This window comes from Tursiops truncatus, chromosome 2 (genome assembly GCF_011762595.2).
Source record: "Tursiops truncatus isolate mTurTru1 chromosome 2, mTurTru1.mat.Y, whole genome shotgun sequence".
NCBI lineage: Eukaryota > Metazoa > Chordata > Mammalia > Artiodactyla > Delphinidae > Tursiops > Tursiops truncatus.
In genome coordinates, this window is record NC_047035.1 from 133219570 (window position 1) to 133796285 (window position 576716).

General features: G+C 43.8%; 1 protein-coding gene, 1 long non-coding RNA gene and 1 pseudogene across 4 annotated transcripts; 2 read left to right on the top strand and 1 right to left on the bottom strand.

The window, feature by feature from the left end:
* Positions 1-22810: 22810 nt before the first annotated feature.
* SLCO3A1 (solute carrier organic anion transporter family member 3A1) lies at positions 22811-340965 on the bottom strand. Of its 2 annotated transcripts, XM_019945795.3 has the most exons (11): positions 340227-340965; positions 275098-275563; positions 92734-92832; positions 83476-83739; positions 67393-67557; positions 62147-62345; positions 60873-61011; positions 47506-47681; positions 42825-42889; positions 32187-32429; positions 22811-23477 (listed from the first exon to the last, which is right to left on the bottom strand). In XM_019945795.3, the coding sequence occupies exons 1-11, from the start codon at positions 340404-340406 to the stop codon at positions 23395-23397; spliced, it is 2079 nt and encodes a 692-aa protein (XP_019801354.2). In that variant the 5' UTR covers positions 340407-340965; the 3' UTR covers positions 22811-23394. The 2 variants fall into 2 exon arrangements, with proteins under 2 accessions (XP_019801354.2, XP_019801353.2); XM_019945794.3 differs by lacking the exon at positions 22811-23477 and having other exon boundaries at positions 29641-32429; positions 340227-340964.
* LOC109551802 (uncharacterized) lies at positions 115301-133572 on the top strand. 2 transcript variants are annotated; one of them, XR_004525289.2, is made up of 3 exons: positions 115301-115461; positions 126861-130781; positions 131324-133572. It is a non-coding gene; the product is annotated as an uncharacterized lncRNA (long non-coding RNA). The 2 variants fall into 2 exon arrangements; XR_002178490.3 differs by lacking the exon at positions 115301-115461 and adding an exon at positions 124322-125923.
* A 7118-nt stretch (positions 340966-348083) lies between the features above and the next one.
* On the top strand, positions 348084-348908 carry LOC117311234 (cytochrome b-c1 complex subunit 10 pseudogene; annotated as a pseudogene).
* The last annotated feature ends 227808 nt before the right edge of the window (positions 348909-576716 follow it).

Genomic DNA, 576716 nt, shown 5'->3' on the forward strand with positions numbered 1-576716 from the left:
GTAAGGAGTATGGGAGCTTCTTGTTGATTTGGGTTGGGACTTGGGAAAATGTTTTACATCTTTGTGGCTGGCACCTGCCTTGGGTCCTGCTCCCCACATCAGCTCCCCACCTCCAGTACAGCCACCCCCAACATAGGCTCCGCCTACGTGGTGAAAAAAGCACGGATCAGGGAGTTGATAGACAGTGTGAGATTCTTGGGTAAGGCAACCTCTCCAACCTTCCTGTTTCTCATCTGCTGTGTAAATGTAAATTTCACAAACTCAGGTGTACAATATGTGTAACTTAATTTTTCTATGAGAATTTATGTTTTGAATCTCTATTCTGCATGGTGGAAGAAATGTACTGCAAAATAATTTGGGATTTCTTGTCCTTTCACCAGGTTTGCATTTATGTTCTGGGAGACTTATCTAAAAACACCATGATTCCAAGGGCCCAATCACTCATTGAAGTCATTTGGGCATCTGCTGACCAATGACATCTGTCCTCCCCATGCGGGTCTCTGTTGTCTATACATGCAATTTCCAGAGACAGTCTGCGGTCTGGAGGGTCCCTCCATCTGGAGCACTCTCTTCTCCTTCTCAGCAATTTTTGGAAGCACAGGTATCATTCTCTGACACTGTCTAACGCTTCCTCCACCCCTCCAGTGGTGTGCTGGTAAATGTTTAACAACCACCTCTGGGGGTGGGGGGTTGGAGGGTGGATGGAAGGAGGTCCTGATTTGTAGTGTTTGCCAATTTCTGGGGTGTAAACACTCCCACTATGGCTGATTTCAAGCTACTGATGATTTAACAATCAGCTCACAAAATTCCTGTAAATGTAACAGTCAATTCTAGCTAACCAGCTCCAGCACGCCACTGTGTGACACATCTTGTAACAAGGTCTCTGAAGACGAACTGCCTCCTGGCCACAACACCAGCAGTTAAAACAGACATCTTCTTGCTCTCACACCCCTGAAATGAATCTGAGATTTTTCTACCTGCTCAGGTGCCCAGGGAGAGGGCATAGGGCCACTTTTTTTGTGTGTGTGTGGTATGAGGGCATCTCACTGTTGTGGCCTCTCCCGTGGCAGAGCACAGGCTCCGGACGCGCAGGCTCAGCAGCCATGGCTCACGGGCCCAGCCACTCCATGGCATGTGGGATCTTCCCGGACCGGGGCACAAACCTGTGTCCCCTGCATCGGCAGGCGGACTCTCAACCACTGCGCCACCAGGGAAGCCCGGTAGGGCCACTTTTGCAAGGGACTCCCTATTATCAATGCTCATTGTTTCTTTTCTGACTCCTCCTTCTTCCAGCCTAGGGAACATTTTTCTAGTTGACGGGATGGCTTTGAATTGGAGGTAGTGACTTCTGTTACTCAGTCCAACTCTTAAGCTTGAGTGACTTCCATTGCCAAAGGGTGTTGGCTTTTGAAATGGCTCTTTTCTCTGCTGTTTGTTACCACATCCCTGCCCTAAGCAATTAACACAAAGTAGCCTAATGATTGAGGGGAGAAAAAAGTGGAAAGAGAAAAGTAGTTACAAAAAGGAAAAATTCACCAGCATCTCAAAAGCATTGTTCTATTGCATCAATATAGTAGTACTTCACTATTGGGAGGAATGTCGGGAGGAATAACTGAGAAAAGATATGAGAAGAGCTTCAGGCAGAGTATGACAGAGAAGGAATTCCATGACGTGCGTGTTATCCTTCTCTTTCCCCTCCAGCTGAAGGAATCACAATTTCCACTGGTTTGCATTATATTGAGTCAAGCATGGCTCCTGTGGGAATCAACAGCCCCATCTCCTTCCCCTCCTTCACCCCGAGGTTATGGCACTACTTGAGGTCAGAATGGACATTGTGCCTTTCCACTTGGAAGTTAAGAAAGAAACACCCATCTTCTCAAGTATTTACAGATCTCGTGTACAGCATATTTTAGCTAAAGAAATTAAGGAGTAAGTGACAATGTCATAGAGGGGTTAATACATGTTTAAATTGTTTAAGACTCTATTTTAGATCTCATTGAATGCTACAGTGAAAGGTATGTTAATGAGGACACCATCCATTTGAAAGGACTTGCCACCGTCTTGCTTTGTGTCTGGTTAACTGGGTTTTATTTGTTTGTTTTTTTTTACATCTTTATTGAAGTGTAATTGCTTTACAATGGTGTATTAGTTTCTGCTGTATAACAAAGTGAATCAGTTATACATATACATATGTTCCCATATCTCTTCCCTCTTGCGTCTCCCTCCCTCCCACACTCCCTATCCCACCCCTCTAGGTGGTCACAAAGCATCGAGCTGATCTCCCTGTGCTATGCGGCTGCTTCCCACTAGCTATCTATTTTATGTTTGGTAGTGTATATATGTCCATGCCACTCTCTCACTTTGTCACAGCTTACCTTTCCCCCTCCCCATATCCTCAAGTCCATTCTCTAGTAAGTCTGTGTCTTTATTCCTGTCCTGCCCCTAGGTTCTTCAGAACCCTTTTTCTTTTAAATTCCATATATATGTGTTAGCATACGGTATTTGTTTTTCTCTTTCTGACTTACTTCACTCTGTATGACAGACTCTAGGTCCATCCACCTCATTACAAATAACTCAATTTCATTTCTTTTTATGGCTGAGTAATATTCCATTGCATATATGTGCCACATCTTCTTTATCCATTCATCTGTTGATGGACACTTAGGTTGCTTCTATGTCCTAGCTGTTTTAAATACAGCTGCAATGACATTTTGGTAGATGACTCTTTTTGAATTATGGTTTTCTCAGGGTATACGCCCAGTAGTGGGATAGCTGGGTCATATGGTAGTTCTATTTGTAGTTTTTTAAGGAACCTCCATACTGTTCTCCATAGTGGCTGGACCAATTCACATTCCCACCAGCAGTGCAAGAGTGTTCCCTTTTCTCCACACGCTTTCCAGCATTTATTGTTTCTAGATTTTTTGATGATGGCCATTCTGACCGGTGTGAGATGATATCTCATTGTAGTTTTGATTTGCATTTCTCTAATGATTAATGATGTTGAGCATTCTTTCATGTGTTTGTTGGCAGTCTGTATATCTTCTTTGGAGAAATGTCTATTTAGATCTTCTGCCCATTTTTGGATTGAGTTGTTTGGTTTTTTGTTATTGAACTACTTGTAAATTTTGGAGATTAATCCTTTGTCAGTTGCTTCATTTGCAAATATTTTCTCCCATTCTGAGGGTTGTCTTTTGGTCTTGTTTATGGTTTCCTTTGCTGTTCAAAAGCTTTGAAGTTTCATAAGGTCCCATTTGTTTATTTTTGTTTTTATTTCCATTTCTCTAGGAGGTTGGTCAAAAAGGATCTTGCTGTGATTTATGTCATAGAGTATTCTGCCTATGTTTTCCTCTAAGAGTTTGATAGTTTCTGGCCTTACATTTAGTTCTTTAATCCATTTTGAGCTTATTTTTGTGTATGGTGTTAGGGAGTGATCTAATCTCATACTTTTACATGTACCTGTCCAGTTTTCCCAGCACCACTTATTGAAGAGGCTGTCCTTTCTCCACTGTATATTCCTGCCTCCCTTATCAAAGATAAGGTGACCATATGTGAGTGGGTTTATCTCTGGGCTTTCTATCCTGTTCCTTTGATCTGTATTTCTGTTTTTGTGCCAGTACCATACTGTCTTGATTACTGTAGCTTTGAGTATAGTCCAAAGTCTGGGAGCCTGATCCTCCAGCTGCCTTTTTCATTCTCAAGATTGCTTTGGCTATTCGGGGTCTTGTGTTTCCATACAAATTGTGAAATTTTTTGCTCTAGTTCTGTGAAAAATGCCAGTGGTAGTTTGATAGGGATTGCACTGAATGTGTAGATTGCTTTGGGTAGTAGAGTCATTTTCACAATGTTGATTCTTCCAATCCAAGAACATGGTATATCTCTCCATCTATTTGTATCATCTTTAATTTCTTTCATCAGTGTCTTATAATTTTCTGCATACAGGTCTTTTGTATCCTTATGTAGGTTTATTCCTTGATATTTTATTCTTTTTGTTGCAATGGTAAATGGGAGTGTTTTCTTGATTTCACTTTCAGATTTTTCATCCTTAGTGTATAGGAATGTAAGAGATTTCTGTGCATTAATTTTGTATCTTGCTACTTTAGCAAATTCATTGATTAGCTCTAGTAGTTTTCTGGTAGCATCTTTAGGATTCTCTATGTATAGTATCATGTCATCTGCAAACAGTGACAGCTCTACTTCCTCTTTTCTGATTTGGATTCCTTTTATTTCCTTTTCTTCTCTGATTGCTGTGGCTAAAACTTCCAAAACTATGTTGAATAAGAGTGGTGAGAGTGGGCAACCTTGTCTTGTTCCTGATCTTAGTGGAAATGCTTTCAGTTTTTCACCATTGAGGACGATGTTGGCTGTGGGTTTGTCATATATGGCCTTTATTATGTTGAGGAAAGTTCCCTCTATGCCTACTTTTTGGAGGGTTTTTATCATAAATGGGTGTTGAATTTTGTTGAAAGCTTTCTCTGCATCTGTTGAGATGATCATATGGTTTTTCTCCTTCAGTTTGTTAATACGGTGTATCACATTGATTGATTTGCATATATTGAAGAATCCTTGCATTCCTGGAATAAACCCCACTTGCTCATGGTGTATGATCCTTTTAATGTGCTGCTGGATTCTGTTTGCTAGTATTTTGTTGAGGATTTTTTGCATCTATGTTCATCAGTGATATTGGCCTGTAATTTCTTTCTTTGTGACATCCTTGTCTGGTTTTGGTATCAGAGTGATGGTGGCCTCGTAGAATGAGTTTGGGAGTGTTCCTCCCTCTGCTATATTTTGGAAGAGTTTGAGAAGGATAGGTGTTAGCTCTTCTCTAAATGTTTGATAGAATTCGCCTGTGAAGCCATCTGGTCCTGGGCTTTTGTTTGTTGGAAGATTTTTAATCACAGTTTCAATTTCAGTGCTTGTGATTGGTCTGTTCATATTTTCTATTTCTTCCTGATTCAGTCGTGGCAGGTTGTGCATTTCTAAGAATTTGTCCATTTCTTCCAGGTTGTCCATTTTATTGGCATAGAGTTGCTTGTAGTAATCTCTCATGATCTTTTGTATTTCTGCAGTGTCAGTTGATACTTCTCCTTTTTCATTTCTAATTCTACTGATTCGAATCTTCTCCCTTTTTTTCTTGATGAGTCTGGCTAATGGTTTATCAATTTTATCTTCTCAAAGAACCAGCTTTTAGTTTTATTGATCTTTGCTATCGTTTCCTTCATTTCTTTTTCATTTATTTCTGATCTGATCTTTATGATTTCTTTCCTTATGTGAACTTTGGGGTATTTTTTGTATACCCCAAAGCAATTGTATTTCTCTAATTGCTTTAGGTGCAAGGTTAGGTTGTTTATTCAAGATGTTTCCTGTTTCCTGTTTCTTAAGGTAGGATTGTATTGCTATAAACTTCCCTCTTAGAATTGCTTTTGCTGCATCCCATAGGTTTTGGGTTGTCGTGTCTCCATTGTCATTTGTTTCTCGGTATTTTTTGATTTCCTGTTTGATTTTTTCAGTGATCACTCCATTATTAAGTAGTGTATTGTTTAGCCTCCATGTGTTTGTATTTCTTACAGATCTTTTTGTGTAATTGATATCTAGTCTCATAGCATTGTGGTCGGAAAAGATACTTGATACAATTTCAATTTTCTTAAATTTACCAAGGTTTGATTTGTGACCCAAGATATGCTCTATCCTGGAGAATGTTCCATGAGCACTTGAGAAAAATATTTATTCTGTTGTTTTTGGATGGAATGACCTCTAAATATCAATTAAGTCCATCTTGTTTAATGTATCATTTAAAGCTTGTGTTTCCCGATTTATTTTTATTTTGGATGATCTGTACATTGGTGAAAGTGGGGTGTTAAATTCCCCTGCTATGAATGTGTTACTGTTGATTTCCCCTTTTATGGCTGTTAGTATTTGCCTTATGTATTGAGGTGCTCCTATGTTGGGTGCATAAATATTTACAATTGTTATATCTTCTTCTTGAATTGATCCCTTGATCATCATGTTGTATCCTTCTTTGTCTCTTCTCATAGTCTTTATTTTAAAGTCTATTTTTTCTGATATGAGAATTGCTACTCCAGCTTTCTTTTGGTTTCCATTTGCATGGAATATCTTTTTCCATCCCCTCACTTTCAATCTGTATGTGTCTCTAGGTCTGAAGTGGGTCTCTTGTAGACAGCATATATATGGGTCTTGTTTTTGTATCCATTCAGCCAGTCTGTGTCTTTTAGTTGGAGCATTTAAACCATTTACATGTAAGTTAATTATCGATATTTATGTTCCTATTCCCATTTTCTTAATTGTTTTGGGTTTCTTGTTATAGGTCTTTTCCTTCTCTTGTGTTTCTTGCCTAGAGAAGATCCTTTAGCATTTGTTGTAAAGCTGGTTTGGTGGTGCTGAACTCTCTCAGCTTTTGCTTGTCTGTAAAGATTTTAATTTCTCCATCAAATCTGAACGAGATCCTTGCTGGGTAGAGTAATCTTGGTTGTAGGTTTTTCTCCCTTATCACTTTAAATATGTCCTGCCAGTTCCTTCTGGCTTTCAGAGTTTCTGCTGAAAGATCAGCTGTTAACCTTATGGGGATTCCTTTGTGTTTTATTTGTTGTTTTTCCCTTGCTGCTTTTAATATGTTTTCTTTGTATTTAATTTTTGACAGTTTGATTAATATGTGTCTTGGTGTGTTTCTCCTTGGATGTATCCTGTATGGGACTCTCTGTGCTTCCTGGACTTGATTAACTATTTCCTTTCCCATATTAGGGATGTTTTCAACTCTAATCTCTTCAATATTTTCTCAGTCCCTTTCTTTTTCTCTTCTTCTTCTCGAACCCCTATAATTCGAATGTTTGTGTGTTTAATGTCGTCCCAGAGGTCTCTGAGACTATCCTCAGTTCTTTTCATTTTTTTTTCTTTATTTTGCTCTGCAGTAGTTATTTCCACTATTTTATCTTCCAGGTCACTTATCCGTTCTTCTGCCTCAGTTATTCTGCTATTGATCCCATCTAGAGTATTTTTAATTTCATTTATTGTGTTGTTCCTTGTTGTTTGTTTCATCTTTAGTTCTTCTAGGTCCTTGTTAAATGTTTCTTGCATTTTCTCTATTCTATTTCCAAGATTTTGGATCATCTTTACTATCATTATTCTGAATTCTTTTTCAGGTAGACTGCCTATTTCCTCTTCATTTGTTAGGTATGGTGGGTTTTTATCTTGCTTCTTCATCTGCTGTGTGTTTTTCTGTCTTCTCATTTTGCTTATCTTACTGTGTTTGGGGTCTCCTTTTTGCAGGCTGCAGGTTCGTAGTTCCCGTTGTTTTTGGTGTCTGTCCCCAGTGGCTAAAGTTGGTTCAGTGGGTTGTGTATGCTTCCTGGTGGAGGGGACTAGTGCCTGTGTTCTGGTGGATGAGGCTGGATCTTGTCTCTCTGGTGGGCATGTCCACGTCTGGTGGTGTGTTTTGGGGTGTCTGTGGACTTATTATGATTTTAGGCAGTCTCTCTGCTAATGGGTGGGGTTGTGTTCCTGCCTTGCTAGTTGTTTGCCATAGGGTGTCCAGCACTGTAGCTTGCTGGTCATTGAGTGAAGCTGGGTGTTGGTGTTGAGATGGAGATCTCTGGGAGATTTTCACCATTTGATATTATGTGGAGCTGGGAGGTCTCTAGTGGACCAGTGTCCTGAAGTTGGCTCTCTCACCTCAGAGGCACAGCACTGACTGCTGGCTGCATCACCAAGAGCCTTTCATCTGCACGGCTCAGAATAAACGGGAGAAAAAGTAGAAAGAAAGAAAGAAAAAGAGAGAGAGAGACAGAGAGAGAGAGAGGAATGAGGAAAGAAAGAAAGAAAGAAAGAAAGAAAGAAAGAAAGAAAGAAAGAAAGAAAGAAAGAAAGGGAAAGAAAAGAAAGAAAGAGGATAATAGAAAATAAAGTAAGGTAAAATAAAGTAAGGTAAAATAAAATAAAGTTATTAAAATAAAAAAATAATTATTAAGAAAACATTTTTTAAAAAAGGTAAAAAAAAAAAAAAGACAGAACCCTAGGACAAATGGTGAACGCAAAGCTATACAGACAAAATCTCACACAGAAGCATACACGTACACACTCACAAAAAGAGGAAAAGGGGAAAAAATAATAAATCTTGTTCTCAAAGTCCACCTTCTCAATTTGGGATGATTCGTTGTCTATTCAGGTATTCCAGAGATGCAGGGTACATCAGGTTGATTGGGGATATTTAATCCACTGCTTCTGAGGCTTCTGGGAGAGATTTCCCTTTCTCTTCTTTGTTCCCACAGCTCCCGGGTTTCAGCTTTGGATTTGGCCTCGCCTCTGCGTGTAGGTTGCCTGAGGGCGTCTGTTCTCTCAGACAGGACGGGGTTAAAGGAGCCGCTGATTCGGGGGCTCTGGCTCACTCAGGCCAGGGGGAGGGAGGGGTACAGAGTGCAGGGTGAGCCTGCGGCGGCAGAGGCCGGCGTGACGTTGCACCAGCCTGAGGCGCGCTGTGCGTTCTCCCAGGGAAGTTGTCCCTGGATCCCAGGACCCTGGCAGTGGCGGGTTGCACAGGCTCCCCGGAAGCGGGGTGTGGATAGTGACCTGTGCTCGCACACAGGCTTCTTGGTGGCGGCAACAGCAGCCTTAGCGTCTCTTGCCTGTCTCTGGGGTCCGCGCTTTTACCCGCGGCTCGCGCCCGTCTCTGGAGCTCCTTTAAGCAGCGCTCTTAATCCCCTCTCCTCGCGCGCCAGGAAACAAAGAGGGAAGAAAAAGTCTCTTGCCTCTTTGGCAGGTGCAGACTTTTCCCCAGACTCCCTCCCGGCTAGCTGTGGCACACTAGCCCATTCAGGCTGTGTTCACGCCGCCGGCCCCAGTCCTCTCCCCGCGCTCCGACCGAAGCCCGAGCCTCAGCTTCCAGCCCCGCCCGCCCTGGCGGGTGAGCAGACAAGCCTCTCAGGCTGGTGAGTGCTGGTCGGCACCGATCCTCTGTGTGGGAATCTCTACGCTTTGCCCTCCGCAACCCTGTTGCTGCACTCTCCTCCGCGGCTCCTTGTTAACTGGGTTTTTGACCTCAGCCTCCCTGCTAGATGCACATCCCTGAGGACAGGCCTAGCACAGAACTGTGTTAGTGGTTAGAAAATGGCTGCTGAGTTATTTTCTTGATTCCCTGGTTGCATTATGGATTCCCCCTATAAGAAGCTACCCACTCAAGAAAGAGGTGGAAAATGTGTATTTCCTCAATATCGCATTGCTTGACTCTTGGCGGATATCCCTATCAGGATCTATCATTTCTACAGATTCTAGTCTAAATGATCTGTACAGGGAATGCTAATTGCTCTTTGGGGGAAGGGATTGGAACATGATATCCCATTCTGGCTTCATTCAGAATCTTTGAACATGGAGATGCCTTTCAAATTCCATAGAACGTGGCTACCTTTAGAAACAGAGGTGGTCCTTGGAAGCCCACGGGGCTTTCTTTACCCTAGCATGGGAAAGAAGTGAGATTTCAGTTTGTCTCATCCCCTGCAACACAGACACTCAGCATGGCTTCTTTTGATTTTGGGAAGATGGAAGTGAGGAGGAAAACTAGGCAGAGTGAATTGGAGATCATTGGTTGGCAATGAGCTCCACCACGTCAACGTTCATGTGGGATTTTGTGAGTACCAGCTGACTGCAACCCGGGGTAGGTCCTTGAGGAAAATAGCATGGTCAGATTCCAGCCTGCAAGTCAGATCAAATGCAAGACCAGGATCTTGGCATGGGGAAATAACCAAAGGGGCTCTCAATACTAACCTTTTTTTCCTTTCAAGAAAAACTGACTGGATATCTTTTCAGCTATGAGATATCTGGAGACTGGAATGGAAGAAGCAGGCTCTGTAAATCTTGCTGCAGATTCTATCAGAGTTTTGAGTCTCAATCTCTATGACTGTGGTGGTATGAAAAGATTTTGCAGGATTCACAAACAGCATGTTTCTAGTTATCCTGCCCCTCCCATTCCCCTTAAGAAACTTTTTAGTCCTTTCCCATTTAAACTAACCTGTAAGGCATCTATTGCCTTAATAAGGGGTTGGTAGGGCAGAAAAGCAGAGGGAAAAGTTTAAAAGCTTGGATTTTTGAGTATCAAAATTCAAGGCCTTGGAGGATGATTGATTATCAGAAGCAATTCCCCCCACCCCCCGACTAAATAAAAATCCTATGAGTTGGAAGAGGGAAAAGAGAGAATCAAAGAGTGGGTGAAACACAGAGGTAGACTCTAGTGTGGGTTCTAAGAAGGTATCTTGAGTTCCTGTCAATCATTCCAGGGTGGGGTAACATCATTATGGAACCCCTAGGTAGGTTAGAGGATGCTTCAAGAACAATTGTTTCTTACTGCTAGACTGGAGCCTGGGGAATTGGCAAGTCTGTAGAATCCCCTTGAGGTCAATGTGGCATGGAAAGGAGTAGATTAGAAATGGCTGCTTGGCATCTCTTTAGGCAGAAACATCCTGGATCAGTCTTAGAGTTTTACTTAGACTCTAATCTTAGAGTCTAGAGTTTCTTAGAGCTTCCAGGAATGGTAGACAGCAGCTGAAATTCCTTAGAGCCCCAGAAAAGAGTGTGGAAGTAGCTGAGAGCCAGCCTTGAAGAACCCAGTGATGGGGGTGAGAGGATGTAAGATGACCTTACTTCAGTCTCTACCTTGCAGCAGATGTTTTTTCCTTGTAGAAGATTAAGAAGTGGTGACTGCAATTTCTTGAAAAATCCAGACTAATCTTTGCCCAGGGACACTTTCCAGCCCTTTGACTTGTGACCTTCCGGTAGAATTTCCACCTCCTAGCCCCTTCATCCTCAGAAAGCATGTAGTGTGATGTTCTAGGTCTGCACTGTGCAGTATAGTAGCCACTAGATGCAAGTGACCATTTAAGTTAATTATAATCAAATTAAATTAAAAATTCAGTTCCTCACTTGCACTAGCCACATTCTGAGTGCTCAAAAGCCACATGTGGCTAGTGGCTACTATATTGAACAGCACAGTATAGAGCTGTTTCCAGCTCTATACTGTGCTGTTCACTGTGCTATATCACTGGAAGTTCTATTGATCAGTGCTCTGGCCTTTGTCACTACTTCTGCTAAGGCAATGACCACTAACCACCTCCTTTTCCCCCGACACCCACACACCCACCCACAAGCGGGTTGAGTCCAGAGAATTCTGTCACTAGTCTCTGAGCTGGCATTTTCCTGGATGTGGCCATGTTCAATTAGTGGTGTTCTTTTGCTGACACTTCCTAGTCTCCATGCTGCTTTCACCACCATCACCACCAGAGCCCACAGAGTTGTGAGTGACATGATGTTAAGAGATCCTCCCAGAGGCTGGTTGTCGTGGTCAAACAGGAATAAGAGGCTCTCCATTCAGAATCTAGATTTTCATCAATTTCCAGAATCCACCATTCCCATCAAAACTATCAACTGATGTCAAGTCTCCTCAGACTAGAAAAGGAGAGGCCAGCATCCTCCATTGGAGACAGAAGTCACAGAGCATGGTGCTTGGACCCCGGCCCCACCCATTCTTAGCAGGGGCTGTGAACACCTCCTTTCTTTTCTGAAAAATGAGATAACTATACCTGCCTTATAAAATTGATTGTGGGGATAAATGTAAAATACCGAGGACAATGGCTGCGATATAATTGAGCCTCAGTAAATAACAGCTGCTATTTTCATTTCTCAGCTGCCCTCTGGGATAATCTGCACTTTTAGGGTAGAGCAGTAAGAGGGAGGAAATACAGCAGTAGCTCCCTGCACCACAGGTCACTCGATGTTGCCATCTGGCATAATGAGAAATCATCCTGCTTAATTTATGAAAACTGCCTCATGCTTCAGGCTTCACCTGGTTTACTCTGGTGGGTGTTGGGCTTTTTTCAGGTGTGGTGGTGGCTTCATGTGCCTGGATGGGTGCATTTAAAAGCAATCCTTGGGGTCTGCCTTGAGGGTCTTTTGGAGAAGGAATCCCAAACGTCTTTTCAGAAGAGTTGAACACAGGGTACACGTATACAATGGGATATTACTCAGCCATCAAAAATAATGAAATAATGCCATTTTTTAGCAACATGGATAGATATAGAGATTATCATACTAAGTGAAGTCAGACACAGAAAGACAAATATTATGATATCACTTATATGTGGAATCTAAAAAATAATACAAATGAACTTATTTACAAAGCAGAAATAGACTCATAGACATAGAAAACAAATTTATGGTTACCAAAGGGAAAGGGGAAGGAAGGGTAAATTGAGAGTATGGGATTAACAGAGCACACTACCATATATAAAATAAATAAACAACAAGGATTTATTGTATAGCACAGAGAACTATATTCAATATCTTATAATAAACTATAATGGAAAAGAATAAAGAAGAATATAGGTAAATACATATATGTATGTATAACCAAATCACTTTGGTGTCCACTTGAAACTAGCACAATATTGTAAATTAACTATACTTCAATTAAAAATTATCAGTCCAGAGTGACTTATTTAGATTAGGCTAAAAGGAGATGGCAGAATAATAAGACACTTTCAGTTCTAGTCTTCCTTATGTAATCTTAGGCGCAATTTGGTCAATCCTAGACGATGTGTATTGTTAGAGTGACTCTGAGTATCAGACCTTCCCCCTGGCAATGTTGTCTACCTTTTTAGGCTACTGGACAGGTAATTGACTTAATGCATTAAAAACATTTAATGTACTTTTTATGTATCAGATGTTATCTTAAGCAGTGTCAGGACTAAAGAATTAAAAAAGATATTGTCTGTAAGAAATATATCTGAATAAAGAATATAACATATGGACCCAAACATGATTAATACAGTGAGTATAAGTGCCGTGAGAGCAAAGGATTGTGGAATCTAGTGAGAAACCATCACTCCTGGTGAAGTAGTGGAGGCAATGTGGATCAGTGGACTCTCCACTGACTCACCACTGAACTTGCTAGTGCATTAAGCCCCTCCCAGCCCAGCGTCTGCCTGTGAGGCCCCAGTGGAGGGGCCAACCTGGATTTGAAAGATGCTTTAATATGATCATCCTGGGGATAACAGGGATTGGTAAGACGTCACATGGGAACTATTATGTGAACTAGATATTGAGCCATTGGCAAAAATCCAAGCTTAACGAACTAATCATAGAGAGCACCAAGGTTTCTATAATATTTGTGCTTGATGTTAAAAGATGGGTGGGATTTAAACCAAGGGAGGCAGTGACGTTATAACAGGGATGTCAGGTCAAAAGAATTGAAGCTAAGTGCCCAACCATGTTCTATATGCAGGTCATGATGGGGAAAAGATTAGAGGTTGGCCAAGAACTTAATTTCTGATCACCAGGGTTCCTGAAGGCCCAAACCCTGCCATGTCATGGTATTAAATACCTCCTTCCTTTGTTTGCACCACACCCCTTTATTTAGGGTAGAGGTTAAGAAATGTAATTTCTGGATCATACTATATGAGCATTTAAAATTTTAATAGACATTGGCAAATTGTCTTCTGGAATGACCATACTAATTTATACCCTAGCAGCATATGAGAAAGCCAGTTACCCTATGCCCTCACACGAAATAATATCAAAAAAAATATTTAACATCCTGATAGGTCAAGATGGTCTTTGATTTTTTTTTTTTTTTTTTGCGGTACGCGGGCCTCTCACTGTTGTGGCCTCTCCCGTTGCGGAGCGCAGGCTCCGGACGCGCAGGCTCAGCGGCCATGGCTGACGGGCCCAGCCGCTCCGCGGCATGTGGGATCTTCCCGGACCGGGGCACGAACCCGCGTCCCCTGCATCTGCAGGCGGACTCTCAACCACTGCGCCACCAGGGAAGCCCTATCAATTTTTTTATTTACAGATTTTTGCATTTCGGATCTTTTAAGGAAATCCCCAAACCGTGAGTCTGTTCTCCTGTCTTTCCTAAATGTTCATAGTTTTTTAACAGTTTTAACTATGTAAACCATGTAGGGTATGTATTCTTCACTGGTGAGAGGCAGTGAGTCAAATTCATTTCCAGATTGTCTCCTCAAACCATTAGTTGAATAGTCAAGCATTTCCCCAGTCATTTGCAATACTCTTCTTTAATATAGTCTAAGTCCCCCAATATATTCCAGTGTCTGTATATAGTTGCTCTTCTGAGTCTTTGATCTATTTATCTGGTCCTGTACAAATGCTGCACCTTTTTAAGTACTAGAGCTTTATTAACATATTGATTTTTGAGGCTACTCTTCCTGCATTGCAGTTTTAAATTTTTATGTTCAGAATTACCATGGCTATTCTTGAGCACTCCCGTTTGAATTTTGTAATCAGTTTTTGAATTTCCATAAAAACTCCTATTGAGATTTTCTTGGTGATTGCATTGCAATCATTTCAGGAAAAACATCACACTTTTCAAGTAGTTAGTCATCCGATCTTGGAATATGGTAGGACTCTCTATTTTTCAAGTTATTATCTTTGTCTTTGAAGATGGCTTTACAGTTTTTCTTTACATTAAATAATAGACATTTCTGTTAGGCATTTTTATGGATTATGTGTGTTGCTGCCATGAATGAGATGGCATCATTATTATTGTGATTTTTATTAAGTGTGAAATAATAAAACCCTTGTAAATGAACTCAGCTGAGTATAGCCTTCTCTGTAGCTATGACTTTGCATTTTGCTCTTTTAGAAATTTGAAAGCTAAGCAGGTAGGAATTTTCTATTCATCAGGACTCAAGCAACAGACCCATGTCCCTGTACTCAATGTGCCCCAGATAGAAGGATGTACAGATTTCTACCAGTAAGGGATGACTTATCAGATGTGATTCTGAGCCTACACAGGCAGAAAAGTGGTGAACATCAACTTACCACATTATTAATTTATACATACAACTACTGATGCTCTAATCGCCATGATGAGCCATCTACTCACACTAGTCTCTAGAAAAGATGACCTTATACTTAAAAAAAAATAGGAAAAAGACAGTACAAGAATCTAATACCAAAAGTTTCAGGTAAATGTTTAGAAAGATCATTAAATGTTCTTCCAAAGAGTTGAGGATAGCACCAATATGGTGTATTTCAGCTTTAGTCTTATCGGGTTAGATAATTCATGAACTTGGTTTGATCTGAGGGTACATTTCTATTTTTTTTTTTTTTTTTTTTGTGGTACGCGGGCCTCTCACTGTTGTGGCCTCTCCTGTTGCGGAGCACAGGCTCCGGACGCGCAGGCTCAGCGGCCATGGCTCATGGGCCTAGCCGCTCCGCAGCATGTGGGATCTTCCCGGACCGGGGCATGAACCCGTGTCCCCTGCATTGGCAGGCCGACTCCCAACCACTGCGCCACCAGGGAAGCCCCTGAGGGTATATTTCAATGTATCTTGAAATTCTCAAAGCTAACCGTGGTCTAGACTCTGAGGGCATTTTTAAGAAGTGTGCAGTAGATATTGGATATATCCATTTTTACTTCTGCAAGAGCTTTGTGTGAAAATTTCTTTTTCATGTGTGAAAATGTGAAACTGTTTTTCCAGGCCAGTAACAGCTTGTGGTCCTCTCTGGCAACCATCTTGTAATTCAGTAACAAGACGGTTTTAATTTTCCTCTGTGACAAAAGTGAAGTGAGCACTCCTGGGAAGTTACCTGTCGTCTTCTGGATTTTTCTGGTAGTAAAATAAAGTTTTATGCCTTTCTTATCTCTACCTCACAGAAGTATTTCAAGCACCTAAAAAAATATGCCAGTGTAGACTGCCACCAAAACTCATAAATGAAAAGCTGCATATAAACTCATGTAACTAACAGATACCAATTACCTGGAGGCTTTGGGGGTGATAAACAGTAGACAATGATTGAGAAATAAAAACTTAGACCTGTGTTCATAACTATAAGAGCAAATAGAGTATTGGGCCACCCCAAAAAGGGAAAGGAAACATCCTTTATCACTCAGGATCCAAAAATCTGGACCCTAATAATCGCTTCTAGTTTGTTGTGAAATTGATGAGAATTAAATAAAGTGTTTGTAAACTCAATTTTTAGAGCCATTTTGAGCCAAATCTGCATATGACTATTCAATAGCTTGGAGAGTTTAAGCACAAAAAATTGTTTAAATTTGCAAAGTGACTACATGATATCACATATTTGCCCACTATTTAAAATAAAATCCTCAAACCAGGAAATGTATTATTCACTTGAAATACTTGCAGAATTGACTTTACCACGAAATCCTATGTCTTTTATAGATCTATTCTTATACAAAGATCAAGAGGATTGGTGTCTGTGTGGTTTATAAAACTATCTTAGTTGTAGCTTCCCAGAAGTACATGATGTTTATAAGGGTTGGATGCATGCTGATTTTGGAAAGGAATTAATACATAATTTGAATTCAGAGTACAAGCTTTTAAAAAATATGATCCAATTTAGAGAAGCATTTCTGAAAAACCTCTGGGGAAAAATTTCTTTTATTAATCCAATCAGCCATTGGATGTCATTCTTCCAATAAAATTATGTTTATCTGCCAATGGGTGACTCTGCTTCTTATGCATGTAATTTCAGTGGGTGCAAACGGTGATGGTAAATAATTGTCCTCAGGGAGATAATTGCTCTTATAATTATTTACCCATGCAAGTTAGCTCAGTTAAAAATTTAATCCTCTGGGCTTCCCTGGTGGCGCAGTGGTTGAGAGTCTGCCTGCCGATGCAGGGGACACGGGTTCGTGCCCCGGTCCGGGAGGATCCCACATGCCGCGGAGCGGCTGGGCCCGTGAGCCATGGCCGCTCAGCCTGCGTGTCCGGAGCCTGTGCTCCGCAACGGGAGAGGCCACAACAGTGAGAGGCCCGCGTACTGCAAAAAAAAAAAATTTAATCCTCTGTCAGATGACCTGGCAACATGAGAGAACGTGTTTTCTATGTACTCAAGTGGAGGAAGAGACCTTGCATTTCTTAGACATTTTCTGGATGCCAGGCACAGTGCTAAGTGCCTTATATACACTGTTCCACTGAATCCCACAATCTTCCTTTGAAGTGGGCATGATTATCTTCACTTTATTTATGAGAACCCCTCGGTCCTGTAGATGGCAACTAGAGGAACCTAGATCGAAACCCAGGCTAACAGGCTGGTATGAAATAAATCCTATTTCACAGAGTGTTTGCAAGGCTTCAATGAGGAGGCAGAACTTGTAAAGGATTTAGCCCAGTGCTTGGTACATTGTTATATTTATCCTCATGTCTGTCATAGAGACTTTACTTCTGTGATCACTGCCTGCTTCCTTCCAGAAACCCATTCCAAGGGACAGGGCAAAACCTCATACCTGGATCCTAAATGAGAGAGAGAGTTCTTCGGAGGCCTTTGCACGCCCTACCTCCTTGAGAATGTCTTTATCTGTCTGCTCTGGTCCTTAAGGATTCTCTCCTCTCCGAATTCCCATCACTGTCATGTCTCCATTTCTTAATAATAGTGCCTGGATGTAGAGTGTATTGCAGAGTTCTTTTTAGTATATAGAGGCTTGCTTTTCCTCAATCCAGATTGTAGATTTATTGTGTACAGGGCTTCCTTGGATCTCTCCACAGGGTCTCCTAGGGTACAGGGCTCCATACGAGACCCTGGATCGATACTCTTTGATCAAGTGTGAAACCTACAAGTCATTAGCTACCTGAAGCCTAGACGGTGCTGAGGGCTCAGGCTCAAGGCAGCTGTTTGTTTTGAAAAGGTGGGAGACTTGTTTTGAGGAATTGTCATCTAACATCAGTGTCACCCATTGGCTGGCCTTCCTCTTTTGATGATCTTTGTATAATGTGGTGATGTGGCATGCCAGGGGAGATCTTTGGGGTTTTTCCCTCTTCAGAGAAACTGGCACTGACAGCTCCTCCCTCCTTCCCCACATCCCATCTGTGCCCCCGCCAAAAGGCTGGAGAAGGGGGTGAGAGGTCACCATTTTGCAGGGAGAAGTGATGTCTACAAAGAGTGACATTGACTGGTTTTCAGTCCCAATGTTAAGGGAATGGGGTCCCCAAAGCAATTGCTGGTAAAATTTGCAGTTACATTAAGAAGGGGAGGCTGACATCTTGCACACGGGGTGCCAGGGCTTGCAGCCGTGTCCTGCCGCTATCAGAGCATGCTGGGGAGAGGTGAGGGAGTACACTGGCGAGATGGGCCGGGGAGGAGGGAGGCAACGACAGACCTTGGAGCCAATCTGTTACAGAGAGCTGGGGATGATGGCCCTGCTCCTACCCCAGGCCTGAGCTCAGGTGAGGTGGTAGGCTGAGGGTTTCCTAGGGAGTCACAGAGCCCAGGGGAGCTCCTGGGATGGGCTCCTTCTTTAGTTGGGCTTCCTGGGGCTTGTCTGCTTCCACACCAGTACTTTTCAGAAGGGGTTGGGGCAGCAATGACAGCCAGCGATGGCAGCAAGCTTAGCCACGGGCAGTCTGGTAAGCAAACCACCCTGGATCCGAGTCTGGGCAGAGAAGAGGAAGGCAGTTGCGGGGAGAGAGCAGAACAAGCTTCCCCTCGCTCCAGGCCCCCCAGAGGCACAGGTCCATCTGGCCTGCCCTTGTTGGGGAGGGCTTGAATGGAAGATGTGTCAGGAGTTCTCAAATGGCCAGGACCAGGGCTTAAGGAGTGAAGCGAAGCTATTTTAATAAGTAAAAATGACTCAAAAAATTAAGGAATTGACTGATTAAGTCATTTCAGGAGCAGTACACAGCAGAAAAGAGGGTTTCCAAAAAGCAAAGTGGTAGCAAATATTGGTAAATGGAAGCTGGTTTGTATTTAAATGGCTGAGGACGAGACTTCTCAATGAAACTCATCACTTCTTGAGCCCCACCAGGGACAGATGATGGGCTGTGCGTACACTGAATTCTCACGATGTCTCTGCCAAGGGGGCTGAAACCTTCCCATCTCAGAGCCACACGTAGCCGAAGTTCAGAGTGGTGACGTGACATGCTAACCTGGCAAGGTTAGTAAGCAGCTGAGCTGAGATGCAGACCTGTTACCTGCTCTTTCCACCAAGCCATCCTGCCTTCCTACTGCCCCCAGCTGTAGAGGGCCTACTATGTGCAGAGGACCTCACAGGGTCCTGTCTGTACTAACTGAAAATCACAGCCTTGCTTTAAACATAACATACATCAGTTTGAAATATGGAATGGATGCAGGAACAGCAATCACCTCCCGCAGCACTCACATTCCCAAGAGTTGTAGGATGCCGTGAAGGACAGGGTGGGACCAAGTCGGACTGAGGGCCTCCAAGTGTTTTTAAACCCTGTCCTCACCCACATGGTCTAAATTCTGTATCTCTCCTCCCTGCCTCAGTCATGCTTTCAGGATTGATCTGCTGATACCATCTGAGGAAATGATTGACTTCTTCTTCAAGGGTCATGTTCACAGAGACAGTTGCCATTTAAATAAAATCTCACCTCCAGTGTCCTGCTCAAGACATACATCTCCCCAATGTTCATTACAATACTATTTATAATAGCCAAGATGTGGAAGCAACCTAAGTGTCCATCAACAGACGAATGGATAAAGAAGATGTAGTATACATAAACAATGGAATATCAGTCACCCATAAAAAAAGAATGAAATAATGCCATTTTCAGCAACATGGATGGACCTAGAGATTATCATACTAAGTGAAGTAAGCCAGTAAGCCAGACAGAGAAAGACAAATATCATATGATATTGCTTATATGTGGAATCTAAAAAAAAAGAAAAAGAAAAAAGATACAAAGAAACTTATTTACAAAATAGAAATAGACCTAGAGACATAGAAAACAAACTTATGGTTACCAAACGGGAAAGGGAGGGGAGGGATAAATTAGGAGTTTGGGATTAATAGTTACATACTACTATATATAAAATAGATAAATAAGGACCTACTGTATAGCACAGGGAACTATACTTAATATTTTGTAACAACCTATAAGGGAAAAGAATCTGAAAAAAATATATATATATAACTGAATCTCTTTGCTGTACACCTGAAACTAACACAACATTGTAAATCAACTACACTTCGATAAACAAAGTCAAAAAAAAAAAAGGCATATTGTCTCCCTTTCTAGCATTGCATTGTAATGCCTAATTATTTGCATTGAACTTAAAGAGCTAGGCAATGATTATTTTAGAAACAACAGAAGGAACAGCCATTTTCTTTGGGCTCTTTTCTTTTTTGTTTTTGTATTTTCTTTTTACCTATATCAAGCACTGATTTTACTATGAAAATTTAGTTGCCTTCCTACAGAATAATTCCCCAAAGAAATGGAAGGATCAGCATGGGAGCAAGTTAAGCTTCCGGGGTAAGAAAGGAGCCTGTTGCTAAGCTGGGGGTGTAAAGCCTGAGGACAGGGGTTCCCACCTCCTTTTCACTGGGAGATGTTTCAGTTGCTCCTGGGGATTGTGGGCAAGTTCTCAGTGACAGGTGATGGAGAGAGCCTCACAGGAGAATGTCTCCTTTCCAAAGGAGGCTGCTGGCTTCTGCCATGTCATGTTTCAGTCCCTGAGCCTGTTTTTTTTATATTGCTGGTCAACTGAACTCATGCATTTATTACCCTGCCTTTGTGTTCCAGGTTGATTGTCTTCTTTATTTCACCCCTTAATTACCTTAGGAGGAAGTGGGAAGTGAGATTGCCCATTGAAACACTCTTGAAGATCTGCAAAGCTCTCCTTTGGGGATCTGATAACTACGTGTTTATGCATTTTATACATGGGAACACTAGAACTCAGAAAGGTTAAGACATTTTTAAAGATGCTTTCTGGAAAGCAAAAGCTAGTCTCTGCCCTCTGCATTAATTAGACATTTCTCTGCACAGTTATGGTAACAGTGCTATAGCAGGAGTTCCTGAAGTAACAAAGCCTGAAAAGAAAAAAAAAAAAGGGCAGCTCTTTGTAAAGTGGATGTGATCATGGTGGTTCTGAATCCACATTCAAGGCCACAGAAACAGCTTGTTTTAATTTCAGTTGTGCCAAATGTTTGGGTGCATGACTAACCCTTTCACAAAGACTGAGAAAAGGGTCAAGTTGGATTTTCAGATCTAGATCAAGATGGACCAAATATATACGTAGTTGAAAGCCCCAGTGGCCCATGGTAGTTGATAGGACATCTGGAGGAAATGGCATTTGGATTAATCTAAGCAGTCTATTCTCCCTGAGTTGGTTGAACAACCTGTGCACACAGCTCTCTCACGGACCTGCTTAGATATTGAAGGATGAATCTCTTGATCCCCCAAAATAAGTAAGACATCTTTGTGAAGTTCAGATAAAATAGATGGGAGTGTAAGTTTTCCATAAATTGACTGCCTTTACAGTGGAAAATATAGCAAAAGAAAAGAAATTGGACTGTAGGTGAAAAACAAATGTGAGATTTGGACTGAGAGCATGGATGCCATAAGCAACACCCTCCCCTTCTTCCTTCTTCCGCCTCCAACTGAATTTCCAGTGCAAATGAAGCTCAGCTTCCGTGACGAATCACTAACCACTTTTTCAGCTGTTTCAGCATCTTTTCACATCATGATGGAAAACGTTGAAATTGCATTTTCTTGGGATTTTTATGCTGGAGAGAATAAATCATGTTGTTTTGTTGCAAAAAAGAAACAATCCCATAAATAATAGGGTCAGGCTGAAAAGAAGTCCTCGAGACACCAATGGGCCAGGTAATAGGGCCTCAGAGAAGGTAACTCACCCAAGCATACTCTTTTCTGAGTCCATGGATCCCAGAGTGAAAATATCAGGCAGGGCTGAGGGAGGGTGAAGTCTTCAAGGAATATTAGCTTGACAAGCGTTGATTTCAGGTGAGCTCAACTGCAAACGATGGGGCTGTAGGAGGGCAAGATCCAGGCTGTAAGGGGATCTGAGAACATAGGTCAGTTATCAGGGTTAGCCCCACATGAGGACTGGGGCCATGCTGGGTCTTCTGTTCAGATGACAGAGAGTGAGCATTAGCTCCCGGAGCTCCTGTCTGGCCAGGGATGTAATGACTGTAGTGAGGACTCTCAGATGCACACCAGCGGCAGGCATCAACTTGACTGTCCATAGGAGGTAGGAGTCCTGTCAGTGGATTAAGGATGTAGTGGAGAAGCTGGCCAATTAGGAAGCAGCCTCACAATGGCAGCCTAACAATGACTGGGAAGGCAATGGAGCTCCAGCCAGGCAGTGAGGCTTGTGGGAGGGTCTATGGACCTAGAGAAGGGAAGGCAAATGCTGCCCTTGCCTCAGAGGGGTGGGACTAAAGTCAAAGCCCCAGAGGTTGATGATTCTGAGGTTGTTTGTTCATCATTCATTCATTCAATTATACAATGAACATCCACCAAATGTCACACACTATTCTAGGCACTGTATCCCAAGAGGAAGCCGTTACCTGCTCTCCCAGGGTTTACGGACAATGGGAGAACCAGAAAGGAAAACCAGATGGTGACATTACAGTACTATGGAATGTATCAGTAGGAACCATGACAGTGTTGTGGACCATCTAATTCCAGCCAGAGGCTGGGAAGCAATGAACAAGTACCATTTCTCCGTGCTCATTCTCTGTGAGACATGGTGCTTCCTTCACGCTGGATTGCATTGAAGCCTTACCACAATTGTGTAAAGCAGGCGACAGTATTCCCATTTTACAGATGATGAAACTGGGGCTCAGAGGAGTCAGATCACTTCCCCAATACCACACCAGTAAGCGAGTGCTGGGATGAGGATTTGAACCCAGGTCTGTTTCGGCTCCAAAGACTATGCTCTTTTGAACTATTCAAAGCCCGTAAATATAGAACACACACAGCCAGAAACACTCTCCTCAAGAGTCTTTGAGGATTGTCCTACCCAAGACACAAGAGAGAAAGATAATAGAGATTACAGCGTGAGACTGAGCAAGAATTAAAATAGTGCTTTTAATATAATTCTCAGCAAACGTACAGTATGTACTTTACATCACATATTTCTAGACTGCTCATCTGGAAAATAGAAGCTGCAAAAATACAGAATACCACACTCAAAATCTATTGAGTATGTGCTTTTTTCCCCCCTCTGTTCTAGGAAACAGGGTAATTTTTACCCCCTCCTTTTAAAATCCAGACTTAGCTGCTTTTGGAAGAACTGTTGGAGCCCTCGGTCAGAGAAGCATTCCCAAGAGGGAGTTTTCTAAAGCATGTCAGCAGACCATCCCCACAGGAGCCAAAGGAGGGAATGGGCAGAAGGAAATTTGCACATCTGGTCAATATTACTCTTTAGTGATCCAGGAAAATGCCTACTCCAAGGGTTTGGAGGACTCCTGGCCACAGACACCTGCTTAGTCCTCGTCACAGGCCTGTGCTTGGGGCCTCAAAGGACCACGTACTGGCCGGAGAGTCCTCACAGGGACCCTTGGGTTCTCAGGCAGGGCAGAGCACGCTAAGTCAGGCCCGCGAGGTCTGTGGGCGGTGGCGGGCTGTTCTGTGCAGGACGAGGGCCAGGCCCTCAGCTTCTCACAAAGGAGTCTTCTGAAGGTGACTGTGACTCGGGACAGGTTTTCTCAGTCTCAATGTCTTGGTACTCTGTGCCTAAAGGGGGAGGGGGGAAGAGAGCCAAGAGGAAAAAGAGATCGGTCTTTTCTGGTTTTCCTACTTATTTTTTAGGCTTATATAACAGCATCCTGGCCTTCCAGTGGAATGGATAAGAGCAGGAAGTCATGTCAATAAAACGCTACGTTTTGCTCCACGTCACCCCAAGGAACCAGACTCCAAGCCCGAAGACCTTTATGTAGGCCAAATTTTTCTGAGAAGCGCATATCTATACATGTCTGTACCAACACCTACGTGGATGTTTACTCTATGGGAAGGAATAAGCTGCATCCCCGTCATCAACTTATCTTCATCCTCGTAAGTCACCACTGACAGACACTGTCACTGCAATCTCTGTTGAACAGGTGGCTGTGTACCAGAGAGAACCTCCTGGCATTCTAACGTCATGCTTTCTCCTCCAGCATTTGGGACCAGTTTGCTTCTCATTCAGCCACAGAGGGTCACCACATGCTGAGTGAAAGAATCTCCTCGTTGGAGCAAGGTTTTTAAGCCTCCACAACACTTCTGAAATAGATGCTGAGGCTTCATTTAAAAGGCACGAAAAACCCAGCTTCGTCCCTGTGATGACTTACAAGTTGTGTAGGTCTCCATGACCGTGACATGCAGCTTTCCTGTTCGATGATAGCCAGAGCGGTACCATGGAAATCCCCACTCATTTCCTTGTCCTCTCTAGACTCTGACCCGGTAGTACAAAAGGTGACAATGTGGAAATGTCAGTCCTTTCCTCAGGATTTTGCAGCTGAGACCTGGCTTATAGGAGATGCAGCTCACATGTTCTGGACAGTTTGGAGAATCCTTCTCAACTTTCACAAGGTTCAAGTTCTTTTAGTCTTGGGGGCTCTGTTAGAAGCCATGGGGGCAGGGAGTTGGGGAAGGTGGGACAGAAGTGAGAGAGATGGGGTTGGTTCTTGTGTGCAGAATGAATCAGGCAGAGAATGATGGGGAGATGGTCAACTTCTGCTGACGTGGCTAAGGTGGAAAAAGGAAGGAGGAGTGTTTCTAAAGGTCTCCAGTGTTTACTGAAGGAAAGAAAGTTCTTCTCATTTTAGATCTCTGTGCCGGTAGGCAAAGTTTGGCAGAGGTTTTCACTGCCAGCTGTTGCCTCATTTCTCTATGGAATTATAGACTTTTGTAGGGGTTTCTGACAGTAGATGCCTTCCTGGTTTCATCAAAGCTTCCTGAGGAGCCAGCCAGATCTGCGTTCTCACTTTGGTGGCGTTCGTGGTGTCATGGAGAGAGCACTGGTTCAGGAGTCAGACAGACCCGACATTGGCTCCTGGTGACTTTCTAACTAGCTGTGTGACCTTGGGAAGCTTTGGTTTACTGAGCCTTAGTTTTCTGATCTGTAAAGTGGAAACAATGACACTTACCTCATAGGGCAGGTGTGAGAAAGCTGCTGAGAATATTACCTGGGATCAGGCCTTAGGGCCCCTGGCACGTGGGTAGCAGCCTCATAATAAGCATGAGCTTCCAGCCCCTTTCCTCCTGTAAAGGGCTGGGCTAGAGCACAACTGATGTGTTAGCTGGGTTCCTCTTATAATGAAACGTCCTACGTTGCATACTTCCACTTCATTTTATGGTCTTCGATTATAAAATCCAACAGTCTTGACAAACCCATCTCCACGAGAGTTACCTTCTATTAAGTTAGCATAAATTTAAGAGGAACATTATTTTCTGGGATGTAATGGGATGGTAAAATCTCAGCCTACAGGATGTTAAACCTCCAGAAAATTTACTATGGTTGTTCCATCTGCTCCCAGTAAGAGAACATAATCACTTTACCTGACAGAAAAATATTCAGAATCGGTGCTAATCATCAATTACTGATTGTTGGCCTGAGTCGTTAATACAAAAATCAAAACATCTAGAAACTCTGTTCCTAAAAGTCTAGTATTTGATAATAGAGCAAGACATATCTCCAACCAGTGACCAGCATCGGTGTGTCTGAGGCCCTGGGCTGGAGCCGAGCTCCTGAGGTTGATGCTGAGGACTGCAGGGGTGCCAGGTGGGAGGGGTGTCCGGGGTCTCTCCCACTGGAGCTGATGACCAGTGCTGAGGACTGTCTCCCTGGTATTTCAGCACTTTGAAATTGCATTTCAAAATGCATTAGAGTGGAGGCATCATCTCCTGTTTCCTCTTACCTGCCTGCTTCTGGCAGAACATCCCAAATAAGTTATCACTGGGCTCTGTGGTTAAGACTGGGAACAACACAGGAAGAGCAGATGTCCCCAGAATACAGCTGTTGCCATGTCCCCGTTGTTATGATAGGGGGCATGCGAGAGCGTGGGGGGCATCCACAGTCCATTTGAGTTGGAGTCTTCTGAATAGGACATCCCTACAGGTGGGAAGGGTCTCTCATTTCCTGCCCAGGATGGAGGGAGTACCCATAAAGGCAAAGAACACGAGCTGTGGATTTGTTGACCTGGGTTTGAAACTCGGCTTTGTGACCTTGAGCCAATTCTGGAAGCTTTCCCAGACTCATTTTCCTTTTGTGTAAACTGAAGTTTAATAACTGCTTCTGCCTCACAGGGCTATGGTTGAGATTAAACGAGCTAATACATGTGATAAGCTGGTTCATACTAAGTGCTTGGCAAATGTCAGCTACTATTATTATTAGTTATTATTCATGCTTACCAATGATTCCACTGGGCATATCTACTAGCTTTCTAGTGCCAAGGTTTCGTCTTGGAGGGAAGAAACTTGAGACACTATTCAGTATCTGGATTCAATCTCCTCTGTCTTGTTCCTGCATTTTCCCCTCCCATGTCCACTTCCATCACTTAAGAAAAACAGATGATTACTCTGGTAGAGCTAGGAAGTGGGTGTCAGGGCTGGAAGAGACTGTAGATTGTATAGTTCCAATTCCCCTCGTTACACAGGAGAAAGATAATGTTGCCTTCATTGCAAACCCTGACGACAATGGGATACTTACCTCTTTCTTGGAAAATGGGATACCTGAATTAGATTTTTAAGGCTGAAGGACCCTTCCAATCCATCACTCAGCCCAGGCTACAGTGGCCTCTGCTGCTACAGTCCATCAGACTGTATGCCATGCTGCTTCAGACCTCGTTGTTTTCCAGAACAGAGATCAGCATGCTACAGCCCTCCCTCAGCCAAACCCAGAGACTGCCTGTCTTTGTAAATAAAGCTTTATTGGAGCACAGCCCACTCATTTGTTTACACATTGTCTCGGGCTGCTTCCCTGCTATGACAAAAGAGTAGTGGCCACAAAGACTCAATGATCCTCAAAGCCTAAAATGGTCACAACCTGGTCCTTTATGGAAGGTTTGTGAACTTGCTCTGCTGGTCCTGTCGATGGAGGGTCTCTTCCCCTGGCTCCCTGGCAGACATCCACTGCTCTTTGGTTCTTGTTTTCTAGACCACCGGCTCTCTGAAGCCTTCCTGATTCTTGATGCCATGATGCAGAACTTCCCAGCTCCCTGAAACAGCCCTCATTGCTCCCAGACACAGACAGACAGACAGACAGACCCTGGCTCTTAAAATGACTATTCTATTGCTTTTATTTGTGTTCAGGTCTGTTTCAATCATTAAACTTTGAGTTCTTGGAGGGTGGGACCATGTCTTCTCTACCTTTGTACCTGGTTCGGAGCCTGGCACACAGTCAACATTTTAATGAAGTCGTGAGTGAATAAACACATCACTGGAAATTATCAAGCTCATATAATGCTCCCCTAAATGGCACTAATCCTGCCAAGGAAGACTGTGCTACCATGTGGAGGGTCCCTGAGAAGCATGAGCTCTGTCCTTAACTCCATGGCAGTCACAGATTTCTAATGTGCTGGGGAATCCTGGCTTTTCTGAATTCCCCATTTCAGGCTTTTTAACTCATGTCTTCCCTGCCATGATAACCAAGCACTCTGAGGTCACCTACAAGCATGAGGGAGGGGAGACACAAGTGGGTGGCTGTGTGCAGACAGTGTAAATTCCCGTGTGATCCTAGCAACAGGCCCCGCAAGAGGCATCTGAACAATGTCTTTCTTGCATGTTCTGCCAGTTAAGAGATTCCTTTGTTTTACCAATTTATTCCTGAGTAACCATAATACCCCAGGGGGGCTAGGTCCAAAGGCTATCGGTAGGGCTGGTCACTCTCAGAGATTAAGTCCTCACAGCTGTGCAGAACTCAAGAATTTGAACTGAGTTGGGAGAGGTGAATAAGGAGGAAACAAGGAGGGAAGGGCAGAGAGGAGGAAAAGGACTCTGTTTATGCCTCAAATTAATTTCCAGGCTCAATTTAATTTCACTAGCACCCTCTCTTGGAAAATGTCGCACCTCTGAGGGATTTGATCTGGATTCTAACCGAAAGGGAGACACAGACCATGGCTCAAAGGAGGCTGTTGAGAGGCACTGACATGAGCTCAGTGGAGTAATTAAGCCCCTACTACGTGTCCGGCACCTTCTCCTGGACAGATACTGGTTCTCCATCGAAACAGGTAAGAACAGCACAAGACAGCAAATATTCTGTTAGACTGAAAAACTGCTTGTCTGTTTTTCTCCCCTCATCCAAACCAAACCAAACATACAAACAACAAAACAATAGGGTGAACACCACCCAAACATACAAACAACAAAACAGTAGGGTGAACACCACCAAACAGGACAGAAGCTTACCCTGTCCTGTCCCTCTTTTCTTGATTGTATAATCAGCTGCATTGATTTCTACAGGTTGAACTTTATTGCTTCACGTTGCTCAGGAGTACATTCAGGACTCCCAAACAGGGCTTAGAACACAGGCCTGGTGGGCTTGACTGGGTGGAGGAGAAACCACACTTCCTATGACCTGAACAGCGGGCAGCAAGAAAAACAGCCTTGTAGGCTCATGCGGAACCAACAGCTGCTTCTCCTCAGAGGGTTTCCCTGTGAGTATATGTATGTTTCCATTTTACATGCTCCTCAGGAATGGCCTGCTTTGGAAGTGTGGAAGATAATCTATTAGCAACCACGGCAGAATCTTTTTCCTGAGAAATCTCCTCAGGAGTGGTGTGGCTATCATCCCAGGGACCAGCTGGCCGCCTTGAACAGAATATTTCTGTGGGTCACCTTGGGCCTGCGTGCAAGGCATGGGAAATGTTGCCACGCCCGAGCGAGGGGATGCTCTAGGTTATTATTGGAGATGGGGAAGTGGAATCAGGGATTTGAATGTAGAGACACCACTTAACCAAACTCTACAAATCATCACTAGGGGAAGCTATTCCACTGGAGGGTGGGGAGAAAGAAGCGATTTTTATGAAGAAGCACGTTCCTTCCTGCTCGGAAGACATTAGGAAGTCTGTCAAAGGATTCCTTAGAAGCTCTTGGTTTCCCCTTATTACTTTGCCTGTTAAGGGCTGCTAGCAAACTCCTTAGGGGACTCGTGAGCAGAAGCATCTCTGGCTCCTTCGTTAGCTGTGAGGAAAGCCCACATGCTGTGGCCTCCTGGAGTGGCAGTGTCCCTGGGGTGCCTGGGAGCTTCACAGCCTTCCTCTGTGGAGGCGTGAAGAAGGCAGCAAAGCTGCTGGGCTTCCCTGACAGCGCACAGCCTCAGCAGGAGGAAGACAGCAAACTCCGTCCCCCAGAGACAGAGACTCTAGAAAATGTGTTCACTTCATATGCAGGAATATTACTGGTAGAAACCTTTTTGGTCTATATGTAGGAGTTACAAAAACCTGTCGCAAGTTGCAGCAAAGAGAGCCTTTCCATCCATCCCTGGGCACCTTCCACTAAGGTGGTGGAGGGCTTTGTAGCAGAAGAGAGAGAACGTTAGCATTCACTTTCTAGGTTTATTCCGTCCCTTACATTTTTGTTTTCCATAAGTCCAATGAAGATCTCCCCAGGAAATCTTTCCATTTAAAATCCTGCTCAAAACCAAGCAAATAATCAAGGGGCCGGATTGGGAAGGGTATGTACAACGGTTCCTTGTAGCACAAAAGGAAAATTAAAGCTAGACTAGGTTTTCTGTTCTGGAGTATGGGAGAGAAATTAAAATTTTTAAAGGTGACAACAACACATGTTAGAGCCCTCTTACAAGAGGGGCCTTTAAATTTCGATCCAGTTGTTGATAAAACTGAGCCCTGGAGTTGTTTTCCTTTGTCATCCTAACCTCTTATTCAGCCTAAAATCTTAGGAAAAATAGCCAAAATGCAAAGAGTTTTCAAAAATCTTTTTTAAAAAACAAACAAAAACACAAATAGCCCCATGAAACACGAGGTTCTGCAGCCTCCGTGGGTGTGGACTGATTTGGGGGAGCTACACAATCATATACAAGAGGGCAGTGATCTATTAGCAATACATTTTCAAGACAAAACCAACCCAACACCTATACAGGATGGAATCACAGCCTCGGGAGCCACAGAGTGTACACAGTTTATGAATTGTTGGAGAACAATCCCACCTTTAACTAGTTAACATATTGATGAGCGTCCCCATTTTCAGGAACAAGGACAGACTCAAGCAAAACACAGGAGGAAGCTCTTCCAGAAGCATCCTGTCCCGGGATGCAGCAGATCACGGTGGCTCCGCACCGTGACACAAGCTTCTTTTGGGCATCCTTGCTCCGTGGGGCTTTTCTCTAGTTTGGGGCTGTAACTCAAACTGCCCCATTTACAGCATTTGTTAAAAATTCATCACAATGCCCCTCTCCCGCCGCCCCACTCTTTTCTTTCCTGATTCTCTTGTGGCCTTCTAGATGACCTGAAAATACGTGTCTGTCTGAGGTGAAAAAGCCAACCAACCAACCCATCCTTGGGGTCTTTCCAGGCCCAGGAGTGGCCTAGATCGAGGTCACTGCAATAGCATGAAAGGTGGGTTAACTGGACCCTGTGTGTGCATGTGCGCGTGCTCTCTCTCTCATAAGCTCTGCCCCTTCTGCAAACGCCCCACCAGGCCGAGTCAGCTGGATGCAAGAGGTTTTCCTGTGATTCTTACCCCAAACAACGGTAGGTTCGCTTCTAGCTGTTTGAGATTCAGCCACTTTCAAAACACATACAGACAAAGGCCTCTTAGTTCCAAGACTGACCCTGAAGATATTAGACATTTTCAGGCAGTGAACGTGCAGTAGCTTCCAGGAGCTTGTGGGTCTGTTATCCCAGACATTACATGCTGCTCAAAGCTTGTGCTAGGGAACTGTTCTTTTTTCCGTCTCCTCTCCCCAGAAGCCCTGCACCCATACACACAACCCACAGCTGAGCGTGTCTCCGCTGCAGGTTGAAAAGAACACCTCTTGGCATGTGAAGCAGGCATATGAAAGGGCTTCCCGTGACAGTGATCACTGAATCATGGGGAATAAATGGAGAAGGCAAATTTGCAATTCATCACGTTATCCCCTGTTGCCTCAAATGTGATCCTTTTAAAGGCAGGGTGCATATACACTCTCTTTTTTAAGCTTTTTTTTTTTTTCTTTTAACACACTGCATATTCTTGTTTTCACAGACTATCCAAATGAGGATAAAATGATAAAAAAATTACAATAGATTAATTGCATCCCTTGAATAACATTATATTTTTGGTGCATTAAAAAAGGAGAAAAGTAAAAGCAACCAGCGTAATAAATTCGGCCTAGAGAACTGTGTTAGTGACTGAAGGGTTAACACAGATTTGAGAAGTAGTTAAAAATAGTATCAGAGGATTACACATACAACAGTTTGAAATTCATATGCATTGCATTTTTTTCCTTAAAAATGGCAAAATGTTTGGCAAATGTAAGCAAATGACTTGGACTAGGTTGGGTTTCACCGGCTCTGAGCGAAGTCAGTCATAGCCAGGCGAGGCCCACTGCTTCCTGAGGTCACTCTGCGGGGCTGGGGGACGCACTCCAATGGGAGGTGCTGCGGGGAAGGGGAGGTGCTGGCCCCCCCATGTCCGGCTCCCCCTGGGGCCCTCAGTCTTGAGAAATGGAAATGGAGCTGGTGAGAGGTGTCAATTACAGTCTCCAGCACAGATCACCCTTTAGCATCGCTGAGAGAACTCTGGGGCCTTGAACCACATGTGTAGACTGGGTGAGTCGTCCACACAGCGACCCATATTGCAAAAGTTAGAGAAGTGGGCCTCCACTCCTCCGACTTGGGTGCCCCTCCCCCCCCATGTGGGCGGGGAGGGTGGCATGGGGTGTGTCACTAGTGCTTATCCTGGCAAATGTTGTCAACTTGGGTTTTTTAGTAGACTTCTTTTTTTTAATATATATATATTTTTTTGTTTTGTATGTGTATATATATCCAGAAAGGTCCGTCCTCCAAGCCGGCCACCACTGTTCCCTGAATTTGGCAGTGCCTGTTGCTTGCAGCTGTCGGCATCCTGAAAAAACCATGAGGTGCCTTCAAAGAGTAGACTCTGAGCCCCAGGAGGTTGCATGTCAACCACGTGATCCCACGCTCTCCTTAGTTTGAATCCTGTCTGGCTCTGATTTTGAGAAAAAGGACAAAGGTGCTGTGTGTACATGTGTGTGTGTGTGTCTCTGTGTGTATTGAGTTTTTTTTTTTTAAACTTTTTTCTTTTTTTTCTTTTTTTAGGAAAAATGACCCTTGGATGACTAATACAGAGTTCAACCCTCCTTCAGTCACTATAAAACAGACTCCATGTTCTCACACCACTCATGATCTTCAAGGTTATAGATAAATTTTGTCCTATGTGTCTGGTTGGCGGGCACAGGGTCCCTCCCCAGATTGTCTAGGGTCAGAGTAGAGGCAAAGAACTCACTGGTGCTCAGCCCGCCCTCGTGGTTTTTGATGTATCGTTTATAGTTTTTCCTCAGGCACTGCCACGTGGTGGTGTAGAGGAGGAAGGCAAAGGACTTGAGCGCGATGGCGATGCTGACGTACAGGTATCTGTAGGCCACGTTGTCGTAGAGGACGCAGGCGCCTTGCTCCCCACAGAATGTGCTCCAGAACAGGCAGGTGGAGTCGATGCCGGCCCCGAAGATGAGTGGTGGGGGGATGAAGCCTGTCAGAGGGAAACGGACAGTTAATGTTTGGGCTCGAACGGCTGGTTCGATGGAGAGAAGGGCTCCCCTGTCCCCGTACGTATCTCTTCCGACAGGACCGCAGGGTTCGTGGACCACATTCAGTGGTTCTATAGCACAGTGGGGTAAAGACCCTGTCAGGAGGTCGAACTGCTTGGGTTCTAATCTCAGCTCTGCCTCTTCCTGCACAAGCCTGTGCAAGTTATTTAAGCCCTCTGTGCCTTAGTTTCCCCATCTGCAAGATGGGGTTAGTAACATCAGTCCTTCTCAGATCACTGTGAAGGTTGGCTCATTGAATACATGGAAAGCATTTAGAACAGTGCGTGGCACAGAGTAAACACAAATGACATCCGGGATCATCACCCACTGAGAGTCTGAGAAGGAAGAGTCTTCCCTGAAGGGAGACATTCTTGGTGTCACTCAAAGGAGTGCACCCTTGTAGAGGAAACTGCTAAGAGGCATCATACTCTGCGTATCGCTCTTTTGCATGGAGCTTCTGAGGCTCTGTGGGCTCTTGAGAGGAGGGAGTTGGAACCAGAGGGGACCAGAGGTTGAAAATGAGTACACTACACCTTATGTGTGTGTATATATAATACGCACACACACATATACATATGAAGGATGTGTTCTCATATATGTCTATATACAAAGATATGTAAGTATACACGTGTGTATGGTTTAATAGCTGGAAAATATCTGCACACATACTGACAACTTTCCTTCCCCTACATATTACCACTGGAACAGAATACTTTTCATTCTGAACCAGGAACCGGTTTTAAAACCTTCACAATAGATCATTTCATGCACCTACAATCAGTCATCGAAAAAGGCAGACGAGATGGAAACTATTCATCATCCTTAATTCAGTTCTCTGTTACTCTCTGCGTTCATGCGCCTGCTGCTACCCCCGAGCTCAAAGGTTATCAGGCCTGGCTGCACATTAAAATCCTCTGAGGTGTCCTACCCGAGACCAATTAAATTGGAATATTGGGTATGTGGCCTGGTCATCAGCATTGTTAAAATAAAACATTCCCAGGCGATTCTGCCCTGTTGGGGGAAAAATGTTTCATCTGTATTATGGGAAAGCAATGGATGGGCCATTAATACAAATTAATTGCTTCGGAAGAAACAGTGTCCCCAAGGCCAGAATATGGTACCAATCATCTTCGGTGAGAAGCAGGAAGTGATCCCTGGAAGCAGGTGGTGACAATTCCCATATCCCAGTGCCAAGGTACCCTGATACCCTGAGCATTCTTTTCAGCCCTGGACTGAGTTTCACTTTTGTATTAAGGAAAATCCCACTGACAATTTGATGAGATATCGACCTTTCCTTCAGAAAAATACATCTACCCACAAAATCGCATCCACATTTCAGGGGTTTCATGGACCCCTGAAGTCCATCCATGATCACCAGAATAAGAATGGCTCTGTTATACCCACAGCAGAGCCTCAGAGGGCAGCCTGGAAGAGGGGGGCTTAATGAAGGAAGCAGCACTTCCTTGGTTTGTTTTTTTAACTGAAGTCTAGTTGATTAACAACGTTATGTTAGTTTCAGGTGTACAGCAGTGATTCAATTATACATATCTATTCTTTTTCAGATTCTTTTCCATTATAGGTTATTACAAGATATTGAATACAGTTCCCACGCTATATGGTAGGTCCTTGTTGTTTATCTATTTTATATGTAGTAGTGTGAATCTGTTAATGCCAAACTCCTAATTTATCCCTTCCCTCCCTTTCCCCTTTGATAACCATAAGTTTGTTTTCTAGTCTATGTCTGTGAGTCTGTTTCCTTGTTTGTTTGGTTTTTTTTAACATCTTTATTGGAGTATAATCGCTTTACTTAGTTTCTGCTGTATAACAAAGTGAATCAGCTATATGTGTACATACATCCCCATATCTCCTCCCTCTTGCGTCTCCCTCCCTCCCACCCTCCCTATCCCACCCCTCTAGGGTGGTCACAAAGCACCGAGCTGATCTCCCTGTGCTATGTGGCTGCTCCCCACTAGCTACCTATTTTACGTTTGGTAGTGTATATATGTCCATGCCACTCTCTCACTTTGTCCCAGCTTACCCTTCCCCCTCCCCATGTCCTCAAGTCCATTCTCAACATCTGCGTCTTTATTCCTGTCCTGCCCCTAGGTTCATCCGAACCAGTTTTTCTTTTTCTTTCTTTTTACATTCCATACATATGTGTTAGAGTCTGTCATACAGTGTTTCCTTGGTTTTAATGACTGGCCTGGGATGGCAATGGGGAGAGAACTGCATGATCCTATCAGTGCTGATGCGGTTGGCAGGGCTTCCTCCTGGGCCCAGGTGCCTCAGCACTTATCCTTAGCACTGTCCAACTCTGTCGTTTGTTACCCCAAAAGAGAAACCGCCCCCCACCCCCAGGAAGAAATTTTCATTGAAACTGCAATTAAATCTCTCTGGCAGCTTGAGTTAATAAACTCCAAACTCAAATTCCCAATACAACCTGCTCCCTCTTTGCAGCTCCCAGGTCAGGTTGGTCTTGGTGGGTGGAAACTCACATTCCCAGCATTCTCTGCCCCAAAGGCTGCCCAGGTGTTTGAAGACCTTTCTCACTAACCAGTGTGTCTTCTCCTGACCCCCAACAGATACCTTTCTTCATTTAACTGAAAAAGAGCCAACTGGAGGAACTGCCATGGCAACCACCGATAGACACTGAGCTACACTCCACATTACTTAGGTAAAGAAATGGCGATCTGGAGCCAGTTTAGATTGTGGATAGACTTGGGGATCAATGGGATATATCTGGCCTGTTCCTGTGGCCCAGTGGGAGAATGCAGATCCATTCACTTGTCTATTTGTCAGAGTTTTACTAGGTTGTAATTGGCTCCCATGCTCCTCCCTCCTTTTCCTTCTGCCTCTCTTGTCCTAGCCCCACCCACCACCAGGCAATGGGAAGCCAAGACTATGACACCTCTGGTATAAGCTCTGCCAAGGGAAGGAACTGATGGTACAGGGCCGCTCGCTCCACAATGCCCGGGTGCCTGAAGAGTTGTATGCAAATCCAAGTTGGGCACATCAGGTCATATTTTAAGCACGTTGCAGGAAATGTACAGTATCATGGAACCATTCATTAATGCTTGCTTAAATTAAAAAAAAGAAAAACCCTCTATAGTGCCAATAGGTAACTCTTTCACATACCTGATCCGAGTGAGGATTTTTATAACATGGAGTTGTCTTAAAGTAGGGCATATTTCTATGTGCTAACGATGTCCGTTTTATCCTTGTCAAGCTTTACTATTGGATGACAAGGCCCTGGAAAGTATCAGAAAAAGCCTTCCAACAGAAATTAGAAAGCTAAGTGCCTAGCAAAGTGTTTCATGTTATACTCGATATTTTGGAGAGCACTTGTGGTCAAGATGAAAGACCCTCTCACTTAAGGAGCTGAAAGGTTGGGGTAAGTTACTTTCGGTGCCTCAGTTTCTTGATCTTTTAGGAAATAATATGGCCTGGCTGGTCAGACTCGAGGTGAGCACTCTGGTACAAATGAGGGGAGTGTTATGCAAGGGTCTGGCCCTTCCATGTGGCCAGAACTTTTGCTACCTTATTTATCTTGTACAGGGGACTTGGGGGTGATAGTTTAGAATAAACTCTGGATTGGGTACCTTACGAGTTGTACCTTATAACCTTTGTGACAACCCTTTTACATTTCTGAACGGAGGAAATATTAGCTTTCTTTTCTGCCAAGTTCATCTTTTCCTTTTTGACTTAAAATGCTTTTCCAAAGGGGAGCTCTAGCTCTCAGGTCCTGAATTCCAGGTGTGCAGAGAATATTAGAGACGAAGCACTTGCTGGATCTCTTACTTAGAGGCCTTTGCCATTCTAGAACTCATCTGATTAGTGACAGAAGGGAGGTAAGTTGGGTGAGGTGTATGTTAGTACCTACTTCTGCTGTTATGTCCTCAGTTACCTAAGGAAGAAGGAGGCAAGTGATGATAGTGAAGTACTTCTTTAGAAACCGTGTGTTTTAAAAGAATGCTCTCCTCCCTGGAGCCCGCAGGAACCGTCCTCTCCCTTTTGAGCTCTTTTCTTCCTAATGTTTCCTTGGGAGAAACTCACAGATGAAGTAGGCATTAACTAAGGTCCCATCACAGGGACACTGGGAACCCACCATATGTTGGGGAGGGTATCTGGAAAGCTCAAAGCTGTTACTGGCTATTACAGAGAATATTAAAAGGATTAAATCTTACTTCCTATTACACTCAGGCCCAAATTGCAGCTATATTTCAATGCAAAAATTGCAGTGCCGCTTAAGGAAATTGTCTCTGTTTTCCTGAAATCTATTAACAAAGATTAAACCTCGGTGTCTTGTATCTTGGTTACTTAATTCACTCTCTGGGTTGAAAAGGCCAGGCCTATTTATATTCTTTGGTCTAAACTTAAAAGGTGAACAAAGGCTTTTGTAAGAAAAATAAATTCACATTCCTTTATGGGACAAGATGGAAGCTGCAAATTACTCTTGCATTTACATTTCAAAAGATATCCATTCCTCTCCCAGCTTACCTGCCAAGACCTGAATTCACCACGGAATCTCTATTCAACCTGATGGAATTACTGTTACCTCGAGCGCAAGCTAGAAAGGGATGTCAAAGTATGTTCTCCTGAAAGGGTTAATGAGTTTCTCTGTTTCAGCAATGCCAAGAAAGAGACTGGACTGTCAACATCGTCCAGCATTGTCCACGGGCACCTGACATTCCCTTTTCTTAAATCTGAGAGGTTGGGAGGAGCTACTCTATTCTCATTTCATTCCTGGCTGCCTTGTTAAACTCACTGAGGCTCAAAGACCTTAAATAACCTGCCAAAGGCGTCATGACCAGTAATGGCAGAGCTGGACTCAAGCCCGGGCATGCCTGACTGCAGTGGGGTCCATGGCAAGTATCCGATATCACCTTAGAACAGGCCAGGATGTAGATCGTGGGTGGTTCAGGTCCTTCAGGAGGTCAGATAAATCACTGGTGCTTAGTAAATGTTTGCTGAATGAACAACTAAATGCAGAGGTGAGTGGAAGGGGTCTCCCCCACATTCCAGACCCTATATCCTGCGCCCCACCATCCCATGGCTGGGGGCAACGGCCTCTCATCTGGGGTCTCTGGCTGGCTGCGCTTACTCCTTACGCACTCATTTTACGTGTTCATTTCTCCCACTTGCTGTAGAACTTCTTTATATTCAAGACTTCACAATGCGAGCGCAACAAGTGTTTGATGAACCACATCAGGAGCTTCTAAGACGTACTTCTCCTAGACCAGCTCACCAATGACCCAAGACCCAAGGACAGTCTGCTCAGGAATGACACCTGTGTACAGAGGTGCACCTTGAGGTTCCCAATGCTCTTTGCCAGCAGGTTGCTCGGGAAAACTAAGAGCAGGCATTTGTGGAGGAGAGTTTGTGGCAGGTGGTGAGTCAGCCCAAGTCATCCCTCACAATTCCCTTGAGACTCCTGTGTCTGTTACCTTATCCTATTAAAGGCTTCTCTGTAGGCCCAGTCCCAGAGGCTCAAATCCTCAGCTGTATCTTGTGCTTCTGCTGTTTCTCTCTTGCTTTCAGCTAGTCCCGGGGGGGGGGGGGGGTGCTCCACATTACCTCCACAATATGGCTTCCATCTGTCCTTGCCTTTTAATCCCACTGCCTTACCCTGGTCACCTTCTCTTCTTCTCAGTGCTTTAGTTATCCTGCATCCTGCTGAACCACCTTGCACCTTTCTCCCAGGTTGATCTTCCTAACTCAGAATTCTGAATATTTCCATCTCATACCATCATTTGTTCCACACTGGCAATGACTCAGCCAAGTAAACTCTTTTTTCCCTTGAAATTCAAGGTCCAAACTCTTCTAGCCCTTTACGTTACCCATACTTGCTTCATTCTCCTACTGGAGAGGGCAGGCTCTGGCTCCCACTTATTTTTATATCCTTTGAAGCATCAAGAACAGTGCTTTTGACATAGCATGATCTCAGCGTATATTTGTTTCCATTCATTTCATTTGGTGTAACATCTACGGCATGCAGTAGACCTCCAGGAGCAAGATTCTGGATCAGACCTTCAAGCGGACGTTATGCCCACACCCAGAGAGAAAAGCGGTGATCAGGCCACTTGCAAAAGGATGAAGAAGGATGGATTTGATTACATCAGGCATTCTGCTTTGAGTAGGTCATTCAGTTTTCTCTATATTTCCTGACCTTTATCCAGCTCAGTCTTCTCTCCCACTCAACTTCTACTGCTGTCCTGGGTGACCTGAACTTCTCCATGGACATGGGCGTCCACCCTTTGGCCTTTCAACAGCTCACCCTCAATGTCAAGGATGTTCCCGTCCTCTCTAGTCATGCCACACACTGGGTTTTGTCACTTCACAGACACCAAAGCTTTGGCCACAGATTCGAATTCTTTTTTACATGAATTACTACATCCAGTTCCTACGTTCCTTTCTCTCTCTCCCCTCTCCTAGCTCACCTCTTCCTTATCCAGCCCAGGTACCATGGTCAATCACTTTAGCCTCACTGTGACCACCGTCCTTAATTTCTTTGCTTCACACTCCTTCCACTGCACCTACCACTGATATCACCAATGGCATTCCTAGGCTGCCATGGGCTGCTTGGGAAGCTCTTGGTGCCACACTGACCTGGGCCAATGCATTCCCTGCCCCTGCCCTTTCTAACAAACACCTCCTTTCCATTGGCATTTAAAGCAACAAGGGGAAAATAACCTTGCCTTCACTTCTGGATCTTGCTCTCTATACTCCTCACAGCCAAGTATCTGCAAAGAGTGGTCTCCCCTCGCTGCCCCCACTTCCTCAAGCTCCGACCCACCAATGATGGCGAATCAAAGACTGAGCCTTGAGACCAGCACTGTCCAGTATGATAGCTACTGGCCACATGCAGCTACTTAAATGAAAACCAATAAAAATGAAGTGAAACTAGTTTATGGAAGCCACCTTTCAAGTGCTCCATAGCTCCATGTGGTACAGATTTGGAGTATTTCCACCATCACAGAAAGTTCTGTTGGACAGTGTTGGTCTATACCACTCCCAACTTGCTCCTCATACTGGTCTTCCTGTTTTAATAAATAATCTCCCCATGCACCACATGATCCAAATCTTTCATAAGGAGCTGTCACTGTGGATTCCTCCTTCTCAGATACTCCAGTCTGTACATTTCCATTCAGAGACTAAGCCTTGACAATTCTTCCTCTACCCACATCTCCCCATCTTGGTAGCCAGCATCTCAGCTTGGGTCTCCAGCAGCTACTCTGTTATACCAGTGGCTTGTTACTCAGTTCCCACATTCTCTACATGGTAGACAGTGGGCCTTTCTAAAAATGCACAATGGCTCTTCAATGACTTCTTCTGCCTTAGGGATAAAGGTCAAACTTGTCAAAAGGGCAGCAGCCCTTCCCTGACAGCCGCCCTCCCTAGCCCCATCTTCTGCCAGTCCCCCCAGCCTTCCTGCAGCCCCCAAACATGCTTCAGCCTTTGTTCACTTCCGGGCTTTTACTCCTTTAAGTCTCTCTGTCTAAAGCACTCTCTCCTTTTTGCTCAGCTGCTCAGCTCTTCCTCGTTCTTTCTTCACGTCTTAGGTAGATAGCACAGCCTTTCAAACCCACACCCCTGTCCCCATCCCCAGGCCAGGCTAGGTGGCTCTCCCATATGTCCCCCTGTCACTTGTGCTGACTGCATCTCAGATCTTGTCACACTGAACTGCGACGTCCTCATTGTATCCCCATTACCTACGTGGGGGCCAAGCACAAAGGTTGACAATGTCATGAAATCTGATTTCTCGGTTGGCCCTTCATAAACAGTAAAGGTGGTTAATCTTATTGGGTGCTGCAGGAAATGGAACCAGGGCAAGTGCAAAGACTTCTTTGATAAGTCACTTTTAATTAAAAGATGAAACTGTCCCATATCTTTCTAGAGCCATTTTCTAAACTGTGATGTGTGACCCATATGGGTAATACAATCAGTATCGTTGGTCATGACCCACTACTTAAAAAGGATGGAATGGAATAAATAGAAAGTAGCAAAGGACATCAAGGCATATTAAGGGTGAATATTTTTCATGAAATCTTTGCTTCAGCTATATTTGTGATATGCGTGTATGTACTGGGCCATACACTGTAAACCTTATCTCTTGCTGTGGCTCACAGAGGTTGAAAAATAAATACTCTTCCAGATAATGCTTGGTTGATTATTCCTGGAGCAGACATACAAATAGAGAACCAGCTTTAGAAACAGCATGTCACATTACCCATGCTCTATAATTTTCAGTTCTGTCTTCAAGTGTCCTATAATTTTCATTAACTTTTCAAAAATAGCTTGCAAATTTTCTTTCATTTTGTGCTATCAAAATTATTCTGAAGGCTAATTTTTACCAGCTATACTGAGTCCTCAGCATCTGTTTAGAGATACAGAGACCTCTGCAGCAACTCCATAGAGGGAGGGCTTTCATCTTCCCTAGTCAGCTTCTGAAAGAACTCCTTAAGAGCAGCACTGAGCTCACTTACCCGGGTATGGTCCACGGAGCTCTGAACACATTAGGTGCTCAATAAATGTCAGTTTGAACACATTCATTCAACATTTTCAGAAATAAGCGTCCCCTACTTGCTACCTGATATTACACATTCATCTGTCCATCCACCCAAACCAGGGTGAAGTGGGGGAGCATCACCACACATGCATTTTCTATCCTCCCAATAATAAGAGAAAAAAAATCAGCATAATTGGTACCCTGTGCAGTTAGAGAGCTCTAAAAGCCACTACAACTTCCAGGAAGGCCTAAATGTTTTAGTCTGAATTACTGCTGAACTTGTTTGAACTACGTATTATTATATCTAGAACATTTCTATTTTCCATGAACCAGAAATAAGACAAAGATGCCATTTAAGTTTCTCCATATATACCAACAGATGTGGATTGATAGTGATTGAGAAGATTCTGAGGTCTTGTCCTGCGCATGGCAAAAGTGATCACAGCAATTGATTGAAAGTTATTTGCTATAGACAGAGATAGGGCATGTGTCATGTATTTGCCATTCCCCAGGGAAAACCTTACCTTATTAATGGATTTAAGGGTGAATAATTTTCTTTCATTCACTTATCAATTATATAGGAAGTAATCTCGTTCTGCAAGTAATAAAATCTATATATATTCATTCAAATTTTAAAAACAAATTTAGAAAATATCATTTATAGCCTCACTATTCAATGATAATAGCTGATACCATTTTCACATCTAGCTTTCCAGTATTTTTCCATATTTATATATACTTTAAAAACATTTGCATATATAATATATTATAGACCTCTTTTTCCCCCTCCACATATCATGTGCCTTTTCCAAGTCCATGAATATTTTTCTTTCCAGAACTTGAAAGGGGAACATAAATCCTACTGGAATTAGAGCTCATAATGGATTTAACTAATTCCCTGCCGTTGGGTATTTAGGCTGTTGCCAATTTTTAACTTTTACAGACATTTTTATAAACATTTCTATAGTTAATTCTTTATGCTCATCCAGATTATATACTATTTGGAATGAGAAACTTTAATTTTACTCTGAAGATATAGGCCATGGTTACTTCCCTTTCCACATCTATTTACCATTTAATGTCCATTAAAGAAGACCACAGCTTTATTATCCAAGAAAAAAGGTTGTCCTATCTTGATCTTGGCCTTGACAAAGGGAGTTCATAAAGCAACAGTGTGGTCTAGAGGGAGAAGGGTTACCTTGTTGGCCTTTCCAGCTTCTCCCCAGCCAGTCCCAGCACCCTGGAAGAACCATGGGCTATTCCCATCCTGTTTTCCCATCTTAAAAATTGGGGCGTTAGACTTAATTCCTTCTATCCATACCAAACCTTGGAATGTAGGGTCTATAGCATGAAGGTCATATTTGCCCCATCCAGGAAACCCAAGGTAAATAAACTGAATCAGTTTGGAAAAATTTAAAGGATGCAAAGTTTCCATCTGCGAAGCATTGTGAGAATACCTCTCTCCTCGAGCTGGAAGCCCCATAAGTGAAGCATTTCACAAGCTGCTCATGGGTTGCTTAATGAGGGTTCCAAATGACACCATCAAATTTCTTTCCCTTTGCTGCCATCGCTTTTCCTCCTTATGCCAATAAGAATTAAGTGTGGTACAAAGGCATAGTTGATATCAACAAAAACTCTGCGATATCCAGGGAGTGTGTGAGTTTAGGTCTAAACCCTGAGCAAAATTAACAGACTTGATGTTTCTCTTGTTTACCAAAAAACCTCATAGGAAAAATGACAAACTCAAGAAAGGGGATGATTCCACTGATATGTACTCACCTGGTTATAAGCATCCAATTCATTATTGAGGAAACAAAGAGATAATACGTACCCAACAAACGGAGGAGGAGAAAAAGAACTCCCAGGGCGTAGGATTTGAGTTCAGGGCTGACTGTCCTACATGCAAAGAAGAGAAGAGGAAAAAAGAAAAGATGCTTATCACTCCACTTTAATTAACAGACCCCAGAGTCATCCGCTGCTGTCCGTCAGAGTCCTTCTGTAGAAAATTATTAATGGTTTTGTGCTTTTGGTTTTTTTTTCACTTTCCCTGCCTAAACTCTGAAAAATCCCTGCAATTGCAGTGACATGAGTTTAGGAATTTAACAGTGTTTTTTATTAACTAAAACTAATCTTCTTATTTGAAGGATGGAATGCAAATTTGGTCCACAAGGTCTTTCATCTTCCCTGGTCAGCTTCTGAAAGACCTCCTTAAGAGCAGTGCTGAGCTCACTTACCCGGGTATGGTCCACGGAGCTCTGAACACATTAGGTGCTCAATAAATGTCAGTTTGAACACATTCATTCAACATTTTCAGAAATAAGCGTCCCCTACTTGCTACCTGATATTACACATTCATCTGTCCATCCACCCAAACCAGGGTGAAGTGGAGGAGCATCACCACACATGCATTTTCTATCCTCCCAATGATAAGAGAAAAAAAATCAGCATAATTGGTACCCTGTGCAGTTAAAGGCACTTTGCTTCTGCTGGGACAGGGAAACATCTTAAATTGGTGGGTATATGTACCTGGGGAAAATATTGACAGGAAAGACAGTTCCCCTTATGCTATACAAACAGGCAAGAACCATAAACACCTTTGTCATTCTAGCACCATTTTGTGAAATCAACCAGACTAGCATGGGTCGATTCCCTAGATGAACCACTTGTGAAATAATCCATTCATCTAGATCCAGTTTCAGTACCTTTTAAATTGGAAAGGTACCTTCATATAGTTGCATCACTTTGTTTTGAACCGAATCAATGTTCTGGGCTTTGGCTTACCCACAACAGTCCCCGAGCATGATCTTTTCACACATTTTCTAGCACAGTCTCAGAGGGTAACACTTTCTGGGATAAGAGTGACAGGAGAGGGGGTTTGGAACTGGTGACCGATTCCAGATAGAGAGGCCCTCACAGCTGGTCATAGATCACCTGCGTTATGTCTCTTACTCTTGAAACTAGTATTTACTCAATGCTTGTCTTCTCTCCTTGAGGCCAAGGACTGTTTGCATCTCGTTCATCATCAGTGTGGTGTGTGACACACAGCACATGCTGAGTGAATGTATAAGTGGGTAGGTGGGTGGGCACATGTCTCCCACTAAGCCCCGGGCAGCCCTTGTCTCTGGTGTGCTGGTAGAGGGGGAGGCATCTGACTGACCACATGCGCTCCAGGTCATCCTGAACACCACCAGCAGAGAAACCTCCTCTTGTCCCGTCCCCATTATGAGTCTCTAGGGAAGACGGGGAGATAAGTGCACTACTCTGCCCCCCGGAAGGACCAGGCTAGACCTAGAGACAGTCCTGTGTGGCTAAGCCTCAGGAAACACCAGGAGAATTTCAGTGTGGCCGAAAGGCCAGGAAGACTCAGGTGGTGCAGGAAGGACCCAGGCAAGCAATTCTGCAGAAAATAAACATTAGAAATAAAGTTACCAATGGGACATCTAAATCCAGTGGGATACCTAGTACACAAGATATATAACCCATCTCTGGACTTGGTAGCTAGAAGACTATTCTTAACCGACCCCAGGGGTCATTCCTCCAATCATCCAGTGGCAACCATCCAATGACCTATCACCTGGTTTGAGCGTCAGATGCGCATGCCTTTGGCTTCTTGGTATATAAGGCCAAAAGACACTGTCACACCAAAAAGGACATGGATGTTGTTTCCACAATCTTTGCCCTATTTCTGAGATTTTTCAGAGAAAACTAAAAATGTTGTTCTTGGGGACATACACGTTCCTTTTCAATTGCAAAGAGTCCAGTATAAGTAAGCAGTCCCAGGGCGGCAGGTCAAGACTTTCCATCGAATGACAGGGAAACCACTCTCTGGCTGATGAAGCCAGATACCTGTACAATATCAAAGATGACATCAGTGTTTCTGGACAGAAACACGGTCAGTTCTCTTTCGAACGCGCGTGGAACAAAATCCAAGCTCTCTGGAGTTAATATTGGCGCCACGGTTTCACTTTTTTTGCACATTCACTTGAAGGTACTGACTTGAAAGACACAAAGATAAAGGCAAATTCTCCTTATCAAGAAAACATGCTGGCATAATGAGCTAGAGTACTTTTCACTTGAAGTTTGATTTCCTTTTAGCTATCATGTCACTAGGAATAAAGTGAACAAGATGCTAAGATCTGCCTTCATATCCTGTTGGGAAACTGGTTCCCACAGGAGCAATAATCCTTCTCGGCTTTAGTTACGGAGAAATGGAGGGTTTCGGTCAACATTACTGAAAGCGCCAGGCCAGGCCAGGGAGAGGGCCTTAGCTCCACAACTTACTAGCTACGTGACCTTGAGGATACTGCTTATTCACTCTCTGAGCCTCTGGCGTCTCCCCAACTGAGCACTAATAAAGATGCAAACGCAGGAAGTTAAAACAAGAGTCCAGTGCGGGCACCTAAGTGGCTGCTAGTTGGTATCCTCCCCTGCGGATGTCCTGAGCACTGTTGTTGGCAAGTATGTTTCTGTCTGGAGTAAGAGTGGGAGTGGGTCTGTTGCTCTGGCACGTGACGAGGGCCGGTGCTCATCTGGGCTGTGGCTCAGACTGTGCCCTTGTAACCTCCCGAGAACATCTGTGATGGCAAATTGGAGTGGATGGTGATGGAAGATGGTTTACCCTGGACCCCTCAAAAGGCAAGTGGGCACATACCTCCAGCTATGAGGTAGACAAGGCCCAGCCTGGGTCCTCCAGGCCATCTGTTGCTGGTGCATTGAAAAGGAATCAAAGATTTCCTGAAAATCTCCTAGAGCTATCTATCAAGCTGAGATTTGGAAGTGATTAAGATTTCAAATGACTTTCTGCGTTTGGTCTGCCAGCTACAGCTACTGAGCTGGGTTTTTGCAGAGGAGTCAAGGGGAGAGAAAAAAGGGGACCAGTCATTGCTAATGGCTGTAAAGGTCATTTTTCCTGCTTCTTGGTGCCTTTTGTGTGTGAATGGCACAATATAACTTCAAAGGAATTTCTAATAACAAAAAGTAATGCAGCCACCCTAAACCCATAGCTGAGATCTGATGCGTTTTGTCCATGTGCGTATTATATATAATCATCTTCCATATATAATTTCAATAGTTCATTTCATAAACACTTTTCACATGTTTAAGAATTTTCATTATCCCACCGAGCTGTGGTACTATAATTTAACTCACTATTCCAATTCAGATTTTTCTGCTATTATAGTTGACATTGTAACAAAAATCTGTCTCCACTGAACTATTCTTCTCGTAGAGAAGTATTTTCTTAAGACAATAGCAATAGGTAGGGTTACCACATACAAAACCTGAACATTTTTATGGCTGCTGACTTACATTTGCCACACTGCTTTTTGAAAGAAGTGATACGCTTCTCAAAGCCACCAGCAATATGTGATTTAACCCGTTTTGCCCTGCTTACAGCACTGGGTGTGAATTTTTGAAATTTATTTTTCAAATTTAATAAGTATAAAATGGTAATTTGCTATTGTACCCCTTAATGCTTCTGCACGTGAAAAGTGCTTTACTAATGACTTTCTAACATAAGTACTTTGTGTAAGTTCTTTTCCTCGTGAATTCATAACCAAGATCAGGAAGTGTGGTAGGCACAGTGAGAAAAAGAGGCCAGATAGAGCAGCTGGTGATGTACATTTGTACAGGCCGCATCCAAGCATTTCATTCCTACTTTTATCTCTGGCCCTTGGGATTGAATTGGTTTGTTTAGATAACTGCATCCTGGTGAGATGGATCTGTTTGCTGCCACTTCTGGTTCAGATGGATGCCAGAGCGTGGAGCATTCTGCTTCTACGTTCCTCAAACAGTCTAGATAACTTCGTAATTGTGTAAGTTACTCAGAATATTACTCAGTAATTCACCTTTGAGGCGCCTCATCTGCCCCCAGGACAGGTCCTGAGAGATGGGGAAACAGAATTACGGGGTGGGGGGGGTCTCTCCAACCATCCACTTATACAAAAGCAGTCACTGCTTGCCTTCCATTAGCCACTCAGCCCTGCATCACACTTCGTCAATGAGCCCTCACATCTTCACGGCATTTGCACATAAGTGGTCTCGGCAGGACCCACACCACGGCAGGAGGCAGGCAGGACCCATGACATCACCTCTAGTTCCAGATTCAGAAACAAGTCTGAGGGAAAATGGGCCCAAGGTCATACAGCTAATCAGTGCCCGGACAGGAGCCAGACACAGGGACGTGGCTAGTCCAATGTCATTTTCATTTTACTCCAACCATGTGGCTCTTTGCAAATATCAATAAGGGACCACGGTCCCTTTCCAAATCACCTGCAGCGTCTATTCTTGGGATGACATGAAAGTGTAGTGTTCTCTCTTGGGCCGTGCTTTCTACTTTTGGTGTGAGGTCTCTATCAAACGTCACCGATTCCTACCAGCCTAGGGAAGCTGGATTGTAAGACTCATATAGTCCCCGGAGTTCTGATTTCCAGGAGAACTGCAGACACACAGCAGGTGGGGAGGGGGAGACGGGAGGCTGGCTCTCGGGTCCGGGTTCCAGGGGCTAAGCTTACCTGATAAGGATGATGACTGAGGGAGTCTGAGCCATTGCCCCAATCATGCTGCAGACACACATCACACACAGGAAGGTGAGGAAGGCCTCTTGGCAGCCAGGACTGGGGCATTTTCCAGGGACCACAGTCGCATTCTCAGGCGGGACGGTCGTGAGGCACGCACAGCTGGTGAGATTCTGAAAGGGAAGCATTCAGCCCTTTTAACTGGGGGTATCTCCAGTTTCCCAATCCAAAGCCATCCAGCAGCTGGAACTGTCATAGCCTTATTATACATTCTGCAGCATTTCATTAATTAGGCCTGAATAAACGAGTTAGATTTTTTTAAAGAGGCTGCAAAGCACATATAAATAAAGGAATATTTATGGGGAGGAGAGCTGATTTCCCCATCTCCTGTGTATTTCATATCTATGCTCAAGAATCCCTCAATAAGCCGAAATGCAAACAAACGTGTCCCCCCCACCAATACAATTAGAGAGGAAATTGTGCTTCCACAATGTGATAAAACATTGCCAAATTAACAGTGTAATCACTTGCCAATTTGTCCTCTCTTTTATGCCGTTATAATTACACTGAAGTATATTAAAAGAAGTAAATCAGGTAACCCGCATATGGTTGCTGGTTCAGGGCCCAAGGTGGCACTTGGAACAAAGGATGTGCACCGTCATGCGTGAAGTTGCTGAGCTCGTCGGGCTGTGAGAGGGGCCAGCTAATGGGAAAGGTCTCGAGTGGCTGAGAAAGCAAAGAGGGTGCAGAGATGCCAGAGAGTTTAGAGCGGATCGTGCGGAGAGAGCTGGAGCCCAGAGAGATACATTTATTAATATATGATCAGAGAGGAGAAAGACAAGCGGCTGCATTCCGTTTGATCTTCGGGGGGGATTCTTGCCCAGCCAGCCCTGCTCCCCAGCACGGTCCTGGCTCACGCTTGAGGAATTTCTGATGGCAAAGGGAAGAGCGGGGACTCGGAGAGGCAGTGCCGTGCCGAGCCAATTAAAGTTCGATAATAATAGTGCAGAGGCCTTTAATGAATACAAAGTGAAAACAATCATAAATGATTCATCGCTTTTCTTTCCAGGACTGCTCGGCTCTCAGGGCACATGCCGAGGTAAATTCTAGTGAGAGTCGAACAAATCCCCTTTGGCTTCTACATTTATTCTCCTCGGTCCGTCTCCCCTCATCTTTGTTCCTCTCCTCTTCTTTCCCCAGAGGACATACACATTGGAGCTTTTCTTATGCCTTTAAGCTACATGGGATGCTTTCAGGGGTGTCCAAAGCCTGCTGCCTCCATCCTGGGCGGCTGTGTCCTGCCGAGGAGGTTTTACCCATGCGAAGTCGGGGAGACCTTGGGTGGGGCTGGACCCTTCTTCCTAAGACATCTGGCACGGCAGGTGCTCTTGTGTAAATGGCCCCATCTCAGCACCCAGGGGTGTTTACTGTCACGCCCTGAGAAGTGCTGAGGCCCTACCCCTCTGTTCCTTTCCATACACCTCTGCCTGGAGACATACTAGCTCTTCTCCAAAACCCCGTGTTGATGTCTCCTCCAGCTGCAAGGCCCCTCCGCAAGTCAGCCCCCATGTGAGCTGGTACTTCCCTACGTGAGGGTACACGCCACACCCCACAGCAGAGACCCTCGCTGCCCTCCTGGAGGAGACCTTGCGCTCCTGGGATCAGAACGTGTATTACCTGTGATTTACTGAGCATCGTCTCACAGCACAGCGATGAGACACAGCAGGGGGAACTCAGCAGACGGTTTTAGAATGCCTGTGTGAACAGACCTTCCTCTGCTTTCATTAGGAAGCAGGCCTTCTCCCCAAGTCTAACTGAAAATGCCTCTTCTCTGCCTTCCGGGGAGAGGAAACTGCTCCCCTCCCCCGACCCCGACTTCACAGCTAAACGTTTCTAGCTGTTCACACTCACCACCTCTGCGTCCTCACCTCCCACGCTCTCAACTCACTCAAGCCGACTTGGGTCCCCACCCGCAGTAATCGGATCAGCTGAGCTCGCCAGTGGCTTCCATAGCCTGACCCTGCCATCCACTTCTCTCCTCCTGGAGGTCTCCCTCCCCACCCCCAGCACGTGCCTGTGACCTACTTCCTCGACTTCCACAGCTTGCTCTCTGGTTTCCTTCCTCCCTCTCTGGTCGCTCCTTTTGCATTTTCCTTGCTGGCATCTTCCCCCGACCCCACTTTAAAATGCTGGAGCTCCTTGGGGTTCTGGTCCAGGCTTTCTTCCCTTCTCGTGCTGCACTCTTCCCTAGATTGTTTTACATCTGCATGCTTTCCGATAACTCTCCTAAATTTAATCCCTAGCCCATATCCCTCCCAGACCCACTCGGGATGCCCCTTCCTAAGCCTCTGAGCCTGCTGAGATATCAACACCGACTCCGGGATGAGTGTCCTGCGTGGGATTCCGTGCCGGCATCTTGGCACTACTTTGCCATCCACAGCGGGAACTATTTCCCTAGGATTCCCTTCCCTGCATGGATGAAGCTGGACCAGAGGGAAACACAGACGAGATCTGGAAGTGAAGCAGAGGCCGTTACTCTCAGATGGTCAGACACGGGGACAGAGGCACGCAGAGGTGCCCGGAAGGAGCTGGCTGGTCCTAGCATCCCTGTGTGCATCTGTCTTCTTTAGTGACTACCCTGCCGACAACAGAGGGCCCATGGCCACCTCTACTGACCTGGACGCAGGCTTGCTGATGTGCTTCCCCAGACCCTTCCCGGAACGCCCCCTTCATCTCACTGAGCAGCCACCTGGGAATTTCCCATATGCCTCGACTTGCCCACCTGAGCTGGTACTTCTGGGGATGTAGTGAGTGACTGTTCTCTAGTCCTTCATCTCACTTCTTCCAGATCTTAATTTGCCAACTCCTCCACATTCACGTTAGTTCTATTTCCTATACTAATCCCTTTATTTCCAAAAGACTTGTGGGTGCTGTTTTCCTGACCAAACCCTGACAGATACACATACCCCTGGCCCCAATCTCCTTTCCCTCCACATCTCTTGCCTTAGAAATGACACCCTGTTAACTCTATAGAGACCTGGTGGACCTCCCCCACCCCTTACTCCTACGTCAAATCCATCTTCCTTGTGACCATAATGCTGATAAGGACAGAAACCACTGTGGTTTTGATCCCTGACTTATCCCCAGCTCTAGAGTATGGTATTTATTGAATGAGTGAATGAATGAATGAACCCTCAAGTCCTGTTCATTTTATCACATCCTAAACACCTCTCAAACCCTGCCCTAGTTCACACCACTCCCATCCTCTTCTTTTTTTTTTTTTTTTTTTTTTTTTTTTTTGCGGTACGCGGGTCTCTCACTGTTGTGGCCTCTCCCGTTGCGGAGCACAGGCTCCAGACACGCAGGCTCAGCGGCCATGGCTCACGGGCCCAGCCGCTCTGCGGCATGTGGGATCTTCCCGGACCGGGGCACGAACCCGTGTCCCCTGCATCGGCAGGCGGACTCTCAACCACTGCGCCACCAGGGAAGCCCACATCCTCCCCTCTTTGATCCCTGCTGTAGCCTGCGAGGAAAAAGAGATTTGGGACTGGGGTCCTTAGAAACACGTGGACTCGGAGAGTGCTCAGGTATAAACAGGGAACAGGCCCCTGGTGGATGCCTGTGGTCTTGTTTTGCCAAGTACCCCAGGAAATGAGTTCTGACTCACGTAGCCCCTTAGGAATGTGATGTCATCAGAACCCTTTGAATGAACTGTGTGATTGGTGAGCTCTGTTTAGTTTAATAAGTAATCTGTAATTGGAACCTACACCCAGTCTTAGATTTCCGCCCTGTACCTAGGCTATGGCTCAAGTGTATTACATTTACCATAAGAGGAAACTACCCAGCCCCTCTCTGCTCTGATAAGTAAAAAACTCCTTCTGAAATTCTCTGGATTAGGCCTGTGACCAGGCCCTAATGGAATGGGTCAGAAATAAGATGCCTTTATCTCAGTGATTATACAGTCCTTCCGGTCCAGGTGAGGTGAACGTGTCCAGGAAGGCAACATCCTGTGAATGGCGTGAGCGAACAGCGGGGCTGAGCCACCCTGGGATTTGCAGCCAAGGCAAAGGGGACAGGTGAGAGCACAAAGCCAGGGGGTGGAATGGGACAAGAATGGACCCAGGGCAGCACAGGCTGATTGGACAGGAATAAGCACTTGTAGGGTATAGATGCCAGGAGAGGAGAAGCAGGAAACTGCTACAGGACCAGTGATCATACTGGCTTGCTGGTGCCGAGGAGAGAAGCTGGAAATGGATGGGTCCCTCTCAAATGCTCTAGGCAACTCTGTACTAATTTATTCAGATTTAATGTATTTGAGAGGAGCTGTGCAAAGAGGCTGGGGAGGAGGTAAGCCGAGTGACCTGAGTGGGGACTTGGATAGGTTTCCTTTTTAGTTAAATGAGTCCATCTGACAGAATGAACAGAAAGTGCTGGGTGGTCCCGAGGGCTGGGGCGCAGGCTGGGACATTCCTAGGACGCTTCCCACAGAGAATCCAAGGAAAAGTGCTAAGCCTAAGTCCTGTGGCAAGGGATGGGAAATGTCCTTTACTCGGGCTCAGGTGATAGAAGAGACCACAGATCGCCCTGGCCATTGTGCTAAAGGACCTGTGGGGCTCCGGGCGTACGAGGCCAGGTTAGGGAGAAACTTCCACCCTGATGTCCCAGTGTGTTGGGAATAACCATCCCAGGGTGCATAATTGGAAGAGAGGACTTTGCACCAACGAGGCTTCATACTACAATTCCAAGTGAGAAGGGAGAGCAGACAGCCTTTCAGCTGGTATTAACTTGGCATGTAAGTGGGAACACTGAGACCTGCAAAAGCCCCAAGCAGCAGGAAGTTTGAAAATATAGGGATAACCTGGGTGTGAGGGAAGGAGATGATAGAGGTTGGGATACTAATTCTCACCCTGTTTGTATACAACAGCCCTGTGGGTGGCGCCAGCCCAGAATGCAGATGGACCTGGACAACGGCCTATAGATGATCACGGCCTGAACGAAGGGGTACCCCCTAGTGCTGTCCTCAGCAGCCCCCAATATATTGAACTGTGAAGGAAGTGCACTAGGCTCCAGGAGATTAGGCTACTGCTCCTGACCTGGCAAATGTCCAGTTTTCCATCCCGTGGCAAAGGAACGTCTCCCCAGTTTGCCGTTCTCTGGGGAGGAATGTGGTCCCCACTGCCTCCAGGAGAGTTGGAGTCTCTGTCTGGTGCCAGGCGTGGGGTGGCAGGACCTAGCTTTACTGCCCTGAGAGATCATGTTGATAATGATCACGGAGGAACTGGCCTGACCACATTTGGAAGCAGTGGCGACCCGGCGGACAGAGTGGGACTGGCTTGGAAATTCTACAAGAACTTATCTTACAGACAGACTTGCCCAGGCACAAAATGATGTCAGTATACAATTCAAGTCACAACACAGTCTGCAGGAGCTAAAGTTTTGCAGCCCTGAATGCCCATCAACAGGAATTGGTTAGATGAATTCCATTAGGTCCACACACGGAATATTATGTAGCAGTAAAAAAGGTATCAGAGTGCTCTTTATGTACTAATATGAAAAGAACTCCAAGATAAATTATTAACAACAAAAAAACCCCACAAGTAACAAGCTACAGTATAAAATAGATAACCAACAAGGATCTACTGTATAGCACAGGGATCTACATATATGTATAACTGAATCACTTTGCTGTACACTTTGCTGAAAATAACACATTATAAATCAACTATACTTCAATTAAAAAAATAAATAAACAAGCTACAGAATAATACCTTTTGGTGCATTAAAACCCAGTAGTTACAAGAAACTAATAATAGTAATTACCTGTTGGGCAGAGTAGTGGGTTGAAAAGTGGGTGAACAGGAGACTGAGGTAGAAAGGAGTTTCCACTCCCTCCTTTTTGGTTTTTGAACCACACACATGTATCATCTATTTAAAAAAATTTAAAACTCCAGAAGAAGAAATCAACAAAAGAAGAGCAGAGTCACTAAAAATTGTACTCTTGTTCTACATTCAGCCATTAATTTAAATTGAGAAATGTTTCTATTCACATGCAATGATGGAATAAATAACTACGATAAAGCTGTAGAGCATAAAAATAGAAAAACGACTCTCTCAAATCTAGGTTTCATTTTCTCTTGATGAAGGAAATCATAAGCATGCTATTTTGACAGCTCATATTATAAGAACAAAATACTCCTCAGCAGTGTTTCAAAAGTATCTGGCAAATAAAGTTGTTTTTGTTTTTTTCCCCCAATAGTCAATACTGATGGATCAATTCTATTAATTGCACAAATAAAACTAATCTCTAGGTTGAAAAATGACTTTTCTAAGGGGACAGGCATGGGGGTGATGATGTTCTTTGTATTAAGAGCCTGTGAAAACTTGAAAGTTTCATCCTCAGCATCCTGGAATACTGTTTTTGGTTTTCTTTCTGAAATATGTTTGGTTACCAGGAAGAAATGACAATCTCTATTAAAGGTCGGGCCCTAGTGCTATAGTTCAGAAAGGGGGTTGGCCAGAGGGAGTGCTGACACATGCAGTGTCCTGTCCGGCTTCTGCCTGATGACCAAGATGGCAAAGGACTGAGATTGTACCACAACAGCTGGGACGTCTTCCTTCGAATGACAACATACTCGTATGTGTCCTAGACTTTTATGGGATCCCTTCATGATTCAGTGAAGTTCCTCAGACATTCTCCTGTCACTTATTACTGTCATTTGGAGCTTAGAATCTCTTCACCTCACTGGCCCAACCCTAGTTGGTTTTTCCAGGTGAAGACGTCGGAGCTCGTCATAAAGAGCATCACGGGCAACCCACGTGCCTCAAGGAAATGGGGAGATTGAAACACTGCAAGAAGAAATGCGCTCTCTTGTTCCCTGGCAGGGTCACTAGCTGAAGGATAATGGCCAGGGAGAAAAACCCTGTGATGAAACCAAGACCTCCATCCACCCTTCATCTCTGTAACCTGCATCCTGTCAGAGCCTTATTTATCTCCTGCCGAGGGGAAGGAAAGGGCCGTTCTTTGGGAAGCGTCGGGCTTACTCTCTGCTCCAGCCATCTTAGGTGGAAAGTGTGAGCAGAGCACAGAGAAGGATGTGGCTGCAGCTCAGAATGAACACTGGGCCCTTCCCTTTACCTTCCTCCTTCCAGACTCCAAACCAAAGCCTTGCCCTTGTCATGAGGTTCAAGCCTCCCCAACACCCCATGCTCACACACATTCCAGGCTGGGATGTCCTTCCATCCTATCCACCGGGCAACTACCCACGCATTCTCCGTGGATGAAGCCTGGCCCTGCCCCTTGCTCTTTCTCCAGGAAATAACATCCACACCCTCTCCTTCCAGCCCCGCCCCACCCTGAACCAATTCCTACCCAAGCAGGCAGAAGGCTCCAAGTTCACCAATTTCTCTACATACCTGTTTCCTTCCATTAGACTGTAACCACCCAACCTTTAATGCTGGATCTTATTTTTAATACCAGTGTTTTTCCTTATTGGAAAAGGGATGCATGTTCATTTTAGGTTATTTAGAAATATACAGAAAAATGTAAAGAAACATATAAAAATTAAGTTTTTAGTCCTAGCCAGAGATAATGTTCTGTGACAGGCTTATCCTTCCAATCTTTTCCCATGCAGAGATAGACAAATCTTTAGATTTTTCTTTACCTTTACTAAAAAGGATCATAATCTAGTTATTGTTCTATAATGTGCTCTTTTCACTTAATACCATATTATAAACATATAAGGCCTGGTTAGCTGCTGCTCTTGGGTGTTCCCTTGTAACGTAACTCTATTAATATATTACATCTTAACTTATAGTAAACATGATCTCCTTGCCTTATTCATCTCTATATTTCTAATGTCCAGCCCAGGGCCTGAGATATATTAGATGCCCTGGGAGGCAATGCCCTCATTGGGCTTGACTTCAGAATATTCCCAAGTCCCTCTGATAAGCCATCACCAGGATGAGGACAGACTTTTAAATCAGTTCTGGCAAATGGGGTCAGGCTATACAAGAGGATTTGCAAACTCCAGACCTTTGGGGACCGTTAGGAAACAGATAAGAAAAATGGTCCAGTGTCCGGGGTGACCAGTGGTGGGGACCATGGCTAAGTGGAGATCAAATGTCTTGTCTAAAGCGTCAGTCTCCTCTTAGCTCCAGCCAACTGCTGCCCCATCGGGGTGCAGGTGCCATGTTAATTCTCATCCACCTTTCTGGCCTTTCAGAGAGGCCAGAAATCTAGATTTGTATATGAAATACCCAGGCTGTTAAACCTTGGTTCAGCCACTGTAGTTACCCCTGCTGGCAGATATGGCATTTAACCGACCAGTTTGTTTCTTCTGCTGGAAGATGCTGACATGGCACCTCTAACCTCCAGCTTGGTTTCTACCGTGGGTGAACCCAATGATGATGAGATGGAAAAGGAGACTGAAGGATAGATGCTCAGTGTCAGCTCAGATGCTGCCCTGTTTCTAGAAAATTTTAAGAACTCATTCCTTTGACTACAGCAGTGGTTCCCAACTGGGGGGTATTCTGTCCCCCCCTCAGGGACCTATGGAACTATCTGGAGGCATTGGTGGTTTCACAAATGGCAGAGGGTGCAGGGGGTAGTGCTGCTATTGGCATCCGGTGGGTAGAGCCCCAGGGGTGCTGCTAAACATCCTCTAGTCCCACAGCAAAGGACGATGCAGCCCAAACTGTCAACAGTGCCCAGTGGTTCTCAACCTTGGTTACATATCAAAAACACTTGTGTGTGTGTGTGTGGGGGGGGCAGTGTTTAAAACACTGATGGCAAGTAGAGCAATTAAGCCCGTGCACCACAACTACTGAGCCTGCACTCTAGAGCCCACGAGCCACAACTACTGAGCCCGTGTGCCACAACTACTGAAGCCTACGCGCCTAGAGCCCACGCTCCGCAACAAGAGAAGCCATCACAATGAGAAGCCCACGTACCGCCACGAAGAGCAGCCCCCGCTCGCCGCAACTAGAGAAAGCCCGCACACAGCAATGAAGACCCAATGCAGCCAAAAAATAAATAAACAAATAAATTAAATCTGAAAAAAAAAAAAAACAACTGATGGCAGGGTCCCACTCCAGAAAGAGGGAATCAGAATCTCTGAGGATAGACCTCAGGCCTCATGTTTTAAAAGCTCCCAAGCAATTCTAATGTGCAGCCAGGACCGAGACCCATGATATTGAACGAGGAGCACCCTGCACACATCCAAAATGGGGCTGCCCCCTCCCCTCCCCCCATAGCACCTACTCAGGGCTCTGCTCAAACAGGCCCTCGATAAATCCTTGTTGCCTGGATGGGGGAACAGGTTAGTTGTCTATCATTAGCCCCCTACAAACTGCTGTGCTGGACTTGTACTGATTTTCAACATTCCATTGGTGGCTGATAGAAGCTTTTTTTAAGTCAATTATTCAGTACATCAAAAGGATACAACTTCCAGCAGTCAATCAGCAGCTACCAACATGCTTTCTGTTAGAATAATTACTTCTGAGAGTGAAAGGTACAGAAACAATCCAGACAATATATTCATGCCAAAGGAAGCTTACAGAATTAGCTTGCTATCTTTTTCGTCACTCTTCCTGGTCATATGCAATGAGAAGAATTAGGAGTTGTATATTAAATGCAATTCTGGAAACTTCCATCACTATCACTCAAGGAGAAATGAGATCAGAAAATGAAAAACAAAACCCCAAAGCAGGGCAGGAAGGGCAGTCTAATATCAGGAAACCGCTAATGTGAACCAGATCTCCTAATAATCAGAATGATGTCCTCAGTGACTTATTCGCATCTAATCAAGTTAGGGGAAATTTTCACAAGTCTGGGTGGAAGCTATCAAGTGGGGAGAGATGAGCATGCAAGAGGTGTTTAGGATTGAAATCTGCACCAGCCAACCAACTTGCCTGCCAGCTGTGGTATTACCGCCCCTGGCACCCTGGGGCTTGCTGAGCTTGGCATAGACCCTCCAGCCGGGTGTGCAGAAAGCCTGGGGCATTTATCCAGAGCCATGGCTAATACTGGGAATGCAATGGCCCACAGCAGAACCCCATCCCTGGATACTGGAGCCTAGCGATGGACTGGTGATGGAGACGCAGGCGAACATGGACCATTCAGTCCAGTGGAGGGGGCCACAGTAAGAGCCTTGCTGGGAGGGCAGGTGCTGAGGCCTCTGCAGGAGGGGTGCCAGTGCAGCCCTGGAAGCAGTGAGGAAGTGGGAGGAGGCGTCTCAGCTGCGCATAAGGAGGTGTTAGGGATGTGAAGGGCTTAGGGGAAGACTAGCCCTGATGAAAGAAACAGCATGGACAAAGGTCTGGAGGTAAGAGAGAACTGGGTGTGCTGGGGGCACCCCAAGAAGTCTGACACAGCTAGTGGCTCCTCAGAAGGTGGGCAGAGCGGGGGAGGTTGAGGCTGGAAAGGCAGCAGGGCCAGATCGTGAAAGCACAATGTCCCGACTGTGGGGGGCACGCACGGAGAACTTCTTTCTCGTGGAAAAAAGGGAGGGATCCTAAAGAGGGAAGTCACAGGGTCAGAGGAAGACACTGGGATTGGCGCCAGACAGACCCTACGTTCCCGCGCCAACGCCACCATGTTCTGTGTGACCTTGGGCAAGGGACTAACCTGTAATCGGGGAATAAGTAGAACACCTCCTTGCCAAGGTTGTTACGAGGGTGAGTGAGATACTGGGCTGGCCAAAAAGTTCATTCGGTTTTAAGTAAAGACATTTTTCATTTTCACCAAAAACTTTAATGTAGTCACGAACCGAATGAACTTTTCGGCCAACCCAATATATGTAGGGCTGGGGGTATAGGTGAAAGAATGGTTGCGTTGACACTGGGAAAGGACTCCACTGGATGCAGAAGGAATAAATACAAAAAAGGGAAAGAGGGAAGGGAGATGAAGAAGACTGTAGTCTGTGGAAGAGTTTTTCGGGGGACCTTGGAGACAAGAAAGGAAGAGGTAGAGGAGGAGGGAGTAAACATACCAGGAATCGAATCCACTGTTTTGGCATTTTCTCAAAATACTGATATTCCTCTGACTCTGGGCCAAGCTGCCACGGGCCATGAGGAACACGTGGAAGGCCCCCTCACCTGGCCCGCACCGGCTCTCGGAAAAACTTGCTGCTATTGCAAGTTTTATGGTTGTGGTTGTTTTTAGGGCTTGACCATTACAAAGGCCCCTTTCCAGGATACACGTGGCTCTGTGGCCCCAAAGCCCTCATCCACCCATTGGAAGGCAGGGCCTCCAGAGATCTGCCTCCACGGGGTGGAGTGTTATTCCCACCCCAGCCCTGGGGTTTTCTCAATCTCTTGAGAAAGAGATTGTAATTGTGGGGGGATATCACCTCTCTGCTTTGCCTGCACCCCAGCAGACAACATGAGGCCTCCGGTACTGTGAAGAAAAGGCAGGTGTCTGGGGAATAAACCTTATGTCCAGAGGGAAGCGGAGAAGCTTGCCCTCTGATGATAATTGCATTCCACAGCTTGCTGTTTCAGCAGCTAGACGCAAACCCGGGCCTGATTAGGCTCTTATTCAATAAGACTCTAGTCCATGCAAGATCAGGAGACATGGATTTTTCTAGACTATTTTTTGGTCAGAAAATGCTCTGGAATAGACTGCTTTGGTCTCAGGACACTAGCCTATACTGAGTCGATGTCATTCTTGTAACAGCACAGTAACCAAAACTGATTTATAATATAACTTTTTGGACATTAAAATGTTAATGAAATTGCTGTCATGAAAAAGAATAGCTTGAATTTTTATTTTAACCATTCTCAAGGTCCCATCTCTTTTTAAAAATTCATTTCCTCTCACTTGAAGAAACGGCTTTATCATCTAATTTAAAACATCAGCTCCCCTCCCCCCAAGGTGATTTACTTTCTCTATAGAAAAATGGTAGTAACCGGCCAAGAATCTAAATGTTAAATGCAAGGAAAAATGAGACCTTTGGAAATGAAAATAAATGATCAATTTTTCTTCCTTCGGAGAAATCACTACTCCCAAAAGATACGGGATGTGGAAAGGAGAGGAAACAAATGATTTCAACTCTAAGTTCCTTGAAAGCAGCCACTCAGCCTTCTTATCTTTCTTTCCATCTATACACTTCTGGACGTTTCTGGAGCACTTGTGGATGCCAGCTCTCACTTAGGAAACTCACAGGTCAGGGCAAATGAAAAACAGATCACTGCAGTGAAACAAGAGAAATGCCTCCAGGAGAGACAGGTAGTAAGATTGCAGGGTCAAGAACCCCAAAGATAAAGGAGGGCAGGGATGGTATCACAGAGCAGGGGGCATTTGAGTAGGGTATTGACAGGTGAGTAGGAGTTGTCCAATTGGAGGGAGAAGCAGGAAAAGACACATGTTGTGTGGGGGAAAGCTGAATACCACCAACTGAAAGGAAGCACAGCTGAAGAGCATGGCGGAGGAAAGACACATGCTGAAGACACACACAAACCCAATTCAGTGCCTAGATCTTATCTTCTAGCTGACAGTAGCATTAGAAAGGGTCCTATACAGTATTACAGAAATCATTCTGGCTTCAGTGTAGAAGACAGACCAGCAGGGGGTGATCCTGAGTTGTGAGGCCAGGGAGGCGACTACTATGCTGGTCCAAGCAAGAGATGAGGAAGACCTGCACCAGGGCAGTGGTGGTGTGGATGCAGAAGGGCAGGTGCAAGAGACGCCTGCAAGGTGGGATCAGCAGGACTGGGTGAGCAGTCCCTTAGCCTCAAGTTTTCATGCAGAGAATGTGGAAAGCTGCAGGCTGACAGCAAATTGTGTAATTCATGCTGAGAAGGAAAGAGCCAAAAAAAAATGATAGTGGGAGGATGGAAAAAGGTGGGAGGCATCTAGCTAAGAAGAAAAGGGCAAAGGAAACTGAGCAGAGAACAGGTTGGATTAGTGCCACATAACCTCAGGTTTGGAAGAGGCCGTCCCTGATAAGTGGCTTTCTAGCCTTTCTTTACATACTTCTGTTGATGGGGAGCTCATTACCTGTAGAGTCATCCCATTCCATTGATACCTTTTGTGAGTTCTTTGAACCATAATCTTTTCCTCTGGCTCCACAGAGCTACTTTTGAATTTTTACTTTCAGTTGCTCAAAGACACTTTTTGGAAACCTATTTGATTTAGCAAGAAGCAGCTGGATGGCCTGGCAGGCCTCCCATCCTGCCGATGGAGAATCCTCCACTAGAGCAGGGCAGAGGCTGAGATAAATTCACAGCGCAGGAACACAAAGTTGAGGACACGTGTGGTTGCCCACTCTTGCCCTTGCCCTTGGGCAAGAGTCCCCTGCCCCATCCCACCCCATCAGAGTCTGAGTCCCCTGCCCCATCCCACCCCATCAGAAAATCACCAATACCGTGCTGTTGCAGCCAGCAAAGCAGGCAGACAGGTAGGTGATGCCATCTGCTCCACACACTGGAGTGAAGGAATCCGTTTGGCATTCACAGTTTTTATTGCAGGACGAGTAGGGGTCCAGGGCCGAGCCAGGTGATGAGCTGGAAAAGACAGGAAACGTGGAACCCATCAGAGAAAGGTCAACTTCTGTTGGATCCCCCCAGTGACAGCCCTCTGCCCTCTGTGGTCATGGTCGCCAATGTGGTCGTGGTTCAGGGAAGGAGGGCCATCAGTGGTTGGACTGTGCATGGATATACAGAAGCTGCCTCTGGCCATGTGCTCCCATTCTGCCTGTTTGACCTCGCAGGGTGGCAGATAAGCCCGGCCCTACTTCTCCTGACTTAACTTCAGGAGAAGGCCTGGTGGCCTGCTCAGAGGAGGAGACTGGTGTGGAGAGGAACTGGTACCCTGCAGGCCAACCACGCTGCAGCCCTGATGCTCCAAACTGGATTCCCAAGGCAGCTGCAGAGTCTCACGTAGAAAGGGGGACAGCTATTGGCGCTGGCTATGGAAGGACTCTCTGTAATTCCCTCTAAGGGCAAGTCTGATTGGACTTTAGTTCAAAGTCTTGGGATAATAACTCGGAAGTAAGTTGTCCTATAAGAGCTAACTTCTTTCCATGCTTCTCTCCTTTTTTCCCCTCCATCTCTCCCTCCCACCCTTATCAATACCTACTATGGCTCATACCCTGTAATTACTATGTGAGTCTAATGATAGCTTCTGATGGTTTAAGGAATTGTTGGGACTTCCCTGGTGATTCAGTGGTTAAGACTCCATGCTTCCATTGCAGGGGGTGTAGGTTTGATCCCTGGTCAGGGAACTAAGATCCCTCATGCCATGCATGCGGCCAGAAAAAAAAAAAAAAAAAAAGGAATTGTTGAAGTCTCTTATTTTAAGCTGAATTTGAAAATAAAACTTATTTTTAATTTTCTATCTTCACGTCATTCCTAAAATCAAATGACAAAAATTGGCATTTGAGTCCTCTGTGGAGTGAATGTCTGACTGTCTCCCCAGTGCTCCCTTGGCCGCCCTGGGAGAGAGCCTTTAAGTGGAAGTCAGCCTTCTCTGCCCAGAAGGTTCACACAGATTGTTCAACCCTGGGAGGAAGATGCAGAGGCATCATCGACTTCGCAGCTCATGGTCACTAGGGACAAAACTGGCTCCATTAACCTACCCAGGAGAGAGGGTCCTGGCATCCTGGGCAGGCAGGGGTGGCGAGACCTTTCTGGGACTTACGTGTTTCCATAGGGAACAGTAACCCCAGCCACAGGGCCCGTGTCACAGCCCAGGAAGAGGAAGGAGATGTAACAAGCGGTGGACACCAGGTTGACGAGCATGGCCATCCGAATGGCCCCGAGGGCAGACAGGCTGAGTTTCTTCACCAGGAGACCGCCCAGGAAGATGCCCAGACAGGCACATGGGATCGCAGTCATCCCTGGAGGAGAGCAGAGGGGCAGGGACCATTAGCCAGGGAAGAGGGGCCAATCAATGCAGACACTGGGTGCCAGGCCCGAGGCTGAGCCCTGCATGGACAGGATTCCCTGTGACACCGCTGTGGTGCCACTTGCTCCACTGTGCCCCAAAGCGTCTGTTAGTGGCCTCATTGCTACCCTCAAGGAGCTCATGAAAACTGGGGAAGACAGACACATAAAAACTCAATAATTAGGAGTCTAAGTCATACACCTTGCATGCTAAGTGGGGAACCCTCGTGGGAAACACACCCAGCTGGTGTGGGAACAACCGAGACAAGTCAGACCAGCTGGGAACACGCACGCGCATTTGAGAAAAGTATCAGGGAGCAGTGATGTGCCCTCTGTGCGTTTTCCAGGTGGTGCGGGAAAGGGGATCAAATTGGGGATTTTCTCCCACTCTTCAGGCAAGGAAGGGTCTGGAGGCTGTTTAAACAAAGGTCCCAGAACTCACCAGCCTGTGCAGACCGTGTTTTAACCAGCCCCGTGACCTCTCAGGAAGCAGCATCAATCAAATTAATATGTTTCGTAGCTCCTGGTGAGTAACTGGCATATATTTTTTTTCCCTTTCTTATAAACAGAGCTATCTGCAAGGCAGCAGGACCATAAACCTGTTATTTCTGATTCTCAGAGACTCAGGGCATCTTAGGAGGACCAAAGGATCCTAGCGTTCCAATCTCCTGTTTGGTTTTGTTCTGTTCTAATTCACTTCATCTAAACTCGGCTTTAAATTACCGTGTGTCATTTATCTACCGTGTAGATTGTGCATGGCTAATTTTCCAGTCTAGGCTGCCTCTTCCTTGCCAATCAACAGACCTCTAGGTCAACTGACTACATCAATCAGCTGGTATGTGCTAAAGGAATGCAAATTAATTTTAATATTCTGGTGAGAAAAACAATCAGGGAGGCTGAGCTCTGCAAAGGAAATAGCACAAGTTACACTTCTTGAAAAACATAGTATCTCTGTATTATTTGATGCTCTTGGAGGAGCTGTGCTTGGTTCTCTCTCGTCCTGGTATAGATGATCCTATTTGCCTGTCTAAACCCCAGGCCACTCCGCTCCCCCAACTACGCCCAATCCTCCTCCCCTCTCTCCCTGGAATAGGCCAAATCCGTTCAAGCCCCCAGTCTCTGCACTTGCTGTTTCCTGTTCTAGGACATTCTTACCCTCTATCTTTACTTGGCTGGGCCCTATGGAGGGCCTTCCCAGACCACCCCATCTAGACTGGTCCTGCAGCCCATTTGGGATTTCCTACTGTTTCTTGCCCTGTTTTATTGTTGGCATGGCTCTCCCCAGTATCTGAAGCTGCCTCAGGTATTTCTCGTTTCTTGTTCTCTCTCCCCCTCCTGAAATGCAGCTTCCCTGAGGACAAGAACCGTTCCATCCTGTTCAGTCCCGGCTCCCTGTGCCTAGCACGGTGCCCAGCACAGAGTGGGCGCCTGGGGATTATTTTCAAGATGAACGGAACAGCGAGCAGATGGGATCTGTGTGAGTGAATACTGATGGCCAGAGCCCACGCCCAGAGAGCAGGTTGCATTTTGTTCCATTTTCCATCAGAGGCAGCAGGGAGCGGCCCCTGGTGAGGATGGTAACTATGGCAATAAGAGGCTTTCAGCACCTTTTCTCCAAGCCATCATCAGCCTGCCCTCTCCCTCCCTGACGTGTGTGCGGCCTTAGCTTGCGGGCAGCTATCAGAACTTCCCCCCAACTCCATCCTCATTAGCTTCACCTATGCAGATTGAGTCCTTTTTATCTTCACGCATAGATCAATGCCATCAGCCCTTAATCATCTGTGTTGCTCTTTTCTGAACTCTGCCCCATCTGCTGATGACTTCGTGGGTGGCCCAGAGACAGCGCTGATGGCCCAGGATGACTGCAGGGGTCCATCCCCTAGGTTTGCGGGGGGGGGGGGGGGTGGGTGGGGGGGGGGGGAGGCGGGGCTACTGATGAAGCATTTTTGGACACGAGCCTTGCCTTACGCTTCTGCTGCCTCTCTCTGTCCCCTAAAGGCCCCCTGCCATCCCCTCCTGCAGCCAGCCTTCCAGAGTCCACGCTAACAGACTGATGCTATGGGTAGGGCACAGGGAGAGGGCACGTGTCCTGCCTGCCTGGGCTGCCAGCCGGATGGACGGACCGACAGATGGGCCACCAGGCTGCTTCTCCACATGGCGGGAGAGGGTCTCCCTGTGCAAGTGCTCTAACAGACAGAGTCCCTGGGACAGAAACAGGTGCAGGAAAGTGAGATTGTTTTTGACCTTCTGCCCTGAAGACTACTGATTTGTTTGTTGATAGAAAACTTTGGAAATCTGTCCTGAAATAGAACAGAGCCCCAACTCTGAAGCAAATGTAATCAAAATGTAAGGAGCTGCTGCAAAGAAATCAGGAAGTGAGAGATGAACTCTTTGGGTGCCGGAGGGCAAAACCTGAGAGATGGTAGGTGTAATGAAGAAGTTATAACTTTAATTATAGAGAGACACATTTTACCCTATCTCTGTCAGACAGGTACTAAAGGGCTGACTGCATCTTGCTAATACCTCTTGGAAGAAATACTTATAAAATAGCGGACAGTAGAGAGTTATTAGTTAAAAAAGAAAAACAACAAGGCTTGTGCTGCCCTAGCAGCTCCCAGGGAGAGGTGCTGGGATCTGGCCACATCATTGCTGGTAGGGTTTTAATTTTTTTTAACTTGATACCTTACGTCCTGTGAAGTGCATAAGCTTAAGGGAACACTGACGAATTTTTGCCCCTTTATACACCCCTGTATTAAAACATTTCCAGCAGCCCCAGGGGCTCCCTGGTGCCTCCATTCCCTCCACCCTCAAGGGTAACTATCATTCTGGCCTCTATCACTTTAATTAACTTTTCTTCTTTTTAACTCATAAATATGTACTCTTTTGTGTCTGACGTCTTTCAACTCTGTCAGATCCATCCACACTGAGGCATGTATCCAAGCTCTTGCTTTCTCATGCTGTATGACAGTTCACTGTATGAATATTCTATCATTTATTTACCCATTCTAGTACTGATAGATATTTGGGTTGTTTCCAGTTTGGGGCTGTTATGTATAAAGCTGTTTTGGATACTGTACCTATGCATATATAAATGAGTGGACCTAAACACTCACTTCTGTTGGATTTATGCCCAGAAGTGGAATGCTTGGATCCCAGCGTAAGCATATGCTTTTAGCTTTCATGGGTACTGCCAAACAGTTTTCCAAAGCGCTTGTACCATTGTGCACTCCCACCAGCAGTGTATGAGAGTTCCAGTGGCTCCACGACCTTGCCAACACTTGGTATTATCAGTTTGGCAGACATGGACTAGTATTTCATCGTGGTGTTCGTATGTGTTTTCCAGATGACTCATGAGGGGTCAGCACCTTTACATGGGTTTATTGGCCATTTTGTGAAGGAAATGCTAAGGAGAAGATCAGAAAATATCACCTCGCCCAGTTCTCTCAGGACATGATCTACTTCTACTTAACAGAGAAGATAATTCCACGGGGCTGGAGCCCTGTCGACTGCCAGGCCGGACTTGTCCCATTCTCAGGGGCCATCCTTGTGTCTCTCTCCTTTTCTGCACTTTCAGAACAGATGAGCTCTTCTGTCAAAGGCTGTCCACTATACTCCCTCTCTTTTCTGCACATCGCCTCTGCTCGTTCTTTCCCCTCTGCTTAGACACCTGCTCAAGTCCTTCCTGTCACAATAGCAACTGTCTCTTAGCAACAGCACCGTCACTACTCCAATCCCTTGACTGCAATACACACTGCCCACCATGTCTTCTCTCCGTCCCTCCACCACTAAGCTCTGGAAAGTGTCCTGCAGTCACTGGCTATTCCTTCCCTCTTGTGGGCTGCTCCCCTGCTGCTGTTTCATGGACACAGCCCTGACACAGGCTGAAAGACGTCCTGGCTGTTGAAGGGACCAGAGACATGTGAGGCCGCATCACGCGTGGGCACTGCTGACAGCTTCCTTCTTGGTATCATCTCTTCCTTGACTCCCGTGATCCACGGATTTCTCTCAGGAGTTGCTTCTTGAACTTCTCTATGGCCTCCTGTATTTCCTATGGGCAGTGTTTCACCCCCTCTATTCTAATTCTACACATTTTCCTTCTGCAAATTCCACTCCTGTGTCCTCAACTACCATGCACAAACGGATGCAACCCACATCTTCTTCTTCAGCCCTCAACCATGCACAGGACATCATGTAGATATACCACGGCCATCTCACACTCAGCAGCTTCAACTCTGAACTCACAACCTTCCCTACAGATCTGATTCTTTTCTGCTATTTCCAGGTTTCACAAATGGTACCACCCTTTGTCTGAGCCAGAAACCTGGAAGTCATTCTTGACCCTGCATTCTCCTTCCTCCGCCATGAGACCACTTTCCCTACTGCGTATAAGGAATGCTCCTTCTCATGAGGGCAAACGGGTTTTCTTTAGCATGTCAGCTCCAAAGGACTGGAAGCAGATTCCTGTAGTCTACTGCTGAGAAGACTGGTAAGATCACGCTTGAGCTTGGGGAGAAGGAGTGTCATGATCCATTAATTACATCTGCCATGGGCACAGGGATAGAGGGGAGCATATGGCTTCCAACCTCTATATTTGCTGACCGTGGGTTTTATGCTGCCAAGAATATCCTTGCTTTTTTATGTTCTTGACCAAAGCCTGCTAAACTTTCAAGATCCATCTTGATTCCCCTCTTCCTTCCTCACATCTTCCCCCCAGTTCTCCAGTTCACACTGATTTATGGACTTCCTGGCCTGTCACAATGCTTCCTATGCACACTTTACATTTTAACTCTTTATTATCATGTACTTTTAGCAATTGTCTCAGGCAAGTAAATCTTACTCCAAGAAAATCCTTTGAAATTCTTCTGCACACTGACCACATGTATATGCTTCTGCAGGGGCAGCACAGTCTGGGCTGTTGGGCGGGTCTCAGTCAATTCTTATAGTATTACAAGCAGTGACGGCCCCTCTCCACCCTCCTGGGAGGCTGAGAAACAGACTCACCGAGCAGCTGGTTGGCAGAAGAGGTGGTGAGGTTAAATTGCTGCTCCAGATACTTCCCCAAGAAGGCAGCGAAGCCAGCCACCACTGCAATCTCCATGCAGGCGGCCAGGATGATGCAGGTAAACACAGGGTTTGAGAGCAGGTGTTTTGTGACCTTCGGGATCACTGCAGGGAGAGAAGCAGAGGACCAAGGTCACACACTGCACTCCCAGGCCTTCTGCCCCCAAGGCCCCACTTTGACCCATCTCAGTAAACAGCATCAGGAATCACCTGGTTGCTCAGGCCAAAGCCTATAACCTGTTAAGTCAGCCATAATTGTGAAAACTCTGGCTTCAAAATATATGCTGATGTCTTGTCAACTAAACTGACAACTACTAAAGCAGGAGAAACTACACCATGACTTTTCTTTTTTTTTACAGCACACTTGAAACACTATTTTATAAGCCATCACAAGTTATTTCCATCCAAAAAAAAGAGGAGTTTGGGGTTTGTTTCTCAAAAGGGAAAATATAACTTAATTGTATTATAAGTATAAATGTATTAATTATATTAATACATCTAAGTATATATTATCAATATACCTGTGATGAATATTTATAATGGTGTGTGTTAAGAAAATATATTTAATCTTTTTTTTCAGCAACTTGTTTTTTTTTATTTTATATTGAAATATAGTTGATCAACAATGTTGTGTTAGTTTCAGGTGTACAGCAAAGTGATTCATGTATACATATACATGTATCTATTCTTTTAAGAAAATATATTTCATCTTAACAGTTTCAAGAAAGAAATGATAGTGTATGTATATGCATACACACATACACACGCACACACAATACATATATAATCCAGCCTCCACCCACCCAGCCCCCTTCCTTCTCACAACCACATTCGCCTGGCCAAGCTTCCATGAGCTTTCACTTGGGGAAGACTAGGGTCTTGGTTTTCACTCTTGATCCAATATAATCCTCCCCTATGCAGTAGTCAATGGGATCAGGTCAAATCAGCTTCCTACTCAAACTCCACAATGGCCAAAATCCACACTTGGTACGATGGCCCACAGTCTGCCCCTTGGCTATCCGATCACACTTCTGATCACTCTCCATCCTCCCTCTGCTCCAGCCCCACCGGCACCTGGTCCTCCCCACCCAGCTCTTTGCACCAGGGCTCTTCCCTCCATTAAATGCTCTGAACCCAGATCTTTGCTTCATCTCTTCCTTATTCCTCAGGTGGTCTTTCCTCAACACCCAAGGCAACCTAGAAGCTGCTGCCCACCCAGTCCTGATGCTCAGGGCTCAGATGAGAGTTGACGGTGGGCAAAAGTGCTTTGTGGCTTGTGTACTGCTTTAATTACCAATGGAGCCAAAGCAGGTTTTGTTGAGGTGATGCATTTCAATCTTATTTTATTATACTCTGTTTTTCCTAAAGTAGGTGGTTTCATAAACCACTCAGATTTCCTTTTAATTTAGTGCTTTTACAAATGAGAGATTTGGGTTTCTTAAAATCCTTTGAATGTAATCACATTATTTGGCTCTTTCCAGCCATTAGAATCCTTTGTACATGGTCTTTGACCAGATCTCCTCAGCTATGGAGTGATGATATATCCTGGCAGTAGGCAAGGGGTCTGGGGGTATCAGGACAACCCTATCATTTCAATACTTATGCCATTATTTTGATGTGCACTTAGTAAAAAAAAAAAAAAAAAAGTTAACTAAAAGAAAACTGATAGATCAAATGCATGGTTTCATGGCTACCATAGCTTAAGATGATGCTAGGTTAAATAAAACAAGTAGATTTAAAGTTATTTAAAGAGAAAGTTATGTAAATGACGGTACAGGTGGTAAGGAAATAGGCAAAAATGTGTAAAAGTGGTGTAGCAGTGACAAGTTAGGGGACCTCTGTTCTGCTGTACTCATAATAATGTGGAACATTTGGCATGTGATGTACTTGTTTCCTTCCACCTGTGTAAATAGAAAAAGATAAAACAGAGTCCCAGATGTAGCAAGTACTATTCCAAGTCTAGGAAAAACCAATCAGTGCCCATGGTCATACAAAATAAACAGGTGAGCAATGTCTAACACTGCATTCCAAGGTAATGAATTAGCCAGCTGTCCTAAAGAAGAGAGCTAATTACACAGGCTCAATCTCATTTCCTAGGAGATGAAACCTCTAAATGGCCCAACTAATTAGAATAAAATAATAATAGGAGATACATAAGTTTTTAATAACGTTAACAGACAAGCTCAATAAATCAAAATAACAGAACAATGGGTCAGGAACTGGCAGATACACACAACATAAAATTTATCATTTCTGGGAAAGATACCAAGTTTCAAAAATGAAAATCTCTATATAAGACAGGGACTTAAGGATCCTTTGACGTACTAAAAGGAACTTAGCTATGGGAATGGACTGAGCCAGATGATTGGAGGCTCAGAATCACTGTGGGCTGAGCAATCTGATTCTGCATCCCAACCGAGAAACAACCAGACAATAACCAGAGCTGGTGGCCTCAGCGGTTCCATGGTGGTTTCTCGTTAAACTACTAAAATCTTAGGAAGGTAACTCTTGGATTAAATAAATGTGTGTGCACACATGCACAAAATAAAACAAAAACTTTAAAAATGGTAGGAATAAAAATAAAGATGGTGAGAAAACAACTCTAAATCCATGGTATTTATATATTTATACCTGCTTTATTGCAAGGGACTGGCCTTTATGCGTGTGTTCTGTTCATTTTTTACAGGGTTTCGAGCATTCATAATAATCTGACTTTTTTAGAAATGTCATCTCAAATATTTGTCTAGAAGAGGTTACACTTAAAATCTATGCTTAGGGGCTTCCCTGCTGGCACAGGGGTTAAGAATCTGCCTGCCAATGCAGGGGACATGGGTTCGAGCCCTGGTCCAGGAAGATCCCACATGCTGCGGAGCAACTAAGCCCGTGTGCCACAACTACTGAAGCCCGCGCGCCTAGAGCCCGTGCTCCGCAACAAGAGAAGCCACCGTGATGAGAAGCCTGCACACCGCAACAAGGAGTAGCCCCCGCTTGCCACAGCTAGAGAAAGCCCGCGCACAGGAACGAAGACCCAGTGCAGCCAAAAATAAAATAAATAAAATAAGTAATAAATTTTAAAATAAATAAATAAATAAAATCTATGTTTAAATGTTGGAAAATTTTCCTTTGTTAAATTCACATTATTAAGTATTGTAAAAATATTTAGAGGAATGTTGACTGTGTAATGTTCAAAAATGTGTACTGTTTGACAAATATAGAAGATGACTACATTGGGCATAAACAGAAGGTAATGAAGTAAGTATTTGTCTTCATAAACAAAAACCCCTTGGATGTTAAGACTCCATCGTCATAAATCACCGCTAATGAGTGAAGGCTGATTTGCTATAGTGTTTGGCACATTGTGATGGTATAATGTACCTGTGACAAGGGGCTGGCTGATTATGTCACAAAACACCAAGCTTCGCAGAGAGTGGTATGGATTACGTGGGCAACCACGGCACTTCCTTGTAATAAATGAATTTGAGAGCCCCCAGCTATTCATGTTTTGGCGGGTAATAACACTGTTGCCCCATCATTGTAGTCTTTTGGCATTAAGATATCTAAACTTTGGAAACACTGTTGACAAACAGTCAGCACGTTGGGCACATTCTAGGAAAACCATCCTGTACCATACTTTTATTGTAGGCTTCATTTACTTTGTTACAGTGCAGACTCTTTAGATCTGGGGACTTCAGTAGGAGAAAGCACCACGGCCACACTTGCTTGCAAATAAAACTGCTGCTGAGCTGACACCGCCAGCATCCTCCAATTAGGAACTATGTTCTCTGGCTCAGAAATGATGCCAATGAGGAGTTGAGTTTGATCACGTTAACTGTTTGGGCCTCGGTACCTCCTTGTCCTTGATCATGGCCATCGTGGTTTATTTGGGGATGACGAGGGCACTTCTCAACAAAGGCAACTCCAGCTGATGGAACATTTTCATACTTCAGCAAGCATTTTAATTATTCCAGAGATAAGTCCATTTCAGTTGGAAGGATTCCTTGTCAAGATAGGAGCCTGCCTGCTTTTGTTTGAATATCTAATGACTAATTTTGCCTTGGATTAGATGTGAAAATCATTAGGTTTGAGGATTATCTGACTGAAGGCCCAGGGAAGACTCAGTGGGCCTCATCTGCATGAAGAGCATCCTTTTTTCCGCCTATACCCAGCCGATTCGCCTCCAGAAATGACAGCTTCCTCTTGTGTTCAGCTATTTTCCTCCCAGTTTCTTCCTCCCATCCTGGGTTTTATTGCAATGACTTGTAGTACTGTCAAAGAAGATTCCTTTCCAAAGGTTCAATCTACCCTCCAAAGCCCCAATTTGAAAAGGGGTATTAATTAGCTTGACCCTAGCGTTGGCTATCCCAGTGTTCCAAGCTTTTTCATGCAAATGGATTGTTAAGCCCATAAAATGATAACTTTCCAAGGTGGCAGTAGCTAATGAGGTGGCCCAGACAGATAGAAATTGGTGAACCAAGGCCACACCAGGCTACCAAACACCTACAGTCTCCCAGAGCTATTTGCCTCTCACCTTCTGATTTAGCCTCAGAAATTGGGAGCTGGGGTAGGAGGCAGGCAGGCTTGTACCATGCAGCCTCACAGCTAGGGAAACCTTTTCACCTCTCATCAGGAGCACGGTGCTGCTACTAGCGGAATGGTACAAAGTTGGGAGTGATCTCCAGGGAAAACAAGTTTGCTACTGCTAGTCTTTGGAAGGCAGTCCTGTAGGATGGAGTTTCTTGGAAAACTGTGGGTTCTCCAAGAGGGAGAAAGGCAGGTTTAGAGAAGTTGTGAGGATTAACCCTGACAGAGCATTTCCTGTAGGCCAAGTACCATTCTAACTGCTTACACATCCACTCGCATTATCCTCACAACAAACTGTGTTCCTGGGATGATTAAAATCCTCCATTTACAGATGAGAAGATGGAGGCAGACAGTGGCCCCATGGTTAAGGAAGCAAAGCACCTGCTGCCACACAGTGTGCTTATAACCATTGTGCTGTTCTGCTCTGGGTTCTGAGGGGTGCTGTTGTTGGCTTGAGGACTAAGCATGCAGGCTGCCCCTGGTAATCAAGCTGTGGCTTAATTCTTAGAATGAAGAATAATAAAACATTCCCACTGGGGTTAGGGAAAATGAACAGATCTGACATGACTAAGGGCTTAGTCCATGTCGTTTGAAGGCAGAGAAGTAGGAGAGGAAGGGAGGGGGACAGAGGAATGAAAGAAAGGATTGGAGAGCCTACAGAAGAGCCCTGTACCACAGAAAAGGTTTCACTGAATAAGGTTGTATAAAATAATGGCTAAGAACCTGGTCTAAGGAGCCAGGTCATTGGGATTTGAATTCTGGCTTCAAGACTGACCAGAGCACATGACTCCATCCCATGGAGTGCCACAAACATGAAATGAGACCCACTGCATGTAAAGCATGTGGCCCAGGGCTTCTAGTCTAGAATACAGGTAAGAGTCTGATGGGATTAACGGCAAAGATTTACTGTATAGCACAGGGAACTGTATTCAATATCCTGTAATAAACTATAATGGAAAAGAATAGAAAATATATATACACATATATATATGCATAACAATCACTTTTCCATACATCTGAAACTAACACAATATTGTAAGTCAACCATACTTCAGTAAAAAAGAGTCCAATAGGATTAATAGTAATCAATATAATAGAAGTAATCCTTGGCTATGTTAGGGAGAGAGCCCTTGGGCTGGGAGGAGGACATCAGGCTTCCTACAGGAATGCCTATGTGATCAGATGTGATGAGTAGAGTGGGGAAGAGACTGGAGCAGATGAACTGAGCTCCTGGGAGCTAAAGGCTTTCCAAGAAGATCCCCCTTCTGCAGGGGGCTGTTCAGCAGGTCAGGGGGTCAGGAGGCACAAGTCCTTGTCCACTGCCCTTCCTGAGAATTGGAGGTACTCTGGGAAGTGCTCAATGTGGGGCTCAGTTATACTCCCCTTGACCCTCAGATCTCTCTGCCTTCAGTCTCTCTACTGAAGTTGGCCTTGACTTTCTTTCTCTTTAATAACACTTCTGTCAATACAGCATGGTTAACATCTCCCAAGATGGGAGATGGAGCCAGTCTATGCAACTGCTCAGGAATCATGACAATGACCGCCAAAGCCTGCCTCGCAACCAGTGTTGGATGGGCACCGTGGCAAGGTTTCTCATTTTTAACTCTCACAACTATTACAACAGGGGGTGGTCCTACCATCCTCATTTTAGACCCAAGGAAACCAAGGCTCCCTTGAGAGGCTGAAACCCAACAGTCCGCATCCCAGAATACAAAACAGAGAAGCGAAGGAGGGTCGATTTGAACACAGTTCTGCCTGCACTCTGGGACTCATCTCTAAATCTTCAGATTTCTGGGTGGGGCCTCGAATCAACAGAAAAGTACTTTCCTGAAAGGTGAGCCACCATGAAGTGCTTCCCAACATAGGAGACCCATGACCAGAAGAGAACAGAGGTGGGGGGGATCTGGGTGAGATAAATAACAGTATTCAAGTCATGACCAAAAAAAAAAAAAAAAAAAATGAAAGAGGAAGGAAGAAATAATGGAGTGGAAAAACACACCATCATGGAGGCACAAGAGTGAAGCCAAGGTAGAGCGGATAGAGCAGATACTGGGAAAAACGAAGTTTCATGGAGTAGCGTGAATGTTCACCAGCCACCAAGTTGGTTCCCACATGCCCAGGGCAGGCTGTCATCCTGGCACCACCGACCCCACTGGACACCCTTGTCTGGGTCCTCCCGTCTGTCTCATAGGAGGAGCCAGGTGCTCTCAGGTAGAGCAGAGATGGAGCAGCTCCAGCCCCAGACATGGGCATTGTGCCTGGTAAGAGCAGATGCTTAATACATGCAAGGTAGATTAAAGAATCCAATAAAGAAACAAATGAATCGCATAGCCTTGAAAGGTAACTGTCATAGTCTCTTCAGGAACATTAGCTGTAGAAACAGAGACCAATTTATGATCACACCATTCGAGATGTTCCACAGGTTCATGGGTTGTGAGGAAAGTGGGAATAATTAGCTAATACAGTCATTTCCATCACTGATTCTGGAGGTGCCTAAACCATCCCTTGAGTAGGTAGGGGTGAGGGAAATCCCAGTGGGAGGGAAGGCCCGTGGTGCCTCCCGGAAGCAGGTGCCTACCATGAACTTGGCCCCAGACCAGCAGCCTTGGGCCCCCTGTGGCCTCATCACTATAGAGGAGCCCATCCCCCAATCTCTGCCCGGGGCATCCAGGGGAGCTTCTAGCACCCTCTCACGGCTAACTTTGAAAGCAGTAACTACCAGGCTTCTGTCTGCCCATCTTCAGTAAGGTAATAATAGGCAGACAGTAACACCTCCCTTGTATGGAGAAGGTCATGGTTTGAAAGAACAAACAAGAAGCCATCAGCACAGGAAATGAGCATCTACAGCGAAATCCAAGTGTCAGATGGGTGTGGATCGGTTAGGACAACCCAGAGCCCATCAATTCCACCGACTCTTGAAAAGTCACCACCTCCTTACAGCCACCAAGGAGGAGCAGTGTGGTTGCCCACTAGCCAGTTTAAAGCAAGAACTAAGTGTCCACAGAGGCATGTCTAGCAACTGCAAGCTGCTGCTCTAAACTGGGGTCATCCCAGTCATTTCCTGGCATCAGCAGTGTGAAGTCAGAAACATGATCCCCACATGATTTCAGAGGTGGAGGAAGGAGCTTGGGAAGCAGCAGGCTCTTATTCAGACCCCAATATTGCATCTTTCCATGTTGGCCGCAGACAGAAAATGACTAAGGAAATCAAGAGTCTTTCGTAAGCGAACGGCCACTTTTATAACTTCATGCCAGCCCCTAGAACCTTCTCTGGGAGCAGGGCGCCCCACCTCAGCGGTGGCCAGGCTCACTGCGTCTGACATTCACAAAAATGCTAACGATGGGAGAATTCATTCCTGGGAAGTCTGGAAAGAGAAACAGCAGTGTGCAGAAAAGAAACGGTGAAGCCAAGTACCCAAGCTGACGTATGTGCCCATCTCTAAACCTAGGCTTCCTAATGCTACTTCCGGAAGTGCTGGGTTTACAGCAGGTCTTCTCAGAGCCTTCAATATGCTAACGTCAACCTCCAAGAGTCATGTCACAGACTGTCCCAAGCTTATCTCATCAGCGGGTCACCTCCCCCATTTTATCTTATATGCAACTGCCAGAGAAATTAGCCCCTGGTGGAGACCCCTCAAGGGACCCCCACCAGCTCTGACATTTGTTTTCTCCTGGGAGCTCACTTACAATCTTCTGGGGAGCTTTAAAGACACCCAGATGCCTGGGTCACCTCTCCCCCATCCCCCTTCCCCACCACAGACTCAGAGAATCATAATTTGTAGGGATGCGGCCCCTGAATATGTGTGTTTCAAGAAAGCCCACATGCAATGCTGACTCAAATCCCTAGTTGGGAAACAATGGCTCATAAAATAAAGTCCAGTCTCATTAGAAGGGCAATGAGAAGGCCCTCAATAATTCATTCATAATTTTACCAAAGACTTACTGGGCAGCTTTGGATACCAGGAACTCTGCTGGATGTGGAAGCTGAGACCAGCCTGCCTTCTATCATGACCTTCCCTAAATCCTCTTCCCAAAACCAGATGTCTCTCTTCCATGCACACCTCAGGCATCCCAGCCCAGAAGCCTTTGCCCTCCCCTCCATCCACGGGAATCCTGCTCGTCCTTCAAGATCAGGCTGAAATGCTGCATCCTTCACACACCTGTCTTCAAATCCTCCCTCTGTGGTCCTCACTATATCCCTTTGAACCTCCCATAATCCTCGCCACCTTCTATCCTGTATCATAGCAACACATCATAAGTGCCGGAAGAGTTAGCATGAATAAAAGAGTCCTGGGATCCCATAAGTCTGAGAAATATAAACTAAAGCAAAGCCAGACAGCTTTCCTTAGAGCTGGCCTTCTCAGAGCCTTTAACACAAACATATTCTACGACTCTCCAAGAGCGTCACAGTATACATATGGTTTCCCAGCTTATTTGGCCATGTAACCACTACTCCCGGTTATTTTTGTTGATCTGTTTTTCTCTGAGCATCTCAGAGGACTCACGTTCCAAGGAACTCCCATTGGGAAATGCTGTCTTCTAGTTTTTTCCCTCCTTCCTCCCTTCCTTCCTCCCTTCCTTCCTTCCTCCCTTTTTTCCTCCCTCCCTCCCTTCCTTCCAAAACCACAAGGAGCAACCACAGTGTGCCAGGCAGCATCGTGCTAGGTGCCCTCACCTATGTTCATCTCAGGCGCTTTGCTGAAATAACTTGAGATGGGGAGTCATGACTGATGCACGGATATAACCCCCAGCGCATCCTCCATCGACACTGATACGAACACGATGAAACCACTGACCAGTCTGGACCCTGGGGACCTGTAAAAATGACACCTGTGACGTGGCAGCCTCTGAACCACAGCTTGGCATAGAATTCCAAGTGGTTGGGAAGGCAGATGGTTTCCTTGGCCACAGAATCAAGAAAGAAGACTTTAACAGGAAACCCACACGAGGGGAAAGCACAGTTCTGAAGATGAATCGCATGATAAAAAACACTCGGCCGTTTGGCCTGCAGAACAAGGACTCTCAGATCACCAGGCTGCTCACAATAACACTATGCTGAAAGGCAACAGGCCCTTAATTAAGAAAGATGTAGCAGAAACCGACTGCTGGCTGGCAGACGATGTAGGTGGCCTGGCAGAGATGCAGAAGCTGGAGGCATGAGCTGGGTCCCACGGCCAGGCCGATGCACGTGGGGCCCCCACGGGAACAGTGGGTGGCACAGAGGTGGGGGGCGAGTATGCACCCTGCCCGAGCAGCAAGACGCACGCTAGGAAGACGGGCAAGTAAAGACACGCACCCAAAGGCATAGTGCAGGTCAGCCTGAGCCACTGGGCTGGCAGACCCTCTGCTTTGGTGGCTGAAGCACCAGGAGCAGATCTTCCTTCCCACACAGGTAAGTCACCTGGGAGCCAGCCGTGACACTCAACACAGGTGGAGCTCCTGCTAAGCCAGTGTCTGCGGGTGGGTCAAACACAGGTCAGAACTCTGGGAGGGGCTGTGTGCGAGGACGGCTTTAGGGAAAGCAGCAAACCGTGCTGGGCTGGGCAGCGCCTGTCCAACGATCCATGCATCCCCCCATTTATCAGATGTGCACTGAGCATCAGCCACGTACAAGGGCATGGCAAAGCCGGATGTGGTCCCTGACCTCATGGAGCTTATGGAGGAAGTGATCACTCCTACAGAGGTCACATTCTGACCATGGCACAGAGAGCAACATGCCGTGGAGGGGTTGCCATCAGGAGGTCAGGGAAATGTCCTTGGGGAAATGATGTGTGAGCTGATGTCTGAAGATGGGATCAGAATTCCAGGGGTGGGAACAGCGAATGCAAAGTCCATTGAGCCTGGGGAATATGAAGGACTAAAAAGAGGCCAGCAAGGTGAGACTGGTATGGTGGGAACAGGGCGGCAGGTGTGAGAAGAGGCTGGAGGGGCAGAATCTCACGGGGCTGGTGGCCACGTGAAGGGCTCGGCCGCTATCTATCAGGATCAGACACATTCTGAACACATCCCAGTGTGGATGACAGCCTGGAGGGGGAGGGCAGACTGGAGTACAGGACAGACCATGAGCAGGAGGGAGAGATATTTAGGTGCTAAAGTCAGCAGAGCCCGGTGATGGATGGCATTAGGGGTGTGGGTGGGGAGAGGCGTGGGGAAGGTACCAACCCAGGCAGATTTCATCTCCCCTAGAAAGGAAGGTCCTCTAGAGTCAGGCTCTACATTTCCTCTTTTGAAGAGGGAGAAAGTGGACATTAAGAGTGGAAGTTTCTCCAACACAGTGAAGGCTTTTGTTCCATCCACCCCAGACCGATCCCTTTTTCCTTCTCGGTTGGTTCATTAATAGTTGAGTGGCTCTTTGTGGGAAATAGAGGAACAGAGGAAAAGAGTTCGGGTTTGGGAGTCTCAGACCCAAGTCTGGTCCCAGCTGCATCCTTCACAGCTGCGGGAACCTGGGTGCACGGTTTAATACCCCAGAGCTCCGTGTCCCCATGGGTGGCATGGAGATTGGTAACGACACGTACGTATCAGCCGTACTATGGGGGCCAAGTGGGAGGTCTGTGCAAGTGCTTTGGAAGTCATCAGCTGTACTCCATATTTTGGGCGCGGTTTTTAAGATTCCGAGCCTGAAGGCCCACCCCCACCTTGCCAGCTCAGCCACCACCCGCTGTCACCTGGTGCTACTATCTTTTCTGGGACAGGAAGAGGCCACTTGGCAGTCAGCATGAAGGGTGCAGAGACAAGAGCGCTCAGCTTTTGACTTCTCTGCTCACTCAGTGATCAAAGGTGGGCTCTCCCTTCAGGTTTTAAGCTGCTGGTACAGTGACACTCATCCCCGCTGGGAAGTCCATCAGAGGGTCAGGAAACGCCAGTGCTTGCAGGAAGCTGTCCTTCCCTCCCTTTTTAGCTGGACCCTTGCCTAGAAGACTCATTGCTTTAGGACACGTCTGCAGCCACAGTCGCAATTTTAGTACCCGCTGTTGAAAAGTCACTTAGCACCTTGCTGACACCACTTTTTCTTTAAGAGAGTTTGTTTATTGCCCGAAGATGCAGCACAATGTCGTGGTTAAGAAGACAGACACTGAGGCCCTCCACGGTTCAAATGCCTTTCCTTTCCATCTGTAAGCCTCAATTTCCTGGTCTGTAAAATGGTACCAATGTCTCATGGGGTTGGGGGGGGGGGTTAAATATGATGGTGTAGGAAAAACAAACGTTAGCTGCTATTATGTGTGTATGTGCGTACGTGTGCGCACCGGCAAGAAAGTGTTCATTTGTTTACTCATTCATTCGTTCAATCCATATTACCTACGTGCCAGGCACCAAGCTAGGCAGTGGGAACAAAAAAGATGAATGAGAGCTTCGTGTCCTTGGAGAAGCCACAAGCTTTGGGAAGACGCAGGCAAACAGATGGGCCACTGTGTAGTGGGGGTTACCCCAAGTGCTTTGCGGGGGCTTTGAGGGCAACAGAGGAATGCAGCTTATCTAGTACTGGGCAGACAGGGGCATGAGCGCAGAGGGGCTATAGGGAAGGGCTTCTTGGGAAGGTAGGGACCGAGACCAGCCCAGAAGTGGATCAAGGGAGGTAGGGCGTTCCAGGCAGAAACAGCAGCGAAGAGAAGAGTGCGTGAGGTGTTCTGAAAACTGTACAGAACGTGATGGGGAAGTTGGACACACCCGTGGCTGCAGGAACCCGTGGCTGCAGAAAGGGCCCGGGTCCTAACCATCAAGGCCCCTCCAGGGCAAGTGACGCTGGAGCCAATTTCCAAATGCAACACAACTGTGGATGTGAGAATAAACACACTAACTAATGATAATACTGTCCATTTGTCTGTTAACAGTCCCCTGAATTCTTTCCTCCCACCAGATCTAGACTTTTATAAACCATTCTGCAAACTCTGAGCATCCGGATTCGAGACCACGCTACGTGCAGTCCCGGCCCCCAGGGGCTCACGGTGCAGGAAAGGGGAGGCGTGGACACAGCAGTAAACACAAGAGGAGGGAGGTGGTGGTGGTGGTGGTGGTGGGGTCCTGAAAGATGAATCAGCAAAATGCTCTGAAGAACAAGAAGAGGGAGGAGGGCCTTTAGAGTCAGGGAGGAAAGGAAAAGTTCTTTGGTGGCACAGCTGAGATGCAAAAATGTGTCTTGGATTTGCAGGCTCCCACCTGGGGGAGATGCTGGAGTTTCACAAGCCCAAGCATTTGTTCCCCTGCTGCCTGCTTTGTGAAATGCATGTGTGACAGTCACCGCAAGACGGGGACGTCTGGGCTGTGCAACAAGTAACAGCTTCTCTACACAGTTCTGGAACAAGATTCTGAGCTCTCCATCTCTCACCTTCTTATAACAATTGCAAAACCCAACTGGTGGTCGACTTTGTTGGAAATAGACCTTCAAAGCCTGCTCTGGGGGGAGAGGGCTCTGGAAAGCGATCACAGGCCTGAAGTCCTCTGTCACCGAACGGGAGCTCTGTGTCCTCACCTATAAACGGTAATAAGTCCTAATATTGACCTTATGCAGCTGCTGTAAAGTTACACCAGACACCATACGGTAAAACCAAGAGGAGCTGAACGACACGATCAAGGTTGTATGACTAGGAAGTGGCTCAGCTGGATTTGAACCCAGGTGAGCAGCCCCACGGCTCTCCCAGGAGCAGAAGAGGCTGTGTGTCTTGGTCCCAGAGGGAAGGAAGGTGGAGTGGCTGCTCTCGGGCCAACGCAGTTCTTCTCAGGGGCCTTTGCTATCTGTAGAGCTTGGCAGGGCACACAGACTGATGGCTAGAAAAGAAACCCGTTTGCAAGCTCAGATGAAACGGATGAGAAATTGCAACATATAGATCTGCAGAGCAATGTTAATTCCTCTGATATGTGTAACGATTATCTGTACCCGTAAATGTGTTGCAGGCTGTATGCAGACCAGCGGGGCTTCCGAGGCTGCAAATCAGATGAAGAATTTGGGAGCGCCTGGCGGCATCGCATGCTGCTTTTGGTGGAAATGTCCACGTGGCAGAAACATTTTGTCTCACGTGGAAAAAATGAAGGATATACACCACCGTGGCTGCCTCTCCGTGTGTTGGCATGTGTAAAATTTATTAGCATAATAGCTCGCTCCACTGTACCCTGGCTCCTGGGGATTCTTCCAGACACGCTGCCTTCCCTTCCTGCTTGGACATCCTTTAGGTCCATTAATGGGCCTGATGCCTCTGGGAATTGCTAATTCTAAACTAAAAATCATTAACTATCCAAGTGGAGCCCAGGTACACACAGGCCATAACTTGTGATGGCTCTGATCTAGTGAGCCTCAGACCCATCTACCCAACTGTGTACTTGTCAGCTCAGACACAGCAAGTCCAGCACTCATCTTGTCACTGCTTCGACTTTGCCCACTGCGTGCCTCCCCTGCTACTATACTTGCTCCAGAATCCAAGCTGCCTTGGTGACCGCTGTGTCCCTGGAGGCTGGCGGGATCTCAGTAAATGCTGACTGAATTAACAAATGGGTTAACCAGTAATTGAATCCGAGCCCGAGAATTCTGAAACCATGGCATCCCTCAAGACTCAGCTCAGCTCTGCACTGGACCCAAGAGGTGGGCTTTCGCTGCCTGTTGACTGTATTTCCATGACCTATGGTGCTGCCTGGTGCTGCAGTTCTCATCACATTAGGCCGCCTTTCTGACTTGCTGGCCTGTCGCTACATTGGACAGCGAGTTCTCTGATGGCACAAGTGTATCATTTTCACCTGTGTATCCCCAGAGATGAAAGATGAGCGATTACAGGTATAGCTTTTACCATCAGAGGCTGAGGAAAACAGGACCATCATCCTGGGAAGAGGAAAAACCTGGAAAGGCTGCCACCACCCAGGTCCAAGGTGCCCTCTGCAAGGCCCGCTCTCAAGCCAGCCCCATCTATTGCCGTGGCTCTGGTCCCTGGGACACAGTGTGGCCAGCTGTGCTATCAGAGGGTCAGCAGGCATCACCCTCCAGCCACCTGGGGGCTCCTGAAGGGGGCCCATTTGGGGAGCCTATTTTAAGAAGCACATACTCCTGAGGGTCCAGACCAGGGCAACCTCAGAGGACACAAAGCACGGGGCCTTCTCATCTAACAGAGCATTCTCGCCCTTAGAGATCATCTACAATTCCACATGACGACTTTGGTAGAAGCCATCCCGGAACATGGAGTCAAACATGACATTAGGTTCTTCAATTAGTCTCTTCTGGGAATTAGCACAAGTTCTTTGAATTCCTCGCTGGCTAACAGGTGGTATTAACTGACAATCTTCCAAGGGAATTCTCACGACCACGGTGTCACCGAGGAACGGTGTTACAACTTTATACTTGTGGAGAGAAGCGCGGAGAAGTTAATGATCGCAGAGCCGGTGAAGGGCAGAGCGGGGATCTGAGTGCGAGGTCACCCGAGGTTCTCTCCCTGGTTCTCAAGCATCTCCATAGAAAGTGCACCTCATTAGACAGAGCTCAGTAAAGAGACTCTCATCAAATCTCTAAATCGAGCACCGCAAAGCCTGAGGCGGCAGCTGCTGAAAGTGGGCCTGGCCGTGTGCCCGGTTCCTGCAGAGGTAACGGTCCACCTGTTTCCCACCCCAGCCTCCCTGAGAAGTAACACCTCAGCCTTGCTCCTGCCCACTTCCAAAATCCAGCAAGTCCTTCAGGGGACCCAGCAGGAAGAGGTCCTTGAATTAGGGAGCACCGTGCATACCTCTCAGTGGGGAGGGGGCCAGGATAGACACCGAGCAGCTTTGAGGCTGTCCGGTCGTCATCCTCACCTCTTAAGAGACTGTAGCAAATGTGGAAATAACCAGGGGCTGTTGACGGGGTTCCTCATCTTCATTCTGCATCGCTGTTCGTGTCTCGCCATTTTGTCAGAAAAGATGCACTTGTTTCCTCTAAAAATGGTGATGAGCGCTCTGCTGCATTCTAAAATGGGACTCTGCTCTCAAGACTGAGTTAACCTTTCTTTCCAGAGGAACACAGCTCTCATCTCTAGTGGAGGGGATGGAAGGACAGAGTGAACCTAAGGAAATGCTCTTTGGATGTGGCTTTTCCAGAACGCCTGCATCAGGCAAAGGGAGCCAACTTCAAAGTCTTAGGCTGCTTCAATGCGCTTGTAAGTGGCCTGAAAGAGTTCAAAGGAGGGCCACGAAACGTCCAGCTCCCTCCTTTCCTCGCTCCCTTTCTTCCTTCTACGCACATTTATGTGTAGCGTACATCAGGTGCTATGTTAGCCGCTGGGCTCTCGGCCTGGGGTGGGTGGGGGGGTTCGTCTGCTGCCCCTTCGCTAAAGGGTAGTAACTTTGTGTTTGCTTTATGAAGTGCATTTACTTCTCAGGGATCAGTTAAGCACAGGGCCAGGGAAGGCAAATCATGCAAAACCAATGTGATTCTATCTCAGGTCCCCCAGCATCCGGTCCTGAGTGCCACCTGCCAATGAGGCGCCCTTACCTCTCAGCTGCTGGAAGCAGGAGGCACTGCTGTCCGGCTCCAGGGGGTGCCTCAGGACCCCATTGCTGGGCTTGGGTCTCTCGTATTCTCTTTCGGGGAGCATGGCCTGTTCGCTCTCCAGGGCGGAGTCTGAGTGCGGGGGCAGAGACTGTGGAAACCCAAACATCCAGACGGAAGAAAAGAAGAGTAAGGCACCGCAGAGCAGAAACCCACCCCACCAGGCTCCGATCCAGCGGGGGTCGTCCGGGGTGATGTCCAGGTTACCTGCAATCGGAAAGAGCACGGTTAGCGGGAGGGGACCTGGTGGGGCCTGGCGTTTTGTGGAGGTTTGCAATCAGTTCTACAGGTAGGCCGAGGGCTCTGGAAACGGCCTGGGGTGGGGAAGACTGGTCCATGGGCAAAGCAGCCTAGGGCTTCACAGCCGTGCTTCTGGTTTTCCTCAAGCTGAAGGCTGATGGCTTTCCCTCCTTCATCTTCTTGTCTACCCTGTGCTTGCATCAGTCTAAACAGAAACAGAAGCCAGACACCCTCTGAATTTAGGCTGGAATTGACTGTCTTGGCAGAGCTGCGAAGGTCTGCTAACAAACACACAGGGAAACAGAAACATTTATTGCTCAAGGGTATAGTTTTCCATGTATATTCACTCGCACCCCCTACGAAGCAGCTAACCTGAGATCCCATTCCACACCCCACCCCCGTCTTAAATCAGTTCACAGATCACACGGGGTGGCGCAGAATGGAAATCAAGAGCCAGGATACCTGGACCGAAATCCTGCCCACTTCTCGCTGTGCGACCTCAGGCCAGCAATTTTGAACCCTTCATGCCTCAGCTGACTGATGTGTATAACACTGATGTGATGATGGTACTTACCCTTCTCGAGCTGGGAAGATCAAATGAGCACCACCAGACACAAAGTGTTCAGGATAAGGGCTTAAGCACTTAAATGATGTTAGCTTCATATTTATGCTGAGGGTCGTGTTTCCAAGCTGCTAGGGGATGGGTTAATTCAACCTTGGTTGTGGCCTGTGGTCTGGGGGGCCAGTCCTCTTTTAGAAAGTTCTGCAGCCAAGGTCCATGCTTTAAGGCAACATGCATGTGGTTTGGCTCTCTTGTCTGTGACTACTTTGATCTGCCAGCTGAAGTCAAGAAGATGTAAGCTACCGCTTACCCCTTGGGAGATGTTTTTCCCTCTCTCTACAACTGCCTTTCGGAGCAGGGCGCTCCTGCATGAGCTGCTTAGAGATGTCTCTTTGATGATGATTCCATATACCTGGAGCATGGAAGGAAATTCTTGGAGGTCTGGACCACAGCATATGAGCTAAGAACTAATAGGGCTGCAGGCCTGGACCAGATAGATGGATGGGCTTGGCAAGAGAAATGACCATAGTCACCAGATGAGCACTCCCCCATCTGTAAAGTGCTCTCCCTGAAGACTCTTCAGCTAACAGTAATGAAAACACCAGCCGTCATTGACTGAGGGCTTACTCTGCGCAAGGCACCACGTGGGGTGCATTCTTAACTGTTCCAATCAACCCTCCCCGCAACCCTACAAGGCAGGGCCTTTTACTGTCCCTATTTCATATAGATGGAGAAATCGAGGCTTAGAAAGGCTGGGTGCCTTGTCTACATCCACGGAGCTGAAGACTGGAACACAGGCGTCCAGTCGCCAAGGGCTACACTCTTTCCCTCTTGACGGGCAGTCTTTGTTTTGGGCTCCCTGGAGGGCCCTTAGTGGATAATTCCTGTGCTTTGTGCAATGGGTAAGACCACCAGCTCTTCTGACAGTTGGTAAGTTGGCCTTTGCAACATCGGTAGTCTCTGTCCTGGAGACCCTGACACGAGCCCAGCAGCAATAACCAGGGCACCTGAACGGGCCAGTTGCTTTTGTGCGGCATCGTGCCGGAGAGGAGTATACACTCTATAGAGTGTATACTCTAGTGGGCTTGGGGCTGAATCCCAGCGTTGTTACTTACAAGCATGTGATGCCGGGCAAGTGACTCACCCTCCCTGACCCTTAGTTTCAGCATTTGTGAAATATAGATGATAGTCATGGACAGTGGTTTCCAGGATGAGAGGTAATGAAAAAGCGTCACCTGCCACAGAGTCGGCTCTTATCTATGGGAGCTCTTAATGTTTCACTTTTAGGGATATATTTATATAAATGGGAGTTTTAAGGTACAGCCTTTTTTTAAAAGGAGTATGGCATGGGAAAACACAGGGTGATCTGGAAAGCATCTTCATGCAAACAAGAGAAGAGAAAAGGAAGTCACACCACCTTGGGTAGCTAAGCAAGACTGTTTGCACCAATCGCTTACTGTTTTTTGGTTTTTTTTTTTAACATCTTTATTGGAGTATAATTGCTTTACAATGGTATGTTCGTTTCTGCTTTATAATAAAGTGAATCAGTTATACATATACATATGTTCCCATATCTCTTCGCTTACTGTTTTTCCTCACCTACTGCCAAGCAATGAATGAAAACAAAAGACGGGAAAAGGGAGCTACAGTATTTCCCTCCTTTGTCTTTGGGCCCCATAAATCCGGCAGATGTGAGCCAGTAGGGAGAGAGAAATCCTGGCAGTTGTTTGGCAGAACAGAATCAGTGGCACGTAGAAAGTCATATTTTAGATAGGAAGTCAGTGACTGTTCTGTGTGTGAGAAAACATCCCCGCGAGAGGGGCTGCGCTGCGGGAGGTGGATGTTTATGTGAATTTGGCAACTCGCTCCCTGTAGGCCTGTGCCTGTGGGTGGAAAGCCGACACCCACTCGCGATCCCTAAGACAAGGGAGGGTACCCGGTCTGTGTCAGCCTCAGAGCACACCTGCCGCTGGGGAAGGGGCGGGGGACGGGTCTGGAGGGAGATGCGCGGAGGGCAGGGATCTGCAGAGCCGGGAAAATCACAGTTGACTATTCTGGGAAGTATTGATTTTTTTCCTCTCCATTTCAATTATCCAGAGGACGGCGGCAGGGAGAGAAATAACAGGCTAAGAAGAAACCACTCAGCTTTGGAGTGTGCTGCCCTCAGGACTGGTCAGCCTCATGAGTGGAGCTTCAGCCCAATTTTGGTGACTCTTGGGAAGACAACGAATGCTTGACACCAGCCTGAGAAATGTCTTTTCTGAGGCACTTCTTTTCTCTACCCATCTCTACAATGAATAGTATTTTCAGGAGGCATCTTGGCCATTTAAGAGGAATATCCACCCCCACCCCCCACCCCCTGCCTGGCAACTGTCATCGCTCAGCAGATATTGTTCTAGCATTACCTATGCTGAAGGGGAGTTCTCTACGTGGCCTGGCAAAGCATGTCTGCTAGACATTACCCATGGCTGCATTTGGGTCTCCTCCTCTGAGAACGAGGAGGGTTTCACCTCCCTTACTGTGGAGTTAGGTGTGGCCACGCACCACAGAATTTTGCCAATGAAATGCGAGAGAGGAGACACATGTCTCTTCCGTGTGGAGATGTGTATGAGCTGGTGCATGATTCCCCATGCTCTTTTTTCCTGCCTGATCACGAAGCATGTGGAATTCTCCCTAAGATGATGCCTGAGAAGCTACAATGAACGAAATGTGCCTGCTGACCTGCATCAGGTATATAACACAAGCAGGAAATAAACCTTTAGTATTTCCAAGTCACTGACATTTTGGGGGTGTTTGTTACTGCAGCATAACTCAGCCTACCCTGACTAGTACAAAAGGCTTAGGAAATAAAAAATCATACCCTTTGGGCTTCCCTGCTGGCGCAGTGGTTGAGAGTCCGCCTGCCGACGCAGGGGACACGAGTTCGTGCCCCGGTCCGGGAAGATCCCACATGCCGCGGAGTGGCTGGGCCCGTGAGCCATGGCCGCTAAGCCTGCGTGTCCGGAGCCTGTGCTCCGCAACGGGAGAGGCCACAACAGTGAGAGGCCCGCGTACCGCAAAAAAATAAAAATAAAAATCACACCCTTTAAGAAAAGTGGTCCCGGGCAGGCTTAGAATAGCAATGGTATTCTTTTAGGTTCAGGTAGGGGGTCAGGCATGAAAATCTCTCTACTTCTCTTTCTATCTGGTTCTAGTTAGTGTCTTGATCTTAAAAAATGACTGCAGATTCAGCCTTTTGGCGAAGGCTGCTGTCAGGAAGATGCCCAGAACACAACTGAAGAGCACCAATCTGTCTCATTTACTTAGAATGCATCAAATTGCCAATGAAGCTAGAACCGTGGATAAGGAAAGATGTTGAGAAGGACAGGGTGGAGACAGCATCTTGGGCTGTGGGAACAGTTGAGCAAAGGCCTGGCATCCTCAGGGGACTCTGTGAGTGTCCTGGGTAAGCTCCCTCCAGCCACTTGCCTGCCCCTTGGTCATTCCAGGCACTGAGGAAAAATGCTGGGAAGGGAGCAGAGGGGAGCAGGGAGAGCCACCCCCCTGGGTCACCACGAGGCCGGCACAGGGTGGGTCTACCTTTGCATATGTGTCTGTAGGCTTGTTAAGATTTCTGCTTTATAAAACCTATTGTTCTGACTCTTGCATTCTTGGAATCCAACATTTGGAGGGCTTCATAGTTTCGTTGGGTGAGTTGAGCAAGCTCTGACAGCTGTTCGTTCCCTCTGTTGAAGGTCATATAAACATACGGGCTTCGTTGAGATTTCCCTCCATTTCCAAGGACCACTACCATTGTTGGTTCAAACGAAAGAAATCCCCAGGAACGGGGTTAAACCAGTTTAAAACTAACCAACCAAGCCACCCATGAGGATACCCAAGACTGCGAGAAGAAGAGATCAAAGCAAATTGGGAACACTGACTAAGTCCCAGGCCATACTGATGCGTAAGCGATACTATGGCTCTCTGAGCAGTTTTGCTTCGTTTTCCTCAGTCCATTTACCTATTTTTCTAACCTACTTTGTAAAACTTTTGCTATGAGACTCAAGAAGTCCAAGAGTATCATTAAGTTCCAGACCTAATTAGAAACTGGAGACAGGGAGGGGGTGGGGATGGAGGACAGCATGGATGGTTCAGAATCCCAGCCACTGGACTAATTAGTCCAACGTGAAGGAATCTGGCGGTGGCAGCCAGCCCCAGGGTGGCAGAGCTGGATGCTCTCTGCTTGTCGACGTTTTCTGTGAAGCCAATGGATGGACGTATCTTGCTGCAGCTGCAAACGCTGTGCAGCTGTAGCAGAGCGGGCTGGTGTGCCTTAGGGCCAGTCTGTACGGAAGGAAGTGTTGGCAGTCAGGGCATCTCAGCCAGGCCTCTGTCCATGGAAGGGGGCAGGCTTCTGGCTAAACTCCTGGAGAGGTTTCAGGGAAGTGAGCTGCCCAGTTGGGGTCAGATAGGCCTGGGCTGTGCAGTGAGTTAACCTCTCTGTTCCTCATTACACCTAATTTTACTGCGTGTTTACTATTCCCCAGGCACTGTATTAACTGCTTTGTATGATTAACATGATCATGTCATCCACACATAGACCCATGAGGAGAAATGGCCCCAGGACCACACAGCTCGTTAGGGGTGTGGTTGGGATGTGAATGGAGGTCTGGTCTGATGTTTGAACTCAGAACTCATAATCACTGCAGGAGGACACATCATCTGTGAGGTTCCAAAGAGGCATTCAATGTATTTAAAAAGGGGTCAATTCACGGCTGCCATTGTCATCAGTTTGTTAACCCCACACTGTGAAGCTTGGTCAGTCCAGTGCTCAGGGGTCTACTCTGCTACCAGGCCCTTCTTCTTCCTACGTCCTGCTCTTGACTGGTCTCAGCTTTACAAAGATATTCTAGAAAAGAAATTCTGCAGGCACCATCATTCCTTCCCCAGGCTGTCAGAGGAGGCATCTGTCCTCCTTAAGAAGAGGGGCCGAAGGAGCCACAGAGGGCCCAGACACGGATGAAAGGCGGCAGCAGCAGAATCCCTGTGTCTGAGCGCCGCCAGGGCAGCCCTCCTGGGGAGCTGCCCGTGGGGTCTTGCAGTCCCATAGCTGGCCTCTTCCTACAACCAACCACCTCCCCTGCAGCCCCAGCTTCACTGACACACAGATTCCAACCAGACTCCCTCACCGGTCTCTGCCTTTCCACCCTGTTTCATCAGCTGCTGCTAGGTGCCTGGTGAAAGGCACATGCCCTCTTCCAACTACCCCATAACAAGGGCCTCCCAGGGACCTGCCTTGCCCACCTCGCACAATTCCCAGGCCACTGCTTTTCCCAGTCCCCTGCCCAACTCGCAGCTGGAATTTCAGAAACATATGGTTGTGTGCGTGGCCCCGTACATTCATGCTTAAGGGCACATTCCCATAGGCTGGACAGACCGAAAGAGGGGCTCTGTCTTAGTCGGTGAGGAAAAGACAGGGAAGGGTCATCCTGAAAGAACTGAGAACCGACTCCTCGAAACACAGCCCCAAGCCACTCGTAGACGGAATGACAAGTTTCAGTCACAAGATTAGAAAACTGCTGGCAACTATGGAATTCTGTGACTGGCTCCTGAATAGAATAAATTATGTTTTTCTGCCCTCTGCTGGTAAAGGGTGGCACCAGCCCTCCGGGGGCCTTCAGAAGGGATGCAAACAACGAGGGTGACTCACAACACATCCTTCAGTCCTTTGAGACTCATCAGATAGGAAGTCCGCTATTAACTCATTTTGGGGAAAGGCGGCCATCAGCAGGGTGCCCAGACTGAACGGAAACGCGCCCATCTGTCTCAGGTATGGGAGGCTTCAAACTGCCAATGAGTCTAGAACCGTAGATGACACTCACCTGGGCCTTGAAAGGTGAGGACAGATGTTGAGGAGAATGGCTGGGGACGGCGCTCCAGACTGAGGGGATGGCCTGAGCAAGGGAATGGCATACAGAGGGGGCTGCGAGTGGATGGGCTAAGCCCCCTCCAGCCACCTGTCTACCTCTTGGCCATTCTAGTCACTGAGAAAAAGATGCTATTTAATTCCCAAGAGGAATCTTGGCGAGGGGTGTCTCCACATGCTTGCTCCGAGACCTGGGTTTTATATAGATACACCCCTTGGATTGGGTACATCCCTTTACCTCTCTAGGTATCAGTTTCCTTATCTACATAATGCAAGAGTTGGAAGAGAATGATGTCTGAGGTTCTTTCCGGCTCAGGGATTCTGGTATTCCACAAGCTTTGATTCAAGGGGGCCCTGCTAATACACTGAGGGCAGGATAGGCTGCCTGGACACTTGCCTTCTCCCCGCAGGCAGCCTTCCCCATGCACTGGGAGGGTGCCCCCTTTCCTCCCCTCCTTTGCTACTCCTGTCCTGTACTGCCTTTGGTGCAGTGGCGGAAGCCGGCTTTCTGTCCGTAGAAGCAAGATGGCAGCTGACCGTGTCACCATGGGTTGTTTCTCTGACCAGGCCACCAGTCATCCCACCTGCTAGGAATAGGGTTCAAAGGGCCAACCAAGGGCTACAAAACAGCGGCATTCAATCACCTCCTGAACGGACCCGGCACTTTAAAACGAACAAACAAATAAGGCTGCATTTGATTTTTCTCCCCCGTTTGGAAATCTGTAACATCATTAGCTACAAGTAAATATATCACTGGGATTAATGGAGTGAATCACAGAGTGACTTGATTGGATTTAAAACCAGATTATGTCTTTGGGGTGAATTAGTAAATTTAGCCCTGTCAAGAGATGACGAATTGAACACCAGGCGACTGAGAGTTCTTATTGATCCTGGGAATAGATCGGGATGAGACAGAGAAGCTGGAAAGGCTTCCTGCACTGTTTTCAGAGAGAAAGGAAACATGGCTTCTCAACTCGCTAAGCTGCACAGGAACACAGCGTCCTCTTTCAGGCACGCAGTTGAGTCGTGACCACATACAGTGGGCAGTGCCCGAGACGGCCTCCAACGATCCCCACCCCTGGAATTCACGTCCTTGTGAAATGATCCCTTCTTCCAAGGGTACGGAAACAAGTGGCTTGCTTCTAACACACAAAACGCAGCAGAAGCGATGAGGTGTCACTTGTGAGACTAGGTTATAAAAGACTGCGGCTTTGTCTCAGGTGCTCTTACCCTCTCTTGGGTTGTTTGCTCCAGGGAGGCCATGCCGAGGTTAGCCCTGTACAGAGATCCGTGGGAGCCGGCCTGAGAGCCCATCTGTCAAGGACTGCCAACAGCCGTGGGGTGAGTTTGGAAGTGGAGCCCCTCCAGGTGGGCTTTCAGATGATTTGATACCAGCTTAACACCTTGACTGCAGCCTCATGAGGGACCCTGAGTCAGAACCATCCAGCTAAGCTGCTCCTGGGTTCCAGACCCAGAGAAATAAACTGTGAGAAAATACCTATTGTTTAAAGTCACGAAGTTTGGGGTCATTTGTCACAAAGCCACAGATTAATACACCAGGTGGCTTGCTGTGGTCACTGAAATATAAGTAGAAACAATGTGTGTCATTTCTGAACAGGAGCTGGTTTCCTGCCTCGGCGACGGGGCAGGCAGGAGTCAGATGAAACTTCTGTGAGCCTGGGTCCTGGAGGGACTACAGTAGGCAAGTCTCACCCTCCAACCCCCAAATACCACCAGCCTGCACTGGATATGCGGTATGGCTGAGAAATAAACTTTGGTTGCATAAAATCACTTTGATTTGGGAATTGTCTGTTACTACTGCGTAACCTAGCACATCTCAACTAGCACGCTGTTCAATCCAGGTATGCTAGGGACGGGGGCGCCCAGAGCAGGCTGAGACATACACTTGCTCTTCCTGCCAAGAACACAAGACATGCCGCTTAAAATGGGTTTGAGGTATGGTACATTTCCTTAGAAAGCCCACCACGACAGTGTCTTACAGAAACAATTTTCAAATATTCTGTCTCCTTGACCCCATGTGTACATTTGCACTTGAGCACGTGCTCCAACTTTTAGTTTAAGAAATAGGGTCCTCATGCGGGTTCATGGACCAACATTCAATGAGTATGTGTGTATGCCAGGCATGTCCACATCTGTCCCCTCATTTATCTTACAAAAGCCCTTCAAGGCAGATATAAGTTTTGTTACCCTGAGTTTACAGATGAGGAAAATTCAGATTTGAGGAGTGAAATCAACCTTAGGGGGTTATTCAGTCTCTAGGTAGACACGAGCAGAGCACATGCTTCAAGCCAGACCCTCTGTACCAAATTCATGACCCAATCTTTCCTCTAATCTCAAGGGGGCCACCAGCTAGAGAAGTGGATGCATTAGGGCTGCTGCTAGTAGGAAGGTTTTAGAACCCAGAGGCTGGGGCTCCTTTATGGTGGAGGAAGGGCTTGTGGGCGGCGCTTGGAAATTGAGATAAATTCCTTACTTGTGTCAATGAAGACTGCATCCACATAGATTTTGGTACAGAAAGAGCCCAGGATAAATCCACAGGCTGGTCCAAACACCAGCATCGTGAACAGGATTCCTGAAAGAAGAAGATGAAAGCAAGATTAGATTAAAAGCCGAAGCCATTTATTGAGCAAAATTGCCAAAGCTCAAGAAAACTGTTTTCCATTGATCAGATGAGAGGTCTGATTAGACAAATGACATGAGAGGAATGCGTCTAAAAATCCTAGAGGGGAAAGCTAGTATTTCTAAGTTTTGGAAACTCTATGGAAGCACTGTCATGCAGGAATTCTATAGTTTCAACAGGTTGCTTTGAAAAATTTGTGGGCTCCAAGTACAGTTACTTTTAGAGGACTCCACCCCATATCATACTAAACCCATTAAAATACGTCCATGTCTATCATGAAATATTTTTTCTTCCATAAACGTTTTGGGAAGGATTTTTATAATTTTGCTTTAGCATTTATTTGGCTTTATGTAATTCAATTAATTTACGGTTGGCGAAGATGTCTCAGCGCTCATTGTGCAAACTCAGGGAGTCTTGTGAAGTGAGAAAAGTTGAAGCCACAAATTATTCTCACATGTAATGAAATGTTTACAGGCATTAAATTTAGCAAACAACAAAGCTGACATAATGATATGCCCTGAGCACATTTAATTAAACATTTTATTAATTTCAGTTTGGCAGTACCCCCCCCCCCGCCCCCACATTTTTGGAATTGCTCTCTGTTGTTGTAACAGCTGTTCAGGCCTCAAGCTCTTCTGTAGGACTTGAGAAGGTGGGACTAGGTACGTGATTAAGTAATGTATCTGATGGATATAGTATCTGGAATTTTGCACAAACCTTTTGGTCATTCTGGAAAAGCACTGAGCCCAAACTAAAAACTCACAGGCTGTCCGTATTTAACTAAATTTCAACTTGAGCACTGATAGCTCACAAGGCCCTGGGAATAAAACATAAGAGGGAAGAAGTGGCTTTTTCTTAGGAAGCTGGCTGCCTGTGGGGACAATCAATACATGGGTCAGTTCAACCTAAGCAGACAGCCTGGAGTGTGGGTACTAACAGGCCCATGTGGGCACACGAGGAACAAGGTAGGAAATGGATTCAACCAGAGGGAAGCTGAGCTCAGTGGAGGATAGTTCTGGTCTGTTCGCAGGGTAGACTAACTCAGCCTGAAATCTCCCAGTGATGTCATCATGGAACTGCTCAAATATTCATCCACTCAGTCCATACTTATTGAGTTCCTTCTATGTGCCAAGAAGCCTTCTCAGGGATGGGGACTCAGCATCGAAGTACAGAGTCAACAATCCAGGCCTTCCTGGAGCTCACTGACTTGTAGAGGAAACTATAGACACCTTAACTGTTTTTTAGATACCTGGCGAAGGAGCCACGTCTTCCTCATTTACAGACAAGGACCCAGAACCCCAAAGCAACCACTTAAAGATGGCTTACAAGGAATGCTATTTAATGAAGGACAGGATGAAAAGAGGATGGTTTCTATCACAGGAATGGGGCTGAATCCACCCTCAGTGAAATCCTACTCTGATATGGAACCATCTAGAAGCTCAAGGGCCTCAAAAGAACTGCTCCTGTACCCAGCAGATGACCTCCGGTCTCCCAGTTATTCCTGTTGATAGGAATCTGGAGAGCAGCAGAATCCACTTTGTTAAAACACTGGCTCTGGTTTGTCACAACTTAGGTTGAGATAACCGACCAGAGAAAATTGAGAAAGGTGGGGTGTTTTTGGAAAAGTCTAGAACGTGGTGCTCTTTCAAGTATGGGCTAGAATTAGGAGGAATTAGGCCTTAGCTGGGCAGAGTTAGGGAGCAGAGCTGGTCTTGGCTTCGGTCTTCTTCGGTAGATGGGGGAAAGCAAAGTAGGAAGTGATGCTGAGAAAGACACAGGGGCACGGGTGTGGACAGGGGGTGTCCAAGGCAAGAGCTGTACCTGAGGTAGACTGAAGGGCTTTCTGCTTCAGGACAAAATCATGAAGCCAGCTCTATCCTTCTGTCCAGGCTGCAGGCTGAGGGGAGCCACTGGTCAGCCACTGGCACTCTAAAGATGCCTCAGCAAGTAAACTAACTACTCAGCCTGTCCCAAAAGAAAGGGGCACGGAGATAGAACACAATTCTCTTGCCAGGCGTGCTGCAACTACTCTTCTGACGCCCCTTCCATAGTCCTAGCCATCACCCTGACCCCCAGCAGCGCCCCCATGATAACATGCCTCTTTTCATGCAAATTAAATACCCCCCCATTCAATGTAATAATCACTGCTCCACCCCCTACAGATTGAACAATGAAAATGATAATTAAAACTGAATAGGTCAAAGGACCAAGCTTTTAGTATCATTGGAAAGAAACAACTAGTGAGCTTTAAAGCTTGTGTTGGGACTTAACCACTGGTGACGCAGTGGTTAAGAATCTGCCTGACAGTGCTGGCAACAAGGGTTCGATCTCTGGTCCGGGAAGATCCCACATGCCGCAGAGCAACTAAGCTTGTACGCCACAACTACTGAGCCTGTGCTCTACAGCCCACACGCCGCAACTATTGAGCCCATGTGCTGCAACTACTGAAGCCCGTGTGCTCTAGGACCCGTGTGCCACAACTACTGAGCTCACATGCTGCAACTACTGAAGCTCGTGTGCCTAGAGCCCGTGCTCTGCAACAAGAGAAGCCACCGCAATGAGAAGCTCGCGCACCGCAACGAAGAGTAGCCCCCACTCGCCACAACTAGAGAAAGCCCGCGCACAGCAATGAAGACCCAACTCAGCCAAAAATAAAAAAAAAAAAGCTTGTGTGGAGAGTGTTCTGTTACCCCTCCCCCACATGGGGGCAGTGGAGGGTGTGGGAGTGTGGACCAGCCAGCATCATGGGACAGCTGGAGACTCCAGGCCCTGGGTGTCCTGCCCTTGTGCAAGTTATGACACAAAAGGAAGGGCATCCCTCAAGCTCAGCTGCCCACAAGAGCCCCACCAGGCCCAGACAGGCCAGCCATCCGTTCTGGCAGCTCGGATGGGCAGACGCCACTGCAGAGAAGCCACGTGCCAAGGTGGTCCCTCCATCTGGTTACTTTAGGACAGGACACGGGTCACCAAAACGCTGAATTGTGGCTTTCCATTTGAACAGGACAGAATTCTCCCCCAAAGAAACCTGGTAGGATCCCATTCCCAAAACCAAAGAAGGAGGTAGGGGGACTTCCCTGGTGGTCTAGTGGTTAGGATTCGGCGCTTTCACTGCCGTGGCCCGGGTTCAAGCCCTGGTCAGGGAACTGAGATCCTGCAAGCTTCGTGGCCAAAAGAAAAGAAAAGAAAAGAAGACATAGGATGCGTATTTTTGTGTGAAGGACATTCTTTCCCCTCAGTTGAAGTGAGGGAATATTTTTAAAGCAGCTCCTCCTCGGAGAGATACCAAGTAAACCTCTAGCAGCAATGGGTTCTTGAATATTTTCCAAGGGACAATCCAGTAGTGGGGGTGGGGTGGGGGGGATGGGAGGCTCATGCATCAGGAAGCACCCTTTTTCACTTCAGAAATATCTTAGGATAACAGCTCAAATCAAGCAGCATCGGTGAGCACAGCCCTGGGTCTTTAGAGGATGCTGTTCCCCTGAGAGCACACAAGGCAGGCTGTGATCTTACAGAAAGGTACTTCTGAATTTGCTTCTTCACTCTCTTTTCGATTCATCCCACCAGGCTGTGATTTTGTTCTTGTTTAGCAAACCCCCCCCCTCAAAATGTTCTGCCTAAATAGACAAGAAACAGATGGTCCAGCCCTAAAATCCAGAATCCTTGCGTTGAATGGTGAGCGCCTCCAGGTCCAGGAGAGAAGGTTCTTCAGCGGCCCAGTGCTGCCCCCTGCTGCCTGCCAGACTGTGTACACGGGAGGGGAGGCAAGCCCGGGACGCAGAGATCAGAGAAAGAAGAGCCCCTCCTGTGCTGCTACCCTGAGCCTGGTGCTTTACAAGCATAATCTACTGTAATTCTTTCAATGGCCCTGACGGGGAGTCTACTGCGCCCATTTCACAGCGGAAGGAAAGGTTTAGCGCCTCACTTCCCAACAGTGAGTCAGAAAGCAGCACAGTGGGCTCTGAAGCCAGGTTTCTCTCATCCCCTTAGGGGAAAAGCATCCTTCAAGCAGGTCCGGAGAGAGTATGGGCCACTTGGGTTCAAATCCCAGCTCCACCACTTCCTAGCTCTGGGAACCTTGGGAAGGGTCTATTTAACTTCCTTGTGCCTCAGCTTTCTCATCTGTAACATGGGAATGATATTAGGCCTATTCCACGGGACTATAGGGAGGATTTAATGACCTCGTATTTGTAAAGCTCTTAGAACAGAGTCTGGCACCCAGAAAGAGCCATGAGTGCTTGTTAAATGGATGACACCTGTGTCTCTGATGCTGGGAGCAGGCCAAGCCCCAGAGAGGGTTCCTCGGGGGAAGCAGCCGCAATCCCAAGCTTCACAAGGGTCCAGACGGACCGGCCGACCAGAGTCCAGAGTCCACCCCCTTGCTCTGACTGCCCACCTGCCAACCACATTCTGATGCTAACCTGGCTTCCCAGGGATGTGAGGACTGAACAAAGGGAGAGAGAATGGCATGACCCCCATGGTGATCTAACTCCAGCATCCTGGTTTGAACAGAGGCCTTCTGTAAATTAGGTTAGTGTAAATCTGCAGTTCCCAAACTGTGTGTCGAGGCACCTTGGGGTACCACAGTGAACTCACAGGGGTACCGCAAAACGTTTTAAGTTTTGGAGGGAAACCCAGTGATAGCTAACATCTGTCAGATGCTACTCATACAACCACTCACAACTACTCACTCCAGGTGGCTGATGGTTTCAGCACTGGATCAAGCAATACTCCTTTCAAATACATCCTGTCTTTGTGAACTGAGTTTTCAGTACCTGCTGTGATAAAAAGCAAACGTGGTGTGGAAATCAATGCAGGACACAGGAAATGGAGTCCAATCTGATTCCAAGGTTTGAGAATCTATGTAGTCCCCAGCAGGGACACACAACCCATTAGTAAGTAATCATACATATTTAAAAATAAAATAGAAATATTTTTTTCTTTCAATTGATGTGTGTTATTTTTTTCAAACGTGTATTAAGTAATTTGAACCTAACTGCTTGATAAACACAGTTGCTGGGTATATCTTGCAGACTCAGGGCTCTGTGAAAAATAAGACACTAAGGGTACAATGAACCCAGAAAGTTTGAGAACCTCTGGTGTAAATCTGCCACCCATGCTATACAATCTTCCTACTTAGCATCAGACATCTCTGGACGCAGGGGAAGGACAGATGAACTGGGTGAGGATTTTGCCCTCAAGAAGCTTGCTGTCTTATTGGAGAGACCTCCAACCATTCTCCATCATTCAAAATATATAATGGCACCTATAGGTGCCAGGCTCTGTGCAAGGAGCTGAGATACGGCTGTGGACAAAACAGACAAAATCCCTGCTTTTTTGTGGAGTTGGTATTTGGGAAGAAGAAAGGCCATAAACAAATCAACCTACCCTATGATGTCAGCACCAAAGAGGACAGTGCATGATGGAGTGGGGCTAGAGAAAGACCTCCCACTGTACCGTGTGCTGTAAAGAACACACACAGCAATGCACTACACGCGCTATCAAGCTGGGGTGAGTGCACTCGCAGGCTAAGGGTTCCACCGTATAGGACGTTAAATAATGGTCCCCAAAGATGCCCATGTCCTAATCCCCGGAACCTGTGTCTGTTACTGTAACTGACCAAAGAGAACGAAGGCTCCAGATGGAATTAAGGTCACTAATCAATTGACTTGAAAATAAAGAGATCATGCTGATTATCCTTGTGGGCCAATGTAATCTTGAAGGACCTGTAGATGTAGGAGGAGGAGGAATACAACTCAGAGTCAGAGAAGGAGATGAGACCACAGAACCAGGGCGATGGCATCATGAGAAAGCCTTGACTAGTCGCTGCTGGCTTTGAAGACAGAGGACAGGGCCTTGAGGCCAAGAATGTGGGTGGCTTCTAGGAGCTGGGAAAAGCAAGAAAGTGGATTCTCCCCTCCAGAAAGGATCCTCCAGAAGGAAGGCAGCCCTGCTGGCACCTGGATTCTTAGCTCAGGGAGACCCGTTATGGACTTCTGACCTCCACAATGTAAGATAATACACTTATATTATCTTAAGCCACTAAATTTGCGGTAACTTACTACAGCAGTGATACAATTGTTAAGCAAATTTGAGGACAATCTCAGATCTTATACCTGCTACATGTGAATCTCTAAGGACAGGATGTTGCATGAAGCTGCTTGTTAATCATTTGACCATGGGACATTTTTTTTGTGGGTCATTTTTCAGACCTGGCATTGACTGGGGCACAGTCCCAGACATGCTGGAGGAGACTTGAAGCCCTGTGAGGCAGAGATGGTGCCTTATTCTTCTTTCTGTCCCCAGTTTGGCCCAGGACAGTTAGCTCACAATCTGTTGAAAGGGTGTGTGAATGAGAATACTCGTGACCACAGTGACACAAAACGAGGAGGGAGAAACTCTTCTTGGCCATGGTCTGCCCAAGTTCAGCCAGCTGGGGAGGGGCAGAGCTGGGACTCAGCCCCCGCCTGCTCTTTCCCTGGACAGTGTTCTCTGCATGTGTCACTCTCAGCGCTGGGAATATGCCTCCTTCTAGATGCAATGTGTCAAGGGGACTGACGTGACAGCCTCTAGAAAGGGATCAGGTCACACACATAGAACCAGAAGAACTAAGACCAGCCTGGATACCTTGGGAGAAGAAGAAGAATTGTCAAGACATACCCTACTCCTTTTAAAGCTGTAATGATGAAGACAGTGTGTTTCTGGCACAAGAAGCAGCAAACGTACAAGTAAAGCAGAAGAGAAAGCCCAGAAACAGATCCATACTTGCGTGGACGCCTGATTTATGACAAAGTGTGCCTACAAAGCGGTGGGGGGAAGGATGAATTTTTCCATGAATGGTGCTAGGACAACTTGAAATTACAGGGAAAAAAAGTCGGCTGCACAACACATGTAAAAATCAATTCCAGGCATATCGGAGACCTGTGTGAAAAGCAAAACAATAAAGCTTCTGGAAGATAATAGACAAAAGTACTGTCACAATGTTGGGGGCAGGGAGAGATTCTTTTAAACCAAACAAAGAAAGCATGAAGCATTAAAAGAAGAGCTTGACAAACTGGTCTACATAAAAATTAAGGTCATTCCTTAGATTCATCAAAAGAGCCCACTAGGAAAGCAAAGATGTGGGAAAACATACATGTAACATACATCCTGAAAAACACACATACAAGAATCGGAGGGCTCATATCGAGACTATGTAAAAACTACGATAAGTCCATGAGAAGAAGACAAACCAGTGGAAAGGGGGCAGAAACCTTAACAGGTTCTTCACAAAAGACGAGGTTCAAAGGAACAATGGAATGGGACAAGATGCTCAACCTCATTAGAATTCAGGGACATGTAAATTACAAGCCCAGTGAAATGTCATTAGATTTTTAGCTGATTGAAGAGCTTGATAATACCCAGTGTTGGCAAGGATGTAGGGAATCTGGACTCTTGCATACTGTTGGTAGGAGTGTAAATTAGACAACCACTCTGGCAAAACTTTGGCAGTGTCTGTAAAACCAAAGAGGAACTCACCCAATGACCCACAATCCTAATTCCTAGGTAAATACTCTACAGAAAGTCTGAAACCCACTAGGAGACACATCCAGGAATGCTCATCCCAATCTTCTAAGATCCTCAAACTGGAAACAACCCAAATGCCCAACAACAGAACAACAGAGAAACAAACGGTGACATCTTCATACATTGGAATTACTATACAGCAGAGAAAACAAATCATCAATAACATGGATTAATCTTAAATGATGTAATTCCAAAAGAACACAGACAGGCAAGAATACATACTGGTGTGATTCCACTTACGCAGAATTGAAAGCGGCAAAATTAAACCATGTAGTGATATATAACTAGGTAGTCAAGCTATAAAGAAAAACAGGGAAATGAATAGCAGAGAAGTCAGAGTTGTGGTCACTGCTGCCCATGAGGGAGGGAGGGGTTACAGTGAAGGAGGCACAGGTTGGGTGGGGGGTTCTCAGGTGCTGGTTTTGTATTTGGTCTATTTGCAGGCTACGTGGGTGTCTGTTTTGCAACAATTCGTTAAGCTGGAATATGGGAATATGTTTTCTGCACAAACACATGATTATCACATTTTCACATATACATACACGTGTCATACAAGTGCCTATAGAAAAATGGCCATTGGCTATTTATCGAGTGCTTATCGTATGGTGCCAGAGTCTGGACTATGTGGTTTATGCACGCTATTTCATGATCCCTTCTAACAATGCGATGAGGCGGGTGCCGTCACGCCAGCTGTATCCCAGAAGGACCTGAGGCTCACAGAGGTTAAGCAACTTGCTCCAGGGCCCCTGGTTCTAGGGGGGCAGCTGACCCCTGGTGCCCTCTGCAGGACTGGGTCTCCAGTGAGCTCAAGCACAAATAAGCAAACTTAAAGAATAACAACCAAACCCAACCCCAAACCCCGCCGCTCACAGGTAGCCACCTGCTTCTCACACCTTGCACCACGACGAGGATGTGGATAGAAACCACCTGGCTTCAGAGGTGGGTGTGGTGAGTGGGGTTAACAGTGGGTTCTAGAGCCTGGCTGGGTGTGAATCCTGGTGCTGCCACTTAACTGCTGGCAGCCCTGGGCAAGTCCCTCACCTCTGTTAGTTTCCACATCTGAAAAGGGGAGATGCTAGTAAGATGTATTTCATAGCGCTTGCAGGGAGGGATAAATGAAAGCAGATATAAGGGCCCAGCGTGACTCCTGGTCCAGATGAAGTACTTCATAGATGTTTGTTTCCACTGATGCTCCTTGGCTTTGCTGGGTGCTAGAAGAGCTAGAAGAGCCAGGGGAAGGGAAATACGCTGTGGGTGCCCGCTTTTCCTCCTCTCGGTGGGCCCTGAGTCTTCTGCAGCCAGATCCACCTGAAGGCCTGCTATTTACTGCCCCCTAGTGGACAAGCAGGAAGAGGCCAGTCACTGGGCAGGCTACAGCTGCACATGTGGTATCCTGTAAAGGAGAAAATGCTGACCCTTCCCTCCAAGCCTTTATTCTTCTCTTTGCTGGAGTGTGACACGGGGCCTGGCTTCTATACCAACAGCCCATGGGGGCAGGGACACAGTGGCGAAGGCTGTCACTGAGGAGCTGAAGGCACAAACTCTTTACGTGGCTGAAAGCAAAAGCAAAAAGGCCATCCAGAAACTCAGGGGCTTCTCCCAGTGCCTCTCCTTACTCTAAAATCAGGCAAATCCATTAGTATTTCTGAGGGTCACTGGTGGAATAGGACAGGGATGATTCCTGCCTTGAGTGGGGGTTAGGACACTACAGGAAGGGCAGTGTCAGGCTCCGCTGCACCCTGTGTGTCTGTGGTCACAGCACAAATGCTCCCTGTACCTCAGTTCCTGACTCTGTAAAATGGGCTGCCGACAACCCCTACGTTCTTGGGAGCCTTTGAGGAGCAAATATATGAGTGCCCAAAAGAGGCTTCAGATAATTTCCTAGAACACAGACGTTCTCAAAAATCATTAGCTGTTAGTTATTCTCCTCGCTGGTACTTCTAGTAGCAGGATTTTCTTTTTTGCCTTACAAGTTTTAGTTTTTTGGTTACTTAAGTGAGAGATGCTTATTTCAAAGAATATGGATGATACAGAATCATATAAAGAAATACCGACCAGAGGGCAGACAGCAGAAGCAAGAACTATAATTCTGCAGTCTGTGGAAGGAAAACCATGTTCACAAAAAGATAGACAAAATGAAAAGGCAGAGGACTTTGTACCAGATAAAGGAACAAGATAAAACCCCAGAAGAACAACTAAATTAAGTGGAGATAGGCAACCTTCCAGAAAAAAAATTCAGAATAATGATAGTGAAGATGATGCAGGACCTAGGAAAATGAATGGAGGCAAAGATCGAGAAGATTCAAGAAATGTTGAAATACTCATATCAGATAAAACAGACTTTAAAATAAAGAATGTTACAAGAGACAACAAAGACCTATAAGAATTAAAGAACAAATACCGAGAGGAATTAAAGAACAAACAAACAGAAATGAACAATACCATAACTTAAATGAAAAATACACTAGAAGGAATCAATAGCAGAATAACTGAGACAGAAGAACGGATAAGTGACCTGGAAGACAAACTGGTGGAATTCACTGCCGTGGAACAGAATAAAGAAAAAAGAATGAAAAGAAATGAAGACAGCCTAAGAGACCTCTGGGACAATGTTAAACACAACAACATTCACATTACAGGGGTCCCAGATGCAGAAGAGAGAGAGGAGGGACCTGAGAAAATATTTGAAGAGATTATAGTTGAAAACTTCCCTAAAATGGGAAAGGAAATAGCCACCCAAGTCCAGGAAGCGCAGAGACTCCCAGGCAGGATAAACGCGGGGAGAAAGACACTGAGACACATAGTAATCAAACTGACAAAAATTAAAGACAAACAAAAATTACTGAAAACAAGGGAAAAATGAAAAATAATATACAAGGGAACTCCCGTAAGGTTAAGAGCTGATTTCTCAGCAGAAACTCTACAAGCCAGAAGGGAGTGGCATGACATATTTAAAGTGATGAAAGGGAAGAACCTACAACCAAGATTATTCTACCCAGCAAGGATCTCATTCAGATTCGATGGAGAGCTTTACAGACAAGCAAAAGCTAAGAAAATTCAGCACCACCAAACTAGCTCTACAACAAATGCTAAAGGAACTTCTTTAAGTGGGAAACACAAGAGAAGAAAAGGACCTACAAAAACAAACCGATAACAATTAAGAAAATGGTAACAGGAACACACATATCAATAATTACCTAAAACGCGAATGGATTAAATGCTCCAACCAAAAGACACAGGCTTGCTGAATGGATAGAAAAACAAGACCCATATATATGCTGTCTACAAGAGACCCACTTCAGACCTAGGGACACATACAGACTGAAAGTGAGGGGATAGAAAAAGATATTCCATGCAAATGGAAATCAAAAGAAAGCTGCAGGAGCAATACTCATATCAGATAAAACAGACTTTAAAATAAAGAATGTTACAAGAGACAAGGAAGGACCCTACATAATGATCAAGGGATCAATCCAGGAAGAAAATATAACAATTATAAATATATATGCACCCAACATAGGAGCACCTCAATACATAAGGCAAGTACTAACAGCTATAAAAGAGGAAATCGACAGTAACACAGTAATAGTGGGGGACTTTAACACCTCACATACACCAATGGACAGATCATCCAAACAGAAAATTAATAAGGAAACACAAGCTTTAAATGACACAATAGACCAGATAGATTTAATTGACATTTATAGGACATTCCATCCAAAAACAGCAGATTACACTTTCTTCTCAAGTGCACACGCAACATTCTCCAGGATAGATCACATCTTGGCTCACAAATGAAGCCTCAGTAAATTGAAGAAAATTGAAATCATATCAAGCATCTTTTCTGACCACAATGCTATGAGATTAGAAATCAATTACAGGGAAAAAAACGTAAAAAACACAAACACATGGAGGCTAACCAATACGTTACTAAATAACCAAGAGACCACTGAAGAAACCAAAAAATACCTAGAGACAAATGACAATGAAAACACAACGATACAAACCCTATGGGATGCAGCAAAAGCAGTTCTAAGAGGAAGTTTATAGCAATACAAGCCTACCTCAAGAAACAAGATATATCTCAAATAAACAATCTAACCTTACATCTAAAGGAACTAGAGAAAGAAGAACAAACAAAACCCAAAGTTAGCAGAATGAAAGAAATCATAAAGATTAGAGCAGACATAAATGAAACAGAAACAAAGAAAACAATAGCAAAGATCAATAAAACTAAAAGCTGGTTCTTTGAGAAGATAAACAAAATTGATAAACCTTTAGCCAGACTCATCAAGAAAAAGAAGGAGGGGACTCAAATCAATAAAATTAGAAATGAAAAAGGAGAAGTTACAACAGACACTGTGAAAATACAGAGCATCCTAAGAGACTACTACAAGCAACTCTATGCCAATAAAATAGACAACCTGGAAGAATGGACAAATTCTTAGAAAGGTATAACCTTCCAAGACTGAACCAGGAAGAAATAGAAAATATGAACAGACCAGTCACAAGCACTGAAATTGAAACTGTGATTAAAAATCTTCCAACAAACAAAGTCTAAGACCAGATGGCTTCACAGGTGAATTCTATCAAACATTTAGAGAAGAGCTAACACCTATCCTTCTCAAACTCTTTCAAAAAATTGCAGAGGAAGGATGACTCCCAAACTCATTCTATGAGGCCATCATCACCCTGATACCAAAACCAGACAAAGATATTACGAAAAAAGAAAATTACAGACCAATATCACTGATGAATATAGATGCAAAAATCCTCAACAAAATACTAGCAAACAGAATCCAACAACACATTAAAAGGATCATACACCATGATCAAGTGGGATTTATCCCAGGGATGCAAGGATTCTTCAATATATGCAAATCAATCAATGTGATACACCATGTTAACAAATTGAAGAATAAAAACCATATGATCATCTCAATAGATGCAGAAAAAGCTTTTGACAGAATTCCAAAAACTCTCCAAAAAGTGGGCATAGAGGGAAATTAGCTCAACATAATAAAGGCCATATACGACAAACCCACAACAAACATCATTCTCAATGGTGAAAAACTGAAAGCATTTCCTCTAAGATCAGGAACGAGACAAGGAGGTCCAGTCTCGCCACTATTATTCAACATAGTTTTGGAAGTCCTAGCCATGGCAATCCGAGAAGAAAAAGAAATAAAAGGAATACAAATTGTAAAAGAAGAAGTAAAACTGTCAGTGTTTGCAGAGGACATGATAGTATACATAGAGAATCCTAAAGATGGCACCAGAAAAGTACTAGAGCTAATCAATGAATCTGGTAAAGTTGCAGGATACAGAATTAATGCACAGAAATCTCTTGCATTCCTATACACTAATGATGAAAAATCTGAAAGAGAAATTAAGGAAACACTCCCATTTATCATTTCAACAAAAAGAATAAAATACCTAGGAATGAACTTACCTAGGGAGACAAAAGACCTGTATGCAGAAAACTGTGAGACACTGATGAAAGAAATTAAAGGCGATACCAACAGATGGAGAGATATACCATGTTCTTGGATTGGCAGAATCAATATTGTGAAAATGACTATACTATCCAAAGCAATCTACAGATTCAATGCAATCCCTATCAAAATACCAATGGCGTTTTTTACAGAACTAGAACAAAAAATCTTAAAATGTGTATGGAGACACAAAAGACCCCGAATAACCAAACCAGCCTTGAGGGAAAAAATGGAGCTGGAGGAATCAGACTCCCTGGCTTCAGATTATACTACAAAGCTACAGTAACCAAGACAATATGGTACTGGCACAAAAACAGAAATATAGATCAATGGAACAGGATAGAAAGCCCAGAGATAAACCCACGCACCTGTGGTCAACTAATCTATGACAAAGGAGGCAAGCATAGAATGAAATTAGAACACTCCCTAAACACCATACACAAAAAGAAACTCAAAATGGATTAGAGACCTAAATGTAAGACTGGACAGTATACAACTCTTTGAGGAAAACATAGGGAGAACACTCTGTCATAAATCACAGCAAGATCTTTTTTGATCCACCTCCTAGAGAAATGGAAATAAAAACAAAAATAAACTATTGGGACCTAATGAAACTTAAAAGCTTTTGCAAAGCAAAGGAAACTACAAACAATACGAAAAGACAACCCTCAGAATGGGAGAAAATATTTGCAAACAAATCAATGGACAAAGGATTAATCTCCAAAATATACAAACAGCTCATGCAGCTCAATATTAAAAAAAAACAACCCAATCAATAAATGGGCAGAGGACCTAAATAGACATTTCTCCAAAGAAGACATACAGATGGCCAAGAAGCACATGAAAAGCTGTTCAACATCACTGATTATCAGAGAAATGCAAATCAAAACTACAATGAGGTATCACCTCACACCAGTTAGAATGGGCTTCATCAGAAAATCTACAAACAACAAATGCTGGAGAGGGTGTGGAGAAAAGGGAAGCCTCTTGCACTGTTGGTGGGAATGTAAATTGATACAGCCCCTATGGAGAACACTATGGAGGTTCCTTAAAAAACTAAAAATAGAATTACCACATGACCCAGCCATCCCACTACTGGGCATATACCCTGAGGAAACCATAATTCAAAAAGACACATGCACCCCAATGTTCAATGCAGCACTATTTACAATAGCCAGGTCATGGAAGCAACCTAAATGCCCATCAACAGACGAATGGATAAAGAAGATGTGGTACATATATACAATGGAATATTACTCAGACAAAAAAGGAACGAAATTGGGTCATTTGTAGAGATGTGGATGGATCTAGAGACTGTCATACAGAGTGAAGTAAGTCAGAAAGAGAAAAACAAATATCGTATATTAATGCATATATGTGGAACCTAGAAAAATGGTACAGATGAACCAGTTTGCAGGGCAGAAATAGAGACACAGATGTAGAGAAAAAACATATGGACTCCAAGGGGGGAAAGTGGCGGGGGGTGGTGGTGGTGGTGTGATGAATTGGGAGATTGGGATTGACATGTATACACTAATATGTATAAAATAGATAACTAATAAGAACCTGCTGTATATAAAAAAATTTAATTCAAAAAAAAAAAAAAGAAATACCATCATTTCCGTATTTCTTTTGGGCGTTACTGTATTTGCACTGTATTTTTTCCATGTGTTTTTGCATTGGTGGAACCAGATAAGTTCACTTGAAAACAAAAACTCTTTCCCTCATCTTAAAAGAAACACATGCTTACTGAAGAATGATCTGAGAAGAAAGCAAGGATGGAGAGGCACCACAACGCAGAGGCCAAGAACACAGACCCGGAGCTGGCTGGCGTCTGTACTCACTAGCTGTGTGACCTTGGGAAAAGTTATTTACTTTCTCTGGGCCGCCATGCTCTCACTTGAGAGTGGGGATAATAATAGTTCCTACCTTGCAAGGTTGTTTCAAAGTTGAAGTGATTAATGCATGTCATGGGCTCTCCACAGTCCCTGGCATACAGTAAGTGTTTAATAAATTTTGCCTATTATTATTACAAGGAAGACGGCACAAATCACCATCTTTCACCACCCAGAGAGAAACACTCCTATTCATTTAGATATTCCCTTCCGGTCTGTCCCTATAGATAAGGTTATTTTTTTCTAAGAGCAATTTTTAAAAAAGTATCCAACACAGCCTGGAAACAAATGATAAGATTTTCTAAAGAATATATTTTTAAAGAATGGAATTCTCTATTGCAGTAGAATTTAAGGTGCTGATAAAAGGGAATTTCAGGGGCCAGGAGTTTCCCGGCTGCGCTCAGGGCAGGGGTAAAGGAAGAAGCTAATACAATTCGGAACCACAATTCAAGGCACCCAAGGCCCAGATCCGGATCCCTTCCTGGCTGTTGGGAGGGCAGGCACCCCAGGACACTGGGTGACATGTGACAGCCCTGACTTCTTAGCAATGACTGAGACAGCACTGAGCCAGGCAGGGGAAGGGCGGAGCTGAGGCTTCTGTGCTTGACATGATGAAAGACCCCTTCAGGGGAAGTCTGTGGTTTTCTTCGGAGGGGCCCTGAGATTTGCTTGTTACTGCTTCCAGAAAATGAGACAACATTCTCTTCAACGGTATCTCACTGGGCTGGTACATGGGTGGGTCAGTGCTTTGACTGCTTTTCAAAGGAAAGTGGTCTAGTGAATCCTTTGTTTTTGTCTGATTATAAAAGTAATGCATTCAGGTATTTCATTATTAGTGTACATAAAATAGATTAAGCAACAAGGATTTACTGTATATCACAGGGAATCAGACCCAATATCTTATAATAACCTATAACGGAATATAAACTGCAAAAAAAAAATCATATGCTGTAACACCTGAAACTAACACAATACTATAAACCAACTATACTTCAATGAAAAAGTAATACATTCAGAAAAGGGGACAACTTACTATTATCCTACCCTCCTGAGACAATCGCTTTCAAGTCTTTTTCCTTTCTGATGTGCTTGAGGTCAAACAAAAATTCTCATGACCACTTGATAAGGTGCATGCTGTGAAACTCTTTTTGCAGATGAGAAAACAGAAGCTCAGAGAGGTTAATTGATTAACCCGAGGCCACACAGCTTGTACATGGTGGAGGTGGATTTGAACTCAGGCCTGTAGGACCACCTAGGTTCTTAGAGAAAGAACAGACAGGACATTACGGTACAGCGGTGAAGCCTTTGGAATCAGGCAGACCTAGGCTGGGATCCTGATTACAATTCTCGATTTCCGAATGGCTCATCTGCCAACACTGAGTCTAGATTAAGAATCATCTGCCTTGCAGAACAGTGAGAATTAGAGGCAACGCATGCGAAGCTACCTAGAATGCAGATGCTTTCTAGAACTTTCTTTATTTCTCAGGGATGATGAGTCCGAGACGGGTGGCCTGCCGGGCTGGTCTCCCCTAGGCATGTGTCTCTGCTTCTTTTGCTGGTCTCAGAGTGATTCTGACCCTGGAGGGTCCCCTCAAGCGGATGGAGTAAGGAGGAAGCTGGGGTGGGTGATGGTTCTTCCCCACTAGAGGGCAGCACCGGCCCAGCAGAGAGTCCTGGTTGTAAAATATCCTTGTCCTCAGCTTCTAACTGCCCACCAAACCCTCATCAAAGCACTGCTTCTCTCATCTCTCACTGGCCTTCCGTGCCCTCAATTTATACAAATGTATTCTTCTGTCTTGAAATCTGCAGGCTTTCAAGAAATGCAGAAATTTCTCCCCTAAGAAGGAACACTCGGCATCATACGTGCATGAATAAAACATGATGCACGAACAGCAGGAAGCCTGCAAAACATGCAATACCTGTTTATCCGGTGCCCGCTGCCAACAGCCTGACAGCCTTACGTAACTGACCTCTGAGGGGGAAGTGGTGGGGGGAGAGGATGAGGGGGCGACCATTCGCTGAACACAGATTATGGGCCAGACACTGCACGCCATCTGTGTAATAGAATTATCCCCATTGCAAAGTTTATAAACAAAACATTGAAGTTGCTAAGGCTGCATGGTACGTGCCAGAGCGTACGTGCCAGAGCTTATGTGCCAGAGCTTACGTGCCCGACCTTACATGTCCATCCCCACAGGATCATAATTGTTGCCTCCAAGGTCAGTTAGATCCCTGGGTCTCAAAGTTGGGTGTGTATTGGAATCACCTGGGAAACTGCAAATACTAATGCCTAGGTCCTGCCCCACAAGATCTGATGTAGCTGGTCTGGGGTGCAGCCCAGGCACTGGGATTTTTCCAAGTTCTCCACGTGATTCTATGGGCAGCCAAGCTGAGAACCTCTGGGCTCTGCCCCTGCTGACCATGCTCAAGGAACCAGCTGGGACCCAAAAAGGCATCTGGACATGTGGGAAAAAGGAAGGATGTGAGCGCTCTCTGATGTCAGGCCTGCAGGGGGCAGTTGGAAACCTAGCATGTCCAGACTGAGGTCATGCAGCATGGGGGCCGAACCAGAGTCTCTCTTGTACAGCCAGCTAGAGTGGCCTCGCAGGCCGCCACAACTGTGCACCCAACTACAGAACGCTGCCTAGCATACCTGGTCCCAGTGCTGTCTGGTTTCCAGGCCTTACTCATACTGGTCCTCAACACGGTTTCACCCTCTCCTCCAGGCCCGGGGCAGTGCATCAAAGCTCTACCCTCGCCTATGTGGGAAAAGAATCTAAAAAAGAGTGGATATATGTATACGTATAACTGATTCACTTTGCTGTACATCTGAAACTAACACAACATTGGAAATCAACTATACTCCAATTAAAAAAAAAAAGCTCTACCCTCCATTCAAAGCCTGCCTCGAATACCACCTCCTCCAAGGGGCCTTCCTAGATTTCCTTTATTTTTCCTTCCCCTTCCCTCTTCTGCCACAGCATCTAGACTGAGACTTTTCTTATAGTTCTGCTTATAGTCTGCCTGGATGCAAAAATAAAGTTCCATGTAGTAGGCATGCCGCCATAAATGCAGTCTCAGGGAAGGCAGAGACCTTGTTCAAAAAAAATAAATACATAAAAATAAAAACTCCTGTTTTCCAGAGTGCGGATGCAGCCCTTTGCCTGGACGAGACACCCCATGTTTGGGGTCTGTTGAACCCAGGCCTGGCAGAGGTAGCAAGCCCCGGCATTACGGAGAACCACGCATCTAATGAAGGTCATCCCACAAGGCAAGGCTTCTTGGAATGCTCGGGAAGGCTCTGCAATTGGTCAAAGTTGTAGCTGTTGCTAGTCTTATTTCTCAGCCCAGCTGACAGAAGCTTCTCTCCCCACCCTCCTGCCCAGCAGGGCCTTACCAGGGTAAGGGCATGTGTCCCTCTGGCTGGCTGGCTGGCGGGCATCTGGACGTCACGCTCACTGTCAGCAAGGGCTAAGCCACGTCTCCCCATTCAGTGCCCCCGTGGGAGTGATGCAACATGGATGGAGCTACCATCAAATTCTCCTGTAGCTTTCTTTGTACGTGGCAGGTACCAAGAAGCACGGCTGGAGCTGGTTGACTCTCTTCAAAGCAAGGAAGAGCACACCCTCCCTCCCCCATCCTCCATGAAAGCCCCTGGAAAACCCTGGGTCCAAGAGTTCTGAGACCACAATGGCTGATGAAATGAGAAAATGCGGCGAGCAGGGTGAGGGCTAGGAAGCCACGAGCCATACAGGCAGGAAATCCACTCAAATAAACAGCAGGTTGCACCTTCCTGAAGGGCCCACATCCTGTTTGCGAGCTGAGTAGGGTCTTCTCAGAAGCTCTCTCTGAGCTCACAGGGGGACGGAGTTCATGGTTTCCTGTTGTCCCTGCAGCCAGCCTCCAGCAGGGGGCAGTGGAGAGATGGCGGAGGGCAGGAGCCCAGGGTCTGGCCTCCCAGTCTCAGCTTGGGTGCAGAGCCGTGGAGGTAGGAGGCCGTGCTCAAGGCACTCACCCTCTCTCAGCCTTGGCAGTTCCAGCTGTAAAATGGACAGGGACCTGCCCTGCTTACCTCCTATTACGGGCTGAACTGTGCACCCACCCCTCCACCCGGGTGGAGAACCACGCATCTAATGGAGGCGCATCTCTGCGCATGTGCCCCCATCCATTTGCTGATGCTCTAACCCCCGAGTCCCTCAGAATGGCACTGTATTTAGAGACAGTGCCTTTAAGGAGGTGACTAAGTTCAAATGAGGCCCTTAGGATGAGCCCTAATCCACCAGGACTAGTGTCCTTATAAGAAGAGAAAGAGACCTCAGGAGGACACATGCACAGAGAAAATGCACATGACACACAGGGAGAAGGCAGCCACCTACGAGCCTAGGAGAGAGGCCTCAGGAGAAGCCAACCCTGAAGACACCTTGACCTTGGGCTTCCAGCCTCTAGAACAGTGAGAAATAAATGTCTGTCGTTTAAGTCACCCGGTCTGTGGTATTTTGTTATAGCAGCCCTAGCAAACAATACACCTCCCAAGACAGGTGTGAGGATCACGTGACAATTCGTGAGAAGGTACTAGGAAACTCAGAGTGGCATGCCACCCAAGGGGCATGGAACGTTAGACGCAGAAGTCGAGGCAATAAACACGTCTGAAACCATCCGAGGACGCCCAGGCATCAGGACAGAATCAACAAACAGCTGCTTGCATGGGTGTTACTCCCTGGGTAGGGCTGGCAGGATGTAAAACCAGCAGGGGGCTCTCTCTGCCTGTGTGGGACCCTTGCCTTATTTATCATGTCTGAACCTCTCCCTGCACCCACGGAAGTACGTTTGCTGAATGTTGTACCCAAGACCCGTGGTTCTCAGGCAGGATGTGAGCTTCAGTGTGACAGAACTGCAGAAAATCAGATGAAGGGAACAACCCATTCACAGCCGAGCACCCGAGTCAGGTTCATGAACAAGGACGATTACGAGTGATGATGATGCGGTGGTGATGGGCAACAGAGGGCAAAGGAGCAGGGAGGCCAGTGGAGATTCAGAGAGGGGGGGGAGGGGCAGGGCTGTGGATGGGATGAACTCAACTCCACTGAAGGTGCAGGGATCTCCGATTGACTGGGAGTGAGATGCATGTCCCCCACCCTCCCCGAGGGGCGCTGCATCTAGGACCCCAGCATCAGAAGTGGGTCACTGCCCGGTGGACTTGCTGGACTTATAGAAGACCCCGTAGCAGCTTCTCCCGGCCTCCGCCAGCTGCTTCTTGAAGAGAATTGAATTGCTGAAGAGGTCCTGCCTGTCTTGGGATCTGCCGGCACAGCTTGTATCTTCAAAGGACTTTGGAATCTTAATGAATTTTCTCAGTGGCCCCAGAGAGGCTGCCTGATGGAGGGGACAGTGCTGTGGAGGTCACTGAGGCTCAGAGAAGTGGAGTGATGGGCCCAGGCCTCAGGGAGGCGGCAGGACCCCAGGTCAGAGGTCAGGCCCAACCCCGCGGGGCGGGGGTCATGGCGGCTCTCCTGCAGGTCATTTCTTAGACCTTAGTAAGCACTTCCCATTCTCATTCCCCAAAGTACTCAGGTGTCCACGTGAGGTGACCTCATTTGGTCTTTACTGCCCAGGAACGGAAAGCCCACTGCTATTTCTATCTTCTACCTAGTCACACCGCCCCCATTGCTAGTTACAACGACGAGATAATTTTTCATTAAGGACCTCTCAGTGTCAGGTGCTTTAGACCTGGTATACAATTAAACCCTTATGATAACTCTGAGACTTGGACCTCTTCACCTCCAGTTTACAAATGAAGAAACCAAGGCACAGAGAAGTTAGGTTACCAGCCTTCTCCACACAAGCAGAGAGGGGCCCAGGTTCTGTGGGTCCCCAATCCTACACTTCCTCCCACTTACCACTGGGCAGGAAGAAAGGGCAGCAGAAAAGGTCATGGGTCGTGGAAATCCTTCCAGGAGTTCTAAAGGAACTGCTGTTTGCTAGGAGGCCTGAGAGAGACAGAACTGGACCCAAGCACAGATACACATGTACTCAGCCTGGGGTGTGGGTCCCTGGGAGCCCTTAGTTTACCCGTCCTCCACTCAGCAGGCGTGCTTTCCACTAGCAGTGGAAACGGGAGGCTCCCAGGCAATTCCTCGTCACCAGAGGGAGCCAGACACCCGCTCAAACCCGGGACGGATGCTTTGGGAGAGGCGGGTTTGCTGTACAAGGGAGGACGGTCCCCCACCTGCTCCTCTGAGGGTGGCTTCCCTTCCTGTAGGAGGACACGCTGGGACAAACAACTCAGCAGGTCTGCGGTCATCAGTGAAGGTTCTCATGCTGTGTCGTCAAGGAAACGACTGTCTCCAAAACGCTGGGGCAGCGGGAGGGAGGCCTTTGGGATCATAACTGGTTACCCCGCAACCGCGGTACCTTGAATTCCCCAACCCGCAGAGTCTGTACTTGACTCGATTCATCTTCCTAAAGCTTATGGAAGCATACCTCTCCCCTGCTTGAAACTATAAAGCAGGGGCTCCCTACTTTATAACATAAAGTCCAAATGTGGGGCGGGCAGTGTCACGGGTAGGGGCGGGGCCGCGGTGCCAGCCTGCATAACCACACATGGTGCTGCGTGGACTGGCCTCTGAGAGCAGGCTGGGGACACTGAGGTGAGCAGGTGGGGACCTGGTGAGTCTCCTACTGAGTGTACACGGAAGGGCGGGGCTGGCTGGGCTCTGAGCTGACGGGAGAGCAGCAAGCTTGGTGCCCAAGGAGGCTGGTGAACCCTGACTTAGTGTGAGCACAGCATCAGAAGCAGGCTTTGGGGGCGGGGGTCCCATGGCTTTGTCCATCAGGCTATCAGTGGACTCAGGCCCAGGTCTCTGAAGAGGATGCCCTCCACATAAGCAGAAGCCCAGCTGGCATTCATGGGGCACAAGATGGGGACAGGAGCTGGGATTCTGGGATAAAGCAGAAATCCCACTATCAAAACTGTGTCCTACGGCCAGGAGAACGGACTGCACTGTAGCCTTGAAAGGGGCCCCAGAACAGAAATCTCTCCATCTAGAGGCAGGGCTGGGTGTTCTGAGGTCCCATATGGGGCAAGATAGGCAGACTGCAAAGGTGCTAGCGGGACCCGATGGTTGCATTCTGCCATTTCCAACCTCATCTCCAGCGGTGTCCCTGAACCAGGGGTTCTGTTTGATGAACCGTGGAAAACCGTTGAAGAGTGAATGAAATGCCAATTTCATCCTGATTCATCACTAAGGGGGCCCGGCTGCTTGCTGAAATGATGGTCTGGAGATTTTGAAGCTGGACAGAATTTCAAGGATAGGGTATTCAGCACTGGGTTTACATGTTCTCAGAGAAGGGAGCCGTTGCTGTCAGAACGCCCCAGGAATAGGTGTGCCCCACCAACTTCATTTCCTCTTTGGTTTTCCTATAGGGTCAGGAGGCTGATTAGATTGGGGGACGTCATCAACACATGATACCGTGAGGCAAGCACAGACGGGACGAAAGTGCTCGCTCACAGTGCGAGACAGGGAAGCCGCGCCGGTGCTGGGAGCCGGAGCTGGCAGAACCTTTGCGGCCACCAGAGCAGGTGCGGAGAGTCTTGTGGGACAGGAGGGAGTCTCACTCCTACCCTGTTGGTACGTACGCGATGGTGCATTCGCACATTATGCCCATTTGAAATACTGGAGGTAGATTAAAGACTCGAGATGGATGAAATGTGCTGTATCCATGGACCCAAAGTACCAGGATGAAACGTAGCCAGGATTCATGGACGGGAAACTTGGGGATAGGCTGGGAAAGGTGTGGTAGGTCACCTGTTCAAGGCAGGGAGTCCCAGAATGAGCCCTCGCTAGCGAAGCACTTGTCCCAAAGTCCAGCGCTCCCTCAGCGGCATCAACAGAGTCTGGGATGCAAGGGGGATGTCCCCTTCAGCTCACATGTCAGCCCCAGTGTGGTCAGTCCAGAATAAGACATCTGGAAAGGGCCATGCCGTGCTGGATTATCTCTTGAAGGGCACCTGGGGGAGGGAGGGATCTAGAAGCCATTTCAGGAAATGACTACAGGACTGCAAAGGAAGAATGAGTCTCAAAAAGAGGAATGAGCCAGTGGTATGACTGATGCACTGTCATGGGGAAGAGGGGCTCCACCCCTGTGTGTATTTCCAGGAGCCAGAACCAGATTCGGGATGCTGCTGTAAGGAAGCAGGTGACCGGGAATGTCGGGCACAGGTGGACCGGCTGTCTTAGGAGGTAGTGAGATCCTTGCCACTGGGGGTGTTCAAGTGGAGGCCAAGGTGTCGGGGAGGGCTTTCCTGCTGGGTGTTCGGAAGGCAGACTAGACAGATTCTAAGATTTTAGGATTTTCATCTGGGCCAGGAATTCCTCAAGTCTCTCCACCATGCCGGGCACACAGAGGATTGGGGGTCCTTCCCATCAACTGCCCCAGAAGCACAGGTGTGACGTCCCTTCCCCAAAGGGGCAGGGGAAGCAGGGCGTGGAGGTGTCAACCAGAAAGCCACGTCACCCCAGCCATCCCCCTGCTGCCCTGCTGTCCGCTCTCTCAAGATTCTGAGGTTCAGTCAACACCAGCTGCTTGATTTCCCTGCATCTCAGCCCCAGAAGATGGGTTTTCTGGAAAACTCATTTATGCAGACACTGAATTTCTCTAGGGAAATTTGAGAGGGGGGATTCCAATTCACAGACTGGAGAATGGGGGAGATGAGTTGCTGAGGGATGTCCACTTTAAAAAGTGCAACAGGACAGGGCTTCCCTGGTGGCACAGTGGTTGAAAGTCTGCCTGCCGATGCAGGGGACACGGGTTCGTGCCCTGGTCCGGGAAGATCCCACATGCCGCGGAGCGTCTGGGCCCGTGAGCCATGGCCGCTGAGCCTGCGCGTCCAGAGCCTGTGCTCCTCAACGGGAGAGGCCACAACAGTGAGAGGCCCGCGTACCGCAAAAAAAAAAAAAAAAAAGTGCAACAGGACAGATGGACAGATGGAGAACAGGTTTGGGAAGCACACGCCCACCAGGGCAGGTCGCTGGGTGCAGTCCTCAAGGCCCTTCTGAGAACACAGCTGGGGAAACTATCCAATAATTGGTCCAAACACTGTGAGCCTCCTTTTCCCGGAAAACCACTTCTGGTTCTGCTTGGAGATGAGGGAGGAGGCATTTAGTCAGAGCAAGAAAACCAAGTCTGATTCTGGCTGCATATTTTGGTTTGGGGTTAACTGAAGCGATCAAACTCCTCCCACCGGAAGCACTGGGCACGCAGCAACTTGTGTTGTTGTTTGTTAATTTTTACAAAGAGAATGACTCTCTCAGTTCTGACACCTGACAAGTTGGCTTAGAAGAGGGCAGTTTCTCTAAAGCAGTGGTTTTTCACCAGGGACAATCTTGCCCCGCCCCGGGGAAGCCCTGCCTGGAGACATTTTTGGTTGTCACAAGCCAGTAGGGAGTGCCACTGGCATCTAGTGGGTAGAGGCCAGGAATGCTGTTGAAAAGCCTATCCTATGATGCACAGGACAGCCCTCCCGGTAAAGAATGACGCAGCCTAAAAAAAGTCCTTCCGGAGCTCCTATCTCTCTAGAAGCGCTTTGTCATACACAGGTAGAAGCACCAACCTCGTAAGTTCAACATTCTGCCTAAAGTTTTCCTTAGCCAGATCTGTAAGTTCTTTATGCTACAGAAGCCCTACTCTGTAGCAGCCGAGCTGCAGCAGATCTCAGCTCAGCCCACCTCCAACGGATGGTGCAAGCAGACAGGGGTGGTGCGGGGTGTGGAGAGATCACGTCCAGTGAACACGGACTGTCATCTGGCACTTAGAACTGCATAAGCTTGAGGCGCACCCTTGTTTCTGCCAGGGAAAAAGCAAAAACCTCGATCCCTACAATTCTAGAAGCTCTTGATTACCCCTGAAAGCCACTGACCACCTTGTCCACTGCTTCCTGACAACACTGCTGTGCAGTCAGATGTGTCCCCATAACCCCACTGGCATCTGTTTCCATGGGGCCGGGTGTCATGGGGTGAGACAAGAGGACACTGACACCTGAGGATGGTCAAGTTCATTGAGACCACGCGTCAACACTGCAGTGTAGACACGAACGCCTCACTTTTCACAGATGATGACACCGAGAGGTCAAGTTGTCTTGCCCAAGCCCTCGGCTTGTTTCCCAGCCTATGATTTGACTCCAAAGTCCCCCAAGCTCTCTCTCTACTACAGTGTTGGCTCCCAAACTCGTCTCCTTGCTGCCAACGGCTGCCAGGTGGAGGGCACTGAACGTGAGGTTGAGGTCATGATTGTGATGTATCTAGGGCCCCCTCTTTCTCCAGTCTGCCCTGTGGACGTCTGTGTAAGGTTTCATAGTGGGCTGAATGATGGCCTCCCAAAAGGTATGTCCACATCCCAGAACTGGTGAACACAATTTGGAAAAGGGGGTTTTGCAGATGTAATTAATTAAGGATCTCCAGAAGTGATTATCCTGGGTCACCCTGGTGGGCCCATAAATCCAAGATGGAGAAGAGAAGGCCATGTGAAGCCAGAGACTGGAGCGACACAGTCACAAACCAAGGAATGCCCGAAGCCACCAGAAACTGGAAGAAGCAAGGGGGGGATTCTCCCCTAGAGCTTTTGGAGGGAGCGTGGCACTGCCAACACTTTGATTTCAGACTCCTGGCCTCCAGAACCATGAGAACAAACATTTCTGTCGTTTTAAGCCACCAAGTGTATGGTAATTTGTGACCACCCCAGGAAATGAATATAATTTTCTTTAAAATAAGAGCCCCATGGCCTAAAGTTTGCAGATCACTACCTCCCTTGGATCATCTCCCCTGGGTCTTCTATCAAGTGCAGTCCAGGGGCTCAGAAAACAACTGTTGAGTGGAAGTTGAGTGAACAATGCTTTGAGGTTGGGTTGGTCCAAATCTCCTTGTAAATATATGATTCAACATCTCTTGTGTATGTGTATGTGTTTGTGGTGAGTGGCGGGGGAGGGGAGGATTAAGGCGGGCTATGCTTATTGGGCTTGGAATTTCTCAGTTCTTTCCCGAAGTCTCCATTTTGCACCATCCTGAATCCTTTGAAATCTATTAACTAACTGAGAAGTTATCCATGAGGGAAAAAGCAAAGTCTGAGCACTATCTTTGCTACCCAGGCGTCTCACACAGCGCACATCATAGGGAAGAACTGATTAGCACCATTAATTGCACTCTCAGTGACAGTGGAAGAAAGACAGGCCCCTGCTTTAGAGACCTCCGTGGTGCAGGTTACTCAGCAGAAGGAACAGGAGCGCATCACGTCCAGACTCCCAGATCATGACGAAAACATGTGCTGTGTGATTTGCCTGCAGGGACCACCCTACAATGGCCGGTCTGCATAAACTCAGACACAGAGCAGACGATCAGGGTCGTCAGAGATGGCCCTGCTCGTTTCATAGGTGGTGACACTGAGAGCCCCAGAGATGAAGTGATGTGTCCCCAGGTGTCACAACTGAAGAATCAGGACCAGAAGAGAGGCCACAGCCCGCCCAAGGCCCTCTGCTCTGTCTCAGGGCCCCTCACTTGCACTTCCATTGACAGGTTAGCATCATCCGTCGGGAAGAGTGCTCTGGGCCACCCATCATTTTGTAAACCCAAAGGCGGGAGGAAAATGATTCCCAGACAGGTGACACTTAGCTTCAAAGGACTCTGTCTCTGACCTGTATTTTTTAAAAGGCTAGAAAGGGAGTGACGGTAGCTCCGACTTCATCCGTTCCGGAGTCCAAATTACTCAGTCGAGCTCGCAGAGTGCCCCATGCTGTCCTCTGAATGCCTTCCATCTCTACTGCATCATGGCCAAATGGGAGGACTTGGCGTTCTCTGAACCGCTTCACCTGCAGACCGTGAGCCTCCCCAAGCAGGGAGCCAGGCCACCTGCGTCCTCATACTCCCAGGGAAGGATCATGGGGGCTCGGCCCCTCCTCCCTCTTCCTCACCCCCCCCCTCACTCCTCGAGGTCCAGCTGGGGCTAGCCACCCCAGGATGGCATTGCCAAAGCTCATCTCCCACCTCCATTACCCACCAGGGGAGAAGCCTTCCTTTCATCTGTTCCTAGACTCCCAGGGCAGAGCTGCACCCTCTTCACCCCACCTTTCTTCTCTCTGATCTTTGCCGTCTTTGTATGCACCCTCTGCCCCAAACATACTAATCTGAAAAATTAACTTTAAAAGATATCCATCAATACTTAAAGTGGTGGTAAATTCACATAACATGAAATTGACCATCTTTACCCACTTTGAAGTCTACAGTGCAGAAGGGTTAAATGTATTTACACTGTTGTGCGATCAACCTCCAAAACTTGTTTCTAAAATACTTTCTAAATATTTTTAAAGAATGGAAAATTTTAAATATAAAAGTAGAGAGTCCAGGCTAGAATAATGAAAATCCAGATTACCCATCACTAGCCCCAAACTTCATCAACTCATGGTCCACTTTCCATGTACATCCCACCTATGTCTCCCGCTTCTGTGTTACTCTAAAGCAAACCCCAGACCTCATTTTGTCCATAACTATTTCAGGATCTGTCTTTAAAAGATAAAGACAAAGCCACAATGCTATCATCAGACCCCTGGCATGTAACAATAGCCGCAGAAGGCTGTTTAACTTTCAAAGTCCGCTCACATGCCCTAACTCCTTTATCCTCCAAACAAGGGTTTCAGCTGCCATTAAGACCCATTGTGCAGACCAGAGCATGGATGCTCAGAGGCTGAGTGACTTCCTAAGAACACTGACCTTGAGACCGAGACTCTCTGAATCAGAGGCTCCTGTTCTCTCCCCTCCCCCCTTGCCTCTTTGGGAGGATGACTTGCTTGGAGAAGCCAGTTCCAAATAGGCCCGATGCCCACGCGATGGAAGAAAATTCTCACCATGCTCTGACCTTCCCGAATTCTCATTTGGGGAGCTTCCCAGTTTGGCCCCTTTAAACATTTCTGCTTTCTTTTCTTAGTATAAAAGTATTAAAGTTATTGCAGGAAGTCATCAAAACTATCTTACATTTTATTTTTGGTCTCTGTGGGGAGAGGCAATAAAGGAACCGGGAAAGCGATTTATGTCACCTGGGTGGGGGCTCAGCCACCACCCTCAGGGAGGGCTTTCCCCAGTGAGTCACTCGGTGACTCATTTATAATTTTGCCTGGAAGAGCTCTGTCAAGGGCTGGGAGCCTTTAGATGAGGAACAAAGGAGAAAGCAAAGGCATACTCATTGCTGAAAGCCTCCTCCTGGCTCCATTCTGGGTTCCCTCTGTCCCTGGGGCCTTGGGGACCTGTTGATGGGGGTGGAATTTGACGGAGCTGGAACCTAGAGTCAGAAAAGCACAGGGTCCCACGAGCTGGATTTCTATCCACTGGAGGTACGCTTCCCTCATGCAGTAAATGCGAAGACTACTTTCTTGCTCTCGGCGTTTGTTGCCAGCCCGAGTCCTTGCACAAGTACCAGGCCGCATGAAGGATGACAAGAGAACCATCAAATCTAGGCCGCTGTATGCAGTCTCTGATTTCATTCTCATCACTCCCACCACAGTGCACTGACATGTTTTTCTTGTACACCTGGGCTGGTCTACTTAGACCAGAGTTTCTCAACCTCAGCACTACTGCCATGACAGGGTGAATAATTCTTTTTCTGGAGGGCCGTCCTGTGCATCATATGATGTTTAGCACTCCCCCTGGCGTCTACCTATTAGATGCCCCCAGGCTTGACAACGAAAAGTGTCTCAAGGCAAGGATATACAATGGAGAAAAGACAGTCTCTTCAATAAGTGGTGCTGGGAAAACTGGACAGCTACGTGTAAAAAAATGAAATTAGAACACTCCCTAACACCATACACAAAAATAAACTCAAAATGGATTAGAGACCTAAATGTAACACTGGACAGCATACAACTTCGAGGAAAACATAGGAAGAACACTCTTTGTCATAAATCTCAGCAAGATCTTTTTTGATCCACCTCCTAGAGTAATGGAAATAAAAACAAAAATAAACAAATGGGACCTAATGAAACTTAAAAGCTTTTGCACAGCAAGGGAAACTGTAAACAAGACGAAAAGACAACCCTCAGAATGGGAGAAAATATTTGCAAAGGAATCAACGGACAAAGGATTAATCTCCAAAATATATAAACAACTTATGCAGCTCAATATTAAAAAAACAAACAACCCAATCCAAAAATGGGCAGAAGACCTGAATAGACATTTCTCCAAAGAAGACATACAGATGGCCAAGAAGTACATGAAAAGCTGCTCTACATCACTAATTATTAGAGAAATGCCAATCAAAACTACAATGAGGTATCACCTCACACCAGTTAGAATGGGCATCATCAGAAATCTACAGACAACAAATGCTGGAGAGGGTGTGGAGAAAAGGGAACCCTCTTGCACTGTTGGTGGGAATGTAAACTGATACAGCCACTATGGAGAACAGTATGGAGGTTCCTTAAAAAACTAAAAATAGAATTACCATATGATCCAGCAATCCCATTACTGGGCATATACCCAGAGAAAACCACAATTCAAAAAGACACATGCACCCCAATGTTCACTGCAGCACTATTTACAATAGCCAGGTCATGGAAGCAACCTAAATGACGATCGACAGATGAATGGATAAAGAAGATGTGGCACACATATACAATGGAGTATTACTCAGCCATAAAAAGGAATGAAATTGGGTCATTTGTTGAGATGTGGATGGATCTAGAGACTGTCATACGGAGTGAAGTAAGTCAGAAAGAGAAAAACAAATATCGTATATTAACGCATATATGTGGAACCTAGAAAAATGGTACAGATGAACCGGTTGGCAGGGCAGAAATTGAGACGCAGATGTAGAGAACAAACGTATGGACACCAAAGGGGGAAAGCCACGGGGGTGGGGGGGTGGGATGAATTGGGCGATTGGTATTGACATGTATACACTGATGTGTATAAAATTGATGACTCATAAGAACCTGCTGTATAAAAATTTTTTTAAAAAAATTAAAAAGAAAAGTGTCTCAAGCTATTGCCAAATATCCCCTGGGGATAAGAGTACCCTTCATTGAGAACCACCAATTTAGGGCATGGACTTACTGAGGGCAAAACCCTCTGTCTTATTTCTCTTTACCTCCCTAGAGCCTACTTAGTACAGTACTGACACAGAGTAGGAATCCCCAAATATTTGTGGATCTCCAAGAATCACCCTGTGGAACAGATATGTGATCCAGCACATTACAGAGGGAACTGAGGCCCAGAGAGGGTCTGGATCTCCTGGGTCACATGATGAGCGAGTAACAGGACTGGTAACTGCATAGCTGCACTGCTTCCGAACCCTGCTTAGCAGGTGGGAACCAGCAGGTAGCTCCAAAGAGGAGCTCCGTTTGGGATCCTTCTGCTTTCCAGCTCTGGCTGCCAAACTAGCAAGGCTGTTCATGCCATTTGGACAGAACATTCCAAGTGCCTGCAGCTGTTAATGAGGAGTGTGTTTCGAGATCTCCTTTGCTCTGGAACTTCTGTGCTGACCGGGATCAAAGGCACTGGAGCCGTGTGGCCCCACCAAGCATGAGAAGAGCAGTGTTCATTTAAAAAAAAAAAAAAAATCTCTCTAATAGCTTAACCCTGAATAAGTGATATTGATTTGAATCAGGTTTGCAATAGGAGATGGCCAGAGGAATCTCGGCACTCCAGTGCCCCAGTTGGGCTGTTAATGAATTTAGTTACAGACTCAAGGTGCTACCTTAATTAGGTTTGGAATCTGCTTCCCTTTTTTTTTTTTAAACATCTTTATTGGAGTATAATTGCTTTCCAATGGTGTGTTAGTTTCTGCTTTATAACAAAGTGAATCAGCTATACATATACATATATCCCCATATCTCCTCCCTCTTGCGTCTCCCTCCCACCCTCCCTAGCCCACCCCTCTAGGTGGTCACAAAGCACCTACCTTATCTCCCTGTGCTATGCGGCTGCTTCCCACTAGCTATCTATTTTACATTTGGTAGTGTATATATGTCCACACCACTCTCTCACTTCATCCCAGCTTACCCTTCCCCCTCCCCGTGTCACACTCTATGACATAAATCACAGCAAGATCCCTTTTGACCCACCTCCTAGACAAATGGAAATAAAAACAAAAATAAACAAATGGGACCTAAAGAACTTAAAAGCTTTTGTACAGCAAAGGAAACCATAAACAAGACGAAAGAAAAGACAGCCCTCAGAATGGGAAAAAATATTTGCAAACGAAGCAACTGACAAAGGATTAATCTCCAAAATTTACAAGCAGCTCATGCAGCTCAATATCAAAAACACAAACAACCCAATCCAAAAATGGGCAGAAGACCTAAGTAGACATTTCTCCAAAGAAGATATACAGATTGCCAACAAACATGAAAAGATGCTCAACATCACTAATCATTAGAGAAATGCTTTCCTTTTGGAAGAGGAAAGTAAACCATCTGATTCATATTTAAAAGTGGGAGCCAGGTGGGGGTGGGGGATGGGCTCATGTGGTTTGCAATCTCGTATGTGATTCGAGGAACAGAGAGAGTCTAATTCCTAACTCCATCACCGCAGGCTGATTGCGAATTTTGCCTTTCAAAGCATGCCAATTAGGAAGAACAAAAATAGCTTCTTGAATCTCTACCCTGGAGCTCAGGCATGCCTGCATCCCCTGATGTCCCCAGGCTGGGTGTCCTTAGGAGGTAGCCCACCCGAGCCAGGTGTCACTAGTGCCAAGCGGTCAAGTGATTGCAAAGGAAAATAGTCTGCACCGATCCTGGTTCTAGAAAGCTGGTCCCAAAAGATGCATGCGGTCCTCTTGCAGTAAGGCAATGCTTAGTAAGTCTTATTTAATGACTCCGTTGTTGACATCTGACACCAAGTTAATGCCTTAACCACACTAGGTTTGTAGGTTTCGCTACCGCCAATGTGTGAGAAGTCCCTTGTATCTGTGTTAGCAGAGAAAGAGAAGCCAGTGAATACCATAGTGACATCCCCTGCCAGCGTACTATTCTGTAAGAGTTCTCTCACTCTCCCCTCAAGGGTGCAGGACATATGGCATGGGACCTGGGTACTGGGGTGCTGGTGGGCTGAGGTGAGGGGATGCCAACCCCAGGCTGTGGAAACCACCTGGGAAGCAGAGGGAGGTGGGAATAAGATTTGGCCTAGAGCAGAGGGCAGTGAAAGCAGGTCTGGGCTGGATCGTGGAGCACCCCGAATGCCAGGCTCACAGCTGTGGTCCCAGAGCAAACACCTGTGGTGTGGGAGGACAGGAAGGTTTCCAGGTACAAGAGCCATACTCTGGGAAGATGACCCTGGCAGCTCTTTGGAGTGTGTAGGGAGGATTTAAAAAGACGAGGGCTTCCCTGGTGGCGCAGTGGTTGAGAGTCCGCCTGCCGATGCAGGGGACGCGGGTTTGTGCCCCGGTCCGGGAAGATCCCACATGCTGCGGAGCGGCTGGGCCCGTGAGCCATGGCCGCTGAGCCTGCACGTCCGGAGCTTGTGCTCCGCAACGGGAGAGGCCACAACAGTGAGAGGCCTGCGTAAAGCAAAAAAAAAAGACGAAAGACTCAGATGAACACATGGTGCCTTGTGGAACCCACTGGACCCCACAAGGTGATGAGAACCCCAAGAGGAGGGTCCTTTTAACCACCCTTCCTTCCCATCCTTAGCGTACTGCCTACAACGTATCAAGCTCTCCCCAAAAGATCTGCTGAGTTGATTCAACAGGGCATGTGTTTACTGTCATTCTCAACCATTTTTTTTTGTTTTTCTTCCCACTTTGGATGAGTCTGCTTGCAAAGAAAACCATGTTCTCAAGTTGCTGGTTAAGTGGCAGAAGTGGAGACCCGGGCCAGTACTGACGTCCCTGGGGAGCACAGCGTCCCTGTGAACACAGGCTCCGGTGGGGTCTTCTTCGTGGTGGCCTCAGAAACCCTCAGCAAGCGATTATTTGAAATGTGAATAGGCTGGAGCTCCTAAAACTAGAAGTGACCCCAAAGAGGAGTCTTCAAGCGGGTCAGACGTGACCACTCAGGAGCTCACGTCTGATTTGGAAATGCTGGCGTGGAAAAGCCTTTCTACAAAAGGCCACAAGGTGGGCTGTGAGTGATGAAGAGGCTGGAGGGGGCGGCCTCCCCTTCTTGAGGACTTAGTTTGCTCTGCTCTCCGGCGGTTAAGAGTCTGCAGAGAAAGTCCTGATGTGGAGGGAAAAGCTCTCTTTTCTCGACCCTGATCCCCCATAGGTGTTTTCCCTAAAAGAGCACCTTTGCCACACGAAGCACAAAGACAGTAGTAACATGTGCATGGCTCCTGGGGAAACGGACAGGGCTACTCTCTCCTGCAGTGACCAGCCCAGGGCTCAACCCTCCCCAGGCCCTTCCCAGCCACCTGGGGCCGGGGGATCACATCTTGCTACGCCCAGAACCTCTGCCTAGGGGCGGGGAGGCTCTTCCCTGGAGAGAGGTGTCCAAGAACGACAAGGTTTTAGGAAACTTGGAGATACTCTAGCCCAGCACCTGTCCAACTTGTCTTTTTTCTCTTCTTGTAGTGAAACCCTTTCTTCAAATGGAAGCTCACGTTGACTCTGATTGTAGGGGGTGGGGTGACCCCTCCTCCCAGCTCTTCCATGGCTCCAGAGGCTCCTTGGTGAACCCTTGGGCTCCACAGAAAGTAATGTCAAATTCAAGGCTCTCCTCTAGTCCAACCTCTTTATTTTACAAAAAGAAAGAGCAGCCCTGAGATGCCGGGTGTGTGTGTCCCCGCAGGGTCATTGCTAGGACTCCATAGCGCTTCCTAATGAGAAGCTGGAGCAAGCAGCCTGGCACCATGCGTGGGGCAAAGGGCTCTGGGGTCCCTTCCCATGGCCTGTAGGGTGGGGATATGACCGTGGTGATCTGGCCACCATGGGACACACTAGTGGGCATTACTGCACACAAACACACACGCCCTGGCTGCCACCAGTGGGACTGATCCTCCATGTTTTTCTAGTTAAGCTCCAGCTTCATCTCTCTCTCTCTTTCTCTCTCCCCCAGTATTTACATCCAAGGTGTAAACAAGCAAAGCAGAGGTGCCCCAGAACGGAATCTGGAATCTCATCAGGTCCTTAATAGCATCTTTCAAGGGTTCACCCATTCATTGAGATGTTGACTTTGATGTGAACTGAAGAACTGGGAGGTTGCCATCCACAGAGAACAGCCAGCCCTGATGGGACTTTTGGCAGGTGCCAGGCCCTGGCTAAGCTCTACGTGCATTATCTCATCTGATCCTCCGCCCAACTTGAAAAGGTAGGCATATCCTTAGGCCCATTTTACAGATAAGGAAACTGAGGCTCAGAGAAGTCAAGCAGCCTGTCCAGAACCAGACAAACACAGTAAATAGAAGAACGTGGCCTTGAACCTGCAACATGATGCACGCCCCTCGCCTTTCCCCAAGGAACCAGCTATGTCTACACAGCGTGTTCAAGGTTTGCATCTCACAGAAACTGCTTTTTTGGTTAGTAATAATAACTGCAAATGCTTCTATTTATTGAGCCCTTGTTATATCCTAGACCGTTTGTGTGCATAGTCTCATTTCACAAAAAAAGTCAGAGATGGGAGAAGTATTTTCACCAATTTTGAGATGAGGGTACTGAGGCTTAGAGCTTTTCATTGGTGAAGCCAGGATGGTAACTGGTCTCTGCTGGTTCTCCCCATTGGCCCATCTCACCTCTGAGAAGCCGGAGGACATCCCATGACACTGGCCCTACGGCACAGTACTGATTCCCCTCCGGAATCTGGACTCGGGCTGGCCTTTTCCTTCCCACTTCCTTCCAGAGGGATTCATGAGGTCAGGACTTTGGAGGCTGTTCATGTCCTCCCAGAGACTCTGCCCATCGCTGAGGACGTGGCCTCCCCAGGGACTCTGAGCATGGCCCCAACACCTGGGCCCCCCACAGGCAGAATCGACGATGCCTGGTCTTCACTCTTCCTCTGGTTCCACCTCTGTGACTGTCGCCCATAAAAAGCTTCCCGGCTCCTGAGCTGCCTTCTTCCTTCCTTCCCTAAGAGGCCAGGGAACCTTCCGGCCTTCTAATGCAGAGCTTCCTCGTTTGAAACTTCCCAGTCAAGGGCTCAACAGGACCAGCATGTAACTTTTTATCCACTTTTAAATAGAAATAGCAGGGGAGTCGTAAATGCTTCCATATTAGATTGTGGTGATGGTTGGACACCTCTGTAAACTGTGCATGTAAAACAAGCAAATTCTATGGTATATAAATTATATCTCAACAACATTGTTTTTTGAAAAAAGGAAAGAAATAAGAAGGTTTTTTAAAAGAGCTACAAAGGCGCTTGAGCACACAGATCCTCCTTAATTACTGCAGGAAGCAGGGGCTACATGGGAAAGGCTGGCCACATATGCATGGCAACTCAACTGAATGATCTAGCCCACTCCCTTTATCTCCTTGCAGAAAAACTGGAATGGAGATTCCAATTCATCCAACTGACCTTTAAGCTCTGGTGAAGGTTCTGTGCGGGGGCGGGAATGGGAGTGGACGCTGAAGCAGAGTTTAACATTAGGTGCGTTCCTGGTGGGGCTCATCTATCCAGTTCCTGAAGGCCCAGTCTGTTAGGAAACTAAGGCAGGACCCATGGCTTGAACAACTGCAAGATCAGCCCTTTGGAGAGGTTAACTGGTCCCCAGTCACTAGTAAACGCAGAGTAAACACATCCCTAAGACTCATCTCATCGATAAAATTTATAAAATTCGATGAAATTCAATGTAGTACCTCCTTCATAAGGTTACCCTAAGGGTTAAACAAGATAATCCATGGAAAATGCAAAAGCTTAGAACATGCCTGGCTGGCTGGCTGATTTTTTTTTTTAATTTAATATACTACTTAAAGGAACAAGTCTAGGCCAGAGTCCCCACCTTGCACCTGGCAGTGAGTTATATGATCTCATTCAGTCTTCACAATAATCGTGTGCAATGGCTCTTACTGTTCCTATTTTACAGACAGGGAAAGAGAGCCTCCCAGAAACAAAGACACTGGCCCAAGTCACCCAGCGAATAGGTAGCAGAACTGGGATTTGAACTCAGGCCTGCCTGGCTTTGAAGCAGTTGTCACTCCACTACGTTATTATGACAAGGACCCCACCCATGCTTCCGGGGTGTGGACTGAAACGGATTTCACTGATTGTCTACACACAGGAGGGATCCCATTCAGCATCTGTCACATTAACAAGACCCCCCCTCTTCTCTGAGGTCCACACTCTCAGTTGTCATGGCTACATCCTCAAAACAGGCCCAACCGAAACATCACAGCCCATGAGGCTCCCAGATGGTTAACCTGCCCTCCGGCTTGGCGCTCAGTACTTAAAAGCAGAACCTGAAGGGGCCCTGAGGTGCTATTTTTAGCTCCCCGTTTTTGTTGTCCTTTTTGGGTGATCTGATAACACAGGCTGAACTAACATTTCCTGTTCCGGTGTTTTCCTCTCACCAAATCCTACCTTGAGAAATGCTGAGACTCCAAAGGGCTGGCCGAGTTACAGAGCTGCCGCTTCTGATTTCTCAAAAGGGACCTGCAGGAGGCTGGCAGGGAGGCCCTGTTCTAGGCACCCTCCCAGGGCTGCCTGGGGTAGGAGAGAGGCTGGATGGGAGCCAATGGCTTCCAGACACTGATTTCGAGGGAAAGCCTTAATGAGCCTCCAGAAGAGGGGTCATAATGACAATTCCAGTGGCCACGCTCCAAGCCGTGGACAGGTCACATGAGCAGAAGCCCAATGCAGTGGCTTGGCTTGCCAGAGACTGCCTCTGGGGCTATGGCTCTGGATGTCACCCCCTCCACCCCCCCGTCACTCCCCTACCAGCCTGCTGGTGTCCAACAGTCCACAATTAGAAATTCACTCCTTGGGCCAAGTGGTCACCCTGTTGCCAAGCCCTGCCCTTTCCAAGTTCTCTCTGGCACTGCCAACAGAGTTGCATTCTCCAGGACACAAGTGTGACCACACCAACCCCTCTCAAAACTCATCAGGGATCCTTCATTGCCTTCCAGATGAAATTCACACATCCTCGCCTGGTTCACAAGACACTCCAGCCCCTTCGCTACACACCACGCTCCCAGCTGCTGCGTCCCTGCACTTCTCAGGAAGGCTGGTTTGACTTGGACGGGGTCTGGCTGCTCCCAGAGCCACCCCTGTGAAATTCATACGACACTCAAAGGTCACCTCCCCCTATCAAGCTGCCCCTACCTACCCCACTGAGCTCTCAGAATCTTATTCCTTTGAGCATAATAAATGCTCAACCCAAGTTTGCTGCATTGAATTAACTCAAGGCATCTGCCTTCAATTAAAATATGCAAATTCATCTGGAAAAGGAAGCATTCCTTAGTCACTGGCACTTCTGTGCCAACATGCTTGCTGGGCGCTTCCCTGAGTGCAGAATCTGATGGTGGAGGGACAACTGGGGGGCCAGATGCAGGGAGAAAGGGGGAGGGTGCAGAGGTAACGCCGGGAAGGTCTTGCCCCCTGCCTGGGACTGATGGAGGAGAGATCTGGGGGCAGACAACTGGCAGTCTGTGACCCTTCTTTTCACCCACCCCCCAAATCCTGCTGAGAGTGTGTTTCCAAATCTTATTTTTCATAATGGTACGATGGAACGTCATTAATTCAACCACATAAGACTTGCCAAAAAAAGGTTTCTGCTAAATGACGGAAATTCGTATTCTGTTATTTTGTTCCTGCTGTGCTTCTCGTGAAACTGGTGGAATCAAGGAGCTCACAGTCTGACGGAAGAGACCGGGCTGGGAACTGATCCTTCTGGAACAGACTGTGCCCTGCTGAGGGAAGAGGAGAGAGTTTCCGGGTAACTGTAACCGTCTGCTGCAGTCAAGGGAGTGTCCTGTCTCAGCTACAGATGGAGAGTGTGAGCCTGACAATGTGTGATTTGCCCAAGATCTCTGTCGCCCCCCACTCACTGTAAGTCTGACCACGTGGCGTGAAGGCCTGGGTAGATGAGCACCGGTCCTATGCCAGGTGGCACCGGGTACAGGGGGATTGGGCCCCTCTCCCCATCTAGAGAGAAATTCAACCTCAGCCTCGGGGCTGACACAAGTGATATTCAGGGTAATTTTCTATCAAAAAAGTATTCACATACAGAAAGGAAGAGGAAGGATGGACCCTGGAATCTCTCTGATTTCCGGGCCTGGGGCCGAATGCAGTCAAAGGCTGATGTAAGCTAGTGTCACTTAATTTCCTTTGTGGTGTCCGAGGAGGCTGCCACTTCCAGGCACACAGATGGCACATGTGCAGCCCTCTGGCCATGCATAGACCTCAGAAGGGGCTGAACAGGATGGTTCCCGGGGACATCAGACGGATTCATACCCAACAGTCCCCTCCAAACAATCTACTAAGAACTAACCTTTATCAAGTGCTTACCCAGTGATAAGCGCTTTTATCTTATCTAAGATACTAACCAAAAGGTCAACCTAAGATAGGTTATTTTCATTCACATTTTACAGGTGAAGAAGTTGAACATCAGAGACGTTAAGCCACTTACTGAGGGTCACACAGGAACTCATGGTGGGGTCAGAATTTGAACCCAGAAAAGGTTGACTTCAAAATCAGCTCATTTTACTGCTGTACCACACAGATGTGAAGCAGAAACTGGGCTTCATATCTCCTTCATACCCATCTCAGAGCCTGGATCCCAGTTAAATGCCTAAGGGATTATTTATGAATGAGTGATCAAATGAACTCATGTTTGTAAACTCAAGGTGTGTATTACCTTAGGGGATTCTCTGCCCCTTACCTAGAATTCCCAGAGCCCTGGTAGCCAGGGGTCAGAAAGTAAAGAATTGTGCGAAAAAAACAACCCCAAAACCTCACCTAAATGGGGGTATGTCAGAAGTACGCAGGAGCTGCTGAAAGAGCACCCAATGGCTACAGCTGGAACAATTTAAATGATAAAATAAATTAAGGAGCATTGGATTATAACAAAGTATGAAATAAATATTCATGAGTCCATAGTGATATAAATCAATAACTGAATAAATAAACAAATGGGGGGAAAATGGACAGAACCTCCCATGCAGAAGAATTCCAAATCATTTATGGAGATGCTCCACCCTCAAGGAAGTGGAGAATAACTCCTTACTCCTTAACTGTGGGCTGCACTGGTGATGTCTTTCCCAAGAGGACACAGCATGGAGAAGAGGAAAAGAGAGTCACTTTGCAGTGGCGAATACTGACAAGCCCTCCCTCAGCCAGGTGACCGAGGTCAACATCAACAGTAATCAGTCTTGTTGTATGCGAATGGCACTTTTCCCTGTGGTCTTCTGCCCCAGACACCATTTCCCCTGTCTAATCAGGAGAAAAAAACAGCAGATGAATCACAACTGAGAGACTCCTTGCAAAATACCTGACCACCCATCCTCATGCTGTCAAGGTCATCAAAAACAATAGGGGCTTCCCTGGTGGCGCAGTGGTTGGGAGTCCGCCTGCTGATGCAGGGGACATGGGTTTGTTCCCCGGTCCGGGAGGACCCCACGTGCCGCGGAGCGGCTGGGCCCGTGAGCCATGGCCGCTGGGCCTGCGCTTCCGGAGCCTGTGCTCCGCAACGGGAGAGGCCACAGCGGTGAGAGGCCCACGTACCGCCAAAAAAAAAAAAAAACAAGGGAAGTCTGAGATAAACTGTCAGAGCCAAGAGGAGCCTAAGGAGACAGGACATGTAATGTGATCTGGGGTCCTGGATAGGATCTGGGACATAAAAAGGACCTGAGCTTTCTAGGACCAAGGACATGTGAAGAAAGTGTGGACTTTAGTTAATCATGATGTATCCTTACTGGTTCATTAATTGTGACAAACGTACTTTACTATTATAAGACATTAATAATAGGGGAAAGTGGGTGAGGGGTTTGTGGGAACTCTCTTCATAACTTTCCTGCAAATGTAAATCTATTGTAAAACAAAAAGTGTATTAAAAAAGAGCAAAATGGGGCTTTGAGAGGCCACCTGTGGAAGCACAGCCCTGTCTTGCTTTCCAGGAACCACCATCCTGCTTGTGAGACTTCCGATTGACATCTATCTCCCCCATCAAACTGCAACTCCAGGAGTACAAGGACCCAGCTGGTTTTGTTCATCATCGCATCCCAGCTCAGCGCCTGACACGGTGCCTAGCACAGAGCACGTGCTTCGTGAATACCTGTCAATAACTGAGAAGACAAGACTTAGGGGATATCTTAAAATAGGTGAAGGGCTGTTAGAAAAAGGACTGAGTCCAGTTTATTGTGTACATAATTCTAAAGCAGCACTGTCCAATAAAAGAATAATGTGAGCCATAGATATAATTTAAATTCCTCCAGTCTCCACATTAGAAAAGTAAAAGCAAGCAGGTGAAATTTGCTTTATTATTATATTTAATATTATCATTGCAACATGTAAAAGATAAAAAGTAAAATAAAATGGATTAATATAAATATACATGCATTTTATATCTGTATACATTTATTCAGGAAATTTTTTTTTTTTTTGCGGTACGCGGGCCTCTCACTGTTGTGGCCTCTCCCGTTGCGGAGCACAGGCTCCGGACGCGCAGGCTCAGCGGCCATGGCTCATGGACCTAGCCGCTCCGCGGCATGTGGGATCTTCCTGGACCGGGGCACGGACCCGTGTCCCTGCATCGGCAGGCGGACTCTCAACCACTGCGCCACCAGGGAAGCCCCCTATTCAGGAAATTTTATACTCCTTTTTTCCTAATAGGTTTTTGCTACCCAGTGTGTGTTTTACACGGACAGCACACCTCAGTTTGGACCTGCCACACCTCAAGTGCTCAACGCTACATGCAGAGTGGTTTCCATCCTGGAAAGCATGGCTCTAGAATGCTTTGAAAGCAGAACCTGCAAAGTACAGGGAGCCAGGCTCCTCGTAAGGGAATGCACTGAGCACTGCATCCTGTATGGGGCTGGAATAGGGAAAAGACCTGGGAGACGAGACACCTCACCCAGGCAAGAGGAATCCAAGCAGAGGCCAGTGACTTCCCACTGGAGACCCCTGAGAAAGAGCTCTTTCACTGGCTTAGAGTTTAGACTGGATAAACCACTGAGGTTCCATCCAATTCTTCCACAGCTCTGAGTCTAGGACTGATGTGCCAGGAGCCTGCTGCCATGATAACTAACATGCCTGTGATGCCTTACAGAATGCAACCTGCCACAGCACACGTGATCTCACCCCATTCTCGTCCAGCTCATCCAGATAGGTATAACTATCCTTTTTTTTTTTTTTAAAGATAAGGAAACAGAGGCTCCGAGAGGTTAACAGGCTGCCTCAGTCACACAGGTTTGACCCCTTCCCAAGGTGGAAGAGAGGAACCTGGCATACCCACCTGGGTGTAGGCACTATGTCCAAGGAAAATTCTCTCAAAGGCTCCAGGCCAATCACACAAGCTCTAAACTCACTCAGCAGCTTGGGTTGAGGACAGGTTGAGGATATGCCAGCGGTGGCCCCAGTTAGGGGCACTGTGACACGGGGAACCCTGCTTTTGCTCTGACTTCAGGGCCGTGGGATACAGGGACCAGGAGAGCAGAGACTGGCTTTACTCACAGCAGCCGTGTCATTTGGTCTTTCAAGTCACACCCTGGCGAGGTCATTGCCAACCGCTCTCCAGAACATCTGCCCAAAATAGCACTGACATCTGGATGTTACAACAAAGACTCATCACTGTGTAATTACCGACAGCATCTGACCCTCATCATGCAGCACTTCTGTTTCTGTCTGGCTTGAGCCAGCAGTGGAGGGAGAAAGCCAGCGGTGGAAAATGTGTGTCTTCTCGGCACAGTGAATCTGCTGGTTTTATGGCCGTTCCCCCTGCCCTGGCTGATCGCTCAAAGACCAGCACGGACCCACCCCACGAGGGAACGCCACATGGCTGTTCAGTTCCAGATGGGTTCAGAAAACAAGATCTCGTCACTCCAAAGCTTCTCCTCGGGTCTCACCCCAAGCTGAAGCCCCTGATCTCAGCACACTCTCCTCCCTTGACAAGCTTGGCTCCCAGCGACTCCTGCCTACTAAAAACAACTCAACTTCACTTTCAGACTCTGACTATTTGGTTCCATTACGCAAATCCAGGAGGTCTAGGGTACCACTCACTATGCATTGCTGACACCCTCACTGCCCACTGGATGACGTCCAAACGTCTGTCATTGAGTTTCTGCCCCAGTCGACTCCCATTCAGCTTTCCTGTGCAGCTGGGCTACAGGCACACTACCCAAAAGCTGTTTCCTGAGGGTGACACACTCACTGGCCTCTGTGCCTTCACTTACGCTGCTCCCTCTTCTGAAATCCCTTCCATCCACTGCCTGACCTGGCAAGTCACACCTCTGCTTCAAGTTCCAGCTCAAATGTCACCTCCCCGTCGGCCCTGAGCGTGATGCGTTTCTTACCTAGTTCTGACTATTTGCATCTCTATCATAGCAAAATAAACACACAAGATAATTCCTGAAACTATGAAGAAAACACAACAGGAAACTGTGCCAGAGGGTCAGGGGGTGGGAGGCAAGGTGGAAGGGTGGTCAGAGAGGTCTGCTCCGAGGAGGTGGACTTGAGCTGGGGCCTGAGAGATGAGGAGGAGGCAGTTTCTGGGGGCTGACAGTCCCACGTGGAGGGAAGAGGGAGTGTGAAAGCTTGAGGTGGCCATGAGCTCGAGGGATCTCAGGAACAGCAAGAGGAGAAAGGAGGCTGCTTCACGACAAGCAGGGGCAGAGTAGGACACAGGTCATGGAGGAAGGCAGGTTCCTTTTCATGGTTCAAGATAAGCAGTCTGGGGGACTTCCCTCCTGGCGGACCAGTGGTTAAAACTCCGTGCTTCCACTGCAGGGGGCGCGGGTTCGATCCCTGCTCAGGGAACTAAGATTCTGCCTGCCACGAGGCGTGTTCCCCTTCCCCGCCAAAAAGATAAGCAGTCTGTGTTTATCCACTGGACCATTTTACGCAGGAACATGGCATAAAGACAATTCTGGTTGCTGAGTGAGTAATGGGTTGCAGGAGATGGTGGGGCCGATAGTGTGCCGGACCAGCCCAGTGGACAGGGGATGAGAGAGGTGATGGGCTGAGATGTAATTTGGAGACAGAGCTGAGAGCATTTATTGATGGATGAGACGCAGGGAACGGAGGCCAGGGATTTTGACCACCTCCCCCCACCCGTACCCAGGGCGAGCTTCTAAGCGGCAAGAGCCAGTTTTATGAATCTCTGGGTGGCGCACCATGCCTCTGTGGGTGCTGGCTCTATAGAGTAACACTGTGTCCGCGGCGATAAGCCTTAGAAAGGGTTCCCCCTGTACATCGTTTCTACTTCCATTGGAGCTCACAGCACACCGCATTGTCATCTTTGCTGTCAAATCAGTCATCCCTCTGTGCCCCCTGACACCCCAAGGGCAAGGGCAAGGGCCAGGCAGAGTGGGTGGCCCACGATGGTTGCACTGTCACGCTCACAGTGTGTTGGTTAGAGATCAGTCACAATGACTTTTAGTTGTCGCATCATGGGGCAGGGAAGAGGACCAGAAGCCCTGGAAACAGCCTCAGTGACACCAAGGAGTTCTGGGTCTCTGGGGGTCTGTTGGGTTTCATCTGAGCTCGAGGAAATTCTGCCCAGAGTCACTGCTCCTTCTGTCCTTAACTCTCCTGTAAGTAAAAGGCTCGGGACTTCCCTGGTGGTGCAGTGGTTAAGAATCCGCCTGCCAATGCAGGGGACACGGGTTTGAGCCCTGGTCCAGGAAGATCCCACATGCCACAGAGCAACTAAGCCCGTGCACCACAACTACTGAGCCTGTGCTCTGGAGCCCACGAGCCACAACTACTGAGCCCACATGCCACAACTACTGAAGCTCGCACGCCTAGAGCCCATACTCCACCACAAGAGAAGCCATGGCGATGAGAAGCCCGCGCACCGCAACGAAGAGTAGCCCCCACTCGCCGCAACTAGAGAAAGCCCGCACGCAGCAAGGAAGACCCAACACAGGCAAAAATAAATAAATAAAATAAAATAAATTTATTAAAAAAAAAAAAAGACTCCACAAACAACTTGTGCTCTTGCCAGAGATGCCAATGTCACTGTACATCACCAAGCTACCACTTAGGCTTCTCCCTCCGCCCTCCCTCTCTGTGCCCAAAACTGCTCTGTGACTGTTTCCTCCCAGATATCTTCCTGAATGGCCCTGAATGTCAGTAATCTCTTGGAAATTGGCCACTGCTGCTGTTAATGTCTAGGTTGTCAGACCCCTAACAGCCTTTGGATTTGTCATGGGCTATTAACCAGCTAACTTCATTAAGTGTTGGTAAAGATCAATTTCTAGGGGGCTTATCGGGCTCCACTTGTTTGCTAAAGACAGATGTGTCTGCTCTCATCTCCTGTGGCTTCACTTTGTAGGACACGGTGGCCTGTCCTGGTCAGTAAAAATCCTTGCCTTCCAGGTGTTGGGCAGATTGGCCTCTGTTGTCATGGTGACAGCCGAGCAAGGGCAGCGAAGGGGCAGTGGCAAGAGCTCAGGGTGTCAGGGAGGCCAATCGTTTTCTCCCCTCGCCTACCCTGCCCTCAACACACACAGCTGATTGGACCAGGAACAAACCACTCAGCCTGGCTGAGCCAATCACACTGTTTCTCCTGGGAATCTGGATTTCCAACAGGGATTGAGTGAGGCATTTTAGCAAGGTTGGGGACTTGGCACCGAAGCAGAGACCAGGAGAGGAAGCCACCATGTGGAAATATGCCGGCATAAACGCAGTCACGGAGCACTGAGAGACAAGACCGTAAACTTGGCTCTCAACTTTCCAATTTTATTTCTGTGAGGCTCAGTCAAACCTCACTTCCTATCTTGAGCTGCCTGTGAAATAGCCCATTGTGTCCTTACAATAAACCCTGCCAGGGAGTTTTCTTTTCCTTGCAACCATACATCTCTAAGATAATGGGCTCTGACATTAGAGCAACTTGGATTCAAGTCCTGGTCCTGGCACTTCCTATGTCATCCTATCTATCACATTTAACCCCTCGAGGCCTCAGTTTCTTCATCTATAAAATGGGGTAATGTCACTCACCTCATGGGGTTATTGTGAGGATTAAATTAGTTGATATAGGTGAAACCACCAACTTCCCAGTAATATCTGTTGACTGGCTCTCAGTTTGGGCAGAAAGAGCAGTTACATATGGCAATGTCTGAAGACATCTGTGATTATCACATCTGCCAGGGGTGAGGGGGCTACTTACAGCTAGAGGCCAGGGATGCTGCTAAACGTCCTGCAATGCACAGGGCAGCCCCGCAGCAAAGGATTACCCAGCCCCAAATGTCAATGGTGCCAAAATGAAGGAGCTCTGTTATAAAGTCTGGTTCATTGTTGTGAACTAGGGCCAGGGACCCACGGCCACGTTTCACACCAGCTACAGCACTTTTAAAGCGACCCCTTCTGAGACCCTCTGTCTGCCCCGCAACTCCTCCTCTGTGTCCCTGCGCCCATCCCACCGCTTCCCTCCCTCCCCTCCCCTCCCCTCCCTTTCTTGAGGGGAATCAAGGGGCCTTGAGCCATGCTCTGGTCAGGACCCTCCTTTCTCCGGGAGAAGCCCATCGGGACCAGATAATGAGAGCCTAGAGGTGAAGGCTTCACACGTACTTGCTCATGGCTTTGGCTCGAGGAGGAGGAGGGAAAGCACTGGGTGGTGGCACACGGAAGCCACCAAGTGTGCTAGCAGCCAACAGGGGAGCCAGGAAGGCCAGGCGGCGGGCACGGCAGAAGCCCTACTCCCAGCCTCTGCCTCTCATCAGTCTCAGCTCATGGGACCTATTCCTCTCACACTAGTTCAGCTGTGTCCGGGGCTGTTCTTCCGAAGACCCATTAGATGCTCCAGCTTTACATGGAGGGTCTCATAATCGTCCTGCTGGGTAGACGCACACCTGCAGCCACAGAGAAGTCAACATCGCTGGGGAAAGGGGGGGGTGGTTTTAGATCTTGTAATCAAAGGAGACAACATGATCGTACTCAGGGCGGCTCTGGCCATGAGTACTTGGGACACTTCACAAGGATGGTCAGAGGAAGGGAAATGAGTGGGAGGGGGTACTAGGACTAGGGGGCTTCTGGGACTTCCCCAGGAGAAGAGGCGGGGTGGCAGTCCTATTTCAGAATCAAATGGGGTAAGGCACACTCAACTCCATCAGAACTGGCTGCCCGTTCCCGGGTCAGATGGAGGGGCAGGATGGCTACAGAAGCTCCAGACAGCGGTGAAATGTGGGTGTTTGGGGGTTAGATGTTGGGGTTCTGGGGAGGTTTGTGGCAGTTCAAAGAGACCTCAGATTCCACTTAGGGACAGATCAGGGAAGCAGCTCCTCTAAGAAGAGATGGTCCAAGGCTGGCAAAGGTGGCAGGCCAGGGCCACAGGTAAATGGCTGGGATCCATTAAGGGCACAGGTGCGTGACCATGGATACCGTAACTCAGCGAGCACACTTTTCTTGTGGACCAAACCCCAGTTCTTGAGATCCCAGGCTCTGGCAGCAAGGTTGAGTTCAGCCTCTACCGTCTGCTCAGATGTGGGGTCTGATACACTGCCAGACTTGGGGAGGATTCAGGCATGGGGTCGGGCTGAAACTTTAGCAGGAGGGCCTGAAGCTGAGCAGAATGCCAAAAGCACTTTGGGCTTTGAAAGACGTACGGAAGTGAATGATTTGAATCACGCGGCGTTTTGCCATTTTAAGTAGAAAGGCTAACGATGTGATAGTTAATTGCATGACCTGCCCTCCAGTATCTTTTTAAAGGCCTAAGGCTGTGGCTTTTAAAGTGTGGTCCCCAAGCAGCTGCATCAGCATCGACCTGGGAGTGTGTTCGAAAAAAATACGTTCAGGCCCCACCTCAGCCCTGCAGAATTAGAAACTCTGGGAAGGGGGTACGGCCAGCACCAGGCCTCCAGGCGACTGACAACCTGAGAACCACTTGCTTAAAGAAAAGAGACCCCAGCAAACGGGCAGTTAAAACCCGGATTTTAATACTACGGGCAATGAAATTCTAGGCTGGGGTCATACTCTTCTCATGCCTCTGTTCTACCTGGAGTAAATCAAGGCATTTGCAGCTGAGGAATTGCAGGGCTCAGCACGGACTCTCCCGTATTGATGTGGTATGGTGGCTACAGCCACTGCTGCATTTTACAAGACTGCCTCTTTCACATGTCACAATAGCTACAGATTCTGGTACATGAGCACAGGAAAGATAAGTCTACATAATAAAGACAATAACTCTTTAAAGATCCGTTTTGATGTGTCTACCATAGGCCATCCAACAGAGCTGACACCCCGACACTGGGGATGCCTGTTACGCCTCTCAGCGTCTTCATTTTTAAGATAAGAAAGTCCCTTCTGGCTCTAATTAGATCTAAGATTAAGCCTAGAGGTGTGCACCAGACATCTAAGAGCATCTTATAATCCAGCTGGGAAGTGACGGTAAAATCCATGAGGCTGTCCACTGCCTTCATTAAGACTTAGTGTTTGCCCACAAATGCACATGGCTATGCATTCTGAACATCACTGCAGAGGGCAGAGCAACGGGGGTTGCGTGTGGGATCAAAGGCTGGGCCTGAATCTGGACCTCATCACCAACTAAGTGGGTGACTTCAGTCAAGTTACTTGAGATCTTGAGGATATCTGCTTTGCAAGACGGCCCTGAGGCTTTCTTACTGAAAGGAAAAGCACTAAGCGTAGAGGCTGACACCCCGCAGTAGCTCAATAAATGCAACTGGCCTCTGCATTATTAAAAAATGCTACATCCTATGATACAGGAAACAAATGGCTAGAGTTAGGGGACAAGGATGTTTGTTATTTATAATACTGGAAAGCTGGAAGCCAGGACCTGACCTACAGAAGGAGACAGGCTAAATAAATCAACGGCACATCCATATGGTGGGCTATTATACGGCTTTTAAAAATGCTGCTTGAAGATAAATTAGTGGAATGGGAAAATTCTATTAACAATTAGCAAATAAAGAAAGAGAACATGTATAAATAGCACAATACCAATGACGTAAAAATAATATATACCTTTACATGTGCACGTGCATTTCATCTTTGGAAGATACATGCAAATTATCATCTTAATTTCTGGGTGGTGAAATTTTAAGTTTTTTTCATCTCTTCTGTATACTTCTCTGTACAGTAAGTCCCCACATATGACCCTTCAAGTTGCGAACTTTCAAAGATGTGAATGTGAGACCTAAATAGACATTTCTCCAAAGAAGATATACAGACTGCCAACAAACACATGAAAGAATGCTCAACATCACTACTCATTAGAGAAATGCAAATCAAAACTACAATGAGATATCATCTCACACCAGTCAGAATGGCCATCATCAAAAAATCTAGAAACAGTAAATGCTGGATAGGGTGTGGAGAAAAGGGAACACTCTTGCACTGCTGGTGGGAATGTGAATTGGTTCAGCCACTATGGAGAACAGTATGGAGGTTCCTTAAAAAACTAAAAATAGAACTACTGTTCGACCCAGCAATCCCACTACTGTGCATACACCCTGAGAAAACCAAAATTCAAAAAGAGTCATGTACCAAAATGTTCATTGCAGCTCTATTTACAATAGCCCAGAGATGGAAACAACCTAAGTGCCCATCATCAGATGAATGGATAAAGAAGATGTGGCACATATATACAATGGAATATTACTCAGCCATAAAAAGAAACGAAATTGAGCTATTTGTAATGAGGTGGATAGACCTAGAGTCTGTCATACAGAGTGAAGTAAGTCAGAAAGAGAAAGACAAATACCGTATGCTAACACATATATATGGAATTTAAGAAAAAAAAATGTCATGAAGAACCTAGCGGTAAGACAGGAATAAAGACACAGACCTACTGGAGAACAGACTTGAGGATATGGGGAGGGGAAAGGGTGAGCTATGACAAAGCGAGAGAGAGGCATGGACATATATACACTAACAAACGTAAGGTAGATAGCTAGTGGGAAGCAGCCGCATAGCACAGGGATATCAGCTCGGTGCTTTGTGACCCCCTGGAGAGGTGGGATAGGGAGGGTGGGAGGGAGGGAGACGCAAGAGGGAAGAGATATGGGAACATATGTATATGTATAACTGATTCACTTTGTTATAGAGCAGAAACTAGTGCACCATTGTAAAGCAATTATACCCCAATAAAGATGTTAAAAAAAAAAAAAAGATGTGAATGTGTTTGCTGGCTCAGTGCCAGCCCCTGTATGCCAGCTGTTTTCTTTATTTCTTGTGTGAGTTCATTTTTTATGTATTACTTGTGTGAAAAGTATTATAAACCTATTACAGTAGAGTACTATATAGCCAATTGTGTCAGTTGGGTACCTAGGCTAACTTTATTGGACTTACGAACAGATTGGACTTATGAACGCGCTCTTGGAACGGAACTCGTTTGTATGTAGGGAACTTACCGCATTTTAAAACACATTTTACAGTGAGTATCGTTATTCTAAGAGCGGATACATTTTCTTTGTGTTAGAAATTAGAGAAAGCAGGGTTGGAGGCAAGGTTTGGTGGATGGCTAAGAGGCACAAAGGAAGCAGAGAAGAGGTTCCGGCCAGAGAGGAGCAGACAGAAGCACAGAGCAGGTGTGGGGAGGGTGGGATTGGGGGCTCGGGGACCTACTTGTCTGCAGCCAAAGAGCACGCTGGGAGCCAGGGGAGAAATGTCTCAATGGACAGACTGAGTGGCAGTTTGGGAAGAAGCTGGAGTGTCGGGCAGGCTGGACAGGATGCGATAGCTGGCAGAGGAGCCGTGGCAGGTTCTCAAGTAGGGGGACAATGTAATGCAGATGCAGCTCCTGAGTTCAGGACGGCCTGAAGACATGGGGGCCTAGATGGAGGGAGAGGAGGAACCACTGACAGTAATGGGATACAGAGGACAGAGATCTGGGGCTGGGAGGCCTCTGGGAATGAAGATCCAGCAGGACATCCTGTCTGTTCCGTTAAGAAGGGAAAGGCTAGGACCAGCCAGAGGTGCCCCCCATTTGCTGGCCTAAGAGATTGAGCACGTGCGTGGCTGGGCTGCCACTGAAATCCACCAAGGAGGAGATCTATCTGATCTAGTGGTCCAACAGACAGAGCCTGCCTGGAGCTGGGCTTATCTGGATGGGGGAAGGGATGAGTTCCCAGAGAGACAAAAGCAGGGGTCCGGGAAACTGGCCTCATCCTTTGAGGGCTGGAGGAGAAAGAGGGTGAGAAAGCAGGAGTCTGAGAGAGAGGAAGGAAGCCTGCTGCCCCCTCCCAGAAGGCCAAGAGAGGATAGCGTGTCAGGGAGGGTGATGGCAGTGATGAGAGAGGGGTCACCTTTGACAGGTGGGGCTGAATGTCATCCTAAGAGGCCAAGAATTTGTACCCTGAGCCATGGAGCCACTGGGTATGGTGATGGGACGAGAAACAGAGACCCAGACCGAAGCTGGAAGGAGCAGCTGAATCAAGACTAAAGTTCCTTTTAAAAGACGGGAGATTAGATAAACAACAAGGTTCTCCTGTACAGCACAGGGAACTGTATTTAATATCCTGTGATAAACCATAATGGAAAAGAATATGAAAAAGAATGTATATATTTGTATAACTGAGTTACTTTGCTGTACAGCAGTAATTAACACAACACTGTAATTGAACTACACTTCAGTAAAAAATAAATTAAAAAATAAAAAAGGGGAGGTGGGGGGCTTCCCTGGTGGCGCAGTGGTTGAGAGTCTGCCTGCTGATGCAGGGGACACGGGTTCGTGCCCCGGTCCGGGAGGATCCCACATGCCGCGGAGCGGCTGGGCCCGTGAGCCATGGCCGCTGAGCCTGCGCGTCCGGAGCCTGTGCTCCGCAACGGGAGAGGCCACAACAGTGAGAGGCCCGTGTACCGCAAAAAAGAAAAAAAAAGGGGGGGGAGGTGGAAGTGATAGAAGTGTCTCTGAAGGCACAAAGGAAGAAGGCTCTCAGCAGGAATGGCAAAAACTACCGAGACAAAGAGGAGAGAGGGGGAGACAGGCACCAAGAGCTGCTTAAGCTTCTCTTGAGCTTCCCTGGACTGATCTCCAGAAGCAGGGTTGTAATTCTCACCTCTCCGAGTTCTGAGTTAACACGTGTAAAATGCCTGGCAGAAGAGGCAGACAGTGTGTGGAAGTGGTTGTCACTACATGGAAATAACTAGAGAAAATGATAGAGAAGGTGGTAGATCAGAAAGTGAATCGGGAACCAGGTGAGACCCTCACCTAGGAAAAGAATGCAAATGAAACTAAGTTTGTCTGTGCATGGAGCCCATTTACCACCTGGCATTCAAATCTGGGCACCACTGAACAAAAAGGTATCAGAGGTTTTGTGTATGTGACACCGAGCTCTCTGCCGGGGGCTGGACAGGGTGGCCCCTTATTCTTCTGATTTTCAAAAAACTTGGGTCTACTCACGCCCAGATGAATCAAAAGCCTCCTCCTGAGTTTGGATTCAAAAGCAAGCAATGCTGATACACAATGAATGCATGAAGGATGCTGGGTATTTGTCAGGAGATGGCTGTTTGGAGGCTGTGTGTTTCCATGACCTGAACTGGGGAGACGAAGAATAGCTATAATCCCACGGGTGATGGTCTCCTCCTAGGCCAAGCACTTCCTCCCATCACTGGTCCCTGGGGTAAGGCCTCGCTAGGTCCAGGAGGCTGGCTCCGACCAAGGAAAAGAGTCAAGTTGAATGACACCTATGGAAAGCCAACACGTGCCTCTGGCCAATTACTAACATCTCAGCCCAAACAACGGGGCCAGTGACCCTCAGCTGATCAGGCAGCCATGGCTGTGATGACTGCACAGAGGCAGGTCACAAGAAAGAGCTCTTCCTGGCCATCCTGTTTCTAGAATCTTTTCCCTATCTTATCACTCTGTGGCTACCTCGGTCATCCTCCTAAAATATAAATCTTAAAACCTGCTGATGACTTCCTATGGCCAAGACCACCCGAGCCCCTTGGGTGGATATGCTCCCCATAATATGGCATCAACTTTTTAATTCTCCTTGACCTTGCCCTCTGCTTGCTGGTTTCTCAATGGGCATTGCTCTTTCATCCATTTACACTTTTGCATCTTGGCACACACTGTCCCCCCTGCACGGGACATCTGTCCTCCTCCCTTGTCCAACTGGTGATCTCCTAGTCACCCTCCGAGGCTCAGGTGAAGTTGCGCCCTCTCTGTGAAGCATCCTCTGACCCCCTCCCCACAGACCCCCATTGCTCCAGTCCAAGGTCAGCAATCTGTGCTCTCACTAGGCACAGGCAACGCTGGGTTCATTTGTGAGCTCCTCTGAAGCAGGAGGTGTCTCCTGCGTCTCGCCACAAGGCTCAAAAGTGTTCCGAGGTGCATGGACAAGTCGAGACCGCCTTAAAGCCTCTCCCCCACGTGAACTGGCTCGATGTCTCTGTGCCCCAGAAAGCATGTTCCAGGTGCCACAGCAAAACAGTCACACCTCACCCCTTAAGTCATCCTCCACTATTGTCTCCAATACTCAACATCTTCTCACTTTTGAAATTAATTTTAGGTTCGCTAGGCAAAATGATACGAGGAGGATGCCTGGCACATTTCTGACACCATGTGAATGTTAAATGGTAACCGTCAAAAGAAGACTAGAGTGTTTGCTTCAGGACATATGCCAATAGTTTGGCTGAGATGGGAAACAGCATGTCCTCCTGCAACCGTCTGGCTGAGAAAGGGGCCGGGGCGAGGAAGCAGCTCCGGGGAGAGTCATCTAAGGAACCCCAAGCTCCTTAGGGCTCAACTGAGAGAGGAAACAGCTCGCCCACTCCTACCCACTCTCTGCAGAAGGTGAATTCTGCTCACAGTTTAGTCTGAAGCTGAGCCTCAGGGCTATTAAATTAAATGAACCTCCCCATTCCTTCCTGCCAACCCACCAATTAAATGATTAGAAAGTGTTCAGCATCACTTAGCTAGGAATCTGTGGCACACAGATTTTCTAAAAGATTCAAATTCAATATTTCAACACCATTTCAATTACTCTCTGTGTTTATACGCTTCAAGTTCTTCGTCCCTTTTAGTACCTAAGACACCTTAGCTCCTCGGGCTGCTGGGGTTCCGCCTTCTAACACTAGGCACGTGTGGGAAGGATGGGAAGGGGTGGCGGTGCCTCTAGATGAGTGTGGTAGCCCTTCAGATTCTGAAACTCTGATTCTAATCACATATATACATATATCTTCAGAGAAACCTGACTGTCTCCATCTGCATTCAAAATATACCTGTCGAAAGGTGATATAGTTCATCTCGGAAGCAAGGGCAGACATTCAAAGCAAGGAAACCTACCACTGCTTCCCCCTTTCTCTGAATTCCTAGCATACAAAAGACTGTACGATTTACTCTGCTGCTCTATTTCAGCTGATTTCCTAAGAGTTCTGCCCATTTAGCAAACGTGATTTGGCTCAAGCGCTGAAGTCTCACCTCCAGAAACAGGGCTTCCAATCCATGGCGCCGGCAACTATTTTTCACACATCATTTGTGTCTCCCTCCCTGGCCCTGCAAGGCCCGCTGAGCAAGATGGACGCCTGGGATAGACACCTGCCGAGTGATGGAAGTACGCCTACATGACACATGCATCAGCAAAAAGGCTGCTGGGAACCAAGAGCTGTCACACATCCTAGGGAACCTGAAATAAATTCAGTTCTCTTTCTTGTCCATGGTTGCTATGAAGAAAGGGCTAGCACTAACATTTACTGAGCCCCTCTGTAGGCTGGACATCCCATTCAATTTAATGCTCCCTGCAGCCCCGTGAGATGGGCATTGCCAAGAAGGAAGCAGGCGGTCCAACGCCAGCTGGGCCCAGGCCCGACGGCCTGTGGGGACAAGTCAGGTCACACACCCAAAGGTATAGGAATTTCACTGGAATCAATTCTGCTGTCTGTCAAAAATGCAGATTCCCAGGCCCCATCCCAGACCATGTCCATCTGACTTTCTAAAAGTGGGATCTGGAAATGGCCGTTTTAAACAGCTCCCCCTGACACTTCTGATGCACACTGATGCTTGAGACCCACAGCCAAAGGGCGGAGATTAAAGAAGGTTGATGTCCACTCTGCTCTCCCTGCGAGCCCCCCACCTGCCATTATCAGCGGTAATTACCCTACTCTCCTGAGTAGTTAAGATCAAGGCACAGGCAGTGGTGGAGGCGGGTAGCACTGTCCAGGCACCACCACGCCCTCTTTGAACATCACTGCACAGGAGGGGGACCACGCAGGTCCGTGGGGGAGGATGGCGCCAGTGTCATTGTGGGCACTGCTCTTAGGACACAGCGGCTTTGCGGTTCATGATTTACCCACTGTATGGCCAGATCCCAGGAAGGAGGCTTCCAGGTGAGGAGGCTGACTCACGTGGGCTTTCTCCTTCTGGACTGCCTGCCTTTCGCACTACCTTCCTCTTTGGAACTGGAGGCAGATATGTGCTTACTCGCGTCTCACCCTGGAATACTTCCTGGTACTGCAAATTCAAACGCCCGTTAGCAATCAGATCACCAAAATCCACCAACCTAGCAGGATAACCAACACCTGGATGGAGCCTGAACTATTCAAAAAACCGACCTGTTTGCTTTCACGAGTACATGTCTTCTTTCGAGACTGTAATAACTTATTTTTGCAAAGATTAAGGCATATGGAGATGTAATACTAATATTAGCGAAGCTGGGTATCAAAATTGCATACATCCTTCCAGCTTCTACATCCCCATGCGTTTTCCTCTTCCACAGATCACTTTTTTCTGTTTGCAGAAGATGAGTAATGATCTCTCACATTTGTACGAAACTTCACCATTTGCCAAGTACTTTTATTCACATTAGTTCGTGTATTTTCTACTGGCCAGCCAGGGAGGTTGCTCTGACTGGGATCATTATCTCCACTTTAGAGATGACACAGGATTGGAGAGATAAGGTAGCACATCCGTACACCCAGCTCTACCTGTTCCCAGAGAGAAAGCAGCACCTGAACCCAGGTCTTCTAGCTCCAATACACTTTTCTATGCTGTGGCTGACCCTCATGGGAAGCTCGTACTTATCTCCAAATAATTTTTGCAGTGAGCAGAGGATGCCTTCAGGTGCCATTACTGAATGTGTGAGGTTAACTGCTCTTCTCACTACTTGGGACACTAGTGGTCCAGGGGCCATGGTTAAGGATGGACCATCCTGTCATTAAACAGAGACCCAGGTGATAGTGTTGAAGTCAAGACTGCTGGACTGCTCACCACCAGGCTGCTATGCTGGAAAGTAGTGGTGGAAATAAAACACAAAAGCTGAGAGAAAGGAAGCCTTGTGCATCAGTAGGTCCAGGAAGCCTGATAATGTTCTAGCAACTGAACGAACTGCTGGAGCAGGGCGGTGTGAGCTGCGAAGTTCAGGTCTCAGGCTGTGTCTTCCAGTCAGTTTCACGCCGAGAGTAAGAATGAATGAGAATGAAGTGCCGTGATGGCATGCATTTTGGCAACTCAAAACAGTTGTCGTAGCAATGACAGGACAGCTTCAGAAATCTGTTAGGAATTTGACACTGGGGGTGGAGGGTTGAGGTTGGCAGACAGGACCCGTGCGATAAGTTCTAGGTTTAGCGGTCTAGAAACTGACTCCCTACATATGAAAACATGACTTTATTATTGAGATTTTAGTTGAAGGAAGCCTGGATTTAGAATTAATAATTTGGGTTGGATAGCTAGCTTGACCATTTCTTAAAAATGTCACCATGTACCAGCCTCTGAGCCTTGGGTTCCTATCTACTCACGAATGAGTCATTTGGGGGGTCTAATGAATAATGCATGAATTTCCCCCAACTCAGGCCAAAAAAGAAAAGACAGTTTGGCAGTAAAATACATCCTTTGGCATAGACATGATTACCAAAACAACATGTGGGTGAAAATGTCTGTGGATCTTAAAGATAAAGAGGATGGTTGTAAGCAACGGACAGATCACAGATAATCAGACTCCGAGGCTTATAGGATACAATCAAGCATCCCAGGTCATGTTGCTACAGTACAAGCTCCGTGGGTACGGGTTTTGCTTTTTGGTTTCATTTACTGCTGTGACCTCAGCACTCAGAACAGTGGGTGGCCCCTAGAAGGCATTCGGTCACTATTTGTTGGAAGGTGCAGCCTGCCTCCAGTAGACCTGTCTTCTTAGAGGTCAAGTTCTAATGCTCTGGTGAAGGAAGACTGTAATTTCACCATGAAATCTGGGCACTTCCCAGCACAGCAAAGGTGCAAAGTTACCAACCCACACAATCACAAGGGCTGGAGGAAATCTCACAGGCTGCCTGATCTCATCCTTTCAGAGAGGATGAGGCCAGGGTGGTGAGTTCCCAGTTACATAACTGTTTAGCAGCAAAGCTAGTACTTGGAGACAGGGAGTGGTAACTGAAGCAATGCTGTTTTTTTTTTAATTAAAAAAATGAACTTTGGCTTTGAACAAGGCATATGGCTCCCTATCAAGGTAAGTGAAAAGGCTGAATTAATTAATGCCTCTACCCAGATGGGAAGGATACAGGGCTGTCATCTTCTCAACCCAAGGACAGTCCTCAGGAGCTGAAGCCTCTTAATTCTTGGCTCAGTGGAATGTTTAGTGAGAGGAGAAGAAATACTTGAACAGAATCATTTAAAAGCCCCAGAAGGTTTCTCGGATACTAAACAGCCTTTCTTCAACAATAGGCTGGCAGAGGAAGTGCACAGATTAGATTTCCCGGAACAAACTCTCAGATTGGCTTTAAAAATTAGAGAAAAATGCTCATCAGGCAAGACCCATTTGGGGTTTCATGAAACCCAGCTGGCTAGAAGGATTGTCAGACGCGCAGGAGAAATCCAGAAAACAGATGGGCGTCTTCCTCTAATTGCAACATGGCCCGGGGAGGTTCTGCAGTTAGAGGTGCTGGTCAAGCCTCAGGCAGTGGCCCTGCCCCCGTTACACCCTAGGAGACGGTGTTTCAGCAGAGGCCTCAGACACACCTGGCTGACACCACAGGCTGAACTAAGCACTGCATGAGCATCTCTCCTTGACAGTGAGCTCAGGCTGGGGACCAGCTTCCAGGACCTCAAACTGTGATGTCACTGGAAACACTTGTCCTCTCCCACCATCAGCCCCTCTATCCCACAGGCTCTGCCGACAGCACTGAGCTACAGCCCCACCCCGGGGTAAGGAAGGAAGCAGACCGAAGACTCTTTGACTCTTTTTTTTTAAAGTAGTTTCTTCACTTTTTTAAAACGTTAATTATTTCCATTTATTTATTTATTAGGCCACGCGGCATGTGGGATCTTAGTTCCCTGACCAGGGATCGAACCCATGCCCCCTGCAGTGGAAGCGTGGAGTCTCAACCACTGGACCACCAGGGAAGTCCCCAGACCAAGGACTTTTATGGGTCAGGAAGGGACCCTGGATGAAAGCAGGCACTCATGCTGTCAGGAACCTCTCACGGATGGGGCTTCTCGTGGCTGGGCCTCTGCAAGTGGGGGGACCCTGGCGGTCTGGGGCTCCATGCGTGTTAGAACTCACTTCCCATGGTAATTCCGGGCTGTCCTGGACTGAGCTCCCCAGGGGCTGGCAGAACCCAGCCCTCTGGCCTCCACCAGGTGCCAGTGGGAGCTAAAACCAGACAGCGGGCAGACTGGTTCCTGGTTCTCCCACAGATCACTCTGCCCGACCGAGAGTCTTCTTCGAATGCACAGTTCTGTATGTGTATATTAACTTGAGTTTGTATGTTTTACATTTAAACAGATCTGGGTTTCGAGATCCCTTGGGGCCACACAACAGGGATTTTTACCAAACGTAATTCTGACAAGGGAAAAAGCAAAGGAAAAGAGTGACATTTCCCTCTGGCAAAGTTTACCTTTGCATCACTATCAACATAACATATACAGCACAGATGGAGTTTTATTGGCGCCATTACCAAGCTGGTCTTACTTCTTTACACAGCTTCATCAAAGGGCCTCCAGGGACTTTTGAGGTCCCCTGCGTGGCCAGCTCAGGTGTGGGAGCCTAGTGGATGGTACCCTTTGGGGCTGTTCCGTGCCCACAGGACCAACTGGCCCAGTCTGAAAAACCATGTGCCTGGGAGCCCATCCTGGATCCTCGGTCCCGTTCTGCACCTTTAACTCTGACCTTGGACAAGCCACTGAACCTCTCCGAACCTCAGTTCCCTGGGCTGTAAAATGTGGTGACCTCATTGCACTGCGGTGGGGACTAAATGAGAGAGTGGATGTAGATCACGTGACACATCACAGGCCATCCAGAAGTGACAGGGCTATTGGTATTAAAGCAGAGATGTAATTGATCAACGGAGGCCTTATTCTCGCTGGACCTTTTAACAAACAGCCATGTGCCACTGCTGGAGGGACGGGGGGGATGAGACCTCCCCAGGTTTGAAAATGGATGAATCCAAAGGCCACTGTCATCCTACCTGCTCCCCCCATCCCCTGCCACCTTAGACCCCGGCGACCCCTTCCTCCTCTTGGAAGAACTTTCCTCCCTTGGCTGCCAGGATCCTGCATGTCCCAGCCTCCCCAGCTGTCCCCTCTGATCTCTGGCCCAGGTTCTCCTCTTCTGCCCACTCAGCTAGGGAGTGCCCCAGGCTCCCTTTTTCACCCATACCCACTCCCCGGGTCACCTCATCCAGTCTCGCAGTTTTAAGCACCATCTCTACACTGATGATTCCCAAATTGACGATGGAAAAAAATGGGGAGAACATAGCAGTGCTGGGTGGGTACAGTTTTGGTGTAGGTGGAGCGGGTCTCATGGAGATTGGGACATGTGAGTAAGGACTTCAAGGGAGCGTGGATAAGCCATGAGGTTATCTGGCGAAGAGCATTCCAGACAGGGAAGCAAGGGCCCAGGCCTGGAGCACACCTGCACACCTAGGAGCAGAGAGGCTGGGGCCTGGCTCGGACACCGTGAGGGACGGAGAGGGGTACAGAGTCAGTGGGGCTGCAGTGGGTCGCATAGAGTCTTGTCAACTGCTGGGATGAACGCGGCCTTTATGCAGAAGGAGGGAGAGCCATGGCAGGGTGCTGAGCGGAAAAGCGATGGGATCTGATGGCTCCTGTGTACCCTGTTGACAGTGGGCTGTGAAGAGACAAGAAGGATGGGGGTGGGAGGCTCCATGCAGGAATGCGGAGGGATCCCTGGGGGCTGGGAGCAGGGGGCAGCAGACTGCTCTAAAGGGAACACTGACAAAGTGTTCTCATAACTTCGTGGAGACTGGGGGATGGGAGAAGTCAAGGCCCCCCCACCCCCACCCCGAGCAACTGAACGGGTGGGGCTGCCCTTAAGATGCGCAGCGCTGCAAAGACAGCAAGCATGGCGGTAGGGGTCAGGCGCTTCTGTGTGGACATGCTAAAGTATGAGATGCCTCCAGGACACCCATGAGTACTTCCCCCGACACCTCAAAGCCAAAATGCTCAGGCATGACTTGTTTTCTCTCATCTCCCCCTCTTTCCCCACCCTGACTTCCTATCACAGCCCGCCAGCTACACAGACTCGAAATCGCAGAGTAATCGTCACCACTTCCCCATCCCTTAGAGGCCCAATCCAACCAGGCTCCCAATCTTTTATGTACAGCTGCTGTGATGTTCCTCAAAGCTGTCTCCTCGTCGCCTCTCTGATTTGGTCTACATCCTCCTGATGGCTTGCCAGGAGTATCACAAAAACCTTCCAAGGGGCCCCCGCATCTGCAGCTGTTTCCCACTCCAGCCCACCGAATCACGACCAATCACGACAGCCAGAGCTTTCCGCCAAAAACCCAGAGCATCTCTGCTACTCAACAGCTTCCGGTAGTTCGCCCATCATATACATAGTAAAGTCTGAAAACCCACAGCCTTCTCCAAAATCCCTCCCTTCCAGCTTCAATGCTCTTCATGCCCTCACTGACCCTTTATTTATTCCAGGGTGGTGGAAGCACAGCACAGCCCTGCGACTCTCAACCTCAACCTCTCAGCGTTCCCTGTGGCTACTCCCTCCACCGAGGACACCACGCTGAAGCCCCCTCTGGCTTTAGGACTCTGGGGTCCCACATGCTCAAGGAGCACCCCAGATGCTCATGATGAGATTCATCTTTCATCCTCACACCTGGCCCCTGCTGTTCCCCCTTCTCTCCCCTGTTCACATGCCTGCACACGCCCTGGTCCTCTGGGTTTGAGACAATTTTGGACAAAGCGTAACACCAGCCCTCTCTTAGGGAACTATTTGGGGCCCTAGAAAGTGTTTATCATCAGATGGCCGCTTCCAACCAAACAAAATAGGCTCCTGTTCCACTGTGTGCTACACAAGTTCTTAAAGGTTAGCATAATTAAACGCTTTTTCTTTCTTTTCAAATTCTTTTTATACTGCTATTATTTCTCCCCCGACTCATCTCTTTGAAAACCGCCCCCCCACCTCGCATTTAGCTCCTTTAATTTTTGTCTTATTCAAGGCTCCATCGACTTCCTTTGTCTTTCTCTTCCTTGCCCCTGGCTTTCATCTGGGGCCCTGGCACAAGCAAATGAGGCCCCAGCGGATCCTGGGACTCCACTGTGCAGAACATTTCTTTAAGAAGGTAACGGACATTCGCGATGTTCGTAAAATGCTGTCCTCACGTCCCTCCCTCACAGGGCGTGACCCAGCTTGGACCAGATGCCAAAGTGCTGCTAGGGGTGCGTGTACCTAATTCCACAGGCACTCACTCCAGTTATTCACAAAGCAGAATTCCATAGGTTGGCATCTCTTTTTCAAAGTAATCAGATCCCTGAGCAAAGGATCGCATTTCCATGGTACCATTCAATACGTCTCCAGTGTCCTTGGAACGTGGGCGCAGAGAGGTCCCAGTGGGAGCACAGGAGAGGCATGGCTTGGGTTTCAGGAGATGTGGGTTCTAACCTTCCTCTGCCGTGTTGGGTGTGACTCACTCCATGATCCTTCACCCTGGCAGAGCCTCCGTTTCCTCACCCGTAAATCCAAGGTCTGCAAAGAGATGACCTCGCATACCCTATTAGATCTAAAATTTCCTAAATTTTTTACCCCTGAGGGCAGAGCTCTTCAAAGTTCACATTGGGTTCCTTGGTTCAATCAGCAGTTGAGGTTGTTAAATCTTTTTTTTTTTTTAATTGAAGTATAGTAATTTGCAATGTTGTGTTAGTTTCAAGTGTATGACAAAGCGATTCAGATTCTTTTTCATTTATTTTCCATTCTTTTTCAGATTCCTTTCCATTATAGGTTATTATAAGACATTGGTTATAGTTCCCTGTGCTATACAGTAGGTCCTTGTTAAATCTTTTTCAGGTGGGATGGTATCGACCATGCTATCTACTGTGTCTCTGGCCTGGAGGGCAATCACACTGGCCTAGGCCCCGCCCACTGCCACGCCCCCCTCCTCCCAGACTATGGAGCTCCTGCTAGAGGCGCTCCGGAAGGTGAGGAATCCTCCACTGTGCGTCCCCAGGATGAAATTTTGTATTTTGCAAAGGTCTTTCCCCCCGGTATTTATGTAAGAAAAGGATCCATGCATAAATCTCAAGGCCAGAGAAGGAAAAATAATATCCAACTGTGTCTAACCACACGGCTTTTGAAGACCAACTAACCCTTTGGGACATTTTGCAGCATAAAATACACAGAAAAGACTCCACAGGCGATGGCATTTAAATTATTCAAAGGAACATCATTAAAGAAAACTTTGCTATGCGGGTGGGGGCCTGGGCACAGCCCGTGTTCAAGATAAATGCCCAATTCCTCTGGGACTCCTGTTACCAACTGCTACAAAATTATAGCCAAGAACATTTTATTAGCGCAATAATGCACCTTGAGAAGTGTGACTGAGCATTCAAGCTGCAATCCTGAACCGCTCTGGGGTAATTGAGCTGTGGCCTTTCAGCTCCCAGAACTCTTCACCTGAGCCATGAATGTGCCTGATTGAACCATAGCTCTTTTTACCTTTCATGACAGCAGATGGAAGAGTTCTATTAAAATGTATGAAGGCAGGTGAGCAGGTCTCAGCTAGAAGAGGAGCCCAGCTCCTTGGGGTAGAGACCATTCACCTTTCCTTTTAACAAAATCTATAAAATAATTCTCTTATACAGTGTCAGCTCGACTGCATCTATGGGGTTGAGGGAAAATAAAATACTGGAAAACAACAGACAAAAATATACTTTATCCCTGGGGTGTGGGAAAATGAATGATTCTTATTTTGCTTCTTAGCCTTTATGATGTTTCCCCATTGTCGATGGGGAGTACGTATTCTTTTATATGAAAATATAAACATTTTTCAAAAACAAGTATTCACACAGGTCTTTGCCCAGGCAAATGAGTACGTTTAAGCAGGTAAAAGATGCAAAATGGAGAGTTTGTATACCAACACTTACCAAGCCCGGTATAATGCCTGCCTTCGTCCAGTGCAAATACCTTTAATCCCCAGAGCACAGGGACCCTGCTCACTGCAGTGTAAGGGCCTGGCCGGAGGCAAAACAGTCCCTGACGGCTGTTCCCCCATCTCCAGAGATGAATCCTAAACTTGGCATCCTCTGAAAGTGAACAAGGTTTCTTTCTTTCTCCTGGTCAGAGACCTGAGATGTAAATATTTTAGGCTGTGGAGAGTTTGCAAATAAACATCTTCCTCTTGAAGAAAGCCATCCAGTGATTACAGCATAACCTTCCCAGAAGGGATTCCATTTACCGCCTCTTTAAGAAATTACTTGGCAACAGGGTGTAACTTAATTATTTACTTAAATGTATGCCCTCTGGGGCCTGAAGGAAACAGGGTATTTTTTAAGCAACAGACAGTTTGGGGAGGTGGTTTGACGGTAGGTCAGGCTTTGATGTTGAAACACACACACAGGTGCACACGTGCACATGCACACGCGCGTGCATGCATGCACACGCGCGCGCGCGCACACACACACACACACACACACACACCCCTGAAGCAAGAAGTCAAGATCTCCTAATTGATATGCCAGCAAAAAGCAAAACTCTCTCATGTCCAGATCCTACAAAAATCCCTGGGAACGCCAAACTTCTGGCATTCTGCACTTGGCCTGGGGAGAGATGGAAAAAGCCCCAGTTGCAGCATGTTCTCGACAAAAATTAGAAGCAGTGACTTCTCTGTGGAATAAAATCCGCTCGGAAAAAAAAAAAAAATCGCTCAAGTCCTGACCATTCTAGACTAAAAATTTTATTGCCTACTTGAGCTGTTTGAATATTGCATTACATCAAATAGCCCAACCATCTTCTTTCTGGGTTAGAACATTTCCCAATTTGGAGGGCTGGTATTTGTGTCTTTTCCTCTTTTTCTTTCCTTTTCTTTTCTCTCTTTATTTTTATTTTATTAAAAATGTTTGGACTTCCCTGGTGGCGCAGTCGTTAAGAATCTGCCTGCCAACGCAGAGGACTCGGGTTCGAGCCCTGGTCCGGGAAGTTCCCACATGCCACGGAGCAACTAAGCCCATACGCCACAACTACTCAGTCTGCGCTCTAGAGTCCACATGCCGCAACTACTGAGCCCACGTGCTGCAACTACTAAAGCCCATGTGCCTAGAGCACATGCTCCGCAACAAGAGAAGCCACCGCAATGAGAAGCCCGTGCACCACAACGAGAGAAAGCCCGCACGCAGCAACGAAGACCCAATGCAGCCAAAAATAAATTTAAAAAAAAAAAAAAAAAGGTTCCCAGGGCCTAGAACATTGTCTGATGCTGTCGGCTGCCAGTAACCATTTATCAAATAAATACATTTGCTGAGTGGAGCGTGGCAGGAAGGGTCCCGTGAGTGTCAAGGAGATGTATACCCATTCTGGGAGCCAGAATCCCAAAGCCAGGTTGGAGAGACAGATGTCAGCACTGTGGCTTCCCCATGGTACTAACGGGGTCCAGAGGCCTGGGTTCTGGTTCTGACTTCACCAACTCCCTCCTTGGAGACTTGAAGCAAATCACTGAGATTCCTTGGATGCCTGCACTGTTACTCCCGTCATTCTGGCTCCATCATCACCTGACGTGAGATCGGTCAGCTTCCCACACCCTGAGCTTTCTCTCCTCCTTCCACTGGGCACTCTGTGTCAACCTTTCCTTGGTGGTACGCGGCGTTAACAGCGACAAGTCCGCAGAATGGACTGGGCTTCTGCCCACTTTTAATCCTCGGCAGAAATTCCCCGGAAGATAGGTGGTTCGTGCAGGTTGAGAAGAAGGCTGTGATGGGAGGAGCCAGTAGAGGTTCTTCAATGTCCGCATTCCCTTCATGGACTCCACTCTCCAGTGTCCCTCTTGGCAAGGTGTGGCTTACCTGAAAATTTGACTAAAAGCCAAGATGCAGAAACGTACACTTTGCAATGGCTCTTGTGGTTTCCACCCACTGTTGGGACAGGTGAGGTTATTTCTCGCCATCCTGTGCATGATCTGTTCCTCCAGCCTGGGCCAATGATTTAGCTTATATGGAAAAGTGTGCCTTTCTGTTTTCACTTGGGTCATGCGTAGAAAGGCTGAAGAACGCAAAGCAAAAGGAGACTCCTGTGGCATTCCACACCAGAGGTCTTTCCAGACCAGTGTCAACCCATTAATGAATGCTTCAAGGGCAAGTTCTGCAGCTACTGTAGCCCCTGGGAGGCAGTGTAGCATCATGGTCAAGAGCATGGGCGGTGGGGAGGCAGAGAATTTGGGGTGAGACTCCTACTCTGCCCTCACAGGCTGTGCAACCTTGGGCAAGTTGCTTAATCTCTCTGAGCCCCAAACTGAGCAAACGCGATATTGGAAAAACAATGATAGCAACAACTTCTTCAGATGTGCAACCTGAGGATTATGGGAGACCAGCTACAAAAAGAAAGGCCTTAGCCTGTGTCTAACACACAACTTCTCTCTCAAGAAATCGAAACACAGTACTGTTGTTTAACAAGCTCATAAGGCTATTATGGGAAAATTTGTTAGCTGTCTCCAGGAAATCGTATCTTGGGCATCTATTTGACATAACAGCAACCTTATCAAAAACGTAAAGCATTTATTTGACTTTGCTTGTTTTTAGAGAGCTCGTGACAACTCCCAGTAATCTTCCATCAAAGCTCCCATCTGTTTACTAATCCACTCCAGACATTTGCAGGGAGTGCTGCCACTCTCTCCTGTGTATTGTCTGCTTTCTGATCCATCTTTTCCTGCTTAATAAAAACCATGACAACTTTCCCACCTCCTTTGCCCATCTCCCTTTCCTCATCCCTCCTGACTCTTTTTAAAGAACCAGGGAGCGGACCTATGTGTTCACATCTCCAAATTCTCTAAAAGGAAAGAGCAAGCAGAGCTCAGAGAGCCCCAAGGTTCCTGTTGCTCTTTTTGTAATTGCCATGGAGTCCGGTTGCTTTGTGAACCTGTCTGCCCCACCCTTTTCACATGAAGCTGTCCTAATCAATGGGAAAATAAAAATGAAACAGGAGCGTTCAAGCTCCACTTTCTCTCTGACACATGTTAAACCTACTGCCTGCTCTGGTCATGCCTGTGCCCTTAGAAACTTCTTAAAGACTCAGAAGGGGAAGAACCCAGTCAAAGAACCAACCAACGAACAAAAATAAACAAACCCCTCTTCTTCTTCCTTAACCCCATTTTGCAGACGAGAAAACCAAGGCTCTTGTCCATTGCCAAATCTATTAAATCCATCACATCGAGAGGTGTACCTACTCAGGCTGTAGTTCCCCTGCTCAAATTTCCTAATGATACTAACTCAAAGAGTCACTGGAGCCAGAGTCCCCATCCCCATATATGGTGACTAGTGGTGGACACTGGCTTGGGCGTGAGCATGGCAGAGAACTACATCAAAGCCTCCTCTGCTGGACACGGGGCAGAGCTTCCCAGAGGTGCACTGGCTAGGGCAGAAGGAACAGGCAGAAGGACTGAGACATGCAAACAGTCAGTGCAAATAACAGATCACGCTAGCCCAATAAAACACCATTATGAAGTAATTAGCGGTTCATAAAATCTGTTCAGTAACTTAGAAACCTCTGTCCCACTCTTTTAAGCCTTTTCTGCTGCTAAAGGGCCCTTGGGAAATATTAGCTCCTACTCTGCAATGAATCACACGGCGTCGGCAAGGTGGCTAGCAGCCACTCGCTTAGACATCCTTCCTGCTTTTCGGACTGAGAAGACGGTTTCAAGTCACCCCAGTTGAAGGGGAATATTAACAGGAGACCATGAGAGGATGGGCAGGGAAAAGAAGAGAACTGACAGTGGCCTGAACTACAGCCTTATTTCCCTCCCACGTGCAATGGGATGGACCTGCCTTTCAGAATTAGGTCAAAAATTAGAAACCAAGAATGTACAGGGCCTGGCCCAGTGCCTAGCACTGTTCCCAAACCATTGGTGGCCTCCATCAATATGTTTGCCGGTCATAGTAGCACTGTTGTTTATAATTCTCATGCATTCATTGCCTACAACGTCTCCCTCTATTCTTCAGAAGAATCCTATGAAGTATCATCCGTGGCATTAAAATAAGAGCCTAAGATATAAGGACCTGGCTTACCTATAAGCTCATAACCTTAAGTCCTTCTTGAATTTTAACATCTCTTGGAAGACAAAAAAATCACTCTTATAACACAACAAAAACACAAAAGAAAACACTTATAGCTAAAAAAGCTCTGAAGAAACGTAACTTTCAGTTGGGCAGCATTAATATTTTCATAAACATCCCAATGGATCTGAGGTCTAATTTCCTTTGAAGACTAAGACCTGGTGGTCGTGAAGAGCAGGGGAGCCAGTCTCAGCGAGGCACTTCTAATCACAAGACTATAATTAGTAGTAGGCATGAGTAGAAAGAGAGATTCTGCTTAAAGAAATCACTGTGGGGTTTCCCTGGTGGCACAGTGGTTAAGAATCCGCCTGCCAATGAAGGGGACACGGCTTCGTGCCCTGGTCGGGGAAGATCCCACATGCCGTGGAGCAAATAAGCCCGTGCGCCACAACTACTGAAGCCCGCACAGCTAGAGCCCATGCACCCCAATGAAGAGTAGCCCCCGCTTGCTGCAACAAGAGAAAGCCCATGCACAGCAACAAAGACCCAACGTAGCCAAAAAAAAAGAAATCACTGAGGTGAACCCTGCCCATGATATGTAGAGTGGTGGGGTTACATCATTTTCTTTCATTTTTTTTTCATTCATTTTTCTCACCCATCAGGGGACAGACCCATGCTCTGTTCGGGGTCCTGCAGCCTGGTAGACTCACACTAACTGCTAACCAGGCATGGCGGTATGCTCTGGGAGCCCACGAGGCAGAGGTACCACCAGGGAACAGGCTACCCAACTGACTCACTAGATGATTCCAAATACTGTACACTAGGCTCTAGAGAAAACATATCCTCCCCGCCACCACTGTGAATGCAAAGAAAAAGGTTTCAGCCCCAAAAGACAGAGCTCAAAAGCCATTCAGGGTAAGGATCAAGGGATACAGATCCAGCTTTCATAGGATGACTTCCTGACGGAGGAGGGTAAGATCTGTCTCCACTTTCAAGGTTGTTTATTAAACATCAGTCTAGCTCCTTCACAGCTCTACTTTCTGAAAGCTTCAGTTTTCTTCTCATATAGATTAACAAAAGATGAAAAAGAGGAAGAATTTTTTTTTTTAAATGCGGTGAATTTCAATCCCCTCATCTTGAAAACAGAACCAGGCTCTCAGTTTGGCACAAATGTGGCCATTTAGGATACAAAGGGCTACTCAACTTTTTCACTGTATGTTCTGTAAATAACCGTAGATTCTCTTTAAGCTGAGTCTTATTCTCGGGAAGCTGCAGAGAAACACCAAGAAACCCTTAAGAGGCCTTAGCATACTTACCTCCCAAGCCCTCATGTCACACTTGAAGAAGCCGAGCTCCAAAGGGCACATCCAGGTCCTGGTTCAGATCCTTCCCTATAGTTTGTGTGACCCTGGGCAAGCTACCCAACGGCTCTGAGTCCCCTCTCCTATAAAATGAGCAGGTTTGCTGGGATAACCACCCACTCAGCGATTCCATGATTTCTGGCTATTTCCTGCAATCAGATCCTCTCTCTCAGCTCTGTTCCAGGACCTACAACTCCAAGCTTCCCTGGAAGGCAGGTCAGCACTGCACATTTCCCACTGCCCAGCATCCTTCCTTCTTTGGCAACCTCCTGGCAATTCTTGAAGCCCTGGTTCCCATGTCATCAGCAATTTAAAAGATACACTCCCTGGCTGACCATGCAGTTAGTCTCTCCCGTCCTGTCTGTACTTTTCATGTACTTATCACACTGTTTATCAAAGCAGCTTTTAACTGTATGTTTGCAGGCCTGGCTGTGGCCCCTGAGAGCAAGAGACCCAGTTCAAAGAGAGACGACGTGAGTAAATCCTTGATGGACGATTTCAGAAACAAAAGAACACATTTATTTAATTTTATGTCTTTTCTCACAGGCACCTAGTAATAAGGCAAAAATAACACATTTTGAGAAAACTACCACTTCGACAAGGCGTGAGCTTTTTCCTCCATCCCAGAACTTCCCACACTTTAGAGCAAGTGGGCTAAGGCCATTAACGTCCTTAAGAGTTTTATTAGTGACTATTTACTAGTGACTATTACCCTGGACCCTTACTTTGCCCCCACCCCCCTCCCCAAGGCGCTACCCTTTTGAGATAATCACAGGCACAGGCCTTAAAACATCCCGACACTTTAACAGGAGGATGTGGCTTGCTTTTGTTCCCCAAACACAATCGGTCTAATCGGCAAGAAAAACTATGTAGCTGGAGGCTAAAAATAATTTTGGAAAAAAAAAGCACCTCTGAATATCCAACTTCCTTTGCTAAAAATCTCATCCTTTTAAAGTCAGGAATTTCTCAGCATCATTTGAATATTACTAGACTTTTTTTTTCCCTTCCCCTTAAGGGCTCATCAGGATTTTATGCCAACGGATGGGAAGCTTGGTCTCAGACAGGATTTCCTGCTTCATCTCTACACCTTCTGGTTCAGTCTAGTCCCAAAGCAATAAAATGAATTGACTTTGCCTTCCTGCCACTCCCAGCAAGTGTGAGGCTCTCATTGTAAATTGGCTTTGGTCGATTATAAAAATCCAGGTGTTACTCTAATAGATGGCATGGAAGGACGAGGAAAGGGGACTCTGACACTCTGTCTTCCACTGACTCCTTCCCTTTCCCTGGGTTCCCCAGCGCCTGCTTCCTTGGAGTCATCGTTAGAGTGAAAAATGATCTGCTTATGTGAGCATCTCTCCGGAGGGGAAGCTGCTTCAGGGCCGGGCTGTGTCTCATTCATTTTTGTGGCCTTAATCCCTGGCACGTGTAGGAGTTCAATAACTCTCTGATGAATGAATGAATAAAGACCGTGCCTTTGATGCTGCACCACCAAGGTACAGTACACTTGGGCCACCCCAAAATGTGAGGATGCGATGAGGACAACAGGCACCCCAATCATGTTGATGACCACGGGATCGTGGCTGCCCTAGGCTGAGTGCTTGCTGTGTGTCTAGGAAAATCCATGTATTACCTCATTTAATCCTCACAAATTATTCTCTGGGGTAGGTACCATTTTTAGCATCCCCTTAACAGGCAAGGGCTATGGTTTGGAGAGAATATGCAATTCAGGTGATGTCACACATCCATGGAGCCAGTATTTTTTTTTTTTTTTACTGTCATTAAAATCACTTCTGATCATATATGCCAGAAATAATGAAATGATTAAAAATGGTTCTAAGGTGGCTTGAGAGAATATATTTTTGGAAAATGCTGCCCTGTGCACGATACCACCTTCTGGGTTTGCTAAATTCTCCCCTGTTGAGCACGGTGATAAGATGTGGAAACAGGTCTCTTCTGAGCACTGATGTCAAAGAGGAGGCAGCTGGGCTCATGTCACCGGCCCGCTGGGCCAGCTTTCTCTCTGTTCGTGAGTGTTAGGTAGGGCATGAACTGGACCAACCCTCCCTTCTTCCTGTTGACCCTGCTCGCTTCCTTTATCAACATCACCCCCACAGAATACAACAGGAAAGCCAATGGTGGACACAGTACAAATAAGAAGAAAATAAAAATAAAACTTGACTGCTTTTCAAAGCAAGTTAGCCCACAGAATCTGCAATGTATTTTTTTTTTTTTTTTTTTTTTTTTACTCTCCCAGGGCAGGGCTCATGCCGGCCAGCCCACACGGTTTCTGGAATTTAGTATTTCTGCCAAATCAATCTGCTGAGATGGGAGTGTTAACTCATGGAGCTGACAGATTTCAACACTGTTTCAAACCAGAAGCTTCAGGACATGACAAAGGTGTGTGCTATGGGGAGAAAGAAATACCGTCTGAAGTTATAAGTCTACATGGCTGGTAAAAAACGATGTAATTAGAGAGTGGCTCGTGTCCCGGACATACAACAGCTGGGAAAATCCGTCCCTGCCCTTGGACCCTGCCCATTGTTTTCCCCAGGGATGTATCCTGGAGGAAACAATGATAATTGGGCAGCAGCTCTTTGGGTGCATGCTCTCTCAGGGTCCCTGCCTCCACTCTCTTCTCCCACAGGATCTCGTGTGACCTGTGCTTTGGGGGTAGAGAGAGGGCACAGTCCTCACTGCCCTGCCGTGAAGACCACTATGACCCCTGTTTCTCTTCCACACCTGGGCCTGGCACCATTGGGACCTCAGGCCTGCCCCACAAGACACCTGATAGAGCCACCAGGCAAAGCAGAGCCATCCCACGACGAGCAGCAGGGGTGCATCCTCCCAGACAACAAGGGCAGGCTTTCCAGGGGCCGCTGATGGGCTCTGTGTGCAGCTGACTCAGACAGGGGCTGGAGGCCACCCTCATGGAAAGGGACAAAGGCCTCCCTTTGCTGCCTGCCCATAGAAAAAGGAGGATGCTGTCACGAGAGAATCGTCCTCTCTGACCCCAACCCCGAATCTCTTCCAGCAAACTCTCGGTCATCCCTCAAGGCTCAGCTCAAACCCTTCTTGCTGCCCTGTGAGCCCTTCAAACTCCATCAGCACACCTGCACCTTGGGATGGGCTTGGCCACAGCAGTGACTAACAAAGTTTATAAATGAAAAGAACCCTCTAAGGAAAAAACAAAAGAGGGGTGGGTTGGTGGGGCTCCCATGTATCGACCACCGATCAACGAGCTAGATGCCTCACCTGATCCGACTCTCCCATGAATTTCATGAAATCCGTCCTCTCATTATCCCAAGTTACAGATGAGTAAACTGAGGTTCAAGAACGGTCGAGTACATAGCTTGCCCAAGATCACAGAGCTCTTAAGTGGCAAAGCCAAGGCTTGAAGGTTTGAATCTCACATCTGGTGATACAACTTCCACTGTATCTAGTGAGATATAGTAAGCAAGGCCACCGTGGCAGCGCCAAAAGCAGCAGCCAGCAGATGCCCATCCCGTTAGGAACGGCGTCAACCCCTCCCAGGACACGCACACCTGCAGCCTCGTTCATGAGGCACACTTTCCTACTGAAGATATACAGTTCCCGGAAGCAGTTCAGCTGGAGCACTCTAAGTATAGCTTCCTGGGAAAAAAAGGTCCCTGCGCAGCGCCTTATCCCCAGGCCGGGCACAAGGGGAGCACCGAAAGCGGCATCAGATGCTGCAGTCACGATGTTGTACCTGAGGGGCACCCAGGTAGCACCCAACAGCCGCAGTGGCTGAGCACATAGGATCACAGACCTGTGCAGTAGGAATGGGGAGGATACTGGGGGGCACCCTTGCCCTCGGACTCCCCGGCCATCAGGCTCTTCTTCGTGTTCGCCCAATCAGGTGCGCCCACAGGTGAGACCCAGGCTGCCCCTCCAGGTGCTCCTCTCTCCTGCCTCACTTTTCCTGCTTCACTCTGGCGGCCCCGGCTTACCTGCCAGAGTGAGGTCGGGCTGCCAGGAGGCTGGTGAGGGTACCGATTTAAACCCTGCTGCGAAATTCAGAGCTGCCAACTCTTGCAGAAGGGGAGTGGCCGTGCCACAAGGGGCTGGCGTCCTGCTGTTGCCCCTGACACCACAAGCAAGGCTTGTGAGGGCAGGAACGTAAAGCAGGCTGGAAGGAGGTGCCAAGCCTGTGAAGTGCACCCATGGCCGCTGCTCTGAATCCCCTCCAGGGTCCCTGCTGTCCTGCTAGACCACCTTGCACAGCACCGATGTAAGGAATGATGCTGACAGGAACCCCTCATCCAGCAAACGCAAGGGACCTGCTCAAGGTCCCACAGCTACTTAGCAGCAGAGATAGTAAAACTGAAGCTCTGACTCCCAGCCAGCACCCTCCCGACTACACCACCCGCACCCCATCCTCAGGCCCGGCCTCGCACCTGTCAGCATTGGCCTGTGCCTCTTGGTTCCCCAGAGGCTTTGATCCCTGCCACTTGGCTCTGCGTTGGCCCTGGTACAGCCCTGACCCACATCACCACCCCGCTCCACCTCTGTGGTCTCGGTTTGGAGGCCCCCTCCCCTGCACATCAGCCCCCCAACCCGGCTTCCCCACCCATCACCTGCTTAGCTTCCCTCCTTCAAGAAGCTCCCATTCAGCTTCTCCAAACCTTGCACTGTCAGGGCGTCCCTCGGTGTTTCAGCTAGTTCACGTGTGTCCCGGGCTTACCCACCCTGCTGGAAGCCTCCAGCCCTCCAGCTTGGTCTGGTGGAACGAAACCCGCTTCAGCATCCCCTGTGGGCTCTGTCCAGACCATCCACCGAGGAGCATCACGCATCCCCACGGCTCGCTTCACCCTTCACTCTCCCCTGATTCCTGAGCCAATGCTCCACGAGGGTCCCTGCAGGGACTTCCCTCCCCAGACTCCACTTGCCTTCTCTCACCCTCCCCCACCAACCGCAGCCACCGCCCTCTCATTGCCTGTTTCTAAGAAGACAGCGGCCCTTTGGTGCAAGCACCCCTTCTCCGGTCCTTGGCACCCCCAAATATTCACCTTTACACCCATTTCTTCTACTGCCCTGTCTCTGAAAATGACAATGCCTTTGCCCTTCAAAGGATAAACTCCCTGCTCACAAGCGTCTTCTCCAGAACACACTTCCTACAGGATCCCCTTTCTCTCCAACCTGTTCAACACCAGCTTCTTCCCCATTGGGGAACATAATGTGGTCTCACTTCCAGCTTTGGAAGTTTGGTGACCCCTCTGCATCCTTTTCTAGACTTTTTTCACCGCCACCCATTCTTTCCCCATCCCCTTAACCTCTGCTCCTCTGACTCTATGGAAACAGCATTCTTGAACATCCTTTAGACCTTTGAGGGGTCAGTTCCAATAACTAGATATGAATGCTCATTTTCTCTAATCCCCCTGCAGCAGCTGAAACTGCCCATTTTTTTTTTTTTTTTTTTTTTTTGCGGTATGCGGGCCTCTCACTGTTGTGGCCTCTCCCGTTGCGGAGCACAGGCTCCGGACGCGCAGGCTCAGCGGCCATGGCTCACGGGCCCAGACGCTCCGCGGCATGTGGGATCTTCCCGAACCGGGGCACGAACCCGCGTCCCCTGCATCGGCAGGCGGACTCTCAACCACTGCGCCACCAGGAAGCCCAGAAACTGCCCATGTTTGATGCTTTCTTCTTTGGATGCTCTCTCTCCTTTGCAAATGGCACCTCACTGCTTGTGTGGCTCCCTCTTAACCTTGGATTTTCCCTTTAGCTGCTCCTTTTCCTTCTTCGGCCCATCACACCTGGTGTTGAGTAGCTGACCCTCTGCATCCTTTCCCTCTACTCTCTTCAAGGAAGTGTTCTCCACTGTGACTATGTAAGATCCACACTACAGAGGAGATTTTCAAATACACACCTCAGTCTAAGCTTTCCTGTTGCTTAACTTCACTTATCTCACCTTGAGATATCAACATTCAGATGCCTGTTGCCACCTCAAATCCACCTGTTCAAAGCTCATCCACTATCTTCTCCTAATCTTCTCCTCCTCCTTTTATGACTGTGACTCCCTGTCACACAGTCTCTGTGGGCTTTGCCCTCAGTCCCACCCTCTCTTGCTCTGATAAATCTCTGGAATCCATTCCTTCTCCTCCATTTCCACTGTGACCAGCCTGATTCGGGCCCTTGTTGATTCATCCTTTGAACCATGCAGTAGTTCTTCCCATTGGTCTCTCTGCTTCCCAAGTCTCTGTCACATGCTGCAAACTACTGCCATGTTCACCTGCAAATGCCATAGAATCCCACTGCCTAAATCCCACGGGGTCGGGACCAGGTCTTTTGCTTGGCCTTCAAAGCCTTTCCTAGTCACATCCCACAAACCTGCAACATCAGAACGTGGTTTGCCGTCTCCCAGCCTTCCACGCCTGGGCCTCTTCCACACTGTATTCCTGTCCAGAATGTTCACCTCCCTCCTTTGGGCCAGACAAAATCTTCTAAGGCCCAGCAGAAACTTCCTCCCTGGAACTACCCCAGGCTGAAATCCTTTCCTGCCATCCTTCAACCCTCTAACAAGCAGTGTCATTTCAATTCACTTGGCCATCACTCACGTGCCAACTTATCATAGCTCTGCTAGCAGCCCTTTGCTTACATTCTATTTCTCCAACTAAACTATCAGCTCCTGCCTTCACCACTTTTCACGGCCACTGTTTACCCACTACCTCATGGCTGAGTAGAAACCCGGGCTTCTTCAACTTCCTGCTCACTTAGCACTCCGGCTCTGCCCTGGGGATGGAAGCTGCCCTGGACCCCAGCCTACTGGCATGACATGTGGAAGACTCCATTTAATGGCATTACATTTACCAAAACGCTCATCCCCTGGCCCAGCCCCCTTGAGGATAGACCGTGCTTGTCCTATGCCACTCCAGGTAGCTCTCTAACCTGGAACTAGACATTATTGCTCCCCTGACTTTTGAGTATCTCCTGCTCTCCGAGGCATCTGTCTGTCAAAGCTGGTTAGATACGGAACTGAGTTGGAGTGCATCAACCCTTTTGGGGCCTGCACCATGGACAGTGGGCCTTTTCCCCAAGGAACCTACCACCCATCAGTCAGGTCTGTTTCCTCCATATCAGCTCCTGGTCACCTCCTCCTCCCTCTTCACCAGGTCATGCTGCTGAATTCCCAGCATGCTTTGGGCCTGAACCCCTCCCACCTTCTCCCTCTGCAAAGAAGGACAATGTCCTGTAAGTTTCCATTTCCTTCTCTGTCTCCAGCACAGAGCCTGGCACACTAGGCATTCAGTAACTTTTGTATATTTGATTTTTTTTTTTTTTTTTTGGCTGCGTTGGGTCCTTGTTGCTGCACCCAGGCTTTCTCTAGTTGCGGCAAGTGGGGGATACTCTTCGTTGTGGTGCACAGAGTGCGCGGGCTTCTCACTGCGGTGGCTTCTCTTGCTGTGGAGCCTGGGCTCTAGGCACGCGCGCTTTGGTAGTTGTGGCTCACGGGCTCTAGAGCACAGTCTCTGTAGTTGTGGCAAACGGGCTTAGGTGCTTCCCGGCATATAGGATCTTCCCGGACCAAGGTTGAACCCGTGTTCCCTGCGTTAGCAGGCGGATTCTTAACCACTGCACCACCAGAGAAGCCCTGCAGATTTGATTTTTGAAGGAAAGTGTCTGAGGGGCAAATGGAGCAGCAAGGTAGACGCTTCAGTGCCCAGGATGGAGGAGAGGGCAGGTTCTCCCGCTGCTCTTGAACCATTAAGCCTCTTTTACTTAGAGCTGCTTGAACGCCACTTAAATAGGCCTGGCTGACTTCCTGTTTACAGAGCCCAGGGCAAGTACAGTTCAGTGCCCATAATAACAGTAAATTATGGCTGTAATTTAAACTTCAGGCCTGGAAGGAAACCCTAATCGTAGGGGCTTCTCACCCCTGGAGCCCTCCAAAGAGAGCCAGTTTTCATTCCAGTGCTTCCCCGGCCTCTTTGCACCCACGCTTCACCTCCGTGCCTATGTGCTTGGCTCACACCAGGGCTGCGCTTAGAAGAGCCGGCAGGTGGCCAGTTGTCCACACAGCCCGTGAACTGTGGGAGCTGGAGGAAAGCTGCCCAACAGCTTCTTATTTCCCTTCCTCTTGCTTGGGAGGCAACAAAGGCCTCCCTCCTTTGGGCCAGACAAAATCTTCTAAGGCCCAGCAGAAACTTCCTCCCTGGAACTACCCCAGCCTGAAATCCTTTCCTGCCATCCTTCAACCCTCTAACAAGCAGTGTCATTTCAATTCACTTGGTCATCACTCACGTGCTCTGCCAGCAGCCCTTCGCTTACATTTTATTTCTCCAACTAAACTATCAGCTCCTGCCTTCACCACTTTTCACGGCCTCCCCCATAGGTTTCTCCCTTGCCAGGTCCGAAGGGCAACATGCTGAAGCGTTTGCCTGGATTGGGGGAGATGAGGACGCCTCAGCCTGACCCTTTGGAGCAGGTGACAAAAAGATGGAGCAGGGGTACGAAACGAGGCTTCTGCATCACTGTTTCTATTTGGAGGGAGCACCTTCAGCGGCCAAACCTTTTACGTGCAGTATCCAGCTCAATCTCTGCCAGGTCTCTGTCACCCGTTAGGAGAGCACTATTCTTATGCCATTCGACAAGGTGAGAAACTAAGGCTCAGAGAGGCTCAGCATCCTGCCTAAGGTCACAGAGCTGTGTGGGGCAGGTCCAGGAATTAAACCCAGTGTGTCTGACAAAGTCCAAGCCCTCCCCTAACATCCACCTGCCACCATCTTTGAAGGTCCTTTTGGGTGCCTCAATTTTATGATGGGTCTATGTCTCAGCTGGATTTAAAACCAAGTAATGAAGTTTGATTATGAGTGGCATTTTCTGTCTCACTGGAAAATGACCTTTCGCCTATTCTTAATAGTTTAGGTCCTCGGCTGGCAAGTACAATCCCACTCAGATGGTGGCCCGGGCTTGCCTCACCAATTAAGGGCTCCCTGGAGCACACTGGATCATAGGAACAAAACACATCCTCCAGCCTTTTGCCACAGTGGGGTCTCTGCCCTAGAAGGCCTGCAGGGCTGGGATCGGATCTCACTTCCCTTTCCATCATGGCAGCAGCCAACACAGCCCCTGGCCAGAGCACAGGCCACGCGTCTTGGAAATATCAGAGGAGCGCAATACACTTGCTCTCTAGCAGCGGCGTTTGTGTAACACAAGCCTCACATCCGTGAGCCTCTACATTCCCATCTGTGAAATGGGAATAACCACACCAAACCCACTGCATTGCTGAGAGAGCTGAGTTAATGATGTGAAAGAATTTCAATCTAACACAGAACCAGAGGATATAAAATGCAGAACCTCATGCCTGTGTCCTCCGGAAAACAAAACTGAAGGACTAAGAGACTGATTTCACGTAAATGCCTGATTTACAGAAAAATGATAGCATTGGAATTTTCTCCATGACCATTACTTGTCTCCTATCAACCTTGGGAAGTCCTGCCAGAGCCGTGAACGAGAGATGACCAAGGGCGGGCTGGCCTCACCAAGTGGGCTGAATTGAGCTTTGTTTGTGCTGCTGGAATGGTTCTGTCTGCTCGGGAAGTTTTCAAGGCTGGCCTCTGTTTCTTTCTGATTTTAACTGACTCGAACTTGAACTCTCCCCTCGTTACTTTCCCGGCCCGTAAATACAATCTGCCCCAAACCCTCAGTGACTGGCCTGTCGCTTGCTTCAGTTTGCTTGTCCCGAACTGCAATTCCTCCACTAATCCCGAATAAACTCATCTCTTGGAACTTGCCTTGGTTTACCTCTTTACTGAGGTCAACAGTGGAATCCAGAATTGGAATTCACACTCCCTTGGTATTGAGCCAGGCCCCATCTTGCCCCCTGGAGGAGTCTGGAAAAGCTGTCCTCTCCTCTAGCTTCAGGGTCTGCTGGGCAGGAACCCCCTAACTGGCTGGGTTCCTGCCAGGTCACGTGACCCAGAATGGTCCATCGTCCAGCTTACAGTCTGTGACAGCTTTGGTCAATAAGTGGCTACCAGAGTTGTCCTTTTACCTTCAGCAAATGGCATCTTCTTTCTCTTAAAGGCCTTCTCCGAGATTCTCCAGCCTTATTTTCGTCTGTGATTCATTTGTACTTTCTCCGGCAACCTGGGGATTCTCTGAATTTGCTCGTACTTCAATCCGGCAGGGCTGAGAGTGGAACCTGCTGCACAGCCTGAGCTCAGACGTGTCCTCATCACAGGAGGCCCCTTCTACCTGGATGAGGTTCTTCAGCGCAGCCCACATGTCTCGGAGCTGAACCATTTCTAGAGCCAAACAGGCAGTGGCAGGAAGGGGACTCTCTCCCCAAGGCTACCAGCACCTTTGGACATAGCTGCCGTTTCTTAAGGGATGGCTAGGCTGAGCCATGGAATGAATGACACACGTGGTCCCGTGGCTTCACAGAGACTTGATTCCTAGAATAAAGGAACTTTGGGGACAGGAAGGGGCTTTTACAGCCTTCACTTCTGATTTGCTCATTTCACCGCAAGGAAATTGAGGGCCGGGAAGACTGAGCCCTTTTCTGCTCTGTCGACCAAAGTGACCCCTCAGCGGTGAGCTGTTTGCCCAAGTACAAACCACCACAATCTCAGAGGCTGGTAACTGAGAAGATTAAAATACACCGGCAAGTGTAAGAGGCTATGAGGATGGACCCTGGCCACAAAGCACCCCTGCAACAAGTGATCATTATTATTACAGGAAAGCCACCTAAAGGGATGGGGAGGCGCTGACATCATGGCCAGCGGTTCTGCAGCCTCTGCCCTCAGCTTCCTCTCCTCGGGGTCACCTCCGCTCCATATGCCCTCCTCCGCTGAGGCTCTGGCTCTCACCTTCAGCTGTGACAACTTGACTCAGAAGCAGCAGCCTCTGAACCTGGGAAAATCTGCCAGGCCGAGCGGCTGCAAATAACACTGCAGACTGAAAAGTGCCCTGACGTTCAAAACCCCGTGCATGTAACTCATCCTGGTCGCGTCACTAGCGAGGGATGGGGACTGCTGTTACTCATCCACTGAACCACTAGATCCTGAGGTCTGCCTGCTTGACAAGGTGACAAGCACGGTGCTAGGAGCTGGGGAGTAAGACCCTGCCCTGACTCAGCTGACATCCCCGAGGGGAGAGGAAACAATAAACAAACAACTGATAAATGTATCACACCTCAGGCATTGATGGGTGTGGCGGGGCAAAAAAGCAGGGCAGAGGATACAGGTTAACTACTGGGGAAGCGGGTGGGGTGGGGGAGGGCTGCTGTTCTATACAGGACAGTACACGCAGGCGTCTCCACTAAGATGGGATTTGACAGACACCAGAAGTAAGTGAGGAGGCAAGCCATTTGGGTATCACAGGGAAGAGGCTAGGTGCTTTACAGATGTAAACTCACTTGGTACAACGCCTAATGCCAAACACTGTATTATGTGAGGTGGGGACCCTGCCAGGAGCATTCCAGGAAGAGCAAGGAGTCCGGGGTGGCTGGCAGAGCAGGGGATGGGGAGGGTGGCAGGGACCCTGGTCACGTACTGCCTTACAGGCCAGTGTCAGGACGCTGGTGTTTCCAGGGTATTGGGATGACTTGATCTGACTTGTGTGTTTGCAGGATCCCCCAGGCTGCTGTGTTGGGAACAGTCTGGTTAGGCAGCTACTATGATGGTCCAAGCGAGACAGAATGACGGTGAGCAGGCGGATGGGTAAGGAAGGTAGGGAGAGGTAGGGGGCATCCTGGATGTATCTTCTCAGCAAAGTTGATTGGATTATAGGAATAGCTGTTTAAATCATCAGGGCCTCTCTGGGACCACCCAGTGAGTCTTGTCCCATCGTTTACAACTGACTTTGAGGCTTAAGACAGCTAACGTGACATCATGCAAAGAGATCAGCGGGGCTTCTGAAGTGGAAAGATGAGTCTAGCTAAACATTCAATCCCCACTGACATCAGCAACAAAGCATGGGGGGAAAGTTACATCAAGTTCATTTTGCAGCCAGGCGAGGACAACAGACCACAAAGGAAGCTAATATCTACACAGAAGTCTAGCAATTACAGGTAAATGTACGAGGATGGAGGATTTTAGACTAATTCTAATCAATATGCCATTGATGAGTGGTTCCCAATGTGCATGTGCTGGGAACAAGTGAAAGAAAGTTTCCCAGATCAAAATGAAGCTGAGGAACACTGGGTTGAATGACACTGAACTTGTTTCTTTGTACAGGACTTTTCAGGGCCTTTAATATGTTAATGTGCATCACCGGTTTCCAGAAGAGATCTTTATCAAGCTCATGCACTTTGCTGCTGTTGTTGTTGTTTTAATGGAGCCCCTTCCTAGAGTAGTATTATTTGAAACGCTTTGGGGAAACCCTCAATAGATAGACCATTATCACCTGAGCATCCCATAACTCAAAAGAGTTTTCTGGGGTCCTGTGCTGAGTGCTGGCGGTACAAAGAAAAGTAAGGACACCGAGCATCATGTGGTGGTTTGCAGGCTCAGGGGCACCTGCTCCCTCAGCTACCATCTGCCTGTCCAAGGCTGCCAGGTATGGGGTGAGGCTGCAAGGTGAAAGCAAAGCCTGGAGGAATCTAGCATGCAGGGCGCTTATCCTCCACAAGACTCCTTGGCCCCATGTCCCTCTCCATGAGCACAAGGATTTGGGAAAGGCCTCTGTCAAATGCACATTTTTTAAAGCACACTCCTCTTTTCACGTTACTTTGTCACCTGAACTAATTAGAAGGGAATGAAGGAAAGAGCACATGTAGAATAAGCTTCTGTGGCCCCTTTTATCAATACATAGAGCCCGTCCCTTTAGTCCTCATTACAGCTCCACAACGATGGAGTTAACATTTAGGAAATTTTGAGGAGCCTTTTGGGAAGCCTTTCCCCCTGTCCATCCATTTAGAGCTCAGAAGATCCCTTTGAAGGAGGTGGGTAATTGTTATTCAAACTGGAGGAAAGTGAGACCTGCAGACATTTGGTGACCTGCCCCAGGTCACACAGATCACAGCAGCAGAGCCCAGTCCAAAGGTGGGTCTGTATCAAAGTCTGCTCTCTTCCTGATACACCAGTGCCTGGTTTACTCACTGCACAGCTGTCCAACAGGCAGAGGCCCTACTGGAAACCTTAGCAAATGAACTTACAAAGCCCAGAGACTGAGTAAGCTGGAGGACTTTAACCCAGGGCACTGCTCAGAGCCTGAGCCGTCTAACCAGACCCCGAAGCGGTAGAAAGATGGAGACATGGCAGAGCCCAGGACACCTTGTACATGTTCTGCCAAGACTGTGCTGTGTGTCCCGGTCTATGGCCTGGATAGAACTGGCTCTTGCCTATTTCAATTCCAGAGTTCCTCCTCTAGAAAACATTCTCATGGTGAAGCTTAAAGGTTCACCGACTTCCCAACTGTAACTCAGCAGATGGCTCAGCAGAGCACAAAATTCAGGGCAACGGGCAGCCCTTGACCTGCACTTGGATGATGGCTGGGGTCACTGAGATGGAACACAAGTTGGGGCAGAGGAATGTCATAGTATACACATGTCACTTCAAAAAAAAAAGGTGTCAGAAGGAGTACCTTTTTCATTCTCCTTACAATTGACTCCATCTATGTCATGGTACACACTCATTTTACACATCAGAAATTCATAAAATCTCTCCAAATAGCCTCTATAGCTGTAGCACTGCTTTCCTGGATAGGCAGGGAGTTTATTTCCTTCCTTGACCACGAGTGATGCTATCCAAAGCAGATCTGTTTTATGAAAAGATTCACTTTTAGATTCAATTTTACATTTGCACTTATCATATAAATGCTCATATTATTGTTTTCTATGCATAATAATCAATTTGCTAATTTTCACTGAAACATATCATTGAGACAACCACCTATACCTATTATAGATGTATGTATGTGTGTGTGTGTGTGCTTGTGTATATATACACTCCTTATGTTCTATCAGTTTGAACACAGAATTTTAAACCCACCTCACTGTTTTAGTATCAACGTCGAATCTCCAAAACCTGTGTATTTTAGATTACTTTAATAAACTAGCTCAGAAAGGAGGTCATGGGTCAAAGTATTTAAAGTGAAAAGTCTTAACTATAATATTTTTAGCCCATTGTATGTGCCGTTCAGCTAGATACTTCATAAATATTACCTTACCATCACAAACCCATACAAAATGAGTGTTAGTATCATGATTTCAAAGAACTAACTGGAGTTCAGAAAGGAAACTTGACTTGCTCCCAGGGTGCTGCCACTCAGGTGGGAAAGCTGGGATGTGAACCACAGCCTGTGTTCCTCTAAAGACTGAGCTCCAAGGAGCTCTATATCGCTGGGCAGGGTTTCAATCAGAACTATTTCAGTCTAATTCCAAGGCTCTGAATTGTGTGCGTGTGTGTGTGTGTGTGCATGCACATGCATGCGTTTACAAGGAAAGGAAAAAAAAGTCTCCTGATTTTGCACATGGGCCATTTGGGGACCAAGTTTAGGGTTGCCCAGTTCATTCAAGAAACGATGTCAGCAATGGGATGCTCTGGTTCACTGAGCTGACTTCTTGATCAAAGACAACCTCTCTGGTCCCACTGGAGACCAAAGCACGGCCCACAGATCCAGGAACGGCAAGTCCCCCTAAGGCTGTCAATCTGGCACTTAAGAGAGGTTCTTTCAAAGATTTAGAAAATAGGGCTTCCCTGGTGGCGCAGTGGTTGAGAGTCCGCCTGCCGATGCAGGGGACATGGCTTTGTGCCCTGGTCCGGGAGGATCCCACATGCCGCGGAGCGGCTAGGCCCGTGAGCCACGGCCGCTGAGCCTGCGCGTCTGGAGCCTGTGCTCCGCAACGGCAGAGGCCACAACAGTGAGAGGCCCGCGTACCGCCAAAAAATAAATAAATAAAAAAAATTTAGAAAATAAAGAAACTTGCACTCTTTTTGAGCTAGTATCCTGCAAACCAGGAGAGCTTGAATCTCCATCCTATGGGTAAAACACTCATATCGACTTCAGGACACCCTTGTTTTATACTTTGGGGGTTATTTTATAACATTTAACTTGTGATGCCTCAAAAATTACAGAACAGGAAAAACAAGTGTAGTACTCTCCCTCCCTCCCTCCACACCCCTCCCCCTTTCAGTTTTGATTTTCAGAAGAGCCTACTGACCCTCATGCTTCCGAAAACCTATGACAGGTTCTTACCACCAGTTAAAATAATCCACTTCTCTCGCGCCTCCCTGAAGAGGTTCTGTGACCCATCACGAGGCACACCCTCGCCGCAGTCTCCCCGTTCAAAAAGATGCCCCTTCCTCTGTGTTGGCCTTAAACGACATCTGACAGCCTCTCTTCTTCTCTCACATACTTCCTCCCTGGGGTCTTCATGGATTCAGTGTAAGAGAGGCCCACCTCCAACCTCACATCACAGCCATGTACCCTACATGCCTGTCAGCTCAAGCTTGGAGTCTGCAATGACTGAACGCTGTCGTCCTTTCCCTACAGAACAATGCCTGCCTAATTAGTGTTTGCATGTTATCCAACCGACTTTAACACGAACCACACAGGTTTTGGAGAATAAACAGTCTCTCCCTCATTCTTAGCAGCATTTGACATGAATCAGGCCTTTACCTAGACAAGAACGCATGGGTAATGACGTTAGCCCGAATGTTTCACCACAGATACACTCTAGCCGTCCTGGGTATCGGCTGGAAGGTGGCTTATTTCGTGTATAAACTCTTGGACAACGTGCACGAGTGCTTAATCAGTATATTACATGGAAAGTTATATAACTCAAGGTAACACAATTCCCAAACTACCGCTGAATGGGCCTTTCTGCTCCTTCCTTTAGAAATGACTTCATCTAAGTAAAGGGCTCCAGCCTTTTGAAACAGATCAAATAAAAAGGAGATATTGCTAAGAGGATAAATGTGGGAGCTTAAACAGGCATCTTAATTAGCATTTTCTCTAGAGGGAAACTCCATTTCTGAATGTGGTAATTAATGAACATTTAGTCAATACAGAGGTGACTGACTCATCCCAGATACATCCATCCTTTTTATTAAGTTCACTATGTTTTGCCTTTGGGGCTCTGGGACTCAAGTTTTGAAAAGAGTCAAGTCTTTATCAACAACTGCAGTCACTTTAATGAACAGAAAATTGGTTTTTAGGGGTTTTTTTTCCTGCTGGATTTTTTTTAAAACTCAGCATACTTTAAAGTACTTGACAGACAGGAGTGTTGGGAGTAGGAAAGGCAGGATTGGGCAGAAATATGTCTGATCTGAACAGAAGACAGTCGCCAGCAAGAATCTCAGAACTCTTTTTTTTTTCTTTAACTGAAAAGCATCTTTCCTCTTGACCTTAGTAGCTGTACTAAGTCCAGTAAACCTCATTCATATTTGAGAAAGAAACTGTATTATCTGGTTTACATGGACGTTTTAGCTCATATCACAGACCTTTAGCTATTGTCACCTCTTCGCTTATCTTGGTAAGGCAAGACCATCTATTCTTACAGCTAGGATGGGGAGAAGCTTTGCCTTTTCTCCAAGTGCAGAAGGAAGAGAGAATGGCAACATTCTCAGGCAACGCTGATCTTGGGTGGCCTCGGCCTGCAGTGACTTGAAGCAGGATTTCAGTTCCCAGCCAAAGATTCAAGTCAGGCCACGGCAGTGAGAGCACTGAACCTTAGCCACTAGATCCGTGGCCAGTGACAAGGCCCGGGCCTGTCAGCTGTGTAGAAATGAATTTCCACAGAGAGATAGAAAGTAGTGAAACAAGTAAAGTGTTTATTAGGAGGAAAAAGGCTACGTGTGGACAGACACGTGGGCGAGCTCAAAGAGAGAGTCGCACACTCGTGGTAGGTTGCATCACTTTTATGGGGCATTTCTTCCAGGTTTCCTTTGGCCAGTCATCTTGCTTTGGCTGGTTCTGAGTCCGTATTTGGTTTATCTCAAGGTCCTACCCTGTGTACACGTGCAACTCTTAGCCAAGACGGTTACCAGCAAAGAGGCCTATGGGTAGGTTGACATCATTTACTATGGGGTGGCACCCCTCCCTTTTTGACCTCCAAGGAGCCTTTCTGCACATGTGTAGTTGGGAAGGTCTCCTTGACTTGGAGAATGAGGAATATGTGGTCTCTTTATCTCTTATCTGGGCAGGGCTCAGCCTCTCCTCCTCTTCATCTTGGATTATCTGTCCACAGGGGACAGACTCCAGCTCTTCAGCCTGGGGCCCATCTAACTCCTGTCTCAACTCCAGCACAAGCAGGAATATGAGAGATCTAATTAACCTGTGAATTGAACATTTTCTCATTGTTTCTTCCTGGGCCTTATAAAAAATAGATTAGCAGATTACCCAATCACAGAGCCCACAGAGCATTCAGCAGCACACCAGGCACTCCCGGTACTGCGGTACCTACTTTCACCTATAAGCTATCTTCTTTAATCCTCGCTAGGGCCAATTAACCAATTTATTCCTCAGGGGACACTTAGAAGGACTGAGGTTCAGAGAGGCTTTCACTGAGCCCCCAGCTCAGTCTGCAACAGATTCAGGAGTGGAATTCAGATCCACCTGCTTCCATGGCTTGCGTTCTTTCTCCCACATGGAAAGGCGGCCCTTACAGAGGCAAAGGTGTAACGAGCACAAGAGGATTATCCGGTGAGTGAGGCTGGGAACTCTCCGGGTTGCCTGGAAATGAGCTAGCTAGAACGGGCTCCCCGGTGAGCAGGACTGAACCCCAGCACCACTCCGCACAGGACAGGAGCCCCCCGACTTCCCAGGCACAGGGCAGCTGGCATTTCTGAGCACTCCTTTAAACAGGCAGCAACAAAGCTCAGACAGGTGCTTGACCTTAATGTGTATTCCTCTGTGCAGGTCACTCTCAGGCTTGCCTTGAAACATGAGACCAACAGGACAGGGGCTCTCACCTACACCCCAGACCCACTGTGAGTCCAACTATACCCACACTGAGCCACACAGGATGTCAAGATGACGGGGCCCACGTGCCTGCTCATGACAGGGACAGGCAGGCCATCAAATTCTGGATGGTCCTGAAGCGACCACATGTGGCCATCCCTGCACTTCCATACAAGCTGAGTGCTGGGCTAGCAGCTGTGCCAAGCCAGGAGCATTAACCCACAGATGGGTTAATTTCCACGTACAAATGCCCAACTTGTAAAGCGACCTTGGTGGCTTTCTATTGATTTTTCAAAGGCTAATCACATTTCAGAGGCCCACTTCCCCAAGTAAGTTCCAATGCAACAAACCTCTATCAGGTTTTTTGTGGGTTTTTTTTGTTTTTTGCGGTACGTGGGCCTCTCACTGCCGTGGCCTCTCCCGTTGCAGAGCACAGGCTCCGGACGCACAGGCTCAGCGGCCATGGCTCACGGGTCCAGCCGCTCCACGGCACATGGGATCCTCCCGGACCGGGGCACGAACCCGCATCCCCTGCATCGGCAGGCGGACTCTCAACCACTGCGCCACCAGGGAAGCCCATCTATCAGGTTTTATATACCGCTCTCTCAACACAGCTAGGAGAAAACTGGCCTATTTATTGAACTAGGCTGTATTTAAAATAAATAGAATGCAAACATCATTTTCCTTTCACCAATGCACTGCTCCTTAGTGAGTTGTAGCAAATTAAGGCACTGCCTTTCAATAAAGGAGTTTCAGAGATTTTTATGGCTTAGAGCCAAACAGCATGCTATCTTACTTACTGCCAGATACCACTGCTTTAGGGAAGCGCTCAAATGCAAGCCTTGAATTCATCTAGAACCTGGTTTTCCCAGAGCATAATATAAAAGAAAGATGTTTTAACATAAGAAAAATCATCACAGTTCAGCTGGGACTAATGCATTTAAGGAGCAACGGAGAGGAAGCTCCTATGATTGCTTCTGCGGCTACATCTGCTTTATATTCCCAAATCACTCACCGGTGTCCATCCTCTGCTAAACTCAGTTATAAGGCTTCCCTGAAAATCGCTTTGGGGAGTTTGCCGACACAGAGATAACAGTGACAGCTAATCCTGGAGGGAGTTGATGTCTCTGGTCTTTAGTGTTCAGGCTGTCAAGAAGCGGCCCGTAATTCATTCTGTGTTCAACCCCGCTCAAGCATCTCCTCTGTGCTGGAGCAGAATTACGGAAACTCCACCCCCAGGGTGGTCATCACGGTCACGTCACCACTGCATTACCAACTAACACTCATATGTGCTTGCCGCAGGGCAGACATGTGGACGGTACTTCACACGCACTAACTCACTTAATCCTAGCAGTTCTGTGAGACAGACACCATCATCATCATCCTATCATACTGAGGAGGACACAGAGGTCCAGCAGGGTTGCATGCCACGAGCCACACAGCTGGCAGGTAGCAGAGCTTGGACTCACACCCAGGTCTGTCCAGCTCTGAACGCCAGACTCCCCTCTACTCCAGCATAACTCTCAACCTCTCCAATGAACCAGAACCCACTGGAGCTTGTTAAAGCTGGCGCTTGCCAAACCCCTCTACCCCACTCCCCCAGGGCCTCTCCCAGAAGGTCTGGGTGGGATCCAGGAACCTGAGACGATCCAGGTACCACATTCCCTGATGCACTTGCCCATCTTGCACATTTCAGTGAATATGGACGATCAACAGGAATCTGAGATAGAGGCTGACAGCTCCAGCTGTGGAGCAGGTGAGAGCATGACTTCCCGTGGGAACCGAGTTCCCACGGTTCTGCATGGGAACCGTGCAGCTGGCTGGTCCCCAGCCCACCTGTGCAGTGCTGATGGGTAGGCCGGCCAAGAGACGCCAACCCCAGTGTCACCCCACCCAAGCCAACTGGTAAGGGCTGCGATCTGATCAGGTGTCACCCCCTGGCCCTCTATCCATGAATCCCAGCGGGGAGCTGGCTGTCGTGTGTACCTGGCTTGTTCACTGTTGTCGCTCAGGGCACAAGTGGTAGCAGGTGCTACAAGAGTCACACAAGAGGACTACTGCTTGTCACTGCTGGATTTGGTCTTGCTCTCACTTGCCAATCCCTGGCCTTTCCCACAAGCTCTGGGATTCCGTATCAGTACAGCAGAGAAAATAACAGAGCATCGGCTGAAGGAGTAATGAGAGGGCCACCAATGACCAATGGTGCTTAATGCCAGGAGGCAGAAGCACTAGGTGTGTGGGTGGACGCCAAGACCAATGTACGATGGGCCAGTTGATGGAAACTGAGCAAAAGTCATGTATACTCTCTAGAGCCAAGGACACGTATTGACGCTAACCACTGCAGATGAGACAGGGTGTGTGTACATTATTTCAGCAAATCACTATTCAAGCATCAAGTAACATGAATTGAACCCCTATCATGCATGCATGCATTCATTCATTGAATAAACATTTACACCATGCCTACCCTATACCAGGCACCATACCAGGCACCGAGATGTAGCAGTGAACAGTGTGACAGAATATCCCTTTCCATTAGGAAGTTACAGAACATTCATTGGGGGTTGGAGCGAGTCCGGCAATGTAATTTAAATGCAGGAAGGGTGATATACATGCCTCATCTCACCTTTATGACACCCTGTGAGGATAAGCAAGTGTCCTACCCCCATTTTACAAATGTGAGAACTGAGACTCAGAGCATTTAAGTAACTGGTTCCATCATAAAGCTGGTTAGTGTAAGAATAGGGATGTGGTGACGCAGATGCAATACTGCATCTATTACTATTTAGTACAAGCAGTATTCTTTGTGTGCTACAGCAAAAGATTTTTTAAATTAATCAAGTTCACCAGACGCATAGCACAGGGAGATCAGCTCAGTGCTTTGTGACCGCCTGGAAGGGTGGGATAGGGAGGGTGGGAGGGAGGGAGACGCAAGAGGGAAGAGATATGGGAACATATGTATAACTGATTCACTTTGTTATAAAGTAGAAACTAACACACTATTGTAAAGCAATTATACTCCAATAAAGATGTAAAAAAAAAAAAGAAAATTGTATGCTTTGGGGGAAAATTTAATTCAAATACAACAAAGATATGCAATAAAAATTAAGTCTCTTGCCCAGCCCAGACCCTTCCAGAGAAACGATCACTATTATCAATTTCTGGAAATTACTTTACTATGAAGCTCTTCTTTTACCATGTGTGTATCAAGCAAGTAAGACTGTTTGGAAAGGCTAGAAGCAGTAAGAAGAAAAAATTCTCAGAATGTCAGATAGGAGAATTCCACATTAAGAATGGTTTTCCTTAATAAAAAAGAGAAAAAGCATTAAATATGTTCACGCAATGCTGCTCCCAGCACCTGGGCTTTAAAGAATTTTAAGAACTGTCACCAGACCCATAAAATGCATCACTTTGTCCAGACAGGGAATAAGTACTTTGTTCAAGTGCCTTTTCAGAGTAAAACCCATTGGGAGGCTTCTCCCTCCTTGGTGTCTTGCACCAGAGCTGAGGTCTGGATACCGCCTGCCTGGGGACAGGGTCAGACCAATTATCAGGGACAATCAACACCTGTAGTGGTGACAGGGTGGTGCCTTCTTGCCCTATGAATGTGCACCTGCACTGAGGTTGATGGGAAAACCACACATCGACTCCATCGACGAGGATTTTCGTGTCCTCACTGGACTAAGATCCTGAGTCCCAAGAGCTAAGGGCTCAATATTGACTCATCAATTCCTTACCCAAGGGCTCTACAGAATGGTCTCAGAAGTGTGGTTGGAAAAGAGGATGCTCTGATGACCCTTATCAGCAGGATGGAGGGGGGCTGTGTTGACTGGGTACCTGTCTGGGGGAGATGCCAACTTAGCTAACAGAAAAGAATTCATGCAGCCTCCCTGGACTTGGATCTTCCCATGTTTAAAGGCAGATCGAAAGAACCCAGTAAACATTGGTTGGATGGATGGTTAGGTTAGACCAGAAATCCTTCACATGATCAGCTTTAACATTCTAAGAATTTGAACTCTTCTGCGTTGATAAAAGGTACACTTATTTGGTGTCCCTTTAGGCAGCCTTCAACTCACTAAGAAGTTTCCCTGGGGGTGTATCTGAGACCAAGAGCTTAACCAGCATTCAGGCATCCTTCTCACATCACATCCTTCTGTCCTTCACCTCCTAGCATGGGGCTCAATCACTCCAAATGACAGGCAGGAAGAATGGCACACACAGCAGGCCAGTGCACCCAGGAGGCGGGGCAGGAAGTGCTGGCATGTTCCCCAATGAAGTCCAGGCTGGATAAGGAGCAAGTCAGGGGGTTCTCATGGACCACAGTGACGAGAGGCAGGAATCTATTCCACAGCACTATTCCTATTCCTGCTGTCACAGGCAGCATCCTGTGACATGTGCTGGTACTGAGTCCCACAGCCCTACCCACCCCCACCCCCCGTGGTACTCCCAGTGGTGGGAAAAGAGGGTCTACAGTGCAAATACAGCATCTTCCCCCCCGGGTCTTTAAAGCATGTTAACTGCTTATTTACAGAAAATGGTTTAAGATGGTAAAAGGTAAATTTGGCTTGTTTTTGATTAGACATTCACAGTTATATCTTAGGAACGGCTGAAAATGAGATATATGAGCTGGAAGAATAGCTAAAAGATGATGAAGACAAGGTGAATTGCATATTTAGAAGACAGAGAGACAAAGACAGACTGATCACCCTTGTTTCAGATTACATTCCTCTGAGGGAAATGAACAGCCAATGTGCAAAGCCATTCACCTACCCCCCGATTCAGCAGATGATGGGGCATTCCAAGTTGCCAAGGCAACACCAGCTGAGCAAGAGATGAATACAAGCCTGTACACATGTGGGCACAGACACCCATGCATAACATCTCCCGGTAAGCAGGGACACACCTATAGAGAATGCTCTCTACTAGCAAAGGACTCATTTCCATATTGCTCCTTTGGGCAAATCTGAAAGGTGCTGATGGCTATTGCTTCCAGAAGGATTTTAAACATACAAATACAGCAAATAATTTAATAACCATAACCAAGCTTAGATTTAACAAATGTTACCGTTTTGTACTACTGATTTCAGCTCCCTCTTTTTCATTCTGATTCTATTCTTGTTTGTAAAGAAATAAAACTTTACAGAGTGGAAGCCTCCTTTTTACTCCAGCTCAATCCCACTTTCCCACCTTTCCTTCCCAGAGGACACTGCTCTTCTAACGTTCTACATGTCTTTCCCATGCGTGATTTTATAATTTTGGTACTTACGTATTACCATAAACTATGTAAAAGTGCTATTTAAAAAAATTTACATAAATGGAATACTACTTGACTGTAACTTTTCTGACTCAACAGTAAGATATCCATATTTATCTAATCCATTCACTTAATTGCTATGGAGTATTCGATCTTATACATATAAAATACTTTATTCATCCATTCCCTAAATGATGGACATTTGATTGGTCTCAGCTTCTAACTCTTACAAAGAACACTACAGCCAACACTCTTACACAAATATGTTTCCTCATGCATACGTGCTGGATTTCCTCTGGAGCCTATCTGTAGATGGATTTTCTCTAGAGTGTACTGTAAATGTAGACCTGCTGATTTGTAGTAGAAACTGCCACTTACTCTCCAAAGTGATTTTACCAATTTTTATCCCCAGCAGCACTGTATGAAAATCTCCACATTTTTTTTTTTTTTTTTTTTTTTTTTTTTGGGTACGCGGGCTTCTCACCGCCGCGGCCTCTCCCGTTGCAGAGCACAGGCTCCGGACACGCAGGCTCAGCGGCCGGCCATGGCTCATGGGCCCAGCTGCTCCGCGGCACGTGGGATCCTCCCGGACCAGGGCACGAACCTGCGTCCCCTGCATCGGCAGGCGGACTCCCAACCACTGCGCCACCAGGGAAGCCCGAAAATCTCCACATTTTTGCCAACTCTTGGTGTTGTCAGATTTTAATTTTTGCCAGTCTGAGAAGTGTGGGATTATATCTCACTGTGTTGTTTTTAATTTGCATTTCCCTGACTACCGGTGAGTTTGACCATCTTTTATGCTTATTGTCCATTCAGTTTTCTTGCCTCTGATTTCTCCCTATTCCCATCCTGTACCCATTATTCTGTGGCATAGCCTTTTCTTCTTACTGATTTGTAGAAACTCTTTAAATATTCTGGATATTAATCCCTGACTGATTATGCAGACTATTATAGTATGCCTTTTAATTCAGTTTATGGTGTCCTATTATTAATAAGGTTTTAATTTTAATGTAATCCATTTCTTTTTAAAAGGTTTGCTCTTTTCTTCCTAAAAGGTCTAAATTTGGGGCTTTTCATATTTAGGTCTTTAATCTTTTTAAATTAATTAAAATGTAATCAATTTTTTAATAAAGTGTGAAGTAAGGATCTGATTTTCTTTTTGTTCCTTTTAGTTTGCTGGCAGTTTAGGCATTCACTGAATAAATGGTTTTTCCTCACTTATTATAACATCGCTGCTCTCAATTAGATGCCCAGACATGCATACACTGACTTCTGGTCACACCAGGCAGTTTAAATGGTATATATTTCTATACCCCTGTGCCAATGCCACATACCCAAATTACTACAATTTGTAATCCAGATAACTATTAGGGCAATTTCCCTTCCTATATAATCCCCTTATATAAAACTATGTGCATTATTCTTGATCAATTACTTTTCTACATGAATTTTAGGAGTATCTTGTATTGTTATGTATATATATATCTATTTATACACACACACACTTGCACACACACCTGCACACACCACCTGTTTTCTTTTTATTGCAATTACAGATTATATTTGGGGAGAAATAATATCTTTTGATACTGAATCATTCTATCCATGAACATAGTATGTTTTACCCTTCGTTTAAAAGTCTTCTTTTATACCCTTCAATAGGGTTTTATAATATTGTCCATAAAGGTCTTGCTTATTTTTTCAATTTCTTTTCCTTACATACTTTATGGTTTTTGTTGCTGGTGTAAACATTCTTTATTTTTTTTTAACTTTTTCGTTTCTACTTGGCTTTGTTTCTCTATAGGAACACTACTGATTTTTGTACATAGATCTTGTATCCACCAAACCTGAATTCTTACTAATAGTTTATAGATTTTCCTTTTTGACATTGACAATCATATCATCTGTGAATATGGGCAATTTTGTTTGTTATTTTCTGATTTTACACCCCTTTTTTTTTCTTGTCTTACTAAGTAGCTAGGACATCCAGTGTGATAGTGAATGGAAGAAATGAAAGCATCCTGAAATCATTCCTAAAATTTCACAGTGAAGTATCACGCTCACCATAGTGTTTTTGTTTTGGGGGGGCTTTTTTGGTAGACATTTTTTTTTTTTTTGCAGTACGTGGGCCTGTCACTGTTGTGGCCTCTCCCGTTGCGGAGCACAGGCTCCAGACGCGCAGGCTCAGCGGTCATGGCTCACAGGCCCAGCCGCTCCGCAGCATGTGGGATCTTCCCAGACCGGGGCACGAACCCGTGTCCCCTGTATCGGCAGGTGGACCCTCAACCACTACGCCACCAGGGAAACGCGGTAGACATTTTTTATCAGAATAAGGAAGTTCCCTTCTATTTCTAAATTGTTCAGATTTTTCTAATTTGTTTTTTCTTGTTTTGTGTTTTTAATCATGAATGCATATTATACTCTGTGAAAAGCTTTTTTTCCCACTTACCTTATGTAAGAGATGTACAAGATTTTTAAAGAAAAGCTGTCAGGGTGCATAACTACTTTTCTCCTCCAGGGTCAGAAACAGACTTGAAAAGACTAAATCTCTAGTCCGCCAGCCAGGCTAGGTCTATGCATCCAAGTCTGACCTCCCACTAGGTACCTCCATGGACCACACAGGTCAGCAGCTCTTCTGTGGTTGCCTGTTGGAATGCCTCAATACTGTTTTGGTCTGAAATTATCCTTAAATTTCCTTTGGGGGGAGGGGGAATTCTTGTGTGAGCTTTTTGTGTGTGTGTGTGTGTGTGTGTGTGTGTGTGTGTGTGTGTGTGTTTGCGGTACGTGGGCCTCTCACTGTTGTGGCCTCTGCAGTTGCGGAGCACAGGCTCCAGACGCGCAGGCTCAGCGGCCATGGCTCACGGGACTAGCCGCTCCGCGGCATGTGGGATCTTCCCGGACTGGGGCACGAACCCATATTCCCCTGCCTCGGCAGGCGGACTCTCAACCACTGCGCCACCAGGGAAGCTCTTGTGTGAGCTTTTAACTCCTAACCATTAGTTGTTTATGACACTAGCTCTCCAGTACGGTCATTATGAAGAGGAAGGGAACTCATCCTGATGCAGGGCATCCACATTATCCTACGGTATCCTCACAAGGAATCAATGAGGTCAGCATCATTATCCTCCTTTTCTACTCAACGAACCTCGGGGAGGTTAAATAACTTGTCCAAAGTCTCATATCGGAAAGTGATGGAACTGGGATTAGAAACCCCATGTGTGTGACTTCCTTCCACACCCTGCACTTTACACTGCTTGTGGCACTGTCCCCAAATCTCCAAGTACAGTGGGTCCCCTGTATCTGCCAATTCCACACCTGTGGATTCAACCAACCTCAACCAACCGCGGATAGATTGTGTACTATGTTTACAATCTGCTGATGGTTGAATCTGCAGATGTGGAACCGTGGATACAGAGGGTCATCTAAGGGACTTGAGCATCATCAGAATTTAGTATCCATAGGGGCTTCTGGACCCAATCCCCTGTGGATATCGAGGGATGACTGCACAGCCAGACTGCACACCTCTGGCTTCATAATGTACAACTCACAGAGCCAGCAAAGCCATTCTCCTTTCTTTGTTTTATTTTTGTCTTTCCAACTACTTTGTGAATTAGTGGCTGTGGTTCCAGCACTCTGCATAGTGCTGTGAATAATGTAATTAAGCACAGGAAATGGTTTCCTGTTGTTAGTTTGCATCCTAGCAATGAAGGTCAGGCCATGCTCAGGAAGTTGGCTTTTCCTATGTGAGAATTCAGGGCAGCATCCCAAATGGGAGTCTCCTTTAGAGAGCTGGGATCACATGGGCTGGGACACCAGGGCTCAGAGAACAGGGAGTATCCAAGCACAGTGCATGGCTTCAGGACCCAAGGCAGAGAGCAGGACCCTTCCAGACGAACGAGTCCCCCTTTAGCAGTAGCAAACAAAAGGTGCTGGGCAAGGGAAGGGAACTCAGGTGTGCTGACCGTGCCCCCACCTCCAGCTATAAGCCTTTCATGCCTTATCTCATTTAACCCTAAAAACATCCCCAAATAAGAATTGGTATTATCTTATCCTTACCACTGAGTGGACAGAGGCCCACCTGATTTTAGAACTAATGTCCTCAAGCATGTTCCTCTTAAAGGACAACACAAAGTACTTGTTGAGAACATGGACTCTGGCTAGACTGCTTAATTCAAATCCCAGTTCAGCCTTTCACAAATTCTGTGACTTTGGGCAAGTCATCTCTGGGTCTCAGTTTCCACATGTATCAAATAGGTATAACAACAACAGTACCTCCTTCAAAGGGTTGTTGTGAGGGTTAATAGTTTAATATTTGCAAAGGTCTGGCACAGGTGGGCTATGTATTAGTTCTCTATTGCTGCATAGCAAATTGCCTCAAAACCTAGAGGCGTAAAGCAGTAATAAGCACTTCTCATCTCATACAAGTACAGGGCATATATACAATGGACTATTACTCAACCATAAAAAAAGAACAAAATAATGCCATTTGCAGCAACATGGATGGACCCAGAAATTGTCATACTGAGTGAAGTAAGTCAGACACAGAAAGACAAATATCATATGATATTGCTTATATGTGGAATCTAAAAGAAAAGGGTACAAATGAACTTATTTACAAACCAGAAGTAGAGTCACAGATGTAGAAAACAAACTTATGGGTACCAGGGGATATGGGTGGGAGGGATAAATTGGGAGACTGGGACTGACATATACACACTACTATATATAAAATAGATAACTAATAAGAAAATGCTGTATAGCACAGGGAACTCTACTCAATACTCTGTAATGGCCTATATGGGAAAAAAAAATCTAAAAATAAAAAGTGGATATATGCATAACTGATTCACTTTGCTGTATTCCTGAAACTAATACAACATTGTAAATCAACTATACTCCAATAAAAAAATTTTTTTTAAATGTGCAGGAATTTGAGTGGTTCTGGCTTTTGGTCTCTTGTGAGGCTTTAATCAAGACATCAGCTGGGGCTGCAGGCATCTAAAGGCTTGACTGGAGCTGCAAGATCTGCTTCCAAGATGGCTCGTTCACATGGCTGGCAAGTTGGTGCTGGCAGGAGGCCTCAGTTCTCCATGCGGGAGAGTCCTCCCAACACGTGGCCAGCTTCGCCCCAGAGCAAGTGATCCCAGAGAGCAAGGGGGAAGCAGCAATATCTTTTATGACCTAGCCTTGGAAGTCACACATCACTTCCCCATCATCATACTGGTTACAACACTATTCACCATGGGAGAGTATGAATACCAGGAGACAAGGATTATTGGAGGCCAACCTAGCAGGCTGTTTACCATAGGACCAGGTCCATTAAATGAAGAAAGGCCTTGGATCTTGCATTCTACATGCCTGGCATCTGGTGAGATAATCACTACACATTTATCAGAAGAATGGATGTATGAATGAAAAGAAGAAATGCCCAAGTCACGCAGCCAAGTTCCATTTTTGTTCTCTGTCGTTTTACTACGCGTTTTCTGAGCCATTTCTAAGGAAGGACCTATTAGCTCTCAATTTCTACTCTAAATCATCATCTCTATAAATTAGTTCTCAAATTTCATCTTCCTATAAAAGTGTTTGGAAAGGTAACCTCAAACCCAAAGTGCTCTGTAACTTTCTCCTTCACCAAAGATCGATATATCACTATGAATACTCCCTCTAGAATTCAGAAGACTCGAAACGAAGTTGACTGAAATTGTATGCCTTGGTTGACACGTCTGCACTAAAATGATTTTGGAGAGACCAGTATGTGTCCGCAGACAATCGTGGGAAAGTTCCTCCCTGCACAAAGGCAGACTATCTGATTCCTTCTCTCCCCACCAAAGCTGTACCCGAGAGATTAGCCTGGCTGAAACCCAGAGGAGGCTGCTCACTGAAGCCAGAGAGCCCAGGAGCAGGGAGGGACGGAGTGCCTAAGGAAGGGGAAACACCACCTCTCTGAGGGTCTGGGCTCTCCTTCAAGGTCCCTGACTCCTGCTTCTTAGCAGCTGAGAAAACGTGAGAACGTCAGATCCTTGCCAGGGATTTTAGACCTGGGGACATGTCACAGTAATGCTGGCCCCCCTCGGCCATAGGATGGCCTTCCCAACAGTGTCGGCAGTTCAACCCAGAATGATATTCTCAACTTTTGCCACTGCCCTAACTCACCAGAGATGCAACCATTCGCTCCTGGAAAGCAATGATGGTTAAGTATCTCCTACAATACTAACGTATCTGAGGACATTACACTCAGATCAAACTGGTGTGGCCGACCGTTCTGAGAGGCTTTCATACTGTCCCTGGTTCCCTCCAGTAACAAAGGAGCATAAATGACCAAATCTGGTCTTTACTAGGAGTATAAAGGCCTAGTGAGAGCACAGTATGTCCAGAGTATGTTTCACTCTGTGCCACGCTGTTGAGACCTTACTCTTGGAAGATGCCCATGTTTGACCAGCATGACCTCCATGTTTGCAGCCTCAAAAGATTTTTGAATGTACCATGGATGGAGTTATAAGAAAACATAAAAAACATGGAGCTGGGAGTCAAGAAAGGGGTCACTGGTGGTCACAATCTTCACCAGGTTAAAGCTGACAACAGCTCCTGGGCTCTGCTCCCCAGTAGGAAAATACAGTGAAACTAGGTAAATACTGGGTGGAAATGCTCATTTTTAGCAGTGAGTATATTTGCTAAATCTTGATTGAATGACGTCATCACTGAATTCAGAACATTCTTCCCCATTTTACACTGGCTTCTATGACCTTCACTTTGTATTAAATGCTTAAGGACAAATGCTCACCTTGACATTTCAGAAGGGCAACAGCACAGTAACAATGCAAAGTGTAACCCCTCCTCAAAGTGTGAATTAGAACATCAGCTGTGAACTCCTGTGAGAGAAGTAGAGCTCCAAGTAGAAAAGTCTGATAAAAAACTCCTACCAGTCATGCTTGAGGGGCTTTTGAAAGTCTGTAGTTGATCACTCTGGTGCCACCCAGAACTTTTTTCCACGCACTTCTTTGTGCCATTTTTAGACACATCATTCTCAGAGTCGCTATCTTCTACTATGGTTTATGCTCGATTCAAATTACCTAGCTCTATGCAAGCATAATGAATAAAATCTCACCTGATTTGGTGTGCATATAATTAATTCTTGTTCTTCATCATCAGAGTGCTGATGACCGACAGAGTAGCCAGTAGCCACATGGGGCTCATCCCGATTGAGATGGGCCAAAAGTGTGTAAAGCACACACCAGACTTCAAAGACTTAGTGTGCAAAAATGCAATGGAAGTATCTCTCACTAGCAATTTTTTTTTTTTTTTTTTTTGCGGTACGCAGGCCTCTCACTGCTGTGGCCTCTCCTGTTGCGGAGCACAGACTCCGGACGCACAGGCTCAGTGGCCACGGCTCACGGGCCCAGACGCTCCACGGCACGTGGGATCCTCCCGGACCGGGGCACGAACCCGCGTCCCCTGCATCGGCAGGCGGACTTCCAACCACTGCACCACCAGGGAAGCCCAACACTAGCAATTTTTTTCTATTGATTCCATGTTGAAATATTTTAGAAACATTGGGTGAAATGAAATATATTATTAAAATTAATTGCCCCGTTCCTTTTTATACTTTTTTACCTAAACAAATTTTTATTTATTTTTATACAGCAGCTTCTTATTATTTATCTATTTTATACATTTTAGTCTATATATATCAATCCCAATCTCCCAAGTCACCCCCACCCCCGCTTCCCCCCTTGGTGTCCATATGTTTGTTCTCTACATCTGTGTCTCTATCTCTGCCCTGCAAACCGGTTCATCTGTACCATTTTTCTAGATTCCACATATATGTGTTAATATACGATATATGTTTCTCTCTTTCTGACTTACTTCACTCTGTATGACAGTCTCTAGGTCCATCCACGTCTCTACAAATGACCCAATTTCATTCCTTTTTATGGCTGAGTAATATTCCATTGTATATATGTGCCACATCTTCTTTATCCATTTGTCTGTCGATGGACATTTAGGTTGCTTCCACATCCTGGCTATTGTTAATAGTGCTGCAATGAGCATTGGGGGTGCATGTGTCTTTCTGAATTACGGTTTTCTCAGGGTATATGCCCAGTAGTGGGATTGCTGGGTCATATGGTAATTCTATTTTTAGTTTTTTAAGGAATCTCCATACTATTCTCCATTGCGGCTGTATCAATTTACATTCCCACCAACAGTGCAAGAGGGTTCCCTTTTCTCCACACCCCCTCCAGCATTTGTTGTCTGTAGATTTTCTGATGATGCCCATTCTAACTGGTGTGAGGTGATACCTCATCGTAGTTTTGATTTGCATTTCTCTAATAATTAGTGATGTTGAACCCTTTTTACTTTTTAAAATGTGGCTTTCAGACAATTTTAGATGCTGCATATGGTTTGCATCTGTTTACCGGACAGCACTGGGTATCTCGAAATTAGAGATTGCAAACTGGCAGCTGAGGTCCACACAGGACTAACAGACACAGTTTATATGAGCTATATGATGTTAGGTCAAAGGATTATTTTATTTTATTTTATATTGGAGTATAGTTGATTAACAATGTTAATTTTAGGTGTACAGCAAAGTGATTCAGTTATACATATACATGTATCTATTCTTTTTCAAATTCTTTTCCCATTTAGGTTATTACAGAATATTGAGCTATACAGTAGGTATATGTTTTAAATATTATAAATATTACAAATATTGAGCTATACAGTTGGTTATATATTTTAAATTTAGCAGTGTGTACATGTCAATCCCAAGGATGCCTTTAATGTCAAACAACTGCTATCATTTATAAAATCAGGTGATTCAAAACAAAGAAATGGACTCTGCATTCTCTCTAAAAACAAAGAAATCTGGTAACACTGCGTCCAAGATGGCACATTCTTAGATGGCAAGGATGGCCAGGAGCTGCCCTGCTTGGGCAGGGCCCTCTACTGCTCCACTGTCCCCACACAGCCATACTGCTCCCCAACAGTGAAGTGAATGTCAGCTGCCATTTTTCACCGCACCCCTGCCAGCATCACACACTCACTCAAATTCCCTTCCTGGTTTCTACAGGCAGGAAGAAACCTGTATTTGAGAGCCCCATTCCAGACTGGGGCTAGGAGGCATTTCAGGCAAGAGCAAAAGCTGTTGGGAGGGACTGATCAAGGCATGTCTGCCTAAGAGAAAAGATCTAGAAAGAGAGGTGGGTTTAAGCATATGTGTTTAGTTGAGCGATCTTTTTCTTTTCTTTTGAGGCTGGACATCCAAATGGAGATGTCCCAGGACATTTGGAAATATATAACTGTATATATATATAGGAAAGAGCCAGAGGTAAGAACAATGCTTTAGGGACACCCAGAGGCAAGAGGAAGAAAGATGAAATAAAATCGGCTCAAGAGTTTAAGAAGAGGCAGATTGGTTCAAGAATGCAGAGTAGAAGGACATGCCCAGAATCACAACTAACTGCTGAACAATCATCAACAGGAAGGCACTGGAACTCACCAGAAAATATACCCCACATTCAAAGACAAAGGAGAAGCCACAATGAGACTGTAGGAGGGGTGCTATCACAACAAGATCAAATCCCATAACTGCTGGGTGGGTGACTCACAAACTGGAAAACACTTAACACCACAAAAGTTCACCCACTGGAGTGAAGGTTCTGAGCCACACGTCAGGCTTCCCAACCTGGAGGCCTGGCATCGGGAGAAGGAATTCCTAGAGAATCAGACTTTGAAGGCTAGTGGGATTTGATTGCAGGAGTTCGGCAGAACTGGGGGAAACAGAGACTCCATTCTTGGAGGGCACACACAAAGTGTTGTGTGCATCGGGGCCCAGAGGAAGGAGAAGTGACCCCATAGGAGACTGAACCCGACCCACCTGCTGGTGTTGGAGGGCCTCCTTCGGAGGCAGGGGGCAGCTGTGGCTCACCAAGGGACAAGCACACTGGCAGTGGAAGTTCTGGGAAGTACTCCTTGGTGTGAGCCCTCCCAGAGTCTACCATTAGCCCCACCAAAGAGCCTAGGTAGGCTCCAGTGTTGGGTCACCTCAAGCCAAACAACCAAGAGGAAGGAAACTCAGCCCCACCCATCAGCAGACAGGATTAAAGTTTTACTGAGCTCTTCCCACCAGATCAACACCCAGCTCTACCCACCACCACCATTCCGTCCCATCAGGAAGCTTGCACAAGCCTCTTAGATAGCCACATCCACCAGAGGGCAGACAGCAGAAGCACAAAGAACCACAATCCTGCAGCCTATGGAGTGAAAACCACATTCACAGAAAGACAGACAAGATGAAAAGGCACAGGGCTATGTACCAGATGAAGGAACAAGAAAAAACCACAGAAAAACAACTAAATGAAACGGACATAGGCAATCTTCCAGAAACAGAATTCAGAATAATGATACTGAAGATGATCCAGGACCTCGGAAAATGAATGGAGGCAAAGATCAAAAAGATGCAAGAAATGTTTAACAAAGATCTAGAAGAATTAAAGAACAAACAAACAGAGATGAACAATACAATAACTGAAATGAAAAATATAGGAGAAGGAATCAATAGTAGAATAACTGAGGCAGAAGAAAGGATAAGTGACCTGGAAGACAGAATGGTGGAATTCACTGCTGTGGAAGAGAATAAAAAAAAAAGAATGAAAAGAAATGAAGACAGCCTAAGAGACCTCTGGGTCAACATTAAACACAACAATATTTCACATTATAGGGATCACAGAAGGAAAAGAGAGAAAGGACCTGAGAAAATATTTGAAGAGATGACAGTGGAAAACTTCCCTAACATGGGAAAGGAAATAGCTACCCAAGTCCAGGAAGTGCAGAGGGTCCCATACAGGATAAACCCAAGGAGAAACACAACAAGACACACAGTAATCAAATTGGGAAGAATTAAAGACAAAGAAAAATTATTGAAAGCAGCAAGGGCAAAACGACAAATAACATACAAGGGAACTCCCATAAGGTTAACAGCTGATTTCTCAGCAGAAACTCTACAAGCCAGAAGGGAGTGGCATGATATACTTAAAGGGATGAAAGGGAAGAACCTAAAACCAAGATTACTCTACCGCGCAAGGAACTCATTCAGATTTGATGGAGAAATCAAAAGCTTTTCAGACAAGCAAAAGTTAAGAGAATTCAACACCACCAAACCAGCTCTACAACAAATGCTAAATGAACTTCTCTAAGTGGGAAACACAAGAGAAGAAAAGGACCTACAAAAACAAACCCCCCAAATTAAGAAGATGGTAACAGGAACATACATGTCAATAATTACCTTAAATGTGAATGGATTAAATGTTCCAACCAAAAGACACAGGCTTAATGAATGGATACAAAAACAAGACCCATTTATATATGCTGTCTACAAGAGACCCACTAGGGACACATACAGACTGAAAGTGAGGGGATGGAAAAAGATATTCCATGCAAATGGAAATCAAAAGAAAGCTGGAGTAGCAATACTCATATCAGATAAAACAGACTTTAAAATAAAGAATGTTACAAGAGACAAGGAAGGACACTACGTAATGATAAAGAGATCAATCCAAGAAGAAGATATAACAATTATAAACATATATGCACCCAATATAGGAGCACCTCAATACATACAGCAACTGTTAACAGCTCTAAAAGAGGAAATCGACAGTAACACAATAATAGTGGGGGACTTGAACACCTCACTTACACCAATGGACAGATCATCCAAACAGAAAATTAATAAGGAAACACAAGCTTTAAATGACACAATAGACCAGATAGATTTAATTGACATTTAGAGGACATTCCATCCAAAAACAGCAGATTACACTTTCTTCTCAAGTGCACACGGAACATTCTCCAGGATAGATCACATCTTGGGTCACAAATAAAGCCTCAGTAAATTTAAGAAAATGGAAATCATGTCAAGCATCTTTTCTGACCACAATGCTATGAGATTAGAAATCAATTACAGGGGAAAAAAATCGTAAAAAACACAAACACATGGAGGCCAAACAATACATTACTAAATAACCAAGAGATCACTGAAGATATCAAAGAGGAAATCAAAAAATACCTAGAAACAAATGACAATGAAAACACGATGATCCAAAACCTATGGGATGCAGCAAAAGCAGTTCTAAGAGGGAAGTTTACAGCTGTACAAGCCTACCTCAAAAAACAAGAAAAATCACAAATAAACAATCTAGCATTACACCTAAAAGAACTAGAGGAAGAACAAACAAAACCCAAAGTTAGCACAAGGAAAGAAATCATAAATATTAAAGCAGACATAAATGAAATAGAAACAAAGAAAACAATAGCAAAGATCAATAAAACTAAAAGCTGGTTCTTTGAGAAGATAAACAAAATTGATAAACCATTACCCAGATTCATCAAGACAAAGAGGGAGAGGACTAAAATCAATAAAATTAGAAATGAAAAAGAAGTTACAACAGAGACTGCAGAAATACAAAGCATCCTAAGAGACTGCTATAAGCAACTCTATGCCAATAAAATGGACAACCTGGAAGAAATGGACAAATTCTTAGAAAAGTACAACCTTCTGAGGCAGAGCAGGAAGAAATAGAAAATATGAACAGACCGGTCACAAGCACTGAAATTGAAACTGTGATTAAAAATCTCCCAACAAGCAAAAGTCCAGGACCAGATGGCTTCACAGGCGCATTCTATCAAACATTTAGAGAAGAGCTAACACCCATCCTTCTCAAACTCTTCCAAAAAATTTTGGAAGAAGGAACACTCCCAAACTCATTCTATGAGGCAACCATCACCCTGATACCAAAACCAGACAACGATACTACAAAAAAAGAAAATTACAGACCAATATCACCGATGAATATAGATGCAAAAATCCTCAACAAAATACTAGCAAACAGAATCCAACAACACATTAAAAGGATCATACACCATGATCAAGTGGGATTTATCCCAGAGATGCAAGGATTCTTCAATATATGCAAATCAATCAATGTGATACACCATATTAACAAACTGAAGAATAAAAACCATATGATCATCTCAATAGATGCTGAAAATGCTTTTGACAAAATTCCACACCCATTTTTTTTCCACACCCATTTATGATAAAAACTCTCCAGAAAGTGGGCATAGAGGGAACCTACTTCAACATAATAAAGGCCATATATGACAAACCCACAGCAAACATCATTCTCAATGGTGAAAACCTGAAAGCATTTCCTCTAAGAGCAGGAACAAGACAAGGATGTCCACTCTCACCAATATTATTCAACATAGTTTTGGAAATCCTAGCCGTGGCAATCAGAGAAGAAAAAGAAATAAAAGGAATACAAATTGGAAAAGAAGAAGTAAAACTGTCACTGTTCGCAGATGACATGATTCTATACATAGAGAATCCTAAAGATGCCACCAGAAAACTACTAGAGCTAATCAATGAATCTGGTAAAGGATACAAAATTAATGCACAGAAATCTCTTGCATTCCTATACACAAATGATGAAAAATCTGAAAGAGAAATTAAGGAAATACTCCCATTTACCACTGCAACAAAAAGAATAAAATACCTAGGAATAAACCTATGTATCATTAAAGATGATACCAACAGATGGAGAGAATCAATACTGTGAAAATGACTATACTACCCAAAGCAATCTACAGATTCAACGCAATCCCTATCAAATTACCAGTGGCATTTTTTACAGAACTAGAACAAAAAATCTTAAAATGTGTATGGAGACACAAAAGACCCCAAATAGCCAAAGCAGTCTTGAGGGAAAACAACGGAGCTGGAGGCATCAGACTCCCTGACTTCAGACTAGACTACAAAGCTACAGTAATCAAGAGAATATGGTACCGGCACAGAAACAGAAATATAGATCAATGGAACAGAATAGAAGGCCCAGAGATAAACCCACATACCTATGGTCAACTAATCTATGAGAAAGCAGGCAAGGATATACAATGGAGAAAAGACAGTCTCTTCAATAAGTGGTGCTGGGAAAACTGGACAGCTACATGTAAAAGGATGAAATTAGAACACTCCCTAACACCATACACAAAAATAAACTCAAAATGGATTAGAGACCTAAATGTAAGACTGGGCAGTATAAAACTCTTAGAGGAAAACATAGGAAGAACACTATTTGACATAAATCACAACAAGATATTTTTTGATCCACCTCCTAGAGTACTGGAAATAAAAAGAAAAATAAACAAATGGGACCTAATGAAACTTAAGAGCTTTTGCACAGCAAAGGAAACAATAAACAAGAAGAAAAGAAAACCCTCAGAATGGGAGAAAATATTTGCAAATGAATCAGTGGACAAATGATTAGTCTCCCAAATATATAAACAGCTCATGCAGCTCAATATTAAAAAAACAAACAACCCAATCCAAAAATGGGCAGAAGACCTAAATAGACATTTCTCCATAGAAGACATACAGATGGCCAAGAAGCACATGAAAAGCTGCTCAACATCACTAATTATTAGAGAAATGCAAATCAAAACTACGATGAGGTATCACCTCACACCAGTTAGAATGGGCATCATCAGAAAATCTACAGACAACAAATGCTGGAGGGGGTGTGGAGAAAAGGGAAGCCTCTTGCACTGTTGGTGGGAATGTAAACTGATACAGCCACTATGGAGAACAGTATGGAGGTTCCTTAAAGAACTAAAAATAGAATTACCATATGACCCAGCAATCCCACTACTGGGCATATACCCTGAGAAAAACCATAATTCAAAAAGACACATGCACCCCCAATGCTCATTGCAGCACTATTTACAATAGCCAGTTCATGGAAACAACCTAAATGCCCACTGACAGATGAATGGATAAAGAAGATGTGGCACATATATACAATCGAATATTACTCAGCCATAAAATGGAATGAAATTGGGTCATTTGTAGAGACATGGATGGATATAGAGACTGTCATACAGAGTGAAGTTAAGTCAGAAAGAGAAAAACAAATATCGTATATTAATGCATATATGTGGAACCTACAAAATGGTACAGATGAACCGGTTTGCAGAGAAGAAATTGAGACACGGATGTAGAGAACAAACGTATGGACACCAAGGGGGGAAGCGGGGGGGGGGTGGGGTGGTAGTGGGATGAATTTGGAGATTGGGATTGACATGTATACACTGATGTGTATAAAATGGATAACTAATAAGAAAAACAAACAAAAAACAAAATTAACTCGTGAAATGACCTCACCGTACTTCTCAGAGCTGAAAATCATTAAGAAAATTTGTGTATGGCAAGCTATTTACCAAGAAAGCTTTAAAAATAATCATAGCAGTTAAAATTAATGTGTAATAAAAAAAGTTTAAGTCAAAAAACAACAACAAAAGTTTAAGAAGAATGGGTTAGTCAAGAGGGAGGTACATGGAGAGTGGTGTGCAGGAAAACGAGCTTGCTGCAGGGCAGCCAATAGGAGGCACTGCCTTGCCTAGTCCTGGGGCAGACTGCCATGACAGCCCTGCCGTCCTCCACTTTTAATAAAAGCTATTGCTTTATCTCAGGCAATGGATTAGAAAAGAAGGCAAAACTTATCCAAGCAATATCACAAAACTCTAGCACACCACAATTTCTTCAAAACAAACTCTGCCTTTGCCTGCCAACACTGTAAATAGTCCCCTGTCCAGTCTCTAAAAAATCTCCCCCTTTCCTTCAGCTTAAATTTCTGTCCTCCCCACCCCCATGGCTTTTTAAAAGTCTTGTATGTGTAGCACAGAAGTGATAAACGCCATAATAGAAAATACACAGAAGAGATCATGAACCCTCTGGTAGTGGATTTTGAAATATTCTAGATGATTACAATTCTGCAGCTACATTTTTGAAGAAATTTTCACTCTCATAATCTTTTTACTATCTCATCAAATATTTTCCCAAGTGATTATGTTACAGCCGAGGCTTCAGACACTGGTCCTCTGATTCATTTGATAACCTATCATTGTGACCAAAATATAAAGGAGATTACAGATGCTTATGGATAACAATTTTGTAATATTCACTCATATCCCTGGGCTGGTATCAGCAAATTGCTTTTTGTTCGTAGATAAATAACACTTTGGTTCTTCCATGAAACAATTAATATAAGCAGAGTTAGATTCGGACTTGACTGTGACGCGCAGCGACATAATGCAAGTCTGAGGAATTCTCATTATTATCTTATTTGCACCATGAGTCTGCAACTCTTTTCCAAATATCAGTTATTTGAACTCTCTGCATTCCATTTATTGATTGTGATTTCATTCTATTTATTTTTATAGCCTGAGAAATCTGGGATGCTTTCACTAAAGCATCCAATCATGCAGTCCATAAATATTTACTGTGTGTCGCTACGTGTTGTCTGGGAGTGGGGGTTATGACACTAAAGAAGCTATGTCTCATGCCCCTGAAGAGCTCCCACCAAGTAAGCAGGCTATATACATTACAAAGTATAATATAATAAGTGCTGTAGCAGGAGTCCATATAAGGCACAGAAAGAGCACGGATGGAGAAAGACAGAGGTGGCAGCTGCACAAGGTCCTTGAGGAAGAATAAAACCTTGCAGTGGGTTAACGCAGGGGTGGAGTTTATGCAAGGGCCCAGCTGGATGAACAGCAACATGGTGGGTCTGGGAAACCATGACCGCTGGTTCCAGCAGCCTCTGCAGAAGGGCAGTGTCAGGATTTGAGCTGAAGGGAAGGGCCAGATTACTGAGAGCCTAATTTTAATATCCCCACAGGGAAACACAGAGAGACTGGGTGACTTAGTCAAAGACACCAAGGGTCAGCCTAAGGCAGTAATGAAAACATATACAGAAGTTACTGTGTTTTTCCCCTAATTCTTGTTGCAGCCATGATTAGACAGAATCCTACCTCTTTCTGCATTATAGGGTGTGTGGCTCCAGCTTGCATTAACCATGTGAAACCGAAGCATGAAGCACTGTGTGTGTCTAACAACCATTAATGAAATGAAATAGACTAGACGCAGAGTGTGATTCCTGGACCTGCAGCAGTAGCACCTGGGAACCTGTCAGAAACGCAGATTTCCTTGCCCCGCCCCAGACATACAAACTACAAACTCTGCGGGTAGGGACCAGCAACATGTGTTGTGATGCGTCCCCCAGGTGACTCTGACTTCAGGCACGTCTGAAAGCCACTAGCATAGACACAAAGCCTCTTGCTCTTTTCCTAACTGAGCTCCACGTTTCCTTTTCCTTCTGACTCCTTGCGTTGAACCATTCCATGGAACAAAATGTTTCTGCAGCTATTTGATTTTTAATTTTTTAAATACTATATTTTTCAATGTGAATTTATTCACTTAGTCTTTTCAGTCGTCATTTGACTGAGGATGCCAGACTTCTGATCTATGCCATCTTTCTAATTTGTATCTCCTTCCCATCAGCCCCCAGAAAACCCCTCATGTGTAAATGAGAAAGGACTATTTGTCAGGTCACAGATAACAGCCCAGAAACAGGCTTATAGGCCAAACTTGATTTACGGCAAGTGTTCTTAAACGGATCCCCTTAATCTCTTCCAGCCAAACCTCACATCCCCCAAGTGTGGCCAGCGGAACACCTCAAATAGACGCTCTGCATAGCTGTTGTGTCTGCTAACTAATTATATCTTCTAAGGCTCAAGATAATTACTATTTTTTTCCTGAGTGCTTTCACCGTAAGTCACATGTCAGATTGGCATTTGAGCTACGTCAACTACTGGTCGTGGCACTATTATTATTATTACTATTAACGACAACCAAGAAGGCTTCTCATCAATGACACAAATTCTAAGAGAGCAGGAACTCTGTCTTTTCACCACTGTATCCTCAGAGTCTAGAATAGCACCAGGCAGCCAACACATAATGGGTGCTCAATTAACACACGCTGACTGAACGAGGTAATACATTAGCCTCTCTAGGAATACATGGGAAGAATAAGGCAGATCTAATTTCTTTCTTCATAAAGCACCTACTACGTGCGAAAAGCAAAGAACTAGATGCTGGGGGCCCCATAGATGAATAAGAAATGGTCCCTGCCTGTGTCTGGGAATGGACACACGGAGATGGACAGGGCTGGACTGCCTCAGCTGACCACGGCTGCCTCGAGCCACCCTCACTCTTTATATTCACCACCCGGGGCATCTACGGGCAAAAGTTCAAATGGAGACACGCTTACCATATGCCTTAATGTTAAACATTTAACAGACTCACAGACATAGAGAATAGACTTGTTGTCAAGGGGGAGGGAGGAGTGGGGTAGGGATGGATTGGGAGTTTGGGTTTAGCAGATGCACTCTACTACATTTAGAATGGATAAACAAGGTCCTACTGTATAGCACAGGGATATGCAATACCCTGTGACAAACCATAATGGAAAAGAACATGAAAAAGAATATATATATAGGTATAACTGAATCCCTTTGCCGTACAGCAGAAATTAACACAACATTGTAAATCAACTATACTTCAATAAAATATTTTTTTTAAAGTTTAAAATCAAGCTAACAAATGGCTAAATTAAATACGTCCTAGCCTCCTCATTTTACAAATATACCTTTATAACAACAAAATTAAAACTATACAGAAGCAACAGTTCACATCAAATAATATGGACAGTTCAAAACCAAATTAATTTCACTTCCCACCACAGGGCTGCACTATCTAGTAGGGGAGACAAAGCCACTGGTCTGACCTGAGATACGCTCCATGCACATTTACACAGCAGATTTCACCACTTAGCACACAAAAAAATGTAAATATCTTGTCCATAACTGTTATATGTTGATTGCTTGTTGAAATTAAAATATTTTGGCTATACTGGGTTAAAATACATTAAAATTCATTTCACCTGTTTCTGTATATTGTTTTTTAAAAATGCGTTCACCCACTAGAAAAGTAATATTACACCTGTGGCCCACAATGAATATTTCTGCGGGACTGCACAGCTCTAGGAAGACGCAGCTCAGGAGGCGCTGCAGGATGTGGGGGAGGGACAGGACACCGCTGCCAGTGTTCAGCTGCGTCCTCAGCTTCCTATGCTGAAAGCTCTGGAAATCCACAGGATAAAGGTCCCACTTTCTGGTCCTCTTTACTGTGGGGCTCAGGGAGGCCCTACATCTCCCGGGCAAGGCCCAGCTGCCTGCATGCCATCATGCACCCTTGGGCCCCGACCTGGACGCCCAGCGAAGATGGAGCACAGAAGCTGAGAGGCCCCCTTACCCCACGCAGCCTCTGCCCACAGGTGCTCCCAGCGGCCACCTCCACCGGCTTTGGCCTTCCACGCTCCTCAAAGGAACCTGAACTTGGAAGACCAGGTCCGAACTTGGAATTCTCAGCCGTGGCAGCACGGGGAGCTGGTTAGGAGTGGGGGAGAGCTGGCTCGGGGGTCCTGGTGGTCCGCCTCCTCCCACCCTGGGCTCCGTTCTCTCCCGTGTGCGCGGAGACCCAGGAGCCCACAGGTGCAAGCTCCATGCACTCACTCCCCCTTCCACCCCCCCGCAGCCAAGAGCATCTCCTGGCCACACCTTGGGTCACTCCCTGCAGGATGTGCAGGCTCTGGGAGTGGTCCCTTGGTCTTCGGCACAGGGGACTCCAGGGCCCCTAGTAACTAGAACTCTAGCGAGTAACCCTCTCGAGCCCTCGGCCTTCTGAGGAGAAGGAGCCTTGTAAAAGCCCAGGGCCTAGGGGACCCCTTGTCTGACCAAAGGACCGTGCTTCACCAGAACAGCGCAAGTTCAAAAGACAAAAGAAGATGTGGCGCATATATATATATATATATATATATACACACACACATATATACACACACACACACATATATATATATACACACAGCAACATGGATGGACTTGGAAGGTATTATGCTAAGTGAAACAAGTCAGACAGAGAAAGACAAATACTGTCTGATATCACTTATATGTGGAACCTAAAAAATACAACAAACTAGCAAATATAACAAAAAAGAAGCAGACTCACAGATATAGAGAACAAACGAGTGGTTACCAGTGGGGAGGAGGGGGCAATCTGGGGAGGAGAGGGGGGCACAAACTGTTGGGTGTAAGATAGGCTTGAGGATGTATTGTATGACATGGGAATATAGCCAATGTTCTGCAATGACTGTTAATGGAGTAACCTTTAAAAATTGTATAAAAGGGCTTCCCTGGTGGCGCAGTGGTTGAGAGTCCACCTGCCAATGCAGGGGACACGGGTTCGTGTCCCGGTCCGGGAGGATCCCATATGCCGCGGAGCGGCTGGGCCCGTGAGCCATGGCAGCTGAGCCTGCGCGTCCGGAGCCTGTGCTTCGCAATGGGAGAGGCCACAGCAGTGAGAGGCCCGCGTACCGCAAAAAAAAAAAAAAAAAAAAATTGTATAAAGAAATAAAAATTTTTAAAAAGACAATAATACCAAGGGTTTGTAAAGATGGGAAAATGCTCCTCAGCCCCTGCTCACTTGGAAATGTACATGGTCCAACCACTCTGGAAAACCTTTGTGCAGGATCTACTAAAGATGAAGATACCTATGACCCAGGAATTCCACCCCAAGGTACACATCCAACAGAAACACATGCACACCTTCACCAAAACTTAAGCATGATAATGCCCACAGAGGCAGTACTCATGACAGCCCCAAACTGGATGCTGCACACATGTCCACCAATGGCAGAATGGATGGAGTGGATGATGAAATGGTGGTAACCATCATACCACGGGGTGCTCTGCTGCAGTAGAATGAACTCCCTACCACCACACCCAACAACACAGAGCGAAAGAAGCCACACACGATAGACTACATACAGTATCACTTCAAGGTGACCCTTCAACAACTTGAACAACGTGGAAGTTGATCCTAGTAGACTTAGAGTTTCTTAGCGGATACTCTGTATCCACGGATTCAACCAACCATATAGTACTGTAGGATATACTATTGAAAACTATCCACGTATAAGTGCACCCATGCAATTCAAACCCACGTTGTTCAAGGGTCAACTGAATATAAAGCTCAAAGACCGCTAAAGGTTATATACATTAACAGATGTCAGGAGATTGATTACTTTGGGGAAAAGTGGGTGAGAGGACTGGGGAGGCATCATGGGGGCTTCTGGAATATTCCATTTCCTGATCTGGGCAGTGGGAATGTGGTATGTACATTTTGTGAAAAGTCATCAAGCTGTACACTTATAACCTAAGTGTTTTTCTCTATGTATGATATAGTTTAATTAAGAATTAGAAGTTCAGCTTCCCTGGTGGCGCAGTGGTTAAGAATCCGCCTGCCAATGCAGGGGACACAGGTTCGAGCCCTGGTCCGGGAAGATCCCCCATGCTGTGAAGCAACTAAGCCCACGTGCCACAACTACTGAGCCTGCGCTCTAAAGCCCGCGAGCCACAACTACTGAGCCCATGTTCCACAACTACTGAAGCCCGCGCGCCTAGAGCCCACGCGCCTAAGAGCCTGTGCTCTGCAACAAGAGAAGCCACTGCAATTAGGAGCCCCTGCTCACAGCAACTAAAGAAAGCCCGTGCACAGCAACGAAGACTCAACACAGCCATAAATAAATAAATTTATTAAAAAAAAAATTAAAAGTTCACCTAAAAAAAAAAAAAGATTCCTGTAGAGAAAGTATGGGTTGAAGATAACATCAATGATACAAACACAAGTAAATGTCAAAAAAAAAAAAAAAAAAAAAAGGCAGGGCCTCATAATTCCCTAATAAAAACTTTTGTGAGCCGTGTTACAAGGTTAAAAACAATGACAAAAACAATGGGAAAAAATGGGAAATTATGTAGAAAATAATTTGAAATATCAATTTATACTCAAAATCATTTACAACAAACATCACTCTATTTCTGTCTTGCGATATCAGCTGATAGTATGAAACCATCAGGATTAGCTAGACGACATTTAAAAATACTGTTTATTTCATGTTTGCCTCCTCTTTTTATGTATGCGTTGGTTTGTTCTATAACTTACATTTTATATGAACAAAGCAATACAAGTATGTAACTTATATATAAATAATAGCATTATTGATATTTACAGAAACTTTCACTGATGGGGTTTAAGCAAAACCATTTGGAACCTCTTATCTAGATGCATTCACATAAACATACCATCATATCTCTCAGGAACAAGGCACCAAGGTATCCAGACTTTGTGGAAATTTTGCACTTTTAAAATTATTCTTAAATCTCCAATAAGAAGGAAAGTTGAATCCTCCAGGAAATCGGCTTTAAGTCTTCATTTTTCCTTTACTTATGAAAACATAGCTGAAGAGGGAGGTTATCAAATAGAACTTTATCTCTCTTTGAAGCTTCAGAAATAGTCTGGAAAGAGGATTTAGGTTTCAGCGCTGGGTTCCCACCATTGCCCCTTGAGAAAAGTCAACAAATTGGGTAGCCCTGCAGCTCACGGCCGAGCCAGGCAAGCAAGCAGAAATGAAGGCGCAAATCCCTCCTTTCAGGGGGGACGACCAAGTGCAAATCTGACCCTGCAGCCCCCAGTCTGGATAAACAGATCCCTTGTTTGGTTGGGAGAGGGTCAGAGGTGCAGATGCTGAACTGGAAAACCACGTGAGCGGGAACCACATCTACCCTCACAAGCATCTCACCTCTTCCATAGCAACCGTCTTCATTCTCCTCCTTGACTGACGAGCCTAGTTACCATAGACAGATTCACTCTACAACACATAGCAGCATCTAGACCCAAATTAGAGCACAGTTAGGTTTCAGGAATGTACCACTGGTTAAGTATCTTTCAACAGGACTTCTGCAATCAGAGATCTGTACACATGCTGGTGAATTCCAATTGCCCTCCGCCCTGTTTCTGCTCCCAGGGCAAATTTCACGTTGCTCTCACACTTCCATCTATCAAGACTATTTTACTGATTTTGGTCACAAATATTAAACCTTAATTTTCACCAAGTTACAGTCCGCACGGCCTCCTCGTGCCACAGCCAAACAAGCCTGCTTTTACTGCCTCGAGAAGGAAATAAGTAATTTACTTTCAAAAGTGTGCTGAACACTTGGGGGAAAGTCAGCCTCGTGTTTCCTCCTTGATGGGTTTCAGCTCTCCATCTGTCCAGGGAAGTCAATTAAAGATTAAGCTGGAATTGGAGAGAAACCAGCTAGGCTGGCTCTGCTGGGGCACTTCGCCCATTAGACCAGACAAAGAATGAGGAAGAGAGGTAGGGGCAGCCTGAGGATGTCTCTAGAAACCAGCAGCACCCTCCTCCTGCCCGATGGCTCTCAGGGCCGTGCTTCCAGAAAAATATGGGAGAAATGCACCCGGGCCTTGTTATTAAAATTCTTAACCAGATGACGTTTATGAAATGGGAATGTTGTAAAAATGAAATGAAACGCACAGCACACAGGACTCTGCCTGCACAGTTATCGATTGCTACGGCAAAAAGATGGTTTTGCTGTGGCAAAACTGTAACCTGTTAAACCGTGACTGCTACTTCTAACTAGCCCCACCCCTGGCCTCGGGGAAGTAAGTCAGGGGATATACGGAGAGGACAGTCCACTTTGGATGGAGCCTGTCTCTTGCTGCTGCTCCCATAGACTCAAGCGGGGATGCCATTCTGGGAAGGAATGGAGCCCTGCAATTCCCGGGATGTGGCTGGTGCAGCTAAGTCACACCTGAAGTCACGGGTTTCTCTCCCCGCTGTTGGGTGTGGTGCAGAGAGCCTGGCCTTGGGACTCACAGGTTTCCTTTCATGATCGAGCTGTGTGATTCTGGGAAGCCCTTGCCAACCAGCATTCGCTGCACACCTGCAAGGCTGGTGGGCAACACCTGTCCTTTTGCCACGTTTATCCTGAGCTTCCCAAGTCAGCAACCCAAGTCACGGGTCTTCCTCCCTAAATGCTGTTTTCTCAGATACTCAGTAGGGGGAGCCGACTGGTGGGTGCACAGATCTTCAAGCTCCACGGTCCCCTTCCCCAAGAAGAAGCTCTACCTTGTCATTTTCCATTTTGGACGTCCGCCTACGATTTTGTTTGAACAAAGGATTCCCTAACTAAGAAAAGGAAAACCGGTTTGGGACTTATTCCTCTAGGTGGGATTAATCTCATGAACTCTTAAAGGAAACTTCAACAGGGCTCTTAAAGTGTAGAAGTATCTTTCCTACAACTATTTCTCATAGAGCCTGCCCCTCAAAGCCAAGGCCAGACTGTGAAATTAGTTCAACAAGCACATCTACATGTGGGCTAAATTACCTTAGACAGAGCTGGGGGCCTTGCTCTGATCGCTAAGTGATCTAATAATGCAAAACAAGAAGCCACACCACATTTCCTGTCTCAAGGAACGTGTGGTTGGCATGACCCGTAGGTGGTCCTTTTCTGGGAACCATCAACTGTTCCTGCCACAAATTTCACAGGATCTCCTTTGGCAGCTGCCTGAAGTCGGGAGAGCCTGGCCTGCCGGCTAAACAGGGTCTGCAGCTGGCGTGCAAGGGCTTTGGGGCGGAGGCTCGCCCGCTCTGGTGGTGTTGTGGGTAAGTTGGCCAGGCAGTGCTGGGGTGCTGAGGAACTCACGTAGAGCATGCACCTCTGCGCCTGGCAGGCAACATCCAAACACGCTCCCCAACAGGCAGATTCTGTGAGTGGAAATGAGCACCGTCTTTAGACAAAGGGCCATGCTGGGTGCTGGGGGAGGTGGGTGGCGCATGGAAGGGCAGCCCTCAGGGAGCTTAGACCCCGGGGCAGGAACTGAATGTTACACTGATGTCCATATTCTGTAGCCCCCTGGGATCTATTCCAAGAGTTGTACCAAGAAAGAACTGAGGGAACTGGAAAAGGGAGGGACCCATTCCTTTTCACAAAAGCTTCTTGGATAAGGTGACCTCACAACCCAGTCTGCCCAGGCAGTTCTGGTTTGGGAGTTTTGTTCCAAGAGAGTCCAGGGTGAATGATAAATCCTATGATGGCCTTACATGGGGAGGACCTGGCCCTTGAGCTGCTGGTCCCTGAAGGTCCTGTAGAATGTCCACAGGTAGGAAGCATTCACAGCGGGGAACAGCTGAGCAAAGTCACGAGGTAGGAACGTGGGAGTGTTTGGGAAACACCAAGGAGTCTGCTTCGGGTGGAACCTCAAGGGCACGGGGGCTGGGGGGGTGGTCAGAGGGGATATGAGAGAATCCGGCACATTCCAAGGGGCGTCACAGGCTGAGGCACGCTTTGCTCTGGTTGGTGATGGCATCCCGTGGCGCCTTCTGAGCAGGAGTAGGGTGTTCAGAGGCGAGCTTTAGCCCGAAGCAGTGGGAGGAATGCAAGGACGGAGCTGGGAGTGCAAGGCAGGCCAGGCCAGTGAGACAGGAACTCTGGCATCTCAATCATCCCGCCCCAGTCCTGGTCTCTACCCTCCCGGGCTGCCTGGGATGAGGAATGCTGGCTCGCCCTCCGGGATGGGGGGGCAACCCACTCACACCACTTCCTGGACACACACTGGTCCCAGGATAGGCTATTTTTGGCCTGCCCAGGCCAGTGTTTGACAAGAAAGGCACAGCTGCCAGGCACTTCCACCACAGTGGGACCCACTGTTCCATAAAGGGCTTGAGTTATGGTCCCCTGGACCCTAGGGCACAAGGCTGGAGGGTGGTGGCGCGCCTTCCTAGAGTCACCGTGCACCCTGTCTTTCCTGGGTCTGGGGGGTAAGTCAGCCAACAGCCTTTGTTCAGCACATGCTGAACCCAGAAAGGTGTTCCTGGGCTGTGTCTGCTCACGGATTGCAGGGCAGCAAGGGAAACTCACTCTCATCGTAGTGACTCCAGCCTGCCCTCCGCTCAACCACAGCTGCAGCGTGTGGGGGACAACACTGCCAAGGGGAGGCTGGGCCTGACAACCCCTGCAGAATGATTCCCGAGCAAGGGGGATTTATAGTCAAGGAGTCATGTATAGAAGCGACCCACCGAAAACAAGCTTACAAACTTCCTACTGATGAGAGCTTCATCCTAGCCTAGGACCCCTCTCTGCTCCATCACCCTATTAATCCACTCACCATCTTTCACTCGGATTACTTTAAAACTTCCTGCTTTCCCAGTTTTTTCCGAGTTCTTGCCTCTCCAACACATCCTCAAAATCAAGGCCCAAGATGCTGGGCTCTTTAATGGTGGACCTAAGTACTAATCTCCCTTGATATCTCTGTGCACAGAAGAGTAAAATAAATGTTGAGTGAGGAAATAAATGCAAGAACAAAGGAATGAATGAACGTGACTTGGGTGGCTCCATCTGAGCAGTGTCCTCTCCCCACTCCAGCAGCCCCCCAGGGGGCTGGGAAGGGAAGGAAAGCCACACGTGCACAGTTAAGGCAGAGGAGACTGGTAGAGGATGCAAGGGCTGTGAAGGCCACCCAGCAGTGGATCTAAAAGAAATGCACACATCCAGCCTCTCCGCTGCTTTCCTTTTATTTTTAGTGATGCCACTTTACAGAAGGTGAAACTCTGAACTTATTGCCCCCAGGAGGACATCTGTTTTCTTTGTGACAGTGGAGCTCAGTGGCAAAGGTGAGGCTGAGAAATGTGGGCGGAGCTGATGAACGCCACGGTCCTCCCCAACAGTTTGCGCCTCGGTAATAAAATGATGATGATTCCACCGATGCTGAAAGTAATGCGTGGGACCATTTAGTTAGTACATACTGAGTGCAAGACATTCTGATAAGCACTTAACATGCACTATTCACTGAAGAGTCACAATGTTACTAGGAAATAGATACTATTATTGTCACTGTTTTGGGAGGAGGCTTAATGAGATTAAGCATTTGGATCAAGGTCACATCACTGGTAAGGGGCAGAGCAGTGATTTAAACCCCGGCGGTCTGATTGCAAAGTCACTACTCCTGTGCAGCCTGGTGCCATTACACTTCTTCTTGCATGGATAAATGGTCCCACTCGTTGGGGAAGAGGCAGAAAGAAGGAAGGGAAATACAGATTGAGGGTCTGCTAACTGTCAGCTATCGGGCTAGGTGCTTTATAGATGTAAACTCACTTGGTGCAACGCTTAACACCAAAAACTGTATTACACCCCGCTTTGTGCAGATGAAGCACCTCTATGTCAGAGGTGAAATTGTAGGTCTGATGTCATAAGTGGTAATTAGCCCAAGTGAAGAGTATTGAGGTTGGTAAGCGATTTAGGTAACTGATGACAGAGATGGGGTAGAGACTGAGGAGTAGGTGGGGCAGTTGGGGGTGGCGGCTTCTGCGCTACATGTTGAACTAGATCAGAGGTTGGCAAAGTTTTCCTGTAAGAGGCCAGATAGTCACTATTTTAGGCTTTACTGACAAAAACAGGATTTGGCCTGTAGGCCAGTTTGCTGGCGCTTGAACCAGATGCTGATGACACAAGGAAAGTCTGAACTCTCCGTAGACGCCTGTTCCAAAGAGCAGCTTTCATATATGAATTCATTCATGATTTCTGAGAGTTTAATTTGTTCTACGAACCCAGAATCATTAGCATACGCTGTCAAAAGGCAAACGCCTGGGTAATTATTAAATCGACTCTGGTGGGAAAATTCTAATACATGTACAAACTTCCTAGTGGGAACAGAAAGGGGAGTACTTTCCACTGAGGAGGAAAAAAAAAAGAGTGAGTGCACATTCCCATACTCCGAGCCCTGAATACAGAACAGATGCTAAGACTTAAATTGACATCCAAATCCTTTGCTCCTCTTTGGAGTATGGACCAGGGCTTAGACGAGTTGGTGGTTTAGGTAATTAAGAACTAAAGATCACTGGCTTTCATTCTAAAGGCCATATGTTCACAGAAAGCTCTTTCCTTGTGTGGACGCCAGAAACTTACGCACAGCACCATTTTCACTGAAGAATGAAGGAGTTTATTTCACTGAGGAAAGAAAGAATTAAAGGACTGGAAATATCGACATCAGAAATAATCCATCTTCACAAAGTGTAATGGGAGGACAGGGGGGTGCAGGACTGCGGCTATCATTTATGGGCAAGAAAATCCCTCCAGGAACTGATTTATGGCTTTGACTTTGACCAATGACCTCCAGCAGACATGCTTCCTAGCCCTGGCGTATCTCAGAAATCTAAAAAACTCCCCAAAAGTGGTGACGGGAGAAAACCAGCAAGAAGCAAAAGGCACCTTTGTTTATTTAGGAGATTATCTGGTCCAATATCTGATTCCATAACCAATATTTCTATTTTCAATATCTGAGTCAATAGTTACTGAGTGAGGGCCTACCCTGTGACTGGCCTCACACAAGGTCTGGGGAGACAACAGTGAACAAAACACAAGATGGCCAAGGTCCCTGTCCTCAGAGGGTTGAGAGTCCACTGTGGGGGATCATTCTGAAGATGTATTTTTAACCTCAACCTATTTCTAAGAAGGTTTGCTTGCAAAAGAAAGATCTGCCTCTGGCCCTTCTTTATTGAGATGTCTTAGGACTCCATTTCCCTGGGGTACATTCTCAACATTTTTTCTTTCCTCCCGAATTAAACCAAAATGCACTGAGCTATCTGGCCTTCTCTAGAGCTGCCAGGAGATGCTGGCTCTAAGTGTACTGCTGACAACATGAAATGTATCATGATATCCTTGGACAGCTGCTTCACTACTCTCCATGGACCACGAGGACATGGCTGGTTGGTTAGGAGCTTGAAGGTAAAGCAACATGTTACCTGCATACAAAGGAACAAAAGTCAGGCTGACCTTACCTTACTCCCTCTTCCACCAGAAGACAGCAGCTCCATAGTTATAGGAAAAATGACTGTGACAAGTAAGTTTTCTACCTGGGCAACTTATTATTGAGGTGGAAAGAAACACAAAGCCTTCTCTGATACTCAAGAACTCGGATACTACATCACCCATATGCCTTTACTGAGAAAACGTTTCAAAGGCATACTCTGGCTAAAATCAAGAACTCGAGAAGGAGAAAGTCCCAGTGTACTAGGAAGGGCAAAGAGCAATGACAACATCTAAATTTAAAGAATTAAGTATAAATGGCTGTTAAAATTATGGTTTAAAAACTGAGTATAAAAGCCAAAAACTAAGCTTGAAGAAATATTTTATAGTAGAAATAATTATGCAACGATAACCTTAGTCTATATAGAATTAGAGACTCTATAACCTTAGATTATATTAACAATTGGAAATTGGCTGGCGGCAGGTTGAAGAAAGAAGGAAGAAAGTGCAGTGGATTTCTTACTTTGTCAAAGGGAAGGAAGATCTTATTCCTAGCCTCTTTTTCTTATCTTTAATGATTAGAGAAATATAGGTTTACAACCTAACGAAAAGCATTACTAGAATTAAAAACAAGCTATCTTCCAATTCACACCATTAACTGATAAAGGGAAAGGTAAAATATATAAACAGCAAGCAAACACAAAATATAAAATTCCATATAAAAGGACAGAAATCAAACAATTAAAAATTTTACTAAGATCCAAAAAAAGCTAGAATGAGTTTTAAAGAAATACATAAACCATAATCCGATTATATTCTGTTTGACAAAGCACATAAGATCTATGAAGTATAAAAATAAAAAAACGGACAGAGAAATATCAGACAATATAAACAAAAAGAAGAACAATATTAAAATAAGTAAAATTCACATCAAAAAAGCACTATCCACTATATAACTCAACAATCCCACACCTAGGTATTTACCAGAGAGAAATGAAAACACATAACTGTGGGCAAGTGTTCATAGCAACATTATTCATAATAGTCAAAAACTGGAAACAGCCCAATGTCCCTAGACTGGTAAATGGATAAACAAACTGGTACGTCCATACAATGAAATACTATTCGGCAATAAAAAGGAACAAACTACAGGTAAGTGTTCCATCACTGATGAATCTCAGAAGCATTAAGCTGAATGAAAGAAGTCAGACACAAAAGGCTACATACATGATGGTTCCATTTACATGACATTCTAGAAAGGCACATCCATAGGGACAGTATGCAGACCAGTAGCTGCCAGGGACCAGGGGAGGCAGGAGGGGATGGTCTGGGAAGAGGATATACAGAACTTTTAGCAGTGATGGAACTTCTACATCTTGATTATAAGGGTGCTCATACAGCTATATACATTTTTCAAAACTCATCAAACTGTCCACTTGAAAGAGTACATTTTATTGTATGTAATATCTCAAAAATTCTGACTTTTAAAAAAGAAAAGAAAAAATAATTAACAAACAAGGTCATTTTATATAAGATATACTGTACGAAGAAAGAATATTTTACTTGGGCATCTGAATATTAGATCAAGGAGGCGGTGAAAAGAACAGCATCATATGGGTGGGTTTAATACTCCTTTTTCAGTCTTGGATCAACTATATTTTTTTCAAAAGAAAAACATGGAGAATCAGAACTTATCAGAACTATACATGACTAACTAAAAAGCAAACAATAACTAACTCTACCAGAGGAAAATTAAAAACTAAATTAAACTAAAATTAAAAACTACTTACGTATTCTGTCATTTTTACTTATTTACTATAACTCTATCAGATGGTCATTATGCCTATCGGGCAGACAAGGCAACAGACAGGTAAAGATCAGGCAATATGGCAAAGGCCTCGCAGGCAATGGAAAAGGGATTCAAAACCAGGTCAGCTGTCACGAATGTGACAACAGCCGATCCTGATAATTCTATTTATAAATATGCCACTATTAAATGTAAAAAGTAGTATTTCCTGGGAATTCCCCGGCGGTCCAGTGGTTCAGACTCTGTGCTCCCAGTGCAAGGGGGCATGGGTCTGATCGCTGGTTAGGGAACTAAGATCCTGTATGCTGCATGGCATGGCCTAAAAAAAAAGAAAAAAAAGTAGTATTTCCTTATGTCTCCTCCCCTCATTTTCATTCTTCCACTGTAAAATAAAGAGCAAAACAAATTCATGTGAAATTTGTTTGTCCATCTAAGGTTCTGGAGTCCAACTTCGTCCAAATCACATGATTCGATACACCTAAAAGACCTATACCTAAAATCACATAAATCCAAAACTGTATTGAGCCATGAACAGAGAGAAATACCACTGCTTGTAACTGACAGCCAAACACACAAAAAGGCGACCCCATAAAACTGGAGTAGAAAGTAAATATTAATATATCTGCCAATGTTCCTTTGGGTTACTTATTGTGCACAGTCTCCCCTTCGATTTCAAGTATTCCCTCCCCACTGCTCCTACATCCACCAAAGCCCTCGGGGTACATGCGATGGTCAGGAGCTGTGGGAGGAGAGGCCCCATCTCAGACTAAGGGGGTCACAGAATTCTCCCAGGAGAATCTGACGCCAGACCTCACTCTGAGGGATAAACAGGAATTACCCAGTAAAGACGTTGGAGCTGATTAGGAAGAATATGATAAGCAAAAGTCTTGAGGGACGATGGTGCATTCTGGAAGTAATTAGTATATATGGTTACAGCAATGCCGTCCAGTAAGGTACCCACTAGCCACATAGGATTTCTGAGCACTTAAAATGTAGCTGGTCCAAACGGAGATGTGCTGTTAAGTGTAACATACACACTGGATCTCAAAGAGTTAGTACCCAAATAAGACCGTAAAATACCTTAATGCCTTTCGTATCGATCGTGTGTTGAAATGATATTGTAGATATTCTGGATTAAATAAAATATAGCATCAAAATTAGTTTCACCTGTTTCTACTTTTTTTTTCTTTTACCGTGGCTGCTTTTTTATAAGGTAGTAAAACATTTACAATTACATGGCTTGCATTTGTGGCTCCCGTCATATTTCTACTGTCTGACAGAGTGGCTAAAGATGATAATAATAACAGATATTAGATTATTTTTTCATAATGACAGTGAATATTTATTGAGTGCTCTGCGTTCTAAGCACCTACCAGTGGTAGCACATTTAACAGTCCCTACAGTTCCCAGAGGTGGGCTCTATCCTTCAATATTTCCATTTTAAAGGATAAGGAGCTTGAGGCAAAAGAGTTTGTTTCCCCCATCACACAACAAAGGGTAGGCAGAGATGCAAACTCCTTTTTGGCCCAGAGCCTCCCCTCCTAGGTGCATAAGACAAGATAAAGAAGGAGTTTGTGTTGTCTTCCTTCAGGGTAATGAGAGGATGCTAAGGAGAGCGTCTTATACCAGAAGCAGTCATACTCCCTGCCTGTGGGAAATGAGCTGAGCATGCAGCTGGGAGAGCAGAGTCACAATGAGCCTGAGGACCTGCCACCCCGGCTACAAAATCCGCCTGAGAGCAGCCCCAAACCAGGACATAACTCCACCCCTACTCTGAAGACACAGCCTAGCACACTTAGATGTCAATTATATCTCAATAAAGCTGGAACAAATAAAAATAAATTGTAAAAAAATAAACTATGCAAGGTTAAAAGCCTAAAAAAAAAAAAAAAAATCCTCTGCCTATAGGATACCCTTGCTTCCACCCACCTTCTCCCCAGGGCAGTCTGGGACCCTCACCCCAATCAGCACACACACTCCTGCAGTCCCAGGCTGTGGGCTGCTTGGCCATACTTTGAGAAATAAGATTAATCGAATGATTTTAAATGCTTATTATTTGCAGAGTAAGTACCTAACATTTTTAAGTCCCTTCTGTACACATTGCCTCTCTCTGGCATCCTAACAATGACAGCAGAGGCTGCAAGCCAAACCAGTACCCCGATGTCACAGGCAGGATGTCACACCCACTGTGAGGCCCAGTGACCTGCCCCAGGTCACACTTCAGGCTAAGGCTCTGCCTCCTCCGGGGCCAGCGGTCTTTCCCTGCTCCATCACTAGCCCTGCTCTCCAGGCTGCTGTGTGCCCGGGGAAGGCAGGCTGCCCCTCCTGCTTGGAGCGCCCCCCGCATCCTGGGGTGGGAGTGCAAGCTGAGAGCCAGATGGAAAAGGGGAGCGGGAGGGGTCAACCTGGACACGAGCCCGCAGCCACCAGCTGGGTGTGCAGGGTGCCCTCCTGGCCTGGAAACCTGCCGCCATGGAAACTGATCATCAGTGAGCTCCTGGGCAGAACCCAGCCTTTGAAAGTACTCAACTGCTTTATGAACAGGGCTCACGCCCATGCATGTGGGTATGACGGCTGGCTCAATTCAGGGCTAATCCTGCAAACAATTTCTCCTGTATCTTTTCCTGCCTACAGATCACAACTTCCTATGTCCTCTGTCCCTGTGTCCAGGGAGCCAAGAGCAGGGGACTCTAAGTGTGTGAGGCTGGACAGGTTTGGGACAGGGGGGTGGGGTGCAGGATAGACTATGGATCATGCCAGCCCCATGCAAAGGCGTTCAAATTCAATTAAAAACAATGCACATCTGACAGCCAGCTGCAGCACACTGGACTGCCAGTTCTCAAGCTCAGCCTGGGAGCTTGACACTCTCTCTCCAAGTTCTTTTCCGCCGCCTCCCTTAAACGGTAAAGAGGGCAGCATGCTGGCTAATGTTAATTGAGGATTTACTTTATTCCAGGAACTTTATTTGCACTAAGTCATTTCATCTCATAAAACACCCAATGGTTTAGGTACAGTTATTCTACTCATTTTACAGACAGGAAACTGCAGCACAGAGAAATTAAGTTAATCACCCACAAGCACATAGTGAGGAATCAGAGACACTAGGAGGAAACCCGGGCAGCCAGACTCCCAGGTTCCCATCTTCTGGGAAGGGTATCTAGTGCCCAGCAAGGTTTGCTTTTCGATGAAGGAACTGTCTTCTCTATTTTGACGCAAAATGGGACACTGGCTTTATCACACCTCTTGGAGAGAGGTCACACACTTCCCCACTGTAGAGGGGCTGGAAATGCCTCTGCCTTCTTTGAGGGATCCTCCACCTTTGAGAGAGAGGAAACGCAGGTGGACAACAGGCACCTGAAAAGATGCTCAACATCACTAATCATCAGGGAAATGCAAATCAAAAACCACAATGAGAGATCACCTCACACCTGTCAGAATGGCCATCATCAAAAAGAGCACAAGTGGGCTTCCCTGGTGGCGCAGTGGTTGAGAGTCCGCCTGCCAATGTACGGGACACGGGTTCGTGTCTGGGAAGATCCCACATGCCGCGGAGCGGCTGGGCCCGTGAGCCATGGCTGCGGACCCTGCACGTCCGGAGCCTATGCTCCGCAACAGGAGAGGCCACAACAGTGAGAGGCCTGAGTATCGCAAAAAAAAAAAAAAAAAAAAAAAAAAAACAAGTAACAAATGTTGGCAAGGATGTATGGAAGTTTCTCAAAAAACTAAAAATAGAGCTACCATATGACCTAGTAATTCCACTCCTGGGTATATATCTGACAAAAAAACAAAAACACTAATTCAAAAAGATACATGCACCCCAATGTTCAGAGCAGCATTATTTACAATTGCCAAGATATGGAAGCAACCTAAATGTTCATCAACAGATGGATAAATATATACATATATACATTGTATATAAAAGAATGAAATTTTGCCATTTGCAGCAACATGGATGGACTTGGAAGGCATTATACTAAGCGAAATAAGTCAGACAGAAAAGACAAATACTGTGTGATATCACTTATGTGTGGAATCTAAAAACTACAACAAACAAGTGACTATAACAAAAATGAAGGAAACTCACTGATAGAACAAACTAGTAGTTACCAGTAGCGGGGGTTAGCAACGTAGGGATGGGGGAGTGGGAGGTACAAAAAAACTACTGGGTGTAAGACAGGCTCAAGGATGTATTCCACAGCCAAACGGTAAATGGAAAGTAACAATTAAAAACTGTATAAAATATCAATACAAATTAAAAAAAAAACTTTTTTTTAAAGAGAAAGTCTCCCTTGAAGCTTCAGAGATCACTCTTCCAGAGGCACCTGAGTCTTGGCTGCCTTGGGTCCGTCCCCTTGCCCTGGACTGAGGCTGACCTCTCACAGCCAAGTTCCCACTCTGCCTGGATGCTTCCCACCTTCCAGCACATTCTTCCCTCTTCCTGGACTCCTCCTCCACCTTCTGGTCCTGACAGCAACTCAGTGGAGACATCCCTCACCCTCCTCAGGCTTCTCCAGACTAAGGCACCTGCCCCCATCTCTGTGCCCCGTAACGCCTGGCACATACTCCCAATACAGGAACGAATTTGCACGATTCCTTTTTTTTTTTTTTTTTTTTTCCCCAGTACGCAGGCCTCTCACCGCTGTGGCCTCTCCTTTTGTGGAGCACAGGCTCGGGACACGCAGGCTCAGCGGCCATGGCTCAGGGGCCCAGCCGCTCCGCGGCATGCGGGATCTTCCCGGACCGGGGCACGAACCCGCGTCCCCTGCATCAGCAGGCGGACTCTCGACTACTGCGCCACCAGGGAAGCCCCAACACGATTCATTTTTATTCATGAGTCTGTCTCTGAAAACTTCACCAGCTCCCCCAGGACAAACCACAAATATATATTGCAAATATGCCTGCAGCTGTCCCACAAACAAACATTGCAAACCGTAAGAAGAGTCCGAGAAATAAAAAAGCCAGTGGGGTCCCTAAACTGAAGTCATTCTTAACCCACATGGGGGGCCTGGTTTTCTGGGACCCACTGCTGCCCCTAGCCTTGTCCTTAGTGTCAGACCTCTAGTGGAGGCCCCAAGCTGCCTGTGAGCCCCAAGTGGTACTCATACCTGTGGTCATTACAGACAGCACTGGGGCCCCAGCCTGGCCTCCCACATCCGGGGACACTTGTCTCTCTTGCTTGACTTGTCACTGATCTGTCATCTGCTACCAGGTGACTGCATGGCTCACAGACAGAGTGCATCTGATTTAATACAGAGAATGTATGAAGAAAAAGTAAACTTTGAGCCAGGAATGATGACAGGTCAGAAGAAAATACTTCTACTGAAGTTTCTGGATCGATTGTAGTCTCTCATTTTTCAGTGGAGTAAATGTAACCAGAAACCCCAAGTAAAAACGCTATCCTTTGCTGTCACAACGCTGTGGTCTCCCTTGAGCCCGTCTGCAGGCACCTCTGGGGTCTCTGCACTCTGACCCCAGACATCCAAGCAACACACCTCTTTCAAGAACCTGCTTTCATCTTAATTCAGGTCTTCTCGGCCTTGGCACTACTGACATTTGCGGTTGAATAATTCTTTGCTGTGGGGCTGCCCTGTGCATTGCAGGACGTTTAGCAGCACCCCTGGCCTCTGCCCACTAGATGCGTCGCATTCCCCCACCCCTCCATCCTCAACAACCTAAAATGAATCCGGACGTTGCCAAACGTCCTCTAAGGGGCAAAATCAGCCCAGGTTGAGAACCACGGTCTTAACTCACCCTTGTCCCCTGCCATCACTCACGCAACTTCATCTCCCTCAAAGGAACCAATATTTTAGACACTCAGACAAAAATCTTATCCTCTTCTTGCTGTTCTGTTTTTCCAGTCCCCCACCAAATCCTCTTAGTTGTATCATTAGTTAGCCTAGGCTTGAATCTGAATTCAGTCCTTTATTAGCCGTGTCCTCTGACAATTTAGGTGACCTCTCTGCACCTGCTCTGCTCAGCAGCATGGAGACGATCATTCGGACGGCTGCTGTCCCGTTCAGATGAGATCAAATACGCAGGGCCTGGCAGCAGTGGGCACTCGGGAATTTGTTTGTTCCTGGATATCCATTACCATTTCTTTTCTGGGGAGCGACAAAGCGGAGGGATGAAAAATCCCCACCCTTCCGTCTCCGTTCCCTGCTCCAGTGCCCTGCCCACTGTCCTTTCCAGTCACTGTGTGGATGGGAGCACAGTTCGTCTCAGAGCTGAGACCCACAGAGGATCCAGGCAGCACCAGGAACCAAACTAGAGGCAACGTCAGGGCGTTCCCTGGGGCTCTGTCTCCAGATCGATCAGCAGCATTTTCCTGGGGTCCTGTTCACAGCAGCCCTCTCCCCTCCATTCCCACCCCCAACCCAGCACCGGACCGGTGTGAGCCCACAGTCTGTGTCAGGGAGGTTTTTCCATACGACCACAGGCAAATGTTTCCAAATGTGGCATCACAGATACAAAACTCTATGTAAAACCCTCTCCCGAAGCAGTGTATTCAGTTCATTCTCAGTATTCGTGAATCACGGTAATTCTGTTCTATGAAGTGGCCGCAAACACTGAATTAGCAAACAGTGAACCATCGCTCCCAGGGGAAATACACAGTCAGGCTCCTGCCAGCCTCTGGCCACAGCAGCTTCATCAAGAGATCAATATTTAACCTTGTTTTGTATGTTTCTGCTTAAAGACACCTTATTTAATATGTTTTTGTTTCATTAACATTAAACTTGCAGACCAACAGCTCTGTCACTCATGCCTGAACCAAGCTTATCTAACACCTCTTTTCTCCATAAAGCACATCACAGCCTTCTCGAACTTAGGAACTCTAGACAGCACTTCAGCACTATGCTTGGGGGCCGTTTCAAACAACAGAATCACCAACAAAAATGCAGCATTAAATATACCACACAAAGGACACCTGTTTACATCAGGAGAGCTGAAACAAGCAGGCAGAGCATGGCCTTAATTGACCTTCGCAGGAGATGCGCATGTGGGGCGACTCAAATTTTTCGCCACTCTGCGTATGTGACAGATGATCACAAAACTGCCACAAGTATTGATTCTGAGGTTTCAAATAAAGTTTAGCGAGTAGGCGAGTTCGCAAATATGGAATCCACCAATAGGGAGGACCGAACGTATATGCCTATACCTACCTAAGGATCTACACATGCACCCCCTCTGCACGGACCTGCATCTCAGCACAGGCAGGCAGCTGGCTGGACATGAGTGCTTCGGGATGGTGGACCCCCGGCACCCCAGCTCAGCGTCCTGAGGCCAGCAAACAGGTGTCAGCCCTGTCTGTTCTTCTGGTTCGGGGAGGCTGCTGGTGTCAGGAGGAAACTTCATGTCTGCGTAAGCACTGTGTAGCCAAGGCAAGAAACCGCATGGAGCTGATATCCACCCTCACTGGCTGTTTTTGGTCAGGAGAGACCTGGAGGTTTGAGAGTCTACTAGGAAAAATGGGTCCGCTCATTTAAAAAAAAAAAAAAGGAACCATCTAGCTTCCCCGGGTCTCCTTATGGGTCTCTGGAAAAGACTTATAGCTCATCCCCTAGCTACTTGCTTTCATGCTGAAGGAGTGTCACAGCAAATGGTCACAGACCTGGAATTCCATGTCAACTCTGGTGCGCCAGCTGTAGGGAGAGCAGTGGATGCAGGCCTCTCCCCACCCTGCAGGCACCTCACGTGAGCGACTCCACAGCCTTGCTGGAGCCCCAGCTGCCCAGGCTTGGGGCCAGGTCACCAGCTGTGGCTTTCATCACGTCTCTCCTTGTTTTAAAAACAGAGCCCAAAGACAGGCATGCAAATATCCTGCACTGTGGCCACATTTTAACTCATACACTAAAGTGTAGTTCAGAACAAACCCTACCTCTCTCCTACATGTGCAGCCAGGACGTTGCTTATGAAGCGTTCTGAACAGCTTGGACAAAGGTGTTATATTTTGATGCCAGTGGCTTTTTTTAATGGCCCCAAGGCTTTTTTTTTTTCCTGGAGTTAAATGTTTCTCCGTGTGAGCAAGAAACGTCTTTTCACCTTTTAGCATTTAGCTGAGAGGGGAAAACGCTATACTACCTTGGTCACCATGGCAAATATAATACTAGAGAATTTTGGCACATAAAGTTGGGAAATGAGGGGCCTCGTCGACCATTGCTGCCAATTCTCTTCTGGCCAGCAATCCAAGGGGCTAACTCTGGCAACTCCCCACCACTCAGTCTGGATCCAAGCCCAGTTTCCACCATCAGGAGGCCTGTAGACAGAGCTAACTAAATCCCTTCCATGGGAGATCAGAGATTTCTTGTGGGAGAACCAAGGGGCAAGTCTTGGTGATGGCAGGAGCATTTCTACCAGGAAAGAAATTATATAGGTTGAGTGCTACCAAGTCAAATTAGATTTTGGTAGTTTTCCTGATGAGAGACAATAATAACAATAAAAAGAGACAAATGTAAGAAATTTTACTCCATAAGAACAATTAGTTCTTAGCGTCCACATATGGTGGCCAGATAGTCCAAACTAACCCCACCCCCACCAAATTTATTCATTCACTCATTCATTCGTTTAACAAACATCTACTAATTGCTCGTATATGCCAGGCATGTTGATACACACAACAGTTGTTTTGTACAATGGAAAAACATGACTCACCCCTCAAGGTAGAGTGGGGAGACAGGTACATGAGCAACAGATGCCCTATCATAGAACAATGGTGAAGGACGGCAGTGCCACGTGCGGTGCATCATTGGAAGTGAGCCCCTGTGTGTGCTGTGGGGCACGGGGGAGGGGTGGGCAGCAAAGGCTTCCCAGAGTCTCTTGAGCCGACTCTACATGAAGCAACTGGGGTTGGCCAGATGCACTGGGTGGAGGAAACAGAAAGAGGCTCCCACGCAGAGGAACCAGCCCATGCAAAGCATAAAGGTGCCAATATCCAGGGCTACCCTAAGGGTGACTAAAAGCAGTGAAGCGCCTGTCATTAGGGCATAAAGATGACGGGTGTTTGAGTGCCGACCGCAAACACTGTGAGTGTGTGAGCATGTGTGTAAGTGCCCTGCACGTAGGTGTGCATGGTGCACCTGTGTGCATGCCGGGAGTTACACGTCTCCACCCCAGCTCCTTCTCACTCCCTGTCCGTGACGGAACTTCCTTTCATTAACACCAGAATTTGGTACAATTTGTCCCCATGGTGGTTTGTGGAGCCCTATTCATCTCACCTAGTGACCAGATGTGATAAATTAGAAGCACTGTTCTGTTCTGGGGGAACACTTTCATGCTGCATAATAAAGAGAGTCCAGAGAATTCTAGGGGGCCAGCCTATTACTCATACTCTGTGCCCAATAATCCCAGCACAACTCCACAGAGTTTACTTGAGAGAAAGCTCTCAGGAAGCTAGAAAGCATCACCTGAATGATGCTAGCTAAACTCTTCCTGCTTTTCCCCCTCCTCCTCCCAAAGAGAAGTGGAGGAAGCCAAGAGTGGGCTGGGGAGTCCAAGCAAGACACTGGACTTTTCCAGTCTCTGATGCTACACTGAAAACGGGGGCACGTCCTTTCCTCTGCAGCCTTTATGATCATTTCCTCTGAGAAAGCAGACGTGCACTGTACTCTGATGGATGGGCTGTGAGCTGCTTGCCTGGGTACTTTCCGAGGCGATTGGGGAGAGGAATAGAGCAAATGCTCAGAGTGGAAGCATTTGAACAAATAAGGCGCTCAGAAGGGAAAGAAGACACGGGCATTTCAAAGCCACCTTGCATCTCTGCAGGAAGAGGAAAGACAGAGCAGGGAGTGGAGCCTTCCTCTTGGTTCAGCTGCCTGAAGAGCTGCCCTTTAGAACTCCTGGCACCAAATCTTGCAGACAAAGTAGACAGGAAGAGAGCTTATGCCAGCGGGATTTGGGAGATTGCTGAAGCAACGACCTTGACCTTTATTCCTGCCGCTATGTCCTGATGCCTCTTAAATGGTTGGCTTGTTGAAAGTAACCACAGCCCCGAACTGTGCTTTTGATATTTGATAGCTTCCTGGATCTGGATATTTAATATCGGATAGGTAACAGGAGCCAGGAGAACAGGCTCGGAAACAGGAGATGGAAGTCAACAGGACCAGGACCAAATGGTGAATCCATCTGTAAAATGGGTTTAATTTATTTCATCTGGGATTATCTGTCTGCCATGGGCTTCATCCAAGAATGGATTATTATTTTATATCAAGTGCTATCTGTCCTCACCATGTGGCAGTGTTTTGGGGTTATGTCCCTACATCAGCTCCGGTGTATGAGGGAAGGAGGGAAGGAGACCAACAGCATTATTATCCAAAGAAAAGCATAACTAGGGTAGCTATTCTACCACAGGATACCATATAAAGCTTCAAGTGGGGTGCTCTTTGTACTTTTTTTTTTTTTTTGGCGGTACACGGGCCTCTCACTGTTGTGGCCTCTCCCGTTGCGGAGCACAGGCTCCGGACGCGCAGGCTCAGCGACCATGGCTCACGGGCCCAGCCGCTCCGCGGCATGTGGGATCTTCCCACATCGGGGCACGAACCCATGTCCCCTGCATCGGCAGGCAGACTCTCAACCACCGCGCCACCAGGGAAGCCCTATTTGTACTCTTATGGATTAATCTAGACCCCAGTTCACTTCTGTTTACAGTCATCAAACTAGAAAACTGTCCTCTGTGCTTCCTTATACCTCTCCTGCATGCTGTGATAATGAAAAAGCTCTTTTATCATGGAGAATTTTTATTTAAAAGAAATATAAGTGCAAGAGCCACTGCATTTATTTAGACATCAATTCTTAAATTCTTACCATCTAATCACTTCTGTGCCTATTTAGAAAGAAAACCACAAGCGACACAAATGGATGAAGGCATTTCCAAACTCCTTCAGAGGGGACGCCTCTGGATCATTGACATGGAGCTTCTGTTATGGGCTGAATGTCTGTGTCCCCTCCAAAATTCCTATGTTGAAATCCTAATTCCCAATGTGATGGTATTAGGAGGTGGGCCTTTGGGAGGTGACTGGGCCATGAGGGTGGAACCCTCATCAATGTGATTAGTGCCTTATCAAAGAGACCCCCGAGAGCAACTTTCTGCCATAGGAGGACACAGTGAGAAGACAGCCATCTATATGAACTAGAAAGTGAGCTCTCACCAGACACTGAATCTGCCAGGCCCTTAATCTTTGATTTCCCAGCCTCCAAGCCTCCAGAACTGTGAGCAATAAATAGTTGTTGTTTAAGCCACCCAGTCTGTGGTATTTTTGTTACAGCAGCCTGAACACACACTAAGACAGTTTTAAAGCCATTTATAAAGTGATTTGAAAGCAGAGGTCAAAAACACAAATTATGTCTCATCTCTCTTGCTGTCCAAAAACAAAAGAAAAGAAAAGAAAAAAAGGCAAAAAAATTTCAACACAAAGCTTTTGTCTTCTCCATGACTAAAGCTACCCTTTGGAAGTAAAATGCCATACAAATGTGATTTGTGGTACAGCAGCCAAGCTCTTTGCAGAAGCAAAGGTTCAAATCTTTTACATTCTTCAACGCATCACCTTATCACTCAGCCTTGGGTTGAAACTATCTCTTTACAGGAGTCGTGCCAGCTGCTGGCTCTGAGAAGTGTCACTAAGGCCCAGGCATGCCCAGGTTAATTGGGATTGAGAATGCTTACTGCTCCTAAGGGACCCATTGAAATAAATATTCCTAAAATTTGCATTTGAAAAGCACATCTCTGCCCAGTGTCTTAACACAAACCTGCGTCCACAAAACTCAGGTGTCGGGCTCAATTCCTTGGTGGGGTCGTAGCCTGAACTGCTCAGAACTGCAATTCTGTGCCCAGATCCATGAAGGATTTTTCTGCCCAGGCACCTTGCAGACACAGTGATGTCGCGTTGTGTTCAGGGGCGAGAACATCTTGCTGAGAGATGCTGGAGCTCGTGATACATCACAGGAAACTTGTTCCCCAGTCATCAGAATCCTCCTCAGCTTAAACTCTGCTGCCCCCACTCCCCGACTGTGACCCACTCTCTCTGTACTGGCATCAGCACTGGTCTCTGTCAGCACCTAGCCTGCACTCCTCTTTCCCCTGCGTCCCAAATCTGTCACAAAGCAGAAACACCCTGACCTCATTGCCAGCCATAAGTGCAGCCACCGTGCAGCTGGGGCAGCCAGCCCAGGCCCCCGTCTCTGTCTGGGTCATTTCTCCACCTAGCTCCACTCAACCTTGTTACTTCAGATCAGAGCTGCCCATAATTAGCTGGGCACCAACGCCCTGAGGCAGCCAGAATGAGCAGGCCTGAATGCCTTCTGGGTGACTCACTGAGATCCAAGCTAGGATGAACCACACCGACTCTTAAGAGAATTGCCCAAGAAGGACGTTGAAGGCAGCAAGCTTCGAGCTTCACAAGATCCCATTCTGGGCTCCTCTTGGAGCTTCCTCCCTCCCTTCAACATAGCCAGGGGCTGGAATCAGTGTCCTCCGGGCTGGATCAGCTCAGAGGACTATGCCTCACTCTCGCCAGAGACCTCCAGCGGCAAATTCTGGGAGTGGAAGCCATTTAGAGCAGAGTGCCCACACTCACTCCTAAGAACTGCCCTGAGTGCACGCACACAGACACACTCAAAGACACACACACACACACACACGGAGACACAGACTTACACACACACACAGACACACACACATACACTCACACAAAGAGACTCAGACTCAAAGATACAGACTCACACACAGACTTGTACACACACCAACTCACACACACACACACTCACATGGAGACACAGATTTACACACACACTCACATACACACACTCACACAGACTCAGACACTCAGACTCACAAAAAGACACAGACTTGCACACAGATTCACACACAGACTCACACACACACACCCCTGCTAACTCCCCCCAATCCGAGTGTGCCCGCAGGCACGGCATCCCTTCCCCACCTGCTGCATCTCTGCAGGGCCCACCCTAAGGCGAGTCCCGCTGTCACCAGCACCTGAGCAAGGCCAGGCTGGTGAGAAGAGGAAGGAGGCAGCTGGCAGGGGAGCGGAAAAAGAGTGAAGGGAGCCGCAGAAGCCTGGGTGTGGGTTACAGAGGGAAGAGTCAATGAAGGATATTTTTAGAGAGCCTGAAGCTGAGAGAGCCTCAGAGGCCCAAATGAGATTATTCCTCACGACGGAGGATATTTAGTTCCACCCATCAGGTCTAGTTTTAAAAGTCCTTCTTCAGTTCCACGCAGGGTCCAGGGATTTGAGCAGGATCTCGGGCTTCTAACTCATTGTTGGCCATTCAACCATCCAACGGGGCTAACTGTCTCCTTCAGAGGAGCCCGCAGGCGAGGCCTGGCCTGGGTTCCCAGGCGCAGGGACGGGGGTGGGTCCTCATGTGTTTTCCCCTTTAATCCCGTGCTCCTCTCACTCCCTCTGAGACACAGGGTTTAACATACACCTCTCTCTCCCCAAAGTTTCCGAAAACCCTCAGCACCACAGCGTGTCCTAGTCTGTGTGCTGTCACTAAGGAGACAAGTCCCCCAGAGCCTCTCAGAGGAGGTTATAGCCGTGATTCTCCAGAGAGCCAGCACAGCACAGGTAGAAAAGTCTAAAGGTAGAATTTCAGGCCACATTCAAAAATGAATGGAAAGAAAACCCAGGATCAGGAAACAGTATGAGGCCTGTGAGCATCTGGATTCCAATCCTGACACCAGCACCTGACCCTCTGTGGCCATGAACAAGTTACTTGTGTTCTCTGAGCCTCTGTGTCTTCATCTGCAAAATGGGGACAAAAACAACTCTCCTGTGAGGATCGAAGGAAACAATGCTCAAGAACGTACTCAGTCGTAGAAGATGTGGCACATATATACAATGGAATAGTACTCAGCCACAAAAAGAACGAAATGGAGTTATTTGTAGTGAGGTGGACGGACCTAGAGTCTGTCTTACAGAGTGAAGTAAGTCAGAAAGAGAAAAACAAATACCATACGCTAACACATATATATGGAATCTAAAAAAAAAAAAATAGGTTATGAAGAACCTAGGGCAGGACAGGAATAAAGACGCAGACGTAGAGAATGGACTTGAGGACACGGGGAGGGGGAAGGGTAAGCTGGGACGAAATGAGAGCTTGGCATGGACATATATACACTACCAAATGTAAAGTAGATAGCTAGTGGGAAGCAGCCACATAGCACAGGGAGATCAGCTCAGTGCTTTGTGACCACCTAGAGGGGTGGGATAAGGGAGGGTGGGAGGGAGACGCAAGAGGGAAGGGATACGGGGATATACGTATACGTATAGCTGATTCACTTTGTTATACAGCAGAAACTAACACACCCTTGTAAAGCAATTATACTCCAATAAAGATGTTAAAAAAAAAAAAAAAGAACATACTCAGTCGCACACAAAGGCCTTTATCACTTAAAGGGTGTATTTTACTAAAAATATTGACTCTCTGTGGCAGAGAAGGACTGCTGTAGCCTGAGCTACAGCTCCTCCCATACCACATGGTCTCCCAGCCTCCCAGGGATGTCCCAGAACTGAGCTCCAGCTAATGGAACGTGAATGGATGTGACTGTGCCACCTCCGGCCCAGCCTACAGAACTCTTCACCCGGCTTCCGCCATATTCCTTCTTCCTCCTCGATGCAAACCCAGCAACCACGCACGTGACATGATGGAAATGGCAATGCCAAGATGGAAAGAGCCACCACTTGGTGGAGAGCAGCCCACCTGTTATAAAACCTGTTTGGGATGTCACACAAGCAAGAAATAAATATCAATTTAAGCCATGATGCTTGTGAGGGTCTGCTTGTTACAGCACCTGTATATCAACAAATACATTTACAGTACGCAAAAAAAGGGGCACTTTTAAATGTGTCACCTAATGATTTCCTACCACCACCATCCCTGTGGAAAAAAGAAAAAATCACAAATGACCAGGCCCTTGTATCTACTTTTGGAGTTCAGCCCTGATTACTCCTACAGAGGTCATGTGACCTATGCATCATTCCAGGTAAACTGATAATTCCCCCCTCCCCAGGTAAGCGGGCTGTTGTCCCCCCCCCCCCGACCCCCCCAGGTAAGGCGACTGTTGTGGCCTCTCCCGTTGCGGAGCACAGGCTCCGGACGCGTAGGCTCAGCAGCAATGGCTCACGGGCCCAGCCGCTCCGCGGCATGTGAGATCCTCACGGACCGGGGCATGAACCCGTGTCCCCTGCATCGGCAGGCGGACTCTCAACCACTGCGCCACCAGGGAAGCCCCAAACTGCTAATCTTGAGTGAGTTTTCTGGTGTCACCACAGGCTTCCTTTTCCTGCCAACTTATTTTCACAAATTGAAGACACGCAGATTCCCCATCCATACAAGTACCACCTACTGCAATAAAATCACATGATACACCCCACAGTCAGATGCAGGGTGACTTGGGATGTCTGTTCTCATCATCCATGCCTCTTTCTCCTTAGCACAGCACTCAAGAGTTCAGGGTCCCAGGCTGCCGCCCCTCCTGTCCCTCGGAGTGTTAGACCCTCAGTAGAGAAACATCTGTGCATGCTGGGGGTGTGGGCAAGTACACTGAACAGCCTGAGATGAGCCAGTGGGCAGGTTTAGGCTGAATCCACCACAAGACTCCGAAGACATCACTGCGGAGGCTTTCCTTTGGGTTTACGACCTTCCAAAGCCACTCCCACTGTGTCATCCTCCCTCCTCTCCCGCCGGCCCCCCCCTCAGTTCCAAGTCTCTTCTACAGTTGTTTTGCCAGGTTTCACTTACTTCCTGTATTCCCTCTCAGGTCACAGGAAATCCTTGCTCTGTAACTCTTAAAATTGCCACTCCATTCCATATACCTCATGTGCCACTTCCTGCTAAAGTCTGCGGCATTTTCAGAGAATTTCCAAAGGACCTACAGAGGACTTTCTCAGACCCTGTAAGCCTGGGAGATGGCTTCACAGAGACCCAGCAGGGCCGAACTCAATTCAGGGCTCAGTTACATCCCACCCTATGACCTTGAGTAATTATCTCAAGTCATCTGACTCTGGGTTCCCTCCCCCACATAACGGAGATAACAGTACCTTCACCCCAGGGTTTTCATAAAAGTAAATGCATTCACACATTCACTCAACGTACACTTACTGAGTCCCTTCCACGTTCTGAGACTCGTGTTAAGCTTTAAAGATGTAACAGTGGATGATGCGCTCTCGCGGGGCTTATGTTCTGTTGAGCAACAGCAACAGATAAACAAATAAATATAAAACACACAGTGGAGATAAGTGCTGTGAAGAAAAAAGAAAGCCAAGGAAGGGGACCAAGAGTGACGGTGGGGGGTGAGTGGGGGCGGGGTGTTCAGGGAAGGCCTTTCTGATGTGGTGACAGACGGATAGAGGCCCGAGTGAAGTGGAAGAGCACATGCAAAGGTCCTGAGGTATCCTCCATAACATAACATACAGGAAAATGCACTCAAAAGTGCTCTGAAAATGTGAGACATTGTTGATCTCTGCAATCCCACCCAACTTTGACTGAGATGTTTGGGTATTTGTTTGTTTGTTTGTTTGTTTTTGCGGTATGCGGGCCTCTCACTGTTGTGGCCTCTCCCATTGCAGAGCACAGGCTCTGGACGCGCAGGCTCAGTGGCCATGGCTCACAGGGCCAGCTGCTCCGTGGCATGTGGGATCTTCCCGGACCGGGGCACGAACCCGTGTCCCCTGCATCGGCAGGTGGACTCTCAACCACTGCACCACCAGGGAAGCCCTGACTGAGATGTTTTCAACAAACCTTCCTTTGTGCCCTCAGAGCAGAACCAGAGAGCGGGCCCTCTGCACCACCATCCTCCCCCTCAAGAAGATAAGCCACTGCTGCAGATGCCCTTCAGAGCAGAATCTGCATATGCCTTCCATCAGGCAAAGGAGAAGCGCTAACCTGAGGAGTTCAAACACTGGCGCTTGGCAAAGCAGCCTGATGCTGCCTTTGTTATCACACCCTCGCCAGCAGCCAAGACTTAATGAATCTTCTACAAATGCTTTTTGGAATTCTACTGGGGTCGTGGATAATGCATTTAGGAGATAAAGAAATTGACTGGAATGAGATGAACTGAAAACTCAAAGATCACGTTTCAGACAAGTCCACTTTAAGTCGAGGGTTCTCGGAGCAGAATGGCAAATTTCATTCAGAAAAGGGCAGCTCCAGAGAGAAAGTAATGTGATCAGTTCTGAGAACAGAGTCAAATAAAGCCAGGTAGCTGAGCAGAGTAAGGCCTAGGAGAGGCATCAAGAAGATAACTAGTACGTACAGAGAGAGGAATCCCAAGTGGCAACATCAAAGGAATAACCACCTAGTCATATAGAAAAGTGAAAGCATAATGATAAAGCAATCATAGCAAAAGAATGTCTGCTGGGATAAGTAACAAAGCTCTCTAAAAATACAATCATAATTTGAAAGGAATGAGTTCAGGAGCTCCTGGGGGATTTGGGACCTGGCTCCAGGTATGAACACCCCCCAAAGAAGGTATCCCTGAACTGTCCTGGAGATGTCCAACAAAAGCTCTCCTCATCCACATGAAGCTTGTACACAGAAGTTCACAGCAGCATTATTTGTAACAGTGAAAAAGCGGAAGCAATCCAAATGTCCATCAATGGATGAATGGATCGACCATATGTGATATATCTATACAATGGTATGTTATTTGCCATAAAAACGTATGAAGTAATGATACATGCTCCAACACGGATGAGCCTTGAAAACAAAATACTAAGTGAAAGAAGCCAGTCACAAAAGACCACGTACTGTATGATTCCTTTTATGTGAAATGTCAAAAATGTGCAAATCTATAGGGACAGAATATAAATCAGCTATTGCCAGGGCCTGGGGGGGAGGAAGTAATAGGGAATGACTGCTAAGGGGTATGAGGTTCCCTTCTGAGGGTGATAAAAATTGCATGGTGTTGATGGTTACACAAGTCTTTGAATATATTAAACCACTGGGCTGTATGCTTTAAATGGGTACATTCTATGGGATGTGAATTATAGCTCAATGAAACTGTTCCTTATTATTTTTAAGGTGTTCCCTCTGTTTGCGTACATTGAATTAACACAGTATACAAGCTAGCAGATACTGAGCACCCTAACTTCCCTTCGCCCAACAGCCATACGGGTAAGCCATGCTCTCTGCATTTGGCAAATGAAGGAAGGAAGCCGACTTGACCGGCAGCACCTGGCCAGGGAACAGAAGAGCCAGAATTCAAACCCAGAGCTGCTGAAATCCAAAGCTCACCTCTGTCGCGTGACAGGGTAGTGGGTGAACATGGTGGGTGAATACGAAGGGGCACGTGGAGACCCAGTTCTTCATCTGTACAACAAAGATTTGGTGAGGACCTGTTCCGTGCCAGGCACTGCTCAACGCACTGGGAACCCAGCCGTGAACTAAACAAAGTCCTTGTCTTACATTTACATTTTGATGTAGCAGGACAGAAACTGAACATATAAATAAATAACAATGCACTGTATCCGGTGACACTGAGTTCCATGGAGAAAAATAAAGCTGAGAATGGGGGGCAGGCAGGGAGTACAGGGGAGAGAGAAGGGGTGCTACTCTATAGAGAGCCGACAGGGAGGGCCTTTCTGATAAGATGATACCGGAGCAGAGCCCTCAACCAAGAGAGGGAGAACCAAACCAGGAGGATGTGGGGAGGGAGGCAGGGAGAGGGGACGGCAAATGCAAGGGCCCTGAGGTAGGAACAAGCTTGATGTAGGTGAGAACAGCCAAGAGGCCAGTGTGGCTGCATCTGGAAACGGGAACAGAAAGTCAGAAGGGCCCGATCACACGGGGCCATGCAGGCCTTGGTAAGACCAGGTTTTATTCTGAGTGGAAGCCTTTGTACTGCTTTTATGCGGGTACAGGAGGCAACAGCGGTCTTGCTCCCAGGCGTAACGGAGCAGATTCACTCTGCATTTTTAGAAGATCATACTGATAGCTACACAATGCAGAGGAGACTGCCTGGGCGCTGGGGCAGAACTCAGAGATGAGGTGGGGGACTACACAATCGGCTAGGGGACAGAAGCCACGGAGGCTTGGACAGGAAGGGCACAGAAGTTGACTGAATGGGGGCAAAGAGGCATCTACCTATCAAATTTCTCCAGGGGTCCTGGGCTGGGTTTTAGGCTCTTTCTCCCCAGGGTCTAGCCTCAGCAGGGAGACAGAAAGTTCCTTCTCTAAGATGATACAGCAGCCAAGTTCCCCGCTGCTTATACAGACAAGGTTAAAGAGCTCTCGATGCCAGAGGCTGTTTCCCATTGCCAGATGAGCCATTTACCCCAAGTTGTTTTCTTTTCAGCTTTTGCAAACTGCTTCCCTTTGAAAAATTCTGCTTACTTCACTTACAAATAAATATGCCAGCAGATCTGCAGAGCTGGAGGGAAAATCCTGCAGAGCCAGGGTAACTGGGGCTGCCCAGAGGTGGGGGAAATGGTAATGGCCGACAGTGGGCTTTTATCCCCAACACCTGGCACCCATTTTCATCAAGACCCCCCCTCAATCGTTTGCTCCCAGGCTCTGCACAGGTTCTGGCGGTCAGCCGCCCCCGCTGAGAGGCCACCCGGATTCTGTGCAGCTCAGACACCAGCAGCCCCGGCAGGAAGTCAGAGATAAGAGAATTATAACGATCAGACTTTAACTCATTTTCAGCCTGCAAAAGCCGTCTCTGACCTCAGAGCACCCCCGGGGTGGGCCTTCTAACCACCAGCGTGGGGAAGCACCCTCCTCTTGTCCGTGCTTTGAACTAAGAGCCCCAACCCAGGCCTTGGAGGGCACATGCCCCAAGAGGCTTTTGCTTTTGATAAAACAGTAGAAACATTACCTCCTGTCGGCCAGGGATGTTACAATGACAAAGTCATTTCAGAACCGCATTCACCAATGATGGGGATGATTTTAGAACCTGTCTAGTCATTATGAACTCGCACCTCTGCCCTGGAAAACACTGGTAATTACAGCTTCCACACACATTAACAGGTGGCAGTCATCTGTTCTTTGTCTGCTCATCAGCCCATGTCCTCATTCCTTTATTAATGGAATATGCACAAGGCATGATGCCCAGGTGAGCAGGATAGGAAGATGAAATTCATTTGTCAAACCTCTAATGAGCACGTACTATGTAGCAGCCTGGGAATGAACACATGGTTCGAGAGCTGGAAAGAAGATGACATAGGATAAAAAGTGGCCAGCCCAGTGCAGTGGTTAGGAGTATAGACTGGAACCAGACTGCCTGGGTTCAAGCCCAGTCCCATCACCTCCTAGCTCTGTGGCCTTGTGCCAGGTACTTAACCTCTCTGGGCCTTGGTTTCCTCATCTGTGAAGTAGGGTTAATAATAGACCCACTCCACAGTGTTGTGGGACAGTGGCTCATAGTATGAGAGTGAGCTCGATGATTCCTATGAATGAGCTACAGGAGGAAGCAGAGGTGGACACGGCGACTGGGGCATGGTGAGGAAATGCTGGGGAGAGGCAACGGAACTGGGGTGTGAGGGACAGGAGCATCTGATGAGGGTGTACAGGCAGCAGGAAGAACGCAGCTCAAGGCACGGAGGTAAGGAAGGGCGTGGCCATGAGTTGGGAGACATAGCCAGGCGTTGAGAGGTGTGACACTGCGCAGCCCTGGGCGGGCAGCAGAGCGGAGGGTAGCGCTCAGGGCCACCCGGAGGGCAGTTCAGGGTACGACATCCAGGCTGGCAATGGATTCCTTCCGGTCAGATCCTCCAGTGGAGGATGGGAATGTGAAGGGTGCTTTTCAGGCCGACCCTCTCCCCCCTCCAATGTGCCCCCTCTCCCCCTAAGTCACTGGGCTCTAACCACCCAGGCCTCTTCCATCCTGATCAAATTCCTACAGGGTCACTTTCTCAGCCTGCACTGCTCTTCATCAGGCCAACTTTCACTTCCTCTTCAGCCAGGAGTCTGGATCCACTTCCCCGGGGAAGCCTGCAGTCCCCTGATTGGGCTCGGCTGGTCACCGTCCCTCATAGCCTCACCACAGTCGCAACAGAAATATCTGCTTCTGCAATTCCACATTGAACTCCAGCCCCCCCGGGAACTGCCACGGGCAGGAATTTCTTACTCTGCGTGGTATCCCTCCCCCCTCAACATAGTGCCCACCTGGCCCTCAGACAGCACCCCAGGCCTGCCCACTCGCTGGGTGGATATTTATGCTGAGAAACTCACTGGGGGCTCAGGGATCAAGCAGACGTGGACCTACGTATATAGCTTGTAATCCAACATAACACTGAAGTGTGGTTTAGAACACCCCCGGGATTCCCAACACCCTTTCAGGAGGGTCTATGAGGTAAAAACCGTTTTCATAATAATACCTAGACCTTATCTGCCTGTTTCACTCTCATTTTCTCTCGAGTGTACACTAGGGGTTTCCACGGGATGTGTGAAGACATCATCACTTGACGGCTGACGGGATGTGTGCCTGTGTGTTCTCAGTTTTAATTTCTAGCACGGTCCATATCCGAAGATATAACCCACATAAACACAAGATCACTGGGGTCCTCAATAATTCTGAAAAGTTTGAGAGTCCTGCGAACAAAAAGTGTGAGACTTGCTCACTGTTGCAATCAATTCACTCGCCCCTCCCCCCTCCCCCCATCCCCAGGAAGATGCTGTTTCAAAGACAAATCGGCCTCAGAGAGCTATGGGATGAGACTGGGTGTCCCAGGGACAGAGACAGCACCCCAGACAGACTCACCAAGCAGCACAGGCAGGATGCCATCGCCCCACCCTGAGACCAACCCAGCAGATCCCGAACCCTCCCCTCCCAGATCTGCCACGTCCCAACCAAGGCCCCCAGCCTGACTCTGCAGAGCTGAACACTGGGCGGGAAATTCCCACTGCCAACCTCACGGTTCCCATTCCTGGGGGCAGCCCGCGGCCACCATCACAGCATCCTCCCTGTGGTTCCCATCCAGGCCCTGTGGTTTCACGGGTGCTGGCCCCAACAGGAACCGCCCCCTCTGCGTGCGACGGCCCAGTCTACCAGATAGATACTCGCTCCCCACTGCAGGCTCCACCTGCCCCTGGAGCCCCTCCTGAGTCTCCCAGGGAGGCCCAAGCCCCTCCCACCTCCCCATCCCCCTTCACCACCTCTGGGTCTCGTTTGCAGTCATTTGCCTCCCTGCCTGGCTTTTGCAGGACCATGGAGGGCAGAGGCTGTCCTTGACTCCTCTCTGCAGCCCCCAGAGGCCCTTCCTGGGACAGCCATTAGCTCAACAAGTGTTCACTCAACGAATGAAAGAATAAGTCAAAGAACGAGTGAGCAACTTATACTTTCTAAGATGACAGCTTATCTGACATTTAGCAACTTTATAAATAGATGTCTTCCTCTACAGGGATGGCCTGGGACCTCTTCTAGGACTATAGAAGCCTCTCTCCAGGTCTTATCTGCAGAATGAGAAATCCCTCTCTGTCCAGATGATTCTGAGACGCAGCCTCCCACGAGGTTGACGCCTACCCATTTCTTTGGATTCTTTGATTCCATTTCTCAGAGTGACACTGTCCCCCCTTGTCCCTAAATCTGAGACCCTCCAGCTGCCTCTTCCCTGACCAAGGTGATGGTAATGGGACAGCTGGCACCTCCCTTGCTGGATTTTCACCCCGTCTTCCCTCCTGGACCCAGCAATTTGGAGGGAGGTCAGTGACAATTAGATTTTGGAGCCGGCGTGGAGTGGCATGGGGGCAGGAAGAAATGTGCAAATACTTGCTGAGAGGATGCAATCAATAGGTGACAACTGTAATTCTCAGCATGATAATTACACCTATAATTACACCATGTTTCCAGGGCTGTGCAGAGTCACCCTATTGATCTCAGAAAAGTATATTTGCTGCGTCAGAAACACAGGTGCAAACCCAGCTCTGCACTCCAGCCTTCCCCTTCATTGATCTTGAAAAATGATAGCCAGATACAAGATGCCTAAGTGTGCAAATGTGCATCCTTTGCTTCTGTGGTTTTGCTCAGCAATGTATTATCCATTTCCGCCTACCTTACCCAGATCCATTTTTATCCTCGGAAAGTGGCAAAGGAAAACCATGCATTTATTTACTCAAATCGCTGGTACTTATTTCATGCCAAGCTCTGGGTGAGATGCTAGTGATACAAAGATGCAATTGTTTGCTGGTGGAGTGTCTGAGCACTAGCCTTTGTGGCGACCCACACATATTCTGGTGAAAGGCACTAATTCAACTGTATACTTAAGACAACCACGGAAAGGGAGAAAATACTTGCAAAGTATATATCTGATAAGGGTCTAGTCACCAGAAAATATAAAGAACTCTTACAATTCAACAATAAAAAGATCGATAACACAATTTAAAAATAGGCAATGGATCTGAACAGACATTTCTCCAAAGAATATATACAAATGACCAATAAGCACATGAAATAATGCTCAACATCATCAGGCACATTTAATGCAAATCAAAACAACTTCACACCCACCAGCATGGCTATGATGAAAAAGACAGTAACAACTGTTGGCAAGGTTGTCAAGAAATTGGAACCCTCATACATTACTGGTGGAAATGTAAAACGGTGCAGTGGCTGGGGAAGACAGTTTGGCAGTTCTTCAAAATGTTATACACAGTTACCATATGACCCAGCAGTTCCATTCCTGAGGATATACCTGTGAGAACTGAAGATGTATGTCCACTCAGAAGTTATACATAAATGTTCAGAGCAGCATTATAGTAGCCAAAAACTACCAACAATTCAAATATCCAGCGACTGATGTATGAATAAACAAAATCTGTTATATCCATACAAAGAAATATTACTCAGCTATGAAAAGGAATGAAGTTCTGACATGTTTACAGTGTGGATGAACCTTGAAAACATTATGCTAAGTGAAAGTAGCCAGACACAAAAGGCCACATATTATATGATTCCATTTGTCTGAAAAGCCCAGAATACGCAAATCCAGAGAGACAGCAAGTGGATGAGTGGTTCCCAGGGTCTGGGGGAAGGGGGGATGGGAGGTGATTACTAATGGGGTTTCTTTTGAGGATGATAGAAGCTTTCCGGAACTAGATAATAGTGATGGTTGCACAGCGTCATGAATATCCACAGGATGCCACTTTTTTTTTTTTTTTTTTTGCTGTACGCGGGCCTCTCAGTGTTGTGGCCTCTCCCATTGCGGAGCGCAGGCTCCGGACACGCAGGCTCAGTGGCCATGGCTCACGGGCCCAGCCACTCCGCGGCATGTGGGATCTTCCTGGACACGAACCCGTGTCCCCTGCATCGGCAGGCGGACTCTCAACCCCTGTGCCACCAGGGAAGCCCAGGATTCCACATTTTTAAAGTGTAAATTTTACAGCATGTGAATTACATCTCAATAAAATGATGTATACTTAAGAATGTGAATAAATTCCTCAAAGCCACACCACCCCCAGGGACCTGTGGGAACCGGCCTTAGCATGAGCATATGCACAATAATTTAAGCTCTCCTGTCAAATGGAGTGAAAGCTAAAGAAATATTTGTTTTTCTTCCTCACTCAGATTGGATATTAGCTACCTGTTGTGAGAGTCACAGAGGGTGGCTCCCTGGCCTTATTGCCCAAGACATCTTTGTCATCAAGTTACTAACAGCAGAATCGGCATTCCACGTACCATAAAATTCAGCACTGTCAAAGGCATTCCACAGCACGCTCGTCAGCCCCCATCCCCAAAAGCAGGGCTGCTGCTTGGGACATACAGAAACAAATGAAGCTGTACAAAATTGAAATTAGCTCTAGAGAGAGAAACAGAGGGAAGATGTGTGGCATGGGAAATGGTGGAGAAACTAGGTAAGTACCAGGGATCCAGGGTACTAGACAGACTGGACCAGAACACAGAGCCTGTAACAGCCAGGGGAGCACACGGCTGTGTGTGTCCTGTCTGCTCTGCACTCGAGGCGCCCCTGCAGCAGCTCACATGCCCTCCCCTATGCCCCCATCCCAGAGTCGGGGATCAGAGAACCCCCTTGATTAAAGCCCAGGATCAAGGGCCAGTGGCAGGGCTGGACTCCCCTGCTGCCTGCCAGACCATGTGGAGCACCCCAACTCTTCTCACCCACTAGCCCAGGCCCCACCACCGTTCCGAGGCTGACTCCTGCTTCCCCAGCCTCTACTGATCCCCCCACTAACTAAACACCCTAAACTTCAGCCACAGAGGGGGCTCCACGTTACCCAAGTATGCAGCCCCTGCGCCTTCAGGCTTCCCTGACTGTGGTCCAGCTGCTTCCCGTGCCTGTTACAACCTTCTTTCTCAAGGGCGTCTTCAATTTCCAGCCCTCCTAAAAGCCCCCTAGTCAGAACTAATTTTCCCTTCTCTCCATTTCTGCAGCGTGGCTTTTCCCTCTCCATCACAGGGTGACTTCTGTAACCACGACAACCACCAACACATTTATGGGGCTTCCCAGCTCCCACCCACTGTTTGGGCACTTCTCCTAGACTTACTCTTTTAATCCTCACAACAACTCTCTGAGGTGGGTACTACTCTTATCTCTGCTTACAGGGGAGGAAACCGGTACCAGGTCACAGCCAGGAAACGGCAGAGCCGGGATGGAACCCAGGCAGTGCGGTCCTGTTGTCCACATGCTTCCCCAAGGCGCCACCCTCCTTCTGAGCTTATCTGTGGGTGCATCAGAGTTACCTGTGTTCAGAAGTGTCTGCCTCCCCAGCCTTTTGTGATATTTGCAATACCCCTTTCTCCAACAGCGACCACCGTGTCCACACCCAGACACAGCGTGCAGAGGGTAAGCACTCAATGACGCATGATGAGAACTCTGTAAAGAGGTTTAAGGACCATGATGACATCTGCCAGAGGGCAGGGAAGTTTACACCAGGGTTAAAAACAGCGGGAACGATTCCCACAAAGGATAACGGAAGCAAGAAGCCAAGAAGGCTTTTCCAAAGAATTGATTCATTTAGGGATGGCCCATCTCTTTGATTATTAATTGATTCATTTAGGGGCCGCCCATCTCTTTGATTATTAATTGATTCATTTAGGGACGGCCATCTCTTTGGTTACGGAAATGAGGGTGTGGGATGCTCCTCGGTCTCTGAGACCCTTGACATGGAGGCTGAGCACAGGTCACCCAGAATCTCTTTGGGGGCATTTAGTTGCAATACAGGACCCCGTAAGTCTAACTTTGACCTTCAACCTTACACACATCCTGACGGACTATGCATCCCCTTCACCACACCTCTCCTACTCCTTAGAATGCCATCTGTTGTCAGGGAAACCCCAGCCCTCTTGTCCACGAGCACCGGTATCAGCACAGTCCATCCAGGACATTCCTGCTATAATTGCCCATGCTGTGTGAAGGCTTTCCAATCTTGGGAAGAAACTCCCTGTCTCATCAGCAACAACCCAAAGTACAAGGATGCACGTTTCCTACAATGTCTACCTTTGACCCTTCCCAGTGAGCACCCAGGAGAATACTGGGGCTGGGAAGGGGAACCTTCCCCCCACCCGCGACTCCCACCCCTGCTTCCCATCCCATGGGGCCATGTGCACGCTGGCGCCTCTGCAGGGTCCTAAGTTTATCCGCAGGAATGTGGTGTGGGCATGATTTGGGCCCACAGCAGAGGGCTGGTCATGACTTTCCCATGCCAAGCAGGAGCAGAACAAGCTTCCCAGAGGAGGGCACTGATTAGCAGGGTGACATGGGAACCACGGGCAGGTATCATTGGAGGCCAGGGCCTCGCACCCACTTGTTGGCCCAAGCTTGATGGAGGGTGTGGAACACAGAGCCAGCAAGGCAGCAGTCAATGACTATGTCATCTCCACGCGGCAGTCTACCTGCCGTCTGAGTTCTGATTCTGCTCCCACGGCCCTGCTGGAACAGCTAGTGAAACTGGAAAGCCACTGCCGACTGGGCTACAACCCCTTCCTGTCACCTGTGCAGGGGGCAAAGAGGAGTAGCCCCCAGGACAGCACTCTACAGCGTATAGATCGAGGGTCCCAAAGTCACCTGCCTACAGGGTCAGGCGTGGGGCACACATGAGGAAAGCAGGTTGGGTGGGAACAGAGCAGCCAACTTTGGCTCAGCCATTATTGCCCCAAGAGAAGCGCAAATCCAGGCTTAATGTCGGGAACTAACTCATATTTTTAACGAACATTGAAGTGGATTAACCAACCAACCAACCAACAGAATTACTAAAGGCTGAAGGAGCTCTGCTGGCCTCTGGTGCAGAAGATAAGGGGCTCTTTATACAGAGTCTGCTTCCTGCCCAGAATAACCAGCCTCCTAGCGTGAGGCCCATGAGTGGTCGAGAGGTCCCCAAAGGGCCACCACAAACAGTTCCAGAGCAGAGAAGAAGAGACGTACGGGATCCAGGCAACATGGCTCCCCACGGGCTAGAGGCTGGAAGATGCTAACTTGGCCTGCGGCAACCAGACTGAGGCCATGGAAACGCATTCAGGAGAGGCCAGGCCCGAGAATCCTCAAGTGTTCACAGAAAGGCCTGCGTACAAATTGGATTTCCAGGTTAAAGACAAGATGTTCCTACTCAGAGCAAGCAGCGCTTTCTGCCACAGGGCATTCTGAAACAGCCAGTCTTGGAAAGGAGGGGTCTTATCCTTGGACGTGCACCAGAAGGAAGGTCCCGGAAGGGCCAAGTGTGGCTATTTCTAAAAGCCAAGCTTCCTGTGCCCCGTCCTTCTGTCCTCCACAGCCCCACCCAAAGTCCAAAGAGGAAATGCACGGGACCAAAGGCCAACACGCACAGCGCCTACCCCAGCAGCACATCCTGTGGTCGCCCCATCACTCAGGGGCCCAATGGCGAGCTTCCATTGTGCTGCTATACTGGGGTACGGCACTGGGGACACTCCATGGACGCCCACTGGCAGATCCCGCCCTGAAGTCACCAGTCATCCCCCACCTTTGCCACTCCACGGTGGCCAAGTTTCCATCGACTGCCGAATGTTCCCCAAAGGATGCTTACCCGTCCTCCCTTGGAGGGTAATTTTGATGACTCAGGTCATTGGCTTTCTCTTTTCGGCCTTAAGCATTAAAACTAAACTGGGAAAAATGGGTCCTGTTTGCATTCTCTCTTTTTAATGTAAAGAAACTACATTAGAGACATTTGGGGGGAAAATAGTATAATTCTTTTAAGTCCTTTTCCTTAAGTGCACTGTATACCCAAACTATACTGCAGTTTCAGAATCTGTTTTGCACTTGGTCCTCTATCATATGCATTCGAATGTAACAGAATAGTCTTCCGATCATGATCTTCAATAGTTGCAAAATATTCTGTCATTTTCATATATCATAATTGACTGGACCATTCCCTCTGTGAGGGTCTTCTGATGATATCTCAGTTCTTTTTATTTATTTTATTGACTTATAGTTGATTTACAATGTTGCATTAATTTCTCTTGTACAGCAAAGTGATTCGATATCTCAGTTCTTCACAGTATTGGTGAATTTGTACCTTTGCTTTTTCATCTCAGGCCGAGTTGAAAGGTTATTCTGCAGCAAAGGGGCTTGGGGTCCACATAACGTGTCCTCCTTTCTCTGTCCATGTAAATGCAGGCCACTCACTGTCTTTGCATTCTTTTTTAAAAAGTTCCTTATATGACTTTGCTCTTTAATAGGTCTACCAGGTCGAGGATACTTTTATTTCCTAAGTTACTATTTTAATATAATGAGGGAAGCTTCCTCATTCGAGCAAGACAGCAGAAGGGAAAGTGTAGACTCTGATATAGGCCTTGTTTTGCCTCTGGAGAGGGCCAATCATGCCTTGAAGTTTTCACGTGTAAACACATCTAAGGCTCCTTTCCCTTAGACCTTGGTAGAGATGAATGTGTCTTACTGAGTCACCAGCACCAGTGACTTTCGAGTCTCTCTCATTAGCCATGAATCCCGAAAGGTATTTCTGTCCCCCATGGCCTTGAGAGTTCCTCAATGGTGCTGTGGCACTGCTCAGAGCCAAGGGTATCTGGAAACCGCCAGGCAGGGATGTAACCGGGGTCCTGTCAGTTGCCCAGGGCTGATACCTTTGGCAAGAATGTAGACTGACTAGCTGTGTGACACGAGACAAGTTGCTTAACTTTGTATAGAAGATGCTAAACTGGCGATCTTGAAGTCTTCTCAGTTCTAGAATGACAAAAATCCCCAAGGTGACCTGGGGACTTGCATCTGGAGAAAGAGGTCCACACTGAACCCATGATCGTCAGGTAGTACACAGCAATGCCTGACACTTGACTCTGCCATCACCAAGGGATATTTACATGTTCAAAGAAAATGTTAGATGATTCTCAACCAAAATAACAGGGGAAAGAGATGAGGTGTTTGAGGAAGCCCGAAACTCTAGCAGTTATCCTGGAGTTTTCTCTTTCTCTGCAAGCCTTTTCCCTCCCCACCACAATCCATCAGGAATTCCTATCAACTCAACCTCAAAAATCTCTGTCACGGACCTAGAGATTATCATACTAAGTGAAGTAAGTCAGACCGAGAAAGACAAATATCATATGACATCACTTATATGTGGAATCTAAAAAAATGATACCAAAAAAATGGGGCTTCCCTGGTGGCGCAGTGGTTGAGAATCTGCCTGCTAATTCAGGGGACACGGGCTCGAGCCCTGGTCTGGGAGGATCCCACATGCTGCAGAGCAACTAGGCCCGTGAGCCACAACTACTGAGCCTGCGCGTCTGTAGCCTGTGCTCCGCAACAAGAGAGGCCGTGATAGTGAAAGGTCCGCGCACCACGATGAAGAGTGGCCCCCGCTTGCCCCAACTAGAGAAAGCCCTCGCACAGAACCGAAGACCCAACACAGCAAAAAAATAATTAATTAATAAACTCCTACCCCCCTCCAAAAAAAGATACAAATGAACTTATTTACAAAACAGAAACAGACTCACAGACATAGAAAACAAACTTATGGTTTACCAAAGGGGAAAGGGGTGGGATAAATTATGAGTTTGAGATTAACAGATACATACTACTATATATAAAATAGGTAAACAACAAGGGCATACTGTATAGCACAGGGAACTATGTTCAATATTTTGTAATAACCTATAATGGAAAAGACATACATACACACACACACACACATATATATATATCTCCAAATCACTTTGCTGTACACCTGAAACTAACACAACATTGTAAATCTACTATACTTCATTAAAAAAAAAGAAAACCTCTGTCAACTCCGAGTTCATCACTGCCCCGACTATAATCCAGGCTGTGATGACCTTTTACCCCAACTGCTACAACAGTCTCCTAATTACTACCCATCACCCATTCACCCAGCAGCAAAACATCACCAGATCACATCACTCCTATCTAAACCCTGAAAATGGATTCCTATCACATTGAGAAAAACACTTTAACGCCTTACTGTGGCCTACAGGGCCCTGCAGGACCACCTCTCAGCTTCAGCCCTCCATCTCCCTCCCACTCACTCTGCCACATGTGTTTTATCTTGGTTCCTCCTATACAGTAATGTCTCTCTTCTGCCTCAGGGCCTTTGCACACACTCTTCCCGCTGCCTGCAGTGCTAGCGCTACCCTTCCATAGCATTCCTTACAGCTTGTAATTACTGTTTGCCTATTTATGCATTCATTCACTGTTGGCTCTTCACCTCCATGAGGCCAGGGTCCTATCTCTTTTGTTCCCAGTGCCAGCCATAGAGAAAATACTTAGAGTCCATAGCAGAACATAAATTGTCCAACGACAGTTCAATTAGGGCCTGAGCACGTTCTATAACAGAAAATATTGGACAGTGATTAAAATACGAACGTAGGGAGGAGATTTTAAAATGTGAATGATTAAAATGCGAATACAGAAAGTTTCAGGCCAGTGTGATGTTTCTTTGCACACACGTGCGAGTGTGTGTACGTGCTCCTGCCTCACCTCAGGATGGCCAGCATCAGTTCTGCTTGGCAGGACAGCCCCCTCATCCCCCACAGTCCTTCACAAGTGACTCGAGTGTTCAGATGTCAAGGTGGACTCCCTCCCAAAGGGCGCCTAGTGGGTAAAGAGGGAGCCATCACGGAATCCCCCACGTCAGAGATCCAAACCCTCCACGAATTCACTGTGTCCTATCTGCTTGCCAAGGGCCGAGCACAGTAACGAGGCTCCAAAGGGACCTGGTAGTGAGACAGGCTGGGACCTAAGACCTGGGCCCTGGGACCCTTTGCTGCAGTGCTTGCACCTGGACATACATCTCCTGGAGCAACAAGATACAAAGAAACTATAAGGGACTAAAAATACCTGCGTGCATGCACAGTTGGGGCAAATTATGCACAACAAGATACAAAAAGACCAAAAGCTCAACTGCCACTTCTAAGAGCCAGCAGCAAAAACAGGGTGTTGGAAGCAAAAGCCAGGGTACTGCGCATGCCCCTTCCACTCAACAGCACCAAAGGGGTGGGCATTCCACCTAAGTCACCCCACCAGCCCAACCCCTGGACACACCCCTACCCTCACCCCATATAAGGAACCAGCTCGCCTCCACCTTGGGGAGTGAGCAAGGGAAACTGTTACTCATTTATATCCCCCCTGCTGCAGCAGGGGCCCCAGTAAAGTCCTGCCTGAATTTCTTATCTGGCCTCTTATCAATTTCTATTCATTAAGGAAGGTCGAGAGTAGGACCTGTGGGTTTCCCTGGTGGCGCAGTGGTTGAGAGTCCGCCTGCCGATGCAGGGGACATGGGTTCATGCCCCGGTCTGGGAGGATCCCACATGCCGCGGAACGGCTGGGCCCGTGAGCCATGGCTGCTGAGCCTGCGCATCCGGAGCCTGTGCTCTGCAACGGGAGAGGCCACAACAGTAAGAGGCCCGCGTACCGCCAAAAAAAAAAAAAAAAAAGAGTAGGACCTGTGACAGGTCATCTCCCAGGTGAGCACGGAAGCCAAAGCCACTCTGAGCCCAGCCTCGCAGCTGCTGGCTGCTTCACTAAGCTGGTACCAGGAGGAGGGCCCGCCATAAGCTGGGGCAGCCAGCATGCCCAGCACTTCATCTCCCTGGTGGACAGGACTCAAAGCCTCCTGGATAATATCACTCCCCCTTGTTGGCCTGGTCCTTCTTGCCCCTCAGCCCAGAAATCTGGAGCTGCTGAAACCCCGAGGGGCTCACTCTGTAATGGAAAGGCCCTAGAGACTTAACCCAGTTTTAGAGTCTTAAGAGAGGACTTGCACAAGGATACAGAAATCATAAAAATAATAGCAATGCTTATGTAGGGCTTCCTATGTGCCAACAGCTCTTCTAACCCCTTAGATATATCAACACCCCTAAGGAAGCATTTCGCAGGTGAGGGAAACTGAGGCACAGTGAGGTTGTGCAACATGCCCAAGGCCACCTTGCGGATAAGCAGGTGGTCAGGGAGGATGTGCAGGTAGCAAAGAGTTACAGTCACAGGTTTCCACTGAAGAGTACCCAATGAATGACCATTTACAGAGGTGAGGGCAGGGCTAAGGGCCCACCACGGGACACTCCCACCCAGGACTAGCAATGGTGGGAGAGAGTCACCAATCCTTAGGCCTAAGGAGGCAAGAGGAGAGAGCCATGCCATTGGTGCCCGGCAAGAGCTGGCCTGGGAGGAGGAAGGCAGCAATGCCAGAACCATGGCCCAGCAGGGCTGGGGGTGGGGACAAGACAACACAATCCTACTCATCCCTCTCTCATTCTGCGCTCTGACGTCCTACTAAAGCCTCCTAGGGGGCCCTCCATTTCATCATTAATAAAACAAGGAAATCATGCAGCTGCTACAGAAAACAGTATGGCAGTTCCTCAAAAAAAAAGTACACATCAAGTTACCGTATGTCCCAGCAATCCCACTTCTGAGTGTATATCCGAAAGAATTGAAAGCAGGGTCTCAAAGAGATATCTGCACACCCACGTTCATAGCAGCATTACTCAACAGCCAAGAGGGAGCAACCCAAACGTCGATGGATGGATGGATGGATGGATGGATAAGCAAAACTGTAGTATATACATACAGCAGAATATTACTCAGCCATGAAAGAAAGCAATTTTGATATATGCCATAACCTGGGTGAACCTGAGGACCTTACGCTAAGTGAAATAAGACGGCCACAAAAGGACAAATACCACATGATTCCCACTGATAGGAGGTCCCTAGAGACATCAAATTCACAGAGACAGAAAGTAGAACAGTGGTTGTCAGGGGCTGGGGGGAGGGGGAAATGGGGAGTTGTTTAATGGGTACGGAGTTTCAGTTTTACAAGATGAAAATGTTCTGGAGACCGATTTCACAACAGTGTGAATATACTGAACTGTATACTTAAAAATGGTTAAGATGGTGAATTTGATGCTATGTGTATTTTACAAAAAAAATTTTAAAAAACAAACAAACAAACAAAAAAGGGAAATTAGACTAGACCCAAGGTTTTCGGTGTGTTCTTTGGGGCCGTGGGATTGCAGGGACAGAAGGTCCATGGAGACTCTCAAGAGAGAGAGGGAGGCAGCAGGAAAGCCGAACAGCTGGGCCCTGGGCCCCATGCCCCTCAGGCAAGGCAGCCCTGCTCTGTCTGACGTGGGGTCTCTGCTTAACATTTCCAACAGGCAAAGAGTTCTGTCAAACCAAAGGTGGCAAACCAGTGAGCCTAGTATTTTTAAATCGAAGAGGGAGGGCCACCGACACACAACTCTAGGGCACTTGGTTCAAACTGTAGTCTCTGAGTGGCGCCCCCTGCAGGTGTGTGGTGGCAGCACTGAAAAGAGTCATGTTTTACCTGCACAGCTCTAGGAAAATACATAAAATAAATTCTCAGCGAAGGACAGACGTGCTTTCACATCAGATCCGTGCGATAACATCTAATTGAGAATCGTAGGCTCATAAGTGTCTACTACAGATCCACTGCTGGGTCCAAGATTTCCTGCACTTTTGGACTCTATGGACCACTCAAACGTAAAATACTGAGGGGGTACCTGACAGAGGTATACCATCTTTTTATTCCTACAAGTACAATTTTAAAAAGAAAAGCTACAGTGAATCAAAATTAGGTACCTTTAAACCGCAAAACAGTAGGTAAGGGCATTATCTCAGAATAAAGAAGAGGACTCTAAGTGGAATAAATTAAGCTTATCACAAACTCTCCACACCATATGTGTTTCTCATTTTCGTCATGGATGGGTGAGACCTGCATCAAAGGCAGGTGGTCCCTAGGCAGCCAACATTTGGGTCCCTTGGTACAGAACCCTGCTTGCAGCCCAAGAGCTGTCCCTCTAACACCAGCCACTCGCCCTCCCTCTAGGACTGCAGGCTCCCAGAAATCAGTTAGCATTTACGGAACGCCTACAGTACACAAGGCAGCATGGGAGGCTGAGAGGAAAAAGGATGCCGGGCACTCTGAGATGTGGTCATGCGCACACGGAGACAAGCTCAACGGAGGTGACTGGAAGACGACATTTTAGACTTAAAAAGGGAGAAAAAAATTTTAAAGGGAAAGAGTGAGAAACAAACATCCCAAGTGGGAAAAAGTACAAACCCACTGGAAATTAAAAGGTTCAACCTCTGCAGGAGGAAGGAAAAGATCTTTAAATTTATTTATGTATTTATATTTGGCTGTGTTGGGTCTTCGTTTCTGTGCGAGGGTTTTCTCTAGTTGAGGCGAGCGGGGGTCACTCTTCATCGCGGTGTGCAGGCCTCTCACTGTCGCGGCCTCTCTTGTTGCGGAGCACAGGCTCCAGACGTGCAGGCTCAGTAGTTGTGGCTCACGGGCCTAGTTGCTCCGGCATGTGGGATCTTCCCAGACCAGGGATCGATCCCGTGTCCCCTGCATTAGCAGGCAGATTTTCAACCACTGCGCCACCAGGGAAGCCCGGAAAAGATCTTTGACGGAGTTAAACATCCCACCCCTCCACCCGTACCCACATCCTCTCATTTCCATCATCCTCCTTTTACAGAGGAGGAAAGGAGGCTCAGAGAAGCTAAGTAACTTGGCCAAGGACACTCAGACTTAATTAAGTCTCAAAGTTGGGTACCAGCATTTCCCAAGGCCAGAAGGAGGCTCCCACCTCCCCTGCTCATAGGGTGATCCTGCCTCCTGCTGATGAAAATCCGCTGGGTAGCCACTGACACCACTGCTTCCCAGGGACTCTCAGGGCCTTGGGTTCTGTCCCAGCTGGTTGCTTACTCACTTATTCCATGTCTCTCTCTCTTCTCTCTCTCTCTTTCTCTCTCTCTCTCTGAGAGCAAGCTCTCAGTCCCTTCCCAAGAGAACAGTATAATCTTCTCACCAGACCAGTGGAACACGCCTGCTTTCTCTCTGCCCTGGAGCAGTTTTGCCCACAATCATGCAGGGAAGCGGGGGGTGGCCTGCAGAATTAATTTCACATTGTAGCTGCCTAACGACCTTTAACTGCATGGCTGGAAGCTTGCACATTAATGCAGGCAAAAGTAGCCATCAGTTTAAAGGGGCGATTTCCTCCCACCGTCCACCTCTGCCCCCCCTTCAATAAATCACTCTCCTAAAATGGCAGGGTGGCAAAGCCCAAGGCCAGAGGTCAAGGGGGCCTTCCCCTGGCTGGATCCCTCACAAACATTTAGCAGCCCTGCACAGATGTTCTCAAGCTGCCAGGAGACGCCTGGGGCAGGCAGTCAGAAAGTGGCAAAAACAACTCCGAGAGGCAGCGGTCAGGATGTAGGATATTTACCCAGGTCACCCATAGAGAATGAGATTTACTCAGTACGAAACACTCGCTGGTGTGGGCGCTTCTGGGCCCAGGAGGCTCTCCAGGTTGCCAAAGGAGCCCCCTGAGCTGTGATTAATACCCGCAGGTGCACCGACGCAGGCTCACAACCAAGAAGGCAGAGCAGGCTCACAAGAACATGTGAGTGAGTGTCCAGGTGTCTGCAGGGGGGCAAGGGGTACAAGAGTGATGCTCTTGAATGACCCTGTTGTAATTCCCTGGACCATAAAAAGTGCTATCAGTTCCTGAGGGCTGGAACATGGGCCCCAGAGCCAGAGTCCTGAGGCTCAAGGCCTGATTCTGCTACTCTCCAGCTGTGTGACTCTGAGCAAGTGACTTGACCTCTCTGTGCTTAGACCAATGCCTGGCCCCCGGGGAGGGCTCAGTCATCGCTGGCTGTGAGTAACACACCAGCAGCAGGGTGGCAAGGCTCTGGGGCAGCACCCTGTGGGTTGCTGGGGCTGCTGACGCTTTTACAGCAGGGAAGACGTCCCAGGCAGAGGTGCGTAGGACGGATGGAGGAAGCAAGGAGGAGGCCAAGAGGGGAAGGAGTACAAGGTCTAGGCTAGAACGCTGGGTGCGGGGAGAAGGATCAGCAGCCTGGCACCTCATCTGGTTCTGCCAGCTCACACACATGCAGGTCCACGAAAGGCTCCATCAAGAGGCACGGAGCTGGCAGGAGGGCAACAGACAGTGGATGCCAGCAACCGCCGCCTTCCCCAGGCCTGGCTGGAGCCAGAGAACAAGGCGGGGGGGGGTGAATGGGAAGCTTGGCCCTCTGCAGAGCTGTGGGGGAAACCGTGCAGCCAGCAAAGCTGGGAGGTGGAGAGTCCTGCCGCAGGGCCACACTCCCCTCCGAGACGCCCAAGGCACTTGCGGGAGGAGGGCAGGCGTCAGGGCAAGGTTTAGCCCGGAGGGGAAGCGGCATCACAGCCTAAGTTTAGAAAACCTCCAAGCCTGCCTTCTTTGCCCAACTCCTCCAGACAAGGCTAAAAGCTACTGGTGACCTAACTATGCTTTCTTTCTCCACTAACCCTCTCGTCTTCGCCTCTGTGGCTCCTAATTGTAAAATTGCTAAATGTAAAATGCAGTCCCCAACCGAATCTAGAATTGCCAACCCGTGAGGCTGTGGGGTTAGATCCTGGGGTCTGTGGGCCTGGTGCAAACCCCTGCACCACCACATACTAGCTGGATGACTGTGGGCAAGTTAACCTCTCTGGGCCTCAGTTTCCTTACCTGTAAAATGGGAACGATAGTGCTACTTCTTATGGTTGTCTTAAGGGTTAAATCAGTAAATATATGTCAAACAACTAGAGCAGCTTGGCACACAGAAAAAGCCATTGTAAGCATAAAGAAAACCATCTTGTAACTATGACACAAACACCTAGATACTAAAAAGCCATATTTTTTCTATTTAAGCCGCAGTGTTGCACATGAGCTAATCCATCCTACACACAGCTGCTGGATTAATTTTCCTCAAACGCCATTTCATCCCATCACTTTTCGACTAAATGGGTTACCCAGTGACTACTGGGAAAGTTGGTTGGGAAGAGAAGGACAGGAGAAAAGTAAGATTATTGAGGCCCTTCTATATTCCTGGCCTAGTTCTAGCATTTTATAAACAATACTTCATTTAAATGTCACAAGAAGTCCTGTAACACAGATCGTATTCTCCCCATTTTAATGATGAATAAATTTAAGCTCAGAAAGCTGCAGTGGCTTGCACAGGGTCAGTGGCAAAGCTGGCATCTAAATTCAACACCAAAGCCTATTTCACTTTTTTTTTTTTTTTTGCGGTACGCAGGCCTCTCACTGTTGTGGCCTCTCCCGTTGCGGAGCACAGACTCCAGACGCGCAGGCTCAACGGCCATGGCTCATGGGCCCAGCCACTCCGCGGCATGTGGGATCTTCCAGGACCGGGGCATGAACCCGCGTCCCCTGCATCGGCAGGCAGACTCTCAACCACTGCGCCACCAGGGAAGCCCCCTATTTCACTTTTAATAATAATCAAAATACTAGGAACAGGGAGAAAGATATTTATGATAACAGCTAATTTTCATTGAGTGCTTACTCTGAGCCAGGTGATACTCTGAATGTCTCACAAGTATTAACTCACTAATCCTCAAAACAGCCCAACGAGGTGGGTACTGTTACAACTCCCACTCCCATTTTACAGATGTGAAAACCGAGGTCAAGTAACTTACCCAACACTGCATAACTTGGAAGTGATGGAATCGTTCTAATAAGTTATTCATTGTCTCAGTTAAAACTTTGCACAATCTGTGCTTCCTGAATGCCCCCTTCCCTTCTTCCCTTTCCCCAAATGTACCAGCCTCCCTCCTCTTCTTAACAATGCAGCTCGGAAACCCCCTTCCACTAGGCTGCCTCCCCAGAGACCCTACTTGCTCCAAGGGCAGGGAGCAGTTATAGCTCCTAGCTCTGGCCTTTGCGCCCCAAAGGCCCTAGAGAGCGCTTGCTTCATGCTCCTAGGAAAGGCAGAGAGATGACAGCAGAGCACAGGAGTCCTTATTAACATCATCACTAATGAGCCCTCAAGAGCTCACATGCAGAAACGCATCTAAAGGCAAGGGGGTGGATTCCTTTTACATCATCAGCTGGGATGGCAGCTGGTTATTTAGCTACGAAATTCAGCTCATACCCTTCTCACGGAGATGGCGCCCAAAGGAAAAGGGAGACACAGGTGTCCTGACTCTCCGGCCCCTTCCAAGACTGCCTTTCTTTCTTCGAGGATTCCGGGAACAGAGCGGGGACAATATTAATTACCTATACTCAGCAAATGAATGAAAGGCCTTTGGTGTCCCATAATCACAGTGACCTTATTTTAGGGACTCAAATTGGGACACAGGGTGCCTATGAAGGAAACAGAATGGAATATGAGAACTTGAGAACATCTTGGGGACTGCAGCAAAAGGGGGAAATGCAGCCTCTGTGACCACTGGCAGGGGCTGTGGGGCTGAAAGGCACAGTGGCCCTCAGCCACCTGTGAGGGCAACCCCAGCCTTCACCTTGGCGAAACTCCCTCCTCCTCAACTTTATCTGCAAGGGCTCTGTTATTCCAACAGTCATTGAAATAGCCTGTACAGTCCCATATCGGCACTACATACATTCTTCTCTATTTGTAGAAAAGGGCATAGAAAGGGAACTGGTATCAGGAAAAAAGTTCCAAGATTAAACAGTCATTATAATGTCATCAAATCCCTCAGGGTTTAAACCCTCCAGACCACAGCTGTCTGAGAGAACTTGCTGCGAGAACAGAAACGTTCAATACCCTACACTTTCTAAAACGGGAGCCAAGAGCCATGAGTGGCTCTTGCATCTTGAAATTCAACCAGTGCAATTGAACAATTGCATTTTCAATTTTAGTTGGCTTGAATTCATTTAAATAGCCACATGTGGCTAGTGGGTACCATACTGGACAGTGCAGCTGCAGGCCTTATTTAGAAAAAAGTCTACTGCAGCTTAAACCTAGAAGCCATGTAAAAATCGGGAGATCGGGCTTGTGCTGACATTCTGGCCTCCACTTAATGACACACTGAGCTCTTACTACCTGCTAGGAATGGAACGTTTTCATGTCACTTCCCATAATCATCACAACATCGCTAATAAGAGAAATGGCATTATTGTTCCCATTGGACCTTGGAGGAAACTGAGTCACAGAGCTAGGAAGCAATAAGGAGGCAGTACTGGGTGCTGGCAGTGCAATCACTAACCCACTTGCATTCCTTGCTCGGTGGTTTGCGAAATAACAGGGGTTTATTCTCTCCATTCAGACCCGTGAAAACTTTAATAATTAGCTTTCTATTTCCTCTTATGTTCCCAAGGCTAATTGTGACCTGAAACAGTTTGAAGGTCCTGAAAGGTCCCACGGAGCCTGGTTAAATAAAAGATCCTTCCAACAAGAAGCATAAAAGCTCCTAACAGGGAGGCTACGTATAGGCACTGACCGCCATTCAGTAACACGCTCTGTGCACAGTCAGGTGTAACACTCCCTCGGCAACACCAGGAAGGAAGTGATAAGCCCTCTCGCTCTCCCCCACACCAGCAACTCCCCCAAATCGCCCTTCCTTCAGCCCCCAGAGTCAACTGCCTTTCATTAAAGTTCATGAGATAAGAGGCTAAGGCTTACCCACATCTCACATAGCAGACTCAATAATCGGGCTGGTTGACTAGCATCCATCCTCGTAGCTCATAGCAGTGGGCTGATGTGAAGGTTAAGGGCTACTGTGGGGCAAGAATGGCCTTCACCCTCACTGGCCTCACCTTCCCCCCCAGCAACCCAGGACCTGTTTTTTACGTTCTCTCTCCAGGACTCTGACCCCAGGCTCCCAGCTTTCCTCAATGGATCAGAGTTGATAACACACTGGCAAAAACTTCATTATGTTGCCTTTTCCTCTCCTAACTCACAAGGCCCCTTCTCTCCCTCACACGTACAAGGCTTGGACCCTCAATGTTCCTTACCTAATATAAGCAACTCAATCAGGAAATTCACTGAGGATGTCAACGTGCTGCCTCCCAAGAGTGTTCTCACTCAAAGCTCAATGTGTTACTACGAACAGGTGAAGTTATAATCACAGTCCTAGGCAGAGCAGTAATTTACAGAATCATAAAAATCAAGAAAAACTGGGCTCAACATTGAAAAGAAATTCAACCAGGAAAAAGAAAAGGAAATAAAAAAGAAACCTCCTATTATGTAGGAATGAAGCTGATCAAGGCTTGTTAACTTCATCCCTCTGACTGGTTTCAAAATGTTAACGGTCACAAATAAAAAAGAAAAGCCACAGGTTTGCATTGTGGTGAGTGTTGATAATTTGTTCAGGGTGGCCTTCAAAAGGGATCTCACTGGATTTTTGGGTTTTTTTGTTTTCTACTATAGTTAGAATCTGGTAACTACAAAACCTGGAGTTACTATGTCATGGAATATTGGCAAATGTCTTAAAAAGCCGTAGTTTGTCAAAGAAATGGTATGGGGTACCCACTTGACTCTATATTCTAAAGTCAATAAGACGGGTACAAAGAAGTATTGAGAGAAACAGTCCCTGATGACTTTCTACGCTCCTACACATCTTCCGTTTGTGAGAAGAAGGCAAGGCCATTTATTACCCAGCCATTTCTCAGCAAGCAACCTCGATGAAGGAGAAAAGTTCTCCCCCTAAGACAAAAAATAAGCTTGCTTATTACTGCTTGCTAGAAAAGCAGTGGATTCCCTAAATGCAGTGTTCGTCTCCTGTAACACAACTCACCTCAGGAGCAGACATCCATCCATCCGGCCCTCCAAATCACCCCTGTGGCACTGACAGGGGCAAGGAAACAGTCACAACATGCCGATTATTGTGCCAGGAGTAATAAATCCTTTATCTCTGACCCAGGCATCTCATGTCTTCTGAGCATCCATGAAGTAACAGGCTAAGTTTTTAGAACCAAATTCTAGGCTCGACAAGGAGCTCAAGGCAAGCTAGTGACCATTTGAAAAAGTAATAAATCTAGGGGCTGGGCACATGGGCAGTTGGACTGTTAACTGACCAGGAGTTACAGCTTCCTCACTCAGAAATAACCAGAAAAACAGACTCCGGCAATTCTAAAGCAAAATGTGGTATACGACAGCAGACACCCACATTCAAATCTGCCACCCACCGGCTCTGAGACTTTGGGCAAGTTACCTAACTCACCTCCCTGTGCCTCAGTTTCTTCATCTGTAGAATGGGGACAATAAGAGTACATACCCCAGAGGATGATTATGATGAGAATTACTGAGTGAATTTATGTTAAGTACTTAGAACAGCGCATAGCACAGAGTAAACGCCACGTATTTGCTATTATTACCACCAGCTCTCAAAATTCAATGATTCTATGCCGCTACATAATGCTAATCATCCTAAGTCTTCATATAATGCAACGTTCCTTTACTTACAGCATATATTGTCAAATAAAATCAGGTGGAGAAAATGTATAGACTAGTTACATTTTATTCAAGAAAAAGGAGATGTTAACATATAAGTGTATTTGGTTACATTTTTAATACAGAAAAATAAAAACCTAAAACAAACAAAAGAAAATGGCTACCTTGAAGGTGAGGGAAGGTATAAATAGAAGTGACTGGTTTCAGAAGTTAGAATTCTCAGAATATTCCTGTTTCGTAGATTTGACTTTGAAACCATGTAGTTTACATAATTATAAAAACTTATATTTTAAGAATTAATCTATAAAAATCAAAAGCAACATGGAATAAGTTTAACTGCTCATTGAATTAGAGTCCTAACCACACAGAGAGAAGCCATTTTAATGATTTTTAAACACAGTAATATATATATCCCTATATATCCCTAATAGGATATACCTTAAGGACAAAAAGAACTAGAAAAAAAAATCTTAAATTATTTTTGATAATCATTCTGATATTATGATTTATAAGAAATACATATTCCACAAAGGTGAAATGGGTGCCTTGTTATTCATAACGAGTCCTTTCCATCACAATTGGGTTTATGTTAATGAAAGTGACTACTCATCCCACCCCAGGTGGGGCTGGTTGCCAGGAGAACCAACCATGTGATAGGTGATTAGAAGGTTGAAACTTTCAGTCCCACCCCTCACACCCCCATTTCTGGTAGGGGAGAGGGGCCTGAGGTTGAATCAGTGCCACTGGCAAATGATTTAGTCAATTATGACTATGTAACAAAGCCTCCATAAAAGCCCCAAAGGACAACTTTTTGGTCCCTTTTTCAGAGAGCTCCTATGTTGGGGAACCATAATGCTTCCGTGTGCCACTGTGCTGGGCCCCAAGCTCCTCTGTTCAGACCTCGCCCTATGTATCTCTTCATCTGGCTGTTGATTCATATCCTTTAATATCCTTGTAAAATAAATCGGTAATCTAGTTGAGTAAATGGGTTTTCCTGAGTTCTGTGAGCCATTCTAGCAAATTAATGGAACCAAGGAGGGGGTCATAGGAATCTATGATTTATACGCTTCAGTCAGAAGCAAAGGTGCAAATGACATCTGAAATGGAGGGAGGTCTTGCGGGACTGAGCCCTCTACCTGTGGAATCTGATTCTATCTCCGGGTAGACAGAGTCAGAATTGAGTTGATTTCTTGGACACCAGAACTGCTTGTTGGTGTGGGGAAGGCTCCACATGCACACGTTGGAACTGGGCCCGGGAACTCAAAGAGTTCCTGCTTTTCTTATTCCAGTACTACCTCAGGATAATAAAACAGTCGGAATAAGGAACATTCTCTTAATAGAAGTAATAAATGAAGAAGGAATGCTAGAATTTGAATGTTACCACTATCAAGGCCATGATCAACAATGGCTGTCAACACCATAGGAAGAGAGGACCAGACACCATGTGTCTTGTAATGGAAGTAGACATCACCACCTAGAAGTGTTTTTTGGCCTAAATAAATAAATAAAATAACCTGAATCTGCTCAATCCTCTAGCTCTAACAACAAACTTACAAGAAATGCTAGTAGGAGACAGAAGAACATGTTAAAAAGAATCACCCAGATTGTATAAAACTGCAGGAGAAATGATCCAGTTTCTTTATCTGGTAGGAAGAAAGAGAGAAAAACCTATAGATTTAAAAGATACTTAAGAGACAAGGCAACTAACTGCAAAGCATAGAGCTTTGGGGATCTGATGAAACAGTTTTATCTGAGACAACTGCAGAAATTTGAACACTGAGTAGTATTTGTTGATATTAAGAAACTGTTATTAATTCTTAAGGTGTGACAATGATATTGTGATTATGTTTTTAAAGAGGTCTTATCTTTTACAAATAAATACTAAATAGTTGCCCCAAAAATGATACATCTGAAAATTTCTGAAGCAATATATCTGAGATAATCAAAGAGAGAGGAGACTGGGTAGAGGTACATACAGATGAAACAAGAAAGGGCATGTGTTGATAATGATTGGGCGATGGGCACACTTAAGTTCAGTCAACTATCTTTTTGGTTTTTTATGGCCACTCTGCACGTGGGATCTTAGTTCCCCGACCAGGGACTGAATCCGGCCCCCTGCATTGGAAGTCTGGAGTCTTAACCAATGGACCACCAGGGAAGTACCTCAACTATCCTTTCTACTTTTAGATATGATTCAAATTTCCCATAATAAAAAAAAAAATCAGTTATTCTGTAAAATCTCACTTGTGGGGTCAGACACAATCAGTAGACATTGTGCTCAAATCTTATCACTCACTTACCAAGAGGTATGACTTTGGACAAGATACTTCATTCTGCTGAGCCTCAGTTTCCTATGCTGTAAAATGGTCATGACTAAGATAAAATGAGGAACGTAAGGGCAACACTGAGCTCAGGGCCCAGCATACGGTGTGCACTCTCCCAGTGGAGCTGCCTACCACCCACAGCTTTCTAAGTCCTCACCACTGCAGACGGTAAGCTGTGGAGACTAATCTTCCATCCTGACTTTAAAAGTTTAATGCTCATGGACTATTTGCTTGGTCATCTCCAACAGAAGTGAAATGATTCCATAAAAGAACATGCTTTGGGCTTCCCTGGTGGCGCAGTGGTTGAGAGTCCGCCTGCCAATGCAGGGGACACGGGTTCGTGCCCCGGTCCGGGAAGATCCCACATGCCACGGAGCGGCTGGGCCCGTGAGCCATGGCCGCTGAGCCTGCGCGTCCGGAGCCTGTGCTCCGCAACGGGAGAGGCCACGGCAGTGAGAGGCCCGCGTACAGCCAAAAAAAAAAAAAAGAACATGCTTTGTCTTTGGTGTGATGAATAACAATCTCCACTTTCTCCCTTCATCATCTCACACACACACACACACACACACACACACACACACACGGCTAGGCGGTCCCTCTCGGGCTGGCCTCCGTGATTCATAAGAAGTCAACACCACCTGCCCAGCTGTAAACACTACCAAGTTCCGAAACTGTTTCTCCCAGACATCCAGAGAGCCAGTTCAGACAGCACCTTCCTTTCTGAGTCTGGGTGAGAGGCTTTGTCATGTTATTTCCTTTCCTGGATAATGCATCACATCAGGGAACAGCATTTGACACCTATGAGACACAGAGTTTACACAAGACCTCGCTTTGAGAACAGGCAAGGCTCTAACAGCATCCACGGCTGGGAAGATAGCCTGTCTTTCTGCAAGGCACTGAGTCACTACTCATGCTTGTAAAATATTCCTGAGCACATCTGGTCAATATTTCCCCACTCCACATATACAACTGTGGGTGCAGGTTCCTACTAGTCTGGTGTTTCATCCTGCCCTATCTTTCAAGCTCTTGCTTTTCATGACAGTTGCTGATAGAGTTTGCTGGGAACACCTTCCTTGGAGAAAGAACCCCCCCCGGGCTCAAATCTCCACGTTGTCTCTTATTGGGCGTGTTACTCAATCTGTGTCCTGATTTCCTCCCATAAAATGCAGACAATGAAATTTAAAAGATTATTTTGGGAATCACACCAGATAATATACTAAAGAGCTTCGCCAGTCTCTGGCACACAGAAAGTGCATATAAATGTTTGCCGATGTTATCACTACTCTTACAGACTGGTACTGGGACTGATTCCTCCGTGGGTCCCCAGCACCTTGACTGACACGTGGTAAGTTCTCAACCAATGTTTGTTAAATCAATGAGTGTGTAAATAAAATGTAGACAGTTGAATTAAACATGTCTCTACTTGTGAAAAAGCAGTCAAATTATTTTAAGTATCTCAAAAATTACAGTACTATTATCTTAGACACATGCATTATATTAATACATATAAACATATTGTTATTATTCACTGGGAATGTAAGAAAATCCTATTAAATTCCATGCAGATGGCTTGGAACTTTTGTAACAAAGCCTCCAGAAAAATGCACATCTCTCCAGGTTCTTACAGAACGTGCTTTGGAGCAGTAGCACCACGGAGACCGTTTGGAAATATGCCAGATTGGACACAGTGAGACTCAAAAGAAGTAGACATAATTGTCCAGGTGAGAAGGGCTGAGAGTCTCTGGGGCAGTGAATGTAGAGGGAACTGGGAGCCAGACACAAGGGATCTTCAGGAGTCATGACCAGTAAGAGGTGGTCGCTTTTAAATGCAGGGGGTGGGAGGGAAAGAATATGGTAAGTCAATGACAAAGCAAACTTGGGAGGAAATTAAGGAGTTGAATTTTGGCCTTAAGCTGAGCCTGACACCCAAGTAGATGTCATTTAACAAGCCAGAAACAGGTTGCACACAGATGTTCATAGCAGCATTACTCACAATAGCCAAGAAGTAGAAGCAATACAAATGTCTATCAAGGAATGAACGGCTAAACCAAATGTGGTCTATGCATACAAAGGGATATGATTCAGCCTTTAAAAAGGAAATTCTGACACCTGCTATAACATGGATGAAACTCCAGGACATTATCCTAAGTGAAACGTCAGTTACCAAGAGACAAATATCACATGATTCCACTTACATGAGGTAACTAGAATAGTCAAACCCATAAAGACAAAGTATCAATAGTAGGGTAGTTGCCAGAGGCTGGGAGTTGTTTAATGGATATAGAGTTGCAGTTTTGCAAGATCAAAGAGCTTCAGAGATCTGTTGCACAACGTGAGTATACTTAACACTACTGAACAGCACATTTAAAAATGGTTATTACGGTAAATTTTATGTTATGACTTTCTTTTACCACAATTAAAACTTTTAATTAAAAAAAAGCTAGAAATATGGAGCTGGAGTCGTGATCTGGAGGAACTCACTTGCCCAACTTTCCAACTTTATTCCTAATTGATTCCTAGATTGAACACTTGGTCACTCACACCTGGTTTCTGCCCTCTGAACCCTCTCTCTACTTCCCCCAGGCAGACCAGTAAAAAATGGTCATCTGTCTACAGGCCACCAACAAGATCTCAGTAAAGTGAGGCTTGAAGACCTCATTTTATTGTACTTCGCTTTATTGCACTTTGCAGGTGTTGCATTTTTTACAAATTCAAGGTGGCAACCCTGCGTCAAGCAAACCTATCGGAGCCGTTTTTCCAATAGCATTTGCTCACTTCATGTCTCTGCCATGTTTGGATGATTCTTGCAATATTTCAAACCCTTCACCAGCAAAAAGATTATGACTTGCTGAAGACTCAGATGACGGCTAGCATTCTTCAGCACTAAAATATTTTTTATTAAGGTATATACAGTTTTTTTAGACATAATGCTATTACACACTTAATAGACCACAGTATAGCGTAAACATGACTTTCATATGTGTTGGGAAACCAAAAAATTCATGTAACTCACGTTATCAAAATATTTGCCTTATTGCAGTGGCCTAGAATGGAACCCGCAATATCTCCGAGGTCTGCCTGTACAGGGAAGAGTGTTCAGCTACTTGGACATCATGTCCCCCACGGTGGCTAAAGGAGGGCTCCACCACTCTCTGACCCATCCTGTAACTACCTTCTCCTGTTAACGCAGTTCATTTCCATAGATGTTCTATCCTTGAAGTCCTTCACAACCCCACTGGGCTGAACAATTGTGGAGGCTGGTTATTTTCCCAGGATGCAAGGCCCTGGGAATGACCTTCTTGTAACTTGTTGATCTGTATTTGTTCTTTTTCTTTCTCCTGTGTTCATCCCTGATCCATGAAATCTCTCTTATCCTACCTTCTCACCAGTTTTGTCCCAGCTGTGGCCTAGTAGGTTCTAAAGTCGTTCCCTGACTTACACGGAAAAGCAAGTCAGCCAAGCCGAGCCTGGGAGTGAAAACAACTCAAGTCCAAGTTGCATAACAGGGATGAATGTACACCAATTAAATGCTGCTAGGTCTCCAATGTAAACAAAACAGTCTGGTGAGTGTGTTTCTCTCACTCTACTACAGGGAGATTGTGAAAACAAGTCACTGGGGTTTTTCCGTGGGAAGAAAGCTTTATCTGATGAGAGTTTTAAAAACTCCCACTGGGAAGCCAGGCCCCGAGCAGCCTGCATCCATCAGACCTCTCCTGGCCTGAAAACTCATCACCATTTCATACTTTGCTGCTAAAATAACCCACAGCTCTCGGTATTTTGTATACAAAACAAAGAAAGAGAGCGAGAAAGAGAGAAAGAATTAGGTAGTTGGGTTAAGCCATTTCTAATACTTAGCATAGCACAGTTGGGGTCCTATATTACCCTGATGGGGCACCATAGTGTCTAAGGACAGGGTAGGGGAGCATATGGTGGGGAAGATATGGGGTAATGGAGACCAGGATTATAATCCAGGCCTTGCCACCTGATAGCTGTATGACCCTGGACAAGCTGCTTAACCTCCCTCAGCCTCGGTCTCCTCATGCGTACACTGAGAATAACAACCCCTATCTCTCTGGGCTCTAGTAGTTGGAAGCAAGGGCAACCACATGTAAGGCTCCCATTTCCTGTCTGTCATACAGGAGAGACTCCATCAATGAGAGCTAGTGTATTTTGTTACTGTGGTCATTAGTCAAACCCATGGGTGCTTAACACACTTGTCTAAATAAGCAGACAGCTGTTGAATTTTCTTGGTGACAACAAGGGATCTTAAATTAAACACTTGCTCATGGCTAGTAACAAGGCGGTATTTAAAAAGAATAAAATTAAAGCACCAGTGTAGGAGACATTTTGTCCTTTATACTGCCTGATGGCTTTTGTTTTTGTTTTTGTTTTGCGGTACGCGGGCCTCGCACTGTTGTGGCCTCTCCCGTTGTGGAGCACAGGCTCCGGAAGCGAAGGCTCAGCGGCCATGGCTCATGGGCCCAGCCGCTCTGCGGCACGTGGGATCCTCCGGGACCAGGGCACGAACCCGTGTCCCCTGCATCGGCAGGCGGACTCTCAACCACTGCGCCACCAGGGAAGTCCTGCCTGATGGCTTTTGAATCTTGTCTTTAGCCCCTGCATCACAGGCATTAATGCTTAACTTAAACCAATACAGTTGATGTGACTCCATCAAGACAAGGTTCTTTCCCCCGTGACGGAAATGTACAGACCAAGCCCAGGGCAGGTGAAATGACTTAGATCTAAGAATAGACACCACTGGGTTTCCAAAGGTTGTGAGTGTCCATACACAATTTTAGAATCTATTAGATCCTTGCTGTGTTAATGAGGCCTCTTGCTGGGAATCCAAATTCCCTTTGTAAACTCCATTAACAACCCACAAGGCAGGTGGGCAGCTGTGAATGTGCTTATGGTAATAATGTGTTGCCCAGAAAAGGGAAGCAGTGGGAAATCACATCCATTTGTATCACATGCTTAGAACATTAGAGAGAAAGGGGGAAAAGCATGTCTCCTTGGAGAGACATTAGGATGAGCTCAACTCCCAAGCACCCCTCTACCTCCCATACCTGAAATAAGAGGCAACGGTAATTGGTAAAGACAATTAAGGAGGTTTCTCAAATGCAGCAAACCCAAAAACTTTGGGATAAATGTTTTACCCATAAAAAGTTTGCCAAGTTCATTTATGTCCTCAGATGAATCTTTTTATTGAAGTATACTTGATTCACAATATGATGTTAGTTTCTAGTGCACAGCACAGTGATTCAGTTATACACATATATATTCTTTTGCAGATTCTTTTCCCTTATAGGTTATTACACAATATTGAGTATAGTTCCCTGTGCTATACAGTAGGTCCTTGTTGGTTATCTATTTTATATATAGTAGTGTGTATATGTCCATCGCAACCTCCTACTTTATCCCTCCCCTCCCTTTTCCCCTTTCGTAACCAGTTTGTTTTCTATTGTGAGTCTTTTTCTGTTTTGTAAATACATTCATTTGTATCTTTTTAAAAATGTTTTTCGATTCGGCACTCTCACATGATTTTTTGGGGTCCCTCACAACTTTTTGCCTATTTGCTTGTTTTGCCTTTAATTGCCTCAAGAGAATTTTTCTTAGTAACAACACATGGAAAGTTTTGACTTTGAGAGTTCAGACTCTATTAATGATCCAAGTGCATTTTTAAAATGTTTTTGCTTTTAGAGCAAAAAAAAAAAAAAAAAAGGTTTTGATTTTCCTATCTGTGCATCAGTTCAAATCAGCACAAAAAATTTGCTGAATATTACCCAAAACACCCGTGGTTAGGCTGAAAGTAGGGATGGAAAATTTCAGCCACCAAGGAACTTTTTAAGGGGGGTGGGGTAGAGGCGGCAGCAGCACAGGAGGACGAGGGCTGAGAGGGTGTCTCCAGTGCCACTGGGAACACATTCTGACTTCTTCTTACCCACAGTTGCCTAAGTGATGCTCCAATGCTTCCTGTTGTAAGTACAGTGTCACCCCAGGGAGCAGAGCAAGTTGAGGGCTGAGCAGTGAACAACATTCCAGTCCCCAAATGCCATCTGTCACACCATACAGCGTATCACCTCGACTATCTTGGTTTATCTCACCCCAAGTCTCCTGTCATCGGGGTCTGCTCAACATACGGACTTTCAGTGGTTTTAACCTTTTTGGGGTCATGAACCTCTTTGAGAATCCACTGAAAGCTTCGCCACAAGAGTGTACATACACCTCCATTACAACCTTAAAAGGTTGTGGACCCCTCCCCCTAAAGCACATCCAAAAACCTTTAGCTTCAAGTAGCCCAGTTAAGAAGCCCTCGATTTCTCTTGACATTCTCCAGGCAGATTCACGAAGCCCAGCTCTCAAGACTACACCTCAGTTCCTATGAGTGTCTAAAATAGATAACCAACAAGGACCTATGTATAGCACAGGGAACTCTGCTCAATACTCTGTAATAACCTAAATGGGAAAATAATTTGAAAAAGAATAGATACATGTAAATGTATCACTGAATCACTCTGCTGTACACCTCAAACGAACACAACATTGTTAATCAACTATACTCGAATATAAAATAAAAATTTTAAAAATTAGAAAGCAATAAAAGAAAGTTTTTATGAGTGTCCATGAGCCACCTAATGCTTTAGTATCTTCAGATTTTATCTGTATGCGGGCAAAAATAAACACACGCATGCACACACGTCACACATACACCACACATACACGGCTTGGCAAAAGTGAAATGGGAAAGCCGAGCTGGGACTGGAACATATTCATTTAGCTAATTCATTCCTGACACTGAAGCCGTTAGAGGGAGCAAAGGTAGCTTTGGTGAGCACAGCCATGTAAAGAAGCCAGGGTTGGTTATGTTTTTTCCATTCAATAAACAGCACCACTGAATAAGTTTCACATGCTCAACACTCTCTTGCCCACATAAGAAATTCGTTACTAAACACTTACTGTTCCTGCACAAAGCCTATTTATTTTTAAATACTTTGACTTGTTTTTTGGGAGTGGGTGGGTGGGTAGGGAGAAAGTGGAGGGGGCATTACTTTTGGCCTCTGGGTCCCTATCCTTCATCTTAAAAGTCTATGAAATAAAGAAATGAGGAACTAAACCAGAACTTTAGACCTAATCCTTTTATTGGCTATACAGGGCCATGAGTTGATTAGTCCTTTAGAATACCTTGATATTATGAACAAGCTAGTGTTTTGACCATTGGACACCTGCCTTACATGCGGACAGAAACACTCATCCTTGTTGGAAGGTGCCTGGTCGAAGCTCAAGAGGAAAGCAATCCAGTCCAACTCTGACATGACATGACTGGACATTTAAGCCTCGTTAGGCAGGATCCTAATCCACAGCATTTGACTGCAAATGCTGGAAAGGATAATTTATGTGCTCAAGGGGATTCTGAGGGGAATGCTAATTGGGATGCAAGCTTCAGGCATAGCTGGATCCAGGGAGCCCTCTTGCCCTCTCTTTCCCCCTGGTCTGCTTTCCTTTGCTGTCTTCATTCCTAGATCAAGTTTATTGCATGTGAAAACAAAGATGGACACTGGAATCTGTGGACATTCAGAGGTGTTAGAGCTAGCAGTCCTAGAGGAGAAAGTGATCTCTCTCTCCCTGCCCCAGCCCTCCAGTCCATTTTTCAAACCTCATGGCGGACTCTGGTTGCCTCACTCCTTGGGCCATTCATTGCAGACCACAGCCTTTCTCTGTGTCATGATTGGCCATGCCTGGACCACATGATCATCTCTGCAGCCCACAAGGACCACCTGGGATGGGGAGAGGCAGTTCCCCAATGAAAACAATGAGGTTCTGGACAGATAAAAGCCAAACATCCACAAAAAAGACTCTTACGTGAGGCATTTTAACACTAAAGAATTCTCTAGCAATGAAGAACTCACTTCCCACAGAAGAGGAAGGACATTCCCTATAGTAATCCCTAATCTAACAATAGCAAGTCACAATCCTCTACAGAAACCAAGCCCTTCATGGTGTCTGCTCTCACAGAAAGCTTCTTGCGGGTGAAAGGAAAAAAGGAAGTAAAGCCAATACTATTGTAAGAAAGGAGAAATAAATAGTTTAGAAATAACTGAAGAAAAAAAGGTTGCATGCTATTCAGGAAAATACCTCAAAATCTTTCGTTTAAGCATAATACTTGCGTTACAATTGAAAAGAAAAATAGAATGGGTGTGGTTTCACTAGTCAGGTGCAGTAAAGGGCTGGTAGTAAAGAAGTAACGAACAGTAGACTTAGAGGAGCTTATGGAAGGAAAATTCCCTCACATGCATCTTCACCTTCCCCACGAATCTTCTCTAGGTCAGCCTGGGCTTCTGGTCTTATCTTCCTATCACACATTATGATGCTGTGTTCTAAAATCCCTGAGCAAAGATGCTCTCTCACACACAGTAAACACCCACAGGTCTCAATCAGCTCCAAACGGTATCAGTTTCTGCATTGCCATGTTCCCTTCAGGGAACCCTCAGGAGGATTCTTCTTCCTTTGCGCCCCATGCTTAGCTGGGAGAAATGGTTTCCTTTCTATTCCATACTGCAGTTCCCATTCTTATGAGGCAGGAGCAAAGCCTCAGCCAGGACGGCACACTGAGAGGCCGGCTCAGCAGCGGTCCTCCACTCATTTCTGCCACTGTGTCCTGAGTTTGGGAAAGTGCCCTACCCCCTTCCCCAAGCAAATGCATATCATTCAGAATCACAGCAGATAACACTACTTATCCTGGTTGTGGCATTCATGATGTGCAACTACTTTCCTTCCCTCCTTTTTTCCTTTCTTATTGAATTTATTTGCTGCTCAAAAGGCGAACGCCATCTGAAATTGATGGTCTGGAGCAAAGAACTGCAAAGAGCAAGGCACTGATGTGTTCAAGCTGGCTTCTGTGATCGCTGAGCCACGGAGGGTTTAGGAGACAATTGCAAGGAGAAGGCAATTCACTCCACTTGAAAAATATGCATTTCCAGCCTCTCTTAAACATCAGAAGATCTGGCAAGACTGACTTTGAGTTCCCACAGGGCAACAATGGCTGAGGACGTGGCAAGGACCTTTGGTTTCCCAGCCTCCACAAAGCCTGCTTTCCTCATTTGCTAGCTGAGCCCTGGCAGGACTTAGGATTGCTACCCTGAGCAGAGGTGGGAGAGGGCCGCAAAACGAGGGCACCAAGGCTCACAGCCCGGCCCAAAGCCTCTTTTCATGACGCCCTGCATTCATCTTCTGGAAAAAGCCCCAGAAAAGCCAACAGGCTGGTTTCCAGCTCCCACTGAATCTATCCACACTAACATGAGCTTTAGTAAATGTGGATGAAGCTCTACAGTCACAAACATCTCCATCACCTAAATGTCCAATGAACTCATTCCAGATTTTCTAGATTGACAAAACAGTATGCAGTCATCTAAAGTGATGTTTACTGTTTATGATACACAGAAAGGTTTATCATTGATAAAAAGCAGGTTTACCTAGAGTATGGTCTTAACTAGGTGAAAGTAAATACAAACAAAAAAGGCTGGGATGAAATAGACCTAAACATTGACAATAATTTTCTACAGGTATCTGCTTACAAATTATTTATGTTTTCTTATTCTGTTTTTGTTTTTCCCAATTTGACTAAAACGAGAAGACATTCTTTCAAAAACTGAACTAATATTAAGAAGCAAATTAAGAAGCAATGTGCTGGAACCCAGAAAGCCAATAAATATATCCCACTGGGGCAATGGCCATACTGTGGGGTGCCTCCGACTTAATACAAACCAGATCGCCTGCTGCTTGGGACAGCTCTAGCACTTTCTGTACTTTGAGATGAGCCGCAGGAAGGGGTGTGCAGGCAAGTAAGAGCCCTGCTGATCTAATTCAAGATGGAAGAGGTTGCTTCTCAGATCTACTGGATGGATTGCATCACAGGCTGAAAATCAAGATCCAACCACTCTTGTCAAAAGACCTGCCTGTGTATTTAACTAAGTCAATCGCTTATTCCTGCCTCCGTTTCTACATTTGGAAATGGAGTTGATACGACCACAAAGATGAACAGGACTGCGTTTATTGACCCCCACCACAACGTGATACCTAATGTCCCGGCGAAGCCTCGCTTGGTAGATTCCAGGCTCATTTTACTGATCAGGAAACAGGCTCAGGTCAACTGAAAACGTGTCCGAAATCCTGGTGGGCAGGTCTGTGGAGGAGCTAGGATTTGAATCTCAAGACGGTCAGACTCCAGAGCCCAAGCTCTATAGAGTCTTGCCCAAGGTCACCGAGGCAGTGAGCACAGCAGTGATTCCATGAATCGAGGGGCATGAATTATGAGCGGCTGAAAATGAATAAGAAACATCCACCAGCCCGGGCAATATGGAAGTGCCAGATAAGAGCCACACGCATGTCTCCTAGCAAGTTGCTAAAACACACTGCAAATGGCATGTGACCAGCTGCTGGGGAGAGGGACTGGAGCCCAGACAAAACAAATTGACGTTTTACAGCCTCATTTATTTACAAAAAAAAAAGAAGAAGAAATTAACAAGGGAAACTTCAATATCAATGGAGTTGCAAGAATGTAATGAGCTGTGCTTGCTCCCACGAGGGATGGCTTTTTAATTATTTTTTCAGATGAACTGCAGTCACAGTGTATTTGATCCATACCCGACCCACACTCTTTGGAGAGTTAAAACACATTTTTCCCCAACGTCAAGTTAAAATAAAAACTCATCAGAAACAAAATAACTCTGGGCTCCCAGGGCTCTGAAGAGAAATTTAGTTCTGTTTGGTTGCTGCCTGGTATTAGTGACCTTTGTGCTAAACAAACATTTGGCAGATGAAATCTGAGAATAATTCTCTTTGCATCATTAACCGGAATGCGGAGGTCTCCACTGGGTTTCAACAGAAGTGATAAAGAAAAGTGTGACACGTTCATGTCTAACGTATGTGCCTCCCGGCTTGGAGGAATTGCTCTGTGTATTCGGGTACCCTGCGAGGATTCCATTCTGGGGAAGGCAGAAGCCCTCCTCCAAGAATCCCCTTCTTCTAGTTGGCCCCTGCTCTACCTACAGCCTCCTCTCTGTCTCCACATCTTCCCGTGTGTGTGTATGCACGTGTGTGTTGGTATCACATGTATATCTGTCTGCCAGACACTCACATGACTCAACACAATCTGCTTTCACCTTGATCCCATTCTGCATTTTTAAAACATCATCGTCCACATGTAATAAAACTGCACAGAACTATACACACACAGAAACACACAAATGAGTGCACATAAAACGGATAAAATCTGACTAAACCCCATGAATTGTACCCATGTCCATTGCCCGTTTTTTTGTTGTTTGTTTTTTGGTTTTAATTAATTTATTTTTTTATTTTTGGCTGCATTGGGTCTTTGTTGCTTCACACAGGCTTTCTCTAGTTAGGGCTAGCAGGGGCTACTCTTTGTTGTGGTGCATGGACTTCTCATTGCGGTGGCTTCTCTTATTGCAGAGCGTGGGCTGTAGGCACGCGGGCTTCAGTAGTTGTGGTCCGTGGGCTCTAGAGCACAGGCTCAGTAGCTGTGGCGCATGGGCTTAGTTGCTCCACGGCATGTGGGATCTTCCTGGACCAGGGCTTGAACCCGTGTCCCCTGCATTGGCAGGCGGATTCTTAACCACTGTGCCACCAGGGAAGCCCCACCGCCCGGTTTTGATCCTGTACTACAGTGATGCAAGATGTTACCATTGGGGGAAAATGGATGAGGGGTACAGGGAACTTCCCTGTATTTTGCAACAACTTGTGTTTCTACAATTGTGCCCAAATAAAACATTTTTAAAAACTACATCCTCAAATAATTCCTTGAGTACTTGGAAAAAAACCAAACATGACAATGAAGTTCCTTATTGAAAAGTTAGGACAAAAGAGGCAGGAGTCTCAGCTTGTTTGGTACTGGTCCTCTTGGTACCTGTTATGGGCTAAATCATGTCCCCCCCCCCCCCCCGAAGTCATATATATAAGCCCTAACTCCCAGTACCTCAGCATGTGACTTATTTGAAAATAGAGCCGTAAAGAGGTAGTTGAGGTTAAATAAGATCATAGGGGTGGACCCTAATACAATCTGACTGGTGTCCTTATAAGAGGAGGAAATTAGGACACACAAAGAGACACCAGCGATACGTGCACACAGAGGAAGCCCATGTGAAGACACAGGAGGAGAAGGCACTATCTGCAAGCCAAGGAAAGAGGCCTCAGAGGAAGCCAACTCTGATACCTTGACCTTGGCTTTCCAGCCTCCATAACTGTGAGAAAATAAATTTCCATTGTTTAAGTCACTCAGTCTGTGGTGTTATGTTATGGTAGCCCTAGCAAAGCAATACAGTACCCAAATCCTTCATGCCCCATTCACCTGTTTCTGTCCCCTAGTAACAAGCCCTCCAGCCTTAGCATCCCTCGTAAAGAGGGAAACGGTGGCTGTGTGGCAGGAAACTGCATCAAGGAAGGAACGGAGGTCCCAGCACATAAGAGTCAAATTTTAGGTGACCCTCCCTGCCCATGAGAGGCTGGGGCTCCGCCAGCTGTGGAGTTACCAAATGTGGAAGAGGGATCACAGTTTCTCAAAGTGGACCCAGAGGGCAGAACCAGAGACAGTGTGTGGAAAGTTGTAAGAAGACAGATTTCCAACACAACATAAGGGCAATTTCCTAATGGCTATCATGATTCCACATGATAGGAACAGCGAAGTGAGGGTATGTTGTCCTCAGTTCTGGTGAGAGGTGAGCAGAACATGGAATCCACCAGCTCTGATCTGTGCTGATCTCTACTTAAAGCACCATGAAACAGGGGCACAACCTCCTTCCAGAACCCTGACGTGAACTGTTAGCCAGGCCCCCCCTTCTTTCTCCTCCCAACTCTCTATTCTGCCTTCACACCCGTTCTCCATTCCCATCGCACCTCTCCCCTTGGATTTGAGACACACGGCTCTCTTCTCACCTTCCTGACTCCTCTGATATCTATTTCCCAAAGAATTCAGGCTGTCTTGCAGAATGCCCCTACTTGCACCTGACCCCCTGGAGTATCCACCAGCCCTTTGCACCCAGCCCCACCCACCCCAGCCTTGTCACAGATCCCAGATGTACCTGGAAAAAACATCACTCTCATACCCAGGGCTCAGCCCCATTCATTATCTTAGACAAGTTACTTAACCTTTCAGAAGCACAGATCACCTGTCTGCTTCGTTTATAACAGTAAAATAGGAAAAACAAACCCATGTCCAATGATAGAGGGCATTAAATATTACAGTATAGATGCACAAGGGAATATTCGTATGCAGAAAGAATATTACCGAAAGAATATTTAGTGACATGGGGAAATGTTCATGAAATATTAAGAGAGGAATACAGTAGCAAAACATTATTTATTATAAACACATTTTTTGTGTGTGTAGAAAAGCATACCGATGCAGAAAAAAGGATTTTATATAAGCATAAAGCTAAGGGTAATTATTCTTCAATGATCCTTTTTCTATACTTCCAAAGTTGTCAACAGTGAACATGTAATACTTTTTAACTAGAAATAAAGTTATTTTTTAAAAAAAATCCTTACCACTCTCATTTGGAGCTTTTTTCTCCCCAAAGGAAAAAAAAAAAAAAAAAGACAAAACAAGGCACCAACCAATTGCCACAGCAATCTAATGAAAGGACCCAGCGAGTCCATTACATTAGCCTACTTACTCTTGCCTACAATACAACGGGCTGTGCTTTGAACTCGGAGAAACAGGGCAGCTAAGAAAACTGAGCTCGTGGAAGGTCACAACATGGGTTAACAGCACGAGTAATTCCCAGAGGGTCGATTGGTGGACCCCACTCACGCCACCATATCAAACGGTTCCCACTGCCACTCTGCTCCATCAGTCTCTCTGGGAAGAAGGCACGCCACGTGCCACCCACGGGTCACCGGCCAGCCACGCTGTGAGGCTTGGCTCCACATTGTGTGGTCCTGAAAAGCCTGCCAGCAGAGCCGCGTGAGTTTTGTCCCCTGGTAATGAGCTCCCCTGGCTCCCTCCCCAGGCTGGGCAGGAATGGCCAGAGAACAGTGCCAGCAGGAGAAGCCCCTTGTGAATGACCATCAAGGAATCCAGGAGTTTGGCAGTGACTCAGCCACAAGAGGCTGAAGCAAAGAGTCACTTGGGTGGAAAATACCAGCTTGATTTAATATGCAATGCTTCCCTTTCCCTCTAGCTGTAGGGGGTCTAGGACATGGCCATAGTTGTGCCGAAGGCACCCAGCTGGTGACCCAGGGGCAGGGCCTGTCACCAGTGGCCTGTGGCCAGGGCGCTGCATGGTTATCATCCCCTTCCCCGCTTACACCCACAGGAAAGGAGCAGCTGTGCACAACCTGTGCTTCACACGTGCAAGATTTAGAAACCTTTCAATCTCCAGTTTACACTCACATGTCAGGCATATGATCAGATGGCTAGCTATGGGCCTCTCTCTCTTACCAGCTCTGCAAGAGCTGGAACCAAGGGGCGCACATGCTACTCCACCCCAACGGATACCATCAACACCCACAGTCCCAGCACCAGTCCCTTCAGACTGTCTTTCTCTTGCAGGGAATTAAGAGGTCATAAGTCATACCAGCCCCATTCAGCAGGCTCCCCCAAATACTTCCCGAAGACAACTTAAGTGGCTTCAGAAACTAGCTCCCTATTAGAGGAGATAAATGCTAAAATAGTCTCGTGATCACAAACACTTTTTATGACCTGTACAATCAATGACTGAACCAGTTATGCTCTGCATGTGCATGGTCTTTTAAAATCATTCCTGGAGAATTCAAACCATGCATGGAATAAAAGGCCACCTACCGAGGCCGATCTGTGCAGAAAGCTTGCTCTCTGTTGCTCCCCGTGAACACAGACCCAGGAAACAAGTTCAGAAGCACTCAGGAAGGCCGTCTCCACAGTCCTGTACTGTCATGTTTTGGAATTTGGCCAGATGCCACCAAGATGCCCACACACCACACAAAAAGACACTCCCAACTCTGTGAATGTTGAACTATCATAGAGGAAAAGGATGCCCAATTAGAAATTTGGTTGAGACTTGCCTCCTACCAAAGACTCACCGTAAATCCCAGAAACAAGGTCTCAGAAAGAGAGAAGGGCCTGTGCCTGGTATGGTCAGCCCTGTGGCCCAAGCCTCCACCTCCCACAAAACCCAAATGAGTCCACATCCTAAAGCTTTGAACCGACAGCCCAGCCCCCATCCAGTGCCAGGAAATACCACAGCCTAACTCATCAGGGCGGACTTCTGGAAGAGGGCTCTGAGCCTGATGCTCCAGGCAGGGGCCCCCAAGCAGAGGTGATTTACCACTGGTGTGACTGCAGGAGGCATTCTGCGGAGACACTTTTCTACTTGATTTCCTCATCAGAGACAAGAACTCAGCTTTTCACTCCCCATTTCCTTCCATGTGCCCTGATTTATCTACTTGCTGTTACTGCTACCAAAAAACATCTATCCTAGGGTCCTAGAGTGATATCAGTCAGGTCAGAGACCAATGGCCCAGATGGACCTGCAGAGACTGTTTTGGCTACGTGCTGTGGCCCGCCTCCTGGTCTGCAACAGACTCACGAGGAGGGGCTTTCACTGAAGCCTTAAAAGCATCAAAATGTAAATGATTTCCTTAGACCCCTCTCCCCACTGTGCCCACCTTCACACACAATTATGGAAACCCCTAACCACAGGGAGAAGCGACTAGCCATCTTCGGCCTGAGCAATCTTCTCTTCTACTTTGTGTTCCCTAGGCAGGTCCACAGGTGCTTCATCCCTTGGATGGGGAGATACATATTCTCCACCTTTCTTTCCTAGAGCCTGTTCACAGAGGGCTGAGACATACGACATATTTATTCAACAAAGTCATCTACGCCACAGTTGGGACAGAAAGTCACAGAGGAAAATTAGCATTCAGGTGTGTAGCTGCTCTGAACCCTCCTGTCTCAGAAAGCTTGGGCAGCGTATGGTGGTGGAAACTTGTTAGATAGGAAGCTTTTTGAAAAATTCTTATCAAATTCTATTTTAACCTAAACTTCGTATTATAATTAACTTTATACTCCAAGGCACACAGCTTTTGGGAAGCACAAAGCTTCCGTGGGTGGATATGATTTTTTCAGAGCTTAGCACCCAGTGACTGGGGTCATGTCATACAATCCGACTGCAAAATTAAACTCGGTAAACAAGAAATGGAGATGCTCGGCAGGCCAGCCCTCACCCGACAAATGACCACGCAGCAGTGCCTAGAAGCAGTGACTAAGGAGCCACGTTTGCTGTAAGTGTAATTCACCACTTGCATGTTTCCTAACCCAACACCTGCAAATGGCTTCCATCCTCCCAGTACAAAATAGCAGCAGAAATCATTACAGCACAAAACATTTTTTCAAAGTTCACATGTACCTTATTTCTTCCCAAATATGCAGTTCCAGTGCATACCCCGTGACAGAAAAAAAAAAAAAATTACGGAACGTTACCAACGTTGAATAATACCAAATGCTGGGCATGCAATCCCCTTTCTCTTTGAGCTTCAATAGGAGAAGGACCAGGAGATCATTTTGATGATTAAAAACAGGGTTTCCGATGTGTAGATCCCCAAGTATTCCTCGTGGCTAATGCCGAATAGCCCAAAGTCCAAACACACACAAAAAGGCAGATAAATAAACATAAAGCTTCCCCTGACCACGGCTTCCCACTCAAGGTTTATTGAGGCTCTAGCGCAGCAGAGGTCAAATTCTGCTGCACATTGGAATCACCTGGGGAGCTTTTTAAAAACTACGTGCCCAGGATGCACCCCAGACCAACTACCCCGTAGTTTCTGGAGGCGCAACTCAGACATCAGCATTTTCCAAAACACCCGAGATGTGTAGCCAAGTCTGAGAACCAGTGCTCCGGGAAAATTAAAACGGCAGGGGCCCACGTTTTCTTCTTCTGTTAACATGCCCTGTTTACTGACACAGAATCAACCAAAAGGGAACAGCACCCCTGGCTGTGGGGCAACTCCTTACCTATGTAGAGCGAGGAGTCCTTCCTCCGCACGTGGTCGTCGATGTAGGAGACGCCCAGGGGCTGCACGGGGGTAGCACCGATGCCCAGGAGCACCTGGGCCCCAATAAGCAGCAAGTACATCATGTTGGTGGCGGTCCGGCTGCGGCAGATGAGGTCCGGGTCGGGCCCCTGGTCCCCGCCAGAGCCGTTGGCGGCGCAGACATCGCGGCCCTCGGCACCCCAGCGGATCTCGCCCGCCTCGTACTTGTACTGGTGGGTCAGGAACTCAGGCAGCGCCGACAGCAACGCGCCCAGGGCCATGACGATGCCTCCGCAGCCGATGAGGCGTGGCCTGTGCCCGCGCGCCCCGAAGTAGCTCACGAAGAGGATGAGCGCCAGGTTCCCGATCTCGAAGCTGCTGGCGATCACGCCCACGTCGGCGCTCTGGAGGTTGAACCTCCGCTCCAGGGTGGTAAGGACGCTCACCTGTGGGGTGCAAAATGCAATCTCAACGCCAGTGCTGATGGAAACCACCCAGGAGGCCCCCTTCCCGTCACGCAGCGCACCTGCCCATCCCGGATCCTCCCGCCTCGCCGTTTTTTGTTTTGTTTTGTTTTTACCAGCTGTGCCAAGTGATTTAAACCTTAAGAGTCCAAAAACCGTTTACTTAGTATGATAACCGCAATTTAATGGTTAAAGAATTAACTTCCATCGGGGAAGAAGGTTTCCTTGCCATCTGTTTCCATTCTGAAAGATTCTGCCTCACCGCATAAGAACAACCTCTGCATCCCCACGGCCGCCACCATTTAAGGCTCACGAGTCCTGTGAAAGTCCTGAAGTCCACAGCTTTCACAGGCTCTCTCCCAACTACATCTTATTTATGAAGTCCACTCTGGAGGACATAGGGTCCACGGGCTTTTTACCAGGAGGTTATTAGCAAAGCATATTGAATAAAATAAAAACACAAGGAAACAAAAACCTGGGAGGGGAGCAAAATGGACAAGCTAGATTAGCTCATTAGGATAATCATAAACTCTTGGCTTCCTTCTGGAAATTTCCAAACAGTGGACATTTCCCTAGAGGTCAAGACATCCCTGAATCCCTGACTGTTCTGTGCACTCTGGCCCCACCGAGCTCCCTCAGGTGGTATAGTTTGATGACTTTCCCCACCTTTGCATCCTTGTCTGCCCTTCACCTGTTTAACAAATATCTACTGAACATCTGCTGTTGGCTTCACAATGCCCTGGACACAAAAGACAGAAATAGGAGGAAGGGATGACACCTGGCCTCAAAGATGCCACCTAGCAGAAAGGTAGACATGTATGTTGGTTACATGTTACATTCATGATGCAAAATCACAGTAGAAGGGTCAAGAGGAGATGCATCATTTTAAGGCTCCTTGAGGTGGAGAGAAAATGCAAATGGCCTCCCTGTCCTGCTGTTTGCAGGTTCCACGCAGGGTATTATCAGCAAGACAGGAGTCCCTGTCGTAGGAGTCCTAGTTGGGCAGGGAAGAACACTCCAGGCAAAAGGAACAGGGCGAGCAAACGCTGGGTGGCATGATTTCATAATGGAATGGAACGCACGTAGTGAAAAGACAGGTTGGCAACAGACTATAAGAAGCTACAGAGGCCACCCTAAAGGAATCAGACAGTCCCCTGCAGTGTGGTGGAGAGAACGCAGAGCCTGGAGGGAGGAGCAACTGGTTTGAACCGCACATCTATTATTTCCTTAATTAGCTCTGTGACTTTGGTCAAGTTAACTTAACCTCTTCAAGCCCTGATTTCCCTGAAATAGGAATAATAACGCCTACCCGGCAGGATGGATGCGAAGATTAGACGTAACGTATGAAAAGTCTGTTACCACAGAGCAGCCTTTCCCTACATGGCCAGAGAGCATCGAGAGAGGTGGGGAAGCTGAGGGGTGCAGAACCGAAGCTCTGGGGTCAGAAAGCCTGGGGCCATCATGATGGGGAACAGCAAAGGCTCTAAAAACATGAGAGTGACTCAGGTATGGTCAGAGTGTGGAGAATGGATGGAGTGGAAGAATGCAGGAGCGAATGCCAGCAGAGAAGAAGGCTGGACTATTATTGGGAAAAGGGAGAAGAAAAGGTCAGTACCGTGGCAATGGAAATGAACAGGAAAATCTAAGAAGCGTCATAGAGGCAGCGTTATATCTTTGGGGAGATGTGGCTGCCTCTGCTGAGTGACCGGGCATGTGCTGCTAAGGAAGGTAAGGAAGAAGAGTCAGTGGATCTAGCCTTCCTCCAAATGTATAAATATGGGCACTGGTGTCAGCATCCCTGCGTCCACAGCCTCTCTGCAATGTCCACATCCACACACACACACCTGTGCTGATTAGCATGCCTCTATTCTATTTACCTTTATTATAGAAAAAGACACTAGTCCAGTAATTCCTGTAGCCTCATTTCAACCCCACACATTTAAAGAGACTCCTTTAACCCAGGGGTTTTCAATGCTACCTTCAGATTGGATGCACTTGGGAAAGCATTAAAAATTTCAGATGCCTGGTCCCTCCGTGAGTTTCTAAGCCAGGGCAACCTGGGTGCTGGGATGTTGTTAAAGCCCGCCCAGGTGATTCTATGTGGGTTAGCACAGCGCTAACACAACAACACAAACGACTGCAGCCTTGCCGTCAGCACTGGGCCTGGGGGTGAGTTCTGCAGGGCACTACTCAACACTGGTGCAGGTCCCTGTTCATGACCAAGGATGGGACGTCTGTGTTGCCCTCGGTCGCCGGCATTCCGATTCTGATTCCTGTTTCCACTGTGCTTCTAACCAAGTCAAGGCCAGCTCACAACTCATGCAGCCCTAGTTAATTATTTTTCAAGCACCAAGTACTGGCCATTGTCGAGAAAAGAAGTTTAGTGAGTCCTGGTCTCATTAAAATGGCTTTCAAACGCTCCCAGAGATCCTTCTGAAAGGTCTGGGCAAGTGAAAACAAAGGTTTCATTTAGTCCCTTCTTTCCTTCGTAACACAAACAAGCTCGATGGAATAAATGCTCTAACAGAGGCATATAACAGGTAATGCCATGTGGAAGAACAAAGGCAGACAGCCTGACTGCCTGAGAGGTGGCGGGGGGCCTGGGGGGTTCACTCAGGCCTTGACGACGGGACTTGAGAGATGCCTAAAAGAAGCCAGATGCAGAAGTGGACGCATGTGGGTAGGGTCCCCTGGGTTCACCAGAGTCACCTCGAGCAGGCTGGCAGGTCTGCAGCCTGGTGACCTCCACCTCGGGAGTAAAAGGGCAACGGCGGTGGGAGGAAGGGTGGGCAGAAATGGAGCAGAAGGCGTATTTCACTTCTGTCACAAGGCTTCATGACATCCGTACTAGGCAGATCTGAAACATGACAACCTCTCCGTTCCAGCAGGTGTGCCCTGTCATAAAATATCACACAGGTGTGGACATTTATGATGACATAAGGCTGGTGAGGAGAGAGGCAGTTGTGGGCAAAACAAAAAGAGTCCACTCTTCTAGAAAGGGCAGGGGCCTATGCCAGCCATTCTTGTCCTGAATCAAACCTGCTCTTTGCAGAGCGACCCACAAGGGTCACAGGAGTAGTACGGTCCTTACCTCCTTGACCCCGTGGCCTGTTGAAAGCCTCCGGGACACCTCTCTGGATCCAGAGTTAAGCTACACAAACATTCTGAAAAGATGTTTTGTGGATCAGTTAGGTCAGAGGCTAATGTCTTCACTCACTTAAAACCCAATTTGGAGAAGCTGGACTAGTTAAATAGGCATGAGGCCATAAACCCCCTTGTGGCTTTTAAGTGGTAATGAACAATCCAGCAATGAGGAAGATGCCCGCTAACGGCAAGGGCTGTCCGTACCTAAGGGGTAACAGGACTGATGGAAATGTCTTGATAATTAGACACGAAGGAGCCACAACTCCAGGAGGAAAAGAAAAGAGGAACTGTCCTCACCTTGAACCAAGTAGATACAAAGTTATTATTAAAAGAATGCAATATTTATCAGGTTTCTGCTACCACAATTCAAAAACAAAACAAAACAAAAAAACCCGCCTGCATTTCAGAATCTCCTGGAGCACTTGTTAAAAATATAGATTCGGGCTTCCCTGTGGCGCAGTGGTTGAGAGTCCGCCTGCTGATGCAGGGGATGCAGGTTCGTGCCCCGGTCTGGGAAGATCCCACATGCCGTGGAGCGGCTGGGCCCGTGAGCCATGGCCGCTGAGCCTGCGCGTCCGGAGCCTGTGCTCCACAACGGGAGAGGCCACAACAGTGAGAGGCCCGTGTACCGCAAAAAAAAAAAAAAAAAATATATATATATATATATATATATATATATATATTCCCAAACCCTGAGATGAGGCCCAGAAGTCCAAGGTTTTAGAAAACCCCCCAGCGGTCTCTGGTGCCCAGAGTTGGGGAGGGGTGAACACCACTGACATTTCAGGTGTCTACACACACGCTCAACCACCAATCGAGAGCTATGGTTCTCAACCTTCACTGGCAGCAAAATCACCTGGAGGGTATCGGACTGCTGGACCCCAACCTCAGAGTCTCTGATTCAGTGCATCCGGGATGTGTCTAGGAAGTTACACTTCTCATAAGCTCCCACACGTCATGTGCATGCATGTGGGTGCTGCTGATCTGGGGACCAGACTTTGAGAACCACCGCACCACTGGGCTCTCCATCCTCGACAAACCTGTCTCCCCTCAAGATTAAAGAGTCTTTTCTTAATTAGATGCCAATTAAAAGCACTCCCTCATTTCCAATTCACCTCCAGTCTCTTCTCCACATATGGGAAAGCTGGGTGGCATCTGGGGGAGGCTCACCTCTGAGGGAGTCTGAGGTGCACACTCTGGTCGCCTGCCGAGATGGGGGCCCAGCCCAAAAGGGAGACCTGTGGACATCCTGGCAGAAATGCTGTGAGACAGGAGGCACCCAGAGACCACGGCCAGGGACAGATGGGGTTTCCTCACCTCTGAAAGGGCCAAAGTTATCAGGGACTCACGGAAGCAGCAGCCAACCTCTTGGAGCAGCAGTTGAAGCTCAGAATTGCCCTCATGAGCCCTCCCACAGTCTATTTTCTTATTCTGGCTCAGGGGGGTGGGAACTGGACTAGAATCACCTGGAAAAACACACCAGCACCGCCCCCCAGCATGCCCAGCCCACCACCACCAGGACTGTGATATCATGTGTGAGAGCTGGGCCCGGGCTTGAGTATTTTCCAAGCTCCCAGGTGATTCTAATACACAGGCAGGCAGAGGTGTGTGTGTGTGTGCAGAGACTCCTGGTATAGCCCCTGCACAGGGGCTGAGTGTGCAGGGGTAGTTACAACATTGCACCCTGGTCCTATCCACGTAGCGCTGGAGCACTGGAGCCTCAAGTTCAAATCTGGCTTTGAGAGCACTTGGCCATGTCAATCTTTCTGAGCTGTGTCTGCACCTGTGTGGTGAGGATAACAATACATGCATCACGAGGTCATGATTCAGCAGCTGGCGCACAGTAGGTACACTTAAAAGGCCGCCCTCATCCCTGGCGTGCATGCTCTGCGCGACTTCCAATTCGATGCCACACAGAGCCTGCTTGGCGGGAGGTGCAAGGAATATAACTACGGCTGAGAGAGAATCCCTGCCCTGTGGGGGTTCACAACCTGGGGACAGCAGAAAGAAAGGGTCCGAACAGCACAGCCTACTATGCAGGGTCATGCAGTAAAGTGGCAGAGGGCTCAAGGGAATGAGAACACACCTTTGGCTGCAGGCGGAGGAAAATCGATCTGGGACGCACCAAGGATGAACCAGATCTTAATAGACGGGCAGCAGGGGTGGGACCACAATACTTCTTTTTAAAACATTTTATATTGGAATATAGCCGATTAACAATGTTGTGACAGTTTCAGGTGCACAGCAAAGTGACTCAGCCATACCCAAACATGTATCCATTCTCCCCCAAAACTGCCCTCCCATCTAGGCTGCCACACAACATTGAGCAGAGTTCCCTGTGCTATACAGTAGGTCCTTGTTGGTTATCCTCTTTAAATACAGCAGTGTGTACATGTCAATCCCAAACTCCCTAACTATCCCTTCCCTCCACCCTTCCCCTCCCCACTCTTCCAGGTAACCATAAGTTGGTTCTCTAAGTCTGTGAGTCTGTTTCTGTTTTGTAAATAAGTTTATTTGTATCATTTCTTTTTAGGTTCCACATATAAGTGATATCATACGATATTTCTTTCTCTGACTTCACTCAGTATGACAATCTCTAGATCCATCCATGTTGCTGCAAATGGCATTATTTCATTCTTTTTTATGGCTGAGTGATATTCCATTGCGTGTATGTACCACATCTTCTTTATCCATTCCTCTGTTGATGGACATTTAGGTTGCTTCCATGTCTTGGCTATTGTAAACAGTGCTGCAGTGAACACTGGGGTGCATGTATGCTTTCAGACCATGTTTTTCTCTGGATATATTGCCAGGAGTGGGATTGCTGGGTAATATGGTAGTTCTGTTTTTAGTTTTTTAAGGAACTTCCGTACTGTTCTCCATAGTGGCTGTATCAATTTACATTCCCACCAACAGTGCAGGAGGGATCCCTTTTCTCCACACCCTCTCCAGCATTTATTGTTTGTGGATATTTTGATGATGGCCATTCTAACCAGTGGGAGGTGGGAGGAATGGCAAAGGGAAAATTCAGACCATCCCTGGGAAAAGGGAGGAAGACCTTTTTGGCCTCAGAGCGCCATGAGGAGGTAAAACGGCCTTAAAGGCTAGGTTGAGGGTCGATTTGGAGGTCCTTGGGGAGCCATCCTTCAGTAACACTATCCTGGCAGGTGTGGCGCATGTGGAGGGAGGAGAAACTGCCCAGGCAACTATTTCAGCAGAGCTGGTGAGAAACGAGGCTTCCGTAGGGGCGTGCTGGCAGAACCACAGAGAAGGGTGCCTGTGTGTGATGCCTCAGATGTAAAGAGCAGCAGAGCCACGGCTGATGGGAGGCCTGGGTCAAGGAAGCTGGAGCTGAAAAAGACCCTGGGGAGCCTGCCGTGCCTCAATCCGGAGCCCGTGTGAGGGCTGAGGGAGCTGCGAGGCTGGGGAGAGCCCGTGAGTGCAGAGAACCTGCATCTAAAAGCCCCTCTGCTCGGAGAGGCACGAGACACCACAGCCCAGCAGGCTGCCGCCCGGGGAACATGGAGGAAGCTGTACTTTCAAACAACTCGCCCAGCAGCGGTGCCCAGCGCTGTTGGGAGCAGATGCAGAAACAGTGTGGATGTCGACCTCACATTAAACTGTAGTTAAAGAAAGGCCCAGAGGTCCCCTTATTGGGGCTCCTGAACAGGCATCAGCACACTTTTTCCGTGAAGAGCCAGACAGTAAATATTTTCGGCTTCTGGGCCACTTGGTCTCTGCAGCAACTCCAACTATGTCATCCTAACACAAAAGCAGCATCGGTAAGCAGTATGTAAATGATGGCCACAGCTGTGTTCCAAGAAAACTTTAAAAATAAGCCACGGGACTTCCCTGGTGGTCCAGTGGTTAAGACTCCACCTTCCAGTGCAGGTGGTGTGGGTTCGATCCCTGGTCAGGTTCGATCCCTGGTCGAGGAGCTAAGATCCCTCCTGTCTCGTGGCCAATAAACCAAAACATAAAACAGAAACAATATTGTAACAAAACTCAATAAAGACTTTAGAAATGGTCCACATCAAAAAAAAAATCTTTAAAAAATAAAAATAAAAAAAAATAAGCCATGGCTGGATTTGGCCGCAGGCCACAGATTGCCAAACTCCTGCTCGCTTCTCCGTCAATCCAGTTCGGGAAATTGCCTTATTCCTGAGTCTGGCAATAACAATGCTGGCCATTTATAACAAGTTTGCAAAGCACTCCTGTTGCTGCCATGGAAAAGCCATTCCGGGCACAACTTCAATGCAAGTTTGTTTTTTAATCCCATGAAAGGAAGTTGCAAGCCCATTTCAATTGCTTGCCTGATGTGCCAGAACATGGTCTTGCAGCAAAGGCGGGAAGGGGTCCAACCACAGAAGCCCAGAGAGCATCTCCCGAGGATGAAGCAGCAGCAGCAGCAATTGCTTCAGGTGAGGGAGGCACACATTGTGTGGTTTTGTTTTTCACTTGAACAGCAGCTCCTTGGAGCCAGTCATTTAGGGCACAGGGGAAACGGCATGCACGAGGCATTCATTTGTAAATTCCAGGATCTGAGGTTTGCAGAGCCAGGTAACAGAGAACAACACAACAATGAGTCCTGTAATTGCCCTGGTGGCCAACAGACTGCCCACCGCCTCGCAGGTTGGCCAGGGAAGACAAACAGTCAATGTCGCTTTATTTCTGATGGAATGATTTAGCCTGTTTTATGACATAATAAATGGGTGTAAATTGACGATTTTTTCTTAAAAAGCAGAGCAAGAATTATATGGAGAACCTCTGATTTAGATATGACTCTGGCCTTCAGCCCATGCCAAAGGCATTGGTGTGTGTAAAGGGGTGAGAAGAGGGGCAGACGGAAAACATGAGGGGTTTTGAGAGCCACACACGAACCACGCATTTAACACGCCTGCAGCTCCCTTTTCTGATCTGTAAGGCGGAGGTGATGATTCTGCCCTCAAAGCTCGCCACAAATGAGGAGGAAACGTGCTGTCCGATGTTTGTCACTGTGACTGCAGTTATGCCTGGGGTTGTGAATATGCAACATGGCCTTACCCTTCCTCGCAGAAGTATCCCGAGAGCCTGCCAGCTCTCTCGGCACCTGGGTCTTTAACAAGAGACCATCGTTCCCTCTGGTCACCCTGCTCTCTGAGAGTCAGTCTTGGACACTCTTTCCTTAGAAAGGCCTCATTCGTCTGCATCTCTGAGACTTCTTCTCGGTCATTTCCTGCACCCTTGTGAATTATTTGCACCTTTCTCAGACCATTTTCCCCTCTGTACCCTGTTTCTTAGTTTCTCTCTTCTACTCTCTTCCCTAAATAGCCCTAAAGTACAACAGAGGCATCTTTTTTTTATTATTATTCCTTATATTTAGTGACATCTTATGTTCATTTAATTCTAAGAGAATGTGTAAAGTTTTATGATCCTCTTCTTTAAAAAAAATCTCTAAATTTTCTTCCTGCTTATGAATCTTGTCATTGATTTTTCTCCACAGCTCAGTGGTCCATCATAGAAAAACAAGGATTCTCCGTCCCTGCTGGGTACAGATAATAGAATTTTCTTCCACTCAGTGACTGAGCTGTAAAGGCACTACTAGAAATTTTTGCATCAGTCCTATTATTAATAGTCTGTGTTTAGTACCTTTCACAGGAATTGAGACCATTCTTTCAATTCACAATTTACGTGGTGCCAGGTCTCTTTTATTAGAGAAACTTCAAGAACAATAGGAGTTAAATGATTTCCTCGGCATTCAACAAAAATGTATAGAGGACCAGAGTCTTAAGAGATTTCCATCTAACACGCTAACAATGTACACACACACACACACACACACACACACACACACACACACACACACACACACACACACACCAGGCAGAGCTGTTTTCACTGAACCAGACTCTCTGTATGCCCTAGGGGCCGGGCTTACACTGTCAGAAAGACTGAAAACCCCAGATTGAGTAGCCATGTCAAGTTCTAATTCCGGGGCTGCAGGTGTCCTTAACCAGCTCATAGTATAACAGAGAAGACAACTATGAAAATAGGCAATTATCACAAAGGGCCAATAGAGCTGCCCTCTGCCAAAATAAAAAGAAGTACAGTCAGTACCCAAAGAAGCACTAGAGTTAGTACCCAGCCACGTGGGAGCGACGTGGCATCAGGGCAGGGTACCCTCCGGAATGGGGACAATATTCCTTACAGGCAAAAGAACACGTATTAGTTACTTATCCAGGGATGGTCCTGAGGGTTTTACATCAATTGACATATTTATTCTACACGATGATTCCAGAGGTAGGTCATATTATCCAGTTTTACAGATGAGAAACCTGAGGCTGGAGAAGATGACTAGCCCGATAAGAGCCACGCAGCTGGTGAGCAGAGGGGCAAGGACTGAAGCCCAGTCCCACAGACCCCATACCTGAGTGACCAAGCAATATGCTTCCTGCCTCGGTGAGGATCCCCTGACCCAGGTGGTAAAGGCTAATGGGCTCTAGCAGCAAACTTGCTGTTTAAAAAAAAAAACTTAGTGTTAAAAGCTATGCAGGCAGGAAAAGCATTATGAAGTCGTAGGTAATTTTGAAAATTCTGGGTTGAACAAAGATAATCAGGTTTCTTTACAAGACTTATGAGAGATTTCCAAATCATAATATTCATTGTTAATCATCCATCCAAATATTGATAGATATTTCCTGAAACTCTCCTGACTACGGAGCCTTCATTTTTCAAATCCTGTGCTTCCCTTGAGAAAAATATATATACTTTCAGAAACACAGGGTTAAGGCTGGTATGGGCAATGTTTTTAATTAAGTACTAGAAAAAGCTCTGCTTTTCCTAGGAACTAATTTTATCGTCATCCCCACCCCCACCCCCGCCAGCAGCTACCCCCAACCAAAGGCTATTAAACAGTATGATTATAGCTGTATTTCCCTTTTTGCTTTGCTTCCCAGGAATCTCTGACTCAAGCCTGCAGCCAATGCTAGAGCAATAATGGTGTGGGATGCCAGGGCTGCACTTGAGCATTTCATTTCTTTTTCTTCCTAGTCTCTCGATTTTACTTGTAATTCCACAGCAGTATGCTACATATAAACTGCTTCTACCAGGCCAGCGTACAAAGCCATTATATATAATTCCTCAAGAGCAAAGCACCAGACAGGTAGGGTTAAGTCCTAAGTACCAAGATAATCTACTTCCACCTAATTATATCCTCTCTTAGAAATGAATCACCCAGATAAGCTGAGAAGAAAATAATATGGTTGACGAAGCTTGTGCATCCAGGTGTAAGATAGACAGGGGTCAGAACAAAACAGTGCCCGCTCACGTGCATTAAACAGCTTCCAGAAGACTAAGAAAGTCCAGTTTTGGTGTCAGAGCAATGAAGGGAACAGCCACACACCTTAAGAGTTCATCTTCTCGGACCTGCTCACACCAGCTCACTGCTCAAATCCAACTGTAGATCCTTCCACTGTTATTTCAGTGCATCTCAGGCACAAAACACCCTCGAACTTCACCTAAGACACACAGTCATGGATCGCAGGAACAACAGACGTTACTGCCAAAGTGGATGTTGAGGATGATCTAGCCCCTTCCCCATATTTTACTGGGAGGACCCAGGAGCCCAGAGCAGTGAGGTAATTAGACCAGGATCACACACCTGTAAGTGACAGCAATGCCTCCTGATGCCGAGTCCAGTTCTGTGCCCCCCGCCACGTTAGAAGAAAAGTACTCAGCACTACTTGGTCTCACTCCCCCCTGAGGAAAACAGTCTCCTGCTTGTTGGATGCATGTGACCTTGTTCAAGGAGCTAACAGTGCTGTACCGATATGTAAACTAAGTACCCAAAGGGGTACCTGTAACTGATCAAAGAAATAGAGAAGCTGACGTTAAGTGTGGATGTGACAACAGAACTTCTTCCTGCTGGATTCAGAAGTGGGAGCCTACTGGAGAAAGACGGGGGAAGGGAGGGAAGGCACTGCGGGGTACCCACTTCAGCTCCACCCAGAGCTGCCCCCTTCCGTTCCGCACAGCCCCCTCTGCCCATGCATCCCTTTTTGTCGCCTGAAGACCTTCCTCCACCATGTTGCCCTCTTTGCTGTCTCTTCCCCCTCCACTGGCTCCATCTCCATTCTATCCTCTAGCTTGGCCAATGCCCATCCATGTTAAAAACCACAACTTAAAATCACCTTTCTGGTCACTGCCGTGAATTCATCTTTCCTTCCATCAAGGTCATAAAGAAAGTCCACGTTTGCCAGGTAGACGGCCCTGTTTCCCACGCTCGAGTCAATGCAGAGCACTGGGGCTTCCCGACTCTCCTAAGGCCGTGAAAGCTGCCCCTGAGAAAGCTTCCCCATGAGCTCCTACATCTTAAATGTGTTATTTTCTCACACGGGGTCTCCCTGATTTCTGACATAGCCGACCCCTCCCTCATGACATGCACGGCTTAGCTGCCCTCCACGCTCCTCTCCTCCTCCTTGGCTCTTGTTCTCTTGGCCAGGATTCTCCAAGGTCACACCTGATGGTTCTGGAGTCACTGTACTATTCTCATGGGGGGGATCCCCACATTCTCCATTCTCACTCCCTCTTCTTCCCCAAGTTCTCCCAAGTGCATTTGCATGGGCCGCTGTCCTCTTTCCTGTCTCACCTCATTCAATCCATCCCCAGTTAATTCTCTAAATAAAACTCTCCAGTGATGCCCATTGCCAACTAGAAAAGCCCAAGCTCCTTGGCTTGAACTGCCAGACCCACCAAGATCTGGCCGCATTCTGCCTCTAGGTCAGCCTCCTGCAAGAATCCCTCCTTGCACTCTCCTACACTGGCCCGGATCTTTCTCATCCCCTGGCCCTCAAATGGGCAAATACCATCCATCCCACTCCACTCACCTCAGAAACCCCTACTTACCAGCAGCAGGCATTTCAAATGACACCTCCTCCGAGAACACCCTTCACCTTCTCCCTGGCCATGATTATTTTGGCCTGTCTAGCGTCCCTCATGAAGGATGAAACTCCTTGAGAGCAAGGGTTGTCTTATCGTGTCTGTGGCCCTGCTCCTGAGCACTGAGTAGGGCTCATGGCGGCTACACCAGGTCACTACATTCAGCTGTCCTGCTCAAAGGTGACCCACCACGTGGTAAGCGGGGACTGAACTCAGCCCGTATTCCATTCACCCCACTGTGTCCACTGGAGGCAACAATACCAATTCCCCACAGGCACGATGGCTCTGCACAGGTGCACAGCAACCTGAGTTGGTAAACACACACCGTAAGCTCTCCTGCCCTCCTGCAGCTCCCCAGTGGTCCTTCCCTTTGTGCAAGTACCTAAGTAAGCAGCATGGCCAAGCTGCTCTGTCCACTCCTGGAGCTGCATCTGCAAGGAAACTTCTGAAATGTGGGAACTGTGCTAATTAACTGCTCGGAAACACAACTGTGCAGACCTGGTCTCCAACTCAATATGGTACATGAGTAGCACTTGAACATTTTAGGCAGTTGCGGGGGCTGGGAGGACAAATACACATGAGCCCAAGACAAAGACTGAACAACATTTGGCCTCAACAAGGCACAAGGCCATCTGTTCCTTGGGTCCCATGCAGTCTTTCCTCCCCACACCTGCGGTTACTCTGAGAACTGCCCTCATTTCCTCTACACATCAAGCATCACTTAGTATAGATGATCTGAGGGTCAGAGGGGCTGACTATGCAAGGTACTAGGCCCAGGATATGGGACCTAAAGTCCTAGAGAAGTCCCCGCCCTCCCTGAAATAACAACAAAAGCTAACATTTTATAGCACTTACGGTGTGCCAAGCACTGCTCCTCTTACTCTATGTATATTAATCCATTTCATTAGCACAACAATTCCATTAGGTAGGTACTATTATTATCCCCATTTTACAGAGAGCAGAGGCCCAGAGGTTAAGCAATTTGCCCAAGTTCTTCCAGGTAGTAAATGGCAGCGCCAATTAAAGCCCAGGTGGTCTGGTGTCAGAGTCCATACCTTTAAATACACACGATTTTTCCTGCCACATGATTTTTCCTCTCTAAAAGATGGGAAAAGACAACGGGGGCAGAATAGCAGTGTGAGTAACTTGACAAATTCTCTCCTCAAAGAACAGTGACAAAACCAGACAAAATTGTCGAAAACAACTATTTCAAGACTCTGGAAATTGACTAAAACATACAACAGATTGAGGAGCATTTATTCAAGAAAAACTTCTGAACCTCTGGTAAGAACAGTGGGGATCTGGGTTCTTTCCCTCCCTCCCATGCCCCTCCCATGTTGGTTGGCCCAGTTACTCTACCAGGTGGGCTGGCCTTGCAAACCAGCAGCCTCGTGGCTGGAGGGAGTCCACTTGATTTGCAGTGGATGTGAAAAACCCCACACTCCGTGGTGTTGTAGGTAAGAATAGCAATCCCAATGGCAAATGAACAGGGGAGTCCACTTCAGCTACTCGGAGGTCATGGTGCTGGCTGGGGCAAGCAACAGACTGGCCGACTATACAGAAATGTAACAGGAAGATCAGCCACAGGGTCCTTGATAAGCTCCCCACAGATCCCTGGTTGACTGTAAGGCCACGCACAAGTGGAAAAGAGACCAGAGAGGGTCCACTTTCTCTACTCATTCCTGCCTGACTGTGAGCCTGTGTACATAGGCAAAGGAGATGCCAAAAGGCCCAGAAGAAAGTAAAAGCTGGGAAGACATAAAAGCTGCCTTAAGTTTGAATAAAATCTTAGTGCTTGAGGCATTTGAACTCAAACTCTGACCAATCATTGACTATGCAGACACAGAGGTGACCCCCAGGAAGAAAGGCTTAAAAATAAAAACAAGAATTTAAAACATGAAACACACACACACACACACAAGAATTAAAAACAAAAAACTGAGTCAAGATATCCATGACCACACACCATGAGAGAGACAGATTCCACAGATTCAGTCTAGGCACATAATTAAACAGCAGTGATAGCAAATCTCAGGTGGGAGTGGGGGTGGTGGTGTACAGAAAACTGAATCCAGAATTGCTAGAGTATATTATCTAATACGCTCAATTTTCAACAAAAAATTAAGTCGTGCAAAAAACAAACAGGAAAGCATGGTCTTTCCTTTCTCAGGGGAAAAAAAGGAGTCAACAGAAGTTGTCTCAAATTGGGTCCCAATGTTGGACATAACAGACAAAGGCTCAAAGCACCTAATATAAATATGTTCAAAACACTAGAGAAACCTATGTTTAAAATTTAAATAATATGACAATAATCCAATGAATACAGAATCTGAATAAAGACATAGTTATTGTACCAACAACAAGAAGAACAAAAAAATTAGAAATTCTGAAGTTGAAAAGTATGACTGATATTAAAACTCACTAGAGAGGCTCAATATCAGATGGGAGATGTCAGAAGAAATAATCAGTGAACTGAAAGATAAATTAATGTATCTTTAAGAGCCAAGAAGAAAAATGAACAAAACCTCAGATACCTGTGGGGCACCAGTAAGTACACCAATATACATATAATGGGAGTCCCATAAGGAAAGATGAGAGAAAAGGGGAAGAAAAAGTATTTTAAGAAATAATGGCTAAAATATCCAAAATGTAGTGAAAAACATGAATCTATAGATTTAAGATGCTCCACAAAGCCCAAGTAGAACAAAAGCAAAGAGATCCGTGCCCAGACACATTATAACCTGTTCACTTATATGTTGAAAGGCAAAAACTCAAAAGACGACCTTCAAAGCAGCAAGGAGAAAAAAAAAAACTCATCACATACAAGGGCTCTTCAATAAGATTAAGAGCTGACTTTTCATTGGAAACAAGGTAAGTCAGAAAGCAGTGGAATGGTATATTTAAAGAACTGAAAGAAAAAAACTATCAATCAAGAATACCATAACCAACACAACTATTATTTGAAATTGAAGGCAAAATAAAGATATTCCTAGATAAACAAGACTGGAAGAATTCATTGCTAGCAGGTTTTCCTTGCAAGGGACACTAAAGGAATTCCTTCAGGTGGAAGGGAAATTGCACCATACAGTAACTCAAATATATACACTAAGAAATAAAGAGTACCAGGAAAATTAAATATGTGAGTAAATACAGAAGGCTGTATAAATATATTTTCCCTCTTAACTTCTTTAAAAGGCACAGGATTGCATAAAACAATAACTGTGTTGCTCAATTAATAACATATATAGATCTAATATATATGTGGCAATGGCACAAAGCAGGAGGGAGAAATGGAGCTTTATAAGATCAAAGTTTCCATATTTTACAAGAATTAAGTTAGGGGACTTCCCTGGTGGCACAGTGGTTAGGAGCCCACCTGCCAATGCAGAGGACACGGGTTCGAGCCCTGGTCCAGGAAGATCTCACATGCCGCGGAGCAACTAGGCCCGTGCGCCACAACTACCGAGCCTGCACTCTAGAGCCCAGGAGCCACAACTGCTGAGCCCATGTGCCACAACTACTGAAGCCTGCGTGCCTAGAGCCGTGCTGCACAACAAGAGAAGCCACCACAATGAGAAGCCCACACACTGCAACAAAGAGTAGCCCCCACTCGCCACAACTAGAGAAAGCCCGTGTGCAGCAATGAAGACCCAATGTAGCCAAAAATAAAAAGATGAATAAATAAATTTATAAAAAATATGAACTAAGTTAGTACTAATCTGAAGTAGACTGTTATAACTGTGATATATATTGTAGATGCAATCACTAAGAAAATGATTCAAAACATAAAATGAAGCATGAGAACAAATCTATTTAACACAGAAGAAGGCAATAAAGAAGGAACAAAGGCACCAAAAAGATATGAGACATAAAACAAATTACAAAATGGCAGATGTAAACCCAACCACATTAAACTGATAACAGAGCCTCAAAATAAATGAAAAAGAAATTGACAAATGAAAGGAGAAATAAACAATTCAATTATAATTGTTGGAGATCTTAATAGCCCTCTCAATAACTGATAAAACAACTAGACAGAAAATCAGTAAGAATAAAGAGATCTGAACGACACATCCTACCAATGGTACAACTCAATAATAAAATGACAAACAACCCAGTTTTAAAAATAGGCAAGTAATTTAAACAGACATTCCACCAAAGAAGACATATAAATGCCTAATAAGCATTTGAAAAGATACTCAGCATCATTAGTCTTTAGGGAAATGCAAATAAAAATCACAAGTTACCACTACCCGCCCACTAGAATGGGTGTAATAAAAAAATACAGACAATACGAAGCATTCATGTGGATGTAGGGAAACTGGAAGCCTCATTTGAGGCTGGTAGGAATGAAAAGATGAAATGGTTACAGCCACTTTGAAAAACAACTGGGCAGTTTCTTAAAAAGTTGTATATAAATTTACCACATGAATGTACATTGATACAGCCACTAATGAGAACAGTATCAAGGCTCCTTAAGAAACTAAAACTAGAGCTATCATATGATCCTATAATCCCACTCCTAGGCATATAGCTGGAGAAAACCATAATTCAAAAAGATACATGCACCACAATGTTCATTGCAGCACTATTTACAATAGCCAGGACATGGAAGCAACCTAAACGTCCATGGACAGATGAATGGATAAAGAAGATGATATATATATATATATATACATACACATATATACACACACACACACACACACACACACACAATGGAATATTACTCAGCCATAAGAAAATAATGAAATAATGCCATTTGTAGCAATATGGATGGACCTAGAGATTCACTTATCATACCAAGTGAAGTAACTCAGAGAAAGACAAATATCATATGATATCACTTATATGTGGAATCTAAAAAAACAAAAAAAATGATACAAATGAGCTTACATACAAAACAGAAATTCACCCACAGGTATAGAAAACAAACTTATGGTTACCAAAGGGGAAAGGTTGGGGGGAGGGATAAATTGGGAGTTTGGGATTAACATATACACACTACCGTATATAAAATAAACAACAAGGACCTACTGTATAGCACAGGGAACTACTCACTATCTTGTAATAACCTATAAGGGAAAAGAATCTGAAAAAATATATATATGTATGTATAAGTGAATCACTTTGCTGTACACCTGAAACTAACACAACCTTGTAAATCCACTATACTCCAATAACATAAAAATTTACCACATGACCCAGCAATTCCACCCGCAATTCTACGCTAGAGAATTGAAAACATATGTCTATAGAGAGACTGCAAATAGCATTATTCATGATAACCCCAAACTGGAAACAACCCAAATGTCCACCAATGGTCAATGATTAAACAAAATGTGGTATATCCATAAATATGATACTAATCCAATCCAGTTAATCTAATATCCACTACATTACAATACCAAGGAATAGTATTTGCAAGTGAAATGGAACTGCCAATACATGCTACAACATAAATTAACCTCAAAAAATCATGCTAATTGAAAGAAGCCAGATGAAAAAGATTATATATTGCATTATTCCATGGATTTGAAATATCTAGAAAAGGCAAACCTATAGAGAATGAAAGCAGGTTGCCTGGGACTGGGGGTAGGGTGGGGCCTGACTGCAAACAGGCATGAGCAAACTTTCTGGAGTGATGAAAAAGTTTTTAAACTGGATTGTGGGGATGGTTGCACAACTTTATAAATCAACTAAAAATCACTGAATTGTACACTTAGAATGGATGGATTTTATGGTATATAAACTATACCTCAATAAAACGGAAAAATAAGGCGATGTGTACAAAGAGCCAAAATGGAAGGCAGCATGTGGTAAGTGCAATAAGAAAATGGGGGTGGATTGGGGAGGTTCATGAAAGACTTCCTGCAAGAAGAATCTTTGGAGCTAGGTCTTACAGAACAAGTAAAATGTTGATAGGTTAAGATGAAAGAAAGGGGAATCCGAGTGGAGAGAGCCTTCCGTGCAAATGCAAGGAGGTGGAAAAGGGTGGGGTATGTTTGGTGAACTATGCACCACTGAAACTGAGCAGGACCCAGTGGGGCTCCTGGGCACAAAAGCCGTTCTGTGTCCCCCACTTGTTGTTTGTAGGAAATAGGCTTCATGCAGCCTCCATGACCTTTCCTGAGTTCCAAAGGGCAGGTTCAAACAGTTGCTAATCGAGGAACAGAGGGGAGGCGGAGACAAGGGAGGAGCAGTCAAGTAACAATAGTGCAGCCTTTGGGCAGGGTCCGGGTTCCTTCTCAAGGGATACACATAACAATATCTTTGAGCTCTTCTGCAGAACTAAAACTCCCACCAGGTGGAAGAAGTTAACTGTATGCTGCCCACAAGCATGTAGACTCCAGACCAGTTGGAACCAGAAGGTTGATGATGCTGATTCCCACTTACCTCACCACCAACCAGTCAGAAGTACGTCCATGAGCTGATCGCGCCCTCTTTGAACCATTACTATAAAACTCCTCACTATCCCCTCCAGGTCGGCAGGCACTGTTTTGAGGGCATTAACCCGCTGTGGTCCCTTTTGTCTGGCAAAGCAATAAAGCTGTTCTTTTCTACTTCATCCAAAACTCAGTCTCCGAGATTCAATTTGGTACCAGTGTACAGAGGCTGAATTTTGGTTACACCATCCAGTTTGCCAAAGCGCAGAGCGTGAGGAGAGGTGGTGAGCAGTAGACCTATGTAACAGTTCACTTTCTGGCCCTGGGCCAGCTTCTAATCTAAGCCACTTTCTCTCCTTCTATCTACATCAGCAGTTGTGGAGTTCGTGTTGGTGTGACTATTTAGGAATCACCCAAGTGATGTCCAGAGTTCCAGAAGATTCTGGGGTACATTTGGGGTGGGGTCCAGCAGTTGGAATTTTGAAATCTCTGCAGGCGATTCCTTTGTTATTTAAAACTCCGGCATGACTTTCCCTAAAAGAGTTCTAAATAACTCTTCAGCTGGAGACACAGTAGCCTTTCCCTCCTTCCAGAACTACATCTAGCAATGTCTTTACCCCAAGTGGAGAGCAAAGGGGTCCCCTCTTAAGCATTACTTTTTGTGAGTAGGGAAAAGGAGGCATCATGAGGAAAACTCTAGAGCAGTGTTTTTCAACCTTTTTTCATTATCACATACCCAAGAGCCTTTTTAGACATTTCTTCCTAATTGGCCCCCCCGTGATATTTTAATACCACAGTCATACTACATATCTGCTTATATGTTGTGTGTATATCTATGCTTTATACATAAAAAGAGCAATAATGGTTTTGCGCCCCTCCCCCAGAAGAAGCAATTTTCCCTCCATTAGGGGTGATATCACCCCCCTGAGCATGCATGCGCTGGGGGTGGGGGTGTCTCATGATGAAGGCATGGAGAAGAGGACCTCAACCCGCTGAGTAAAACGCTAGGATACTGTGGATCTAAATATCAAATTCCTTTAGTTGAATTTTTCCAGATCAGTTGGAAATGAGGAAGTGAGTACAGCCTTCTTGGCCCTTTGAGAAGAGACCCAAACGGTTCTGAGGGCCAGAGAATAATACAGCCAGACCCGACAAGGAGAACAATTATGGAAATGAGATGGTTTGTATCTAATAAAAGCTAGAGGCTGGGAGAGACACCCTGTTTGGGGAAACTGCACAGACATGCAGGTCTAAGCTGGTATTAGAGATGTTGCCAAACGTACGAGAAAATGCATTCTGTAAAGACTACAGTCTCCACTTTCTAGAACAGAGGCATTGCCTCTTCGGTGGGATGACATACAGGGCAGTATATCTGTCGTGTAGGTAAGAAAGTGGCTACTGCCTCACTTGGGACCAGAGAGCTGTGAGCATGTTGCTATGTGCACTCTTGACCCAGGGTCAGGGCTCTGCTATTGAGAAGGGAGCTTTGTGTATGAGGGATGGTCAGCGGATGCCTCCCCTGGGACGTGCTGGAGCCCTATCGTATTAACTGGGTCACGTTATCTCCCTTTGATTTCATGCTTAGAAAATAAGATGTGTTGAAAGAGACACCTTCCCGCAAGCCAAGAGCATCGGAAATAAACCGTGAGCATGTGCTTTCTGCCTCTCATTCCATTTCGACTCAGAAAACTCTGTGCGTCTAGAGCGAAGACTCTCGTGCACTCAAACACACCTGGTTTTGCCCAGCAGTTACAGCTCCCACAGCTGACATGTCAACCACCGCAGGATGCCTCGACGAGTCAGAAAACAGAAGAGATAGCGTTGCCATGGCAGGCCCTGGACATCCAGTTCCGACACTGCCTTTGGGAGAGCCTGGGCTGCAGGGCAGATTCAGCTTGGCACATGGGAACAAACCCATCCACTCGGCCACCAGTGTCCAGGGAGACTGGCTTTATCAAGATGACAGTCCCGGCGTTTGCATCAGCAAAGAAAACTGCTTGCGACACAGTCTAAAGAGCCAGGAGGAAGGAAACGGAATCATTTGAATCATTCGAAGGCTGTTGATTGTTTATTGTGATCCAAAGAATGTAAAAACCAGGATAAAAGATTAGCGGTCACATCCAACTCCTTAATATTTTTGCTTTGTTTTGAGACCAACATTTTGTACAGAAAATGTCACACAGTGTGGTAGAAAGTGACGGTAGGCTACTGTTAATTCTTACAACTCTCCAGCTGCCAAGAAGGCATGATTCTATTTTCCAGAGGAGACTAAAGATCAAAACAGTTACCTATTTTTCCTAAGATCATACAGCTAGAAAGTGGCAGAGTCAGGATTTCCACCCAGGACTGTTTGGCTACTGAGCCCGTGATACCTCTTGGCAGAGTCCTAACTGGCATCACAGAGACTTTTCTAAGGACAGTTCTGACCATTCTCTTACAAAAATGATAGACATCTTATGTAAGGCTCCCCTTTATTCACACTGGGGACAGTGTCCCTCCAGAAGGAGCAGCTCCACATGCCACTTCTGCCTGGAGTTCCAGCCCTGAAAAGAAATTGTGGCCATACCGCGGATTTGATTTTTATTTTATTGGCAGATAAAGGTTCTTTGTGATGACTGGGGCCGTCACTCTGACTCCCCATCCGGGACGTAACTGGCTGGTTTACAGAGTAGAGAGATGTATATGCTTATGCTGGGAGCACTTCTACAAACACAGGAAAAGCTGCTGCCTTAATTCTAGGACCATATTATGAACGGAAGACATTTCAGTAAAGTCTCTCTTTGACTATGCCTGATTCTTCCTTTTAAGCTGCTCTCTCTGGGGTAAGCAGTAATTCCAGAAAGAAGAGAGAAATAAAAGGGGAAAACGAACATTGGGAATTGGAAGAATCAGGCTTCTTTGGCGGGTCAAACCCACAGAGTGAGCGCTTTACTGAATAGATTCCCACTCAGAAACAAGAAAGGATGTCGATCATTTTGGCTGAGGTGGGTCTAGACAGTTCAACGTCCCCCCCTCTGTCTAGTTAAAAAAAATCTATGTGAGCTTCAAGAGGAAGATTTGCATTTATTAGAAGTGAATAACATAATTAAAATGCAAACTACCACATGATAATTTAATAACCTGTGATGATAAATGTCACAGCACTTGAGAACTCAAAAAAATTAGATGGAAGAAAGCTGGAGTTTAAGCTTGGTGCAATAACCCTAAATGTTTAGACTGGAGGAATCAGGAACATAGCTTCAATATCTCATATAATATGAAATGGGGCAGATTATTAAGAACTACTACAAGCACCATGAATCAATGGTATTGGCTGAGGAACCAGATGGCAAGTCACAGTCATTTTCTCCCAATCATCAAATGTTAGTTTCATTTACAAAAAGCTTCCATATGCAATCCTGACTCAATAAAACATTCTGTGCCGGCGCCGGATGATCAATATGGTTGAACTAGCCCCTTCTACAAGGGAGTAAGTACACTCATTTCAAAACAGCCCTAAATCCTACAGCCTGGTAATAGGTTTCACTTACAGTAATGCTCTTCAGCGAAATGTATCCTATTAAACGTCCTGACACTTCCTTTTCCCATTTCATTAAGAAATGGACCCAGAGCCAGAGGCACCGCTTTGGAGAACTTCCTCTCTGCTGAAACCGATCATCTTATTGTTAATATCTCTGGTGATCAAGTCTCATTTCTCCCACCCAGGCACCAGGTAAACGCACTGTGTTAATAATACACAATATAGAGAGTCACAGGCCTCCTAGCCCACAGGTCCTTTAAAGGTTACTTTTTCATGTAAAATACATCCCCTCAAATGGAGTTCTGGAGATTGGATTTGAAGAGCTGCCTACACTGCTACAGGCTGTGAAATAATTGCTGGGCGATTCTGTTCCCAAAGGACAAACAAAGAGGCAGGGAGTTCCTCTACTCACAAAGCAAATTCCTTGAGTCTCTAGAGAGGGCTCATAGCCACAAGACCAAGATGCTCCTGCGGATCTAGAAGAATGAACTCCAGCGGGATTCTTGTGAGTTCTTCCCAGGTACCTACAACCTGCTCCTAAGACACACAGGCTCTGGAGGGTCACAGTTTTGTGCCTTTACATAGCAGGAGTAAGGCCTCCCTAGGTAAAGTGGGGCTCAAGCAAAGGTAGCACTGGCACCATGGGGGAGCCTTTTAGAAATGCACAATCTGAGACCCCACCCCAGACCCACAAAGTCAGAGTCTGCATTTTAACAAGATCCCCGGATGATCTGCACTTTCAAGTCAGAGAAACACTGCTTTGGGCTACATGCTTTATAATCCCCTAACCCATACTCCTAGGCATCACGAAGCTTCTTAGCAGCCTCCTGAAGGATGAGGGAAGGAAGGTAAATTTATTCAGTCAGTGAAATACTCAGTCTCACTGTGTAAGTATATTTGGGGACGGGGTTCTATAAAAACTCTGTGACCTTCAAGATCCAATGCACCCAGCAGTAAGTTCTGTTGGCTCTACCTTGGTAGATCCCCATCTCTCAACTCTTCTATCTGCACTGCCACTGTCTGTGCCCCAGGCACCAGTATCCCTTCCCATGAGCTACCACCACATTGCCACGCCCCTCCCCATCACCCATGGCAATGAAAGAGATACTGAATCCAGGAGGCGTTGCTCAGGATCTTCCTATGGTTCCCCTAGAATAAAATCCTAACTCAGGACCCTGGCCTGCAAGTTCCCGAAAAACTCCACCCTGCCCTCCTCTCCAAGCTCACCTGATGACCACAGTCTACTGTGTTCACCATTCCCACCACCTGGCCTTCCTCCTGTTTTTGCAAACAGGCCAAGCACGGCCCCAACTTTAAGACAATCTGCTGCTCCATCTGCCTGGAACACTCTGATCCCAGAGCATGACAAGGCTCTCTCCTTCTCACCAAACAGGTCTCAGCTCAGGTGTTCCCTCCTGACGGAGGCTTTCCTTAAACAAGCACCACAATCCCTTCCAAGCCAGTCACCACTACAATGCCCTCCTTTGTCCTGACTGCACCCCCGTACCTTGTCTGGAAGTGGCTTGTTTACTGTTTGCCTTTATTTTATCTACTCCTTTACTAGCACACAAGTTCTTTGACAGCCAAGACCTTCTCGCTCTTTGCTGACCGCTAGTGCCCAGAAGAGTAACTGGCGTATAGCAGGAACTTAATATTGGCTTCTTGAATTTATTTCTTGAAGGATGGATGAGTGGATGGATGAGAAAGTACTGGCCTAACAGTTCTAGTCCTGTTCTAATCACTTGCAGATGTTTGAAAAATGCCAAATATTGAATCACAATCTCTAAACACTAGAGTGTTCAGAGGACTGTGCTGTCCAACACGGTAGCCTCTAGCCTCATGTGGCTACAAGTTTAAATGAAGATTGAATAAAATTTAAATTGCAGTTCCTCAATCACACTACCCATATGTCAAGTGCTCATTAGCCACACGTGGCCGGTGGACAGCACAGAGACAGCACATTCCCATCATCACAGAGCTCTACTGGAGAGCACTATTCCACAATTTAATCTGAATCTAATTTATCATGTGGCTCATTTATGCATTGAATGACACTTATTGAGGCCCTATTACTAGCAAGGCACCATACTAAGTTCTAAAGATAACAGTAACAATAACAGAAAATACTTTCATAGTGCTTGCTGTGTTACAGGTACTGTTCTACAAGCTTTACATAGATAGCTTCATTTCATTTTCCTATTAACTAGTACAGAGAGAATTAAGAAACTTGCCTACGGTCGCATAGCTGGTGATAGGAGTCAGCATTCGAATCCAGGCCCAGTTTAATGGACTTCGGTAAAGGGAGAGCTGGAAGAGAGATCCTGCATGTTTCACTGTGATGCTAACAGAGTCTCTGGCTGACCTAGGGGCTTCGTCAATGCCACACACCTGAGCCATGTGTGGCACGGCTCAGGTAAGATCTCTGTCTCGATGTGTAAGCTGTTCTTACCTCCTCCTTGTGTCAGAAGAATGCAGCCCAGGAAACAAGGTCCAGGCTGGACAATTCTTTAAAACCTTAATGGATAAGAGCTCTCTACATTCAAATTGCCTTACTCACAGGTAAATCCACCTACTCTGTGAGAAGTCCAGGACACACGGCAGAGGGTGTAATGCTGAACAGGGCCTCTTCAGATACCTTTGGGCTCTGTGAATCTGTTTTGGGAGTGCTTTTCTCCAAAGAGTCACTCAAACCTCTGCTTCCCATGACTCAGTGAGGTAGGCTGGTGGAAGGGGACAGAGCAAGCCTCAGGGCTAGATCCACCATGCTCACTTCCAGAAACTACCATCTACTTAAATAGTAAGACCATGGAGAACCCTCACTGATCCTGGTACCTCATTTGTGAAATGTTAAGATGAGCACCTTGTAGGCAGTCGTAGGATTTAGAAATTATATCCTATAAGCATCAAACGGGGCAAAGACGGCAGGTAGCTTGTCCTTTCAGTGTCACACTAGGATAGTGTTTAACACACTTAACACACTTACCCAAGGATTGATTACTTAACTATCTAGGGCAGGGGTCAGCACTCTGGTCCGTGGGCCAGATCCCACCCTCCACCTGTTTTTGTAAGTAGTGTCTTTGGAACACAGCCATTTGTTTAGTCTTCGTGACTGCTTTCCTGCTCCCAGGGCGGAGCTGAAGAGTTGTGAGAGGACCACAGAGACGGAGGGCGGAGGGCGGGGGGCGGCCTGCAAAGCCTAAAATATTTGCTATCTGTCTCTACAGGTCAGCCAAACCCTGATATCTAGAGGGATATATCTGGGCTTAATTTTGCTATTGACAATATATTAAGGCCTTGGACACTGTGAAGCTAGCTATGTGTTAACTTGTAGATTTCTGGGTGGAGAGAAGAAAGTGAGCTGGGATACAGTCATGACAGAAGCCTCAGTTGACCCTATGGGCAGTTCTGAAGATAGGATGACCCTCGACAAATGCAAGCAGGGGGTGAGAGGTCCGGCCTTTATACCTAGAGACGGATCAGACATGGGGTGCCCAGGAGGCCAGGGGACTTTCTTCAGTTAAGGCAACCCCTTGATGGGGTTCTGGGCAGGTCACCCAAAATACAATGCTTAGGCATACTGATTATTTTGAATTAAAGTTATTTAAGGAACAGCTAGGGCAAGAAAGATAGTCTGACCCTCCTTTCTGTCCCGCTAAAAGCAGGAAATAAATCTCCCACGTGAAAGGCACTCTCCCTGTACCAGAAGGAAGAGAGACATCCTTATCACCAGAGACAGAGAATTCAAGGCCGAGAAGGCTGTATCAACAAACCCTGTTACGTCTTCACTAATTTACCACCCCAAGTCTAATTCCCTTTGTCTTATTAATTCTTCAAAATGTACTGTTTCTTTGTTTAAAAGGTATAAAAGCTGCCTGCTTTGGTCAATTCTTCGAGTCTCATATTTTTTATGAGCTCCCCTGCGTACAAAATTAAATTCATTTTTTCTCCCGTTAATCTGTTTTATATCAATGTAATCATTAGACCCATCACAGGACCTGGAAGAGAAGAAGGGAAAAGTTTCCCTCCCCTACACCCTGAAGGGAGCTGACAGAGAGGGCTTTTTGCTGGCAGCACTCCCAGAAGCTGGAGTACCTCCAGGTTGATCTAAACGGTACCTCACCATTTCCTCCACACTTACCTAATCATTCTCTTCTATCCTTTAAAAAAAAAAAAAAAAAGGCCTATGAATACCCACTTCTTCCAATGCCCTTTGAGCCAGCTTTACCGATGTATTGGTTCCCTCATTAATAAGTATAATATTTGACTTAGGTTCACTCTGTAATTATATGGGAGACAGGTTTTTCACTTCTTCACAATTCCTTTTTGACAGAATGCACACATGAAGTGGCCATTATTGTGATATTGTTATAAAAATAATAATGGAGAAAGCAGTGATTTAAAATGAATGGGAAGTTCACACCCAGCAAGGCCTTCAGCATTCCTCAGAGCCATGCCGTCCAGCCAGGTCAGAACTGGGGCCCCAGTGGGTCAGGACAGCAGAGAACTCCTTCTCAAAGGTCAGCCCCAGTGGCTAGCTGGAGGGGGAAGGGAGGCTGCCCAGACCAGAGATGCTGGAAAGTAACCAAAGGGGAAGGCGAACTCAGTCTGCCTTTGGAGCTGGTGTTTGTCAGAGGCTTCATTTGGCTCGTGCTAAAGGATGGAGAGCAGACAGCATCTTCTGGGGAGTCTAGTTATGTTTCTTGGCTTGAGGAAGTAAAAAGGTAGATACAGCATCTTGAACACCTTTGCTTTAAAAGGTACAGTGAGAACCAGAATGGTCTAGGCCACACATAGAAGGATAAAGCCCTGGGTGAGGCCACTGGGAGGGTTCTGTGCCTGCTGGTGAGGCTTTGGGCCGAGTCATGAGTAGATGTCAAGGTCTCTCCGAGAAGAGGTTCGGCGAACGCTCGGGGAGGACCCAAAGTGAAATACATGCTTCCTGCCAACAGAGCACCTGGTCACGATTAGGGGCAGCCTGCATCTCACTTAGAAAGACAACAACAGGGGGATGGAAATGGATGGATACAGCGATGAAGACATGGATAATTATATGATAAAGCAAATATAGCCAGATGTTAATTGAAGAATCATCACAGTGGGTATATGGGTATCAACTGGACAATTCAACTTTTTTACATGTTTGAAATATTTCTTAACAAAACATTGGGGGAAAATGACTACTGATAGTACAGAGGGACCAAAACTTATGTCTCAATCTTTCTATATTCCTCATGTTAAATGTGTATATACTTATACATATTTACATGCATGTATTACATATATATAAAATACAGTCATAAATGAATAAAACACAAATGTATGCAGAGTGTTGGGCATGTAATCAAAGGGATAAATACTCAATCTGGGTTTGTACTTTGTTCTAGCAAGAAAATAATGCCACCATGTTTCCTAGACTGCAAAATTCAGGAAACTGTAGACTCTGTCCTTAAACTAAGTTATTCTGAGACGTAACAGAAATTTGCTCAGGGCAAATGGTATTTTGTGAACAAGATGACATAGAATAACAACAATTCTGAATGATGCAAAATGAAATCATTTGAACAACCTACAAAGGAAAAGGAACACAACTCAAAAATCACACAGTCACCTTAACTGCCTGGTTGATTTACCTGGGCTAATAGACTAAGTGAACATCTAAAGAACAAGGCTCGGGCTTCCCTGGTGGCACAGTGGTTGAGAGTCCGCCTGCCGATGCAGGGGACACGGGTTTGTGCCCCGGTCCGGGAAGATCCCACATGCCACGGAGCGGCTGGGCCCGTGAGCCATGGCCACTGAGCCTGCACGTCCGGAGCCTGTGCTCCGCAACGGGAGAGACCACAACAGTGAGAGGCCCACACACCACAAAAAAAAAAAAAAAAAGGCTCACCGTGTTGTGATACTGATGGGTCAGAGCAGATCCTAGGGATAAATAACTATGCTATATTTGACACTAAGTGAATAGCAATCACATTTGAAAAGAGCCTACCTTACAGAGTGTCTAGGCAAGGAGATTCACAGAACACGCCAGCACTGTGTTGGACAAGGCAAGAGGCCTTGGACGAAAGCACAGATCCTGCCTCCCAATTCCAACAGCCACGACAGCCCACGGGTATGAGGACAGGCAGTGTGAGCTCAGGACCAGAAAGCCAAGGAAACTTAGGGTCTGGGATGGGACTAAGCAATGAATTACAGCCTAAGGGGAGATATCAGAGGCATAGAGTGATCCAAAGCCCACAGAGGGCTACAAATGCACCCCAGATTCAGTAGGGCCACCCACAGTCCTTGCCTGGTGACAATATAGAACTTACTTTTATCTAAGGAGTTTGCATCTCCAGTGCTATCACCTCAGTCAAAGAATAATAGGGGGCTTCCCTGGTGGCGCAGTGGTTGAGAGTCCGCCTGCCGACGCAGGGGACGTGGGTTCGTGTCCCAGTCCGGGAGGATCCCACATGCCATGGAGCGGCTGGACCCATGAGCCATGGCCGCTGAGCCTGTGCGTCCTCCTCAACGGGAGAGGCCACAACGGTGAGAGGCCCTCGTACCGCAAAAAACAAACAGAAAAAATAATAATAGGGTTCACTTTACAGAGAACTGACAGGATCCACTTAGCTAGAATGTATTTATTCTGTAATAATAAATGCTCAAATATTGCCTATTACTAATATTAATACAAGCAATTTTCACTTATGGAGCAGGTTAATCCTCCTAATCCTCATACAATCCTGTAAGATTAGTGCTATCACAACTCCATTTTGCAGATAAAGAAATTGAGATTCCTTACGCCTAAGACCACCCGCTATGAGGTGGACTGGAATCCAGGCAACGTGACAACAAAGTCACACTAAACACTCCAGCTATCTGCTTGGTACAGATTACAGTGGTGCCTGTCATCTGGATTAACTGGAAGACTGCAACTGAAATTAAGGGAATGGAAAGCAAAGAGCTACGGCAGCTACAAGGGCCAAAGACACACCCACTGCAGGCGTGATGAGGGAGCAAGCAACCTGCCTGGACCCAGCAGGCCGTGCCCTGAACCATACGCCATCCAGATGACACCGCCAGCCCCGCCTCCGAGCCAGAGGGACTTGGGAGTTTTATGATAACAGACTTGACTTTCCACTCCTGACTCCCAGCCAGACCTGCACTTTGAAGCAGCCGCAGGGCGGGCAGTATTCTCAAATCGGTTAACAAGGCAACCAAACCAAGCCACAAACAAGGGCATAATTAAAGCTCTTTTATTTTTGTTTAAAAGTATCTGAAATCTGCCAAGCGCAGATCACTGCAGAGAGCAAAGCAGCATGTCTAGAAATTGATTTGGCCTTGTCTTCTCCTGCCTGGGATCCTATCTGGAAAAGAGAAGAAAGTTCATTATCTGTGGAGGGCAGACAGTGTGCCAGTGCCCAGACGAGGTGCTTTCCACAAACATTATCTCATGAAATCCTGACATGAACTGTGTGGCACTGGTATTATTAAATTCAATATAAAGATACAGAAGGAGAGGTTCAGAGAGGTTAAGTAACTCATCCAGAGCATACAGCCAGTGCAGCAGAATGACATTTTAAACCTCGGCGTTCGCATCCATCCTGGTATCATTAAACGATGTGGCTACGTGCAAACATCTTTCATCACAAAGACAGTCAGAAGACAGGGTAAGAGCAGCAGGCCCTCTGAAGTTCCTTGGATTGAAATCTGTTTATTAGTACAAAGCGGCAAACCACCTCTGCAGGGCAGCCCAGCGACTCCAGCCCCAGCTGGGCTCTGAACGGCTAAAGCTGCCAGGCCACTCCGGGATGCCCAGATGAGAACGCGCATTGTTTGGCACCAGCTGCTGCGGGGCCCCCGTGCACACAGGCGGTACCATGGCACTCGATGGGGTGGGTCCAGGCGAGGGGTGCAGGCTTGGTGGCTGCAGTGTCTCAGCCCGCGGGCCGAGGGGATCTTCAAAAGCCTTAGGGTTGCAGCTAGGGGAGTTGGGTGGGCAGGGGTGCTCGGATAGCCTAACACAGTCAAGAGATGGCTGGAGCCATCCGGCATTCAGAGGGAAACGGTCAAGGGAAGGGGAGAGGGGAAAAGGATGACAATATGCTAAATGAGAAAAGGAAAGTATTGAAGAGCAAAGCCAAGTACCGTCAATCTAGTCACACGTTCTGTATCAACTCTGAAATCGAGGGCATTTCTAAACCCATCCATGATCCAGCACTGAGGAACAGGTGCTTGACAGTGGCAATGACACCTGGTGTTCATGCACCTTGGTCTCCCTGCGCTTTCTCACAAAGGGCCATAAAAGCCGGCACAGATTCCACTGGGAGAGCGAGTCTTGGCCACTGCACAGACGCAGGCAGAAAGGGAGCGGGAAATTAACTCTTGTTCCCTCTCCGTCTCAACTGCAATGGCGGCTGGAAGCAGGATCCTGTGACCTCCAAGCTTCAGGTTCTGAATGATAATATATCAATTGCAGGATTAGAAATGGAAGATGTAAGACACTTGTCAGCACCTGCCATCTTGCAGGAGCTCATTAAATACCCATTATCCCTCATCTTCACAACTTTTAAGGAGAATCAACAAAGTGCTATCACATCACACCTTTATTCTTGTCTGGAGTTACGCTGGACCTGGACGACTGACTCAGATTGATGGAGTCAGTGTGAGAACAAAGCCGCAAAGATAAGGATATTGAATGCATCCCTGCACTTAAGCAGTCAGCAAGTACAGAAATATGGTCACATGGTAGAAACAAAACCCTGAGGCCGGCAGCCTGGCTTTCACATCTCTCTTTGGAAAGGCAAAGCATAAAGAGGCAAATCACCACGTCCAAGTTCGTACTCATGCTGGGCCCCCCCGGGCAGGAGGTGCTGCAGAGGACTTCACACACTCACCCCATAAGAAGACAAGTTGAGAGTCCACCCTGATGCAGGGCAGGGGTGGGGGGCCGTGGGCTCATGGGAGGCAGATCTCACCTAATGGGAGGACTTGCATGGGGTGGAAGGATCATAAATAAAAGAGAAACACAGGAGATGTGCTCTGCTGTCATTTTCCGGCTAAAAAGAAGAGTTAGCTCATGGAAAAAGATACAATCCTCTAAGCTTCCAATGCAGATTTCTGTGCTGTGCCTATAGTGGGGGAAATGTTCCCATTGCACAATTAATGGAGACTGAGGGGAAGCGCAGGACACACTGAAAGAAAGGAAAAATGAGTGACAAAGACACACAGGCTAGTGGGATACTGGGGAAATGAACCATCATACATGCCGGCCAAAAATAAACTTTATTTTTTAATTTTTTTTTTGCGGTACACAGGCCTCTCACTGTTGTGGCCTCTCCCGTCGCGGAGCACAGGCTCTGGACCCGCAGGCTCAGCGGCCATGGCTCACGGGCCCAGCCGCTCTGCGGCATGTAGGATCTTCCCGGACCGGGGCACGAACCCGCATCCCCTGAACCGGCAGGCGGACTCTCAACCACTGCGCCACCAGGGAAGCCCCAAAAATAAACTTTAAAGGATCAACTCAGCCTTACTATGGCTCACAGGGCTCTGCAGGATGTGGTCTTCAGCTACCTCTCTGTTCTCATCTACCGCTTTCCCCCTTGCTTCCTCTGCTAGAGACTCACTAGCCTTTCCATTCTTTGACCATAACAAGCAAGCTTCGACCTCAGGGCCTTTGCACTTCCTATTCCTTCTGCCTAAAACACTCTTGCTCTGAATAGCTATATAATTTTATCTCACACTTCCTCTAAATCTACTCACTGCCAAGCGGGGCAGTGGGGGGAGGGATGGATGGGGAGTTTGGGATTAGCAGACGCAAACTATTATATATAGAATAGCTAAACAACAAGGTCCTATTGTATAGCACAGGGAACTATATTCAGTATACTATGATAAACCATTATAGAAAAGAATATGAAAAAGAATGTATGTATAGGTATAACAATCACTTTGCTGTACAGCAGAAATTAACACAACGTCGTAAATCAACTATACGTCAATAACATAAATTTTACAAAAAGAATGATAAGAATAGTGATATTATCTAACACTGCTCCAAGGTTTTTTATGCTTTAACTTCTTTAATCTTCTCAACTATTATCCTTATTTCACAGCTGATTTTGAGGTCCTGAGAGATGAGAAAACTTTCTCCGTGTCACACAGCTTGACTGTGGCAGTGCTAGGCACCAAAAGCAGAATCCTGACTCCTGAGCCTTTTTCTTTAAATAATAAAATGTTCTTTTAAAAAAAAGAATAAATTTTAAATTTAAAAAAAAATGTTGTTTTAAAATAAAGAAACCATTATTAATGTCTTCAACAGAGATTACGTGAATCACTAAAATCAGAAATTATTACCAAATGTTTATTTTCAAGTATTAAATAGAGTTTAAGTGATTTTCACAATTTGCATCCTTCTAGGGAGCTTAAATAATTAAATCCCAGTTCTAATTCTGACGTTTCCTTTTTCAAATCAGAATCATTTGTTCAAACTAAGCATTTTGGGAATGCCTGCTCCACGTCAGGCCCTGTGCTGAGTATTTTTCATCTCTCATTTAACTCTCATAATAGCATTGTTTTTTGAGAGCTGTGGAAATGGAGCTCCGCTGAGGTTAACTAATCAGGACCTATCCCAATGACTTGGGTTCGGCAGCTGGAGCCCTCCTGGCAAGCTCACCTGTCTTCTGGGAGCATAGAGTCTTAGGTCCTCCCCCAGTGCATCAAGGAAAGCTTTCTGGTAAAAAGTACAGTCGTGGGAGCTATCTGAATCTTGCTCATTTTAGTAGGAAAAAGCCTACCCATCCCACGTGAGGCCCAGGAAAGAAGGGGCTGATGGGAGGCTCAGGGGGTGTTGAGTCTGCCCTCTGCTTTGGGCAGCTGGTAGGAGGGTCCACACAGAGCTGAGGTGGTCTTCTTTGCCCCTTCCCACATCGCTGGCCAGCTGCAGACCCAGCTGTGTCCCTTCTACCATTGCCTTACTCATATTCTTTTCCATTTTAGTTTATCACAGGGTATTGAATATAGTTCCCTGTGCTATACAGTAGGACCTTGTTGTTTATCCATCCTCTATATAATAGTTTGCATCTGCTAATCTCAAACTCCCCATCCATCCCTCCCCCACTGCACCCCTTGGCAACCACAAGTCTGTGTCTGTGAGTCTGTTTGTTTCATAGATAAGTTCATTTGTGTCATATTTTATGTATTTATTATTTTTTTAATATTTATTTATTTATTTGGTTGTGCCAGGTCCCGGTTGCAGCACACGGGATCTTCTTTGCAGCATACAGGCTCTTAGTTGCATGTGGGATCTAGTTCCCTGACCAGGGTTCCCATTCCCCTTCATTGGGAATGCGGAGTCTTAACCACTGGACCACCAGGGAAGTCCCCATTTGTGTCATATTTTAGATTCCACATAAAAGTGATATCATATGGTATTTGTCTTTGTCTGACTTACTTCACTTAGTATGACAATCTCAAGGTCCATCAATGTTGTTGCAAATGGCATTATTTCATTCTTTTTTATGGCTGAGTAATATTCCATTGTATATATGTGCCACATCTTCTTTATCCATTCATCTGTTGATGGACATTTAAGTTGCTTCCATGTCCTGGCTATTGTAAATAGTGCTGCAATGAACATTGGGGTGCATGTATTTTTCGAATTATAGTTTTGTCTGGATATGATATGTGCCCAGGAGTGGGATTGCTGGATCATATGGTAGCTCTCTTTTTAGTTTTTTGAGGAATCTCCATACTGTTCTCCATAGTGGCTGCACCCATTTACATTTCCGCCAACAGTGGAGGAGGGTTCCCTTTTCTCCACACACTCTCCAGCACTTGTTATTTGTAGATTTTTTAATCATGGCCATTCTGACCAGTGTGTGGTGGTACCCCATTGTAGTTTTGATTTGCATTTCTCTGATTATTCTTATCATTCTTCAGACCACTATTTTGGTCATTCACGTGACTTTATGAGATGCTACGGTGGCAAAGCTTTCCACTCTGTGCAGAGTTTCTGTGGGTGTATTAGCTGGCGGATTAAGTGTACAATAGGTAAAAAGCATTTAGCACAGTTCCTGGCACACGGTGTGGAATCATGTGGCTGCAACCATGATACATGAAGATGCTAAACTCAGAGATACGACCAATACAATTCTGCCTGAAAAATAGTTGGAACCAAAATTTCTACACACAAATCAGCAAAGCACATGAAATAATTCGAAGAGTATGAATAATGTGCAAAAGGATCACCTTAGTAATTAAGAGATATAAATCACAACTTGGAGTTTATAACCAACAGCAACTTGAAGGGTACATAATGGCAGAAAATACGATAATTACAAATAACTGCAAAGAGAAATCCCTGTGGAAATGACAGCTACACGTAAGGAAACACAAGGGGACAGAATATGAAAGATGTGGCCGGGGCTTCCCTGGTGGTGCAGTGGTTGAGAGTCCATCTGCCGATGGAGGGGACACGAGTTCGTGCCCTGGTCTGGGAAGATCCCACATGCCACGGAGTGGCTGGGCCCGTGAGCCTGCGGGTCCGGAGCCTGTGCTCCGCGACGGGAGAGGCCACAACAGTGAGAGGCCCGCGTACGGCAAAAAAAAAAAAAAAAAAAAAGATGTGGCAGTTTCTAAATGCCCCAGCAAAGCCAAAGCGAGGCGATCCCATATCATCCCCAAGTCCCAGCATCAGAGCAAGAGACTGCGTGTTCTGATCCCAAACAGGCAAGTCTTTTACTGAGAAGCCTAGGGTTTCTGACATTCCCTCTGGTGCCTCAGCTGACGGAGTGAAAAGGCAAACCAAAGAGAGAGGATTCCAGGGTCTCAGTACCAAGTTTCTCTTTTCACTCTCAGTACAAGCAGATTTCACAAAGCAAGCATCCCAGGCACCTGGAGAAAGTGAAAGCCAGACCACTTACTGCCAGCTATTTAAAAAAAAAAACAAGTGAGGTGGAAGGAGGGAGTTATTCTATTACTCACCAGCCTCAAAGCATCTTGGGAACCTGAAGATTAAGATAAGCTAATAGAGAGGCCTGTAATCTGAATGGTTGGAGCCCACGGCTCTTTCCCAAGCCCTTGCTACTTGCCTGTTTACAGCAGACGGCACCAGCCTGGACTGTACCATGACTGGTGGTCCGTCTGCCGTTCCTTGACTCACCAGGCACTAAGAGTGCAGCCCAAACAACTTCTTAAAGAACAAGATGATATTACAGCAGCTTGGATACCAGGTGACACCTAATTGCAAAGAAACTCCAGTTCTTTCAGGTCCATAATTTACTGGCTCTGATGGAGTTATACTTTTCTAACATGCTCTGTAAAACCAGAGTGGGGCTGAAAAGTCATGTATGGTAGCTGTGGGAGTGGAGGGTAGAAAGCCCCCTAACCCCCCGGGCACCCATCCCGCATTAATACATTTCACTTCTCCCTGCTTGATTATTCATTCATTCATTTAGCAAACATTTACCAAACACTACCACCTGCTCAACCCTGAGCTGGGAGCTGTGAACACAAAGATAAGCAAATACACAGCTTCAACAATACATTATTTAAAGAGTGTGATTGGTTTATCCTGAATTCCACTCAGTAGAGGCATGTCCTGAACGTGTACTTGAGAAGGGAGACGTGACCTTCCCATCCTCCCACTAAGCGTCAGTCCTCGCGTGTCCTCTCCTTGTACACACATCTCACCAATGCTAAGCGTGATTTCACTCTAAGCATTTTTCATACTGCACGACCCCTGAATGCACTACTCACCTTCTAAGCAGCTGAGGAACATCCTTGGGTAATGTTCCACTCACACACAATGTTGGTGTCCCAGGCTGCTTGAGAACCAAACTCCCCAGCAAAAGGGAGTACTTCAAGGCACGGATCTTAAGGGTTTTGTATTATAATAGGGTCAATGGCAAAGGAGGCCCCAGGAGAAGGGCACCTGACCTGATGGGGGAGAGGCGGGGAAGGTGATGGCAGGGAGGGGCAGGGTTAACCTATTCAAGCATGACATTCCAGGGTTAGTACTAGAAGATGAGGAGATTGCCAAGCAAAGAAATCACAGTGCTTATGCTACAAAAACCATCTCCTGATGTCTGGGCCAAAGGCACATGTCCCTGTTTCCCTTGGGGGCCATTTCTACATGCTGCTTACTTCCCAGGGGACTTGCATCCACCGTTCAATTCTAAAAGTCTGAGAGCTGACTCTGACCGACAGCTGTTGGTATTAAAAGCTTCCGATCCGATACACCAGCTTTCTCTGAGTGGCTTTTAAACTTTCAGTCCCAGTGCTAAAAACCCTTCCTTTCTTTAGGTCAATAGCTTAAAGAGGACAAGTGGAGAGCCTGCTGGTTGCATAAAACGCAGGGTAAATAAGTCTTTAAATGGGAAAAGCAATGTCAGATCACTGGGTCTGTTACTCAGGCTGCTTCCCATGAATGTCACAACAGAAACACAGACATATGGCTGGTACTCCAAGAATGATTTTGGTGTTTAAATTCTGTCACGTGGCCCCAATCCTGGGGAGTATATTTGAAAAGGCCAAGCGGAACACTTTCCAGATGAAAAATCAATCAGTGAGACCAAGAAAACAATTCCCTCAGTGATCTGTCCCAGAACAAGAGTTTAGGTTTTCATCGTCCCCAAAAGGAACTGGGGGGACCAAGCAGGCTGAGTAGTTGGTGTTACAGCCCCTTTTACCAGGAAAAATACCTTCTTCTATCAATCCTGGAAGAGAGATGCAGAAACTTAAATGCAAGTCTTAGAGCACCGAATACTTCTGCTCCCCTCTGCAAGGAAACAAACTATATCAAATACCAAACCCGCCCCCCCCCCCCCAAAAAAGGAGACACGGGACCTGGCCAGCCAGCTCTCCTGGATTTCCAGCGGCTCTCTCCAATGCACTCCTTCCTTCTAAATAATTCGGGCCTTACTGCTCTGAAGAGAGACCTTCTGAAAACTCCTGGATCCCTTTACAGTAGTCACTGACTCTGTGCTGTTAGGACCGCAGCAGCCCTCTCCCAAGTATTTCTGTTTAAAAAGATAAGCACAGGGGCTTCCGTGGTGTCACAGTGGTTGAGAGTCCACCTGCCGATGCAGGGGACATGGGTTCGTGCCCTGGTCCGGGAAGATCCCACATGCCGAAGAGCGGCTGGGCCCTTGAGCCATGGCCGCTGAGCCTGCACGTCCGGAGCCTGTGCTCTGCAACGGGAGAGGCCACAACAGTGAGAGGCCCGTGTACCACAAAAAAAAAAAAAAAAAGATAAGCACAGTCCAATGCCCTTCAAGGAGTGAATGTTTAAACTAATGGTGGTATATCCATACCATGGACTACTGCTCAGAACTTAAAATGAATGGATTGTTGACACATGCAACAACTTGGATGGATCTCCAGGGACTTGTGCTGAGTGAAAAAAAGCCAATCTCAAAAAGCTGCATGCTGTATGATTCCATTTATATAACAGTCTGAAAATGACATTCCCAAGATGGAGAACAGATTACAGTCGGCCCTCCGTATCCGTGGGCTCTGCGTCCATGGATATGGAGGGCTGACTATACCAGGCCATTTTATACAAGCAACTTGAGCATCTGTGGATTTCTGGCATCCACAAGGGGTCATAGAACCAATCCCCCTCAGATACAGAGGGATGACAATAGGGGTTGCCTGGGGCTAGAGAGCAGGGAAGGGTGTGTCTATACAAGGGTACCAGGAGGGATCCATGGGGTTGAACTGTTCTGTACTTAGACTGTGGTAGTGGTCACAGGACTCTACCCATGAGATAAAATTGAAAAGACTAAATACACACACACACACACACACACACACACACACAAGTGCACATAAAACTAGAGAAGTCTGCAGGTAGACTGCATCCATGTCAACTTCCTGACTATGGTATCTACTATAGTTATGCAAGATGTTACCACTGAGGAAGACTGGGCATCTTTCTGTATTATTTCTTATATATGTCCGTGAATGTACAATTAGCTCAAAATTAAAAGTTAAAAAAAAAAGGATGCATAGGTTGAAGAGAACACAGATCAGCTTCATTCAGACGCTCTGCACAGCGCCCTGAGCACTTATTAAAGGGACGCAGGTACCCTCGGGCCTCCCCACACCACCTCTGCTGTCACACACATGACTGTAGTCACATACAGTCTCCTCCTAAAGCTTCTGAGACCACTGGCACCTCTTTAGGGATCTTGTCAACAATTCAGTTGCACACCAGAATTGATCAACCACTGTCCTAGAACACAAGTGTCACACAGAAAGCTGAAGACCTATTTTATAACAGTATTTTTATAAGAGGAAAATGGACCATTACTTACATAAACCATACCTATAGTGGGAACTCTATGCAGTTGTTGTAACCATGTACCCTGGACAGTTGGAAATTATATGACTCCCTTGACCTTCCTTTTCCTTTCCTTTATATTTATTTTTTTTCCTTAATTTTCAGGCATATTTTTGTTTGCCACCTAAACACCACACAAATGGCTGACTTTTGTTGCATGCACCTGCACCATACTAGCTATAAGTACCTAAGCATACCATCCTCTCAGATATCCTCCTGATCATCCCCAAGTGTGGAATAAATTTCAAACCATTAAATAAAATGATTTGATACTGTCCTTGCGGATGTTACTAACCCTCACCCCCACCAATGACATCACTGTTTCCATGGTAACTAATGTACTTTGAAGTGGAAAATGCAGATGGTGGCTTAAAAAAAAAAAGTGCAGACAAAATAAGTGATAGAAACCAAGCATGTCACAGTGTAAGTAGTGATGCCGAATGTACCTGCATTATGGGCGGCCAGCTCAGGGACAAGCAATAAATATTTTATGAGAACCCTTATGCTAACAGTCTATATAATGGTGACTTATCAAATTACATGATTGCCTTTGGAAGCACGGCTGCCCCATTCAACGCATGTGGGTAAAAGTGTGGTAAAGGTGGCGGTGAGGAGGGATAAATTAGGAGGTTGGGATTAACATATACACACTACTGTATGTAAAATAGATAATCAACAAGGACCTACTGTATAGCACGGGGAACTCTACTCAATACTCTTGTAACAACCTATATGGGAAAAGAATCTGAAAAAGAACAGATACAGGTACATGTATGACTGAATCACTTTGCTGGACACCTGAAACTAACACAACATTGTAAATCAACTATATTCCAATATAAAATAAAAATTAAGAAAAAGAAAAAATTTACCTAAAAAATGTGTGTGTTCAACAGCACAGGTACAGAACACAGGCTGAGTTTTAAAACACAGTCACATACTTTGTTTTACAGTTAGTTAATGTTGTTATTATGTCTGAGAATAGCTATTTCAGAAATATTTGAAGGCCAGGAAGAAAGGATGCAACTGCCCACAAGAAAGAAGTGGAGAAAACTGAGAGGGAAAAAGCCTCCATTCTTATTTCCTAAATGTAAGAAAAAAGGATAAAATCTCCAGGAAGTGCAACATTCTTTCAGCATAAGGCCCTTTTGGTGAAGCATGGGTACTTTTTCAGTTACTGTCAGTATTTCATTGTTTGAATGCTGGTGAATGAAGACTTTTCTGGACGTGAAAATCCACGCTCTGAGTTGTACGGAAGGCAGCGAGGAGGTGACAATTCTGGATGGTTTGACATAAAACTAGAGTCTGCTTTTAAAACATAACAGAGTGTTTGATCTGCCCCTGTCAAAATGTCATTCTTAACACAACACTGAACATACTTAACAGAAGCTTCCAGAGGCTCCATCATGTATTCAGTCTCTGTGCTGCGGGAGCTAGTGTTAAGAAGACCATCTGATGACACCACGTTCTACAAACGCCCAAGGAGCTACTTTCTTCTTCTGAGGCCTTTGGCCACCACCGAGGACCAGGAATGCAAGTGGAGTCATGGAGCCAGTTTAAAGGCCCAAATCCACGCACTGCTTAGGATCTCACACGACGATGGTTTCACTTCTAGGATGCTAGATCTTGTCCCATTTTGTCAGCACAGTGCTCTGTGCTTCAGTAAAGCTTCAGATAGAAATCTTTCCCCAGGACAGTCTCTGTGTGGTCCTGCCACCTAGTGCACGTCGGACTGGGGAGGTGACCCAGCCTCACAGCGCCACCCCTTCACTTCTGGTTGCGTGCTCAGGCCAGACTACGGGTCTCCCGTTGCTTTGAGACCCCCCGTGCTACTCTCTTCCTAAAACACCTCTTTCCACAGACCGCTTTTTTGCAAAAACCTAAAACGACTCTTTTTTTTGCCTAGGAGATTGAGTCTAGAATTCAAGGCCTTCCTTTACTTAACTGCGACCTCCATCCAGTGGGGTCATCTTCCTTCCCCTTCTCAATGGCGGGCCTGGCGCCATGGCCAGAGCCTTTCCCTCAGACATCACCCCTCCTTTCCTGAGAGCACACCTCCCCGCTCCGCTGATCATCCTGCTTTTTCTGTAGGATTCACTTCAACGTTCTGCTCCCCACATCTCCACAAAGGGGTCTTTACATCCAGCTCCTCACACTCACTCACTCTTCCAAGAATCTCAGCCATTGCTCTGATGTCATTTACAGAGGTTTGCAGAAAAGTACCACAATGTAAGCTCCTTTGGAGCGGAGATTTCTGTGTGTTTTGATAGTGGCTGTGTCCTCAGCACGAAGAAGAGTGTTTGGCAAAACACAAAAGTTCAATAAACAGATCTTGAATTAATACGGTAGCATCACAGAATACAAACACCTTAAATGTTTTACGGGCAAGAGAGAGAGAGGAGAGTGGGGCTGGACATCAAAATTAAAAATATATACAAAGAGAACTGCCACCATCATTCACAGAGGCTCCATGCCAAATTAATTAAAACATTAAATACTGATTTAAGTGGTGAGGCGATACCATAAAATATAAGCGAAGAGATGCTTCACCATCAGAATTAAATTTAATGCCTCAGATCAACAAAACTACCTTAAAGACCAGGAAATAAATCAAGTAATACAAGCCACACATAATAGAAAATGACTTTCGGAAAGTGGTCTGTTTCGGTTCCAGTGTAGAAGGAACTGATGGAAATGAGGTTTCTCATTCTGGGAAGTTGAATCAGTTCCATTTGGGTCAAACAGCAGGACCCCAAACATACTGGCAAAAGTATTTATAATTAGCTGTTAGAGTGTTCGTGGACCAGGAATATGGGTAGAGGCAAGGCCTGGGATACACAACCCCTGTCACACAGACCACATCTACATGGGGTGGCTGGCCCAGTGGAGCCCAAAGTTGTGCCCCGCAGGGTCATCTGAGAGATGCCCTGCAAAACATAACAGGCCTATTCGACTGAAAGACCCTCTTCCCCATCCAGGAACATCTCCAGGTTGGGGGCCTTCATAACATCTGTGAGCACACGTGTCTTCTGTTCCCAGGAGGCCAGTCTAAGATCAGCAGGAAGGCCTGCCCAGAGGACAGAGCCAGCCTCAGGCTCTGGGTCCAAAAGCCTGGGAACAATGGGAAAGGCCATGCCCAGAGTGAAAGCTGAAGGCGGGGGTTCAGGAGGCAGCATCTCATCTGGGGGAGCTGGGACCCCCAGAACAGAGACCACAGCTCTAAGGACTCTTTATGTTTTTACAGCAGGGGCCAGCAAACTCATCCTGGAAGAGACCAGTTGGTACCTAGTTTAGGCTTTGCAGGTCACGTGGCCTCTGTCATAACTACTCCACTCTGTTGTTGGAGCACAGAAGTAGGTGCAGACAAGAATGCGTACATGAGGGACTTCCCTGGTGGTGCGGTGGTTAAGAATCCACCTGCCAATGCAGGGGACATGGGTTCAAGCCCTGGTGCAGGAGGATCCCACATGCTACGGAGCAACTAAGCTCGTGCGCCACAACTACTGAGCCTGCTCTCTACAGCCCACAAGCCACAACTACTGAAGCCCGCACACCTAGAGCCCGTGCTCTGCAACAAGAGAAGCCACCGCGATGAGAAGCCTGCGCACCACAACAAAGAGTAGCCCTCGCTCGCTGCAACTAGAGGAAGCCCACACGCAGCAACAAAGACCCAACACAGCCAAATAAATAAATAAATAAGTAAATAAAGAATTGCTTTAAAAAAAAAAAAAGAATGTGTACATGAACTTGCATGCCTGTGTTCCAAAAACACGTGGCTTACAAAGCCGGCCTGCAGGCTGGATTTGACCTGCGGGCCGCCGTTTGCAGGCCCTGCTCTAGGACCGCCGTCACTACTCTACTGCTGATTTTTAGCCATCCCACCCAGCGTTTCTCCACGGTGCTGACCACAAAACCCTCAAGGCAAAGAGGGCCTGACAACTGTCTTCAGGGACCCATGAAGGGGTGACGGAGAGAATGAGGCTGAGATTCATTGAGCACATGCGCCAGGCACCGTACTTAGCCTTTTGCATGTGATAACTCCATTCACGCTCGCGAGAACCCTCTGAGGTGGGTACTTTTATTGTCTCCAAGTTACAGACGAGGACACTGAGATCCAGAGGGTGGAAAATCAACCCAGAGTCATGCCTGAGGGGTGGAGCTGGGGATGGAATCCAGGCAGGCTCGCTCCAGAGCCAAGCTCTTATCCGGAGATCTATAAACTGGGCAGACAGTGCCCACATCATGCCAGCCAGCCAGCCTGGGGGAAAGACCATGATCCACCGTGGGTGGGAGCAGTAAGAGGAAAGGAAAGTATCAGTAGGAAGGGCAGAGGCCTGAGAAGTGTCTTCATAGCAGAAGGGCAACTAGCGTCCCCAACACTGAGTTGTAAAACAGGGATAATAGTGAAGGACTAAATGAGATAATGTGTGTAAAGTATGGCGCCGGTGCCGGGCACATAGCAGACTCTCAATAAACAAGAGAGATTATTTCTATTGGTAACTGAGTGAGCGCCTACTCAGAATTTTGGCAATAGCCTCATCTGTTACGACAGTGCCGGCAGAGATTACTTACCAGCTTCAAGGGAGAGAACATGCCTTTCACTTGGAAGAGGTCTGGCTGTTACTACCCATCTCAACACAGCAGTCAACCTTAGCATAATGAACAGGGGTCAACCAGACATTTTAATATAAAGTACTTAAAAGAGTGCCTTACTAGTGACCTAACGTAAGCAAAATGCAAATCTAGTCAAGAAAACACTAGCATCCAATGAGAGGACAAGTTAGGTCAAACCACAAGGAAATAACTAGACAAATTCTGAATAGAGAACATTCTGCAGAAAGTTCTAGATAATGATGACCTCTTCAAAGAGTCAACAACCTCTTTGAAAAGTCAACATCAGTAGCAAAAAGTGGGGGAATTATCCTAGATTACAAGAGACTGAAAGTTGTACACTTCTGTTGATTGCAGCATTATTCACAATAGCTGAACTGTAGAAGCAACCCAAGTGTCCATCAACAGAAGAATGGACAAGCAAGTATATATTTACAATGGAATATTATTTCAGCTTTTAAAAGGAAGGAAATTCTGAAACATGGGACAACATGGATGAACCTTAAGACATTATGTTAAGGGAAATAATCCAGAGACAAAAGAACAAATACTGTATCATTCCATTTACATGGGATATCTAGAGAAGTCAAATCACAGAGACAAAAAGTAGAACAGTGGTTGACAGGAGCTATGAGGAGAAGGGAATAGAGTTATTGTTTAATGGGTTCAGAGTTTCAGTTTTTCAAGGTGCAAAGAGTTCTGGAGATGGATAGTGGTAATGTTCACCCAACAATATACATGTACTTCACGTCACTGAACTGTACACTTAAGAATGTTAAAGACGGTAAGTTTCATGTTACGTGTATTTTACCACAGTAAAAAGAATTGGAAAAAAAGAGAAACCGAAAGTCCTATAACAAGTGAAATGCAATCCTTCATTGGTTTGTGGCTCTTTTAAAAAGAGATAGAGGGCTCTAGAGATTGAGCTAGGGATAGAGCTAGCAAATGCCAGTGGAGCTATTTGGAAACATTTGGAGAAATCTGATAATGTAGCAGGTATGAGTTGAAATTAGGAAATAGTTAATTTATTAGGAGTGATAATAGGGTTGTGGTTTTACAGGGAAATGATCGTACTTTATGGAGAGGCGTGAAGTACTTAGGTGTGAAGTGTCTTCATTTCTATAGTTTAAAGTTGTTAAAAAGGTACATGCATATCCTTGTGTGTGTACATATATGTACGTGAACAGATGAAGTAAATATGCCAAATGTTAACAACTGTTCAATCCTAGGTGTGAGTGCATGGGTGTGTTCATTGTATTATAACTTCTATTTTTGTTTTGCTTGAGAATTAATAATATAGAATTAAAAATAAAGGTGGGGTAAAAATGCCCACCTATCTCCCAGGGCTACTAGAAGGCTTAAATGACATAAACCATGACAACACTTTGTAACCCACTAAACATTCCACACAAGTGAGACAGTGGCCTTGTACCCATTTTTGGTATCGATGATAAAACCAAGACCCCGGTAAATAAATGATTCCCCAACCACGACACTTTCAATAAGCATCAATCTATTCTCGGTAGGTCCTATGGAATACTTTTTGAACAAGACACGTGTAATTTTGTACCAAGGTTTTGAAAACTGTCTATCTGTGGAAGAAGTGAACATTAATTAGAGTGTCTGTTCCCACTGGCACGGAGCTGTCTGTAATCTTGTAGGTGTTGTTATGGCAGAATTATTACATAATGGCCCTTGTTTTTGAGTGGCTGGCTGTTTGGAGTGAGAACGCAGTCAAGAGCTGAGCACGCAGGTGGTAACATGCTGGGAGCAGGGGCCCTGTGACTGGCTCTGGAATGGAGGACAGTTCATTTCCAGAATCACCTGCAAAGGCCATTCTGCACTCAAGGGGAAGGGAAGGGCAGATAACATGGTTCTCCGGCTCAGTGAAGTCATGCTCAACCTTCATGACCCTTTTCCTCAGTTAAAAAATTTTAAAAAGAGGAACAGCAGTGTTCTCTCACAAGGAGTAACGTGTTAAAATGATAGCATGACATCAAACACACTTAAGCACTTGATTCAGCGGTGATTTTTTTGAGGTGCCGTCTGAGGAAAGAGAAGGGCTTTTAGAGCAAATGGAAACTGAGGGACCCAGGATCAAACACTCCTTGTGATCCCTTGGGCAAGTCATTCAACTCCTCTGAGCCCTAGTTTCCTTGGTTGTAAAGTAGAAATAATGGTATTTACCACACAGGGGTGTCGTGAGAGTCAGATCAGACCATGTACACACTTCCTGGTGCACATAAGACCCCCCAAAAATGCCTGTTCCCCTCCCCTCAGTGACTATCTCCTTTAATCTCCTCACCCCACTTCACAATTTGAAAAGCAAAACAGAAAAGTCATGAGAAATCTGGATTTATAGCAGCAAAACAAAGCCGTAAACGACCTGCCACACAGAAATAACAGGGATAAAACAGAATGAAATACGGTGGAATATCATGCAGTCTTTGAAAATGAAGTGAGATGCTTCCCAATTAAAATGGTACAAACTTCCACACAAAATCTCACTCTTCCAAAACTTAACCAAAGGAAAAAAAAAAGTTAAATCATAAATAAAATAACCGGGGCTTCCCTGGTGGCGCAGTGGTTAAGAATCCGCCTGCCAATGCAGGAGACACGGGCTTGAGCCCTGGTCCGGGAAGATCCCACATGCCACGGAGCAACTAAGCTCGTGCGCCACGACTACTGAGCCTGCGCTCTAGAGCCTGTGAGCCACAACTACTGAAGCCTGCATGCCACAAACACTGAAGCCCGCACGCCTAGAGCCTGTGCTCTGCAACAAGAGAAGCCACTGCAATGAGAAGCCCACGCACCACAACGAAGAGTAGACCCCACTCGCCGCAACTAAAGAAAGCCCGCATGCAGCGACAAAGACCCAACGCAGCCAAAAATAAATAAATAAATAGTTTAAAAAAAAGAAATAAAATAATCACCAGTCAAAAAATAAGAAAATGAGCACACCCCAGTGTCATAAACTCAAATACTGCCTTCCAAGGAAAGTAAAGGAAGATTCTAGAGCAGACCAGAATGATAGAGTGTAGCAAGCCTCATAACTCTGTAGCTACTACCCTCGGGAAGATGAGCCAGTGACTAAATTAAATTTCTGAGAGTTTTCATTAGTATCACCAATCTGAAGAAAAGCACCCTGATAGGTATCTGTATATTCCTCTTTTTCTCACTGGGGAGGAAATGATGAAGAGGAGCCACGAACCACAAAGCTGACTGTCCCTGCTAGAAGGAAGTGAAGGCTCCAGGGGTATGTAGGGAAATCCAGGCCACAAAATACTGCCCATGGTGACGCAGTGAGTGCACCCACACAGGAAGACTGAACCCACTTAAAAGGACCTTTAAAAGATCCCAGGAGCAAAAGCCAGCAAGCCCACATCTTCTGGCCATGACCAGTCAGCACCCTGTACACCACCTGCTATAGCTCAGCTGCCCTGTTTGCTTGTACGTCTTCAGGCTACAGAAAGCATGAACAGAAACAAAAAAACAGAAGAGTTTTTCAAACTCTAACTGGGCAGTCAGGGGGAAGAAAAGAGAAGCTTCAAATTGAGAAATCACTCACACCCAGAACAACAAAGATCTGGGCAGACTCACTCAGGCAAGAACAAAGTGGAAAAAAGCAAACAAAAAGGCACGGCAGCTGTAAACACAGACTCTTGAAGGAAAGGAAAAAATGAAGCCCTGTGTCAAAGACAAAGTATTCAGCCTAAAAGAAAACATAAGCCAAGAAGAGGAGGATTCCCCCTAAAAGATCTTTGAGACACAGAACTTAATGTGAGTTCAATAAACTGAGAACTCAAAGGCAACATTAACAAACAAGCAAACAAAAGAACAAGAGTGCAAACCAAAGAAATAAACACGAGAAAGTAATATATAAAATAAAATCTATATGGAACTAAGAAAAGATGGCTTCAAACCAATTTACTGACTAGAGGAAAGCTAGAAATAAACACAGTACATAAGCGACTAAAATAAGGGATTAAAATAATCAAAGCAAAACAAATAACTAAGGAGTACAAAGACAATCCAACATACAGATAACTGGCATCCTTATAGTAGAGAACTCACCGTACAGAACCAAGGAAGTGTTCAAAAGGCAATATAAGAAAAATCCCCTGAGATTAATAAAGAATTGACTCTGTTGACCAAATGAAAACATCAAGTTCCACAAAAATACGGCACACATTATGCACCAGTAACACATACTGCGTTTAAGTTACATGTCCAATATTAAGAAAGAATTACTCAGGCGTCTCATCTATAAGCAAATAACCTATAAAGGAGGAAAACTTAGACTGACCTTAGACTCTTCAACAGCAACATTCAAGGGCAGAAGACAGTGACCTCTTTCAAGTTTTAATTAAATCTTCTGCTAAATTCGACTGAAATTAAACTTTGCATTTGAAGAACATACATTTTACAAAGTATATCCAGCCAGCCAGCGAGCCATTTTTCCATGTAAGAACAGAAGAACCCTGCAGCGGTATGTTGCTAATGATAAGGAGGAATTACTCCTTCCTCCTCCCAGAATTCATACCTTGATCCATACTAGAGGAACCTCTACCTTCTGGAAGTAACAGAGACAAAAAACACCTGCTCTTCTGACTTCCTCATTCAGTCCTCCCCAAAGAGGGATGGAGTGACTTATCAAATCAGTAAGACTGAGAAAGAAACCTGGCAAGCTTGCCCCAACCTCTTCCTCTCCTTCTGTGAATATCTCCTTCAGGACATACATTCTTTCCTCCTCCGCGAGCAAAGCTGAGCAGGTGTGCCCCTACAGGGACACACAGCCTGTCATTCTGACTTGGAGTAAAGTCGTGAGAAGTCTGAATCTGTCCATAAACTGCGTTTTCCAACCCAAACTCCAAATGTTTCCATATAAACCCCAAGATGCTATTTTTATACCCCTGTAGCTGGGTGTTAGGTCTACCGCCCAATTGATTCTTAACTGGGGAGAAGAGGAAGCAGAAAGGAAAGTGTGATGATTACTCCCAAACACCAAATCAGTCATGATTATTTCTGAAAGGCAGGATTTGGTATTTCTTAAAATATTTTTATCTGAACTTTTCTTCATTTTAAAATTCTTCATAATGAATATATATTGTTTTTACAAAAACAGTAACAGAATTTTTCTTTGCTATTCTTTTTAAAAAATGTTTCTGGGCTTCCCTGGTGGCGCAGTGGTTGAGAGTCCACCTGCCGATGCAGGGGACACGGGTTCATGCCCTGGTCCGGGAAGATCCCACATGCCGCGGAGCAGCTGGGCCCGTGAGCCATGGCCGCTGAGCCTGCGCGTCCGGAGCCTGTGCTCTGCAACGGGAGAGGCCACAACAGTGAGAGGCCCGCGTACCGCAAAAATAAATAAATGAATAAAAATAATAAAAAAATGTTTCCTCCAGTTTTACTGAGATATAATTTATATACAACATTGTATAAGTGTAAGGTGTACAGCATAATGATTTGACTTACAGAACGTCGTGAAATGATGACTTTGTGATAAGAACTCTTAGGATTTACTCTGTAAACAACTTTCATATGTAACACAGAGCAGTGTTAACTACATTTATCATGCTGTACATTACATCCCTAGTACTCATTTATCTTATAACTGGAAGTTTGAGCCATTTGACTGTCTTCATCTTTTTCCCCCTCCCCCATCCCCGCCTCTGGTAACCACAAATCTGATCTCTTTTTCCATGAGTTTGTTTTTAAAGTATAATTGAACTACAACACTGCATTAGTTCCCAGTGTACAATACAGTGATTCGATGTTCTATACATTTCAAAATGATCATCATGATAGAAGTCTAGTTACCATAAGGCCATTTTCCTTTAAAACCAGGACCCCAGAGAAGAACATCTAATGTTACAGAAAGTGGTCACCATGGTTTAGAGGAAAGAGCAGACTCCAAACAGAATGTGTAGTGTGATCTGATTTTATTATAACTAATAATAACAAGAGTAATATACTGCAGAGAGGCTCAGGCTTACCACTTTGAATGGATTACCTCATTCAGCATTCTCAAGCTCGTTTGAAGTAGGTATATTCATTACTACACCCTCAAAGCCATGAAAGAATGCGGGTGGGTGGACCCAGAGAGACTGAAATGATACCCCCCAAAATGTCTACAGCGTATCTCCATGTCGCGGCATTATACAACGACATCACTTAAAAGATGATGTTTCTTCTTCTTCTCTTTTTAATGTATCTATAATTACCTGTATTTTCCAAATTTTCAACACACGTTTTCCTTGTGTAATAAGTAAGAGAGTAATGTCTTTATATGAAGAAAAACAGCCACAAGCACGAACCTGAAGTTCAAGTTAATGGTAAAGCCGGGTGATGTGGCCACACGGGGCTCTCAGCCAGTGCCTGAACCAGCCATGTGCAGCAACAGGTGTGGGCCAACAGGCCAGGGAGACATTCTGGCCAGACTCCACACACCCTCTACACAGCCTTTGAAGCTGCAGGGCAAAGAGCTCAGTAAATCCTCCACCAGCCTCTCAGCCCTGACGTTACCGGGGCTTCATCCCAGTAGGCAGCTCTGGTCCTAGGATATCTTCTCTCTGGACCCTCATGACTACTCCAAGGACGAGTGCCCCCGCCCTGCAGCTTGCCAAGTTCTTCTCAAGGAGAACAGGAGGGGAAGTTTGAATGGCCTCCATCCAATTTTTAAACTGAAAACTGTACGCCCACTTTTTGTTTGGAGACATTTCCTGTGTGTGAACACAGTTTGTTCTGTTACCAGCTTTAAAGTTATCCAGAATTGATACATCCAAGGCCAAGCTAGAGTGTGTTTTCTCTTTAAAAAGTCAAATAGGATAGGACCTTTCCTAATGTTGGCTCATCTTGCAGAAATCTCATATGGAGATAACTCAGAGGTTGAATACAGAGGTGCCATTGTGTATGGATGCTACAGCTCCCCCTCCTCTACTGCCCCCATCCTGGTGAGTGCAGCATTCCAGGACCAGCAGCATCTCTCAGCCCCTTGGCTCCGTCATGCAACGCAGCCATGCCTGCTCCTGGCTGAGTCTGAGGATGGCCTGATATGGCTTGCCTCCACATGCTGAAAGTCTGGCTTCAAGCAGCATTTTCAGGCACTACTACAAAGCTGGGTGGTTGGGGGAAGGATGGAAGCCCGGCCAAGAGAGATACCAACGGCCCCCGCACTGCTGACTGGAGCTGAGACTCCCCGGTGCCAGACCTGACATGCCCTAGTATGTGGCTGTGGCCCCGTGTTCCCAGCCTGCCCCTTCTCCATCAGAAGCTCCCCAACCCCATCCCACGTCCAAGGGCTCTCCCCAGCCAGACTCTTTCAACACTAACCCTAACCTCTCGTTCCCTTAGATGTACCCTGACCAAGATCGAGAAAATGATTTTCCATCTGCAACCATAAACATTCTCCTCAGCCGCCCAGACCTACGACCAACACCACCTCCCACCTTGACACCAACGGTTTGCTTCTATGGTCAGAGATCACACCGCCCTGTGTTAACACGGCTGCACTAGCTTCAAGGCTCCAAGAGGGCCGAGCCACTGCCTGGCCCGGGACCTGAAACAGTCTAATGAATGAGTGATTAATGAAAACATTATAAACACACCATCTCCCCCACTAGCATGTATAAACGCCATGAGGGCCAAGAACACGCCTTACTCGACTCTGTATTGCTTACAGCACTTAAGGAAGTTGTCCAAGTTAATTAGTTTGGCAGAAACCAAGCTGAAGTCTTTAAAAAGGAGCGTGTGCTGAGAAATGCCGAGAATCAGGCAGCTCCCACCTCCATCCAAAAAACACAGAGATGAATGAGATGAGAAGCCAGATGTCTGGTCCTCTTAGAACGCGGACCTGGCCAAATCTGAGACTGGCTGGCACAGCATAAAGTGTCTTTCACCCTCAACGAATCGGATGGGGCTTCAGGGAGGAGACGGGGCCAGCTGGACATTTTACCAGGCCTGGTTCCTGTGAAGCAGTCCCGGGTGTAAGAGGCAGGGGAGATGGACTGCACACAAACACACCCACGCACCACATCTATACACAGTACTCACCCACATGTATTTCTAGGCTTTTTAAAACATGCATTGCCCTTAATCAAATGATCATCTAATCCAACCCCTGCATTCGTTATGCCCAGAATAGGGAAAGGACTTGTTCAAAGCTACCCATTAACCCAATCAGGTCCACTCCCGTAAGCCACACCACCCCCATGGAGAGAAACATGGTTACCTTCTTACAGAAGGAAGAACGGATTGTCACAGGGCAGTATTTCTTCAAAGACAGGGCTTCCCGGTTAGAATAACTCTCCAACCAATATCCCATAATCCTCTTACCCAATCCAAAACTCTAAAGAGGGCAGAGCTTGTCCTTTTCTTTCTTTTTTTCCCTTTGTACCTCAGACTGTTTTAGGGTCCTTTGCTCTTTTTATTCCCTGGCATAATGGGTTGAATGTGTCCCTCAAAAAGACATGGTGAAGACCTAACTCCTGGGATCTGTGAATGTGACCTTGTTTGGAAACAAAGTCTTAGCAGAGGTATTTAAGGTCAGATGAGGTCATCAGGGTGGTGCGCCCTCATTAACTACTACCTTATAAGAGGAGGAGAGATACACACAGAGGCAAAATGCCACGCGACCTCAGAGTCACATACTAGAGGGGTGCAGCTGCAAGCTAAGAAACACCGAGGATCGAGGGCTGCCTCCAGAAGCAGAAGCTCGGACGGAGCAAGAGAGAATTCTGCCCAGAGTCTCAGAGGAAGCGTGGTCCTGCCGACGCCTCGATTTCAGACTCTGGCCTCCAGGACTGCGAGAAAAGAAATGTGTCGTTCGAAGCCACCCACTTTGTGGTGACTCGTTACGGCAGCGCAGACTAACACACCCAGTTTCTTCCTTCAGAAACACCCAGAGAAACACATTTACAGTCATCTGTCTTCCCACCTCCGGGTCCAAGTCCAGCTCCCCACCCGAGGATTGCTGTGAAAGTCACCTTCTCTTTACACACGTCACATCTCCATATATCTAAGGGAGAAAATATAACCCGATTTGGGTCTACCATTAGAGATACCGAAAATGTTCGAGAATGACCCTACTGCCCTATGAACCCCACCTAGGAAAAGGTTTAAATACATAGGAAGGGCCAACTCTCCCCACTTCCATTCTTAAATACGATATAATAGGCTCAGAACTGGTCCAGGACAGCAAGAATTAGCACGCAGTCCGTGGTGAAGGATGGGATTGGATTGTTAGGGCCTGTAAGAGGCAAGGGCTCAACTGCCTTTTCCACTGAATAAGGATGGTGGGAAGCCAGCAGAGGAGGAGCTGGAAGAAGGGTATTAACAGTGCCTGTGGGGGACTTCCCTGGCGGTCCAGTGGTTAAGACTCTGCGCTTCCAATGCAGGGAGCACGGGTTCAATCCCTGGTCAGGGAACTAAGATCCCACATGCCACGGGGCACGGCTAAAACAAACAAAAAAAACAGTGCCCGTGGCAAAAGCCTGGCATAGAATTCCACTCAGCAGTGGTCTGGGTTTGGACTTCCGGAAGCACACCCTCACAGGGGTCTCGCAGATCTGGCTGTGACATCCTGCCAGGGTTGGTGAAGCGTGGCACTGCTGGGGTCAGGGGCGAGCAGACGGAGGCAGGAATAAAGTTAATGAGCAACCAGGAGGCGACAGAGTTGAGCTGACCAGCCTGACCCCCACAGCTCAGCTGGCACAAAGAGAAAGGCAACCACAAAGGCGACAGACCTCAACGCTAGAACACTCAGCTTTCTTTTGTAAGGGGAGGGGGATCTAAGGTGTTTCACTTGTCACATGCAATCATCTCCCTGATGGTCTTGGGTGCCAGGAGCCCTGGGATTATTTTTAAGTGCTGCCTTGGTACTATTATTTTTAGGTAACAAAAGCATTCCCCAATGAAATTCAAACTATCAGAAGACAGATAAATATAAACACATATATTTTTATCTGTTCACTAGATTAAGACAGATAAATATAAATGCATATATTTTTATCTGTTCACTAGATTAAGGATAGGGTTTCCTACCAGGAAACACTGCATCTATTAAAAAAAAAAAAGGAGGGATGTTTTAAAAGGCAGCGAGAGAAGTGAGTGATTTTTTTCCCAGCACTCACCAAAACATTATTTTTATTTATATATGTTTCTAATCATTATTTCCAAAAGTAAAACTCGTCCTGTTTACCTGCTCACACCTGTTGGCTAATGTGGGCAGCTCTGGAGCACATTTAGGTAAGTTACTTAGCTCTGTGCCCTGATTTTGCTGAAGATGAAAGCAACAAGCATAGAGCTTCCACAATGTAATCTTCAGAAAGACGTAAGAAAGGGAGTCCCAATGCAGGCCAATCCCACCTGTGCATCTTACAAGTTCCACGGGCTGCCTTTGGATTTAGCCCAAGTGCTGCTGGCTGCACGTGCCACTCTGAGCCCGGCTGCAGCAAGGCAGACCTCCCCATTTGCTCTGGAGCAAAACTGCTCCAGGACTTTTTGATCTATTTATACGCATCTCCACGGATTGGCAAAGGTAAAGGGAAGGCACTAATTTATCTCTTTTTGTTTCCAAAAGATATCCTCCCTTGGACTGGCTGAAAAACCCGTTGCTAGCACATTAAGCCTCGTAACAAACACAGTATCTACCAGCACTGGGGAGGCAACAAACATGCCGCGTAATCCATCATGAGTCTTGCCCTAAATTTTTTGCATGAGAGGGTCTGTTTGAAGCTCTTCCATAGCTATTTCAACGGGTCTCATTCTCTTTAAGTCCTTTCCCCCCAGTGCATACCATGGCCAGAAAATAAGCTCCTTGTCTATAATTCAGGAGGCTGGAAATCTGAAATGGACCATGTAGCATGCTGTGCTGGGCACCCCACACACGTATGGCTTTGAGAAGAGGACGGTGTGATGTGCCATATTGAAACACATGCCAGTTATGCAAAACGAGACAAAGGACATCCCAAGTCCCATCAGGGCAGCGCTTCAGGAAAAGAAATGGCCAAAGGATAAAGCCCATCACGGTTAACAGCAATTTTCCCGGACGTCCCACTGACTGGCGCGAGCAATCTCTAAAGCCGACCTTAACGGACACCTGCCCTCTACAACCTTGAGAGTTGCGGTGACCACAGACCTAGGCTGAGCCTGTGCACCCCTGGAGAGAAGGGGGTGCTGGTGCTGAAGCAGTGGCGGCCAACTTCCAGGGGGTTAAGCTCTACGTGGCTCTGTGGGTGTACTTCAAACAATTCTCTGACCCAAAAAGCCAACGGAGATATGAACTAATCAACACTATTCTTTATTTTACAGGTTGCACCACAATAATTGAATCTTACATAATGAAAACAGGTGCGTCCATGCTGCTTTGAGATTTTTATCTTCATTAAGGGAATTCTTAAACACGAGATTTCAGGTACAGTATTTTCAAGCTTACATAATCAGTTAGAGAGCAGCTTTCCAATTTCAACTTGCTTATATTCAAGGTGGTAATTTCTCATTCTAATCAGCTGAGGATGGGAGAACTGCAGCCAGAAGGGGGAGGGGGGCAAAGCCAACAATTAGAAGGAGGCTGCCCGTTTCACATAAACCTTTTCCAAAGGTGGAGGAGAAGGGAAAGACAATAACCATTTGCAAGAACATTTTACAACAGTCTTTAACTGAAAAACACCATTTGACCCTACACCAACCTTGCAAGTGCAGAAATGGAGGTGAAAGTATTCATTTCTACCTTCCTCGGCTTCCTGTGGTCGTGTGAACAGTGATGTAGGAAGGAATTGGCTATTCTACTCTATATTATTACATTACATTCACCAGGACTGTTTGTCGAAAGCCTGCTCAACTTCCTATTTCTGCTAACACTACACAGCCCAGAGCTTAGATGGCTAGGAAGTGACAGCCACGCCAGGCTTTAGACCTACCAAGAAGAGGTTTCAAGGGTTACCTGCACAGCCAAGTTCATTATCCAGACACCCATCCCAAAGGGCAACCTGCCAGGCAAATTAGAATCTGCACATAGTACAGAACCCCCACAGGGAGTGTGGATGGATAGACAGATGGACAGACAGATGCACAGACAGAAGAGCCAGTGGCATACTCCAGGTTTTTGAATGGACTCACACTACTGCCTAGAGCTTAGACCTTCTGCCACATCCTAGTGATGCAACAGTCACACCCACTGCCTGCTTGGATGGGTCTGAGTCCACAGTCTGAGGCTCACGACAAAGATTTCAACCAAAGCCAACCCTACGGAAATAAGACCCCCTCGTTATAGTCAGTACCCTCCGATTCTGTTACCAGGTAACTTAAGATGCCATGTGGGATATGACATCCCCAGAAGAAGCAGGTACTTAAAGAGCCATTGCCAGGGAATTTATGGTGGAAATCATGAAGGCAAAGGGGAAGAGTGGGCTCACACCTCTCCCCTGCCCCCCGCCTTCAAACAGTAGGGCTTACAGCAACCTATGTTGCCTTTTGCTTTTAAGTATTTCTGACGAGTGTTGACTGGAAGGGACACATGAGACTCTCGTTTTAAGTCCAGAAAAATTCTAATGTCCAGCTCTCCTTAGACAGTGAAATAACTCTTCCCCGCTTGGAGAGGAATGTCCAGTCATTTAAGAAACAGCTGGGTTGGTTACCATCATTTCCACTAAAGAACAAGCAACTAAACAGTCCGTCAGAAAGGGCTTCCCTTTTCAGAAGGGCTCGACTCAGCCACAAAGAAGAACTGAAATAAAGAGCCAATGGCGGAGATTCTGCCCACATCCAGTGGGCCATTTCCACTCTACATGTTGTCACGAAACACCCAGAAAGAAGGCTCCCCGTGCTCGCTCACTCCACAGCTGTGGCTGCAGAAAGTTCAGTGCTTTAAGAAGCAGACAGGTTCCTTCCTCAGTGAGGTCAACACAGAGCCACCAGGGTTTGGTAATTGGGGTCCTCAGTGTGCATGTTCTCTCTTGTGAAGCCTGTGGCATTTGAACGCGAACCTAAGAACTCACCTAACATACACGCTGCAGCTTGATGGACTCAGAAGGGCCCAGCTCAGGCCCTATCCTTCCCGAGGACTGCACTGACCAGGCTGGGGAAGGAAAGATGCTTCTAAAACCACTGATGGGAGGAGAGTGGCGCGTGCAGAAGGCATCCTCCTAAACAATCTCACAAGCCCTAAGCCGAGATGGACGAATCCGCGGAATGGGAAGCAAGACTGTGTTGAGAGCTCGCTCTGCTTCTGAGAAACCAAAAAGGACCAAGATCAGGGAACTGCCCACAACTGCGCGTCTGGGCTCTGCTTAGAACTGCAAGAGGACTAAGGTGAAGGCAGTGGGTGCTGCGCGGGACCTGAGCCCTTCCCTGCAACCAGGGCTGAGCTCTGAGCTCACACATCTTAAACAAGGCTGCCTGGAGGGTAGCATACGTCCACGACGTATGTCTCCCGGGCCCCCTCCTGACACCCCAGGCTGCCTTGAAGTGGCCACTTTTCATCCAGAGAAGCAGATCTCCAATTTAGGAAACAGAGCCCAGGCCACACACAATACCCCAAATCCTCGGGTCCCTGGAAGGGACGTCTGCTGTGCCAAGGTCAACCAGCAGGGTTATGCCATTATTGTTCAAGCAACTATTGAACACTGCACTCTATGAGCAGCACTCTTTCACATGTCCTTGTATTTAAATCTCTCAACCATCTATATAAGACAGGCTCTATCAGCAACCTCACTTTTCCAATAAGAATACTGAGGCTCAGGTAAGTCAAGTCATCGGAAGCACGTAAGGAACAGGTCCAGGCTCATACCTAGGTCTTTCTGACTCTACGTCCAACACTCTCTTCCCTGCCTCTCAGCTGCCTACAAACCTAGAAGACCTACCCAGTCTTCTCCACCCTGTGGCCACAGACCAGAGCAAAGATCCTGAGGGCCTCCCAAAGAGAAGCCTCAGCACACCTGTCCTCCCAGCCGTCTGTGTGCTGTCCCTTCTCTACCCACCTCAAAGTACCCACTGACTGTAAATGGTCAGCAGAATTATTACTAGAGTGGGCTCCTCTCCCGCGTGACTGGTAATTTTTATAACACCTCTAAGATGAAATGGATTGCTGTATTTATAACAAGGGAACAAACAGAATTAGCAACTTATTTATTAGTACTTCTTGCTTTTAAAAACTTTTCACCTCCCAGACAAAATGCACAGCAAACTAGGAAATGATTTGAATGTACAATTCACTAAACCAAGACCAAAGCTTGATGGAAATAATTTTATTTCTCATTGGTTGGGGCGACATAGTTCTTATGTAAATATGTATAACCATGTTATTGTTATTAATAATAATAGCTAGTATTTATCGAGTACTCACCACATGTGACTATCAAAGTGCTTTAGATATACCGACTCAGTTAACCCTCACAGAAACACTATGAGTTTTAAAATTAAATACCAAGGCACAGAGAGGTTAAGTAATCAGCCCAAGCTCACAGAGCCGGCAAGAGGAGGACACAGGAATGAATCCTGGGTCTTCTGATGCTCATCTAATAAGTCACAGCTGCCATGGGTGCTTGCTGTTCTCCACCTGGGAATTTTAACCATTAACTTAGAGCTCCAATCATTAAGCAATACTGCATCTCATATAAACACCTAAGCACTTAGATCATATCAAATACAAGTGTCTTAGAACCACATCAATTCACTTATCCTATGAACCGAAGTCACTGATTTCACTTTTCTTCCTGTGTATCATCTATTTTGCAGACAGAGAAACAGAAAGCAAAACTAATTAAAAGAACAAGGGTGCTATTGTCCTGGCCTACAAATTACCAACGGCATTTCTGAGAGGGAATAAAATACAGGTGACGATTCTTCACCTGTAGACTGGGTTCTAAATCCACATGGGGGACTTCCCTGGTGGTCCAGTGGTCAAGACTGCATGCTCCCACTGCAGGGGGCTCGGGTTCGATCCCTGGTCAGGGAACTAATATCCCACATGCCGCCAAGGTGCAGCCAAAAAAAATTTTTTTTAAGTTTAAAAAATTAAATAAAATAAATCCCCATGGGAACCATATAATCAGAATTACCACTGAATGTCCCTTAACCGCCCCCCCCCACAAAAGGACAACATACTATATTTGGTGAATGTAACTCTTTACAAGAACATGTATGTAAACAGATAATGCACACAAATGCACAGAATATAATAGGGAACCTGTATGACAAAATACAGGTGAGTAAAGTGATAAGTATTTTGACTCTACTTCACAGGAACATGGTTATTCAGTGGTGTGTGCAGTTAAATCTGTGCAAGTTAAACGTGTTTGTTGGGCTTCCCTGGTGGCGCAGTGGTTGAGAGTCCGCCTGCTGATGAAAGGGACACGGGTTCGTGCCCTGGTCCGGGAAGATCCCACATGCCGCGGAGCGGCTGGGCCCGTGAGCCATGGCCGCTGAGCCTGCGCGTCCGGAGCCTGTGCTCCGCAATGGGAGAGGCCACAGCAGTGAGAGGCCCGCGTACCGCAAAAAAAAAAAACCAAAAAAAAACGTGTTTGTTAAGTTGGCAGTAAGGTACTGGAGAAATGCTGCTGGTCCAGAGTCTAATTCTCCACCGCAGCAAGGGCTCAGCACCTCGTACACACTCACCTGCCCAGTCACCTGGTGGGCCCTGACCCCCAGAATCCAAGGACCATGGGCAGTTCAGCATGAGTCCCTGTGGCTCCCACGACCTCTGTAGGAGGCCTGGCACAGACGCTGAAACCAATGCCAACTTCTGCTCTCTCTCTGCAACCAGCCGATAACATTCACAGATATTTTTCTCTTTCCCAGGCCTACTTCTATAGGAAAGGCAGCTGTATCCTCATCGAGTTTGCGACATTACACTTACTCATGCCTGGCCAGTCTACTAAGTGCACCTGGTCCCTGGACAAGACAGCACCCCCAAGCTTGCTTTAATAAGATGCGCAAGAGAAAGTCACAGAGACCCTCTTGCTCAGGTGGCCTTGGTAACTAGAGGAAACTTCTGCAGCCTCATAGAGAACACCACCATTCAGGCAGCCCGCAAGAAGATGAGTTTAAATGCTGAGCGGTTGATTAGCAAGGCAGGGCCGCTGTGGAGAGGCCTCTGGGCCACCCTTTTTGTAAGGTATCTAAATTTGAAATGGGGAGAGTTACCCAGTTCAGAAAAGAGCCCTTGCTCACTTCACAACTAATTCCATTTCTTCGACTGCTAAACATACAAAAGGAAACCTCCACAGAAACTGAGGTATGTACACAAAGCTGGTTGAAAGGAATTTTCAGAAACAATTTTTTTCCCTAAATGATTATTAGCTAAACATTTTCAACTAAGCTGTAAGAAAAAAAAAAAATCAGGGTAATTTTATTTCTTCCTACCTGGGGCTATATAGTAATTATGCAAATGGCAGGGAATTTGTCACTTTGAGTAACCATAAGTGTGTAAAATAATTTGATTAAAGAAAATACAGTTGCCTTAGTCATCATACTAATTTGACAAGGACTTTAAAAATGTCTCTCAGCTGTCTGCTTCTGGGTTAGATATGCAAAAGAAAAACAAAAAAACATCTTCAAAATGACGCTTCTTTAGGAAAAAAACAGAAAAGGAACAAATCCAGCTGTTTCACCTCAGCCATTAATTGCAAGCCCACTGAATGTTCTCAAGCCTAGAAACAGAGTGACTATAAAGCAGTGAGATGGAACCTTGTTGACAGTCAGTCATTCGTCTCCTTACATTGTCACCAAAACCTCAGACTTCATTTTTACATAACTCTAAATAGAGTGAAGGAAGTCAAAGACAAATACCATATAATATCGCTTATACTTGGACTCTTAAAAAAGAAAAGATACAAATGAACTTATACAAAACAGAGTCTCAAAGACATGGAAAACAAGTTACCAAAGGGAAATGGGGTGGGGTGGGGATAAATTAGGAAGTTGGGATTAACATATACATATACACACTGCTGTATAAAAAATAGATAAACAACAAGGACTACTGTACAGCACAGTCAACTATACTCAATATTTTGTAATACCTATAAGGGAAAAAATCTGAAAAAATATATATGTATATATAACATATATATGTATAACTGAATCACTATGCTGTACACCTGAAACTATACTTCAGTTAAAAATAAATTATTTTAGGGCTTCCCTGGTGGCGCAGTGGTTGAGAGTCTGCCTGCCGATGCAGCGGACACAGGTTCGAGCCCTGGTCCGGGAAGATCCCATATGCCGCACAGCAACCGGGCCCGTGAGCCACAACTACTGAGCCTGCGCGTCTGGAGCCTGTGCTCCGCAGCAAGAGAGGCCACAATAGTGAGAGGCCCGCGCACTGCGATGAAGAGTGGCCCCCGCTTGCCGCAACTAGAGAAAGCCCTCGCACAGAAACGAAGACCCAACACAGCCAAAAATAAATAAATAAATAAAATAAACTATTTTAATAACTATAAAAGCTAGACTATACTTCAATAAACTATACTTCAATAAAAAATAAACTATTTATTTTAATAAATAGTAAATCAACTATACTTCAATAAAAAAATAAACTTTATTTTAATAACAATCTGCAAAAAAAAGATAGGGACATGCCCATTCCTGGTTCATAAGAACTTCCTGTGTGCCCCACCCAGAGACTAAACTGGCCTTTTTAAGTTTTCATCCTGAGGAAATTCAAATGTGTTTGCAATTGAGCCTCTTCCACAACAGCGCAGAGGTGCCCGAGGGCTTAATTGCCTGCACACATCCTTATCACCTCCAGTCCTCACTCATTTGAGAACACACACAAACCTCTATAGGAAGGGCTACCCTCAGTGAATAGCCTGGAATATCTCAGTGGGTCTCCCCCAAACACCAAGTGCACACAAACAACTTTCTCTCTGTGCAGTTCCCATATGCCTGTGCCTTCTCCAAACAGCCCAAGACTTAAGCAGGTGTTACATCCTTGCAAGTAGGTCAGGGCAGACTGGAGCCACCAGAAGTAACGATCCGAGTAGAGGAAAATTAAATTGCATTCTCTCTTCTGCACACAGTGACGATCAAACTGAATGGGTCCCTCTTATTATTTTTTTAAAATATTTATTTATTTAGTTTGGCTGCACTGGGTCTTCATTGCAGCACACGGGATCTTCGTTGTGGCATGTTTTAGTTGCAGCATGTGGGCTCTTAGTTGCGGCATGTGAACTCTTAGTTGCAGCAGGCATGTGGGATCTAGTTCCCTGACGAGGTTTCGAACCTGGGCCCCCTGCACTGGGAGCGTGGAGTCTTACCCACTGGACCACCAGGGAAGTCCTGGTCCCTCTTCTTAGGCAGAAAAAAAAATATTTCCTAGCCAGTCAGGCAGTTTAAGTGACTACAAGAGACCATCCCTGTGACTGTTGTCTGTGACTATTGTCTTATCTGAAGCATGATTTCCAGTTAAAACACTGGCAAGGGTAAGAGATTTCAGAATCCACAGCTGGCCCAGGTTGCACCCAGGTCACCTTATCTCTATTATCATCATCATCATCGAGTTTAGGCATCAGGATCAAAGTCCTTCTGTATTTCCCCAGGAGACCCCAGCACCCAGGCCAAAAGTTGCCGGACCCCTGCCTAGCTTAACAATTGGTGGCTATCTCCTATATAGATCTACGTTGAGTTTGGGCGGGTTCTTGAGGGAAAACACACACACACACACACACACACACACACACACACACACACACACACACAGAGTCCAGCTTTTCAAAGTTGCTTCTCAAATCACAGGCAACTTCTAATTCAGGTCTGCAGTTGGGCAGCTTATACCAGTGTCAGCGAAGACACTAGGTAATCTGTCTTTTCAGAAAGAAAACGGAGCAATGAAATGAAGCCTCCTAATATTAAAACAATGGCACCTGGAAAGACGAAATAATAAGGTAGCTACTACGGGGACTTGGGACTCAAATAGGAAGTAATGTCATAGGCAGAGAATTTGCAATCTCCCTTCTCTCCCTGAAAGTAAGCAGTGTTGGCAGGGTCCCAAGGTGTGCCCTTCATCAGGTATCTGAAAATGCTTCCTCAGAGGGGCAGGCTGATTGCCAGTGTAAAGATCCCATATAACACACCTTGCACATGGACCTTGTGTGTGTGATGGCCTACAAACACAGGTTCTCAGGTTTCCTAAGAAAGCCACCATGAATGGAGAAAGTTGCCTTTCCTGGGAACATCCTGCAATGTTTCATTCTCAAATTAGCCATAAAGAAGTCTCACATCACTGAGGAAGCAACAAACTTTTAATTCTACCTCCCAAATAAAAGATGAAGAGAAAATTCCCAAGCGGCCCAAAAGAGCAAAACCCATGGCAAGCTGCTTCAGTCAACCCTGACAAGCAAACTGTTTTCATGAGGTTCAGACGGCAGTGGAGAGCCAAGAGCAGCGGAGTAAGGCAGAGACCTGAGCACCTGATGCCTCCACTCTAAGTAATAACAATGCATTCAATTTCCTAAGCCCGTCCTCTCCTAGGCCTCCATCTGCTTTCTGCCAGTCACCTGTTGACTCCAGTTACCCTACCCCTCAAACCAGGCTCTCCATTAGCCCAGGCGGGAAATGCCGGGAGATCCCCACCAGGTGGACTCAATTCCTCCTCTGCCTGCCACTCAGCCATTCTGGGATCAGAGTCCACTTCCTATCTCCTGGGGCCAGCCCTGCCTGTAACATCCACCAGCCCTCTACTTCTTAACTTTCTAAAGGGGCTTCGGCCACTCATCTGATCGAAGCCCAGATTCCTTTCCTTCCAAAATCCTTAAATCATTGCAAGCTAAAACCGAGCCCATGCCTTATCATTCATGGTGTGAAAAGTTCTGATGGCGTTTGTTTGGTTTTTTTGAGATGTAAAACCTTTTATTTGTAAATGGTGATCTTCCAAATCTGTGTCCACAAATTCCAAAACCCATAACACTCTGTATACTTCAAGAAATTCAATTTTTGCCAACATTAGATACTATAATACAGAACATGAATAACCCACTCTATTGAACAAAATTGGTTTGAGGCAAAAACTTAAAAACTGGAGGCAGCTGTTGATGAACACAGCCCCGGTTAGGTACCACATACTTTGCATATGCTACAGTACAAACCTACATGTATTTTTATTACTGTGCATTTGCATCTTAGTAATACATGTCTCTATTTGAATATTTTAATGGTCAAATTCCCTCCAAGGACACTCTGATACACTGACCCACCCCCCAAGACACGGTCATCCCCTAATTCCAAAACTCCGAAGGCCACAGGTACTGTCTGCAACTAAGTACTCCAACTACAAGTGCATTTTATAAAACAAAAATCTAAACAGAAATGAAAATGTGCTTTTGGCTACAGGATTCACCGGCAGCATGCATGTCATGGATGCAGCCAGTAACAGGGATTTAAATGCCTCTCACCTGACAAGGAGCAAAGAAAATGCATTTGATTTTCAGAAACCCTGTGAGCCTGTCACCCCGGGAACCGAGCTGAATTTGAACATCCCTCTCTTGTAACCACATAACTGACTTTATCCCACACCAAGAGACCAAGCCTGGTTGTACTTCCCCGACAGCAAGTCCTAATTCTTAGGAGGCTGTTTATGAATGGTACAGGGCACCCAGCGACTGGCCCTCATTAACTGCACCCCAAGGCCAGGAAGAAGGGATTAATGGTACCATCGGAAAGAGCATGGTTCTATCTCAGGATGTAGTTCTCCAACAGCCAAAACCTTGTCCAATTCTATCTCCATCAAACTTGCTCACTAACACTCAAAATCTATGACATTTGATTTCAGTTTCAGGTCAGTAGCCAAGTAATGTCTTAACACTATACACTGAAAAATCCTGTTTAGTCAGGACCGTACTTGGGTCTGGAAGTGCATTCTCTTAAACCCAAGTTGGGACCACCTGCGCGGGGCAGGAGACAGCGGGTATAGTAGGTATTTGACTGCTGAGTCATTACAAGCTGTTTCCTCTGGTATGTTATGCACCCCTAACCATTTGAACATTAAAATCCCCCCTCAGAAAGCAAATGAAATCGATGTACCTTGTGCACAATGATGCAATACCCCCTTGGGAACGAGAGACCACGGTGGGGAATTGAGGTCTAAGAGTGGGTAGCAAAAACTACACAAACTCACAGCTGCTCTCCAGGTATTGTAACTTTATCCCAGACGCTGAGAGATGGCTAACGGATACGGAGTGGGAATATTCGCCCTGCAGCCCCGGCTCGGATCAGGGCCACACTTGGGCGCATTTTACTCTAAACTGTTAAATCCCTCCGTAATTGGTGGATGGAGAAAGCTACCGGAGAAAATGATGCATAATGGATTTGTTCTCCCGGAGGATGGAATGCAGAGTCGAGGACGCAAGAGGCTAACGGGCTTTTCTTTCCATGTGCCGGTCACCTGAAAACCGCGATGCTTTCCTCTGCAGGGGCGCTCCTGAACTTACCCTCTGGCTGTGCTTTGGCGGGAGAGGGATAGTTTCACGCCCACCTGCCCGCTGCCTCTCCAACCCGGGTCCCCCCCCAGCCCCCGCCGGCCGCGCGAGCAGCTGCGGGCATCAGCGGTCCCGCCGGCTCCCGGTTCGCTCAGCAGCCCGGGCCGGCAGCTCCCCCGGCGGCCGCCTCTGCACCACTAGCCAACCTCCACGCCGGGCGGAGGTCATGCCCGCCTGCCCCCGGCGCCCGGGCTGCCCCCTCCTCCTGTCAGCTGAACACCCAGGAGCCGCGCTGGGGAAGGGGCCCCGCGGTGGAGTTGGCACGGGGACTCACCAGGTAGGCGCCCACCGTGCCCTGCGCCAGCATCAGGGCGCACTCGGACACGAGGAAGATCTTGATGTTGGAGAAGCAGGACACCTTCTTTTTCTTCTTCTTGTTTCTCTGCGCCTCGTCCCCCTGCAGCTCGCCGCTCCGGCCGCCGCCCGACGAGCCGCCCGGCTTCTTCCCCTGCATCCTTCCCCCGCCGCCGCCGCCGCCGCCGCCGCCGCCGCTTTCCCGCTTGCCCCGGGTGTCGGGGCCGCTGCCGGGCGGAGGTGCGCGCGGCGAGGCTGCGTGCTGTCCCCGCCCCGGGCCCGCGGCGGCCACCCCCGTCCTGCCGGGGCTAGAAAGGTGGAAGGCACGGCTCCTCGCAGCCGCCGCCGCCGCCGCCGCCGCTGCCGCCGCGCTCGCCCCCTTCCTCCTCCTTCTCCTCCTCCTCCGCCCTCCCCTCGCCTCCTCCTCCGGCTAGGGCTGTGCCAATCACAGGGGCTCCTCGCGCCGCCCGCCGCCGCCGCCTCGCCGCCGGCGGCTGCCCGCCGCTGCCCTCGCCCAGTTCCCGTCGCCCGCGGGCCGCGCCTGCCCTCGCCTCCCCTTCTTCTACCGCGAGGCCCGGGCCTCGATCGCCGCTGCGCGCCCCCGCCGCGCCGCTCCTCGCCGCCCGTGTGCCCCGGGGCAGGTGCGAGGGTACCGGCCTGGGGCGCCAAGCTCTGCCCCTTGGCCGAGGCTGGAAGCGTCCCGCTGCCCGAAGGACGCGGCAGAGGGGGAGTCCCTGCGGAGTAAGGGAGGGGGTGCCCCAGAGGGAGGAAGGCCGTACCCAGCCCCTAGATGGCGCTGCGGGGCTCGGGGCGCCGCCTCGGACACTGGGTGGTATTGCAGGAGGAACTCCGGCCGCGGAGATGGGGTGCGGAGGCGACCCTGTGGGGCGGGGACCTAGAGCTCCGGCGTCGGGGCGCTAGACCCGAGGGGAGGAGAGGTTTCTAGGAAGAGAGAGAAGACTTGAGTACCCAGGAAAGGGTTGGCGCGCTCCCTTCCCCTCCGCCCGGGTATTTCTGGGGACGGATGTTGCGCTCTGGGGCTTGGGGAGGTGCCAGAGGTCAGAGCTGCTCGAGGCTTCTACAGCCTGCTGGCCTCTGCTCCTGCTCTTCTAGGCCTCTGGGTGTGCCTAAAAGGCCCCAGACCAAAAGGAAACTTCCATTAACCCGTCGGGAGCCGTACAGAGTATCAAGTGCCCCCAGCCACGGTGTCTAGGCGGCTGCAGGGTCGCAGCGACCCCAGCAGAGGGCCTTGTGCAGCCCGCCATCTGCCTGGAGGCCATCCTCGAAATTGATGTAGCCGCGCAGTTGGAGCCAGCAAGAAGAGATTAGCCACAGGCCTGCCTTGGTCCCCACCTCTCCCCTAGCTTTGTGGCCCGGGCCACCTTCCTTGGCCTTGGCCTGAATGCCCAGGCCCCGTGGCAGCCGCTCTTTGTAATCATTACCAGGAGTTTGTGCCACAAGGCACTACCGACAGGATCTGCTAGTCCGCAGACAGCTTTCGGAAGCTCAGAGAAGCCTGGAAAGGACTGGACAAGTACCAGGAAGCACTCAGCATCTTCCACCTGGTCCAGTGGGGGCTTAACCAATCATTTGAAAAGGCTTTCCTTAATAGTCATGTTTAAGAAAATGATCCACTCTCCCAGGCGCCTGTGTACCAAGGCAGGCTTAAATCTGAAATTGAAGAGTAATTAACACTTTCATAATTTTTGCTTACTCCCAAAGAAGTTGAACGAGAACGGATAGTGTAATGGTAGGGGGTGTTGTCTTGCAATATCATCTAAATATAAACTGCTGCATCCTCCTGTGGTTCCACACATGATCTCACCTAGGCTTGGTGTCCCTTTCAGATGCTCCCCTCCCCTTGTCTGGGCTGTCTCCTATGTGAATTGGCTTCCACCACAGAGGTCTTTTTCCATTTTCCCCAATTCCTGTCATTATCGGCTATACCATTCCCCAAGAGTTTATCACCTTACTGCAGCCCCTCCCTTACTCCCTACACCCTCCCCTCACTCATAGCCAACTTTTCTATGGGATCTTTCCTCTTACGCCCTTGGTCCTCTCCATCACTCTGGCATCATGAGAGCGCCTCATCACTTTTTCCTGAGAAGACCCTTGAGGAGGGTCTGAGAAGACTCACTTTTTCCTGAGCAGCTCCCTTCCCTGCCTCCAAAACTGTGAGCTACAAAGCTGAGCTAAGACTGTTTACTTGTTTCTGAACAGTGGTCCTGTCGCTATTGAAATAGCTTCCAAAGTGCGGTATAGTCTTCGAGTTTTATTTACATACTTTGTTATAACAAGAGCTAATGTTTGTTGTGTGCTGACTCTGGCCAAGCACCGTTTGTTCTAAGTGCTTCACCCACATTTACAACTTAACCCATACAACCATCCTCTAAACTAGACACTCTTATTAGCCCTGTTTTACAAATAAGAAACCAGGCCCAAAAATGTTAACTAAACTTACCAATGTCACACATATCCAGTAAATGGCAGGGCCAGCCTTTGAAACCAAGGTGTCTGCTATCACAGCCCCAGTTCTGAACTCCCTATATATTATCTTGCTTATCACCCAGTGGTCTGTCTCTCGGGGAGGATGGCACTCATATTGTTCCTATTTTATAAATGGAGACTCAGAGATGTAGACTGACTAGCCCGGTGTCACACAGCTCAAAAGGGACAAGACTTGGATGCAATTCCAGCTCTCTTTGTCTATACTACATTGCCTCAGGTACAGACCAAAAGGGGGACAAGCTTTTTTCAGCTTCAACCATTTATTTCACGTAAAATTTAACTGTCTTTAGAGAACTCAAACACTTTTGCTGTCAGAGAGAGGATTCTGGATTAGGGTTGTAGATTCCTCCTATAATTTATGGTACACAGCCATGAAAATAATTCAGTGCCTGAAGCCTTAAGAATAATCAAAGTCGGCCTGAAGGCAACCAGGCATTAGCCTCATGACAGTCAGAAAGAAGGAATTTAACAGGTTCATTTCTCTTCCTTCCTGCTCATCCTTTGTTTACCTGTACATGAGGGTTCCAGGAATAACGAGCTGGGTTTACGAGCAGCAGGTGCTTCTGCCTGGCTCCTCTCCTATGCAGACAGAGGCAGCAGCAGAAAAATAGTAACTGTCTTCATATCTGTACAACACGTGACTGCTGATAGAGTGCTCTGATGTCCTGTGTCTCACTCAACTCTCACAACAGGGAGAGCAGATCTTATTAACCCCATTTTACTCATAAAGAAAGAGCAGCAAGTGGCTTTTTGGAGGTCACAGCTAGCTAGTGTCAGGAATTAAAACCTGCATTTTCCACCCCAAACTGGGGGAGCACCTAGGAGAAGGAGGAAGGAGATGAAGAAAGAGTTTAGGCCTCCCATGATCTGGGGTGCCCCCTCCAACCAGCCTCTGTAATGGACAGTTGATGATCATGTAATGAGCAAGGCCAACACGAGCTTAAACCCCACCCACCAACTGGGCGACCTTGAATGTTGCCTTGGAGAATTGGTTTAGCCACCATTTCTAGGCTGGAAGCTTTTTCATTCCTCTATCCCTCTAGTGGTGGATGATGGGTTTAGAACTGGTCAGTATGAATGACTGTAGAACCCTTGGGATTATTTTAGTCTCTTAACTACTTTTCTGGGCTAGGTGACTTTTCTAAGTTAGATGAAAATATTGCTAGCTGAGGCTCTGGTTCCATGAGTCCTTACTTTGCTGACTATTAGAAGTATTCCAAACATTGAGATGCTGCAATGTACTCAGGAAATCTGAAGCATAAAGAAGATTGGGTGACATGGGAAGATAAACTGGCTTTTGATCCTAAAATATTAATAAACTGTATGTGTATGCTTAGTGCTTAAGATTTGGAGAGCTTTATCTCCCTTACTTTAAAAAGGACCATCAATTCATTTCTGTAGGAGAGAAGTGTGTTAACTTCATGGACGTGGAAAAAAAAAATGACAATGTCTTCCACTGTTACTGGGCTGTGTCAGGATTTCACAGCAAGCAGCCTCAATGTAATTCCACACAAGGAGAAACTGTTGTCCAAGTAATTCACATGAACCATCTTTTGCCAGCTTCAGTTTTGTTCACAGGCAAATACAAAGTCGAAAAATAAATGCAAAGAATGATTTCTGATTGTCACTGGAGTGCAAAATAGATGCTTAGATCCTCACCCTATGGATGGATTTTTCTTTTCTTTTTCTGAAAATACACCAATCATGTATTGTGTTCAACCAAAGATAGAATTGGGGCTGGGCTAACTTCTCTGGCTTGAAACAAATATTTGGGCTGAGTTGAAGCTTATTTCCTCTTCCTCAGGGTTTTTCTCCCCCCGCCCCGCCCACCTCCACTTTCCAATTAGCCTGATCCATATGCCTTCCTACCATATAGCCTGCATTTGCTGCTTTCTATAATCTTAGTTCTATATTTTTAATTATATGTCTTAATTTGAATATATCCTAAAACTCAGCAAAGAAGTTAAAAGGGTAAACATCAATTTGGATGCAATTTAAAAAAGGATGAATCCAAAATCCAAGTGGAGAAACAGAAGAAAACAACCTAATGAAAATTGAAGAATAGGTATGAGAAAACTTGGTTTTTAGAAATGGGTTATATTTATGGAAAATGAGTTTTGAGATAAAGGAGAAGGAGTAAAACAAACATGTACCAATATTAGTGTATTTGGGTAGCTCATCATTTGCTACAGTCTATTGTTATTTATGTAAATAGAATGTGTTTATCCAAATAGACTGCTAGCTTCTTAAGGGTAGAGAGAGTATCTTACTTTAAAAATTAAGGAGTATTTGTCCTGCTCAGGGTCTAACAGGCCTCCTGCCAAGAAGCTTGGTACTTCTGATTAGGACAGGAAAACGACCCAGAAGGGGTCCAGGTTCATAGAAAACTTCCTTCCAGGCACTCTCCCCAGGGATCCACTTCTCCATCCCAGCCGCAACTGTGCACACCCTTCTTGCAGCAGGCCTCGTCCCCGTCAGCCCCTTTCACTGACATCATGCTTTTACTTTTCTCTCTCAGAAAAAGGGAAGATCCCAGCTTTGCTCCCAGTCTCTGAAAAATGCACTCCAACCTTTGTATTTTAAGGATGGGTACTGACAGCAACTGTGGGCACATGAAATTAACCAGCACTGAAAGTGTTTGGGGGGCCCCAGAGCATCTCCAGCCAAGGAAGGTGGAGACTTAGAGGTTAATATCATGTCAAGAGTTTCATGGGTTCCAAGGCTGGCAGAAAGTGGCCATAGCTGTCTGCCTTCCTGAGGGGAAGTGGGCTCCAGGCCTGTGTACCCTTGGCAGGCATGGTGCAATGCAATGCATTAACTCTCTGATTGATCTAAAAGATAAGGAATTCCTGGAGAGTATATATGAAGACAATGAAAGAAAATCCACAAGGTGCATTGTGCCACTGAACCCTAAATCAAGTGTACGGTAAGTCCCCTACATATGAACCTTCAAGTTGCGGACTTTCAAAGATGCAAATGTGCCTTCACATGTGCCTTCACATGTCCGATCACATAAGGTGTGAGTGAAATTGCCCCTCGCCTCCTATTGCTGACGATCCTTCAGCTCTATCATCTCCCACCTCCTCTCCCACCTCCAGTCAGTAACTCTTCTTGCCTATTCACTTGATGCCATCCCTGTATGCCAACTGTTGTACTGTACTACTGTACTTTTCAAGGTACTGTAGTGTAAGACTTAAAATGTTTTCTTTACTTTTTGTTTGCTTTTTGTTTGCTTGTTTGTTTTTTTATGTATTATTTGTGTGAAAAGTATTATAAACCTATTACATTACAGTACTATATAGCCGATTGTGTTAGTTGGGTACCTAGGCTACCTTTGTTGGACTTGCGAACAGATTGGACTTACGAACGCACTCTCAGAATGGAACTTGTTCATATGTATAAAGGGTTCCTGGAGAGTATATACGAAGACCATGAAAGAAAATCCACAAGGTGCAGCATGCCACTGAATCTAGAGTATGAGTAATAGAGAAATCATATACAGAGGAGAGGGGAGGAGAACCCCTGCTCAGTTTATGGCCCTCCCCGTATACCGCCTTCCAGCTCCTGCAGGCCTTCTCCTCCCCTATGGAATGACAGGTAAGGGGGTCTGAGGGTGTGACACACTGAACAAGAAGGCTGTCCAGTCTCTGTCTGCCTGTTGTGGGCTGATTGGTGCCCCGCTCCCCAAAATTTGTATGTTGAAGTCCTAACCCCCATTACCTCAAAATGTGACTGTATTTGGAGACAGGGCCATTGAAGAGGTAATTAAAGTACAGTGAAGTCATATAGGTGGGCCCAAATCCAATAGGGCTAGTGTCTTTATAAGAAGATAAGAGAAGGACACAGAAAACACAGACAGAGGGGCAGCACCTGCAGGTCAAGGAGGGAGGCCTCAGAAGAAGCCAAACCTGCTGATGCCTTGATCTCAGATCTTCCAGCTTCCAGAATTGGGAGGAAATAAATTTCTGTTGTTAAGCAACCCAGTCTGTGATATTTTGTTATGGCAGCCCTAGCAAGCTAATAAAATACCTTAACACTATCCCCAGCCCTTCACACTTACCCTGTACTGGCCATAATTAACTAAGTGTGGTTCCTTGCACTCACCATGGTTTCTCCTCCTCGAAATTTTTGCACCTGCTCTTTCCTCTGCCCTTACCTCCCCTTTCTTCAGCTGGCTTACACCTACTAGTTCCTTAAGATCTACCTAAAGTGTCACCTCCTCCAAGAAACCTTTAAATACCCTCACCCTACTGTCCTCCCAACTCCCTCACCGCCTCCCTACCACTACATCCCCTTACCACCTAGGCCAGCCTCTGCCCTAGCATTTCTCCCACTGTTGAGGACACTCACTGCACTTCTCCCTGTCTAGACTGATTAGTGTCTTTCATGTCCATATTGCTGCCCCCTGCAAGAGCCAGGACCAGAGTGGTCAGTAACTAGTATTGGGAAGAGAAAAAAATGAGCGAAAACACAAGAAAAAGTAACGCTTCCCCACCTGATGCTTCAGATTCTAGCTGAATTTGAAAAGGAAGTGGGACAGATAAGATGTGGATTCACGCAAACCAAAACTAAAGTTGTGGGATTGGAATCTGATTTTGAAGATCAGAATCAAAAATTGCAGAAAACCCAAACAAATGATATAGAATCAAGCTAGAGAAGTTTTCTCTCAATGTAGAGAAAAGAAACAAAGATTACAAAAAAGATGAGAGAAAAGATGTGTGATTTGGTAGATCAAAAGTAAAGACTTAATATATGGATAAGAAGGACCCCCTCAAGGAAGATATAACCAGAGTAAATGATGTTGCTGCAATATTGAAGAAAAATAATGGAAGAAAAATTTTCAAGCTGAAAAAAGAGGTAGAATGCACAATTTAAAATAGCGTACAATTTCCAGGCAAAATTTGCCTGAAGAAAGATGCACAGTTTGATAAAAATCTAGCAAATTTGTTTGAACATAAAGGATTTTTTTAAAAAATTCTATAAATATCCAGACAAAACATTAAAGTCACTTAACATCAAATGAAAACAGGCTGATTTGAGAATGTATCACATGACTGAATGCCAGATGAAAATGGAGCAAAGTCTAAATGGTACTAAGAGAAAATGCTTGTGACTCAAGCTGAAATGTTAATTAATTTGCAAAGAAAAGAAAAAAGACATTCTTAGTTATTCTAATCAGGAACTCAAAAAAGATACCACCCATGCACTTTTCTTGAAAAGTTTATGGAAAGACAGGTTCGAATGGAACAACATATTAATTAAAGACAAAAACTAAAGAACAGCAAAAGTGGGTTCAAAAACATTGTGACAGTCTGAGCTAAATGTATAGAATTAAGTTTTAAAAAATTCTGTAAATAGAATATTGGTACAGATGGAAAGTTTTTGTTGTTGTTGTTACTTCTTAAAATAACTAAAAATAAAACTAATAATAAATAGGTTTATAATTCCAAATGATATTGCCAAAGAATGGAGGAAAGATGGGTATGTAGGGAATTAGAAGTGTACTAAATTCCTCATCTTATAGAAGAAGGAATCAAATTATTATATTATTCATGAATTGGATAATTAGAGAACCTATGTATTCAAATGTGATTTTGAAAAACCTAATTAGAAGAATTCATAATAGAATGTATACTTGTAAAAATGGGGAAAATAAAAACCAAGAAAAATTGTACTTTGGGAAGAAAACAGAATAACACAGTGGTTCAAATCAAGGTCTTTTGAGTCAGGGAAATCTGGTTTTTGAAAGTGGTTCTAGCATTTACTAATGTTGGTCTGGAAAATTTACTCACCTGCTCAGAGCCTCTCTTTTCCTAAAACTTGAATAACATGTACTTCACAGGGTAGTTGTGGGGATTATAGGAAACCTTTGTCTAAAGAAATTAGTCCAGTGTTTAGCCTAAGCATAAATCAAAAATAAAAATGAGTTGTTGGCACCCGAGCCAGTGGGGACTGGGTCACCCTGAGCTGGGATGGTGCTGAGATGCTGACCAGGTTCCTTGCCCTGCACTCCCAGGAACTGGTCAGAAACTGGATTTCCACTGTGGGCACGTGGGGTGCGGTGGGCACTGTGGGGCTGCCGTGGTCCACCGACTGGTGGCTGATTCTGGACTGGGTGACCTACATCAAGGGTAAGTTTAAGAAGGATGATTAATTAAACTGACCCCCCCCTCCACAGGCCCCTCTGTTATCTGATGGTGCTGCCTCTTTCTATCTGCCTCTGGAACAGCCCACGCTCTCCGGATGGACCTCGAAGTTTAAAAAAAAAAAAAAAAACCAACATGTTGATTGGTGTTGCTGTGCTTTTTGTCTTCGTTATCACTTACAGTAAAGGATTGAGAACGCTTGAATCTCCCTGGTGCCCCATCTCAGGGAAGCTCTCCTACCCCTGTTTCCTGAGCCCACTCCTCAGTTGTGTCTGATCTTTTAAAAATTTTTTGATTTGGCTCCTGTTCTAGATTTCTGATCGATTGCACAAACTTGACGTTTAGAATGTTCCTTTCTTTGTAAGATGAACTTGCCTATGACCAAGTGTGAGTTTGTTTTCATGCCTGCGGCTGTTTCTCATGTCAGTGTTCAAACTCGGGTCCTCTGAACCCTGCCTGAGCAAAACCCCCAGATATCCCACTGTTTATATGATTATCCAGGATGAGTAGATGGACAGTTATAACAATAAATTTAGATGATTTAACCTCATGTATTAGAATACTAAGACTTCAGGATTGGGTTAAGAAAAAATCCAACTGTGGCCTAATCATAAGAAATATATCCAAAAGAAAGGACACAAATAGATTAAAAATAAAAGAATGAATAAAGATTTACTAGAAAAATAGAAATGAAGTAAAAATAAAGGTATTATTATAAAATCCATACAAGAATGGATACAAGGCCAAAAAATATCAAATGAGTCAATGAGTGCATAAAAATATGCAGTCTTCAATGATGATATCAAAGGAATATATATTTTATGCAGATATATAAAGCAAAGATATATAAGAAGAAATGGACAGAATACAATTATTTCATGTGAGCCTTTTATAGAAATAAGACAAAGTAGATATATTTCAAAGGATGTGTACTGTAAATAATTAAAATGTATTTAAGACAAAACCAAGGAAAACAGAAGAAAAGATTTTCTAAGGATAAGAATAGAAAATTGAACAAATTTTTTTAAAATAGAAATAGTAAAGTTGATACACAAATTCAAGAACTGCTTTTTATTTTAACACAAGAACACATGAAAAGTAAAGAGAAAAAACAAGATTTAAAAGTGAAAAGGAAAAGGAAAATTTTAATAAATATGGAAATATTATTTTAAAATACTATGTTAATAAATTTGATAAACTGAACTAAATGATTATTTGTATGGAAAATTGTACCTGACTCTCAGACTGCTAAAGATGTCTCATTGTCTGAAAATTTCACTAGTGATAACTTTCAGACTTTCACAAAGACAGATAATTTCATATTATATAATATTTCCAATATAAAAACAAAAGCTGAAAATATATAGATTCATTTTATGAAGTCAGTGTAGCACTAATATAAAACTGACAAAGATGGTACAACAAAAGAACAATAAATACTATTATGATTTTGCAATGACATGTTAAATATTCAGTGACATGATGAAAACCAAAAAATAGGCAATGTTATCTTTCTTAATGACATAAATGATTCTGAAGTTCATTCAGAGGAATAACAAGTAAAAAAAAAAGAACATATTAAAATAGGAAAACTGAGCAATTAGATTAAGGAGGCATGTCTTACAAGGAATTAAAACATATTGCAAGCAACATCAAACAAAGCAGTATGGTACTAGTTCAAGAACCGACAGATAGATTGATAGAATAGAACACTTGGCCTTGAGATAGACTCTGGTATATATTCCAGCTTAATAAATAAGCACAACAAAAATGGGAGAGTTTATGCATCAAATAGTTGAGAAAATTGATTAATTCAAATTATAGCCTCACCATGCAGCAGCCCAAAACAAAAACAACAATTAAAACAGATGGATTGGGCTTCCCTGGTGGCTCAGTGGTTGAGAGTCCGCCTGCCGATGCAGGGGACGCGGGTTCATGCCCCGGTCCGGGAAGATCCCACATGCTGCGGAGCGGCTGGGCCCGTGAGCCATGGCCGCTGACCCTGTGCGTCCGGAGCCTGTGCTCCGCAATGGGAGAGGCCACAACAGTGAGAGGCCCGCGTACCGCAAAAAACAAAACAAAACAAAACAGAGGGATTAAAGAACCATACATAGACAAAAATATAAGTCAATAATTATCAGATTTCTGGAGAGGGAAAGACATTTGAAGCATAAAAGCAATAGAAGTAATTACAAAGGAAAAGCTAAATCGACTTTACTATTACACAATTAGAACTCCTCTAAATCAAGGAACATCATTCACAACAATAAAATCACAACTTGGGAAAAGTAATTTAGCAACAGGGCAGAAGGATAATATCATTAAAACATGAAGCACTGTTACAAATCAATAAGTAAAACTCTAATACCCCAAAAGAAATGTGGGCAGAGGATCCACACAGAAATTTTAAAGCAATACAAAATCTAATAAATATTTTTAAATATTCACACTCAAGGGCTTCCCTGGTGGCACAGTGGTTGAGAGTCCGCCCGCCGATGCAGGGGACGGGTTCATGCCCCGGTCCGGGAAGATCCCATATGCCGCAGAGCGGCTGGGCCCGTGAGCCATGGCCGCTGAGCCTGCGCGTCCGGAGCCTGTGCTCCGCAACGGGAGAGGCCACAACAGTGAGAGGCCCGCGTAAAGCAAAAAAATAAAATAATAAAATAAAATATTCACACTCATAACTAATCAAATAGATACTAATTAAAATAAGATATATATTTTATTCACCCACTAAAATGGCAAAACATTTTTTAAAGAAAAATTTCTGTGGTGGTAAAAGTTTGATAGAAGTTTTCCCTAAAAAATTGCTGGCGGAAGTAAGAATTTGTACAAACTCTGTGGATAGTGATTTGGTGATATTTACCTGGGTACTCAAACTGGCTCCTTCCATTGGCTCAGTAATCCCCTTCCAATGAATGTATCCTAAGAAAATAGAGACACAAAAATAGAAGTACAATGCTTTATTTATATGTTCATTAATAGGTGACTGGCAAAATAACTTTACAATTTCAAGAAAAGACAGTATTCAGCCATTTAAAAATGATCCTTTATAAAACATTATAAGAAGAGGGAAATGCTCTCAATAAGTTAATAAGTGAGAAAAAGGATTCCAAATTATAGGTGGGATATGACCCAATTTTTGTTATACACACACACAAACACACATATGATACACATAATACACATATTCAGGACCATGTTCTGGAGTCAGAGTTAGACTACCTGAATTTGAATCACAACTTACCACCTACTAGTTTATGACCAAGGGTAATTTACTTAACCTTTCTAAGCCTCCATTTACCCATCTTTAAGACAATATAACAAAGTACTATAACCATAGTTCCTGTCCCAGCATGTTGTTAGGAATACTGGAGGAGTTATCAATGTCAAGTGCCTAGCATGGAGCCTGGCTCATAAATGGCAGATTTTACATTCATATACATTCTTAGTTACCATTTAAAAAAATAAAGATGCATTAGGATTACAATTTAAAATTTTTTTTCACTGATATTATTTTATTTATTTTTAACATCTTTATTGGAGTATAATTGCTTTACAATGGTGTGTTAGTTTCTGCTTTATTCACTGATATTTTTTAAATGTATACAGTATTATTTCTGGACCCAAATTGCCTCTTTTAATGGGAAACCTCCAGCAAATTGACATTTCTTATGCACTCTGTTCCAGCTCAAAGGCGTAAAATGAAACTTAGTTTGCTGCCAAAACCAGATTCCATCCTGCTAAGGTTATTTTGAATAAGAGATCACATATAAGTCCCTTTATGTTCTCTACTTTCTAGCTCTTATCTCTCTAAGCAAGTGTTCTCTCATTCCCTTGTCCAGAGCCCCCTTACTAAGTGTAAAGGGGAGATGGTGTCTTTGGCACAGCCCACAAGGTGGTGTGGCCCTCACTCCCCACCCAACCCATGGATGTAGCCAGAGCAAACTCTTGTAGAGTTCCACATCACTTGAACAAAGGGATCAGCAAATCTGGGTTCGCCAGTCAAGGAGGACCTCCTTGTGAAAAATGTAATAAAACCTGAATTTCTAGAAGTAAATATATTAACCAGATTGAGACAGAGAAAAAGGTGCTTCTGTCCTTTCAATGTTGTCATTAAGGAGACTATCGGGAGACCAAATGTTTCTTCCTGTACTAAAATGTGTTGGAAGTCAATGGCTGAAAATTGCAAGGACAGATACAGAACTGGTGGCAGAGGAATTATGGACAAAGGGAAATGTGGTGTCCTCCAAAACTGAATTTCAAACAGAGAAAAGTCTTCGAGACAAGTGAAGCCAAGCCTTTCTTCGAATAGCAGAAAATCAACATGCCACCATCCAGAACAATTACTCCTCAGGGGCAAGAAACACCTAGGTACATTTCCCAGCAGCTGAAAAGTCATCTGGGATGAGATTGGAAATCAGTGTGATAAGGGCCATGAGGTACAAAGAACAAATGTTCAGAGTCCTCGAATGTCAGTGTGACACAAAGACAAGCACAAAAGCCAATACCATGGCTGGAACTATGAAAAAAGCAAGGTTCAAGATGAGGTCATTTGTTGCAGCAATACATTGGAAAGTCTTAAAGGTTGTCGATAAAACCTCATGATGTGAGTAAAATACAGTGACTTAATTATGTTAATAATATTAGAAAAAAAATCAATGTGAACTCAGGATGTTAAAAAGCAACATTTTTCCTGCTAGAAGTGTCTCAACAGCGGTATCAGTTTGTTCACTGCCTATTCTCACATGAACTCCTAAATGCCCAGATTTGGATTGCTAATACTTCACTGGATGAAACTAGCACTCCTGGTGTGCGCGTGCACGCACACACACACACACACACACACACAAACAGTAGAATGAACCTGGAATACCATATGTTACCAGAAAGCAGAGATGCAAGGGACAGTGCTGAAAAGACAAAAGAGCTAGCTTAGAGGTCTCCCAGTGGCCAAATTGAAATTTGAGCATCAAAAAGGGTATAATAATTGTGATTATTTGAAATATGATGAATTTGTGCAAGGCCATAATTTCATAATGATATTAAGAAAAAAGTTCATATAAAATATACGAAAGGAAATTAGGATGAGCATAGAAGTTTGACTATAAAGGGACCTGTTTAATTTTTTATTAATTTTAATGAAAGGTTAACATAAGTTGGTATTTTATTCCTTCTATTAACTCTGTTTGCTTTTAGCACAGAGACATGAAATTAATGTCTATCTATGTAAGAAAGAGAAATATAGGGAACTGTGAGTTACCAAATCACCTTGGGAAAATATACAGAAACAACAGGAGGAGGGACTTATTGGCACCAGTGCTCACACACAGTAACTATGCAGAACGGAGCTTCAAATTGTGTTCCAAGATAACTCGAAAAGGCCAAGTGTCTTAAAAAGGAGCGCTCATCACATAGCCTTAATTCTACCTTTCCTGGGAGATGAAACCTCTAGATGGCTCCATGAATTATAATGAGACACTAGTACGGCACCCATACATTTTAAATAATGCCAAGAGACTAGGTTATCACAATGACAGGACAATGAGCTATGTCATGCTGGCCAAGAAAGATTTCAACATTTAATGGGAAAATTCCAGGCTACTAAAAACTAAAATCTGCAAGAAAAGTATGAATCTAATTTTTTTCTTAATTGAAGTAAAAAGAGATTCTCTCAAAATGAAAGTTTCAGCCTGATGTCCATGGCTTCGGTTTGAATAGCCTTCGCAAAAAAACCTGGGTTTATGCCATAACCAGAGTCAGTTGGTTAACTGGATCCTGTAACCTTGGCTGTCTGAACTGATATTCATTTTCTCTTCGGTTTGGGTAACAATACTATAACCTTAGGAAGGTTTTTAATTAAGAACTGTTATAATTTTAGGAAGTATAGAAGTGCTATTAAAATAATAAAGAAATATAGAGAAGAAACAAGTGGTTACCAGTGGGGAGCGAGATGAGGGGAGGGGCAAGATAGGAGTTAGGATTAAGATAGTTTGTACATACAAACTACTATGTCTAAAATAAATAAGCTACAAGGATATATTGTGCGGCACAGTGAATATAGCCAATACTTTGTAATAACTTTAAATAGAGTATGATCTACAAAGATAGGGAATCACTATGTTGTAACCATGAAACTAATATTGTAAATCAACTATAATTAAATAAAATAAAACAAAATAGGGAATGAAACAAGATGCATTCTAGGAATAGGTTTAGGTATAAGTATAGTAACATTTTTGGTAATAATACTATTTTGTTTGAAATGCTCAAAAAAATGTCAACTGAAACAGGGAGTGAAAATGTTCTCTAAAAAAATGACATGTCAAGGATTTTTTAATGAACCTTTCAGCGTTAGTTTCTATTGCAGTTCAGGGAGCAGAGGCCAGATCATAACGGGTTGAGGAGTAAATAAAATAGGATTGGGACTAGGGTAAGGCAAGTGAGGCGTTTGCCCTGGGAGCAAAATATAAGGGCGGGGGGGGCGCCAAAACACTAAGTAATCAAGGTTAATAATATTTTAAGGCAGTATTTTAAAACACTCAAAATTAATGCAAAAAATTTTACTATGAGCAAAATTGCAGTATTTCAAATACTGACAGGGTGGAAAAGAAGAGAAATGTGGACAGTAGGTACATACAATTTGTTCTTTTTCTGAAGCTGTCTGTGTGCAAAAAGGAGAGAGGTTTTGCTCCAAGGGAACCCAGAGTCCAAAGAGGTGTTGGCTTGGGGGTTGGCTTAAAATGCAAGAACCTTGAGCGTTTTTATATGCTGAGGAGGGGGTCTAATCCGTTCCCTTCCTCCTTGGGCTGTGTAATTACAGGGAGGCATAGGAATTTGGACATTCTGGATAGAGGCACAGGGCAAACCAATTCTCCCCACGTGTGTGGTATTGGGCTGTGGGGGGAGGGAAGGGCTGTCATGGGGGAGCGGGTGTCCTACCTCAAAATAGCAAGCAATTCTGTCCTCCTGGGTCACGCACAGATTTTCTTATCCTTTGTTCCAGGCTGTGGCAATGAGATGAGCTCCTCCAGATAACCTCACCTACCCACCTCCACTTTTTCCCCGCCTTATTAAGCTAACTACCAAGAATTTCTGCCTCAGGCTCACTTTTCTTTTCTCTTGGCTCCTTTTATTTTGCCAGGATAGCACTGGGGGGTGGAATGGGGAGGAACCCTACACCTTGTTATTGAAAGTGTATTCTGGGGGCCAGCAGCATGGGCACCACCTGGGAGCTTGCTAGAAATGCAGACACTCAGGCTCTGCCTAATTGAGAAACACCACTTCTACCTCTGGTCTCAGACTTGCTGTGCATTAGAGACACCTGGGGATCTTCAACAAATGCTAACACCTTCTTCTCTCTCTCTCTCTCACACACACACACACACACACACACACACACACACACACACACACACACACACACACACACACACCATGCCCCCAGCATGGCCTGGGTGTCAGAAGTTTAATAAACTCCTTTGTGGTTCTAACGTGTAGCAATGCAGCAAAGCTTGAGAACAACTGCTCGACACCTCCTGCGGCTCCACCTTCTAAGCCCCTTTCCCAGAGTTTGTGCCACTTCCAGGCAGCCAGAGGAGGGCAGAGGAAAAAGGAAAGAATTACTTCTGCCTTTGACTCAGGATCATAGGTGGGCAATATCGGATGATTTTCCTTCAAGGGTCCTGTGCCTTAAGCTTGTCCACAGGGAAGTCCATCAGTTATCTGGCGAGTATATTAGTGGCAGGTTCTGCGTTGTCTGTAGTGCTGGGTTCCAGGAGCCCAGCCCGTGCAGGAAGGAGTGAGTACTCACCTGTTAGCATTTCCCTTTGAAATTCAGATGATCCCTCCAGGTTAGAAGAGCCCCTGTGTACCAGGCCACAACTCTTTACCTTTTATTTTCAAACTTCAAAGTTTAGTTTTGAAATAAACGGTTTATTTCTCCACATAAACCTACAGTTTTTCAGGTGAAAGGGACAGATTTAAGCTTAATCAACTGTTTTGGAACATAAAGTCAATAAATGGTGTCAGCTAGTTGGCTCTTTGAGTGCTTCAGAGCGGCAACAGCTGAATATTTGCCTTATTTATTTATTTTTTTTCGGTACGCGGGTCTCTCACTGTTGTGGCCTCTCCCGTGGCGGAGCACAGGCTCCAGACGCGCAGGCCCAGCGGCCATGGCCCACAGGTCCAGCCGCTCCTCGGCATGTGGGATCTTCCCAGACTGGGGCACGAACCCGTGTCCCCTGCACCGGCAGGCAGACTCCCAACAACTGCGCCACCAGGGAAGCCCTGCCTTATTTTTGATCTTTGTGGTAATACAGTTGCTTTGTTTCACTAAGCCTGAAATTAACAGTTGAAGTCAGGATTTAACTACTTTGAAGCTTCCTTTTTGTTTTTATCAAACCAAATGCAATTATTTGATCTAATAATCAATAATATAAACCTTAAAATAAAAAGGAAGATTAGAAGGGTGGAAGAGAAGTGAAAAAGGAAGATTCAGATACCGAACACAACAAACAGCTTCAACAAGAGGTTTGGGGAACAGAATATGCTAGTATGTAGAACAGCACTGAGCATCTAGTAGGATTTTTTTTTTTAATTTAAAGATAGAATTTATTCTCTGATGGTTTACTCATGAAAACTGCACATAGTACAGTTTGTGAAACACTGCAAATATGAGAACTCAAACTGCTAGGTAAAGAAGTAGGGTGACATCCTGAAGGTCACCATGGAATTTGTGTTTATACACTAATAATTTTTATTTCCTGAATACAGACTGATTTACAATGAAAGTTTTGCTAACTTTGGAAATAAACTCATTAACCGTTTACATGACCTCTTACACCTATGTAGCTTTATTTTACAGTTGCAAGGGTTCCTGTTACCAACGAACTTTAATTTGCATAAATAATAAAATGAAAAAAAGTACACAATTATTGTTTGAATAAATGATCCATTGATCTCTCATCACTGCTCTTTATCAGAGCCGAAGCTCTTCTCTGAATGAAACAATCACAGTAGCACGAAGTGGGGAAGAGCGGGTGGGGAGATTTCTTCTCTGGGACTAGAATGATCAACCTAGGGTCCAGATGAGATAAAATTAGGGTCACAGCTGGTGAGAAGTTCCCCACCTCTTCCACTCAACATAGGATTTGGCTGCAGGTGGGGGGACTGCCATCTCAACTCTCATTCCTGGGGACCACCTCTCCTATTTCTATTTGAGAATGACAGACGAGTGACAAAGAAGCAGCTCACCACAACTCTCTCAACTCCTTGAATAGAATGTGCCCCTGCTCCCAGGGAAAGACCTGCCTGCAAAGGAACTTCCATGAGCTCTACCTTCTAGCCTAGCAAATGTAAGCTGACATTTATATCTGCTTGTCACACAACCCAGATAGAGATGAGGGAAAATGCTGAACACCCTCCTAGGAATTCATGTGAGTGTTTTGGTCACTTAAGGGCAGAGCACTCGCTTGAAAAAAGAATCATGCCTTTCATCTGATGAGCTATACTGTAACTAGGCACTTCTCCAATGTAGTAAATCATTGGCTTCTATCAAGAAGCTCTTATAGCAGAACTCTGAAGATAAAGTAGGCTCTTTTTGTCTAATCTTACAACAAACTGGAATTGCAAATCCAGTTTTGAGATAGCCCAGTAAAAGCAGAGATATCCTCAGGTCCTGTTTGCTGTAGAGTCACACATGTGAAAAAATAGGAATTGTGCTTTTGACCATCACTTTCATGAAGTCCCAGGAAGCACCTTTGGAGGAGTGTTGGGATGAGTATGGGCTTTTGCACCAAAGTAAAGAATATGCGCTGAGAGGAAGGGCACCCTCCGTATGCCAGATGGAAACCATCTTTCCATGATCCTGTTACAAATCATCCTTTATTCCCCGATGTCACAGGATGTTCCCCCTATCCGGAATGCTCGGCCCCTGGAGATGAGCCTATTCTAAAAAGGCAGTAAGAAGGAATGGTTTTAATACCTCTCCATCCAAAAGGCATATGTAATGGCACTAATTTATCTTGTTAGAGATTCACATGTCAATTCACAGGACATTTAACACAGCAACGGGGCACAAAATCAACTTCAGATTGAGGAAATCGTGGGTGATAATTATAATCAGAGAGCATAACCCTACTTTCACAGATATGATTTTTAACGTAATTATAATCCAGCATCCATCGTATTTCTATTTCAGATTTCAAGAGAAACTGATTCATTGAAATGACATTCTTTTCCTTTGGATATAAACACTTTGGAGATACCACATTCAAGGAATTTAAAACTAACTCTGGCATCCCTATCTAAGAGGACTTTGCACAGGCTGGTCCCCTGTCTGGAATGCTCCGCTCCTGGGTCATTTGTCCCATCTTCCAGGCCTCAGTTTTTGTTATGGGCTGAATTATGTGCCCCCAAAATTCACATGTGGAAATCCTAGCCCACAGGACTTCAGAATCTGACTGTATTTGGAGACAGGTTCTTTAAAGAGGTAATTAGTTTAAATGAGGTCGTTGGGGTAGGCTGTAATTCAATAGCACTGATGCCCTTACAAGAATAGGGGATTAGGACACAGATGCACACAAAGGGAAGACAATGTGAAGACACATGGAGAAGACGACCATCTACAAGACAAGGAAAAATGACTTCAGAAGAAATCAACCTTGCTGACACCTCATCTTGGATTTCCAGATTCCAGAACTGTGAGAAAATAAATTTCTGCGTTTTAAGCCACCCAATCTGTGCTATTTGTTATTGCAGCCCTAGCAAACTCATACAGTTTACATATCCCTTATTCATAGGGCCTTCACTATAAATTAGGTCACTCTCTTATGCTTCCTTGTGCCACTTTTGACTGCTATTTCAAAATTCTTATCACAGTCTATAACCCCTGTATTTTATAGAGCCAAAGAAGCCATTGATGGTAAAATGCACAATTATTGTATGTACCTCTGAGGAAGTCGGAAAAAAAAGAACTCAAGGTAGAGAATTTAGCATGGGACTCCACACGCAAAGCTGGCCCACCAGTATAAGGGCACATCAGAAACAACAACAGAAAGGGACAGCAAGGAAACTCAACCCTAGCCCTGGTGGGAAAAGGAAGAAAACTCTCTCCTGGCAATTTGAACCAGGAGGTGATCATCACGCAGGTCTCTGGTCTGAAGTCCAACTGCGAGTTGGTCCAGAAAGCTCAAGCAGAGAATGTAGTTTAAAAGAGGTTTCATGTGGGGTTTCCCTGGTGGCGCAGTGGTTGAGAGTCCACCTGCCGATGCAGGGGACACGGGTTCGTGCCCCGGTCCGGGAGGATCCCACATGCCGCGGAGCAGCTAGGCCCGTGAGCCATGGCCGCTGAGCCTGCGTGTCCAGAGCCTGTGCTCCGCAACGGGAGAGGCCACAACAGTGAGAGGCTTGCGTACCGCAAAAAAAAAAAAGAGGTTTCATGTTGGGAGTAGCTCTGGGTGAAAGAAACAAATGGAAATACTCTCTTGAGGAACTTGGCTCCCTTCCAGGTCATCTCGATGGTAAGACACATTAATGGTACAGTGAGAGTTTATATTGGATATGCTGATATGGTTAAAAGAAAATAGTCGCATCTTAAATGCGATGGAAATTCCCTGGCAATCTAGTGGTTAGGGCTCCATGCTTCCACTGCAGGGGGCACGGGTTTGATCCCTGATTGGGAGAGCTAAGATCCCACAAGCCATGCAGTGTGGCCAAAACTTAAAAATAAATAAATAAACAAATAAAAGAACAGGGGTTAACAAACTATGGTCCATGGGCCACATCTAGCCCTTACTCTAAAATGAAGGAAAGAAATAAAGAAATAAAGAAAGGAAGGAAGGAAGGAAGAAAGAGGGAAAGAAAGAAAGAAAATGAGATATGGTATGATTTGATCGCATGGATATTTGCTTAGTGTCTGAGGTTCATAGATCATATTGGCATCTGTTTGCTCCCACCTTTAGCTCCTTTTCCCAGTAGTGCTGGTATAGAGTGGGCATCCGATAAAGAGGAATAAAATGAATGAGTGAAACAAGATCTTCTTGAGCTTCACCCACTGAAGTCTTGGCTTTAAAAAAAAAATCTAATTCTATTTCCATTTACTTATGTGTGTTGAAGCAGTTTTTAATGCAGTGGAAAGAACATTGGACCTGGAAATCAGGACAGACTTTTTCATTCAGACTGTTGGGTAATAGTAGTGAAATGAAACCCAATCGATTTGACTAATTTCATGTCTGCTCTTGTCAGTATTGTCCAATGATGCCTAAAATGAGTGGGAGGTGTGCACCTTCCCCTCAAAACATAGTTAGTTAGTTCAGCTGCGCTTCAATTTTAAAAGCATCTGAAAGGTTTGTTTGCTCTACATGACGAGAGAATGAGGGCATGTTGGCACCGAGTGGCAGAGTCATACAAGTCTGTGTGTGTACGGTCAATACATCATCTTTATTGACAGACAAAGAAAACCACCATTTGCAGAGCATGTACCAAGTGGTGGTTACTGGGTTAGTGGCCTTCATTTCATTTCCATGACAAACCCATGAGGTAGTTATTTTCACTCTCATGCCAAACAGAGGGGCTGGCACAGTTCACTTGCTCAATGTTTCCAGGCTCTGATTCAGGGCTGCCTGACTCCAAGGGCTGGGCTTTCACTCTCTCACCACGCTACCTCTGGAAGCAAGGGTCTCTGGTGGTGGCTTTTGAGCTGGGTTTACATTTGACATGTGGTAGGGGGCTACCTCAGGGTCTTTCGGAAGATGCCACAGACATGGGTGAAGCTAAAAGCTTCGAAATAAAAGTGTCCTCTTCAAACAGGAGCTGCATGATGTTGTAGATTATGGACATTTTTGTAAGGTAACAATGGCAGCTTTTGCCCAATGATTGGGTTTGCAAAACACACCAACACTAGGTTACTGATTTATCATTACTCGTTCAGGGTTAGTCATTTGACTATGAGTTCAGGGATTTTGATCTTCAGGAGCCTGTAAGCTTCCTCTGAGCTCCTGCTCTGCCATCTATGATAAAAGCCAATGCTGGACACTTATTGAGTGCTGACTACAGCTGGGTCTATGCTGAACCCTTCACACTCATAGGCTTTCTGTTTATTCCTTACAACTGTCCTGTGAGGTAGGTATTTTTGTCCCCATTTGCACATGTGGACATTGGAACTTAGAGAAGTGAGAAAATTTGCTTCAGTACACATAGTAAGTGTAAAACTGTGGTTTGGACTCAAATCCATGTTGATCACAAGGGTGAGTTCTCAGAACCACTATGCTCTACTGCCTTTGTTTGTTTGTTTGTTTTTTGCCGTACGCCGGCCTCTCACCGTTGGGGCCTCTCCCGTTGCGGAGCACAGGCTCCGGATGCGCAGGCTCAGTGGCCATGGCCCACGGGCCCAGCCGCTCCGCGGCATGTGGGATCCTCCCGGACCGGGGCACAAACCCGCGTCCCCTGCATCGGCAGGTGGACTCTCAACTACTGCACCACCAGGGAAGCCCTCTACTGCCTTTTATGCATCTGTTTTTTTCCAATTGTTTACTTCACTGAGTTTCTCATTGGACATTGAGGCACCTGAGGGCAGAACTGACTCTTATCTTTGGACACTTGGAACCTAAGTCAGTGCCTGACACATGGTAGGCACTGAAGAGACATTGAAAGGAAGGAATGGATGGGTGGAGGGAAGAGGTGGGGCTAAATATTAATATTTCACGCCTATCCTGGTCTTTTCTATATGTAAACATAAATCTTTCTCTCTATATATTTAATATAAAAGCATCGTAATATACATACTATTTCTTATTTGTAGTGTAGAGTGAGTTTCTTTCTATGTCATTAAATAGTCTTCTAAAAATTATTTTGACATTCAAACAAATAATATTGTTCCCTGTTTCCCTCTTTTCCCACCAGAAAAGTAAGCTGCTCATTGGGAAAATATCAAAATGCATTACCTTGAGATTCTCTTATGGGCTATACAAGCTTCTAGAAATCTATTCAAAACTTAATTTTCACAAAAAATTAGCCACCTTAAAGGTAGGACTAGATACAGTTATAAGAACAAAGGTTGATAAGGTTATTTCCAAATTTAAATACCTCATCACAGAGCCACAGCATTTTATGAAATGAAGCAAAAAGCTCCAAAACAGCACAGAATGAAACTCTCAAGCTCCACATAAATTACATTAGTACTGCAGATTTTTATGTTTTGAAAGGAAAAAGTAAGTTACCACAAAGACACTGTGTATTTAGACATGAACATGTCTGGTTGGTGTTCTCAGCATGTTGATTGTTGATTGGATTTGGTAGGTTAATCTCTTTCAACCTTGTTTTCAACAATTCAACATTCTTCCATCAAGGCTTAGTGAGGGGCCAGGAATGCAATACAGGGACTTGGAGCCTTAGAATTTAATCCCCAGGGTGTGCTATGTTTGGAGAATTCACGTAGAGTCTTGTGGACCTTGCCTAAGTCTGGGCATTTGGTTTCTGTGGTTCTGAACCAGCCTGAGGCCTCGCCAACAATACTAGAGATTTGACTTGCATGGAACCATCTCGAGAGAGGAAGGCTCTGTTAAGAGAGATAGTGGCCGACTCCTATTTTCCCTCTGCAGGTCCTGTCCATCCTCCCCCCTCTAGAAGCAGACCTGAGTCTTCCCATCCTAACCAGCTGAACTTGTTCTCATGCTTTCTTACAGGAGCAGATGGCATCTCCATGGGAGCTTTGGCACATTCTGGCCCAGTTGTTGGAGTTCTAAGGAGAGGTATGGGAAGAACAAGTCTCTAGCTGATAGAACAGCAGGTGCAAAAACACATGTCAGTGTGGCTGGACCCTAAGTCCACAGGACTGCTCTAGACTCCCCTGTGAGCCTCAGGTCCTAGAGTCACAGGATGCCAGAGTCTACTTTCATCATCTTGCTAAGCCTTGGATTACTTATCTGTAAAACAAGGATAAAAAATACACTTTATAGAATAGCTGTGAGAATTAAATGAGAAAATATGTGTAAAGTGAATAACATAATACCAGTGATGTAACTAGGGTCTTATCATTCAGTGAATCAACAAATATGTATTGAGTACTGACTTCGGGCCGGTGCACGGAGGTTCTGGTGGTGAGACAAACAGACATGATTCCTTTCTGTAAGGAGATTATGTTCTAGTAAACTGAGCAAGTGTTAGTAATTTTTTTGTTACTATTATATATTATATGGTGTATTAGTTATCTATTTCTGTAAAACAAATTATCCCCAAATACAGAGGCTTAAAACAGCAAACCTTTATTTTCTTAGTTTCTATGGGTCAAAAATTTGGGGGCAGGTTAGTTAGTTGGTTCTAGCTCAGGACCACTCAAGATATTGCCTGGGGCTACAATCGTCAGAAAGCTTGACTAGGACTGAAGGGTTCAATTCCAAGATGGCGCACTCATGTAGCTGTTGGGTGGAAGCCTCCATTCCCCACATGTGGGTCTTTTCACAGGGCCTCAGGGGTCCTCACGACATGGCAGGTGGCTTCCCCCAGAGTGAGTGTTGCAAGAAAGAGAAGAAGGAGGAAGCTGTCGTATCTTTTATGACCTATTTTTCAGGAGTCACAGACTGTCACCATATTCCATTTTTTTAAAGCGAATCAAGAAGTTTAGCCCACACTCAAAATTAAGTCCCACCTTTTGGAAGGAGAAATTTGGAAGAACCTGAGGATGTATTTTAAAACCACCACATAAAATACAGGAGAGACATCAGAGAAGAGAGTGGAGATTTGGGAGAAGCCAGCTCAGAAGAGTCAAAGATAGCTTTTTTCAGCTGGAAGCAACAGGGACTATCTTGCTATTTTTGTAGGAAATACGTGAGTATCAAATCTGTGAACAGAGCATATTGAGATCATGAAATGGCCTTATCTGAGTTCCCTCTGCTGTCCAAAGTCCAAAACAAATGAAAGGCCTGTTTTCTAGAATGTTCTTGGTTTTCCTTCCATTTCCACTTCTTTTAAGACCTGTTAGAAAAGCCTTGTCCTTCTTGAAGTATGGGGAACTGAGCTTGAGACTCTTTTATTTTTTAATCTATAAAGAAACTTATTCAAGTTCAAAAACTTATTAATATTCATAAAGCCAGAATAGTATGTTCAGTCACCATAAGTAAGCACAAAATTTCTGTTTGTACTAGAAATGGTTGGAAAGCTTAGATGCTCAAGTCCTTTCTCTTATTTTGTCTCAGAGCTGATGAACGAACATCTGCTTACTTCAATAAAAGGAATGAAACCAACCTTTGACTTGCCTCATTTATATTTCTTTATTTCTTCTAAGAACCTTGTATATCTCAAAGGGCCTGGGATCCTTTAGCAAAGAGAGAAAACTCCCCACACATCATTCAAAACACCAGCAATAACCTGAAAGGCAGGAAATCAGTAGTTATTCATTGCTGTGTTTGATTTATAAGCATGTTTAGTCTTACTAACCACCACCCTGGGTAAGTAGGCACTTTAAAATCTGTTGCTTTGTAGACAAAGCAAGTAAAACTCATCTGTTTATCATGTAACTGTGTTTTGAGAATGAGAACTGGTGCAAGATTTCCATTGGCAAAGAGTTTTAGAAGCCACGTTGGGCTCTCTGTGGGTTTTCATGGGATATTTGTCACCGAAGACCATTCACCTTATCACTAATGAGCTGTGGTTAGGCCAATATCCTAAAGAAGAAAAAGCATAAACACTGTCCCCTCCTTTCTTCTGTTTCTTCCCCTCTCCATAAGGTGAGTGTTTACTTGACCTAATTTCCACTGGCTAAATGAGGAAGGGAACTTATACCTAATTTAGTAGCTCAATGAGGTTCCATTGCTCTTAGGAGAAAGACAAAATTCCTCACTTTGGTTCACAGGGTTCTGCATGTCCTGGCCCTGTCTCCCTCTCCAGCTGTATTACATACCATTCTTACCCTTGCTCTCTCTGCCACAGTCACATTAGCTTTCTCTTAGTCCCTCATGGTTCCTACCATCCTTCTGCCAAGATTTGATGTTCTCCAGGCACATCAAGGAAGCATTTCCCAAGCTCCCTGACTAGGTCAAATCCCTCTATTAAAGGCTCTGCAAGTGCCATGTAACTTTTCTTTCCAGTCTTGGGTTTGCTGCTATTCTAACACGTGTTGGTTTGTACAATGAATTTCTATTCATCTTACCTGTTAGATGAAGGTGTTGGGCTGCACCCACAGTCCTACAAGGGCTGTGCTTGCCCAGCTTCAAGACCAAAGACAGAGCCCAGAGGTAGCAACAGAGACATCAATGGTTTAACGGATGAGGGAGCTTACACATCGGAAGCAAGGTCCTGGAGTGACACCCCACCATATGTGGTGGACGGCAGGCAGGACATGGTGGCAGTCTTCGCTTCCAGGGGAAGAGGAGATTACCAGTTATAGGGGAATTCACATCAGGCGGGCTCATTAGTTGCCAGGGAAACCAGCAGAAAGGCATGCCCCTCAGTGCCCCTTTGATAAGAACATTAATCAGCTGGGCCTGGGGCAAGTACCTAGGAAGGTCAGTCAGGTGAGTAGGGTGTAGGTGAAGCAGGCACTGGTTAGGCAGGGGAGGTACAGAGAGCAAGAGAACAGCCATCTTCAGTGGGCTGACCATACAGAAGGTTAGACTGTATCTGTTTTTAATCACCCCAGCATCTAGGTACTTAGCACGGTGTCTGGGACATCACAGGGGCTTAATCAATATTTACTGAAGGCACCAGGGTTTGACCTCTACTACTGCCATTTTCTAACTCTGTGAATTTGGACACGTTATTTAAATTTTCTAGCTATAAGTTTGTCCTCTTCAAATGGAGTTGATAATATATACTGACCTCATGTGTTTGTCATGAAGATTAAATCAGGTAATTAATATAAAAATAATTAACACTTAATACTTAACACGTGCCAGGCACGTAGCAGAAGATAAATGGTGGAATATTTGTATTCATCACATGAACCCTCAAAAGAAAAAAAAATTGATTTCTTAAAAGTCAATATTGAGCACAGTGAAGGAAGAGAGTGAAGATAGCCTGCCCGTCTTCATTGCCGAAGAGGGTTTCAGCAGGCTCCTTGATGTGCATGTTAAATTAGATGCCTGCCCCTCAGGCCAACACTATAATATAAGCAAATGAGCCTTCTTCACTTTAAATCTGGAGCTTTCACAAGCACCTAGCACCCTGATTTTTGTGGCTGCACCCAAGGGACAACTCTTGATCGCCTGGCTCTGAAGGTCAGGGGAGTTTGTGTTCCTGGTCCTGTGGGACTGTAATATTTAGTGTCACCCAGAAGGAAGCTCATACCCCTGTCTGCTATCCCAAATTTTGTGACTGCTGCCAGGGACACCTCTACGTCACCTTGCTCTTGTGGCCAGTGAGGCTTATATTCATGGGTCCCATAGGACATTAAGCAATGGAGAAAAACTTTTTTGATAATTAATTAATTAATTAATTTTTGGCCGTGTTGGGTTTTTGTTGCTGTGCGTGGGCTTTTCTCTAGTTGCAGCAAGCAGGGGCTACTCTTTGTTGCGGTGTGTGGGCTTCTCGTTGTGGTGCAGAGCACAGGCTCCAGGCACATGGGCTTCAGTAGTTGTGGCAGGCAGTCTCAATAGTTGTGGCTCATGGGCTCTAGAGTGCAGGCTTAGTAGTTGTGGTGCACAGGCTTAGTTGCTCCATGACATGTGGGATCTTCCCAGACCAGGGCTTGAACCTGTGTCCCCTGCATTGACAGGTAGATGCTTAACCACTGCACCACCAGGGAAGTCCTGAGAAAGACTTCTTAAATATCTACCACTCCCAGGGCACAGCAAGAAGGAACAGACCCAAGAGCTTGGTCTTGCTGTGAAGGAGGTTTATTAACTAATCATTATGACTGTGGCCTGAGGGGCAGGCTTCTAATTAAACACACATCTAGGGGCTGAGTGTAATCCTTTCCAGAGACCTTGAAGGATGGGTACTATGTTCACGCTCACCCTCTGCCACTCTCCAGAGCATCAGTGTCTCCTGGAGGGGACTTTTACCTGTGTCTGGTGCTGTGGTTTTTATGTCTAATGCCCTGTTTTTTGTGGCTGCTGCCCTGGGGATACCCCTTGATCACCTGGTAGTGGTGGCCAGGGGTGCTTGCATTCCTGGGTCACATGAGACTGTGGCAATTGGAGAGATGGTTCATGACAGGCTACCACTCCCAGGGCACTGCACAGGCAGTGCACTGAGGCACAGCCCCCTCTCCCCCGACCCCGGTCTTTCTGTGAAGGAGGCCTCTTTGCTTGTCCTGGAGCTTTGGCCTGATGGGCAGGCTTCAGGTTTGGCACACATCTAGTGGACTATGGAGCTGCTCTCAAGGAATGTAGGCTGTGGACGCCATCTTGGTGTCTCCCTCTGTCTTGATCCAGCTCACAAGTATCTCCCAGTAAAGAACTTATATACTAGTCTGGAGCCCTGATTTTTGTGACTGCTGCCCAGCAGACAGCTCCAGATTGCCAGGCTCTGGTGGCCTGTGGGACTTATGCTTGTGGTCTCACAGATCTGTATATAATTGCGTACTTTTAAAAACTGCTGCCTGAGGGTCTGGCTTCTAGTTAACCTGCATCTAGATGCTGAGATCCACCCCTTTGGGACAGTGAAAGGTTTTGGCACATTTTCAACTACGAGGAACTACTAAAAGTATAATAGGTTGCTTGGACAAGCACAAAGGTTTGAGAAACAACCAAGAGCTGGAATGACAAGGTTCATCTCCTGCACAAGATCAGTTCTTCAAGACTAAGAGAGGTGGTTGTTTCATATAATATATAGAAACCAACACAGAGAGTCAGGCAAAATGAAGAAACAAAGAAATATGTTCCAAATGAAAGAATAAGAAAAGGAGATAACTAATTTACCTGACAGAGAATTGAAGTAATGGTCATAGAGATGCTTACTGAACTGCAGAGAAGAATGAATGAACACAGTGAGAAATTCAACAGAGAGTTGGAAAATATAAGGAAGTACCAAATAGAAATCACAGAGCTGAGTAATACAATAACTGAACTGAAAAATACTCTAGAGAGTTTCAACAACAGACTAGATGAAGCAGCTGAAAGGATCACTTGTCACTTGAAGACAAGGGAGTGGAACTCATCCAAACAGAGCAGCAAAAAGAAGGAAGAATGAAAACAAGTGAAGATAGCTTAAGGGACTTATGAGACAACATCAAACAAACATTTGCATTATATAGCTCCAAGAAGGAGAAAAGAGAGAGAAAGAGGCAGAAATCCTATTTGAAGAAGTCATGGCTGAAAACTTCCCTAACCTGAGAAAGGAAACAAACATTTAGATCCACGGATCCCAGAGAGTTCCAAAAAAAATGAATTCAAAGAAACCCACAGGAAGACACATTGTTCAAATGTTAAAAGTTAAAGATAAGGAGAAAATTTTAAAAGCAGCAAAAGAAAAACAACTTGCTCTGTACTAGGGAACCCCCATAAGACAATCAGCAGATTTTTTAGCAGAAGCTTTTCAGGCCAGAACAATATGTTCACAGTGCTGAAAGAGAAAACCTCCCAACCAAGAATACTCTACCTGGCAAAGTTATCATTCAGAAATGAAGGAGAGAGAGTTTTTCAGACACACAAAAACTAAAGGAGTTCATCATCATTAAACCAGCCTTACAAGAATGTTAAAGGAATTTCTTTAAGCTGGAAAGAAAGGTCACTAATTAGTAACAAGAACACATCTGAAACTATAAATCTCACTGTAAAGGTAAATATTAGTAAAGGCAGTGGATTAGTTACTTATAAAACTAGTATGAAGTTTAAAAGACAAAAGTAGTAAAAATAACTATGATTACAACAATTAGTTAAGGGACACACAAGATAAAAAGATGTAAAATATGACATCAAAAACATAAAGCATGGCGTGGTGGGGAGTAAATATGTTGAGCTTTAAAATTGGATCAAACTTAAGTTGTTATCAACTTAAAATAAACTGTCATAGATATAGGTTGTTATATTGAAGGCTCATGGTAACCACAAAACAAAGATCTATAGGAAATACACAAAAGATAAAAAGAAAGGAATATAAACATACCACTAAAGAAAGTCATCAAACCACAAAGGAAGAGAGCAAGAAAAGAAAGGAACAGAGAGGAACTACAAAAACAGACAGAAAATAGTTAACAAAATAGAAATAAGCACATACATATCAATATTTACTTTAAACATAAATGGGCTAAATTCTCCAATCAAAAGACATAGAGTAGCTGAATAAATGTTTTTTAAAAGACTCATCTATATGCTGTCTATAGTAGACTCATTTTGGATTTAAGGACACACACAGACTGAAAGTGAAGGAATGGAAAAAATATACCATGCAAATGGAAATCAAAAGAAAGCTGGAGTAGCTATACTTATATCAGACAAAATAAAGACTTTAAAATAAAGACCTTAATAAGAGACAAAGAAGGGTGTTATATAATGATAAAGGAGTCAATTCAATAAGAGGATATACCATTTGTAAACATTTATGCACCCAACATAGGAGCACCTAAATATATAAAGCAAAAAATAACAGACAGAAAGGAGAAATAAACAGCAATAGAATAATATTAGGGGACTTTAATATCCCATTTACATCACTGTATAGATCATCCAGACAGAAAATCAATATGGAAACATAGGCTTTAAACAACACATTAGATCAGATGAATTTAACAGATATTTGCAGAACATTCCTTCCAAAAGCAACAGAATTTACATTCTTCTCAAGTGCACATTTTCCAAGAAAGATCATTTTTTAGGCCACAAAACAAGTGTTAATAAATTTGAGAGGATTGAAATAACATTACGCATCTTTTCCAATCATAATAATATGAAACTAGAAATTAAGCATTTGAAGATACCTGGAAAATTCACAAATATGTGGAGATTAAACAACATGCTACTGAACAAATAATGAGTCAAAGAAGAAATCAAAAGAAATTTTAAAAATACCTTGAGACAAATGAAAATGGAAATGTAACATACCAAAATTTATGTAATGCAGCAAAATTTTCTGAGAGGGAAGTTTATAGTGATAAATGCCTACCTCAAGAAACAAAAACATTCTCAAATAAACAACCTAACTTTACACTTCAAGGAACTAGAAAAATAAGAAAAAATGAAGCCCAAAGTTAGCAGATGGAAGGAAATAGCACTAGTAGGGTAAAAAAAAAATGAAATAGAGACAAATAAACAAACAAAAAGCAACAGCAACAAAACCCCAGAATGATCAATGAAACTAAGAGCTGATTCTTTGAAACAATAAACAAAATTGATGAATCTTTAGACACACCAAGAAAAAAAAAGAGAATTAAAACAAATAAAATAAAAATGAAAGAGAAGATATTACAGTTGATACCACAGAAATATGAAAGATCATAAGACACTACTGTGAACAATTATATGTAAACAACAAGTTGGACAACTTAGAAGAAATGGATAAATTCCTAGATACATAGAACATATCAGGACTGAATAATGATGAAATAGAAAATCTGAACAAACCAACTACTAGTAAGGAGATTGAATCAGTAATCAAAAACCTCCCAAGCCACAAAAGCCTAGGACCAGATTGTTCACTGGTGAATTCTACTGAACATTCAAAGAAGAATTAATACCAATTCTTCTCAAACTAGAAACTCTCCAAAACTCAAACTCTTCAAAGAGAAAAGGTAGGAACTATTCGAAATTCATTTAATGAGGCTAACATTACCCTCACACCAAAACCAGACAGAGATGCCACAAGAAAAAAAAATTACAGGCCAATATCCCTCAACAATGATGCAAAAATCCTCAACAAAATATTAGCACACCAGATCCAACAATACATTGAAAGACTTATACACCATGATTAAATGGGATTTATTCCAGGGATGCAAAGATGGTTTAATATCTGCAAATCAGTCAATGTGATACACCACATTAAGAAAATAAAACATAAAAGTCATATGATTATTTCAATATATGTAGAAAAAGAATTTGGCAAAATTTAATATCAATTTATGATAAAAACTCTCAACAAAGCATGTTAAAGGGAATGAACCTCAATATGATAAAGTCCATATATGACAAGCCTACATCCAACATCATACTCAATGGTGAAAAGCTGAAAGCTTTTCCTATAAGATCAGGAACAAGACAAGAAGGACCCCCTCACCACTTTTATTCAACACAGTATTGGAAGTCCTAGCCATAACAATTAGGCAAGCAAAAAAAAAAAAAAAAGGACATCCAAATGGAAAAGGAAGAAGTGAAACTCTCAGTACTTGCAAAAACGTTATATTATATATAATATATATTATATATATTATATAAAAGTCCTAAAGAATTCATCAGAAAACTATGAAAACTAATAAACATACAATAAAATTGCAGAATACAACATCAATACATAAAAATCTGTTGTGTTTCTCTATACTAATAACAAACTATCAAAAAGAAAAATTAAGAAAACAATCTGATTTAAAATTGCATCAAAAAGAATAAAACACCTAAGAATAAATTTAACCAAGGAAGTGAAAGACATGCATATTGAAAACTATAAGACATTAATGAAATAAGTTGAAGAAGATACAAATAAATGGAAAGATAGTCTATGTTCATAGACTGGAAGAATTAACACTGTTAAAATGTCCATACTTTCCAAAGCAATACACATATTCAATGCAATCCCTATCAAAATTCCAATGACATTTTTCATGGGAATAGAACAAACCATCCTAAAATTTGTATGGAACCACAAAAGACTACAAGTAGCCAAAGCAATCTCGAGAAAGAAGAACAAAGTTGAAGGCATCATGCTCCCTGATTTCAAACTACATTATAAAGCTATAGACTGGCATACAAACAGACACATAGATCAATGGAACAAAATAGAGAGCCCAGAAATAAACCCATGCACATATGGCCAACTAATTTATGACAAAGAAAGAAAAAATATACAACAAGGAAAGGACAGTCTCTTCAATCAATGTTGTTGAGAGAATTGGATAGCTATAAGCAAAACAAAAAAAAGACCATTATCTTACACCATAAGCAAAAATTAACTCAGAGTGGATTAAAGATTTGAACATAAATCCTGAAACAGTGAAACTCCTAGAAGGAAACATAACGGTAAGTTCCTTGATGAAGATCTTGGTGATAATTTTTTTAATCCAACACCAAAAACAAAAGCAACAAAAGCAAAAATAAACAAGTGGGACTCCATCAAACTAAAATCTTTTGCACAGCAAATGAAACCATAATCAAAATGAAAAGGCAACCTACTGATTGGGAGAAAATATTTGCAAATCATATATCTGATAAGGGGCTAATATCCAAAATATATAAGAACTCATAAAAGTCAATAGCAAAAACAAACAAACAAACAAATAAACAAACCAAACAATCTAGTTAAAAAATGGACAGAAGATCTGAATGGATGTTTTTCCAGGGAAAACATATAGATAGCCGACAGGTACAAGCAAAGATGCTCAACATCATTAATCATCAGGGAAATGCAATCGAAACCACAGAGATATCACCTCACAGCTCTTAAAATGGCTATTATCAAAAGGAGAAGAAACAAGTGTTGGCAAAGATGTGGAAAAAAGGGAACTCTTGTGCTCTGTTGGTGGGAATGTAAATTGGTGCAGCCACTATGGAAAGTAGTATGGATGTTCCTAAAAAAATTAAAAGTAGAACTACCATATGATCCAGCAATTCTACTTCTGAGTATTTATCCAAAAAAACCCCAAAACACTAATTTGAAAAGATATATGCACCCCCATATTCATTGGCACATTATTTAGAATAGATAAGATGTGGAAACAACCTAGATGTCCATTGATGGATGAATGGATACAGAAGAACTGGTATATATATACAATGGAATGTTATCCAGTCATAAAAACAAATGAAAGCTTGCCATTTGCAGCAAAATGGATGGACCTCGAGGGCATTATGCTAATGAAATAAATCAGAGAAAGACAAACAATGTACAATCTCTCATATGCAAAATCTAAAAAAACAAAACAAAAACAAAACAACCAAGCCCATAGATACAGAAGACTGATTATTGGTTGTCAGAGGCAGGGGGTGTGTGGGGGATGGAAGTGGGAGAAGAGGGTGAACTGGTGTGTGTGTGTATTTAGTTTAAATAAATTGAAAAAAAAAAAAAGATCAAGAGGGCTGCCATCAATTCTATCAGATTCCCTAAAAACAATGTGTCTGGCAGGCCAAATTTTCCTATGGGCTTTGCTCCCACTATTGTTTAGAAGCCAAGAATTAAGTGTAACTATAGAAGACTAGCTTGTTTTTGGTCATCATATTGTATTATCAGTGTTATGAAATAACGTGAAGTGTTGAGAAAAACAAGCACAGCAAAAGGGAGTTTTCCATAACTTATTTTTATTTCTTCTCTTTTTTTTTAAACATCTTTATTGGAGTATAATTGTTTTACAATGGTGTGTTAGTTTCTGCTTTATAACAAAATGAATCAGCTATACATATACATATATCCTCATATCTCTTCCCTCTTGCGTCTTATTTCTTCTTTATTTAAGTTAGTCCTGGGGGAAAAGGAAACAAAAGAGGCAAAGTATTTCTTCTATTTTATAAATACAAGTAATACAAAATCTCCTTAATTTGGAGTTAATTTGGCTGAGCACTTCTGGGTGGGGACTTCTGGGAGGTGGTTTGGGATATGCCTTGGTCTGTTTCTTATATAACCAGTTACAGCTATTAATGATTCCATAACATCAAGGTATAAGACCAAAGAAAAGTTAACTTGATTTTTAATACAGTCTAAACTCATGCTTTTCCATTTTACAGATGAGGAAATGGAGAAAGAGAAGCATTTAGTTTCTTGCCCAAGGTCAGTGGTTACCGGAAGTCCACTCAATTTTGGCAATGAAGACCTTACTTTTTTAAGCCCAAAATTCACTTATAAGTACTAAATGTAGAAGTCAGTAACCTCTTTTTTGTTTTTTTTTTTTTAGTCTTTGCTGTCTTTTACTTCCAATCCTCCCTCGTTTTTTCCTGAGGTCCTCTCTTCTCTCATATTTGTGTCCAAACAAATGAAGAAATATAAACACTCCTTCCAAAGAACTGAATTTGGATCTGTGGCTGAGAGGATGGGATTCCACTGTTTGTTTTTCGTCTCATGTTCACACAAGCCCAGCCCTAGCAGAGGGGAGAAAAAGATGGTGTCTCCATGGATCGATGGTGTCCAGAAGCTGTCATCAGACAAGCTGTATCCTGGGTCTGGGGACATGAGAGGATCCCCAAAGCCCACCCACCAGTAGAGAGTGTTGACTCGCCCTATCCATTTAAACCTGCCTCACCCATTCACACACCACATAACCCGCGGCCAGTGTAGACAGGCTATAGGCATTCCAGCTTTGATGTCACATTGCCTAGGGATCATTTCACTTCCATTCAGAGTCTTGGTTTTGTCTGTTTTCTGAAACCAGTCCTACCCTTTGGACTTGCTAACTGAGTTTGGTATCCTCAGCTTGGTTCTCAGCTCTGAAGATGATGATGATAAAATAATAATACATATTTATCACATGCCTACCATGTGCCAGACATGATTATATTATTTGCAATCTTTATAATAATCCTTCATGATACTCAGTTTACAGACAAGGAAACTAAAGGTCATAGTTATGAAATGACTTTCTCAAGGCCATACAGTTTATAAGGGGCTGAGTTGAAATTTGTTCTCAGGGCTTCCTGACACTTAAGCTTTGCCCTTTCTACCAGATCATATCGTTTCTCTACTTCTTGGTTTCCTTGAGAAAGTATTTCCCTTTAGCTCCTACTCTCAGAAGCCAAACACTAGATATTGCCCTCATTGGGACCATCCAAGTCCCTACTAAAACACAATTATAGAAATTTCTTCAATTCTGCCAGACATTGATAATATTGTCTCACTATTTAGTCTAAGTTCTTCCAGACCTGCTGATTATGGGCAAATGGGAGAATATAGTAAGATGTAGGAGGAAGGAGCTGGTTAGGAAATTGATATAGCAGGACTGTGGGGCATGGGAAAGATAGGGAGACAAAACAGTATTCAGCAGCCAGTCAAAGGTTTTTTGTTTTTTTGTTCTTTTTAATGGCACAATAACCCATTAAACTGTGGGACCTTTTTACAATGGGGCCTCATCCAAGGGTGCATATATTTAATCATCGTCCCTCTTCTACCCCACCCTCACAAGGCCCTTGGGCATTCCTAGCCCTGAGAATGTATAGTCTTATTTCATAACTGACTGATCCCAGAAGACCTGAATACTAGCAAAGGAGCCAGACCACTGGAAGAGGGACAAAGACTAAAAAGTGTGTGGTTATTTTAATGCCTCTACTGAATGGACTGACCAAGGCATTGGAGACCTTTGGTAATGGCACTTAAAGCAATAAATCACATGCAAATTTCAAAGATAATGTTAGATTTCAGGATCATTAGCTCTGGGCCATTTTCACCAAGCATAGTCCAACGGTGGCCTCAAAATAGCTGTTGTCTTTTAATGCCTCCATATGGAGAACAACCACATCTTTTCCAAGTCGTGAGCCACTCCCAATCTCACACACACACACAAATATTGGCTGCTTTCATCTTAGACAATGTCTTCCTCTGACAGAAAGGAGACCAAGATGATCTCTTCGTCTTGGCCTGATTACATGGATACGGCATGTAGCAAGGACACCTCAAAGTTGACCCACTCCTCCCTAGGACCATCCTGTCAAACTAAGGCAGACAAGAGCAATGGAAATTTTGATCCAGTCTACATGGATCCTATTCTGATTATCTAATATCCAAAATGCCCTTGACCACTTTGAAGTCAATTTAGACCACTGCAGTACATTTATGGAAAATATGTTAGGAAATGGAAACCTCTCTTGACCTGGACAAGGACTGAGATATCCTAAGTTCCCCTCTGGCCATAAAGAAGCCCATGCTGTGTCTGGTCTGAATTAGCAACATGTGGAGGAAGTGATTCTGAAGGTGATGGAACATTAGATTGCTGGTATAATTGCTGCTTTTCGATAGGCTTTTAGTGACATGAGGTTTGTACCGATAGCAAAAGCCAGAGTCATTGCTCAGAAGTGGTCTCTCTGTTGCTTGTTAACTTTATTTCTTTTCCATAATAAGAACAAAATCGTGCAAGCAATCCCTGTTTGGATGGATTTCATCATGTAGTCCTTGATTTTTATTTAATAACGACTAAAAAAAAATTCCATAAACCTGCTTCCTCTGAAGTTAATATCTTGTCTTTTTTATTATTTATGTGAGCTATATGTTCTTTTATTAACACTTTAAAAAATATTCTCTTTTTTTTACACATCTTTATTGGAGTATAATTGCTTTACAATCGTGTGTTAGTTTCTGCTTTATAACGAAGTGAATCAGCTATACGTACACATATATCCCCATATCTCCTCCCTCTTGCATCTCCCTCCCACCCTCCCTATCCCACCCTGCTAGGTGGTCACAAAGCACCGAGCTGATCTCCCTGTGCTATGTGGCTGTTTCCCACTATCTATTTTACATTTGGTAGTGTATATATGTCCATGCCACTCTCTCACTTCGTCCCAGCTTATCCTTCCCTCTCCCCACGTCCTCAACTCCTCCCCATTCTCTACATCTGCATCTTTATTCCTATCTTGCCCCTAGGTTCTTCAGAACCTTTTTTTTTTAATATATATTCTCGATTCACAGTTCTCCAGCCTCATTTCCTACTTACCCTCACCTTTCATTCACTGGCAACCCTGGATTGTTTTATTATGTCTCTTCTGTATTATACCTTTTCCCCATTTTATGAATCTGGACACATTTTCTCAATTCTCTCCCGGCTTTCCCCATGAATTGTTTCACAGGGTAGACGCCTAATGGTCCTTCAAAGCCCAATTAAGCTCAAAGAGGGCAGTGGTGGCGACAAAAGTAACTCTCAGTTTCAACAAGAGGTAAAAACCACAGGAGGAAAAATTCTCAACTAACTTCTCAGCTGTCTCTTCATTTATACCTGCTACATAAGTAAGAGTTCAACGAATATTTGACTTACAAAAATTAAAAAAATTCAGATACCACCTTCTTTGTGAAGTTCTAAATCTCTTTAAAATGTCTGGCATACATAAATGTGGACCCAAGAAAGCTTAATATTGAAAGAGTATGGGCTATCATACAGAGAGTGTTACGGCCACCATGGCATGTAGGGTTTTCATAAATAAGAAAAGAACCTTAGTTCTTTGTGTGAAGAGATTTGGGGCAAATGCATTGAGAAATCTAATGGGAACCGAGGTAATGGTTTTTTTTTGCGGTACGCGGGCCTCTCACTGTTGTGGCCTCTCCCGTTGCGGAGCACAGGCTCCGGACGCGCAGGCTCAGCGGCCATGGCTCACGGGCCCAGCCGCTCCGCGGCATGTGGGATCTTCCCGGACCGGGGCACGCACCCGCGTCCCCGCAGGCGGACTCTAACCACTGTGCCACCAGGGAAGCCCCGAGGTAATGTTTTTTAACTGTTGTATTCTAAACTCCGTATTTCCATGCCCACTTGGTTTCTAACATATGCTAATGTGTATATCATACAGCCCATAGCTGCTTCTACAGCCCTGACCTTGGTTTCTAGCAACTTGAGGAACAATTGTGTCCCACACTTAGAAACTGAGTGATGAACACATTGCCAGAGGCCATTCTGGGAACACTCTTCCATATCTGCAGAAAGTATAAAACTAAATCAGATAAATATAAACACAACCATCCTGGGTAGCCTTGAGGATGATCTTTGCACAGCGTGACATCCAAAAGACATAAATCGGACTCAAAAGAGCCTTGAAAAGTAATGTAAGTATTTGGAGTTCTTCTGAGGAGGCAGAGATGAGGAAAAAGATTACAAAATACACTGAATCATAATATTCTTAAACCTCAAAATGTTGATCCACTAAATTCAACCCATTAGTAAAATGAAATCCTCCAAATGCATGCATTGTTTCCAGTTCCTTAAGCACAAGGCTGCATATCCAAATTGGAAACAAATATCTAACGAACAAGAGAGAGAGACAAGTTTAAGGAGTGATGCTGGCCTCGGGGTTCTTGGGTAGCTGCATACCACACCAGACTGGCATTTCCAGAGCAGTCTGTTTGCTACCCTGTATGATGCAGGATGTCCAACAAGCACCTTTCATATCTGTGTCATTGTGACTTTATAATAGGGGACTTTCGCTTGGGAAAGGATAGCTTTCAGGGAAAAAAGGCCTTTCCATGTTACTGTCCCCCTCTTCTCACTAAAGAAATGACTCTCTAATAGATTTTTAAAAATATCTCTTCCAATGCCATTAAATTGTACTTCTAAATAGAAAAAAAAAAAAAAGAACAAAAAGACAAGTCTCATTTTGCTCTCTTCAGTACTGAAACACTACTTACCTCAACAGAGGCTGTGCAAATGATTATCATTCAGCTAATATATGTTTTCAAATTTTATTTTTATTTTATTTATTTATTTTGTGGTACGCGGGCCCCTCACTGTTGTGGCCTCTTCCGCTGCGGAGCACAGGCTCCGGACACGCAGGCTCAGAGGCCATGGCTCACGGACCCAGCCACTCCACGGCGTGTGGGATCTTCCCGGACCGGGGCACGAACCCATGTCCCCTGCATCGGCAGGTGGACTCTCAACCACTGCGCCACCAGGGAAGCCCCTGTTTTCAAATTTTAGGTTTACACATCAGTTTAAGCAAATACACTCATTACCACTGACAATACTGCCTGATGATGAGACCATGTTGTAGCTCTTTTAATTTTACTTAAACTTGATTTTTAAAGAAACAATGGCTAGATAAGCATTCTATTCTGTCTCTATGGTTTGCCCTTCATAATTTTTAAATGTATCCTTGTGATAAAAATGGATTCACGTCTGTGCTTCAGACATTCAATGTTAGCTTGAAGATAAATAGGTGATGGGTTCTGTGATACACATTCAGTGAGATAGATGGATGGAACACCTACCTGAGAAGATCATCTGGGTTGATGCTTGTGGGGGTCAGGTAAGCCTGAAAGGTCCCACGCTAGCCCTGGAGTATATTACCAGAATGTAGTGTTGTGAAGCCAGTTGAAAGGAGCCAGAGTAGTCACGGGGAAATGTAAGCAAATAGGATGAACAGGGAAGGGAGGCTGACTATTGAGATTGGTGGCCAGGAGAGGCAGAGATATACAGGGTGAGTGTGAGGTGCAGCCAGGATGGGCAACTATGAACTTTGTCCAAGAGAGAAGTAATGGTTGAAAGTCTTGATATCAGTGTTTCTGAGGTGGATGTCAAGAGCAGAAGGTGGTAACAGTCTCTCTCCACCAATGCATTGTGTGACAGAAACTGTCAATTAGGCACCAACCTCTCTTCTCCCCTTCTGCTAAGTAAAAATATCTCAAACATTAGCTGAGTACTTGAATGCCAAGAATCAAAGACTACATTACCCAGACTCCCTTGAGGTTAGGTGAGACTGTGACTGTGTTCTATCAGGATGTGAGCAGAAATGTTAATGCCTGGAAAGACGAAGTCTTGCTCTTCTCCTACAATGTTCCCTTTGGAATGGTGATGTGATGGCCAGAATGGAGCATCCACCTTGGACCACGCATTGAAAGGTTCCACTGACAGCAGTAATATAAGGTGGAACGATCCAGCTCTGGGCTGCCTAAATTTTTATGAGAAGGAAATATATTTCTTTTGTGCCCCTGTTATTTTGGGTTTTCAGTTGTCTGTAGTCAATACTAAGTAATACAGGTGGAGAGGAAGGAAAGAATGACAGCAAGAGTCGGGACTACGTTGTTTTCAGATCCATAATTGTCATATTTTCTTTTCCTGGTTTCTCTTGCTTTCTTCCTTCTCAAAGAGTAAGGGAATGAAAACATGATGGGAAGCCCTGGATTGACCTGGAGAGAAAGGGCTGAACCAGATGGAGTTTGCAGACTTATTGGTTATTCCTTGTATCTCAATTTGCATTGTAACAGCCTGTGGTACTAAAAGACCATCAAATTTAACAGAAAGATGAACTTCTCCTGACATATCAGGGCCACCTCATTCCTTGGTTAAACTTCAAGGAACACAGACATTTTTCCTAGATTTCTTCTACCTTTCCTCACACCTACTTCCCAGACACCAATAGCACTCCTCCTGCCTCCAAAGTGGGGGGAAGTAGAGTGTAGTAGGTCAGCAGTTGGCAAAGTATAGCTCACAAATCAAATCCAGCCCACCACCTGTTTCTGTATAGCCTGCAGCTAAGAACAGTCCTGTACATTTTTAAATGGCTAAAAAAGAGATAAAAAGAAGAAGGCTATTTAGTGACACGTGAAAATTATGTGAAATTGGTACCCTGGAGCCCACAAGTGAAGTTTTACTGGCATACAGTCATGCTCATTTGTTTACTTATCTGCTGGCCATTTTCACATTCCATCAGCAGAGTTGAGAAGTTGGGCCAGAGACTGTATGGCCTGAAAAACCTAAAATATTTACTCTCTGGCCCTTTACTGAAAAAAAATTGCTAACCCCTGTAGTAGATAAAATCAGCAGATTTGGTTGAAATCCTGGCCCTATCGCTGACTAGCTGAGTTGACCTCGGACACATCTTTTAACCTCTCTTATCTTCAGTTTCCTCATATTTAAAACTTGGGTAATAATACTTTTTTTGATAGAGTTGAGGGAGAAGGAAATGAGATAAACACTTAGGAGGTTGTCTAGCTCAAGGTATGCACTTAAATATGATAGCTACTGTTATCTCAAATTCTCTACTCCAGGAAAGCTTGTCTGCTATGAAGATAAACTTTCTCCCTGCACACATGAAAAATTTTTATTTCAGATATAAGTCTGAGTAGTTAATGTTGATTGTAGATTAAAGCAAATGGCACTAGAGTGTAACCCATATATCTGTGCCTCCAAGAGTGTTTTTAAATTTCAACAAGAGCTCTTGACCCATGTAGATCTCCATTTGATAAACTATATTGATGGTACAATACTATATTGAACTGTGGGTTCTTGGATATTTCTGGTTTATTCTGAAAGCTATGATTTCACTGGTCCTCAGTTACTTATGTGGAGTTTGCTTCCCTCCAACCCCCTTTTTTAATGCCTACATAAACTGACAACATCGTATATTCATTCAGGAAGTATTTATTAGGCTACTACTATGTGGATGAGCGGCACCGTGCTAGGTTCTGGAGATAAACTGTAAAAGTGACAGTCATGGTCCCTGTCCTTGTGGAGTTTACTGTGTGTAGGAAATGACAGATAAAACCTTTAGGAGAAAAAAACCCTTTTATGGTCAGTTAGGTGATGAATAGATGATTTGGGTGGAATATTGTTCATCACTGAACTGAAAAGAAACTTAAGAAGTCTTGATTGATATTTACTTCTATATTCTGTTATTTCTACTGGATCACCTTATGACCATTATAGGATAGCAAGTCTTACTAAATTGTCTTATCTTTTCTCTAAAGATTGTTCTTAGCTAGGTTATAAGAATATTCCAGTGTGCTTAGATAAGGAAAATATTTTAAAAGCACTGATATAATAGTTTTACTGAACGGTAGGTAACATAGCACTTGATGCGATATTCTACACTTCATTTAAGTTAACAAAGCTGTTCTTGGAGCAAACCATGTGGTGGGAATGATTTTCTTCAGGTCTTTGAACTTGGTCTTCCCATGGAATAGAGTGCTTTTGCATTGTGCTATTTGGACTCTCAGTCTCACAGAAACCAAGCCAACACACCAACATGGCATTACCATATTTTTGTGTATCAAATTCAAGGTCGTTAAATAACTGCATTTTAAAATCATTAAAATATATATTAAATTTTATTCCAATTTGTGATAGTCAGATTAGATGAGACCATTTTCTTTTAATGTACCGACTGGGAATTCTTTTAATAATTCAGTTTTTCTTCTTGGTGAAACTTTTGGCAGTACTAATGATAAAAATAGTTGGAGTTCTATTATAATATCATTGGTGTCAGAAAAAAAAAAAGGAGAAGAGGAAGACTCTTGAGAGGCACAATTAAAAAAAAAATTTTAAGAGGATGCTTCTGTAGTACGTGCTATGTCTCTTTCTAGTATAATCTCCCATTATCTGCCTGAGAAATCCTAGCCTCTTTCAGGACTTAAAACATTACGTCCTCTACAAAACCTTCCTTGTCCCATTTTTTTCCCTGGCAGAGCTGGTGTCTTCCTGCTCTGCAATTCTGTTACATTTCATTAAAGTGTTCCCCATACTGCAACTGTATTTATATGTTTATACATCTGTCTCTCCCATTAGACCCTGCCATTCCTCAAACATATATACTATATCTTATTTATCTTTGGATCCTCTGCATCTGAAACATTGCCTGACACTTATCAGGGCTCAGTAAGTATTGGATATAAGGAAAGGACCTGATAGGAAATCAATGCTAAATAGAGTTTGCCCAGGGTTCCGCTTGTCAAGATAAAGATCTAGGTCTCCAAGCTGCTCCTCAGATGAGGACGGGGTCCCAGATTCCCTCTCTCACATCCACCATAAATTAAATCTGTGACTGGTACGATTTAATGCTAACTCCTGCTTTCTCCACACCATTCCATTCATCAAAGGCTCCCATCGGTGTTTGCCATCCAGAAAGCATCAGAAAAATTTCTCATTAGCTGATAATCTTATTGCCCTTCATCCTTCCCTCCCCTAACCACTTTCTTTACTCTTAGTGTTTTTTGTCTTTTTTATACTTTCTTATTTTAGTGGGGTCTTGAGAATGAAAGGAGACCAAACAAAAATGCTCTATATACCCACATAAATTAGAAACTCTTGATTTTTAAAAAGATAAATGGAGGGCAGAAAGGATGGGAGAACTCTTCTCACAACATTTCACTTGAAAATGAAGGTTGAAGTAATCTTTTGTGCAATATTTGTAATTCATGTGATGTGGTATTTTTTAAAAAATTGATATAAATGTCATGTTGTTAATAGAAGTTCAGTGCCCACATAAAGGAAATGGGGTAAACTGAGTCCATTTAATTCTCCACCAGCCAGTGCTAACCTGGCTAAAGTGTTCATTTCAACAGTCATGCATCCAAATGGAAATAGATAGCATGAAAAGTCCAGGAATAATGCCATATCATGAAAAGTTGAAGAAAGAGATGATATGGTGTTAGAAAGCATCTGACCTAACAGTCCCGGATAAGCTCTTTCTAGTATTTGAGGAGTAAGCAGGCAACTTTGGAAACAATTTAGACTTTGAAGTGCCAATGAACTAAGTTTTAAGCTTACTTATCACTTACGAACTCTAGAAATTTGGTTCAGTGAGTTAACCTCTGTTAAGAACCCACCCCCTTATTATAAATTGAGGAAAGAAAACCTTTCATTCCAGGGTTATCTTGGGTATCAAAGGAAATCAGCTTTGTGCTAGATCAGCTCTGATCTAATTCAGTACCTGGGCACAGATGCATTACCTAATTTAATTTTCATTAAAACCCAGTAAGCAAGCATTGTTCTTTCTGATTTACAAATGAGAAAACCGATGCTTACAGAGGTTAAGGAACTTGCCCATCTTTGTAAATGTGGTTCTACGTAGAGAGTAGGCCTTCAATAAACAAGAGCCCATTATTAGCACATGAATGAGGAAGAGGCCTTATTCTAGGTTGTTCCAGCACATGGCATTCCAGTCCATGGAAATTATCAGCTCAAGGAAAATTCTTATTACATTTTAGAGCTGTCTAGCAGTGAAACAGTTTTCTCCAAAGCTCGGAAAACTCCTTGTCCTTTGATATGTTCACACTGGGGCTGCCAAAAGAGTTTCACAGAACCTGGTACCGAGATTTCCTCACTGAGTGGAAGGCAAGACTCCAAGGCATGTCACTGTCTCCAGCTGCTGGCAGTTAGGCCATCTAGACACCTGTTACCCAAAAAAATGCACAGCCTGACAACTATGTCGTTCTCCATCCCCTCACCCAGTGGTATCTTCCTTAGTAACAGTGTGTCTCTACATGCGGTAATAGCATATCATTTCTTTATTTGTTACATTGTATTTTCTGTCATCCAGATCAGAATGAAAGCTCCATGAGGTCAGGGACTGGGTCCTATTCCCCGCTGAATCCCCAGAGCAGGGGCTGGCCCTCATAGACACTGGTGAATATTTGCTGAATGACTGACTAATGAATGCTCCAAACCATAATGGAAAAGAATATAAAAAACAAGAATGTGTACATATGTATAACTGAATGACTTTGCTGCACAACAGGAACTAACACAACATAGTAAAGCAACTATACATCAAGTTAAAAAAAAAAAAAAAGAATGTCCCACTTAGATCCTCAAATCTATGTATGGACTTAGAAACACATCTTCCCTCTTGCTTGTTCTTTTCCTGGGAATCCTTCATTCTGACATGATACCATCAGACTGCCACGGACACATTTCAGATGATCCAGTGTTCCCCGTGAGGAAGGAGTCCTCCAAAAGAGTTCCCTTGCCATTTTGTGAAAGACCTGAGATCAACTGCTGGTAAACCTGCCAGATCCTGTGCCTGGTACTCTAGCCATATAGCAGTCCATTTGCCATTGCCATGAACATATAGAAATCTCTTAGGTGTCAACCTACATGGGACAAAGAATATTCTCATCCAATGTACAATTCCAAGGACTATGATACTGAAGAAAGAAAAGAGATTGTTTTAGAGAGAAATGGCAAATGAGAAGAAATAAATAAAAATCCATTATTGGGAACATTACATTCCACCCCTGATATTTCCTCCTGTGAGGAGGGACCTCCATTAGGGAGAAATACTCCTAGCCTTTCTCCTCCCTCTAGCTTATTTATCACTGGGAGAAGAGAGTGGCTTTTCTGAGTGGTACGTTTGGGAGAAAGAACCCTTCCTTCCTCTTCTTCTCTTAGGAGATGGCTGCTGAGAGGAACTTGTGCTCTGGCTTGTTCTTTGCCAAATGGTCAGCTTAGCAGTCATGGCTCTGTTCTTGGGGGAAGACTTGATGTTGATCCATTCATTTGTTTGGCTGCATTTTGTCTCTTTTTCAGTTGGTTCTAAGCTTGAACGATAAGAAGGGACAGAATTGATTCATCCCTTCAGAGCCTAATAAAATTGAAAAGCAGGACCAAAATATGGTTAAAGTTCTCTCTCTCACCAGGTGGCATGGGACAAGAGAGTTGAGCTCTCTTAGATTTTCCTTTCAGGTCTAGGAAAGTGATGGTTTCCCATGTCTGTTTGTCTCTGTGCTTTTGAGGTGAGGATTTATTGAAAATTGGGTACCAAGGGCTCGAGGATATCTCCTGGAATCTAAGTTAAAAAATTCAGGTGATAGGTAAGGAAGTTACAAATCACTGCTCTCTCCATTGCCAAGTGTGGTTTGAGAATGCCCATGGCCCATCTTGAACTCCTGATAAGAATCTCCTGAGACCTCCAGCATATAGCCGATAACTTAATATTTTCTCCAGCTCTCCCCTTCTATGTCTGCGTCTCCTCAACCGAGGCTATGAGACTTTGAGTCCTGTTACCATCAGCCTAATTGTTTTGCTTTCTTGATCAGATTGCAAAGATGAGCTAAATTCTAGTGGGATCTAACTCTGCTTCACAATCGTGTATAACATTTTGACTTTCATTAAACTCTCAGAATGAGGACAGTTCTGATGGTCCCAGATGACGATCCCATTCCTACATCAAACACGTGGTCAAGATGAGGACCCGGAGAGCTTCCTTCTACCCTTTGTCTTGCAGCTTGACTTCCAGTCTCTTCCAACATCTTTGTCCTCTACTGTACTGAATGCTCTGGAACCTGGGATACTTGGTGGACTCTAATTAACTTGCTTTAGTCCATCTGCCCCTTGTCTCTTCCTGTACCTAAGTCCAAATCTCCTGATCATTTCTTTCTGTTGCACATCTTACTACTTATTTTAACCATTCTTTCCCTGTATGCTAGAACCACAACGATGGAAGTCTACGTGGAATCTATAGATAAATAATCAATTATTCTTGCCCCATAAGAATAGGAAGAAATGCTTGCGATAATGGGATCGGTAAGGGGTGAAGGATCAAATTCATTAAGCTGTATGCTTATAGTTTGTGCTATTTTATTTTACTTTTTACTTCAATCACTAATAGTTCTTGTTAGTTTGTTTTTAAGGTCGGGAACAGACAGTTGCAAATAGGACTGAGCTATTCACCGGGAAGGGTGGAGACTGAGGCATACAGAGGTAAAGGAAGAAACTCAGTGATTAGATGCGTGTCAAAGGTTTTTTTTTTTTTTAAAGATATACAAAAGGCAAATTTTTCTTAATTACTAATTTGAGCCCGAATAGAAAGATAAAGGCAAGGGTCCTGACAATCTTCACAGCAAACAGCAGGCCAGGCACCGTGGCTGGAAGCACAACTAGTTCTCAGAAATGAATTTGTTCATTTATTGCCTGGGGACCTAGGTACTATGCTATGCACTTTATATACGTTGCCATGTGTAATTTTCACAACCCTCCTGTGAAGTAGGTGTCTTCTTTCTCCAAACAGGGGAAGAAACTGAAGCAGAGAGGAAAAAGTAACTTGCAAGGTCAAAGGGCTTGTGAGTGCAGAGGCTAGACTTGAAGGAGCTCTGCCATCCCTAAGGCCAGAAGCCTCGCACCATACCCTTCAACTGATCCCCCTACTTCCTGGGGTTCTCTCATTCATCTTTCTTTCTAATTGAAATACATTACAATATAACATTGTGTAAGTTTAAGGTGTACAACATGTTGATTTGATACATTTATATGTTGTAATATGATTGCCACTGTATCTTTACTTAGCACCTCTGTCACATCACATAATCATCATTTCTTTTTTTTTGGTGACAACGATTAAGATCTAGTCTCTTAGCAAATGTGGTGATTATACTACAATATCATTGTCTGTATTCACCATACTGTGCCTTCAGTCTCCAGAACTTATTTGTCTACTAGTTGTAAGTTTGTACCCTTAGACAACATCTTTGATCCATTCAATCAACCACTACAGATTCCTTGCCCCCTAGAAGGTCACAGCCTGGTGTTCCACAGGAACAGGTCAGCCAACAGTCACTGGTGGGGGGACTGGGACCGCCCAGTGCTCTGGGGGTGCTGTCTGCTGGCCCTGATAGGTGGCGGCACACAAAGAACTTTCCCATGACATATAATTTTTCCTGGGAGAGAATCCAGGAAGGGCCAAGGATGCTCTTCTTCCTTGGAAATCCCTTCTCCCTGCAAATAGATGATCTGAACACATATGGATGAAGATGATAATGAGGCACCAATAATGAGTCTACATGGGGGCTCACAGTTTGTTGGCAAATATTAGAAACCACCTCCCTAAGACTCCAGCTAAGACATTTCACATGCTTGATTCTCCACAGGTGGGGCATCCATTCTTGCCTGCAACAGTGAGGCAGTGAGACTTCATGACAGTTACATCTTGCTTTATGAAAACTCAAACATGCAAAACTGGGTAGTTATTGGCTTTATAAAATTATTCTGCTTACTTAAATAGTCTATGAAGATAACATAAGGCATAATTTGGATTATGGAAATTCAGTCAGACTCAAATTTGAGACCAAAACATAGAATATAAAATAATAGATAGGCCCAGTCTTACCCACTGAATTGGAAGCTGGTGGTGAGAGAGCGTGACATAAACACAAGATTTTGGAAATATTTGCAACCAAGGTGCAAAGACTAAAATACATGTCTAATTGCTCTCCTGCATGCGGGGTTGCTGAGGTTTCTAAATCTGCCTTGGCATCCTCTCCTGGCCAAGAACAGTGACATTTTCACCCCTTGCCATCTCACCCACTAAAATCTGGGGCAGCTAGCAACACTATCCACTCTAGAGCTGAGGAGAAGCAAACCCCATCCAAAAGGCACAACTGGGTTATAACCTCAGGAAGTCTCAGATAGCTGCTTAATTTTTTTAAATCCACACTTAACCCTTGGGCCCCAGGCCGGCGCTGGTTCAAAGCAAGGGCACAGAGGAACCATCTGAGCTGTTTGTGTTGCTGCTACTTCGTGAGGATCAGATGAACAGATCACAGCATGCCCCACACTGGTCATACCCTCTCAGCAGGAATTTATTCTCGGCTCTGTTTCACGGATAATAAAACTCACCACTGGTTTTGGGACTGGAAATAGCACATGCCCTTTTTAGAACCTACAAATGGCTCCCAAGAAGCTCATCTCAAATAAAAACCCTGAACCCCATTTGGAAGATTTTCCAGTGTCAGATCCCCAACCTGCTTATCCATCCAGATAAGGTGTCTTATTTCTCGATTTTATGCATATACTCCTCAGACCTAGACAACACTGCCAACCTCTCCTTTGAAATTAAGCTTTTCTCCCTCCACCATCCTACTAGGAGTTGACTGTCATGAGAACAATGACAACATCTGTCTATTTTTACTTACGCTTGTATCTGCAGTATGTAGCCTACTGTTTGAATCATGCCCCCTGTGACTGTACCACCAGACGTTAACCCAAACTCTAAAGCCATGGTAATTAAACCAGTGTGAAACTGTTGCACAAATAAACAGATAGATTCCTGGGACAGAAGAGGTAGCCCAGAAACAAACTGAAGGATACATAAAAGTGTAGTGCTGTAATTTGTTCATTTCACACATACTTATTGGGCAAGTGCATGCACCATGCATGACAGTGGGAAAAATTGGTCACTGAGCCAGATATGGTCCTTGCCCTAGTGAAGCTACCAGTGGGTCATGGGAAAGCAGACTTTAAATGGATAGTTTTATTTGTAATAAGTGCTCAAAAAGGATGGATTTTATGCTCCCATCTTAGGAACTTTATGGTGATTGCTCTCTCCATTTGGAATTCTCCTCTCTTTCCCTAAGATAACGGCAGGGCTAGTCCCTCATTTCATTCAGACCTTTATCGAATGTCACCTCCATAGAGAAACCTTCTGTGGCTACCCTTTCCTAAAGATCAGTGCCCAACATCCTCTACATTGACCCTCTTTATTTTTTGATTACACTTCTCTATCTAATAGTATGTTATATAATAGTAAGTTATATAATGTGTTTTGTTTGTTTGTTTGTTTGTTGCCTATCCCTGCCCCTTGAATGAAAGCTCCCTGAGAATAGAAGCATTGTTCACTTTTGTATTATTCCCAGTCCCTGGAACAGTGCTTACCTGGGTGGGGGTAGATATTGATCGAACATATAGTAAGTGAATAAGCATTAGCTTGGTGAGGAAGAGGCTTTTCAATCAGCAGAGAAAGCACACATTAATCAATACATGATTTGGGGATAATTAGTTTTCCATATACTTCTACATTAATCTACAATGATCAATAAATGCTAGATACGTTGCTTAGTAAATTTATTAGTGAAGCATCTATGAAAAAAAGGAAGACAAGTCATACATATATAGCCAGATGGCTTATCACAAAGTGTAACCATCATCCAGATGTAGAAAGAGAACATCACAACTCCACAGAGGCACCTCTCGGGATCATGCCAATTACAGTGCCCAACCATTCAAGTTTGTTTGGGATTAACCCAGTTTTAACACTGAATGTCCTGTGTTCTGGTTAACTTCTCAGTCCCAGGTAAATCAGGACAGTTGGCCACTTTATTTCCAGTTCCCACTCACACTGTTCTACCAAAGTCTCCTCTCTCCTGATTTCTTTTTTATTTTTCTATTTTTTGGCCACACTGTGTGGAATGTGGGATCTTATTTCCCTGACCAGGGATCGAACCTGCATCCCCTGCACTGGAAACATGGAGTCTTAGCCACTGGACCACCAGGGAAGTCCCTCCTGATTTCTAACACCATAGATTAGCCTCGTCTATTTTTGAACTTCATATAAATGAAATCAAGCAGGTTTTCTGCTCATTTTTTTTAAGATTAATTCATATTTTGCATGTAGAAGGAACTCATTCATCTCATTGCTATAAAGTATTCCATTTATTTATTCCTCCTGCTATGGATGGACGTTTGGATATTTCTGGGTTTTGGCTATTATCCACAAAACTGTTGTGAGTATTCTTGATCATCCCTAGTGGTGAACCTGTGTATGCATTTCTGTTGGGTATATCTATTCCTAAGAATGGAACTGCAAATCATTAGTACAACTTTCTGAAGAAGTTGTACTAATGTATATGCATTCCACCAGGAATGTATGAAGATTCCAATTTCTCTACAATTGACCAATATTTGGTAGGGTCAGTCCTTTTAATTTTACCTATTCTTCTGAATATGTAGTGGTATCCTACTGCGGCTTTAATTTGTATTTTCTTAGTGATTATTATATGTTTTTAAAAGTCACTGTTCAAATTTTTTGTCTGATTTTCAATAGATTTTTTTCTATTTTCTATTATTTCTATCGATCTTTTCCTTATTCTTATATTCTGGCTATGACTCTTTCGTTGGTAATACAGATTAAAATATATTCTTCAAATCTGTGGCTTGTAGTTCCATTCTCTCAGTAGTGTCCAATGTATCTGCTTTCCTTTACAAGTAGCGCCTATATTTTCCTGTTTGAGATATCTTTGCCAAAATAAATAGTCCTAAAGATATTCTTCCGTATCTTCAATAGTCTATTTAAAATTGAGCTGTGTATGTGGGTTGAGGTAAGGCTCATGTTTGGGTTTACCATGTTTTATTTTTTCATGTAAATATTAAGTTGATGCAGCATCACTATTGTCAACAACGTCCTCTTTTCACTCTGTCATAAATCAAGTGCCTTTTATGTATAACTCTGTGGACTCTTGTTCTGTTAAATTGGCCTATTGTCTATTCTTGCACTAATTAATATCTTAATTACAATGTCTTTATAATCAGTTTTGACATCGGATGGTGGAAGTATTTCAAGTTTATTCTGGCTACCTTTGGTTCTTGGCATTTCCATATGAATTTCAAAATTCAGATTCTCAAGTTTCAAAAATAAACCTCCTGGAATTAAGATCAACCCAGAAAAAATCAACACATTTACAACACTGACTCTTCTAATCCATGAAACACGATATAGTCTTCCACTTATCTAGGTTTTATTTCTGTTCTTTCAATATTGTTCTTCTGTATTGTATTAGAAGTCTTGCACTTTGGTTTATTTTTAGGTATTTGAACTTTTTGGATACTATCCTACATGGTATTATTTGGTTAATTCACTTAAAAAATTGTTTGATGCTGGTCTATGGAATACAATTTATTTTTTATGCTGATCTTGTATCCCACCACCTTGCTAAATTTATTTACTAATTCTAATAGTGTGTAGTTTTTTTTTAATTTCTATGCGTAAAATCATGTTTTTTTTCTTCCTTTTTTCCTTCCTTTACTTTCTTCCTTTTTAATCCAGTTGTGTTTTTTTAGGTAGAATGTGTGCCTGTATGTATTTTATTTAGTAATGTATTACAGTGGTCACAGCCTCTAATACAATGTTAAATGGGAATGGAGGGGGCAGAGTCATTACCTTAATCCTGATCTCTGATAAAAATTGTAATAATGGAGCATTAGGTATGATGTTTGCCTTTGGTGTTTTGTAGATACTCTTCCTCAGATAAGGAGGCTCCTTTTTTAGCTTGTTTGCTAAGAGATTGTTTTTTAAATCACGAATCAATCATGGTTGAATTTTGTTAACTACTTTTTCTTCATCTATTGAGAAAATTATTTGGTTTTTATCCTTTATTCTATTAATAGGATGAATTACATCAATTGATTTCTGAATTTTAAACCAACATTTATTCCTAGAATAAGCTGAAAATTGGTCCTAATGTAGTATTTTTTACATATATTCTTGATCTCTGTGTGAAACAATATTTTTCTGAGAAAAATTTACCTGTAATTTTCATTTCTTATAATGTCTTGCCACTTTTGAGAAGTAAAATGATATTGGCCTCATAGTATTAATTAGAAAGTGTTCACTCTATTTTCTGAAAGATCTTATGTAAGATTGTTGTGGTCTTTCCTTTAATATTTGGAACTATTCATCAGTGGAGACATCTGGTCTTGGGGTTCTCTTTGGAAGGTTGTGTGTGTGTGTGTGCATGTGTGTGTAAAACAACAACTATTTTATTACCCTAATTTTGTTGGTCAAGAATTCAGGCAAGATGCAGGCGAAAGAGCTTTTGTCTGTTCTGTGATGCGTGAGAAAAAATGCATTCATCATTTATAGCCAGAATTTTAGGAGTATGATTATCATTGAAGATAATGTAGTCAATCTTCTGGAAGTCATCTGGTCTTGGAATTTTCTTTGTGGGAAGTTTCTTTTTTAACTCTGTATAGAGTTCAAATAACTTTTTGAGTCTTTGATTTGATGCCTTTCTTCAGTTTTCTGATGTTTTTCTGTTATCTCTTCCAACATTGCTTCTGTTCCATTTTTTAATTCTTTTCCTTCTGGTGTACAAATTATCCAAATATTGCAAATATTAGATCTTCTTAATGTATCTCAGGTGTCTAATATAAACTTTTTTCTCTACATTTTTAGTCTGAATTTTTTTTTTTTTTTTTTTTGCGGTATGCGGGCCTCTCACTGCTGTGGCCTCTCCCGCTGCGGAGCACAGGCTCCGGACATACAGGTTCAGCAGCCATGGCTCACAGGTCTAGCCACTCTACGGCATGTAGGATCTTCCTGGACCAGGGCATGAACCCGTGTCCCCTGCATCGGCAGGCTGACTCTCAATCACTGTGCCACCAGGGAAGCCCTAGTCTGAATATTTTCTACTGACCTATCTTCTGGTTCACCAATCCTCTTTTCTACTGTGTCTAATCTACTCATCTATTAATTAACTCATCTAATCAATCCTTAGTTTTCATATTTTTGGTTCTAGAATTCCCATTAGTCTTTTTTAAAATGAAATTCTCAAGCTTGTCACTTTTTTCCTGTTTTCTCCCTTGATTTTTAATCTTTAGTCATTTTTCCTAACTCCTGGAATGCATGGTAATTTCTTTATTGAGAGTCAAATATTGTGTATGGAAAATTTCAAGATCATATGAGACTCTGGCTGACATATTCTTCCACAGAGAGTTTATTTTTTTCTTTCTGGCAGGCAGAATTGAGTCAGATCTCTTTAATACAGTTGGTAATTGAGTAGTTTGAACATTGGTTTCAATTTTTATGTGGGATGGTCTATTTGTATTTAAAGTTGCTCCTAGGTTTTATCATTTCTATGGTTCTAACTGGAAGTCTGGTGTGTTTACCAGGGCTCCATCTATTTGGTGAGCTCTGACCTTCAATATCTGCCTTCCCAGCTCTATGAGATTACCAAAATCTCTGCTTAGCCTCTCAGCCTATTAGACACCACTTTATACTCTGCTTCTTACTTAGTCTCTTAGCTCTGAGCTGTTTTAGTATTAGTAAATGCCTCAAGGGGAAAACACGTCTAGAATGTCAGATTCACATTAATGTGCTTCTCTTCTCTGCTTTTTTTTTAAAAAAAGAGTATCTGTTTATTTCTCACAGTGATCTTTTATTTTTTGATTATTTCTTTATCGAGATATAATTGACATATAACACTATATTAGTTTCAGATGTGCAACCTGAATGATTCAATATTTATATATATTGTGAAATGATCACAAGAAGCCTAGTTAACGTCTGTCACCATACATAGTCACATTTTTTTCTTGCGATCAGAACTGTTAGGATCTACTCTCTTAGCAACATTCAAACAACAATACAGTATTATTAACTATAGTTATATGCTGTACATTATATCCCCATGATATTTTATAATTAGAAGTTTCTACCTTTTGACCACCCTCACCCATTTTGCCCACTTTCTGCCTCTGGCAGCTACCAAACTGTTCTTTTCTGCTGCTTTGATAGCTTTCCAATGCCTTCAAATGGAACTTTTTCTGAATTGCGACCATTTCATGCTTTCAACTTGCTCATGCCTTTGTCTTGAACTACTGATTCTGTATGTGTACTCATTACTGCTCCTGTTGGCTTCAGATCTTTGCACTCATTCTCCCCCTTTGAGCCCCACCTCACTCTTCAGCCCTGGGGTTTTTGTCTGTTTTCCCAGCCAAGACCATGCTCCACTCCTTGACAAAAATTTCTATTTGATTCTATTCCTTGTTACACTGCCTCAAGCCACCAGCAATGGTGATGAGCAGAACAGATGGGACAATGTGGAATCATGAAGGTGGATGGTTTGGCAGGAATACTGGACATATTCAGCATCCTAAACATTCTCATTCACAAGGACCCAGCTTCTTTCTTATATTTTCCATCCAAGTTCTTCACTGTTTCACTCTTTGTTCTCTACCCAACCCCACTCTAGTACTTCTTTCAAATGGGACTCAAATGACCATTTGAAGCTCATTCCAGATTATCTTTCTACCTTATCTGCATGTGGTTTTGCTTCTTATTTGTCATTAACATGTGCTCAAGGTCCCATAACAGGACAACCATGTCCAATCTTAATGGTGACTTCTGCTCTACTGGCCAGATTCTAAACACTTTTTCTTCTCACTTCATTGTATGGATCTCAAGAATATAGAATTTTCATGAAATTTTACTCTATAACACTATATCAGTGTCTTCAACTTATTAATACTTGTTCTTCTAAATCCACAAGATTAAAATATCGTATTTCTACACTACATCATAAAGAATATTTATAATAAAAATTAACCATATAATTTTATCTTTAAAACATTCTAACCTTAAATTATGTACTTAATTTTTAGCCTAGTAAATATCCTTATTCCAGTACAATAAATTCCCTTCAGTTAATGCTATCCATCAAAAGGGGCAATGACACTGAAAGAATATATTCCAAAAGACAAATCTGTCATTTTTTTTTCCAGTTGAATAATGTTACTGTGCTACTGTCCTGCCCTCCATCCCTCTAAACCAGGGCTTGGCAAATTACTGCCTATGGGCCAAATGTAGCTCTCCTCTTGTTTTTGTAGGGTCTGTGAACTAGGAGTGATTTTTACATTTTTAAATGATTACATTTTAAATGTTTCTGTAAGGCTTTGCTTTTGCCTCTGGGCCTGCAGACCTAAATCATTTATTATCTGGTCCTTTGTGAAAGAGTTTTCTGACACTTTGGTGAGCTCATAATGAATCTTATGCCTTTGAGGCACTAAGTAAGGTGCCAAAGGAGGTTAAAATCACTGGTTCTCTGAGTGCGGTTGCAGGACCATACGTTGTTTGTGTCAAGGGTCACCAGGCTGTGCTCTGCTCACTTTGAAATAATGACAAGATGATTTTCTGGAAGAGTCAAACTAAAAAATCACTTAGATTGCCTATGAATAAAGATCACTTTAGATTGCCGATGAAAAATTTTGGGGTAAAAATGTGTCCTTCACCAGAGTGATCATTGCAGTTTCCTCTCTCACAGTCACACAATGTCAAAGACCCAACTGAAAATGGAACTGCCCATTGCAGTGCACAATCATTTTGGTTTCCATAGTTAATACTCTGACAATCTCGCTTTTCCAGGCTGGGGCAGGAGTGGAACGGGGAAGCCAGTGCTTTGTCAGATGAGACATTTTGGAATCCAGTCCTTGGTTTTGTAGGCTCTGGAACATGACTCCTTTTTTCACTCAAGTCTGATCAGGCTCTTGGGCAATGACTCACACTAATTCAACTCGTGACCAGATGCCAGGCTGTTGATTTGCACTGGGAGGAGGACTTGTCAGGAGAGATAGGGCTGGCTATTTCTGCTGTTGGAAAAACTCTCTCTCCCCCCGCGAGAGTGGATTGCTACAGGAGGCCAAATTGAGGTTGTTAGCAAGCTCTGCAATGGACTTAGAGAGCCAGATGGTTTTTAAGGCTATTTGCATTATAGTCTCATAGTCCTTTAGCACATTTTTGCCTAAAAAAACTTGAGTTCATCTAGACCAAGGGTCAGCAGACCACCTGTTTTTGTAAATGAGGTTTATTGAAACACAGCCATGCTCATTCATTCATGCATTGTCTGTGGCTGCTTTCTGAAACAGAAACTCTATGGCCTGTAAAGCCTAAAATATTTACTATCTGGCCCTTTCAAGGGAGTCTACTGACCCCTAATCCACACTAGTGTTTTTCAAGCTGTAGCTGTGACCTATCAGTATTTTTAAAAATCTATTTAAAGAATTATGGTCAGCATTTTATTTCAAGTAGAACAAAAAAGAATGGAACACATCAGAGTCCATTTTATTTTCAAGGTAAGTATTATTTTATGAAGTGTTTGTTTTTGAATGCTGTAATGTTAATTTCAGGTGTCAACCTGACTCGGCCAAGAGATGCTCAGATGTCTTTGAGAGTGTTTCTGGAAGAGACTAGCATTTGAATTGGTGAACTTTGTAAAGCAGATTGCCCTCCTCCAAAGTGGGTGAGCATCATTCAATCTGTTGGAGGCCTGGATAGAGCAAAAAGTTAGAAGAAGGTTGAATTTAGTCTCTGACTCATTGAGCTGGGGCATTGATCTTCTGCCCTTGGTGTTCCTGTTTCTCAGGCCTTCACTCAGACTATAATCTACACCCCTGGCTTCCTGGGACTCTAGTTTATAGATGGCAGATCATAAGACTTCTCAGCCTCCATAATTACATAAGCCAATACTTTTTTTTTTTTTATAAATGTATATTTGCAGCCCTGGGCTGGTGAACAGTCATTATTATTTATTTATTTATGGCTGCACCACACGGCATGTGGGATCTTAGTTCCCCAACCAGGGATCAAACTAGTGCCCTCTGCAGTGGAAGCATGGAGACTTAACCACTGGACAGCCAGAGAGGTCCCCATAAGCCAATACTCTTAATAAATTTCTCTGTATACCTCCTATTGGTCCTGTATCTCTAGAGAATTAATATATATGTACACACACAGACATATACATATGGATCCTGGCTCACAATGTAAAATGATTTTTCTTATTGAGGATCATGTTAAATAAAGTTTCAGAAACACTCACCTAAAAAATGTTCTCTTTTCTTAGACAATTTTGAGAGGCACTGACGACCTCTAACTTTCAAACTCCCCCTTTTATTATCATTATGATTCATAATTTTTAATGATAATATTGTGTGGCACATCATCATTTTTAAATGTCTTTCACACAGATCCCCAGAATTTTTTACACCAAACTTGTGAAAATAGAACACTGCCCCTCATGTAGAGCTGAGAAAAAAAAAACTATGGTCCCCAGAGTTTAGCTGTCTTGGTCAAGGCCACGGTTCTTAAGGTTGAAGTTTGTTTTGAAACCCCTGTCTTTTGACTCACTAACCAGGGCTTTTCCCACCATGAACTGTCTTTCTAGAGTCTAAGAAACTCTTTTCTGCCTGATAATTCCTCTAAAAAGGTTTTAAGATTTTCAAGATTATCTTCTTTATATTGTCTTTTATGCTGATAGCTTTGGGATAAAATGCTCTAGAGATGCCTCTTGCCAAAACCACCCCTATAACTCTCTAGAAGGCCAGGGTGTGGTAGCCTCACAGTATTTCTCACCACCCTCTGCAGAGGACTTATGAAGATAAGGATCTTCTACTACATGACAAAACTGGGAAAGTGGAGTGACAATGACCCACCTAGATACCACTTTGCTTCTGACCCCCACTTCCCAGGGGTGGGGGAAATTAATTTTAAAATGTCAAATATCATAGATTAACACATATATGTAGAATCTAGAAAAATGGTATAGATGAACTTATTTGCAAAGCAGAAATAGAGACACTGATGTAGAGGACAAATGTATGGATACCAAGGGGGAAGGGGGGAGTGGGATGGATTTGGATTGACATATATACAACTATTATGCGTAAAATAGATAACAAATGAGAACCGACTGCATAGCGCAGGGAACTCTACTCAATGCTCTGTGATGATCTAAATGGAAGGAAATCCCCAGAAGAGGGGATATATGTATACGTATAACTGATTCACTTTGCTGTACAACAGAAACTAACACACCATTGTAAAGCAATTATACTCCAATAAAGATGTGAAAAAAAATTGCACAGATAGCACATCAGAAAAACATTCAACATGACGTATTTCAAAGAGAAAAAAAAAAGGAAGGAAGATTGTATAAAGCTATCATTCACTAAAGGACTACTATAATGCGGACTCATTTATATTTACAACTTTCTGAAATAGGTACTGTCACATTTAGTACTTTGCCCACACAGCTAGTAATTACCAAAGGTGCTCTTTGAGCTCAGCTTGCCTGATTTGGGGGTCATTTCTCTTTCTGTCATATTATGCTGCTTCATCTTACTGGGGAGAAATAACTTCAGCCAAAGGATGTTAACTCCCTAGGCCTTTAGGATTCTGATACCTGAAATGGGTAGACCTTGGAGGCCTTGAAGAACAGACCTGAACAAAGTGGTCCCCACAGAAGGGCTGACTTCCATGAAGCGTCCTCATGGGCATCCAGAGAACAGCATCCACAAAGAGTAAGCCACTTGTCCACCCCCAGGTTGTCACTGAGTCAGGTGAGACCAGCATAGAGCCAGCCCATCCAGCAGTCGAGCCTCATGGAGTGTTGCTGTACAAGACCCTTTGAGACAATGAGTTTTAAAAATGACTTCTCTGGGACTTCCCTGGGTGGCGCAGTGGTGAAGAATCCACTTGCCAATGCAGGGGACACGGGTTCAATCCCTGGTCCGGGAAGGTCCCACATGCCGTGGAGCAACTAAGCCCGTGCGCCACAACTACTGAAGCCTGCATGCCTAGAGCCCGTGCTCCGCAATGAGAGAAGCCACCGCAATGAGAAGCCCGTGCACCACAACAAAGAGTGGCCCCCGCTTCCCGCAACTAAAGAAAGCCCGCGTGCAGCAACGAAGACCAAATGCAGCCAAAAATAAATAAATGAATAAATTTATAAAAAAGAAATGACTTCTCTGCTCTGAAGTCCACTTATAATTTGCAGAGAAGGACAATTTTAAGTCAAGTCAAGCTTCCATGAAAGTACATATCCAAGAACGCACAGATACATAAGGAAGAAGAAAACTCGTCTTCTGCAGAATTCACATTTAGAAAATAGACACATAGGGTGGGATTATTTGTGTTCCAGATGATCATTTTGCTTAACAAGGATTTCCTATGGGATGATAGCAAGCTCCTCTAGTACTTTTCAAATATGACCTGGAGAGCAGCTTGGCTTTCTCTGCTCTCTTTCAGGAGTATTGTCATTTGGTAGGTAAGGTGCACTTTGATCAAGAGAGCCCTGCTAACTCTAGCCACACAGCTTTCCACGCTCAAGGGAAAGGGGATTCAACAAAATGTCAAGGGAGGAATCTGACCTTGGACCACTTGATGGTGGAGAGGTTGTTTGTCAGCGATCTTCAAGAGGAGAGCATGTGTCCCTGGAAAGACCACAGACTAGGGTGTGGCATTTTGAGGTCAGAGGTAGTCATGAAGGATGACCACGGAGCTTTGCCTCCATGACTGGAAAGGACCAGCCTGAGAGGAACAAAAAGGGTGCATGTCATGTAGATGAGGGTCACTGCAGACCTGCAGCCTACACCTCCTAACCGCACACCTCTCCTTGTGTTCCTTACAGCAAAGTTCATGTGTTCCTGGGAATCTCACCAAATCATCTCAGTTAACCTCTTGTGTTCTTCCTACCACCAGAAGCACTCTCCTTTCTCTCTTATGCAGAACTACTACTTTGCTCCTCCAGGGGGTCCTTAGCATATGTGACCTGATATTGAAGCTATTCCAGTTTGTGTCCTATCTTCTCTACTAGATTATTATAAACTTCAGCAGGGAGAGTCTGGGTCTTTCTCACCAAGTCATTTCCCATGACACCCAGCACATAAGCTGGCTTTTGTCTTTTTATACCTAGAGCAGAACACAGCCATGCTGTGGCTGTGTTTCTTACAGGAAACATATTCTTACAGGAATGTGATTCTTACAGAAATGAAAGAATCGTAGGGACCCAAAAGAGCATTTGGTGACTGAGTGAGGCTGCTGACCCACTGACCATGGAGGGAGTTGGTAATCCTGTTGGCTTCTGTAAAATGGGATAATATTCAGGCTTTGCCCCAGACCTTCACAGGATCAATGACCCTCACATCTTCACAACCTTGCACATCTTCACAACCTTGCAGGTTTCTCAACCTAGCAACCTAAGATAACAGAGACCCTGCTGAGGGATCAACCTCATTCCGTATTTGGGCACATGGAGGTCCAGGGCTCTATGCTTAGCACCACAGCGACAGGCCAGGCTTGGGGTCAGTCCCTGCCCAATCCTGAATCTCTGGTCCAGCAACTGTGTGTTCAGTCATCTTCCTCGTTCTCTGCCCTGACCTCCAGTTTGCAAATAGATGGAGGCCCTGTCCCTGAATACCACTCTCCTTGGGCCTGCTTTGGACCTCCCTGGAACCTCTCTCCTGCTTCCCTGGGCTTCTCTGAATGCATCTGCTGCAACTATTGGCCACTGTCTTTTTTCTGTTAGTCGCCTTGCCCTTACTCGGGTACAGATTCTAACCTAGCCATTGGATTTGGACCATAGGGCCACACATCCTTTTGTAGAAGAGCAACACTTGTCCTTACCCCATGTTCAGATTCTGCACCTTCATCTGGTTGGCTGAGCCAACACTTGACCCCTGGTCCCCGCAGTGTGAGGTGGAAGGAAAAACAGCACTTTGGAGATCACCTGACCAGAATTTATGTTTCCATTTGGGTGTGTGATCTTGGAAGAGTTTTTTTTTTTTTTTTTCAGCATCTTACTTGGAATATAATTGCTCTATAGTGGTGCGTTAGCTTCTGCTGTATAACAAAGTGAATCAGCCATATGTATACACATATCCCCATATCCCCTCCCTCTTGCGTTTCCCTCCCACCCTCCCTAGTGGAAGAGTTATTTGACTTCCTTGAACCTCAGTATCCTCAACTGCAAGAATGTGGATTTTTAGATTTACCCATAGGGTGATGGTAACACCCTTGAGACATTAATTAAATGAGATATTCTGAATTCAGAATTAAGCACAGTGCTTAGCATGGAAACGACTCAACCAATGCTCCCTTCTCCTTTGCTTGCTCATCTAATTATTTCTCCCATCACCAGTTATAATGTACTCAAATCCAAGATTTCCTAAAAACCCTTCACCTGCCTAAAAATATATTCTTAACTATTCCAGAGTGCTATCACTAGAGTGACTTTTGCATTAGATTCACAAGCAGGGGCATTATCTATAAAAGTTAAGTTTTCTGACTAGAAGGAATTCTCTTGTTGGCAGCATATTTTCAATATTTAATTGAGTGATTCAGCTGATTGGTAATCTCCATCCCTAAATTGTGAAATTTGGGACAGGTGCTGTTCAGGGCTGAGGCAGCCTTGGGCATGGGGATGAGGTAGGTAGCAGTGGGAGAGGTGGTCAGGGTTTCAGAGCTGGAGGCTAGCCTACGGGTGGACAGACATGTCATTTACCTGGACTCACCCTGCCATCATGGTGTCTGGATGTGATGGGCAGAAGGAAAAGGAAACCTCCTGAAGGATGCCAACCATGGCCACTGCCAAGATGAAGCCAGGGCACTGTGAAGATCCTTGGCATGCTCTCGAGGCAGCGGTGGTGGTGTCAGCATTAATCACGAATAATAAAAGGCCAGAATCTTCCATGAGCTCTAGAGAGTGAGACTGGAACTTTGCTCTATTTTTAATACCAATTTTCTCCCAGCCTTGCTCCCCTCTCATATATAAAGATGACCTCAAGTGCAAAAATGTGATTTCACTAAAGTGGGAGAGAGCCAAAGAATTTCTAGCTGATTAGACTTGGGCATTTTTCCTGTTACCGCTACAGTTAAATAGATATTGGCAAATGGTGAAACCTGCAGGGAATCAAACTGAGTGTGGAAGAGTTTGGTCGGTTATAATTAGAAGTATACATCATTACATCACTCTCCTTTCCCCAAAGAGCAAGAGCGTGGTATTTAAAGGGACAGGGAGACACGGTACACGAACAGCCTTGACTCAGCAACAGTTGAGAGCCCCCTTATTAATGACTGTACATTTTGCAAATGTAGTTAAAGCTCTTTCTCTGTAATTTTTTCTAATGCACTTAAACCTAGTTGATATGAGTATAAGATGGTTATGTGTTGCAACAAATTACATTCTCATTTTATCTGCAGTTTTTATTGAGCCTGCAAGTGTTGATGAGAAAGATAATTATCCTGTCACTTAGGAAAAAATGAGATGAGAATATTTAAATCCCGTTCATATAAAAAGACCTGTTCCTTTCTCCTGGCTTTGATGAAGGTAGTAGGAATGTAATTTCCTTATCTATAAACAGCTGGGTGCAATTCAGTTGTACTAGACAGACACAGATTGAGCACCAACCCCATGCTGGCCCCCTGCTGAGAGTGGAGGGTAGAGGACTGGGGGCTTGGTGGGAAGATGCAGGAGGCTGTCTAACTGAATAGTTAAGTGCATGGAGTTTCAGGACTGACAGATTGAATCTGAAACTTCCCTCTGCTCCTTTCTGACCTCGTGACTTTGAGCCAGCTACTTAACCTTTCTAAACCTTGTTCTCCTTACAGTAACTCCCCTACATATGGACGAGTTCCATTCTGAGAGAATGTCCATAAGTTCAATTCTTTTTTTTAAAAATAAGTTTACTTATTTATTTTTGGCTGTGTTAGGTCTTCATTGCTGCACACAGACTTGGTCTAGTTGCAGTGAGCCGGGGCTACTCTTTGTTGCAGGGTGCGGGCTTCTCATTGCGGTGGCTTCTCTTGTTGTGGAGAGCAGGCTCCAGGCGTGCGGGCTTCAGTAGCTGTGGCAAGTAAGCTCAGTAGTCGTGGCTCTCGGGCTCTAGAGTGCAGGCTCAGTAGTTGTGGTGCACGGGCTTAGTTGCTCCGCAGCATGTGGGATCTTCCCAGACCAGGGCTTGAACCTGTGTTCCCTGCATTGGCAGGAGGATTCTTAGCCCCTGCACCACCAGGGAAGTCCCCAGTTTGTTCTTAAGTCCAATGAAGTTAGCCTAGGTACCCAACTAACACAATCAGCTATATAGTACTGTACTGTAATAGGTTTATAGTAATACTTTTCACACAAATAATACATAAAAAACAAACACAAAAAATAAAGAAAAAAATTTTAATCTTACAGTACAGTACCTTGAGAAGTACAGTAGTACAGTACAACAGCTGGCATCCAGGGGCTGGCATCGAGTGAACAGGCAAGAAGGGTTACTGACTGTAGGAGGGGGAGGAGGTGGGAGATGGTAGAGCTGAAGGATTATCAGCAATAGGAGACGGAGGGCAAGCTGCAATGTCACTCATGCCTGACGTCAATGGCAGAGGTTCTGGTTCCTTGCTGGATTCAATTCTATCTACCCTCCTGAAAAAAACAATCCAGTGATGTCTAAGTAGTAGCTCTTTTTCTCTCATCATAGATGATATGGTAGCACTGGATTGCATTCTGAACGGCTGCTGCAACCTTTGTGTACTATTCTACATTCAGATCCTGTGCTTCAAAAACTAACAGTGCCTCCTCAAATAAAGAAAATCCCCTTGCCATTTCCTACATGATGAATCTCTTCAGTTCTTCAGTTTCTTCTTCTTCCTCTTGTCTCTCTTCATCCTTTCTCTGGGCACTTTCACACTTTTGACTGTTTGCAACATGAAGGTTCATATGTAGGGGACATACTGTATTTGCAAAGTGGGAATAAAACTAACATCTAGATTAGATCTAACAGTTTTTTGGTTGCAATCTTTTGGATTTTCTATATATAAAATCATGTCATCTGCAAATAGAGACAATTTTACTTTTTCTTTTCCAATTCTGATACATTTTATTTCTTTTTCTTGACTGATTGCTCTAGCTAAGACTTCTGTATCATGTTAAAGAGGAGTGGTGAGAGTGGGCGCTCTTGTCTTGTTCCTGAACTTAGAGGAAAGGCTTTCAACCTTTCATCATTGAGTATGATGTTAGTTGTGGGCTTGTCCCAATAATATATGGCCTTTATTTTGTTGAGATAACATTGTCACTGGGTCCATCTTGGAGAAAACCCCTATGGTGGAGGTGAGTATGCAAACAAGACATTCCAATATAACACAGTAAATTCTATGGTAATGTTATACTCTGTCACACAAGGACCACTGTGGGGCTTAGGAATTAATGCTCAGTTGCCTGGACCCAACACCTGAGTTGTGTTCTAAAGGAGGAAGAAGAGATAGTCAGATGAAAAAGGCATCATAGATGCAGGGATAACTCAGGCAAGAGCCAGAGGCACAAAGCAGCACAGGGGATGCAAGGAGATGACCAGTGGAGCTGGCCTACAGTTCTCCTGGGTGCTGTGACGCTGACAACAAAGAAGAGTGATAGGAGGGGAGCAAATAGAGGGGCAGAGCGGGGCCAGGTAAGCAGGACAAAGTGACAAAGCAACAACAATCTAAGCTACTAAACATTCACTTGTTTAACACTTTCAAGGCTCAGAGGTTTTGATAGAGAGCGAAGCTGCATGATAAAGACAAGAAGAAGGAGGCTTCGGTTTTCTTGAATTTTTCAGTGTAGAGCTGTGTTTACAAGGCCCTGCATGATCGTTAATTTATTCCTTAATTTATTAGAAGTCGGCAAAAATGGGGCCATAGTTGATGTCTCAGCAGAGATGCATGGACCAGGCAGGGACAAGAAGATAAGAGGGAAATGCAGACTGTACCTTCCTGGTCTTAGGCAAAGTGCCAGGGCTGGGAGCCTGTCTTTGGTCTTCCCAACTGGTCAAGGGAGACTCTGTGTGGCTTGTCTTCCTAGGAATTGAAGGGAGAATGGGGCTGTGAGTAATGAGGGAGGGGGTTTTCAGACTGTGGCTTCCCTTAGATCTGTGGGTAGATGGAACTTCCTTCAGGCCCAAGGACATGCTGTGTGAGGGGCCATTGGGCCACAGAGGAGTGGACACAGGAGGAATCTTGAGGCTTAGCCCCCCAGTGGCTCATCATCTTGATCTCATCTGAGAAGAAGGGAGGTTCTAGCAGAATTATTATCTTACTGATCTTAAAGTATCAGAAATTCTCAAAGGAAAGAAGCTATATACATATATGGGAATACTATATAATTTCTATATAAATATTATCTGAATGGAAAGTCTTTAAAACATTAAGAGGTTGACTGCATATGCATTACAAATAGCTACAAATTAAATACGTTTAACAAAGAGCAATGTGTGAGTATTCTTTTGGTCAGGATTGACCCAAAAGTGGGGAAAAGAAAGGAACTGTGGGAGGCAGCCTTGAACAAGGGACCCTAGTGAGCCCTGCCTCCTGGTATTCACACCTTTGTGTAATCTTCTCCCCATGAGTGTGGCCTGGACCTAGTAGCTTCCTTCTAATGAGTAGAATATGGGAAAACTGAGGAGATGTTAATTCTGAAGCTAGGGTATAAAAGAATGTGACTTCTGTCTCTCTGTCTCTGAAGTCGGCTTCCATGTTGAGATGCCCATGTGGCAAGGAACACAGGATGGCCTCCTGCCAACACCAGTGGGAGAACTGAGGTCCTCAGTCCAATAGCCGCAGTAACTGCCTTAATCAGGTCATTAGATGACTTCAGCCCTGTCTGATACCTTGATTGCAGACGGTAAGAGACCTTGAGCCAGAGGACCCAGCCAGGTCACACCCGGATTCCTGACCCACAGAAATGGTGAGATTAAAATGTATTACTGTAAGAACTTCCCTGGCAGTCCAGTGGTTAAGACTTTGCCTTCCAATGTAGGATGTGTGGGTTCCATCCCTGGTTAGGGAGCTAAGATCCCACATGCCTTGTGGCCAAAAAACCAAAACAGAAACACTATTGTAACAAATTCAATAAAGAGTTTAAAAATGGTCCACATTAAAAAAAAAAATCTTTAAAATATATTACTGTTATAAGCTGCTAAGTTTGGGGGTAATTTGTTATGCAGCATAGATAACTAATAAAGGAACTAACATTAATTGAGTAATAATTTACATAGCTTATCTTACTTTGTTCCCTAACTTCTAAGAATGCTGTACGTTTAAGAACACACAATATTAAGAAACTTGCCAAAGATTCCTCAGCCAGAAGGTAGCAAACCGAGATTCAAACTAGGACTGATAGGCTCCCAGTGTGTATGCCAAGTCTATGATGCCAAGTCAACAGGAAAGCATTCTCCCAAATCAAAGGTTGTCTGGGGGAATCAAGGATGCCCTTAGACATGAGTCTAAGGCCTGCATACCCCCAAATATCTCTCCTGCTTCTTTTTCATGCTGTCAATCCCATGAGTCACTTTGGGTTAAAGTCTTGCCCCCAAACAGGCACCATACAGACCATGGAATTTGATTCTATGCAAATCCATCACCTCGTTTTCACCTTGGTAGGAGACGGTAAGCATGAAGTTCTGAACAGGGGAAGGGTGAGAAGATAGCACATACCATGTGGGACTGGTTCAGAGGGAGACACAGGTGGGGTGACAGGGTGAGGTAAGAGGTCCCTCATGTGGGTTATCTGAGTGCTAGGATGCTGTGGGGGGCACTAGACTCTGACAGGCTTCTAGCTGGAAAGGACTCACCAGTTAATTCAATCTTAAGCTGTTGCAGGAATTGACTCTAATAGACATGCAGCCTCAACTTGAACCCTTTCAGTAAAGGCGGCTCACAATGTCTTTCTGTGTTCAATATTACAAAATTTTTCAAGTGCAGAGATATGTAATATATTGATAACAATAATATAATAATAGAAATAATTAAAAGTATGTATCCACTACCCACCTTTGTTAAACTGCACTATTTTTCCATATTTGCTTCAGATAAAAAAAAAATTCAGTTGAAGCCAAAACTCCCTTTGTAACTGCTCTAAAGCCATTCCTTATCCTACCCCTGAAATAACCTTCTAGAAGTTGGTACAATCATTCCCATGTACATTTTTCTACTTTACCATATACACATGTATACATGCACAATTTATTATTTATTTTCGCATGATTTTAAAGTTTATGTGGAGAATTCCGCATTGTATATAACGTTTAAAAATTTTGTGTTGAGAATTTGTGTTGAGGTTTGTCCACGTTGGTACGTAGTTCATTCACTCCAGCTGCTCTTCGCTTCCCATTCTGTGAATGTTCTACATTTCTGGAACACGTTCTCCTGTCAATAGATATATATGCTTTAAGATTTTTCTTTATTTTTTGGTTCTTTTTATTTCGCTATTATACACAATTCTATAATAATATTCTCCTACTTGGCTCCTTGTACACGAGTAAGAGTTTCTCTGTGGACAGGTAGCATTGCCAAGGTATAGAATATCCACGTTTTTAGATTATTACATATTCCCATAGTGCTTTTCAAAGTTGTACCATTTACACTCCTACTTTCAACGTCTGAGAGTTCCTTTCACGCTCTGTCCCTCCACCTCTTCTTTGCGTTAAGTGGTTTCCTGATGCAACATCCACTGTAGTTTCCTCTGGCTACTTCCTGGTTGGCCAAGGGCCTTCCTAACTATGGCGCTCAGGACTGAATGAGATGCACTTGGATATGACTCTATCCATGCAAAGCTTGGTGGGACTCTCCTCCCTTAAGCCTGTTAGTGAATTTCCTCTAAGGACCCATTAATTCATGTTAAGCAACCACTTCCTCTGTGGCTGATATTGTCCGTCCTCTTACAGTCCATTAAAGCACCAGTGGCCTGGAGGCTAATAATAGTTCTATGAATCTATGCCACTGATTCCTAACTTTCTTTGGAATTGAGACCTTTGAAAGCTGTAGACACACAAACACATACACTCAGTTTTACAGACAATTCCAGAAGGTTCACTGACCACTGCACTGCTGTGTGGAGGGATTCAGGAAGAAGGATTTGGGAACAGTTTGCCTACTGAAATATATCTAAACTTTGGACTATTGAAAAAATGCCCCAATGCCCTAAAGATTTGTAGGACTTTTAATGAAACTTAAAATGTTTTTAGGGTTAGTGTTTTAATATCAAATTTCAACTATATTCCTTAATGCAGCAGGGTAGAATGGAAAGAGTTTAGACCCAGGAGTCCACAGAGCCAAGTTCAACGCAACTCTTCTTGTCTGGGTAGACACATAACCTCTATTAGCCTCAGTTTCCTCACCTGTCAAATGGACTCATATCTCAAAGGATTCTTGTGAAGGTTAATCACAATGTTTGGAAAGAATGTAATAAATATTGAATAAATACTGTTTTTCCCTGCCCTCCCTTAGCCCTCTGAATGTCACCCAGCAGATCTATGAACAGAGGCTGACGTTAGTATTTCCCTGGGCTATTGTTGGTTTTGATGAGATTGCATTGGCAACGTTTGCTATGCAGAGTTGGCCATCTATGCATATTAATTTCCTCAAAGACCTTTTTTTTGGAGGCTATGTTTTGGAGAGAAACCTAAAATTTAATTTTATTTATTTTCTGCATTTGGTCAACATTCTATTTCTGTACTAATGAGAAGCTGCTGCTCCTTTTTACCATTGGCCCCTTGACATCTCCCCAGGATCCTTGCCTTCTCTCCTCACCAGGGCTGCAGCTGTCTCTGATGATCACAAAAGAATGCTTGGCACTGCCTGGTCAGGTCATATCATGGAAGAATTATCGTCAAGGTCCTCTCTGGGGGTTTGGGGAAGCTCCTGATTCCCCACATGTCTTTCAAAGGCATATATTGTTTCAGGCACCTGTAAAAATAATAGCCATGGATTATTTGTAGATAAATATTAATGCTTCATCCATATTGAAGCAAAGCACAAATTGAATAGCTTTATCTACATAAGGCTCCAAATAGATTTAATAGAAATTTCCTCCCAAGTCATATATTATTTACTCTTGCTATTCAATAAAAATTCATGCCAGTTAATGGAATGCTTTTGACACCCTTCACTTATAAACATTAGAAAAAAAATGTCTGGAGAGAGATTTAAATCATGATTACTAAACCTGTTCCAATTCTGTCTCTGTCAGCTCTGAAATTCTAGCAAGGACTGATTTACTTAAAAAGAGAATTGCCATTTTGAAAACATATATTGATGATAAGGAATTCCCTGCCCCCAATGACCCCAAAGCATCCCAGAATCAGCACTGAAAAAGGGACCTCAGAGGTTGGCTACCATAAGGCCCTCATTTTCCAGGTGTCCAGAGAGGTGAAGTGACGAGTCTAGGATTACTCAGAGTTAATGGTAACTGAGGAGCAAGATGGTATCAACAGACGTTATGACTCCTGGTGTGATGGGTTGGAGAGAGGAAAAATGAATTCAAAGCTGTTTCCCTGATGTGCCACAATATCAAACAACAAGATTTACTCCTAATGAAAACTGTGTCAAGCAAGTCAAATGGGGAATTTGAGGTCTATTATTTCAACACAACAAACACACAAAAGGCACACTTGCTCTTCCTCTATATTGAATTCAGCCAAGTCATTCATATATATTGTGTGATGCACGATATATATGACCTCTCTCTCTCTCTCGTGATATCTGTCTATCTATACAAGGGGTGTGGGCACAACCACCAAAAAGAAAGAAAGAAGGCAGGTAGAGTCACAGGCTAAATTGTTGATTTTTCAGCGGCTTCTGATTTTTTTTTTAATAAAATTGTAATAAAATTGCAAACCTTTTGTTATATTACCACCAAACCATTTTAATGGAAAGAGATATGATTTTCCATCTTACTGACTTTAGTTGGCCTATGGAAACTCTGCCAATTATGTAAACATGTCAGTAATAAAATCACTATTATTCATTCGGCTAGGCAGAATGTATATCTTCCCGTGAGGCCAATGTTCTTCTAAGCACCATTGAGTCACGGTCTGAATTCCAGGAGAAGGAAGATTCAGTTTTTACCCCAAATAAGCTAAATATTTGGTTTGCAGATAACATAAACCTGGAAGCAGAGCAAATGCAATATATGACAGAATCAAGAGTTTCAGTGATTTTGATGGTATATATTCTGAACCAAAATTATATAAAATATATATGAAATCTTGTCACTGGGTATAAAAAAAATTACACAGAAGAGGATAGGGGAGACCTGACTCATGTGGGGGGCATATTAATTTGCTAGGGCTGCTAAGGTGCCCTTTGCCAAGGTGCCATAACCTAAGTGGCTTAAACAACATTGAGATATATTGTCTCAGTTCTGGAGGCTAGGAGTCTGAGATCAGGGTGTTACTAGAGTTGGTTCCTTCCCAGGACTGTGAAGAAGAATCTGTTCCATGCCTTCCTCCTAGGTTCAGGTGGTTTGCTGCCAATCTTTGACGTGTCTTGTCTTGTAGAATCTCTGCCTTCACCATCACATGGCATTTTCCCTGTGTGCGTGTGTCTCAAATTTCCCATTTTTATAAAGACACCATTCACATTGGATTGGGGCCCACCCTAATGATCACATCTTGACTATTACATTTGCAATGACACTGTTCCCAAATAAGGTCACATTCCGAAATCCTAGGGGTTAAGATTTCAACATATGAATTTGGGGGGGGCACAATCAAATCCATAATAGGGGGCTTTCAAGACCTAAATTGTACTTTAGGTGATATTTATAGTTTAATTATAAAAGATTAAGTCTAGCACAATCCTTGACTATATTTATTAAAATATGGTTTACAAATTCCAGTAGGAATGGTCCCACTGGACTTGTTTAAAGTACATTCACATTGTTGTGCAACCAATCTCTAAAACTCTTTGTCTTGCAGAAAAGAAGCTCTGTATCCATTAAACAATACTCCCCATTTCTCCCTCCCCTCCAGTCCCTGGTAACCACCATTCTACTTTCTGTCTCTATGAATTTGATTATTCTAGGTATTTCCTTAAAGTGGAACTGTACAGTTTTTTGTCATTTTATGACTGGCTTATTTTACTGACCATAATGTTCTCAAGGTTCATCCATGTTGTAGTATATGACAGGATTTTTTTTTTTACTTTTTAAGGCTACATAATATTTCATTCTAAATATATACCAGCAAACTGCAAACTTTTAGTATGATCTCCTGGGTACCATGAAATTTGCCTGATCCAGACAATGGACAGACCAATGTGGGTATTCTGGTGATTGGAAAGGGAAAGGGAGTCGGAGTTCATTTTAGCCTGGGTTCCCTAGAAAGTTCATTTTAGCCTGGATTTCCTAAGGAAAAGGCTTCTGGGTCATTACTAGGTAGGAAGTAAGCATCTCAGGGAGGGAGGGGGAGAAGGAGGAAAAATCAACACAAGGATGACTTACTGAGGTCAGCCACTGTCAAGTGCCACTAGATAGCAAATTCTAAGGGGCCAAGAGCTCCTGAGGATGAAGAGACAGACCTTATAAATGGTCACAGGACAGTGGAATGGAGAAAGTTGGAAGGATTTATCCTGGGTCCTGTCTCTCCTTGGTCAAAGATTCACTCTGCTGGTAACTCCCCTACCTTTCAAGGTCATGCACATGTGGGTGCCAAGGAGTGTCCTGCAGCCTCCACACCTCCCAGTCAGCAGGGATGGCCGTGATGGAGAGGAGCAGAAACAGGCAGGAGGAAGGCACTGCCAGGTTGCCCCTGCTTGAAATTACTCGGAGGTAATGCAGAGCTGGTTGCTATTGTAGTAGCTGAAGCAAGAACAGATGAGGCTGAGAGCAACTGAAGAGATTCAGGACAGGAGTCAGGTGCAGAAGGTGAGGAATGACAAGTGACATGTGCTGGGTCCCCATAACACCCAGGCACTTCACAGGGAATATCTAAGGCAACCATCACACCAACCACAGGCATTACTCAGGCTCAGAGAAGTTAATAAACTTGTACACAAATTACAAGATAAGAAATACAGGGGCCAAGTTTGGATCCAGATCTGATTCTAACTTAGTACTTTTGTACTGAGAAATTGGAATCCCGTTCTATCTGTCAATCACGTTATAAATTTGTTTGAATTGACCAGTCCATTCTGGGTCCCCTGGATAAATTGAGTTTCTGGATGTACAAAGCAGAGGACCAGAATCTGGGATATAGTGACCTCATTGAGTGTAGCTTCTATATCTCCACCCTTTCTCTCTCAGTCTTAAAATATTTGCAAGTCTGTCAGGAGACTTGTTTGGAGCTGCTCCAGAGAGTATATATTACTGGGAGCAAATTTCAGCTCCATATAAGGTTTCATAACCTTAGGCTGCTCCAGGAGGTGAAAACTTTTGCTATTAAATGACCTGGGTGGACCAGGGCAGCACTAATTTCCTTGAAGAGAAAGATATTCTTGCTGAGTTGAAACTCTGTATGCTAAGCATTAGAGGGAAACCACATTCTCTTCTCTGGGTATAGAGCTGATTTCACTCAAGGGAGGTCTAAGTTGCTATGCCTTGTGACCTTCTCATTCTTTCATCCTTCCTCTTCTTTTCTAGCCCTTCCACCTCTTTCCTTCTTCCATCTCTTCTTCCCTCTTTCCTTTCAATTTTCTATCTTTCTATTCTTTCAATTTTCCCTCCTTCCATCTTTCCCTTTCTGTTGCAAACTTCTTTCTATTCATCCTTCCACTCTCTTTTACCAGTTATGGCTTTTTTGGTTGTAAGCAATAGACCCAAACTCTAGCTACTTTAAGCAAAAGAGAACTTGGGGAAAGAATATCGGGAAGCATTAAGAATCAGCAATAGGGCAGAAAACCAGACTTAGGAGCAGGACATTATAACACATTGGGCTATCAGAGCTCTTCAGAAGAAGTGAATAAAACCCAACAATTTTTCTTCATCCTTACATCACTTTAATAGGACACAATGTTCCAGCAGACTGTAGCCAGTTAGCCAACTAATGTTGTGTGCTTTACCACCTTTGATGTGCAGAAAGTCTTCACAGGGACCTTTCAGCTCCTATGCTGGGAATGCAGGGCATTTCCACAGCACCCAGTGTATGGGGCCCAGGAGGTAAATTCCCAAAGGAAATCAAAGTATTAAAGAGAATGGATGCCCAATGACCAAAATATTAATAAAAATTATTCTGTATATCTTCCCCCCTTCCACCCCTGTTTTCCACTTTCCTCAGAATAAAAAGACTTGAAGGTAGCTTCCATGAGCCAGTTGCTCCTGGTGAAAGTCTGGGGCAGTGTGTTCTGACATTTCCTTCCAAGTGATAATGAATTATGCCCTAAAGCACCCTGCAATCTCTCATGTGCTTGAATACCCATTATCTCTTTGCATACTTACATTTGCTTTGTGCTGTGGGCTGAATTGTGTCCCCCAACCCCAAATTCATATGCTGAAGCCCTAACCCTTTACATCTGACTGTGACTCTATTTAGAGATCAGGCTTTTAAAGAGGTGATTAAGTTAAAATGAGGCCCTTAGTGTGGACCCTCATCTGGTAAGACTGGTATCCTTCCAAGAAGAAGTAATTAGGACACACAGAGACACCCCAGGCTTGTGAGAACACTGAGGAACAATGACATGAGCACATATCTACAATGAGAAAGCAGCCGTCTGCAAGCCAAGGAGAGAGGCCTCAGGAGAAACCAACTTGGGATTTTGGATTCTAGCCTCCAGAACTATGAGGAAATAAATTTCTGTTAAGCTATCCATTCTGTGGTATTTTGTTATGGCAGCCTCAGCAAACTAATACACTCCATACGTAATGATCAGTATTGCTCAGGTAGGAAAATCTAGGCTCAGAGATGTCATGATATTTGCCAAAGCCCCAACAGTGAACCTAGATCTGGTTCCATTGCAGTTTTCTCTCTGCCTCATCATTCTACTTCTCTACTTCCCGCTACAGTTTTCCTGCTATAGGAGAACAACCCTGCCCTGATGGGTCTGTTTCCTTCCTTATTGAGTTCTAATCTCTCAGAAGGTGTAGAAAGAGCCCATGGCTCTTGGTTGGCTGTACACTGTGGAGGACATCACCATCCATAACTGTCAGCCTGATCCATTTCTTCTTATATTCCTCTTCTTCAGTCCCTCTAGCTGATGAAATAAGACAAGCCTTTAACTCAGTGACAACTGTTGAGAGCAGAACAGCTGACGTGGTAGTCACTCTTTCTCAAGTGTTGGCTCTCTCACTAAGTGCATTACGGAGCTTTAAGTGTATTTGATTTATTACTGATTTAATCAAGGGATCTTATTTCAATAGTGTTTAGCCATCTTGTTGAAAACAGTCATAGTAAATTTAGTGATGCCTCCACCAAAATTATGTACAACAAATAGTAATGTTATATTTAAATGGGGCCCTCGGTCAGCCCAAAAGTTACTGAGTTTATAGTGCGGGTCGTATTTCGTTTCGTAATATTATCCTTACAGGTTTAACTTCTTGCTCCCATCTAAATTCTATATTTTTAACTCGGGTGAGGCATATGCATCTATAAATAAAGAACTCTTCTAGAGGAGACTTTGAGACACAAGTTAATGAAACAAATCCTTTTATGTCACTTATTGTCTCCTTAGGTATTGAACATCTCAATGTCTCTTTGGCTCTGACCTCCACTGCAGCCAATCCTTCTTCCTAACAAGATGCCTCAACAAATAAATGTACATTTCATCTAATTCTGAAACCTTACATTTCAGAGCATAAAGTCGATCCAGATGGATGGCTCCTCAGTGTTACCATGATGTGTGATAACATATCCAGCAGGAGAATTTGTCACTCGCACCCACACGGTCCTGAAGTAGCTGGTGTGTGCCCGGCCCTGGAAGGCTCCATGTGTATTTGCACAGATGACTTCCTTAGGAATGTAGCCCCACCAGAGTGCAGAATTGGGGAGAAGTACTTTGGAATGTGCTGAAAAATTCCTAGCACAGTCATATTTTTCTTTTTTCCAGGGCAATGCTTTTCACTTAGTGCTTTTAGACCAATAAGCATGCTCATTGATTTGGACATGGGGGAGGACAAACTGCCCCAACATGCAGACGTGTAATGCCATTACCACATGCAACAAGAGTCTGAATAGCACAAGTCATATAAACAAAGGCTGATCCGAAAGAAAGGTGGGTATTTGTTTCTAATAAAATAGAAGAGCCTCTATTTTCTCCTGCCATGTAAATAACATTCATTGGTGTACTCAGCACAATTTTAACAAGAGGAAATTATTGTGAGGACATTCATGTACTTCGATAGTGAAACAGAAGGGCTTGTTTGCCTAGAATTTTATCTAGCTGCTTATTAGCTAAATACCCATGACGAATATTGGGAAAACATATAAGGTTATTCAAAAACTTTACAATTGTCACAGTCCAGATGTTAGGATAAACAAGCCTTTACCAGGAAATTTGTTTAATAGTGTTCCTCTGTCATTATAACTCTTCAATACCAAGTCGTCAGTGTGAGTTTCATCGTTTTCCCAGGTTTTCATGAGATTTATGTTTATATAAATATAGACAACTTTGCTTTAGTATCTTATCCCATTCCCATGATTGGAGTGGTGGGAGTGTACAAGGTTAATAACAAATATCATTTTTTGAGATATGGATTCTGAAGGATGGGACAGGTGGGCGGAAGAAGCCTCTTACACATAGTTCATGATGCTTGAAACCATGGAGCTAGTATAGAACCGTGTGCAAGAGAGAAGGGGTCTAAACTCAAGGTACTGGGGAGAAGAGTTGTGAGAAGTTTTATGGGTATTCATGCCCAAATAATTAGAGAATAAAATGAATGAAAGCAAAAAGTCATGGAGATAAATGACCACATGTGAGGCTGTTTGCTAGGTGAATACAATGTAAAAGAGGAGAGAGATTTAACCAAGGGTTATGATATCTGTCCAGTGGGGGTCTTGGGGTGAGTAGGGATGGAGCATGGATGGGTCAACCCCAGAAGGCCTCCTTAAAAATGTCACAGTTCAAATGTTTTCAAAATAATGTTTTTACACAAATATCTCAGCTGCAAAGTAATTTCAGACAAATTAAGATAAGAAGATAAAAGTCAGCCAAACCAAATTACCTTATGCAAAGGTAAAAATTGTATGTGTGTGTGTGTGTGTGTGTGTGTAGTTGTTTCCAAAATGGAAACATGTAATAATAATTTACTAACAGCTTTTCATGTCAATAAATATATTTCCACAATGTAATTTTAATTGTTGGGTAGTGTCCAATAATATGAAATGATTTATTCGATTCCCTATTGTTGGGCATCTAGGATGTTTCAAGCCTATAATAAATAAATTTATGCTGAACATTTTTACAACTAAATTTTTGTGCTTACAACCAGGAACAAATTTTAAAAATGGAAGTGCTGGAACAAAGTATATACACAGTTTAAAATCTTTTGAGAGATATTTCCAAATTGTCCTTCAGAAATGTCGTACTAGAGTTCGCTCTCACCTGTAATGTATGAGCATGCCTGCCTCCTTGTACCTCTGCCAGCATTGAGTATTATAATTTTGAAAATTCTGCCAGATCATTTCAGTTGAATTTTCTATTTCTGCATTTGGATGGGGATGATCCTGCCAATCTCCTCCCCCCAACACACACACACACACACACACACACACACACACACACACACACATGTTTAACTAAGACAGGACCAGTGTCATCAGTGAGCTACAATATTTTCAAGGGCAGTGGTACTAAATTATGAGCAGAGGATTTATTATGAACCATTTTCAAATATATGAGGGCACAAAATGGCAGGGCCTGGAGACCATCAATACTAATTCTTATGAGTCATCTTAAGTTCTAGGCATTCTGAATGCTCACGCTTCTTATTTACTTTTGTTTCTACTATATGTGTATGAGTATTTTCAACTAACTGTCAGACCCTCATTTCCTATTGTTGTGTGTGTGTGTGTGTGTGTGTGTGTGTGTGTGTGTGCGTGTATGTGGCTGACATGTATGGAGAGGGCAAGGACAGAGACACAACTGGAATTCCAGAAAAGGGTCCAAGATGTCATAAAATCAGAGAAAGCTTGGGAGGGAGTTGGAAGTCAGGAGTAGGAGTATGGGATGAAGGGAAAAGGAGAGAAGCTCTGATGGACATTACCAGATATTGCAAATATCCCATTCTTCTCTACTTCCTGGGCACCTGAAATTCTGTGTTCCCCAGCTCCTTTCAGTTAGGTGGGGCCGTGTGAGTGTTCTGGTCAATGGTGAAAGTGAAAGTAGTGTTCATCACTTCCAGGTTGTAGATTTTGAATTTCCAGGGCACAATCTTCAGTCTCTCTCTTGCCCTGCCTTGGTGACATGGAGGTCCTGGATGGAGATGTTGGAATACCAGTCAAGCTAGATCCCTCAGTGTCTAGTGAAGAAGGACTCTCTGCCAACCTGTGTTGCTCATGTAAGTTGTCATGAGTAAGCGAAAAGCCACAGTTGTGGTAAACCACTGAGATTCTGTGGTTGGTTTGTTATTTTGGTCTTCTCTAGTCTAGTTTATTAATACATAATAATCAAGTAATTAATTCCAACAAGGTCATGAGGAATTAGTGAGAAAGACTCCTAAATAATTGCCTAGAAACTTTTATAGTCATGCACCGTCTGTTCAGCACTCTTTCTTGGCATCCCTATATATAAAACAGAAGCAGAGGTGCCTTGAAGGGTCTTCCTCCCTCACATGAAGAGGAGCCTCTTCATAACCGCCTAAGATGATGGTTTCGAACCACTGGCCTGAAAATACACAGTTAGCGTTGTAGACTGGTAGGAGTATTGTGCTCAATGACATCAATCCAATTTAGAAGGTGACTGTTCAAAGCAGGATAATTGTCCCAACAGATTTTTTTTTTCTTTTTAGAAAATTGCAAATAAAAAGTTTAATTTCAGAAATTGAGCTCACCATTTATAAATACGCTAAAACACAGCCAACGCGAATTCAGGTTAATAATAGGTATAATATATTTTTTTAATGAGGACATTTCTAAAAGTTCAGAGGAAAATGAGTGACTTGTTTCATCCAGTATATTTAATTGGTTTGAAATAAGAAAGTAAATCCTTTCTAGATGTTGAAGCAAAAATTTTGAAGATATATTATCGTTAAATGGATCAGACAACTGATACTTGATTTGTCCTTGGGATTCTAAAATATCCCAGTGATGACTGACTCTTCCCTATTAGAAAAAAAAAGTCTAAACACCCAAGCCTACTCTTACAACTTGTAATATAACAAATCTTCTTTCCTATTTATAAACTGTCTCCTCTAAAAAGAATTTTATACATATTTTGATCAAGTTGGGGGTCAGTGTGCAAATTTCAAAAGATAGCTTCATAGAGTAGAGACATAAAGTAGGGCTAGTAAATCAGGGACTACTTGGCTTCTGGACTCAAGGTTACACCAGTTGGCCAAGAGCAGGAGGAAGTAATGCCAGAATGAGCCCTACATCCTTAAGGCATTAAGTGAGGTGCAAAAAAGGAGTGGTCAAGTGGACACTTCAAGGGAAAAAAATCTTAATTAAATCTTGACTTTCTTCCTATTTCAGGAAAAGGGTTTTGTGGGGGATAGTTATGATTGGCTTTTTTTTTTTTAACCTCAAGTTAAACTCCCTGGGGCTTTCAAATAGCAGGCTGCCCGATGGAAAGCTCACAATTAACCAATTAATGTGATAGATGTGCAGAGCAGACTGGTAAATAAAACCAAGAGAAAAGTCACCCAGCCCTGAATTAACAGGGCTGGCTATTTACATCAATCAGAGAAGTGGTTGCCAGAACTTTGTCTTAGTTTGTGCTGTGTGGGCAGCTGTGAAGGCCTGCTCTATCCAGGAGCAGGATTTTAATGATACATATTTTATAAAGAACAGCCACATGCTTCCTTGGAAACTTAGCAGAGTCAAGACCTGTGATGATAAAGTATATCTCTCATTATTGAAATCCTCAGAGAGGCTTGTTATAAATCACACATATTTGGAGCCCTTCTGATAATACTCTGTCACATTATATTTGTTGCAGAATCAAAAGAAATTTAGGAGGTTAAGGAAATGCAAATCAGATCTTCCAAACTCTGAAAATGTCTTTCCTGATTTTAAATCTTATATACCCAATTTAGGATATAACTATTAACTTTAGTATTGCAATTAACAAAGTGTCTGAAAAAATTCCACCATGTGCAGTGACAATGCCAAACAATATATCACACCAACTACGTAGGTGTGGCTAATTTTACTTTATTTATTTTTTTAACATCTTTATTGGAGTATAATTGCTTTACAATGGTGTGTTAGTTTCTGCTGTACAACAAAGTGAATCAGCTGTATGTATACATATATCCCCATATCCTCTCCCTCTTGCATCTCCCTCCTGCCCTTCCTATCCCACCCCTCTAAGGCGACACAAAGCACCAAGCTGATCTCCCTGTGCTATGCAGCTGCTTCCCACTAGCTAGCTATTTTATATTTGGTAGTGTATATATGTCAATGTTAGTCTCTCATCTCATACCAGCTCAACCTTCCCCCTCCCCATGTCCTCAAGTCCATTCTCTACGTCTGCATCTTTCTTCCTGTCATGCCCCTAGGTTCTTCAGAACCATTTTTTAAAAAAATTTTTAGATTCCATATATATGTGTTAGCATACAGTATTTTTTTTTCTCTTTCTGACTTACTTCACTCTGTATGACAGTCTCTAGGTCCATCCACTTCATAGCAAATAACTCAATTTCACTTCTTTTTATGACTGAGTAATATTCCATGGTATATACATGCCACATCTTTATTCATTCATCTGTTGGTGGACACTTAGGTTGTTTCCATGCCCTGGCTATTGTAAATAGAACTGCAATGAAATTGTGGTATATGACTCTTTTTGAATTATGGTTTTCTCAGGGTATATGCCCAGTAGTGGGATTTTTTGGGTCACATGGTAGTTGTATTTTTAATTTTTTAAGGAATCTCCATAACATTCTCCAAGGAGGCTGTATCAGTTTACATTCCCACCAACAATGCAAGAGGGTTCCCTTTTCTCCACACCCTCTCCAGCATTTATTGTTTGTAGATTTTTGGATGATGACCATTCTGACCAGTGTTAGGTGATATCTCATTGTAGTTTTGATTTGCATTTCTCTAATGATTAGTGATGTTGAGAATCCTTTCATGTGTTTGTTGGCAATCTATATATCTTCTTTGGAGAAATGTATATTTAAGTCTTCTGCACATTTTTGGATTGGGTTGTTTGATTTTTTGGTATTGAGCTGCATGAGCTGCTTGTATATTTTGGAGATTAATCCTTTGTCAGTTGCTTCATTTGCAAATATTTTCTCCCATTCTGAAGACTGTCTTTTTGTCTTGGTTATAGTTTCCTTTGCTATGCAAAAGCTTGTAAGTTTCATTAGTTCTCATTTGTTTATTTTTGTTTTTATTTCCATCTCTCTAGGAAGTGGGTCAAAAAGGATCTTACTGTGATTTATGTCATAGAGTGTTCTGCCTATGTTTTCCTCTAAGAGTTTTATGGTGCCTGGCCTTACATTTAGGTCTTTAATCCATTTTGAGTTTATTTTTGTGTATGGTGTTAGGGAGTGTTCTAATTTCATTCTTTTACATGTAGCCATCCAGTTTTCCCAGCACCAATTATTGCAGAGGCTGTCATTTCTCCATTGTACATTCTTGCCTCCTTTGTCAAAGATACAGTGACCATACTTGTATGGGTTTATCTCTGGGCTTTCTATCTTGTTCCATTGATCTATATTTCTGTTTTTGTTCCAGTACCATACTGTCTTGATTGCTGTAGCTTTGTAATATAGTCCAAAGTCAGGGAGCCTGATTCCTCCAGTTCTGTTTTTCTTTCTCAAGATTGCTTTGGCTATTTGGGGTCTTTTGTGTTTCCATAAATATTGTGCAATTTTTTGTTCTAGTTCTTTGAAAAATGCCATTGGTAGTTTGACAGGGATTGCATTCAATCAGTAGATTGCTTTGGGTAGTATAGTCATTTTCACAATGTTGATTCTTCCAGTCCAAGAACATCATATATCTCTCCATCTGTATCATCTTTAATTTCTTTCATCAGTGTCTTATAGTTTTCTGCATATAGATCTTTTGTCTCCTTAGGTAGGTTTATTCCTAGGTATTTTATTCTTTTTGTTGCAATGGTAAATGGGAGTGTTTCCTTAATTTCTCTTTCAGATTTTTCATCATTCATGTATAGGAATGCAAGAGATTTCTGTGTATTAATTTTGTATCCTACTACTTTACCAAATTCATTGATTAGCTCTAGTAGTTTCCTGGTAGCACCTTTAGGGTTCTCTATGTATAGTATCATGTCATCTGCCAACAGTGACAGTTTTACTTCTTCTCTTCTGATTTGGATTCCTTTTATTTCTTCTTCTTCTCTGATCACTGTGGCTAAAACTTCCAAAACTATGTTGGATAATAGTGGTGAGAGTGGGCAACCTTGTCTTGTCCCTGATCTTAGTGGACATGGTTTCAGTTTTTCACAATTGAGAATGATGCCAGCTGTGTGCTTGTCATATATGACCTTTATTAGGTTGAGGTAAGTTCCCTCTATGCCTACTTTCTGGAAGGATTTTTTCATAATGGGTGTTGAATTTTGTGAAAAGATTTTTGTGAATCTACTGAGATGATCATACAGTGTTTATCCTTCAGTTTGTTAGTATGGTGTATCACATTGATTGATTTGCATATAGTGAAGAATCCTTGCATTCCTGGGATAAACCCCACTTGATCATGGTGTACGATCCTTTTAATGTGCTGTTGGATTCAGTTTGCTAGTATTTTGTTGAGGAGTTTTGCATCTATGTTCATCAGTGATATTGGACTGTAATTTTCTTTTTTTGTGACATCTTTGTCTGGTTTTGGTTTCAGGGTGATAGTGGCCTCATACAATGAGTTTGGGAGTGTTCCTTCCTCTGTTATATTTTGGAAGAGTTTGAGAAGGATAGGTGTTAGCTCTTCTCTAAATGTTTGATAGAATTTGCCTGTGAAACCATCTCGTCCTGGACTTTTGTTTCTTGGAAGATTTTTAATCATAGTTTCAATTTCAGTGCTTGTGATTGGTCTGTTTATATTTTCTATTTCTTTCTGGTTCAGTCTTGGAAGGTTGTGCTTTTCTAAGAATTTTTCCATTTCTTCCAGGTTGTCCATTTTATTGGCATAGAGTTACTTGTAGTAATCACTCATAATCCTTTGTATTTCTGCAGTGTCAGTTGTTACTTGTCCTTTTTCATTTCTAATTCTATTGATTTGAGTCTTCTCTCTTTTTTTCTTGATGAGTCTGGCTAATGGTTTATCAATTTTTTTTATCTTCTCAAAGAACCATCTTTTAGTTTTATTGATCTTTGCTATCATTTCTTCCATTTCATTTTCATTTACTTGTGATCTGATCTTTATGATTTGTTTCCTTCTACTAACTTTGGGGTTTTTTGTTCTTCTTTCTCTAATTACTTTAGGTGTAAGGTTAGGTTGTTTATTTGAGATGTTTCCTGTTTCTTAAGGTAGGATTGTATTGCTATAAACTTCCCTCTTAGAACTGCTTTTGCTGCATCCCATAGGTTTTGAGTCATTGTGTTTTCATTGTCATTTGTTTCTAGGTATTTTGTGATTTCCTCTTTGATTTCTTCAGTGATCTCTTGGTTATTTAGTAGTGTATTGTTTAGCCTCCATGTGTTTGTATTTTTTACAGATTTTTTCCTCTAATTGATATGTAGTCTTATAACGTTGTGGTCAGAAAAGATACTTGATACGATTTCAATTTTCTTCAATTTACTAAGGCTTGATTTGTGGCCCAAGATATGATCTATCCTGGAGAATGTTCCATGCACACTTGAGAAGAAAGTGTATTGTGTTGTTTTTGGATGGAAATTACTGTAAATATCAATTAAATCCATCTTGTTTAATGTATCATGTAAAGCTTATGTTTCCTTAATTATTTTCATTTTGGATGATGTGTCCATTGGTGAAAGTGGGGTGTTAAAGTCCCCTACCATAATTTTGTTACTGATGATTTCCCCTTTTATGGCTGTTATCACTTGTCTTATGTATTGAGGTGCTCCTATGCTGGGTGCATAAATATTTACAATTGTTATATCATCTTCTTGGATTGATCCCTTGATCATTAGGTAGTGTCCTTCTTTATCTCTTCTCTTGTAATAGTCTTTATTTTAAAGTCTATTTTGCCTGATATGAGAATTGCTTCTTGAGCTTTCTTTTGATTTCCATTTGCATGGCATATCTTTTTCCATCCCCTCACTTTCAGTCTGTATGTGTCCCTAGGTCTGAAGTGAGCCTCTTGTAGACAGCATATTTATGGGTCTTGTCTTTATATCCATCCAGCCAGTCTATGTCTTTTGGTTGGAGCATTTACATTTAAGGTAGTTATCCATATGTATGTTCCTATTACCATTTTCTTAATGGTTTTGGGTTTGTTATAGTAGGTTTTTTGCTTCTGTTGTGTTTCCTGCCTAGAGAAGTTCCTTTAGCATTTGTTGTAAAGCTGGTTTGGTGGTGCTGAATTCTCTTAGCTTTTGCTTGGCTGCAAAATTTTAATTTCTCTGTCGAATCTGAATGAGATCCTTGCTGGGTAGAGTAATCTTGGTTGTAGGTTTTTCCCTTTCATCACTTTAAATATGTTCTTCCACTCCCTTCTGGCTTACAGAGTTTCTGTTGAGAGATCAGCTGTTAACCTTATGGGGATTCCCTTGTATGCTATTTGTTGCTTTTCCCTTGCTGCTTTTAATATTTTTCCTTTGTATTTAATTTTTGATAGTTTGAATAATATGTGTCTTGGCATGTTTCTCCTTGGGTATATCCTGTGTGGGACTCTCTGTGCTTCCTGGACTTGATTGACTGTTTCCTTTCCCATATTAGGGAAGTTTTCAACTCTAATCTCTTCAAATATTTTCTCAGTCCCTTTTTTTTTTTCTCTTCTTCTTCTGGGTCCCCTATTATTTAAATGTTGGTGCATTTAATATTGTCCCAGAGGTCTCTGAGACTGTCCTCACTTCTTTTCATTCTTTTTTCTTTATTCTGCTCTGTGGTAGTTATTTCCACAATTTTATCTTCCAGGTCACTTATCCGTTCTTCTTCCTCAGTTATTCTGCTCTTGATTCCTTCTAGAGAATTTTTAATTTCATTTATTGTGTTGTTCATCATTGTTTGTTTGCTCTTTAGTTCTTCTAGTTATTTGTTAAATATTTCTTGTATTTTCTCCATTCTTTTTCCAAGATTTTGGATCATCTTTACTCCCATTACTCTGAATTGTTTTTCAGGTAGACTGCCTATTTCCTGTTCATTTGTTTGTTCTGGTGGGTTTTTTACCTTTCTCCTTCATCTGCTGTGTGTTTCTCATTTTGCTTAACTTACTGTGTTTGGAGTCTGTTTTTCACAGCCTGCAGGTTCATAGTTCCTGTTGTTTTTGGTGTTTGCCCCCAGTGGGTAAGGCTGGTTCAGTAGGTTGTGTAGATTTCCTGTTTTAGGGTCCTGTTGCCTGTGTTCTTGTGGATTAGCCTGGATCTTGTCTTTCTGGTGGGCAGGATTGGATCTGGTGGTATGTTTTGGGGTGTCTGTGAACTCACTTTGATTTTAGGTTACCTCTCTGCTAATGGGTGGGGTTGTACTCCTGCCTTGCTAGTTGTTTGGCATAGGGTTTCCAACACTGTAGCTTGCTGGTTGTTGAGTGGAGCTGGGTCTTAGTGTTGAGATGGAGATCTCTGTGAGAGTTTTCACCATTTGATATTACATGTGGCTGGCAGGTCTGTGGTGGACCAATGTCCTGAACTCAGCTCTCCCTCCTCAGATACTCGGGCCTGACACCCGGCTGGAGCACCATGACTCTATCAGCCACTCAGCTCAGAAGAAAAGGGAGAAAAAAAAGAAAGAAAGAAAAAAATTAACTTAAATTATGTTATTAAAATAAAAACGTAATAAAAAAAAGAAAGAAAGAAGAGAACAACCAAACTAAAAAATAAATCCACCAATGATAACAAGCACTAAAAACTATAGATAAAACAAAAACAAAAAACAGACAGATAGAACCCTAGGACAAATGGTAACAGCAAAGCTATACAGACAATATCACACAAAGAAGCATACACATGCACACTCACAAAAAGAGAAAAAGGAAAAAATATATATATTAAAAAAAAGGAAGAGAGCAACAAAATCAATAAACAAATCTACCAATGATAATAAGCTGTAAATACTAAAGGAAAATAGACATAAATCCAGAAAAAAATTACATGCAGAAAGCAAACCCCAAGTCTACAGTTGCTCTCGATGTCCACTGCCTCAATTTTGGGATGATTCGTTGTCTATTCAGGTATTCCACAGATGCAGGGTACATCAAGGTGATTGCTGCTCCTGAGGCTGCTGGGAGAGATTTCCCTTTCTCTTCTTTGTTCTCAAAGTTCCTGGGGTTCACCTTTGGATTTGGCCCTGCCTCCGCATGTAGGTCACCTGAGGGCATTTGCTCCCCACCCAGAGTGGACAGGGTTAAAGTAGCAGCTGATTAGGGGGCTCAGGCTCACACAGTCTGCAGGGAGGGAGGGGTACAGAATGCGTGGCAAGCTTGCAGTGGCAGAGGCTGGCATGACATTGCAACAGCCTAGGGCGTGCCGTGTGTTCTCCTGGGGAAGTTGTCCCTGGATCACGTGACCCTGGCACGTGATCACCGGCTCCCAGGAAGGGAGGTGTGGATAGTGACCTGTGCTTGCACACAGGCTTATTGGTGGCTGTAGCAGCAGCCTTAGCATTTCATGCCCATCTCTGGTGCCCACACTGAGAGCCACAGCCCGTGCCCATCTCTGGAGCTCATTTAGGTGGTGCTCTGAATCCCATCTCCTTGAGCACCCTGAAACAATGGTCTCTTGCCTCTTAGGCAGGTCAAGACTTTTTCCCAGACTTCCTCCCTGCTAGCTGTGGTGCACTAGCCTCCTTCAGACTGTATTCATGCAGCCAACCCCAGTCCTCTCCCTGGGATCCGAACTCCGAAGCCCAAGCCTCAGCTCCCAGCCCCCGCCTGCCCCGGCGGGTGAGCAGACAAGCCTCACAGGCTGGTGAGTGCTGGTCGGCAGCGACCCTCTGTGCAGGAATCTCTCTGCTTTGCCCTCTGCACCCCTGTTGCTGCACTCTTCTCCTTGTCTCTGAACCTCCCCCCCTGCCCACCACCCATCTCTCCCAGTGAAGGGGCTTCCTAGTGTGTGGAAACTTTTCCTCCTTCACAGCTCCCTCCCAGAGATGCAGGTCCCATCCCTATTCTTTTGTCTCTATTTTCCTTTTTTCTTTTGCCTTATCCAGGTAGGTGGGGAGTTTCTTGCCTTTTGGGAAGTCTGAGGTCTTCTGCCAGCATTCAATAGGTGTTCTGTAGGAGTTGTTCCACATGTAGATGTATTTCTGATGTATTTGTGGGGAGGAAGGTGATCTCCACGTCTTACTCCTCTGCCGTCTTGAAGGTCTCTCGGTGTGGCTGATTTTATGCGCCAACTTAGCTGGGCCAGAAAGTGCTCAGATATTTAGTCAAATATTATTCTGGGTATGTCTGTGAGGGTGTTTTGAACGAGAGTAGCATTTGAAGCATTAGACTGAGTAAAGCAGATTACCTCCCTGTTGTGGATGGGCCTCATTCAATCAGCTGAAGGTCTGATAGAACAAAAAGGCTGACTTCTACAAGTAAGAAAATTTCTTCTGCCTGACTACCTTCAAGCTGGGACACCAGTGTTTTCCTGCCTTCAGACTTGAACTGAAATATTGGCTCTTCCTGGGTCTCTAGCCTGTAGACCCTGGCCTGGAACTACACCATCTGCTTTCTTAGTTCTCAGGCCTTTGGGCTTGTACTGAAATTAAATCATCAGCTCTCTTTGTTCTCCAGCTTGCCAACTGCACATTTGGGGACTTAGCCTTTATAATCACAAGTTTCATTTTAAACACAATTCTAAGGAATTCACCAATTCCTTATAATTAATACCTAGACAGATTTGTTATAATACCTTATAATGAATACCTAGATAGGTAGGTTGATAGATAGATAGAAAGACAGATAGATAGATTGATAGGTAGTTTCAGAGATATGGAGATATATCAGTCCTACTGTTCTGTTTCTCCAGAGAACTCTGGCTGATACAGGAGGAAATGACACCATGTCAGGTTGAAGGCCAGGATGGTTTTCAATAACTGCAAAAGAGGACACTTAAAAAATATCTTCAACTTTACATTGGATCTAGGTAACACTGAGAGTGACTGCCTTGAGGTTTGTTTCAGATCCTGCATATTATTTACTTAATTAGGATAATTTCCAAAGAATATATTCAGTGTTAATCCATTGCTCTGGAATTAACTAATAGCTAAGGAGAGGAAACATCTGACACTTTCCTTTAAACAAGAAACCTGACGTTATCAACTCTTCTCTATAGTTAAGAAGGCTGAATAAGTTTTTGCCTACCTGAGTTTTCAAGTTTCTGGCAATTAAAAAAAAGCATATTGCTGATTTATTTCACATTTGACCCATAATGTTCACCTTAGAGGTAAAGATCTGAAGTATTTGCACTTCCCCACACCCACTGTTCTCTTGCACCTACATGCCTTTGCATATTCCAGTATGCAAAAAAAATAAAGATTCTATGATAGGTCCATGTGGAAGACACCTCTGCTATGCATCCTTGATATTCTAGCTCACATGCCATCTTCTCTGGGAGTCTTTCCTTATTCTCCAGAAGACTTGGGAAAACTCTTCCAGAGTTTCCAAATTCACTCATCTCCACTATGGGGATTATCCTATTTGTTCCATTTGTTTATTTTATCCCCTGCCTTCCCACTAGAAGGCAAACTTCTGGAGACAGGATCTTATTTTATATTTTCTATATGGTATTGCCGTAATATGAATGTTAGCAATTATTGGGCACTTATGTTCTGATTTCTTTTTGCAAATTAATTAATTCAATCTTCATGACAACACTATGGTTTCAATTTTATTGGTGATTCTACCTTAAGCTGAGGAAACTTAGGTGTGGAGAGGTTAAGTAACTTCCTTACTCTTGTTTAGATCATTCTTCTTTTCCAATTGGCTGATCTATAGAGCTTTTAGCCTAGAAATTGTCTTTGTGGAACAACTTTCTGGGTGTCTGTTGCCGGTAGTTCTGGAATTTCCTTATTCCTGAAGAATCTGGCTTTTGTTAGCTGGAGGTGAACTACCTACCCACATGAATATGGTGCTCACCATCAAATCCCCAAAGAGGGACAAGTCAAGTTCAAGGGACGCTGGTCCAGGGGCTCAGCAAGTACTTGAGAAGTTATGTTTACTTTCATTTTTTAAGCTTTATTGAGGTATAGTTGACAAATAAAAATTGTATATATTTAAGGTAAAAAACATGAAGTTTTGATATCCATATACATTGTGAAATGATCACCATGAGCTAATTAACAGACCCATCACCTCACATAGTTACCTTTTTTCTTCTTCTGGTGAGAACATTTAAGATCTACCTTCTTAGCAAATTTCAAGTATGCAATATAGTATTGTTAACTATAGTTACCATGCTGTACATGAGCTCTCTAGAAGTATTCATCCTGCATAATTGAAACTTTGTACCTATTGACAAATATCTCCCCATTTCCCCCTACCCCCCAGCCCTTAGCAACCACCATTCTACTCTCTACTATGAGTTTGACTCTCAGATTTCACATAAGAGTAAGATCATAAGGTATTTGTCTTTCTATGTCCGGCTTATCTAATTTAGCATAATATCCTCCAGGTTCATCCATGTTGCAAGTGGCAGTATTTTCTCTCTCTCTTTTTTAAAAGGCTCAATGCTATTCCATTTTACATATATACCACATTCTCTTTATCCATTCATCCATTGATGGACACTTAGGTTGTTTCCATGTCTTGGCTATGGTGAATAATGTTACAATGACCACAGGACTGCAGATATCTCTTCCAGGTACTGTTTCCATTTCCTTTGGACATATACCCAGAAGTGAGATTGCTGGATCAAGTGGTAGCAATTTTTAATTTAATTATTCTAAAATAAATAAATAATTTTTTAATTTAATTAAAATGGTAAGTTCTAATTTAATTGAAAATTAAATCTATTTTTAATTTTGTGAAGAACCTCCATACTGTTTTCCATAGTGGCTGAACAAATTTTATACATAATATCGAAATTTTATATTTAGTGACAATTTTGAGGGGATAACAGAGAGAACTGGCACAGACAGAATGCTATCTGTGATAGATGGAGAGGAGAGAATACTGGGGAGGTGAAGCCATCAGACCCTCCTGTTCTCAGGACTGGGTTATCTTCTCCCCGCAGCTCACCTGCATCTTTTCCTGCAGTGTTCCCTGTTCCTCACTTGATCTCCCCATGCTTCGCAGGGTCTCTGTCCCTTGTGCCCCTCTAAGGCTATAACTGAACATCTTCCTGATAGGCTCAGTGCAGTGTGGGGTCCCTCCCGAAAGTGTCTTGATTCTGATCAGGAGGTTAAATGTTGGAGAGAAAACCTTGTTTAAAGAGTTTCAACCTACTTGAACCACTCAAGGAGAAAGGTAGTTGAAATTGGGTGCCAGCTCAGGAGGCCTGGAAAAGATGATATAAGAATCAATCTAGTTTTCCAGAAGAGTCATACATATGAGTGTGGTCCCTGACCTTAGATGGTCAAGCTCAGTTTGGAAGATTCCAGTTTTAGCTAATAGAAGCAAAGAAAAACCAAATACTTGCCTGTAGCAAGGGACATTAAAATACCTATCAGTGTTTTCCCTCTGGAAAACCACCCAGCAATCCCTAGATTTATATTATGTATCTCATCATTTAATCTGTTTTCATAGGAATAAATCTCTGAGTGAATGAATGAACTTCTGAGTAAATGAATAAATCTTTTACTAAAACAGCGTAGAGAGACCTTATGGCCCAGAAACAGGATCCTTAAGCCTCCAGCAAATCTTTGAAGCAGACTGTGATGCTCTCCTTAGATAAGGATGCAAATTACCTTTGGTGTGGCTTCTCAGAAGATGCCTCCTTTTGGAGTGGGTATAAAGTTGTTTCCAGGCTCTTGAGAAAAGAGATAATGAATACCTCTTTCAAAGAAGACGTGTACCAAATGTCCATATTGTTTTCAAGTTTCCCCATGACCAGGAAAGTAGGCAGGAGGCCAGTGAATTTTTGGATTAACAGTTAAGCAGTAGAGTGTTAAAGAGATTTTCTTTTTCATAGTAATCATGTGGGTCCAATGTTGGCCATGCCACTCACATAACACTTGAATCGTCATTCAGTTACGTCAGTAGTTAGAAATAAAACCCAAAGATGTAGTTAGAAAATGAAAATTTGGATTCATTCAAAGTTTCATTCTCTTGTGCCTACCTGCAGTATGGTCCCCCAACACAGGTGAGCATCTCAGTTCTAGGAAATAAACAGATACCAGGAGTCTCCTCCTGGAGGAGTGGGGGCAGCTCTACCTTCACAGAGCCTCCTCAGTCAAGATGCCTATATTTCCTTGCCAAATAGTTTCCACTTGCAGGTATCTCTATGTCTGTGAAGAGAAATGCTTGTTGAAATTTTATAGACACATATATTTCTATAAGACAAAGGAAACTGAACTAGGAGACTAATCATATGCAGTGCTTTCTTGGTTGAAGGAGCCCGTACTCCTAGGAGAATGATTGGAACTCTGCCGTGGTGGTCAAATGGTTCAAGTGGTTTTAAACAAACCACGATGGATATTGGAACCCCACTGAATGTCCCCTCAAGGTGAGAGGCCTTTCTTCAAAGGACACTGATGCCACTGCCTCCAGACAGAGCATGCTAGAATCTGAACTTTTGTTCTGTGAGCTGATCTGGGTCACTGTGTCCCAAGGTGGATTCAGGGGTATCAGTAACTCCCTTAGATAATTAGAAGGGTCACAGACTCACCAAATGACCTCATCGCTCTTAAACTTGATATCCAGCACAGACTTGGGAGCATCTCTCCACTATAATTTCATGCACAGCTATCACTATGATCAGTATAAAATGAGAATTTGTGACAGGGGCTTATTTTAAATGTCCTTACCAGTCAGTGCAGATTGTGGACCATGGGAGATGCGGGGATGCTATTTTCTTGTAAAATGTAGCTAATAAATATGTAAATCAGAGTATCTTTATGCATAACCTGGCAGGGATCAGACATGAGATAACAGCCAAAAAACACTACATTATCAATAATATTAAGTTATTTAATATCTCAAAACCTCAAACACTGGGAAAATAGCGTGAAAAAAACTATTTTTTCCTGGTCAACTTCTTGGCAAGCAATATTTAACATGCCTGCCAATTCTTCCTGTGCACAAGCTTTTAACTTGAAATGATAGATATATTTTTGCCTTTCCTAAGCCACCTTGTGCTTTCAACTGTGCATGTTGGGTGACTGCTTCTGATAATTACCTCACTGTCAGAAGGTGCTTCTTCAACTGTGGTCCATCCTTATAATTTTGCTATTCAGAGGCTTGGAAGTGGCAGCAAAATCCCTCAGGCTTTTATCTTCTTCTTGAGTTCCAGGACCTCACAAGGTAGAGAAAGCCCCTTGAGTCAAGCTTCCACTGTTCTCCCATTCATCTTGACCTTCTAGCCTGCTGATGTCTGTTTCCCCTGAGATCTGTTGCCAGGAGAGCTGAGAAATAGCCTTCCTGTTAGAAACCATGCAACTCATGTTTTTGAGACATGTTTTTCTCTGGGTCATCCAATTATCCTCACCCAGCAGAGTAATCACTGGGACTCCGTGCACTTTTGGAATTGAAGGAATTTTAGAGGTCATCCAGCCAGGTTAACACATTGGATCCCCTGAAGAAAGAGCCCCAGAAAGACAGAGATGGAGCCTCAGCCCAGCACCATCCTCTCCCAGCTCTGTGACCTGACCTTGGGTGGGTTAGTTCACTTCTCAGCCTTGCTTTTCTTGGCCACAAAACTGGGATAAGATGCCCACCTTGGAGATGAGGGGAGGTCCCTGGGGTGAGGAGCTTACACAGTAAGAGGCACAAGGTAGGCACTCAGCAAATGCCAATTTCCATCCCTCATCATTTTCTGGTCCAAATGAGGAGTTTATTTTAAACTTGGCATCATATAGATGAGAAGATTCTTCCTCAAACAGTAAACATTCATCTCATAGCTTATGATTTATATGGCCCTTTCATGTGTCTCTTTCCATCCTGGCAAGGAGAGCTGGTGGGTGTCATCCACATTTTATATATGAGCATATGGGGTCTCGGAGAGGGTAACCCCTTGTGGTTTTCCCTCATACTGTGTGCATCCTCTTAATCCTGCTCCAAGTTTTCTTTCTTCCATAGCACTTATCATTTTCTAACTTACATAATTGCTATGTTTACTGTTTATTGTCCATCTATGCATGTAGAATCTAAGCTTCACAAGGACAGCCATCTATTCTGCTTATTCCCTGTACTAGCCTGAGGACCCAGAATGGTGCCTGAAAAGTAGTATTTTTTCCACTCAATATTCGATGAACAAACTGACCAAACTCATGCATTTAGGGACAGAGGAGACTCAAACCCCAAACTCCTATCTCTATGTTTCATTCATCAACTAGTAAGGATGTGACACTGATTAGTATTAAAGAGTGTTTGAGCTGATTGAGATGGAGACATGACAGGGAAGAAGAAAACAGAGAAAGAGGGAAGGAAGAGGGAAAGAGAGGAGAGAAGGAAAGAGGAGGAGAAAGTGAGCATCTAGGGAGGTACTGCACAGGGAGCTTGCAAATGTTCTCTCCCCTAGTGCACGAGGGGGTATTGTTACCCCCATGTCATGCCTGCCCAGCTTCTGGGTGGATAGTGTTCTGAAATGACGATGAGCAATGAGGTGTCTGTCCCCAGCTCCCTCACAGATTAGGCACAGCCCCGTCAGGCATTTCAGCTCACAGTATCCCCTTTAGAATACCACTGTGATACAAGGGGCTTCCTACTCAGGTCAAGACATGACTCTTGGGGGCAAGAGGAACAACATGTTTTTTAACTGTGCAAACCCAGGATTGCATCATTCTGTGTGTGGGCAGTGCTTAGAACTGGCCCCAGATGTGGATGCCATCGTCTTCCAGGACAGATGCAAAGCAGTCACTCTGGGGACATTGTGGTATCTCTGTGTACCACTTAGAAGGAAAGACACTGGAAGGTCTGATCAGGAAAGGAGTGAAATTGTTTCCCAGAAACTTCAAGAAAGTTCCAGAGAAAAGAGAAGTTGGAGTTTAGCCATTTTGAGTCCACGTAGGCTGCTTTCTGAAAAGGAAAGCTCATGTTCCACCACCCCATACCCAAAAGTCTGGTCCCAGAAACAATTATTTGACTAGTTATGGAGACTTCTTGTGCCCAAACCACTGTGGGAACATTTCCTGTCTTCCTTGAGTCAGCAAATGTCAGAGCAGGAGACCTTCCTTCTTCTACCAGAGCCTGGCACCTGAGAGGAGTCATTTTTGTCCCTGTGCACCTCTCTCCACCAACGTGCTCACACACTGTGGGCCCCCATGGGCCATTTCCTTCCTTGTTCAGCTGATTCCCGTTATTTGAGGTAGTGACTGTCTACAAAGTCACCACAGACATAGAATTAGTGAATTCTGAACCACTGTTCCTAGGGGAAATACAGGGCTGGGTTCCTGAGGGCCTCTGGTCACGTTTTCATCAATATATAAATACATAATCTTGTTTTAGGTATGTTTCTGTTTAAAGACACCTTATTTTATTTTATTTTATTTTTGCGGTATGCAGGCCTCTCACTGTTGTGGCCTCTCCTGTTGCGGAGCACAGGCTCCGGACGCGCAGGCTCAGCGGCCATGGCTCACGGGCCCAACCACTCTGCGGCACGTGGGATCCTCCCGGACCGGGGCACGCACCCGTGTCCCCTGCATCGGCAGGCAGACTCTCAACCACTGTGCCACCAGGGAAGCCCTAAAGACACCTTATTTAATAGAAATGTTGGTTCGTTAATGTTGAGCTCATGGCCAACAGCACTATGACTCATGGCTGAATGAAACTTACCTTACACCCTTATTTTCTCCGTGACATCACAGCCTTCTTCCACTTAGAGGCACTGGACAGCACTTCAGCACTACACTTGGGGACCATTCCAAACAGCAAAATCACCAACAGAAAGCACAGAAATGTGAAAAATGTGGCTCTAAATAGACCATGAAAAAATACTTGTTTACAGTCTGAGAGCTGAAACAAGAAGCAGAGTGCCACCTTCTTTGACCTCTGCTGGGAATGCGTGCACTGGAGAACTCAAATTTTTGTCGCTTTCTGCGTGTCTGCAATTGACCACCAAAGGTTCATGAGTATTGACTTTGAGTTACAAATAACTGTTAGCAGTAGGTGCATTCACAAATATGGAATCTGTGAATAAAGAGGACCAACTGTATTTACAGAAAGTGGTTAGCAGTCTGTGAGGTTTCTGGAAGAAGAGACTTAGATCAGTATGCCAATGAGCTCTAGCCAACAGTTCATCAACACTTGCCCACAAGATACCAAGCATAACAGTCTTTAGTAAAACTTCTGTGGGCTAAGCAATACTCCATACCACCAAATCATAATCAAATTACCCCACATTCATTCCATATTTGGTCCTGGAAGCCAAGATGTGGCAGTGGGAGATAAGAGACCAAGTAAGGTGGAAACCATCACCATCATCTTCATCACCATCCTCACTACCACCACCATTAGCATCATCACCATCACCATCCTCACCATTCTCACTACCACCACCACTAGCATCATTACCATCATCATCACCACCACCACTAGCATCATCATCACCATCCACAATAAAACATTAAGCATTTACTATGTGGTAAGACTGTTCTAATCACTCTACATGGTTAATTTTCACAACAGCCCAATGAGGCAGGTTCTGTTATTATCCTTATATCATCAAAGAAGATACCAAGCCTCAGCCAGGTTAAGTGCGTGGCTAGTTTCAATAAGGAAACACGTGTGCCTCTCATGTGAACAATAGATGAGTTTCTTTTAAAAACTGCATGGTGTAGGTCAAATCCCGATTTGTTTCCCATATTACTTACCTTTGAAAAAAGTGGATGTGCACAACCATCTATCTTCAGAGGGTTGTAAAACAGTGTGAATATATTTAATGCCACTGAACTATACACCTAAAATGGTAAGTTGTATGATATATATTTTACCACAATTACACACACACACACATACACACGATGGGTAGCATACTCTGTATTTCCCCAAACCCATCATGTGATTCAACATCTTCTGTGCCTTTGCATATACTGTTCCTTTTGTCTGAATGCCCTTTCTTGCTTTGTCTGTTATTCACCTTACAAAACACACCATAAGCAGGGTCATCTTCTTGGTGAATCCTTTTCCATTCCTGCTTTCTTCACCCTTTCTACCCGCAGAGTCAATCTCTCCCTCCTCCGAAGCAACTCTGGACCTCTTACGTATCTATTATTATTGCATATAGAACAGTTCATTGCAAATATTTCTCCACGCATATTTTGCTCCTGCTTTTGTCTGTGTCTCTCAGGCCTAGTCTAGTCTCTGACAAAACAGTAAGTGCTCGATAGATGAGTGTAGCTTGTAAGGAAAGTTTTACTAACCGATTTATAGTAACACTCAAGTGATCCATCTGGAACTAGGCCTAAGACATCAAGTGAAGGGAGAAATTGTCACCTCAGGTTTGGATCCATGTTCCTCTCCAGCCCAGAGATCTGTCTGGAAGTGGCAATTGCTTTTCTGTGATATCAATCTAAAAACTATCTAGGAATGTCATCCATGAAATTATCTAAACTTTTCTATAACAAAACTGACTTCATATGACATTTTAATTTTACTTGAAGCTTTCCTATACATCCCTTTTTTTCGCCATCAGCCAAGGACAGGTGGCAACCTGGGGTGGTGATGACAATATTTGGACTGAAAACTGGAGACCTGACAGTTCCAACACTGCCACTGTCTAGCCCTTTGCCTATGGGTAGGGCCTTAAATGTTCTGTTTCCTCTCTGTAACATGGAACCAACACTCCTTTCTTTGTCTTAACAGGATTGTCCCAAGTATCAAATAAGGTAAGACATGTTAAATATCTTTGAAACTTGTAAAGCATTTTGCAAACAGAAGGTGTTTTTGTAATCAGGTGTGAACGAAAAATGTGGCCTGCCATATCAGTAAACAAAGGATGTTATGGCCATCAAGCCCCCAGCCACTGCAGCCTCCCTGTGCCATGCACTGTGATGGGATTCAGGATGGTGAAAAAGAGTATACTGGCTCTAGAGAGTTAAGGTGCATATCAAATGAATGATTTCAAGGAGCCCAGACTCTTGCATCTTTCCATACATAGAAAAGCTCTAAGTTCATTAACTTGAGATGTCTGGTTTTCTTTGATTAACAGCAATCTTTTGATGTTCTGACTACCTGGATTTTGTTGCAAAAGTCCTATATATCCTGGATCCTCCTTTACATTTTTGGAGCAGTCCCTCAGAACTATCCGAGAGAATGCCTCCTGGGCTTGAGTCCTCAGAAACTTCACCAAATAAAACATAATTCTCAACTTTAAGTTGTGCATTTTTTTCAGTTGACATAGGTTTATCAGTGTAATACCTACATTTCTTTCCCCATATGTGTCTCTTTTCAAGGTCTAAGTGGGTTCCACTAACAGGACCTCACAACATAGCAGAGAGGGCATAGTATAGCCTGCACATCACTGCCTCCTACACCCCTCATGACAGACATCATTAATCAACCACAGCACTGCTTTTGATCCTTCTGAATGCACTGCTCTGTGCAGAGCACGGTTTTTAAAATTACTTATGGTGAAGGACAAGTTTTTTTCTCTCTTTTAATTTCAATACGATTGCAGACCAGAATGCAGTTCCTATTGCACATGACTGGTATACAGCTCATGCTTCACGAGACACCTTGTGAGTTTGATAACACCTGTAGTGGTCCATACCCTGCTCAATGGAACAAGTCTACTGATCACACGCTTGGATGTTATGGCACCATGAAATTACTACAAGAGTTCCTCAATGCTTATTTTCTATTTCTACACTTGGACTATACCTTGAATAGAACTGCTCTAGACAGCAGGCCTCAACTGATGTGGGTTACCTTGTGAGATTAACCTCCTTTGCCACTCCTGACCCTGGTTCTTCTTCTGTAAAATGAGATGCACAGCACCAACCTCACAGGCTTCTCATGAGAATCAAATGAGACAATTTGTAAGAAAGCTCTTTGTAACTCTGCCACATTATCCAAATGTTAGCTTATTATTGTGATCCCCATACCCATTTCCTAGTCCTTGAAAATCATATAACAATATGTATAAAAGCTTTACTCAACAAATTCAGGGTATTTTCTCATTATTATTGTCTTCTTTTTGTGTTTGTTTTCCTAGACCAAGAATGTTCATAATTTTTGTTGTTGTTGTTCATTTCTTATTTACCAGCACTTCAACCCTATTGTAAGAGAATGTTAAAGTGTCACTCTGTCTGTCTGGGACTTCCAGCAGGTCCCTGAAGCCGTGGAACAGCACAATAGGTGCCAAGTACCCTTACATCTTCAGCAGGGCACGCTGAGAGACTGGAAAACCAATTCTGCAAGCAGTAGCCAGTTCATCCAAGCCCAAGCTTAAGGGAGAGGGGAGTGAGCGGTACAGGGTTTTTAGGGCTCTGGGCTCCTCCCTCTGTCCCTGGGAGGGTGGGAGGGGCTTCTGCCTTGCTTTAAGTCAAGCGAGAGGGTTTTGATGGAACCACCCAGAGAGTCCAGCATTTGCCTACTGGCATCTGGGGCACATGGAAACATGTATCATCATCATCAAGAGAATCCAAAGAGGAGTGGCTGTGGCTGGCATTGCACCCATCTGATCCTAGAGAGCAAAGGTGAGTGTTCTCCAGGGACCAGATGTGGACGTGGTGAAACGGACCAAAGAAGACAGTCTGGAGGGACAATGTGATCCCCAAGAGAGGGCTGGGCCATCTGACGTCCAGAGCCTGAGAAGCGAGGTCTTGTCTGTGCTGAGGAAGCTGCTCTCAGAGGTGTGGTGGGGGTGGTATGTGTGCATATGTGTATGCATGTGTGTGTGTGTGTGTATGTGTGTGTATATAGGGTGAGGACCTTGCAAAAGTGTTGACGAGGGCAAAACCCAGCAAATGGGACCTTCCGCCTTCCATCTAGAGGGACCAGCCCAAATGACAACCCATCAGCATGTAGGACAATTTCCTCTTCCCCTAATCCACTCACCCTGTTGGCCTTGCCTGGGATATTCAGAAACAGCATCCCAGGAATGGCAGAGACCAGGCATCCAACCTGAAGCAAGCTTGTGCTGGGTGAGAAATTCACAATGTTTTGATTATTGTATTTTACTCCCCTGGAAATGGATAATTTTCAGATTGGACTTAACATTTTGATGCCAAAACTGAGGGCTTATTTGTTCAGTATCTAAAAAACAATGAAAAAACCCAGAAAGTCCTGTCTAAGATTTTATCCAGGAATGGGAGAAAAAGTTGGGTTTGAAGGGACAGAAGGGAAAAAGTTAAATTGATCTTCTAACCCTCTATCAAGTTAAGTTCACTCAATACATAGGCTTTATCACCAGTTATTTTAATTTCCTTCTGGTCTTTCTACAGCCACAGGAAGTGTCATGAGCTGAGACATGAGCATAGCTAGGAAGCTAGCAAAGTCCAACACGAAGAAATGGTTTTCCACATCTCTCATGAATGCCTTTGAAAAGACCATCTAGACTATCAGACCATCAGACCAACTCTGATGACCATCTAGTCAGGGCTGTAATCCCTCTGAGGGAACCACCCTGGCTTTAGGAATTAAACACAATGCAGCCACCACCCCTGCTGCCTCCACCTCTACTTCCATCATCACCACCTCCACTTTCGTCACCTCTACCTCCACCTCCACCACCATGATTATTGCCACCACCATGATTATTGCCACCACCATGGCTGCCACTGTTGCTACCACCTCCACTACCACTATCACCCCCGCACCACCACTAAGGTTTCATCTCCGCTACCACCACTGTCACTATTACCACCACCACCATCTCTGCCATCACCACCACTACAGCCACCATTGGTATCACTGCTGCCACTGCCACTATTTATTATGTATTAGTGTGTGCTGAGCCCAGTGAAAAATACTGCATGTGTAATACTTAATCCTCATAGCTGTCTTTGGAGGTAAACACCATTATTATCCTTAATTTACAAAGGAGGAAACAGAGGCTCAGAGAAGCTAAGTAACTTATCCAAGGATGCAGAATGGCATTTGAACCTTACTTGATTTGGTAAAAATAAGGAAAATGATAGAAGTGCTATTCTTGGAAGAATCCTCATTTCAGAACCAGCTTTCAGCAGGTCTGCATGACTAAGATATTCACCCTTCTCATGTTTTATCCCCTTAAAGATACTCTTAAGGGGGTTTAATTAACAGAGAAAAATATATTGCAAACACAAAATTTAAAGAATACATTTCAAGGCTAAAAAATCTAAACAAATCCTAATCTTAAAATGTTCAAGAGTGTTTTCAAGTACTTGTTGATAGTGAAAAGGGCAACCAATAGAGAGTAGGAGAAACTCTTCTTTTGGAGGGAGGGCTTCTGTGCATCCTCATGATTGCTTCATTATTAACTTACTGAAATATTTACTTGTTCCCTAATGACAGAGCTTTTACACTTCTTGGTGAAATCACCTCATCAATGAGGTAATTCTTTTTGGTAACCCTTATGATTATTTAATGAGAAAGAAAATTGCCCCCAGTCTCAGTGCCATCTTAAAGCCTCCTTGATGGACTCTTGCTCTCTGATTACTTCTTCTTTTGTACCAGCATCATCCTCCTTGATCCCCATCAGAGTAATAATTCTGTAACCCCAAGTCATCATTTTACTTAATATTTTTCTTTCTCTGGAACAGGGGTACTAATTCTGACTTGATCATATTGAGTTTGGGTTGCCATTGACTGATCATGGTGGGCAGACTAAATGGAAAACAGGATGCATAGCTTTAGAGTTCAAAGGAGAGTTCTGGGATATAGAATATATGTTTGGGAATTATTAATGTACAGATTATAATTGTAGCAATAGGAACACACAAACATTCCCAGGTAGAGCATAAAGAGTGGGAAAGGAAGAGAGCTGGGGCAGAGCACACAGAGTAAGTCCTGCTGGTAGACTGAGTTCAGTATGGAAGTAGTTAGTTGCAGGAGTGCAAATTGACACATTATTGCTATAATATGGGAAGGGCTGCTTTAAGAAAAAATAATATTTTTGAAAACAACCCATACATGACTACGGTAGAAACTTAGGAGATTTAAAAAAAAAAAAAAGAACACAAGTCAATCATCATTGTATAAACCAGATATCATTATTATGAACATTTTATGTACTTCTTTCCAACCATTTAAAATATATTTTATATTACATATTTTTATGTCAATGAGATTATAGAACATATATCTTGTTTAGTGTCTTTTTTATTTGTTTCTCATGATGTTACAAATGATTTGAAAATGTCATTTAAATGTGTGCCTAAAGGAATACTTTAAAAATTTTATCCTGACAGCACAATTCATAGGTAGAAATTTGTCCTTTTTCTGGGTATAGGAGAGCAGACTGGATTCAGGTTCGATTTGGAAGGGAGGCAGGAGCCCATTTTGAGAAGCATTTGTGCATGCAACATCTTGAGATGTCCATGAAGTTATAAGTATTTTATATGAGTATATAAAATATATATATATATTATATATATAAAAGTATTATATACTTATATAAGTATTATATACTTATATATATATAAGTATTTTATATAAGTATTTTATAAGTATTTTATATGTTTTCCTCTTTAAAATCAAAGTTGTTCCTTCTCTTCTATTTTCAAAACCTGTCAACTGCATAAGGGAGTTGAGGGTTTGAATATAATATTGAGTTCTAGAGACATTATTATAATTATACAAGAATAAAGCGAAGTTGCGTAAATTACAGACAAAATAAGTCATCTTCTGCCATATTTGGTTTGCTGTAATGAGAAAATTTCACAAACAAAATTTCACAAACTAGAGACTAACAGATATTTGCTGTGTCTTCCAGAGGTGGATGTAGTAACACAACATGTTATATACATGACAAATGCCTCCTGCATTTGTATTGACATATAGTTTAGAATGTTAGAATTGGCAGGGCTTTATAGCAAATAAAAGGAGGGGAGGGAATTAAAAACAACAAAACAATAGCACTGAACTGGGACATGTAGGAAAGAGCAAGCCAGTATTATTTCCAGGGAAGCCAGTAAAATTGGGCACCCATTCATCCTGGATTAGTGATGGAATTCAAGGAACCAATGCCTGGATAGCCTAGTCATTCTGTCAGATCCTTGCAAGTTGCTACCCCAAGAAAGTAGACAACAAAACACTTGTTCCTTTTCTTTTGTAGGATGTTATTAGTGGTGAAATTTGGTTCCTCACCATTGTGACCAAATAGCCACCTCCATTCCAGTTCTGAACCTTGACAAGTCACTAAACATCCTGAGCCTCAGTCTCCTCATGGTGGCACTCTGCATCATAATTGTGGCATGAAATAATATGTGTTAAAGTATATTATAAAATGTAAAGAACTATATGAATGACAGTGATAACTTTTTCCAGCAATTTTTGCAGGTATGATAACAGAATTTTATAGACCAATGTATCTGCAAGTATGATTTGTTTCTGCCAGGTCTAAGGTAGGTCCCAATGATAAGGGGGAATTCTATTTTTATCCCTCATCATCATCTTCTGCCTCTGATTTGCATCTGATATTTGACACAATAATTTTCTTTCACTTTTGAAGTCAATGAAGTGACTACTGAGGTTGATGACAAACGTAGAACCCCTTGGAAGACTCTTTGTCTAGCTAGGGTTAAGAGCTGAAATGTTAGTTCATGCTTAAATTTCCCCACCATGGGCTGTGAACACAGTCTTTCCTCACAGTGGCTCAATAAGCAATGGGGATGGACAATCTCTAGTCTGGACCAAGTGCTTTTCATACACTCATAAGACACCTGTGGGGCTGAGTCTAGTGCCTTCCCTGTTTGATTTTTCTTGCTAAGGTCAGGTGCGATGTAAAATCCACTTTAGTCTGTGCTTTAAATATCTCTTAGTGACAAAACCTAGGAGCATCCAATAAATGTGCAATCCAGCAATGTACCAGACTGAGGCAGGAATACAGTAGCTAGTGACTCTTGAGTTCTGGCTATGTTTGTTTGCTAAGAAATATTTTTGTTTTTGCTTTTCTGCCAAGAATGAATGCAATGCTGTACAGCTCATTTCTATGAGAGGGAGAGAGAGAAAGAGAGATTCCCCCCGTCCACTCCCAATTCCTAAATAAGATGTTATCTAGGCTTTCCTATCTTTTGCAGTTGATTTCACAGGTTTGTCTCTTTCTTTACTGGCTAATGTTGCTTTGTGGCCTGGGTCCTAATTCCTCTTGGACTTCCTTGAACAGTCACTCATTTTTTCCAACTGAACAATGGGCTTGCTTCCTTGTCAGTGGCCAAGAAATCCTTAAAATTCTTCACATGTTCTTCCTCTTCTCCTAGGTTTTGCAAACAGCTTTGCATCCACTGCCTTTTGGCGTGTGTTCATTGAATGGAATGGCCTCATAGTCTACATTATTTAAATTATTCACACTTTATCTTGTTCTTACTTATGCTTTTAATTTCCTTGTGTGTGCAATTGAATTAATGAAAGTGAAATGTGCATATGAAGTACTCCATTCCATTATTCAGGATCAGCCCATGTGCTCTGCATATGGATTTTGTTATCTCTGCTCCAACACCATATTCAACCCATTTCCATTCTGCCCCACACACAAACTAGAGACAGCCAGGGCAACATTCTGGCTCCCCTGGACATGCTTTAGACGACCAGACTCTTTGGCCTTCCGGGTTGGATTGCTGTTTATCAGATTCTAAGCTTTGAAGGCCTCTTGCTAATGCACCAAAGCTTAAGAGTGCTTGGTCTCCTGCTCTGGTCTTTTATTATCTGTCTGACTTGCATTATTTGGGGGCAGGTACTTCTGGAACACTATCTAGAAATTAGAAGGCACAGAAAACAACCCCATGTGTGCAATTAGATAAAACTCAAAACTCCTTTAACAAAGGATTTGTAAACTGATTTTTAGAAATCCTCATGGCTTGTCAATCTCTTTCTCTATGTTTTAGAGACGAACATGGCAGAAGGTTTGGAGGCCTCCTGGGCTCTCCATAGGGATGGTTGCCAGGCATTCATGGATGTCCCAGAAAGAAAACACACATGAATGAGTGTATATCCATTTTCATGGAAGAAATTCTATAGCTTTAGTCACATTCTCAAAGGAGTTGGAAACCTCCCAATTATACACTATTGTTCTGAAGCGTTTTTCTTATCCAGTCAGGGGATGCCTCCACATCTGATTAACTAGTCCTGAACTTCCAGTCAAAAAAGAAAAGTGAGACTATTGATTCATTTTAAAATCAAAATTATTATGTAAATCCATATGCCTACCTAAGTGTCCGTCAACAGATGAATGGATAAAGAAGATGTTGTGTGTGTGTATACAGACACACACACACACACACACACACACACACACACACACACAATGAAATACTACTCAGCCATAAAAAAGAATGAAATTTTGCCATTTGCAGCAACATAGATGGACTTGGAGGGCATTATGCTAAGTGAAATAAGTCAGACAGAGAAAGACAAATACTGTATGATCTCACTTATATGTAGAATGTAAAAAAATACAACAAACTAGTGAATAAAACAAACAAAAAAGAAGCCGACTCACAGATATAGAGAACAAACTAGTGGTTACCAGTGGGGAGAGGGAAGGTGGGAGGGGAAATATAGGGGTAGGGGAAAAAAAGTGTTATTATGGGATTATATGAAATCATGTGTGTGAAACTTTTGAAAATTGTAAAGCACTATAGAATTAAAAAATAAAGAAAAATAAAGAAAAAAACCAATATGACTTATTTTGGGTTCATATATTATATATATAATTTTTACATTTGTAAATAAATATACTTTCATATTTTCCACCTCTCCATATAATCATGTTATATATATTTATGTATATATAGAAAAAGATAAAAATATACAAAGCCAGAATGTAAAGGGCATATATAAATCCAAAATATTTATATACATTTATAAAATAGAGCTGAGTTTTGGTCATCCTGTTCCCCCTTGCCTGTCTGAGTTTTGCTCTCATTTCTGGAGTGTACTTTATAGGCTTGTGACTCTGATGCTTTCTGCCGTGCTGCCTTCTGTTTACCAAGCCTCTCCCTATGACTCTGTAAGTGTGTTTAATGTTTCTTTCTGGAGAAGCTACTGTAAAGGTTTGCACTGAACCTGCTGTTTGTGCTTTTGCTCAAGAGACTGTTTTCTCATATTACATACATACATTTTTTCCTGTTTTTGAAAAGAAAAAACAGTTTCTTGTGAGTTGAGGGGAGAAAAAAGTTAAAAAGATATTTCCCTGGATTATACCTTGAACAGGTGTGTCTGCCGTTGAGCATTCTCACTTTCTCTCAATGTTTACATGGAACTTACCACATACCTCTTGGAGGAAAAAAGAGGGACAATTTGAGTTAACTAATAACCAAATGTTGTTTAACTGATCTTTCACATTTTTTGAAAAGGGATTGATTTAAATAATGACTTTCAAAGAAAAGCTCAAATGACATTCAAAAAATGACTTTTTCTAATTTAGTTTGCCAGGAGTATAGGGTTTGTGCTGTGTGATCCATGTTAGCAAAGATACGCTCTATACTGTGTCTGGGGAAATTCTTGAGGTTTAAAGCCAGGGAAATCCAGATTTGATGCCCAACTAACAATATGGCTTAATGCTTCTGACTCTTAACCTCCTCATCTCCAGCAGCAGGGATAATAATGCCTATTTTGCAGGGTTGGTAGTAAAATAATGATCGTAAGTCTTGACACACAGTGGTGGTTATTTTTATGAATTTCAGAGCTACACGTTCAATAAATGCGTGGTAGTTGAATGTCAACTGCACTGAAGAGACATGGGTCCTACTGCAATTGTGACCCATGCAGAGGAAATCCAGCTGCTGTGGAGAAGGCAGGCCCTTGATTTTGCTTCTCGGTAATTACATTTCATTTCCTTTGTTTGTGGAGTCCATTTACTGTCTATATTGATTCAACAGCATGATGTTGCAGTGGAGATAGACTTGAGAAATACATTAAATATATTCATCAAAGAGGCCAGTTTTTCAAGCAAATGCACAAAGAAGCTTCTGATTGTCTCAAATGATTTATCCCAGTGGCTATTCATCAAGGCTGGTGCACAATTTTGTTGGTGAAGTTGGCGATTGTAGCAAAAGATGCAGGACCTGTGGTTTTTATGAATACTTCAAGAAAATTCAACAACTGAGCCGGTAGCTGTTGGTAGAGTCACTGCATTTATTAAATCGTGCACAGTTGTTAATAATGCAGTCTCTTTGGAGTACTCTTTAGAAGCTGGGGAATTCATCATATGTTTCTCCTTTTATATTTTATTTTCTCTATTAATTGGATCGAGAGGAAAATTTTCTTTGGCCTATGACTAAATGTCCCCAAGTGGAAAGTACCCAGGGAAGGTTCTATTGAATACCATGACTCAGAGGTGATCTAGTACAGTGATCTGTTTTCTTAAATTTTTTAAAGAAATTTTCTTTGCAATAATTTTAGATTTATTAAAAAAAAAAAAAGCAAACAGTTGCAGAGAATGTCCACATACCTTTTACCCAACTTTTCCTAATGTTAACATTATATATAGCTATGCTGTATTTGCCAAAACTAAGAAATTCACATTGGTACAATACTTTAAACTACAGGTTTTATTTTGCCAGTTGTTTTTTGAACTAGTGCCCTGTTTATGTTCCTGGATCCAATCAAGGACACCACATTTCATTTAATTGTTATGTCTCCTTAGTCTCCTCGAATCTGCAACAATTTCCGAGTCCTTCCTTGTTTCCCATGACCTTGGCAGTTTTTTGTTTTTTGTTTTTTTTCCGGTACGCGGGCCTCTCACTGTTGTGGCCTCTCCCGTTGCGGAGCACAGGCTCTGGACGCGCAGGCTCAGCGCCCAGGGCTCACGGGCCCAGCCGCTCCGCGGCATGTGGGATCTTCTCGGACCGGGGCACGAACCCGCGTCCCCTGCATCGGCAGGCGGACCCTCAACATTGTGCCACCAGGGAAGCCCCAAACTTGGCAGTTTTGAAGAGTGCCAATCAGATATTTTGTAGAATGTCCCTCAATTTGGGTTTGTATCATCCTTTCTTACAATCAGACTAAGGTTAAGAGTTTTTGGAAAGAATACCACAGTGAGTGTCCTTCTCATGGTACTGTATCAGGGAACACATGATATCAATATGACTTATTACTGGTGATCTTGGTTAAGAGAGTATCTGCCAGATTTCTCCACTGTCAAGTTACTCTTTTACTTTTTCTATAAGCTAGTTTTAAGTCCAGCCTGAACTCAAGGGGAGAGGAATTAAGTTCCATCTCTTGGGGGAGGGAGAATTTACATATATTTTTTGGAATCCTTCTGTAAGAAAGATTTATCCGTTTTCCTCCATGTACCTATTTATTCAGTCAATTATTTATATCAGTATAGATTCAGGGATATTTGTTTTATTCTTTGGGTTACAATCTGATAGTATTGTTATTTTGTTTCTCAAATTGTTCCAGATTTGACCATTGAGTGATTTTAGATTGGCTCCTGTATCCTTTTGACAAACCCCACCTGTCTTCTTTCCTTTCTCCCTCCCTCCCTCCCTCCTTCCTTCTCACTCTCCTTCTCCCCTCCCTTCTTCCCTCCCTCCCTTCCTTCCTTCCTCTTTTTGCTTTTTTGGAGGGGGGGGGGAGGAGCACTTCCTTTCTTTGTGATACTATAAGATGTTTCTCACTCATCTTGTATTTTCCCTACTCCAACCCTGGAATCAGTCATTTCTCCAAGGTACAGTGATTTTATTTTATTTATTGTATTTTTTATTTTATTTTTATTTTATTTCTTTCTTTTCTTCCTTCTGCGGTACGCGGACCTCTCACTGCCGTGGCCCCTCCCGTTGTGGAGCACAGGCTCCGGACGCGCAGGCTCAGCGGCCATGGCTCACGGACCCAGCCGCTCCGCGGCACGTGGAATCTTCCCGGACCGGGGCACGAACCCGTGTCCCCTGCATCGGCAGGTGGACCCCCAACCACCGCGCCACCAGGGAAGCGCCCGTGATTTTATTTTTTAACACAGACTTTTTGTCCAGAAAGCCTGATTTAACCCTAGTCATGTTGTAAGCTAGCTGACCAGCTAGGGCAAGTTTCTTAAACTCCCTAAGTCTCAGTTTGCATAGTCACAAAATGTGGACGATAATTGTGCTTACATGGTGGGGCTGTGACGTGGACTAATCCAGCCAAAGGATCAAATACAATCTCTTGACTATCAGTTCTCGTTGCCTCACTTCCTTTGCTGGCAGGGGTGATGTGAGGGATACCAAGAAGAGGGAAAGAATGAATCCCTGGCATATTGTAGGAAGTGAAGGTAAATCCGTTTCTGAAATATGTATCTATGACTGTGAAAAAAATGTTACTCTTTCCATGATGTAAGGACTACAGTGCAATCAATCTACTGCCAAGTGACTGGCAGGTCCCCCAGGAGAATGGTCCCAATGTTGGCCACTCTTATTGAGAAGCTGGACCCTCGGGAAGGCACTAGCTAAAAGTCCAGGCTTTTGAGCTAAGGTGTTTTCTGCATCTCTGCTGTCAGGGCCACTTTGTTCATAGGCCCTCTGAGCAAACACTAGCATGGATCAGAAAAGAGACTGGCTGACATTTGCAGGTTAATCTCGTCTATATGATTGTCTATAGCCTCCTCCAGTGTGGATACCCTCTGGGAGGGTATTATGTGGAAAATGAAGATCCTCACGTTCCGCTACCAGTTGACTGGCTGGTCCTCCAAAAGAATGGTGCCATTTGGGTGGCCCCACTCCAAATCCGATAGACCTCCACAGTGATTCTTCTGTTGGGGTTCACCAGGCCTTTCATGATGCATCCCTGTCCCTCCCCAGACACTTTGGATATCATTGGACTTGCTGGATCAGCCTCCAGGGATTCAGAGCTTGTGGGAAAGGGTGGACAGGGGATCTGAAGGGGAGAATGGAGAATATTCAGCATGCAGGCTTCCCCTGAACACCCTATCTAAATAAACTCTCCCACACCTCTCAGTGACTTTCGTTGTACGCCTAGTTTATTTCCATTGCAGCATTTATAATTATCAGAATTTCTTATTTATTTACTTGTTAATTATTTGTCTCCTCTACTAGGATGTAAATTCCATGAAGGTAAATAATCTGCCTGTCTCATTCATTTCTGTATCTTCTATGCATGGAACAATGAATGATATATATTAAGTACTCAATAAATATTAGTTGAAGCCATGATTCACTGTAAGGTCTTTTCTAGCTCTAATATTCCATCATTCACAGTGTCAGTAAGCATTCAATAACTATTAGCTATTCTTATGATGGTATATTTTATTTCAACTTATCACATAGTCTGCATAGCTCAGTGGTGCTAGAAGGCTATTATTTTCTGAGTCTATTTTCTCTCTTTTAATGAGACAGCCAGCTGTGGAGTAGAATAGCTATGAACTTTGGAATCAGCCAGAATATCTAAGTAACTATGACCCAGTGTGAGGCCCATAAGCATTTGTCAAATGTTTGCCATATATGCACAACCCCCCGCCACACACATACATCAGCATGGCATTTGCTTTCTAGAATTCCAGGAAGGCACATGCATGCTGCCTTTTGCCCTAGTGAGAATGGGCCTTTGTAACCAGGGAAAGGACCTGGTCTCAGTCCAATGCAACATTGGTAAATTCCACAGCCAAAGATCAAGAACAGGGTCCTAGTGTTCCGTTAGACCCTTGTGTCTGGGTTGTCTTAACTCCCCAGTTCCCATGTCCACTTGATGCCAGCTGGTGTCACAGGGACAGGAGCCTCAGTCTGCTGGGCAGACTGAGGTCCAGTCAAGAGTGGGTATCCTCCACCCTCCATGCTGGTTAGCAATAGAAGCCATTGTATTCAAGATTGAGCTGACCAAAGTGTCACTGGCTGGGGGCCTTTTTTTTGGGGGGGGGCAGTCTTCAATTTATATTTTAACCAAAACTGACCTAAGCAAAGAAATTATAGAAATTTTACAGACCAGCAACTGTAGCTCCATTTTTCCCCCTTGTTAAATGGCCTCAGAATCTGAGTTTCTTCGTCTTGGCTACACCGTGAGGGCCGAATGGCAAATGCAGAGCAGTTGTGTGGGGATGCGTGGAAGAAGGAACTTTTCTTGAAGGTACACTTATTGTCTCTCAAATCCACCTCATCCTGGGAACCCTGCCTTGCAGAGAGGTATCAGTGACCCAACTGAGCTCTCTCTGGGACCCTCCTGGATGGACAGCTCTTCCAAAGTCATCCACTACCGGCAATTTCTTGGTGTAGTTCTCCTGATGGGCTGGAGCTCCTTCTTCCCTGGGGACCTGGAGGAAAAGTCCCCCCAAGCCCTTTCTTACTCTGTCCTCTCCATCTCCACAAGTCTAACACACGGGCCTATGTAAAGTACTTTGTTGAATATGGGAGGACATTTTTGGAAAATTACAAAGTAATAAAGGCAACAGATAAAATTCTAGCTAATTTAGAACTTCTTAGCCGCACACAAGGGAAGATACACCTGGATACAGGTAAAGATGGTGTGTCCTGGCAAGAGTGTATTTGCCAAGAAGCTAAAGAAGCTTTAACACCAGTTCCTCACTTACATGGACCCCTTACAAGGCCCTGGGAACAGGCCTAGCAATGTGTTCAAGTGCTTATATGTTTTTGGACAATTGGCAGAAGTAAGATATGTTAATTGCAAGCAGTTAAGAACCACTGTCTATTGCCATTCCATTGTATTCTCTGTCACACATCCCCTCTGATTCAGGGCCACTCAGTTAATATTCGCATACTCAGTTAATATTCACATAAATAGGAATTAACAAGCTAATTATAAAATTCATATGAATATGCAAAGGACCAAATATAGTGCAAAAAGAGCTTTAAAAAGAGCAAAATTGAAGGATTTTTGATACCACATTTCAAAACTTAACTATAATGCTACAGTAATCAAGACAGAGTGGTATTAATATAACAATAGATAAACATACAAAAAGAACAGAAGAGACAGCCCAGGAATAGCCCTACCATATATGTGGTCTCCTGATTTATAACAGAATTGCCACTGTGGTTCAGAATGTCTTTTCAATAAATGGTGCTATAATAACTGGATATCTATATGGAAAAAATCAATTTCGAGTGGATCACAGATCTAAATGTGTTAAGGTAAAGCAATAAAGCTTCCAGAATAAAACAGGAAGATATCTTCATGATCCTGGGTTAGGCAAAGTTTTCTTAAATAGGACTTAAAATGCCTTTAAGACACCACTGAGACAGTGCATAGGCAAATTACAGAAGAAGAAAATATTTGCATCCAGAATATATAGAACTTTTCTAAATTAGTAACTAAGGAAAATACTATCAACCTATTGTTCAACAAGGGCAAAAATCTTGGATAGGCATTTCACAAAAGAGAATATATGCGTAGTCAATAAGAATATAGAAAGGTGACAACAGAAAAGTGCAAATTAAAGCCAAATGATATGCCATTACACACTCTCCAGAATGAGTAAAATTAAAAAGGCTAGCACCATCCAGTGTTGGAGAAGATATGGAAGACATCAGCTCTCATTCACTATGTCTGGGAGTGTAAACTGAAGAACAAACACCTTGAAAACTGTTTGGCAGTATCTACTAGAGGAGGATATATCCATTCGCTATGACCCAGAAGTACCACTACTAGGCATATATGCAGCAGAGGTAGATAGAAAAATGTTGTTAGAAGCATTATTCATAAAGCTCCCAAATGGAAATAATCCAAAGAGTTGAAATAAGGGAATACATTGAGATTTATTCTCACAGTGAAATACTACAGCGAAAAGTATTACATTTTGAATCAATGTAACAAATTTTGAATTATGAAGAACAATGTAACAACAATGGATACATCTGCAGACACCATTTTGAGTGAAAGAGCCACACACAGAAAAAAATCCATATCATTCATATGTCTATGAGCAGGTAAAATTCAGCTATGATGACAGGAGTCAAGACAATGGCTACCTTTGGGGATGGTAACTGGCAGGGGTGTGAGGATGCCTTCTTCAAGGCTGGAAAAAGCTGTTATCTGGATCAGGTGGCAGTTCCATGGTGTATATTTGTATAAGATCTTAGATCTCTTCACTTAAAACTTCTGCACTGTTCTGAATGTTTTTATTCTGAAATTTTAAAAAAAGGTTAAAAAGTGAAATTTAGCTCGTATATTTATTTAAAAACATACACTGAGGGCCTACTTTGTGCCAGGCCTTATGCTAGAACTTATACCCCTAGTAAATATATAAAGACAAATTAAGAAACTTACTGGGTGCTGTTGATACACACAAATATTAAATATTATCATAGATGCAGGGGACCATGGGAAGACCCTGTGTAGGGGCAGGGTATGTGTTTTGGCAGAAGGCAATGCTGGGTAGACTTGAATTTTTGCCCTTGAGAGACAGTGCGTTCAGTCTTTTCAGAGCAGACTCAGACAAATCCAGACATCAACTGGCCTGGACTTTTCAAAATTTGATGTCATGAAAAAATGAGACGGAGGGGCTTTTCTTAAAAAAATTTAAAAAAAAATAAATTTAATGTGTGAATTTAAATTTTGCTTCTGATTTTTTAAAAAATCTTTATAACTTTTTTAAAACAACTGGGGACATTTGAATATGGACTGGGTATTGGATTATGGATGATACTAGACACTTTCTAATACTTTGGGTGTGATAAATCATATTGTTGTAGTGAGGGAAATGCCTTAGTGTAAGGAGATGTGTGCTGCAGTGTTTAGGCAGGCTGAGGACATGGGGCAGGGGGGTGGGGGGAGGACCATAGGGTCCTGCTTCATTTCAATCCCACCTTTTCTTTGATGCTCCTCAGTCTTGAGGAGGGACAGGTACAGAACAAGAAAGAGAATAGTTTTAGATAGAGAGGTTAATCATATACTTGGCAGAGGAACTCGGTTTTAGTTCCATTTCTGTTCCAATTTTCCCCAACTCTTTGAGGGAATGGGGCAACGACCACTCTAGCTACTTTTTGCTGAAGTGGGGCACAGTCCTGCTTAATTTGGGGAATGGACACAGACTTGGAAATAATCTTGAGTTCTAAGCTTAGCATCAATATTTTGTATTATGAAAACATCACCTCTCTCTCTGATTACTTTGTCACAGTTCCTGGACAAACATTTGAAAATTAGTAGACATATTATAATGAGGGTAATAATCAAAAGGTATCTTTGTATTATTCTCTGAATGTATTTTTCTTCCTTAATGGTTAAAGCAGATGTACCACGTATGTTTAATAGGCCATAAACAGTCTGTTCTGGTTAGCCTAAAGTTCAAATTAAATCATGTATTTTATAAGCCAGAATGACTTCCCCATACCTCAGTATGTGAAAATTTCTTCCATTATTTTCCCCTTTTAATTGCAAATCTTTCCATAGAAACCACTGATGATCAATATATTTTTCCAAATTTGCCAGAGTGGCTCAGTTGCCTGATCTGGGTCCGTTCATGTCCCTCAGTGCTAAGCCTACATTTTTGTTTATATATTTGCCTAGTCATCCACATTGGGGAAAAACTAATCAGACATAACAAACAAGTACAGAGGTATGCTGGTGGGGAAACATTTTATAGGTTATACATTTTATCAATTATATCAAATTGTCACACAAACACTGCATATGTGCTTCAAGCAGTAAACTTAAAGCCAGCAGTGATACGCATCATGAGCAGTTATACTCTGTGACAACTTCACTAAACAATTTTTTTCATCCTAAATATTGGCATCAAAAATATGGTTAAAAGCAAAATAATAACTTTCCATTGGAATTCATTAAATGTTTTACTCAGTTTAGCAGTATGATCTGCAAGTTATCAAAAGACCTGTATTTGTTTAATAACTTTTAAAACATTTATATCAATGACATTTACCCATACAGTATAACCTAGGAATGTTTATCATTATTATTTGACAATGTTTTTCATGTAATTTAATGTACCAAATAATCCTAGTTCCTTTAATATTTCTTCTGAGATGCTTCAGGGGCCTTCTGTAGTACTCAAAGTTAGCTAGAGGAGAAATTTACAATGTGTTATCAAAAGCAGTTCAGTATTCCAGGAAAAATTTGTTCTCTTAACAGAGAGAGAAAACCAAATTCCAGTCTTATACCAGCTTATATTAAAAACAAAATTCATTTATCTAATTAAATTCAATCTATTCTTAATCAATCCTGACTATGTACAAAATTCTTTTTTCAAAGTTTCTTTTTCATAAACCTTTTATCATTTTCTGGATCCAGATTAATTTGTCCCTTATTTTCCCCGTATATTACCAACAAGCTGTAGGACCAAATTTTTCTCCTTTTTTTCCTCAAAAATCTATCTCCAGTCTTTATACCTTCTCTTACCGGCAACACATAGACTACTTGCTTTACACACTGAAATGTTTCCCTTATCATTTTAGTATCTTTAATTACATATTACAATTTTTAACCTTTACAAGACCTTAACAAAACCAAGAAACAAGTAACTGAACTGTTATAGCAACATTTTCTGATTGGCAAACTTAAGAACATATTCCATACCTTCTAAAAAAATACACTTTCTCATAGCGTGATTTCTCTCTAATGTGGTACAAGATGAGTGTTTGGTGAACCCAAACATCTTTCGAACTTCTACTAATTAACACAAACCTGAAGTCTCAGGCAAAGTGAACTGTATTTATAGTTCAAGAACATGATAAGAGTTAACTTTAAGCTTTCTCTTAGGCATATTTTTTGTTCTCTCAGGGACAGAATTCTGAAAACAGTATTTTATCAAGCTAGCTTTTTCTAACTGCCTATGCAAAAAGAACCAGTTTTGGAGTTTCAAAAGTCTCATCTTAACCAATTTTCTCTGGAGTATGAAGAATACTGTTGCCATACATTGTTAAAAAAAATCATCTTTCTTTTTCTTGAGCCATAATTTCATAGCTAAAATTTTTCTAATGAATTGAACCTGAATTTTCCAATTTACAAAAGACAGCAAAGATACCAATCACACAAATAGAATATACATTCACACACCGGCAGGCAGAACAAATCCTGGGAAAGGATGACCAGTACAGAATCCCAAACAAACACTTCCCCAACACAAATTGTCCTCGAAGTCAGACTCACAACAGAACCAATTGACAAAAATGCCCAACTAGCAGTTTGGGACAAACAGTCCTTAATGTCAGACACACGTCAGAACCAATTGGAAAAAATGCCCAAATGACACTCAGTGCTCACAAACAGTCCTCAATGGCAGAGAGACATTGGAACCTATTGGCAAAATGCCCAAATAGCACTTTGTGCTTACCAATGGTCCTCAGCATCAGACACACAACAGAACCAATTGGCAAAATGGCCAATAACACTTCATGCTCAAAAGAGAAGTTTGCCCAGGTGCACACTGGTGGACTTACTCAGTCTTGGAGCTTGTCAGCTCTTCCAGATGCACGTTTCTGTTCCACCAAGGAACAAGCAGCCAGTGCTGAGCAGGGGAGAAACAGGGAGGATCCCCAAAAACAAATTGTTTTGGCAGCTGCTAGGAATGTCCCCCCAGATCCCCCTCTAGAGGCCAGCGAGCCATGAGCAGCAGGCTCCTCGCAACCATCCCAGCATGGTGCCAGGATTGGTGGCTCTGCTCCGGAATACACTGGGAGCCAGATATCGCAAGAGCACAGCCTCACGTTGGGTGCCACAAAACTGTTACTGAAAGTGGGGGTCTGGCTGCGTGCTGCTCTGAATCCAATAAAGAGGCACGGTGGGTGGAAAGGAAAGACTCTCAACAAATGTTTGTTGAATGAATGAATGAGCGAGCAGAGGTGAGGGAGGTCAAAGGTGGACTATTTCACACTTTGCCAGGGACTCTGAAGAGAATCAATGGATATCCAGGGAGTGAAGCATTAAATGTGATGAACAATGAGCTGCGTATTATATGAAGAACAAGCAGGAGTTCATAGAAGCAGCTGTTTTGGTTAAACAAATAGATCAAAATTCAAGAACTTAAAGACTAATCTTAAAATCAGTTTGTGCTTTTAAATAGCTTTGCCAAATTTTTCACTTAGAAAATTCTCATTCGTTTCAGCCTATTCCACTTGTTTCATTTTGCTTTGTTGATTTTTTTTCATAGCTTTTTACCAACAATTTCAAAAGTCCCCAGGGAGAAGTCCTACCCAGCCCCCCCCCCCCCAAGCACAGCTTCTCTCCTCTTGCTTGTTCTACTCCTTTCAGCATTGATTTCAAGAATTTAAATTTTCTTCTCCAATTGGGAGTAAATTGTCCCAAAGAAAATTTGTTTAAAAATGCAAGAGTTGGTAGGTTTCGTCTCTAGAGATATTTAACCATAAAAGGCTTAGACTCTGGCAATACCAGGCCCAGTGAAGGACAAGGGTGAAGCAGAAATTAAATTAAAAAATAAACTTTAAAAAAGTAAAAAAAAAAAAGTTTTCCTTATTTCAGAGGCTGGCAATGCAGGGGTGGGGCAATGCGGGGGGCAAGAGCTTTTATAGACAGAGGGAAGGGGCTACATGCAGAAACAGTACAGTCAGCTCTGAAAGTCATCTTGAAATTACTTATGTGGTGGTCTGATCAGCGTCATCTTGATTGTTTTCAGTACAGTTAGTCTTTAGTTCCAGGGTGGGTTTGTTCCCACTTCTTTGAGGCCAGTTCTCAGAATTATGGCAGCTTATGTCACGGCTACATAACTATACATCATGTAGTTAACTTCTTCCACCTGGTGAGGCTTTCAGTATCTATAAGACACGTCAAAGGGTATAGCTCTGAACATTACCTATAGCCCTTGAGGAGGAACCTTTAGTCACAGGGAAGTGACAAAATAAACTCTTCTGGGCCTCTGGCAATTCATATCTTCAGTGTATTCCTCTTCTTAAAAAAAAAAAAAAAAGACAGATTTATCTCTTTTTTTTTTCCCCTAAATTCTCAACTATTCTTGGGAGCCTCTTTTAAGATGCCAGAAAAAAAATTAACTCTTTCACACGGATAAAACATATCTTCTCAGTTTTCAGTCTATGCTAAGGATCTGACGAGCAGTGGCAGTAATCAAGATGTATCCAGGCCTACTAATAATCTAAGCCAGTGAATAGAGAAAGTACAGATTTGATTTTATTTTTATGGACTGCCCCCAAATGGGTGTGAGATTAATGTCTTATCTTTTTGTGAACTGGGTTATTTTGTATGCATATTGGCAAGCGCGATATCCAATCAGGTTTGGGTAAGATCTTTGTTAGATTTGTCACTCTGATCATTATTGGAGTTTAGCAAAAATGCCTAATAGACAGGGATAGAATGGGCTGGTGTTTACAGTGGGCACTTCACCCAGAAGATTTAGACTCTGTACCCACAAGTGTGTTTTTTTCTTGATGACAAGTGTCATCTGGGGTATAATTGTTTCATGTCTTGTTCTCTGTCCCTGCAAAATTGACCTTAATGTGCCCTTCTCACACCTAGTTTGATGAGTGCTTTGTGAGTAAAGAACGGGTAGAGCATCATGAACTCCCTGGAATAAAACACTGTGTGTTCTACTCGTTATTTACTGCTATCCAATGGCTTCTCCATAAGAACTCAGGGGGGCATCGTGGCCAGGCTGTCACTGGACATAATATATGACCTTCTTGCTCTGAGGCTATATTATCATTTCCTGTTTTGAAAACTCAGCTGCCTTCAAAACATCCTTTTCTAAGTTTAAAAAAAAAAAGATCATTTGCAAAAGTGATAGAGACTGGCAAGTGGGCATCATCTGAAGTGGGGCAGATTGGGTTTGGGACCTTGGAAAGGCTTAGTTTGACCCTTTCTAGTTGTCAACTACAGTCCTCATTCCCTCTTATAAAGTCAAGGAGATACACAAATAAAATCTCTCTTGACATCAGTTTCATTTTAATTTTTACAAGAGGAGGTGCATGGGTGCTACATTTTGTCCAATTATTAATCTAGTATTTGGAGACAAGTGTTGGCTTTGTCACTGATATTCTGGGTCATTAAAAGATGTCCCCTAGAGTTAATGCAGGTTAAAATGTCCCTTTTTTCAGATAGCTAAAAATGGGGTCTTCAAACTCAGTGGAAAGTGGTCCCTTTGTCCTTTCAATTGCCCGGGAGCTTACAGACATAGAGATTAAATGTGGTCAGAGCCTAAGATGTTTCTTTGGAATAACTTGTGTGGTGGTAAATCTTTGTCCTGTAAGTCCGGCTTTTTTGGGAAATGGGCTGAAGTCATTTAGAACAAATCTGGTATGAAATAAAGAGGGCAGTCCTGCAGGTAGTGAGTACTTTATTCTGGTCAGAAATAAAGCCAATCAGTCAAGTAATGGGAGCACTTCTCCTCTCCTTGTGGATGTGGCAATGCGTTCCATGAATGTTTAGGGCAGGTCAGACAGGCAGGCATCTACCCAGAGGGAGCATTATTAAGTGCATCCCAAAACTGCAGCTCCCTGGATAGAGACATGGCTAACCTCAGTTGAAAGAACATCGGTTCAAGAGTCAGGCCAACCTGGTTTAAACCTCCACAGTCAAATGTGGGGTCCCAGAGAAATCATTCCACCTGTCTGAATTTCAGTTTCTTCATCTATAAAATGGGGTATTTTAACACCAACCTTGAAAGGTTTTGTGAGCATTAAGTGGCAGGGGAATTAGCTACTTGGTTTTGCGCTGGCTCTGTTCTGTTGGAGAAACACTTCTATCCACTTTCCTCTGCATTCCCTGACCTTGACTTTGAGAATTTCTTCCTGATGGTACCTTATTCTCTGCAGTCACATCTGGAGCAGTTTCTGTAGAGTAAGACCTCCCTGGCTGTGACAGAGCTTTTTTTTTTTTTTTTTTTTTGCAGTTCGCGGGCCTCTCACTGTTGTGGCCCACCCCCGCCATGGAGCACAGGCTCCGGATGCGCAGGCTCAGCAGCCATGGCTCACGGGCTTAGCCGTTCCATGGCATGTGGGATCTTCCCGGACCGGGGCACGAACTCGTGTCCCCTGCATCGGCAGGCGGACTCTCAACCACTGCGCCACCAAGGAAGCCCTGTGATAGAGCTTTTACAACTTACTCTATTTGTGAGAATTTGGAGGATCTGGGAGTTGCTTAAAGACCTGGAAGTTACAGGGTTTGCAACCCAGTTTTATAATTTTGTTGGCAATACAACTCCATTTGCTTCTAGTGGGTTCCACATGCCAGAAGCCATACCCAAGTTCTCTCCTAGACATTACCTTAAACCTGCCTTTTTGTTATACCCATCCCCCTTCCTCAGTTTGATAGCTACACACACTGAAGCCTTTTAAAACAATAAGTTGGGTTGAAAGGCAACATTTTCAATTTGGTCTTCAGTTAGCAAGGGCTACTTTTGTTTGACTTACTGTTTAACTAAAAGGTCTCAATTCAATAGGTCTTTGAAAAACCTTTTGAACAATAGTCTCCTCTCTAGCTATTTGGGACATAAATAGGTTGGCCATGTAATTTATTTTTCAAACTGAGACCCCTTTGAGCATGTAAACAAGGACTCTAACAAGGACTGGTTCAAAGAAACCAGGTATAGAATCAGTCGCCTTTTCCGACACAGTGAAAACCTTAATCCCTGGACTCCCTCTTCCCTTCTATCTTGGCTTGCTCTCTGGCAAACCCTTGCTGGAGCTCAATTTTTCTTGAAACACCTTGTGAGGGGCAGCCAACACAAATGAATCCTCTAGTTCTTTATAGTCCCTTCCTGTTGAATTAGTGGCTTGGTAAGTATGTAATCTCACTTCCAAGTTTTACAGCTTTATTAAATATGTTCCCTGAGCATAAACAAGTCAACTTTGCAATCTGCAAATCCACTTGGTGTATCAATCAGCATTCAGTGCAAGAAATGAAAATCACCTCCGGTGTTTTAAAAAGAAAGAAATCCAATTCAAAAAAACAAGTGCTTATGAAATTATTGGCAAAGCTGGAAGGGCAAGAGCTAAAGGGACGCTGCTTAGCTCTGAAATCCTGCCATAGCAGTTGTGATCTGAGGTTCCCTGCTGTTGCCAATGTCAGAGCATCCTGAGTCCATAAGACTGGTGATTAGACAGTGGAAAGTAGAGTCTGGTTATTACAAAATCCCATATCTGCTGGAGCCCAATTGTCAGCTATCCTTACCACAGAGATTAATGTCTTCCTTCCTTCTCCTTTCCAAATCATCTGCAAGAACATCTCAGAGACAGAACCTCAATAACATCCAGGACCCTCAAGGAGAAGGATTCTGGGAAATAAACTCTGCGTGTGGCAATTAGGGTCCTTCAAGGAGCAAACACCAAGATGGAATTAGGTGAGCTTAGATGGGCAAGGTATTTATTGGGGGAATTGTCTCTCAGTAATAAAGGGGGAGAAATCACAACTAGGCAGGGAGAGTCTTCAGACTCCCAACACAGATCAGGTACCTGTATGAGAAGAGAGGGGAGGAAGGATTGGGTTTGACTCAGACTGTAGTTCTAAGAAAGTCTTGTACAGGACAATGGGACATCCCCAGCAATAGTTGCCTATAAAAAGAATCCCATGTTGGTGGCAGGAATGGCTTGACACTCTACATTCCCTCCAACTGCATCCACCACATGTGTGTCAAGACCACTCTTCCCCTACACAATGCCGTTAGTTTATTTTTCCTTGATAGCAAAGTGCAATCTGAGATTTGGCCAGAAGCATTCAGCAGAGTTGCTTTTATCTCTTTGTCCCTGTCCTCCTGGAAAGAAGTCCTAATGCATCAAAAGTGAAAATTCATTCACATCTGTTTTGGGAGATCAGTGGTCTTGACACACGTGTAGTGAATGCAGTTGGAGGGAATGTGGAGTTGTGTACCAGCCATGCTCCCTGCAGCAAGTTCTCTTGGGAATCTGAGTGGCACACATCCACGGCCACCCCACAAGGGGAGGAAGGGATTAGAAACAAGTGCTGAGTCCAACAATCCCTAGAACATCATCCTTATGGGGTTCCTCCGATCTGCCCTTCCTCAGCTGTCCCTCTGAAATAGCTTGTGTTGGTTAAAACAAGAAAGAACCATTTTGTTTTTGCTTCTGTCTTAGAACTTTTAGGGGCAAAAAATCCATCAAGAGCATTATGTGAAAATAAAACTACTTTAATGAATAAGTACTTTAATCTGATTAAAGAAGGCACAAAAGTTCAGCTTAGATTAATACTCTGGGTAACCTTTCTATTTTCTGTAAAATTCTTGGAATACCAACACAGGTTGAGCTGCATCGTTTTCTGAATTTTCCTGTAATGCCATGTCCTTTATAAAAGAGTAATTTTAATATACATGTCAGAGTGCAATCATTATAATAATAGCTAACACTTATTAGTATTTATTATGTACCAAGCAATTACCAAGTACTTTGCATATATTCACTGATTTAGTTGATATCATGGCCATCATCCTCATTTCACATGGGTAACCTGAGGAAGTTTATGCAGCTCACCCAAGGTCACGCAGGAGGGAAGTGGAATGGGATTTGGACCCTTGCAGTTTTGTGCCAAGTCTGTGCCCTGTGCCCTACTCACACTTACTGAGCCCTTTCCATGTGCTCTGCACCATTCTACATAGTTGGTCCCATCAGCCCACCACCCCATGAAGTGGGTTCTACATTCAGGTCTACCCTGCCTGGTCTAAGACTCTTTGAGGCCAGATGGTTTTCAGCATTCAGAAGTTTTCACATTTTCAGAAGGCAGTTCAACTCATGTACTAGATGTAATAAAATACCCCAGCAAAGTCTAGGTCAGCACTTCATAATCAATGTGACTATTTCTACCAAGCAGGATAGAAACTGATTGGAAGTAGACTCTTGACAGTGGAAGTCAATGGAGTTAGGAAAAAACTTTGTGATTTTCTGAATTTTTGGGATTTGGAAATTGTGGATAATGGGTTGTGGACATACGTAAGGATTCTCATTTTATAGGTGCAGAAACTGAGGTACAAAGAAGTTGACTTGCCCCAGATCCCATAGTGAGTAATTGAGCCAGGATGTGAGTCCTGGTATTTGAACCAATGTCTGGCATGTCTCCCCTACTCGATTCTACCTCTAACATTTAGTGTCACTGACTACTTGTTATTGGGTGTTTACTTTGTTCCAGGCACTGTGGTAGGCATTTTGCATACCCATCTCATTAAATCCTTCTGACTGCCTTAGGAAATGGGAATCATCCTCACCTCCCAGTTGAAGTAACGAGACTCAGAGATTAAGTAATTTCCCCATAGTCACTGGGCTAGGATGTGATACAGCCAAGATTTGAATCAAGGTCTGGTGGACTCTAAAACATCACACCAACATAGTCTTAAAAATAGAAGTGCAGTACTTCAAAGAGCCTGACGGATGACCCGTGCAGAATTTCCAGCCCTTTTAGCACGTACACACTCGGCCACACGGGCCGTTGTCCTGTTTTCAGGGCAGCTGGAGCTCTGCCCCACAGTGCCCTTCATCACTGAAGTATGTCTTAACATTCCTGGCATCTCAGACAATGCCTTTACTTTATTTTTCCTTGATGGCAAAGTGCAATCTGAGATTTGGTCAGAAGCATTCAGCAGAGTTGCTTTTACCTCCTTGTCCCTGTCCTCCTGGAAAGAAATTCTAATGCATCAAAAGTGAAAATTCATTCACATCTGTCTTGGGAGATCAGGACACTGACCACTGACACAGTTTTGTACCTTCACCCCTTCTGCACCCTTTCTTCAGTGTCAGCTGTCAGACGGCAAAGGGAAAGAACACAGGCACAGAGGATGGTATTCTATGGTCCTCTCCTGGCTGAGCTGGAGAGACTGCTGAGGACCAGAGAGCTGCCTGTTCTCGGTCAATTCCACCATAGGTCAGCCTTCATTTTTCCCATTTTGTCACATAGTTATAGCAGTTGCATGGCCTGGGTTTTTAGCACAGTTCATATATATATATATATACACACACACACACACACATATATGTATATATACAAACATATATATACACATATATATACATATATATATATATATATATATATAAAATGTGTATCTTATATGTTGTTCCACTTGCTGATTGGTTCTTATATCCTAGATGCTGTGCTCAGTGCATATAAACATAATCTCATTCAATCTCCCAATAACCTTAGGTAGGATTAATAAAGGGTTATTGACCCATTTTGCAGATTAAGAAACTAAGACTCAGACTAAATCTCATAGCTAAAATGAGGCAGAGAGCAAGATTCAAGCTCAGGAGTGTCTCATCCGAAATTCCCACTCTGCATACTGTGTAACTTCTGCTCTTCTAATAGTCTTACTCTGATTTCACCTAAAATTTGGTCTAATTACACTGAAGATATCCCCAAACATGTTGGCTAGTCAAATCAAATTTACTAGTTGGAAGAATAATGCTATATCATATTGCCATTAACTTCTTTCATCTCAAAAATATATGTGGGGTCAAGACAGGTATTATTATCATGTTGCAAATGAGGAAAATCGTAGCACAGAAAGGTTAAGAGATATGCCCAAGCAAGTTTATTTATTCATTTGTCACTCTTATGGATTATGTTGTGTTCTCTAAAAAAAAAAAAAAAGGTATTTTGAAGTCCTAACCTCCAGTACTTGTGTATGTGACCTTATAAAGAAATAGGTTTTTTACAGAGGTAATCAAGTTAAAATGAGGTCATTAGGATAGGTCCTAATTCCAACATGAGGGGCAACCTTATACAAAGGGGAAATTTGAACACAAAGAGACATGCACAGAGGGAAGACCATGTGAAGACACAAAGGGAGAAGACAGCCATGTGAGTGGAGGGATGTTCCTGCAAACCAAGGATAACCAGCAAACACCAGAAGTTAAAAGAGGCAAGGAGTATTCTTTCCTACAGCTGTCAGAGAGAGCCGGGCTCTGCTGACAACTTGATTTCAGGCTTCTAGCCCCTGAACCACAAGATAATACATTTCTGTTGTTTTAAGCCACCCAGGTTTTGGTACTTTGTTAGAGCAATCAGTATTTATGAGTATCCGTTATATGTCAGGCTCTGTACTAAGCTAGAGATAGAACAAAGAATAAGACACAGAATTTATAATCAGGTGCTGACCACAGATATTGAATCTACAGTTATACAAATAAATATTCATGGTTGTGATACACACAAGATGGTTCCTTGGCACAGGAAGCTGAGGTATGACCTCTTCTGGGGGTCAGGAGGGATTTACGTGAAAAAAGGGGCTTTAAAGCTGACACTTAAAGGGTCTCAGGAGAGACCTCTGGGGAGGGGGATTTGGGGGGCATAAACAAATATTCAAGGCAGAGGAAATAGCTTGTGAAGTTGTGAATGTAATGACAAAAAACGGGGGCGGGGGAAAGGCTGAGGAGAGAACCAGGGGCCTGATTGTGCTAATAAATGTCAGTCTTCTAATTCTAAATTCTTCGTTCAATTCCCACCAACCACCCACCTGAAGGATCTGCACAGTGAAGGACCAGTCTCAGCTAAAGGAGTTGATAGCTTGCACCACTCAGCTGGGTTTCCACTTAGCCACTCAGAGGCCACCAACACCCTGCCTTGTCCAGGTCTCAGTCATAGGGGTACCACCTTAGAGGATTGATTGCTACTTGCCTTGGGCTTAGCTTCCATTGACCCAGACTCAAAGGTCTTGGGAAGTTTTCCTAAGTTACAGTCAAATGGTCTGTAACTTCAGTTTATTGCTGTAAGGGTCTTCAATTTCCTAGATGTCATGACTCTGAGCTCTACTATATGAATAAAGGAGTGTTTTGGTATAATATAAAAGGAAATAATTTATTATACCCATTCCTAAGACGTGGAGGCCATCAAGGCTTGCATACACCTGGGTTCAAGTCTCAGCTTTCACTTTCACCCTAACCTTCACTTTGGGCTTTTCATGGGCAAGGTGGAGAGAAAGATAATAGTGTCAGCTTCTAATTAAAGTCCTTGTGAGGATTAAATAAAAATCACTTAGCAGAGTACCTGGTCCTTAGTAAGCACTCCATTGATGATAAATAGGAATAATAATATTATTATTACCATTAATGAAAGCCTGTTACAGTAGGGGCACACTTTAGACTTTTAGGTGACTAAGTCGATTCACTTTTTTTTTTTTTTTTTTTGCGGTACGCGGGCCTCTCACTGCTGTGGCCTCTCCCGTTGCGGAGCACAGGCTCCGGACGCGCAGGCTCAGTGGCCATGGCTCACGGGCCCAGCCGCTCCGCCGCATGTGGGATCTTCGCGGACCGGGGCATGAACTCGTGTCCCGTGTCATCGGCAGGCGGACTCTCAACCACTGCGCCACCAGGGAAGCCCCACATATTCTTTGTAATCAAGACTAAGCAAGGGTAAGTGATTAGTGGCTGTGTTTTTAATTAACTCTCTCCAGTAAAAAGGGACCTTGGAGAACTCTGCACTTAAAACAGCTGATTGCAATACGATGAGCTCTATTACGCAAAGGCTCTCATTGGGGGCCCTCTGCTTTCCACTCAGAGAAAACAGAAGTTACAGAGCAAAAAGATCACTATTCTCCTCCTTTTTAATTAGAAAGCACTAAGAAGATGAAAATGCATAATAAGGCTCTGCTGTAGTTAAGTGTAATTCGAATAATGTGTGCCTGGGGACTCTCTCCATCATCGCTCTTCCTCGCAGAGAAGTGCGCTTGAGAAGGAGCAGAAGGGCAAGGCTGGAGGTGGCATCTCTGCCCTCATCTCTGCCCAGCCACCGTCTAGCTGTGGAATGTTTTCAGGGCACTTTACAGAGCCTCAATCTCCTCACTAGTAAAAATGACGACAGTGAGACCTACATCTGAGTGCAGTTATGAGAGTAAAAGGGGGGTAGTGTGATAAATGATGGTACTGACCACCACATGTTGAGAATTTAACACATCCCAGCACGTGGTAGGCACCCCATGGACATTAACCCTTGGTATTATTTGGGGAAAAACCAAGCATACAGCTTAGATTCTTGCAATTGTGAGACCATAGGTCAGAAGAGTTTGGGAGGGGTGTCAGGCAGATGGTACCTTCTTTGTTTGCTGAATCAAAGATTAAATCTTCAAAACAAATAGGCTGTGTGAAATCAGGAGTAAGAATGTGCAGAGATGGAGCAAGAAAGGAGGCGGGTGGCAAATTCTCAAGATTCTTTATTGCAGCTTCAGACTCTAGAAAATTCTTAGCAGCAAGGGTTAAGTGGCTTTGACAAGGGTTAAGGGTTAAGTCAGTGTAGCACAATGGTGAAGAGGCTGTAAACTAAGACTGGGTGGTTTTAATTCCTGGCTCTGCCGTTACTAGCTGAGTGACCTTAGAAATGGTAAATTCAGTGCCTCCATATACTCATCTGTAAAATGGGTGTAAAATAGTGCTTACTTCTTTGGGTAGCTGGTACTTAGTCCAATGCCTAGCATGTGGCAAACATTAGCTTTTACAGACCTGAACTGACTTTGCAAAATCAGCAACTAATTTGTTTCTGGGATTCCTTCAAGTTTATGAATGGATAGCTTATTATGAAAGTGTTAAGTCTGGTGAAAGTTTTATTCCTTTGATTTTAATATAACCAAGTATTTGGTCTTAGAGGTCCCTGAGATGCAACCAGTATACAGAAACATTTCAGGAAAGACATCTGATGCAATGGGGAGCCCAGTACAAGGGCTTTCATTATATAAGTGCCACATTACAATCATGATAGTTAATATTTATTATGTTTGAGACTCATGGAAGTCATCACAGAAGTATTAACTGGCTTTTCTCTTTGGGTTCTCCTCCTTTGCTTTACAACAGCTACATCTTCACTGCCTATTGACTCAAGGCAGGCAGGCAGGATGCCAAAAGGAAGAGTTTGCCCATATTTATTCCCCAAATTCCCAACCTTAAGGAAAATGGAGGTTTTCTGAGCTATTGAGAAGTTGAGGGGTTGGGGGGATGAACAGGAAGTGAGAGAAATAGAGATATTAGTGGGTACTGAGAGGGAAGTGAACTTGAACCTGAACTTAGCTTTCTGGGTTTGAGTACCCAGGAGGGTAAAGATCTTGGGGGGGCGGAGATGTGAGAGACCAAGTTTGCTGAAAAAAATAGTTGGCCTTCATGAAACCTATGGGGAATTTGCGGCTCTGGAGTAAGAGAACTGGGAGGTCGTATTCACTGTAGACCAAGGTCTAAGATCCAGGGCCAAGAGTAGAAAATTCCACTGCTCCAAATTGCCCCCTGCATCTGCCTTTCTTCTGATTGGTCCTCTTCTGTGGTTTCTGTCTCAAATTAGCTGAAGACTTCTCACAAAAGGAGAACTCTCAAAGGCAGAGGAATCCTTTTTTAAAGATAGGAGGCTGGGGGCTTCCCAGGTGGTGCAGTGGTTGAGAGTTCACCTGCCAATGCAGGGGACACGGGTTCGTGCCCCGGTCCGGGAGGATCCCACATGCTGCAGAGAGGCTGGACCTGTGGACCATGGCTGCTGAGCCTGCGTGTCCAGAACCTGTGCTCCACAATGGGAGAGGCCACAACAGTGAGAGGCCCACATACCGCAAAAAAAAAAAAAAAAAAAAAAGATAGGAGGCTGGTACCCCTGGAGTTCTGGGGTGTCTGTGTTTTAAATACCTTGCAGGGTGCTTCCCCAAATCACTGACTTGTTTTTGAGATGTGTGGCTGGGGTGATGGGATGAATTAGAATGATGACCTGGGTTTACTGATCCCCGGGGAGCTGGTTTTCACATTGTGCTTCCTCTGCATAGGTCCAGGGTTCCATTGATAAAGTGGGGACACTTTGTGGGTACAGCTCTGATCCATGCTATAGTAGAGCTAGTTCTTATTGGCTGGTGGGAGCTAATTGTTAAATTTTCAGAAATTCTGTGACCCAGTTTTCAAATAGAGCCATTAAAAAATGAAAGTTAACTGAAATAACAGCTAACTAAATTGTATTATTGATAAAAAGAAAGGATATACTCAAAACTCATAACTTTTAGTTAATTTACTACATATTTCTATTATTTATACTCTTGAGATAATTTACGTCTATTTTACCTTTATGATGAAACTACTATATAATGGAGTAGTACTGTGTATCTTCCCCCAACTCCATGTTCAGTGAAATTGGCCTTGGTGGGAGTATTTACACATAGCAGAAATCAGAAAAAGCTATAAAACAGGACTTTTTCCCCCTATAGAGTCAGTTGTTAGCTATCAGGGCACTTAGCATAGGTTTGGGGGTTTAGAAAGTCTTGAGGAAGCCCAGAGCAGAAGGCTGTGAACTATGGTACAAGGGTGAGTGTTGAGGACTTGAGCATGGGACCCCCCCATGATCAGAATGAGGGCTGAAGTGGTGACTGGAGCTTGTGATGAGCATGAAAACCACAGGGAGAGTGATGCAGAACCCAGTAGGGGGATCCAGGGGTATGCATGGGGCCTGCCAGTCAGGACATCTTAACAGGGACATCGGCACCATATGAAGTCTCACAGTGGGTGCAGAGGAGGGAACAGGTAGCTAAAATATTTTCTGACACCAGCCGGTATCAGTCAGGGTCCACTCACAAGACAGAAATCACACCAGTTATTTTAACATAAAGAATTTAATATCAAGAATTATTAGCAAAGTAGAAAGTTGTTACGTAGTTAAATGAGAAGAAAAATAAGACAATTCTAAGGTTTCAGGGCGTCACAACTGCAGAAGTAGCAAACACCTCTAGGGCTGGAGGGACAAAGTAAAAAGATTGGAATTTTTTTAAAACTTAGAAACTCAGAGGAGGATTCCTGGAATTGAAACTCAGACTCTTTAGGGGGAATGTTTCTTGGCTGCATCTGGCATCTATGGGGATAGGGGTGCAATGTGCAATAAGGCATTTTCTGCAAATGTTGAAAACTGGACTTAATCTGCTGTCACAGGAAGGAGCGCGGTGAAGAAGCTACAGTGAGCCTGAAAGGTACGAGAGAAAGGAGCAAGTTCCTGATCCCTCCTGTGGTCTTGCAGGCGCTCTCTAGCGCCCCCTATTGACAGTGCCTAATGGTACACAGCTGGCCAAGTTGAAATGTGATGTGCAGAGAGCTCGGAGAACTGGCACCCCTGGATGTGTGTAAGGCTACCCCTAGACATGGGTGATGATTAGTCTAGATGTGGGCAGAGAGCATGAAGGTCAATGAGAGACTGCATTTCACTTCTGCTAAATCTGACACTGAAGGAAGAGGAGTGCTACCTTGCCCAAGTACTGGCTCCTGTTTTGTCAGTTTAGGAAGGAGAAAACATCACTTCAGCTTTTTCACAGGCTGAAAGATTGAGTGGTGTTTGGAAAATGAGATGGGATTCTGGAAAAAAAAAACAAAACAACTAGATGTTTTAGAGAGAAGGCTCTGAAACCAAGTGAAAGCCTTGATAAACACAAGTCCGGTCAGCAATTATTTGTGTCCCATTTAAAGTGGGTTTCTGTTAAGCTATTTTGCATTAGATGGAAACTTAGTCATTCTATATGTCTGATATTTTTAGGTATATTTTAAGGTTCGGGCTCTTCTTTTATTCCCAGCTGACTTCCTTTCTAAAAAGAATTGAATAATTCACATCTTTGCTGTGGCATCCACTGATAATTAACAAGACCCTAGGAGGTCACCTTTTCAGATAGCAATAATGGCTTCAGTAGAGAAAAACTTTCATCCTCTTGAAATGTATCTTAGCAACTGAATCTCGGCAGCCACAATCTGTGGCTCAACTTTCTTGTGCCAGGTTCTGGGTTAAATGCTGAAGAAGGATGTAGTGGTAAGGGAGACCTGGTCCCTGCCCACAAAAGGTCATCATTTAATGGAGGAGGACAGCAAGACAGGACCTGGAGGAGTGATAATTCTGCCTAGGGGGTGGTTAGGAGGCTGCAAGTAGTTAAAGAGTGGGACATCCGCAGAGAAAATTGAACATTTGTGATAGCCTCTGAAGAGCAAACAGGAGCTTGCTAAGTAGAGAATACAGAAGAGCATTCTAGGCAAAGAGAATTCACGGGTGTGTGAGAGCAGGAGTAACAAGGAGGGGCTGGAGAGAGCTCTCCAAAGGCACGAGGAGGCCAGGCCAGTAAAGCACCTTACTTGTCCTGTTGAGGCATTTGACATTTATCCTGCAGGTGATGGGAAACCATCAGAAGCTGTTTATGCAGCAGCTCTGCAGTTGCCAGTCCTCGGCTGTCCATCAGCCAAACTGCACCTGAAAATAAAATCCCTTTAGAAGAACTCTGCTTCCTGCCGTGTCCTAACCTCTTCTCTGCACACCTTAGCTTCAGCTTCACCTAATTTGCAGGCTCTGGCTACTGATCACTGGGCATCCCTTTCGTGCCATGGCTGGCCAGAGGTGGCCCATATCAGAGATATCTTCTTTCCCGCACACCACACACGCCCTGCTCCACATAGCTCATTGCACAAAACAGTGGCAAAGGCTGCACAAAAACACAAGGATTGCTGATAAGTGGAGAACTGTGGTGGCAGTAGTACTCAGGCAAACACTAGGCTTTGGCTCTCAGAGAGGCGCCTCCAACTGCCCCCCTCTTCCTTCTGCTCTTAGTTGTATTGATTAACTATTGTTGTGTAACAAACAACTGCAAAGCACAGAGCTTAAAACAACCATGAATGGGCCTTATTCAGGCATCTGCAGTGGGGCTGGATGGCTCTGCTCCATGTGTTTCTGATTCCCCTCTCAGGATCTTCTCACAGAGATGGAAAAGAGCAAGGAGGCAAGTGGAAACATGTGTGGCCCCTTAATATCTAGGCTCAAATCTACCTCATTATCTCTTCCACCCATATGTTATTGGCCAAAGTCAGTTTCGTGGCCACACCCAAAGTCAAGGCTCAGGAAAGTACAACTTGCCCACTGTGAGGCAAGCAAAGGTGTAGATGCAGGGAGGGGTGAGAAATTGGAGCCCATAATGCAATCTACCATAGCTGCCTGGTCATTGCATTCTCTGGCTCTTCTTCCAGTTCTCTCCTTCTCATTTGCATGGGCCCTAACTGAGTTGGAAACTCAAATTTCACAGTGGGGCCTGGGTCTCACTTTGGGTGGGCTCTGATAGTATACCTATTGTGGTGGCTTTGTACATTGTCAACTTAGCTAAGTTGGAACTGCATCTCCCAGAATCCTGTCCCTATTCATGGTTCCTGGTTAGGGTTGGCCATGAGAGAATTTAGTGCCAGTTTTGGAAGGTCAGTGTAGGGTCATCAGGCAGGTCATCAGGTTGTAGCCCATGATCTGATGGCTTGCCTCATTGGCAGGGAGTAACAGCCCTGTCCTTCAGCTTGTGTTGGAGCTCCTCTGTCAGCTGCTCTGAATCTTGGCCAAGGTCCACGTACCACTGCATGATAGCTATAGAAAGGCACCAATATCACCTGCGTTGTTGAGTTTGGAGGCAGATGTGCGTTCCAATCCGTTCTCATGGATCCCAGTTTGCCCTTGTTTCACCCACTTCATGTCCACTTTTTCTTCCTAACTGCCTGCACTGCTGACTTCCACCTTCACCTCAGATGAAGAAGCAATGGCTTTACATAGACTGCTTAATCAGCTTTCACAATTGTGTAAGTTCCAATTCTTATAATAAATCTTTTATCCTAGTTCACTCATTGTGGTTCTGTTTTTCTGATTAAACCCTGACACACCTATGGTTAGAATAGGTAATTTAAAATAGTTGAAAGGTAGAGTGAAGGTTGGCCCGGGTATTTGTTTATTCGTGTTTTCATTCATCTATCCATATATTTATTGAATATTTGCTGCATGGTAATCCTCTTGCTCTGAGTATTAAAAGTCTATAATATAGATTCTATACAATAGGGTTGCTGTCCTGGAGATATTCACAATCTACTGACAACAGTGCCATAAATAAAGGATTATAATGCAATATGGTAACTGCTATAATAAGAAAGCACAAAATACCACTGGGTTGTAGAGAAAGGTGCATCTCCTATTGCTTGGGGAAACTGAAGAAAGATTTTCCTAAGAGGTATTAGATGAGCAGGAACTTAAAGGATGAATGGTGGTTTCCCAATTGGACAAGACTGGGAGAATCTTCAGAGATGATTAATATTACATTTGTAGGTGGGAAACCACTACTGAGTTGTGTAGAAAGGTCTGAGTAATGGCAGTGAGTTTCCTTGTAGAAGACCTTATTCAATTCACGACTTTCAATGTTTTTGAAGAATATTTAGGATGATTTAATATGCATGGTTTCTACATTCCATCGGGCCAATCAATTCCTTTTCCCCTCTGTTTCCTATTTACCAATCTGAAGTGTCCCACAGAAACAGAAAGAAATCTCAGGCAGTGAAATTGCAATAGAGTCAGTATCACAGGTCCAGTCATTGTGGATTGTAGAACCATAATAGGGAGTCCCGATCTGTTGTCCCTTTAGTCACCAGTGTGAACTGGCAGCTACCCTTTGACCTGTGTGGCCCACAGGTTTAGGATAGTGGTACTTCCATCATAAACTACTACTCTCCCACTACGTTGGCACAACCTTTCCGTCGGGAAATCCTACACTTTGGTCTTCTTACAACTGGTCACAAAACAAGTTTTCTCTCTTTCAGTTAGCAATTTTTGCTCACAGATGCATTTTCCACTGGCCCTTACAACTACCCTGAACAGTGGACACAATCACCACACTGCCAGGGACCGCCTTCACCGAAACATGCTAGGAGATGGTGTGAGCCCATTGGGACAAGCAGACCAACCTCCTGCAGACACAACTGTGAATTAAATTTGGCTTTTATGCCCTTTTTATTTTCCATCTCTCACTAGCGGTGTAACTTAGGTAAGTTATTTAAGCCCAGTGTCTCAACTTTATTTATAATCTTGGGATACTTACTGTGCCTACATCATAGAATTGTTGGAGGATAAAAATGAGTTAATATAATATAAATATAAAGTGTTTAGAAGAGTGCCTGGCTTGTCTGCTGAAGCATCTAGTAATATTAGTTATTACTATTATAACTAGCTTCTTCATCATCTCTTTTTGTCCTCTGGCTTGCCTAGAACATTGGGATAACACTGAGCAATGCAGTGAGTAAGCAAAATAAACATATGAAAGAATATACACCCCTGCAGTCGTGAAATACAGTCTGTCTGGTGAGACAAAGGGCTAATTAACACTTCAGAGAATAGCTTGTGATGCCATTCAAGTTTCCTGTAAGCCTCAATTGTGCTTTAAAAATGGTGGTCTGCCTTATCTCTTTTACTCTTTCCAAAATGCATTGTACTTAAAGAAGTTCTTGGAGACCAAATACTCTGGGATCATAAAATATTATGGCATCAAAAATGGCTCCAACTCAGAAGGAAACAATCAATGTGAAACCTAGTCTTAAATAAGAGCCGAGCCAGTGAAGGTAAGGGAAGGAAGGAGGCTATAAACTGTGTCAAAATAATGGGTTTAACCAAAAGGGAAACCACGTGATGAGAAAGATTATTGTGGTGACTAAACTGAACTGTATAAAAAAGGAAAAAGAGAGAAAAAGAATTTCACTGACAATGAGGCAAAGGATTTGCTGATATGGAAAAAAAAAAGGAAGAAGAAGCAGGAAAAAGCAGCAGAAGTGTTTAAGTGAGAAATGACATTTTCATAGTCATTTGTGGGTCTGTAAAAGAAGAGGGAGGCCACAGATTTTCTAGAACTCAAATAAGGAGGAGCAGGAAACAAAGTTCAAGTGAACAGAGAAAGCCCTAGATGAGACCAAATTGGAGGCAGCATTCAAGCAGAAATGAGGTTTAAAAGAGAGGGGCTGGGAGAAAAATTAGCATAGAAAGCCAGCTTTGAAAAATCAAAGACTAAGGTACATATATTGGAGATGAAGGAAGATGTCTTTAAGAATTCATGAAAAGAAGTGTACGGTGGGGAGGAGGATCTCTCAAAACAATGTCATGAAAAATACTTCCTGAGAAAGAATGGTTCCATTCAACAATATTTATTGAGAACCTGTGATGGGTCATGTGCTGAGGTATGTGCTGAAGTTGGAGAGATAGAAAAACAATAGCGCCAACCACTGTAATCCTAATCACTGTCCCCAAACATTTGCCAGTTCTAGTGATACACAATGGAAAGTGTCTACTTTCCAATTGGTTTTACAGAAGATATTTTATTTGATTCTCCCAATGACCCCCGGGGTATAGAGGGGCAGATATTATTATTTTAATTTCACACGCCAGGAAGCGCAAGCGCAGGGTGATGAAGTGAGTGGCCCATTTGGCACAGAGGTCAGATGCACAGTACGACCAGAGACCCAGCCGTCTGACTCCTGCCCCCAAACCTGTCCAAGAAGCTGCCTGAAAACTGGTTACCAAGTGTGTTGATTAAACCCAGGGCATCTTCTGTGATACTTATAAATCTACATTTCTATGTTATCCTTTTGGAGCATTATTTTTCTAAGAAGCCTGAGGCATTTTACACATCTTAAATTCTGATTCATTCAATCTTTCTTGGGAGATACAGAAAAACACATAATTCCCAAGTGGTAGGGGTTTAATGGAAAAACAGAAATACAGCAATTTACATTTCCTTATAAGAAATACCCTCTGACCTCCTGGTAGGGAAGTAAATGTAAATTAGTAATGAATTGAGGTTTGAACTAATAATGAAGCCAGAACCTAATGAAAGTTCCAAGGAAGAGCTGAAATATGTGTATTCAAAGGCGTTTGCCTGAAGGGTCCCAAGGCCAAAAACATGAAAGGGAGACCTGACCTCACAGAGCAGTTGAATAAACAGCATCCGAGTAATGTCAAGGTTGGACATAATCCTGGAAAATCTGTCTTCACAACATGGCCAGTTTTTTTCTTCTTTTTGTAATTGCATTCTTCATGCCACAGGGTATAAATTAATTGATTTGGTTTGTCAAAAGCTCATAGTTTCAGGGTTTTCAAGTTGTAACTTTTCTTCCTAAATAATGTGTTCGTTTTCACAGGTTTGGTCTGTACTTTCTAAGAAGGACTAGATCTTTTTTAGAAAAGGAAGTAACGTGAACATAAATATCAATTTCCTTCTTTTTCATTTCTAAATAACTTCATTATCCCTACAGCGTAGCAGCAAACGGATTGTTCCTTCCTCTCCTCTCCCCCTTCACTCAACGTCCCTTCCTGCAGGACACCTGGATTTTGGCCTTGCTCTCTTTGGATGTAGAGGAGGGTCTTCTGGGTCACCCAATTCACTCCATTCTTCAAATGACCACGAGGGAGATAGTTTTAGAAGGCAGCTCTGAAGATGCCATTTCTTTCCTTAAAGTATCTCAGTGGTTCCTCATTAGGTTAAGGCTCAGTTCCCTTAATTTGTTGCACAAGGTTCTTCAGTTTCTCATGCTGCCTTTATCACCTGTCCCATTTAAAAAATTTTTGAATTCATTTATCAACGTATTATTGATGTAGAAGGTTTGTCTATGTTTCCATGTCTTTGCCCATGTCAAGTCATCTGAGTGGGACTCTCTTTTCTCTCTTTTCTGCTTTCTTAGGCCTGTGAACTTCTACCCATCCCCTGTATGGGATACCTCACCTATTTGTCCCTTATTTCTCTATCTCACACTTACCCCATTAATTTTCTATCTTTTTATCTATCTCTTCTTCTAGAGCACCATTATCCAGTATTATCTGTGCTACATGTCTAATTTTCAATTTTCTAGTAGCCACATTTTACAAAGTAAAAAGAAAACCTTAGGTGATTAATTTGAATAATATATTTTATTTAATCCTATATATCCAATGAATTATCATTTAATAAATATACACATTATTCATGGGACATTTTACACTCTTCCTCTCATCCTAAGTCTTCGAAATTCAGTGTGTAGTTTACACTTATAGCACATCTCAATTTGGATGCTAGATTTTCATTGGAAATACTTGATCTGTGCTTATATTTCAGAACATTTAGAGTTCCAAAAGGAGACTCACCTTCCCAAGTTGTCCCAAGCATACTTAAAAGTTTTCCAGTAATGGGATCAAGTACTGGCTTTTAAATTTAAGTTAATTGGAATTAAAGAAAATTACAAACTCTGTCCCTCAGTTACATTTCAAGTGCTCGGTATCCACAGGTGGCCAGTGGCTAAGTCCTGGCAGCTCCGGTCTAGGCAGTAAGGTCCTTGAAGGCAGGTGGTCCTTCTATTTGCACAACTCCAGGGGGCACACCCTCACTCTATTCTGTCCTGTACTGGGACAGCCTTAGGGCATCAACAGTGTCTCTCATCTCCACACCTCCAGAAGCCAGGATGGAGCCTGGCACACAGCAGGTGCTCACTGCATGTTTGAATTAAGGAATAGTTGGAAATACGAGTTAGTGGTGAGGGTGAAAGAAACGACTTTAACCTGGACTCTCTTCAATTTTCAATGAAGATATGTGAGCATAAATAAGCTCCCAGATTCTCCTTCTGAGTGACAAGTGATTTCATACAGTGAGATTAAAAAGAACAAAAATGTCTTAGCTAAGTTTATTCCCAGAAAGTTTGCCCAACTTTTAAGTGCCTCTGTGATTCTGGATTCCATCCAGACCCCTATATGGCACTGTCAGCCTTTTTTAAAAAACTGAGATTTCAGCTCCAGGCTGGTCCCAACGGGAAAGGAGTTCCAGCAATGCGACAGTTTCCTTGGGAAGATGTAGGAGCTTTGAGCAATTCTGTAATAAGCTTAGAAAGGAAGGATCTGACCATCTAATTGCTTTTGGTCTAGTTAAGGGATACATTAGAATGATGCAGAGGCAGGTGGCAAGGTCACACCTTGACCTTCTCATCCTTTGCATGGAAAGAGGTGCTCCCATGGCCATAAACGCACAGCACTGCAACCAGATGAGAAAGGGCAGAGGAAAGGCGACCAGGGCCCTGTAAAAATAAATGTATTGTGTGGCTGAAGGGCCGTGGCTGCACTGACAGTTTATTAGGAACAAAGTATTTATAAATAACTGCCCTTTGCCTGGTGCGTATAATTGGTGACGGAGAGCCTGTCACTGCTACAAGCACCGCCTCTTAGATGCGTAGTTTGCACCTGATTTAGGGAGCACCTGGATTCTTGAAAGAGACCAGGTAGTAGGCTTGTCTCTCAGATGTGTCCTTCCTGCAGCCAGCCTCAGCTACAACTCTGCGTGGCTTGAGGCAAAGTCTCAGTGAGTTCTTGAAACTCAGGGATCTTCCTTGTTAGTCATTGCTAAACTTCAGCTGAAGACAAACAGCTCCTTCTAAAAATGAGAAGGGTACCAGGGAGCAAGGAGCTATGGCCTCCAGCACTGCCCAGGTCCGTGAAACTCCCTGACACTCATCGATGTTTACCATTCCTGTTCCTAAGGGCAAAGTGATCATATATCCTTAAGAAATATTTTTAATTCTTTCTTGGAGGGACAGGACGTTTCCACTTGCCTTTACCCACCAGTCGGCACCTGTTGAAAATGGGAAAGGATGGAATTATTGGGAGGCAAGTCGTGCGTAAAATCTTTTACTCCCCGCCTCCCCAGGGCCCACCTTCAGGATGAAGACACTCATTTCCCCAGCTTCTCTGAGTGCTTCCTATGAATGCTTATAGCTGAATTTCTCCCGAGGAATTGCTCTCAGCCTAATAGAGCTGCTTCATCTAAGGGTATCCCCATGACTAGGGCATCCTACATCCAATGGCTGGTCCGTGTGGGGATTCAAAGACCCAGCCTTGTTGCTTGACTTCAGAACAACTCCAGAGGGCTGTCCCAGCTCTAGAGCTCCCTATGGTATTGGCTGAGGCCTTTGTTGAGACTTTGTGACAGTTCAACTCCTTCGTCTAGCCTTTTTTCCCTCTAGCACTGAAGCAGATCATCTTCGCTTTAGTTGAACACCAGATGAAGTAGGTGGCTTGAGTTAAGATCCATGATATAAGAAAAATACCCATGTTCAAGTACTAGAATCAGCTTCCCTAAGGAATATGCTAGTAGGAACTCAGCCTCGTTGAGGGCACAGAATATTTAGATCATCCCTATCATGCTACATCCTGTGGCATAAAACGTGACATGTGGAATTGTGTGTTGGGTGAGGCACATATAATTGAATCCATGTACCTTAGAAGAGTATATGGTGTAACATCACTAATTTACATTTACACTTATGTGTATGTCACCCTCATTAGGTTGTGAAAAACTTGAGGGAAGAGATGTGTCTGGCTCAGGGTCTGGTACATATAGATGCTCAATATTTGAACTGGACCCAATGGTGCCCCTTATTTCATATCCATTCTTAAACATCAGTGATCTTTCAAATAATCTGCCTTTGACCGCCCAAACCTTCTCAATGCCAATAACCATTCTCACCTTCCATTTAGCCAGTGTTATTCCTTCATTATTTTACCTGCTACTTTTTAGGTACCTCATCTGTGCCAGGCACTTGGGAGACCAAGATGCACAAGACCAATATAGCCTTTGTCTTCCTGGAACTTAATTCTAGGAGGGACTACAGGTAAAGTATTTTACACGAGGCTATGTGGTTACGGTTGTGATAAATTCCTCTAAATACACGTACACTGTGCAAGGAAAGTTTATGAATCAGACCCAAACTAATCTGGGAGCTCAGCAAAGGCTTGTTTTGGGAAGTGCTGTTTCAGTTAAGGTTGAAGGGTGAATAGAAGTCATTCTGGAGCAAGGGGCAGCAGGAGGAGTGCTCCGGGCATCGTGTGCACGTGGGGGACCTCTGGGTATGTGGCTGGGACGTGAGAATTGCAGAGGAGGTGGCTCCAGGCTGCACTGGGGATGTGGGAAGAGGGCTACTCATGCAGAGCCATGCTAGGGTTTTGGATTTTAATCCAAGTCAGAGATGAATCATTGAAAGGTTTTAAACAAGACAGGAACACATTCAGATTTAGGTTTTTTAAAACATTGCTTTGGTTCTGCATTGAATGGGACTAAGAGGGGATCTGGGAGACAAATCAAGGCCACTATAATTGCCTTAGAGGTGATGGTGGCTTGGGAGAGGGTCAAGTTGAGAGATATTCAGAGGTACATTAGTGGGAATTTGTAACCTGATTGGGTCTGGAGACGGAGAATTTGAAGAGGGACACTTGGCATGGCCACACGTGGAACCGTTTTTCCTCCAATTCACTGCAAACTTCCAACTCAGAACTTCTCATAGTTGTGGAAGTGACATGATTCCTCACCATGGTAACAAGTACACATTCTTGCACATGTAAAGTATTCTTTGAAAATAGATAGACCTCAGCGACAGGAGAACAGGGTGTCCCCAAAGCTTGAATTAACACAAGGAGTGGAATGCTGATCAGAAGAGCACACCAGGCACCAGAAGGCTATCTGCATTGGTTCGTGCTCCATTTAGGCATAAATGGTAGGTAATGTAGCTACATTTTTGCTCAGTGAAAGAGAATGCAACCTTTTAGCGCTGGTGAGAATCACAGAAGTCCGCTGGAGAATGGCAAGCTTTCAGTTCAAATTTTTCACTTTTTTTTTTCATGCGAGAAATGATTCAGCTCTTGTCTCTCTTCAACATCATTTACAATTATGGAAGCTGAGAGAAGAAGGGCAAGAATGAAATTCTACTTAGCGTCATCGAAAAGCATAGCCTTTACCTCCTAAAATGTACAACTTGCCCAAAAAGTGCTAAGCAGGTTCTAAAAGCTGTCACTCTCTGGCTCTGTAGCTATGGTGAAAGGAGTCATACAGAGCAAGATCAATAGTGGCTTCTTATTCCAAATCCTCTGCACTGTCTCCAATCATATAACACAGATATTCATTCAACAGGTGTTTATTGAACAAATTATATGTAAGTGAAAATTTATGAAATTATATACAGCATATATGAATAAAACTTCTAAAAGGGAATAAGCAATAAAAACTACAGTATAGGAATTCAGCTGGAGCTGCCTGGGTTAAGGAGACTGAAAGTAAAGCTAGACAGAACTCTTGGATCCTTTGTTAAACCAGAGACAGAGTGGGAAGGGTCCCAGATGTAAATGCATGAGCCCTAAACTGTGAGGCATTGGAAACCTTGGCCTCAGTTTCTTCATCTGAAAACTTTTCCCAGTAATTGAACAGCCTGAGACCCTGCAAGTCCTCTTCTGCTTCTAGGATTCAGTAAATTTTACTCTGAGGTTTGTTCTTTTCTCATATGACGTATCAGGGTTCACACATTGCAGGGAATCTGCCTTAGTGAAAGGCACAATTGCTTTGAGAGCTGGCTTCACCTCCCTGAGTGAAGTATCTGGCAAAGACATCACGGCATATGAAATGACACTGTTCAAACTAAAGAGGCAAGGTATACTTCTTTCTATTTTAAACAAAACATAACTTCATTGGGATATTACCTAGAAACAATTATTTAAATTTTAGATCTCCCCAAACAATCTGTTTGCAAGAATGCCCATGATAAAAGGATGCTATTCGAGGCATCACAAATTCTTCAGGACATTGCTGACACAACCAAACTGAACGCTGGAGGCACACGATAAACTCCCATCAACCACGAAAAATGAAAGCGCGCATGCACAATGAAGAATGAACTGCCCCTCCTGCACTGGCAAAGCCCAGGGAGTGGCCTGGTGTGACCCACCCTCCTCCTGGGGTGGGGACACAGCCTGGGGAAATCACTTCTGGGATGCGGACTTCCACGAGAAAACCCCTGGTGTGATGATCTTTCAGAGCAAGTTTTCAAAAATGAGTCAAAGAAACACATTTCCAATTTCTCCATTCCTCAGATGTATTTTGGAATTGGTTTTTTCTCATTTGTTCCAGATGCCCAGACCCCACGAATGACTTTCGTGGCATCGTTCTACATTAACCTCTCACTGGAGACAGCTGCTTTCTGTGGTTCAAAGACTGGAAAAAAACAAATCAAAACAAAACCTAGTATTTCAGGGAGCAATATATGTAGGCCAGGACTTAGCTTCCACCACCAGCCCATCTGCCTCCAGGACTGAATCTTATCTGATCATTTCCATGGCAACAGCTGTGGGATTAGAATAGGATGAAGGTTTAGGACGAGTTGCTAGAATTCAGTCGTAGACAACTGAGGATTATTTAACTATACACTTGCGTTGCCATGGAAACACAAATTTACAAATCAGGCAGGATTTTTGTAGCTCAGTAGCATAGTATTATATTCTTAGGGCTACTTCAAATCCCCCAATTCCATCTACTCTCCCATCGGGGTGAAATATCCCACCAGATTCAGTTTAATTATTCCCCAGATACTTTCTCCTTTAATTTTTAAAGCAGAAATATGAATAGACTAAGAGTAGGACCAAAGCAATTGTTCTTAAAATGCTTTTCCATTTTGTTTTTTAAAGACAAATTCAGCTTAGTCTAAAGAAAGAATCTAAAACATACCATGGCAGGCATACTCATATGAGTCATTTAGGTACCAAATAAGTCCAAACCACAATTATGCTGATTAAGAAAATGATATTTCAACATTACAAATCAATTATACCTCAATAAAAAATTTAAAAAATGATGTTTATTTCTTGTAGGGCTTGTCACCCCTGGACTTCTAATTCATTTAACATCAAGTTAATTTCAGAAAATCAGCAATACTTCATTACTGACCACTGTTTTAGAATTGACAAACCACTTTCACTACCAGTGTCATGGATTTCATGACAAGCTCATGCAAAAGGAAGGGCAGGAGCCACAGTCTTCTGTTGAGGATGAGAAACTGTGCTCTGAAGTGTTCCTGGGGCTCACCCAAGACAGGCAGCCTTTCCTCATTTCCCATGATTCTTCCCATCTCTCCCCCCACACTGCCCACATCTCTTTGGTCTGTTGATGGGAATACCCATTAGGACCCCTGTGAGGACTTAAACTTCTTATGATGTCACTTATACAAGGCCTCAGAAATTGACTTATTTTATCTATTCTTGTCTGGCCTTCCTTCCTTGAATCACCCATCTTCTTGGAGGTACACATTCTTTGGGCTGGGAAAGACCAAAGAATCTATGACCTTTCTTGCCTTTGACTGATGAAGTGGAGGTGTGGGGTACGTAAGGATCAGTATGACAGTATATGTCAGAACTTGCATGTATGGGGACCACTCAAGTACAGCAGAAATAGCCAGACCAAGAAGGTCTGGGCTTAGAACCAGTTCCACTCCTGAGGTGAAGCAGGTTCTGGGGAGAAGACCCACCCTGCAGGCATCAAGAGAAAGTCCAGTGAGAAACCAGGGTAACAAGTAACAAGGCAGCAGCAGGAACAGGAGCTGGTTTGGAGTGCCTGCTAGGAGGTGGAAGAGTTCTGACAGTGACTGTTTCTCACCATCTAAAAACCTGCAATCCAGGGACTTCCCTGGTGGTCCAGTGGGTAAGACTCCACACTTCAATGCAGGGGGCCTGGGTTCGATCCCTGGTTGGGGAACTAGATCTTGCATGCATGCCGTAAGGAAGATCCTGCATGCCGCAGCTAAGACCCGGTGTAGCAAATAAAAGAGAAAAAGCCTGCAGTCCAGATATCCAGAGTCCTGCAGGGAGAGCTGGGAGGTTGGGAGAAGTTGGGGGCAATCAGATGGATGAAGTGGAGGTGCCCAGTACATCGCTGGGATGCATCTCAGGCAGATGCTGAAGGACATGAAAAAGGATGTGTGCTGAGAAAATTCCTGGGTTCAGTGTGAGCTGTACCAGCCGCCAGGAGGAATTTATATTGACTTCTGAGCCCTGTGCTGGGACTATTAGGACTGGAATCAGGGGCTGGGTGGTGTGGCACACAGGGTGAGGGTGGAGATGGTCCAGCTGTGGAAAGAAGACATTCTCAGAGACAGGGCTGAGGAAAGGTCACATTAGGGCACCACACATCCCTGTGGTTTGGAGGCTTCATGCATGTCACACTCACCTGAGACTGATAGCTAGTTCCACCACTTGCTAGAAATATCAGGTCAGGACAGTTACTTCATTTCTGTCTCTGTTTTCGTCTCTGTAAAATGGGGATAATTACAGTCTCTGTATCTTCGGGTTGTTTTGAGAAGTGAATAAGCTAATTCTTATTAAGTGTTTCTATGGAGCTAATCTGATGCAAAGCTTAGGAAGAGGAAGTATTGGGCTTCCCTGGTGGCGCAGTGGTTGAGAGTCTGCCTGCCGATGCAGGGCACACGAGTTTGCGCCCCGGTCTGGGAGGATCCCACATGCCCCGGAGCGGCTGGGCCCGTGAGCCATGGCCGCTGAGCCTGCGCGTCAGGAGCCTGTGCTCCGCCACGGGAGAGGCCACCGCAGTGAGAGGCTCGCGTACCGCAAAAAAAAAAAAAAAAAAAAGAAAAGAAAGAAGAGGAAGTATTTATACTCTTCATCTGATTTCACTTCCAGAACACTTATGTTAATGAGTCTCAAAACTCTATTGTAGCTGGGGGATGGAAATTTGACTCCAGAGAAAGGTAATATGATAAAGGGGGTAGAATCAGGGCACTTCCAATAATCTAAGAGTGTAATACAACTGGGCCTGATTCTGATAGTGTAAGTGTGGTTAGCCTTAGACAGGCTTGGATTTTTCTATTCTACAAGGGTTCTTTCTTAAGAGTGACAACCCTACATCACAGCTAAAACCACATCCCTTTTAGTTGTATCAAACCATCTGTAAGAGAGCTAAAATGTTCACAATGTTATTCTAGTCATATTTTTATTGGTTCCCTGAAAACTCAAAAATAGCCATTTAGTATTATGCCCACCTCCATGCCCCTCTGTACCCCTTCACACATGCAAATACGCAAAGCCTCACACATGGCTGACACCATCTTCTGCCACCATCCCCACCAGCTACTTAAGTTGATGCAGTGACAGAAGTTGTCAGAAGTTAAGCAGGAATGCAAAGCGAGAACTAAGACCATCAGTCAGAGGATCATAAAATCAGAACATGAGCTGACATGACCCTTTCTTGGACAGGGCAGTAATGGCCCATTTGCATATTGATTGTGTCTCTGGTGCAAGGCCCGGTGTCAAGCAGGAAAACTACAGAGAACAGAATAAAGTGAGCATCCTCCAGTGAAGAAGGTTGCATTCCAAGAATAAAACACATCATTACAGTATTGGTACAAGACTTTAGCCTGGGCACTACTTGGGTGTGGTTGGGGGTAAGGGATGAGAAAGGGTAGAACTTGTCCAGGGCTAAGATAGTTTTAAAAATCCATGCCAGCTCTCTCATCTTATCCCCTGAGGAGGGATTGTATGTGGGGGCATGATTTTGCAAGGCAACCTAGTCACATTTAACAACATCCAAAGGCACATGGGTTTTAACCCCTGAACACTTCCTAGTAATTATCTTACATGAACCAACCCACAAAAATATTTATTACAGTATAGTTTGTAATAGTAAAACATAAAAAATAAAAACCAGTCACATCTGGAAACAATCTCAATATCTCTTAATAGGGAACTGACAGTATACATATGGCATAAATATTCAATGAACACTGTGCGGCTGTTGGAAAGATGTAATTTGTCTATATGTACAAACACAAAAAGATCTCCAAAATGTACCACTAAGTGAGACAAACAAGATGCAGAATCGAGTGCGGTCCAATTTGTGTAAAAATATAGACACCATTTGGTTACAGACTGCAAATGTGTAAACAATTTCTAAAGAGACAGCAATTACTTCTAAGACTGGGACAGAGGTTCAGAGAGAAATGGAAGATTTATTTTTCATTTTACACTTTTCAGCATTCATTATAATTTTTAAATGAGTACATATATTCCTTATTAGTAAAATTAGCCTTAGAAAATAATGAAAGGTACTGAATTGGTGCAGCAGACCAAAAAAGTTTGTAGAGGGAAAAGAGATTAAAAAAAAGAAGGGGAAAGGGAAAAAAAGAACTACTTTAATTGGTAAGAGTGAAATGATCTTTATCGGGTCTTTGTAAAAAAAAGTAACAGCTTTGTTGACATATAATTTACATATCATGAAGTCCATACAATTTAAAGTGTAGAATTCCATGGTTTCAAAGTATATTTATAGACAAGAGGGCAGACAGCAGAAGCAAGAAGAACTACAATACTGTAGCCTATGGAATGAAAACCACATTCACAGAAAGATAGACTGAAAAGACAGAGGACTATGTACCAGATGAAGGAACAAGAAAAAAACCCAGAAAAAAAACTAAATGAAGTGGAGATAGGCAACCTTCCAGAAAAAGAATTCAGAATAATGACAGTGGAGATGATCCAGGACCTTGGAAAAAGAATGGATGCAAAGATCGAGAAGATGCAAGAAATGTTTAATAAAGACCTAGAAGAATTAAAGAACAAACAAACACAGATGAATGATACAATAACTGAAATGAAAACTACACTAGAGGGAATCAATAGCAGAATAACTGAGGCAGAAGAATGGATAAGTGACCTGTAAGACAGAATGGTGGAATTCACTGCTGCGAAACAGACTAAAGAAAAAAGAATGAAAAGAAATGAAGACAGACTAAGAGACCTCTGAAACAACATTAAATGTAACAACATTTGCATTATAGGGGTCCCAGAAGGCGAAGAGAGAGAGAAAGGACCCAAGAAAATATTTGAAGAGATTACAGTCGAAAGCTTCCTTAACATGGGAAAGGAAATAGCACCCACATCCAGGAAGTGCAGAGAGTCCCATACAGGATAAACCCAGGGAGAAACACATTGAGACACATAGTAAGCAAATTGGCAAAAATTAAAGACAAAGAAAAATTATTGAAAGCAGCAAGGGAAAAATGACAAATAACATACAAGGGAACTCCCAAAAGGTTAACAGCCGATTTCTCAGCAGAAACTCTACAAGCCAGAAGGGAGTGGCATGCTATATTTAAAGGGATTAAAGGGAAGAAACTACAACCAAGATTACTCTACCCAGCAAGGATCTCATTCAGATTCGAAGGAGAAATTAAAAGCATTACAGACAAGCAAAAGCTAAGAGAATTCAGCACCGCAAAACCAGTTCTATAACAAATGCTAAAGGAAATTCTCTAAGTGGGAAACACAACAGAAGAAAAGGACCTACAAAAACAAACTAAAAACAATTAGGAAAATGGTAATAAATATGTACATATCAATAATTACCTTAAATGTGAATGGATTAAATGCTCTAACCAAAAGACACAGGCTTGTTGAATGGATACAAATACAAGACCTGTAAATATGTTGTCTACATGAGACCCACTTCAGACCTAGAGACACATAAAGACTGAAAGTGAGGGGATGGAAAAATATATTCCATGCCAATGGAAATCAAAAGTAAGCTGGAGTAGCAACACTCATATGAGATAAAATAGACTTTAAAATAAAGAATGTTACAGAAGAAAAGGAAGGACACTACATAATGATCAAGGGATCAATCCAAGAGAAGATATAACAATTATAAATATATATGCACCCCACATAGGAGCACCTCAATACATAAGGCAAATGCTAACAGCTATAAAAGAGGAAATCAACAGTAATACAATAATAGTGGGGGATTTTAACACCTCACTTACACCAATGGACAGATCATCCAGACAGAAAATTAATAAGAAAACAAAAGCTTTAAATGACACAATAGACCAGATAGATTTAATCAATATTTATAGGACATTCTATCCAAAAACAGCAGATTACACTTTCTTCTCAAGTGCACATGGAACATTTTCCAGGATAGATCACATCTTGGGTCACAACTCGAGCCTCAGTAAATTTAGGAAAATTGAAATCATATCAAGCATCTTTTCTGACCACGATGCTATGAGATTAGAAATATATTACAGGGGAAAAAAAGTAAAAAACACAAACACATGGAGGCTAAACAATACATTATTAAACAACCAAAAGATCACTGAATAAATCAAAGAGGAAATAAAAAAATACCTAGAGACAAATGCCAATGAAAACATGATGATCCAAAACGTATGGAATGTAGCAAAAGCAGTTCTAAGAGGGAAGTTTGTAGTAATACCAGCCTACCTCAAGAAAGAAGAGAAATCTCAAATAAACAACCTAACCTTACACCTAAAACAACTAGAGAAAGAAGTAGAAACAAAACCCAAGTCTAGTAGAAGGAAAGAAATCATAAAGATCAGAGCAGAAATAAATGAAATGGAAATAGGGAAAACAATAGCAAAGATCAATAAAACTAAAAGCTTGTTCCTTGAGAAGACAAACAAAATTGATGAACTTTTAGCCAGCTCATCAAAAAAAGAGGGAGAGGACTCAAATATATAAAATTAGAAATGAAAAGGAGAAGTTACAATGGACACCACAGAAATACAAAGCATCATAAGAGACAAATACAAGCAACTATATGACAATATAATGGACAACCTGGAAGAAATGGACAAATTCTTAGAAAAGTATAACCTTCCAAGACTGAACCAGGAAGAAATAGAAAATATGAGCAGACCAGTCACAAGTAATGAAATTGAAACTGTGATTAAAAATCTTCCAGCAAACAAAAGTCCAGGATGAGATGGCTTCACAGGCAAATTCTATTGAACATTTATAGAAAAGCTAACACCCACACTTCTCAAAGTCTTCCAAAAAATTCCAGAGGAAGGAACACTCCCAAATTCATTCTATGAGGCCACCATCACCCTGATACCAAATCCAGACAAAGATACTACAAGAAAAGAAAATTACAAACCAATATTACTGATGAATATAGTTGCAAAAATCCTCAAGAAAATACTATCAATCAGAATCCAGCAACACACTGAAAGGATCATACACCATAATCAAATGGGATTTATCCCAGGGATGCAAGCATTCTCAAATATACTAAAATTAATCAATGTGATACACCATATTAACAAACTGAAGAATAAAAACCATATGATCATCTCAATAGATGCAGAAAAGGCTTTTGACAAGATTCAACACCCATTTATGATAAAAAGTCTCCAGAAAGTGGGCATTGAGGGAACCTACCTCAACCTAATAAAGGTCATATATGACAAACCCACAGCAAACATCATTCTCAATGGTGAAAAACTGAAAGCATTTCCTCTAAGATCAGGAAGAAGACAAAGATGCCCACTCTCACCACTATTACTCAACATAGTTTTAGAAGTCCTAGCAATGGCAACCTGAGAAGAAAAAGAAATAAAAGGAATCCAAATTGGAATTATACTACATGATACTACACTTAGATAACCCTAAAGATGCCACTAGAAGACAACAAGAGCTAATCAATGAATTTGGTAAAGTTGTAGGATACAAAATTAATGCACAGAAATCTCTTGCATTCCTATATACTAACAACAAAAGATCAGAAAGAGAAATTAAAGAAACAATCCCATTCACCATTGCAACAGAAAGAATAAAATACATAGGAATACAATTACCTAAGGAGGTAAAAGACCTGTATTCAGAAAACTATAAGACACTGTTGAAAGAAATCAAAGATGACACAAACAGATGGAGAGATATATCATGTTCTTGCATTGGAAGAAACAATATTGTGAAAATGACTATACTACCCAAAGCAATCTACAGATTCAATGCAATCCTTATCAAATTACCAATGACATTTTTTACAGAACTAGAGCAAAAAATCTTCAAATTTGAACAGAGACACAAAAGACCCTGAATTGCCAAAGCAATGTTGAGGGGAAAAAAGGAGCTGGAGGAATCAGACTCCCTGACTTCAGACTATACTACAAAGCTACAGTAATCAAGACAATATGGTACTGGCACAAAAACAGAAATTTAGATCAATGGAACAGGATAGAAAGCCCAGAGATAAACCCAAGCACATACGGTCAAGTAATCTATGACAAAGGAGGCAAGGATATAAAATGGAGAAAAGACAGTCTCTTCAGTAAGTGGTGCTGGGAAAACTGGACAGCTACATGTAAAAGAATGAAATTAGAACATTCCCTAACACCATACACAAAAATAAACTCAAAATGGATTAAAGACCTAAATGTAAGACTGGATGCTATAAAACTCTTAGAGGAAAGCATAGGGAGAACTCTCTTTGACATAAGTCACAGCAAGATCTTTTTTGACCCACCTCCTAGAGTAATGGAAATAAAAACAAAAATAAACAAATGGGAGATAATGAAACTTAAAAGCTTTTGCACAGCAAAGGGACCTATAAACAAGACATAAAGATAACCCTCAGAATAGGAGAACATATTTGCAAATGACTCAATGGAAAAGGATTAATCTCCAAAATATATAAACAGCTCATGCAGCTCAATATTAAAAAAACAAACAAGCCATTTAAAAAATGGTCAGAAGATCTAAATAGACATTTCTCCAAAGAAGACATACAGATGGCCAAGAGGCACTTGAAAAGCTGCTCAACATCACTAATTATTAGAGAAATGCACATCAAAACTACAATGAGGTATCACCTCTAACACCGGTTAGAATGGGCATCATCAGAAAATCTACAAACAAATGCTGGAGAGGGTGTGAAGAATAGGAGACCCTCTTGCACTGTTGGTGTGAATGTAAATTGATATAGCCACTATGGAGAACAGTATAGAAGCTCCTTAAAAAAGTAAAAATAGAATTACCATATGACCCAGCAATTCCACTCCTGGGCATATACCCAGAGCAAACCATAATTCAAAAAGACACATGCACCCCAATGTTCATTGCCACACTATTTACAATAGCCAGGTCATGGAAGCAACCTAAATGCCCACTGACAGATGAATGGATGAAGAAGATGTGGTACATATACACAATGGAATATTACTCAGCTGTAAAAAGGAACGAAATTGGGTCATTTGTAGAGACATGGATGGATCTAGAGACTGTCATACAGAATGAAGTAAGTTAGAAAGAGAAAAATAAATATCGTATATTAATGCATATATGTAGAACCTAGAAAATGGCACAGATGAACCAGTTTGCAGGGCAGAAATAGAGACACAGATGTAGAAAACAAACATATGGACACCAAGGGGGTAAGGTGCTGGGGGTGGTGGTGGTGGTGTGATGAATTGGGTGATTGGGATTGACATATATACACTAATATGTATAAAATGGATAACTAATAAGAAACTGCTGTATAAAATAAAATTCAAAAAATAGAATTCAAATTAAAAAATAAAGTATATTTATACAATTATGCCATCATTGCCATAATCTAATTTTAGGATATTTCATCACCTCAAGAGAAACCTTTTACCTGCAAGCAGTCACATCTCACTCCCCACTGCTTTCACCCTATCCGTTGGTAGATAATAATTTGCTTTCCTTCTCTATAGATTTGCCTATTCTGGACATTTCATATCAATGGTATCATACAGTATGTAATCTTTTGTGTCAGGCTTCTTGCTCTTAGCATTAGGTCTTTAAACATGAGATCAAATTTTTGATTATACCAAATTATGCACTTGTGGCTCAATAGCCCCATGAAATACTCCACGGAAAAGGAAGACAGTGATTCCATGGTTGAATCATCTTGGGAAATACTGCATACTCTGTACACATCATGGAGAGTGAAGACTTTGTGAAGTTCCATTATAAAGAAACCTGCTCAGCTTTGTTGAATTCACCATTTTCCAATGGTAGTTAGGTCTTGGTCCAAGACGAAGAGCCCCTCCCATGTGTTGAGGGCAGAGAGGTGACCTTGACATGAGATTCACAGCAGATTATAGAGTTGGAAATTTGGAAAGGTGGGTTAACCCATTCATCACACAAAAGGCTCATTTCATTTTAATATTTTTCCCAAAGAAGTCAAGCCTTAAAGATCCTGGGTACTTGGCTGTCTTCCAATAATCCTAAACTAAACTTTCCTCTGTTTGATAAATACACTGTCTCTGCCTTGAGTAGAACCTTTGGAGCTTCAGACACTTAGACAGTATTCTATCATCATCTTCACAGAGATGGTTTGTAGAAAAATGCTGGAAAGGTTTTTGTACCCAGGCCAAGCCTTTTGCATTCCTGGTTGGCTGTGGATAGATGCACTTCGGCAAACCTGTTGCAGAGAAATCCATTAAAATGTCAGTCAGCTTGTCTCTTGGCTGTAATGTTCCAATGTGGTGTGTCTGAGATCCAGGGAAGGAATTCTCTTTTTTTTTCTTTCTTTTTTCTTTTTTTTTTTTTCGGTACGCGGGCCTCTCACTGCTGTGGCCTCTCCCGTTGCGGAGCACAGGCTCCGGACGCGCAGGCTTAGCGGCCATGGCTCACGGGCCCAGACGCTCCGCGGCATGTGGAATCTTCCTGGACCAGGGCACGAACCCGTGTCCCCTGCATCGGCAGGCGGACTCCCAACTACTGCGCCACCAGGGAAGCCCACGGGAAGGAATTCTTCAGTCTACACCTAAAATAATTAAAGCATTGGGTTTGAAGTGTTTCCTGTGGGAGAATCAAAGGAGTTTCTTTCCTATATTGCAGTGTTCAGCACCACCTGCTAGAGACTTAGGCCAGGGAATAAACAGATTGCAGCCCCCTGGGCCCTTCTATTTGGTCATTTTTCCTTTGATGCAGAGTAGTTCAAGGACCATGTTTATACCTCACTTTTACCCTGATTATGCTTAACACATTTGTGATATTGCAATTTATAATGAGAAATATATATTTGGTCTTCATCACTGTTGCTGGCACAGAGCTCCTAAAACCCTTGGAATTTCCTAATTGATAAGAGCTGTAGGAGCATCTTTTGTTCTAATGAGGTGTCTCTGGGTGGGGTCCTGGATCAGGGTTCATCATCAGAAAGACCAAGACATGATTCGAACCTTAGAATTTTAATCTCTACTCTTCAGAGAGGGGAGACAGACTGGAGATGGAGTTAATAATTGATCATGCCAATGTAAGGAAGCTTCTGTAAATTCCCAATGGTATAGGGTTTGGAGAGCTTCCAGGTTGATGAACACATCCACATACCAGGATGGTAACACACCCCAACTCCACAGGGACAGAAGCTCCTGAACTTGGAACCCTACCACACCTCACTCTACGTATCTCTTCATCTCTATCCTTTATCATATCTTTTAATAAACTGGTAACCTAATTGTTTCCCTGAATTCTGTGAGCTGCTCTAGAAACTAATCAAACCCAAGGAGGAGGTCGTGAGAACCTCAGAATTATAGCCAATCAGTCAGAAGCACAGGTGACAACTTGTGACTTGAGTCTGTGGCCTGAAGTGGGGTGGGAGAAGCCTTGTGGGACTGAGTTCTTAACCTGTGGGATCTGATGCTATCTCCAGGTAAATAGTATCAAAATTGAGTTAAATTGTAAGACACCCAGCTGGAGTCACAGAGAATTGCTTGGTTGGGGAAAACCCATACACATCTGGTGTTAGAAATGTGAGTGTGATAGTAGTGTTAGAGCAAAGGAGAAACACAGAAGGAAGACTGTTTTTTTTTTCCTACATAACACTGTTATAGCCATTGCACATGCTCAAAAATTACGGACTCAAAAAAGTTTGCAAAGATAGTATCTGAGAGCATCCAAGGGGGAGGAATTATGAATGTCTAACACTTTGGGTATAATATTAGTTAGTAGGGTTCCTTGATTCCATGACTGGTCATGCTACAATGTATTTCATTGTAGCCCCTTTGATTTCATCTCAGTTCTGTAACATTCTTGTTCCAGGCAGTACACCAGGTGTTGTTCGTTGCAAAGATGGAAGTGGCTTCACTGTTTCCCTCATAAGACTTACACTCTAAGGAAGGAAATTGACTGCTCCATGTGTATTACACAAGTAATGACAGTGTGTCTGAGTGAACAGTGGAGAAAAAGATAACTAAGACGAAGAGGGTTAAGGATGGCTTCTTAGGGGAAGTAACACAACACCCAAGAGGAAAGAACCCTAAAGGACAAATAGGAGTTCCCAGTGCCAACAAGACGGGAACAGCATTTCCAAGTGAGAACTGTATGAGTGGAGGTGTAAAAGCATGAAATGACAGAGGGTAATTGAGGACCTGTGTGCCATCTAGGTGCTGCTGGAGCACAAACTACAAAGGAAACAATGTTGGGGGTGGTGGTGAGCAGCGTTGGCCATTTCCTCAAAGGCAGCTGGTTAAACCTGAGTGTACCTCTCTGCCTGCTCATAGGGTTGTTGCAGATTTTAAGCCTACATATAAATAAGCACTATTTAAGCACTTGCCACTATTATTATTACTAATTCTAAGATTTGTGCTAATGTCTAATTATAATTAGGATGCTTTCAGGAAATAGGACCTTTAAGACAGTCTGCATTGATACTATTTTTTTTTAAATAAACTTTGCTGAAATACGTTCATTCTACATAAAATGCTTTTACGTTCTTCTTTCGGAAGGTACATCAACACCTAAAGAGTCAACATTTAGTTAGAACTTCACTTCTGCCAAGTAATTCTCTCTCTCTCTCTCTCTCTCTCTCTCCCTTTCTCTCTCTCTCTCTCTCTCTCTCTCTCTCTCTCTCTCTCTCTCTCTTTCTCTCTCCCTCTCTTGCTCTCACTCTTTCCAGGCAGGAGGGAGCTCTGGAAAAAACATTTCTATTCCGTCATTTGATTCCAGGGCTCACACAAAAAATACCTATATTTTAGTAAGAGAGGAGGAGAAATCAGGGTAACATAAATGTGTCAACTAATGCTGAAGCTGTTCTCCAATGAGGTGACAGGTAAAAGCCTGGGCTTTGGAGTCAGATAGTCCCAAATTCACATCCCAGCTCTGCCACTGATGAGCTGGGAGAGCTTGAATGAGTCGTCTGAGATACTAAGCCTCCTTGTTCTCATTGATAAAATGGAGCTAAAGCTGTTAGCATTGTCTGAGAATTAAATAAGATAATGTATCTCAGCACTTAGCATTCACCTGTTACATAGTGAACCCTAAAAGAATAGATATTATTAATCATTATCATTATTCAACCAGTTTCTATTGATATGGAGTAAACCGTAGCAGAATCTGAAGCCTAATATCCTCTAAGGCTTATACTTTAGAGAAACAACGGTAAAGGGCAGGAAAAAGGTACGCCATTTTCCAGGACCTGTCAGCCAATCACTTTAGAAACATCCATCCTTGAACATTTATTGAGCATTTACTACATGCCAGGTATTTTCCTAAATATTGTGGATATAGCCATGAGCAAAACAGGCAAAAATCACTGCTCTCATAAACCTTAAAATCTAGTGGAGGAGGAAAGACAATAAAAACTTGATTAAGTAAAGCAGATAGTATGCCATATGGTGATAAGTACTAAGTGAAAAATAAAGCAAAGATGCGGGAGTATGCATGTGAGAGTTTGGAGGAAGTTTGTAAATTTAAACAGGGTGGTCAGTGCCAAAAAACTCCCTGTGGAGGTGATTCAGAATTTGTACCCATTCACAGAAAAACCTGCTTGAGACCAAAAATGGTACCTACACCTCAAAGCAGAAATTTGGAGCAAGGAGCTGGATATGTGGGTGATGCTCCCCAGGCAGTCTCCTTGTAAGCAACTCAGCTGATGTTTCCCACTAGAGTATTTTGTTGTGCATTGTGAGCCAGTCCCTCTAGAACAGGATTGTCACACACAAGACATAAATGCCACCCAAGCATGTTTGAGACTTGGAGAGGTCTCTGCTGCCATCTGGAACACACTTGGAGATAGAGCTCTGAGTAATTGAGCCAGTCCTGCTTTGGGAGGAAGCTGCCACGCACAGCCCACTGTGCTGTGGAATTGTCTTCTCTGCCAGAAATCGCCATTCTCTTATTCCACAAAGTCCTGGGAAAGCAAGAATTAGTATTCAGTGACGTACCTTGACAGCAGGAAGTAGGGATGAACAGACTTGTCTCTGGTGAGAATTACTTGGTGGGACTTTTATTCCCAGTGGATTTCCCCTTTCTGAATGAGAACAAGGCAAATGGTAATTCCAAGGAGATGGCACTATGATACCTTGCTTTCTGGGCTCACATACAGAAGTGACTTCATCCAGTAAAGAAATTCTTTATAACATTCAAAACTGCCTTCACTGTCCAAGGTATTAAAGCAACAGTAGAATGTTACTCAAAGCTGTGATCTCCATGGGAGAAAAAAATGCTTAGCAGATATGTCTTCTGCAGAAATGGGTTAAATAAACAGATTACAATTTTCTTCCTGATTTTGTCAAGTGGAACTATCACTTATGATCTCCTACTAGATGCCAGCTATAAACTTGACACAGGTATCAGTTAGGAATCCATTTGCTATGAGCAGCAGAATGCCCAGTTACTAGCGAATTGAATGATCGATGCATTTAATTAGGTAAAGGTAGACAGTCTGGGGCTGGTGGGAGGCAAATTACTGTTATCAAGAACCCCAACTCTTGGATATTTCTGACCTGCCATCTTCAACCTGTTGGATTTCTCAGCCCTCAGACCTTATTCCTCTTGGTCACAATGTCAATCAACATTCATGATAGGAGGAAGGAAAATGGGCAGCTCCAGCTTCATCTGTCCTTTTTATCAGGAAAGAAACTTTTCCTACAATTACCCTGAGTGGACTTCCTCTTTTGTTTCATTGGCCAGAACTGGCATCATACAATCATCCCTAGCTGTGAGGGAGGTTAGATTTGGTCTGAAGTAGTGGTTCCCAAATCGAATGAGCATCAGAATCCATGTGGAGGGTTTGTTAAAACACAGATTGTTGGACATCTCCCCTAGACAGTCTGATTCAGTAAGTCTGGAGCAGGGCTGAGAACTTGCATTATGAAAAGTTCCCAGGTGAGCTGCTGCTGCTCCATGATCCACTTTGAGAATCACTGGTTGAAAGGAAGTCTTTTACGTTTTTGTTGGCGTTCTCCTAAGCAGACTCATATTTGTTTTCAGTGAACTTTTGTAATAACCTCCTACCTGTTCTTTTTTTCCTTTCATGTCATACATCATTGCCACATTTACTTTCCTAATTCTAGATCTGATCTATTATCTCTCTACTCAAAAACTGTCAGGGATCTCCATTGTTTAGTATTCTCTGGAATCCAAAGTCCTTCATGATTAAATACCAGAGTGCATGAAGTACCTAGGGGTAAGATGGGAATAAAGACACAGACCTACTAGAGAATGGACTTGAGGATATGGGGAGGGGGAAGGGTAAGTTGCGACAAAGTGAGAGAGTGGCATGGACATATATACACTACCAAACGTAAGGTAGATAGCTAGTGGGAAGCAGCCACATAGCACAGGGAGATCAGCTTGGTGGTTTGTGACCACCTAGAGGGGTGGGATAGGGAGGGTGGGGGGAGGAAGATGCAAGAGGGAAGAAATATGGGAACATATGTATATGTATAACTGATTCACTTTGTTATAAAGCAGAAACTAACACAGCATTGTAAAGCAATTATACTCCAATAAAGATGTTAAAAAAAAATACCAGAGTGTATATGTTTCCAACCATTCATTGTTCAAAATCTATGCTTCATTTACATGTGATCCTAAAAATAGGACCTTGTAATCTATCAAACCACCATCTTACTGAGAATAATGATAAAATCTGCTTAAAATTTTGAAAAGATCTATGTGAAAACATCACAAAGTAGCCAAGACAGCCAGAATGTTTAGTGGTCAAAATCCAAGAAAAAAGAGAAATGCAGAGTTAAATTATTCCAAACATTCAGGGAATCAAGGACCCAATATCACACAAAATTTTCCAGAGAAAGAGGGAGAGCTTCATGACATATTTATGAAACCAGAATAACTTTGATACCAAACCTGATAGAGATATTATGAGAGGAAAATTATTTACCTATATCTCTCATGAACATAGATGCAAAAACTTAAAAAAGAAAATAAACTGAATCCAACAATATATAATATACCACAACCAAGTTGGAATCCAGGAATGCAAAATTAGTTTTAACACTAACAGAAAGAAGGTAAAAAATCATATGGTCCTCTTAAGAGATGCATAAAAACTATTTGATTAAATTTAATCCTTAATCATGAAAACAAAACAAAACAAAATTTAACAAATTAGGAATAGAAGGAAACTTCCTTAATTTAATGAAGTATATCTACAGAAACTTATCCACAAACATCCCATATAAAGTCAAAGTAATGAAAGTCAAATTTGGGTCTATGACAAGGATGTTCTCCATAATTATTTCTACTTTACATCATATTGGAGGACCTAGGTAGGCCAGAAGGCAAGAGAAAAATAACAATTAGAAAAGTAAAATAAAATGATAATTGTTCACAGATGATTGTGTATGTCAAAATTAAGAATGGGACTAAATATTTATTATATATATGTATATATATATACATATATATAATTAGAAAGGACTCATATCAAGAATAAATATAAAAAGAACATCTAAAAATCAATAAGAAAAAGATAGATTAACCCATTGAAAAAAATGAGGAATTGAAGAAAAGACTTTTTGCAAGTGTTGACAAGGATCTGAAGTAACTAGAACTCTCATAAACAGCTGCTAGGAGGGTTAATTGGTGCAACCACTTTGGAAAACTGAGCACAGGTATAGTCTCTGATCCAGCAATACTACACCCAGATATGCCCAACAGAAATGTGTTCCTGTGTAAGTTATGTCAGGATTCCTAGAAACAGATCCTGAGATAAGGATTTCTGTACAAACAATATATTAAGGGTATGCATTCAGGAGGACTCCTTAGAGGGCAGCTGGACCAAGATGGGGAAGAAATCTAAAAGGTTGCGATTTGAGGCAAAGTCCTAGGAGAGGAGCTTCAGCCTCACCTTGTAGAGAAGGCATGGAATGTAAAATATGTCACAGAGTTTATCCTATCAAGTCAGTTCCAGGAGTCCCTTAATCTTTGATGTTTAATTTAGTAATTTTCCATCCACTGACTTCCACTCTGCTTCTTGGATATAAATCCCCACTTGGCCTTGTTGTATTCAAAATGGAGCCTGGTTCTCTACAGAGGTCTTCTCCTACAGCAATAGTTCCTTTACTGCTTTAACTTCTGTCTGAGTGTGTCTCTTATTCTTTTTTGACAGCAGAAATAACAACAAGAGAGAAGAGGAAGGGAAAACAGCAAGTATAAAGTTCCTGAGTCTGGGAAAAAAGCTTGTCTTGTTCTAGAAACTGTTGGAAGGCTAGTGTGCCCAGATGTGATAATCTATGGGCAGAGAGAGGGAAGGGGTCTGGGTGGGAGGTGGGGAGGTGGTGCAGATCACCTGGGTTTCCTGGGTCATGATAAGGAGTTTAGTTTTATTCCAATTCAATGGGAAGCCATGGAAGAGTTGAAGGAAGAGAAGCAAGTCATGATTTCCTGAATGAATTACCATAGTTTTCTTCCAAAGAGGTTGGCACATTCCCTATATTCAAATGAAGAACTAGGGTAAAAGCTGAGTGAGCACTAAAAGAGAAATGTAAATTCCTGATTAACATGATCAATGGGTATGCATTATGCTGATTGCTACTTTATTATTATACAAATATATTGCCTTTCACTCAATCAGCAAGTATTAATCTACCGTAAGTCCCCTACAAAAGAATGAGTTCCATTCTGAGAATGTGTTCATAAGTCCAATTTGTTTGTCAGTCTAACAAAGTTAGCGATACCCAACTAACACAATCGGCTATAGAGTACTGTACTGTAATAGGTTTATAATACTTTCACACAAATAATACAAAAAAAAACAAACACAAAAAATAAAGAAAACATTTTTAATCTTACAGTACAGTACCTTGAAAAGTACAGTAGTACAGTACAACAGCTGGCATCCAGGGGCTGGCATCGAATGAAGAGGCAAGAAGGGTTACTGACTGGAGGAGGGAGAGGAGGTGGGAGATGGTAGAGCTGAAGGATTGTCAGCAATAGGAGATGCAGGGCAAGCTGCAATTTTACTCACACATGACATTGATGGAACACAGGTTTGCATCTTTGAAAGTTTGCAACTTGAAAGTTTGTATGTAGGGGAGTTACTGTACTGTTTTCTTATCCTACAGTCTCACCCTCAGCAACCTGGACATTAGAATTTCTAGAAACTCTCCCCAGGTTATCTAATCTGCATACAAGTTTGGGAAACGCTGGGCTACACAAAAGAGAGAAGGAATAGAAAATTGTGAACAACATGTAGCAAGCAAGGGCACCAGGTCTGAGTCTAAGAAAATATTGAAAAATGTAGTCAACCCTGACATTTCCTGATGACCTCAGGTGGCCTCGGCCTGAAGCGGCTTGAAGCAGGATTTTGGTTCCCTAGCCAGAGATTAAAGTCAGGTTGCAGCAGTGAGAGTGCCGAATCCTAGCCACTAGACCACCAAGGACCAGTGACAAGACCCTGGCCCATTGGCTTTGTAGAAATGAATTTCCACAAAGAGATGGAAAGTAGTGAAACAGGTAGTGTTTGTTAGGAGGAAAAAGAGTCTGTGTGAAAAGACTCACACGGGCGGGCTCAGAGAGAGAGTCGCACCCTTGCGGTAGTTTGAATCACTTATACGGAGCATTTCTTCTGGGTTTCCTCTGACCAATCATCTTGCTTTGTCTGGTTCTGAGTCTGTATTTGGTTTATCTCAGGGTCCTCCCACGTGTGCGTATCTCTTAGCCAAGATGGATTCTAGAGAAGAGATCTATGGGTAGGTTGAGATCACCTACTATAGGGTGGCGCCCCCTCCCTTGACACCCAAGGAGCCTTTCTGGGCATGTGTATTCAGAAAGGTCTCCTTGACCTCAAGAATGAGAAATATGTGGTGATCTATTATCTCTTATTTGGGCAGGGCTCAGCTTCTCCTCCCTCCTGCTATTATCTTTGTCCTGGAGTATCTGTCCACAGGTGACAGATTCCAGCTGCTCATCCTGGAGCCCATCTATCTCCTGCCTCACTGAGACATGGTGAAACAAGAGTCAAGAATTTCCCTGGGGTAGATGAGCCTTTAGTTGGTCAGTGGCTCTTTACGTAAGTCCAAATCTCAGTATCAGTCAGAGACCCAGCAGGAAAGATATACACATTCCAAATATATAAGCTTATAAGAGTTAAAGGTGTGGGCAAGAGATGGTGTAGTATCTGAGGCTAGAGATGTTTGAGTCTTCTTACCATTCTTAGACTTGAAGGCGCAGGGAGAGAGAGCAGTTACCGAGACAGAGAAGACTTTGTGGAGAGGGCCTCCTGACAGGAGCTGAGGGAAGCAGCCAGTCAGCGTGACCCTAAGGAGGGAGCTGGGGAAACAAATACCCTGGTCCTGCTCTCCCCACCTCCCTTCATCCAACCTCCTGTCCATGTTTCTCAGCCAAACCTATTCAGAAGCCAGAGGGGAAGGAAGCTTATTTATGCAGTCCATGTGGGGCAACCTCCTGGGGATCAGGGCAGTGTGGAGACTGTGGAGGGTGGACCTGAGGCAGGAGATAGGTGGGCCCCAGGCTGAGCAGCTGGAGTCTGTCCCCAGTGGACAGATACTCCAAGATGAAGACAATAGCAGGAGGGAGAAGCTGAGCCCTGCCCAGATAAGAGATAAAGAGACCACATATTTCTCATTCTTGAAGTCAAGGACACCTTCCCAACTACACACGTGCAGAAAGACTCCTTGAAGTCAAAAAGGGAGTGATATCAACCTACCCATAGACCTCTTCGCTAGAATCCATCTTGGTTAAGAGATGCGCATGCACACAGGGGAAGACCCTGAGATCTATCAGATATGGACTCAGAACCAGGCAAAGCAGGATGCTTGGCCAAGGGAACCCAGAAGAAATGCCCCATATAAGTGATTCAAACTACCATGAGGGTGCAACCCTCTGAGTCCGCCCGTGTGAGTCTATTCACACGTACCGTTTTCCCTCCTACTAAACAGTACCTGTTTCACTACTTTCATCTCTTTGTGGAAATTTATTTCTACAAAGCTGATGGGCCAGGGCCTTGTCACTGGTCCCTGGTGGTCTAGTGGCTAGGATTTGGTGCTCTCACTGCTTCCACCTGACTTCAATCTCTGGCCAGGGAGCCGAAATCCTCCCTCAAGCCGCTGCAGGCCGAGGCCACCGGAGATCAGACCTGAGGGTCAAATGGAAAATATCCAGTATAGATCCTTTCCAACAACCAGAACTTAGGGTCTCCAAAGTCAGGAACAATGGCCATCCCTTCACACTCCAGGAAGGGCCTGGTGTCCTGAAGGTACTCAAATGGAGAGAAAGTTGAGTACGCATAATAAGTCTCCAAACACTGCATGGTAGTTGAAATAGAGAATATTTAGAAAGTAGCCTGGTGTGTTCATGCTCAGATGTCCCAGAAGCCCTGCTCCAGGGAGTCTATGCTAGAGAAAAAGGCTGTAATTTTAAAAAGACAGTTAAAAACATGAAATACATCACTAGACATCCTTCAAAAGGTAGCATGCTAAGCAGTTTTGCTGTGTGGACTCTTCAGAATCTAAAATGGCCAAAGGAAAGCCATTTCTCCATTTCAGGAAAATGCAGCAGGAGCAGAAATAACAGCTGGCCTCAAGGACTGGACATCAGCAATAACTGGAGAAATGGTAGTGCCAGGAGGGGAAGGAGTCAGTCATGGTCTGTTGGAGCACAGGTGAGACATAGATGCAACCCTTAGACACTACTCTTTTGGTTGCAAATAACAGCAGTCCAATCTGAATAGAGTAATTCAAAAAGGGAGACTTTTCAAATATAAGGAACTGTATTTAAGTCATGGAAACTGAGGGTGTGAATTGCACCAGGACACATTTGTGGTCCTTTGTTACAACAGCCCTAGGAAACTAATACATCAGTCTTCAGAGTTTACCTCTGAGTCAAGAACAAGGGAACTTTATTAGCCAAGTCTGGGTCAGATCTAACCAGCAATGGCAGTGGTTCTCCAAGTGTGGTCTCCAGATCAGCAGGATCAGCAACATCTGGGAAATTGTTAGAAATGCAGATTCCAAACCCTATCCCAGTCTTACTGAATCAGAAGTTCTAGTGGTGGGGCCCAGGAATCTGTTATCACAAGTCCTCCTGGTGATTCTCAGGTACCCTCAAATTTAAAATTCTTTGAACTATGGTAAGAGGAAGCAGCGAGGTGATTATAGGAGTGTGGGAAGCAGGGTTATAGACCATACCCATGACTTTAGTGGTCCATTTCTGTGAATGGGTAGGGCTTATATAGTTCTTTAAAAAAGAAGTCAGGGTGTGAAGAAACCCCAGAAAATGCTTATTATTCCTCCTGAATCTTAAGAGGTATCTGAGATTCTAGCAATTCCACTGGAGGTGACCATGTCAAAAATTAATATTATATTCCTGCTTTTATGAGACTATTATACTCCAGTGTTGGTCTGGACTAGGGCAGCATAGATTACAAATAAAAACTTGATATAGTTACAGAGATAATGCAGGAAGTGCATAAAGATTGTTCTACTATAGTGTTTCTCAACTTTCACTGCATATTGGAATCATCTGGGGAGGTTTAAAAAACACTGACACCTGGGTCTTATCCCCCAGCAACCCTGATTCACTTGATCTGTGGCACAACCTGGGCTTCAGGAACTTTAAAAGCTCCCCAGGTGATTCTAGCTTGCAGCTAAGTTTGAGAAGGACTAGGCTAATAATTGATCATCGAGGCTGTGAGTACTAAGAATTTTTTGAAGGTGATAAGAATATGATTTGCTCCAGTGAGTTTTCTAAACAGAGGAATGTACGGGTGGGCTTTAGCTTAAAACTGGTATGCAGTTTGCTTTGGTAAAGCAGAGAGCAATGTTTCATCCGTTTACAGTAGATGAGGTTCAGTTCGGTCCAACAAACATTGATCGAGCTTCCTGCGTCAAGCACTCTGCTGGGTGATAGACATACTGCCAACAAAAGTCCTTGTGCTCAGCTTCCTCTTTATGGCAGGAATCATGCACACAATGTGATCTGCAGTTTTGTGTTGTTTACACATTGATGGTTCTCTCTTTTTGTGAGATTAGTCAGTTGTTAGTGTGCCATAAGTAATGTGTTATCACCATAGCTAAATTACCAAAGTTTGCAAAGAATTTACTCCAGATAAATAAAATGTGGTGCATTTGTAGCTATCCCCAAAGTGATGTCACTCGCTTACTTCAATTCCAGCTTTTGATGAGAATTAGAGACAGAGTTAGGGCCAAGAATTGTTCCTAACCCACACAAGATGATCCATACAATCTTAAAGTATCTGTGGAAGATACAGTTACATCTGTTGTTTGACCAATTTTATCAGTAAATTCAGCTTCTTCAGTCACAATGGTGGATTGATTTGTCTCAGGCATGACTGTAATAGATATGAGGGGACATAGGCATTTTAAGATAGAATAGAGAGAATTATGGATGGACAGTGTTGAAGCCAGTGAACCCACGTGGTATGTAGCACCTGAGAGTTCTCAATAGTTTCCTCATCTTGCACATTCTTGCACATAGTAGGTGATCAACAAATGTTTAAATATTGAATTGAAAGCAGGTTTGCTGGGTAATCCAAAAATTACAGGATTGCCATAATTGTAGTGTGTTGGTCAGGACACTAGTGGCTGAAGATGGCAGAAATCTTTTCAAACTGAGGCCAGCACAGTTCAGCTGTGCCATTAGATGTTATCTCTGTCTGTGGGCTCTGCCATCCATTGTGTTGGCTTCAAGCTCTCCCTCTGTGGAAGCCAATTGGCCACTGGCTGCTCTAGGCTTATGTTCTATTAGTTTAGCAGCCCCAGTGGAAAAAGAATTCCTGTTGGTTACAGCAATATCCTGGGGGCAGGGTGGAGGGAGATGTCAGTCCAGATTGGCCTGACTTGGGCCACATGCCCAATGGGGTGTGTTTATTTCAGGGGCCAAGCTATATAATCAACCCATGAAGTGCAAGGTAGACCCTGACAAGTTGGCTGAGAGTAGGGTTCCCCAAAAGGAAAATTGTGTTGCTATTTCCAACTCTACAAGTAGATAAAGTAGGTATTACTTGAAGAAACTGATGTTTAGAAAAATGAAGTGATTTGCCTAAAATCATATAGATAATAAGTGACAGAGACCGACTAGCCCTCAGTCTGCTTGACCCAACAAACTTGGCCTCATGTACCCGTGAGGCTAAGGAAGCTTAAGCTTCAGGGACCATCATGTACCTGGAAGGTTCCTAGTATTTAAGAAAACAAAGTTTGGTATCTCTTTTCTCAAATAGGGTTGTGATAACTGCATAAGCTTCAGGTCCTCTCAAAATATGAATTTGATTCCTGCTTATCTTCCTGCTCATACTTGAATGCCTCACCTGCTTGCCGTAAGAGCCCGCTTTGGGAAACAATATCCCCAAATTCAATTCTTACATCATTTCTGAATTGAAACTTTCTCTGGCCCCTCCCAGTAGGACATGATTACTTCCTACTCCTGGCACCTTCTTTGAAGATCTCCTAAGACACTGGTTACAGGCTCCCTTGTGTTGTTTTAATTGTTTGTGTGCATATGTTATCTTTCCTACTAAAATATAAGTCATATATATAAATATAAGTCAAATATAAAATATATAAGGGTGATGTTTATTTTCTCAGTCTCCTAGTAGCAAATATATCGCTTAATAGAGTGTATGTACCCAATTTATTCATGTTGAGTGGATGGATGAAGGGTTTCTTGGTGGGATCTTCGTAGAACTCCTGAATTTATTTTTTATTTTTTTGTATTTTGGAGCAACTCTTTATCTTAGTTTTCCAAAAATGGCAAATTTGTTGCTCTGTGTTGATGAAGGTTGAGCTTTGAAGACAAAGGTGTGAAATATATTGCAGACCAGATATTCTTTAGTTTTCCAAGGGTCATAAAGGATGCAGGAAGGGAGTTGCTAGAAATGCTGTCTCTTATAATTTCCTTGTGTTTCTCCCCTCTGGGACACTTGCACCATTTATTTGAATGCTTAAGAGGTAGTTGAGTTGTTGTCAAGTGTTTACTGGTAAATATTTAATCAGTAAAAGCTTTTTGCAAGTCTTTCTAATGGTGTATGTCCCAAATAATACAAGAAATAATAGACTGCTCTGACATATATCCTGGATGACCTATGGAAAAGGCACAAAACTCCAGAATCAAGAATGCAATTTTCTGCACAGGATAACCTGATTACTCTGTTTTGTGTTAGATGAATCTTTAAGCACCGTATTTTTTTCTCATTACTTTGAAATGCAATTTATTTTTACCTATGGGAAATGTAATATACGCTCATTGTGGAAAACACACAAAAAATACACACCAGGGGAAAATGCATATATGCATACTTTCTTTTGTAGGTCTCTGAGACATTTAACCAAAGTTTTTAGTGATTTGATGGAGGATTGTTAATTTCCTTTCATAATATGTCTCTTTGTATGCCCCCAGTGAGACCTTAATTCTATTTTAGACCAACTGGAGAGGAATCATCACTTCACCAACCAGTAGAAACAGCCTTACCAATCTATTAATGGATATGATTAAGACGAAGCAAGCAGACCAGAGAAATAAGAGTACATACGTTAAGGAAGATGAAGCAGAGCCTTTATGGGCCATGACTGCAGGCTGCTCTTATTTGCATTCAGAACTCTAGTTACATTTTAATTTCAATGAGCAGTTTATACTCTGAAAACATCTATTGTTAGACTTTTGGAATTTTTGTTATTGTTGTTCATTCTCTCCACTAAAAGTTCCTTTTAGAAAATGCTTAAATCCTTTTGGGGCAAAATATGAAGGAAAGGGAGTCTTCATACTGGGTGCAGGTGCAAGGAGAAATCAAGGAGCTTTTAGAAGCCAGATGTTAATGGAGCCTGGACCTGCTCCTCGCAAGCTGAGGAGCAGAGTGTGGGGTCTTCAAAATGGATCATTTCCCACTGAGACTTCCCTCACCTGCTCTGCCTTGACCCTCAGGGATCTCTGTCATCTCATGGATGACTCACCAGCGCTGAACTGTGAAAAACCATCTCAGTATGGCCACTTCCTTCAAATTCGAACATGACTGATCTCCTGCAGAGTCCTTAGTTTTACTGAACACACCACCACTCTCCTAATATCCCCGGTCCTCTTAACCAACACTCACAAACTCTTCGCAGCATATGGTCTATCCCCTACCTTCTAGAATAAATAGGTGCCAGTAGATAGGAATGCCCTAAATGTCCTACTATTATGCTTACAACCCTCACTCCATTTTCACCTATACTATTTTCCTCATTATTTCCCCTTATTACTGGGGATCTCTAACCTTCAGGACAGGTGCATTTCCATCTCTTCTGGTTGTTTCCTCTTTCCTCAGCACCCAGACATCTGATGATACTTTCCACAACTTTCTGCAAAGATCTATTCACGCATGCAAATGGCTCACAGACAGGCCCTAAGGTGATTCCACTCCAGCTCTCCTCTGTAGTAGCCCCCGTCCTTTTGCTTCCATATTGCTCTCACAGGCTATTTCCACCAGCCTCTCAACCTTTAGATTTATAAGGCATGAGTCAGATCTCAGGCAACTGTTTAACTCTCCATCTACATTGAGGGGACACATATTAAGCTCTCTCTCTTGACCTATGGTGAAGAGGAGACATCACTCATCTATTTGAGATTCCCAACATTACAAAATTATCTTTAAATATCTTCTGTGAATCTTCTATTTCGATCCCTATCACCAAGCTTGGGTCTAAGAGATAGTACCTCCCTGCAGAATACACTTGTACACCTTTGAAATAGGTGAGGGGTTTCATTGTATGACTAGTTTTTGACTACTTCCTTCACATATTTGCATACAGTCTAACAACCCCTTTGGAATATAATATTTATTGTTTTGTGATGCTGCACCAGAAATGTCCATTTAAAAAAGGAGTGGTTCTCCTCCAACACTGCTGGTGGGAATGTAAATTGGTGCAGGCACTATGGAGAACAGTACGGAGGTGCCTTAAAAAACTAAAAATAGAGTTACCATATGATCCTGCAATCCCACTCCTGGGCATATATCTGAACAAAACTATAATTCAAAAAGACACATACACCCCAATGTTCATTGCAGCACTATTTGCAATAGCCAAGACATGGAAGCAAACTAAATGTCCATAGACAGATGAATGGATAAAGAAAATGCATACACACACACACACACACACACACACACACACACACACACACAATGGAATATTACTCAGTCATAAAAAAGAATGAAATAATGCCATGTTCAACAACATGGATGGGCCTAGAGATTCTCATGCAAAGTGAAGTAAGCCGGCCAGAGAAAGTAAAATATCATATGATATCACTTATATGTGGAATCTAAAAACAAGATGCAAATGAACTTATTTACAAAACAGAAATAGACCCACAGACATAGAAAACAAAATTATGATTACCAAAGGGGAAAGGAGAGGGGAGGGATAAATTAGGAGGTTAAGGATTAACATATACACACTACTATATATAAAATAGATAAACAACAAGGATCTACTGTATAGCACAGGGAATTATACTCAATATTTTGTAATAACTTATAAGGGAAAAGAATCTGAAAAAGAGTATATATATAGTATATGTAATTAATATATATATGTATATATAGAGAGATATATATATACACACATAACTGAATCACTGTGCTGTACACCTGAAACTAACATGACATTGTAAATCAACTATACTTTAATTTTAAAGAAAGGAGTGGTTCTGCAAAGAAAAATTTTGTGGGTAAATAATATGGAGGAAGGAATGCTGGACAAGCAAAAACATCTACCCTAACCTATACACCTATACTATTATTTCCAGATGACACATATTTATATCTTCAGTCCATAACTCTCCCTTGAGCTCCAGACTCATCAATCCAACTGCTGGCTTGACATCTCCACTTAGGTGACTCAAAGTTATCTCCAATTCAACAAGTCCAAAACCACTCATTTTGGTGATTCTCCAAATCTATTCTTCTCTCAGAGTCCTCTAACTTGGTGGATGACAGCACAATTCTTCTCTTTCCTTCATCCACTCAAACTCATTACAAAGACTTACTTATTTTATCTGCTAAGAACATCTGTAATATGTCCATATCTCTTGATTGGCATTGCCATCATTTAAGCCCATCTGACTAACCATAATCTGTCACTTAACCAGCCTCTCTGTCTCTACCCTTGGCCAACTCCAGGCTGTTCTCTGCACAGCAGCCTAAATTATCTTTTTTAAGTTTAGTTTTCCCACCTATATTAGGGTCCAGTCAGAAGGCAAAAGCCACATGGTGATTTGAACTGGGAAGGATTAAAATAAAGAACTGTTAACCATGTACAGGTAATTAGCTATTAAAAGAGGATAAATATTAAAGAACACCCTAAGGCTGCAGGGGAGTTCCCAAACTTGGTAGAGAGTTCTCCTCCCCAAGACCAAGAGTTCAATTTTAGTGGGGAGGATAAGGATATGGTTGCAGCTCACCAGATGGCAAATAAATTCACTGGGTTGCCTTGACTAGAGCTGGTCCACTATTGGTGGATTGAGGTTGGCAGGCAGAGAACTGTGGGGTGGAACTGGCAAGCTAGTCTTCTGTTGAGGTACTGCCAGATTAAGGCTGGCAGGCAGGAAGCCATCTACTGGTGTGTTAGAAAAACTTAGTGGGAAGCTGCTCTGGAGGATGCTGTTGAACTCACTGGGGATCTGGCTAGGTCATCAGTATACTAGAAAGCCACCAGGAAGACACCTGCAGAGGATGCTGCTATACATGTTGGGAAATTGGCTGAGGCATTCTTGGAACTTGCTAGAAAGCTACCTTTGGGGGTGCTTCTGAAACTTTCTGGGCTTGAGCTCCACTGGTAGCTCTCATGTGAGAGGAGCACAGGATAAAGAGATAGAGAAATCATACCAGACTCAGGAAGAAGCCCTTTCCTTATGCAGTATCTGTCTGCAATCTCTACTAGCAAAGGAGAAATGGTTTACAAGATCCATCTCTAGCATCCCAAGGAGGGAAATAAAGGGTGGATTAGGAGCTGAGAGGCAATAAATTGATAACTACCATGCCACCCATGCTTAAAAGTCTTCTGCTTCTCATTTTTATTCTTAGGTTAGGTTCTTAGGTTAAAGTCTGAAATATTCCTTTATTGAATGAATATATAAATGAATGAATGTTTGCATTATTCTCTGGTTATCATTGCTGTTGTTCACCAAATATTTCTGGCTCTCTGCCTACAAGGCAAATGGTAGGATTGGCTTCTCATCTCTTTGTATTTGGGTTGAGCCTGAATAGTTTTGCCAATGAATTGCGAGTGAAAGTGAAGTGAATCAAGAAATGTATTGGTGACCATTTAACAACTGTTTTTTTTTTGGTGGTGGGTGGAGAGGGAGTGTGATTTGTAGCACTAGCTTATTTCTCTGGTGCAAATACTGCTGCTATTGCTGATTTCAAGCTACCAACTTGAGGTCGCTGAGTATGGAGTTGGGAAGAGGTGTACACATTGGGCTCTTGTGAGACCATATAAACTGACTCCAACACACCACTGTGTGAGTCACTTCAGGGCCAAAGACTTAATTGTTGGTGTATGACCCTCCAGAGCTTTCTTTGGCTTTGTCATGGTAATTGTCAAAGTTTAAGATAGTAGTACCACCATCACTATTGAAACTGAGCAGGACCCTGTGGGGCTCCTGGGTACAAAAACCTTTCTGTGTCCCCCATTTCTTGATTACAGGAAATAGGCTTTATTCAGCCTCCCTGACGTTCCCTGAGTTCCAAGGGGTAGATTCAAACAGTTGCTAATTAGGGAAGGAAGGGGATCCAAGTATGACTAAGAAAAAAGACAGAAAGAATCTGGTTCTGTGATGACTTCCTGAAGTGAAAATTTAACTGACTCTGAAACCACCTTACCTCCCAACTTCTTGATGTGAAATTATTTCTTTACTGTGTAAGGTACATGAGTTGGGATTTTAAGTTACTTGCACCCGAAATCATGCTGAATGATGAAGCAAAGATTTAAATCCAGGTCTCTTTGAATCCAAATCCATGCTCTGTTTGGTTATACATACTTTGCCTGTGTGGGCATTACTTGATGTTCATAACAGTTACCCTAACTCATGAAGACAAAGTAAACTTTGTTTTACCTGCCACCCTATTTTCTTAGGCAAAGAAGCGTGTCAGATATTTTGGCATTGTATTAAAAAAAAAAAGATCTCATGACTTAAAAGGATAACCTTCAATTTCTCAAGATTCATTTATTCAAAATGGATTCCTCTTTACCCTTCAGGATACTCTTCACGTATTACTATTGATTATGCTCAGCCCAAATGTATCATTCTGTGAAGACTTCATGGTCTCCATATACTGGGTGTTAGTGAATTTCAGGTATTTAGTAAATACCATGAAGTCTATCAGCTCCTTGAAAGATACATGTGATGTGAGGTCAAAGTAAGATTATTCATCAAATTGAATAACTTATTATAATGGCTTATAATGATGACAATTTATTTTTAGTGCTCCCCAACTTACTCTCTGCCTCTGATAATAATTCATATGATGGAAATAGAGTGTAGTTGATGTAGTGTATACATCCAAGTGGTTGGCTTGGTGTGTCTCTTAATGGTCGAGTCATTATGGTTATTGAAGAAAGAGATACTGAATGTAATAAGTAGTATGAATTTGAATTTATAACTCTGCTAGGGCACTAAAATAGATGGGTGGTTAGGAAAAACAAAAGCTTTAGACTTCAAATTTTAAAAGAACCAACTTTTTTAGACAACTTAATCTCTCATCCTAAATTCAAACCCTGGACGTTCTCTGGGTCAAAAATGTGATTATACTGTAGGAAAGAAGAACCAACGTTTGAAGGTAACAAAGGGAAACACAATTAAAGGTACACAAGATGCACGCATTAGAAGACCTGGGCCATGAAAACTAATTAGTGATATAATAACAGCTTTATAAATAAGTTCAAAGGAAATGTGTGTTCATCCAGCAGTCCTTCGTAATTCATGTTTTGTGGGCATTTGCCAGGTGCCTTTCTTGAGATGAAAAGATTATTGAAATGATCTCGCCAGTAGGGATTTATAAAGAGTTATGAGAGAAGGCAGAATACATTTTTAGGTGAGAGAAATGTTATACGCAAACATAGGAGGAAAGAATGACCAACTTATGTATTGGTAGCATTTCAGTATGATTGCTACTGAAGACATTATTAGAGACATAAAGAGGAAGGAAGTTGGTGAAATACTAATGCGATATAGTGGGATGTCCTGGGAATCCAGAAATTGGCCATTCAAATTGAGAGGTTATGCCACCTTTCACCTGAGAAGTATTAGTTTATTAGTGGAAAGAACTCTAGAATTAGAATCTGAAGACCTGGGTGTAACTTCTCAGTCCGCTGCTTATTCTACCACAGCCTCCTCATTTATAAAATTGGGATAATAATATTAACTAACTTGCATTGTCATTGTAAATTAAGTAGGATAAGATGTGTAGATGTATTGGGTTGGCCAAAGAGTTCGTTTGGGTTTTTCTGTAACATCTTACAGAAAAACCCAAACGAACTCTTTGGCCAACCCAATGCTTGACACAGAGAGGACTTCATGAGTGTTCCTTCTTGAGAGTTATCCAGAATTAAAGCATATACAACCCCAAAGTGGTTATACCTGACTTGTATCTTGTTAAGACATTATAAATAAAGGTCAGAACCCACCAGAAAGTCTACCAGTTAGTAATGGATCAGAATGAATTTACTGAGTAACCAGAAAGCATATCAGGTGTCAGGTCTTGAATACCTTCTTTCTCAAATCAGTTACTTGATTGTTGAGGTGAATACATTTCAGTTGTGCTGAACTGAGGACATTCTGCAAGGCCAGAGCCTACCCTAGAAGTCCACCTGCCCTGTACCGTTACCAGGCTGACCTCGAGTCATCTCTCAGGACTTCCTTTGCTACACCCTTGGCAGTCAACAGGTGATACTGTGCTAGGTGATCTATAAATAGATTTCCCATGGAAAGGCTCTTTTGCCCAAAGTTTTGATTGAGCAGTAACCAGCACTGTAATCAAGCTGACATCATAATTTATCTTTCTCCCAGCCACTATAATTCCTCTTCTTGCACACACAGTGTTTTGGCCCAATTGCTTTCAAAGATCTTTCCAGGAAATGCTCTGTGAGCAAATTAAAGGGGAGGCAGAAATAACTGATAATTATCTATGCACCAAACAGTACAATGCCAAGTTCTCCTGTGGCCACAAAGAGGAAGCACTGGAAATGATGGAGGGAGCCTGAGTGTACAACCCACAGCCTCAGCAGATCCAGCAGTGGAAAGGCATTTGTTGGCGAGGAGCAAGGTATGTGTAGGCACCAGGGGATCATGAAATGTTAACACTTAGACTAGAAAATAAAGCTCTCATTTTCCATTTCTTCATATATGAAATCAAGATAGTTACTCATCCTGCTTTTCTCAAAGGCAGATAGAATTTTAAGAGGTAGATTTTATACTTTAGAACAACATTGTCCAGTAGAACTTTCAGTGATGCTTGGAATGTTCTATATGTCCACACCATCCAACATGGTAGCCATAGTCATATGTGCCTATTGAGTACATGAAATGTGGCTAGAGTGGCTAAGGAACTAAATTTGTAACTTTAATTTTAATTTAAATAGTCCCATGTGGATAGCGACTACTGCATTGGATAGCACAGAGAAATTATTCAATCCAAATTATACCTCTTAATCCACATTCTTTCTACAAGTATCCCACACCTGTTATCCAGTCTTTGTCTGGGCACTTCCAATGATGAGAATCATGGTGTCCCAAGATGGCCTCTTCCACTTAAGGCCTTGCTAAGAGAAAGATAAACTTATTACTGTCGCTAAGTCAGCCTTTTTGCATCTTCTACCCTATATTCCTAGTGCTTCCTTCTGGGACACTTATAGATGTAATTCCTCAATCTAGCAGGGGAGGGGGGGTGGTGCTAATGAAACTTGTGCTTAAGAGCACAACTTCTGGAATCAGACTGCCTAGTCCTGAAATGACAGTTCAGACTGTCAGCTTTACCATTTACTAAATAGACAATAGAGGAGAAATTACAAATCATAATCCAATTGTGATTTTCCTCTTCTGTAAGAGCCTAGGAGTTGGAAGAATTAAATAAAATTGAACATGTAATACCATCAGTAGAGTGCATGGCCCCATTGTAAAGAGTTCAGAAGTGTAAGCATCTCTTATTGTTATTGGTGTCCTCTGAATGTGCTCCCATTTATCAAAGCCTCTTAAAATGCAATGCCCGGAACTGTGAGGATGTGTGTGCAAGTGCATCATAACATCCATAAAATATAGAGTATATTGCTTTTGTTTTCATTGTTGTGGTCACCAGGGCTCCCCTCTTTCCTCTTCATCTCTTACTTTAATTGTCATGGTGTTTTGCAGTTCTTCTGTATCCTAAAGGAATACAATTTCTTGACTGGAAGAATCATAGGACATTTTATGCATTCAAGCCTGACACAGAGAGAAGCTTTCACAATCACTTATAAATCAAAATATTACCATATTTCCCAATCTATGTTTATGAGCTCTTCCCTTCCATCAGGCCATATGCCAGAAAGTGCTGGAGGAGAAATACTTGAAAGGGTATAGCCACAAGAATTTCTCTTCTTTCATATGTTAGAATTTATACCCATACCTCAGCCAAGAAGTAATTTACTTACATTTTACATATCAGTGGGACTGCAAAAAATAGTTGTGGGCAATCAAAAACAAGTAGAACAACAAAACAACAGTATTATGCAAGTATGTGAGAGCCAAAGCCATATCTTCAGGTGGTAATTCATAGAAAGGAGGACAGGCAGAGATAGTGTTGTGCTGGAGTCTGCTCAAAAGTGGCTTGAGAGAGCTAATTTTCAAATATTTGGCAAGCTGGTCAACTTCACGGTGGCAGTAGCTTGAAATTGGCCAAGGTGGAAAATTTATATCGTCGAACTCAGCAAATGCTATATCCCACACACACACCATCTTGAGCCCTTCTTCCCTATTCCAATCTCCCTTGCTTCATGTGTATCTCACTTCTGTCTTGAATGCAAAAATAAAGGATACCCACCCATTGAGTTTAGCATGGCAATTTGGAAGCTTTGATATTACCAGATCATCTTGGACTAATTGAAATAACCAAGCACCTGAGGAAGAAATCTCTAGGTATTGTGTTGGAAATATCTTTGCTCACGTATCTTAGGGACTAAAATTTTTTGCATTGGATATGAGCACTAGAGTACCAATTAGAATCTGAGTTCTAATGCTGCCTGTATTACAAGATTTGTGGTGGGATCTGAGGACATCATGTAGCCTTGATTATTTGCCTGGACTAATTTTCTCAAGTCTTCTCTGGCATGGATCTTTGGTAGGTTAACTAGAGAATAGAGTATAAATTATAGTGGAAAATATAAAATGAAATCCCATAAAAGCCTTATGATTATTTGCCTGGGCTAATCTTCTCAAGTCTTCTCTGGCATGGATCTTTGGTAGGTTAACTAGAGAATAGAGTATAAATTATAGTGGAAAATATAAAATGAAATCCCACAAAAGCCTTATGAAAGCCTCCTTGGTGGTTGACTTCTCTAGGATACTGGCCATGTGGATTCTACCATGAAAGGTAAGTGCATTATGTGAGGCAATAGCCGATTTTAGCTCAAGAGAACCAAGAAATGATGCCAAGAGCAATACCTATCATAATTTCCAGTGGGGGAGGTATGAGGGCAGAGACAGTAGACAGAGCATTGTTGAAGCCAAGCAGTGTTGCTCTATGAGCATCACTATGAGGGGTCCACTAGTCCTCATCTGAGGCAAAAGTGAGGTGTCTATGGCAAATGCAATGTTAATCGAAGGGGAAAACAATCAAGGCTGTTCTGAACTGATACAAGAACAGATAAGTCAATGTAGATAGATTTGGGGAAGATACAGATATAATTTGGAATTATGGAACCAAGCATCACTCCAACTGCAAAAACAGTACAGAGCAGAAACTGAACCCACACAGAGGCTAACATCTTGCAGTGGCTGTGATGGGTTAATGTTGCCAGTACTTTCATAAGGGCCACAGCCCCTGGTCAGGCTCCAGACTGTTTTCCTGTTTACAGGAGCGAAGTGCTGGATGTCATGAAACCTACACTTAAGTCCACAACTGACTTTGACATCTAGTGAAGCAGCTGTGTAGCTCCCAGAACCTCACAGAGGCATTCAGTTTTTCTTTGTTGAACTCATTCCTCACCACTTAGGTTGGGGAAGAAACTTGTCCCTGAAGAACTGTGTTCTTGCTCAGCCTTTTTTATTTCCTCTGTTCACAAGGAATGTTTGTTTTGTGTAATGAGGGAAGTCCATGTTAGACCCTGCATTGGGGAACTTTTTCTTATTTTTGTCACTGCTTCTTTCCTGTTGACAGAAGGTCAGACTCAAGAATATCAAGCTTCCAGGAACCAGAAAGGCAGCAGAGGGGTATGTGGTTCAATAAAAAAGCCAGAGCGACCAGGATTCCTGCTTTCAAAGTGGCAGGTCAGTTGATTTAAGAGCACATAATTGGGCTGGATAACTGGGGGTAGGAGAAAGACTCAAAGGGACCAAGAATCACTGAAGTGTTTTATCATTTTTACAAGTGTATTAAAACATATTTTTTTGCTGAATACTTGACCCTGGGAATCCTGACTAAAATTATATTTGACAACACTTAGCAAGTACTGTGTTAGTGGGACTTTGGAAGCCAGTAATTTCAGAGTAATTATGGTTTTATATGGAATGAGATTTTAGTACAGCATTTATTCCATCTTCTAGCATCTCTTTTTACTGTCTGTCTGTATAAGGCAGGAATATCATTCCCTTTATATCTTGCAAGTTCTGGTTTGTTATTCTGTGAGCTGTTACATGAACTTCATGTTTCCAAGCCCCTTTGTAATCAGTTATTAATCTCTTCCAGGATCAATCTTTTGGCATATGAATACTTTCTCCTCTTTCTGTTTTTCATTGAAAAAGCTATATAGAAGTAATATTAATAGCAGTAAAACAAAAATCATCCATAATCCCCAAACCCTAATGCCACTTTTCTTATTTGCATATACTTTTCTAGCTTTTGCTTTTATGAATAAATATTTATTACAACAACAGAACTGTATACAAAATTTAATATTTTAAAATTAGCATTGTATCTTGAAAATGACCTTTATTCTTATGTGATTTTGGAACATAATTTTCATATTTTGCTATATATATGCAAGTAAATGTATTATAATATGTAAAATAACCCTCCATTATTGGACATTAAGGTTGTTTCCATTTTTCTCTATTACTGTGAGGGCTGAAATGAAGACTTCTGTGGAATGAACGTCTTGTTTATCTTCATTTCCCCAGATCCTAGCACAGAATCTGAGTATAGGCAGTAGGCAAAAATAAATATTTGAAAAGTTAATTAGTGAAAGATACTTTTATTTCCTTTTGATACATTATTTCTTCAGGATGAACTTCCAAGAATAAGAGAGGTTATTGAGTCAAAGGGAATAAACATTCTAAAGTTCTTAGTATATAATTGTATATTGCTTTATTAAAAATTTATATCAATTCTTCAAGGTTTTCAACTATTATTATTTCAAATTTTGGCTTGACCATCAAAATGGTGCCTCCAATGTTGCTTTAATTTGCACAGTGGGTTATACATAACATATTTTTAGTCGTTATTTTACTTGCCTGTTTCCCCCACTGGACATCTGAGAGTATCTCGATCTGTCTCTAATTCCAGGTGCCTGGCACAGAGCTTGGTATAAAATAGATGCTCAATGAATATTAAGTCAATGAATTGTAGAAGGTTTTTGATCATTTATGCTGTTTATTTTAATGTTTTGGAACACCTAAAGGAAAAAAACAAGAGTGGTGGTTAAAGCAAAAGTTCTAGACTCTGGGATCAAGTGGGTTAATGTCTATAAAATGGAGATATTAATATCTCTAGTCTCATAGAATTTTGGTGAGGATTACATGATGTAAGATAAATGAATGATTGGCTCAGTGAAAACACTCAAATATTATTTGCTTTTATCTGGGTCTATTTATTTATGGAGTCTTCCTGCTTCCTTTATAAAATTGAATGGGCTCTTAGTGTGTTGCAAATATTAATTTCTTGCTTTAACAAACTTAGTGCAAAGTTTGGCATAAATTTTACTTTTCGTTATCAGATTAATGCATTTTTAATATTTTATATATTTGAAATAGTCATTTTTTTGTCTAGTGATTTTTTTTTCAGATTCATGTTGAAAGGGTCTTGATCAATTCCCCAGTTACCTGCTTAACATTTTATTGTATGGTACATTTTTAAAACTAAAATTTAAAATCAACTATACTTCAATTTAAAAAAAAATCTATTTAGCCCTTCAATGTAGCCAGAGTTTATTTTGTTGTATAGCATAGTGTATAAATCTACAAACTCGCTCTTTCCTCCTTCAACTTGCTATCTCATCATTATTAATTAACAATTCTTTCTCATTTATTTTATTTGAACATGTAAAGTACTTATGCAATGTTTCATGTATTGATCCATTTCTGAAGACTTATATTCAAATTTTGGTGCCAGTGCCATACTGCAATAGGTTTTGGTTTTATAATATATTCTAATATTAGTAGGCGAGGGCCCCCTACATGCCCTCTTTACAGATCCTGACCACTACAATGATCTTACTTTGAACCATCTTTTGAAAATATGTCTCATCAATTTTAAATGTTTGGTTGGAATTTTGATTGGAATTGTTTTAAATGTATGCATTAACATGCTCTGCTTATTTAAAAATATGAATCTTCACTTTTAGAAATGACTAATTTCTCCTAAGAAGGCTTGGTTATATTTTAAATGCACATGTCATTTTTCCTCAAGATTTCTTCTAAGTACTTTTACAGCATTGACTTTGTAAATGATAGTCCATTTTGTCATCATACTTCCTAGTTGAATTTTATACATAGATCATAATGCTATCAGTTTCTGAGCATTTCTTTTGTATCTGGTCATTTTAATAAATGCTTATTTATAATTTTAGCATATTATTATAGTTTTTATGTATATAATCATGCTATCCACAAATAATGACACCTTTGCCTTTTTTTCCAATGGGGATTTATGATTTAATGATTATTATTCTTGTTTAATGGGTACAGAGTTTCAGTTTTTAAAGATGAGAAAGTTCTGGAGATGGATGGTGGTGATGGTTGCACAACAATGTGAATGTATTTAATGCCACTGAACTGTACACTTAAAGATTTTTAGGTAGTAAATTTTATGTTATGTATATTTTGCCATAATTATAAATAAACAATAAGATAATGGTGAGGTTTTTTTTTAAAGACTGAAGTTAAGGTGATATTTCTCTTGATCCATGCTGATTTTAGTATCTATTTGGGTCATATATAGTAACTTTATTATGAAAGAGTCTCTATTCTAAGTTCTTTGTTTGGAATAGGTATTAAATATCAGCTATTGCTTTTTCTGTATTCTCTGATTGATAAGTCATATTTTGATAGCAGATTTTCTTATGCATCTTTGCGATCACCAAACATTTATTTGAAGATCTAGTATGTACCAGGCATTCTGCTGGAAGCTTTATTTACTCTGAAAATAACTGATGAATTTTGCAGATGTTGAAACTGACAGCCAAACAGTCCAGTAGTGCCCCAGTATGTTTCACTGAGAGAGTGTCATTAATAAGGTCTAAGGAACAGGTACAGTATGTTGAGTATAAAATAACAGAGTGCCTTAAGTGCAGGTGGATTGCAAATAAATAGGTACTTAAGCACTCCATTTCCTATGTGTCTCTACGTAAGCTTTTGGTAAGCTTCTCGACACAGCTAGGTGAAATGAAACAAGAGCTGTGCTGCTGATGAAAGCCAAGCTACTTCTTGGGTAGTGAAGGACCTTTCTGGGCTCAAGGTAAGACTACTCCCAAAATATTTGTCTACAAACATACACCCCCGCTCACACGTACACACATATAGATACTGGCTCGGTGTGCAGGACATGCCAGTGACGGAGGCTGAATCTAAAGTTTATTTCTGGCTACAGAAGAATCCAAACTAAGACAGCACTGTTTTGTTACCCCTGCTGGAGTCATGCAGTAAATGCCACACAGCAGAAATGGGTGGAGCCAGGATTCCCTTCTTCTGACTTCCAGAGCAGAACTCTTTTTATTTCACTAGAAGCTGTATCCTGTTCCTGGAAGTGATTAACTTGGTGCTTTAAAAAATTTTGAGCCAACATTTAAAAACTTGGAGAATTTGCACAGCCATCCAAAATATGTTTCCCTCTTTAGCAGTTGGTGGATTTTCTGCACAGGCCACTCTGGTGGGTGAGCCACGCCCCTTTGGATGAAGTGCTCACCACGTCTCTGCAGTCTCAGCCACTCTCCCTACCCAGTGAGTACTAGGGTCAGCCCTGCTCACACTGATGTTTTCTTTATAGTGGAGGAGTATTTTTCTGAAAATATGCCCTTATGAAAAATAAAAGGTAGATTTGGCGAGATGATGGAAGAGAGCATATTACTTGTGAAAATGAAGTTTATACCAGTGCATTTGGTTTGAAAGTCCCCCGTCTGATCCTCTGATAGGTTTAGAATTGCTGCAGGATATGAACAGCCTACCTGATCCTTGTATGATTCTCTTTCTATGCATAACCAAATTTTACTTCTACTATAGTATTTTATAAAATCTGTGTCACTGCCAAGACTTGAATTATAAAGGCAATTAATTCAATGGGGATAAAGATGTCTTGTGATTTAGAGTTTCAGCCTGGCAATAACAACATTATTTTTCCTTCAGGAGTATCAAGACTAAAGGTATTTTTAGAGCTACAAAAAAACAGCTATAAAAACTTGACATCACTGAGCGACATAGGAGCTGATTTGTGGAGGTGACAACTTTTTCTTTTTTTATTCCTACCCTTACTATTATTGGCACAAAGGCACTCTCACCCGATTCTTCCCACATTTATTACCTGGTGAACAAAGTTCAAAGCCACCTAAACTGAATTGCCTTATACCTAGCCCAGTGGCTTCCCCCAGCCTGAGTTGCTGTTTCCAAATGCTGATTTTAACATTACCAATACAGCTCCCAGGAATTCAGATCACTCTCCTCAATCAATCAAACAAGTTAACGACAAGTAGTGTTATGAAAACCCACTTATAGAAGTAATAGAGGCTTTAAATTTTTTCTCAATATTCTCCAATGAGATTATTTTTATTGACAAGGAAGGAAGGAAGGAAGGAAGGAAGGAAGGAAGGAAGGAAGGGAGGAAGGAAGGAAGAGAGAGAGAGACAGCCCCTGTATGAGTTTGCTCGGGCTACCTTAAAAAAATACCACAGATTGGGTGGCTTAAACAACAAAAATCTATTTTCTTACAGTTCTGGAGGCTAGAAGTCTATGATCAATGTATCAGCAGGGTTGGTTCTTCTTTGGACCATGAGGGAAGAATCTGTTCCAGACCTCTCTTCTGGCTTGCACATGGCTGTCATTTCCCTGTGTCTTCACATGGTCTTTCCTCCATGTGTGAGTGTCCAAATCCCCTCTTCTTATAAAGACACCATATTGGATTAGAGCCCACCCTAATGACCTCATTTTAACTTAATTATCCCTTTAAAGACCCTATCTCCCAATAAAGTGACATTCTGAGGAAGGTACTGGGGGTTAGAACTTCAACATAACAATTTGGGAGTACATAACAGTGCTTCCCCCTCCATCCTCCATTAACTCATAGTGGGAATTAGGAAACTTTTGAAGAGTAAAAAGAAAAGAAATCACTCATTCACATCTAGAGTGAACCACTCTCAATATTTTAGCATTTTTTTCTTCCCAGTTTCATTTGTTGTTATATGTAATTTTGTTTTTCTTACATGACTAAAATCATGCTATATATACAATTTTGATTCCTGTCTTAATCAAGTAATATAAAATGGGCAGTTTGCAGGTATTACACATTTAAAATTTATGTGTTATTCTCTCTAAGTTTGGGGATCACAGTGAAATCTGCCTTATAAAAACACTTTTAAAACCTGATCCCATTTTTTATATCAATTTGTTTATATAACAAGCAATTATTTATTCATTGAATGTCTGAAACAATTTTTAAAAATATTTTATTTATATGAGTATTAAGTGCACAGCATTATAATTTGACATCTGTATACACTTCAAAGTGATCTGCACCACAAGTCTAGCTGCCATCCTTCTCCACAAAGTTGACCCACTTCAAACAACCCCAACCCACTTTCCCTCTGGTAACCACTAATCTGTCCTCTTTACCTATGAGTTTGTTTTTGTTTTATTTTGTTTCTTCATTTGCTCTGTTTTTTAGATTCCACAGATGAGTGAAATCATATGGTATTTGTCTTTTTCCATCTGACTTATTTTACTCAATGTCCATCTATATTGTCACAAATGGCAGGATGACATACTTTTTTACATAGCTGAGTAGCATTCCATTGTGTGTGTGTGTGTGTGTGTGTGTGTGTGTGTATACTTCTATTCATTCATCCATCATTGGATGCCTAGGTTGTTTGCATACCTTGGCTATTGTAAATAATGATGCATCAAACATATGGGGTGTATATATCTTTTCTTTTTTTTTTTTTTTTTGCAGTATGCGGGCCTCTCACTGTTGTGGCCTCTCCCGTTGTGGAGCACAGGCTCCGGACACACAGGCTCAGTGGTCATAACTCACAGGCCCAGCCACTCTGCGGCATGTGGGATCTTCCCAGACCGGGGCACAAACTCATGTCCCCTGCATCGGCAGGCAGACTCTCAACCACTGCGCCACCAGAGAAGCCCTATATCTTTTTTTTTGAAGGGGGGTGGGTACGTGGGCCTCTCACTGTTGTGGCCTCTCCTGTTGCGGGGCACAGGCTCTGGATGCACGGGCTCAGTGGCCACAGCTCATGGGCCCAGCCACTCCACAGCATGTGGGATATTCCCGGACCGGGGCAAAAACCCATGTCCCCTGCATCGGCAGGCAGACTCTCAACCACTGCTCCACCAGGGAAGCCCCCTATATCTTTTTGAATTAGTGTTTTCATGTTCTTTGGATAAATACCCAGAAGTGGAATAGATGGGTTCAGATGGTAGTTCTATTCTTAACTTTTTGAAAAATCTTTATACTGTTTTCCATAGTGAATGGATCAGTTTACAGTCCCACCAACGGTGTATGAGGATTTCTTTTTCTTCACATCCTCTCCAACTTTTGTTATTTTTTGTCTTTTCTGTAATAGCCATTCTAACAGGTGTGAGATAATATCTCATTGTGGTTTTGATTTGCATTTCCCTAATAATTAGTGATGTTGAACATCTTTTCATGTGTCTGATGACCATCTTCTTTAGGAAAATGTCCATTCAGATCCTCTGCCAATTTTTTAACCAAGGTTTTTTTGGGGGGGAGGGGGGCTATTGAGTTATGTGAGTTCTTTCTATATTTTGGACATTAACTCCTTATCAAACAGATGATTTACAAATATCTTTTCTCGTTCAGAAGGTTGCCTTTAAGTTTTGATGGTGATTTCCCTCACTGTAAAGGTGCTTTTTGCTTTGATGTAGTCCCACTTGTTTATTTTTGTTTTTGTTTACCTTGCTTTTGCAGTCACACCCACAGAGACATCACTAAGGCAGATGTCACTAAAGTTACCTCTATGTTTTCTTCTAGGAATTTTATGGTTCAGGTCTTATATTTAAGTCTTTAATCCATTTTTTATTTTTTTTGCAATACGTGGGCCTCTCACTGTTGTGGCCTCTCCCATTGCGGAGCACAGGCTCTGTACGCGCAGGCTCAGTGACAATGGCTCATGGGCCCAGCCGCTCCGTGGCACGTGAGATCTTCCTGGACCGGGGCACAAACCCGTGTCCCCTGCATCGGCAGGTGGACTCCCAACCACTGCGCCACCAGGGAGCCCTTTAATCCATTTTGAGTTAATTTTTGTGTATGGTATAAAATAGTGGTCAAGTTTCATTCTTTTGCATGTGGCTGGCCATTTTTCCCAGCACCGTTTATTGAAGAGACTATCCTTTCTCCATTGTATGTTCCTTCCTTCTCTGTCAAAAATTGATTGTCCATATATGTGTGGGTTTATTTCTGGGCTCTCAGTTCTGTTCCATTGATCTGTATGACTGTTTATGTGTCAGGACCATACTGTTTTGACTGCTGTAATTTTATAATTTAGTTTGAAATCAGAGAGCATGATACCTCCAGTTTTGTTCTTCTTGTTCAAGATTGTTTTGGCCATTTGGGCCCTTTTGTGGTTCCAAACAAATTTTAGAATTATTTGTTCTAGTTCTGTGAAATATCAAATTGGAATTTTGATAGGGATTGCATTGAATCTGTAAATTACTTTGTGTAGTATGGACATTTTAACAATGTTAATTCTTTCAATCCATGAACATAGAATATCTTTGAATTTTTGTGTGAGTCATCTTCAATTTATTTCATCAGTCTCATACTTTTCAGTGTACTTGTCTTTCACTTCCTTGGTTAAATTTGTTCCTAGATATTTTATTCTTTTCGATTCAATAGTAAACAGACTGTTTTCATAATTTCTCTTTCTGATAGTTTATTATATTTATAGTGTATAAAAATGCCACAGATTGATTTTGTCTCCTGCAACTTTACTGAGTTAATTTATTAGTTCTAAGAGGTTTTTTTTGTGTGTGTGGAGTCTTCAGGGTTCTTCATATATAGTGACAGTTTTACCTCTTCCTTCCCAATTTGGATACCTTTTATTTCTTTTTCTTGCCTAACTGTTGTGGCTAGAACTTCCAATACCATGTTGAGTAAAAGTGGTGAGGGTGGTCATCCTTGTCTTGTTCCTGATCTAAGAGGAAAAACTTTCAGCTTTTCACCATTGAGTATGATGCTGGTTTGTCATATATGACCTTTATTAAGTTCCTCTCTCTACACCCACTTTGTCGGGAATTTTTATCATAACTGGATGTTGAATTTTGTCAAATGCCTTTTCTGCATTTATTGAGATAATCATATGATTTTTATCTTTCATTTTGTTAATGTGATGTATCATGTTGATTGATTTTTGGATGTTGCATCCAAAAATGTCCATCCTTGCATTCCGGGAGTAAATCCCACTTGATCATGTTATATGATCCTTTGAATGTATTGTTGGGTTAGGTTCGTTAATATTTTGTTGAGGATTTTTGCATCTATATTCATCAAGGATATTGTCCTGTAATTTTCTTTTCTGTGGTATTGTAGTCTGGCTTTGGTATAAGGGCAATGCTGATTTTGTAAAATGTTTGGAAGGTTTTCCTCCTCTTCAATTTTTGGAAGAGTTTGAGAAGAATAGATATCAAATCTTCTTTAAATGTTTTGTAGAATTTGCCAGAGAAACCATCTGATACTGGGCTTTTGTTTGTTGGGAGATTTTTTATTACTCTTTCAATCTCCTTACTAGTAATTGCTCTACTCAGGTTTTCTATTTCTTCATGATTCAGTCTTGGAAGATTTTATGTTCTCATAATTTATCCATGAATGTCTGAAACAATTTAAAAATGAGATTCAGATTTTTTCTAAATTGGTAACCTGTAATATTTTTTGCCAATTTTGTTTTTTGGTCATATGTCTGTTCAAGCCTTTTATTTCATTCATGCATATTGATATTTATGGTTTTTTAATAGGATGTGGAATTCATTGTTTTTTCAAATTTAATATATTTTGATTTATTATATATTAATGTAGTGTTCATGTGAAGTTAATCTCTTTTGTATTGGTTGTTTACCCTTTCTCATTTTAAATGTTTTATTTATTATTTTTCTCTACTATTTCATTGTTAGGTTTACCAAAATTTTATTTATTTTAATAGGGTTTTCAAAGTCATCATAATATTTATTAAGCATTACCAAATATTTATTAAGCATTAATATTTATTAAGCATTACCAAAGTTTTTGTATATTTGTCAAAATTTGTTCTTTTATCTTTATTTACTTCCTTTAATTTTTCTTGAAATGTTTATCCTTTTGTACCTTGAAAATTCTAACCAGATCCACAAATTATTAATTTTCTCCAAATAATTTATCTTAAGAACTATATTGTCAACTACTCATGAGTTTTACAGAGGAATGCAGCAACTTTACTTCTATTGTTACTAAATATTCTGTTCTTATATTCCTAATTAACTCTTTAAACAAGTTATACAGAGAGTGGGATTGTTCTTTTTTTTTTTCCTTGAGATTCTTTTGGACTAATCCTTGAGAAAGTAACCCAACAGTAGGCTAGTATTTCAAGATGTATTACAGAACTGCTACATGATGTTGCACAGGTTAAGTGCTGCACACCTGCAGGGGGTGCCATTCACAATGTAAAACTTTGGGGAGGATGGGAGCTTTATGAATGGCACCCCTGGAACTTGTGTATGCACAATCTGCAAGAAGGTATTTAGTAACTCAGCAGACAGGGTTTATGCTTTTTGCCACAGTAATTCCTGTCCCAGAATTTTATCTTGAGAAATAATTCTGCAGAAGAAAGAAAATGTATTAACTCTTATCCATGACAGTGAAAAACTGGGGACAATTACTGTATATTAGTTTTTAGTATCCACAATTAGAAATGTTCATAAATTTTATAAGTATATATTATATATCTCAAATACATGAGCTATTACACATTTATTAATAAAAATAATTATGAAAAAAATCCAAGTAAATATCTGAACTACGTTATTAAACTAAGAATTATAAATTATTATATCTATTCTGATTGTAACTTTTTATATCAATATTTATTCACATGATCAAAATTAAGACATACTAAAAAATGAAAATAATTATGGATTTTTTTCTTTTGTAAGAGTATTCCCAAATGTTATAGTTACATACAATTATTTTTTCTTTAATGCAAGCAAAAGAAAAGAACTATGGCTCCTAGAAAATTAATATTTGGTACTTTAAATGTCAGAGCATTGTTCTTTTGACAGAAACATGTTTTTTTCAAAGGGCATTTTAAGAATAATGAGTGTTCCAACCTAGTGTCCCCTCCCTGACTCACTGTGGAATAAGTGGTTGTGTTCTTCTTTGTCACAGGTTGCCCTGGCCTCTTCCTATCACTTTGCATCTTTGTACCCTTACAAATTTTCTAAGATCCAGGATGCGAAGCCTCCTCAGCCAGCTAACCACAATCAGCAAGTGTAGAGGCAGTTTTTTCTCTACCAGCAGTGATCATTCACAAGAAGGCTGACTTTCATACAGTGGAGTAGAAATCATCAGCAGGTGGTTTTCAGTCATTGCGACAGCACCTCATTGGCTGGCACCTCTTTCTAAAGCACAGCAGGAAATTTGCTCAGCTGTCAATCCATACATGTGGACATTCCGTTGTTTAAGAATTTCCCTCAAAAGCCTGCCTAATTTATGATAAAGCTGTTGGCTGCCTTTGACAAGTTAGAGCATTAAAACAATGCCATCAAGTTATTCACTTTCATGTAGATATTGTTTGAATTCAGCTGTGTCTTATTTCAAGAATCCAGGTTATGCATATTATAGCATATGCTGACTTATGGCTTTAGAAAATTATAAAGCGGATTTTCCCTATAAGATCTGGGTAGATTCTCACTCCTGATCCCAAGAACAGTACCCTTGTTAATGCTAGTCCCCTGAAAAGAAAGAATATTCTGCATATAAACGCACAAGATTTTTAAAGTCTTTAATCCATGCTACGGTGTAGACATTGGTGATAGTTAAGCCAGGAATATCTGAAGAATGAATGTAAACATTTGATTCTAGGCAGATTTATTCCTCTGAAAAATAAACAATGTATATGATAAATGATAAATGTGACATCTTGACTCCAGTAAAATCCCAAATCCTGTTATTTAGAACCAGTTTGGTGCACTACAGATGTTGGTTGCAAGTGAACTCAGAAAATAATCACTCGAAGAAATAATTTGTCTTTCAGCTTGCAAATTTGATGTAGTTGGTTGCCTTATGTAACTCTGGAGTTCTCTCTCATCTATGGTTTTCATCAATTTTATACTTAATATCTGTAACTAAAATGGAAAAATTTGGTCAAATATCTTAAATCCATGTGAATAATGCTTTCAGAAGTTTCCTGAAGGTTTGAATCTTTTTTTTCTTTCATTTCCACTGCCCTATGTCTAGTCCTCATGCCTTGTCCCATTGGGGCTAGAGGTATTCTGGGATTAGGAGAAACAAATGAGGACAGATCTCTTACCTGAGGCTTTAACACCTGAATCAGAAAGGTGGCTTTCAGGAGTAGAACCTCATGGTCATGTCAGGTCAGAACCAGGGAGAGAGTTTAGATTCAGGTCAATAATTTACATGAACCAGCCAATGTGAACAAATAAGGTGAAGTTAGGGGTGGGAAAAGTTCAAAGGTCAATGTTAGGGAAGAGAGTCTAAAGTGTACCTGTCCTAAGGCAAAATGTAAGTGGTCCTTAGTGGCTTGTGTGGGCATGCCATAAGTGTTTAAAAAAAAAAAAGGAGCTGCAGAGAGGTCATTTAGGATTGCTATTTAAAAAATGCTGTGAATTCTCTTGAATCTACGCAGCTTGGGAGTAACTAATAACTAATAAAATGTGGCAGAAATGACTTCTGAGGGAATATCAGAATAGGAGGGGATTCAGCTTCCGCCTTATTTGTTAATCACTAGACTGGAACCCTGAGCCATCATGGAGGAAGTTTGACTTCCCAAGAGCAGCCATGCTATGAGGGAGCCCAAGCCACATGGAGAGGCCACACCTAAGAGGTCTGGTCAGCAGCTCCAGGTAGCATCAAATACCAGACATGTGAGAAAGTACACCTTAAAATTATTCCAGCACCCAGCATTTGAGTCACCACCTGCCATTAAATCTTCCTAGCTAAGACTCCAGATATCATAGAACATATGTAGGCTGTCCCCACTTCTCCCTGATCATAGTAAAATGGTTGGTTTATGTCAGTACATTTTGGAGTCACATTTTGATGCATCAGTAGTTACTCAACCCACAATGTGAATGTTTTTGGAAATGGAACCTTTACAGAGATAATTAAGGTTAAATGGGGGTCATAAGAGTAGTGCCATAATGTGATATGACTGGTGTCCTTATAAGAAAAAGAAGAGACGTAGGGGAGTGTGCACAGAGAAAAGGCCATGTGAGGTCACAACTAGAAGATGGCCATCTGCAACCCAAGGAGAGAGGCTTCAGGAGAAACCAAACCTGTTAGAACCTTGATATTAGATTTCTAGCCCCCAAAACTGTGAGAAAACAAATTTTGGCTGCTTAAACTACCTAGCCTATATTTTGTTATGGCAGCCCTAGAAAACTAACACACTATGCAAACTGAAAACTGTCCAATGCCCATCAGGAGTAGAATAAATAGAGCTATAATCATACAATGAAATACTATACAGCAATGAGGAATAATGATTCATAACTACATACACATTATAAGTGAATTATACAAAGATAGTTTAGAGCCAAAGAAGCCAGTCATGACATAGTTTATTTTATGATACCATATATTAGTTTGCCTTTGTTGAACTTCATAAAAATGGTATGAGAAGTTAGCCTACTGATTACTTTTAATCAGGAGAGTATCAACTGGAAAAATATATGACATAAGACTTCTGGGATGCTGGCAATGTTGTTTTTAGACCTAGGTGCTAGTTACAAGGAAGTACCTAGTAAGTTAAAATTAATCAAAATGTATACCTATGAAATGTTATGTTTTTCCTTGTATAAATTATCTTGACTTAAAAAATAAATAGTTACTCAAGGGCTTCCCTTGTGGCGCAGTGGTTGAGAGTCCACCTGCTGATGCAGGGGACACGGGTTTGTGCCCTGGTCCAGGAAGATCCCACATGCCGCAGAGCAGCTAGGCCCGTGAACCATGGCCACTGAGCCTGCGCGTCCAGAGCCTGGACTCTGCAACGGGAGAGGCCACAACAGTGAGAGACCCATGTACCGCAAAAACAAAACAAAACAAACAAAAAAATAAAGAAAAGTTACTCAAACAAGGAGGAATTCATACATCCAGTGGTTAGGTAACTATACACAAAATATGGGGTTAGCACAGTTTATTCATGGATCTCCAAGTTCACTTTGAGGTTTAAATCTGTATTCTGAACTTTTCATACATATGTCCCTCCCAAGGGAGGGTAAGAAAGGTTCCAGTGGATCTTCTAATCTACAGTATAAAATCCCTACTGGAAGTAACAAAGAAGGCTAACCTGAAGTCTCTAATGAGGTATCTGGTTAAACTCAAGGTCACATGAAGGCAAAAAGAAAGTTGAGGTATTTGGATATTCATTGTATGACTCTGTACACCCTGTATACATGAAATAGTTCATAGTTTAAGTGGAGGAGATTTGACAATATCTGTATGAACCATAATACAACAAAAAGTATGTGTGTTTTAATACGTCCACTGCATCATCCTGAAAATAAAAATGAAATTGAGCTCACGGAGCCAAGATATCAAAGCTAGAAACACAAGAAGCAAATAAAAACGGTCTTAGTTAAGTTGGGTTGTGCAGTGAGCTCTGACCAGGTGCCTCAAACCCTAACTTATAGTAAGAATCATTTTTATGGGCTGATCAAAGGGCATGGTACCTGGCTGAGCCTGCCAGGCTTGAGCTGACATTTTGAAGCATTACTAGAACCACAGCCCAAATAATGCTTTAGAATCATTCCAATGAGCACTGGACACAAGATATTGCTGCTGATGTTGCTGCCCCTGGTGCCCCAGCAAGCCGGATGTTCTGTTAACACTTAAATCCCATGGAGGGACTTTCCCACATCCTGCTTTGTGGTAAATCACCCAGGTCAAAATTTGGGCGGATGTATATGATTCATCAGGGCTAGAGTATGTGCATCTGATTGGCTAACTTTAGGTCAGGTGCCTTGGCCTAGCTGCAAGGAATCCTGAAAAAACTGGTACTTGGAATCTTCAGTTTCTATTTCTCACCAAGATACAAAACGTAGACAATTACTTAAATACAGAAATGGGGTTTGTATGTTGAACAAAGAATGTCATATATGTACTAAAAGTGCCAATTATGGTATGGGCTTTCCCAGACACTTTACATATATTTTCTTATTAATTCTTGTAATAATTCCTTGTGATAAGAATTATTATTACTATTGCCAATCTATAGATGAGAAAATTAATGTTTAGAGAGTTTAAGTAACTTTCCAAAGTTATGTTCATGACATGAGCATGCAAACCTAGGTCTATCAGATAACAAAGTATGTATAGAAAAGGGACTTCAGAAAATTAGAGCTCTTTCTTGCAGTAGATCTAGGGGACTAGTAAATTCATTCAGAGCCCAGTTAAGCTTAAAGTTTATAGGATATAATTTTATGGATGGAGAGTCAAGAGAATGTGTCCTGCAGTAACAAATTTATTTCTCCTCCTGTATTTTTAATTAATTAGTTATGCAAATGAAAATTATGGGGACAAAAGTAGTTCTGGAGATCAACTTGAGTGATTTATAGAAGATTAATGCTCCGGAAAAATATGCTTGGCAGGGAACTTGGCCCAGGATCCTCTCGTGATGGAGACCAAAATTGCCCATTTTCTTGGGGAATGTACTTGTTACAGAATTTCTCATTTCTCCACCAAACAGCTAGCACATTACACATGCTAAGTAATGTAAACCACACTGACTTTATTACAAAGTTGTGCTTGAGTGCTCAACACAGTAAATCCAGATACGCAACAGTAGGTGACAGGATAACCTGCCCAATTCGAGGGAGGCGAGTACACCTTCCATAGGTGCTCACTGACATGTCCTCCCATGCCAGACTCCACCCATCACTTCATATTGGATGTGTCACTTTCAGAAATCAGACACCAGTAAGCCCACTTGTTCTTCCCTTCAGGGGGTAATGACGTAATATCTAAATGCAGGGCAAGCTTGAGAGAATCCTAGAAGTCCTGAGTCTGAAAGACTCTCAAGAACACTTCCCTGGTACACAGTGAATTATGACAATTACTCTGTACCCTGCACATGGACAGAGTGTTTTTACCCAGGAGGAAGGTGGTTCTATGTAATTCTTTCTTACCCAAAGGAGGGCAGAGGATGGAAAGAAGGAGGTTTATCTTCATTTATGGTAAAGAAAATCTGAGGTGCACCTGTAGACATTCAGCCCAGGAGCCCTATCAAGGATCTCTCCCTTCTTTCCACAAACACACTGGCCCTTATATATGATGCCTTTAGTGATACCCTATCACACTGAAGACTTCCACTGATACACACTGAGCCTGATTATTTATTTCCTAATTTACATTCCTCCAGAAGCAAAGCCTGAGGAGTGGACTTGAGTATAGGGTGTTTATTTAGGAGGTGACCTCAAGTGAGTGGAGGTATGTTCGTGATTAGATTATCTCAGCAGTGGGTGACTGAGGCTCAGTTCTGCTGGGGACCCTCTCAGAGATGTAGAATACAGGATGTATTAGTTGGCTAAGGCTGCTGTAACAAGATACCACGGACTGAGTGGCTTGAACACCAGAAGTTTACTTTCGCACACTTCTGAAGGCTAGAAGTCCAAGATTAAGGTCCTGGTGTAATAGGGAAGAACATTTCATGTTCTATTACAAGTTAATCACTAAAGGGATGTTGCCTGTAAGCTTAAATTATATTGGATTGGCCAAGAATTCATTCAGGTTTTTCTGTAACATCTTACGGAAAAACCTGAATGAACTTTTCGGCCAACCCAAAACATACTAGCCCATCTCTGGGAACTCCACCTCCCAGGTAGTGAGCGTTAAGCTAAAATACCTTTGTTTAGCTCACAGGAAACATCCTGACCAGGCCCACCTGTGAAGGGCTGCAGGGAGGAAGAAATTAACACATCCCCTCTGGAGGCAGATAGGAACCTGGAAGTGTTTGACTTTCCTCCCTCCCCTTTTAGTATAAAAGGAGCCTGAATTCTAACTCAGGAAAGATGGTTCTTCGGGGGCATGAGCCCACCATCTTCTCAGTTTACTGGCTTTCCAAATAAAGTCGTTATTCCTTGCCTCAACAACTCACCTCTTGATTATTGGCCTGTTGTGTGTACGAGCTTAGACTCGGTGACACTGGTAAATTCAATTTCTGCTGAGAGCTCTCATCCTGATTTGCAGATGGTTGCCTTCTCACTGTGTCCTCACATGACCTTTCCTCAGTGTATTCACAGAAAGAGAGAGTTCAAGCTCGCTGATGTCTTCTTATAAAGACACAAATCCTATCAGATCTCCAAATACAGCCACACTGGGGGTTTAGAGCCTCAACATAGGAATCTGGAGTGGGGGGAGGGGGGGACACAAACATTCCATCCATAATACAGGGGCATAACTAGTATGGTGTTTTTCCACCACCACCCCATCCTTTGTTAGGTGATGTTCCCACACTTGGCAGCCAGTGAATGCCCTCTAGCACAGATACAGGAAGCTGAGGAATCTTCATCAGGTTGTAATCAAGCAGGACCCTATGGGCCTTCCCAGGACAGACCCGTCCCCCATATCCTCTGCTTTAGCTCCTCTCTGAAGTACCTAGATAACAGTATCTGATGAATATTTCCTGAGTTTTTCAGATGCTACGACCATCCCAAAATGAAAGAAAGTAACTATTTAATGATTATGAGCATGTAGCCCCCAGACCTTCTGGCACCTAAGGATTGATCACCATCAACCAATCAGAGAATTGTGCTGATCATTTACCCTGGGACACCCCTCCCTCACCTTGTCTTTAAAAATGCTTTGCTGAAACTCTTCAGGGAGTTCAGGGTTTTTTTTTTTAGTACAAGCGACCTGTTCTCCTTGCTTGACACTGCAATGTATGTTTCTCTGCTCCAAACTGACATTTCAATTTGTTTGGCCTCACTGTGGGGCAGGCACAGGAATCTTGTGCTCAGTACCAAGGTTGACACCAGGGCGGGCTAAGGAGACATGGGCTGTGAGTGAATCTGCTTGCTCTGTGGCCCAAGGTCTTAGTAACTAGTCCCTGGACCTGAACCCCTGGACACTGACCCTGGGCAAGAATGCTTGGATGTTCCCAATGTGTCAGGGGTGACTGCCTCAGGCTGCCGGGTACATGGCTGTCAGCCCTCCAGCAGTGGGTCAAAAACAGAGTGAAACCAGGGAGACCATAAAGGAAAATGAAGCTTTACAGCTAAATAAATCAAATGCCACGTGCTTTACATTTTCAGGACCTTTGAAGAATTTGTGAATTGGAAACATGAAACACTTTTTCCAGCTGTCATTCACTGTCATTCTTTCTCCAAATACATATGAAGTGACTACTATATGCTTGTCAGGTGAACTTTTTAATAGTGACCAGGACACAAAATTAATCTTTTTCTTCTAAAAGACTTACAGGAAAGTTACAGGAAAGGCTGCATCAGAGCTCCCCCATCACTTGTATTAGTGAGCTTAGCAGTCTGGAAACTCTTCCTTTTGTCCAAAGTCTTCCCTACTTTAATGTCATTTATTAGTATTGTTATTTATCGACAATTAAGTTGGCTTATATGTATGATAGCAATTTTCATTTACATTGTACAATTGTCTGCCTCCATGGAAGCAGAAAACAGCAGAGCCTCATTTTTATTATAAAATTTGCAGAAGGAAAGGAAAAGAGTGAATATTTATTTAGCACCTTATTGCAATCATAACGGCTAATACTTTCATGGTATTTACCAAGTCCCAGACATGTTCTAAGAGCTTTACCTATTTAAACCTCATGAAACCTGATGAAAACACAATGCAGTAGGTATTAATTACTTTCACACTTTACAGGTTTTAAAAATGAGGCACAGAGAGGTTAAGTAGGTTTCCCAGGGTCGCACAGCCATACGTGGTAGAGCTGGATGTAGCCCAAGCAGTCTGGCTCCCTTGGCCACAGTCTTAACCACTAGGGTGTCTTTCTTCTTCATGTGCAATTATGTGGCCTTACAGTCATCAAGGAACTTGTCAAAGACTTGTAGATAGTAAGTGGTAGATTCACTCACAGATCTACCTGTCTGTAAGGCCTTTCCACTCTACACACTGAAGTCCTAACCAGGCTACTCCTTAGGTTATTTTTAAAAAACTTCTTTCTCTCATCTTTGTGTCATACTTTTTCTGACAGATTTTCGTAGGAATCTGTTTGATGAGAACTCTCCATATATTCCATTGTTATGCATTTCTATATTTACATCTAGGTTTATTTTACAAAGAATTCAACATGGCTAATTTTCAGTGTAATTTGTTTCACAGCTTAGATTTTTGAATTTGCTAAACCTGGTCACACAGAGAGAAGGAGGTGTTAAGTTTACTAAAACTAGCTTACAGGACGTAAATTTAGGCCAAATAAACATAAAGATGATATGGAGCTTGTTATCCCAAGATGGTGAAAATATAAATAGGTTCAAAGATGGCTGAGATAAATTTGTAAATGACAACCCTTATAGAAGTTGTTAAGGAAAATTGGTATGTAGGAGAAATATACTGTTATCCTATTTATGGAATTGTCTAGTTTGTACTTTTTATCATTCCATCATTTCTGAAACGGCTCTTCTTTGTCTCATGACAGTTTCTTAATGAGCAACGGGGCTCTTTTGGCCTCCTAGTTTTACTGTTGTCACTAGTAGAATTCTGAATGAAAGGAAAACAGAATAGGCAAGGTTGCCTGTGCATTGCCCAAGTAGACCCCTGTTTACAGTGCGCTCTGAGGCTCCCATCTGGTCAAACATTCCAATTTCAGAGTGAATTCTCAGGGCTAAAGCCATTTTTCAAAAATTTATTTCTTGCTGCAATCTGAATGCTAAAAGGAATAGCACAATATTACATTGGCACACATTTATTTACCACTCAGATAGAACAGGCTAAATGTACCTATCAAGGGATTCCTCTGAGGACTTTCAAGAATCTTGAAGGTCATGGAGTCCAGTGGAGTCCCCTCCTTTTATTTTACAGATGAGTATATACTGATGCCCAAGCGGTCCAGTTATCAATTGATGCATAATGAACTACCCCCAAATTTAGTGGCTTAAAACAACAATCATTTTATTATAGCTCCCAGTTTTGTGTGTCATGAATTTGTGCAGGGCTCAGCTGGGTGATTCCTCTGCTCCATGTGGTAACAATTGGGACTGCTAGCTGTTATTTGACTGGTGGAGGGTCTTTTCCTCTCTCTAGATGTCAAACCAGACAGCTCCTATTTAGTCCCAAAGCATCTACCCCAAGAGAATGGGGTCACTTAGAGAATTCCAAACTGCTCCCCAAAGTTGTCTGTCAATGATCCAGGCTACATCATGGAGTATGTTGACAAAAGGTGTCAGGGGACATTTTTCTTGCCTTCAGTTCTACATCCTACCAGATCTTGTATCAAGTTCTTTTCTATCAGGTTCAACTTCTCAGAGTTCTCAGCATCTCTGACCTCTTAGCTATTTGATTATTATTTTCCCACACTTGCTTTGTAGGTGTACCTTCTCTCCTTCCTGGTGGACAGAGGACATGAGAGCATTTACTTGCTTGGCATGTGGTCATGTCAGAAGGAAGTAAGAGACTCTGGGCTTGGGTCTGAGTGAGCTGGAGCCTTGCCATTCAAGCTAGCATTTATGAATCTTGCAGTTCCCAGTATCACAGCTTCTATTTTTTGCTAGATAGTAAAAAGGGGTAGCAGGTGTTGAGGGAATGCAGCAGCTCAAGCTATCATTATTTCTAGACAAACCAGCAGTTCTAATGAATGATATCAAATATGAATTTGGGAATAGATGCCCCTCAGTCTTTCTTGGCATCTTCCTCTACTTCTTCTCAAAGATAAAATGTGGGAAAGTACATGCCCCTTATAAATTATTTTCCAGTGCAGACATCCTAGAGAGCATATCAATAAGCTACTGCTTTCCCCCTTAGTTCTATGTGACTGTGAACTTCATTTTCAATTTAGTTTTTCATATTTATGCTTTTATTTTCTATTTCGCCTCCCATCCCCAAATCTACAGAGAGCTAGAAAGGAGCATCTGTAAGAATCAGCTGTATATTCAATGGGCTGTTTGTTTAAATTGTGAAATAAAAGAATTGACTGAGGGCTTCCCTGGTGGCACAGTGGTTGAGAGTCCGCCTGCCGATGCAGGGGACGCGGGCTCGTGCCCCAGTCCGGGAGGATTCCACATGCCGCGGAGCGGCTGGGACCGTGAGCCATGGCCGCTGAGCCTGCGCGTCCGGAGCCTGTGTTCCGCGACGGGAGAGGCCACAACAGTGAGAGGCCCGCGTGCCGCAACAAAAAAAAAAAAAAAAAAAAAAAGAATTGATTGAAATAGAGAATTACTGAGGATAATAGAAGGAGGGTATATGGACATTGACATTAGACAGGTCTGAGTTCAAATTCTTGCTCTGCCACTTATTATGTGAGCTTCAGCAACTTAAAGTCTCTGAACCTCAGTTTTCTCACCCGCCAAATGGGCATAACTATACCTGTGTCATATGATCATATTAAGGACTGAATGAGATGGTGTATGTTCTGTTTCTTGCATGGCGGGAGTTCAGTAGATACCAATGTCCTTTGCTCAAGGAACAGCTCTGTGAGTAAACACAACATGTAGAAAATGTTTTAAATAAAATAAACATTTTTATTAATATAGGCCTAGAAATGTAAGATCATAATAAATACTATTTTCTTTAGCATTCCACATATTTAGACACTGTGCTAGGCTCTGTGGAGACCACATGGAAAACCGAGATCCCAGTCCTCAAGGCAGGAGGGTGGCAGGAGTGGACTGGGGTGGAGGTCAGTACAGCAACCACAAGACAAGAAGATAATGACTTTAAAGGCTGTGTGCAAGCGTGTTGGGGAGACTAGAACTGCAGTGTTCTGGGCAATGAAATCCGTTCACAACAAGAACAGATAAGTTGCACGAGGTCACAGTGGGGCTCACCTTAAACTCTACGAGCATTTTTATTTGACTTTGAATTTTGGTCACCCATTAGAGGAAATCAATGCTCTAGAAGAGTTACCAAAAACATTTTAATACAAGTAAAATTCTCCCAAATTCAGAAATCATAAGAAATTGAGAGAAATTTTTTGGCCAGATTGGGGCCAAAAAATAGAAATTTGAGGAAACTTAAAACTTATGCAAAGTAATTTTTACATAATTTTTAAAGATTGGTTAATTTAGAAACAATAAATATATACTTCTATATGTCAAGTTATTTTCCCATTTTGAAATTTTGAAATAATCTGACTTAGAGAAAATTGGCAAAAATAGTACTTAGAATTCCTATATAGCCTACTATGGTTTCTCAAGTGTTAACATTTTAACACTTTTGCTTTATTCTCTATCTACATATCTTTTTTTTTTTTTTTTTTTTTTTTTTTTTTTTGCGGTACGTGGGCCTCTCACTGTTGTGGCCTCTCCCGCTGCGGAGCACAGGCTCCGGACGTGCAGGCTCAGCGGCCATGGCTCACGGGCCCAGCCGCTCCGCGGCACGCGGGATCCTCCCAGACCGGGGCACGAACCCGTGTCCCCTGCATCGGCAGGCGGACTCTCAACCACTGCGCCACCAGGGAAGCCCTACATATCTTTTTTTAAAAATGTGAACTGTTTGAGGATGAGTAGAAAGCATTATTCTCCTTTACCTTTAAGTTTCAGTGTCATACCTAAAATGAGGATATTCTGTAACATAACCACAGTACAATTATCAAAATTAGGAAGTTAACTTTGATACACTCATATTATCCAACTACAGATATTAAAATTTCATCCATTGCCCCACTAATGTCTTCTATGGAAAAAGAAACACTTTTCTGGCCCAGGATTCAATTCAGAATCACACACTGCATTTACATGCCGTGTCTCCACATTCATTTCCAATCCTAGTCTTCTATGTCATTCATGAAGAGTGTATTTTTTAAGAGTGTGTATCAGCATTTTGCAGAATGTCCCTCAACTTGGTCTCCTCTGATGTTTCCTTGTGGTTAGATTCATGCTATGCATTTTTGTCAGGAATACACAGAAGTGGTGTGTCCTGCTCAGTGCATCATATCAGGAGGCACTTGGTAATGATTTCTCCCAAACCTAGGTTAAGGTTACACCTGCCATGTTTCTCTACCCAAAAGTTACTTTTCCTGTTTGTAATGAACTGATATCTTGAGAGGAGATACATTAAGACCATGAACACATGCCATTACTCATCACAATTTTGCCCACTTGTTTTAGCATCCTTGATGACTTTTAACTAGAGCACTTATTTTTAAAGTAGTTGCCAAATGGCAATATTCTAATTCAATCATTTCTTCTACATTTAGCCGGAAGTTTTCTGTAAGGGAGAGCTTTCCTTCTGAAACATTAATTTATTTTTCCATTTACATGTTTATCTTAGTGAGGACTCAAGGGTTCTTTTTTATTCTATGGGTTAGTATACTTATGTATTTTGTTGCTCAAATTATTTGATTAGTGAAAGCCCCTTCAAGTTAGCTTCTGTGCTTTTTTAACAAGAACCTCGTTTTGCATTATCTATGCCCAGCCCTGGAATCAGTCATTTCTCCAAGGAGCTCTTTTATTGGGAAATGTGTTTTATTAATTTTAAAGTGCAGTTTATTCTTTTTCTTTTTCAGCAATAATTGACCATCCATTATATTTAAGGCAGCAAATGCGGTACTCTGGAAACTCAAGATGTAAGTCTTTACCCCAAGGAATTTCTATACTAAAGGAGACATAAGGCATGTACACAAATCCTCATACAAGATAGAAGTGGTGCATTATAAGAAGGTTAAACATTAGGTGTTGTGGGATGCAGAAAAGGGGGAAATCCCTTCAGGCTGTGAGGGTTCAGACAGGCTACAAAAGGGAAATAGTACGTGAGCTCCAAAGGAAGATTTAAATGTGGAGTAAATAAGGAGAGATGGAGAGATGATCGAGTAGAGAAAAATAATTTGTTCATTATTGAGACAACGGATGCAAATTTACTAACTAAATTTACTGACAATTATTTTAAAGCTATATGTGTTTTAAGATTTTGAAGATTTGCACTCCTCTCCTCTCTTGTAAAGTAATTTCTGACACCACAAAGCAGGCACAAAGATTTATTTCACATAGCTCCTCAAGGAGATAGTGACAGGGCTTTACCGCAGCCTGACCTTGACCTGTCTCTAGGCCTGGGCCAAAGGAAAGCCTGCTCTGATCAGCTTTTGGCATCAGGCAAAGTCAGAGGACCTGGTCTCACTTCACCCCAGTCCCTCTTGGCAACTCTGGGAGGCCCTGGCCATGGCTGCTGGACATGGACCTGTCCTCAGATGCTGCTGGTGATGGCAGGGTTTTGCCTGGATGCAGGCTTCTCTTAGGACACTGAACCTGAGGTCCTGGTTCATGGATTTGTTGCACAGAGGAAAGGGATGCACAGGAAAGCATGTGGTAACCTGTGTGAATTTTTTTAGTTATGTGTCTCATGCAATATTTGGGATATGTTTGTACTAACAAAATTGTCCTTTGTTTATCTGAAATTCGAATTTAAGTAGCCATCCTGTGTTTTACCTGGCACCCACGCTCTTGAGAAAGAGAAGTCAGTACTGACCTCCTGCCTTATGACACCTCCCCCCAGGTGCCCAGAGGAGCCAGAACCCTCTGGAATGCCCAGCAGACCATGCCCTGCTTGCTCAATAATTGTGCAGTGTGAGATTGGTGGGTAAATTGGACATTATGGGAATTTATAATCAGATGGTACATACAAACGCCAGGAGATAAATTACCCATATTAGTTTTTATTTAAATTATAATTGAATATGTGAATAGAAAATTAATATAATGTATTAAACCATCTGGTGTTCCAATTTCACACCAGTTTTTTTCATCTATCTGAATTTAAACAAGATCAAATTTTACCCCTACACACGATTTTATTTCTTTAATTACTGTTTTTGCTTAGGTACCGTCGTGTTGACCATAATCCTAAGTGGATTTAATCATTTGTAGATAATGGAACAGGTGTGTTGTCTTCAATAAGCCAATGTTCTTTCTAGTTATACAAATGTTAAGACTCTGTAGTTCACCTGCATAGCAAGATTGAATAGTGAAACAGTGCATGCCACAGAAACATAATTAAAGAGATTCGAATTCATTTGCTCATGTATTTCTTCAGTGCCTCTTTGTTAACTGACTACTATGGGCCACGGACTTGCTAAGTACTAAGGCTAGAATGAGTCTGGTGACATCTTCAGACCTGTGAACAGATGATGGCAGTGGGGGTCAATAAGGCACAGTTACAGTGCTCTAGGGACACAGAGAAGAGAATCCCAGATAAGACAGAAGAGAAATGAGCAAAGAGAGACAGCCAGAGAGATGAGCGAAGAAGCAGCAGGAAAAGGCATTTAACACATCCCCATTTTCAAACTCTACTGGTTAGCTAAGAGCACTTAGACTAGTATAGGATTCTGTGGTTTAAGAAGCACATTCACAGGCATGCACACACACACACACACACACACACACACACACACACACACACGGTGGAAAGGAGTAGTATGAGGTTGTCTTTAAGAGCAAAGAAGCACAGAGTAGGAGAGACAAAAGACAGGTGGTATTTCTCTTCAGTTGCTCACCAAGGAGAGAAGGTCAACTTAACTGGTTCAAGGTCTGGGTTTACGGGTGTTTTTTTCTTTGGTGCATCTGTATTTTCTAATTTGTATGCCTTACACTTGTGTTCCTCTGGTGTGATTTTTTTAAATGGTACTTTTGTAAGACCAAGAAAGGTTGTACAAATGTTCCAGATTAAAGGAGGCCAGAGACATGCAATTGAATGCAAAGCCTGATCCTAGGCTGTATCCCATAGGCTGGGAAATGCTGTGAAGATTGGAATTGGGCCCATTGACAAAATTGGAATACAGACAGTAGTTAAGATAAAACTGTTGTATCTTGTTAAATTTATGAAGTCAATAATTGTACTGTACTGATGAAAGAGGATGTCCTATTCTTAAGAGATACAGATGGAGGTATATAGGTGTTAAGGGCCATGATATATGTAACTTAACCTCTAGTGGTTCAAATGTTTTATATATACAAATATACACATATGTATATACATACATACATGTATACATATAGGTACACATGTATACACATTTGTATATAGAAACAATATACATATATGTATATAATATTTTATAAGTATGTATATTTTCATATATTTAATCTATGTCTATATAAAGGGACAGAGTGCAAGTGATACATGATGAAGCAAATAGGGGAAACATTAACAAAGGTGAAACTCAGAAAAGGTGTACATGTGTTCACTGTATTATTTTTGTTCCAGCAGCTTTTCTTTCTGTAAGTTTGAAATTATTCTTAAAAAGCACTTTTATACCTTATCTTTCTGATCCTCGCAACAATCAAGTAGTACGGGCCTTATGATTCCCATTATACAAATGAAGATACCAAAATAAGGTATTTAAACTCACTTAGTGGCAGTCAGGGGACTAGAACCCAGGTTCTCATGCCCAAAGCCTGTGCTTGTCTCATCAGTCTACTTAGGCAGCCACATAAGTGACCTTACTTAGGTGCATGTGAAGGAGGACTAATTTTTTGGACAATTTTGTCCTAGCTAAACATACCGTGCCTCCCCTCAGCCCTAGACCGGGTGTCGTCTGTCCTCTCTCCACCCTCTCCAGAGCGTATGAGCTGCCTCCCGTTGATGGGGCGTCCCAGCGCTCTCCTCAGGAAGTTTCACCGTACTCTGTGGAACATCTTCTCCCAGGAGACAAACTCTCCTACACTTTTCGTCCTCTGTAAACACTCTTTTGAGCTTATTGCCTTGACTGAAACCTGGCTTTTCCATGAGGACCACCCCTGCATCTCCCACACACACAGGATGTGGGTCTGAATTTTCCTTGCTCCCCGGTGCCTCCTCCACACTTACCTTGTGCCAAAAAATCTCTGCTCCTCTGAGACTTGATCTATTTGGCTAAATCATTCTATGCCAACCTCCTCATTCTCTTCCAAGTGGCCATATGGTCACATCCCCTCATTTTCTGAAGAGTTTGACATCTGGTTTACCACATTCCTTTTCTGAAAGTTCTACCACCATCATGAGTGACATCAGTTTTCCACGCATGGCACATCCAAAGCTCTGGCTCTTCCTTGACCACCTTTTCTCCAATGAGATGCATCTTCAGAGCACATTTCCCACCCATTCCAGGACTATGTCCTGAACCTTCCCATTGCACAAACTACTTGTTCCAGGCAGGGTGATTGGTCATAAACGATAGAAATCAATCTAGCTTACTAAAGCAGATGGAGGATTCAAAGGAAAGAGACCTGCTAGTTTACGAATGACAGGGAAAATCAGAATTCCAATTCAGAAAGAGTCAGGGGTCAAGAGAGTCTGGACGGCTGAGAATATGACCTGACCTCTGGTCCTGGGACCCAAGATCACAGCTGGCAATGCTGGCCCTAGAGCCCCATCACCACACCACTGGACTTTTGGCTCTACCATCACGTCTACTGCAAGTAATTACTAACTGCCCCTTCTTCTGGGATTCTCCTGGGATTTCATTAAATGGGAAGAGTATGGGATATTAGAAAGTCAAAATTGATAAAGTACCATACTCTTCATCTGCTTGGAAACCCTGCATCCTCACATACTCTTCTTCCCATAATCACCTTTCAAAATAAAGTCCTCATTTAGCTACAGCAATTCAATTGTATGTTGAAAACTCATTCACAATCCCACCACCCAATCAAGGAGATGTCACAAATCTCTCAGCAAATGCATCCATCTCTGAGTCCAGGCTTTCTGGGGAGTGTCTATCCCTCCTCCTGGCTGTCTCTTGAACTGTTCTCAATATTTTGAAATGTTTGAACCAATACAACCTATAGACCATGGTGAAGGGAGAAATGGAGGAAATAAAAGAAAAATTAGTGTATATATAGAGAAAAAAAGAAATACGAGGGAAGGTCATGCCTTTGTACTGTATCTGTTCTCAAGGCTGTAGCTGATGTATATGACCTTCCCCTGTGCCCTACAATTTCCTTGTTTTCTAGGCCTTCAGCCAGTACCTGAGGTGATCATGGATTGTTGCCTAGTGAGGTAGCTCACATCTTCCTTCCTGAAGGATGTGAGCTTGGTGGTCCTACCAATTAGCACTGCAGGAATGACTGAACTAAAAGGCACCCAGGGGAACCTGTACTCCATTTATAGTTCTTTCTACCCCACTGTTTGATTCAATACTATTTCCCCTTAGTGGGAGTAAGTGCTCTAGCCAACAATATAGTGTCCTGTTTTGCTGGTTAATTGAATGGCATGAGGAGTTCAAAGTGGACAGATGGTATTCTTAGGTTCCAATTCCATGAAATCATTGTTGTGTTCATGGGTGGAAGCATTCTGTAACTAGATACTTAAATTTCTAAACTAATAAGAGTCTACAGATTCAGGAAGGAAAGCAAATTTTTTGCTAGTGAGTCACTAGATTTAATTATGTGACATGCTCCCCAGTTCTAGCCTCTGTAATGGACCCTTGTAATATGCCTACGAGGTTCACAAAATGGTATACTGGAAACTGGTTCTAAGCATATAATTTATTCTGCAAGGCTGCATCCCTCCAAAGGAAGGTTTTTTCCCTTAGTTGGGCCAGGGGACTTGTTTTCCAATATACACACACACACACACATAATATATAATATGACATGTACAGATAACTAGCAGAAGTATGATTGGCAGGGAAAGCAAATTCAAATGTATCTCTTTCACTAAGAAGAAATTAGTCTTTCCATTATGGAAGGAGGCTTATGGAATCAATCAGCCACCAGGTCCCCAAATGGTCCTCCAAGATACTACACTACAGGATTGCAGTTAGTTGTTCCTATTGGAAAGTTGGCCACTCAGCAACGGGGTAGTCATATAAGCTTTGGCAAAGAGAAATCAGTGTTGTTGGGTACATTATGTGCATGGCCCCCATTCCTGCCATGATTCATCTGCCCATTGAGTAGGCACTGGGAGGCCTGGGGAAGGAGGAGACTGGGTCAGTTTTCTCTCCTGATTATTAAGAAGTTGCTGGGTGTGGAAGTGCTATGTTGGACCCTCATGTAAGATACAGATATTTTTATATTCTGGGGCCATTCCAAAATTCCATATACCTCTTCTCCAAAGGTCTTACTCCCCAGTACTCTAGTATTGCGCCCTCCAAGTCCCTGACCAACTAGTCAACCATTATGAAGTATAAGTCCTTGAGTTAGGCTGTCTCTCCTTCCAAATAAAGTGGCCAAGGAAATGGGCTGCTAAATTTTGTTTGCTGAGCCGATTTTCCTTCTCTGTTCTCTTTCAGGGCTGTTCCCGAGTAAGCTGTAACATTGCACCCATTAATTTTAGCACCCATTAATTTTAGCAGTCGCCAGAATGTCATGCAGAGCCATCCAAAACACAGCCTTGATTTTTTTCCCTCTTTAATCAAGTGGTCTAGAGAGCAATCTGTGAGGATACAGGTGTGGGTTAAGGGAGGAGCAGTCCATATGCTGATATGTTAGCACATAGTACCTGGGTCTCTTATATTATAGGATTTATATGACCCATAATTGGTATACATGTCTATGTTCATGTTTTGTATCCATGTCTGTATGTAATTCTGTATACATGCCTGCATTATCCAAAATCTTATATGCTTTTGGAAGGCTAAGATTTTGTCTATCATTCCCAACCACTCTATACTTAGCATCTACACAATGCCTGGATTATAGTAATACGGTTGGTATATCTGACAAGTAAAAATACAGGGCACCCAGTTAAATTTGAATTACAGACAAACAATAAATAATTTTTAGTATAAATATATACCACATGATACTAAAAATTTGCTGTTCAACTGAAATTCAAATTTAATGGGCCTCCTGTATTTTATCTGGCAACCCTAAGAGTAGGTTTTCAATAACCATTTGTTGCAATCATGAATAAATAAATAAAAGAAATAATAAGATCTACAAAGTGCTTAATAGTAAGCACTTTTTCATCTCATTGAACTTTTGCATAGCTATATACTAGTGTGAAGTACCAACACTTTCTCTCCATGGCTGCTAGAGATGGTCACCTTTACCCTAGTGGCAAGTTTTCCTAAAGGAGTCAGAGAATATAAAATGTAAAGGTTCAAGTGTAAGAGGGGAAAGTTGGGGAAGAATCACTGTTAAACCAATCTTTTCTCTTTTATTTAACCCAGACAAGAGCAGAGGGGAGGGAAGGAAGTCCGGGAATTGTTCCTGAAAGGATGGTGGTTACTTGCCTACCTAGTTGGGTACTGGGTTCAGAGGAACAGTAGCACTCCCAGATAGATTAGGGGGTCCAAGAGTAGAGGAGACTTACATCCAGCTTTCTGTCTAGTTCCCTGGGAGACTGACTACATCAGCTATTGCTGTGTAACAAATATCACAGGATCTTGGTATATAGAGCTAGGCATTTATCTTTGCTCACAGGTTTGCAGGTTGGTTTTGCTGCCCCTGTTTCAGGCTGTGAATCTCCTCCATGTGTCCCATTCAGGGGCCCAAGCTTGAAGGTCAGTGACCCATCATGAGTCCACCAGGGAGGTAAGAATCTTGCAGAATGATGAGCAGAAACATGCAACACCCCTTCAGGCTCAGACTCAGATCTCAGACACTGTAGCTCCTGCCTATGTGCCACTTGGAAAAAATAATACAGGACCAAGCTCAATATCAATGGGATGAAGAAGCAACCTCCTTGTATGGAGTAAAGGTTTGCTGAATAATAATTGAATCTACCACCAGGACGGTAAACACTATCATTCAGTTGCATGGGGTATTGAGACAGAGGGGCCTGCGACAGCCTCTCCGAGCCTTTGAATCCTTTCCCTGAATACAGCAAGCAGAAAAATAATTTCCTCTGTGCCCAGATAATTATGAAAATTATGTAGTACAATGTCTGAAATATTGTAAGTGCTCATACATATTTGCATCCTCTTGGCAGCTATATCACAGGTTGTGGTTTATCTAGTCTCTACTTGGACAATACACGTTGGACATAATAGTTATTGAAGGCTTGGTGTCTGCAACTTTTGTCTCAATTAATCCTTTTGATCATCCTGTAAAATAGATCTTATTATTTCTGGTTTGTACATAAGAAGGTGGAGGCTTGGAAAGTTGAGTCATTAGCCCAGGAACCCTGGTAAGAGCCAGAAGAACTGGTATCAGAACCCATTTGGGTCTGAGTACAAAACCTATGGCTTTCCATTGCCCTGCACTATGGCCTGTGAATCCAGGTCTCCTCTCTTTGAGAGCAGTTCTATCTTCTTCCAGGGGCTGATGAGAGCTCTCAGAAGTCATCTTCCGGCCACAGCTATGCAAAAACCAGGAGGAAAGCTTAATGGGGTGAATGAAGCAGCTTCCCTAATAAGAGTTTGGTAAAAAACTCAAAACTAAGACCAGTGGAGCCCAAGAAAGTGTCTCTTCCAAGAGGCTTTGACAATGCGCAGCCCTCAGAGAGTCCTGCTGGGGAAGGAAGACTGGGGCTGTCTCTGGCTCTGGGAGCTGGCCGGCTCCAGCAGGGCCTTCAAGTTTGACTACCACCAGTGACACTCTATATATCAGGCCCTTGGCTCTGCACTTGGCTTTTACAGCCGCTGCTGAGTCAGTAGGGGGAGTATTTAATTAAAATCATGGTGACGTTGTAGAAATGAGAGACTGGGAAGATAGCCAAGCTTTGCAGGCCTTCTCTCTCCGTGGTCCCTCTTTGCAGAGCCCCACTGCCAGAACTGGGGCCTCTGACCCTCCCTCTGTCCCTTCTCACTGGGCAAATGGCACAGTTGGCTCCTGTGAAACAGCATGGCTGGCCCTGAGCCTTCAACCTCGAGAGTGTGGCACTGGAGTTTTTACAGCTGTGCACACAAATGGAGGAGATGCAACTTCTGCTTTATTTAACAAATCATCTTGCAGAGGCTGGTGGCAGTGGATGGAAGTAGAGTTGTGATGTGACCATATGGCACCACAGACTAAACCGTGCTTCCAGGGAGTAACATGCACCAGGAGCAGTGTGTAAATGGAGAACCAAAGTACCATTTTATTAGGATTGTGTGCTGCGATAGTGGCCCAAACACCACTGATGAGCTCTCTGGGAATATGGGCCGGAGTAGGTGGCCTAGGCCAATGTAAAAGGACCCCACTTGCTTCCTAAGCCCAAATCAAGAATTTGGGATTTGATGACCCTCCCTCAGTAGGCCTCACTGCACAGCACATGAAAGAGGAGAGATTGCCTAAGCAAGAGTTTAGAAGTCTGGATTGAAGAGAGAGCTGGAAAGCTGTGTCCAGGGGCACCAGCCTGCTCCAGGCAGCTAAGTTAGGTGAACACTAAGTGTAAGATGGAGAAGAGATGGGTTCTCTAGGGCATCACGTTATAACACATGGGGCACGTGGGCCACCAGAACTCTCAACTCTTCCTGGGGGATACAGGCCTGGGAAGGAGGCGGATGGGGGCTGGAGGGAAGCAAGGGAGCTCACATGGCATCCTGAGCCTCACTCTGTTCCTGTCACTCCCTGTGATGTACTGTGACACTGCTTTCCTTGTCTATTTTTTCCATCCGGCTGTGAGCTCCTTGAAGGTGGGATTGTGTTTTTCCTTTGCATGAAATCTTTTCTAAATTCAGTGCCTGGTGAAAAGTACTTGCTCAATAGCTACTTGTTGAAGGAATAAAGGATTGATGGAGTTAGAAGTGGGGTCCAAGTGATACAGGAGCGTAGAGGACGCAGGACATTTCTACTGTGGTAAGAAAATTCCAGAAAGCTGCATGAAGGAAGTGGCTTTTGAACTGGGCCCAGTACCTCCAATATTTGTTAGCTAATCTTACAAGTCTTAATCCTCTCATTTGTAAAATGAGAAGCATAGATTCTGGTGGAGTAAATACAATATGAATACAGAGAATTTAGGACAGTGCCTGTACATAGTAAGACTCAGTACATGGTAGTTATTTTTATTACCAATGTATACTTTACAAGGGGTCCAATAGAACACAGGGTGCGGTGAGTGGTGGGGCTGGAAGATGATGAAAGCAGGGTCCAGGAAGGTGAATTGAGCCCCATTGAGAAGGGCCCCCTGGCCAGCTTGAGGAATCTGGCCTTATTTCTGCAGACAGGGAGAGGTTGTCAGTATGAGGTTCTGAGGACGGTCTCTGAGGTCAGATTCCAACCCTGGCTTAACCTCTTGATAACTGTGTGAACTGAGCAATCTACTTAACATTTTAAGCCTCAGTTTCTTCATCTATAAGATGAGTATTGTAAGAATAAATTGGTTTCCTAGGGCTGCTGTAACAAGTCGCCACAATCTTGGTGACTTACAACAACCAATTTGTTCTCTCACAGTTAGGGAGGTCAGAAGTCCGACACCAAGGTGTCAGCAGAGTCACCCTTCTTATTCTTTTCTGAGACACTCTGGAGGAGAATCCTTCCTGCCTTTTCCAGGTGGCTCCAGGCATCCCTTGGCTTGTGGCTACATCACTCCCATCTCTGCCTCTGTCTTCACATGGCCTTCTCCTCCTCTGTCTATCTTCTCTTCTAAGGCTGCTTGTAAGATTTAGGACCCACAGGGGTAATTCAGGATGATCTCATCTCAAGATCCTTAATTCAATTACATCTCTGAAGACCCTTTTCCCAAATAAGGTCACATTCACTGATTCTGGGGTGCTAACCTATCTTTTGGGGAGTCACCATTCAACCCACTACAAAGACTATATAAAAATAAGACTTGTGAAATTTCAGTGATGTCCATGTAAAATGTGCTTAAGAGAGCATCAGCTCTTTCACTGATGAAGCTGAACACAGGTCATCTTGTATACTTCCCCCAGAGTTCTGCTGTAAATTTCACAGATATGCACTTTTCTGGGGATCTCTCTTCCTATACTATGTTGGTTACTTGTTTTCATTGCCTTCCCTCCCCTCACAATATCCATCTTGCTTTCTGGCTGTTCCTCATGGTGACTGACTGTGTATTTTTTCAGTCATTATTGTATCAGGCCCTCTACCAATATTTTTTTAATTTAAATTTATTTATTTTATTTATTTATTTTTGGCTGCATTGGGTCTTCATTGCTGTGAGCAGGCTTTCTCCAGTTGCAGAGAGAGGGGGCTACTCTTCAGTGCTGTGCACGGGTTTCTCACTGTGGTGGCTCGTCTTTGTTGTGGAGCATGGGCTCTAGGTGTGCAGGCTTCAGTAGTTGTGGCACACGGGCTCAGTAGTTGTTGTGGTTCACGGGCTCTAGAGCACAGGCTCAGTAGTTGTGGTGCACCGGCATAGCTGCTGCATGGCATGTGGGATCTTCCCGGACCAGGGATGGAACCCACGTCCCCTGCATTTGGCAGGCAGATTCCTTTTTTAATTATTTTTTATTTTATTTTATTTTGTTTCATTTATTTAACATCTTTATTGGAGTACAATTGCTTTATACATTGTTGTGTTAGTTGCTGCTCTATCACAAAGTGAATCAGCTCTACATATACATATATCGCCATATCCCCTCCCTCTTGTATCTCCATCCCACCCTCCCTATCCCACCCTTCTATGTGGTCACAAAGCACTGAGCTGATCTCCCTGTGCTATGTGGCTGCTTCCCACTAGCTATCTATTTTACATTTGGTAGTGTATATATGTCAGTGCCACTCTCTCTCTTCATCCCAGCTTACCCTTCCCCCTCTCATGTCCTCAAGTCCATTCTCTATGTCTGCGTCTTTTATTCCTGTCCTGGCAGGTGGATTCTTAACCACTGTGCCACCAGGGAAGTCCCACTACCAATATTTTTGAATGCATGAATGTTTTTCATTAACAAACATCACCAAGGAGGCACTGGGGGAAAGGTACAGCTTTTAAGCAGAACTGCATGAATCTCAGTTTTATAATCTTTCTGCACCTTAGTTTCCTCATCTGAAAAATGGGCACTTTATTCTAACCTTGAAGAATTATTGTGAGGATCAAACTGAAATTAATTATTTACTACATCACTTTAGACTTAGTCTTATTACTCTCAATCTGCCTACCCACAATGTGCATATTTTTCTTAATATGTCCTTCCTGATTGATATAATTCATTTTCCCAGCATTTCAATTACCTGAAAAAAATATCCCAGGATTTTAACTGATTAAGACCAATATTTCACCTGTTTAATGTCTAACTAAGACATTGACAGTGCACCTCTAGTTGCTTTTTTAAATTCATTATCATAGGGGAAAAATTCTCATAGTATTGTGAACTTAACTTACCTTATTTATCCAGAACTGAAATAAGTAAATAAAGTAGCAAATTGGAAACTAAACCACTACTCAAAATCACAGCAATTACCTCTGGGAACCCTGTGTTTAAACATATTGACGTTTTGTGTAAGTCTTAACAGGTTCATCTTCTAAGTGAAATTACAAATAAATACCATACTTACCAAGCTTAAAATATTCAATTTCCTTCTGTTATTCAGTTCTGGATAAAAGAGTGCACAGTTAGAGTCCCTCAGGGGAAAATTAACCACTCTTGACAAGAAGGAAAATAGAACTGTGCCACTTTATGCACAATCTGCAATCTTTGGCTCAACAGTATTAATGCTTTTAATTTCTAATTGAGCAGAGTGGAAACGAGGACAATTAGTGGTCCATCTTCCACGGTCTCAGTGTTTTGAGTTTCAGGGAGGGCCCAGCAATTGAAGGGTCTTATTCTGATTTCAGAAAGACAGTTTCCATAAAAGAAAGTGCTTTGGTAGAAGCTTGACAGCACTCCATTATTGTAGCTTTTTATTCCTTGAAGTTTTTTTTCTTTAATTGAAGTATAGTTAATTTACAGTGTTGTGTTAGTTTCAAGTATACAGTGAAGTGATTTAATTATACATATATCTATATCTATTCTTTTTTAGATCCTTTTCCATTGTGGGTTATTACAAGATATTGAGTATAGTTCCCCGTGCTATACAGTATGTCCTTGTTGTTTACTTATTTTATATATAGTAGTGTGTAAATGTAATCTCAAACTCCTAATTTATCCCTCCCGCCACCCTGCTATCCACTTTAGTAACCATAAGTTTGTTTTCTATGTCTGTGAGTCTCTTTTTGGTTTTTAAATAAGTTCATTTGTATGATTTTTGTAGACTCTGCATATAAGTGATATCATATTTGTCTTTTCTTGTCTGACTTACTTCACTTAATATGATAATCTCTAGGTCCATGTAAGTTTCTACAAATGGCATTATCTCATTATTTCTTATGTCTGAATAATATTCCATTGTATATAGATACCACATCTTCTTTATCCATTCATCTGTCTATGGACATTTAGGTTGCTTCCATGTCATGGCTATTGTAAATAGCAATGCAGTGAACATTGAGGTGCATGTATCTTTTCAAATTAGAGTTTTCTCATATTCCTTGAAGTTTTAAAGGAAGGAAGAAGTGTGGGTCAGCATAAGATTCTGAAAAGAAGGTGAGATTCATTACTTTATCTCCAGGCATTTAGTCCTGGTCAAAGCTCTCCATCAGTAGTGAGATATTAGGTAACCAAGGCCAACATTATTGTGCATCTAGAACTGTGTTTGAAGGGTGGGTACATTTTCACAAGTCACTTACGTTTTACAGAGGCAGGATGGGAATGGTCATCTGTGCACCTGTCTACTTTGCCAGCTCCTCACTGGGCCACTTACAGAAATCATGTCCCTTTCCTGGTTCTCAGATTCCTTAACTATGAAATGAAAGCTCAGACTAGATGCTCTGCATGTGTCATCAAGATCTATTCTTCTGCAACTCTGGGAAGTGACTCTTCCACTGGCCATGCATATTGGACCAATAATTCTTTCATCAATGATGAAGAAATAATATCTATCATTTATGAATTTCAAATGGGCTTGGAAAAGCTATTAACCAGTGGCTCTCAAAACCCAGCTAAACATTAGAATCACATGGGGAAATATTTTACTTTCAATTAAAATTTATGGAAGTATAATATGACATACAGCAGAAAAATAAACTAATTGGTGAGTTTTTATAATGTGAAAACTCCATGTTTCATAAAGTGAAAGCTCCCCACATTTCCACCTCCTGGGGAGATTTCTAAAGCCCAGGTCTCAAGTCCTTGAGTAGACCACTAAAACAGAAACTCTAGGGTGCAGTCCCCCACTGTGATGTGGGAGAAGATAAGGCACCATTCTTCAATAGCACCTATCTACCCAACAATTGGGCTGGGGGAAAAATAGTGTCTCCATGGCATAAATGAAGAAACTGTGACACAGAAACTACTAAGTAAACTGCCTGATACCATACAACTACATGCAGTGATGAATGTGAGATTCAGACATGGATTTGTCTGGCTCCAAAATATCTGTTCCTTCCATGACAATAAAACAAAGGAGAAGAAGAGCGAGAGATGGTATGTCTAGATGGACAGGTGAAAACTGAGCACTGCCAAGCAAGCCCCAAGGAAATATGCAGCCTTCATATGAAGTTTTATTATTGGCTTCTGAGGAAGTGCCTGTGGCTGACAGGGTCTTGGTGCTCTGGCCAGGTGTCAGGCCTGAGCCTCTGAAGTGGGAGACCTGAGTCCAGAACATTGGATGACCAGAGACCTCCCAGGCCCTTGAAAAATCAATCGGCGAGAGCTCTCCCGGAGACCTCCATCTCAACATTAAGACCCAGCTCCATTCGATGACCAGCAAGCTCCAGTCATGGACATCCCATGCCAAACAACTAGTAAGACAGGATCACAACCCCACCCATTAGCAGAGAGGCTGCCTAAAATCATAAGGCCACAGACACCTTAAAACACACCACCAGACACGGTCCTGCCCACCAGAAAGACAAGATCCAGCCTCATCCACCAGAACATAGGCATCAGTCCCCTCCACCAGGAAGCCTAGACAACCCACTGAACCAACATTAGCCACTGGGGGCAGACCCCAAAAACAATGGGAACTACGAACCTGCAGCATGCGAAAAGGAGACCCCAAACACAGTAAGTTAAGCAAAAAGAGAAGACAGAGAAACACAAAGCAGATGAAGGAGCAAGGTAAAAACCCACTATACCAAACAAATGAAGAGGAAATAGGCAGTCTATGTGAAAAAAGATTCAGAGTAATGATAGTAAGGATGATCCAAAATCTTGGAAAGAGAATGGAGAAAATACAAGAAATATTTAACAAGGACTTAGAAGAAGTAAAGAGCAAACAGTGATGAACAACAAAATAAATTAAATTTAAAATTCTCTAGAAGGAATCAATAGCAGAATAACTGAGGCAGAAAAATGGATAAGTGACCTGGAAGGTAAAATACTGGAAATAACTACCACAGAGCAGAATAAAGAAGAAAGAATGAAAAGAATTGAGGACAGTCTCAGACACTTCTGTGACAACATTAAAAACACCAACACTCGAATTATAGGGGCCCCAGAAGAAAAAGAGAGAAAGAAAGGGACTGAGAAAATATTTGAAGAGATTAGAGTTGAAAACTTCCTTAATATGGGAAAGGAAATAGTCAATCAAGTCCAGGAAGCACAGAGAGTCCCATACAGGATAAATCCAAGGTGAAACATGCCAAGAAACATATTAATCAAAGTATCAAAAATTAAATACAAAGGAAAAATATTAAAAGCAGCAAAGGAAAAGCAACAAATAGCATACAAGGGAATCCCCATAAGGTTAACAGCTGATCTTTCAGCAGAAACTCTACAAGCCAGAAGGGAGTAGAAGGACATATTTACAGTGATGAAAGGGAAAAACCTACAACTAAGATTATTCTACACAGCAAGGATCTCATTCAGATTTGACAGAGAAATTAAAACTTTTACAGACAAAAAAAAGCTAAGAGAATTCAGCAGCACCAAACTAGAATTACAAAAAGTGCTAACGGAACTTCTCTAGGCAAGAAACACAAGAAAAGGGAAAGACCTACAATAACAAACCCAAAACAATTAAGAAAATGGTAATAGGAACATATATATCGACAATTACCTTAAATATAGATGGATTAAATGCTCCAAACAAAAGACATAGACTGGCTGAATGGATACAAAAACAAGACCCGTATCTATGCTGTCTACAAGAGGCTGACTTCAGACCTATGGACACATACAGACTGAAAGTGAGGGGATGGAAAAAGATATCCCATGCACGTGGAAATCAAAAGAGAGCTGGAGTAGCAATTCTCATATCAGACAAAATAGACTTTAAAATAAAGACTATTACAAGAGACAAAGAAGGACACTACATAATGATGAAAAAATCAATCCAAAAAGAAGATATAACAATTGTAAATATTTATGCATTCAACATAGGTTCACCTCACTACATAAGGCAAATGCTAACAGCCATAAAAGGGGAAATTGACAGTAAAACAATCATCGTAGGGGAATTTAACCCCCACTTTCACCAATGGTCAGATCATCCAAAATAAAAACAAATAAGGAAACACAAGCTTTATGTGGTACATTAAACAGCATGGACTTAATTGATATTTATAGGACATTCCATCCAAAAAGAACAAAATAGACTTTCTTCTCAAGTGCTCATGGAACATTCTCCAGGATAGATCATATCCTGGGTCACAAATCAAGCCTTGTAAATTGAAGAAAATTGAAATTGTCTCAAGTATCTTTTCTGACCACAACGCTATGAGACTAGATATAAATCACAGGGTAAAAAGAAATAAAAAATACAGACACATGGAGGCTAAAAAATACGCTACTAAATAACTAAGAGATCACTGAAGAAATCAAAGAGGAAATCAAAAAATACCTAGAAACAAATGACAATGAAAACATGATGACCCAAAACCTATGGGATGCAGCAAAACAGTTCTAAGAGGGAAGTTTTTAGCAATAGAATCCTACCTCAAGAAACAAGAAAAATCTCAAATAAACAACCTAACCTTACACCTAAAGCAATTAGAGAAAGAGGAACAAAAAACCCCCAAAGTTAGCAGAAGAAAAGAAATCATAAAATAAGATCAGAAATCCATGAAAAAGAAAAGAAGGAAACAATAGCAAAGATCAATAAAACTGAAAGTTGGTTCTTTGAGAAGATAAACAAAATTGATAAACCATTAGACAGACTCAGCCAGAAGCAAAGGGAGAGGCCTCAAATCAAGAGAATTCGAAATGAAAAAGAAGTAACAACTGACACTGCAGAAATATAAAGTATCCTGAGATTACTGCAAGCAACTATATGCCAATAAAATGGACAATCTGGAAGAAATGGACAAATTCTAAGAAAAACACAACCTTCCAGACTGAACCAGGAAGAAATAGAAAACATAAACAGACCAATCACAAGCACTGAAATGGAAACTGTGATTAAAAGTCATCCAACAAACAAAAGCCCAGGACCAGATGGCTTCACACATGAATTCTATCAAACATTTAGAGAAGAGCTAACACCTAACCTTCTCAAACTCTTCCAAAATATAGCAGAGGGAGGAACACTCCCAAACTCACTCTACGAGGCCACCAACACCCTGATACCAAAACCAGACAAAGATGTCACAAAAAAAGAAAACTACAGGCCAATATCACTGATGAACATAGATGAAAAAAAACCTCAAGAAAATACCAGCAAACAGAATCCAAAAGAACATTAAAAGGATCATACACCTTTATCAAGTGGGATTTATCCCAGGAATACAAGGATTCTTCAATATACACAGATCAATCAATGTGACATCATATTAACAAACTGAAGGATAAAAACCATATGATAATCTCAATAGATCCAAAAAAACTTTTGACAAAATTCAACACCCATTCACGATAAAAACCCTCCAGAAAGTAGACATAGAGGGAACTTATCTCAACATTACAAAGGTCATATATGACAAACCCACAGCCAACATTTTTCTCAATGGTGAAAAATTGAAACCATTTCCACTTAGGTAAGGAACAAGACAAGTTGTCCACTCTCACCACTCTTATTTAACATAGTTTTGGAATGTTTAGTCACAGCAATCAGAGAAGAAAAAGAAATAGCAGGAATCCAAATTGGTAAAGAAGAAGTAAAGCTGTCACTGTTTGCAGATGACATGATACTATACATAGAGAATCCTAAAGATGCTACCAGAAAATGACTAGATCTAATCAATGAAATTGGTAAAGCAGCAGGATACAAGATTAATGCACAGAAATCTCTTGCATGCCTATACACTAATGATGAAAAATCTAAAAGGAAATTCAAGGAAACACTCCCATTTACCACTGCAACAAAAAGAATAAAATACCTAGGTATAAACCTACCAAGGGAGACAAAAGACCTGTATGCAGAAAACTATAAGACACTGATGAAAGAAATTAAAGATGATACAAACAGATGGAGAGATATGCCATGATCTTGGATTGGAAGAATTGACATTGTGAAAATGACTATACTACCCAAAGCGATATACAGATTCAATGCAATCCCTATCAAACTAGCAATGACATTTTTCACAGAACTAGAACAAAAAATTTCACAATTTGCATGGAAACACAAAAGACCCCACTTAGCCAAATCAATTTTGAGAAAGAAAAACGGAGCTGGAGGAATCAGGCTCCTGGACTTCAGACTGTACTACAAAGCTACAGTAATCAAAACAGTATGGTACTGGCACAAAAACAGAAATATAGATCAATGGAACAGGATAGAAATCCCAGAGATAAACCCATACAAATATGGTCACCTTATCTTTGATTATGGAGGCAAGAACATACAATGGAGAAAAGACAGCCTCTTCAATAAGTGGTGCTGGGAAAACAGGATGGCTACATGTAGAAGAATGAAATTAGAACACTTCCTAACACCATACACAAATATAAACTAAAAATGGGTTAAAGACCTAAATGTAAGGAAGGCCAGACTCTATAAAACTCTTGGAGGAAAACATAGGCAGAACACTCTATGACATAAATAACAGCAAGATACTTTTTGACCCATCTCTTAGAGAAATGGAAATAAAAACAGAAACAAACAAAATGGGACTTAATTAAACTTAAAAGCTTTTGCATAGCAAAGGAACCATAAACAAAATGAAAAGACAGTCCTCAGATTAGGAGAAAATATTTGCAGAAGAATCATCCGACAAAGGATTAATCTCCAAAATATACAAGCAGCTCATGCAGCTCAGTACCAAACAAATAAACAACCCAATCCAAAAATGGGCAGAAGACGTAATTTGACAGTTCTCCAAAGAAAATACACAGATTGCTAACAAACAAATGAAAGGATGCGCAACATCACTGATCATTAGAGAAATGCAAATCAAAACTACAATGAGATATTACCTCACACCAGTCAGAGTGGCCATCATCAAAATAATCTTCAACAATAAATGCTGCAGTGAGTGTGGAGAAAAGGAATCCCTCTTGCACTGTTGGTGGGAATGTAAATTGATATAGCCACTATGGAGAACAGTATGGAGGTTCCTTAAAAAACTAAAAATAGAACTACTTTTACAACCCAGCAATCCCACTACTTGGTATATACCCTGAGAAAACCATAATTGAAAAAGGCTCATGTACCACAATGCTCACTGCAGTACTATTTACAATAACCAGGACATGGAAGCAACCTAAGTGTCCATCGACAGATGAATGGGTAAAGAAGATGTGGCACATAGGCACATATATACAATGGAATATTACTCAGCCATAAAAAGAAACAAAATTGAGTTATTTGTAGTGAGGTGGATGGACCTAGAGTCTGTCATACAGAGTGAAGTAAGTCAGAAAGATAAAAATACCGTATGCTAACATATATATATGGAATCTAAATTTAAAAAAAAATGGTTCTGAAGAACCTAGGGGCAGGACAGGAATAGAAATGCAGATGTAAAGAATGGACTTGAGGAGACGGGTAGGGGGAAGGGTAAGCTGGGACAAAGTGAGTGAGTGGCATTGACATATATACTCTACCAAAAGTAAAATAGATAGCTAGTGGGAAGCAGCCATAGCACCGGGAGATCAGCTCTGTGCTTTGTGACCACCTAGAGGGGTGGGATAGGGAGGGTGGGAGAGAGACACAGAGGGAGGGGATATGGGGATATATGTATACGTATAGCTGATTTACTTTGTTATACAGCAGAAACTAACACAATATTGTAAAGCAATTATACTCTAATAAAGATGTGAAAAAATAAGAGAATATCTAGGGTATGAACCAGGGAATCATTGTTTCAACAGGTTTCGAGCCAGGCTTACATTGTCATTTGGAAACCCCTTAGGTAGATGGTAATTTGTTGTTTTTCAAAGAAACCTGAAGGCTCTGGCTATCTACATGGGAAAAGACTCTGGGCAGTGCATTGGTTGTGTTAGCCTGAGGTCATGTGTGTCAGAAATCTTGTCAGCATGGAGTAACCATCCCACAGGGAAGGAGCTCATTCCAAGGCCAGCCATTCTGCTCACGGCTTTATGTACATTCTTTCTAATTTCTGCAATGACCTTGCAATGATTGTATTATACTCTTACTTTATAGAAACTGAAGCTCAGAAAGGTTAAAAAAAGGTGCCTGAAATTACACAGCCAGTGTTGGGTTTAAGACTCCTGTCAACCAGATGCAAAAATCCATGGTCTTTCCGTCTCCCTTGTCACACAGTCTTCATCCTAAGATTAAAACCGTTCCAACAAAGCCAAATCACTGCTGAATATGTGCCAGGGTGCATCATGGTCGACGCTGGAGCTAGTTCACGTCAAATATTTCAAGTGTTACCTCAATTCCAGTATAGGTCAATTCTAACTGCATTATGGAGGATCTACAAAAACATTTTGTATCCCCAACTTTTTTTGAGATGAAACAAAAATGTTTCTCCATCTATAGGGCTTATATAGGAATATCTTTATTCTAAAAATATAGTTTTGGTCATATGGAAGTGTGAGGAACTGCACATATTCTTTTATTGATTAAGAATTTTTTGTTCTAGTAGATTTGGTGGAAAAAAATTCTAGTAATCTTTTAGGGCTTAAACATATTACATAAAATTTCCCCCCAGATGTGTCTAATTTTGTGGCTGATTGTAAGGCCAAGTAGGATCAATATTGTATAAAACTGTGTCCTCTGAAATTCATAGTAGATTCCTCCATGACTTTTTCTCTCATTTTTTTCTTATTCTTTTAACTTTCATATTTGGGGCCGGGAGGCATTGGCTCCTTCCCTCTGACATGCATACATTTATAAGAAATGTGGGCTGTGAAGTGTATAGATATGACAGAGATGAGAAACATTGAGACCAGAAGATGAACCAAATCAACTCTTCTCATGGGTAAACAGGACAATGATATTATAATGATAAATACTTTTAAAAATTAATTTTTATTGGAATATATTTGCTTTACAATGTTGTGCTAGTTTCTGCTGTACAGCAAAGTGAATCAGCATTACCTATACATATATCCCCTCTTTTTTGGATTTCCTTCCCATTTAGGTCACCACAGAGCACTGAGTAGAGTTCCCTGTGTTCTCATTAGTTATCTATTTTATACATAGTAATGTATATATGTCAATCCCAAATTGATAAATACTTTTAAAATAAAACAACATAACTGTCTTTAATAGCCATTCTGGGCATGGGTTTTCATGGGCTTTTCATGCCCATTCTGGGCATAAGTTACCTAGCTTAGGAAGCTGAAAGTGAGAATTGATAAGGAAGAATGGCAGTGAGTTATTCATGGGATCCCATGACACCTTTCTTTTGGACAATAGATCTCAAGTACGGCCATTTTGCCCTCCAGGAAATAGTTGACAATGTCTGGAGATTTTTTATTGTTACAGTGGGGGAGGGTATCTGCTAGCATCTATTGGGTAGAGACCTAGAATACTACTAAACATCCTACAATAGATAAGGCAGCCCCCTATAACAAAGAACCACCTGGTCCAAAATACAAGTGGGGTCAAGCTTGAGAAACCCTGGTTTAGGAAATGGTAATAAGTTTCACACAGAGATCAGCTTTTTCTATAAAAACAATGGAAAGACTAAGTTATTTCTACTCGGGTTGAATAGCATGGTGCTAAGGAGACTGTGAATTTGACAGGGTTTGCTTAGATTCTAAATTAGTTCCCCTCAGGGCTGTATTGGAAAATGGAGCTAAGAGAAAACCATTTCCTCTTTGGGACTCAGGTTATTAAGCCTTTCTAATCTACTCTACCCTCAGCACTGTCCCTTCCCAGCCAACTCTCCTCTGAGGGCAGAATTTTCTATTCTAATGAGAAATAGCACACAAACTAAAAAATGATAGCAATGCAAAATGCATGTCTCTTGAGCAAAGTTAATTTAGGTGTATAAAATCTCAATCGAAATACTGTCATTTTTTTTTTAGAATCCTAACTTTGAATAAATGTGGCTGCCATGGTGTCCCTAAGAGAGAGTTGCTAAGGAAACCAAAAGCCAACCCACAGTCAATACATCCTATCCTCATGGAATACCGTTATGGTCACTCAGTCATTTTGAAAGTTAGAGATACCACAGTGAACAAAATGATGACTTTATCTGTTTATCCCAGGAGAACAGTGTTAAGAAATACATTTACCCAATGCCATCAGAAGATTATCTAATGACCCCTCCTGGTAATGAGACTGAAAATGCATGTCACTCACAGAAATGCTACCTCGGAATACATTTTCTAGTCCTTAATAGTGTGATTATAAAAATGCAAAATATACTTTACGATAGCTCGGAAGACTATATCCACGATAATAACCATAGGTAAGGTCAATTATATACCACACATAAGTGATTATTGCTTGGGGCACAGTGCATTAACTTAGAGGTAACCTTTGTATAGTTGCTTAAAAAGCTGACAAAAATCCCAGGAAACTCTTTTATAGGGTACCAGGCACAGGAAGCAATGGTTTTGGTGTATTCTTTACCAGTATGATTTCATCTGGAATATTGCCACAGACAATGGCCAAGGAGAGTTTTCAGTCAGTGTGACCAGGATTACAATGCTGCACAAGGAACAGTTGTCAGAAATTGGGATGGTTCATCTGATAGATAAATATGAGAGTAAAAGATATTTCCTAATACCTACAGAATTGACCTAGGGATCCCATGGCCACACCTGGATCTGGACCAGCCCAAGCCATACACACAAGTGCTTTAGGTACCAGCAGGGAGACACCTCTCCAGCTCCCCTCCATATTCTGCATGGATGCCTACTAGCCTCAGTAATCTAATCTGTTTCCCATGGTGCTACCAACTCAGGCACCGTGCTCCAGGCCTTGCTTCTATAGTAGCCCCTCAGCTATGTCTGCATGTCCACTGCCAGTTTTTGCTTGGCTATCCCCCAGAGTTTGTTTCCTGCCTTCCTGATGCAAATACCTTGCACTCCGAGCTGTGCACCCCAAGGAGGGACACTGACTCCCTCTATGTGCAGGCCCAAGCAGTTTGTTCCTGTTTGCCCAGTGACTATGGACCAGCTGGGGCTCCTGTAAGCCAGCAAGCTTCTCTGCCACTCAGTGGGCTACAACCGCACCTTCTCCAATGAGATTGGAACCTCTTCCAAGTTTGTCCTTTGTGGTGTACTCTCCCACAGTGCCAGAGTACCATTTAGAGTTTTCTATCTTTATTGTTCCTCCCCTATCATAACTTAATGATTACTTCTATTACACTTCCACTGTCCAAATTACTTTGTAGTGTTGGTCTTTGGCTTGGATCCATGCTGACACACCCATCTACCGTACAACCTCACACCCAGAATTTATGTCAGCTCATAAAAATGAACGTTGATTTCATTTGTTTTGTTGACAAGAACTGAAAACCAAAAATATGTACACATTGCTAGGAACTGTCCCACATATCCCAAGGTAACTGCTCTCTGGGAGCTCAAAGGTAGATTGCTCAGAAGAGACTTCAATTAAAGCAAGCACAGGTTTCCTTTTCTCCCTTTTCCTAGAAATGCACACTCTTTCCAAGCAAGAAGTAGCCCCTTGTTTCAACAAGCTACAGGGATCTGTAACACAATTTGCATCAGTCCTCCTCTCAGGAGAGGAGAATCACTTTCTTCCCTCTGCTACATAAGTGTTCATCCCCATCCCATACAAGCTTTCCCCATCACTCTGTGTGTGTGTGTGTGTGTGGTGGAGTTACAATTGCACAGTGCTTACAATGTGCCAGGCACTTCTTTTATATCTTATATACTAACTCATTTAATCCTAGTCACCTAGTTACGTAGGTACTATTAATCCTCCCATTTACAGTTGAGGAAATCAAGGCCAACAGAACTTAGTTTAACTTGCTGAAGGTTGCACTGCCACCTGACATTTCTCAATTCACCTGTGCCACTCTTAGAGTTGCCTTTATATGAATCTCAAATAAGGAACGGTAAGAAGCTAATGAGCCAGTGATCCAAGGGAAGTGTTTCTTCATTATACATGATTAAGCATGGAAAAATGTAAATCATAAACAAGATAAGACCTGTTTTCTCATTTGCTTTTAGCCTAATGTCTTGGGAGAATGAAAATAAAGACCAAATTATGCTCTTCCTTTCCCTCCTCCCTTTCCTAGATACCCAGCTTCTCAGTTCACAGGAAATACTGTAAGAGACAAAGATGACACTGCCCAGAGGGAAGGTTATGAGAAGATTCAGATTCATGAGTACTCAGGACCATACCAAATGGAACCAAGGGACCAGGGGTAGGATGACTATATCGTTTATTAAAACTTGAATAATTTTGAGAACAAAAGGGTATGATGTTAATAATTACACTGGCATAAATCATGTACATCAGAACTGTACTGGGCAGAACCAGACATATGGTAACCCTGTTAGCAGTAGAAGAGAAGACCACCAGAGTCCAGGCATGAATCAAACGGTCATTTTTTTAAACTACTTATGGGAGTATAATTGCTTTATAATGGTGTGTTAGCTTCTGCTTTATAACAAAGTTAATCAGCTATACATATACATATATGCTCATATCTCCTCCCTCTTGCGTCTCCCTCCCACCCTCCCTTTCCCAACCCTCTAGGTTGTCACAAAGCACCGAACTGTTCTCCCTGTGCTATGCAGCTGCTTCCCACTAGTTATCTATTTTACATTTGGTAGTGTATGCCAATTGTCCATGCCAATTTCTCACTTTGTCCCAGCTTACCCTTCTGCTTCCCTGTGTCCTCAAGTCCATTATCTAGGTCTGTGTCTTTATTCCTGTCCTGCCCCTAAGTTGTTCAGAATCATTTTTTTCCTTTTTAAATTCCATATATATGTGTTGGCATGTGGTATTTGTTTTTCTGTTTCTGGCTTACTTCACTCTGTATGACAGTCTCTAGGTCCATCCACCTCACTACAAATAACTCAATTTCGTTTCTTTTTAAGGCTGAGTAATATTCCGTTGTATATATGTGCCACATCTTCTTTATCCATTCATCTGTCGATGGACATTTAAGTTGCTTCTATGTCCTGGCTATTGTAAATAGAGCTGCAATGAACATTGTGGTACATGACTCTTTTTGAATTATGGTTCTCTCAGGGTATGTGCCCAGCAGTGGGATTGCTGGGTCATATGGTAGTTCTATTTTTAGTTTTTTAAGGAACCTCCATTCTGTTCTCCATAGTGGCTGTATCAATTTACATTCCCACCAACAGTGCAAGAGGGTTCCCTTTTCTCCGCACCCTCTCCAGCATTTATTGTTTGTAGATTTTTTGATGTGGCCACTCTGACTGGTGTGAGGTGATACCTCATTGTTGTTTTGATTTGCATTTCTCTAATGATTAGTGGTGTTGAGCATCCTTTCATGTGGTTGTTGGCAATCTGTATATCTTCTTTTGAGAAATGTCAATTTAGGTCTTCTGCCCATTTTTAGATTGTCTTGTTTGTTTTTTTGCTATTGAGCTGCATGTGATGCTTGTAAATTTTGGAGATTAATCCTTTATCAGTTGCTTCATTTGCAAATATTTTCTCCCAGTTTGAGGGTTGTCTTTTCATATTGTTTATGGTTTCCTTTGCTCTGCAAAAGCTTTCAAATTTCATTAGGTCCCATTTATTTATTTGTGTTTTTATTTCCATTTCTCTAGGAGGTTGGTCAAAAGGAACTTGTTGTGATATATGTCATAGAGTGTTCTGCCTATGTTTTCCTCGAAGAGTTTTATAGTGTCTGGCCTTACATTTAGGTCTTTAATCTATTTTATGTTTATTTTTGTGTATGGTGTTAGGGAGTGCTATAATTTAATTCTTTTACATGTAGCTGTCCAGTTTTCCCAGCACCACGGATTGAAGAGGCTGTCTTTTCTCCATTGTATATTCTTGCCTCTTTTAACAAAAATAAGGTGACCATATATGTGTGGGTTTATCTCTGGGCTTTTTATCCTGTTCCATTGATCTATATTTCTGTTTTTGTGTGAGTACCATACTGTCTTGATTACTGTAGCTTTGTCACATAGTCTGAAGTCTGAGAGCCTGATTTCTCCAGTTCCATTTTTTCTTTCTCAAGATTGCTTTGGATATTCGGGGTCTTTTATGTTTCCATACAAATTGTGAAATTTTTTATTCTAGTTCTGTGAAAAATGCCATTGGTAGTTTGATAGGGCTTGCACTGAATCTGTAGATTGCTTTAGGTAGTATAGTCATTTTCACAATGTCAGTTCTTCCAATCCAAGATCATGGCATATCTCTCCATCTGATTGTATCATCTTTAATTTCTTTCATCAGTGTCTTATAGTTTTCTGCATACAGGTCTTTTGTCTCCCTAGGTAGGTTTATACCTAGTTATTTTATTCTTTTTGTTGCAATGGTAAATGGGAGTGTTTCCTTGATTTCTCTTTCAGATTTTTCATCATTAGTATGTAGGAACACAAGAGATTTCTGTGTATTAATCTTGTATCCTGCTGCTTTACCAATTTCATTGATTAGATCTAGTCATTTTCTGGTAGCATCTTTAGGATTCTCTATGTATAGTATCATGTCATCTGCAAACAGTGACAGCTCTACTTCTTCTTTTCCAATTTAGATTCCTGCTATTTCTTTTTCTTCTCTGATTTCAGTGACTAAACCTTCCAAAACTATGTTAAGTAATAGTGGTGAGAGTGGACAACTTGTCTTGTTCCTGATCTTTGAGGAAATGTTTTCAGTTTTTCACCGTTGAGAATGATGTTGGCTGTGGGTGGGTCATATATGGCCTTTGTTATGTTGAGATAAGTTCACTCTATGCCTACTTTCTGGAGGTGTTTTTGTCATAAATGGGTGTTGAATTTTTTTGAGAGCTTTTTCTGCATCTATTGAGATGATCATATGTTTTTTAATCCTTCAATTTGTTAATATGGTTTATCACATTGATTGATCTGTGTATATTGAAGAAACCTTGCATTCCTGGGATAAACCCCACTTGGTCATGGTGTATGATCCTTTTAATGCACTGTTGGATTCTGTTTGCTGGTATTTTGCTGAGGATTTTTACATCTATGTTCATCAGTGATATTGACCTGTAGTTTTCTTTTTTGTGACATCTTTGTCTGGCTTTGGTTTCAGAGTGATGGTGGCCTTGTAGAATGAGTTTCTGAGTGTTCCTCCCTCTGCTGTATTTTGGAAGAGTTTGAGAAGGATAGGTGTTAGCTCTTCGTTAAATGTTTGATAGAATTCACCTGTGAAGCCATCTGATCCTGGACTTTTGTTTGTTGGAAGATTTTTAATCACAGTTTCAATTTCAGTGCTTGTGATTGATCTGTTTATATATTCTATTTCTTCCTGGTTCAGTCTCGGAAGGTTGTGCTTTTCTAAGAATTTGTCCATTTCTTCCAGGTTGTCCATTTCATTGGCATATAGTTGCTCTTAGTAATCTCTCATGATCCTTTGTCTTGTTGCAGTGTCAGTTGTTATTTTTTTCTTTTTCATTTCTATTTCTATTGATTTGAGTCTTGCCTTTTTTCTTGCTGAGTCTGGTTAATGGTTTATCAATTTTTTTATCTTCTCAAAGAACCAACTTTTAGTTTTATTGATCTTTGCTATTGTTTCCTTCATTTCTTTTTCATTTATTTCTGACCTGATCTTTATGATATCTTTCCTCTGCTAACTTTGGGGTTTTTTTATTCTTCTTTCTCTAATTGCTTTAGGTGTAAGTTTAGAGGGTTTTTTTTTTTTTTTGAGATTTTTCTTGTTTCTTCATATAGGATTCTAGTGCTATAAACTTGCCTCTTAGAACTGCTTTTGCTGCATCCCATAGGTTTTGGGTCGTAGTGTTTTCATTGTCATTCATTTCTAGGTATATTTTGGTTTCCTCTTTGATTTCTTCAGTGATCTCTTGGTTATTTGGTAGTGTATTGTTTAGCCTGAATGTGTTTCTATTTTTTATAGATTTTTTCCTGTAATTGATATCTTGTGTCATAGCATTGTGGTCAGAAAAGATACTGATGCGATTTCAATTTTTGTAAATTTAGCAAGGCTTGATTTGTGACCCAAGATATGATCTATCCTGGAAAATGTTCTATGAACACTTGAGAAAAATGTGTATTCTGTTCTTTTTGGATGGAATGTCCTATGAATATCAATTAAGTCCCTGTTGTTTAATGTATCATTTAAAGCTTGTGTTTCCTTATCTATTTTCATTTTGGATGATCTGACCATTGGTGAAAGTGGGGTGTTAAAGTCACCTACTATGGTTGTGTTACTGTTGATTTCCCCTTTTTTGGCTGTTAGCATTTGCTATATGTATTGAGGTGCGGCTATGTTGGGTGCATAAATATTTACAATTGTTATATATTCTTCTTGGATTGATTCCTTGATCATTATGTAGTGTCCTTCTTTGTCTCTTGTAATAGTCTGTATTTTAAAGTCTATTTTGTCTGATATGAGAATTGCCATCCAGCTTTCTTTTGCTTTCCATTTGCATGGAATATCTTTTTCAATCCCCTCACTTTCAGTCTGTATGTGTCCCTAGGTCTGAAGTAGGTCTCTTATAGACAGCATATATCAGGTCTTGTTTTCGTATCCATTCAGCCAGTCTATGTCTTTTAGTTGGAGCATTTAATCCATTTACATTTAAGGTAGTTATCAATATGTATGTTCCTATTGCCATTTTCTTAATTGTTTTGGGTTTGTTATTGTAGGTCTTTTCCTTCTCTTGTGGTTCTTGCCTAGAGAAGTTCCATTAGCATTTTGTGTAAAGCTGGTATGGTGGTGCTGAATTCTCTTAGCTTTTTCTTGTCTGTAAAGGTTTAATTTCTCCATCGAATCTGAATAAGATCTTTGCAGGGTAGAGTAATCTTAGTTGTAGGTTTTTCCCTTTCATCACTTTAGATATGTCCTTCCACTTCCTTCTGGCTTGCAGAGTTTCTGCTGAAAGATCAACTTTTACCATATGGGGAGTCCCTTGCATGTTATTTGTTGCTTTTCCCTTGGTGTTTTTAATATTTTTCCTTTGTGTTTAATTTTTGATTGTTTGATTAATATGTGTCTTGGCATGTTTCTCCTTGGATTTATGCTGTATGGGACTCTGTTCTTCCTGGGCTTGATTGACTATTTCCTTTTCCATATTAGGGAAGTTTTCAACTCTAATCTCTTCAAATATTTTCTCAGTCCCTTTCTTTTTCTCTTCTTCTTCTGGTACCCCTATAATTCGAATGTTGGTGCATTTAATGTTTCTCCAGAGGTCTCTGAGACTGTTCTCACTTCTTTCCATTTTTTTTTTTTTATTCTGTTCTGCAGTAGTTATTTCCACATTTTTTTCTTCCAGGTCACTTATCCATTCTTCTACCTCAGTTATTCTTCTATTGATTCCTTCCAGAGAATTTGAAATTTCATTTATTGTTTTGTTCATCACTGTTCGTTTGCTCTTTAGTTCCTCTAGGTCCTTGTTAAATATTTCTTGTATTTTCTCCATTCTATATCCAAGATTTTGGATCATCTTTACTCTCATTACTCTGAATTCTTTTTCAGGTAGACTACCTATTTCCTCTTCATTTGTTTGGTCTGGTGGGTTTTTACCCTGCTCCTTCATCTGCTGTATATTTCTCTGTCTTCTCATTTTGCTTAACTTACTGTGTTTGGGATGTCCTTTTCACAGGCTGCAGGTTCATAGTTCCCATTGTTTTTGGTGTCTTCCCTCAGTGGGTAATATTCATTCAGTGGCTTGTGTAGGCTTCCTGGTGGAAGGGAGTGGTGCCTGTGTTCTGATGGATGAGGCTGGATCTTGTGTTTCTGGTGGGCAGGACTGCATCTGGTGCTGTGTTTTGGGGTGTCTGTGAACTTAGCATGATTTTAGGCAGCCTCTCTGGTAATGGGTGGGGTTGTGTTTCTGTTTTGCTAGTTGTTTGGCATGGGGTGTCCAGCACTGGAGCTTGCTGGTCATTGAGTGGAGCTGGGTCTTAGCATTGAGAAGGAGATCTCTGGGAGAACTTTTGCTGTTTGATATTATGTGGAGCTGGGAGGTCTGTTGTGGACCAAAGTCCTGAACTCAGCTCTCCCACCTCAGAGACAGAGTCCTGACACCCAGCTGGAGCACCAAGACCCTGTCAGCCACATGGTTTAGAATAAAAGGGAGATAAAATGAAAGAAAGCAAAAAGTAAAATAAAATAGTTTAAAATAAAAATTAAAAAAATACTAAAAATAAAGAAATTAAAAAGTAATTAAAAAAAGTGAAGAAAGAAGAGAGCAACCACACCAGAAAACAAATCCACCAATGATAACAAGCACTAAAAACTATACAAAAAAACAACAACATAAAAGAACGGACCAACAGAACCACAGGACAAATGGTAAAAGCAAAGCTATATAGACAAAATCACACAAAATCTACCGCCTCAATTTTGGGATGATTCATTGTCTATTCAGGTATTCCAGAGATTCAGGGTACATCAAGTTGATTGTGGAGATTTAATCCACTGCTCCTGAGGCTGCTGGGAGAGATTTCCCTTTCTCTTTGTTTGCACAGCTCCTGGGGTTCAGCTTTGGATTTGGCTCCACCTCTGTTTGTAGGTTGCCTTAGGGAGTCTGTTCTTCACTCAGACAGGACGGGATTAAAGGAGCAGCTGATTAGGGGACTCTGTCTCACTCAGGCCATGGGGATGGAGGGGTATGGAATGCGGGGTGAGCCTGTGGTGACAGAGGCCAGCATGACATTGCAGCAGCCTGGATCACCGTGTGTTCTTCTGGGGAAGTTGTCCTTGGATCACGGGACCCTGGCAGTGGCAGGCTGCACAGGCTCCTGGAAGGGGAGGCATGGATAGTGACCTGTGCTTCCCCACAGGCTTCTTGGTGGCTGCAGCAGCAGGCTTAGCGTCTCATGCCTGTCTCTGGTGTCTGCTCTGATAGCCACGGTTCACCTGCTTCTCTGGAGCTCGTTTAGGTGGCACTCTGAATCCCCTCTCCTCGCACACCCTGAAACAATGGTCTTTTGCCTCTTAGGCAGCTCCAGACTTTCCCCTATATTCCCTGCTGGCTAGCTGTGGTGAACTAGCCCCCTTCAGGCTGTGTTTCTGCAGCTAACCCCAGTCTGCTCTCTGGGATTTGACCTCCGAAGCCCGAGCCTCAGCTCCCAGCACCCACCCATCCTGGCCGGTGGGTGAGCAGACAAGCCTCTCAGTCTGGTGAGTGCTGGTTGGCACCGATCCTCTGTGCAGGACTCTCTCTGCTTTGCCCTCTGCACCCCTACTGCTGTGTTCTCCTCCATGGCTCCAAAGGTTCCCCCCCGCTTCCCCCCACCCCCATCTCTGCCAGTGAAGGGGTTTCCTAGTGTGTGGAAACTTTTCCTCCTTCACAGCTTCCTCCCTGAGGTGCAGGCCCCGTCCCTATACTTTTGTCTCTGTTTTTTCTTTTTTCTTTTGTCCTACCCAGGTACGTGGGTGATTTCTTGCCTTTTGGAAAGTCTGAGGTCTTCTGCCAGTGTTCAGTATGTGTTCTGTAGGAGTTGTTCCACATGTAGATGTATTTCTGGTGCATTTGTGGGAAGGAAGGTGATCTCCACATCTTACTCCTCTGCCATCTTAAAGGTCTCCTCTCAAATGGTCATTTAACTGGAGAAATATAATGAAGAGGCTATTGGCTGAGGTATGGACAGAAATGTGAGAACGAACAAGGAGGGTGATTATCAAGGGCAGAAGGTGATTACTAACAAAGGCAGAAGGAATCACTAACCCTTGACCAGCATGATCTGGAGCCATAGAGGAGGGGGTGCCCACAGAGCTGGTACTTAAAGAAATGCAGCCATTGCCAGAATTGGAAGAAGCAGGAAGGAAGCAGAGGAAAAATGCTGACCTCTCTCTCTTCCTGCCTTCTGATCTCCTGCTGGAGCTTCCCATTGGCTTTGACCAATGGGAATTCAGAGGACAAAGCAGCCTTAATGGTGTAACCTGCAAGGAAGCTAGACTCTGAAGACACAGAGAAGGACAGAGAATGGATCTGGGATCAGAGTCAAACAGTCATGTTTGTGGCTAGTTTCATAACACCCCTTTTCCTGTTATACATCAGCTACCATAAGAAGTTTAAGACTCTCAGGTAGTTCCCATTATCTGTCTTTAAAGCTCTCCACACACCCTAATCTGACCCCTTTGCCACCCGCAACTCCCAACGCCCTTCTTCTGTGCTTTTGGAAGGAAGCCATTAGCAAAGTCTTCTTTATCTTCAGCCCCTCCTCTCAACGAGCCCTTTATCTTTGAGCCAACTGAAACTTAATTATCTATGGACACTAATTTTAAACATCTCCTCATTTTAGTTACTGCCCTCATCTTATGCTCCTTTTGCAGGATAAATATACTCAAATGAAATCACTGTCTACATTTCTTTTCCTCCTTTCCTCTCCCCAACTGACTGTTATTCAGGTTTTCATCCTCTCCCCAAGTTTGAAATAGCTCCTGTCAATGATATCAATTATCTTCTCATCTCCAAATCCAACAGGCAATGCTCAACATGCATCTTACTTTGTTCATTAGTGTTTCAAGTTGTTGGTTGCTCCTTTCTTCTCCAGGGACTTTCTTATACTTAGTTTTCACACAGCATTGGTCAATCCTCCCTAATCACTCAGTGGTTCCCATTCTCTCCTATCACCAAATGTTGGAAAGGTACAGGTCTCACTTCTTGGACTTCTTTCCTCTATCTATATCCATTTCTTAGTGAGATTTTCTAGTGTCATGATTAATGCCATAAATACCATTTATGCCCTGATAACTACCAAATTTATATCTCTAGCTTAATCATTTCCTACAAAAGCTATACTCATGTATCCAGTTGCCTGTATAATGCTGCCTGTCTAATAGACACTGAGGCATTTGAAACATAACCTGCATGAAATATAATTCCTGACATTTCTGATTATCCCTGAACATGCACCTCTTACCATCTCATTCATCACAGTCTATGGCAATTCCATCCTCGCAGTTGCTCAAGATTAAAACTTGAAATCACTGTTGACACCATTTATCTCACCTCAGATAGCCAATCCGTCAGCAAATATTGGCTCTGCACTAGAAAGATATCCCAAATCTGACCACTTATCACTACCCCAGCCTCTAACACCTTCATACAAGCCTCTACCACTGGCTCCATTTCTGGATCACTGAAAGAGCCTCCTAACTGGACTTCCTGTTCTTCTCTGTCCTTCTACGGCCTCTCCTTAGCCAGAAGCCAGAATATATGTCACACCATGAAACTAAGCAGTTTCCCATCTCATTCAGAGCATGAGGGAAAGTCTTTGATGTGTCCCACATGTCCATATAAGATTTAGTCAGGGTGTTTCTGGGACCTCAACCCCTTCTCCTCTTCTCTTTCTCACTGCACTCCAGTCACACTGTCCTTTTTGCTGATTCTCAAACATGTCACATATACTCACAAACCAGGGACTTTGTGCTTGCTGCTCTTTCTTCCTAGGACACTCATCCGTGGATAGCTGCATGGCTGACACATTTATTTAAGACTCTCCCATTCCCTCCTATATCATCACACGCCGACATACACTTTTTAAATTTATTCTTTATTCGTCTGCCTAGCATCTGTCCCTTGCACTAGAATATAGCTTCCTTGATGACAATGGACACTCAACAAATAAATTTTGAAGAACTAAAGATGATTAAAGAGAACCATGGAATTTGTATACCAAGATTCTCTCTTTTTCTCTTTCACTGCCCGTGCGCCAAATAATACTCAAATGGAATCTGATAAACACATCTTAAGACTCTGACTACTTCATTATTAGCATACTGTCTTGGTGAAAAGCACCCTTGGAGGCTCTGTGAGGAACAGTGTTTACTGATGCAGAGTTGCTTTCAAAGGGGTCAAGAGCAATGAGTTCACCTGATAAGGCTCTTACTCTGTTTGAAACAAATTCCACTCTGCACCTATTCCATGCCTGCATCTCTGCAGGTGAACATGGCTGGGGAAAAAATGTCACACTGACCATCTAATCTTATATGTGTCCCGCTAATCTGAAAGAAACCCAGAGACCAGAGACCGGTTCTGGTGACCATTGAAGGAAGCAATGCTTGAGCCAGAACCTGAATTATGAGAATAATCCAGTTATGCCAAGTACCAAGGACTAGCACTCAGGCAGAAGGAACAATGGGAACAGTGACCCTGAGATTGGAACAAGCTCAGTGGATTCCATGGAGCAAAAGGAACATGTGGCTACAGTGCAGTGACCAGAGGGCTAAATAGATGGGAGGGATTGTAATGGGCTAGATCATGCACAATTTAGTAGAGCAAAGTAAGGATGTGGAATTTTCTTCACAAGGCATTGGAAAATCATTGGAGGATTTCAAGCAGGGAGTGATGGAGTTCCAGTTTCCTATTGCTGTGTAACAAACCTCCCCTAAATGTAGTTTCTTGACACAGTGACAACACCTGTTTGTGGGCAAGGCTTGGTGAGTCAGCTCTCCTCGGCTCAACTTGGTGCAGCTGGGGCTGCTCTAAGACTGGGGTTGGCAGTCATCTGAAGGCTTGCTAACTCACATGTCTGGTGGGGAGTGCTGGCTTTCCACGGGGACCTCAACTGGACTGCACCTAGAGCTTCCATGTACCTGCTTGGCTTCCTCACATGATGGTGGCTGGATTACCAAGGCAAGCATTTCAAGAGAGAGAGCCTGGTGATAGCTTGTATCACCTTTATTAACTTAGTCTGTTAATACTCATGGAGTCCATCCTAAAAACCTACTCAGTGTCAAGGGGAGGGAACATAGACCCTACTAGTGATGGTAGAGTCTCAATATGACATTGTAAGAACATGTGGAACAAGATCTACTGATGCAGCCATCTTTGGAAAATAAATTCTGTCCCCAAAAGAGTGTGATGTATGTGCTTGAAAGAACACTGGTTGCTTTGAAGAGAATATATTGTAGGAAAGCAAGGATAGAAATGAAGCCCAGTCTGGTGGCTCAAGCAGCCCTGGGGAGAGATGATGGTGGCTTAGACTATGGTGTGGGAGTGGCTATAAAAAGCAGGAAGAATTCAGGACTTAGGGTCCCAATTTAGGTTACTTTAAGCACCTAAATGGCTCTAAAAACAAAGAAGAATGAAAAAGAGAGACGCTTCTCTCACCTTCAAAGGTACCACGGAGCCTTACCCTCAAAGGCAGCAGCAATGTTTATATTTTCTCCCTCTTCCAAATGTCTGGGACTCACTATTGGAGGTTACCTAAGAGTGGTTTGTTGTTTTCTTTACATTATTATTGTTACGTTAAGCACTTATGTTTGGAATGGATTGGAATGGATGTTTTGGCAGAACAGAACTGCTATGCTAAATAAAGAACCATGATAGAGCAGCAGAGAGCACTTCACCTTGGTGATGGAAGAAAAATCTGGAAAACTGTTCTCTATTCCTCCAGAGTGCCTGCAGGCAGCCTGTTTTGGTCATATATAGGCTGGGGTCTGACAAGTATACCTGACTTCCTTCTTGACAGGTGTGCCAGCACCTGATCCTCTCCAGTCATAGTGGGCTGTATTCTTTGATTATCAAGTCATTGGGACTTGGGGAAATCATAGTGCCCACTCCCATAGGACTGTGCAAATCAGCAAGGTGAGATTCCATCTTCTTCCTTGGGTCCCATATTCTAGACCTCTCATGTTAGAGTCCCCTTATTCCTGCTATGAGTCACAGAAGAGAGGGAAGAGAACTAGCATTGAAATCAGACAGCACTAAGCATGAGTTCTAGCTCTGCCACCTATGAATTGTTTAACCTTGAAAAAGTTATTTAACCTTTCTGGGTCTGTTTCTTTCTCCATAAACTCATGATGATAATCTTATCTTAAGGGGGTTACTATAAAGATTAAATGAAACACCAAAAGAGTAGCTAACATAGTCTGATGCACACTAAGTGCTCAATAAATTATAGTGATGACATATATTAAAGGATAAGGTTGTCACAATATTTAGAAAGTCATTCCAAACTTTCCACAGCTAGCACCACACATATAGACCATTACAGAAAAACACATTGCTTGCTAGCTGTGGTCATGTCACATCTTTTTATGACTCAGTGACTTAACATTTAGAAGGTGGAACTTTCACAGCAAGAGCAAGTTGAAAAATAAGTAAAACCCCAGAGAGCATTTAGGCACAATCTAACTTAGATGAACAAGGATTTCTCAGCTTGGTCTGCCAGCTGGATTGTTTTTACATTCTGCTTGAGAAAAGCTATGCTGTCCCAGAGATTGTTGCAAATTCACCAGTGCTGCACGCATGTCAAAAACTCAGGAAGAGATTAGCTTTGAAAAACTGACACTTTTGTACATAACACCAAAGCCTGGAGCAAATGGGGGTCTGAGAAACACTTTGAGAGCTTTAAGAGGGCTAATTAGAGGAGCTGTCACTTAGACCTGATCTTCTAGGTGACACTGGGTGTACAGTGGGTCATCCAGGTCTTCTGTATAAAAGCAAGTTTTCAGATGTTGGAAAAGACTAGATCATTGTTTTACTTTGTTTGTTTCCCTTCTAGTCATCTAGTATGATAGCTCAGTGCATCCTAACCAATGTGTCAAAATTAGTCTTTCACTGGAACTTCCCCTGGTATGAGACTGTCTTTCCAGAACCACCCATTTATTCATCCACTTAACAACCATTAACTGACTGCCTCGGAGGCATTGATATCAGGGTATCATTCTACAAAAGAGGCATTCAAGTTCCCGAGAAGGTAGGAGACTTGCCCAAAGTCACAAAAGTGGTGAGTAGGAGAGCCAAATGTGGAAACCCAGTCCCCACACTGTGCCCACCAAGCCATACTTCTTGGGGCTGTCAACACAGTGCAAGGGAAGAAAGCTAGACTGGAGCCTGGAGATCCAGGTACCACTTACTGACAAGTTATTGGTTAACGTGACTTTGGACAAGTCAGTTAATCTCTTGGGTTCATTTCCTTATCTCCATGAGAAGTTGTAGAGCTCTTCTGAACGACCACCCCCCCCTTTGGTGTTTCTATGAGAATTAAATGCTATAGAGTAATAATATGGAGAAATCTCACAAACATTGTTGGGTGAAGGAAGGCAGATGTAGAGAGCACATCCTACATGACTCCATTTAGAAGCGTTTAAAAACAAGCCAGATGAACAAGAAGTAAGGATGCTGGTTACCTTTGGGGGAAGAAGGGTTATGATTAGGAGAGGGAATTAGAGGGTTTCTGGAATCCTGGGAATGTTCTGTGTTCAATAAAAAAATATGCAATTTTTGAAAAATCATAAAGGTATGTGAAACTACTTTGAAAAGGGTATACTCAAATATAAGGTAGTGTTCTGAGTAGAGTTTCAGCTCCCCACTCCCTGCTAGCTCTGACTCTGCTCAGGTGTGGCTGCGCCTGCAGTGAACTGCCTGGACAGCCTTACCTCTCTGGGGTAGAGCCCAGTCCTGAGAAAAGCTAGGGACTGAGATTGGGATGGGACTGGTCTTCCAGAGAACCCCACATCCCAGGGCTGGTATCTCAGAAGCAGCCTTCAGTTCTCTTTAAGAACATCCCTGGTGGAGTCACTCAGTCCCAACTCAAATGCCTTCAGTGACAGGGAACTCACTACTTTGTTAAACTACTTCAGGCTTTGCATATGCTCATGCAACATTAAATCTTTCCACTCTCCTCATCCATTTCTCATACCAAGCATTTTCCAAACCACAGTTCTCCCAGACCACCTACAAATGAATTTTTACTGAGCTCTTCTACTTACCCAGCAAATGAGTATAATTTCTCATATATGTGGAATCTGAAAAAAATGGTATAGACGATCTTATTTACAAAGCAGAAATAGAGACACAGACACAGAGAAAAAATTTATGGATACCAAGGGGGAAAGGGGGGAGTGGGATGAATTGGGAGATTGGGATTGACATATATATACTATTGATACTATGTATAAAATAGATTACTAATGAGAACCTAATGTATAGCTCAGGGAACTCTGCTCAATGCTCTGTGGTGACCTAAATGGGAAGGAAATCCAAAACAGAGGGGATATATATGTATACATATAGCTGATTCACTTTGCTGTACATTAGAAACTAACAAGACATTGTAAAGTAACTATACTCCAACAAAAAATTTAAAAAAGAAGATGTGGTGTATATATACAATGGAATATTACTCAGCCATAAAACAGAATGAAATATTATCATTTGCAGCAACATGGATGGACTAGAGGATATTATTCTTAGTGAAGTAAGTCAGACAGAGAAAGACAAATATTATATAATATCACTTATATGTGGAATCTAAAGAATAGTACAAATGAATCTATATAAAAACAGAAACAGACTCACAGACATAGAAAATGAACTTATGGTTACAAAAAGGGAAAGGAAGGGGGGGGAGGATAAATTAAGAGTATGGTATTAGTAGTTACAAACTACTATACATAAAATAGATAAGCAACGAGGATTTACTGTATAGCACAGGGAATTATATTCAATATCTTGTAATAAACTATAATAGAATATAATCTGAAAAAAAAATAATGGAATCCCTATGCTTTACTCCTGAACTAACACAATATTGTAAATCAACTATATTTCAATTTAAATAAATGTCACCAGACATTGTCAAATGTCAGCTGGTCGAACATGTAGCATTTTGCTAATGAGGAGGAATCCTTTTGTAAAAGAAATAGTCCTGGTCTGAAAAATATATAAGGACTTTAACGCAAGGAACACTCCCATTGGTTTTAGTGTCAGGTGTTCCCTGATATGTCCCTTCTCATAGACATGTGGGTTGTGAGTTCAGCACTCTGTAATCAGAAAGATTCTCCTTGGAAACTTTGAGAAAATATATATTTTTTCATTCCTGTGCAGAAATTTTATTCTATAAACTCTTTTATTTTTTTATAATTAATTTTTTATTGGAGCATAGTTGATTTACAATGTTATATTAGTTTCTGCTGTGCAGGTGAGTCAGTTATACATATACATATATCCACTCTTTTTTAGATTATTTTCCCATATAGGTCATTACAGAGTACTGAGTAGAGTTCCCTGTGCTATACAATAGGTCCTTATTTGTTATCTATTTTATGTATAGTAGTGTGTATATGTCAATCCCAATCTCCCAATTTATCCCTCCCCCACCTCACTTTCCCCCTTGGTAGCCATAAGTTTGTTTTCTACATCTGTGACTCCATTTCTGTTTTATATATAGGTTCATTTGTACCATTTTTTTAGATTCCACATATAAGCGATATCATAAGATATTTATCTTT

Bases quoted from the DNA above. Each gene is read 5' to 3' on its own strand.
- SLCO3A1 (XM_019945794.3), bottom strand. From the start codon at position 340,406: ATGCAGGGGAAGAAGCCGGGCGGCTCGTCGGGCGGCGGCCGGAGCGGC. The intron at 275,564-340,226 runs GTGAGTCCCCGT...TGCACCCCACAG, and splicing joins GCACGGTGGGCGCCTACCTG to GTGAGCGTCCTTACCACCCT. The intron at 42,890-47,505 runs GTAAGCTTAGCC...CTTTGCATGTAG, and splicing joins TCAGTCATCATCCTTATCAG to GACAGTCAGCCCTGAACTCA.